At 40.2% G+C, this 533,475-nt stretch overlaps 1 protein-coding gene across 3 annotated transcripts; it reads right to left on the bottom strand.

Moving 5' to 3' along the window:
• Positions 1-99,936: 99,936 nt before the first annotated feature.
• On the bottom strand, positions 99,937-333,335 carry angpt2b (angiopoietin 2b). Of its 3 annotated transcripts, none has more exons than XM_073034509.1 (10): positions 333,234-333,335; positions 296,731-297,598; positions 207,126-207,281; positions 203,391-203,512; positions 200,385-200,617; positions 193,164-193,291; positions 177,178-177,279; positions 167,523-167,689; positions 120,129-120,259; positions 99,937-104,558 (listed from the first exon to the last, which is right to left on the bottom strand). In XM_073034509.1, exons 2-10 carry the CDS (start codon positions 297,028-297,030, stop codon positions 104,398-104,400), a joined length of 1,500 nt encoding a protein of 499 aa, XP_072890610.1. In that variant the 5' UTR covers positions 297,031-297,598; positions 333,234-333,335; the 3' UTR covers positions 99,937-104,397. The 3 variants fall into 3 exon arrangements, with proteins under 3 accessions (XP_072890610.1, XP_072890611.1, XP_072890609.1); XM_073034510.1 differs by lacking the exon at positions 333,234-333,335 and adding an exon at positions 329,537-329,811 and having other exon boundaries at positions 193,164-193,288; XM_073034508.1 differs by lacking the exon at positions 333,234-333,335 and adding an exon at positions 329,537-329,811.
• Positions 333,336-533,475: the final 200,140 nt, after the last annotated feature.

Consider the following 533,475-nt stretch of genomic DNA (forward strand, 5'->3'; position numbering starts at 1 on the left):
CAATAACTCACGCCGAGACTTAGGTAGTGAGATATCGGCTTTTATTGACTGAAGAACAACACTACATCCTGGGGAAAATGAGGGAGAGCAGCAGGCCACAGTCGCCTTTATACAGGGGTCTGTGGGAGGAGCCACAGGGGTAGTCAGCAGGGTCTTGGGAGGAGCCACAGGAGCAGTCAGACAGGTATATCTAGTTCACCACATTCACCCCTCCTTTGTTTAAAAAAAATTCCCAAGTATATTTACAGGTTAAGTCGATCAGGTGGTCGAATCGTTCGCTGCGATCTACGGAGCTCCGGCTGCAATTGCACAGGAGCCGGAGGTGATGACGGCACAGGTGCCGGAGGTGGTGTGTGCTCCGAAGGCGGAGAGTGGGTTAATTCTGTCCCAACAGGAGGTGTCAGGGATCCCTCGCGTGTGAGCGAGGGCCCTGGAACAGACGCATACGGAGTCTGTGTGGGGCACGGTGCGCGCGGAGTCACTTCGGGTACAGGGTGCAAAGTTACCGTGGAGTGCTCGGGGTAGTGGTCTGCTGCTCCGGCGGGCGCCAGGTCGCGGACAGAGACCGTGTCCTCCCGCCCATCAGGCAAGACCACGTAGGCATACTGGGGATTAGCATGCAGGAGGTGAACCTTCTCGACCAGTGGTGAGTACTTATTACTCCTCGCATGTTTACGCAGCAGCACTGGCCCCGGGGACGTCAGCCAAACTGGCAGGGTGGTCCCAGTGACAGACTTCCTGGGAAAAGAGAATAAGCGTTCGTGAGGGGTGGCATTAGTGGACGTACACAACAGGGAGCGGATAGAGTGGAGTGCCTCAGGGAGGACCTCCTGCCATCGGGAGACCGGCAACCCTTGTGACTTAAGGGCTAAAAGTATGGCCTTCCACACCGTGGCATTCTCCCTCTCCACCTGGCCATTCCCCCGGGGATTATAACTCGTGGTGCGACTAGTAGCTATGCCCCTAGCAAGCAGGAACCGGCGCAACTCGTCACTCATAAAGGAGGACCCTCTATCACTGTGGACATAGCAGGGATATCCGAACAGTGTGAAGAGCTGGCGCAGGACTTTTATGACCGACGTGGTAGTAGTGTCGGGGCAGGGAACGGCAAAGGGGAATCGCGAGTACTCGTCAATAATACTGAGAAAGTAGACATTGCGGTCGGTGGAGGGAAGGGGGCCCTTAAAGTCAATACTCAGTCGCTCAAAAGGGCGGGTGGCCTTGACAAGCTGCGCAGTGTCAGGACGGTAGAAGTGCGGTTTGCACTCAGCGCAGATCTGGCAGTCCCTGGTCATCGTCCTGATGTCCTCCAGGGAGTACGGCAGTTTCCGGGCTTTAATGAAGTGATAAAACCGGGTGACCCCCGGGTGGCAAAGTTGGGCATGAAGGGCATACAGCTGGTCGAGCTGGGCACTAGCACACGGTCCCCGGGATAGGGCATCAGACGGTTCATTGAGCCTGCCAGGCCGGTACAGGATATCGTAAGTATAGGTGGAGAGTTCTATTCTCCATCGCAAAATTTTATCATTTTTGATTTTGCCCCGCTGTTGGCTGCTGAACATGAACGCAACCGAGCGCTGGTCGGTCAGCAAGGTGAACCTTCTGCCGGCGAGATAGTGCCTCCAGTGCCGAATAGCTTCCACTATGGCTTGGGCTTCTTTCTCCACCGTGGAGTGCCGAAGTTCAGAGCCTTGAAGGGTACGAGAAAAAAACGCCACTGGCCTGCCTTCCTGATTGAGGGTAGCAGCCAGCGCGACGTCAGAGGCGTCACTCTCTACTTGGAAGGGAATGGTCTCGTCTACCGCATGCATCGTTGCTTTGGGAATGTCCCCTTTAATGCAGCTGAAGGCCGCGCGGGCCTCGGCAGAGAGGGGAAAGGTGGTAGACTTGACCAGGGGGCGGGCCTTGTCTGCGTAATGGGGAACCCATTGGGCGTAATAGGAAAAAAAACCCAGGCACCGCCGGAGGGCCTTGAGAGTAGTGGGAAGAGGGAGTTCTAACAGGGGGCGCATACGGTCGGGGTCAGGGCCAATGACCCCGTTCTCCACGACATACCCAAGGATAGCGAGTCGTGTGGTTCTGAACACACACTTGTCCTTGTTATAAGTCAGGTTCAAAGCATCGGCCACCTGGAAAAAACGTTGGAGGTTGGCGTCATGGTCCGACCAGTCGCGACCACAGATGGTGATGTTATCTAGATAGGGAAATGTGGCCGTCAGTTTGTACTGGTCCACCATCTGGTCCATCTCCCTCTGGAAGACCGAGACCCCATTTGTGACACCAAACGGGACGCGCAGAAAGTGATAGAGCCTGCCACCCGCCTCGAAGGCGGTGTAGGGGCGGTCCTCTGGGCGGATGGGGAGCTGGTGATAAGCGGATTTCAGATCAATTGTCGAGTACACCTTGTACTGAGCTATCTGGTTGACCATATCCGCGATGCGGGGTAGGGGGTACGCGTCAAGCTGCGTGAATCTATTGATGGTCTGGCTGTAGTCCACAACCATCCTATTTTTCTGCCCAGTCCGAACAACGACCACCTGGGACCGCCATGGGCTTGTGCTCGGCTCAATGATCCCCTCCCCGAGCAGCCGCTGCACCTCTGAATGAATAAAGGCCCTGTCCCCCGCACTGTACCTCCTGCTTTTAGTCGCCACCGGTTTACAGTCGGGGGTCAGGTTGGTGAACAGCGATGGGGGAGGGATCTTGAGGGTGGAGAGGTTGCAAATAGTGTCAGCAGCACAGCTATCGACATGGTGCTGGGCGGGATGTGGGGTTCGGGGTGTATGTGCGTGTGGTAACGGAGTATATGGCGAAGTCCCACCAAACTGAGGATTCCTGACAGTGAGTGGTGGGTGGGGCCCGTCATATGCCATAGTCACACTTTCGAGATGGCTCTGGAAGTCCAGCCCCAATAGCACAGGTGCGCACAGTCGAGGCATGACCAGGAACGCAAAGTTCCGATATTCTGTGCCCTGCACCACCAATGTCGCTACACAACCCACCCGGATGTCTGTGGAATGCGACCCTGAAGCCAAGGTGATCTTCTGACGGACCGGCCGCGTCACGAGTCCGCAGCGTTTCACTGTGGCCGGGTCAATAAAACTCTCAGTGCTGCCCATGTCAAACAGGCAGCTAGTCCTGTGCCCCTCCACCAGGATGTCCATCATCGACCTTGCGAGCTGGTGCGGAGCGCTTTGATCGAGGGTCACGGAAGCCAGCGTAGAACGGGGCGAGTCGGGGGCGGGGCCTCGTGACGTTGGCAAAGATGGCCGCTCACATCCGGGCATGCAAGATGGCGGCTCCCAGGTCGCATACGGGTAGGTAGGGGCGGGGCCTGGTGACGCCGGCAAAGATGGTTGTCCACATCCGGTCATGCAAGATGGCGAGTCGGGGGCGGGGCCTGGTGACGTCGGCAAAGATGGTTGTCCACATCCGGTCATGCAAAATGGCGGCCCCCAGGTCTCAGACGCGGCGCTGCTCGACCCCGGGCGCGGTTTAGATTTACAGACCTTGGCGAAATGGCCCTTCTTCCCACAGCTGGAACACGTCGCTTCGCGCGCCGGACAGCTTACCCGGGCATGTTTCCGAAGCCCACAAAAGTAACAGAGTTTCGTACCTGGCGAATTCGTGGGGTTTGAGATACCGTGACTGGCAGCGGCGTTGGCGAATTCGCTCGGAACCGGGGAATGGCTCGGTTGGACTTCTTCGGCGTACAGTTGCGCAGCCTCTATCGAATCGGCCGTCTCTATCGCGGAGCGTAAGGTAAGATCAGCTTTTTCCAGCAGCCGTTGGCGGATACACACTGACCGAACCCCAGTCACAAAAGCGTCTCGGACCAAGAGTTCCTTATGCTGTTCCGCTGTGAGCGCTTTGCAGTCGCAGGCCCGCGCTAGGGTCAGTAACTCGCGGAAAAATTCAGCAGTCGACTCCGTAGGCCGCTGTTTTCGCGTTGCCAAGCGGTGCCGTGCATAAACTGGATTTACTGGCCGCAGGTACTGTCTTTGGAGGGCGGCAAGCGCCTCCTCGTAGGTGGATATGTCCCTGATGAACGAATAAACTTTTGGGGCGACCCTCGAGAAGAGAAGTTTGTGCCGAACAGCCGAGTCGGTGGCACGAACCTCCTCTAAGTACGATTGGAAGCACACCAGCCAGTGTTCAAAGGCAAGAGCTGCTCCAGGGTCTCGGGGGTCCAAGTCTAGGCGTTCTGGGCGTAAAGCGGTTTCCATGTTGTAACATTCAGTCAATAAAATTGATGCACCATCAATAACACACGCCGAGACTTAGGTAGTGAGATATCGGCTTTTATTGACTGAAGAACAACACTACATCCTGGGGAAAATGAGGGAGAGCAGCAGGCCACAGTCGCCTTTATACAGGGGTCTGTGGGAGGAGCCACAGGGGTAGTCAGCAGGGTCTTGGGAGGAGCCACAGGAGCAGTCAGACAGGTATATCTAGTTCACCACATTATTCTCAGAATTGAAATGCTCATCGTAAAATTTGTATGATAGGCTCCAATGAGAAAGCTCACTAATATTCATCCAGTTGAAACATCCATAAAAACTGATAACATAACACTGTGAAGCAGAAGTTCTAGACTTGCCCAAACTACTTCATATTTGTGCTGCAGCAGTGATGAGATCTAACAGGAGAGATACTAAATACACTGAGAAATTTTCAAAGACTGCAAGCCAAGAACTATTTCCAAATAGCCACTGAAACATTTTACAAAGAATGAAATAAAGATTGAAGCCTAATGTTTAGGTTCAAATAGAATCACATTAATTCTGATCAATTTTATGGAAAATAGCTAAATAAATTCTCTTTCTTGTTTTAATATCTGTTCAATATTGAAATATTTACATGAAGGAATGGCAACATACACACATATAAAAGAGTTGTGCTAGTGGCTGTGAGATTGTTGAACAATGATTGTTGGTAGTCCCTCTGTAAAATCCCATTTACAACCCATACAATAAGAAGTAACAAATTTATGAATTATATAAAAAAAACAGTGGGCTTATTTCATAAGACACTGCACAAAAAGATGGAGGAACTCAGCAAGTCAGGCAGTATCTATGGAGAGAAAAAGACAATTAATATTTCGGGTTGAGATCCTTCATCGGGATGAAGTGTTCTTGTGAAAGGTCTTGACCTGAAACACAGACTGCCCATTTCCCTCTGCAGATGCTGCATACACAATGGGTTCCTTCAGCTTTTCATGTGTTGCTGTAGATTTCCATCATCTGAAATGTCTTACATCTCTAGTATACTTCATGAATACACTCAAAGGCTACTTTATCATTTACACCTGTATATCTGCTCGTTAAAGCAAATATTTAATCAGCAGCAACTCAACGCAATAAAACAATGCAGACGTGATCAAGAGGTTCAGTTGTTGTTCAGACCAAATATCAGAATGGGAAAAAAATGTGATTTAAATGACTTTCACCTTGGACTGATTGTACAGGACAATAAAGATTTTGCTTCCTGTAAACAGTTGCGTGTATCTTATGGATTTTGGGCCGTTGATCATGAAAATCAGCATGAAATTTCTCTCACACACCATTTTTTTCAAAATTACCTATATTTGTTAATTCAAGTCAAATCATTGTCGTGGCTATCCCTCGAGGTCGAGGATGATGGTCTTCATTTCATTTCACAGAGCGGAGATGCCTGTGCGTGTATTTGTTTAACATGTACTTGATGTTGCACTCCAAGAAACATGTGATACTTCTCAAATCAACCGATTCCAAAGGCATGGAAACCACGTCGATTGGAGCTGATGGATTTGTTGCAGCCTTCATCCGCCTTCACAGCCATTGAGTTCAAAGTAACTTCGTCCGCCTGTTCCACCGTTGAGGTCTTGGTTGGATTGTTCTTTGTCAGGGATCTCACCCTCGACCTTACCACCATGGGTGACCCTACCAGCAGCATTGCTCCAGACCGCATCACTCTCGGGATCTCAGGACCACACAAGCTTCTTCACCACGACCAAGTGATAATCCATGGAGAAGTCAAGTCAAGTAAAATGTTACCCACAATGTAAATTGAAACGTTTTCTGTCTTGTCCAGGCATGCCTGGGCATGCTTAGGCAGGGCGAATACTACATGGCAGGATAGATGTTTAGAAAGGCTGCAAATTTTAGTGAAGGATTTTGTTATTTGAAACTGAATTTTCACAGAATAACTGGTGCTAAGATTAAGGAAAGCAGTTTTGTTGGTCCACAAATCAAACAAGTCATCAATGACAAGCAATTCAAAGAACTTCTACTGGGACCAGAGAAAATCACAGGGAAGGCATTCAGAGATGTTGTTGAAAATTTTCTTGGCAATGATAGAGCACCAAGGTATGTAGAGCTGGTCAACCATGTGCTTCAAGCATGCAAAGCCATGAAATGCAACAAATCATTAAAGCTTCATATTCTAAATTCTCATTTCGACGTCTTTCCTGAAAATTTTGTCGCTTTCATTGATGAGCATGTTGGAAGATTTCATCAGGGCATTACGGTGATGGAGAAATGGTATCAGGACAACTGTATTCCATCAATGCTGGCTGATTATTTTTGGTCACTTAAGTGAGGATTCTCAGACACTGAGTACAAATGAAAATCATCAACAAAACACTTTAAGCTTAGTTGTGCTAATGCAAAGCATCAGCACTGTTATGCAATTAAATGCATTATCAGACAATAAAAGTTAATTTTCTTGTTTCTCCAAATTCCTACATGGTACAAATAGTCTGAAATTATATTTGTCTTCAGCTCCAAGCGGTCTATCATAAACAAAAGAAAAATTCTGAGGAAGTGACACTTCCAAGAAAATTTGTGGTCCAGCATTGTTGGTGCTAGATGGAGTGGTTTGAGTATCTCAGAAACTGTTTTCATGCACAGCAGTCTCTAGTGTTTACAAGAAGCACTCAGTGAGTGCTTCTATGGTTGAAAATGCATTATTAATGAGAAAGGCCAAAGGAGAATGGTCAGACTGGTTGAAGCTGACATGAAAGAGACAGTAAAGCGAATAACCACACATTACAACAGAGGTGTGCCAAAAAAGGATCTCTGAATATATTACCCATCAAAACTTGAAGTGCATTGTCTACAGCAGTAAAAGACCACAAATCTACCCTCAGTGGACTCTTCATTAGGTAAAGGACATACCGAATAAAACCGCCATTGAGTGTATGTTTTCTGTCAGATCCCTAATTCCTGAAAATGTTTTAGCAAACAGAATACAAACCACATTTCATGTTGGAGCAGCAGGAAATCACTGTTAGAAACATCTGGATTTCTGTGCACAGCTGTATATGTGAGGACTGTGCTAATTGCTGGCCTTTTGGTGCAATGACAGCAAATGCTGATGGTTTCATTCATCTGTACAACTCCAAATCCAGGCTGATGTCATTTACTGGGCTAAATGTGTTTTCATTTACTGCCAACATATGCAAAATTGCAGACTCTTTTGTCTCGGGGCATCTGTTAGCTTTGACCCTTACACTGTTCCGGCTGTCGGACAATTGGTCTCTGAGACACATTTTAATTAAATGACTTTATTGCTGAAGTAATCATTCTTGGCACATCTTACTTCCAACACTCAAAATACTGTCTGTAACTGATAAGCAGCAGCATCTGATGCAGTCCCAAATGATAAAATAGTGTGGGGGAAACAACGTTGACTCTTCACATGTCGTGAATGTAATCCTGGGAAGCCAGTGCTGTATATTCAACATAAAAGTGTAATATTGTAGATTTTGGCTGTGACTTCTTAGACAAATAAAAAGTGAAAATAAAGTGAAAAATATTCTTTGCTTCACAATATCCATCTGTTAATTCTGTCCTTTAACAACAAACAGAACAGCCATTTGTCATCAGAGCTGGACAGAGGAAAAATAGAACAATGTAGTAGTACAGACTTCAGTGACAATGTTCTGTGCATCTGCCACCATCTTGCAGTGAGATAAATATTTAGAAATTAATTTTGACAATTGTGGAGATTAACATCTGTTGCAGAAATCCCAGAACTTTCAGTCAATACCATCTGAGGTTATTTCAGTAGGGCACATTTATTTCTTTATCTTATCAATTTTTAAAATTTGTTTCCACAGGTTTTTGAAAGTTTGGATTAAGTGTGTTATTATTTCTCCACTGAATCTCAGAAAGGAAGAAATAAATTTTATTTAATTAAAAATATATATAGTTTTACAAAGATCAAAATGATCACCATCTCTCATGAAACTAAGCTTTGTTAAGCAGGGAGAAAACAGAGTTCAGTTCTCAGTTTCAAAGTATGAGGGGTGATTGATATGTTTGTGGCCTAAGGTAGAAGGAGATGAGTTATACAGCTCTGGTTTCAGCATATGCAGGTCAACTTTTTGAGCGATTATGCAGAAAGTTTGAAGTTAATAACTCATCTCCTTCTACTTTAGGCCACGAACTTATCAATCACCCCTGATGTGTTATTAACTTCAAACTTTCTGCATAATTACTCAAAGAGTTGAACTGCATGTGCATGTAATGAGAGCTGTGTAACTCACCTCTTTCTCCCTTAGGCCACGAACTTATCAATTACTCCTGTTGTGGATAATTCCTGGAGGTCCAAGATCTGTATGCTCCACGACTGCTGGACTAAGTGTGTAAATGTAGAAGGCGACTACGTTGAAAAATAAATTGCTAGGTTTTCTAAAATTGACTCCTTCTACCTTAGGCTATGAACTTATTAATCACCCCCCGTATATTTATTATCAAAGTATGTATGCAGTATACAACCCTGAGATTTGTCTTTCCACAGAAAGACATGAAACAAAGGAAACCATGGAAACCATTCAAAGAAAAACATCAAAGTGCAAAAAACAAATCAAGCAAACAGCAAAAAGTAAAGTAAAAAAATGAGCAAAAAACGCAGAATACACAGAATATAGAAAACCAACCCACAACATCATCAAAAGAGTCCGAGCATATTCATTTCAGTTCAGTCTAGTGCCGTGTCATTCGTTACTTACACGTTGCCCCAATCAAAATAGCAACGAAACAGGGAATGACTTGAAACCAAAAACACATCATAATGTGAACTATAGAATTTGCTGGGTTGCAAAAGAGCAAAATGTGTTTTTTTGTGCCTCTGGGTCATAAAAGAAGAAGAAAAAAGCAATCATTTTTGATTAACACAGCTCTAGTGGCATTGCGACTCCTGGCTGAGAGTTCAGTTGGCACTCAGAGAGGAGCAGTAAATTGCTATTGGTTAGAAGGTATGTATTAATATCAAGTGAATATGAATAGGCCATTCGTGCAACAAAATCAGCCTCAGAGGAAGAAAATCCTATCCTTGCCATTCAGTGCAGAAATCTAATATATCCTTCAGAGTATTATAAGGGCCAACTGCCAGGGATCTGTGGAAAGAAATGGTTTAGGTGGGGACTGGGTGAATCAATCAGTGTTCAGGTATAAATTAGTCAAATCAGGAGTGTTGAAGTGTAAGATTAGCGTTGGGTAATTATTCAGGCGTACAGGGTCATTGATCAAGGGTACAACATGTCCAATGTGGCATAGAGTTTTAGGTATCAAAGAAGGGAGTAGAAATCAATAGGGCTTAGATGTTTGGAGGATTTAATTGGGGGAGGGGTATTTATGATGGTATTAGGAAGAAACTTGGGAGCATAAATTGGAATCAGATATTCTCAGGAAAGTACACAGCAGAAATGTGGAGGTTATTGAGGAAGCACTTGAATGAGGTACTGGATAGGTTTGTCCAACTGATGCAGGGAAAGGATGGTAGGGTGAGGGAACCAAGGTTGATGAGAGAAGTGGAACATCTAGTCAAGAGGTAGAAGGAAGCATGGAGGCATAAGAGTTAAAGAGTCATAGAAAATCACGACAGAGAAACAGGCCCTTTGGCCCATCTAGTCCATACTGAGTCCCATCGGCCCATATTAAACTGCCCTAGTCCCATCGACCTGCACCCAGACCATAGCCCTTCATACCATTCCTATCCATGTACCTATACAAACTTCTCTAAAATATAGATATTGAACCTGCATCCACCACTTCTGTTGGCAGCTCATTCCACACTCTCAATACTCTCTGAGAGAAGTTTTCCCTCATGTTGCCCTTAAACATTTCACATTTCACCCACGATTTCTAGTCTCACCCAACCCCAGTGGAGAAAACCTGTCTGCATTTACTTAAGGTTTAGGAAGCAAGGATCAGACAGGGTTCTTGAGAATTATTAGAGACCCAAAGGTGTTCTACACACACTTGAAGAACAGGAGAATGACTAAATTGAGGGTAAGACTGCTCAGGGATAAATAGGGAAAGTGGCTGGAGGCAAGGCAGGTAGGAGAGGTCCTTAATGAATATGTCACTTCAGTGTTCACTAGGCAGAGGGAACTTAATGAATGTGAGGTCAGTGTAGAACAGGATAATGGGCTGGAGCATGTTGAAGCTGAGAATGAGGCAGTGTTGGAATTTCTGAAAAACATTAGAATAGATGAGTCTGGGGATGGATGGGATATAGCCCAGCTTACTATGGGAAGCAAGTGAAGAGATTGCTGGGGCATTGATGTTTGTATCCTCCCAGGCCACAGGAGTAGTTCCAGAGGATTGGAAGATGGTAGAAGTTGATCCATTGTTCAAGAAAGGTAATAGCATTAATCCAGGGGTTTATAAAACAGTAAGTCTCATGTCAGTAGTGGACAAACTAACAGAGAATATTCTTTGGGACGGGATTTCTGAAAATCTGGAGAACTATAGTCTTATTAGAAATAGTCAATGTGGCTTTGTGAGATGACTATGGATTTTAGAAAGGTGTTTCATAATATACCCCATTGTAGGCATACCTAGAAATTCTTGAGGTAATGGGATCCATGGAAACGTGTCTGCATGAATTCCAATTTAGCCTAGGAGCAGAAAGGAGAAGGCAGAAGGTAGTACCTGATGGAACATATTCTGCCTGGATGTCCATATCTAGTGGCTTACCACATTGATGTGTTCTGGGACCCCTACATTGTCCATAAGAAGTATTCACTTCCCTTGGAAGTTTTCATGTTTTATTGTTTTACAACATTGGTTCCCAGTGGATTTAATTTGGCTGTATTGACATTGATCAACAGAAAAGACTCCTTTGAGTCAAAGTGAAAACAAATTACGATAAATTGGTCTAATTTTATTAAAATTATTAAACACAAAATCATTGATTGCATAATTACACCCCACTCCACTTCAGGTCAGTATTTAGTAGATGCATCTTTGGCAGCAATTTCAGTCTTGAGTCTGTGTGGATGGGTCTCTATCAGCTTTGCACACCTGGGCACTACAATTTTTCCCCATTCTTCTTTACAGAACTGCTCTACCTCTGTCAGATTGCATGGGGATTGTGAGTGAACAGCCCTTTTCAAGTCCAGCCACAAATTCCTCAATTGGATTAAGGTCAGGACTCTGACTTGGCCACTCCAGCACATTAACTTTGTTGTTTTTAAGCCATTCCTGTGTAGATTCGCTTTATTCTTGGGGTCATTGTCTTGCTGGAAAGCAAATCTTCTCCCAAGTCGCAGTTCTCTTGCTGACTGCATCAGGTTTTCCTTCAGTATTTCCCTGTATTTTGCTGCATTCATTTTACCCTCTACCTTCACAAGTCTTCCAGGGTCTGCTGCACTGAAGCATCCCCACAGCATGATGCAGCTACCACCAGTAGGATGGTGTGTTTTTGATGATGGGAGGAGATGGGCCCGGTGGAAGAGATAGGTAATGGGAGCATGAGAACATAAGAAATAGGAGCAGGAGTAGACCATCTGGCCCATTGAGCCTGCTCCGCCATTCATCAAGGTTATGGCTGATCTGGCCATGGACTCATCTCCACCTAACTGCCTTTTCCCCATAACCCTTAATTCCCCTACTATGCAAAAATCTATCCGTTGACTTAAATATATTTGCTCAGGTAACCTCCATCGATTCATTGGGCAGAGAATCCCACAGATTCACCACTCTCTGGGAAAAGCAGTTCCTCCTCATCTCTATCCTAAACCTACTCCCTCAAATCTTAAGGCTATGTCCCTTAGTTCTAGTCTCACCTACCAGTGGAGACATCTTTCTTGCCTCTATCTTATCTATCTGTTCCATAATTTTATATGTTTCTATAGGATCTCCTCTCATCCGTCTGAGTTCCAGTGAGTACAGTCCCAGGCGACTCAATCTCGTCTCATAGTCCAACCACCTCATCTCTGGAGTCAACCTGGTGAGCCTCCTCTGCACCGACTCCAAAGACCTGAGTGGTGATCCCATTCTCAGTCAGGTTCACTTCAATTTGTGAGGGAGTAAGCTTCACAGGTGTTACTGGAGAATTTCTCTACATGAGTTTAGAAGGCCAAGGACATGCAACAGTAAATTCTATATCTTGGTTGTTTTGTAATTTACTGCTTTTCTCCACATATATCTGGGGACCGCTGTGCATCGGTACACAAAACACATAGAGGAGTTGGAACAGAAATTGCAAGCTCTGCGACCCATGCAGCAAATCATAGATTTTCATTTGTGCTCTTTTCTTCATTAAAGGTGGATTGCACAGTGCTCAAATGGCTGTGTTCTGTGATTCCATTTGCTTCATGTTTCTTGAAATTGCCTAAAGACCATGCTGATCTCATCACTGATAGCCATCGCTCCTTTATCAGACAGTATATTCCCAGAACGGGCCTTTGCAGAAAAAAAATTAAATCCTTAGGCAAGAGTATCTAGTCTTGAGGGACTGGAAATTGAATCATGTAGAACATTGTTTTTCATGTATTAAGCAATATACTGGAGGCTTCAACATATGTACGCTAATGCAGTTCTGCATGTGCAATAAATGGTGTGAAAGTCTTCTCAGCATGAGAGATGCCAAGGCAGGACAAGGCTCGTTTAACAGCAGGCTTGTCAATAACCATGCATTGTATGTTTGATGTTGTTGCTGTGACCCTTCAGAGACTGCAGAGTGCAAGAGCAGGACATAATGAGATAGGAGGGCCTGCAGAAGCTTGTATGTATGATCTGTTTCTATGCTACTGTCAAGCAGTCTAATATTAAAGGAAATCATTAAACATTTTACAGGACTAAAATGTGATGTATGTGACGTCTCTGACTCCTGCTCTCTGCACAAAGTTCAGATGTTTCCATATCCCACTTCTGATATGCTATTTCAAGCATTCCTTGAACCTTAGTCACAGGGAGTGGCTCACATTGACAACTGCCACTTTAAAAGGCATGATGTGAGACTGTGTCTTTAAGCTGTGCTTCTCACATAACTTTAGAAATGACGTGCACTTAATTAAATGGCATTCAAGATTCTGACGTACATCGTGCTTACCATGCCCAAACATCACCACTTCTCCGTGATTCAGTATATAGTACCAATTTAGCACATGACTCCTTATATATGAATTGCTAAAGGATGGCATTTTAACATTAAATAATTGCTCTGGGATGCCTAATAAGCTAGTCCATAACTTTCTACTTTGAGTAAGCTTATCCCATTGATAAACTATTAAGCTGTTTTTCCATCTGTTTGGGATGCTTCCTTGCAAAGCTAAAAAAAAAACTTAAAACATTCTGTCCTATGATTTTTTTCAAATACAATCCAATATTTCAAGTAAATTGCCTTTTTTACAATATATTTTCGGGTTGCTATTCAAGATTATAGCAATCTTTTAAATTATCCTTCAAATAAACCTGATAGGTTTTTAAATTCCTTTCATCTATTACTGAGTGCTCTATTTATAGTTGGTCAGATGCATGTTTTGTTATTCAAGAGCATTTCTATGTTGCTGCCTTTAATATAAATGTCTGCAATTTCTATTACTTTTCCATAAACAACACTTCTGCATTGTGATATTTATTTGAAAAACTCTGTGAACTTAAACATACTCTTTCCATCATGACTTTGAACTTTATGCTTTGTTAAACTTGGCATTGGCAGATGGGCGTCTGTAAACAGATCTATCAATACTAGCATGGCTGTCTGCAGACCTGATTGATAGATAGAAATTCTACTCAGAGCAGTTTGGAAATTGCTTAAACATTTCTTTATGCTTCAAAGAAGTATTGGCAGTTTTCTTTGTTACAAAAATATCCACAAAAAAAACATATCTGTTTTACCTGTTAAATTTTCAGACAAGTCACGATCGTTTGACCCCTCAAGAGGTATAGTGCAGCGATGAACATATGCCTCTGTGGCCATCATATGTTGGAGTACTTTGTTAGTCAGTCGTACATCAATAAAAATTTATTATAAATGATGATAGTATTTGCAACTCACAGGTGGGTGGTTAATCATCTTCCAACACACCAATTCGGTCTATCTCCACTATTCATCATTGTTCAGTTTGCTTAAATATGTTGCAGTTAGTTAAAGGAGCAGAAGAGTCTGAACATTTCCATTTGCAATCTGACTCACATATTTTAATAAAAGAGATTTTTACTCTGGGATGGCCACTGCAGTTGCCAGAACCACATTATTTCTGCTCTACTCTCAATTTTCGCTAAGGAAAAATGGAGATTGCCACTAATTGACTAAAGCAGAAACCTGACGTCTACTGGGCAATTCCTTGCTTGGCAGTCAGACACTGTGAGGCTCTGAGAAATGTGTTTCACGCTCCCTGCTTATCAAGGGTAAAGGAGTCACTGGTGCAGCTGTGGCAATTGTCGTGTTTATGATGATATTCTTGGAACTTGTGCATTAATAGAGTGGAAGCAAATGGTCCTTATTCCCTGGTGCCAAAGTGATGATTCTGTGTGAGCAGTCAATAGCACCCAGGACATCAGCAATGATGAAGAAGCTTTGCCTAGTTCTCTGTCATTGCTGCTGGGATTTTTGAAATCTGATACAGCAATGTGTTCTACTGACTAAATCATCTGCGACTTGAGAAATGACTTTTGATATTGGTGACAGATTGTTGCCTGTTGATGCATCAGCTGTGGTCTGAAGGGTGCCAATAGATTAGAATAAGAGAGAACTGGCCTCTGCACTAACCCCTGGCCGTGATTAATTTACAGATGTATAGCATGTCATATTCATTTATAATTCAGTGGCTGTATTTAATCCCATGTTTTCTAAATCCATTAAACTTGGTATTTGTCTGAGCAGTGAAAATGTCTGTGATTTCCCCCACTCTTTTGATTAAATGACCTGTATATGGAAAATATACATAGAACAGTGGGTTGAGAATTAGAATATTAATCCAAACAGAGGTGTATGATGGGATTTCAGGGGGTGGATTTGGAAGTATATTGAAGTTAAGTGTAGATCTCTAATTCAACTAAAATGTACTGGAGACTTCAATGATAGAGGTGCATTAAAAAAGAGAATTCCTTGCAATGAGAGGCAAAAGGTTGTATCCCACCCACCATGATGTTAAAAGATCCAACAAAATGGGAAGAAAATTGCTGAGCAAATCAATGCTGTAACTCATGACATTTTGAGTTCATGCCTTGCCCAGGCCTCGGTGACATTGCAATACGAAAAAGAGAGATTTACACGGTGTGCTCTAGGGAAGCTTCAATACATTCAGCAGAATAAGAGCGTTTTTTAATTCAGTGCAGGGCTCGGTTTTGCTTTTTCTCATCTAACTTGTGTTTCTGCATTAGGTGATTTTTAGATTTGTGCTTCTGAATGCAAGTAGTGAATGTAACTACTTCAGAATGCTCCTCTACCTTATTTTGATTTTTACTTCCCATATAGTGAGCGCCCACCTAGTTTCTCCTTCTGAAATACATCACAGATTTATGGAAAATTCCTTCCACAATTATATATAGGTGGCAAAAGTTTCCCGTAATTTTCTGCAGTGTCCCTTAATGTGAATATTAATTTGAAATTATATCTTTGTGATTCCAAAGTTTAAACTCTTAATATAAATTGTGAAGCACTGTAGTCCCAATGGCAATCATTGATGAACCTGCCCTTAGACATACTGCAGGGTTTAATATAATACCTGAGTATCCTAGTATAATTATACAATATTCCACTGAAAGTCAGACTTGAGAAGTCTGTTCGGTGGCCTACTCTTGCATCTATTTGCATGTGCAGTTGAGGTAAAATGGAACTGGAGAGTCTGATATTGACCATTTTTTAAGGTGTTCAACCTATCAATAGTGCAGTTAGTGCTGGTTGGATAACAATGACATTGAAATGAGAAATAAAATGAAGATAGCATGCTGAATATTTTGAAGTTAATGAATGCAGATTAATCATGCTTGTGAACCACATTCCCATTTTTACAGTTGATAAAATGGTCCTCTTGGTACCAAATGGCTCAATTTTAAAATGCTCATCCTCGCTTGCAAATCTCTGGACGTTTATCTCCCTTCCAGTCTCCAGAACCTCTTTCACTCTCAGAGATCTCAAGGTCCTTCAAATCATGACCTCTTGCACTTCCCTGACTTCCCTCAATCCATCAGTAGCAGCAATCAGAATCAGAGTCAGTTTTATTATCACTGTCATATGATGTGAAATTTGCTGTTTTGTGGCAGCAGTTCTATGCATAGATATAAAATTACCATAAGTACAAAACAAATGAATACTGTAAAAATAAAGGCCTAACGAGGTCGTTAGTGTTCATTGAGTTCATATATTGTTCAGAAATTTGATGATAGAGGGGAATGAGTTGTCCCTGAATCACTGAGTGCTGATCTTCAGGTTCATGTACCTCATCCCTGGTAGTAACAAGAAGACATATCCTGGATGGAAAGGACCTAATGATGGACGCTGCCTTCTTGGAGCACTGGCTCTTGAAGATGTTCTCAATAGTGGAGAGCATTCTGCCTGGGATGGAACTGGATGACTCTACATCCCTCTGCAGCCTTTTGCAATCCTGTGCATTGAAGCCTGCAATACTAAGCAGTGATGTAACGAGTCAGAATGCTCTCCACAGTACATCTGCAGATATTTGCTGACATTCCCAGTCTCCTCTAACTCCTGACAAAGCAGAGTCTGCCTTCAAATCATGCCTTGTTCATGATTGTATCAATGGATTGGGCCAAGGGTAGATTCTGGGAGATCTTGACACCAAGGAACTTAAAGATACTCACCCATTCCACTGCTGACTTCTCAATGAAGATTGGTGTGTGTTCCCCTTCCTGATATCCACAATTAATTCCTTGGTCTTGTTGATATTTTATGTGCCATTCTAGGCCCATAATTCATGCCATGAATATTGTCATCCTTCTACTTCAGAAAAGATATATAAGGATGTTGTCAACATACGTAACAGAGAGAGGATGGGCAAACTAGGACTTTATTCCTTGGAGCATAGGAGAATGAGAAGGGATCTAATAGAGGAGTATAAAATCTTGAGGGGTTATATTAGATAAGTGCATACTGTCTTTTTTCCTTTAGGTTGGACAATCAAAAACTAGAAGACATTGGTATAAGGTGAGACACAAGAGGTTTAACAGGAAACTAAGGAGAAACTTTTTTCATCCGGAGGGTGGCCAGTAAATGGAATCAGCTTTCAGAAATGTTTGCCGGGGCAGGTACATTAACAACATTTAAAAGACACTTGGATGGTTATACGGATAGGATAAGTTTAAAAGGCAGGCAAATGGGAATAGCTTAGACAGGCATCTTGGTTGGCATGGAGTGGTTGTCTCTGGGGGCTTGTGTCCATGCTGTAGGACTCTATGATTTTCTCTTCCCTAAACAAGTTTTAAATCCTAAACTACATCTGACTAAGCTTCAGTCCTAAGATATATCCCACTATTACCCTACATAGTTTATATCAAAGCTTATTTCGTCTTCATATCTGTGATGCTCCTTGGGACATTTGCTGCCATGAGTGTCTTACAGACAAATCCTGCTGCTGAGATTGTTGATAGAAATAAAATGGTCTCTTAATATTAGGCCAAAAAGAAACTCTAGTTATTGATTCAGTGGTTAAACCATAATACCCTGAAGTGTTCACCACCCCCAACCCTGGCAAAGAAACATCTCCATTATCCATTTCCCTTAAATCCATACTCACCCCATCTTCCCATCACCTTAACAGTGATAGAGATCCTCTTGACCTCACCTACCACCCCATCAACACCCCCATCCAACACGTCATCCTCCGCAACTTCTACCATCTCCCAAGGGTCCGGCCACTAAATGTATCTTTACCTCCCCATCTCTCCGCTTTTTGCTGGGTTCACTCCCTCCACAATTCACTTGAACCTTTATCCATCCCTACTAATTTCCTTCCAGATACTTATCCTTGCAAATGGCCTAAGTGTTACATCTGCCCCTACATCTCGTCCTTCATCTCCATTCAAGGACCCAATCAGTCCTTCTAGGTGAAGCAATACCTCACCTGCAAATCTGCTGTGGTCATCTATTGTGTCCGGTGCTCCTGATGTAGACTCCTCCACATTGGTGAGACCGCTTCATCGAGCACCTCCACTCCATTTGCCAAAATCGGAATTTCCCTGTGGTTAACCATTTTAATTCCAATTTCCCTTCCGATTTCAACAAGTCGGTCCATGGTCTCCTTTTATGCCAAGATGAGGCCGCTCTTAGTGTGGAGTTATAACACCTTATACTCCATCTGGGCTGGGTAGCCTCCAACCTGTTGGCATAAATATCGATTTCTTCTTCTAGTAAAAGAAAATCCCTCACTCCCCTCCCCTTTTACTCCATTTCCCATTGTGATCTTTTATCTCTTTTCACCTGCCTATGTCTTCTCCCTGGGTCCCCTCCTCCTTCCCTTTCTCCTATGGTCCACTCTCCTCTCCTATCAGATTCCTTTCTCTCCAGACAATCTTTTCCACCCCCTCCCCGGCTTCACCTATCACCTTCCAGCTAGCCTCCGTCCTCTCACAATCCCCTCCCCCCTACACACACCTTTTTATTCTAGCATTTTCTCCCTTCCTTCTCAGTCCTGAAGAAGGGTCTTGACTCAAAACGTTGGCTGTTTATTCATTTCCGTAGATGCCGCCTGACCTGCTGAGTTCCTCCAGCATTTTGTATGTGATTCTGTATTATCCTGATTACTTGTGCCCACATCAAATACAAATGTAAAACAACCAAATACTGTATATGTTGGCACCTCGGTTAAGCATCAACTACAGCTGAAAGATCCAGGGGAGTATGATTTTACTAATATTATACTAATATTTGAAGAAAAGTAATACCTTCTATTAAGTGGCCAACATTTGTTTAACTGTAATGACTAGCATTGAATAAAATATGGAAGGAACTAGATGCTGGAATCTGGAGCAACAGACAAGAAGATGGAGAAACTCAATGGGTCAGGCAACATCTGTGGAAGGAAACGGACAGTTAACATTATGGGTCAAGACATTTCACGAGTTTGTTTTACTGGTCCAATTATTTAGTCAGTGAAGTTTCATTGCCTGTGTAGAACAAGGACATTTTAACCCTTTGCCGATTTAAATAGACTGCTCAGATTAAATGGACTAGGCGATTGTTCATTTCCCTAACCTGCTGAGTTCCTCCAGTGCTTTGCGTGTGTTGTAGTAAATATCATTTGATGTGCTTCTGTAAATTCTGAGATGTCATAAATAAAATATGGTTTCAAGGGCAATGCCAGTATTCGTGAATGAATGCAGTATTTTATAGAACAACCTGGCATTAACACGTAGTAACTTATGAATAACTTCATTGCTTGCGTTTTATATGTTGATACCCATTCATTATTTAAATGTGCCGCCCTAAAGGGGGACTTACAGTGTCTTCTCTTTTACAAGATTAATCATCAAATAATTTACAAATATCTCCTCCTCACCTGATTGTTAAGGTTTTCTAAATAACCCATCTTTAGTAGAATTATTGAAAGGAGTTGCAAATCCATTGCAATTTTCTTCATACAAGCATTATTTTGACTTAACAACAACCCTTCATTAAGTCCAAATTATAAAATGAATTCATAATGTCCTCTGTTATTTTTAACAATTCCCTCAATCCCCATTGGAATACCAATGAAAATACTTAAATCTTTTCTAATTGAATCAGTTCCTTCCCTACAGGAACCTCAATGAGTTTCTTAAACAGTGGCTGTAAGTGAGATCTAATTAAATCTAAAGAAAAAGGAACAGGGCAGTTAATTCACAGATTGTCTGGTTCACATAAAATGGGCTCTGTTCACAATGTTTTAATGGAACTGTCAAATATATATGCTCATACAGGTCTGCAAATTATTTTAGTGACAGCTGGGATGATGTTTTGATAGCTAAAATGTCTCTATTGACATAAAATAACAGATAGCAGAAAGATAGCACTATCTATTTAACGGTAAAGTCAAAAGGAAAGAAAATATACTTGTTGTTTTGAATGAATACTCAAACAGAATTGACTGGAACATATTGTTTTTTAAATTCCCTCAAGACCATTTATAATTCTCCCCTACTTCATGTAACTCACTCTCCAGCATAATCTCTCTCTTCATGGTTGTTGTAAAAGTATCATCTGGGGAATTGCTGGCTTGAGCTTGTGTTCACTCTGCACCGAGTGACAAGTTAATAGGCAGCAATTTGAATAATGTTCCCATAATCCCCTCCTTTGCATTTCAAGGCAAGGTAAATAAAAAAGCTTGTCTTCTCCTCACTGATCTGCTACCCTTCAAACTGCACTGTTTATTCTAAACTTCCTTCCCTCTGCATTCTGAATGCTTTGCCAATAGCAGGAAGAGCGATTGCAAAACATACCTAAAGGAGAAGAATTATAATATAAATGACAAAAATGTGGAAACAAATCAATAATGCTAAGAAGTAGTTGCAAAAGAGAATTTAATTTGAATAGAATAACTACTAACCTCAAGTGAAAACACGTATAGAATTCATTATGTCAAGCAGCATCATAGACTGCCTTACCTGCTGAATTCCTCCAGGGTCTTGTATAGGTCTGCAAACTCGTATGTCTTCAGAATTCTTTAGTCCTTTAGTGAGTGGCACAGTAGCATAGTGTTTAGAATAGTGTTATTACAGTGCCAGTGATTAGGGTCAGTGATCAGGATTCAATTCCCGCCCCCCCCCCCCCCCACCTGTAAGGAATTTGTACGTTCTCCCCATGACTGCATGGTTTTCCTTTAGGGGCTCTGGTTTTCCCTACTTTCCAAAGTTATACAGGTCAGGGTTAGTAAGTTGCGGACATGCAATGTTGGGTCTGAAAGCATGGTGACTCTAGAGCTTTTTGTTGGAGCTTGATGCAAATGAAGCATTTCACTGTATGTTTCAGTGTACATGTAGAAAAAAATAGAGCTTATCATTTTCTTCAAAACTAATCTTCAGTTAACTCATCCTCTGAAATCTGAGTTTCTAACTGTTGGAATAAAAGAAAAATGATTTTACCAACTTGGTTCCCAGGCCTACAACAAAGGGTCTTAGTCATACTTTTAAAACACTTGAGGTAAGTTATTCCTTTTTAAGGATTCTCACTATGGTGGAATGTGTTGTTTCAATCTGCCATTTAGGATTCCACCAACCTGTCATCAGCAGAATAAGGCAGAACAAGTTGTCTTTTTCAGCTTCATAAATCTTATTTTCATCAGCTTTGAAAGGCAATGGGACTTCCATTAACATTGTATTTCAAACTTTAAGAGTGCTTTTAGCTGCATTACATTTTCCGTTTAAGGAATTAAATCCCATGTGAATGGAAGTTTTGAAGGTAATTTTGACGTTAGATGACATTGCTGTAGAGGTGATGACAGATCATTTGCCCACTTGATATTTCTGTACTCAACATTCACTGATTGCAATTGAGAAACAACTTGGAACAAATGTAGAGGATTTACAGTAGTATTGACCTAGGTCAAATTTGTCCCATCTATTGAATTAAAGAGATACAGCCATCGCATGAAAGATTTTGTGTTAAGACTATCCATCAATTAACAAAAAAATCATGTTTATAATTGTCCTGCAAAACATAATATATTTGAATATTCCAAGGATAACTGTTTTACCTCAATTTTCTTTCATGATATAGTTTAAAATCTTTATATTGCAAAAATACCCTATATCATTATTCTGCCATTAAAGGAATCAAAAAAATACACAAGTATGTGATGTCTAACACAATAGAGATCAAGGGAATTTTAACAGGATAAAGATTTTACATAATCAACATTTTTTCTTTGAATATTACAGTAGAATAAATATGGAAACCTAAAATAACAAAATCAAAAGTAGATCAGACAGCAGCTGTGAAGAGAGAAGTAGAGTTGACCTCTGAGAAACAGGGAATGACCTTTATTTAAAATTTCCCACACATGTAGAATTTAGTTTGCTTCACCATTCATAGCCACAAGTCCACTGACCAAGCAGTTTCAGTGTGTATATTATCAACAATAAAAAAAGAGAATAATTTATTTGTATGAGATACTACAAAAAAAAGAATGAAAAACTAAGTGAATGGACTCAAAATTGTTTTGAAATAACAACTCTTTGGTCTCCAGTTGTTTCAGCTGTTGTTCTCCAAGCTTGATGAACCAAAGTTAATATCAGAGAGTGAGGGAGAGGGAGAACGGGAAGGGAGGAGAGGCAAGGAAAGAGGGATAGAGGAGATAGAGAGGGAGATGGGAAAGCAAAAGGAGAGAATGGAGGAAGAATGAGGGGGAGAGGAAAATAAAAAAAGTAAGAGATAGGGAGTGGAAGAGTAAGAGAGAGAAGTGGTAAATAGTGGGAAAAGAGAAAAAAAATGATCAAATGGGGATGGACAGAGGGAAAGGCAGAAGCATTAAACAGAAGGAAAAAAGCCAGAAAAGTGGAGAGAGGGGGAGAAGAAAGAATAAAGTGAGTGAGGATGGGCTGAAAGTGCAACCAGAACATAGAGAGGAATTGAAGAAACAGAGAGAAAGAAAAAGGTTCTCTGTTATGAGCTATTGTATGTCACAAAATTGGATAATGGGGAATGAGGAAAATATTTCAAAAATTTTGTCGAAATCTCCTTGTAGGTGCAATATCCGTGACTGAATCATGGCATATGACCACTGAATTAGATGGAAAAAAACATTTGGGAAGGTACCGAGTACTTTGTGTCTCTCACTAACAGATGTGAAAGGATTAGGCAAGGACCCAGACAACCCAACATTAGCCAGAAGTGGATTTGTAGATCCCATGTTACTTGTCAGCTACCTAAGCTAGTGTGGAAGCAAATCAACCTCAACTCCATGAGTTTTCCTGAACTGAAAATAAAAGCATAAAAGTGGAAGAGTGAATATACATTATCTCCTTGACAACACACACAGAATGCTGGAGCAACTCAGCAGGTCTGGCTACATCTATGGAAATGAATAAACGGTCCACGTTTCAGGCCAAGAACCTTCTTTACGGCGCAGTATCATCTTCCTGAGGCTGGTTTCCCCCCTTCTGAAGGGAGGAACATATTGTTCTACATATGCTATAAAGTTCCTGTTTTTATTTAATTTATATCCTTAAAACAACAATTCTGAAATTAATATTTACTACTTCTCCCCAGAGGTTGAGTCATATACATCTGGAAAGGCACCTGCTCCAAATGGCTACAGGATATTTTTTCCACATGGCTTGCACTAAGGCCTCCAAGTCATTGTCAACTAACTTTGGTGCCCTTTCTTGTATCATCACATTATAATCACATCATCACGCTTCGTAACCTATGACCCAATTTAAGAGGTGTAAACTCCCTGTACGCACCTCCTATTACTTGCAATATTGTGCACCCTGCAAATGAATTATGCAGGTAACGATATAGCAATCACTCCAAACAACCAGGCAACATAAGTTTGAATTAAAAATGCATCACGGCGGATGGACAGGAGTTAATTGCATTCCACAGTCTGCAAACTTGTTATCCAGAGTAATCCTGTTAAAGCCCGTTGCATCAATTACCTAGATATAGAGCTCCACAGGCCCTATGAGGTAAGTAGCTTTTCCTCTGTGCTCTGCGGCAGAACACTTAATTGCCATCTATTTAGAATAAAAGAAATTGCGTAAAAATTCAATTACACGGTAACAAAACTAGTAAAAGGGTTCATGTCGAGAGTTGCCCCAAAATTCTGCAAGATCTTTTTGGTTGCCCTGAAATAAGCCTGATTATCATATGCATATATGCCGTAGGAATTAACTTAAGTAGGAGTGCAAGTTGAAAGTACAGTTTGAGGGCAAATATATCAACCATAGAATAAGCCCATATGTTAAATCCTTGACTGCATTCGATTAAAATTGCTCTGTGGCCACAATCTAATTGTGATTTGATAAAGTGGCAACTTTGTTGACAATGCTTACTTTAATGTTTACATTTGTGTATGGAGATAGCTGAGTGGAGTCTGAGATGAGTCATTTTAGTCCTTGTTGCCAGAACGCTGAAAGCTGCACTTAAATAGAAATTCAGTTAATTGTTGTGACCCTAAGCAAATCCTGAGCTAATTAGGTTTGTTTCTTACTCAGCTCAGGCGCCATCACCTTGAGTAGAATGTCTGCATTACTTTAATCAATTCAAAGATTTGAGATTCAAAGTCCATTTATTTCAAAGTAGGCATTCAGTACACAATCCTGAGAGTCATCTTCACTCAGAAAGCTTTGAGACAAAAAAACAACATGGAACCCTTACAAAGAAAACTTCAAACCCCCAACAAGCAAAAAAAAAGAACAGTCACACAAATGGCCAAAAAAAAGAGTGAAAAACACAGAACGTAAAACATCAAACTACTAAGTCAATGAAACAATCTGGGAATGTTCAGCTTCAGCTCATTGCAATTCAATCTAGTACTGTGTTGTTTGTTGAAAAACACCAGAAATAACTTTATGTTCTACTGGTGATTCTAAACAGAAACAACTGAAATTTCACACATATGTATGAAACACCCTGGTTTCCTTGGCTGTGTAAGTCCAGGGAAGACTCTCTCAAATTCTGCTAAACTCGCGAGATTGAGACAGCTTGTCCTACTCCAAACCCCCGTTTGTGTGGATGCTGTGTAATTTGCTAACCCGTTACAAATTAATGCCACGAAATAACAGACAGTACACTGCACGCAATTAAAGGAATTATGTTTATGTATCTTAACTGAGGAATTAGTAAAGAGTACAAAAGAAAAAGGGCCCATTCTAATTAAACAATCAAATCTGCACAAGTTGGAGCTCATCTTGAACTTCTCTGTCACTCACACGCTGGGCCCTCGGTCAGTGTGAAAGCACGTACTGCCTTCCGAACGTCGCTCACAATCCATTTCGGACAAACGGGTCTCCCACCGGATCATACGCTACGACCAGTTCTACCCAGTATTTTCGCTCTCCATCTCCTGCCGAACACAAGCCCAAAACCAACCTTATTGTCCCTCACTAAGAAAAACCTCCCACTAATTGGATGGCACACATTCCACATCATCCCTTATCTTCAACTATAGCCCAAACAGGCTGAAAGCAGAACAGACAGCTCTTACAGAGCTGGTAAATGAAATACCTACAACATTACAGTAAAGATATGAACCAGGCCATCACATATATAATGATAAAGTCTGAAATAACTTACAGATTTCATTTTTAATGGCCTGGACTTTGCTGGGATTGTTAGAGTTTCTCCACATGAACTATTGTGGGGTTATTCTTTGCAGGTTTGGGTCAACCATGCTCGCTAGCATAAAGATTGCAATCACGGATTGGAACTGAGTTGTTCTCTACCGTTTGGCAGGCCATGTGCCAACTCTGGCAACGTGAACTTTCAGTGAGTGCCCAGTACTTCTGCGAGGAAGAGTTTTCCTGTTCATTTTAATGTGACGGTGAATCTGGGAGAAAGTGAATTAAAAGTTAATTTCTCCATTAAGATAAATATTTCGCAACTGTTCATGTGATTAGTGATGTTTAAATATTTAAATTTACAACAGATTTTCATAATTTGTGAATATCAGAAATATTCGGAGCCTTTGACAATTTTGGTGGCTCTGGCTCAGTTGATATCTCGACTCAGATGACTCTCTGGTTGTTTTTTTCACCTTCTCCCTGCACGCTCTGTCACTCCCTACTCTATTCCATTCCCCGCTGACAGCGTGATCACCGTATGGCATGGGGGTGTTTTCAATGTATGGGATTTCACTGCCTAGGAGCAAGCTGGCTCATCGAATTATCTTGTGGTGTATGCATTTTCTCCTGAGAGCTTTGTCTAGAAGACAGAGGCACACGTTAGTGGAGAGCTCCCGGCCATGAATTATAGCCCAATATTTATGCGTAGTATATTATCTACTCATCCTCATTTGTACTGCAAACAATTTAACTCTTATTTATGGATGCAAGTAACAGCCAGTCATGCACATGCTGCTTCTCAATGCACTCCATAACTTTAAGAAGGTTGACACTGCCAACACCTTAAATACAAGCTCCTTCCTGTCGGTTTGGAAAGAATTAACATGCATCTGATTTTCGGGGAATTCCTGATTACCCACACGATAGGGCCCACTATATAAAAAAAAACACACAAGAGATAGTACAGCTGCTGGAACTTTTCTTTTTTAATTTATTTTTTGAGATATAGCATGGATAAGCTCTTCTACTCCTTGGAACCACGCTGACCAGTAGCCCACGACTTAACCCGAGCCAAATCACGGGACAGTTTGCAATGACCAATTAACTGACTAACCAGTATGTCTTTGGACTGTGGGCGGAAACCAGAGCATCTGGAGGAAACCCATGCAGTCATGGAGAGAATGTATAACATTAGGAGCAACAGACCTACAAATGCTGGAGGAACTCAGCAGATCAGGCAGTACCTACGGAAATGAATAAACAGTCGGCGATTTGGGCCAAGACCCTTCTTCAGGACTAGGCCCTGCATTAACCATGATCCGTGGTGTTTCAATGAATGAAAAAGAATAAAAAGGCCTAGAGCTCTTTAGGATTCTGAATTAAGAAGAAATGTGTCTAAGACAATACTTCAAAATACAACCCAGAAGAACAAAAAATTCTTTCTTGCAAAGGAGATGCTTAAGCAAGAATGTTTTAAAAAAATGTTTTACACTGAGCCATCAAAGGTTGAAACTGGTGGGTAGATGTGATAGCTGAGGTCAGAATACTGTAGCTATTTAAGAAGCAGTAGTGTGCTTTTGTAAAAGAAGACATGATAATGAGATCAGTTAGACCATAGGAGCTTCCATCAATATTTTTGTCAACTTGTATTCTCGATTTATACACAAAAGTATCTCAGTTGGCTATACATATAACAGAAAGCTCTGACATCTTGTCATAAATTGATTTCTTTTATTCTCATAACAAATTAGAGGAACTTTCTCTAGATGTGCCATGGGAGCATTCTAACTGACTGTATCATCATCTGGTATGGAAGGGCCACTGCACAGGATCAAAATAATCTGCAGAAGGATGTAAACTCAGTCAGCTCCAGGATGGTCACCAGTTTTCTTAGCATTCCAGTTATTTTCAAGGAGCAATGGAACAAAAAGGCGGCATCCATCATCCAGGATAATATCATGTCATCCAAATATCCTAGGGAAGGCAGATGAACGCAGGGACTTGGTTTCAGGAGGTGCAGGACTGGCAGCTCAGTATTAATAGGTTCCGCTGTTTCAGACGTGGCAGAGTGGGAGGGGTTAAAGGGGGAATGGTGACAAAACTATTCGGGGAAAATGTCAATGGCAATGCTCCATCAGATCAGACTGAAGAACTTGACTAATGAGGTAATATGGGTATAACTGAGCAATAAGATAGGTGTGACCAGGTTATTGGCACTATATTACAGACCACCCAACACTCCTAGGGATTTAGAGCTGTGGTGAACTACATATACCTGTCTGGACATGCCCACCCCCCCCCCCCCCCCCCCGCTGACTGCTCCTGTGGCTCCTCCCACGGACCCCGGTATAAAGGCGATTGGAGGCACGGCTCCTCCCTCAGTCTCCAGGATGTCGTATGGGGATCTCTTGCTGCTGACTGCTCTCTTCCAGCGAATAAAAGCCTATATCTCGCCTCACGTCTCCGAGAGTTATTGATGGTGCATCAAGAGCAATACACACAAGGAAGAAGTACAGTGGACTTTTCAGGCCAAGAACCTTCGTCAGGAAACGTCCTGAAACATCCACTGTACTTCTTTCTGTAGATGCTGCCTGACCTGTTGTGTTCCAGCAGCATTTTGCGTGTGTTGCTTGAATTTCAAGCATCTGCAGATTTCCTAGTGTTTAGGGATTTAGAGGAACATATTGAAGATATTGCAGATTGTTGTAAGAAACATATAAGGTTGTTATAGGAGGTGAATTTAACTTGCCATATTTTGACTGGATCTCCCATACTGCAAAAGGACTAGATGAGATAGAGTTTGTCAAATATGTTCAGGAAAACTTCCTTTCTTGTAGAAATCCTAATGAGAGAGTGAGCAATACTGGATCTGCTATTAGGGAATGAGACAGGACAAGTGACAGAAGTCTGTGCAGGGAAACATTTTCCATCCAGTGACCATAATGCCAACAGTTTCAAAGTAAATATGCAAAGAGATAAGTCTGGTCCACAGGCTGAGATTCTAAATTGGTATCAGAAATCATTTGGCAAGTGTGCATTGGGACAGGCTGTTTTCTGGCATAGGAGTACTTGGAAAGTGGGAGGCCTTCAAAAATGAAATTCTGAGAGTGCAAAGTTTGTATATGTCTGTCAGAATAAAAGGTAAAGATAAAAAAAATGTAGGGAACCTTGGCTTTCAAGAGATATTGAAGTGTTGGTTAAGAGAAAAAAGGTGGTGCATAGCAGGTACAGGCAAACAAGAACAAATCAGGTGCTTATGAAGTGCAAGAAATGCAAGAGAACACTTAAGAAAGAAATCAGGAAGGCTAAAAGGAGGAATGAAGTTGCTCTAGCCAACAAGATGAAGGAGAATCCTAAGGGATTCTACAGGTATGTTGAGAGCAAAAGGGTCACTAGGGACAAAAATGGTCCTCTGGGAGAATAGAATGGTAATCCACGTGTGAAGCTAAAACAGATGGTGGAGATCTTAAATGCATTCTTTGCATCTGTATTTACATGGGAGATGGATACAGAGTCCATAGAAGGGAGGCAAAGTGGTATCAACTTTATGTACCCTGTACAGATTACAGCGGAGTAGGTGTTTACTGCCCTGAGGCAAATCAAGGTGAATAATGCCCCAGGATCTGAAAGGGTATTCTCTCTGACCCTACAGGAGACAAGTGCAGAAATTGCCACTGCCCAAGCAGTGATAATTAAAGTATCATTACCGACAAGAGAGATACCAGAAGATTAGAGGATAGCCAATGTTTCACTTTAAAAAGGGCTTGAAACAGAAACCAGGAAGTTATAAGCCAGTGCATCTGACATCAGTTGTGGGAAAGTTATTGGAAGGTATTCTAAGAGACCGGATGGATATATATATATATATATAAGTATTTGGATAGACATGGACTGATTAAGGTTATTCAGCATGGCTTTGCGCATGGGGAGGTGGGGTCATGTCTAACCAATCTTATAGATATTTTTTGAGGAAGTTACCAGGAAAATGGATGAAGGCAAGGCAGTGGATGCTGTATACATGGACTTTAGTAAGGCATTTGACAATGAGAGTCTGGTCCAGAAGCTTCCGTCACTTGGCATTCAGAATGAGGCAGTAAATTGGATTAGACATTGGCTTTATGGGAAAAGCCAGAGAGTGGCTGTAGAGGTTTGCCTCTTGGACTGGAGGCCAGTGAATAGTCATGTGCTGCTGTGTTTGGTGCTGGGTCTATATCAACGATCTGGGTGATAATGTGGTTAACTGGATCAGCAACTTGCAGATAACATTAAGATTGGGGATGTAGTGGACAGTGAGCAAGGCTATCATGGCTCACAGAGGGATCTGTATCATCTGGAAAAATGGGCTGAAAAATGATAAATGAAACTTAATGCAGACAATTGCAAAGTTTATCACTTTGGTGGGACCAACCAGGGTCACCTACCTACAGGAGAGATGTAAAGAAGGTTGAAAGAGTGCAGAGAAAATTTACAAGGATGTTGGCAGATCTGGAGGACCAGAGTTATAAGGAATGATTGAATAGAATTCCTTAGAATGGAGAAGATTGGGAGGAGATTTGATAGAGGTATACAAAATTATGAAGGATACAGATAGGGCAAATGCAGGCAGGGTTTTTCCACTGAGATTGGGTGGGACTACAACCAGAGTTTATGAGTTAAGGGTGAAAGGTGAAACATTTAAGGGGAACATGATGGGGAACTTCTTCGCTCAGAGGCTTGTGAGAGTGTGGAATGAGGTGCCACTCAAATGGTCCATGTGAGCTCAATTTCAATGTTTAAGACAAGTTTGGATAGGTACATGGATTGTAGGGATATAAAGAGCTACGGTCCAGGTGTAGATCATTGGGAATAGGTAGCTTAATTGGTTTTGGTATGGACTAGAAGGGGTGAAGGACCTGTTTCTATGCTGTACTTTTCTAAGACTCTATGACATGCCCTGTTCTCATTGCTACCATAAGGGAGGAGGTAAGGAGTCTGAAGGCACACACCCAATGATTCAGAAACAGCTTCTTCCCCTCTGCCGTCAGATTTCTGAATGGATGTTGAACCCATGAACACTACCTAGCTAATTTTTTTCTCTATTTAAACTACTACTTTTAGTTTAACTTTTATTTTATATATATGTACTTCTTATTGTAATTTATAGCTTTTATTATTATGTATTGCAATGTACTACTGCTGCACAACAAAAGATTTCATGGTGTATGCCAGTGATATTAAATCTGATTCTGATTCTGAACAACTTTGCTTAAAATTATTTTGACTCATATTTTTCATCCCAGGTACAGCACAGATAATTTTCCCAAGACATAATAGTTCAGCGGTCACATTGCCAGATAAAAATAAATACTGTAGTGCTATTGAACATAAAGCAAAGCCTTGGGCACGAGAATATATGCAAAAAGAAATTGCACAATTTCAGTGATGTTACTTAGCTCAGGAAAGTCCGTAGTTCTCTACATACAGTGCATGTGCAATGCAAGAGGAAATTCAAACAAATGGAAAAAGTGAGCTGTAATTTGCAAATTTGTAATAGAGGGATGGTGTTCTTTTTTTGCCTAGATAGATTGCATCAGTAATAATATTATAGCATGTGAAATAACAGAGCCTTAACCAATCGTAAATTCACTGGAGTTGAACTTGCATAGATTATAAAAGTACTGTGAAGTGTACAGTGAAAAATCTGCACTAGCATTACAGGTACATGGTTTCTGGCTAAACAGAGAACATTAGTTAAATGACATAGCAAAGAAAAAATACTGTTGAAAACGAGACATAAATGGCAAATATATCACATATTTAATTCAACTCCAAATGTAATGCAGGCCATTTGGGTCAGATGTTCTATCCTGCATACGCTTCACCCCCCCCCCCCCCAACGTATTTCACTGAATCTTCTCAGCATATCCCGCATTTCCAATTACCCTCATATAATTGATAGTTGGTGCTTCATTTTAACCATGGTGTTTTGTGTGTTTGATCAGCATAAAGTTGATATACAAGTAGAATATGGTGAAATTTGTACAAAAGATTGAATACAATATGTAAATAGCAAAACTTGTAAAAGAATGCCCTTTTCAGCCCTCACCTATGTGAGTGTTTCATAGATGTGACTACAAACAATATACACTATATTTTATGGTATATTCTTTAATAATTAACACTGAAGATCCTGATACATACACCTCATATTCCACGTCATTCAATATCACCTTTCATCTTACAGCTATGCTTGCTTTTCATAATCTTTCAAAACTGCCAAAGGAAATAGAAATTTCACTGCAATCTACGTATAATATATAACACAACCAAACTCAACAAATTATGAGAAAATTAATCCTATTTCATATGTCCATGCTTGAATAACTCAGTTTTATTCTTGCAGTTTAAGTGATTAATTTGGATACAGGGACCGTATAACTGTCTCATATTTCACTGAAAGAAATAAATGCTGGAGCTTGGATTTCTCCAGGTACCCTTTCCTCATAACTTACACAAAGTCAGCTCCCAAAGGCAGGCCTGTACTTCCTGGAAAATTAAATAAGGTCTTAGGCTCAAGGTAATCGTATACAGTGTGTTCCATATGGACAACAAAGTTGTTAACTGTTTCTAGAAAGTAAGATCTTGCTTGCATATCCACATCAAAAAGTAATTACTATTGATCTTACTAAATATTTTCTCACCTGCCCAATAGGTTTTTTTTGCAGAGGGAGAGATTTAGAAAAATGTAGTCATAGTGAGGAGTTGAATTTGTCCAAATAAAATGCTGAGGGCAATTTCAACTTAATCCACCTAGTGAGAAGCTGATAGGTGCACGCATACCTAATGTTTCTTACCATTGTAATCAAAGAGGGGATATTTCAATCTTGTTGGTTTGACACTGAGTGGATTAGATTAAAATTATTCTTCAGCAGCTTTGAACCAGATTACGAAATATCTTACCATTAATAGCATGTTCCAAAGATCAAAGTTCAAGGAATCCCGGACGCCGCCATTCAGCTTTTTATTTATGTGACAGATTTTCCCCCTAGTCATCGGACTACCAACCTACTGCCCTCTGCTGTGCCTATAGTCTTGTTTATTATTCATTGTAATGCCTACACTATTCTGTGTACTTTATGCAGTCCTGGGTAGGTCCGTAGTCTAGTGTAGTTTTTGTATTGGTTTACATAGTTCAGTATAGTTTTTGTGTTGTTCATGTAACACCATGGTCCTGAAAAAGTTGTCTCGTTTTTACTGTGTACTGTACCAGCAGTTATGGTTGAAATGGCAATAGAAAGCGACTTGACTTGAAGGAGGCCACAGTATTAATTTAGTTTGTACTGTAAATGTTATATACAAATTAGCATTTTATGGTGTTTGATACTGGGTCATAAATAGCCTAATCAAGCACAAGTTCAAAATATCTAACATAGTGCACAACTTGCTTGAAAATTTGAGGGAACTACTAAAGAATAGCTCAAATATCTGTTGATTATTCTCAAGGTATTTGTCACTTTAAGATTCACTGAAAACTCCTGGATTTACATCTAATGTTTGGTTTTACTCAGTCTAAGATAAAAGAATAGCAAAAACAATTGCCCAGAAATTCAGCCTCTCTAGGTATCAATACGTACATACAATTATAGTAGTTTTCCTATATATTCATGGAATAAATTTCAGGAAATCAGTATAAAACATAGATAAAACTATAGGGCATGTTTAGTATTAGTGACCATGGATATATTACTAGGAAATTTCTTCTAAAAGGATTATCATTACAAATACAAAAAAATTACCTGGAATAATGTTAATTTGCAAACAGGCTTTGATGTCAATGAAAATCATCTTCATTCATGGTAACATGTTTAAGATGAACATAAAATTGTTAAAGCTTTCCAACCTTTTACTTAGTGTTGGAAACAATAGTCTAATACTCTGAAAATGGAATGACCCTTTTAGCAGGGTAATATAAGAGATTCAGGCTTTAGTGCACATTTAAAAATAGCAAAGAGCCCACTGCATTTGACGAGCTGTTGCTGTTACCTTCTAAGGGAAGTGTCATGCCTGTTCACATGTCAACAGACACATCATTTAACCAGCAATCTGAGATGTCTATTCAGTTTCACATAACTTTTGGCTGTGTGACTTTTGCTGTTCGTGTTTCTTTGTTTAGCATTCAACAGATTATGTTTTATCCATCAGCTGCTCAAACAGGGAAACTCTCCTCATGAAAAAAAAAGTCTCGAAGAGTGATTTTGGTGGACCGATAAGTCTTGTAGTTGGAGGCAGTTTTTTTCCCCAATTGAATAATGGATCTCTGGTAATATGGCTGGATTCAGTCAAGTGACCAAATACGTAATATTTCTGTGGCTCATCTCTACATGTTAAAATATTAATGGCAATGATACTCTATACATAGGTCTTTCTTAATAATTTGAGCCCATGCAGGTTTAATACACTCTTGTTTGGATCTTTTTGGTTCATCATCCCTTAATGACTTGTTTTGAAATGCTTTTCTTTTCAGAACCATTCTCCATTCTTCAGATGGATAAATGATCTCAGTCTCCTCCACTGTCACCAAAGGAACTTATTTATTTACTACCTGATACACTGCTGGTGTTAGGGCAGGAATGAAGATGCTCTAACTCCCCCTGTCCCTGGCCATCTTTTCTCCTGTGCTCCAGGTGTGGTTCAGGGCCCTCATTCCTGTCTCTACAATGCCAAGTTGTCTCTGGTTTCCTTCACTTCCTCCACCCTTCAGGGGTCCAGTGAAGTGCAGTCTTGATGGAAGGTTGGCAGTGAAAGAACAAGTCAGGCGCTGACCTCATTTCAGTTTTATCATTTCCCTGAAGCAGTTTCCGTCAGATGGTTTACCTTAAAAGCTAGTCCATATGTCAGTTTGGAAGAGAAGGCTTTAACATACAGAAAGAGAATCATTCTATGTTAGTGACATTGTGTCTTTGCTATCAGCCTTAATGCAGCATCTAGCAAAACTGTTCCTTCTAAATGGGGGTTTTAACCTCCCCTTGAACTAAATGAAAGCAAAAGTCAGCATTCTCAAGCAAACTCTGTTTATTATTTTGCTATGTTAAACCGTTTTGCTCAATTAGTCACAGAGTCACAGAGAAGTACAACACAAAAACAGGCCCTTCAGCCCATCTAATCTGTGCAAAACAATATAAACTGCCTAGTCCTATTGACCGCCACAGGGACCATAGGTCTCCATAACCTACTGTATATGCACCTATTCACACTTCACCTAAATGTTGAAATAGAGTTTGCATGTACCACTAGTGATAGGAGCTCATACCACACTCTCACAACCCTCTGAGTGAAGAAGTTTCCCCTCATGTTCCCTTTAAACTTCTCAACTCTCACTCTTATCCCATGATATCTGGTTGTATTCCCACCCAACTTCACTGGAGGTTTTCATCAACCTCAAAGCCTTTTGTGGTTTTCATTATTGCACTCTAATTAAAAAGATAAGTTATATCAACATAATGCTGAAAAGATGTGCTATGATTTTAATTGAGTTTAGATAAACTAAAGTTATGAGCATTTCAAATGCTTGTCTTATACTGTTGATCCGTAGAGGAAAAAAAAGAATGGTCTACTCTGGAGAAAATGAGATTTGATTCAGAGATTCACCACAAAGAAAGTACTTCATAATGAGTTGGCCTTGACTGAATTGTACTTCCAGGAATACACAATAGGGCAACCATTAACTGCGGCTGAAAGACCATCAAAAGACACACATGGCCCTTCCTGGACTTGCTGGTGCAAGGGAATATTTGCAAGCAAATACTACTGAAAGTTGCCTTGCAAGGTTCCAGAGTTAGAGCTAATTGACCTACTAAAACTTGCTGAGGTCGCTGCTAAGGCTTGTAGGGTAGGATGACAATTTACATTCCTGTCACTGTGGGATGCTGAGAAAGAGAGTCTGTGTAACAATCTCTTAGGTGTTTCGCTGATGCTTAAGGATGAAATATTAGTGGTTTTTAACATATACAGCACGGGAATGCGTTGAAATTCTCAGTGTGGCGATAAATATAATAAAATATGCCGATAGTATTTCTTCATATTATTATGAATAAACTACCTTTTGGATAAAAATTGAATATACAGTAGATCATTTTACTTCCTTCCATGTGTTAGCTCAAAGGGAAGCAAGTGAGGTAACTAGAACTAAAATACCTTCTTAAAGTTTCTGACCTTAAAAGTAAAATTTAAAAAGAATCCAGGGCGCACAACATGTTTAACCTTTTTTTTTTGTTAGCAGATGGCCTGCTGTCCTGTCAGCTAACTGACAACTCCAATGCTGGTGAGTAACATGCACATATATTCAGAAGTCCATTCATCCTTATAAGAAAGCCAGATGGAGAAAATAATGCATTTCAAGTTAGCTGATCTTGCATTAATCTTAAAGCAGTACCAAAGTGTTACAATAAATCAAGTGAGGAGGTTTAAAGCTACCCAACCTTTGGCAAAGTTTGGAGGTGCTAAGAGAGTGTGGGGAACCTGCAAAGGTCCTTGTCTCAGTTCATCCCCACAGACTGCATAACATAGGACTCTCTGATCGACAGGCTGTTCGCAGGGTCACACACGGAGGCAGAATGAGTCAAGTGCTGGGCGATAGGTACCCTTTGGTCACGCTGAAACTTGTTGGTCTTCTCGTGTATTGAGATGTCTGTCAGGGAATGCTGCTGACTGGCTTATTCTCGGCCACTGCAGTACACGCTGAGGATTGACTGAAACCTTGGTGCAGTCAGTGCAAAGGCTCTGGGGATGGACTACAGTCCAGTCTCCTTCCGCAACAGGACATGGAGACTCTGAGTTGGGTGGGAAACCGCTCAAACAATGGAAGTGTCTATCTCAGGGGATCACTTAGCTGTGCTATGGTTTTATAAAGATGCTTGAATGTAATGACCAGGAATGTAAAGGTTTTGCATTGTTTCTGTTTTTGTATGTGTTTTATTGCAAATGAAGTTTATTTCTGGAAAAGTAAAATAATGAGATTTAAAGCATGTTCTTATATTTCCCTGTCCTTCTTAACTACATTTGGAAGTACTTTGGTAACACAAGAATATATTAAATCCTATGTATTGGAACTCATGAAATTTAACTTGGTTATGTTTAACAATGACATATTTCTTGGAAGCAAGGCAAACCACAACTAAAACATGCAATAATGCAAACTATGAACATATTTCCCTAAAATTAGCTGTTGTTTTCAAATATTCTGTGACACTTAAGTTTTTACTTTTATTAAATTCACGGCATGTTACCTTTTTTAAAAAAATCCTTTGTCTGTTGAACTACTATTGATGTTTCAGGACATTATATTTGTGAGAAATTAAAATGTTCCCAGAGGGAGATCTCAGTCAAATATTTTGCTTCCAAATAGTACTTGTTTTGTCAAGCAAAAAGCCAAAAATACCTCATTTTATTACTGCCACATATAGAAAGAACAGAAATCTACCACTATGATGCTTATATTAACCAAAGAGAAGCTACCCATGTAATAGTAGGTAGCTCTGTTTAAGGATAAGTAAAGAATAAAAAAAAAGTGTAAGGTTTAGAGCACTGGAGCTGCTGGTGGACAAGAAGCAATTAATTTTCTTGAGCAGCACAGTGGCACATCTGTCTCAAAGCTCTAGAAAACTGAATTCCATCTTGACATCCGATTCTGTCTGTGTGGAGTCTGCATGTTGTTCCTGTTTTCTATGGGTTTCCTCAGGGTCCTCCAGTTTTCACTCACATTCCCAAGAAACAGGCACCCATTTACACAGATTCCATTTCTCTCATTCTCCCCGCATTCCCATCAAACTCTTTCCCCACAGATTCTTCATAGTCAGCAGGGATACGTTGGGCCAGGGGGTTTGTTTCCATGCTGGATATCTCTGTTGAACAAGAATGAAAACAGGATATCCACGGAGTGAACTTTTGGGACAAGTGTGCAAAAACTTCTGCGAGTGCTGACTGATGCGTGAGCGCATCAATAAGTTATAGTTTTGTCTCCTGATGCGAAGCATATGGATCTGTGAAAATCTGAAGTTAGAAACCAAGGCAGTGTACCTGCACATGAGAAACTGATTGGCTGATTAGTCATGCGGCAATTGTGCCTCCAGTCCTTTCAGCGTGCAGTCTGCAAGTGACTTACAGATTACTTTACAACCCATCTGCCTCCTAGGATGGTAAAGCAACCCAGAGTTCTATTGTAAATATTTCATCAGCATGGAGGAATTTTACTGGCACTATGAAATTTCATGCTTACCAACTCTCATGAGCCCTGCTGGATATATAAACCCTACACGAAGTAAGCAGAAAAGTCCTGTAGCAACTATAAAAATGTTTCCCTCCTGCCACTGTTCCTCAATATAAATTGTCAGAGTTATTTGTTAGTTACAAAGTGAAGTAAATTTGCTGTACATTCATACTGATGTAATTTTAAAGGATAGCTATTGTCAATGTGAAGATAGGACTTTGTTTCCTTGAAGATTGTACTGTTGTCGCTCCTGCCTCTGTCAATGGAGTTGTACCATTAAATAGTAGATGCACTTTGTGACCACAAGTCAAGAAACTGACTAGAAGCTAAAGATAATTATGTCACAAAAGTATCAAAATCGCTGCAACTGTACAGAGAATAAGAACGGAAGCTGGGGGTGAATATGAGAGGTTAATGATAGTGGATACAATGCTATATGCTGATGTTTAATGATGTATTTTTTTTCCTCTAATATCTTGGAACTTAAGAATCTATATTATTTAGAATATAATCACAAACATGACATTGAGGCTCTTGAGTTGAGATAAACTCAAAGTGTATTCAAGATAAGTAAATAAATAAAGGCAATATATTGGAAATCCTACTGTGTATCTGAAGGGCTGAGACATAGGTGGGGGAGATTTGATATTTGCATTTTCTTAATTAAAATGTTGCCCCTTTGAGAATATGCATTTCCACTGAAATCAGATTTTCACCTGAAACGCTATTATAGATTTTGAAATTGTGCATGGTCCCTGGAATTTAATTCAGAATTGTGACTGTGCAACATTGAAATTCTCTCAAATAGCTGACAGAGATATCAGGTATGAGAGAGGAAAATTGTGGAAGGTTGTTTGCTCAGGCCAGGAGGCAAAGGACAAGTACAAGTCTTTGTTCTAGAGCAAGATGGGAAGCTATTGTTTCAGCTTTTAGTGGCTAGAGACTTCCCATTTACAATGGTGCTGCATCAGGGGAATGGAGGACTAATCTGTCGCCTGAAATCTTATTTTGCTGGATCATCAGTCTATGAGTCCAAGATGTCTATGAGTACAAAGGGAGCATCTTGTAGTATTGAGAGAGTTTTGACTGCTACCATGTCTCTGGAGGCTATAGCCAGTAAATGCAAAATCTTGTTATTCACCATGATCAGGCTCCTGAAAACTTCCTCAGTAAGGTCTTTTTCAACTCAGTGTACATCTATACACTTAAAAACAAAAAGTCATTTTGATAGAATTTGAATAATTACAATGACATTGCTTGCTTTGATATCTTGTGTCTAACAAATAGTTTCATTGTATTTACAATGGGAGCACACTAAATGACAAGGCATTTCTGAATGTCCTCGTGCTTTTGCTGGGACAAAGTAATTGGTGTGGATGGATAAAAGGCTTCTGAGGATAGAAAATCCAAACATTCAAAATTCATGTTGTGAAGGGTGACTTTCCAAATACATAAACACCTGAATTATTGATAGACAGAGAAAATATGCCCGTGGCCCATGTTTGATGCACTGGGTGACAAAATAAATCTGGTCTTGAAACTTCCTTGATCTCTGTTACAATGAGACAAAATAGTTTAACTGAAAATGACAGCCTCATTGTCTTGCCTTTGGCTGTTGCATATGAAAACATCTTGTGGTCATGTCAGTGGGACACCTCTTGAGCAGCCTTTTGCTGTGGGACAGTAGCCTCTGTTCAGAAGACAGCACTATTTGTTTCCGAATCTGTCCTTTTAACTTCAAAGCTGATTGTGGCTTGTAACTTACATTTGAACTGTTTGTCTTAAAGACTAGTTCTCGTTTGTATTAATGTCTGCATAATTCCAAAACTCTTGAAGATGTCCCAAATCATTATTAATAGAGAGGAAGAGGGAATGGTATCAGAGTTTATTAAGTTTATTGAATCTCAATCTAAAGTTAAGATATCTCGTCATAGAATAACCATATAACCATATAACAATTACAGCACGGAAACAGACCATCTCGGCGCTTCTAGTCCGTGCTGAACCCTTACTCTCACCTAGTCCCACCTACCTGCACTCAGCCCATAACCCTCCATTCCTTTCCTGTCCATATACCTATCCAATTTTTTTTAAATGACAAAATCAAACCTGCCTCTACCTCTTCTACTGGAAGCTCATTCCACACAGCTACCACTCTCTGAGTAAAGACGTTCCCCCTCATGTTACCCCTAAACTTTTGCCCCTTAACTCTCAACTCACGTCCTCTTGTTTGAATCTCCCCTACTCTCAATGGTAAAAGCTTACCCATGTCAACTCTATTCATCCCCTTCATAATTTTAGATACCTCTCTCAAGTGCCCCCTCAACCTTCTACACTCCAAAGAATAAAGACCTAGAATAGAGACAGAGAAGCAGCTTCAGCAGCAGGTTGCTATCGATGCAATGCTCCTCAGACAGGATGAAGAGATCATTACTCCCCAATGCCATTCGGCTTTACAATTCAACCGCTGGGGAAAGATATGTTAAAGTGCCGGGGTTATGACTGAGCTTAAGTTACCATTCAATGTATTTTAGTAAACTATTTAAGAACTTTTTAAAAGCTATTTATTAATGCTTTTTTTGAGAGGGTGATTTTAGATGCATATCATATTTATACTGAGTTAAGTATTGTATGTAATTAGTTTTTGATACAATAAGTGTATGGGACATTGGAAAAATGTTGAATTTCCCCATGGGGATGAATAAAGTATCTATCTATCTATCTATCTATCTATCTATCTATCTATCTATCTATCTATCTATCTATCTATCTAATAAGTATTTCAGGTAAAATAAAATAATAAGTATTTCAGATCTTTTGGTATGACAGAAATCCCAGTCAGGAATGTTGCAAAGCTGATAGTATTTCCGTTCCTGGTTCATTGTAAACATGGGCTGGTATGGGAATACACCAGTTCTAATGTGAAGTTCATTGCGTTACTTATACTCAAAGTGAGCAGGGCAGTGACAATTGATAATCCCGGAGAGACACAGAGAGCTGCTAAAACACAGCTTCTCATTCTTCAGTTCTCTTACTACACTGGAGAATAACACATATTGACATATACTATGCTAGCCGCTCTTAGTGATAGTTAAGAAAAGAGGGGGTAAAATCAAAGGACATTTGTGGCAAGATTTTTTTGTCTAACGAGCACAGAGTGCCTGGTATATTAAACCATAGGTTGTAGTGTAGACAGATACGATACAGCCATTAAGAGACTATTAGTAGACAAGTGAATATGCAAAGCTTGTAGAGATACAGGCATTGAGAAAGCAGAGGGGATTCACTTATTTAGACATTTAATTATGGTTTAATTAGTTCAGCACAGCGTCACTGGTTGGAGGGCTTGTTCTTGTGCTGTATTGGTCTATGTTCTATGATAGATATCAAATACATTGTCAGGAGAATATCTTCCATTTGAATGTTAATTAAGTATGTCGAACAAGGTTTGATAACGATGGCAAAGCTGACAGCTAGCCTAAATTCTTCTAGCAGCCCAATTAAATCATATGCAATGTTCCGGTTATTCAATCCCCCAGCACACTAGATCCAAGCCTTTTAAGTGGAAGCCCATCCAAATGGAGTGTGGGAGCATGTAGGAGTTTGGAGACTGAACAATCTCGATTGAAGCTGAAGATCACGAAGCTGCAAGGCTGTGAAGTTGGAATGCATTCTGAAACATTGGCGGGGTGGGTAAGCGGAGCGGGGCGCAAAGGTTTCCTTTTAACTGTGGTACCATACTCTTTTGACAGTGTTTCTGAGCAGAAGGGGGTGGGCTTGAATCAACCAAATATTAGGTACAAGGACAGCTTGTTGAGCAAACTTGGACTGCATTCTCTGGAGAGGCAGAGACCTGATAGGGTATTATATAATTATAAGAGGGTAAAGATTGGTAGTCTTCCCACCCCCCAACCCCCGTAAAATGTCAAATGCTAAGGGACATTGCTTTATGGTGAGATTGGTAAGATAGATGGATACTTTATTGATCCCAAAGGAAATCAGAGTATCACTGTAGCATTACAAGTGTGCGTATATACAAATATTAGAAGAGAAGAAAGAAAGAATAAGAAATAAATTACCTCAAACTGTCTAACAGAAATGGTCATCCACTTCGGATATGGGTCGACTCATTATAGAGCCTAATGGTTGAGGGTAAGAATGACCTCATGTAGCGCTCCTTGGAGCAGCGCAGTTGGCTGAGTCCATTACTTAAAAGTGCTCCTCTGTTCAGCCAAGGTGGCATGCAAAGGGTGAGAAACATTGTCCAGAATCGCCAGGATTGTCTGGAGGGTCCTTTGTTCTACCACAGCCTCCAGTGTGTCCAGTTTGATTCTATAACAGAGCCAGCCTTTCTAATCAGTTTACTAAGCCTGCTGGCATTGCCATTGCACCAGCACACCACCGCATAGAAGACTGGCAACTAGAGGCTGATAGAGCATGTGAAGGAGAGCCTGCACACTCCAAAGGACCTCAGTCTCCTCAGGAAGTAGAGGTGACTCTGGCCCTTCTTGTACACAGCCTCTGTGTTGGTGCTCCACTCAAGTCTGTGATCCAGAAGCACCCCTAGGTACTTGTAGGTCCTCATCACATCCACATCCTCACCATCAATAGTAACAGGGAGCAATGCAGGTTGAGTCTTCCTAAAGTCCATCACCCTCTCCTTTCTCTTACTAATGTTGAGCTGCAGATGGTTCAGCTTGCACCATTTGACAAAATTCTCCACCAGGGCTCTGTACTCATTATCCCATCCTCCTTTTATACACCCAACTATTGCTGAGTTACCAGAGAATTTTTGCAGACAACATGACTCAGTGTTGCACCTAAAGTCCGAGGTATATTGGCGCGTGCCCTAGGGGGCAAGGCATCAGACTAGTAACCTGAAGGTCACTGGTTCGAGCCTCAGCTGAGGCAGCGTGTTTGTGTCCTTGAGCAAGGCACTTAACAACACATTGCTCTGCGACGTCACCGGTGCCAAGCTGCATGGGTCCTAGTGCCCTTCCCTTGGACAACATCGGTGGCGTGGAGAGGGGAAGGCCTGCAGCTTGGTCAACTGCTGGTCTCCCATACAACCCTGCCCAGGCCTGCGCCCTGAAAACTCCAGGCACAGATCCATGGTCTCTCAAGACCGACGGATGCCACCACCACAGGATAAACAGGAAGGGAGCCAGTACAGTTCCCTGTGGGGTCCAGTGCAGCATATAGCTGTGTCTGAAGCTGCACAAACTCTGGTCTGCCAGTCAGGTAGTCCATTATCCAGGATACAATGGAAGTGCCAACCTGCATTGAACAGAGCTTTTCCCCCAGCAATGAGGACCGTATGATATTGAAGCCACTTGAGAAATCAAAAAACATGATCCCCACAGTGCTGTCCTACTTATCCAAATGGGAGTAGGCTCCATTCAGCAGGTAAATGACAGCACCGTCGACTCCACTGTAGGGAGATGGGCCGGGTATCTTTTTATGTATAAGCAAAGTGATAGACACCTGGAAGATGCTGCTGGAGGAGGTGATGAAAGCAGATATGATTGTGGCACGTAAGAATCATTTAGATGGGCACATGAATATGCTGGGAATGCAGATCTATGAATCAGGAACAGGCAGGTTGGATTAGGTTAATTTGGCATCCTGGGTCAGCACAAGCGTAGCAGGTCAAAGAGTCTGTTTTTACACTGTATTGTTCAAAGACTCTAATGTAACACCAAGTACAAAGACTTGACATATCTCCTTATTTCATAGGATCTTGCATGTACACAAGTATAATCTCTGCATATTGAATGAAAAAACTCACTATGGTGTCAAGTAGAAGAATGCCATTCAAGTACAGACTGCAGAACAATAATAATAATAATAAAAATAAATACATTATTGACCCAAATAGGAAATACTTCTGTTACAGCAGCAACATTTAAAAACTCACTTAGCAGTGCACGGACTTAACTAATAATAAAGTATAGAAAAATAATAATTTACCAATGTGCAATAATTCACAATGATGGCCTCTATTAGTCTCGCGAGACCATGGATCTATGCCTGGAAAGTCTTGCTCTGCAGGACGCAGGCCTGGGCAAGGTTGTATGGAAGGCCGGCAGTTGCCCAAGCAGCAAGTCTCCCCTCTCCATGCCACCGATGTTGTCCAAGGGAAGGGGAAGGGCCGATACAGCTTGGCACCGGTGTCGTCGCAGGAGTTGCCAGAACGAGGTTGAAGGCAACGTTGGACTGCTTTAGGGACTCCAGCTCCAGATTTGTCCTCAGGGTTCACTCCTGAAGCCTTTCCCATGAGTGGGTATGGCCACAAGGCAGCGGAGGTTTGAAATCAGAGTTCTCCCTCTCTTAGATTGACTGCCTTCCCGGGCTGCTGAGCTCCATCTACCTAAATCTCTGTTATCACAATAATGCACATCAATAAAGTATAAATAAGAAATCAGGGACTATGTTACTCTAACGTGTGTCTCCTGTCGCACAGAGATGAACTGTTGTATATGCCTTTTGCACATTGTAGGAAAGATTTTCTGTAATGATCCAAGTGACAGCAGAGCCGAATGAGCCTGTTCAAAAGGGTGCTCTGTTGCTTATTCAGTAGGTCATGGAGAGGATGTGCCAGATTGTCCATAATGGACAGCAGTTTGTTTAGTGACCTCCTCTCCACCACTAACTCAAAAGAGTCCAGGACAGATCAGGCCTTTCTGATGAGTTTATTTAGACTTTTTGCATCAGCAGCACCGTCACCATGCTGAATCCCCAAATGAAAAACAAAACACTGGAGGAACGCATCAGGCCTGCTGTGACAATAGGGAGTTAAACATTGTTAGGCTTGAAGAAAATTCCTCAACACTTGGAGAACATTGAAGGTAGAAGAGATCCAATTATCTTGTTCCAGACAGTATAGGAATTTGTTATAGAATTATACTGCACTGGAACACAACCCTCAACCCAAATGTTCCATGCCAACCAAGGTTCCTATTTAAGTAGCCCCATGGGTATGCAGCACAGCAGTGTAGCTGTTAGCACAATGTTATTATTGCAACAGCAACCTAGGTTCAATTCCGCCTCTGTCTGTAAGGAATTTGTACATTCTCCCTGTGATCGCCTGGGGTTCTTCCCAGATTCTGAAGATGTACAGGCTAGTAGGTTAACTGGTCACATGGGTGTAATTGAGCATCACGTAGCCATTTAGACTGAAGGGCCTGTTGTCATGCTGAATCTCCAAATGAAAAATAGAACTTTCCTGCAATAGTCCATAGTCCTTTAAACCTTGATTATTCATTTACCTGTACAATCTCCTTTTAAATGTCAACGTGCCTGCTTCATTTCCTTATGGCAGCTCATTTAATATACTCACCATCCTCCAGGTGGATAAGTTGCCTCTAGGTACCTACTAAAACTCTCCCCTGTCACCTTAAATGTATGCCCTCTAGTTCTCAGTTCTCCAGCTCTGAAGAAAAAGACTGTGTATTCTTTACACACCTCATGATTTTAGATACTGCTACAACATCACCCCTCTGTCTCCTATGGTCCACTGAATATTCTAACCTGTTCTAACTCATTCCATAACTTCATGCCTCGAGTCCTGGCAACATCCCCATATATCTCCTCTACACTCTTTCCAGCTTAATAGCTTATTTCCTGCAGTGGGGTGACAAAAACTGAGCACAATACTTCAGAGCAACACACACACACACACACACACACACACACACACACACACACACACACACACACACACACACACACACACACACACACACACACACACACACACACACACAATGCTGCAGGAACTCATCAGGTCTGGCAGCATCTATGGAAGTGAAGACCCTTCTTCAGGACTTCATAGGTGGCCACACCAGCATCTTGGAAAACCCCAGTGTCTTGTACAACTGGTTGGATGTGTTTAAGGAGACGAAGCAAACCCAGTGTGCAGAAACTTACTGGCATTGGTTCATCAAGCCATGCACAAACTGGCATAAGGACAAAGATCAATAGTATAATTACGTACAAAAAAGCTGGATGAACTCAGCAGGTCGGGCAGCATCCGTTGAAAGAAGCAGTCAACGTTTCAGGTCGAGACCCTTCATCAGGACTAAAGAAGGACGGGGCAGGGGCCCTATAAAGAAGGTGGGGGGAGGGTGGAAAACCAATCAGAGGAAAGATCAAGGAGTGGGAGAGGGGAAGCAGGGAGGGGATAGGCAGGAGAGGTGAAGAAGGAATCTAAGGGGAAAGCACTAAGGGAAAACACTTCACTTGTGAGTCTGTTGGGGTAATCTATTGCATCCAGTGCTCCCGGTGTGGCCTCCTCTACATCGGCGAGACCCGACGCAGATTGGGGGACTGCTTCATCGAGCATCTACACTCCATCTGTCACAGCAGACAGGATCTCCCGGTTGCCACTCACTTCAACTCTCCTTCACATTCCCATTCGGATATGTCCATACATGGCCTCCTCTACTGCCATGATGAGGCCAAACTTCAGTTGGAGGAACAACATCTCATTTACCGTCTGGGTAGTCTCCAGCCCCTTGGGATGAACATCGAATTCTCCAATTTCTGGTAATTCCCTCCCCTCTCCCTTCCCCCATCCCACCTTCAATCTGTCTCCTCTTCTAGCTGCCTATCACCTCTCATGACTCTGCCTTCTTCCACTACCCATAGTGCTTTCCCCTTAGATTCCTTCGTCACCTCTCCTGCCTATCCCCTCCCTGCATCCCCTCCCCCACCCCTTGATCTTTCCTCTGATTGGTTTTCCACCCTCCTCCCACCTTCTTTATAGGGCCCCTGCCCCCTCCTTCTTTAGTCCTGATGAAGGGTCTCGACCCAAAACGTTGACTGCTTCTTTCAACGGATGCTGCCCGACCTGCTGAGTTTATCCAGCTTTTTTGTACATCTTGACTTGACCACAGTATCTGCAGTGTACTTTGTGTTCAATATTATCATTGCAGCCTAGAAGAACAGTGTGGGAGGTAGTGGTTTTGATTCACAGGCATCAGTACTGGGGAAAGAAGAGTTGTCTCATTTGGATAGACACCATTTAAATGAATTGGGACCAATGTCTGGCAAGTTGGATAATTGGGGTGGTAGTTTTTGATCTTAATGAAGTGGGAGAAAGGATTCAGGAAATAACATAATCAAAAGCAGCAAAAGAAATGCCAGGACTGTAGAAGAGAACAAAAATGGGGGAAATGGATCAGAAAGGCAAAGAGAGCTAGTCAAAAGCAATGGGGTAGCAATGTCAAAGTTGATATCAGTTTAAAAACCCAGAAGATACCACAACTGCATGAGCAAAGCAGTTGATACTACCTGAATAAATTAGTGGCATAGATAAGAGTGATCTTTAATAAAAAGAAAACCAAAAAGTGAAGATGCTGGAATAGGAAATAAAACAGAAAGTGTTGAATGTACTCAGATCAGGCAATATTAACTCTTTTTCTCTCTCCACAAATGCTGCCTGATTTAAGGAGTATATCAAACACTAATTTTATTAATATTTGTTAGATCTAATAACTATAACCAAAGTATGGCTATAGAGTAAGCTGTTAGAAATGAAATATTCTGGGATAACTGCCTGGAATATTGGATCATCAAAGTGTAAAAGAAAATAAAACTGATAAATAATAGAGAAGGGGAGAATATAAAGTTAACGCAATCAAGATTTTTAAAAAATCAACTGAGTAAAACTAAATAGCAACATCGGGCAAGAAAGAGGATAAGTACAGTTCCAATGCCATATTTAAGTTTGCTGACAACACCACTGTTGTCGGCCAAATCAAAGCTGGTAATGAATCAGCATACAGGAGGGAGATTGAAAATTGGAGATTGGCTACAACAACATCTCGCTCAATGTCAGCAAAATCAAAGAGCTGTTACTGACGATAGGAGGGGGAAATCGGAATGAGGTGGAGATCGGAGCTCCATGAATCCGTCCTCATCAGGGGATCAGAGGTGGAGAAGGTTTGTAAATTTAAATTCCTTGCGTTATCATCTCAAAGGATAGTTCCTGAGTTGAACATAAAAGTGCTATTACAAAGAAAACAGCACCTCTATTTTTTTTTAGAAGTTTTTGATGATCCAGCATGTCAACTAAGTCTTTGACAGAAACTTTTGTAGATGGACAGGGAAGAGTACTGTGACAGGATGTTTTATAGCCCGGTACAGAAACATCTTAAACAGAAAATCTACAAAAAGTAGTGGATGCAGCCCTGTTCATCATGGGTAAGGCCATTCCCACTACTGATCACATCTACAAGGAACGCTGCTGTAGGAAAGCAGCATCGATCATCAAGGGCCAAGCTCCCTTCTTGCTACTGCACTTCAAGAAGGAGGTACAGGAGCCTTAATTCCCATACCACTAGTTCCTCGAACAGTTATTACTCGGCAACCATCAGAGTGGATAATTCTACTCACCCCAACACCGGATCAATTCCATAACCTATGGACTCAAGGACTATGCAATTCATATTCTCAATATTTATTACATATTATTATTATTATTATTATTATATTGTTTTTATCTTTTTTGTATTGGCGCAATTTGTTACCGTTTGCACATTTTTTATCCATCTTTGTGTGCGGTATTTCATGAATTCTATTTGTTTCATTTTATTTACTGTGAATACCCACAAGAAAATGAGTCTCAGAGTAAAATATGGTGACATATACAGATTGTATTTTGATATTAACATTTACTTTGAACTTTGAACTTTGAAAAGTGAATAGCCAAATTTTGACAGAATGTAATTAGGAAATTATATTTTCATGTAATATGATAAGAAAATAATAATGAAATACAGCAACCTTCATCCTGTCCATATAAGCTGTAATAATATGTTTAAAGATTTAAACTATACATTCACAATAACTAACTATTTTTTGATTAGTACCTTCTGAAGCCAACCAGCAAGTACATGTTTCCTGGAATGAAGTACTTCAAGTTAGATTGTATGTTTGGGAAGTGTTGTAAAAAGGAAGCTTGGCAAATTGATATAGTTCATTTTGTAGATGGAACATACTGCAATAATCATGGAAAAAGACAGAGAAACACTCTGGTTTCCTCGGCTGTGTAAGTCTAGGGAAAACAATCTCTGCCCCTGCCAAACATGTGAGACTGAGGCGCGACCCAACCCCAAAACTCCCTGTTTGTGTGGATGCTGTGTAATACAGCTACCCTGTTACAAATTAATGCCACAAAATGATAGACAATTAATCCTTTAATTGTACACCACATACAATTAAAGGAATTATATTTATGAATCTTAACTGAAGGGCTAGTAAAAAAGAACAAAAAGAAAAGGGCTCATTCTAATTAAACAGTCAAATATGCACAAGTTGGAGCTCATCTTGAACTTCTCTGTCACTCATGTGCTGGGCCCTCGGTCCGTGTGAACGCCCACACCACCTTCTGAACGTCACTCACAATCCATCTCAAACAAAAGGGTCTCCCACCAGATCGGATGCTACGACCGCTTCTCCCCAGCATCTTCTCTCTCCATCTCCTGTTGAACAAAAGCCCAAGACCTACCTTATTGTCCCTCACTCAGAAAAATCTCCCCCTAATTGGATGGCGCACACTCCACATCATCCTTATCTTCAACAATAACCCAAACAGGCTGAACAAACAGCTCTTACACAACTGCTAAGTGAAATGCCTGCAGCATAACAGTAAAGATGTAAACCAGGGCATTACGCCAATATGTAAGGTAAAGGTTGGGGAGCCAATTTGTTGTGTTGCTTTGTCCTGGAAGATGTTGAGCTTCATAAACATAGCATTTAAAGGACAGGTGTCCTGATCATTGATGACCTCTAGGTTGTTGAAGGTGTGTATTCAACAAAGACATTGAGGAATTGAAATTAAAAGATAGTTGATCATATTCTCCCTCACTGAACATAGCCGTTGCCTTGGATTTGAGTGATACTACAATAGAGGACTATGCAGTAGGGTAATTCTAGGCTGTTTCTAGAGTAGGTTACATGGCTGGCACAGCATTGTGGGCTGAAGGGCCTGTAATGTGCTATAGATTTCTATGTTCTATCAGCCCATATCTTGCAGCTGTCCAGGCCTTTCTGCACATGATTGCTTCGTTATCTGATGATTTCTGAGTGTAAATGGACATAGTGTGATCATCCTCACTTTTGGCTTCATGAGAGAGAAGTCAGCAACAAAGCAGTTAAATTTGGTTGGGCCCATAGCACTGTTGGAGTTACAGCAATTCTTTTCTCTTTCTGCCAAGTGTGACATGCAACTGACTTCAATGTTGCTAGGATACTTCATTTTACATCTAGTCAAATGTCGTCTTGATGTCAAGGATAGTAAATCTTCAATCATTCTGAAATGATCAAGCCTGTATTTATTAATAAATTAAAGATCTGTGGTGGACAGTGATTATTTAAGGGCCCAGAGTGGGCATTGTTGAGCCTGATAGTTGTCTGTTGATGATGGTTGGAAACATTGTTCCATCTCTCTGCTGGTGACTATGTTAATCAGGTGATAAACAATAGTGTGTTTGACCTATTTTTTGCTGAGAAGGGCAGTTGAGAGGATTGATTTGTCAATTAGATCTTAGTATTATAAACTCATTGGAACAGCTTGGCTCAGTGAAAGGATTCTTCTAGAGCACAGGTTGCCAGCATAACTGATCCAGGGACTTTGCCTTCTCCACCGATGTAACATGGATTGAATCAGCTGAAGACTAATCTCTTTGCTGATGAAATCCCAATACAAGGCTCATCTCCGATAAGATGGCTGTGCGTCCTTCAACCACAGTAGCACAGTGATTAGCAGAATCACGTTACAGAACCAGCAATCACTGATCGGGGTTTAATTCCCACCGTTCTCTGTATGGAGATTGTACATTCTCCCCGTGACCACATGAACTCCTTCGGTGCTTCGGTTTTCTGCCCCATTTCAAAGATGTACAAGTCAGGGTTAGTACCTTGTGGAAATGCTATGGTGATGCCAGAAGTGGAACCTGCATGCTGCCACAGCACAATCCACGCTGATCTGATTTGACAAAAACAATGCATTGCATTGAAGGTTGTGATGAACTGTACATGTGACAAATAAAAGTAATCTGTATCTTTAGAGATACAGCCCGTACAGGTTCTTCTGGCCCAGTGAGCCAAGCTGCCCAGCTACCCACCTATTTAACTTTAGCCTAATCACAGGACAATTTACAATGACCAATTAACCTACTGACTAGTACATCTTTGAGCTGTGGGTGCACTTGGAAGACCCCCATGTGCTCATGGGAAAAACGTACAAGCTTTCTTACAGAGGATGCACAATTGAACTCTGAACTCTGGTACCCAAAGCTATGATAGCGTCACGCACTAACTAACTAAGTTGCCCTTAGTTAGTTAAAGTCTGTCGCAAGCCTTATAGGCTCATCAGGAAAGTGCTTATGCCAGTTTCCGTGGTGTGAAGCGACTGAGAGTAGGAGAATCCCCCCCCCCACCCGCCCCCTGGATAGGACGCCAGTCTATCGCGAGGTTAACCCCACAGCATTTTGCCGGTACCAATTTTCAGCCGGGTGGACTGGAACAATGTGTGGTTAAGTGCCTTGCTCAAGGACACAACAAGCTGCCTTGACTGCGGCTCGATCTCACGACCTTCAGATCGCTAGTCCAACGCCTTAACCACTTGGCCAAAAATAAGGTGATCTTATTTTGTGATTCCCAGCATCTGAGGTACTGATGGAATTGATACTGCAACTGATGATTACAGGACTGCTAGGATCTGGTCTGATATATTGTCTGTGGGATCATGGGGCTTTGACTACAGCACAGTTTAGCACTCATGCAGCTTCAGTATGTTGGACAGTTGTTTTCAGATACATTGAACGTATCATAAGTAAGGTTTCTTCTCAATGTACATGCCTCCCTGACCTGATAATATAGCACTATTCCTTCATCGTTACTGGCTCTGAGATACGGAATCACACGCCCTCCCCCCACTATGGGAATGCTTGAGCAAGAAGCTCTGCAGTAAATCAAGATGGTTCACCAATCCCTTAAAGAGTTAGTTGGACTTGTCAATAAGGTCAACAACTTGCAAATCAATAAATGATGTTTCTGTTCTGTTTAATTAATGCTCTGACAGCATTACAATGTTGACTAAATCTAATGCCCTGCTCATTATGGTATCTCTTATGCCTGCCTCTTTGTTACTACTGAGACATATTTGGAAAACCATGACTGAATACAAAGATTTACTACCTTTCTGACATATTGTCTGGTTATCTCAATTTAAGTGGAAGTAAACATCCTCATTGAATCTATGTTGCCTTTGCCCAATATTCATTTCACCTGTGTTAACGTGAATTAACATTCACAGCTGCTGACTGGGTAATTACATACTTTTCATTGTGGCTTACTCTTAAAGTGGAATGCTGATGGAATGTTTTAAAAAAAAAGGACAGATGCACATCAAAATCCTTCTGTGTTCTTTCGCGATTCGGAGAAAGGTCAGCCTATTTATATTTCATTTAAGAAAAGATATCGACTTTTATCTTGGGCTGCTGAAAGCCTTCATTTGTACTTTTTAACCTATCCAATGAATTAATTGCCTTGTTATAGTGGGATTGCTTTGCTGCTGGCTAGTTGCTGGTACCAGATGTCTGATCCTGTGATTGCAGATGTAGGCGAGTGTATCTGCAAAATGTGTTCCAAATTCTGATGAACTATTTAAAACTGATCAAAAAAAAATTCTCAATCCCTTGACCAAAATTTCTCTCTCACTAATACCACCTAATAATAATAAAATAAAATTTTTGTACATCTCTGCACTGGCATTAAACAAATTAAATATATAGCAGTCATGGGATTCCAAAATTAAAATACTTTGTGTGTACGAAGTGCTTTGCGATATTTTAACTATTTAATGAAGTGCTATATAAATGTAAATCTTTCCATTTTTCCTCAGTGTTCTGAAGCAAGATTAATATTACCTTCAGTTGTTGGTCACGGTGAACTGTGACATAGGGATAATTTCCACACAATGCCCATTTCCTGATGCTTAACAAAATATCCTCTGCTCTCATTAAATATCTCTGAGGAAGCATTGTAATATTACTTATATTCCTTTTATAATATTCATATATGCCAAGTGAAGTGTAACGAACTGAATGGGGAAATGGGATTTTAACAGCTCATGAAGGGCATGTCACCCTTTGTATCCTTTCATGACCTTGTTTAAAATTCGTATCTTGTTTATATCCCTTCATGGTCTCAGCCACCCATATTGTCAAAGATCAACCAGGACTGAAAATTTCCTCAAGCATTTCGTTCTTCAGATTTCTGCCTTTTGTCCTCTCCATGAACTTTCAATTACCTTGGCCTTTCAGTTCTAAGATTTCAGCCTGAGATCCTGCCACTGGACCCTCTAGTGGAGACTCTTCTTAAAGCATAACTCCAAAAGCCAACTCCTGCTTATCCGGCTGTCAATTTACACTCACTGAATTACTGAAAGATATGGCAAGAATCAAAACCTCAACCTGCCAAGTCTACACTAAGCATCAAACTTTTTAAATCTAGTCCTACCATGACCTTGTTTGGTTCTCAACCTTTTTTAAGATATGGACTCCTACCATTAACTGGGGGGCCCGTGGACTCCAGGTTGGGAACCCTGGCTTTAAATTCTCCTCCATGCCCATCAACACATCCCCCCCAGTTTATATCACTTACCTGCACACTCAGGGAAATTTCCTGTTGTCCATTTGACCCATCAACCTCATGTTTTGGGCAGGTGGGATGAAATTCAGTATCCAGAAGTAATGCAACACCATCACATTGGGAACATGAAAGATTCGCCCAGACCAAATTAGGGAATAGATCTGAACCTGGTGCTTGGAGCTGTATGGCGCTAATCACTGTGCCAATCTTTGTGTCATCTTATGTATGAAGCACTTCAGAATACCCTACAATCAATATTTCACATATATAAATTTATTTTTGAGTTACAAGTGTCAATTGTGATGTGATAGCTGATACACTGCCAAAAATACCTGCATCAGAATGTTCATTCCTGCTCACTAGCCTCATTCTGACCCGCACAGTTATGCACTGATGGAATGAAAGTTGATTTTTGTTTGCTGCAGACTTCTCATGTGTAGCCAGGTTGCTATCAACATGGATCTGAGATAAGACAGAAGAGCACAGCACAGGAACAAGCCCATTATGTTGTGCCAAACTAATGAAAAATAATCCCTTCAGCCCACATATGGTCCCTATCCCTCTATTGTCAGATATTCATATACTCAAGAGGTTCTTAAACACTGTTCTCGTATCTGCCTCCACCACCACTCCTGGCAGCAGATTCCAGGTCACAACACCACTTAAAAAAATTCTTGCCTGCACATCTCCTTTAAACATACCCCAACTCACCTCACCTTAAATGAATAACTTCTAGTATTAGACATTTCAGCACAGGACTTAAAAAAGAGATGTCAGTTTTCTAACTATCCTTCTGATTTGAGGTCTCCCCTCAGCCTCCACTGCTCCAGAGGAAGTATATCTAGTTTGTCCAACCTCTCTCTCTCGAGGCCTCCGTTGGTCAGGGTCGACCATGGATGTTACGTCCCAGCTGTCTAGATATGCAAGTCAGAGCAGTACAATATGGAGACTGAGCTGTTCTCCATGTAGCAGACCACACCTCTCCACAAATCTGATGAACCAAAAGGAACGGCAGAGCCCAATATAGTTTGGCACCAGCAGCGTTGCAGAGTTGCCAGTCAACGCTGAACTCAACGTAGGACTGCCTTAGCAACTCCGGCTCTGGATATTTCCCTTGGGGGTTTAATCCTGAAGCCTTCCCCATGGGTGGGTATAGCCACAAGGCAATGGCAGTTTGAGATCAGAGCTTTCCTTCTCCTAGATGAGCTGTCAACTATGCCTGACGAGCCCCATCTGCCAAAAGCGACTGGGTTTAAGGCACCAGCAACTTGCCTTTGGCTCTTCTCCTATCAGTAGAAGTTGTTCTGCCAGGTTTAGTAGTTAAGCCACATGCCAAGACTAGGAGCTACACTTGGCTGTCAGAGACTATTAGAGGTGCACATCAGTGAGATCATTTAATAGGTAATGGGGGATTATTCCCATTACCACCTCCAGCTACAGCAACCTTAGGAACCTCTATAGATGTTGAACAACTTCTGGTGCTCTTGCCTCTGAGGGGAAACAGATGGAATGTTTCATCTCCTGGGGTCTGAGTCTTCAGTTAATAGCTTGATGCAATATTGAACCATTGCTACTGGTTTATTACAATGTAAAGCTTTTGTGCTTGGAGCTCTACATTTTTGACTTGAAGAAACTGACTTGCAAGAAATGAAGGCAGAATAGCAAGATGTACTCACGGAAATGTACTAAATACTTGTTAGAGTTATGCAATTTAATGATACCACCAATTATTAGTTAATTTTTCACAGTGATAGGAGAGAGCCAAAATGATATTACCAGACATCCCACCCTGCAAAAACTCATTTCAGGGGGGTAGCACCACCAACCCCCACCCCCTGGAACCTCATATCCTCCTCCCGCCCTGGTCGACCTCCAAGGGTGTATGTATACAGGACATTTGATTATGAAAGAACACAACAATTTATTTGATCACATATTGAAGCTATTTACACACACATTTATATATTTTTATATATATATATATATATATATATATATTCCTTGTTGAGTATTTTGTTGGCAGTCTCAATGCTAATAGCTAAATGCTAATGCAAATAGCTTTTCTATTTCTTTTGCAAACTCTCCTTGTACTGTGATGTGGCTTGCTTGGCAGATTTGAGCATTTTGCAAGTCTACGGGGAGTTTGGCCTCATCACATAGGAGATCAATAGAATAGCTCCTCAGAAGCTAGCCAGCTAGTTTAAATAACATTAGCTATGCTATTGAACAAATGACACATGTTAAACTCACCTCAACATGTTTTTTTACAGTCATTTAACCCACCATGGGCAATAGAAAAGTCACTGTTGCAAACAGTGCAGTGAGTAACACTGTTGTTATTTTTGACCCCTATTAGGCAAGGGTACATTTTAGTGTAGTCAGGGGTGAAGTACGTTTTATATATTTTTTTTGGAACACTCTGCCATGGCGCTGCAGGACACTAAACTGAACTGATGGACAATGAAAGAGAGAGAGAGGTCGCCTGTAAAGCCCGCCCACAGAGAAAACTGATAGGTCTACTTAGCACAAAGGGAGACCAATCAGGAGGCTCTCTCTGTCACTCTCTCGCTACATCTGTCACTCACCCTCTCTGTCTGTCTGTCTCTCTCTCTCCCTCTCGCTTGCTCTCAGTAGCATTGTATATAATTATATATTGTATATAACTTGAGGGCGTTAGGAAGCCACTATCAATATGTAGGAGACTCCCAGAACTTCTGGGAGAGGTGAGATGTCTGTATTATATCTAGCCAACCTGCATCTCTGTTTAATTAAAGTTCCTTTTGGTGACCGTTGGGCTGCAAGGTGTATTGTGAAATGGCATGTCCGTGGACTCAGGCTGGATCACTGGTATCTCTGTCAATGGATGATGGTACAATCAACTCTCAATTCACTTGTCCTTCCTGTCAAGGAGTTAATTTTCCAGTCATATGACTTAAAGCCACCTTAACAATCAAATAATTTAATATTCATGAAGAATTGCTTATATTTCATCAGACCTGCCTTGACTGTCCAAACAATGATTTGTTTTTGGACCTTTTAGATTAAATGGCAGTGATTTTCAGAGTAGTCACAGTGGCAGTCTGGTCTTCATATGATGGTACATCCAGCAGCTACAGGAAAAATTTAGTTTACTTGAACTACATACTTAATGCTTCAGCTGTTTATTGGTCCCTGGACATTGCTTTATTACAAAATCACATTAACCTTTACCATATCTGACACTGAATCTAATTTTCATTTGCATTGTTTTGTTTTTATGAAGCATGTCCTTCAGTAAAGGCCTATTACCTAGTCTTACATAAAATATTGTAGTAATTAGTCATATCTCGGTGGATTGAACCGAGATACAATGTTTTCACCACTGTACCAGTGGAAACAGAAGAAAATAATTTGTGGTAACATTGCATCCAAAGCAAAAGGATATTTGAATATGTTGACATTAGCTTCATCAGATTGTTCACTTTAAAATCATTGACATTTTCCCCCAAAGAATTTTCTCCTTTATGGCCTCCTCCCACCCTCCTTTGGATTCAATGTGTAATAACTCCTATCATCACTAACCTCTGCATTTTAGCTGCCACTTAATTTTTAAGCCAAATGCATGGTTCCCTTTCATACACCTTCTCCATCTCCTATCATCATGGCTTCACTTTCATTCCCCTTTTGCCAAATTGTTTTCACTTCTGGCCTTGATCCATTTAAAGAATTCTACTGCTTCATTGCTTCATATGCGAAACACTAAAGACACCTCTTAAAAAGCAATAATGCCTGCATTTTTCTTTACCAGCATTTTCAAAGCAACAGAAAGTCCTGGAAAATGCCCATTACGTGTCATGATAAGCAAAGCTGTTTGCAATATGTTGAGAAAAAGTGTAATGGAATTCAATTTCTCGGCAACTGTTCTTTTTTGTACTTTCATATATCACAAAGTTTCTCACTAATTTTACTGTTACCTAACTTCTTTGCTACCAAATGACTTCTTTTCCTCAACAACTTCACTCCATCTTGATTTTCTTTCTTTCCAAGTCCCACAAAGTTCAAAGAAAATTTATTATCAAAGCACATATATGACATCATATACAACCGTGAGGTTTATTTTCTTGTGGGCAATCACAGTAAATAGAAGAAGCACAATAGAATCAATGAAAGTCTGCACCCAACAGGATGGACAAAACAAACAGATAAATAAATAACAAAAACATAAGATGAAGAATTCTTGGAAGTGAGTCCGTAGGTTGTGGGAATAGTTTAGTGATGGGATATGTGAAGCTGAGTGGTGTTATTCCCTCTGGTTCAAAAGCCTGATGGTTGAGTGGTAATAACTGTTCTTGAATCTGGTAGAGTAAGCTCTGAGGCTCCTGTACCTTCTACCTGATGGCAGCAGTGAGAAGATAGCATGGCCTGGATAGTGGGGTCCTTGATGATGGATGCTGCTTTCTCGCGACGGTGTTCCATGTGGATTTGCTCGATAGTGGGGAGGGCTTAACCTGTGATGGACTGGGACATATCCAGGGCATTTTGTAGGCTTTTCCATACAAGGGCATTGGTGTTTCCATACCAGGATGTGATGCAACCTGGCAACATACTCTCCACACACATCTAAAGAAGTCTGGCATGCCAAATCTTTGCAGACTTCTAAGAAAGTAGAGGCAAAGGCACATTTTCTTCATAATAGCACTACATGCTGGATCCGGGACAGATCCATTGAAATGATAACAGAGGGCAATTTCAAGTTGCTGACCCTCTCCACCTCTGGCTCATGGGTATCTGGTTTTCTTCACCTGAAGTCTCCTTTGTCTTGCTGACGTTGAGCGAGAGGTTGTTCTGGCACCACTCAGCCAGATTTTCAGTCTCCCTTCTATGTGCTGATTCATCACCATCTTTGATTTCACCAACGGCAGTGGTGTCATCGGCAAACTTAAATATGTGCTGTGCTTATGGACTGTGCTTATCCTCACAGGCGCAAGTAGAGCAGGAAGCCTAAACACACAGGTTGTGGTGCACATGTGCTGAGGGAGAGTGTGGAAGAGATATTGTTGCCAATCTGAACTATCTATGGTCTGCAGGTAAGGATTGCACATGGAGCTATTGAGGCCTATGACTTGAACCTTATTGATTAGTTTTGAAGGGATGACGGTGTTGAATGCTGAGCTATAGTCAATAAAGAGAATCCTGATGTGTGCATCTTTCCTGTCCAGATTTTCCAGGATTGAGTAAAGAGACAATGAAATGACATCTGCTGATGACCTGTTGTGACAGTAGGCAAATTAGAATGGATCCAAGTCACTTCTCAGGCAGAAGTTGATATATTTCATCACCAACCTCTCAAAGCACTTAAGCACAGTGGATATAAGTACTACTGGATGATAGTAGGTTTGCAGCAGGTTACCATGTTCTTATTAGACACTGGTATAATTGAAGCCTGCTTCAAATAAATGGATATCTCAGAGTGCCAAAGTGAAAGGTTAAAGATCTCAGTGAACACTCCAAACAGTTGATCAGCACAGGTCTTTAGTACTCAACCAGCTACCCTGCCTGGGCCAGGTGCTTTCCATGGGTTCACCCTCCTAAAGGATACTCTTACATTGAACTCAGAGACTGAAATCACAGGGTCATCAGGAGATGTGGGAGTTCTTGAAGGTGTTTCCACATTTTGATGGTCAAATGAGCATAAAAGGCATTGCATTCATTTGGGAGCAAAGCCTTGTTGTCACCTATGTCTCTTGGTTTCACTTTGTATGAAGTGCCATAGCTGTCGATCATCCTTCAGTGATTCAAGTTTGGTCTGGAATTATCAGTTTACATGTGAGATTCCTTTTTGGACATCATACCTAGACCACTTCTATTTAATATAGATAAACTATCCATATTCATGCCATCTTCATCTGATCTTCCCATATCCATTGTAATGATCACTGTTATATCATCACCAGTCATTTTCTATGGTTGGTCCCACAAATCACTCAGATATTCCTGAAGCTACTTTTTAAAGAATATATTACTTTTATCACAGCCTTTATTGCACTTGAACCTAGCAAAGATATTCCTCTCCTTTACTTAAATTATTTCCTCTGCTGACCTCTTATCAGATGCTGACATAAGTGCATACACTTTGGAACAAGAGTAGGCCAATCATCCACCAATCAACAATAAGACCAGTGATCTGAATATGTTCTCATATTCCCATATATCCATAGACAGCATTCTCTTGCCAACTATCAAGTGTATATCAAAATCTTAAAGGTTGTTTGAATACTGCTTTAGCCAATCATCGGAGAAGAGAATCTGCAAGAGTCAAAATCACCTGCTTATCTCTCGTATTTAAAAGCAATTGCCTGCCAAAGCTGACCTCCCTAATTTAAGGGTCTTTAACAAAAGAAAACATCTTATCACACTGACCATGTCAGGACTCTTCAGGATTCCTCTGTTAGTTCACAATTCAATACCTTTGACAAATAGCTTAAACTGTCTGTGTCCAGGGCTGGCTGTACCAATATATAGATAAGTATCTCCACTGATAACTTTAATTACAATTCTAAATGCAACTGCAAGGGGGCCAATTGGCTTTTGTTGTTTGTACTGTATCTGACAACTAAAGCAGGAATACACACATTGTGATGATAAGCTTAAGTCGTCCTAAATCATTATCAGTTATGTATCTACCAGTACCCCTGCTTTACAAAGATTGTAATTGCTGTAATTTTGTCTATTGCTTTTTACAAGGCCATAGACATTATTCCTTTATCTCTGAAACTCCTATCAACACTTAGTAATTTCTATCTCTCAGATTGTTTTTAATCATTCTTCTTGTAATGACCTCATCTGTAAGCATTGTTTTGTAATTGCATAGTTTATGTTGATTGGATAAAGCAACTTAATCAAGCAGGTCAATATGAACAGAATTCTTTTTCTCAATAAGTGCATCACTCTTTATTTCAACCTGTCAATCTTCAGACCATTTCCACACAGGGACTTGTGATAATATTATGTTGCGACTGAATGAGCTAGATCATAATTATATGTGTTGTATGTGACTATATGCACTGTCTTTTGCACTTTGATGCCAGAAGAACAATGAATCATTTAGCTATATATATATATATGTATGATCGACTGATAATGAACTAGAACTTGAAATTAAATAAATAGCACTAGTAAGAACATAAGTAATAGGAGCAGGAGTAGGCCATCTGGTCCATTGAGCCTGCCCCGCCATTCAATAAGATCATGGCTGATCTGTCCATAAACTCAGCTCCATCTACCTGCCTTTTCTCCATAATCCTTAATTCCCCTACTATGTAAAAACCTATCTAACTATATCTTAAATAAATTTAGTGAAGAAGCGTCAACTGCTTCCATGGGCAGAGAATTCCACAGATTCACCACTCTCTGGAAAAAACTCCTCATCTCCGTCCTAAATATTCTCCCCTTAATCATGAGGCAATGTCCCTTAGTTTTAGTCTCACCTACTAATGGAAACAACTTTCCTACCTCTAACTTATCTATCCCTTTCAAAATTGTGTATGTTTCTATAAGATCCCCTCTCATCCTTCTGAATTCCAGAGAGTATAGTCCCAGGCAACTCAATCTCTCCTCATAGGTTAACCCCTTCATCCCTGGAATCAACCTGGTGAACCTCCTCTGCACTGCCTCCAAAGCCAGTATATCCTTCCTCAAGTATGGAGACCAGAACTGCACACTGTAGTCCAGGTGCGGTCTCGCCAGTACCCTGTATAGTTGCAGCATGACCTCCCTGCTCTTGAATTAAATCCCTCTAGCAATGAAGGCCAACATTCCATTTGCCTTCTTAATCACCTGTTGTACCTGCAAGCTAACTTTTTGCAATTCATGAACAAGCACTCCCAAGTCCCTCTGCACAACAGCATGCTGCAATCTTTCACCATCTAAATAATAATCTGCTCTTCTAATATTCCTTCCAAAGTGGATGATCTTGCATTTACCAACGTTGTATTCCATCTGCCAGACCTTGGCCCACTCACTTAACCTATCTATTTCCCTCTGCAGAGTCTCCACATCTTCTGTACAATTTGCTTTTCCACTCAGTTTAGTGTCATCACCTGCCCTTTCTGAATCCATGCTGCGTCTGTCTAATGGAACCACTCCTTTCTAAATGTTTCACTATTTCTTCCTTATAACCATATAACAATTACAGCATGGAAACAGGCCATCTCAGCCCTTCTAGTCCATGCCAAACGCTTACTCTCACCTAGTCCCAATGACCTGAATTCAGCCTATAACCCTCCATTCCTTTCCTGTCCATATACCTATCCATTTTTTTTTAAATGACAAAATCTAACCTGCCTCTACCACTTCTACTGGAAGCTCGTTCCACACAGCTTCCACTCTCTGAGTAAAGAAGTTCCCCCTCGTGTTACCCCTAAACTTTTGCCCCTTAAATCTCAACTCATGTTCTTTTGGTTGAACATCCCCTACTCTCAATGGAAGAAACCTATCCATGTTATCTCCCTCATTTTAGGAAATGGTTATCACAGGAGAGTCCAACTTTAAATACATGGATGGAAATTACAATGGACATTTACAAAATGGAGAAGATAACAGCATCTGTTAATCATAAGCTGGAACAATTTGATTCATACTGGAAAAAATGGTTTAACTACATAATGCCTCATAGGCCTGATTTTATTCTCACAAATCAATGAATCTGTTGTTTAAAAAAAAGATCACTCCCTACTTGTACATAGTTCTTTCCTTTTGCTTGCTTTTTCTTTCCACTCTTTTCTATAAGTGTATACCCCAGATAAATACTTTGTGGAGATTTGTGATATATATGATTATATGATATATATGTACAATGTCTGAAATACATCTTATGGAAATGTTTGTTTGATGAACTTCAATAAAATAAACCTCTATCAAGTCCCTCCTCAACCTTCTACGCTCCAAAGAATAAAAACCTAACTTAACTTGTTCAACCTTTCTCTGTAACTTAATCATAGCTTCAAGCATTTTCCCAACTACAGATATCAAGCTAACTGGCCTATAGTTGCCCGTCTTTTGCCTACATCCTTTTAAAAAAAGTGGCATGACATTTGATGTCTTCCAATCAGCCGGGACCTGCTCAGAATCTAGAGAGTTTTGATAAATGATTACCAATGTGTCAATATAACCTCTGCCAATTCCTTCAGCACCCTGTGATTCATCCCATCAGGACCAGGGGACTTATCTACCTTCAGGCCCTCTGGTTTGTTCATCACTATCCCTTTAGTGACAGTGATTTTATCGAGGTCCTCACTTCCCATTTTGTCCATAACTTCCTTCTTTGGCACATTAGACGTGTTTTCCACCATGAAGACCGACACAAAATAGTCGTTCAATGCCTCAGCCATTTCCTTATCACCCAATATCAATTTCCCCTTCTCGTCTTCCAAGGTACCTATGTTGACTTTAGCCACCCTCTTCTGCTTTATATATTTATAAAAACTTTTGCTATTTGTTTTTATATTTTGTGCTAATTTACTTTCATAATCTATCTTCCCTTTCCTTATTTCTTGTTTAGTTGTTCTCTGTTGCTTTTTAAAGTTTTCCCAATCCTCTAGTCTCCCACTAATCTTTGCGACTTTGTACACAAGCTTTTAATTTGATACTATATTTTATTTCTTTATTTATCCAAAGCTGGCTCTCCTCACACTTACTGTCCTTATTCCTGACTGGAATATACTTCTGTTGAGCACTGTGAAAAGTCTTTTTGAAAATATTCCACTGTTCCTCAACTGTCCTACCAAATAACCTGTGATCCCAATCCACATTAGCCAACTCCTCCCTCATCCTGTTGTAGTCACCCTTGTTCAAGCATAATACACTAGTTTTATATCTAACTATTTCATCCTCCATCTGAATACAAAATCCAATCATACTATGATCACTCTTTCCAAGAGATTCCCTGACTATAAGATCGTTAACCTTACCTGTCTCGTTGCACATGACTAGATATAAGATAGAATTTTCCCTTGTAGGTTCACTAATGTGCTGCTCAAGAAAGCCATCACAGATGCATTCTATGAAGTCCTCTTCAAGACTTCCTTGACCAACCCGATTCACCCAATCTACGTGGAAGTTAAAATCCCCCATGACAACTGCCGTTCCATTCTTACAAGCCTCAGGGATATACTGTTAGGGATATACTGTAGATTATTTAACAACTAGCATCTTTAAAGTTTCTCCTGCAGTGCTAAAAAGCTGAGCTTATCAATAAGCATCTTGGGAATATCCATCGCAATGTTATACTCCACTTCTGAAACTCAGTTCCTGTAACATCACTGTAGTTCAATGTTAGAGATGAAAACCCTACTGTGACTATATCTTGCATTTGAAGTTGCAGCACCTGGTGATTGTTTAATCCTGAAATAAATATCCAGCCATAGACCTGCTCGGCCACCAAGATTGCTTCCTTGTATTGCTGTATTTTGAAGCACTGCTCTCTTCAGTTTATCTGCTGTTGAAAACCTCACCATGCCTTTGTGTCTATTTCAATTTACAATTGAATAACTTCAACCCCTACTGCTCACTTTTTCTCTTATTCACCCATTATCCCTGAGTTTGGGCCCAGTTCGACAATTTTTCAATTTTAATTTCCCATCCTTGTTTTCTATTTCCTTCATGGCCTTACTCATCTTCCTGGGATTGTCCAACAAGGGCTTTGTGCACTGTTTTGTCTTTAATTGTTCCATCACTAATCAAAAATTCAGTTGTCATGACAATAAAGTCAACAGTTCCCTCCCTTAACACTTCCAGTCTCAATTTCCCTCCCTTCTCTTAAAATGGAGCTCTTTCATAAAGAATTTTGTCACTTGTTATATTACTCTAAAATTTGATATCCTAAGAAATATTATTGGTGATGTTCATAATTTGCATCTATCCAAATGGATCAGAATGAATGCAAGTTGTTGCATCTAAGTGTTCTTCATATGAGAATTTGGGAAGTACTGACAGTGATGCAATCATCAAACGGCTTAACTAAGGAATATTTGGGAAAGAGAAAGCTTCAGAAGGTCACATCGCTTTCAATTGTCAGATAGGATATCTGTATTACGATGTAGAAACAATCCTAACTAGCATTTGACAAGATGTCAAATGAGATTCAGTGATGTTTTGAGACTGACAATGATTACATTTCTCTATGGAGAATGATGATTGAGCTTCTGGTCCGTTGAAGTCTGAACATAATTGATTATAAGTCAATATATTCAATCCGATACTCATCTCTCTCTCCCTCACACTCAACTTCGGAAATATTGGAAATGTGTGCAATTGCAAAACATGGTTACTGAAAGCATATGAAGCCGACTCCTTGAATTCCAATCATTTTTTTTTTAACTTTTTAAAATCCAATTTGTATTTGTGCTTGTCAAGAGTACTCACTGGTCCCATTGCTACATGGAATAAAATGAACTATATTCAGAAGTGGGTACTTCAAGGCTAAGAAAGGCTTCATTACTAACATACCAGAAACATGATATTGAATTAATGAATTAATTGCTCCCAGAGGGTTGAACTAAGCTTTTACTGACTACTTAGTAGATCTCAGAGAATGGAAGATACATTGGATAGTATATTAAGCAGATAGTTCAAAAGTAATTTTTGAACACCATACCAATACCAAGCTCAATACAATTTCTATGTGAAGCAGAAAATAATGATGTAATTACACAAACAAGATAGTAAAGAGGAATAAATGTAACAAAAATATTCTGAAATCTCAAGTACAGGCATTGAATTTTGAAACTGGGAAAAACGATGGAAAAAGAATGAGGGAAGGTATTGGAACCAAACAATTTTATAAGGGACCAAGAGCACAAAATCCTGGAGACAAATCCTTAAATGTGGCAGAACAAGTTGGGAAGCCTATTGAAGTTGAGATATTTGGCTATTAAAATATGAAGAGGGTGTTTAGTTTTATCAGTTGTGCTTCAAGTCTTCATTTCAGATTAATACCGCATAGCTTTGAGCATCATTTTTCGGAAATGACAGAAAAGAAGCAGAAGGTTTTAGTAGAGTGATATATAAAATGGGGAACTTTATTAATGTGGACAAATGAGAGAAAATTGTGTTATATACTTCAGAGGAGAAAAGAGGAAGTGTGTTCAAAAGAGGTACCAAGGGGTGACATGGTAATATAATGGTTAGCATACTGCTATTACAACACCAGTGATCTGTGTTCAATTCTGGTGTTGTCTGTAAGGAATTTGTATGTTCTCGCCATTACTACTTGGGTTTCCTTCGGGTGATCCAGAATCGTCCCACAGTCCAGAGACATATGTTTTGCAGAAATTGAAGGCAGAGGAATAGATTCTAGTTCATCCCATCTTTCTGTCATTCTTCTAGGTGTTCTTTAAACATTCCTTACAAGCCAGACTGCTCTCTAACCTTTACACCATATTTTTTGACACTTGTGAGACTTCACACAGATGTGATTTTTTTTTCAGATATCTTTTCACAGAGACGACCCAAAAAATTTTGGGGATAGATATCCCAGAAACCTAAAAGTAATGTTGTGAATGCTGACTCTCTGAGTCCACAAATCTTCCAATTATTGAAGGGTCAGTTATTTCATGTGCTAATTGGTAGTGGCAATTAGGTCTGCAAGCTTCATTGAACTTAGCCAGTATTGTGTCTGCTTTGATACAGGCACAATTAATGTAACCCCGTTGTCTTACCCTGCATCTTTTGAGCAATTGGTTCTGTACAATGGACCAGCAGTCTGTGCTCCATAAGCAGTGCAATTTATTTGTCAAGTTTTTCTTTTAGGTTTAGACTAATTATTGCTTGTCATTTGTATTAAGAACTGAAGTTTGGCTCCCGTTTACGACAAGAAGCTGAACAAAGAATTTTGGTTGGAAGTTTAACTTACTCAAAAACAACTCTTTGATCTTTGGAAGTTCACAGCCACAATATTAGAGATTTGAGCTCGGAAAGGCTGCCTAGCCCTAGACAGTCAATATCCAAAATGGCCCATTACCATGTTGTATCGCTAAAGAAAATAAGTAAATAAAATCATATGTGGTTTGGATAATTTAAAGGGGAGACTTTTCCCATTGTAAAACATATTTAAAGTGATGGTGGGTGGGGGAAGGAAAGGTACTGTGAGAAAATATAAAGTTGTGATTGGTAATGTGCTGCTTATAAATGTGTTGGATGCAAATTGCAGGGTAACTTTCCCAAGAGAATAGAATACGTACAAAAAAAGAAAAGAAAAATTACAGGTGCAGGTGAAAATGAAATTAGTTCAATATTTTACCAGAGAGCTGGCAGAGGCAGGATAGAGCAAATGGCCTCCTTCAGAGTTGCATTAATCCATCACCTTGTTATTTATCCAGGGTGTTAATCTGTGCCATTAGAAGGGCATTCCAAAACCAGGAATTGCTACCTTACATAAAATGAACATGTACAAGATATACCAAATGTATCCAAGTATTAATCCCGTAGGCCATTTAGATGCACATCACTGAGTTCTCTGAGCCATATTAACATTAAGCTCGTATCTGCCTTAATTTACTTAGATTTCATGTTTCTATATAGCAATATTTCTTAAGGTTTTAATGAGGAATTTGATCTCACATAAAGGCAACTAGCTTTATTGTAACAAAACAACACAAGCTGCAAAAAAGACATCTAAATGCAAAACAAGTCTATGAGTTTTCTGAGCTTCAAGAGCCAAATGACTTGAGCTTATTTAGCCCTGAGACTGTAAATTGGACACCCCTGACACATTAGCCTCAGTAGCTAAATGTCTTGATTAATATCTGCCCTGCAGATCCTATGAGGATGTTGGTGTGAATTTGTGCATAATGAGAGACTTTAGTTCCATGCAGTAACTGTCTGCATTGGACTCTTTCCACAGATGGCAGCTGTTTTCATTCAATTGTATGATTCAGCGGTACATGATCATTTATCTATAAGTATATGTTCTGGTAGCAGCTGGAAGGAATGTTTCAAATAAGACAGAACTAGATACAGTAATGAAATGTTGCTTAGGAATAGAGACAAAATGGGATACCAATCTTAGTGATGCCAATGAGGTTAGATAAAAGTAAACAATACGTTTTTCAGGAACAAAGCTGTCTTTAAAAGAATACACTAGAGATTGAGACTGAGTAGCATCTCACTATTTTCTATAACCACTGATTTGCTGCCAATTTTGATTGCAGATTGCAAGTTCATATGTTTAGTGTGTGTGTGTCCATGAGAGAGAGGGAGAGAGTGAGGGAGGAGGGAGATGGAGACAGAGGGAGAAATGAAAGAGCACTGAAGGAGGAGACACATGTAGCATAGCGAATATCACAGTGTTTTACAGTACAGGTGACCTGGGATCAAATCCCACCACTGCCTGTGAGGAATTTGTACGTTCTCCCCATAATCGCATGGATTTCGCCCTGCTGCCCTGATTTCCTCCCACAGTCCAAAGATGTCCTGGGTGGCAGGTCCATTGGTTATTTTAATTGTCCTGTGATTTGGCTAGGATAAGTTTGGAGGATTGCTGGGTGCATTGGCTCGAAATGCCTATTTGGTGCTGTATATCAATTTTAAAAAGAAAAAAAAATCAGTCTGGCTGAATTAAGCCAAAATAATCTGATTCTGACATGAATATGTGTTGACAGAATAGAGCATTAACTCGTATTTTGCATAGTTGTTGAAAACAGATACTTGCATTTAAAATAGAGGAATGTATTGTGATACATCATCTTTAATTTTATGCATTGCACATTGGTTTGAGATTTGGTTGCATTCCCTGATCCAGATCAATACAGTCATATAATGGAAGAGGTTTTAATTTCTATTTGTAGCTCATTTGCCTAGAACTGGTTTGATTTCTCTGGGAGCCATTTCAAAATTGCTATTATCTACGTGGGAAATCAAAACCAGGGTTTTTCTGTAATTGGTCTTTTACGTAGTGATAAATTGAATGAAAATCAAAACCCTGAAAGTGCCAAAAGACTAAAGTAAAAATAGAATAAAGCTCTAAAAATTCAGCAGATCAAGCAGTGTCTGCGGACGTCAAAAAAGTTAATATTTCAGATCAAGCTCTGATAAAGGACTTGGGAGCTGAAAAGTTATTTGCTTTTCTAAAATACATACTCTTATTTTTTACTTCAATATGACCGCTTGTTCCAAACTCTCTGGCCATTGGAACATCTTACTTGCATCTAATTTGTGAGATCCCACATCAGCCATTGGTATCCAAGGCAGTGGAGGTGACTAAGGGCGTCACCTGCTTGGACAGCTGAAGATTTTAGTTACTTTGAAGGAAGAGTAAGAGGGCAACAGAGACAGAGATAAAGATGGACAGGGGTCAGATCACGAGAGAACAAAAGAGTCGTGCAGAGGGGGGAGGAGAGGAATCAGAAAAATGAGGGAGAAGGGCTGGAAAGAGAAAACAGAGAGTGAAAGGAGTGAGAGAAATGAGAGGACAAAAGAGAGAGTAAGACTGTTTAGTGAGTGAAAGAAAGAGTCAAAATGGAGAAAGAGATTGGGGAGAGAAGGGAAATTGAAAGCAATGATAAAAAGGAAGGAGAAAAAGTGCAATAGAACAAGTAGGAGGGATCATACCGTAGAGGTTCAATTTCTACTGATGAAAAGCTATGCACAGTTTGATTCACTGCCAAATCTTGGTCAGTGGCCTGGGCCAAAGCACCTTCCTCCTCTTCTTCCTCAGTCTTTCACTCTCTTCTTCCTTCTCATTTCTTTCTTTCTCATTGCCTCTGTTTGTCCTCTGTATCTTGTTCCTAGCCTTACGTTCCCCTCTTTCTCTCTGCCCCATTTCCCTCTTTCTTCCTTATTCTGTATCTCCCCACTCTCTGTCCACATCACTTTATTTCTCCCATTTGCCTCTCTCTGTCTTTGTTTCCGATCTCTCCCAACTTTCTTTCTTTCCTTCTTTTTGTTTCTCCCCACTCTCTTTTTATATGATCATCTGCTTCCTGATTTCCTGGATTTCAACAAGCTAAGTTAACCAGTCAGATACATTCTGCCTTTCCTCACATACCCTAGGAAATAAGAGGACCATTACAAGGAGTGTGGAAGCAATGGTGAATGGGGTGCGTGTGGTATGGGAAATGGGAGTTGACCAGGGTGACTGGAGTGATGACAGGCAGTTGGATGTGAATGGTGTGAATCAAATGAATACTGTGAAAATCATGAATGGGCTGAATGAAGTACATGCCGTGGGAGTTGCAGGTAATAGGTTCTGAATGGGCACAGATCGCAGGGCACTAATGGGGTAGTTACCTTTCACATTTGGTAGTGGAGTATAAAGTTTGAGACAAGTTACTTGGTCATATTTTTCTCAGCGAAGATATTGCCTGACAGATGTTCTGGAAAGATCATTGGCAATTGTTATGTTTAAATCACATTAAAAAATTAATCCTTTATTTTGCAGGTGCACTAATAGTGCCCAAATGCCAACCCTGCCATTCAGAGAATGCCCCCTCTTTAGCCTTGCAGTTTGCAGCTGTAATGAGAGACTCTGTCCCCTCCAGCCTTTCAGTCTGTGAACTGCACGTCCCAACTGTACTGTGGTTGAAAAATATGTTCACCACAACTGCCTTCTAATCCTCGATTCAATATTCAGAGTTGATGTCCAGCATCGTGTATCTTGCGTCTGCTGTGCTCTTAATGACAAGAGCTACCTCATTAAATGTACCTTCCTCATTTATTTCCCTTCGGATTATAAATAGGAAACAGACGGGTTTCACAAATTATTCCTAATGAAATGCTTGTCGGCGGCGACAAACTTTCTATTTTACAAATCAGCAGATCCCATATTAAAAACAAAATAATGTTCTTAACTTCTCATTCCTAAGCAAGTGCAATCAGTCATTTGCATGAGACATAGCCAAATGCACAGAAGGAATAATATATTTAGCTTTTAGAATGTGACAGTGTGATTTGTAAAACATATTTGGTGACCACCTCCTGTAAAGCCGGCAATTTTGTGTTTGTTATTTCATAGTACTGAATTGTTTTTTAGAGTGAGGGGCATATCATAATTAACTTAAAAGTTAGGGAAAATAACAAGATTTCAGAGCTCAATTAAATAAAGACTTTGTAAATATTTAATCTGCTACTCAAAGAAAGACGAGCTCTTGGTTGTGGATCAGTGGGTATACAGTGTCCTCTATCATGCCCCATCAGTCTAGAGACTTGAGTCACTTCAATGCGTCCTGGAGAGTCCCAGGGACACTGTGGAGTTTGAAATTCTCTCTTCTCTTGAAACTTGCGATACTAGGAATTCTACTCTCATCATCAGGCACCATGCAACCTTTGCCTCACAGCTATATTTCACAATCCTGCTAGAAATCAATACACTGAAGCTGGTTCTTCGAAGCCAATGCATCACTTGGTGTCCCACACATGTATCTATGTCTTCCTCCAGTCAAACACTGCAGCCTTCAAAGCAGCAGCTCAATGAGGTGCTGGTTAATTCACTCATAAAGTTTATAAGCTAAGCCACAAGAAAGCAGCAACCATCATCAAAGACCCCACCATCCAGGCCATGCTCTCTTCTTGCTGCTGCCATTGGGAAGGAGATGCAGGAGCCTCATTAACAGCTTCAAGAACAGTTCGCTCTTCAACCATCAGGCTCCTGAAAAGGCATGGATAATTTTACTCACCACAACACTGAACGAATTCCACAACCTATGTACTCACTTCAAAGACTCTACAACTCATGTCATGAGTATTGTATTATGTATTTATTTATGTTTGTTTGTTAGTTTATCTATCTATCTATTTAATTAATTAATTACTTAATTGATTGATTGATTGATTGATTTTGTTAGTTTATCTATTTATTTAGTTATTACGCGATTTTCAGCTCAAGCACACTGCTTTCTCAATTGCTAGGAACTTTTAAACTATTCTACTGGTGTTGAATATTGTTGTTTTTTTGAGATTTACTGTGGCCAAATTGTGTAGTGACTTTGGGATGATAGCAGTTGTAGATATTCTTATTAAGACAAATTATACCCTGTCCATGTTCCATAGTCTTTCTATTTCCTTCTGTAACTTGACATATTTCTGGTGTTTTTCTTTCCCCCACTTATTTCTGTACAGTACTGTATGTGTGTTTGGAATAGATATATCTATGAAGTAAGTTGTCCTTGCTTGTTTATCCTGTTATAATATATTATATCCAGACTGTTATTATGGATTGTCCAATCAGTAACAATGAAATAGTCATAATATAGTTTGTAGGGCTCTGACTCTAAAGCTGGATCTGGCTTTTATTTAGAGTAAGGGATGGTATCTTTTATGAGTTTGTATCTTAAAGCAAGATTTTGATAAATAATATTTGCCAATTGATTGTGCTTGTTTAGGTAATCAGGTTGAGTTAAAGCGCTGCAGGATCCAGTAATCTGTTTAATTGTTTCTGTTTTGTCTTGGCATATTCTGGATTTATCTTTTTGAATTTGTTGATTTTTATTACGCATTTTTGATAATTTTTATTGTGTTAAACTCCTCTTCCTGAATAGCCACACAGAAACCCTCTGTTTCTGAGAAGAGATCTCCAACTCTGAGCCAAGTGCTTTGACACTTCCTTGTCAACATCTAGTCTGCTCAGATTGTGAGGATGTCTACCATGAAGGGTCACATTCTTCCATTGGTTAACATTTTCATTTGCAGTGATAATTTCTTAAATTATCTGGGTCATGCTTTCATTTTAAGTTTAGTATGGAATATGCTGAATCCTGTTTTCATTGATGAAAATATATCCTTAGAAGTTTTATCTGACTGTTGTGCAATTTTTTTTTTAATGACTGTTATTCCTCTTCCTCCTTTTGTCCTAGGGAGTGTTAATCTAGGCATGTTCAAGTGTACATGGTGTTTTCTAAAATTTGTCATTTCAATTCTTAAATTTTTCTTTGTAAATTTTCCAGATTGGCATTGGAGCAAGATATTATGCCAAAATAATATGTAAATATGGATACTGCAAAAGCATTTATTGCATTTGTTATATTTCTACTATTGAGCTTGGTTTGGCAGATTTTCTTAAGCACTGAAGTAAATTCTGTCAAATGCTTTCTGTTTATCACAAATGATCTATTTTCTATGTCTGTTAATATCCCAGATACGTACATGTTTCATATTCATCCATTGGTTGTATTTTATCTTGCTGCTCTGTTTTATATTCTACTAGCTCTACTGCACCTTTTGTTATGCTTAATATTCTGCACTTATCTAGTCCAATGTTCTTGTTTATGAAGCGCCTATAAAAAGTATTCACCCACCCCCACAGAAGTTTTACAACAATGAATCATAATGGAATTAACTGAGATGGTTTGACACTGACCAACAGAAGGCTCTTTTGTGTCAAAGTGAAAACAGATCTCTACAAAGTGATTGAAATTAATTAGAAATATAAAACACAAAATCATTGATTACACGAGTATACACTCCCTTCAAGTCAATGTTTACTAATACACCTTTGGCAGCAATTATAGCCTTGAGCCTGTGTGGATAAGGCTCTATCAGCTTTGCACATCTGGGCACTGTAACTTTTCCCCATTCCTCTTTACAAAACTGCTCAAGTTCTGTTAGATTGCATTGGGATCATGAATGGGCAGCCCTTTCAAAGTCCAGCCACAAATTCTCAATTGGATTGAGGTCTGAACTCTGACTTGGCCTCTTCAGGACATTTATTTTAAGCCATTCCTGTATACCTTTGACTTCAGGTCATTGTCTTGCTGGAAAACAAATCTTCTCCCAACTTGCAGTTCTCTTGCAGACCACATCAGGTTTTCCTCCAGGTTTTTTTCTGTATTTTGCTGCATTCATTTTACCCTCTACCTTCAGAAGCCCTCTAGAGCCTGCTGCATTGAAGCATCCCCACAGCATGATGCTGCCACTACCATGCTTCACAGTAGGCATGTTGTGCCAAACACAGCATTTAATCTGATGGCCAAAAAAATTCAGTTTTGGTTTCATCAGATCATAGAAACGTCTTCCAGCTGACTTCAGAGCCTTTCACATGCCTTCTGGCAAACTCTAGCCAATATTTCATGTGAGGTTTTTTTTTGCAACAGTAGCTTTCTCTTTGCCAATTCCCATAAAGCTGTGACTGGTGAAGCACTCTGTCAAGTTGTTGTATTGCACAGTCTCTCCCATCTCAGCCACTGAAGCTTGTAACTCCTCCAGAAGCTCTTGGTGGCCTTCCTCACTAGTCCCCTTCTTGCGCAGTCAGTCATTTTTTGATTTAGGCAGATTTACAGCTGTAGCATACTCTTTCTATTTCTTGATGATTGACTGAATTGTTCTCCAAAGGATATTCAGTGACTTGGAAATATTCTTGCATCCACTTCTTGATTTGTGCTTTTCAATAACCTTTTTGTAAGTTGCTCAGCATTTTCTTTTGCCTTCATGATGTAGTTTTTGCCCAGATACCAACTCACCAGCTGTTGGACCTTTCTGCTACAGGTGTATTTTTACTACAACCAATTGAAACACCATGACTGCACACAGGTGATCTCCATTTAACTAATTATGTGACTTCAAAAACCAATTGGCTGCACCAGTGATGATTTGGTGTTGTCATATTAAAGGTGGGGGAGGGTAAATACCTATGCAATTATTTTGTGTTTTACGTTTGTAATTAATTTAGATCATTTTGTAGAGAACTGTTTTCACCTTTACACCAAAGAATCATCTTTTTTTCTATTGATCAATGTCAAAAAAGCCAAATTAAATCCACTGTGAAACAATAAAACATGAAAATTTCCAATGGAGGTGAATACTTCTTGTAGGCACTCTATCTTTAGAAATAGTTCTACTGATTGAATAAATTACTTTAGTTTTATTGATGGAGAAGTATATAATTTCAAATCATCCATGTATAGAAGCTGTGTCATGGTATATTTTGTTGGTTGTCTCTGATTTGATCCTTATTTTTGTCCAATTTAGTAAATTAGTGGATTTAAAGTTAGATAAAGCGATATTGGGCTTAGGGAGTAGCCCTGGTTTATTTTGATAATAGTGGTTATTAACTAGAGAGAGTGATCATTGTATGCCAATGCTTCATCAGATATTAAAGGAATTTCACAAATATTGGGTGTGATTTATATGTTTTAAGAGTTTCTATTAACCAAGCATGTGGGACAGAATCAACTGCATTTTGGTAGTCAGTACAACAGCATGAAAGATTTTTGCTTTTCTGCCAGGCCTAATTTAGAATTACAGAATCTATTATCAGTTGTTCTTTATGTGCATTGATACCCTTACGACACCCTTTCTGTTCTTCTGTAAGTTCTTTGTATATTGTGGCTATCTGCATTAAGTGAGTGGTGATTTTTGCAAGATATATGATGTTAAAATTTTGTATATAGTTTGTAAACAAGTAATGGGATGATATTTTTGATGAGTCATTTGTGATTTCTTCTATCGATAAGAGATATGTTTTGCTTTCTGTCAAGAATTCAGGCACTTTTTCAAGATTTTTAAGAAAATTGTTCATGGGTATGGATGAAATCAAGTATTTTTTTTATTCCAATACTTATGAGTATTATCACTGCCTGTACTTTTCCAGTTATTGACATTTTTTATAAACACTTCTAGCATATGCCTGGTACTATAACTTCAGGTGTTTGCATGTTGTAATTGTGTGAGGCCATTCTTTTTTCTCTATGCAAGCTTGCTTCTTGATTGTGCATCATCCTGTTTGACCAGTTATTAGATTGAATGTTCATAATAATAATTATTATCTGTATTTGCACAACTTGTCTTTTGCACATTATTTGCTTGCCAGTCTTTGTAGTTTTTCTATTGATCCTGTTGTATTTCTTTGATCTATGGTAAATTCATGCACAAAAATAAATCTCAAGGCAACATATGGTGACATATGGTACATATACGTTGATAATAAATTGACTTTGAACTATGACTGCATTGGAGGCATGCATCCATACATAGTTGAAATCATTTTCAGTTATGCATGATATTTTCATGAACATTGTGATTCTGATATTAGTAAATAGATTAAATGAAGCAATTCCTTTATTAGACCATAAGAGATAGGAGCCATTCCGTCAATTGAGTCTGTTCCGCCATTTCAAAATGGCTGATCCATTTTCCCTCTCAACACTATTCTCCTGCCTTCTCCCCGTAACCTTTTACATCCTGACTAATCAAGAATGTATCAAGCTCTGCCTTAAATACACACAATGACCTGGCTTCCACAGCTGCCAGTGGCAACACATACCACAGATTACCTACTCTCTGACTGAAGAAATTCCTTCTCAACTTCATTCTAAATGGATATCCTTTTATATTCTGAGACTGTGCCCTCTGGTCCCAGTCACCCTCATTATTGGAAACATCCCCTACACGTTCACATTATCTTGACCTTTCAACATTCAATATAGTTCAATGAGATCCCCCTCATTCCTCAAATTCCAGTGAGTAAAGACCACATTCTCATACGCTAACACTTTCATTCCAGGAATGATAACAGTTTCATTCCAAGAATCATCATTGCAAACCACCTCTGAGCCCTCTCCAATGTCAGCACATCCTCTCGTAGATAAGGCACACAAAACTATTCACAATACTCCAAGTGAGGCCTCACAAGTGTCTTGTAAAGCCTCAACATTACATCCTTGCTTCTATATTCTAATCCTCCTGAAATGAATGCTAACATTGCATTTGCCTTCCTCACCGCTGACTGAACCTGCAAACTAATCATTAGGAAAATCCACATGAGGACTCCCAAGTGTATGCATGAGCATTCAATTCTCAACAATATTCTATCTGCCACTTCTTTGTCCATTCTTCTAATCTGTTGTATCCCTGTTTCCTCAGCACTACCGGGTTCTCCATCGATCTTTCACAAACTTGGCCACAAAGCCTTCAATTTCATTATCCAAATAATTGATACATAATGTAAAAAGAAGTGGTCCCTCTAGTCACAGGCAGTCGACTAGAAAAGGCCCCCTTTATTCCAACTCTTTGTCACCTGCCGATCAGCCAAATCTTTATCACTGCTAGTATCTTTCATGAGCTATTGTCTTGTTAAGCACCCTGATGTGTGGCACCCTGTCAAAGGTCTTCTGCAAATCCATATACATAACATCCACCGATTTTCCTTTGCCTGTCCTGCTTGTTAGTTCCTCAAAGAATTCCAACAGATTTGTCATGCACCTTTTTTCCTTAAGGAAATCATTCTAACTATGGCCTATTTTACTCTGAGGTCTCATCCTTAACAATTGACTCCAACAACTGCCCAATAAATGAGGTCAGGCTAATTGCCTATAATTTCCTTTATTCTGCCTCCCCCCCCCCCCCTTGAAAAGTGGAGTGACATTTGCAATTTTCCAGCCCTCCAAAACCATTCTACAATCTAGTGTTTCTAGAAGGATCGTTACGGATGCCTCCATGGTCTCTTCAGTTACCTCTTTCAGATTTCTGGAGCGTAGTCCATCTGGATTAGGTGACTTATCTACATTCAAAATTTTTAACTTTCCAAGCATCTTCTCCCTATTAATTGCATTTGCCTCTGCCTCTGCCCCCTGACACTCTCGAACTTCTGGTATACTGCTAATATCTTCTACAGAGAAGATGGATGCAAAATACTTATTTAATCCATCTGCCAATTACTACCTCTTGAAAGTCATTTCCTATAGTCTGATATCTTCTCGTGACTCTGTTTTACTTTTCATAGATCTGGAAAAAAAAACTTTAGGTATCCTCTTTGACATTAATGGTTAGCATACTTTCATGTTTAATTTTTCCCTTTTAATGGCTTTTTAATTGCCTTCTGGTGGTTTTTAAAAGCTTCCCAATCCTCTAACTTTCCATTAAGTTTTGCTCTATTATATGCCCCCTCTTTTGCTTTTATGTTGCTTTAGCCTTCACTTGTCAGACATGATTGCCAAATTCTGCCATTACAATACTTAATTTTCATCAGGATATATTTAACCTATGCCTTCTGAATTTCTCCCAGAAACTCCAGCCATCATTCCTGTTAGTGTTCCTTTCCAATCAAGATGGCCAGTTCCTCTCTTTACTCCACTATAATACTGATACATCTGATTAGCTGCTCCTTCTCAAATTGCAGGGAGAAGTCTATCATTTTATGTTTGCTGCCTCCTAAGGATTCCTTTAGCTTAAACTCCCTAATCAAATCTGGTTCCTTACACAACACCCAATCCAAAATAGCCTTCCCCCTCTTGGGTCCAGCCACAAGCTGCTCCAAAAAGCCACCTCCTAGGCTTTTGACAAATTCTCTCTCTTGGAATCTAGTACCAACCTGATTTTTCCCAAACTACCTGCATATTGAAATACCCCATGATCATCAAAGCATTGCCCTTTTGACATGTGGTTTCGATCTCCCATTGTAATTCATAGCCCACATTCTGGCTACTGTTTAGCTACTCCATTCAGGATCTTTTTACCTTTGCAACTTCTTAACTCTACCCACAAGGATTCTTCATTTTCCAATCCTGTATCACCTCTTTCAAATAATTTGAATTCATTTTTTTATCTTTAGAGCCAACCACCCACCTTTGCCCAACTGCCTGTCCTTTCAATGCAATGTGTATCCTTGGATGTTAAGCTCCTAACTGTGATTTTCTTTTAGTAGTGATGCCCACAGAATCATACCTACCAATCTCTAACTGCACTGCAAGATCATCTACCTTTTTCCGGTGTTACGAATGTGCCACAGCTCTGAGGGGCCGAAGGGTGCGGGGTAGCCCCCTCCTTTGTGAGAATCACAAGATCACTACTAAGTCAGTTCAGGGGACACAGGAAATGAGAGAAAGACATGCAGAATCCACAAAAGGGTTGGAATGTGTCCTGGCCTCCCAAAGGCGGACCCATTGATACCAGCTATTGTCTCTTGGAGACGGACTTGTGTATTGCATCCTGCACGATGCATCGAAGCCCCCCCAGGCAATGAACCGAGGGGGAGGTTGGTGGAGGGATTGCATCATCCCAACCTGATCGACATCTGCGACCCTGTGAGTCAGGATAAAAGAGGGTCTGGGGGAACAGCCCCTCAGACGCACCAGAAGAAATGCTAATGATCCCGTAATAGCAAAACCCAGTGGAAGGCCACGTGCGTCCTTTTCCGTTTGCCCCAGAATCGGTGGGCCCTGTACCACGGCAGAACGGTTTTTAGCTAACAACGGGGAAATCAACTCCCAACGACTCTCGAAGGATTGACATCATAAAAGGAATGGGCAAGTTTTAACCCGTCTTTCTCTCCAACCCAAAAGCTGCAGCTTGAATGAACTGAGTGACTTTTATATTTCCATCGGACAATACATTATCCCCTAGACAACGATAGAGCTATTTCTTATTGATTACTATTAGACCCGCGCTTTTAGATTTAGTATTGACGACGTATATTATCTGTATGTTTGCCTTGGTATTATTTTGTGTATTTTTATCAATAAATACTGTTAAAAATAGTACCATCAGACTTCAACGGAGCTCTCTATCTTTGCTGGTAAGTGACCCAGTTACGGGGTACGTAACACCGGATAACATGTGTATTCAAATATTGCACCTTCAGTCCTGTATTTGTCACCCTTTTCGATTTTTGTCCCCATGTTACACTGCAGCTCATCCCACTAACATCAATTTTATCTATCATCTGCCTGTCTTTCCCGACAGTCTCTTTGTACACTGCATCTAGTTGTATACCAAATGCCTCATCATCAGTTCTATCAGTCTGGTTTCTATCCCCCTGCTAAATTAGTTTAAAACCTTCCATGAACCCTAGCAAACCTACCCACAATTTATTGGTTCCCCTTGGATTCAGGTGTAACCCATCCCCTTTGTAAACATCTTACCTTTCCCAGAAGATATCTTGATAATCCAGAAACCTGAAGCCCTGTCTCCTGCACCCGTTCCTCAGCCACATATTCACCTGCCAAATTATACTCTTCTTGCACTCACTAGCGTGTGGCACAGGAAGCAATTCAGAGATTACAACCTTGTAGGTCCTGCATTTCAACTTTTTTCCTAACTTACTTAATTATCTCTTCAGGACCTCTTTCCATTTCCTACCAATGTCATTGGTGCCAATATGTACCAAGACTTCAGGCTGTGGACCAGCAATTTAGATTGCTGAGGACCTGATCTGAGATGTCCCCGACCCTGGTACTTGGGAGGCAACATACCTTCCGGGTGACTATTACACGTCTACAGAATCTCATGTCCACTCTTCTCTCTGTAGAATCCCCTATCACACCTGCAGTCCTCTTCTCTCACTTCACTTCTGAGCTACAGCGTTAGACTTCGTGCCAGAGACCTGATCGCTGTGGCTCACTCCGGTAGGTCTATTTCCCCCCGCCCCCCCAAAAGTATCAGTTGTGACCTTTATTGAGGGATATTGCAGAGCACACCAGGATGTCATCATGCAGGATAATCAACTGAACTTTATTGATAACCCTACTTCTACAATATGTGAACTCTTCCCATGTGTGAGTGGCGAACTGGGTGACAGGAATAATATTATTAACTATCACTACAACTCCCCTTCTTGAAAATAAAGAAAAACTAGGTGTGTACTTGTCCATGGAACTACATTGAAATTGTAGTCACTGCAATTGAGCGATTCATTTCACTTTACCCATAGCACGTAACTTATGCCCCTTACATAAACATAAAAAGGAAGTGCTAACATGATAACTGTCTTCCTCTTTTGTTTTTAATGGTCTGTCACTCTCTTTGTATTAAAAAAAAATTACCAAAGTGATGTGTCTTTTTTTTTGTATTTAATGGTCTCTCTGATTTTTCTCCTTTGTTCACCAATTCCTTTTTTAAAAAAAAAGTCTCATTTTGTGAAATGTTTTCAACATTAGACCTTTTTTTAAATACACTAAACCTAATTGAAATCAGGGTAGACTATCTAAGCACTCTGGCAAAGTGAAATGATTATTCTGTCTCTTTATTATCTTGCCCTAAGCTATTAGGCTATGGTGTATGTCTCTGTAGCGGGACAGATAAACAAATTCATCTGGTATAGATACCTGGAAGCATTGTAGTGGATGGAGATTCTTGAACAGGTGGATCCACATAAGCGGTCCTTGTCATAAGGATCAGGCCACTCTATTTCTTTCTCTACCTCTCGTGGAACTTGAAGGAGCACAAGTGCATGCCTGTTCCACCTAATTTGATCTCATGTCGTTCTGATCACAAATGATCATGGTGCATGCTGCTGGACTATTGTTCCTTTAGTGAATTGGTCTGAAACTCAAACAGCTTCACCACTCCTGACCAGCAACAAATATTTTGCTCTGTATCTGAGAGAATGCATGCTCTTTGTTTTCTCACGTTGTGTTGTCTCAAAATTTCTCACTTTTGTCTAAGTCCAGTAAGTGAGGTTGAAAAAGGGAAGGAAGGACGGGCGGACTTGAACTTGGTCTCCAGCCCTTTGACAGCTCTGATAGACTGCAGCCATTCACAAGAAGTATGGAGCGATAAGCTAGCAGAGCTTTGTAGGGTCTTTTTTGTCTTCAGTAAGAGACTCTTAACAGTTTGTACCGTTCTTTCCACCTCTCCATTTGCCTGTGGGTACTGTGGACTGCTTGTCTGCTGTTTAAACTTGTAGTCCCTACCAAAGACTTTGAGCTCTGAGCAGCTGAATTAGGGACTGTTGTCCGACACAAGTGTCCTTGGTATTCCCTGGTGAATGAATACAGCTGTCAGGTGTTGTGTAACTGCTGCTGAGGTTGTAGATGACAGCTTGGTCACCTCAGCATTCCGTGAGAAGATATTTGTCTTTTTTTTCAGTTCAAAAATGTCTTTGCCTGCAATTTGCCATGGAAAATCTTGGAATTCTCTGAGACAGAGAGGTTCAGCATGATTTTTGTACAGTTTTCTGCATACTTCACATTGCTTTACATAACCTCCCAGCTTTGTGCTAGACCAGACATCCACACGTATTGTCTTGCTTTTGGGCAACATTTTTTTTAATGTCTTTATGTCCTTGGTGGATTTGACAGGTGATTTTGGTGTGCATCGAAGCAGAAATGACAAGTCTGGAGCTCTTTAGAATGGCGAGTTTGTCTCCTTCAAGCCAGTAAGATCTGCATTTGTGACCTCCTTTTGGAACAGCTGGCCGTCCATGTTCACAGCATTGCTTGACCTTGCTACAGATTTCAACTCAGTGTGAATTTCATCCAGTGTGATGCCGGGAAACTGTCACGTACCCGAGCTAAGCAGATGTTGGTGTCCTCCAAGAGGGCAGAGCCAGCTTCCACCCACGACTTTTGCATGGCATCCTTGACAGAGTGTCTGGTGTAGTGAAAGATTTGCTGGGTTTCATAGGGCCTCGCTTCTAAATTCAAATGACCCCATGCAGTAATTGAGGGTAAGTATTCTGCAGCTGACAAGATCAGTGTTTGTCCATTCATTTAAACAGAACTAAGATAATTTGATTTGCGAACACTTTATTTGTGAAAGAGAGCCTAGCAACTCATGCAGTTGATAGGTCCAAATGGCTGTAGATTGTGTGTGCCAGTTGATGGAAATTGCACAGCTGATTAATCGATGGAGATCTTCTCCGTCAAGGGAGGACATGTTTGGGGGAGGAGCTGATGCGATGGTGGTGTAATGTACCCTGATATTTTAAACAGCCTTCCCAGAGGGAAGCAAGGAGAATCTTTAATAATGAGACCAACAAATATTTTATAAAGACATCATATTTGAGTATTCTCTTTAGGCATTTACTCGGGGTTAAGTAGAATAGCTGGTAGAGCTGTTTCCTTACAGCTACAACAATCATGAGAAGATAGAGGACTGTGTGGCCTATTGCTGTGCCTGAAGTTGCTGTCTTTCAATAATGTTGGTGAATGTTGCTGAGGTTTCTTTGTACGGATTTTGGACTGTGGACATTTTTCCACTATAATGTTTTTAATATTTTGTGATTTTGCCGCTCTTGTTCTTGTGCAGGAGGGAAATTTGGGGGTCAGTGTTTGTGTTGCATTCTGTGTGCGGGAGGGGGTTTGGGAGGTTGTTGATTATGTTGGTGGGTTTGCTGTTTCTCTATGAACTGACTTTCATGATTTTTCTTTGTTTCGTGGCTGTCTAGAGAAGAAAAATCTCAGTTGCATACTGCATGCATACTTTGATAATAAATTAACCTTCGATCCTGTCTGTGTGGAGTTTGCATATTTTCCCTATAATAATTTGGATGTCCTGCAGGTTTATTCAGGACTAGAATGGAAATGCAAGGATATACTGTTGAGGCTTTGTATGATGTTGCTCAGCCCACTCTTGGAATATTGTGAACAATGTTGGGCTCCATACCTATAGAAAAGCTTGTTGGCCCTGAAGATGCCCAGGGAAGTTTACAAGAATGATCCAAAGAATGAAAGGCTTAACCTAGGATGGGCATTTGATATCTCTAGATATCAGATGTCTGAGGGTGGGGTAGATTTCATTGAATCTTGCTGGATGCTGAAATGACTGGAGCAAGAGGATGTTGAGAGTTGTTTTTATTAGAAGAAGAGTTTAGATTTGAGGGCACAGCCTCAGAATAAAGGGACACGCCTTTAATGCTGAGGTGAAGAGGAACTTCTTCAGACAGTTAGAGGTGAATCTGTGGAATTTGTTGCAACAGACGGGTGCAGAGACATGTCATTTAAGGCAAAGAAAGGTGGTTCGTGATAGTTAAAGGGTTAAGGTATAGGGCATAGAATATAGAACATTGAACAGAACAGACACACAATGTTTTGCTAGCCTTTCAACTTGCTCCAAGATCAATCTAATTCCTGCATCACCCTCCATTTTTCTTTTATCCGTGTGCCGACCTCAGAAGCCCTTAAATGTCTCTAATGTGTCTGTCTCTTCCACTACCCTTGGCAGTGCGTTCTGTGCTCCCACAACTCTTTTTTTTAAATCTACCTTCTCCCTGTACGTTCCTCTAATCACCTTACAATTATGCCCTCTTATATTAGCCATTTTTGCTGTCCACTCCATCACTGCCTCTTATCATCTTGTGCATCTCTGTCAAGTCATCTCTCATCATCCTTTGCTTCATTCCAAAGAGAAAAGCTCTAGCTTGCTCAAACATTCTTCATATGATATGTTCTCTAATTCAGGTAGCATTCTGGTAAATCTCCTCTGCACCCTCTCGAAAGCTTCCATATCCTTTCAACAATGAGTTGAGCAGAACTGACACTATATTTCAAGTGTGGTCAAATCAGAGTTTTATAGAGCTTCAACATTACCTAGCGTCACTTGAATTCAGTTCCCTGACTAATCAAGGCCAACACCCCATACGCTTTCTTAACTGCCCTATCAACTTGTGCGGCAACTTTGAGGGGTCTTTGGACATGGACCCAGTGATCCCTCTATTCAAGTTTGACCTACCAAGGTGTATCACTTCACACTTTTCTGGATTGTACTCTATTTGCCATTTCTCAGCCCAGCTCCACATCCTATTAATGTCCCATTGCAACCTATGACAATATTCTACACTATACATAACACCACCATCCTTTGTGTCATCTGCAAACTTATATACCCCATCCATAAATTTCATATCCACTGCTCTATCTTCATATACACATGAGTGAGCATGGTCTGCCTATTTCAGCTCAATTTCTGGTCATGGATCAGAGCAGACCAAGACACTACTCTGCAATTTATCTCAGAAAATATGGAGCACTTCCCATAGCTCAGGAGCGACCTCGCGACATAGAAAAAACATCAACGATGATATTTACCACCACTTCCAGTGCAGCAGTAGAGCTTTGGGCATTTTGGGGAATGGGAAGTTTGAAGATCAAAACCTCAGACCTTAAAGGATAGTTGGACAGGCAAGTGGATACGAAAGGTTTAGAAGGATATGGACCAGATGTGGGCGAATAGGACTAATGGATTGGCACCTTGCTTGGCATGGACCAGTCGACTGCAGTCCAAACAGCAGTGAGCTCTGACAAACTGTGTGTCTCATAGACATGGGCAACCTAGAGCAAGCTAAAAAGATGCCAACAGTACTGTCTCTTTGAAATCCTCCAATCCACTGGCAGGGTAAAAATTCTCTCTCAGTACTTTCAGCCTGCTCCAAAGGACATATTGGTCACATGTCTGATGTTAGACTTTTAAGATGGGGCATCAATCCATGTTCTATTATGGTGAGTGATGAACTGGTGGGCAGTGTAAGTAATATAAGAGCTTTCATGAGAAAAATGTTACTGGCTCAGGGAATCCTTGGTCCGTGACTGATTTTTTTTTTAAAGAGTAGAATCTAGGATGGCCCTGAGGTTCATCAGTTTCTATATGAGGAGCTTGCAGAAGTGCAGTGAAAGAAGAGGATTGAGCACACATTACCCAGCTGCCCCATATATGGCAAATTTTGCTGATCTCATATTGGCCTCATCAGCCATCTTAGATGACTTGTAAATAGTTGGGGGCAAAATATCTCAGAGTTGTACAACATGGAAATGGACCACAAAGCCATAAGACATATGGGCAGAATTAGGTCATCTGACCCATCGAGTCTGCTCCGCCATTCAATCTTGGCTGATCCTTTTTTTTTCTATCTCCTTCTCAACCCCAATTCCCAGCCTTCTCCCTGTAACCTTGGATGCCATGTCCAATCAAGAACCTATCAATCTCTGCCTTAAGGACACCCAATGACCTGGCCTCCACAGCTGCATGTAGCAATAAGTTCTTCAAATTCACCACCCTTTGGTTAAAGGAATTTCTCTGCATCTCTGTTTTGAAAGGCCACCCCTCTATCCTGAGGCTGTGAATGCAATCAAAACATGTCTGATTAGGTTGGGTATATCCATGAAAGGACTAAAAACTGTGGACAGGAGTCTCAGGGAACTATTACATAGTCTCTGAGAGGAGATTCAGGTGGGAGCTCCCTCCTGCATTGCCTGATATTTGGTTCTCTCTGTTGCTGTCATAGGAATTGGGAAGACCAGCTGCCGTTCACTCACTGCCTACCTTCCTCACTTCCTTCTGTGACTTATTCCTGTCATCTCTGCTACTATCCCTGGGTAAGGGCTCAGCTCTGCTCCCTGCTGGTCTGCAATGAGCAGCTGACATGTAGGAAATAAGAGCCCCAGAATACTAAAAAATACCCCTGGATTGGTACACACTGCAATGTTTCAGAATGTCTCTATAATCTCCCTATTCTGCCGTGGTTTTGATTATAGCAGTGTGCAGCTGGAAAGTACATGGGAGACAGTAACAAAGGAATGTGGAGGTAGACATTATCTCCTTACACTCATCCATCATGCCAATGGGGTTTCTCACCAGACGAGTCTCTAATATGGCACAGTGACATATCTAGTACAGATGCTGCTTCACAGCTCAAGGCACCCAGGTTCAATCCCGATCTCCCATGCCCTCTGTCTGGAGCTTTCATGGCTTCCCTTTGAATAGATTTCCTCTGAGCGAACTGGAGCCCCCTTGTGGTAAACTATGTGTATACCTGTCTGGACATGCCCCTCTGCTGACTGCTCCTGTGGCTCCTCCCACAGACCCCTGTATAAAGGCGATTGGAGGCACTGCTCCTCCCTCAGTCTGCAAGATGTTGTGGTCACGTTTGCAGCTAATAAAAGCCTATCGTTTGCCTCCCGTCTCTGAGAGTTATTGATGGTGCATCACCCCTACATCCCAGAAGCTTGCAAGTTGGCAAAACAGGACACTGTATATTGCCTCTAGAATGTAGGTGGATAATAGAACTCTGTGGGAGTTGCATGTGTTGTGTAATTAATATTTCCATACTATTTGAGTAACATTGTAAACATTGAGTAACTTTGATTAAGCGTTCTTTGTTGTTTACATAATACCTTGCAGGTTATGTGTAAAATTATGTGAATGGCATACGTCATCAGGCCACCATGTCGTATGCAGGTGCCTTGTTGAAGTAAATATGAAACTAGAGTACACATATTTATTCTGGTCTCCCCATGTTTTTATTTGGATTAATCTCTGGAGTTACAAAACAGACCAGTGGTGTTCAGGAAGTTTTAAATGAGCTTAATATGACTACCTACCTGTTGATGCACAGCAGGATGTTGAATTTTTTAAAAAGTACAGCGAGAAATGGGCAAGTAAAAAAGCAACACAGCACATGCTCCTTTGGGAAGGGACAGAGATGGTTGAGTTAAAAAAAGCAGAAAATGGGCAAATCCATGGGTTCATAAACAATGACTAGTTGGTGATAATAATCATGAATAATAAAAAAAGCAAAAATGGCTGGCTACGTTGAAAAGACTGACATGTTTGAATGCAGAACAGTTGAATGAACAGCAATATTTGGAAGCAAATAAAATGGCCAGTTAAAGTGGAGTGCCAGTTTTGCTGAGTGCAGTGGGTGAGAAAGTCTACAGTGTGCTTAGAAGCTTGACTGCTCCAACCAAACCAGTAGAAATGAATTTGCTGATATTGTGAAAGTAACGCAGGAACACTGAGAACATAACCACTGTTGATTGCAGAATGCTTTAGGTTACATGAGTGGAATCAAAAAGAAGGGAAGCCCATTTCAACATACGTGGCTGAATTGAAGAACTTAATGATGCATGGAGAGATCATTTAGTTTGTGGAATCTTACAAGGAAACATTCAAAAACAACTCCTTGCTGAAGCACAACTCACATTCAGAAGAACAGTTGAAATCACTGCGTCAATGGAAACAGCAGACAGAGATGAAATTGAGTTGCAGTCTGGAATGAAAAAGAGCATGAACAAAATTGCAGCATCTAGACAGAAACCTGCCTGGTTGAACAGATTAGGTGTTCCATTGTTACAGGGGCTTATATACACCATGCCAACGCAGAATTGAAGGTGAAACTTGCAGAAAATGCAACAAAATAGGACACATACAAAAAACATGTCAGGCAATCAAAAAATAAATGGACTGCACAGGAAAGAGAAAAAGATAAAATGTTCAGTTGTAGTTTTAGAAAGGGCACTAATCTGAAAGCCTTTGATGAAACTTTGGTTAGTGATGAGAGTGACAGAGGAATGAGTAGCCTTGAGATTTACAATGTGAAAACTAACAATAGACAAACAATATGGCTTACACCAGAAATGAATGACAAATTAATTAAAATGGAATTGGATTAGTTGGGCTGGTTCAGTCATGTCACAAATAAGTTTGAATGGCATTTCAAAGATACTGAAATGACGCTTGCAGATATCCAACAAAGAACTTATATTGGAGAAAAGATAATTCCTGTAGGAATGACATTTGGGACACTGAAATACAATAACTAACAAGCCACAGTGAGCTTGTATGTGGTAAAAATGGAAGCGCTAGCATTATGAAAATGTGATTGGCTGAGACAACTACAACTTAATTGGAGATTTATCCACCATTTGCATGCCACATCACCTGTAATACGGTCAATTAAAAATGGTACTGGATGGTGCCACATTAGTGTTCAAGGATGGCACTGGATAACTCAAACATATCAAGGGTAAAATTATGATAAATGAAAATGTCATAACTAATTTTTACAAGGCCTGTCCAGTTCCTTTTACCATCCATGATAAAGTAGCCTGTGAGCAAGATTGCATGGAGGCTGAAGGAATTGATTCCAAATTTGAGTGGAGCCCACGGGCAATGTCAGTGGTCTCAGTGGCCAAGAAGAATGGGCCTGTCCAAATCTCTAGAAATTTTAAGGTCACCATCAACTCCATACTGAAAGTAGATCGATAGTCCCTGCCCAGGATAAAGGATATCTTTGGAAATCTTGATGCAGGAATGCACTCTGGCAAGAGAACTTAACTGAGGCCTACCTACTGGTGAAAACTGAAGAACAGTCCAAGCTGTTTCTCATCATAAACACTCACAAAGGGATTTATCACTGTAATAGGCTTATTTTTGGAGTAGTATCTGCACCTGCACTCTGACTGAAAGCTATGGACCAGGTGCTGCAAGGCTGTCCAGGCACTCAGCGTTACCTGGATGACATCATTGTTTTCAGTAAGGGAGCGTCTCTAAAGTCTCATGACAGTGTAAATGATTACAGGCTCAGAGCACAATGCAACTAGAGTGAATTCTTTAAACCAAGCATCACTTACTGTGTTCACAGCAGTAGTTGATGCCCCAAGTCCAAAGGACATGTCACAGCTGCAGTCCTTTTTAGGATGTGTCAATTACCATACCAATTTCCTGCCAGCCTTGGCTGCAGTACTCCACCCATTGAACTCATTACAACAGATGGAGAAGAAATGGCAATGGACAAAAGACTGTCTAGTGGCTTTCCAAAAGGTAAAGGAAATGGTGATGTCAGGCACAGTATTCACACATTATGATCCACCTCTTCCAATGAAACTTGTCTGTTATGCCTCGTCTTAGTGCATTGGTACAGTCAGGTCAGACATCATGAGTGATGGAAGTGAATGCCCCATAGCCTTTATACCACATTCCTTTACCGCTGCAGAGAAGTATTTCGCATGATTGACAGAGAGGCCTTCGGTCTGGTTTCAACTAGTACCTGAATGGGAGAGCTTACCCTCACTACTGATCATCAACTACTGGTGTCCATTTTCAATCCACAGAAGGGTGTTTCTCTACTAGCAGCAGCACAAATGCAGAGATGGGCTCTGGAGAACACAATTACAAGATCGAACTCAAGAGGACAACTAATTGTGGAAATGTTGATGGATTGTCCTTGGAAAAGGAAGCACCTGAAAAATTTACGAAAGAGGACACTCTTCTTGACATATTCTCTCTAATGAAAATTAAATAACTCTCTCTTATGGCAGAGATGATCCAAAGGAAAACCAGAAAAGAACCCACTCTGTCCCAGGTCTACATGTCCACCCAAAATGGCCAGAATGTGCAGCAGAAAAGCCAGTTTACCAATTTTAACCAGTGCCTGGATGAACTTGCCTTTGACAGGGGTTGCCTTACATGGGGATTGAGAATTATTGTAACATCCAAGCAGAGAGCTAAAGTGTTGGAGGAGCTACATGCTGGTCATCTAGACATGATCAAAATGAAAGCATTGGCTCAAAGCTTTGTCTGATGACCTGGAATAGATCTGCAGATCAAGCAGATTGCCATGCACTGTGCAGCATGCCAACATGTCCAGAAGATGCTGTTACGTACCCGTGACATGTGACAGTGGTACCCTTGTCACGTGACTGGGGTTGAAGTTATACTGGACTTGAGGTAATGGTCTTGTGATGGTGGAGTGATGTCATTTTCCCGCCAGTAGAGGTCATGTGACAGGTTTTTTTTACAGGTTATATAAGGAAGACCCACCTTGTCAGGTGGGGCAGTTCGTGGCTGGATTTGCCAAGCTGACTTCATGTCACTGTGTGATTTAATGTGATGACGCAGTTTAGTTGAAAAATGAAGTTTTATATAATGCCTAAAGTTTAAAAGGTCATTGCCAGCAGTTTCTTTGCTGGTGGAGAGTGAAGATAAGAATTTGGAAGATAAAGATCGAGGAGAATCGATTTTCGACGGTGGATTGGTTTCGACCTTATTTGATCCTCATTCAGAAGGATTTTGTTGACTGTTCTCGTGTTAATCTCTGCTAGGATAGCGGGAGATTGAGGACAGAGTGTGGAAGAAGAGGTTAGTGCCATTAAACCATTACGTTTCATAAAAATTTGACGTGGGAAGAGTTTGACACCGGGGATCGAAGGACAACGACATGGAAGAGAATTTAAATCGCCTTAAAAAGTCTCTCCTTTTAAATGGACTGTGAGCTTTTGAACTTTCGGCATATCGCTTTAAAGAACTGTTTTTTTTCAATACCGCTTTAAGAACTGTTTGAACTGCAACGCTATTAAGAACTGTGAATCTGCCGCACAGCAGCTGATTTCCGGTTACGCTAGTGTTTGTTTATTTTTGGGGGGTTTGTTTTCAGTGTTTATTAAACATGTTATTGGTTATAAAAACCCTTGCCTAACTCATATATATTTATTGTTGCCTGAATACATAACAATGCCAAGAGCATCTTGAAGAAGAAAGGAGAAGAAAGGTGTCCAGAGCTGTTCGAAACACTTGCAGCAGTCCCAGAGTCATCTCCTACAACTACCACAGAGAGGTCCCAGAAATTTATAGTTAAGCAAGGAGGCGTGTTGTGTGTTTAATATTTCAGTGATATTTGAGTAATATTGTAAATTCATTATTTGGCATTTACATAACACATTGTGGGTTATATGTTAAAGTATATGAATGTCATTCATCTTCACACCTCCACATCATATGGGTGCGCCTCACTTAAAATTTTTTCTTTCAATTAATTTCTGGAGTTACAAAACATAATAGTTGGGAATGTGGGATTAGTGCAAAATCAGTGTACATGTATGCTTAATGATCAACATCAATCTAGAGGGGAGAGGGGCCAGTATGCTGGAGAATTATGACTGACATTTTAAAAGAAGGAATTGTATGTTTGCAGTTCATCTTGCATTGAGAATGGAGAGTTCCACTAAGCCATTATGACATGAGATGACACTACCCCACTACTTTTCTCTCTTTTTGACCTACTCCTTCCATCCATCATTCAATCATTTATTTATTTACACATACAAGCATATATATTTTTTCCTATAAATAAATATATAGGTGTATACTGTATACAGGTGCTGCAAACAGCAAATGTCTTGAAATAAGTCATTGTTTAAAAAAAAACTGTTTCTGATGGTAATTCTGAATGTTAAGGTAGTTGCTGTCTTGTGAAGGGGAACCCAAAGCACTTCAAGGAAGTCAGCACTGCAGCAAACGAGAAGAGAAATGGTTGGTGAAAGGCACCCAAGAGCCATTACGTCAACAACTGCCACCATTGTTGATAGTGCCCACATCCTGAAGAAAAATGAAAATGATTCACTGCCCTCTCTGCCTCATTTTCTCCGCTGAAGGAACAGTAAAGGAACACATGTTATATTGAAGGATCTTAACAAAGTGGATGTGGAGAGGCAATCTCTTGTTGGACTCGCTGTTGAAAAGTAGGAGGATGACGTTTAAGTCGGAGAATTTTGGAAAGTGGTCGAAATAGAATCATTGAATGCTATTCATTAGATAGACTTAAGTAGCAATGAATGGTCCAGCAGAACTGAGAGAATAAGATCAATTTATAAGTCTTCCAGAAAAAAAACAGCAGACGGCCACAGAAGTGTCACATGGAAGAAGAAAATGTGGTAGTGAAGAATATGTGAAAAGGTCAGTAAAATGGTGATTAGTAAAATGGTGAAAAGGGTGATTTTGGAATGAACAGCTGACTTCCAGAGTGGCAAAGGAATGTGTAAGTTTTAAGCAAAATTGTAAATGTGACTTTAAATTGTGCAGCTGCAAAATATACATTTCTACAAAAGCCTGGTTGGTGTGTGATTGACCAACACTGGTGTGTTTTGGAATGATGATACTGAATTTCACCTGGAAGATGGAACTACAACATGGCATTGCGCAAGGAAATAAGACATAAGATCCTTGTCCATAATTCCCTAAGTGTTACATAGCAGGTTGAGTCAGTAGAAAAGTATACCAATTAAATGTTAGCATTTATTTCCAGAAGACTAGAATATAAAAGCAAAGATATTGTGCTGTGTTTTTTAAGGCATTGATCAAAACACATTTGGAGTACCGTAAGCATTTTTGGACCCATATCAAAATAAGAATGTGCTGGCATTAGAAAGAATAGAGAGGTTTCCATGAATGATCCCTGGAATGAAAGGGTTGAGATATGAGGACAATATGATGGTTCTGGGCCCGTACTCACCAGAGTTTAGAAGAATGAGGGGCAATCTCTTTAAAACCTACCAAATATTGAAAGGCCCGGAATGGATGTGGAGAGGATGTTTCCTATAATGGGGGAGTCAATGACCAGAGGGCACAGCCTCGGAATAGAGAGAAGTCCATTAAGAACAGAGGTGAGGAAGAATTTCTTTCACCAGAGGGTAATGAATCTATGGAATTTATTGCCACTGATGCCCGTGAAGGCCAAGTCACTGATACTTAAAGTGGAGGGTGATAGGTTATTGATTGGTTGGGTGTCAAAAGTTATGGAGAGAAGGTGGGAGAATTGGGTTGAGAGGGATAATAAATCAGCTATGATAGATAGCAGAGCAGACTCAATGAGCCAAATGGCACAATTCTGTTCCTTTGTCTTATGGGCTTTTTGGACTCCGAAGTCCTCTTGCACATCCAGTTTCAGAATTTGCTCTCCATTTAGAAAATAGCCTGAAGCTTTATTCATTCTACCGAAGTGCATGACCATACACTTTCCTACACTTTATTTGACTTCTTTACTCATTCTCCTAATCTGTCCAAGTGCTTCTGCTGACTCCCTGCTTTTCTCAACACTACTCACCCCTCTATCTATCTTTGTATCATTTGCAAACTTGGCCACAAATCCATCAATTACATCATCCAGATCATTAACATTTAACATGAAATGTAGTGGTCTCAACATTGACCCTTGCCACTAATCACTGGTAGCCAACCAGAGAAGGCCTATTTTATTCCCCCTTTTTTTTTTGTTTTCCTGCCAGTCAGCCAATCTTCTGTCAATGTTGGTCTCATTCCTGTATAACTGGAATACGACAACCTTGTGGGTCCAACTTGCTCTGGGAAATATCTGATTGCATTTCTCGAATGAGTTGGAACAATATGGAACTGACTGGCAGTGCATTTCACTCAGGGAAAAATCAATTTTCCATCACATAATGCTGAAACTAAAACACTACTATGCATTTGAATTTTGAGGCTATAGGCTCTTTGTAATCCTTTGCTGCTTTGGGAGCCTTGGTAGATCCAAAATGATTTCTGTATTACTTACGTAACACTGATGACCATGGTTCTAAAGCCAAATGGCACAATTCTACTAGCATTCTGAGGTTATAAAGTATAGTTACATAAATAGAGCTTTATCTTCCTTTTTTTATATTTTAGTTTGAAGCCAAGCAATTGAGATGTAAATAATGAATTCTGGTTAATTGGTCTAGACTGGAGACGAATTCCTCTGCATTCCACTTTAAATCACTGTAATAATTAAATTGAGAGCCTGATGGAGTTTTCATTAAAGAAGCAAGTAAAATGTTGAATTACTTACCAAATGACATTTCCAGCAATAGATATACTTCCAGATTAGAGGCCTGTGCCTGGTGGTGTGCTGCAAAGACTGGTGCTGATATTTGTCAGGTATATTAACAAATTGGTGAGGCAAATAAAAAGTGTGCAGATGCCACTGAAAATGAAGTAGGTTGCCTAGGTTTATAAGAGAATATAAATTAACTGTGAAAGTGGGAGAGAGAACAGCAGATGAAATTTAATTCAAACAGCTGGCAAGTGATTCAGTTTAGGAAGTTAAACTGGGACAGGACTAACAAACAAATGTTCGGGCCCTTGGGCATATAGTTGAACAGAGAGAGTACTAAATTTACCTAATCTGGGAATAAAAGTAGACAGGTTGGTGTGCAAAAGGCTTACGCCATTCTTGCTTTTATCAGGGGAGTCCCTAAATATAAGAGGTGAGATGTAATGTTCCAGTTATACAAGTATTGCTAAGGTCATACTTGGAGTATTGTGTGCTGTTCTGGGCGCCACATTAGAAAAAGGATATGATTGAGCTAGAGATGGTGCAGATGCAATTCACAAGGATGTTACCAGAAATGGAGGGTTTGTATTATCAGGAAAGATTGGATAAGCTCGTTCTGTTTTCACTGTATCCAAGGAGGCTGAGAGGTAATGTGATAGAGGTATATAAAATTATGAAAGACATAGGAAGGGTAAATACTCTGTCTGTTTCCTTTGGTTGGATTGTTTAAAAATAAAGGGCATAGGTTTATGGAAACAAGGAGGAGATTTAATAGAGACATGAGTGGCATTTTTTTCACACTAGCAGTTGGTATCTGGAATGTACTGCCAGAGGAGGTGATGGAGGCAGCAACAGGAACACCATTTAAGAAGCATCTCGACATGTGCTTGAAATAACAGGACAAGTGGGATTAGCAAGGGCGAACCTGGATTATGAATGCTTGGCTCATGGATGCCTTTACACATGAACAAGCTCCTATCGTATATTTTAGTTCTAAAGTTCAACATACAAGCGTCCCCCGTTTTTCGAACGTTCACTTTACGACACCTCACTGTTACAAAAGACCTACATTAGTTACCTGTTTTCGCTAACAGAAGTTGTTTTCACTGTTACGAAAAAGGCAGCGTGTGAAAAAAGGCAGCGCGCGCAGAGCAGCCCAGCTCCTCCGCCGGAACTGCATTCTAGCGGCATTGCTTAAACACGTGCCTGTGAGCATCTGTGCTTTATGTCGATTTATTTTGTGCATCCGTTAGCAAGATGAGTTCTAAGGTATCGGAAAAGCCTAAAAGAGCCCATAAGGGTGTTACACTTAGTGTAAAACTAGACATAATAAAGCATTTCGATCATGGTGAACGAAGTAAGGATATAGTGAGTTTGGCTAAGGGTTTGTGGAAGTTGACGAAGATGATGTTGAAGAGGTTTTGGCATCCCATGACCAAGAGCTGACAGATGAAGAGCTGATGAAGAGGAAAGGATAACAATTCAAGCCGAATGCAGTAGCAGACGGCCTGAAAGTGAAGTCATCCAGGAACTGAATGTGAAGCAATTGCGTGAGATTTTCGCTGCGATTGACAACGCTGCAATGATTGCAGAAAAGTATGACTTTCATTTTGAAAGGGTACGTAGGTTTAGGGCATATTTGCAGGATGGTTTGAGTGCTTACAAAGAATTGTATGATAGAAAAATGCACGAGGCTAGGCAGTCAAGCATACTGTCGTTTTTCAAGCCTTCCACATCAGCCCACAGCAGACGACGAACCTCAACCTGTGACATCGAGGCAGGCAGACATAGAAGAAGGTGATGGAAACAGACGACAATGAGATGACACCCCAGTTTCCCACCACCCTAACCCCCAACGATTCAGCCTAACCTACCATCATCAGTGTGCTCACTGTCTTCCCGATTCCAGTAAGTGAAACTACACTGGACATACATTATTTCTATTTTATATAGGCTGTGTATTTTTATGTGTTATTTGGTATGATTTGGCAGCTTCATAGCTTAAAGGTTACTGGAAAGAGTGCTTCGGCCAAGAGCACTTGCGCCGAGTGATTTTGCCGCGAGTGCTGCCGAGAGCGCTTGTGCTGAGTCTTTCTGCCGAGAGTGCCTGCGTGAGGCTTTCGCTACGGTGGACAGTGCTGCAATAATTGCAGAAAAGTATTCCTACTGTGTATTTATCAGATTATTCCTGCTTTTACTATATGTTACTGTTATTTTAGGTTTTATGTGTTATTTGGCATGATCTGGTAGGTTATTTTTTGGGTCTGCGAACGCTCACAAATTTTTCCCATATAAATAAATGGTAATTGCTTCTTCACTTTACGACATTCCGGCTTACAAACCATTTCATAGGAACGCTCTACGTTCGAGTAGCAGGGGAAACCTGTATATACATACTGTACACCCATTTGCTTCTATGAAAGGCAGGATTAGTTTCCTCTTCCTCTCCAATTTTAGTAATTGTTTGTTTTCTTATCAGTCCTACGTGCTACTCATAGATGATATAACATAATAACACACAGGTGTGGTTACCATATCAAGTGATTTTTGTGTAGTTTATGACTTGTGGACAAAATCAAATCATGACCATCTGTAAAATCAGAACCCGTTCTTTACCTGGAGATGGCCTGAATGGATAAACAAGATGATCAGTATACCTGTGGTGCGCTGAATGGCCTGTTTCTATGCTGTACATTGCTATGTCTCTATGGCTCTATGACTAAGTGTTTTACACAAAGCAATGAACTGTTTTAGGGTAACAGAGTGATGAATGTCTTAACAGTAAAATTACTGTAATTAAGTTTCATTTGGAAGTTCATCTTGGATGTGATTGAAATATATTCCTTGTTATTTAAAATATGGTAATGAGAGAAATTGATAGTATATTTAAGATGTATTTCAAATATAACCTTCATGAAATATTAATAAACTTAAACTTTAAAGTTATACCTGGATGTAATTGTGCATATACTTTACAAATTACTTGCAGTAAGTTTATTTTTTCCCAGTTTACTTGAGTAGTTGAATTTGATCTTTTGATTTGTTTTCTATTCTAGAAGCATATGAGATAATACAGATTACCTGGAAACGTGTGGGAATGGGTTAAATAGAGTCTTCTTGGTTAAGAGATACTTTGAAAACAAAAAGTCAGTCGGGCTGATTTTCTTTCCGGATTAGTCAGGATATGGGCCTATGTCTAGGTCACCATTTGTTGCCCACCACTCATGGTGCTGATTCCTTTTTTTGAATGACAGTGGTAATGTAATACTTATAATACAGATTGCATGGCATGCTTGTAGTTTTACAAGGCAATCACACTGATGATCAGAAGTTACATGAGGTTGTTTGTTTAAAGACATGCCAAATTATTTAGTTAATGATTTTTTAGATCACCTGTTATTTTTTCCCAGTCATTTGACCAGACATGCAGATTACTAATATAGCAATTTAACCATTATTCCATAACCATACCAAAATTTGAATATCTGCTAAATATCTAAGCAGGATAAAAGTATTCAGGAGGAATATCCTCCCTGTAAAATAGTGGACTGCTTATGACCTGGATTCATAAATACAGTAACACATTTCTTGGGCCACAACCAGAATATTTTATCCACTTCTAATCTCCTTACTTTTGGAAGGATTTGCAGATCTTAAAGGAAGTGCAGAAATATTTTTTACTAAGACCTTTCTGTGGAAGACAATTTTCATTTGTAAGGTTGGATTGTTCTTAGAGCGAATAAAACCAAGAGGAAATTTGATGGAAGTGTGTGTGACAGGTTTGCCAGGTGTGAAGCTATTCCCTGCAGTGGATGATTCAGGTACCGTGAGATTCTTGTCAGAAGGTACAAAGGCGATTGACAGAAACACTTTTTTTTAACTTGGAAGAGCACCTGTGATTTAGAACCTGTGGTTTGGCAAAGAGCTTCTGACACCCCAAACGGCATCTCGGAATCTTCTGAAAAGCAAAATAAGTGCAGATTGCAAAATCTGAAAAAAAAAGAAGCAGAAAGTGCTGGAGGTACTTTGCAGCTCAGGCAACTTCTGTGGTGACAGAAGGTGAGTTATTATTTCGGGTCAGTGACATTTTATTTCCTCTGTGAAGAAGCAAAGAAAAAGCTTTAAGCTTGTAAGAGAAGAGGGAGGGTGGAAGAGAATAATGGGGTTCATCTCTGACTGGATGAATAAGAGATGGCCTTGCCCTTTGAGGGAAGATAGTAAATAATTGTTAAGTAGCAGAAGGGCTAGATACGAGGTAAATGAAATCTGAAATTAGTAGAAAAGAGAAAAAAGCTGAATTCTAGAAATGTAGGATAAAAAGCTCAAATATCTGGTTATCAAAACTTGTTGAATCCAAATTCTGTGAGTCCCTTGACCCTCCTACCATCAGCTAACATCAATAACGTTATCTATTTCATCCAACAAACCTGTCATGATCTAGTACATATTTACTAAGTATTCTTAGTTTCTTTTTTAACTCACTCTGGTTATCAGTTTCTGAAATAGCTGAATGTTAAAATCAGCTGCAAGATTCGGGAATGATGCACCCTTGTCATTGCCGATAGTAATGAGACCAAGGGAAAATCAGGAGGATGATATCAGAACGTTCACCTGTAAATCAGCCTTAAATGCAGCACACCATAATGACCTTAATCAGACAACATCCAAACTCAGCTTCCTTCTCCTCTTTCATGTTTCAATACCACACAACTCTGCAGCATTCTGTTCTTTCCACATCTTTTGATTTTTCTGAAAGGAGTCTTTTTGCAAAATAAACTTACTCTAGCTACATCAGGAGTAGAAATGATGTCCTCAGGTTTTGCAGACTACATGTTTTTTTACATTTGTATTCCAAATGAGTCCATATAGGCAATACAATTTATATTTTCTACTTTTTAAGGCTTTATATTGGAGATCAAAGATCAGTGTGATGCAACAAAGCCTGATATTAAACTTTATTTTGTGCTGTAGATTTAATGAATGAACAAGCGGCCCTTGTGTACATTGAGTTATTCCACAATTAGAACCGTCAAGATTTATTGCTCCTTCAGAAAATGGGAATCTAATTATAGTGCACGTATTGTAAGGCAAGACTCTACTGCCATTATACATATCTTCATTATTATTCATAATTGTCAAGTTTTACATAAATTGTCTGAGGAGTTATGACCACTGCATGGTTTCTTTCCTAGAAAGAACTCAAGTGCCTCATAATTTACTTAATCTGACCAGGATTTTCATGGAAATCAGGATTTAATTTATGACATGAACATTGATTGATAACATAGTCAACTCTCATAAGATTTTCTTTCATTCTTCCTTTTGCTGATTGTTTTCACTTTTCACTCTGCCTTCTCTTGGGAACTCCATCTGTTCACAGACTGCATAAGGCAACAAGTTTGCCCGGTGTGTAGTAGCGTCAACGTTGGCGGATGTTGGCATGAGGAAATAGTAGCATCTGGCTCTTCCCGTCTGTACCCACTCGCAGCTCCTTAGTTCCTTTTCAAAACAACCTTGTCTGTGCCCGGTGGTTCCCACATGTTACAGGATGATAAGAGATAAATCACATGGGTAACTCATCCAGTTACAAAGAGCATGGAGCATCAATAACTACACGCCCTGGTGCAATGAAATCTCCATTGCAAATGTGCAAAAAAAAGTATGCATCCTAGAAATTATGCATGCCACATTGCTGTGTCGCAGCATGCCAGTGGCTACTTGGAATTTGTCTTGCTGTTCTGAACTTCCTTTGTCCCAGAGGTCTAGGATGCTGTTAAAGAACCACCGTACTGTATACCTTCCTTTGAACATTGTATGGCATGTAAAGCTAAACAAATGCATGGGATTGAGGCTAACATTGAAATGAGGGAGGGCTAGTGGTCAGAGTTTGATTTCTGAGAACAACTGGCTGACCAGAGATGGACATCATGTTTGTTTGTGTAAGGGTGTAGATGATAGAGGAGTTCAGGATTCTTTCCGGAGAGCTGGTGTTGATGCCAAAACTTCAGAGAACTGAACAGCTGGGAATCAGGGATCGAAGTGTTGGATCAGCTGGGATCCAGAGGTGAAGGGCAATCAAGGGTTGTTCTGTAGGACTAAGTGAGGCATTGCCAGTGAATTGAGGGAGCTGGTGGTTGGGAGTGAGGGTTGGCACTGATTTGGGGGTAGAATCCAGGAGACTCCAATTAAATATCGTGTTTAAATTGAGTGGGCTCCCAGAATGGAATAGCATTTTGAGAACATAGTTGTCTTAACACTGCCCAATGCTAGTCACTCCTCAGAGAGAAAAAAAAATCTCACAGAAGATTTCAAAAAGGTCATTGGAGGAAGAATGACGTCATTTGCTACGTCAAATGTGGACAATGCATCAGATGCACCAGGGGTGAATCTTTCCCAACAATGGAATTGCAGGAATGATGTAGCTCCAAAGAAACGATAACAATTATGTTCTACTCGGGAACAACATATTTGCGAACGTGGAGCACAGAAAGGGGATAAGCATATGCATTACATTTGTCATGCATGAATAAAGGTATCATTCCACTCTTCAACTTGCATTTCAAGTAGACATTATGTAGAAAAACACAAGCAGGTCTGTAGATACTTTTATTTCTTAAATTAACCCAAAAGTTGCTGTAAATTATATGTCCATGCTTCATAGTTTTTTTTAAAAAAAGAAAATACATAAAATATTTACTAGCTATTGCATTCAACTTGAAATTTTTTTTGGCAGAGTAAGTAACTGTAATCTTTCCCAATATTAATGTATATTGGAAACTGTAAATAATTAAGCTATACCATGTCAATACCATTTCCCGGAAATAATAACCACTTAATCAGTATTTTTAATATTATTTACTAGAATTAACTATTTAAGGGACAAAATCCTTGGATGTGTTTAAGCATAAACCTTATTTGGCCTGTAAATTCCAGTTGCTTTAATCGATTCTCCTACAAGGATAGGACAGGTCAGATATGATTCATTTTAACATCTGACATGCTGTCAGAAATGGAGCATTTTATAAAATTTACATTTCACACAGTATTATTAAGTGATCTCCTTCAGAGTCTGTGCCACAATTAATTGTTGTTGCAATTGGTTGTAATGTTCAAACTCTCTTTGATGGATCCAATCTATTTTACTTGATGCAGTCTCCCAATATTTGAATATGCAACTGTGTTCACTTTACGGGATGTGAAATGAAAGACGAAAAGTCAAGAGCCATGTTATGCAATTAACACTTTCAATAGGATTATTAATATTACAATTCTATGGGCAAAAACCTGTCAAACAATTATTGTGACAACATAATTCCAGGCTGAGTTGCATTCAAGGCTGAAAGCAGAGATCAGCCCCTGATGTTCTTACACAGGCACTTCAGCAGTTTCAAACTCAAGAGAACAGAAGGATTGTCAGTCCTGTGCTATTGTTGTAACAGAGGTGACACAATAGACACAGCAGGGAAAGTGGAGAAAATCTACTGAAGTTGGAAAAAACTGGAATTTGTGTAAAGCTTACTTACATCTCACAGAGTCTCTAATGGTTCTTTCAGATAATGCTTTGATTTGTTCTCACCAAGTCCCAACAACAACAATGACTTGTGTTTGTATTATGCAAATGGATAATTGAACCTATATCTCAAGTTAGGGCATATCATCAAAAAAACATGTGAACGTGATTTGCTTCAGGCAGAATCTGAAAAAGAAGTACGAACAAGGGAGTTTGGAAAGCAGAACCCCAAGAGTGAAAAACAAACTGCTGGAGGAACTCGATGTGTCAGGCAACATCTGTGAAATGAACTGTAGACATTGTGGTTCAAGTACTTCATCTGGTCTGGACGTCAGCTGCCCCTTTCCTTCTACAGATGCTGTCTGACACATCGAGTTCCTTCAGCAGCTTGTTTTTTGCTCTAGACTACAGCACCTGCAATGCTTTTTGTCTCTGAATTTCAAATGGGTGGGCTTGAATGGATGACCAGCATCAGTGGTGGAATTAAAATCAGAGTCGCTGTTGGATGAAGATAAATTGGGAGTGATGAATCCAGAGCACATTAAAATAAGCTTGATATGAATATAAATGATGTGAATTTCACAATCCCAGATATTGAGTAGAGCAGTAAGAGCAGGGCTGATGTGTGGAAGGAACCTGGCATATTAGAAGATAGGCAACGAAGCTTTGGATGCCCTCAAGGAATAGAGTGAGGTGCAATAGTTGAGAGTGCATTGGAATAGCCTCATGTGGATGCAAAAAAAGACAAAATTCAGGGTTTCAATTGTAATGAACTGGAGGATCCCACAACATTGCAGAGGTAAGATGATGGTAATTTTTTTTTTATAGTTAGAAACCCAGCCTAGCATTAAATGTGCTATTAAGATGTAGATTGTCTAGTTCAGTTGCTAGGAAGATGAGCAGATGGCTAGAGAGAGCTTTTGGTAAGAAGCGAAAAACATGGCATCAGTCTTCCCGTTGTGTAGCTGAAGATGGTTATTGATCATAGGCAAATAGGTGATCTGACATCGTAGCAATTATATGCTACTTTAACAAAATGCAGTACAGTGTAAGACAATAGTCTGCATGGATTATCCTCAAAGCATTGTGGGATATGGAAGTGGTGAATCCTATTTCCATTCGATGGAATACCTCTTCACAAAGACTGCATACGTTTGGGCTTTTTTCACCCCCTGGGGTTTAGGAGCTGAGGAGCGATCTTATTGCAGTATGTAAAATAGTGAAGGAGATAAATGAGGTGAACAGTCAGAGTCTGTTTCCTATGGTGGGGTAGTCTAAAATTAGAGGACATAATTTTGAGGTGAGAGGGGAAAAGTTTGAAGGAGACATGAGGGGCAAATTTTTCCACACAGAGGCTGGTGGGTATGTGCAATGGGCTGCCAGAAGAAATGGTAGGTGTAATACCATTACATTTTAAAGATGTTTGGACAGGGAAGGTTTAGAGCAGGGGTTTCAATTAATTTTATGCCATGGACAAATACCACCAATCAAGGTGCTGGTGGACTTCAGGTTTGGAACACTTTGTTTAGTGGGACGTGGGCAAACATAGACACATGGGACCAGTTCATGAAGGCGGCTTGGTCAGTGAGGATGACTTGAGTCAAAAGCCCATTTCTATTTCGTTTAATGCTATGACTCTTGACCTATGCCACCAGATCTTTCAAGTAAACAACAAGACATTGCTTGACAGATGTTAAGAAACGTGCTCTCCTTGACAGGTCCCGATTGCCCAGACTGAGAATCAGCATGGCTGCATGCTGGCCTCAATGCCGCTACTCTGGGGAGGAGACCGTCATCCAGCTCCTTCTGGATTGCGTGTTGTCAAGAGGTGATGCAATTGTCTTTGTTGCGATTCATCCCAAATGCCTGCATAACAAGTAACTCTGAGCCCTGCTGGCTGTTTCCTGGAATGCTCAGTGACACAAACAACAACTGCTGCTGGAAAATTGATGACTTGGTGAAAAATAGCCCCTCGTCTGCTCAAAACATGCTTGTCCTTGAGAGCAAGAGCTGTTCACTATTAAATTCTGCAGACAGCCAGACATCAAGATACATGATTGTGTGCAGCCATTGCAAAGTCTCTGTAGGGAACAGCCTTAATTTAAGGTCACATCATAGGACTGGAATCTGCATCGGATTGTTTAGTTGTGGAACAGAAGAGATGATGTCAGGCTGATATACTGTGAACCTTGCTTGAGAATGGAGTATTCTTCTGAAATGTGAAAGCATTCTACTGTTTATAAATAAAGTATTTATTTGTAAAATTATATGCAGTGTCAATGGGATACTTTAATCTGTAAGTGAACCATTTTGTTTTGAAAACAAAACCAATAGTTAATTGCTTTAAGATTGTCTCCCAGTTGCAAGCATCCCAAATGAATCATTACAGCGAGTTAATTTGTTTGCTCACAGATTTGACATCTGACTTCCTCCCTAATTCCTCGTCCTATTGAAGAACAAGAACTTTGGGAACAATAGTTGGAAGCACAATAACCTATTCCCAGAACAGTCTTGATCTCAAGAAACAATCATTTTTCAATTGAAAATGGCAATCAAACCAGATGGGTTTGTTCAGATTTCAGCAAACAATGATTGAAACTCTCACAGCAGGTTATACAGCAGTCACTGGATGCAAACAAGTAATGTGACCAAGGCGACAGGTACTGGAAGACATGTAATGGAATACATACACAGAGGAATGATATAGTCTGTCCTCAGATTCTCTTCTTTTGTTTTTTTTTATCATTGCGACATCACATAAAATGTTGAAATTACACTGATGCAAACAGTTAGCTCTGTAGTGAATGGAACATCTGTTAGAATACAAATACGTTGTGATAGCCAATGAGCAAAAAAGTATTTGGAAGAGGCTGTACATATTTGCGATCGAGGGAGCAGAAAACTTGCCTTCCTCAGAATTCTGGAAAGGATCCGGATGAGTAAAAACATAACATAAATATGCAGTGCTTTTCTTTCCTAAAGAAGAAGAAAAAGGTTTACAAAGGAAGTGCCCAAACATAGGTTAAATAGTTAAACACGATGCATTCATGAATCTTTCTGCTGTGGTTGTTAGACTCAATACCTGCTCAAGGTGCGTACAGATACAAAAGTGGTTGTTCTGAAAACAATGGTGAAGGCAGCTGACAGAGAATAAACATTTTTAAAACAGAGTTTGTCCTGAAACTCAATGTCGCCAATGGTTGACACAACATTCAGGTTGAACTGGAGAAGCCCTGAGGGTCTCTTCTATTTCAGGCCCTAGTTCAATAGCAAATCATTTAATATTCTCTTTTTAGCCTGCTGCCGAGAGATTTCTTGTCAAACTTTTCATCTCTGAAGATGGGTAGGAAGATTTAAAATGAAATGATTTTCTTGTGATTTGCCGGCTGGTAGCTACGGGTGATACCTGCAAATCTGACTTCCCACCAGCGTGTGCTAAGTGATTTAATATAATTAAATCAGCATTTGTGTGGTGGACGCAGAACATCCCTTAAGTGATGACAAATTCTATCAGCTGCTCAGGAAAGCCATTCCAGTGTAGTGCTCAAAAAGCCACAGGTCGGATCATCATGCTGGTGGACTTGAGGGAGTAGTGTGAGCCCTTCCAATAGTGCCACTTGATCCCGTTGAATCGAATTGTATTCATCCCGCCTGAGTAATACATGCCATTCAGGTTAGAAGGGCCACAGGCCTGAAACCACCATCCTGTGGACAAAAGCAAATGACCATAAGACATTGCAGCAGAATTAGGCTATTGGCCCAGAGTTTGCACTGCCATTCCATCATGGCTGATTTATTATGATTGATGCAGTATCATTTAAAACACCTTCTCCAAAATGTTACTTTACATGGCAGCACTTCAATAAGATACAGTGGTTTTCTAAACATAAAGGGCAACTTATTGGGCAGAATTGTAATAAGACAAGAGCACAAATGCATGATTCTCTGTGCAACAAGCTCCTGGTCTTGGCTATACTGTATGCTAAAGATGATTCAAATTAGCTACTTATTGGTAATGGAATATTGGTGGCACTATTATCCTGATTAGGCGTACTTCATCTCCAGGAAAGACAAACAAGTGAAATAGGCAAAAGGTTAGGAATGAGTAACTGAGTGACCTTAGAATCACCTTGCATGGATAAAATGTCCTTCGGCCCTCTGGGCCCATGACAATCTTAGAGCACTGATTTACACCAATCTGACATTAAACCCATTTTATTGACCTGCAAGCCCATAAAGATGACCGAATTTTGCTATTCATCTGCACACTCGGGACAGTTTACACTGGCCAATTAACCCTCTAAGGCCCATGTCTTTGGGCTGAGGGGAAATGCACAAGAAGCCCAAGTGAACAAGGGTAGAATGTGCATACTCAAGAGGTCAGAACGGAACTTGAGTTGTAGAAGTTGTGACGATCTATTTATAACACAACATGAAATAAAATATTTTAAAAGAGACTAAATACAAATAACTATTAGTTCTCGTTACAACTTAGATATAGATTTCTAACATCTCCTGCATTTTTAATGTTCAGTTCAGTTAGCTAATGAACCCTTCTATAGAATGACGGAGATCAGTATTGTGATATGGAAGTCACACATATCCAAATGAATGAGAACTGAAATAGATTATGAGAAGAGAGCTGGATTGTAGAATTACTAATGATTTCCAGCAAAATTTGTAACAATAGTGCTGTTGCTGGAAATCTAGAGTAACACACCCAGGAGCTTCAGAGACCTGGAAGGGCAGGCAGCATCTATGGAGGGCAATGGAGTCAATGTTTCAAGCTGAGACTCCATAGTAGGACTGAAAAGAAATAGGGGAGATAGGCCAGTATAAAAAGTTGGAATTGGGGGGGGGGGGGGGCAGCAAGATGCGTAGCAGATGGATCTAGTGAGGGAAATGGGTGATGGGATTAGAAAAAAATGCTGAAAATGAGGAACATCAGTTCATATCCTTCCTTGGTAGTGTCCATTTTGATGGCATGAATTTAATTTTATCTAATGATATACACTCCCCTCCATCTCTTCCCATCTTGACCTTATCCTATTGGTCCCCACTCTCTCCAACTGCCCATTGCCCATATATTCCTCCCACTAGATTCCTTCCCCACCTCCTTCCCTTTTTTCCCCACGATCCACTGTGGTCTCCTATCAGTTTCTATCTTCTTCAGCCCTTTGGAATGGAATGTTGGCCTTTATTACAAAGGGAATCGAGTACAAGAGCAAGGAAATCCTCTTGCATTTGTACAGAGCCCTGGTGAGACCACACCTGGACTACTGTGTACAGTTTTGGTCTCCAGGGTTAAGGAAGGACATCCTGGCTGTAGAGGAAGTGCAGCGTAGATTCACAAAGTTGATTCCTGGGATGTCAGGACTGTCTTACGCAGAGAGGTTAGAGAGACTGGGCTTGTACACGTTGGAATTAAGGAGATTGAGAGGGGATCTGATTGCAACATATAAGATTATTAAAGGATTGGACAAGATAGAGGCAGGAAATATGTTCCAGATGCTGGGAGAGTCCAGTACCAGAGGACATGGTTTGAGAATAAGGGGTAGGTCATTTAGGATAGAGTTAAGGAAAAACTTCTTCTCCCAGAGAGTTGTGGGGGTGTGGAATGCACTGCCTCGGAAGGCAGTGGAGGCCAATTCTCTGGATGCTTTCAAGAAGGAGCTAGATAGGTATCTTATGGATAGGGGAATCAAGGGATATGGGGACAAGGCAGGAACCAGGTATTGATAGTAGATGGTCAGCCATGATCTCAAAATGGCAGTGCAGGCTCGAAAGGCCGAATGGTCTACTTCTGCACCTATTGTCTATTGTCAATTTGTCACTCCTATCTACCGCCTTCCAGCTTCTTACATCATTCCCATTTTAACCCCTCCCTCACCTGCCTATCACCTGCTAGATCTTGCTCCAACCCTTCACCCCACCCCCCCCCCCCCACCCAGCATTTTATACTGGCTACCTCCACTGCTTCATTCCAGACCAAATGAAGAGTCCTGGTCTGTTGTGTCAACTGCTCATTTCCCTCCATTGATGCTGCCTGATTTGCTGAATTCCTCCAAATCTTTTGCGTATTACTGCAGAATTTATCGATGCTTGCTTTGTAAATAGGCAGAATTTCAGATAAATAATTCAGTAATCTAATGGGAAATCTCAGATCCATTTGATGGAAAGGGTATAAAAAAAAATCTTCCCACTCTTGTTGACAAGAACAGTTGAAAATGAGGGTGAGACAACTGTACAAATATTCATATGATAAAATCATGCAATATAGTTGTGTTCATAAACCAAGAGGCAAATTTGCTAAATCATGTGCCTCAAAACTGGGTCCTCTACAAACATCCATTTGTTTTTGCCATCGTTTCCACTTTCAAAATGCTCAGCAAGATCTACAAGATATATCAACTAAGTAAATTTGCTTTTATATTTTGGTTAAAAAATACCCTGGAGAAAAATGTTTTTCTTCCTCTTGGTTGTTGCCATGGAATCTACTAACACCCTCCCAGGATTGCAAAGGGGCCTAGGTTCAAGATTTCCCTGGAAGAGGACACATTCAACAGTGCAGTCCTTCCTCAGTAAAGGACTGGGCGGTTGGCCATACATATTTAGATCAGGTCTGTGGAGCCACATTCTCAGGATTCCAGTCTATACAGATTGTACATTTTCTAGCTATTTGGAATTTGAAGGAGAGAAAAAAAGTCTTCAAGCAAGCCCTTGCTGAATCTGCTTCTTTTCAAGTTGACATCTGTGCTGGACTTCCTTAAATTTAAAGCACTTGAGATTAAAGATTCAGAGAACCAAAAGCTTCCAGAAGAAGTGTCCTTGATCAGATATTAAACTGGAAAGAATTTTTTGCAACATCAATTTTGCCAGCCATTCAAACAGCCACATCTCCCAGTATCTCTCTCATTCCCAGCTTCAGAAGCTATCTCCTCTGCCTTACACTTTTGGTGGGAATATTACATTTGGCATGAGTTAAAGGAGTTGGGAACAGTCAAATTTACAACTGTTTATGTTACTTTACTGCTTCAATAACCAAGCCCCTGTTAAGTTATTAAGCTAATCAAGCATGCTCACAGAAACACCTGTGAAATGAGACATTGATGTGTAAAATGCTGCCAAATTACTTGTGTCAGATCAGTACATGTGTTTGGATTTAATTATAAACTACAAATACAGGAAAACTGAAACAAAATAAAAGGAAATGGAATAGTCTGCAGGGAAAGAAAACTTTAACTTATCTTTCTACAGCATTGTGAGACTTCAGTAAAAAGAGATTGTAAAGCTATTTCGGCAGAAATAGGTTATATGAATGGATAAGTGCAAAATATAGTGGAAACATTGGAAATTACAGTCACAAGCTAGCTTTTTTTTCTGGAGAATTAGAGACTGAGAAAAGACCTGATTAAAGTTGATAGAATGATCAGAGGCATAGATAGTGTTGGCGGTTGGTATCTTTCTTCCAGGGTTGAAAGTTCAAAGAGGATGTATGGGGGATTTATTTATTTATAATACTGAGAATAAGAATTGGTAATATTCTGCTAGGTTGGTGCTGGAGATGTTGGATGTTCACACACCAGTCCTCATAGGCAGATCAGAAGTGGAGAGAGTGAGCAATTTCAAGTTCCTGGGTGTTAATATCTCTGATGACCTAACCTGGTTCCCAACATATCGATGCAGCTATAAAGAAGGCAGTGTATTACATTAGGAGTTTGTGGGAATTTGGTATGGTCACCAAATTATCTACAGGTGTACCGTGGATGGCATTGTAACTGGGTGCATCACCAGCTGGTATGGGGGCTACCGCACTGGATCGAAGTCAGCTGCAGAGAGTTGGAAAATTAGTCAGCACCACCACAGCCAATAGCCTCTGTAGTATCCAAGACATCTTCAAGGAGCGGTGCCTCAAAAAGATGGCGGACGTCCTAAGGAACCCCCACCACCCAGGGCATGCCTTCTTCTCATCAGGAAAGGAGGTACAGAAGACTGAAGGCACACACTCAATGATTTAGGAACAGCTTCTTCCCCTCTGCCATCTGATTTCTAAAATGGACATTGAACCCATGAACACTACCTCACTATTTTATTATTTCTGTTTTTGCACTATGCATTTAACTGTTTGATATGCACATACTTACTGTAATTCAGTTTTTTTCTACCTTATCACGTATTGCATTGCACTGTTGTCACAAAGTTAACAAATTTCAGGACATATACCAGTGATATTAAACCTAATTCTGATTCTTATGTGCTGAAGAGACTTTTGGATAGTCACTTGAATATGCAGAGAATGGAGGGATATGGGCCAAATGCAGGCAGAAGGGATTTGTTTAATTAGGCATCATTAGCTTAATTAGTTTGGCACAATATTGTGGGTCAAAGGTCCTGTACTGTTTAATGTTCTATGGTCTTAAAGCAGAAAAAAAAGGTTAATTGGTGGGAATTTCGATCATGTGGATGTTCTAAGTGACCTAAGTTTGTTGTATATAATAAAAATCAACAACTTGAGTGGAGCAGGCAATTGGAAAGATAAATTGTATATTTGTCTTAATTGCACCAGGAGTTGATTATAGGCAAAGAAGTATATTATTCAAGTTAGATGTGGCTTTGGTGAGACCGCACCTGGGGAATTCAGTGTTTCTGTGTCCTACCTAAATAAGATGTACTGTACTTTGAATGAATATAATGAAGATTTGCCAGGCTGGTTCCAGTGATTATGTATTTGCTGTTATGAGGAGAGGCTGAGTAATCAAGGTTGTATACTTTCCATTTTGAGGGAATGAAAGAAGATCTACTTGAAACTTACAGAATTTTTCCTGGGTTTGACAGGCTGAGTACAGGCAGTTTCACTTTGACTGAAAATAAGGGTCAACAGCTACACAATAAGCACAACACCGTTTAGGATTGAGACAAGGAGGAATTTCTTCAGGCAGACAATGTTGATTCTGTGGAATCCTCTGCCTGAGGTGAGAGTGGAGACTCAGTCATGAGGCTCATCCAAACTGATGTTTACTACTTTTACAGATATGAAGGGAATTGCAGAATAAGGGGAAACTGCTGGAAAATGATGCTGAAGTAAAAGGTCAGCTATGCTCCTGGTGAATCGTGGAGCAGGAATGAAGAACCAAATGGAATACACATGCTCTACTTTCCCTTGTCTTTAGATTGGTTAGATTAGGTAGTCCCAATGCATGAACTAGACTTTCAGTATTAAATGATGATGCAAAGTCTCACTGTGCACAAATTAGCTAATGTGTTTTCTTGACTAAGACAGCCTAGGTTTTCACTGATTTTAATGTGCTTTGTGATGCCTGAAGATCATTAAATATACTACACAGGTGAAAATCTATACCAAGTAAAATTGAGCCGACGTAATTTATACAATATGGTTTTAGTATACATGATATGCTCAAAAGCAGGACCTAATGATGAGATGAGATTATTGAAAGGTGAGTATGCAAAAAATAGTGATGAGGTGGTGTTTGGGAGTGAGATAGATCAACTGGTTGAGTGGTATCACAACAACAAACTTGCACTCAATGTCAGTAAGACCAAGGAATTAATTGTGGACTCAGGACAGGGGAGTTGAAGGAAAACACATCATTCTCAAAGAGGGGTTAGCAGTGGAAATGGTGAGGAACTTGAAGTTACTGGGTCTCAGTATCTCTGAAGTTCTATCCTTTACCCAGCATATTGATACTCCAATGAAGATGGCATGCCGACAGCAATATTTCATTAGTTTGAGGAGATATGGTATGTCACCAAAGATGTATAATGGAGAATATTCTAACTGGTTATATTACCGTATGGTAAGGGGGGGGGGGGGGGGAAGCAATGCACACGTTCGGAAAAAGCTGAAGAGAGTTGAAAACTCAGCCAGCCCCATCAAGCGCACTAGCCTCCCTAGCATCGAGGGCCCTTCAAATGGCGATGCCTCAAAAAAGTGGCACCCATCATTGAGGACACCCACAGCCCATGACATGTTCTCTTTTCATCACTACCATCAGAGAGGAGACACAGGAGCCTGAAAACGAAGACATGAACTTTCTCAACAGACATTAAACCAACCCATGAACAATTTTTGCTCTATTTTTGTTCTAGTTACTTAACTTTATTTGTATACAGTACATATTTGTTGTAAGTTATAGTATTTTATGTATGGCACTGCACTTTGCTAGGAAACAACAAATTTCATGATATATGGCAGTGATACTAAACCTGACTCTAATTTTGAACTAATCAGGAATAAAATGTAATTGTCCATATGGTTTAAATTTAGATGTGGTAAATGTGATGCATGATTGCTTCATAACCCAACATGACAAAGTGCCTCCGGGAGCAATTCACAGTTTAACTTTATTATGGCAGCTGACCCAGCTAGCACAAAGAAAATGGAACTCATGCCACCCGAGGTGATGGTGGCCATAACATGATTAATTTTGATAAGAGTTGGATCTCAATGATGCTGAGGGCCAACCCAGAGGTGCATCAAGTTTTTAAAGTGTAAATGAAAGGTTATGAAGGAAGTAGTAAAATGGAGTTAACTGTGAGTATTGCTTAAAAGTATGATTATTATGGACAGAAGAATAAAATACTTTTGAAGACATATTGATGTAAGTGGAGGGCAAAGTAGCCTAAATAAAATTGATTCTGTTCATTATTTATGATTTTATAACATTGAAAGGGACTATCTGACCCACTATGAAGCCACAAGCTTTCATGGCCACACCTTTAGTCCCATAAACCATTTATTTCCCTATATTCTTAAACTTTAATTCATCTTAAACAGGTGATCAGAAATGTCAAAGAGTCTGGTGTGAGGATAGCTGCAGATAATGCTGTCTATGACCAACAAAACAACCATGAAATGATTGGTTTACTCCCTTTTCCTTTCTCTACGAATATTGCCTGGCCTGCTGAATATTTTCAACATTTTCTGGTTTTATTTGGGATGAAAATAGATCCCCCTTGAAGTGTGCAATATTGCAGCATTGTACATTGTAGTCTGCTTCTAATTAAGTTCCATTGACTTCAATAAAACCGAGTTTTGGAACCAGAGCAGCGGATAGCTGTCTCTGCATGCAGCCAAGAATGCAGTTTATGGCGTGATAATATCGGCACAACTTCTACATAGATGGAAGAGTGCAAAGGACAACTCACAAAATACTTGGACACAAATTCCCAACAACAGGATAATGATACATATGGACCCCTCACAGTCTCTGAACACTTAGAAGTCTTTCTTTTGTAACGGGGGTTTTTTTCTTTTTCTTTGTTACTGTGTATGTAATCAAAATGGCGTCTTTGTTTGTTACAAGTAGGAATCCTGGCGCCTGTCTTAATGGTAGGAATGCTATTGTCTTTGTTATGATAAGTGCTGGAAGCTTGTTTGGGACTGTAAACTGATTGTTGGTGGGGGACTTTTGGGGAGTCGGCGCGATGGAGTGAGAGAGAGAGGACGGGGTGCTGGAAGCTGGGCAACGGTACGGACCCCGAGCGGGGGTCCCCGGCCCAAGGTTTTCGGTGATGAGAGGAGACGGAGACAGAGGAGTGTGGAGCGACTGGTCGACCACCGTGGGGGTCCCAGGAGGCGGGTCGAGAAATTCGGATGGGATCGAATACCAGAAGACTTCAGTAATTGAGCTCCAACGGTTGTGCACGAAGTGGTTTGGACTTAGATAAGTTTGGCGCCTTTTCTTTTTTTTTCTCTTATTCATATATACTGTATCGTTAGTAATCGCTTAGTTATAGTAATCTTTATAAATTGTACTCATTTAATCGCATAAGGTGTACTGTCTGTTTTTTGAGCGAGGCGGGGACATCACACAGCATCCACACCAGCTGATTACCCAGTTTGGCGGGGCCGAAGGCTGCTCCCCCTAGACTAGAACGAGTTTGAGCGATGCCTGAGGCGACCCAGGGGTTACACTTTGATCAGTATGCACAAATTCAACACAAATAAGTAAAATTTAAGGAATTTCAAATCTTGAACAGCAACATCAATATTTATTCATATAACTGCTGAGATTACCTTATACAACTGGCAATGGCATTTGGACCTTGACAGCTATTTGAATTTAATGCTTTATAACGCTGATGTGGGAGTTAGAAGACAAAACAATTTTCCATGACAACACAGGTGTACAACAAGTACCAGGTAGGGTCTGGTTCAGCGACAGCAATCACTTTAGGAAGGTGCAGGCTGACTACTCCTCACTGCACACACACAGCTCCTCGCTGGAGAGAGTTAGGAGCACCAAGTTCCTGGGAGTGCACTTAACAGACAATTTCATTTGGTCCCTCAACACTATCTCTTTGGTCAAGAAAACACAGTCGCGTCTCCACTTCCTGAGGTGACTGAGGCTCTCCACCCTCCCCCACTGCCCACATTTTAAGTAATTTTCACTGGCAGTGTCAACATTTAGCATGGGAATTTCATGGTATCTGACCACAAGTCCCTACAAGGTTACAAGATTCACAAGGTTAATTTCTGGGATGTCAGGACTGTCTTACGTAGAGAGGCTAGAGAGACTGGGCTTGTACACGCTGGAATTAAGGAGATTGAAAGGGGATCTGATTGCAACATATAAGATTATTAAGGGATTGGACAAGATAGAGGCAGGAAATATGTTCCAGATGCTGGGAGAGTCCAGTACCAGAGGGCATGGTTTGAGAATAAGGGGTAGGTCATTTAGGATAGAGTTAAGGAAAAACTTCTTCTCCCAGAGAGTTGTGGGGGTGTGGAATGCACTGCCTCGGAAGGCAGTGGAGGCCAATTCTCTGGATGCTTTCAAGAAGGAGCTAGATAGGTATCTTATGGATAGGGGAATCAAGGGATATGGGGACAAGGCAGGAACCGGGTATTGATAGTAGATGATCAGCCATGATCTCAAAATGGCGGTGCAGGCTCGAAGGGCCGAATGGTCTACTTCTGCACCTATTGTCTATTGTCAAAGAATTGCAAAGAACTGCTGAGAGGATCATTGGAGTCTCTCTTCCATCCATTAGAGATATTTATAAAGAGTGCTGCATATGCAGGACCCTTAGCATTGTGAATGATCCATCCCATCGTACGACAATCTCTTTGACCCCCGACCATCAGGCAGGAGGTACCATAGCATTAGGACAGGAACTTTTAGGATGGGAAACAGCCCCCCCCAGGCCGTGAGGCGACTGAACTCCCAGCCACCACCCAGGTCTCATCACGTGTGAAGCTCCAGTAGGATTATACTGTTTACCTTTGAACTTGTAACATATATGTATCTTATTTGTTAATTTAATTGTGGTAATATTATTGCATGTGTTACGTGTGTGAGCTCTACGTACTGTGTTGTGCACCTTGGTCTGGAGGAACATTTGTTTCATTTGGCAGCATACATGAGAATGGTTGAATAGCAATAAACTGAACCTGAATTTGAACTTGAACTTGATATCAATTGAGTTGGATGGCTGTGTGGGACCAAGGTACATATTAATTACCTTTAATTTCAGTTGAATTACTTAAAAGCATTTCTGTATTTTTGTGTCTGAGAATTGTTATAAGAAAACTAAACATAATTAAATCCTCATTAATAGTTTGAATAACAAATGATTTTAATAGTTTCTGAATGTTTCTGAAAGTCAGAGAAAAAAGTAACTAAGATGGATTAGTTTGCAGGATTTCACTTCCCCTCCCACCCAATCTTGCCTCATTACTCAACTTCAATACATTGCAGAGGACACATCATGTGTTGACATATTGTGTCACATCATAAGGATTGAAATTCACTGCAGAATGTCACTTTGCAACAGAGAAAACTTGTTTTGGAAACCAGCAAAGGGCAAATTCCAGGCTCCAGTCCCTATGTTCATTTCTTCTTACAGTGGCTCCACTTTTTATGTTTCCTCATTTTCCACACTCCCTTCTAATCATAGGGCCTCAGTTCCTGCACCTCTTCTGATTAGTTGATGGTCAGGTTCCTCAATCCCTATTCAGATCATCAGGGCTCTAAATTCTCTCCTCTTTTAATCCAACCTGGGATGCATTTCTCACATTCTCAAATTCCCTTTAAACTTGGGAAACTTATTATACTATTATGTAATGACCAAAAAAATAAATTAAATGTCTGTTATGGTGTTAATATGAATGATACCGTATAATCCAGAAGATTTGCTAATCCCAAACGATTAAAGTCCCAGGTGTGCTAGATCATTAGAGTATTATTTATTGTTGTTAATCATCTATTCCTTGCTGGGTGATTAAAAAAATATGAATTTAAGAGCCAATGTCATTAAGATATTGGAAAATTTCTGCTTAATGTATGTGCGCTAAATGGAAATTACTTTTGCAAGATAATGGCCATAAACATCCCTGACACTTAAACAATTTGACCTTGAAGTTTATTCTCCAGTAAGTCTTGTTTAAGTAAGCTGTATGATAGTGTCAACTGTCCATTTGAAATTCCATTGAATAGAAGCATAACTATATTACCAAAAAGTAGCGAGAAAGATTGCTCATTTGATTAATTAGAATAACTAATTGAGAAGCTCAAAAGCCTACATTAAAAAACTCATTTCCATTTATCTGGTGCCTCTCATACAGAAAAATATCCCAAGTGGCTTCACAGAAATTCATTCCGAACTGAAGATGACATTATTCAGAGTAACCAAAGGTTGAATAAGAGGGGAGTTTTAAAAAGGATCCTAAAGGAAGTGAGAGAAGTAAAGGGCATAAAGCAGAGAATGAACAAGAGATAATAACAATCTTGGCAGGGGGGGGATGGTCTGGAGAAGTTTTACAAAGGCAGGTTGAGGCCAAGCAGGGTGTAAGCAGGAGCCTGTGTATCTTGAGTTAGAAGTATTAGGTGCAAGGAAGCAATGGCAGGAAAAAGTTAAGAAGAAGTTGGATCTGATGACATATTGCTGCGGTAAACAGAAATTTGAATGTCATGGAGTTCATGTTAGTTGGGAGTTGAGACACTGGGCAGGGAAACTGGGGAAACTGGGGAATGTGGGGGATGTGCCACTGGACAGGGAATCTGGGGAATGTGGGGGACGTGCCACTGGACAGGGAATCTGGGGAATGTGGGGGACGTGCCACTGGACAGGGAATCTGGGGAATGTGGGGGACATGCCACTGCACAGGGAATTTCGGAAGGTGGGAGGCGTGACAGTGGACAGGGAAATTGGGGAACATGGTGGGGTATGACACTGGACATGAAAACTGGGGAAGTTGGAGGACATGACATTGGACGGGGAAGCTTGGGAAGGTGGGAGATGAGACACTGGACAGGGAAGGGGAAGGTGGGGATGTAATACTGGACAGGTAAACAGGGTGACACTGGCAGGTAAATGGGGCAAGATGGGAGACATAGGACTGGACACAGAAGCAGTAGAATGATTAGAGCTGGAGAAGGAAAATGCATACAGCAGAGTTCAATTGACACACGGGATGGTAGACACAGAAACCAAAAGATATTAAAGATTAATTAGTCTCCATGTAAGAGAACCTGATTCAGATATTCAGAGCAAAGCTTGCAATCTGTCCTTTCATAGATTCCTATAGCTGTGGAGAGCATTCTGACTGCTTCATCACTTAATATAGAGCCTCCAATGCACGTAATTGCAAGATGCTACAGAGGGTTGTGCACTTGGCTAGCTTCATCATGGGTGTAAACATATTAGAGGCCCTCAGTGTCTGGGGCATGCCCTATTCTCACTAACACTATCAGGAAAATGAAGACCCATCTCTTTATACGTGCATTTGCTGGGAAACAACTAATTCCATGTCATATGTCAGTGTTAACAAAATCTCATTCCAATTCTGAGAACATCAGTCGGAAATGAAGAGGATCAGTGCTTGTTATTCTCATCGATACGTTTGTAGCAAAGATTATTTTAGTAAAGACTAACAGACTATGACAGACAACTAAACCTGTTGTATGGCGGCTAAGCTCAGTTGAATGTTGATGGGATTTGAGAGAGCAAAGGAAGGAGCCATGCCAATGGGAATATCTAAGAGAACAGAGAGTATGGATCCTCCTAGAGGTAAAGGCAACAAGGTGGCCACGGTGGAATGGTTGAGCAGATTGATGGATAAGCAGGAGAGATCTGAATCTGGAGATTTGATTACCATCTTGAAATCATTTCAAGTATTTGTTTTTATAATGAATACCGTGAGGTTTATGGATTGGAACCTGTTCCATTTCTATGCTTACAGCAGCTGTCACACCAGACACCAACAGATAATAGGCTCGATATCATTGATGTGCAATTACATCAACACTGAACTGAAAGATTAATGACTGTGAAATCGCAGCTGTAAATTTGGTTTCTGGGAAATTCTAGCCTGTGTTTATTTATGCAGTAAAAAAATTTCAAATGTGCGGCTATTGTGTAAAACTAAGCATAAAAGAATATTTCTAAATTTAATATTCATATTTATTTTCTAAAAGTAGTTTTTTAAGAGGATTAAGTGCAATTTTAATTTAAAATGAATTAATATTAACCGAAATGTCAAGTTGTTTCTAATAGAAACCCGGAATTAAATCACCACAGGGAATATTAAACCCGGGCCTTTCATCTCTGGGACTAAAGCTCAAACTTAGCACAGGACTGTAGAGTAATTGCTTCCCTTATTATCATTTTAGGATTCCTTTGTTTTCATTTGCAGAATATGAACATCTTTGACAAGGCTAATGCTGATTGTCTTCCTCCGAAAATGATGGTCAAATAGACATGTGATTGCTATTGACGGGGGAAAATGGAAAGATGGCAGTTGTGGACTGGGAAAAGTAGGATTCCTTTTAATGAACACACAGGGTGATCATTGCTCTAACTCCTCCTGATATGCAGCTATCGGTACAGTCTAGATTGCCAAAGTTACAAGATTGTATAGTGCTGTGGGCCATGAGGGATCTTAGAATTTGCTCTGCTATGTTGTAGAGCTCTATGACATAATACATCATGGAGTTGCAGAGCAATACGGCACAGAAGTTAACCCTTTGGCCTTACTGAACTACTATTCTACTCAGTTTTATTGACCCATGCATGCACCATAGCCCTTCACAGCACTCCCATCTATGTACCTATCCAAACTTCTCTTAAATGTTATATTCAAACCTGTATCCACCACTTCCGCTGACACACTCGCACCACCATCAGAGTGAAAAGGTTCTCTCTCAGATTCCCCTTAAACATTTCACCTTTCAACCTTAATCTATGACCTCTAGTTCTAGTCTCACCCAACCTCACTGGGGAAACAAAACTTGCTTGCATTTATCATTTCTATGCCCCTCATTATTTTGTATATCTCTATCAAATCTCCTCTCATTCGCCTACACTCCAGGGAAAATTCCTAATCTATTCAACGTTTCCCTATAACCCAGGTCCTCAAATCTCGGCACATTCTTTGTAAATGTTCTCTGTACTTTGCGTCATATTTCTCTTCTGATATCCTTATCTCATTTAGTTCTCTTGATATTTTTCTTTGTTGGGACCCCTTGCTGGACATACCCACCGTAACCCTCCCACCCATTCTTGCGGATTGCCCTGGTCTGCCTGCCTTCTTGTCAATCTTCCTAGCATGACTGCCTCATGCAGGAATGAAATTGATAATGCCATTTTTCTTTTTAATGAATGGATCAACAATTGGTCGAGCTGCTTGATCTGTTGCCGTGCCGTTCCAGGGAGCCTGGCTCAATCTGGGTGCTGTTTATGCAGAGTTTGCAAGTTTTGCCTGTGACAATGTGGATTTCCTCCCACATCCCAGAGTGTGCTGGTAAACTAATTAGGGATTTGTAAGTGGCAAAAGAACAAAAAATTAACGTGCATCTGAGAGAGAATAAGTTACAGGGATTTGGAGAAAAAAAAAATCAGAATTATTGCGGCAGGAACTGGAGCAGACCTAATGGATTGAACAGTATCCTGCTCTGCAATTTGGAAGATGATGAGAAAACACAGTCCTTCCTCCTCTGGAATTTACAGACTATCACGACGTCTGGAAACACCAACACACCCTGTAAATCAATCAGCAACTACTTTGCCAGTAATTGTCGATCCCCGTGAACGACATGGATGGTTGGATGGGTGAGTGTGGGAAAATAATGAGGATATTCTTCAGAAAATGCTAAATGCCAAACCAACAGATGTGGCATGAGCTATATCACTGAGATCCAATTTGGCAATAGAAGGGACCAAACCAGTGTAGCACTTTGATTGCCTTTATGATTTGCCAAATCTACAGAGCTTCAGCATGCTGGAGAGTATCTGCTCTAATAGATCACTTAATATGATGACTGGCAAAATATGTGGGTCTCAGATAACAACTGGAAACTCCAGAGCACGTATTGTCCAGTTAGTGCCCAGGAAGCATCTGAATTTGGCAGTCATTCTTTCTTGAAGTTTCCCATCAGGTTGACATGCATTTAACTGCCAGCTTTATCTCTTTACTTTTGACTAAACATCAGCAGACCACCTGCAACCCACCAGACTTTTTGCATCTTTTATTTATGGATTGTGTATAGTTTCTGCCCTTTCCACTCTTACAGTCATCATACACCACCCCTCCTCTCAGCTTCTGCAATACAGGCTGTACTATTGTACAGGCTTGAGTGCTGCCAAACTGTCAAATACATCTTCTTTATATATTGTTACTCGATCCAATTTCTCCATGCCTCCCTCCTTTATTGTGACATTTGAGCATTATTTCCTTTAGTGGAAACAGATGTAAGATCTTGAATGAAATGAACTTAGCCAATTATCCATTTGGTTGCTTGTGAATATGATATTTGTAATATTTGTAATAAAGTAAACATAATTTGAGACTAAAGAACCTCAGACAAATAACCAAGGACATTGTGGAAAAAGAAATTATGATTTGAGTATGGTAAGGGGAATCTACAATTGGCATGAAGTGTTCTCCTAGTGTTTCTTTTTCAATTCTTAGTCTTAGAAGTGAGTTTGATCAAGAACTTCTTGACTTTTAAAAGAAATTACAATCTGTTGGTAGTCACTCCTAATGTTGATAAGTGTGAGATCGAAAGTTAATCCAAAACCTGTTTTGAAATATAAATGAGTGGATAAGGGACAGACTCAAGCACCTGATTTTAATGGTCTAAGTAATCATCTTTTTTACATTGTCTTTTTTTGAAAATTGTTACTGTGACTTTCCTCCTGCAGTTCCTTTTTAGTCTGAAAACTGGAGGTCAGACTGAAGAAATTGCAATGTTTTGAAAGCATTTTCCCAGTACGAAAAACAGATAGCTGGAAAATGAAACTCCTCTGTCTTACCTCCAGACGCCATCTGGGAGCATTTGCAGCCACATTCATCATTGTCGACGTCCTTGGTGCTGAATTGTGTACCAGAGGGGCTGAAACTGCTGGTTCTCCCGGCTGTTCCACTGTAACCCTTTATGTGGAGCCTGTGAGAAAAACAGCACAGAATTGAAGGAATGCAAGAAATAGCCAGCCGGCCCTTTGGCTGGGTAGAATGCTTTTTTTTTTTGTTATTTTCTTTTAAACACATGAAGGGAAAAGAAATGTCTTATTATGACTCAGGCCAAAATAAAAGATGGAAAATGTACGCAATGGTCATCCCAGTGTTTGCATTGACCGAATTCTTTTGTGTGAGAATCTTCTGCAACTTCATTCCGAATTTGTGTGTAGGCCCCGCCAATAATTTCTGATGAGGAAGGAGCACCCAATTAATTGTGAAATTGCACAGTTTGGCAGCTGATTTGCACAGTTCTGTCATTAACTTTGTAAAACTGGCTCCTTGCCTGCCTGAGATTCAGATGTGTTCCATTTTTCTGAGGTTTGCACGTTAATGCCTCACCAAGCCTACCACAGAGAATTAAATTTAGCAATTAACTGTTAGTAACATTGAATCAAAGAGAAATGCAGCACCAATCCAGCCCCTTCAGCCAGTGAGTGTGTGCTGACTATGGTGCCCAACCATTATTTTTCAGCATAACTATTATTACAGTCATAGAGTCCTATGACTCCTAATAAACTTATCTTGCCCAGAAAGTACGTTTGTAAAAGGTAGAATCTTATTTCTGCAGTTTGTGAATTATTTTTGAAGATTTGTGAAATACCATTTCTTTCCTGCTTGTGTTCTCTTTCTCAGTCTCCTTGTTTGTTTCATCACTTTTCTTTTGGATTCTGCACCTTCTTCATTTTTACTTTTCTTCCCTCAGTCTTTAAATGGCAATTATTAAGAGATAAGAACAAGGTTCAACGAAGTCTCAGATATCCAGACATCCTACAATAAATCCTAGATTTTATTCAGCTTCAAACTTCACTGTAACCACAGCATTTACAAATATCACTTTGATATCCATTATCTTACCCTTCACAACATTGGTACAACTCTGATTGGTTTGATTGCGCAACTTTACTTTTTCAGGCCACTGGCTGAGTTTGCACAAACAACGACCATACTTACAACCTCACTTACTAGCTGTGCATGATAAAGTTTTGCCCTACATTCCTGACTCTAAGTCAATGCTCAGGAGGACTGGGATGGTGGTTTTGGAGCGAAACTTTTCCCATTTTCTTTGTCTCCTACTCTAACCTAAAAATGTACATTGCATGGGAACGAATTAGTTCCTAGCTGTCAAGATATTTCCTACTTTTTGCAAGTTTCATGTTTCAGTTGCCAATCTTTTGATCTGATGTGGCAGAACTTTGGAAACCATTCTGTCTAATGGTTATTCCTGCTCTTCTGCTGTTGTTAATCCATTTTGAACCACACTTCACTATTCTGTACTAAGTCATTCCAGGTGCTCAATAATTTCCTTCTTTAAACAATTCATTTATTTGGAGTCCTAATGAAGGATCTTGATCCAAAATGTTATCTGTTTATTTCCTTCCAAATATGCTGCCCGATCCATTGAGTTCCTCCTGCATTATGTGTGTGTTGCTCAAAATTTCCAGCATCTGTACAGTCACTTGTGCCGTTAAAAACTCAGTTGAGTTGGTGTCGATCATTAAAGGTTTCAGATGCATTTTTAGCATTCAAGAAGCTATTAAAAATGAGGTTTATTGGAATGCCTGGATGTTGTTTCAGTTAGAATAATCAAGTCATTGTGTCAGAATTTGCCAACAGCTAAAGATATTCAAGGTTAGCATTATTTGTCACCGGTACATTGAAACATACAGTGAAATGTACCTTTTTGTGTCAACAGCCAACACAGTTTGAGGATGTACTGGAGTAGTTCACAAGATCTGGCATGCTTCTGGTGCCAACCTAGCATTCCCACAATTTACTAAGCCTAACCCATACATCTTTGGAATGTGGGAGGAAACCAGAGCAACAGTGTGGTCACAGGAAGAAGGTCACGACTCCTTGTAGACAGCAGTGGGAATCAACCCATGATCTTCTGATTACTGCCACTGTAAACTAATTGCAATACTACCCTACCAACATACCATACAGCTTTGTCAAGAGTAGCTGGCTAGCTGCAGAATAGTCAGCAATGAGCCAGAGAATTCTACCCCTGACATCTAACCTCTTTTCCTAATCCATTGACTTCCATTGTGTTGAAGGACATTCTACAACCTAGAGCTGAAGGGATGGATATGCTATACTCTGCATCTGAAACTTTAGCTCTATGCCAGTCAAAGTTCGCATTTCTATTGCAACCATTCTTCTGAATGGGGTTTCCAACTCCATTAAGGATATATGATCAGGTGATGTTTCCTTTTACATTTCTTCGCTTCTTTATGCTTGTAATTAATTAAGAACACTCTCATGTGCTTCTGTTATTTTTTGATATTTTTCATTATAGATTGAAAATTATAAACTTATGATTTTTGTCCTGTAGCTACCAACTATCTTCTGATCACTGAGAATCTCTTGAGAGACTAGTCAGAAACCAGTCTGCAGTCAACATCATAGTTCATGTGGCCAGCAGTTAAATTGTTCCTCATGACCCTTTGCTCCTTACAGAAGTGGTGTGGCCGCAGTAGGAGTTGTGTGGTTGCTACAAGTTTAGTATGGCCACATGATGATTGTACGTGTTAAATGAAAGGCCTGAGAGATGATCGACATAGTCAGGCCCATTATGTTTTCTTGACGGTGGGAAAGCGAGCCTCCAGATGGCAATGGATCAAGAAGAGTGATCCATGGACCAATGATGCTGGGACACAAGCCAAGGCCTGGTCAACCCTGGCTGAGTCAGTCGGGTGAGGGTGTCTGATGTTGAAAGACCTGAAACACCTAATGACCTCAGTTTACATCACTAATGATATATCCCAATACCCCCTCGGATGAAGCTCGGATTGATATCAGACAGTGACAGTGAAAGCTATAACTGGAAATTCAGCCTTTGTTAGCAGCATCAAAAATGTAATATTAACCTCAATGGAATCAAATTCTGTACTCAACACGATAATAGGACATGCATTGTCTTCAGCCACATACTATGTATTCATAACCATCAGCCCAATGCAAATTATTGAATGTTGGGCTCCATATTGTTGGGAAGAGATTACTAAGAGTGAAACTTCAAGATACATGGCTCCATATTACTTAAGGTCATAAGTTGCACAGGAAGTTGTATCTGAAACAACAGTTAAGTATTAAAATATTAAACATTAAACAAAGACAGTAATTGGTCTCTGCAGTGGCAAGTAGTTGAAAATTCACCTCAGTATTTTCTAAAAATAAAAAACACAAAATGCTGGCAGAACTCAGCAGGCCAGACAGCATCTATGGGAGGAGGTAATAACGACGTTTCGGGCCGAAACCCTTCATCAGGAGTGAAGTAACATGGGATGGTCGAGGGGGGATAAGAAGTGGGGGGAGGGATAAAGTAGAGAGCTGAGAAGTGATAGGCTGGAGGGAAATGGGCTAGGGGGAAGGTGGAGAATTATGGGAAATAAAAGAGAAAGAGAGGTAGGGCTGGGGGGAGATTATAGTGAGGGGGGAGAAAGAGAGAGAAAGAGAACCAGACTAAAATAATAGATAGGGATGGGGGTAAGGGTGGGAGGCAGGGGTATCAATGGAGGTCAGTGAGTTGGATGTTCATGCCGGCAGCCTCCTTCCTGCCAGCATGAACATCCAACTTATCTTGGTGATGTGGGTGGAAACTGGAGCAGCTGAAGGAAACCCATGTGATCACAGGCAGAACGTACAAGATCCACACAGAAAGCACAGAAGATCAGGCTGAACTTGAGCCTATGATATTTTGAGGCAGCAACTCTGCCAACTGTGCCACTGCGTAGAAGATTGATTTTGTTTTAGAAGTGACTAGTTGCTGTGTAGCTCACATGGCTTGTTTCAAATGGAATCATATAATCTTAATTTAGATACATGTCATGAACCAGATAGAATTGAAAATAGTTAATATACTGTATAACGTACTGCATAAGAAAGAAGAAAAGATTTAAAGTGATATGGATTGGAAAACACTTTCTAAATTTAGTTCGAAAAATTCGGAACTAAATATGAGATACATAGCTCCAGTATCAGAAGTGAATATGGGACATTTATGCCATAGTAATGTATATGTACTGTTTGCAGCTGAAGAATTGTTTATGTTATGATAGGACATTGTAAGTTATAGAGAATGTAGCAAATTGATTGTTCTGCTCTTTGTCTCTTATATTAATGGCACATGCTTTAATAAATCATCAGAATTCTGCTTGAACCCTGATAAATCTGGAAATATTACTTTGGCAAAATATCTAAATGCAAATAAACACCTGCCTTTACACAGCATTGATTGTGTGATCAAAGCCATTGAATAAACTCTGCATTCAACAGCTCTGTTTGTTCTCATTTTCCTGTGTTTGTTAATAACCACACAATGAATTATATGAATTAATTACTTATAAGAAAAGATATGTAACATTTTACTGGCTGTGAAACAGATGCAGCACTCGAGGTCATTGACTTGAGTGTATTAACATACCAAGAATGAATGACGTGCACACATCTGCTTGAGCCTTCTCCAGTTCCTTCTGTCTCTCTGGTGATTTCCGTTCCCTCCTTTCTCCCTTCCCCTGTTGCCACCATGACACCCCTCTCCCTGCTCCCTTCCCACTGAATCGATTGTGGCCTTCTGACAGCAATGTGAGTTTTGTTCGTTTCGGTTAAGTCATTAATCGCTTGATGCAGTAGTTATTAGTTATTGACAAGTGCCGTCTCTTAAGGCCAGGAAGTTAGTGAAGTTGCAGAGATAACTAGATGAAGGATGACTTGATGATACCATTTTAGCTCTGAAGAGCTTCAAGAAACTAAAGGAAGGAAAAGGACAAGATCCAAACCATAGAAAATTGGAACTTTTCAACATATAGGGGCAAAATAGATGTCATTAAATGGGCAGGAGGTGGGAAAAAAAGAGAGAATTGTCATCCTTGGAAGGAATCACAATGGTTACAAAAGCGAGGAGGCTATAGGAGGTAGATTGAAAATCTGGCTGAGTGGTGCCATAACAACATCTTCTCACTCAACATCAGTGAGACCAAGGAGCTGATTATTGACTTCAGGAGGAGCAAACAAGAGGTCCATTAGCCACCCCTCATTGGGGGGTTGGGGATCAGAGATGGAGAGGGTCAGTAGTTTTAAATCCCTTGGCATTATCATTTCAGAGGACCTGTCCTAGACAAAGCAAGTAAGTGCAATTCAAAAGCATGGCCACACCTCTTCTTCCTTAGAAGTTTGTGAAGATACATCTAAAACGTGGACAAATTTCTGGAGCTGCGGGGTGGAGAGTATATTGACTGGCTGCCTCACAGCCTGGTATGGAAACACAAATGCCCTTGAATGGAAAGTCATACAAAAAGAAGTAGTGGATACGGCCCAGTCGAGCACAGATAAAGACATCCCCATCATTGAGCACATCTACCCAAAGCATTGTTTCAGGAAAGCAGCATCCATCATCAGGGACCCCCACCACCCCCAGTCTTGCACTCTTCTATCTGCTGCCATTAATAAGGTACAGGTGCCTCAGGACTCACAGCACTAGATTCAAGGATGGTTATTACCCCTCAACCATTAGCCTCTTGAAGCAGAGTGGATAACTTCACTCAACTTCACTTGTCCCGTCACTAAACTGTTCTCAAAACCTATGAACTCATTTTCAAGAGATCTTCATCACATGTTCTCAAATTTTATTGCTAATTTATTTATTATTATTATTTCTTTTTTTTTTCTTTTGTATTTGCACATTTTGTTATCTTTTGCATGTTGGTTGTCCACCCTTTTAGTGTGGTCTTCCATTGATTCTATTATGGTTACTGGATTTATTGGGTGTGCCTGAAGGAAAATGAATCTCAGTTTGTATATGGTGACATATATGTAACCTGGTGACCTTTGAATATAATTTTATTGTTAAAGTGCACTTATGTATTCACCTTAGTAATGCTAAAATAGCTGCCTGTGCCTTTAAGAGTAAAAGGTGATGTCATTTTGCATGGGTGGAGTAGAACGAAGAGCTGCCATGTTCTAGAAAGGACAACGTATGAATGCTTTTCCCAAGTTTGGTGAGGAAATGTGAATAACATTTGATAATATCCATGTAAATTTATTTATACTTGTTTGTAAATCTAGAATATCAGTAATTTAATGTGTTTTACATGTGGATGCTTTAGATTTTGTAAGAAAATTGATCAGCGCTGGATAGCGTGATTGTGGATTAGCTTAATTGGCCTACAAGGGTTAGTCTTTTTAGTAACTCAACTACAAGGCAAAATATTGTAAATGTTTATTTGTCTTTCTTTATTGTTTCATGACCGAATGTGAATGTAACAGAGTAATCTGAATGTGTTAATCTCTGCTCACATAGCATGAGCAAGGAGAATTCATTTCAAGGTCTAGCCTATGTGTGTTTGGAAGTTAAGCAAGCGTTTGCCAAATATGAGTATATCTCTTAGTTATGAGGAGATGTATATATTCATATTTTTGACGTGTATAAGGCACAGGGTCGATCGGATTCTAATATTGTTTGTATTGGTTTTTTTCAGAATTGCCACTACCGTATTGGTTTTGTGTATTTTGTTTTAGTTATTTTCATACTGCATATGCAACAAGGGTGTGGTCTGAAGTTAAGATGAGATTTTAATTGCAGGAACTTATTTTTTAATTTATTGTTGTTTTTATTTTGTTACCCTCTTTCTGCAATAAAACATCTAAAACAGATAAAAAAAATTAAGCCCCAACAAAAATGTTTGTTGTCCTGTGTGTGTATTTCCCCCATGCTACAAAGTATATGTGCAGTACTTTCATAAAGAAATTCCTTTGAACTTTGAGCTTCTGCTACCTGAAATGAAGAGCAATTCAGCTAGTTTCCCTCTCCCATCTCCTCCGATAACTGTGCTAATAGTTTATTTACAGATATTTATCAAGTTCCCATTTGAACATACAACTGTATTGTCATTCTAGAGTAGAATATAGAGGCAAGATACAATTATTTCTTAGTTACGTATTAAATCAGGTGACTCTGATATTAATCAAATGTAAATGTTGTGTAAGAAAACTTAACTAACAAATTAGTAGGTTTAAAATAATAAGTAAAATAATGTAAGAGGATTGGAAGACGCTCCAGAAAAATGTTAAAAGTTAGTTCAAATACTTGCAAATGATTTCCTGAATATGCAATTTCTAAATATCTAATTAACTCACTACAAGATATAGATGTCACAGAGTTAGACTGCATTGACATCAATATACATTTCTATTCCAATGATGTTGGAATATGCCATATGAATTGCACTCTGCAAGCTGCACAGTGAGTCTGTGATCTTGGCTGGAGAACCTGAAATCTACAGAGCTGAGGGAGGCATGAAATTTCCATGTAGTTTCCTGCTGCCTGTGCACCCTGTGTGCTTATCCACAAAATATTGCTGGAGTGGTTCCCTTCCACCTCTAGCTCGACTGGAGATAGCAGTTTGATTCAGGCTGATCAACAAGGCTCTGAGCAGTTTGGGACTTCATCAATTTGCATTCCCACCGAAACATTCTGAGGGTAAATTATTTGACTTGTCCAGGTTGAGCTGGCTGACAGAGTTGTCAAAGAGTTTCACAGCTCCATTTACCACATTCAAAAATATTCATGGGCATTAAAAATTAAACACACTAGAGATTTTCTATAAGTATTAAGATATTTAAAATGCAATGTTTAAAAAAAATCATTAAAACCTTAAAAACAGTTTCAACATACAAATAACGGATAACTTACTCTTCTCCTTTGCAATCTGCCTTTCTACTGAAATGAATAGAGGCACTGACCTGCACTTGAGTTAACCAAGTGTAGATGCAGACAGATTTTCCAGAATCCTGCCCTCAATCACTAAACTCCTCAAGGAGGACAATGTCAGAGTACAGTCAGAAAATTTCAGCTAATCAGCTGTGGGCTAGAGCAGTGAACTTCCATATTCAAATAGAGCTCAAACCCAGAAGCACTTCTCTGACTTGTCAGCATTTTAGCAGTCTTCTGGATTAAAGAGAAAATCCTTGAATAATTTGTCTTTTGAAGCAAGTGTACAGGAAAAAGAATCGTCAAAAGATTGCCAACTTTGGAAACTGTCCAAATATTTAAGTAGCAGAAATGTAATTCTGAGCACTTAATATCAGGGAGGTTTGTTCTAAATCACCATCACCAAAGGAACAGGTGAAAAGAATCCACATTAATCATAAATTTACATCAATTCCCTAGTGCCATTAACACTCCAGCAGTGAGGTAGAGTGACTTCCATTCACATCAAGGCAACATTTGTAGCACCGCTGAACTTGATTAAGTGAGAATTAGAAATCAAGATTTCTATTGGCTGTTGTCATATCTGCAAGAAGATTTTGGTTTTTGATTATCTGAAATCTCAGAGTATTATAACTTGTGACAATGAAGGTCCAACCTTTTTCAATTGTTCCAATAATGAACTCGAGTGTGGGAATATTCAGTAATGATTGTAGAGCCCAATTCCAATTGCAACTCCTCAGATAATGAAGAATTCTCTATCCATGGTTGCATCTAACTGTGACAGGTAGCATTCATACCTCACAGATATGAGGGGATAACAGTCTCCCTTTGTTTGGGGAGAGTATAGTTACCTGGGCTTCGCAAGGCATTAGGCCCTGATGGTGTACCTGGTAGGGCTCTGAAATCCTGTGACAATTAACTGGTGGGTGTGTTCAAAGACATTTTCAGTCTCTCATTGCTACAGTGAGAAGTTTCCACCTGCTTCAAAAGGGCAACAATCATATCAGTGTTCAAGAAAAGCTGGGTGAGTTGGCTTAATGACTATCATCCAGTATCACTCTCATCTACAGTGATGAAATTCTTTAAGAGGTAGGCTATAGCTAGAATCAACTCCTGCCTCAGCAAAAACATGGACCCATTGCTCTTTGCCTATTGTTACAATAGGTCTGCAGCAGAAGTGATCTCACTGGCTCTTCACGTGGCCTTGGATCACCTGGACAATGCCTGTACTTACATCAGGCTGCTTGTTTATTGACTATAACTCAGAATTTAACACAATCATTCCTATGGTTCTGATGAAAAAGCTTCAAAAGCTAGGCCACTGTATCTCCCTCTATAACTGGATCCTCTACTTCCTCAATGGAAGACCATAGTCTGTGCAAATTGGGGAAAAAAGTAATCAACACTGGCACACTTCAAGGGTGTGTGCTTAGCCCACTGTTCTAGTCTCTCTAGATACATATCTGTGTGGCTGAGCACAGCTCAAATGCCATCTATAAATTTGCTGAAGACACATCTATTGCTGGTAGAACTTCAGTTGGTGATGCACGGCATAGGATCGTAATAAGCTGCAGGAAGTTGTAAACTCAGTCAGCTCCATCATAGGCACTAGTCCCTCCAGCATGCAGGACACCTTCAAAAAGTCAAATCAATCATTAAGGACCCCCATCCTGCAGAACGTGCCCTCTTCTCATTGTTACCATCAGGGTGGAGGTACAGGATGAAGGCACACACTCAATTCAGGAATAGATTCTTCCCCTCTGCCATCAGACTCCTGAAGGGATATTGAACCTATGAACCAATGGGACATTGTGAATGGAGAACTACGTTGTCGACAGGATGAAAATCATCAAGGCTTCTATTGCAGCAAATTCCAAAGCTACAGAACTTACCATCTACATGGACAAGTCATTGACAAAGTGGACACAGAGAACAAAGGGAACTATAGATTCCTCTCCAGCCCGATGAAAACATTCTTCTGTCCCATTAGATTGCAGTTCTGAAATTCTCTATCCTATTGCACTGCTGAACAACTCTCAGACTCCAGTGGTTCAAGAATATGGATCACAATTAGTTCAAGGACAACAGAAAATGATGATAACAATAGGCATAATCCAAAATGAACAGTAAAAGAAAAGCTCTTTCTGGAATGCATGTTACAATACATAATTATTCACTCTGAGAACAAGGCAAAGATAATTAGTACAGGTCGACCTTCACTAATATGACCACCTGTAATCTGGCACCTTCGATAATCTGGCACTGATTTCAAATTTTCCAGGCAACAGTAATTTCAAATTTCCCGGGCCACCGTACCAATCTGCTGCACATTGTTTTGGTTGCCCACTCTTGTAAACACAGGCAGGTGATTCCTGCTTCTTTTCCTGCATTTATTAATATCATTTGTTCTTTTTTGGCCCCAGTTATGGCCCCAGTGAGTAAAGGAAATGCACCTCATGCTGTGGAGCAAAAACACCGTACATTATCCATTAAGGATAAGGTTGAATTCTTTAAAAAAAAACTGGACAGTAGTGTATCAGTGGAAAGCTTGTGTGAGTGTTACAACATTGGCTCTTCCACAGTGTACGATATAAAGAAACAAAGGAAAACTGCTACATTTTTTTTGCTGATAGTGGCTCAAAGAAACAGATGCGTGCAAAAAAAAACAATGAAAGATGGAAGAAGTTCAGAACTAGATAAAGGGCTGATAACGTGGTTTAATCTTTGTGTAATTGAAGGTGGTGAACTGTCTGGAGATGTGGTGAAGGAACAAGCAAAAGTGTTTCATGAAGAACTAGGACTAGATTATGAGTGTGACTACAGTGAAGGCTGGCTTCATCGGTTCAAGCAGCGTCATGGCTTACAGTTTTGTGCAGTGTGTGGTGAGAAACGTCCAGCAGACAAGGAAGCAACAGCAGAATTTGTTAGTCTCTGATGAAAAATTAAGCCCCGAGCAGGTGTACAATGCTGATGAGACTGCCTTGTATTGGAGATGTACACCAAGAAGAACACTAACAGCAGCAGATGCAGAATTGCCAACAGGGTGTAAGGCATCGAGAGAGCGTATGACTTTGCTAGGCTGCTCTAATGCTGCAGGAGTCCAGAGATGTAAGTTACTGGTCATTGGAAAAAGTTTACGTCCCAGGCCCTTCAAAAGTATGACACAATTTCCTGTAATTTACCATGCTAACAAAAACAGATAGTCTACAAGAAGGGTCAGAGCCGTCTCTACTTCCTGAGGAGACTGAGGTCCTTTAACATCTGCCGGACGATGCTGAGGATGTTCTACGAGTCTGTGGTGGCCAGTGCTATCATGTTTGCTGTTGTGTGCTGGGGCAGCAGGGTGAGGGTAGCAGACACCAACAGAATCAACAAACACATTCGTAAGGCCAGTGATGTTGTGGAGGTGGAACTGGACTCTCTGACGGTGGTGTAGGAAAAGAGGATGCTGTCCAAGTTGCATGCCATCTTGGACAATGACTCCCATCCACTCCATAATGTACTGGTTAGGCACAGGAGTACGTTCAGCCAGAGACTCATACCACCGAGATGCAACACTGAGCGTCATAGGAAGTCATTCCTGCCTGTGGCCATCAAACTTTACAACTCCGGATGGCTGGTCCTGGACTTATTTCCACCTGTCATAATTTACTTATTCTTATTATAATTATTATTTAATTATTTATGGTTTTATATTGATATATTGTGACTGTAACAAAATCCAATTTGCCTCGGGATCAATAAATTATGTCCGTCTGTCTACAACTAGCATCACACTAGAATGGTTTGGAAATGATTTTGTTCCCGAAGCATAAGCTCACTGTGACTCTGTTGGCCTGCGCTACAACTGTAAGATAATGCTTGTTTTAGACAAATGTTCTGCACACCCAAAAGTGGAACTCCTCGAAAAAAAATGTTTTCGGTATCTTCCTGCCACCTAACTGTATGTCATTAATTCAACCCCTGGACAATGGCATATTACGTTCTCTCAAGTCGAAGTACCATTCGCTGTTTATGAGGCGCCTTTTGAGTGCAGTTAATACTGGCAGACCGGTAAAGGAATTTATAAAAAATTTTAATATGAAAGAGACGATTTACTGTGCTGCTAATGCTTGGAGGTCTGTAGAGCCATCCACACTGAAGAATGGTTGGCATAGATTATGGCCAGGTTTAATGCTTGAGTCTGCACCTGGTAAAGATATGGAAATGACTTTACGGGCTTTAGAGTTTCCAAGGAAAAATAGATTATACATGAATTGTTTTCTTTTGCTCAAGAGCTAACTAGTCCTGCTGCCAAAGATCTTGCATCAAGGTTCAGTGATGACAATGTTGAAGAATGGATGAATATAGATGAGGATCAGCCTACTGTTCATCATTATACTGACTTGGAAATTGTGCAATGGTTGGACATCCGGAGAAGGAAGATATTGGTGGAGAAAGCAGTGATGAAGATGAGGAAGCTGTAGCAGAGAGACTTTCTATTGACAGGCTAATTAAGTTGACAGGTGAGTTGCTGAAAGGATTAGAGCAACAAAGTTTTATAACTGAACAAGAAATAATGAGTGTTTATATGCTGCAGGATAAGCTAATCAGAGAGAGACCAAAATATACGAAACAGCTTACCTTGGAAGATATGTTCAAAACAATTGATAGAAAAAGTGCAACAGGAGAGCTAACACATCAAAATCCAGTGCCATCAACTTCTGCTCACCCAGATGTGCTGCCACCAACCAGTTTCAGCACCAGTTCCTGCTGCTTCACTCATTTTCAAAATGAAGATGTTGATGATCCTGATAACCCCACTCTTGCAGACATGTAACTTTGCCTGAAGGTATATTAAACGTCTCACTTCAGAAGCGGAAGTGCTCAACTTCTCCATATAAGTTAATTCCTGTACATTTACCTGTATCCTTTATTTTATCTGTGCCTGTACAGTATATTACTTTATTAAGATTTCACTTGCTACTCATTTAATATTTCTGTTTCATTATTATCTAACTTGTACTGACTTACATGATACTTTGAAGGTATGAGGCGGCGGTTAGCTATTGCTTAATGTGATCCTTCTGTAATCCGGCATTTTCACTAATCCAGCACTCCGCAGGTCCCAATAGTGCCGGATTAATGAAGGTCGACCTGTACTAGGTAATGAACAGCACCGTTTATCATCACCAGATAAAACATATTATTATCGTGACACATTTGTAAACTCTGCAATAAGTACTTTAATGCTCAAAAACATGCTCTAAAGATTGAATTAATCAGAGCCCTGATTTAGATGGAGCACATTTTAAAGATGGATGGCTGCTAAGATTTCAAGGTTATTTCCCAGTTTGTTACATTTGCTCTTACTAATGAGATTGCTGTTTTGTGGATTACTGGTTTGCAGTAACTCCTACATAGTCATTGTCTGTTTTAATTTTGTCAGACCATTGCATCTCTGGCCTATCATTCCACCTTCTAGAGAGTACATATAAATAAAGATCATATGCCTTGCTTTGCTTCTGATACAAGTAATGTCTGAATAAATATGGTGCATTTGTGCATTTACACACAGGTGCATAGACCAAGCTGCAAATGCCACTGAAGTATAAATGAAACCAGCTGGATACTTATTATTTTGGATGAGTAAGGCACTTAATCCAAATTTGACAAATTCATGACAACTGACTTCTGCAGTATGCTGAACAAAAAAACCAAGGAGAATTTTTTTTACTCTATTACAGTTTCCTGATCTACCTCTTGTGTAGCCTCATAACAAACTTTCCTCTTACAGTCGATCAGCAAATCCTGGTGCTATTGATGGGTCTGGGGTTGTGTTGCCTTATGAAAGCTCATATCTCTCACAATCAAGATGCTGAGAATGTTTTGGTTTTAACATACATAAGTTGCAGGTTTTACTTTTTTGGACTCCCTTACATCCTCACTAGGATGAGCTGCATAAACCAATGGACGGATTTTTCTAAGACATCTGCCATCTTTTTCATTGCATTCCAAAACAATACAAAATATGATGTACAATTTACTTTAATCAGTTGGCGCAAATCTCCAGTGATCTCGATGTCAAGTATTGTCTATATGAGTTTGCATGTTTTTGCTTAGACCTAGCAAGCACTTCCAAAGTGCATTGATTTTCTTCCTAATTCCAGAGATGTAGTGCTTCTGTAGATGTGGATTTAACGTGCTTCTTTAAACTGTCTCTCAGGTAGGTGAGTGGCACGAGAAGAACTTCAAGAGTGAGTAAGAGAGAAGCATGGAAATAAATGGAAGAACAGAAAGCTAGAATTGTTCTGAGAGCTGGCATGACCTCAAAAGACCAAAAAAATCTCATTCTAAATTATATGAAAATTTGACAATGGCAATGTTGACTAAAGGGCTTGTTTCCTTTAAACCTGGTTGCCACTGTGTTAAAGGACTAGAGGAATAAAACAAAACAATAAAAATGAACATGGAAATGGTATATCCTAGATGTGTTATGTTGATTAATATTACTTGGACCACATACACATGACTTAGTCCAAAGGCATTATTGTATTTTGGAACAATCTTTTCACAGTGAGTTGTAAATTGAAACCTAGTGGAGCTCAAGTCATGGGAAAGTTGACCAAACAATATGAAAATCCCACAACAGATTCCCTAGGACTTTCTATTCCCAATGTCTCTTTGTTGCGGTCTTTGGGATTTTATCAAAACATTGGTCAGCAGACTTTCAATGTGCAATTTTTCAGGATTTATTGTTGGCTCATGAAATTCTTCTGGTCATATTTAAATAACACTGTTTAGTATGAGAAGGATCTGCAGAATTCGTGAATAAATTTCTACTGTGGGTCTCAGAACACTTCACAGTTGCAATTCAATAACTTTTAGGTGACATCATTGAATTACAAAGAAGGGCAATGTGATTGGCTACCTCACATTTTTGAATGACAGCACGGTTCACCAATAAGCAATATCCCTTCAAATTGATGTTTAGCTCTGAAGTCCTAAAATTATTTGAAAATTATTCACTATTGGAATAGAAAGTCTTACATCACTGAACAAAAGAACCTACAGACTAAACAAAAATTTATTCATAACCATCAACCTGCAACCTCATAATCACCCCCATTAAACTACACTTCTTCACTCTTTTGTCTACTCACTTACTCTATTGATATCCCATTGCAGTATCATTATCACAACATGCCCTTCCAACTATTTCTCATCAGTGACTCAGTTGGAAACCTTACATGCCGTTCTTTCCTCCAGATCAGTAATGTGAATCATGAACATTTGTAGGACAAGAACCTATCCCTGTGGTACTTCATTAGTTACCTTCTTGTCTGAAATAATCCATTTAACCTAACTGTATTATCAATCCATTCTAACACGTTTTCTCTAATACCCTGGGATTTGAATTTATCCACTAGCCTCCCCTGTGGCTGATACATAGGGACATTTAAGAGACTTTCGGATAGGCAGATGGATGAAAGAAAAAATTGAGGATAATGGGCTATGAAGGAGGGATGAGTTAGATTGATCATGGAGTAGGTTAAAAGTTAGCACAACATCATGAACTGAAGGACCCGTACTGTGTTGTACTGTGTATGTTCTATGATGAGCTATTTTCTCCTCGCTTATTGTCAGGATGCTAGAATCAATATTAGCTTAAAAACTAACTGGTTTATAATTCCCTGCTTTCTGCCTTTCACTTTTTTTTACTAAATCAGTCATATTGGCTATATTCCAATCTTCTGGTACCTTCCTATTGTTTAGCAAGTTATGGAAAATTTCAACCGGTGGGTCCTCTACCCCTATGGTCACATAAGCAAGACTTTGGGCATACTCAGAGCTGCTCCGGGGTTCGGATTTGAGGATTCAATGTTGTTACTCACTTCAAGTGTTTGCATGATTTGTGTTTTTTTCGCCCCTTTCTCTTCCAATTGGGTGTTGGTCTTTGATGATTTTTTTTTTCTTTCTTTAATTGAGTTCTTTTGGGTTTATTGTTTTGTAACTACCTGTAGGCAAACAAATCTCAAGATTGTGTAATTTATACATTCTTTGCTAATAAATGTACTTTGAACTTGAACTTTAAAACCCCGAAGGATTGCAAATTGTGTCCTGGTGATTTGTCCATTTTAATCCCGTGTCTCCCCAATGTTTTAAACCTCATAATTGCAGTTTTGTAAGTTCTGCCATGCTATTTGAAATAAGCCTTTCTGATATTTTGAGAATATTGGCAAAATCTTCCACAGTGCACACTGAAGCAAAAAAATAATGTATTCAACAGATTTGCCATTTCTTTATTTGCTGTTATTAATTCGCCAGCCTTATTCTCTAGAGGTCTCACATTTACCTTAGCCGAACTCTTGCTGTTTATATATCCAGAGACTTTTACTTTTTGTATTTAACCCTCATGCAAGCTTATTTTCAAAATTCATTTTCTATCTTCTGATGAGCCTTTCAGTCTTCTACAGCCAGATACTAAAAACTTACTTAGGCTCTGGTCTGTCCATAGCCCTTCTAATTTGTTTTCTTTAAATTGCATCTGAATGCTATTTGCTTACTTTTATTGTTTGCAGTTTTCTTAATTTTTCTACACTTTGGGTGTTTGATGGCCTTCTATTGCATTAATGGGCTCTATTGGGTTTCTTTGTTTTGTAGCTGCCTGTAGGAAAACAAATCTCAAGATTGTATGAAGTATGCATACTTTAATAAATGTACTTTGACTTGACTTTGACTTTAATGGTATCCATTACCACCTTTGTTAATCATGGATTGGGCTTCATTCTAAGGGAATTCTTCTTGTTAATTAGGATAAACTCTTACTGAACATAATAGACAACTTGATTGAATATTTGCCATTATTCCTCCACTAACTTGTCTCTTAACCTGTTTACCCAGTCCACCTTGGACAACTCCTCCCTCATGGCATTATAATAGCCTTGACTTAAATTGCCTTGAAGATGCTGGTTCTGGAGCTATGATGTTCACCTTCAAACTGCATTTGGAATTCTATTATATTGTGGTCACTACCCATGAGGGGATCTTTAACCACAAGATGCCTTATTAATCCTTCCTAATTACACAAGACCATATCCAAATTAGGCTGTTCCTCACTAGTCTCTGCAATATTCTATGAAAAGCAATCCCTGATGCACTCCACAAATTATTCTTCTATGATACCCTTGTAGTTTGGTTTGTCCAATTAACATGTGGATTAAAATCTCCATGATAATTGCAGTTCCCTTCAAGCTTGCCCTTGATACTTTCCCATTTATGCTCTGATGTTTGAGATGTCACTTTGAGGGGCAAAGCATAAATTACCCCCATCCATGTTTGCTTTTCCCTGCTATTCATGACTTCAAGCTGAATTGATTCCACATTATCTACTGTCTTTATATGTACTGCTGCTGTGAAATAACAAATTTCATTTATACGTATAAAAAAGAAATAGTACACAAAAACCTTCCTGGTTTTTAAGTATTAGTAGTTACATTCATTAGTGCAACTTTTTAAAGGAAAATATAAATAAACAAACACAGCACCATTGCCATTCATGTTGCTTCGTCAGGTGATACCCTTTAATTATTTGACAGGCTTTCACACCCATTGCTGCCCCTGTATATGTTATAACTCAAGGAGCCTAGAGTGTATTAATTGCCTACAGAGTCTTTGCATTGAATGTACCAAGTTTCAGTGTATCCCTCAGCACATACCCCTGAGCCTGGACTGTGTCGGTCTGCAGCAATTCCTTACAAGATATCTTGGCTGTGCTGGAAGACCAAAAGATTTGGGCAGACTGGAGGATGTCCTTAACTGAGCTGATGAATGTCTAGCAGCATCTGAAGACCATCTTGGTGCGTGTTGCTGGGAACAGCCTATAGTTCAGAGAGTCCTCTGTTACGCAGCTTCTGGAGATGAATTGGGACAAAGATCATTAGGCCATAAGACATGGGAGCAGAATTAGGCCATTCAGCCCATTGAGTCCACTCCACTATTTCATCCTGGCCGATCCTGGATCCCATTCAATCCCATACACCTGCCCTCTCACCATACCTCTTGATGCCCCGACGAAACAGGAATCCATCAGCTTCTGCTTCGAATGTACACAAGGACTTGACCTCCACCACAGTCTGAAAGCAGGGTATTCCACAGACTCACCACTCTTTGGCTAAAAAGCACCTCTTTACTTCTGGCCTAAAAGGTCACACCTCAATTTTGCGGCTGTGCCTTCTAGTTCTGGATACTGCAGCAGAGGAAACATCTTCTCCACATCCACCTTATCTAGTCCTTGCAACATTCGGTAGGTTTTAATGAGATTCTACATTCCAGTGAGTACAAGGCCAAAGGTGCCAAATACTCCTCATACGTTAACCCCTTCATTCCTGGATTCAACGTCATGAACCACCTCTGGACTCTCTCCAATGACAATGCATCCTTTCTGAAGTCCTTGCATCTGTCTAAATATCCTCTTTGCTACTCCACACTCGGCAAAGAGGTGGGGGGCTATCACTTTCTCACGGCAGCCACGCCAAGGGTGGCATGTCTTGGCGATGATGGATCAATTGTGCAAGAAAAATCTAACTGGGAGGGCCCTTTCTCAGCCGGCCAAGTGAGCTCTTTGTGCTTCCTGGTCAGATCTGGCAATGATGGTTTGTGCAGCCTGCTTAGGGAACCATCCCTCTGCACGCATAGCATCTGCAAGTTGCTGTGACCACTGCCTGATGGATTTAGGGTCAAAGCTATTTACTAAGAACTTGTTCAGAAAGGACAGGTAGCGCAGCAACATCCAGCTGACTGGAACATTGCACACTAACTTGGACAGGCATGCCCTCCACAACAGCAGAGACAGGCCGAACCTTAGATAGTAGTGGCACTTGATGTTAATGTACTTTGGTCTACAGACTGCCTAATGCAGCCACACGTGAAGGTAGTTATAGGGATGAGTGCAATATTCGGTATCCATCCCCCACCTCCCATTCACTAAGGATTTGTGCAATTGCTCTATCTTGAACCCAGGATGAATTGGGAGAATCCTGGATGATTACTGATGAGCCACACATGTGCCAAATACAGTCAGCTTGAGACCATATCACACCTAGCAACCAAATGCTTCCCACTTATTGACAGATAATAACATTTCCACTAACCCTACTTTTTTTTGAAGTTCCCATTCTGCTCCAGCCAATTCTTGTTGTAAACCTCAGCACCTCTGAACTGTATCCCGAGCACCTTCATGTTGCCGGGCCTGATGGCAAAGGGGACGTTGGATTGGCAGGGCCAGGTAACAAAAAGTATGGCCTTGTACTTCTTGTAATTGACTCTGGCTGCCGATGCCAACTCTACAGGTCGTAGATGTCCATCAAACTGTGAAATGATCATGGATTCAAGCAGAAAAAGGTGACATCATCCATGCAGCGGAAGGTTTTGACTTTGGTGCCTCCTCTACCTGGCAACATCACCCATCTTATGCTCTCATCCTTCCCATGTGTGTTGCATAGAATTCTTTGCAAGATTCAAACAGGAGAGGGGAAGAGTGAAAACACTGCCTGACTCCAGACTTTATGGGAAAACTATCTCCCACAGATTAATTTGTGTAGAGCAGTTGGACACTATTTATGATTCACTCGCCAAAACCCATTTTTCAGTGTATGCCCATCATGTACATGTGTGATATCATAGGAAAGGCCTTCTGGTCCAAACAGACATTCACACCCCTGTTCTGCACATAGGTAAAGGTATCCTGAAACAAAGGTCCAGTATAATTTCTATTTGGTCCATCAGCATTACCCTAACACTGCCAGGGCATCAAACGCAGGCCTTTTCTTTCAACTGACATTACCAGCCTTCATTCAGATACAAGTTCAGCTAAGATTTTCATTTATTTTTATTTTTTCAGTTAATTGAAGTTACATGTGCTTTAAAATATATTTATTACTTCATCTTTTTTATCCCCCCAAATAAACTAAATTTTTCCCTAAACGTACTTGGTTATCAAAAACATGGGGAAACAATGAAAAGAGCAATTGGACAGCAACATATGTAAACAGGCCTAAAGGGAGATGGAGGTTGATGGGGCCTAGGTTCCTGCTGTTGTGGACTAGTTGTCACATTGTCTCCTGTGCTCAGCTGCGACAACACCAACACGTTGAGGAATGTGCAACTTCAAAGGTTAGAAGGGCTATGGGGCTAGTGTTGGGAAAACCAACATAACACTTGCTAATATTAATCTGACACACACCATTATCCAGATGAATTACAAGGCAAAAGGATGAATTGCAGTATTATTATCAGTAGTGTGTTATTACTGGATGATTCCTGCAAATCTTTCACTGAATAGGAATGCTTTCTGAAAACTCGATGAGTCTATATAGGTAAAAGGAAAATGATTTTCAAATTTTGTAGAAGGGGCTTGAACATGTGAAATCATGTATTAATTTATAAAGAAGCTGTGTGTGAATATGTACTATTTCTGTGAATAACAATCAGTTGCTGCTGAAAAGAATGAATCCCTGTTAGAAAGCTCAGCAGTTTAGGTCAACTCACTCTGCAAGAAGATATTAATCAGATTACTTCACAGCCACCTTGACTGAGCTACAAAGACCACAAAACACTGAGGAATACATCCACCAGGCCTAAACCCTTTTTAAAGTAATGTTGGTTACCAAAATTCACAAAAATAAGATTAAAAAGCACAACAAAATCAAGCTTTGTTTGTATGCTTGGGAAGAATATGAAAACTAGTTTGTGAAGATTTGGAATGACATCTAAAACTTGGACAGACTTCTATAGATGTGTGGTGGGGAGTATAGCAATACACTGGAATGGAAACTCCTACAAGAAGTGGATATAGCCCAGTCCAAAGCTCTCCCTACCATTGAGCACATCTACATGAAGCGTCGTTGCAGGAAAGCAGCATCCATCATCCGTGACCCCCACCATCCACGTCATTTTCTCTTCTGATTGCTGCCATCAGGACAAAGGTACCAGAGCCTAAGGACTCACACTACTCAGGTTCAGGGACAGTTGAACCAAAGGAACTAACTTCATTCAACTTCACTTGCTCCTTCACTGAAATGTTCCCACAACCTATGGATTCACATTTAAGGACTCTTGAGCTCATAATTTGATATCTATTGCTCGCTTATTTCTTTTATTCTTTCTTTTGTATTTGCACAATTTATTGTCTTTTGCACTCTGGTTGAACGCTCAAGTCGGTGTGGTCTTTCATTGATTCTATAATGGTTATTATTCTATTATGGATTTATCGAGTATGCCAGCAAGGGATTGAATCTCAGGGTTGTATATGATGGCATATAATATATATACACATATCCTTTGATAATAAATTTACCTTGAACTTTGAAAACCAAGTTTTCTAAATGTTGTTAATCTACGTCATAAATTTGATAGTAGCATTGCCACAAATTTTATGTTTATTTGCCTCCAATATCTATAGATTCAATTTAATGTACCGTAGTAGGATCAGCTGTTGCTGGCCACCCAGGTAGGTGGATTCCATAGCTAAGTAGCGATGCTTGGATGCTATAATCATGAATCTGTCGCATGGATTTTATAGGCGACCTGTGGATCATCGAATGGAGAATTGTGATTACAGCAGAACTTTTTTTCTTTGAAAACAGTTCCTCAACCACCTTTTCCTTTGGCACAGACAGTTCTTGACCTGCTGGATTTCCAGTGTTTTCTGATGGTTAAAAGGCACTCTGTCTGTCACAGAGCATATCCCTTTACGTGTGTGAAGCGCCATACCAAGCAAATGATGCTGTGAAAAGCACTGACAGGATAAAACTACAATGACATTGGCCCTAATCTGTCAATTTGAAACTTTTTCACTTCATATTGCTTTGTATACCTGTATATTACATAGACCTCATCACTGGGTTCACTAAGTCATTCAAGTCTTGCTTTTAAAAATACCAGTTTCAATTCCTATTCTTCTGAACTTCATGTTAACAATAGAACAAATTGGCCTCTATTTAGTTGAATATTACATAAAAGCAGTACATTTCTTTCAGAGAAAAAAATAAGCCTAGAATTCGCCCTCTGAAGATGCCTGGAACATGCTGAATCTTTTTAATTAACTGAATGGAAAATGCTTAACGTCTTTACAGAGCACTGAGTTTAAAATGAAATCGAACTGCTGATGATATTATTTGATGTGATGACTTATTTGTCGGACAGTGATTCGTCTATTGTGTTAGTTGAAAGTATTATTAGATCACCAACAACAATCAAATGCTACGAAGTTCGTCAAAACAATCCTTTGATTGGCTGACATCCCTAGTAGTGGAGGCAGAAATAAAGATTGTTTTGAAGTTAGTTTATTTTGATATTTTTGATACACTTTATTTTTTATATGTTTGGTGTCTGCTTCAGGTTGTATTAAGTACACATGTAGCAACACTTTTCCAGCTATGTTGTCCATCAATAGGCTCTTCTCTATTTATGAGATCAAGTATTCAAGCTAGAAAGCTATTGTGCAGTGTAATATTGCAGCTACGGTATATTATATATAACTAGCTACATTTTGTTTTTTTTCATACATCAGTGGCCACTTTATCAGACACAGGTGGTGCCTTATATGTCTAGACTGACGGCAGGGGAGTTGCATAATCTCAGCTGTAGTGAACACTAGGACTCATGCCGCGAGCTTGCCTGTTGCAGCCATATAGGAGCACAGGAGGTCGTGTGGCGCAGCGTCCATACTGGGTTGGGGCTGGCCAATCCCATCGGTATTGCCTTCTCGTGTTTGCTCAGTGGAAGACAAGGTTGGGTTACATGCATGCATGCGTACATTAATCTGTGGACTGTTGAGAACTACTGGTTCTTGCCAATGACACCCATGCACCATTAATTTAGCTGTTGCTCAGGGACTTGGGCCATATATTTTTTATTTTGTGTGACTACTTTTGCTGCTGTCTTACGTGTGCTATATATGCCTTGTGCTGTGTATGACTGTTGGTACTGTGTTTTGCACCTTGACTCCAAAAGGCACAGTGTTTTGTTTGCTTGTATTCATCTATGGTTGAATGATAGTTAAACTTGAACTTGTAATTCTAGAAACTGATCAAGCATGTAGCACTCCATCACCAATGTTCAGCTAACATATAGCCTATCGAGATGTGGGAAAGATGACAGAAAGAGAGAGATATACATCTGTCAGTAAGAGGATTTCGATTACTCATGGAACTACAGATTTCACAATACTGTCAAACTTAGAAGAAGCTCATTAGGTACTTAAGTGTGGGAATTGTCTGCTAACACAAGGAATTCCATGCTAATATGCTCTTAGCTTCGGTCAACAACAAAGAGCAAGGGCTGGGAACATTTAAGCTTTTTGTTATTTGTCTATGCAAGATGTATCCTGTTGTGAATGTCTAATTCTATTAAACTCTCATCTCAAAAGAAATCAAGAAAACTTTTCTAATGACAGTACCGGAGTTGTGTTTAATCACCTGTAATGTAATTTAAAATCACGACTTTGCAACTGCAAGCATTGTGTTAAACAGCTGACTCGGGCACCAAATGGAGAGGGGGAAAAGTGTGCTGAGATATTGTCTTCTGTCTTTGTTTGGGAATGGGCTGTGCTAAACATATTATTAGATCTGAGAAGCTGATATTCGAAGTGTTACGAAAACCCCGTAACCAGGTAACTTACCAGCAAAGATAGATGGATCAGCTGAGTCGGATGCTACTATTTTCAAAAGTTTTATTAATAAAGGGCACAAACGTATGGTTAATACAAAACATTCAAATCGTCAAAACTCAATCTAAACCGCAGGTACATTAATAATCACTCAGAAATAAGCTCTTTCGTTGTCTAGGGTATAATACTGAGTCCAATTGGAAATATAAAGAGTCACTCTGAAGTCTGCAGGCTTTTCCCTTTTTGGTTTCACGTGTTGGAGAGAGAGAGAGATTGTTAGGAAAAGATAACACTTGCCGTTGTCTTTATGAATCAAATCCTCAGCCTCAGGGGAGCGATCTTCCCCGTTGTTAGTTAAAAGCGATCTTCCGTTGGTTCCAGCCACAAACCCCGCATTCGGAATTTAACGCACGTGGCTTATTTCAAAATGGCTTCCCGTTCCCATGGGAAGCGGTATCGTGCTTCTTGGTGTCTCCTTGGTGCGTCTGAGGGTCGTCCTCTTTCAGACCCTTCTTTATACTGCCTCACGGGATCTCAGGTGTCAATCAGGTTGCAGGTGGTGCAATCTCTCTCTCAACCAGCCCACTTTGCCCGAGGGCTTTACAATGTCCCTGCGAGTTGGCACGTCTGCAGTTCCCAGGTGTCTCCTGAGAACAATGCCACAGTCACCAGCTTTTGTCCCAGTGGAATGTCTTTCCATTTCCTGTGTCCATTCAGCCTGTCTCTCTCTCTCTCTTTTGGGTCATTGACCCCCCCTTTTCTAGGGCTCTTGCAATTCTCACAAAGGAGGGGGCTGGTATCATAACACCTCCCCTCTTAAAAAGGTTTTTACCAGCGGTTAAAACCCAGAGTGGTACAGTCTTACAGAAATTTTGAATCTAATACAGAGTAATACAGTTATACATTCAAGTCAGCATCTAAACAGTTAACAAGTACAGTGCCCCTTTCCTTTAATACCTTAACCTCATGTGCCCTACTAACGCCTGGTAGCATCAAACTTCAGCTCAATAACCACCTTATTTATTTGCTTTCTTCGGCAACATAACTAAGGAGGTGTGATCTTAGCTTACATACATCTACAAAGGTTCATGCAAAAGACAAATTTTTATGCTACTTTCAAACTTAACAGTCAAGCTTCCATGGGTGTTGTCTTTATTATTCACATACTTTGTCAAAATCCCTTAAAACCGGCTTCTGCTATTTTAAAAATCGCGCCCCCATTAACCCTCGCCTCTTTTCTGGCGAGTCCCCCCGTTGGGACTTTGAGTAATTTGGCGTGGTAAACTCCCGCCCGCCTCGTTCATCAGGGCCATTTTTTCAACACCATGCCCCAAACTGTCAAGACCCTTCAGGCTATTTGTTTTTAATTCCAACTCCTCTTTCAGGTAGCATTTCGAATGCAACCTCTTCACACCCCACCCTGGCGTAACAATAGAGTGGGGGGCCCCGCTATTTCCCGACTCACTCTGTGAGCGATCTGCCAGGTTTAAAATTTCTTCCTTCGACTTGGGAACTACAGACTTTCCGTTTCCTTCAGTAACAATCCTCATTCCCCCCTTAAATTCGGCACTAACCTTGGCCCCACTCTCGAACACAAACACCGTGGAACTCACACTTCCCACGGTTACCAAGGTTAACCCTTTTCCTACTGAACCAACCCTATCTGATCCACAAAGACGGCCGCCCCGTCCCCCTGAATCAAACACCTCAGACTTCCCCTGAGCGCTGTTACCAGGTTCAGCACCACGTGCGCCCCCATCTTGAACACACTCAAACGGGACATTGGCCCCTTCCAGGCTTTCAATACCCGTACCTTTTTCAAATTCTAACGTCCCCCGATCCTTCCAGTTACTCTCTAGGCAGCCCCCCATTGGGGAAGGCGCAACCCTGCGAGCTGAAACAACCTCCTCGGCCATTTCAGCTGACTTCTCCACAGCAAGGATACCCTTCCTCTCTAAGACTGCCCTCATTTCACTCTCGGGACAATCGAGAACACCTTTAGAACTCTGAACTTCTTCAAACAATTCTGCCAAACCAGACAGATTAACCATGTCCAACTCTGGACATTTTAACAACTTTATCCGTTTCTCAACTTTAGTTCCTACCTCTAGGACCTTTCTCTTCACTAAGGGCAGGGCTATTTCCTCTCCCTTACCCCCTTTTACTTTACTGCTTTTTGTTTTACCACCCTCGGAACCCTCATGGTACAGGGTCGGTAAAAACATCTTGGCCAGATCACCGCTGGCTTCATTTAAACTGTCCTCTTTCTCAGCCGCTTTTTCCGACAGGCTGCGAGTGACCGCGCATGCGCGATAGCTTTGGGACTCTAGGGGCGGGGCCACCGCACTCGCCGTTCGGCGGGTCGGCATCATGGCTGCCCAAATCCTCCCTCCTGCTAACACACTTTGTAACAACGCGACCCACTGCTCTTGTGGCCACTTCTGGTTCACTGCCACCTTTTCAAAAAACAAGAAATAACTATCAACATCCGTCTCCTCGAACGGAGGTACTACTCTCAGCTCCCGACTAACATTAAACCGCTCTCTCCTTAGCTCCTCCCTCTCTCTTTCTCTCCCCGCTGCCGCTCTCTCGGCTGCTGCTAACTCTCTGATCCGAATTTCAAGCTGTCTTTGCCTCTCAGCTTGATTCTGCTCGTTTTCCAGTTCTAACCCCTTCGCCAAATTTAACAAGTCTGCTTTGGTGCTCACCTCTAGCGCCGCCACAGTCGCGTTTTTCATAAATTCACACACGTCCATCTTTGCTGGTTTTCTGTCTGGCTACCTGCGAAACCAGATTTAAGTTTGGACTTACAGCCCGATTCACTGACCCTCCCGTTTGGTTTCAAATCCCGAGACGAGAACCCCACTTGTTACGAAAACCCCGTAACCAGGTAACTTACCAGCAAAGATAGATGGATCAGCTGAGTCGGATGCTACTATTTTCAAAAGTTTTATTAATAAAGGGCACAAACGTATGGTTAATACAAAACATTCAAATCGTCAAAACTCAATCTAAACCGCAGGTACATTAATAATCACTCAGAAATAAGCTCTTTCGTTGTCTAGGGTATAATACTGAGTCCAATTGGAAATATAAAGAGTCACTCTGAAGTCTGCAGGCTTTTCCCTTTTTGGTTTCACGTGTTGGAGAGAGAGAGAGATTGTTAGGAAAAGATAACACTTGCCGTTGTCTTTATGAATCAAATCCTCAGCCTCAGGGGAGCGATCTTCCCCGTTGTTAGTTAAAAGCGATCTTCCGTTGGTTCCAGCCACAAACCCCGCATTCGGAATTTAACGCACGTGGCTTATTTCAAAATGGCTTCCCGTTCCCATGGGAAGCGGTATCGTGCTTCTTGGTGTCTCCTTGGTGCGTCTGAGGGTCGTCCTCTTTCAGACCCTTCTTTATACTGCCTCACGGGATCTCAGGTGTCAATCAGGTTGCAGGTGGTGCAATCTCTCTCTCAACCAGCCCACTTTGCCCGAGGGCTTTACAATGTCCCTGCGAGTTGGCACGTCTGCAGTTCCCAGGTGTCTCCTGAGAACAATGCCACAGTCACCAGCTTTTGTCCCAGTGGAATGTCTTTCCATTTCCTGTGTCCATTCAGCCTGTCTCTCTCTCTCTCTTTTGGGTCATTGACCCCCCCTTTTCTAGGGCTCTTGCAATTCTCACAAAGGAGGGGGCTGGTATCATAACAATAACAGTAGGGATTTACCTTTTGAAATAAGAAATTGCAGCCACAACTCCCAGAGAAGGTGACTTGGGCAGTCATTTGGAAGTAGAGTCTGATTTGTATTGTTAACTTGTCAGCCCCTGGGATGGCCAGAAATAACCGCAGGGTTCAGCTTGTATCACAGAGGGATAGAGAAAAAGGAAATGGTATCCCAGTGCCAGCTGTTACATGAAGGCTGCTGTAAGCTCTTAGCCTGAAGTAAAGATATTTTATAGAACATAGATCACAGAACATAGAACAACAAAGGACAGGAAAGATCCTTTGACTTACGATATTGTGCCGACCTTTCAACCCACTCTAAGATCGATCTAACTTTTACTCCCTACATAGCTTTCCATTTTTCTATCATCCATGTGGCTAGTAGTTACTTAAAAACCACTACTACCTCCATTGGGAAGGTTCTCCAAGCAACAACCTCTGTAAAAAAAAAACACCTCCCATCCAACATGAAAATTCAGTTCACCAGTTTTCTTTTTTTTTTATTAATCAGAATTAGAATCTGATACGACAGTGAAAATCCCAAGTTCATAGTTTTTTGGTAAACGTGAGCAGAAATTTAGGATTACTAATTCTATAGGATGCTCATAGCTGGGAAATATCTTGGGAAAAAAAATAGCAAATAGAGTAAAGAAGATTTTATATCCATCAAAGGTGGAATGATGTTCCTGCAAGACCTATGTTTTCAAGTTCCTGTTCCAAGCACTCAATAGTCCTGCAACATGCATTTTTTTTTAATAAGTCAGAGGGTGGTGAATCTGTGGAATTCATTGCTACAGATAACAGTGGGAGCTCAGGTCATTGGGTGTATTTAAGGGAGAGGCTGATAGATTCTTGATAAGTGAAGGCACGAACAGTTAGGAGGGAAAGATAGGAAAATGGGATTGAGAGAGAAATGGATCAGCTGTTATCAAATGGCAGAGCAGGCTCGATGGGAAAAATGGACTAGTCCTGATCCTACGTGTTATGGTCATCTCCACTTTTTATTCAACCCAAATTGATTCTCTTTGTAGAAATGGTAGATTGCGGATTATTCAAAACCTCAGATGCAGATCATCAATTTCTTGGGAATTATTTGTTTTGCAGCTTCAATAACCTTTCTACCAATAATTATTTGCTAATAGTAATTTATTTCACAGTCCCTTTTGCACTGGTCCCTTTCTTCTCCAGTACATCTGGGAGGTTATTTGCATCTTCTTCCACAGGGCACACATCTTTGTTTTTGAATTAATTAATCTGTACTCTATTACTTCACCATCATAAATTCTTCCATTTCTGTAAAGAGCCCTATTTGTCATCACTAATCTGTTCCTTTTTACATAGCTGTAGAAGACCTACGGTCTACGTTTCTTTACAGGTTCAATCTCGTATTCCACTTTCCCTTCTTCCATCTTTTAATCCAACTTTCCTGAATTCTAAAATACTTCCAAACCTCCGCCTTATGCATTTTTTTCTGACAGCTGTTGAATTATAGAAATCCATCTTAAAGGAATTCACAAATCGTTGCCCAAAACTCATTCAAACTGATTACTGGTAGATAAGCATCTGCAATTGCTTGTGGTTTTGTCCACACAAGAGATTTGCTTTGGATATTGTTAAGGCAATTTCTTCAATGCCCCTCTACTGTGAACTCATTACTGTTGAGAGAAAAACATCCCATAGGAATGCATCTCCATTTTTAACATTGGTTGACTTCTACATTATAGAAAATAGTGAGACAGATAGTCTTCCATCCATCCTTAAGGGCGCCCACCACCCAGGACATGCCCTCTTTTCATTGTTCCCATCAGGAAGGAGCTACAGAAGCCTGAAGACACATACTCAGTGATTCGGGAATAGCTTCTTCCCTTCTGCCATCTGATTTCCGAATGGAGATTGAACCGACGAACATTACCTCAATCCTTTTTTATTTCTGCTTTTGCACTACTTATTTAGTTTAACTGGTTATACTTGTATATACTTACTGTAATTTACAGTTCTTATATATCATATTATCATGTATTGCATTGCTGCCACAAAGTTAACAAATTTCACGACATACACCTGTGATATTAAACCTGATTCTGATTATGGGAACGCAACAACTCTCTAACTCAGGGGTTGCCTGTACTTCTTTTGTTTTTCCCGTAATCTATGGTTAAACTATTTTACTTTTATCTCTTGGTAAAATACATATTTAATGCAAACAATCTATTATTCCTTTAAATGTTAGTCATTGTCTGTTCATTGTCATATTCTTTAATGTAGTTTCCCAATCTGCCCCAATCAAACTGTCCCCTTACTGTTATAATTTCCTTTGCTTAGATAGAGCACCCTCGATCAGATTAAACTGTATCGCTTTCAAACTTAATGTAAAGCTCTGTCATATTATGATCAGTCTTTCCTCTGGCTCCCTTAACCCTTACAACAAGATTACTTAATTATCCTTTCTCATTGTATAGTATTGAACATAAAATAGTATGTTTCCCAGTAGAGCCCTCAACATTTTGATCTTGTGTACATTCATCTTGTATATATTCCAGGAAATTTATCCTCTGTTAGTACTAATTTGATTTTTCAGTCTATATGTAAATTAATGCTCCTCCATGTATTCTGTATTAATCCTCATTTATACCAGTCACCCATAAGCACAACTATTTGTAGACGTATAAGCAATATCTACTAATTATTTGTGCCCCCTGCTGTTTCTTACCTACACCCCAATTAAGTTTAATTATATTTACAATCTTCAAACCAAGATCCTGTCTATTTACATATTTTCCTTTTTGTTTGCCCTTCTCAAGTGTCAAATACCCGAGTATATATTGATTAAATATATACATATGTATATTACATATGTTGTCACAGTGCAGATGTGTTTTTGGAAGTCAGATCTTACTTATTAATGACAACTTGTGTTGTTAATTCATCTACCATGTTGCATTTATAGCATGTGTTCAGATATGATGCCTTTGAATTTGGCAATTAAATATCATTTATGAAGACTAGTATTATCTAACTGTTTTTATTTCACATTTATTTATTTTGTATTTTACATTCCTGGTTTCTACTTCCAGCCTTGCATTTCCCTCTCGTGACCCTCCTCGCAGACTCCTGTACTCCTACAAAGCTATTTTAAATCCTCAGGAAAAAAAAATGTCTCAGCCCTGAACCCCATCAGCAGTAGGTTTCTTAGCTCATGTTTGACCTAATGCTCTGAGACTTCATTAAGTCTAGGAACGGGGCCAGTCTAGTTTTAATGTTTTACTATTTTACAGGAAAGGTTTATGATCTCATTCAATAAACATAATGCCACAGTTTGGATTGATGGAAATATTGCCTGATATATTAAGAATGTTGCTTTTAGAAGCAAATATAGGTTACAATATATTTTGGGAACATCCCTCCCCACCATTTTCAGTGTCTACAGGAGTCACTGCCCCAACACCTGCCATGAAATATCCCAATCATCTGGGCTGTGCCACTAACTCACAGGAGGTACAGAAACTCCCGTATGAGCCATTTGGTTCATGAACAAACCGGCAAAACCTAATCACCACAGCTTAGTAATACTATGACCATTTTGAATACTTTTCATTAAAATGGACTTCTGTTCTAGTTATATTTGCTTTTTAAAATTGTGAATAATTTATGCTTAATTTATACTTTTGTTACAACCACGGATTCGGCAGCGCAGTAGATACGGCAATTACGCTTGTGAATATAGATAGATAGATAGATAGATACTTTATTCATCCCCATGGGGAAATTCAACTTTTTTTCCAATGTCCCATACACTTGTTGTAGCAAAACTAATTACATACAATACTTAACTCAGTAAAAAAATATGATATGCATCTAAATCACTATCTCAAAAAGCATTAATAATAGCTTTTAAAAAGTTCTTAAGTCCTGGCGGTAGAATTGTAAAGCCTAATGGCATAGGGGAGTATTGACCTCTTCATCCTGTCTGAGGAGCATTGTATCGATAGTAACCTGTCGCTGAAACTGCTTCTCTGTCTCTGGATGGTGCTATGTAGAGGATGTTCAGAGTTATCCATAATTGACCGTAGCCTACTCAGCGCCCTTCGCTCAGCTACCAATGTTAAACTCTCCAGTACTTTGCCCACGACAGAGCCCGCCTTCCTTACCAGCTTATTAAGACGTGAGGCGTCCCTCTTCTTAATGCTTCCTCCCCAACACGCCACCACAAAGAAGAGGGCACTCTCCACAACTGACCTATAGAACATCTTCAGCATCTCACTACAGACATTGAATGACGCCAACCTTCTTAGGAAGTACAGTCGACTCTGTGCCTTCCTGCACAAGGCATCTGTGTTGGCAGTCCAGTCTAGCTTCTCGTCTAACTGTACTCCCAGATACTTGTAGGTCTTAACCTGCTCCACACATTCTCCATTAATGATCACATTAATGCACATGTCAACTACTTATTATTTCATTGTGATAGTATTTAACTCTGTTCATTCCGTCGTGGTATTTGTCAAGATTAGGACACAGATACGCTTTGTTGCCTGTCTGCCTGAGAAATTGGACTGTCGAGTCAACTGATTCTGAAGTTCAGCAATGTTTGTTCTATTCTTAGTTATTCTTTTCAGCCTCAGTGTAGGTTTTGTTTTCCATTTGAGAGTTTTAGTTAGTGGCCCTATTTGGCCTAGTGTTTATTGTTTCCTTTTCTCTTTAATACTGTTCGCTTTAAAGTCTGTGAACCATCAACCTGCTTCAGTGTCTCTCACTCTGCACTTGGGCCATATCCGAACCGTGGTAACAGCTTTAGTGTTGATGCTGCGGCAAGTATGTTTTTCATTGCAGTTGTGTCTATAACAACAAACCCGACTTTGAAGCGTTTGTGTGTATTGCGGTTAGATATGGAATCGTTCAAACTTCTGGCACTTGTGACAAATAAAAGCAGAAAAAGAACGTATCAAGAGTGTGTCCCAGGAAATCACTGGAGCAGAAATACGGCACAGCAACAATCAGCATCATGACCTGGATTTTATGGAGCTAACAGATCCACAAACAGTCCATCCAAAAAAAATGCTTGGCTTTCCCCTGATGACCTTAAGAAAAACACATGAAAATGAAATGTTCCCTATATGGTGAAAAGCATATTGTGTTTTTTTTTTCCCCTTTTGGAAATAGTGTATTATTAGAATCATTTCATTCAATTTTAGTTTTAAAATATTACGATTAATTCATGGAACATTAGTGCAGTCTGTAGAATGCTCTTAAAGTTAATGTTTAAACAGCTACTCATTTTCAAAAAGTAGCTACATAGCTAAACAATTTAAAGTATTGATTTAATTGTCTGTGGTTCATAGATTAACATAATTAACATGCGTCTAAGCAAGACATTTCTGGAGATAGCAGATAGAAATGATATACTATTGTTATGTAGAAGAGATTATAGTTATAATTATACAAACCTCCCTGTGCAACTGGATCCTCAAACTCCTCATTGGAAGGACCCAGTCAGCACATCTTGGTGGTAAACCTCCACATCACTGGCATTCAAGACAGGCACACCTTAAGGATGCATTTTAGCCCACTGCTCTAATCTCTCGACTTTGGCCAAGCACAGCTCCAATGTCACCTATAAATTTACAGATGACATTACTGTCATCAGAGAGCATTGGTAAAATCCAAGATGCCGATGGTTGAATGGTGTCACAAAATGACCTCGCACTCAGTGCCAGCAAGTGAACTTTAGGAAGGGGAAGCCAGGAGAACAGACATAAGACCTCATTGAGGGATTAACCTCCAAAGGGGTGAGCAGATTAAAGTTCCTGAGTGTCAACATCTGTGAGGATCTGTCTTGTGGCCAACACACTGATGCAATCAAAAAGAACGCACGCCAGCAACTCACTTTGTTCAGAATTGGAGGAGAGCTGGCATTTCACCAAAGACCCTTGCAAATTTCTAGAGATGTATGGTGAAGAGCATTCTGACTGGTACATCACTGCCTGGTATGAAGGCTCCAAAACTTAGGCTTCCAAAAGGCTGACGAGAACAGAAGACTCGGCCAGCTCCACCTTGGACACAACCCTCCCTAATATCAAGGACATCTGCTAGATATGGTGCCTGAAGGTGGTGGATTCCATCATTTCGGGCCTTCATCTGGGACATGCCCTCTTTTCTTTATTACTATTAAAGCAGAGGTAGAGGAGACTGAAGGCATGCACTCAACAACAACTTTTTCATCTGTCATCAGATTTCTGAATGGTCCATGAAAACTATCTCATTATTCTTTTTTTGGCAATATTTGTTTTGTAATTTACTAGTAATTTTATGTCTTTTATGTACTGTTGCCACAAAGCTACAAATTTTAGAAGTCTGTAAACCTGATTCTTATAAATATATATATATATAAAGTTTGAAAAACAAACAGTATAAATGTACAATTACATTTTCTATACTTTAAAACATTCTTCTGTTTGGACCTTTATACCACCAAACTAGATCCATCCCATGATGATTGAGTGCCATTAATGTGGATTCAGACCCATTGTCCTGTGATTTCTCTTTTAAACCACTTTGAGAGCCATGTTCACATTTGCAGAAATAGTTTGTATGAATTTTGCTTGCACTCCTTTATTTGGAAACCCTATGGTTGTGACGCTTACACACACACACACACACACACACACACACACACACACACACACACACACACACACACACACACACACACACACACACACACACACACACACACACACACACACACACACACACACACACACAATGCTGGAGGAACTCTGCAGGCCAGGCAGCATCTATGGAAAAGAGGAACCAGTCGACGTTTCAGGCTGAAACCTTTCGGTGGAACTGGTTTCCTGCCTGAAATGTCAAACCTGACCTTGGGACAGGTTTTCTCTTGCTTGTCATTTATTCTTCCTCTGTGGATCCAGTTCATGACTCAGCCACCAGCAATTTGTTTCTCATGGATAGAACAGCACTAAGTTCCATTTGCACCACAATGTGTGAGCCAGATTGAATTTAATGCTGGTTGGATATTATTCCCGATTTTCATGGAGCAAATCCTCCTGAACTGCGATCCAAAAAAACAACATCAAAACAGCTCATCTCTGGGATCCCAGAAAAAATAAAAAATGGGTCTCAGTCGATTTTTCATAGAATATGATTCAGGTTCCTATTAAAGGAGCAGATCTAAAAAGATTTGCTTGTTCAAAGTTAGGGAAATTAAGATGACATACAGACTTCAAAGAAGATTGATTCTTTTCTAATGATAATTAACAGGAAATGCTGGAAACATTCAGCAAGTTGGATAGCATCTGTAGAAAGACAAACAGAGGTCTCTTCACAACACCATTCTTCGGAAATCACAGTTCTGGTGGAGGGTCCTTGTTAATTCAGTTTCTCTTTCCACAGATGCAGTTCAACTTGATACAAGTTTCTAAGATCGTCCGATTTTATTTCAAATTTCCAGCACCTGTGGCTTATTTTTATTTTCATTTTCTTGTTAACATTGCCAGTAACAATCAAACCCAGAGTATAATCAACAAATACTTAACAGAGACAAAAGCCAGAAAAGTTTGGCAAGGTAATGGCAATTGTTTAGGAACTGTAAGTATCTGATTTGATAAGCAGCAGATGCAGGAAACTTGTGTCTCAAGCTTCTCCAGCAGATATACTGCATGCATCTGGTGCTCAGCAGAAGCAGTCAAACTAGGCTGCTCAGCCAGATAAGTATTTGAGTCGATGTTAGCACAGCTGGAATGAAGCTTCACATCCCACTTTACACCACATGGCAAAATGATCAGAGCACACGCCAAGCAGGGAAAGCTAAATGAAGAAAGAAGAGAAGAGGGCAGAAGAATTAATGTCAGGAGGCCGTATCCACCCAGAAAGTTCACAAGAAAATGTGTCACCCTCAATTTGGATTTGAGCTGTCACAACTAAAGAGTAGGTTTGGGTGCTATAGCGTAGACTGAAAATGTGCCTCTTTGCATCTGCAATTGCCTGTAAATGTCTAGCCACATGAAATGTAATAGGACAGACCACTGAGTTTGCTGAAATTCTACACTCTAGAATGCTATGCGAGAGCTTTACAGTTCTTGGCACAACAGAAGTTTTGTAATTCATGGTAGTCTATTGTATAAATTTGCCGCCTGGTCCCTCAGCCATATGGTAAGCAGGAGGGACTTGAGGAATGGGATGGGCAGCATAGTCAGCCCTCTTCTGGCTAGAACAGTTATGGGCAGCTCATTCAACTGGAGACATAAGAGAGTGCAGATGTCGGAATCTGGAACAACAAACAATCCTCTGGAGGGATTCAGCCAGTCAAGCAGCATCTGGCAGAGAAAAAGGAATTGTCAACATTTTGAGTCAAAAAAACATGCTGCAGCTCTGAGCTCCTCCAGATTTTTTTTCTTCTTGCGCCTCATTTCACTATTCCTCTAGCAAACCTCACCCACGCTTCTTGTTTGTCAGCGATCCCGTACCTTGCATTCCCACAACTGATGTCCTAAGGTTCATAAGGCTCAGTAATTATCAGAGGATGCACCTTGAAATTCTTCTACATTGGGCAGCCATGAAACCAAGAGAGAAAAAAAAAGGCAGCATCAACCCCCAAAATCACCCCTCCCCACTCAAAAAGTGAACAAAAACTGAACCGGCAAGTTTATGCCCAAATCCCTCCTCTCACACACACAAAAAAAGAACAAACCAGAATAGGCACATAACGATATGAACAAAACCGGCCTAGAAAATAAAGGCAAAACAAACTATGCATTCCAATCAATGCTTACAGATTCAAATCTACCAAACAACTCACAGACTTTAATGTCAAGCTACCTAGATGCCTGTCTTCCATGTGCTTTTGATCTTCTTGAGTTATTTCATAGTGATCCCCCTTAGCCTGAATGCTAAACGGTTGCTCAACGTCAACAGAGAAGATTGTAGATGCAGTTGGAGGATAATCTTGAGCAGCTCTAGACTGAGGAAGATTGACTTCTGCTGCTGCCTTAATTTGGGCTGCCTAGCCTGCGTTGGCTCGTAGGGTACGATGAAGATGACGGATGATTAGAATCAGAATCAGGTTTATTATCACCGGCATGTGACGTGAAATTTGTTAGCTTATCAGCAGCAGTTCAATGCAATACATAATCCAGCAGAGAAAGAAAAAAATAATAAATTAAAACATAATAATAAATAAACAAGTAAATCAATTACACATTGAATAGATTTTTTTTAAACGTGCAAAAACAGAAATACTACATATGGAAAAAAAAAGTGAGGTAGTATCCGAAGCTTCAATGTCCATTTAGGAATCAGATGGCAGAGGGAAAGAAGCTGTTATTGAGTCGCTGAGTGTGTGCCTTCAGGCTTCTGTACCTCCTACCTGATGGTAAAAGTGAGAAAAGGGCTTGCCCTGGGTGCTGGAGGTGTGATCAAAAGCTTGGTTATCCTGTGACAGGACTATACACTGGTATCCCATGGAGCCTTTGCCATTCCCCAGGGCGTACCTCAACAATCTTAACAATTAGCCAGAAGAAAGATTAATAGACTGTTGTCGGTTACAGCAAGTGCCTATCCCTCCACTACTGGCTTCTGCTTCTGTTGCGATGCTAGACAAGAAACTTACCTTCAAATTCTGGGTTAGAGTTGTGTCTATAAATGTTCCAGTAGAGCTGTTCACCATTTCACATGGGATAGAATCAGCTCCAAGCCTTCTGGGAAACTCTGTGCAAAGTTGGTGCTAGAAATCTCCATGTATGTAACCCTTCTTACAGTTCTGGATCTGTACCAAGTCTTTCATTACACACACCCGTAGAAGTCCTCATCCGAGTTCTCTATTGGAAATGACATGTGAGCTCGCTTTCTGTTGAGTTTTGCTAACATTTCCCTCCTTTTTCGGGCTGCTGGCCTCTCATGCCTGGTGACTAAGGTAACTCCAAATTATAAGCAGTGGTATGACTGTGGTAGTTGTCAGGACAATTAATCTGAGTGTAAAAATGCACCTGTATATTTCTCCTCAGTATTCTACCACTGTTTGATCAGTCTGCAGTGCTTAGCAATTTAATATAGAAAACAGGAGGATAAGATTGTGAAGAAGGTAAACTTAAGACCTACAGTTTCATTATTCTGTAGCTTGTAAATCTGAAAGGATGAGAAAGATATGGAAAGAAAGATAACACTATCTGTGGGTTGTAGGCCCTCTATCTCCCCTACCCCAACCACCATTGACCACAATACTGGTCAGTCCAGTAAAGGTCGTATTGTCTCACTCTTTTTTAAATATGGTAATTGTATCTTAATCCACTACCACATCTTATAGCAAGTTTCAGATATCAATCACTCACTCCTCAGATTCCTTTCAAACTATTTCCTCTCACTGTCATCTTTAACCTTTAAACACCAAAGATACAGCAGATGCCTGATATCTGGAGCAACACACAAAATGCTGGATGAACTAAACAGGCCAGGCAGCATCTACGGAGGGGATCAAACAGCTGATTTTTTTTTTGGTCAAGATCCTTCATCAGGACCTATACCATTTTGTTTTTGATGCCTCTACCAATGGCAGTTTTGACAATTTACCTTGAATGGTAATTTTATAATTCTTGAAATTTACCTCATAATTTTATGTACCTCTATTTCATTCTTTGGCCTCCTTTATTCTAGAGAAAGAAAAGCCAGTCTATCTAATATCTCCTCATAACAAAATCATCTAATCTGGGCAACATGCTGCAAAAGACTTCTTTATAAAGGCATCATCTTAATGGCCAAAGAAGCTTACCAACACCTCTACTTCCTCAGAAGGCTAAAGAAATTTTGCATGTTCACATCAACCCTTACTAATTTTTATTGATGCACCACTGAAAGCATTCTATCTGGATTGGATGCTAACAGCTTGGTATATGCTCTGCACACGAGCAAATGAAACTGCAGCGGGTTGTGGACACAGCTCAGCACATCATGGAAACCAGCTTCCTCTCTATGGACTCCGTTATACTTCTAGATGCCTCAATGAATCAGCCAGCATAACCACCCTGGACATTCTCTCTTCTCCCTTCCCCCATAAGGCATGAAATACCAAACCCTGAAAGCACATTCACCAAGCTCAAGGGCAACTTCTATCCTGCTGTCAATAGACACTTGAATGGACCTTTTATTGTTAGACTTTTATACATCTTGCATTTTATTGTTTATCTGCACTGCACTTTCTCTGTAGCTGTTAGAATTCACTTGCACTGTCATTTTTTATCTTGTTCTGCCTCTGCTTCGTGTGAGCAGTGTGCTTTATACTGTATTTATATATACCGTACTTATTTAGAGGTACAGCATGGAATAGGCCTTTCGAACCCTTTGAGCAGTGTCACCCTAACAACCCTTGATATCCAAGATTTAACCCTAACCTAATCACGGGACAATTTACAATGACCGATTGAACTACTCAGTACCTCTTTGGACTATAGGAAGAAACAGGAGAACTCAGGGAAAATCCACGCATTCCATGGAGAGGTTGTACAGAGGATGCCGGTTTTGAATCCCACAATCTGACACCCTGATCTGTAGTAGCGTCACATGAAGCACTACATTACTGTGGTGTATCTTGGTATGTAGCAATAATATATTGATACCAATATGAATCTGAAAATGCTTGCAAAGTGGAGAAACCTAGCACAAAAGCATATGCCCTTGCTTATTCTTTTGAGTTGAATGAAAAGATGATGTTTTTCCCCTCAAGTATGTAGCTTGGATCATCTGCCTAATGTAGCAGTGAGAAATAAACTTAAGTATGGCAGAGATCAGCATAAATGAGGACGCTGTAACTGTGACACTGAATATTATGGAGAAAGTAGTCAAGGCATATTTAAGGTAGTATTTGAAGTCATTGGTGATCAGAGACTTCAAAGAAGACAGAAAAAGATATTTGAATGTTAGCTCTTTATTTAGCTTTCTTTCATGGAAGAAAAGTTAATAAAACATGGATACTCTTTGAATAAATAAGAATTACTCAAACTAATGATATTGAAAATGTCATAGCAGACAAATGTGGGTTGCATTACTTGAGGAAGTTAATATTGCAAAAGCAAAAACAGAACAGAATGAAAATCTCATCAAAAATGAAGACATAAATTTCACAATTTATACTGATATCCAGAAATTAATGCAAAATGATCATGCTCTGGATTAAGCTGATTCTCAACAGTGCTGTGCTAGGGAGAAAGAATCTAACTGCATCATAAGCATAATTTGAAGGAATTTAGTAAACTGCTTGGAATGGTAGAGCATTATTATGCATAGTGTTCTTTCTGCCTTGTGGTGATTGAATTTAGTTCCTTTTTATTCAGTAGTCTACCCCTATAATTTGCAGCACCAATATCTTTGCATCTCCTTTAGCAGCAAGTGACATTGCAAACTCTCCTAGTGAGCATGGCAATTCAGTGCTCATTTGAAACTGTTCTCTGTTTTAAATAGTCAGCCATTTGTCTTAGTAGGTTACTGCTTCCATTAAAATGCCAGAGTGGAAAAATGTACCCAAGTTGTCTTTCCTATCTGCCATATTAATGGAGGTAATAACCCATTTAAAATAATGGATTGCCATTTCCTGGCACAAAAATCTATGAACAATTGGCACTAAAATAACAGTCATTGGATGCAGATAAACTTCTAAATTATTATCAGCATTGTTTTACAGTCAAGGTATTGTGCTAAATCAGTCACCTATCCCTGGATTAGAGACTGAAATTTTTTGAGATTCTTCAAAGTGTGTGAAGCAACATTGAGATTCATATCCATCATAAGATGTAGAATTGTAGAGATGTTATTAAGATCCAATGTGGATTAATTTTAGGGTTATGTAGCCTGTGGATGGAACCATAAAGTCATGGCAAAACAGAAAACCTTACGAAAATATAGAACTGATTTCTGAAAGACAATAGCGTGTCTAAGGTGGGAAATGAACTAAAATAAACGACTGTCAGTTTTGAGGATTTTTTTTGGGATTGAGACCAAGACATCTTGTTGATGATGAACAGAAGGAGATAACACAAACAAGAGAAAATCTGCAAATGCTGGAAATGCAAGCAACACACACAAAATGCTGAAGGAACTCAGCAGGCCAGGCAGCATCTATGGAAAAAGTACAGTCGATGTTTTGGGCTGAAATCCTTTGGCAGACAAAAGAAGCCAGTTAATTGTACATATTTTGTACTTGCAATGATTGCAACATGGTGTCCAAAATACAATTACATTCCTCCCCTAAGGTACAATTCCTCAGCTAGAGGAGCACAAAAAATAAGCAGTTATAAAATTAAAGCAGAGACTTTTTGTTGAAGTAATAATGCAAATTATTTCATTAATTGCAATGGCTCATTTAGAAAACATACTGTGGAAAATGCTATTTCATTAATCCAACACCAATACCATGTTCCAAATACCATGTAAAACATTAGTGGTTTTGTGCACCATTAGTCATCCTTGGAGAGTTCCAGCTTCTGACTGTGAAGCAACTCAACACAGTGACAGATTGAATAACTAGGGCTCCAAACATTTTCACTTTTATTCCATGACAAGATGGTTAGTCTGGTTAATATTTTCAACAAGTGCTTGTGTGCAAAAGACTAATTAAAAGGTCAATAGGGTCATTGGAACTGAGTCAGATAAATAAAGTTGTGGAAAATTTTGTTAGCAAATTAGTTAATGCACAAATTGTCATTGAATTTGTAACAAAGCACTAATGCAGTCCAATAAGTTAAATCTTTAAGCTGTGCCTAATAACTAATCTGGCCAATGTTAGCAAAGACTATCCAAAATGTAAACTCATAATCATTGTCCAGTTAGATAAGGTTGTAAAGAGATCTTTTGGCGCATTGGCTTTCATAAATCAGAGTACTGAGTTTAGGAATTGGGATGTTATGTTGAAGTTGTATAAGACTTTGGTGAGGCCATACTTAGTGTTCAATGCAGTTCTGGTCACCTACCTACAGGAAAGATATCAATAGGACTGAAAGGGCAAAAAATCATTACAAGAATGTTGCTGGAGGACCTGAGTTATAGGGAAATGTTAAATAGGTTAGACTTCATCCCCGAAGAATGAGGGGAGATTTGATAGAGGTATACAGAATTATGAGGGTTATAGGATAGGGTAAATGTAAGCAGGCTTTTCCTCTGGGGTCGAGCGAGACTAGAACTACTGATTATAGTTTGAAAGGTAGAATATTTAAGGGCAGCATGAGGGGCAATTTCTTCACTCAGAGGGCAGTGCTAGTGTGATATGAACTGCCAAAAATGGGGATGCAGATTTGAATGCAACATTTCAGAGAGGTTTAGATAGTTACATGGATGAGGTAGGTATGAGGACAGGTGCAAGTTAACAGGACAAAGCAGAGTAACAGTTTGGCAGGGACGAGATATGCCAAAGGGCCTGTTTCTGTGCTGTGGTGATCAATGACTATAATGATGACTATGATCTTAATAAGAGAAAGGATGACTGAAGGTGACAGAAGATGTTTAGCACTGTGGGTTAAGTATAAATTACCTCTATGTATTAAAATCTGATTCAGTTCGAGCTATATCCACCTGTGTTCCAGCACATAAATACAATCACAAGGAAGGCACGTCTGTCTTTACTTTCTTTGGACTTTAAGGAGGCTAAGCTTGTCACTACACACTCTAACGAGCTTCTACAAGATGTACTGTTGGAAGAGTCCTAACTGTTTGCATCATGGTCTGGTATGGCAATTTGAATGCACAGAAATGTAAGCTGCAGCAAGCAGTGGACTCTGCACAACACATTGCAAGTCCATCCCTCTCCATTGTTGAAAGTATCTACAGGAGGTGCTACCACAAGAAGGCAATGTAAAGCCATTAGGCTTTACAATTCTACCGCCAGGACTTAAGAACTTTTTAAAAGCTATTATTAATGCTTTTTGAGATAGTGATTTAGATGCATATCATATTTTTTTACTGAGTTAAGTATTGTATGTAATTAGTTTTGCTACAACAAGTGTATGGGACATTGGAAAAAAAGTTGAATTTCCCCATGGGGATGAATAAAGTATCTATCTATCTATCTATCTAAACCAAAGATCCTTGTCTAGTGGGGACATGGCACCTTCTCACAGCTACCACTGAGCAGGAGGTACTGAAGTGCCATGCCATCAGGTTCAAGAACAGCAGCTCCCTTCAACTATTTTACATAATCTTAATCATTCAGATTAACACCATCAGGGCAACTTGACCATTTTGCACAGAAGTATCTTTTCTTGTGAAAGTCGAGTTTAATTTATGCTTTTCCTGTGAATGCTGCTGACACTGTATGATGCTCTGTACCTGTGCTGCTGCGGCAAGTAAGTTTTGCATTGCACCTACGCATACACATCCTTGTGCATATAACAATAATCCCGACTTTGGCATCTGGCCATTGTTCGTAAATTTCAATTCTCCAAGAAAACAATATACAGTGTTTTACTATTATTATTTGGAGCATGTAAATGTGCATACCATCATAACATACAAGATAAAACAGAATTCCGAATCTAAACTGGAATGCAAAATGCTGGAAGTAATCAGCTGCTCTGACCATAAACAAAATACATATCTTTATCAAGCTGCTGCAGTGAACTTGTCCACATTGTAATAAAGAGCCTGCACTTAAAACACTTCCTTAAGTTTTCACAGTTCACTTGCAGTTAGGAACATTTTTGTTTTAAACATAAACACAATTGTTTCAGAAGGATGGGTGATTTTGGATGTGTCAGTGCTTAGAGTGGAATGCCAGTGAATGCTGTTCTCATACAGGTGCGCGGCCACACGATAACTGAAATGTTCCCATATACATAGCCGTTGTTGCCGCGCAGATAGAATTATCCTTTATACAACGGTTCTTTAATTTCAGTGCAGTTTCAGGCCATGCAACAATTTCACGCTCAGAGCAATGGTTGGTCCACACAGTTGTAAACAAAAATCAGAGAGAACATTGCCACTGAACATCAAATGTATAACTAATGATTTGAATAGAATGTCATACGGACCACATATAACATCATTAAGCATACACAGTCATAACTGTTATTGGAGATAGTTGAAGTTACTCAATTTTTTTTGCAGGAAATTCCATTCTTTATAATTCATTTCAGCTTGAATCATTTCAGGATTAATTTTCATCAATACAAAATAAATGAGGAAATAAACAACCTTTGACCAGGGCTATAATAACTTCTGTGGCCATGAAACTCTACAATTCTTTGTTTTCCCAAATTAATTAACACTGTGAAACAAGCAGCATTGGATTGGTAGCAGTGGGCTAATAGATCAAGAGGTGGTTTACAACAGTACCTTTCCAGAGCTTGTAATCTGTAACAACAACTTTCCTAGATATTCTCTCTTGGTCCATTCTGAAATTTATTACCTTTAATGGAATGAATTTTAGGAGTGCGTTACAACATGTAGATGCCATTGCACATCCTGTGCCATATCATCTGCATGTTGCCATCCCCACCTGAAACTCATTAGGTGTGGATTATAATCAACTGTTCTAGAAAATGACAGACACTTTCCAGCGAGAAGTCAAATAATCATTATAATCTGAACCTTGTATTGATCATTGGGTTCTTTTCTCTTTCGTCATCATTAATAGGGCACTGGGGCAGGTCATCTGGACCCAAGTAAGCAAAATAACCAAAATATTTTCAACCAATAAGATGTAAGGTTTCAGAAAAGAAACATTGTCAGTCATCAAGGTCAAATGGGACTAAACAAGTTAAAGTCAGACATGTTTAGAAAGGAATAAAGACATAATGGAGAAAATACATTTGAACCAAAATCTGAAATCTCCAAAATTTGCAAAATACTGAAAATAGACACAAAGACAGAAATAGTCTTTGATTGGGCCAGGAAACATGTGGCAAGGTATTAATAATTAAAAATAAAGTGCTGTTTAAGCAGTTAAGTACCAATTTATTTGTGAAATTAATTAAATTTTGATGTTCAAATGTGACAGTGAAGATCAGCACATTGTGCAAACTAAGGTTTTGACTGACGCAAATCTCATGCGTTGCCCGGCATTGTTGGTGATATCCTGTACAAGTTTCTTTTGCCTTTCAACACTCATTGACCTTGAGCTGCAACATACAGTTTGACTTAGAGACTAAGGCGGCTTCTGGTGCTGTACTGGATGGGATCCTGTGAGGCCTGACAGCCACAGAGCATCTCTACGATGCTGATAAGGATCTTAAAGGCTTCGAACCAAACTGAGACCAGAGAGATGAAAACAGTTTCTTCTGCAGACTGCCAAAGTATGTTTCGAAGAACACTGTAGGTGATGTTACAATTTGAGTTTTTGTTAGTTTAATAGGCTTCAGAGTGCTCTCTTCTTATATCTGAGGTGGCATTATACCCTCTCAAACAAAAAATCATTTAAGTCTTACTTATTGTACAATATTGATACAGCACTGAGCAGTTGCTGCCTTGAGATACTGTTATTTTTATATTATCAGGTATAAGGAAAGCAATAATCTCAATAATTGGATTTCAGTGACTGGAGAAATGCATATTGGTTGCATATTAAATGAACAATGGTCACAGATATTTTGCACAGAGTATACTTCTACTGGTTTATGGTGCTAAATCAATTAATTTAGTCAACTATCAACCCAAAAATTCTGTCTGATGATCAATTATTATTAGCATCCAGGGAACTATGGAAAGTGTAAAAATCCATTAGGTTCGCTCACGTCCTTCATGCAAAATAATCTACTGTCCCTACTCAATTCAGTCTATTTCTGGCTTCCAACCTGCAGCAACATGATTGACTCTTAATATTCTCTGAAACGGCTAAACAAGCAATCAGTTCAGGAGGTGTAATACATCCCAGTCTAGCTAGTTATGGTCATATCATATGTATGAAGTATAGAGTCATAGAGCACAGAAACAGACCAGTTAGTCTATCTAGTCCATGCTGGCCTGGTCTTCAGCCTAGTCCTACCCTGCTGCACCCAGGTAATAGCCTTCCATACTAACTCTATCCATGTACCTATCCAAACTCCTCTGAAATCTGGCAATTGAACCCACATCTACCACTTCCACGGGCAGCTCACTCCACACTCGTGCTACCTGTGATGAGAGGCCAAGGTGAGGATGGCAAGGACCCAAGTGCAGGAGTATCCGAGACTAGAATTAAGACACGATTTTGCGATTCAGATGAGAACAGGGTTCTTGATTATACGCTGGACAGGAGCCTAAACGAGAGAGTAATCCAAAAACGCTAATGCAGACTGAATTCAGGTGAGCTGACGATTGAGCACCGAGCCCAAAGTTCGGGTGCTCTTTAAATATTAGAATCCTGATGCCAAAACCTGGCTGCCAATTAGCGGAGAGGTCCCGAGTCTTTAAAGGGGCATCAGCAGCTAGCCATAACCACCGAGAAATGGAGCGTCTAAACCCTGGAAGCTGGCGCATACCATAAACTACTCTCTGAGTGAAGAAGTTCCTATTCATATTCTCTTTAAGTATTTCACCATTTACCCTAAACCTATATTCAAGTCGTACCCAATCTGAAGGGAAAAACATTGCAAACATTCACCATGTCTATGCCCTACATAATTTCATATTCCTAATATACCTATTGTATTTCTATATCTAATAAAATAAATATTCAACAAAATCAGCAACTGGACACAGCATAAGTCAGAATCTTAATCCTCAGCAAAACTGTATCCTGTTTTGTCCAATTTAACAACAAATAAATATATTTTAAGCAACTATTATTAATAGTATGGAAATTTACAGTTAGTTGTTCACACCTTGAGTAATACAGCTTTATCTGCGGATTCCGCATGCACGGATTCAACCAACCGCAGATCGGGAAAACCCGGAAGTTCTCTCTCCAGCGCTCGTTGTTTGAGCACGTACAGACTATTTTTTCTTGATGTTATTCCCTAAACAATACAGCGTAACAACTATTTACATAGCATTTACATTGTATTAGGTATTATAAGTAATCTAGAAATGACTTAAAAGTGCAAAAAAGCTGGATGAACTCAGCAGGTCGGGCAGCATCCCTTCGACTCGAAACATTGACTGCTTCTTTCAACGGATGCTGCCCGACCTGCTGAGTTCATCCAGCTTTTTTGTATGTCTTGATTTGACCACAGCATCTGCAGTGTACTTTGTGTTTACTTAAAAGTGCAGGCAGTCCCCGGGTTAAAAACGAGTTCCGTTCCCGAGTTCGTCTTTAAGTTGGATTTGAAGTCGGAATAGATACATCCAGTATTATTTAGTGTCAGTTAGTCAAACGTTTTTCTTAGTATATAGCACATATTTTACCTTTCTATGCATATAAAACACTTAAGAAACATATGTATTTCAATAATTAAACCACTGCTTTGCTTAGTAATAATTGTAGCTTTCCTCGGGGCGGGGCCTTCACATGATTTATTAAAATTGTTCTGATCGTTGACTGGCGTAGCCTAACGCTTTTCCAATGACCGATGGTGTTTCACCTTTCCAATCGCTTTATTACTTCTACCTTATTTTCAATCGTGATTATTTTCATGAACAGAAACACCATGGATTCAGAGCTGCACCGCCAAGTCCTAATGCACACCACACTGTTCCGCTGGGTGCTAAAAACCACCGCACTGAAACAGGTTAAATAAGGGACTTGAGCATCCACGTTTTTTTGTATCCACGGTGGGGGGGTCTCGGACCCAGTCCCCCGCGGATAAGGATGGCCGACTGTACCAAGGTTTGTACATTCCTTACATAGTTACAGTGTCTATTCTTATGTATATTAGTGACACCTTGGTAAACAATAGTTCCAGGAATTAATACCAGATTCACTGTCAAAAAAAATGTTGCCCTTGAGAGATAACTTTGATTTATCTTATTCAGGGAGTTTATTGTGAATATCCTATGAAAACTACAAATTAAAATATTCCTGATTTTCCTGAGATGCGTCATTTCCAGGTGGAATTGATGGCATTTCCTGTGGTAAGTAACAGAAAATGCCAGGGAAACATTCAACTTTCAAACTTCCTGGCAGCCTTTCTTCTATCACTAACAACCAGTCCCAGATCCTAGACTTTTTGTGATGTCCATTTGCAAGTCAACAAGTAAATCTCTCAAATTATACTTACCGATACTTCTGCTCCTCACTTTCCAACAGGAAGTAGTCAAAGGCAGCGTATGCTTCATTTCCATTCCAGTCCTTCAGCTGAATGCGTAGAACTTGAGGTGATTGGCTGGTGAGCAGATGAATATATTCATTTCCTAGCCAATACTCTCCATGGGGGTTACCAAATCCCTAATTAGACAACAGGGGCAAGCAATCATTCAATGACCATGATTCACAAACAAAACATCCTCAGTGAAAACCTTTTGTTCCACTTTTTGCAATTTGTAGTGTTTATAATTTAATGTCCTTGACTGTATTGCTGTTGCAGAGTAATAAATTTCACATCAGTGATAGTAAAGCTGGTTCTGATACTGATAAATGTTTAAGTGCATTGGCTAGTTAACTTTGAAAATATAACAGCCTTGGGTACAATTAAGTTAATAGATAGGTAATCCAAATTAAATTAAAGTCCTAAATTAATAACCAAGTTCCACCAGGGCACAATGAAATTTTATTAAAAGAGTAACTTGGCTTGATGACCAAAAACCTACCACTGTTGTAAAAAAAAACCCAGTCTTTTGAAAAGAGGTTATAAGCGTTTTTTTTCTCGACTCTCTGTACCACACTTCAGTCCATTTGGTGGCGGTAATGCACCTTTAAGTTGGACTGCCAACCGCCATTAAGAGTCAAAAGATGAAGGAATTCAGCTTTGTTCACAAATGAAGTACAGGGGAGGAAATTTACCATCCTTACCTAGTTTAGCTTATATTGATTCCAGACCAATGTCAATCTACTTAAAGTTGTTTTTTGAAATAGTTTGGCAATCTACCATGGTCTATGTTCATCAGGAATTGACTATAAATGCAGGCTTTGAAAAATGAATTTAACCAAGTAAACACGAGGAAATCTGCAGATGCTGGAAATCTAAACAACACACACAAAATGATGGTAGAACACAGCAGGCCAGGCAGCATCTATAAGAAGCACTGTCGACGTTTCGGGCCGAGACCTGATGAAGGGTCTCGGCCCGAAACCACGACAGTGCTTAACCAAGTAATCTCAGGCTTATAGATCATATCCCTGCAAGATGAAGTATAAAATAGGAGATAACTGACACTCTGAGCAGAAAGAATGTGACTGAAAGAAGACATTACAGGTGTACAGGGAAAATGGGATTAATGTAATACCTCCTCTGCAAGCCAGCATGGACCTAAGGGCCAAATGGCCTCCTTTTGTATTATTTTAATTACGACCAGTAGTAACTGATAAAAACTTTCTGCAGCTTCGTTAAAAAATAATTGCCTAATGGGTTGTCCTGCAGGAACCCTAGCAACTAATCACAGGAAAAGCAGAAAAGTATCAGTTTTTGGAAAAATGACTTCAAGCATGAGTAGTATAATGCATTTAAATACAATTACACCAAAGTCCAAAGGTTATCACCAATAAAAAGCACACTGCTGAACAGGAATGACATTTGACAGAGAATGTTCTATCTTTGCACAGTCAGATATAGTGCAAATTATTTTACAATTTACAGCATGCAGAGTCCAATAATTATACTTTAGGTATTTCTGTATATCATCTATGGGTTTATTAACCAAGACAAAATTATTCTTTCAAAAATAAAAATGCTGCAGGGCTAGAACTTTGAAATTGTATTGAAAACACTGGAAATGCTCAGTAGGTCAGGCAATCAACCTTCGGTGCAAGCACATCGTTTATTTGCTACTTCAAGTAATATGTCTTACCCCAGAAGCAATCATTTTATTTCATATAATTTCTGTGCCAAATGAATAAAATCGTCTAATGTGCTTCCATTACTTTTGAATGATTGTAGGTTTGTTTTGTCATATCTTCAAAGAACCAAAGGAAATTGTCTAAAAACATTTTGTTGAGGAACCCCGCAATTGACAATCATTTACTGCATCAACCTTAGCAGTTCAAGTCTTGGTCATAGTTGACATAATATTGAACAGATAACTGCGATGATACTCCTCTGATTTTTTTATGGTTGAAATTCTTATTTGGAAAGAATATGAAATACTCAGTAAAAGCTTTTCAGATTTAGCAAAATGCAGTGATGTAACTAAAAGTGTTGCTGCCTCACTATTCCAGGGATCCAATTTCAATCCTGACCTCTGGTGGTGTCTGTGTGACTTCGCCTGTTCTCCTTGTGACTGCATGGGTTTCCTTTAGTTTTATACTATTTCCTCTCCTATCTCAAAGATTTGTGGGTTGTACTGCTAATTGGCTACTGTAATTCACCTCCAGTGCTTGACAGAATCTGAAGCAAGCTGAAGAGAACATGGGGACAATAATATAAGATCATATTCAAGCCCTGCATGAAACGCCAACTGCTGCCGGGAGGTGAAGAGAAAGGAGAGCTGATGTCTTGGAGTCAAGAAGCAGAGGCTGAGAACATCAGGAGCGGGAAGAAGAGGAACACTATCACTGGGGGAGCAGGTGGACATGTTGAGAAGATTGGGGTAAGGATTGTCCCTTGCTCAACACCCATAGTGTAGTTTCTCAGTGGAATGGGACACAAGGAACTCCTTGCAAAGTAAAATTTTTCATTATAAATCATGACTTTTATCGTACAACTCAATAAACAGCTGGAAGAAGCCAGACGCACATAAAATCACCTCACATTCAATAAAATTGTTTTAAAGAACACTCATTCTTAGTAGTTTTTTACTTGCATATTTTGTCTTCTTATGCACATTGGTTGTTTGCCAATCTATGACTATGTATAGTTTTTCATTAAATTCTGTTGTTTTTCTTTATTTCCTGTAAATATCTGCATGAAAATTAATCTCAAGGTAGTATATGGTAACCATTATACATACTTAATATGTTAATAAATTTACTTCGAACTTTGAACATGCTATCGTGAAGTACTAACTTCACTGAGAGAATAAAACCCTACTCCAGTAATTCTAATTACTTGCTGCAACATCCCTGCATTTCCAGATGAGTGACATCTCACTTAAAGAACTCAGACTGCCATATAACATCCATTTTTTCACTGAAAATCTCCACTCTACAAGTGTCAATAACAATGTGCAGATCACCCTGCTGTGACTTGTGAAGGCAGAAGGTTTCTATCAGCATTGCTTCAGAATTTGCCAATGAAGAAAAAATAATTTATACAATCTTGAGTACTTGCAAGTTCTTTTTTTTTCCTTTTGTTCAATTATCATAAAAGCCTGCCATGCATTCCTAAAGAGTGTGAGACGCATTAATATGAAATACACAATGTACTACTATCAGCATGTGCGTATAGACAAAATGACCAAACATACCATTACTTTACTGTGACCCTGTGGGGGCAAGACTACCCTTCTGAATCAGAATCAGAGTCAAGTTTAACACCAGCAGCTTATATCGTGATATTTGTTGACTTTCTTCCTGCAGTACAATGCAATACAACTAACAGGGGAAAAAAACTGAATTACAGTAAGTATATACTGTATGTAAAATATTTAAATTAAACAAGTAGTGCAAAAATAGAAATAAAAAAGTGGTGAGGTAGTGCTCATGGGTTCATTGTCCATTCAGATATCTGATGGCAGAGGATAAGAAGCTGTTCCTGAATCATTGAGTGTCAGCCTTCAGGCTTCTGTCCCTTCTACCTGATGGTAGCAAAAAGAACCCTTGAAGTTATTTGCTACTTTTCTTGTACTTAGGGTACAGTAGTATCTAGAATACAGTCACAGTTCATTTATAGGCAAACTGTGCTGGCAAGACGCACTAAGCCAAAATGACGTTCAAATGGCATAGACTGATTTTCACGTTTAGGGTTAAAAGATGACCTTGACACCTAGAGAACTTGGAAATGTTACAAGCCCAATCAGTACCTATGAAGACAACAAACAATGCTATACAATTGTAAGAATCAAAATTTGAAAAAAACTACAATGAAGAATAAATATATAAAAATGAACATAATGAAGAAAAACACACGAGTGAGGAATTAACGTGATCTATTTTTGCCCTTGTATATCGTGAGACATTTTCTTCAAGTTTTTTGTTATAAGTTCCTGTAAATGATGCCCATTGGTATACTTTACAATTCTGATGAAGACTCTGGACTTGAAATCCTTCTGTTGCAAGTTGCTGGCCATTTTGGATTTGGGGTAAACCATTTGGCCTTTAAAGTGTTCTTTGCCATTTAATAAGATCATGGCTGATCCTTGTCCTCAGCACTCCTTTCCTTTCCTTCACACCTAAAAGTCAATTGACTTCTGTCTCAAATATGTTTTGTGATTGAGCTTCCACCGATATGCTGGGTAGAGAATACCAAAAACTTCCCATCCACCCCATGAGGAAATCCCTTCTCATGCCTATCTGAAATGGCCAAACCTTGACTTTGAGCCAGTGATCCAAGTTCTGGAAAGCACAGCAAGGGAAAACATTATTCCTACATCTACCATATGTAGTCTATAGAATTCTGCATGTTTCAAAAAGGTCATTCATTCTTCTAAACTCAAGAGAGTAAAAACCTAATTAGTTTAATATCTCACATTTACTAAATCCACCATTCCAGGGACTATTATGTTTTCAAGCACTTCCTCGACCACAAGTGTATCCTTCCTTAGAAACATAGAACAGATGAGTCCACAATTGATGAAGCAGTCCCACCAATTCTCTGTACTTGGAGTAGGACAACCCTACTCTCCTACCCCAGTTTTTTTTTACATACAAGATAATTTAGTAACATCTTATCAATTACAGCGTGATCTTAATGGAATCATTTGTCAGATACAAAGTACAGAAGTAAACAAGGCCATGCAACCTTTTGAAGTTCTATTGAATCATCTGCTGTTACCTTCCTTCGTAACTATATAAAAATGTGAAATATTTTGAGTTCAGGGAAGACTCTAGTGAGTGCGTGGAATGGGCTGCCAGCAATGGTGGTGGAGGCGGATACGATAGGGTCTTTTAAGAGACTTTTGGATAGGTGCATGGAGGTTAGAAAAATAGAGGGCTGGTAATTTCTAAGGTAGGGACATGTTTGGCACAACTTTGTGGGCTGAAGGGCCTGTATTGTGCTGTAGGTTTTCTATGCTTCTACTCTACTGTGAAAAAATTAAAAAATCTTTTAAAAGCTTAGCTTTATTTGTCGCATGTACTTTGAAACATATATTTACGTCAATGACCAACACGGTCCAAGGATGTGCTGGGGGCAGCCTGCAAGTTACATATGTCTCCAGTGGCAAGACAGCATACTCACAACTTGCTTGCCCTAAGCCGTACATCTTTGGAATGTGGGACAAAACCAGAGCACCTGGAGGAAATGCACACAGTCATGAGGGGAATGTACAAATTCCTTTCAGGTAGTGGCAGAATTGACGCCGGGTTGCTGACTCTGTGAAGCATTACACAAACCATTACACTACCGTGCCACCTAGAATCTCCTAGAGAATGTGTATTTGTCATGATCAACCAGGCTCCTCCTGTGTTGGGTTGGAGAAGCCACTCAAACATTGAACTAACTTAGCAGATTCTGGATTTCATTGTTCATCCAGGGCTTCTGACTGGTGAAATTCCTGAATGATTTCGTGGGGACACACTCATCTACAGCTGCTTTAATGAAGTCTTTGATGACCTCATTTGGCAATTTTTCATATATATTATGAATAAAGTTTAATTTTGAAATAAATAAATGTTTGCTGTGATGAATAATGTATCATCCAACATTGATATCTCACCAATGACTAAATTCAGCAATCACAATAGTGACCTACTTTATAAGTGGACCAAAGCTGTCCTGAGGTCTGGACAGGGTGGTGCAAGAGAAGCAACTTACTACTGACTAGACACACAAGATGCTGGTGGAACACAGCAGGCCAGGCAGCATCTATAAGGAGAAGCACAGTCTACGTTTTGGGCCGAGACCCTTCGTTAGGATGCTGCCTGGCTTGCTGTGTTCCACCAGCATTTTGTGCGTGTGGTTTGAATTGCCAGCATCTGCAGATTTCCTCGTGTTTACTACTGACTTGGCCCTACTTCAGAGTGGCTTCAAGGATAGATTCTATCATTTGGTTGTGATTTCTGAACATCTAGATTTTGGCTTATTTTATTCTAAAGTATTGCATCTCAAGAATGCAGCCATGACATGTCAGTCATCACTAAGCTCCTTTCCTGGAGTTGAATTTAACCCTTGTGACTTGGGCAAGAACACCGCCAAGGAACCAAACTGTCGCCTGAGAATGTTTGGCAATTTTTCGACATTGTGGAAACCAGTGCTATGGAAAAGGCAAAATTGGTACCCAATGCACCAATTGGTGTGAAAAAGATCAATGAGTTAAATAAAACTTCATATCCTTCTACGTTTCTGGTTTGTGGCCCAGTGCCAATTAATGGAAACAGTTTTGGTAAATTTCAGAAAAACCTTTTTGGCTCAAACTAATTATTTCATCACTGAATTTTCTAAACAATGTATTTTAAAATATTCAGGCAAGGAAGTTTTAACATTTTAAAGTTTTCAAGCAAGAATATTTTCTTCCAGCTCTTTTCATACCTTGAGTTCATAAGGTTCACAATGCTTTACAGTACCATCAACCCGGGTTCAACTCCCACTGCTGTCTGTAAAGAGTTTGTACTTCCTCTTAGTGGTTTCTTCTGGGCACTCTGGTTTCCTCCAACAGTACAAAGATGTACCAGTTGGTAGGTTAATTGATCATTGTAAATTGTCCCGTGATTAGGCTAGGATTAAATCGGGGCTGCTGGGCAGCATGGCTTGAAGGGATGGAAGGGCCTAGTTCATGACCTATTTCAATAAATAATTAAATAAATTGAATCTCAAGAACTCTTCCATTACACCTACTCTGGCATTCAAATAAAAAAAGTCACTGTCCTTAAAAATAAAAAATGGAAAATGCTGAAAACTTTTAGCTCATCGGGCAGCATCTGTGAAAGGAAAAGTGAGGAAATATTTCAGGGCTGATACTTTTCTGCAGAACTGAATCAACTTGGGCCAGAAACAGTCTTTCTCTTTTCAGAAATGCTGCCTGACCTGCTGAGTGTTTCCAATCACACAATTCCTGTTTCAGATTTCCAGCATCCGAATACTGTTCTGTTCATAACATTTGCAATTGTGCTCGTAATCAGCAGTAGATGCACAGGTGCAAACTCTGCCTGCCTTCTGTATCAACACTGCATTGAATTCAGCACTCTATGCACAATGTCCACCAGATCACAAATCCATCATGAGCACTAGCCTCCCCACCATCAACGGCTTCTTCAAAAGGTGATGCATCAAAAGGTAGCATCCATTAAGAACCCCATCACCCAGAACATGCTCTCTTCTCATTACTATAATCAGAGAGGAGGTACAAGAGCATGAAGGTACACACTCAATGTTCTAGAAACAGTTTCCTCCCCTCTGCCATCAGATTTCATAGAGGACAATGAATCAACCCATGAAATATTTTTGCTCTCTTTTTGCACTTTATTTTTATATTTTATATATATGTATTTCTTATTGCAATTTATAGTACTGTTTATGTATTGCACACAAAAACAGTTTTTTTAATTAAACAAAATATACTTCATTCAAAAATAAAATTATATACAATAACCATTCAAAGACTTTCAATTCTTTACAGTTGGTACCATTACTGTCTTTACATTTTCAAAGTTCAAAAGTTTTGCCACCCACGTGGCACTTTGTTCTTTCATATTTACATTCAGGGGGTATACCCCCAACACCCCTACCCCTCAACTCCCATGGGAGAAGGACCCTAGACTGTGGTCCTTCCCCACCGGGCCCTTGTGGTGGCTGCACCGAGTCTGAGTGCGTCCCTCAGCACGTATTCCTGCAGCCGAGAATGTGCCAGTCAGCAGCATTCCCCCATGGACATCTCCGTGTGCTGGTAGACCATCAAGTTTCGGGCCGACCAAAGAGCGTCTTTGACTGAGTTGATGATCTGCCAGCAGCACCGGATGTTGGCACACAAAAATAGTTATGACACATGTCAGTGATTTTGAACTTGATTCTGAAATTCTTACCGAGCAGGTCACTTCATCTTAATTAATTTGTTCAGAACACCACCTTTCCCTCATAGGTGCATCAAGTTTTTTTTGGATTTATGCTATCATTAACAGTGCATTCAGTGAATAAAGGAAGCCTGCACATTGGTCGCCAATGAATGCTGGAACAATGGTGCCACATCTATAAAGATATGTGGGTTGACTGTGAGGTATTCAGATCTGGGTCAATTTCTCATACTTCCTTACTTTCCCCATTATAATCTTCCTGACATCACCACTCTCCAAGTAGTTCTGTGCTTTTTAAGAATGTTTGCCAACAGCGATTCTTCTTTGTGCAATGAACATATAACCCTAAAGGTTCACTGCAAGTCATTTCAATGTTGGAGAATCCTGTGATCAATAATAGCAGCACATCAAACTTGGCCATTGAACTGCTAAATGTTCACTTGCCCAGCCTTTCAGCTTTTTTAGAAGCATGACATTCCTGCATGTATAGAAATCATTTGTTTGTGCCTGACTCTACTTTGTATATTTTATATTATTTCATTTGGAGGTACAGTGTGGAATAGTTCCTTCTGTTCCACTGAGCCGCACTGCCAGCAACTCACTGATTTAACCCTAGCCTGATCAGAGGAATACTGTATTTACAATGAATAACTAATTAACCTACTAACCAGTATGTCCTCGGCTGTGGGAGGAAACTGGACCACCCAGAGGAAATCCTCCGCGCTGAGGACGTACAAATTCCTTATACAGGATGCCGGGATTGAACGCTGAACTCTGATGCCCAAGTGGGTAATAGTTGTCTTTCTGGATAATTTCTTTCTATGTCCTCGGTTTCAAGCTTATTTGCATCTTTGAATAGCCCACAATTTGTGCTCACTTGTTGCTGACATTTCTTAAACCTTATATTTTGAAATGTTCACGTGAAGAAATTACCATGCAGATAATTAAAATTATTTTAAGAGTACTAATTATAGAGTCATTAAAATTTCACAGAGACCACATACAACTAGGTTTGAGATGTCTTTAGTATTTTAAGAGAGACTACAAGTAGTTTGTCTGTGCAGGTGATTCTCTCCATGGTAAAGCAAAACCTGCAGAGATGAGTTGAATTGTTGAAAGCAATTTGTGATTTCTAAATTCACATCTGCATCCTAAAGCTGATGTTCCGTTAACTGATAAAAGCAGCAAAAGTCAATATTTTCTGAACTATCACTACTGTTAAATCAAAGCTAATATTCTTACTTTTCCTCTGGCAGTCTCTGGCTACTGTTGATGAAACAGGTATTCAGTTTCATTCCACAATTTCAAATCTGTCAAAAATATTGCAGCTTTAATTTTCCTTCATCAGCATTACGATGCAGATGTGAATTTAGAATTCAACAATGCAACTCATCTCTGTCTGCGAAGAGTAAGAATTTCAGGTTGTATAATGTTTACATTCTCTGATATTAATTGGAACCATTGAACCATATCACATACCTTCTGCTAGTCAGTTCTGTATTCACCTTCTTTTTTCACCTTATATATTTCAGCTTTGGCTTCAAGCAATAGGATGCCTGAGCAACTTATTTTCATTTCAATTTAAGTGATGGTTTCTAATACAAATCACACTTTGTGATAATCACTTATTACTTTCAGTCTGATATTTTTGCTAATCAACATAAAGCATTTCTCACCAATTTGTATTCCTTCCAGTCACGGTGGAATTCAACATTCCCATTTTCACGATGCTGGAAGACTGTCCATCCTCCTCCGTTTGTCTCCATGTCACAGAACACCTACCGGGAAGGAAAATGAAGGTAGCGATTCAAAATTATTTTTGCTAACATTTTAAAACAGAACATTCCATTGTTCTTAATGCACCTCATCATCAATATCTTTGCAATTTATTCCCATCAGTTCTGACAAAACTTCCAAGCAATCATTCAGCAACTTTGATGTGTTTCATAGTAAAATTGCTTGGTTTCTACTCTTCTATATTGAATGACTTTCAAAAAGTGGAATATAATAAGGAAATTATTGGGCTGTGAAGATAATTCAATAGCAATGGGAATAGGCAGTACTTCATTTAATTTTTGTTCACTTTTCAACCATAATTATTGTTAAATGAATTTCAAAAAGATAAACACATTACATAACTGAAGAACTGCAACTATAAAAGCATCCTTATTAATAGCCTCAAAATATAATAGCAGATGAAGTTAGAGATTGTGGTTTCAGGTGACATTTTACTTGGTACATAGTTTTGAAGGTGTTTTAGCAATTAGCTTTAGTTCTCACATGTACATTGAAACATACTGTGAAATGTGTCATTTGTATTAATGATAAACATATTCTGAGGATGTACTGGAGTCAGCCCACAAGTGTCACCATGTTTCTGGCACTAACATAGCATGCCCGCGACTTATGAACCCTAACCCATTTGTCTTTGGAAGGTGGGAGGAATCCGGGTCACCCGGAGGAAACATACATACGGTCACAGGGAAAATGTACAAACTAATTGCAGACAACGGCAAGTATTGATCCTTAATCAGTAATCAATGGCCATAAAGTGTTGTGCTAACTGCTACACTATTCTTTTGTTAGTCAATCTCCATTTCAATCATTGATTGAGTTAATTATTTGGTAAAACAACGTGGAAGATGTGCTATCATCAAAAATTTTGCCAGTTAGTTCTCATTGTTACCCCACTGACTTTGGAGAGTGGAGCATAGCATCTGACTTGAATCTTCTGTGCAGGATTTAGGAACTGCTGGATAGTCAGAGCAATGTCTTTCAAATAAAATGCTAAAAAGTTACATTATTGCATGATGTAATGAAAGGGTGGGATCGTTCAAACCAGTATTTTGTGGATATTTATCCCTCAGTAGACTGATCACTCAGTAAATCTTGATTAGATTCCCTTTTATGGAGTACAAATAGTACAATCTACTTATTGATTATTGCCCCTATTTTATAACAATAATTACTCTTCTGAAAAGAATTTGGTTGTCCCCAAATCATGGAGCTGCCGTATATTTACTTGTTCACAGGATGTGGATGTCACGAGCAAGATTAGAATTTACTGGCCACTCCTAATTTTCACAGAGTTGCTTGTGATGACCTTGTGGAGGACAGTTAAAAGATAATCACATTGGGGAGGAGGGGTAATTTAGAGTTATATACGGACCAGACTAGGTAAGGACATTTGGCTTCCTTCCTGAGTCGAAATTAAAGCTAAGTACTTCTTTGTGTGCGTGGAAGGTTTTGAAGTATTTTGGTAGAATGTAGTGTTGATGCACTGTCAATGTAACACCAGCAGAACAGAATGAAATGGGAGATTATATACAGCCCTACTTCCCTCTTGTGTTCCTATTCTTAGTAAGTGGAGGTACCTAAATTGCACTACAGCTCTCTCTTCTGCCAATTAATAGACATTGAATATGACAGAGTTATGATAGAAAGATCATTAATGTTCACTTGTAAATCTGCTACACAGTGCAAATTGGGTTAACAGAATTACAGCACTTCTGCATTTCAACAGTTTTCATTGGAGGAGCAATATGGAATATTACATAATTATGCATAAATTATTTGAGAACTTTCACAGTATTGAAAAAAGTTTGAAAGATTAACTTGTTTTTTTAACTTACAAAATGTTTTGGAAACTCGTAGTCAGTGTTTATTGGATAGCGGACAGAATTTTAAATATTCTTTTGTTTCATACATATTATTTGACCTTAGGTTAAAGCATTGATTATTCAATTTATTAACTAGACATTTAATAAGCTGTCAAGTTATTAGCAATGGGAGGCACTCTAGCACCACTTGTACTTATTTTATGCACAGTGTGATACAGCTTTTTATGACGAGGATAATTGTGAAATCAATTTAATTGAATTCCATTCAATGAACTTAAATAAATAATCTGTATGCTCTTATGCTCTGCCTGTAGATGAGGTTCAGTTTAGTTTTTTTTATATTTTAGCAGAGATGGTTTCTAAGTTTAAAGAGGCAAATCAGAATCTGCCTGAAGGGATGTATAGGGCAAAACTATACAGTTCACCATATTGTGAGACAGAAGAACTGAAAATGCAAATATTTGATTAATTTGTGCTAATGATTATCCGAAGTTCAATGGCATCATCGGTTATTGCAATAAATCATACAAGTTTTCAAATATCAATCAATGTAATTTAGCTGATGTCAAGAGAGACACTATCATGTAGGCCTTCCACATCCTAAGCTAAAGTGGAAAGATTTAACAAGGCCTACTCATCATCTAGCCCAATGCAGGAGTTAACATATTAATATTAAACTCAGCAGATGAGACAAATTGACCACAAAAATTCCCTACCATCAAGTTAAATCCCAAGCATCCAGTCATCTAAATCCAATCCGAGGCAGGAAGTAAATGAAAGGCATGAGACCCATTGTTCCTCAGGCAACAAGAGGTATGTGGTTGGGGCGATGAGGGTGACTCATGATTGGAAGTTTTTGGCAAGATTCACGAAGGGATGTTTATTGCACACATAAAAATCAGCATGACATGCAATTTCTAGGCAATTTATCTTGCTTGAGTGGTTAGCAAAGCTGACTCAGTTCTATTCCATTCATACAGAAACTCTTCAGCTGAATTCACATATAGACCTGGGTTAAATTTACAGCTGGATTCCAGTTATGTTATTAGGGCCCAGCGTGTGTATGAAAACTAATGATTTTCAGAAGAGAACATATATCCTTATAGAATCTAGCTAACCCAGTATAGTGTGGGAATGGGGAACATTCTAGCAGTTCAACAGAATAGAGTCCCATGCAATAGCAATGGTCAAACAGTGCACCAAAATGTTTAGAAGCCCATGTAAGGAATGAATAGTAAGATGAGGTTTCGTAGAGGATCTTCACATCAAGAATTAGTAAAGAAGGAGGGAAAACTAGTGGATTTTTTACAATGACATGAAGATATAAATGTAACTGTGTGAGATTTGGGGCCATTCTAAACCAATGCAAAATTGAATTGAACCTAAGCCAATTCAACTCATAAAAATATGCCTTCTCTTCAATGTTAAATGGGTCAGAAGATTTAATAATCTGCTGAATGCTAAATAAATTTAGCTTTGGTAAGTTAAAGTAAGCCTTTGAATGTAAAATCTACAACAATTTAGCAAGGTAAGTCATTAGAAATATAGCTTGAAAGCTCTCACTTTGCTTTGAAAGCTAGATCATTCTATAATTAGAATGGGTCTGTGCAGTTTAGATTCATAATTAATGATACTTGCTGCATGTACCAATAAATAATGGAGAATTACCGAGTTGTAGAGCACAGTTTGCCCCATCATGTTCATGCTGACCATTTTGTTTATCCATATTAATCACATTTACCCACATTTGATCGACAGTCTTTTATGCCATGAAAATTCTAGAGCTGGTCTATATGTTTCTCACTTTGAGAAATTATAAACTTTATGTATGCATATATCTATACAAGCCTTACAAATGCAAGATTGATACTGGCAAATAACTGTACTGTTGCGCCTAAGCGTTTCAGTTTAGAGGCAGGGTCTGAAATGCTGTATCCTCAGCATGGGCCTGACACCGACGTCTTACATACTGCAGAGTCTGAACTCGAATCAACATGAAGACCACCCAGGCAGAGCTTGGACTGAAGCTGGCATGAGCCTCAAAAGCACGGCAGCACAAGCCCAGCTGGAATTTATGCCCAGTTCTGTTGCCAAGCAACCAACTCTTTCCACTGGAGAGAGAGACCAGTCACAGAGGACTCCAGTATGCAGGGTCTTATGAGGCTGGTATCTGCGATTTGCAGAATGGGCTTGTGTTATATTGGTTAAGGGTCCCAGATGACCAACTACTGAGCAAGTCAGCAGATTTAATTTCAGTACTGGGTGTGATGAGGCATCTGCTTGCTGATAAAATGCTTAAAATTGCAGTATTAAATGGCATAGGCATATTGTAACACTCTGATTGCAAGATGAGAGGTCCTCAAAGCACTAGGTCTGTGCTTGATACTTTGAAAAACAGAATGATTTAGTTATATAGCTGTCAGTATGAGAAACAAAGTGATTTCAACTCAATACTTCCGAACAACTTTAATTTCAGTTCTATAATGTAGAACCTCATCACATCATCTTCATGTTTCCCTGTCTCCCCCAATCCAGCTTTAAGTGATATGGCTAGAAAGATATTTGTTTAAATAGAGATTCTCTTGATTTAATATAAATTCTCGACTTTATGCATGTAACTGTCCACTCTCAGCAGGTTTTTGGAGTCTAATGAGCCCTAGAAAATCCTCAAAATCATTCTTGCCCTTATCCATAAAATCTGTCTGAATGATTAGACTTTAAGTGAACTGTTTCCTCATGTAAATTGGATAAAAATTGGATGGTGCAACCAAGTAATGCATTGGGATGTTTGTAACCTGAGTGAAATCAGTAGTGTTAGATCTTCCAGTGTGTATTCATTGTATCTTCACACTGGTTACCACGTCTTGGAAACTCATACTCTGTGGTTATTTCTGAATGTACACTTAGTGACCACTTTATTATCCACATCTATACACCCGTTTGTCATTGGAAATATCTAATCAGCTACTCAATGCAAAAAAGCATGCAGATATTGTCCGAGGTTCAATTGCTTTTTCAGACTAAACATCACAACGGGGAAGAAATGTGATATAAGTGACTTTGACTGTGGAATGGTGCCAGACGGGGAGTTTTGAGTGTCTCAGAAATGGCTGACCTCTTGAGATTTTCGCGCACAGCCGTCTCCAGGGGTTTGCAGAGAATGGTGCAATAAACAGAAGTCATCTAGTGACAGGCAGTTTTCTAATGAGAGACATCAAAGGAGAGTGGCCGGACTGCTTCAAGCTGACAGGAAAGTGACGGCAACTCAAATAGATAGATAGATAGATAGATAGATACTTTATTCATCCCCATGGGGAAATTCAACTTTTTTTCCAATGTCCCATACACTTGTTGTAGCAAAACTAATTACATACAATACTTAACTCAGTAAAAAATATGATATGCATCTAAATCACTATCTCAAAAAGCATTAATAATAGCTTTTAAAAAGTTCTTAAGTCCTGGCGTAAATAACCATGCTTTACAACAGTCGTGTATAAAAGAGCATCTCTGACTACACAACGAGTCGAACTTCGAAGTGGATGGGCTACAACAGCTGAAAACCATGGACATGAACTTAGGGGTCACTTTATTAGGTACAGAAGGTACACACTAAAGTGGCCACTGCGTATAAAGTGCAGTGAGACGTGCGTTGTGCTCCACTTCTGAAATTTGGTCAAAGTCTCTTGAACAGAACCAAAGTTCAGAAGTAGATTTCACTGAACATCTATTGGAACAGCATATCTCTGGCAGTTATATAAACATGCAAAATTCTGCAGATGCTGCAAATCCAAAGCAACACACACAAAACGGTGGATGAACTCAGCAGGTCAAGCAGCATCCATAGAAATGAACCAACAGTCTTTGCTTCGGGTCAAGACCCTTCTTCGGGACTGCATGTTCATTTCCAGAGGTGCTTCCTGACCTGCTGAGTTCCTCCAGCATGTTGTTTGTGTTGCTCTGACAGCTACAATACAGGATGGGAATTACTGAAAGCCATGTGCTCAGAATGTGATTTCAGACTCTGCTAGATGTCCTGTATGGAAACTTGCATGAAGTTAACTTCTTTAGGATATCCTTTATAAAAATCGAGTGAAATCATTCATTTGCCCACTCAGTATAGTATATTTAAGCTTCAGTGTTTTCAGTATATCATTTCTGATACCATTTTTCCAGAGCTGTATGTAGTTTCTAATAATTCTATTCCAAAAGAGTGATAGTTCAGGTAGCCAATTAAAGGCTTTTTAAACAGCTCTTGAAAAAATAATTGCTCTTACCATAGGAAATTACTGCATAAAGAATGTGAACTTTCTAATAGTCAGTCACAATATTAAAGACAACAGTGACGTAAAGATTATTCCTTATATATACACTTGCTGTGATACGTGCAATTATGCTCTCAAATGCTTTTCCGAAACTCTTTAATTGGCTACTTGCACTATCACTGATTTGGAATGGAATTAATAGAACATGCTGAATAGAACATGCGAAAAATAGTAAACTACTTCCACTAAAAGCAACAATAATATTTCCTCCCACGGAATAAGTGTCAAAGGCTCACAAAATCATATCATTAAACAGAAGGAAATGTGAAGATCCATGGCACTATGAGACAGATTTTGGATGTGATAGGTGCTAAATTTGCTTCCATTCTGACACGGATTATGTGTGCCAAGATAACTACCATACTGATAACCTGCTGCGAGATAGAATGATTAGTGGACAATACTGATTTTCTGAAAGTACTTACAAATTCTAAGAGTTACACAGCATGGAAACAAGCTCTTGAACACAACAAGTCCATGGCAACTAAGATTCTAAGCTAATCACATTTCTCTACATATGCCCATATCCCTCTAAACATTTCCTATCCATGTAGCTGTCCAATTGCCTTTTAAGTGTTGTTAATGTTAATATATGGGTCACCTTCCGGGTGAAAACATTGCCACCCACGTTCCTATAAATCTATCCCCTCTACTCAAAACACATGTCCTATAGCTCTTGATTTCCCAACCCTGTGCACATTTACCCTATGAATGCCCCTCATGATTTTACATGTCCCCCAATCTCCTGTTCTTTTTTGTAATTTATTTTTTAATTGAAGTTCATCAAACAAACATTTCCATAAGATGTATTTCAGACATTGTACATATATATCATATAATCATATACATCACAACATCTCCACAAAGTATTTATCTGGGGTATACACTTATAGAAAAGAGTGGAAAGAAAAAACAAGCAAAAGGAAAGAACTCTGTACAAGTAGGGAGTGATTTTTTTTTACAACAGATTCATTGATTTGTGAGAATAAAATCAGGCCTATGAGGCATTATGTAGTTAAACCATTTTTCCCAGTATGAATCAAATTGTTCCAGCTTATGATTAACAGATGCTGTTATTTTCTCCATTTTGTAAATGTCCATTGTAATTTCCATCCATGTATTTTAAATTGGGCTCTCCTGTGATAACCATTTCCTAGTAAGAGTCTTTTTACCAGCCACCAACAGTATATTCATTAAATATTTATCTCTTTTCAACCATTCTTGAAGTATATATCCAAAATATATGGTCTTACTCTCCAAGGGTATTTCACATTTAAAGATGTCTTGTAGGGCATTGTGTATCCCCTTCCAATAGTTTTTGATAACAGGGCAGTCCCAAAAAATATGATAATGATTTGCATTTTGATGTCCACAATTTCTCCAGCAAACAGGGAGGTTACCATCATAATGGGATTTCTGAGAGTGTGTAATGAAATATCTTATCAAGTTTTTCCATCCAAACTCGCTCCATTTCTGTGAATTGGTACACTTCCATTGATATCTCCATATTGTTGTCCATTCTATGTTCTAATGAACAAAGTCTCAACTTGCTTAACTTCTCTCCACAACGCAGTCCCTTGAGTCCTGGAAACATCGCTTATCAGAATTCAATACTAGAAGTTTCTCCTAAGCTTGTGCAAATAACCATGCACTACATATGGAAGGATGTTCCCACATGTGGTATTTAAAAGGATTCTTAACAGCATCAGTGGGGCATGGTGGGGTAGCGATTAGTGCAACACTTTACAGTACAAGTGACCTGGGCTCAATTTCACCACTGTCTGTAAAGAGTCTGTAATTTCTCCTCATGACAACGTGGGTTTCCTCTGGGCACTCTGGTTTCTTCCTACATTCCAAAGTGGTATTGGTTATGGTTAGTAAGTTGTGGGCATGCCGTGTTTGAAGTTTGAAGTTGTGGGCATGCAGCAGAAGCATGGCGATATTTGCGGGCTGCCCTGAGCACATCTTTGGGCTGAGTTGGACATTAACACATTTCACTATATGTTTTAATGGACATGTGACAATTCAAGCCAGTCTTTACTCTTTATTAACTACTGAATAGTATGTACTGGTTTTGTTCAAGATCCATAAGCTTTTTAGCACTTTGAAAAACCTGATAAAGTTTTAAAAGGATGGTATACCAAATACTGAAATAAATATTGTCTTGGCCTCAATGTTCCTGTACTAAACATTTGGTCCTATTAGTACACATTGGCTGAATGGCTGAGTGGAGGGCACAAAGAACAGGACAAATGGGAGGAAGGAAAGTGAAAGAGGCTAAACAGGAGGCTTCTTTGCACAGAGAGTTCAGAGAGCAATTCCCCCACCTCCTCGTCAGACAGATGCATTGTATAAGTGACCTTCAGTAAAGTTTTTCTTCCTGAGATATGCCACTTATTCCATTTATAAATGTCAGAGAAGGGTATGGAACATATTGTCCATGGGTGTTAATGCGGCCAGAGTCATGAACTTTAGTGTGCCGGGCTCCTTCCAGACCTGAACTGAGGCACTTGTGCAGCTTGCTGTTTCCCATTCTCTGCTGTGTGAGGGAGGTCAGTGAAGTTCTATTTACGGAGCTAAATGCTCTTCGTTACCTCTTGCTAGACAGCAGCAGGTGAACAAGCACAAGGTTTTGCAGAGGTCGCATTTTCCCCACGAACATCATGCCTCCCGTGCCGATACACGAATTGAGCATGCACCGAAAGTGATCGTCATTGCACAGATCGTGGCAGGGCTCTTAAGGTAGTCCAGTGAGGTGGTGAAGCAGCACAATTCCATCCGGCTGGTCAGCTGCTCCAGCCTATCCACCCTGTCCTACTTGGAAAGGGAATTGGGCAACGCACCTTTGCGCATTCTGTTCACTGAAAGTGCCTGTTATGGTTGAGCTGCTGATCATGTGAGAGATAGGTATGAGGTCTGAAGTGATGTGGCGAAGCTAATGAACATTATTTTTGAGCTTTAATTTATAGGGATTATAATTAGGTGAGTGGAAGGGTTTAGAATGGGAGCATGGTGCCTGTTGCATTGCGCAGCGTGAGACCTTGTGGTGGGGTATGTTGATTAAAGGTACAATACTTGACCTTGACTAAACCTTGCATCCTTGGGGTGCCATGGTAGCGCAGTGGTTAGCATGATGCTATTAGAGCTCAGAGCGTTTCAGAGTTCAGAGTTCAATACCGGCGCTGTCTGTAAGGAGTTTATACATTCTCCACATAAACCACGTGCATTTCCCCCAGGTGTTAGAGTTCCTCTCAGAGTCTAAAGACCTACTGGTTAGTAGCATAATTAGTCATTGTAAATTTTCCTATGATTAGGCTAGGTTTTATATTTTTTAATGAGGTACAGTGTGAAATAGGCCATCCCAGTTCTTCGAGCAAGACCACCCAACAATTCCCCGATTTATTCCTAGTCTAATTACAGGACAAGTAACAATGACCAATGAGCCTACCAACTGGTACATCTTTGGAATGTGGGAGGAAATCAGAGCACCCAGACGAAACCCATGTGATCACAAACTCCTTACAGGCAGCGGCAGGAATTGAACCTGGGTCACTGGTACTGCAATGGGTTGTGTTAAGCCCCATGCAACTGTGCTGCTGTACTTTCTGACAGCAGTGTGAAATGGAAAATCAACCGAGTAAGTAATCTACATTTAGACACCTTGTCATTCCTTCAGAGCGCAAGTGAATTCTTTGAGGATGCAATAGATAGGGTGGATGAGGAAGAACAAGCAAATATTGAGTACCTGGATTTTCAGAAGGCCTTCAGTAAGATGCTACGTACAAAGTATTTGAGATGTTACAACAGTACATGGTCAGCAGTCATTTGGTGTTAAAGAGGTGGGTTGCTGGACAGTGTGGCTCAATGGGCCAAAAGGGCCTGTTCTACACCTTAGTTCTAAAATTATAAAAAAACTACTTGCATCACCATCTCCAGCAGCGAGGATTTGAATGCCATCTTTGACCACTACAGACACTTCCTCCAATTGCTTTTTCAATGTACGACTGGGGAACCTCCTGGATTATAGCCACGCCTGAAACCCCCATCTTAACTGCTCCCTTCCTTAATATCCTCTTTATAAAGGCCTTGCATGTTGCACTAAAAACTCGCTACCCAGCATTTCCTGTGTTGGGCCATCGCTGGATCTACCGGTTCAGAATGGCGGCGGCCCAGAATGCCCGTCTCCTTTTAAAAAAACAGGCATAGGGCAGCTTTAAATGCTGCAAGTGAACTTTAAGTGGCACCAGCCATTCACAAAATTAGAGTCCCAGCTGAGGCGACAAGCTAACAGGCAGCCAAGTTGGCACTGGCTGCACACAGCAATCATGCAAATGAGCAGGCAGCACGGACTTGACTTCGTTGTTTGCAGCGGAAGTAATGAGCATGGGTGGTCCAATCCAGGCTCCGTGAATTCCCCTCATGTAAATAAAATCAGAACAAAGTATGTGTGCAAATGCCAATGGGACCTTTTGAATTTTACCAAAATTGGAAAAGATGTGAGGCAATGTATTGTTTTTCAATTCTCTCTATATCTGAGCTTACTCCCCCCGGCAATAGTTGGCATTGATATATCATGTGAGCTGGGTTGATATCACTGTTGCAACGGTCTGTTAACTTGGCACAAGAGATTGTGTGACTGAGACAGATATGTTCCGATGCTTGTAAAGTTCTGTGACCTAAATAAGGCCAGTGTAACAATTTCTTTATTTTTCCTCTTACATTCAATCTGCAAAAATCCACATTTCATTAACTGCGAGCATTAGAGTTCCATTACAAATGCCCATTATGATGAACCTAATGAATCTGTTACCATCCTAACATAATGAATAACAATGGACACTACAAACGTGTAAGCTCTAAGTGGTAACATCATGAAAGAATGGAATGTTATTTTGAAATGAAATCATTTTTAGCACTAAGCTGCTATTGTATCGTGAGGTTAGATCTAGTCTGCAGTCCTTGCAGTGAACCAAATCGTTCTTCCCATTTTCTCACACTGAGAGTGAAACATTTGGAGCTGTAAAGCGATGAGTCATTCCAGGCTGCTCCATATTTCTTTGGCAACAGACTGAAAAATAACAAATAACAAAGGAGATGGTGGAAATGCTTAGCAGATCAGGCAGTATCAGTAATGTGGAAAAAGAGAGTTAGTATCTGAGGATGGTGACCTATCATCAAAGTTCTCCCAGCATCTTTGAATTTTATTTCTGATTTCCAGCATCTGCAGTATTTTACCTTCTTTTCACATCAGAACAACATCAGCATCATTCTAGCAGATTGCTGTGTTCTCTCTCTCACAACTATGGAAGTGGTATTTTGCAAGGGAAAATTCAAACACAAGAACTATCAAAAAGTTTAATAAAATGTTTTGACTCAAACTCTATAAATGTCCACATGACTGGTTTTGTTCATGAAATCAATTAAGTTCAATGTTCAAAGTTCAAAGTAAATTTTATTATCGAAGTACAGGTATGTCACCATAAACAACCCTGAGATGTATTTTCTTGTGGGCATACTCAGTAAATCTATAGAATAGTAACTATAACAGGATCAATGAAAGATCAGCAAGAGTGCAGAAGACGGCAAACTGAACAAATGCAAATATAAATAAGCACAAACAAATTATGAGAACATGAGATAATAAGATCAAGAGTCCTTAAAGAGAGATTATTGGTTGAAGAAACATTTCAATGATGAGGTAAGTGAGAGTAGTTATCCCCTTTTATTCAAGAGCCTGATGGTTGCGGGGTAGTAACTGTTCTTGAACTTGGTGATGTGAGTCCTGAGGCTCTTGTACCTTCTACCTTCTAGCAGCAATGGGAAGAGAGAGTGATCTTGGTGGTGGGGATCTCTGATGATGGATGCCTCTTTCGTATGTCAGTGTTTCATGTAGATGTGCTCAATGGTTGGGAATGCTTTGCCCGTGATAAGCTGGGCCAAATCCGCTGCATTTTGTAGGGTTTTCCATTCAAAGGCGTTGGTGCTTCCACACCAGGTCATGATACAGCCTGTCAATATACCCTCCAATACAGAACCATAGAAGCACTACATATCCATAGAAGTTTGTCATCGCTTTAGATGTCAAGCCGAATCTCCTCAGACTCCTGAGGAAGTGGAAGTGCTGCCATGCTTTCTTCACAATTGCACTTATGTGCTGAGTCCAGGTCAGATCCTCTGAAATAGCAACCCTCAGCAATTTAAAGTCTAGAGTACCGAGTTGGTTGGTGCTAAACTTTAATAGCCTGTGAACAGCCATTCTCATGAAAATAAACAATAGCAACTAATTCTAGCAGTCCGTTGGTATATGATACACTGGATATGGTGGGTCTAACATTGCACAGTGTTTTTGATATCAGCAAGTAGACAAAACTACACTTGCAAAACTCTTCTTATGGATAAACCCCTTCTCCTTGTGGTTGATTCTTTGATCCTTTACAGAACAATGAAACAAAAATGCCAAGAAACAGAAATGTCAGCTTTTCACACATAAATCACACAAAGTAAAACCTTTATGTGCGTGTCCACTTCCTGTCAGAAAAATAGTATTGGGCATTTCTTATTGGTACTCACTCTGGTGTGGATTTTATTTCTCAGTCATACATCACATCATGATGACACCTCCAGTGGCTACAACACCTGCTAATTACTAATTTGCACAAGTTCATGACCTATCACTTATGAAAGTAAGATGTAGTTTTGCTTGGACTTTGTTTTAATATATTTCAAATACCAACATACCTCCCCCCACCCCAGCACACACAAAGCAGATACAGCAATTCAATATGTTAAAAATTTTATCACTGCCAAGTCTAAGTACAGATAAAAGTTTCCTTCCATTGATAATTTCAGTTCACAAGTACCTTGAACTACAGCCCAGTGCTACCGCAGCCCACAGAGGCTTGAAGGTATGAGCAAATCGTGGCATGGGATACCCATTTCCTAGGGCACCAAGATCTCCATCAAAGCCATGGCTGCCATAGAGATAGTTCGTTAACACAAGTGACTCATTTATCATGAGTTCATGCAGGTATGACAGCTGCCAGCTTAATCATCTGATTTCAATGCTCCTTCAGAGGAGGATAGTGGCTATTAAATTAAAGAATGTTCAAATTTTGCTTTTACTTTGAGAAAATCTGGTGAGTTTAAGTGATTAAAAATGAATGGAATTAATTTTCTAGGCACAGTTTTAATTGAACTCCTGATACCAAATTATATCCCTGCTAGAAATTATACAGAAATGTATCGATATGACTTACACATTTTAAATCAACTTTCATTCCTTATCCTGAATTTGCCCCATGAGTGTGATTCATGGGATCCTTTTAACTTTAACTGTTTAATCAGACTGTGTTCAATGGTACAAAGGTAAGATAAGAATTGCTGGAAATACTTAGCTGATCACGCAGCAAGTTGGAGACAGAAACAGAGTTGAAGCCTCAAGTTTACAATCCTTCTTCCGAACTATTGGATCACAAATTTAAAAAAAAAAGATCTCCTTTGATTTGGCCTCATATTTACAAAAGGTTTAGAATAAAATTGGGAATTTTTGTAAGGAAGGATAGATACAAGTGCAGCAATCAGTCCAGAACACTGGAACAATGCATGCACCGATAAGTTCACTGTACTCACAAAACTCACACATTCCACCTAGGTTTAGTATTTGTACTCCTGTCTCATTCAAATGATCCGAAGTACAAAATCCTCCCCAGAGTCTTGAATCCATGATCTACATTCACACCTTCAGAGTTTTACAGCATGGTAACAAACCTTTTGGCTCAACTCATTCTGCCAACCAAGGTGCTTATTTACATGAAACTCAGTTGCCTGTATTTAGTATACATTCCTAAACATTTCCTATCATTATCCTATCTAAATACAGCTGCTTCTACCACTTCCTTCAGTGGTCATTCTATGTATCCATTACGATCTCTGTTAAAAGATGTAGTACAGACTACTAGTCTGTAGTGAGATGCTGAAGATGTTCTATAGGTCAGTTGTGGAGAGCGCCCTCTTCTTTGTGGTGGCGTGTTGGGGAGGAAGCATTAAGAAGAGGGACGCCTCACGTCTTAATAAGCTGGTAAGGAAGGCGGGCTCTGTCGTGGGCAAAGTACTGGAGAGTTTAACATCGGTAGCTGAGCGAAGGGCGCTGAGTAGGCTACGGTCAATTATGGAAAACTCTGAACATCCTCTACATAGCACCATCCAGAGACAGAGAAGCAGTTTCAGCGACAGGTTACTATCGATGCAATGCTCCTCAGACAGGATGAAGAGGTCAATACTCCCCAATGCCATTAGGCTTTACAATTCAACTGCCAGGACTTAAGAACTTTTAAAAGCTATGATTAATGCTTTTTGAGATAGTGATTTAGATGCATATCATATTTTTACTGAGTTAAGTATTGTATGGAATTAGTTTTGCTACAACAAGTGTATGGGACATTGGAAAAAATGCTGAATTTCCCCATGGGGATGAATAAAGTATCTATCTATCTATCTATCTATCTATCTAAAATGTTTTTCCTCTATATCCCCTGTAAATCTTTCCCCTCTCACCTTAAGCCTATATCCTCTATCCTTAATCCTCCCTATCCTAAGAAGAAAACTGTGATTATCCAGCCTATCAATACTCCTCATAATTTTATAAACCTCTGTACTGCCTCTGCTCAACCATTTCACTCCAGGAAAATCAGTCCCAGCCTATCCAATCTCTCCTTATACTGTAACTGAAGCCGTTCAGACCAGCAACATTCCCGTGAAACTTTACTGTGCTCTGTCTAGTTTATTCACATTCTTTAAAGCAACACTTCAGTGTTGCACCAAGAATGTGCTGCCACAACAGAGATGGTGCCGTTCAGTTAAGAATTTGACGGAATACTTTCTATGCTTCTGAGTGCTCAAAAATATTTATTTAACTATTTCAAGATCAAAGAAGGAAATCAGACTAAGAAACAGCTTGGGTATTCATAGACCCTTCCACAACCTCAAAATATTCCAAAATATTTTATTCAGGATGTGCAGCCTTTGTAATCCAGAAAATCTTTTTGTGTCTTGAATATACTTCAATCAATACTGGCAAATGTACCAGACTGTCATTTGCCGCCTTCCTGTTTTTGAGGCCATACTGCAAGAATGTTAATCACCAAGCTCCCCATTAGACGCGATTCATGGGTTGTGAAGTGATTTTGAAGTTGCAAAGTGTTCTCCATAAATAGAATTTATTCACTGGAAAGTTTGCTTGTGTTTACCAGTTTAATCCCTTATGATGTATATAAGGTTATCATTTCATAAGGACATGAGAAAGAGAAACGAGTTAGATCTAATGGCTACACAAGTCTGCTTTATTTTTCAATAAGGTCACCGCTGATCACATCTTGGCTTCAACCTGTTCCTCACAATCCACATTTCCCCAGTGGACTACATGTATGTCGTTCTCAGCCATGAATATATTCAATTACTCAGCCTGCATAGCTCTCTGGGGTAGAGAATTCACTAGCTTCACTACTCACTGATAGAAACATTTCCTCTTCACCTCTCGCTTAAATAAGGAATTCCTTATTCAGAAACCAAAAACACCTATTACTTCAACATTACACTTTGAACTATAGCACAGTTTTGTTTGGGGGGGGGGTATGGGGATTCAACAGTAGTAATAAAAAATGTAGAAAACATTGTAAAAATTAATAAAATTACATAAACCTTTATCTTGTTTCACCTTACCTCCACTGTTGCTGTTGTGTTTGGGATATGGAGAGTGTGGACTCCACTTCTGGTTACTCCTGATTTGTATATTTCTGCACAATCTTTATAAACAATCGGCTCAACTTTTTGAATTCGAAGGATTTCTGCTGTAACAGACAAGGAACAACATTTTATTCTAAGCATCTTGAAAACTAAATATAATATTTCACGCACATTGTTCATTGGAAGGTCAATTGCCACGGGACAGATGAGGATATTATAAATGGAAAACAAAAGAGATCCCACAGATGCTGGATGTCCAAAGCAATACACACAAAACGCTGGAGAAACTCCGCAGTCAGGCAGCATCTATGGAGATGAATGGATTGTTGCTGTTACAACTTCAACGTAAATTTTATATCTTAAGATAAAGGAATTTCTCTCTACAATCCTACAAAAATCCTAGTGGATTCAGCCCCATACATCATGGGTAAATCCCTCCCAACCATTGAGCACATCTACACGAAGCGCTCTCATTGGAAAACAGCATCCACCATTAGACACCGCCACCACCCAGCCCATGCTCTTTTCTCGCTGCTACCATCAGGTAGAAGGTACCAACACCTCAGGACTCGCACCACCAGTTTCAAGAGCAGTTACTACCCCTCAACCATCAGGCTCTGGACAAAAGGGGATGACTATACTAACTTGATCATGCATTGAGATGTTCCCATAAGTAATCACCTCATTTTAAGGAATCTTTATCTCATTATGTCATGTTTTCATTATTTATTGCTATTTATTTATATTTGCATTTGCACAGTTTGTTGTCTTTTGCACTCTGACTGATTTTTTATTGATCCTTTTGTAGTTACTATTCCATAGATTTGCTGAGTATGCCTGCAGGAAAATGAATCACAGGATTGCAGATGGCGATGTGTGAGTATTTTGATAATAAATTTACAAACCCCATTTCCAGAAAAGTTGGGATATTTTCCAAAATGCAATAAAAACAAAAATCTGTGATACGTTAATTCACGTGAACCTTTATTTAACTGACAAAAGTACCAAGAAAAGATTTTCAATAGTTTTACTGACCAACTTAATTGTATTTTGTAAATATACACAAATTTAGAATTTGATGGCTGCAACACACTCAACAAAAGTTGGGACAGAGGCATGTTTACCATTCTGTTACATCACCTTTCCTTTTAATAACACTTTTTAATCGTTTTGGAACTGAGGATACCAATTGTAGTAGATTTGCAATTGGAAATTTTGTCCATTCTTGCTTGATATAAGACTTCAGCTGCTAAACAGTCTGTGGTCTCCGTTGTCTGATTCTCCTCTTCATGATGCACCATACATTTTCAATAGGAGATAGATCTGGACAGGCAGCAGGCCAGTCAAACACACGCACTCTGTGTCTACAAAGCCATGCTGTTGTAGCCCGTGCAGAATGTGGTCTGGCATTGTCCTGCTGAAATAAGCATGGACGTCCGGGAAGAGACATCGCCTTGATGGCAACATATGTCTCTCTAAAATCCTAATATACGCCTCAGAGTCAATGGTACCTTCACATACATGCAACTCACCCATGCCGTGGGCACTGATGCACCCCCATATCATCACAGATGCTGGCTTTTGCACCTTTTGCTGATAGCAATCAGGATGGTCATTTTCATCTTTGGCACGGAGAACTCGACGCCTGTTTTTTCTGAAAACTAGCTGAAATGTGGACACATCTGACCACAGCACACAGTTCCACAGTCTTTCAGTCCATCTGAGATGAGCTCGGGCCCAGAGAACTCACCAGCATTTCTGCATAGAGTTGATGTATGGCTTCCTCCTTGTGTAATACAGTTTCAAGTTGCATTTCTGGATGCAGCGACGGACTGTGTTAAGTGACAATGGTTTTCCAAAGTACGCCCGAGCCCAGGTGGCTATAATTGTCACAGTAGCATGACAGTTTCTGAGGCAGTGCTGCCTGAGGGCTCGAAGATCACATGCATCCAACAGTGGTTTCCGACCTTGCCCTTTACGCACTGAGATGTCTCTCAATTCTTTGAATCTTTTCACAATATTATGTACTGTAGAAGTTGAAAGACCTAAATTCTCTGCAATCTTGCGCTGGGAAATGTTTCTTTTGAACTGACTAACAATTCTCTCATGAATTTTGGCACAAAGTGGTGAGCCACGACCCATCCTTGCTTGCAAAGACTGAGCCTTTGATGGACGCTACTTTTATACCCAGTCATGATACCTCACCTGCTACCAATTAGCCTGCTTAATGTGGAATCTTCCAAACCGGTGTTACTTGAATATTCTGTGCAGTTTTCAATCTTATTTTAACTCTGTCCCAACTTTTGTTGAGTGTGTTGCAGCCATCAAATTCTAAATTTGTGTACATTTACAAAATACAATTAAGTTGGTCAGTAAAACTATTGAAAATCTTTTCCTTGTACTTTTGTCAGTTAAATAAAGGTTCACATGAATTAACATATCACAGATTTTTGTTTTTATTGCATTTTGGAAAATATCCCAACTTTTCTGGAAATGGGGTTTGTACTTTGAACTTTGAAATTTAAACACTGACTAGAAAGAATTGGGGAGAGCTCGTGGGGGCTATTGGCAACAATGGGTTTACTTGGCTATGATCAGATTAAAGAAGAATTGCACTTAGAGCATAGAACAGTAAAGCACGTGAACAGGCCCTTCGGCCCACAATGTCTGTGCTGAACATAATACTAAATTAAACAAAATCCCTGCAGCCTGCACATAATGCCAATCACTCAATTTCCTCATTTCCTTCAAGTACATTTGTCTGTCCAAAAGCTTTTTAAACACCGCTATCTTTATCTGTTTCTGTCACAACATCTGGCTATCCATTCCAGGCACCTACCAATCTCTGTCTCTAAAACTTGTCCCACATATCTCCTCTCATCTTCATTGTATGTCCTCCAGGCTTTGACATTTCCACTGTGGGAGAAAAGGTTCTGACTGCCTAACCTCTCTCATAGTTTTCTAATCTTCCTTCAGCTTCCAATAACCCAAAGGTAACAATTCAACTTTGCCCAACTTATACCCTTTCATCCAGATAGCATTTTGGTAAACCTCTCCTGCATTCTTTCTGAAACCTCCACGTTCTTCCAGTATTGTGGCAACCAGAATTAAACTCAATACTCTAACTGTGTCATGACCAAAGTTTTACATAACTGCAATTGCTGCAGTACAGCCTTGATTAATCCTCATGTGGTAAGTTCATATCAGTGAAAAGAAACAGAGCTCAAAGATGTAGGCACTGAATACCTGAGTGCGTCATTTCATCCTTCTTCTCAGATGAAACAACATCTGGAAGCTGTTTCAGCAATTGAGTAAATAAATCAGTGAAAATAGTGTCACAATCCCCACTGGGTACCTGTTGAACATATAAACTAGTTTTTTTGTTTATCCAAATGAACAACAAAAAAAGTATTTTTGACAACGTATCTGGTATCCCTTGGGTCTGGCATTGCTGATCCTCACCAATGGTCCACAAGTAGCCGTGTGACACCAGATTTAAATACTAATTGCTGCCCTTGAACCCAGAGGGAGATCGTAACGTAGCGCCTCAAGGCTGATCACAGCTGTTTGCAGCTGACACTGTGTTTAATCTTGCGCTGTTGATCACATTGAGAAGGCAGGAGAAGAGACAGACTGATTAAAACCATAATTATCAAATTTACATTTTGTATTTCTTTTCATGAAAATCCCACTATGGGTTGGTATTTTCACCTCCAGTGCTTTTTGGATTGATGGTTCAAGCACCCTTATGTTTATGTGGATATTATTTATAGCTGAAAATTATGCAAACTACTTTTCAAGCCATCTCAGGCCTCTGCTGACCCTCAGCACATTGAAGGACAAAAAGAAAGGTCATATATTTATTATTATACAGGCTATCTATCAGCACATTGAAAATTCCTCCACAATAAACACTTACATCAGTCAAGTACTGTTAACTTGGAGAAAATAACAGTAATACATTAGGGTATACCTTGACTGCCACTCAGCAATCAGACTTTGGAGGATAATTTTAAAGTTGCCATGTAAATATATGTTTTTGTCCAAAACAATTCATTGTTCCATCACAAGATATTCATGTAAGTCTGATTGTAAGAAAAGAATAACTTGAGGATTCCCACCAACCAAGCCCCCATCCCATATACCAATGACTAATGAAGTTCCTATGTATTTATTGTATAAATTAAATCAGGTTTCATAATTTGATAGTTATCTGAATGGTAATACTTTGGATTATCTACTCACCCTTTGAGAGTTCCTAGGGTTTAATGTTGCCTTGACTTAATAGTCAGCTGTTTCTGCTACTCTGTTCAGTAATTTCACGTGGTCAGATGGAATAATTTTGAGCCACATTTATTCAGTAAGGTGACATGGCCTTATATTTAATAAGATCAGTGAGACGAGAGACCTGGAAGAGTATTTGCTGGAGTATCCTAGACTAGAATCAATACCGATATTGAGACTGAGACGAGAACAGGATTCTTGTCTAAGTGCTAGATGAGAGCCTGTCAAGACTAGATGAGAATCTTAGTGAGGCAGAAATCCTAAACACAATCACAGACTGACCCAAATTTGGGCTGATTTGAGCACTTAACCTTCTTCTAGTGGCGATTGGCAGTCCAACTTAAAGGTGCATTACCGCCACCAACTGGACTGGAGTGTGGTGTAGAGAGTTGGGTAATGAAACCCCTACTAGTTCTTTATCAACTGAAAACTAAATTAGAGCACTGAACCTGAATTTAGGTGTTCCTTAAGTATCTAAATCTTGGCGCAAAATCATGCCTGCCAATTAGCAGGATGGGCCTAAATCTTTACGGAGACCAAGCCAGCTATCTAAACTCTGGAGAATCAGAGCATATAATTCCCGGAAGCCGCCACAGTCGGGTGCATATCACAACCATCAGTTCACTTGAGAACTTCTGCCTCTTTTCTCCTATGAAGCTTGTGAGGGTTTGGTCCTGGCTTGAGATGCAGCTGAATTTGGAAGAGCTGCTTCCATTGCAAAATGAAAGTGCTTCCAAATGGAAAATAGAAAATGAATACCCACTATTTCTCAGTGAGTATTTATAAAACGAAATGACCAAAAACATGTCCCATCAATCACAACTGAAGGAAATGCCTCAAGAAGTAGCTGCCAGTGAAAACAAACTAGACCATGCAGAATACTGACATCTAATATGATCATTGGTTTGTTACGAGATTCATTACTTAAAGCCCTCATTCTTGGGGGAGGGGGAGCTTTAAGTAATGACAATTTGTTTCAGTACTCCTATTTTAGGCGGGGAATTTGGTCTGGGTTCAAAACCATATTGCCATCCATCTACATCTGGCTAGGCCATTATGAAAACAGCATGACTGGACTTTATCTATTGCAAAGTATATATAAATTTCCAATCAAATTGTCAAAGAGAACCAGATTCCTGAACATAAATAACTGAAAGTCATAAATAAATCAGTGGCACTGACAGCAATAAAATTAATGAGTTGTTTCAGAGAGAATCCAAAGACCAAAGTAGAAGCTCAAAGTTATTTTGCACAACATTACGATTCCTTAAGGTTGTCACAGCTGGGGGGTGGTGGGGATAAGCTCCCACTATCTATTAAATGCACTAAATGGCGTGCGTTTCAAATAGCCTCTGACAATCAAGTTCAACTCCTAGCCTTCACATGTGTCTTAGCTGCTAAGCCCAGCGGAATTGTTTCTACTAACAGGAGAAGGGGCAAAGTTGGGTTATTTGGTGCCTTAAAAGCCTTTGGGCAGATGGGGGCTTATCAGCAATGGTTGGCAGCTCATCTAGGAGAGGAAAGACTTTGATCTCAAACCTTTGTGCCTTGTGGCCTTGCTCACTCAAGGAGAAGGCTACGGGAGTAAACCTCCAGAAAAAATCCGGAGGTGGATTCCCTAAGGCAGTTCAACGTTGACTGGCAACTCTTGTAATGCTTCTGGTGCCAATTGTATCTATCTCTGCTGTCCCTTTGGATTCATCAGCTGCGTGGAGAGTGGGAGAATGCATGGGTATTGGCTTGTTCTCCATATCATACTGACCTGGTTTGCATACTGGCTGGAGTATGACAGCTAGGATGCAACATCTGTGGTCAACCCCAACCAATGGAAGGTGTCACAACATTACAGTCCTTGAATTCTTGTAAAGTTACATATTGAAGAATTATTGTCTATGGATATACAAATAGTCAGGATGTTGATTGTGAATATCTGGACTTCTTGACTTCTTTCAACAAACATTACCTTCAGGAGTCTAATAAGTCTGACAGAAGTTTGCTGTTAAAACCTGCTGGCCATTGGTTGAACATGCCAAAATGCTTTGTAAACATTTTTACTCCAAACCTCAGGTTTGTCAAAGGTTGCATTCACCATGTAGAGTCCTTTGTGCTCAAGTCAATTGTAGAATTGTTTCTGTGCCCCCTGCTTCCTTAAGCTCGCAATGTCTAATGGGAGGACCAGATACAAATGTGGAATGGCCTTCCAGAGGAAGTGGTTGAGGTTGGTACAATGCCAACTTCTGAAAGGCAGTTGGACAACGACATGAATAGAAAAGTTTAGAATGTTATGAGCCAAATTCTGGCAAATAGCTTAGTTTGAGTGGGAGGCTTATCTAGATGGACCAAAGGCTGGTTTCCATTCTGTATGAAACTATGACTCCATGAGACTAAGTGAAGATTCTGTCAAATGGACATGTAATAAAGAGCTCAGTATTCGCATCTGCAGAGGTGGAATGAGCTGGTCATAGAGTTATAGAAAAGTACAGCACAGAAACAGCCCCTTTGGTCCATCTAGTTCATGCTGAACCATTTCCTTGACCATCTCAAAAGGAAGCTGAACATTATTTATAGTTTGAAATTAGGTAGGAAATGCCAGTTATCCCTAAACACTGTAGATATTCATGGAATGGAAACAGGGATTGCATGCACTATTGTGAGTTTGCCAGCTTTCATCAGCAATTACAATTGAACTGATGCACAATATTCCCTACCCAAACATGTATAAAAACTCACTCAATCCAGTTCAGTAATTAGCTTTTGGAAAATGCCTGTTATTCTCTTAACCATGAAAAACACGCTTATGGAATAGTAATATTTAACAGACACACATTTGGACATCCTCAGGCACATCACTGTACAACTATAGTTGTTAAATGATAGGCTGACTTGAAACTTGAGTCTGGCATTGTTACTAACCGTTGGTATGGGAAACCATATTCAGCAGGTTGTGAACTGTCTCCATTAATAAAACTTGCTGGTTCTGTAAGGCACTGTTGTTCTCCGTGGCAATACTCAAGTGCTTCTCAAGCTCTCCAATAATTGTGCTCTGCTTCACCAACAAGTCTTGTATCTCCAACTTCTCCTCTTTCATTAACTGCAGCTCTGTTTCGTGTTTACCTTCTAATTCTAGGACTTTCTGCTCCAGAAAGCTGAAGACAAGAAGATAACAAGAGGAGTTTCAATGTGCCTAGTAGAATATTTAACACACATATTTTTTGTACAAACATTATTCACTCTCTTGACCCATCCAAAGATTCCTGCTGTTCCTAAAGTCTTTGAAATTAAAGTCCACTTTGGTACAATTTTATAAACTGTGTGATTTCTTCAGAAGTAATAGTTACATGGAGGGTATTGGTAGATTAAAGTGTTCGAAATTTCTTTGATGAGGAAAAAAAATCTTACGATCATATTATCTTATTTCATTGTAAAACATTTTTTGAAATGCAGAGGAAAAATCAAGACAGGAACATCTGAAACCACCATTTAATCAGTACAATTAAACTAGCTCCATTTCAAATGTAGGATCACAGTATACAGACTTAAGCCACACAGTGGGACCAAATATCTTCTCATATCTTTACTTCACAGAGTGAATTAGTATGTGCTGAATGCAGGACAAAAATCATCTTCAGAGGGGTACTTTTTAATCTACTTTGTTTCCTGGATCACTGCCCACTCGCAAGTGTCCTTGAATAGGTGGGAAGCGGTACTGTAGTTGAAATATTGTAATTTGACACAAGTGAATGGTTTGCCAAACCGTTTCAAATGGAAGATTAAGAATCAATCAGATTATTGTTTTTTTCTGAAAGCACTGATGGGCCAGAGCTGGTAAGTACAACTGATATCCTCATCTCAAGGAGGACATTAATGGGTCAGATGAGGTTTTTAAAACAATCCAGCAGTTTCATGGCCATCATTACTAATGATGATTTATTTTTAATTTTAAATCATGTATTAATTTTAACAGAATTTAAGTTCTGCAACTGTCATGGTGGGATTTAAACAGACCATCTGAATTTTGAGTCAAGCTTCTGAGTTACTAGTTTGAGAGTGTTATCATCATAGTGAAGCAGCAAGAGAAGTTTGAATGTGAACAATGAAACAAACACGATGTTGAAGGAACTCAGAGGGTTCAGAACCTTTGGAAGGAAATGGACATGTGAATGATTTGGGTGAAACTCTTCTTTGGGACCCAGTACAGATGGAGTATCTCAACAAAATGAGGAGGATTTTATCGAAACCTATCAAATTTTGAAAGACCCTGGTGGAGCAGATATGGAGAGAACATTTCCTATTGTGGGGGACTCTTGGACCAGAGGGCACTGCTTCAGAATAGAGGCAGTGTCACTTGAGAACCAAGATGAGGTTGAATTTCTTTAACCAGAGATTGATGAATCTGTGGAAATTATTGCCACAGATGGCTGTGCAGGCCAGTTCATTGGGTATATATAAAGGTGATGTGATAGGTTCTTGATCAGTAAGGACCTCAGAGGTTATAGGGAGAAAGCAGGAGAATAGCTTTGAGAGCAATAATAAATCAGCCATAATGGAATGATGGAACAGACTCAATGAGCTGAAAGGCCTAATTCTGCTCCTATGTCTTTTGGCCTTGTGGTCTGACCCTTTTAGTACTTCCATCATCTTGCGTGTTGCTTCAGATTCCAGCATCTGCAGTCTCTGTTGTCTCTCCATATTTGAATGTAATATGTTTGGGCATGAAACCTGGAGCTCTGGAATGAAACCAACATTTTTATTAACGCTAGGGACACTGAACACTTGCACTATGTTTTTCTGGCATTGCTGGTTTTATTCTCCAATTTTCATTTTTAAATCATTATAATCCAAGAACTGTCACATTTGATAGAAGAATGTCCAAAATAATATTCTGCCAAAAAGACTGGAGAATATGTTCACAAGTGATCTAACAGTCATCTCAGCGGTGTCTGCCTGGATCTGCATGAGACAACTATAAATCCAGCGGTCAAATTATTAGGTATTCCTGTATATCTGCTCGTTAAGGCAAATATCTAATCAGCTAATCATTTGACAGCAGCTCAGTGCATGAAAGCATGCAAACATGGTCAAGAGTTATGTACAGTTACCGTTCAGAACAAACATCAGGATGGGGAACAAATGTTATCTTTGACCGTGAAATGGTTGCTGGTGCCAGATTAGCTGGTTTGAGTATCTCAGAAACTGCTGATCTCCTGGGATTTTCATGTGTAGCATTCTCTAGAGTTTATAGAGAATGATGCATAAAACAGAAAAAAAAAATCCAATGAGTAGCAGTTCTGTGAGCAAAAATGCCTTGTTAATTAGAATGTCAGAGGGGAATGGCCAGACTGGTTCAAGCTGGTAGGATGGCAACAGTAACTCAAATAACCATATATTACAACAGTGGTGTGCAGAAGAGCATCTCTGCATTCATAACACATCAAGCTTTGAGGTGGATGTGCTACAGCGGCAGAAGATCCCAAATGTATATCCAGTGGCCTCTTTATTAGATACAGGAGGTACCTAGTGAAGGGACTAGAGAGTCTCGATACCGACTGAAACAGAAATGCCATATGATTTGGAAATGAAAACACGGATGGGCCATTGTCTATTTAGCTTATGATGATCTAGGTCCAATTCCAATTATCTGCTTTCAATCCAAATATCCTGATAAGTTACAATGTCTAGCTCTCAACCATGACGTTTCAAAGGATACCACGCTCAAAATCTTTATGAAGAGAGAATTCCATATTCCATAGAAAAGTCATGCTGTCTGAGTTACTTAGATTTTTAAATTTTTGGTGTTATAGAATACTGAAACACCACAAGAATAAATAGTGGAGCTCTCTGTTGCTGCATATCTCAGCAGCCAGCCTAGCAATGCGAGGCTCTAGGCATTTCAGTAACAACACCTGCATTTTAACACACCTGTTCTTTTCCTGGAGTTTGGTAATTTCCTGTGTCTGCACCATGATTTGTTTCTCCAGTTTATTGGTTGACAATGAGTTCTCTAACAACTGTATTTCAAGCCGCGATGTTTGATTCAGAACCTAAAAAAATCACAAATTATCATTCAGAGCAAAGTTCTTACTTCAGACTTGATGCAATACCTGCAGAACGTTGAGGAGTCATATGATTTAAACAGATAGCTTGAAACCAGTGTCGGTTACAGGCAGAATGATAGGTTTTGCATTATGTGAGATTTTTCCCCATATTTGCATGCAGTGAGGGGAAATTCAACGTGAATTTAAAGCACTTGAAGTTATTTTGAAAGACAGGTTGACAGTATCTTGGAATATTTGCTTCAAGGGAAGGATAATAGTTGTAAATATAAACTCTATTCCTCTCTTCCCAGGTACTGCTTGATGCACTGACCACCTCCAACATCCTCTCAATTTTTCTTTAATTTTGGAAATTGCAGACTCTGCAAAATATTTCACTAAGAGGCATGTAGCTACAGTAGATCTGGGCAACTTATGATTAAATAGAGGCAGAAGAATTAGGGATAAATATAGAATGGACAAAACTCCAAGCACTCTTTATTGTTTTGTGTAAGCAAGTGTGTACATACTAAAGTAAAGATTCCAGTAACTAAAATTTCTTCCGTCTCAAAAGACTATTTCTACTCCTGTTATCCCACGGTTTTGTGACTGGGTTGAAAATGGTGCACTAATAGCCGCCAGAAAAAGAAATACCAGAGTTAATGCTTTCTCTTTATTTCGTGTCTCGTCAACTATTCATGCCCTTCGGGCAGTGTAGTAACAAGAAAATGGAGTGAATGTTGACTCCTAAGAAATGGCAAAATGAGGGAGAAAGAGGTAAGACAAAATTTAAATGCTTAAATACTTGTCATCCCAACCACAAATCATGAGTCACATTTGGTTATTCTGAAATCACTTCCTCCAATGATACTAAAAGATTAAAAACTCTACAAACTGGATTGAACTCTACCTTCTCCATTTTGTATCTGACCCTACTGTTCTTCCCTGCTATTGTTTCCTCTTATTATCTACCACTGAAAGCGGTGGACACAGCCCAGTCTTTCACAGGCAAAGTCCTCCCCACCATTGAGCACATTTACAAGGAGCGCTAGCGCAAGGAAACAGCATCTATCTTCAAGGACCTCCACCATCCAGGCCATGCTCCCTTCTCACTGCTGCCAATAGACAAGCGATACAGGAACCTTGGGCCCCACACCAAAGTGTTACCTGGCAACAGTTATTACCCGGCAACTATAGGCCGCCTGAACCAGCATGGATGTCACTCACCTCAACTCTGCACTGATTCCACAACCTACAGACTCATGCTCAAGGACTCTACAATTCATGTCCTTGGTATTATTTATTTATTTTCAATTTGCATAATTTGTCTTTTTTCACTTTGATTGTTTGTCTGTCTTTGTCTATGTATAGCATTCATAAATTCTATACTATTTCTTCATGTTCCTGTTAATGCCTGCAAGAAAATAAATCTCAAGGTAGAATACAGAGGCATATGCATACTTAGACAATAAATTTATTTTAACTTTGACTTAATATGAATGCAACATCATGAGAAGGGTAAGTGCAAGCAGATTGGGTGGGTGGGACTACAGCTAGAGGTCATGGGTTATGAAAGGTGAAATGCTTAAGAAAAAACAATGAGGGGAAATTTCTTCCCTCAGAAGGTTGTGAGAGTGTGGAATGAGCTGCCAGTACAAGTGATTTCAAGTTTAAGAGAAGTTTGGATATGTACATGGATGGTAGAGGCATGAAGGGCTATGGCCCGTGCAGGTCGGTGGGAGTAGTCTAAATGTTTTGGCATGGACTAGATGGGCCAAAGGATCTGTTTCTGTGCTGTACATTTCTGTGACTCTGTGCACTAGTTCTGTCCTCCTGTCTCCCTAGACCCTCAGTAATTTCCTTTCCCCCTACAAATTACTCTGGTGGATTCCTGTTTTCTTAAATAAAACTTCAATTCTGTCCACTCTGTAGTTAATTTTGCTCTGGTTGTATTACTATAACAGACCCAGCATTACCATAGAGTGAAATGCCATACGTCCTTGCCATGGGAAATGCCACGGAACCTTTCCCTGTAATAGCTTACATTATGACAATCAGGATGAAAATTTAATGTTTTTCATCCCAGTATTTTTAGCTTTATCCATCGAGCTCAGAAAGCAGAAAACCATTAATCTACTGAATAATACAATTAGCTGGAAATACAGACCCATGTAGAGTAAATAGGTTTGAGACAGTAATGAGTCATCAGCCATGATCAGAAGTGCAGCACTCAGCAAATAGCTGGTAATATACAGAAGGCAAATGTTTACAAAGATGAAATAGTGATGCAAATTGCTGAATACAGAGAATATACAGTAGTCAGCGAATGTTCGTAAAGGATTAATTGGCATTTAGGTGAGGATATAATGAAATTTTTTAATGAATTCTTCACAGTCCTATTGAGTTGTGAATTTATGCCCTTAAATCAGTTGTTGAGAAATCACAATTGTCAGTGTTATGATCAAATATACTGTTACTTCCTTTCATGTTCAACAGCGAAATAATAACTGCGCCAAGGAGAGATGAATGTATACATCCAATTTGGTCCACTTCAGTTCAAAGTTCAAAATAAATTTATTATCATAGTGTTTTTTGTTTTATGTGTAAACATATTATAGATTAGGTAGTAGGCAATATACCTTCTTTTTATAAATACAGCTCTGTGGTGATATAGTTCTGATTAACTCTTTTATACATTGTAAGGTTAGTTTGGAGTAGGGTAGTGGGAGGGTAGGCTGGTAACTAACTTTATACGGTTCTACTATGGGTGCTTTTCTTAATTGTTATGAACTGTACTTTGATATGTTTGTTTTGCACTGTATAAACCTCTTTCTTATTGTTTGTTTTTGTTTTGTTACATTGTAAAAGCTTATAAAAATTTAATTAAAGAAAGTACATATATGTCACCATATACAACCCCGAGATTCATTTTCTTGTGGGAATCTCAGGTTGGAATCCTCTTGCTAGGCCTGTGTGACAATTCAGTGATATTTTAGAAATGTGTCAAAATTCACTGCTGTTAGTCAAACGCAGATGAACTCCTGGATAAAGTGGAAGGTTTACATTGAGTATTGTGTACAGTTCTGGTCACCAAATTATAGGAAAGATGTCAACAAAATAGAGTACAGAGAAGATTTACTAGAATGTTACCTGGGTTTCATCACCTAAGTTAGGGAAAGATTGAACAAGTTAGGTCTTTATTCTTTGGAGCGTAGAAGGTTGAGGGGGGACTTGATAGAGGTATTTAAAATTATGAGGGGGATAGATAGAGTTGACGTGGATAGGCTTTTTCCATTGAGAGTAGGGCAGATTCAAACAAGAGGACATGAGTTGAGTCTCAGGGGGCGAAAGTTTAAGGGTAACATGAGGGGGAGTTTCTTTACTCAGAGAGTGGTCGCTGTGTGGAATGAGCTTCCAGTAGAAGTGGTAGAGGCAGGTTCGGTATTGTCCTTTAAAGCAAAATTGGATAGGTATGTGGGCAGGAAAGGAATGGAGGGTTATTGGCTGAGTGCAGGTCAGTGGGACTAGGTGAGAGTAAGCGTTTGGCATGGACTAGAAAGGCAGAGATGGCCTGTTTCCGTGCTGTAATTGTCATATGGTTATATATGGTTATATGGTTTACCTGTGTTTCCACATCGGTCAGTTTGCGTGTTTGTTCGGCAGTTTGAGTTAGGAGATTGGTTCCTATTTCCAGCATGGCCGCAGTCTGGTTGTGCACAACATTTCGTTGGATCTCCACTATCTCAGTCTTCACGCTGTCCTGAATATAGTTTTCAAGCTGTAATGAAAAAATAGAATGCAAAGATTCAATATGAGATAAGTATATCTATCTTTTCAGTTGCAATAGGCAATAAATTATCTTTTTGAAAAATTGATTAGATCTCCACGAAATAAGATATAATCCTTAGTATCTTATCATTAGAGGTTCTATTGATGGAAGGCCTTTTATCATAGTCTTTTCCAAGGAGGTTGTTAAATAGCAGCACCTTTAAAAAAGGGGAGCCCAGCACTAAGATAACATGCTAACAGCAGAGTTCCGCTGAGAATTCTCAAACTCCTTCAAGAATTATTTCCACTGAAATGCATGTAGTAACCAACCATGGTTAGGCCTTTCCAACCATTAAACACATCTACATGAAACACTGTCACAGGAAGCAAAATCAGGTTTCATATTACCGGCATATAGTACATCATGAATTTTTTTTGTCTTGTGGCAGTGGTACAGTGTGATACATAATAATAGAAAAAAAATGTGAATTAGAGTAAGTATATATTAATATATACAGGAAGAAGCTGTTCCTGTATTGTTTTGTGTGTGCCTTCGGGCTTCTGTATTTCCTTCCTGTTGACAGCAATGAAAATAAGGCATGACCTGGGTGAAGGGTGCCCGTAATGATGGATGCCTCCTTTTCATGGCTTCGCTCCTTGAAGATGGCCTGGAAACTATGGAGGCTAGTGCCCATGATGGAGCTGAATTTGATAACGCTCTGCAGCTTTCTTCCACCCTGTACAGTAGGGCCCCCATAGCAGGCAGTGATGCAGCCAGTTAGAATGCTCTCCATGGTACATCTGTAGAAATTTGCAAGTGTTTTAGGTGACATAGCAAATCTCCTCAAACTCCTAATGAAATATAATGGCTCTCATGCCTTCTTTGTAGCTGCATTAATATATTGGGTCCTGGTTAGGTCATTCGAGATATTGATACCCAGGAACTTGAAATTACTCACTCTTTCCACTTCTGGCCACTCAATGAGGCATGTGTGCTTCGTCTTACCCTTTCTGAAATCGACAATTGGTCCTCACTGCTGCAGTCAGATAGAAGGTACCAGAGCCTCAGTATTCACACTACCACATTCAAGAACTGCTACTACCCCTCAACCATCAGACTCGCGAACTAAAGAGGTTAACTACACTCACTTGCCCATTCATTGAGATATACCCATAACCAATGATCTCACATTTAAGGACTCTTTATCTTATTTTCTCATTCTTATTGCTATTTATTTATATTTGCATTTGCACAGTTAATTGTCTTCTGCACTTTGGTTGAACCTTCATTGATCCTGTTATCGTTACTATTCTATAGATTTGCTGAGTGTGCTGTAGGAAAATGAATCTCAGGGCTGTTTATGGAGTCATACGTACATGTACTTTGATAATAAAACTTACTTTGAATGTTAGATTTTAATTATGGTTAGATTATTTTCTATGTTTCTAATTCCTAAATCCTTGGAGTCCTATCGTCAGAGGTCCTTTTGATAAAGGGCCTCTTCATTTCAGTCTCTTCTAGGGAGGTAGTTAGATAGCAGCAGCTTTTGAACTTGGGGGCCCAGCACTAAGATAATGTGCTAACAATAGAGGAAGGAATTGAACTGCAACTTCTCAACCTTCTTCAGAAATTCTTTCCATAGAAATGCTGTGGATCCTCAAGAAATAGGCACTAATTATAGTTAGATCATCTTCTTGTATCTAATTTGAAGTGCGAAGTTTAAGCACAAATTTATCCTCAAAGGCTTACATACCAGAGAATAAATGCCATGTAAATTACCCTTTTGCAGCAGCGGCACCATATATCATAAATATGACCAACATACGGTACATTATGTACACTTAAATTAACATAAAATGTACATAACTTACATGACATAATAAATAATTATAATATTATTGTAATTTGAAAGGAATATTGTCCAAGGTAGTATTGGAATTTTTTTTAGGATGTTTCAAGAACCTGAAATGGACTAGTGAAAGAATTAATCTAGATATTCGCACCTACTTACAAACTCTCCCGGAACTTCCAATTCTCACTTCACAGCAGCATTTTCTGTTGCTTCAAGTTCCCATCGACATTCAACCAAAGAAACGGTAGTCATTTGGGAGAAATGACCTGGAATTCCTCCCCAGCAATTTATAGAAGATTTATAGCATTTATTTCAGGCCATTGATTTCATTTTTAATTTGAATATTTTATTTCAAAAGAACAGGAATTAAGTATTTTGCTTTATACTTCAGGTTGAATAATCCAAATATTAAATTCATTTTATTGGCATATCTGTTACAAAAATATGTCATCATAGCAATTATATTTTCCTATTTTCCGATGCAAATCTGTCTTCCAGCCAATGTGACAGCAACTCTAGTAATGGTTGCAAATTTTCTCCTCACATTTGAAGAAAATGGCAAGAAGCTTCTGGGAAGAAAAATTGCTGGGAATGACAGCACCAGTCCACAGGGGAACATATAAATCTGCACCACCCCTAGAACAAACAACTGGGATGGAAATTATATTTGCTCGTTATGAGAAATGGGATTATAGCAAATTGGAAGCCTCTTTCACACAATGTTTAGTAATATATTCCCAATGGAAAACAAAAATCAGACACAATACAATAAAATAACAGAACTTATTGTTAAAAGAGCCCAATGTTCCCACGGCCTTTCATAAAAGTGTTTTCCATCAAAATCTGTCAGAGACTTAATGAGATATTAATATAGATAACCTTGCTTGATATGATAGGTTGCAAAGAATATTTCAAAGAAGTACATGAGTAGGTACAACAGGATAAGCTAAAGTTATAAAAGCCAATATTAAACAATTAAGATCAAGGGTGAGCAAGTATTTGCAGTTAGTTGAGAGAAAATACCTTGAAGACTTGCATGGTTAAAGGAGGTTACAAAGATGGAGAGGGTGAGGCTGAAGAGGAATTTGAACACAGGGATAAGAAGTTTAAAATCAAGGTCTTGCTTAAACGAGGTCAATGTTAATGAACAAGTATAAGTCTGCAATGGGAACGGGAATTAAGAAAAAACATTGGTGAGATAAAGCAAGGCATCATCGGCAGACTGGCTGGCTCAGTAGGACAATGGTTGATGCTAAAGCCATAACGGTTAGAACAACATGGGTTTGATCCTAATGTTCCTGCTGTGACTACATAGTATTCTCTCTGAAAATTAGATTTTCCTTCCACATCCACAAGATGTGCTGGTTGTGTAATGGGCCACAGTAATCATTGGTTATGAAAGTGAGTGGCAAGATAATCAGGGAGAATTAATGGGCATGAGATCGAGAACATGTTCCAGGAAAGTAAGTGGGAAAATGGGATTGACAGGTTGTTCTGAGAGATCAATTGGAATTGATGGACTGAACAGCCTTCCTCTGTAAAAAAAAATGAAAACCTGGGTTTCAGGTGATGTTTCTAACTGGCAGGTACCACCATAAAGAAAGTAGAGGACAAGGAAAAATTCTTATTGGATTGCAGAATGGAGAGGAGAGAAGAAATAGCATCGTAAATGATTTGCTGCCCGCAATGGCTGAATGATAATGTAGCCGAGGAGGTATGGACCCAGGAGGATGGAGTGAGTAGAAGAGAATAGCCAAAGGTGAGGAAGATGGGGAGCGATGTACGACCATGGTCGCACAGGATGTCTATAGTGACTTGACAAAGGCTAGATGCTAGTGATCAAACCAAGATGTTCTGAAACTTCTGCCTGTTTAGAACTTTAGCGGGAAGGAAGAAGTAGAATGACAACTTAACACAAACCTGCTTATGGCTTTCAAAGTCCAAATTCTGCCTCAGAGTCAGCCAAATGTGATGGACTTTTCAAAGAGATGTTGAATGCAGTAAGTGAACTTGGTTACTTTTAAGAAGGAAAATACAATAACTCTTAATAAACTTGTCAGTGAAATTTTGGCTATGACAATGGCAAAAATAGGAAGTTAAATTCTTGTTTTTATTGTTGAAAACATGTAGAAAGTTGGACTTCTATCATCCTTGCATCTCCGACTTGCCAACCTAAGGGGGAATTTGGCAATGAAGAGTTTAAATCAATTTTATTTGACAAATATACAGCAAAATATGGAAATGCGGAAAAACACAGTGAAATGTGTCGTTTGCTTTGAGGATGTGCTGAAAGCAGCGTGTGTCGTCATGCTTCTGATGCTAACTTACCGCCCATAATTTACTGATCCTAACTTATACGTCTTTGGAATGTGGGCAGAAACCTGAGCAGTCAGAGAGAACTCATTGGTCACAGGGATGGCACGCAAATACTTTACAGAGAGTGGTGGGAATTAAACCCTGATCTACAAGGCATTTGGCTTACCGCTAACACTACTGTGTCGTTCAATGAGTCGGAGGAGGGAGCTGTTCTGAGAAAAAAAATGTTGGTTTTGGAATTGCGTAAAATAAGTGAAATTTTATTTAAAAAATGGCACAAGACACATTGGATGTGAGAAAGGTTTCTGATTAGGATATAGCAGTCAACTTGGCAGTGTAAGGTATTAAGGCTGTTTGTCAGACTGTTGAACAGAAAAAGCCCTGTTGTGCTTTTCATTTCACGGAGTTTGTAGGATTCACTCCAACTGTATTTTCACAGTACATAATCAGTGCAGAAGCAGTATTACGTCATTACCATATTGAGTCCTTTCTGTAGACATCTGTATGTTGTTACTGCAGCAAAAATATTTGAGTGTATGCTTGTTTGATGCATTTAATGGCTAATTTAAATCTTGCATAAACCCAGTGCTTCAAATCAGATTGCATAGGTGGGCATGCAGAGCGGTGGGGATGAGCTGTACCAAGGCTGTCAGTGCTGGAGTTGGATTAAATCCATCCCATGGTAATGGGATGAAAAGGCCTTTCTGAGAGCTCAGACAGACTCACTCCAGATGAACGATTCATCCTCACAGATGTGACCCCACAAGCACTGACATTTCCATAATTCAGAGTTAATTGGCACTAAATTGGCACACTTGCTCAAAGAAAGGGCTAAAGGCAGCCAAAGGGGAAAAAAACAATGGTAAAACAGAAACCTGCTCTGCTGAAATTGTTGTGCATTGGAATGCTTCTCTGGCAGGGTTAGTGGTGTGTTTCTCTATCTGACCAACACCGTACCTGCCTTGCAAGTGATCGCAGTCCACTATGCTCCAGCAAACATTCTCAATGATTCAACTCCCCGTTTACGGTTATTTATATCTTCAGATGTAGTCAATTAAGGGAAGGTGCGATTATTAAAATTTGGCTGGAGAAATGAGTGGCAGGAAAGTTAGTGAATTTATATATCTTTAAACATTAAAGTTAATCAAAGGATGGGAATTCAGTACTGAACAGTGACAGGGAGCTAAAAGATCAGGAATGACATTGAATGGTAAAACAGGTAGTTGAGGAGGGTGAGGGAGGGTGGTTTGGTACTGGGGTCAAGTGGCCAACTACTGCTTCTATTTTGTTATTTTGTTGTTCAGTGAGCAAATTGATGGGCTGACTGATTAAAATGGAGTTATTTTAAGGTATGCAGATAGATATTAAATTAAACCCCAGTGTTTTGATCAAAAATAAGTCTTGTTTCATTCAACATATGACCGCTCATCAAAAGGAGAGCGCTGCTTTAGTGGGATCTACAGAGAAATGACTGATCTCCAGGAAAGGATGCCCCAGTACAGAGGTCCATCACTTATAAAAGCACCAAGATTTGATGTCACTGTGTCTGCAGAAAGTAGATTTTACGGGTTAATTCCATAGCAAGTAACAGTTCATGCACATGTGAAGAAAGAAAGAAAGAAATTCATTTTTGGACAACACACTTCAGCCTGGACTCTGTCCAATTACTTAAAGTTAAAGGGAATTCCTGACATATAATGCTTACCGAGACAATTAGATTTAGATTTTTAAAAGATTACTCCTTAGCACTAGACTCAGAATCAGGTTTATTATCACCTGCATGTGACGTGAAATTTGTTAACTTAGCAGCAACAGGTCAATGCAATACATAATCTAGCAGAGACAGAGAGAGAAAAAAATAAATAGAATAAAACATAATGAACGAGTGAATCAACTATGTATATTGAATAGATTTGTAAAAAAAGTGCAAAAACAGAAATACAGTATATCAAAAAAAGTGAAGTAGTGTCCAAAGCTTCAATGAACTGTCTAGCTTCACCAGACTGAAAGTGTATTTAAAATACAAGTATCAGGAAGCCTAATTATCATAGAATCATGAAGTTATACAGTGTGGAAACAGGCTATTTGACCCAAATCACCCATGCTAATCAGTGAGCAACTTACTGTGTGAAGCACCTCAACCAACACTTAGTCCATAGCCCAATAAGCAATTTAAGTGATCATCTAGGTCAGGGGTTCCCAACCTGGGGTCCATGGACCCATTGCTTAATGATATTAGTCCATGGCATAAAAACCGCTGGGAACCCCTGATCTTGATACTTAAATACTGTCAGTGATCCTGCTTAAAGCACTTTCTAAGGTGGTACATCCCAGCACTTAACCACACTCTGGATGAAGAAGGTGCCCCTCATATCCTCACTGAATTTATGTCCAGTAGCATTATCTACCTTTGATATGGGGAAAGCTTTCCTGCCTTCTGCCCTATTTATATTGCTCATGATTTTATATATCTCACTTATATTTCCGCTTTAACTCCTCCATTCCAGGGAGAACAGACCTAGCTTCTTCTATCATTCCTCAAAGCTGAACGGTTCCATCTGCAGAAGCATCCTGGTGAATTTCTGCATCCTCTCCAGCACTTATAATCCTCGATGACCACCACTGCACACTGCTACTGCACTACTGCACAGCTTTGGTCTGACCAAGGTTATATAAAGTTGAAGCAAAATCACCTGCTGCTGAACATCTTGGCCCCAACCAATGAAGGCTAGTTTTCCTATGTCTTTCCAGCCATATTGTCTACTTGCATTCAAGGATCTACAGACTTGTCCTCTGAAGTCCACCTTTTCTTCAATACTCCCTCAGGGACTTCTATTCATGATGTGTGTCCTAGCCATATTGGTATTTCAAAACTGCATTACCTCACATTTGTCTGCATTAAACTTAACATGCTCCATCCGATCTCAGCTCAAAATGATGACTGTTTTATTGCTTTCCACAGATGCTACTTGTCCTGCTGAGATCCTGCAGTGTTCTGTGAGTTTTAATCTGCTCCATCTGCCATTTTAACCAATTTCACCAACACATTGTCATTGTCAACACTGCCTATCTTCACAATCAGAATCAAGGTTAATATCAGTGGCATATGTCAAGAAATTTGTTATCATCACGGCAGCAGTACAATGAAATACATGAACAATAAATATAGAGAAGAAAACTGAGTTACATTAAGTATATATGTCTATTAAACAGTTAAAATCAGTAGTGCACTATAAAATAAATAAAAAAGTAGTGAGGTAGTATTCATGGGTTCAATGTCCATTTAGAAATTGGATGGCAGAGAGGAAGAAGCTGTTCCTGAATCATTGAGTGTGTGCCTTCAGGCTTCTTCTGTACCTCAATCCCATTAGAAGAGGGCATCTCGTGGGTGGTGGAGATCCTTAATAATGGATGCTGTCTTTCTGAGGCATCACTCCTTGAAGTTGTCTTGGATACTATAGAGGCTAGTACTCATGATAGAGATGATTAAATTTACAAGTTTCTGCAACATAATTCAATCTTGTGCAGTAGCTCAACTCCCCCCATACCAGACAGTGATGCAGCCAGTCAGAATGCTCGTCATGGTACATTTGTTGAAGATTTTCTGTGATTAGTTGACAAACCAAATCTTCAAACTCCTAATGAAATACAGCCACTGTCTTGCCTTCTTTATTGCTGCATCAATAATCAATATGTTGCATCCAAGTCAGGTCGTCAGAGATATTGACAACCAGGATCTTAAAATTTCTCACTCTCTCGACTTCTGCTCCCTCTATGGGGATTGGTTTGTGTTCTCTTGACATCTTTGTGTCATCTTCATGTCATTTGTAATCTTACTGATCTTACCAAGTAATTTACAAACACAAACATCCCAGCACTAATCCTTATGTCACAACTAGTTAAAGCATTTGCATTACCCTTTCTTTCCACTGTCCAAGTCAGTTTTGGATCCAGCTTGCCAACTTGCCTGAATCCCATTGACCCTAATGTCTTCAACTAGTCTCCTATGAGGTATCTTGACAAAAGCTCCCGTGAAGTCCATTTAAATCATATCTATTGCTCCATTGTCAATATGCACATTGTTACCTCTCACAAATTGGTCAAACAGGAACTGTGCTTGACAAAGGCATGTTGGCTGTCTGATAAATACCTGTCTTTTCAAGAAATCATTAATCCACTCCCGCAGAAACGTTACTAGTATCAACCCTATAAATGATGTTACCACTCTCTGGGTTTAGAAAGTGGGTTATGAGGAGAAGAAAAAAGAAGCTCTAGATAGAAAGGTTAGTAGTAAAGTAAATGATATTTGCCCCAACTTGATCAACAAAGTATTGTGGATCGATGAACCATCTATCCATAAGACAAGGCCCCATCCAGAGAAATGATCTAACAGCTAACTTGAGTTTTGATGCTGAACCAGTTGTCAAAACTATCAACATGTGAAATTGTGTGTATGTTACTTATATTTGCAAATATTACAATTCATTCTAAATCTTTCAGATATGTAAAAACAGAACACATTGTAAGTTAATTTTAAACATTAAAATTATTTCATTTTATTCATAAATGTAAAATAATTTACATCTGTAACTGCTGGTTAATTACAGTTGCTGGAGCTTCATCAGAAATTCAGAGCCTAGTGTAAACGATTCTGGCAAGAACTTCTCTGAGAGCTCAAGCCATCCATGTTTATATACATTTCCAAAGAAAGGTCCTGACTTCCTGACTTTCATGGGATAAAACTATTACATGCAAAACTGGGTACTTCTCTCAGGAATATCCAAGTCATTAATTCTGCTTCTCTCTCCATGGATGCTGCCTAACCTGCTGGCTATTTGCAGAATTGTTGATATTATTACTGTGTGAAGTATCCCTGCGGGAAACAATACCAGATAATCAATTGCAGTTGTTTGGAAGCTTTGTGTCAAAGCAGCAGAATAGTAATAAAGTCAAAAATAAAACTGTGATAACTTGCAGACGAATTGGTGGAATGAAGACCCTGAGAACTCAAGAACTGTTCAAGTCTTTCTACTAAATTACGAAAGCCAGTCTTAATTTAAATAATTTTGGATGTCTTAATGATCCAAATGCACAGCACATGCTGGCTCTGAGCACAAGTGCTTCCAGGGTGTTTCATCAAGAGCACTCACGTAGATACTTCTCAACACCCTGTGATGTTAATTTTGGCACACAAAGTGTGACAGCACTACAGGTGCTGAAGATTACATTATCAGCTCCGTGCCCTTTCAAAAGAGGCAACATTTGATCAGCTGTAAAACAAAGATAACTTCAATCCTTTTCACAAAGCTAACAGAACTCAATTAAACTGAAGCTATTTTAAATTGTTACAAGATCATGAATGGCTCCAAATTAAGTGAAAGGAAATTATGATTCCAAATTGAAATTGGTGCTTACTCATTAATATTATAAGATATAAATTCCAAAAACCTTAATACCTTATCGTAAGAAGTAAAATATAGCAAGACTGAGAAGACTCAGCAAGTTAATTGGCATTCCAGGTAATCATTTCTTTTCGATAGAAAGAGAAACATCTTCCAATTCAGTACCCTGATATCATTCATGCCTCCCACATTTCCTGAGGAAGAACTGCGTCAGAAAGTAATATAATTTGGCTGATCAGTTGAGGTGGCCATATCAAGTGAAGACTAATTAAGCAGGTGTAGTTTATGTTCTCCTTTTTTAACTTAACCCTTCAAATTCTGAACTAATTTTAATGTTTTCAATGAAAAAGGTGAAGCAAAAATAAGTGGACATTGATTGGCTTATAGCAAAGAGGCAACTCAGGTTAAAAAATATAAGCAACACTCACAAAATGCTGGAGGAACTCAGCAGGCCAGGCATTTATGGAAAAGAGTATAGTTGATGTTTTGGGCAAGACATTTCATCAGGATTAATTAAATTAAAAAAATATAATTGAGGGAGGGAAAATTAAGAAATGTCTGAGACACAAAACAGAACTTGTATCGATTTTCCTGACAGATAATGAAATATAAATATTGGAAATCTAGGAAAACAAAAGAAAATGCAAATTCTTTAATATCATCAAGAAATAAGTTCCAGAGAAATTAAGGAGCCTGGAAGATAATAGATACCCTGGACCTGATCTGCATCCAAGTGATTTACAAGAATGGATATTAGTAATGACCTTCTAAAGTTCTCTAAAGCTCCAGTCTATTGGAACATTGCAAATTTAACAGCTTTATTCAAGAAGGGAAGAGGGCAGACTAGCTAACTGGATATATGCTGTCAAATATACACAGGAATTCATTATTAAAGACATTACTACAGAGTACTTTTACAGTCGTTATATGATTAGGGAAATTGCTGTAAATTTTTGAAAAGAAAATGATCTTTGCTAAATCCAACTTAGTTTCAAAGTTACAAACAAGGAAGAATCAACAGAATTATGTTACCTCCCATCCAGATGCATCACAGCTTGCTAAGACAACTTCCCGAGTCTACCATGAGAACATTCCCTTCCACTGACTGTGACTACTCTTCCCTCTGCCTTTGTAAAGCAGCCAGCATAATTCATTCAAGCTGCTTTGCACCCTGACCATTCTCTCTTTTGTCCACTCTCTTCTTCCGTTAGGCAGAAGATACAAAGGCTTGAAACATGTACCAGCAGGCTCAAGGTCATTTTCTACCCCACTGTTTTAAGTCTGTCCAATGGACCCCTTTTCTCTTTTATTTTGCTCTACCAAGGGCCCAAGTGGCCTGACAGCTGATTTGTCTAGGGGCAGTGCACTTTCTCTGTTGCTGTAACAGTATGTCCTACATTCTGCTTTTCCATTCGTACTACTTTGATACGTGTTTTGTTGCTTTTCACTCCTTGTGGTGCATTGGGTGGCTACCTTGCTGTTTCTTTCGCATTTGTCAGCTTTTTTGATGCACAATCCAGCATGGATGGGAACCATAAAAGGAGCCTGCCGGATTTGGCGCAGCTGCCACCACACTACCGGTCTGGTATATTTATTTGAAATTATCTTTATAGATAGCATGCAAAATAAAGCCTACACTATATGTCTGTATGTGTGATAATAATAAACCAATTATAAATGACCAGAGAAAGGGGATATGGATATTCAAATGGAATTTGACTTAGCATTGTATAAAAGGTTGCTATTAACTAATGGCTAATGGTATTGATTGTAATATCTGTGTATGATCAGAGGATTGACCAAGGATAAAATTTAGAAACAAAGTGTAAAAAGGTCTTCTTCAGGTTGGCAGCCTTCTACTGGTGGAATGCCACAAGGATCAATATTGAATTGTTAGCAATTTGCAGTCTACATTAAGGACTCAGATGAAAATAAAGTGCAAGAGATTTTGGGATGCTGGAGATCTAGAGTAACACACACAAAATGCTGGAGAAACTCTACTGGTCAGGCAGCATCCATGGAGAAGAATAAAGAGATGACATTTCAGGCCAAGGCCCTTCAGCAGGACTGAAAATAAAATACCATGCTTTCATATTTGCAATGGTAGATGAAGAAGATGCAAAAAAAAGTCTGTCAAGACAAATAGACAACATTTTCTTTTTTCCCTCCTTTTGAGCAAGTATATGGTGAATGTGAGGTTATTCACTTTGGTATGGAAAGCAGAACACTTTTGAAACAGATGAATTTGCAATGGTTGATGGCTTATTCTGTGAAAGATTAAAAGTTCCCACACATGTTCAATGAGCAAGTTGAAAGCAAATGATATATCAATTTTTACACATGTATAAGGAAGTCTTGTATTTGTGCAGAACTTTGATGAGACCACATCCGGTGCCCAGCCACCATACCTAAGTTGAGACATACTGGTCCTTGATTCTTGGAGAATGGACAAGGAAATGGCAGATGGAATACAGTGTTTGGAAGTGTATGGTCATATACCTTTATAGAAGAAATGAAAGAGTTGACTATTTTCTTAATGGAGAGAAAATACAAAAACAGGACTTGGGAGTTCTTGTGCAGAATTCCCTACAGGATAATTTGGAGGTTGAGTCTGTTGTGAGGAAGGCAAATGCAATGTTAGCATTTATTTCTAGAGGACTAGAATATAAAAGCAAGGATGAAATGTTAAGCATTTATAAAGCACTGCTGAGGTCTCACTTGGAATACTATGAACATGTTTGGCTGCCATATCTTAGAAAGGCTGTGCCGAATGATTCCAGGATTGAACTGCTTGTCATATAAAGAGTGCTTGATGGCTTTGGGCCTGTTTTCAGTAGAATTCAGAAGTATGAGGGGTGACTTCATTGAAACCTATCACATGGTGAAAGACCTTGATGGAGTGGATGTGGAGAGGATGTTTCCTATGGAGGAAAAGTCTAAGACCAGAGGACACAGCCTCTGAATAGAGGGGCATCCTTCAAGAACAGAGTTGAGGAGGAATTTCTTTAGCAAAAGCTTGGTGAATCTGTGGAATTTTTTGCCACAGGCAGCTGTGGAGGCCAAGTCTTTATGTATATTTAAAGCAGAGGCTGATAGATTCTTGATTGGTCAGGGCATGAAGGGATATGGGGAGAAGGCAGGAGACTGGGGCTGAGAAGAAAATTGGATGAAATGGCAGAGCAGACTCGATGGGCCAAATGGCCTAATTCAGCTCCTATATCTTATGGTCTTATGGTCTTGAAGCTGCCTAGCAAAGCTTTTTTTGATGCATTCTTGGAATAGTGATCTTGTCCTCAGAGTAGTGATTGTGTAGGTTGGCCTGTGATCAGCAAAATGAGAAAGGTTCTCAAAGTAAAATTATCGAATCTGAGAGGAATTCCTGGTTTATCTTTTTCCTCAGCTTGATAAACTCAGACATGGGGAGAAGTGTCTTTGGAGATGGAGAAATCCATATAGAGATGAGCTGAGAAATTGATTCACTCAAGTGGAGATAAATCTTCAGAATTCTTTGAAATTTTCTGCCTTGATGGGCTGTTGATTTTTTTTTGGCCATTGAAATATAATCAGAACTAAGATTGACTGCTTTTTGGCACTAACTATAGTATTTATTTATTTATTTATTGAGATACAGCATGGAATAGGCCATTCCAGCCCTCAAATTTGGACTGTGGGAGGAATCCAGAGCACCCAGAGGAAACCCACACAGGGAGAACATACAAACTCCTTGCTGGTAGCAGTAGGAATTGAATACGGGTCACCTGTACTGTAAAGTGTTGTGCTAAGCACTACACTACCACTATATAGGTTTTAGATCAGCAATAGGGAAATTAGATAGAAATGTGTACTTCAAGTTTATAGTTATCCATGATCCTTACTAATGGCTGCCCAAACCCAGGGGCAGTTTAAACTATATCTGCTCCCTGTGTAATCTATCCCTTTCTTCTTTAAGGTGAAAACCAAAACACTGCAGATGCTGAAAATCTGAAATAAAACACAGAATAATGGAAGTATATTGTTCAGCTACGCTACAGAGGGAGTCCCAGTATGATATCTTCAAAATTTTGAATAAAAATATAAAATGAAAGGTTGCAATCGAACAGAAGTAAAATTTGCAAGGAAGATTAAAGGTAAGATGGTTTTAGAATTAACCAAACAAAATTTCCTTAATACATTTCTGCTGGTAACCTAAAGCAACTGTAGATAAGATGAGTTTAGAATGTTTTTCACTTTATGTAGCTGCATCATTGAGTATTCATTCTACTGCAGTCGAGTCAGCTGTAAAGTCTTAATCAATTGGGAAAAGGAGGGAAGGATTATATTATATTGTTACAGAACAGCCCCAGGGTTCAGATGACATCATAATCTATAACAGCAAGGCTTCCTGTAAAACTTCCCTTTTGTTGTTAAAGGACTCTGTAATGTTGAGACTTGATTGTGAAGACTAGGAAGTGACTTTATTGCCTGTGGGTTGTGGTCAGCAGTCTTGAGAGGAAATAATAAGCTTATCTCACCGCTTCCTATGACATGATTTATTTATAATACACATTTGTATGATGCAGTTGCCTGCACTTCACCAGGGACATGATCTCTTCTAATAACTACCATCAGAGAAGAGCTACGGGAGCTTGAGGTTCTGGATGGACAATGAACCCTACCTCACATTTTTGCTCTCTTCTTGCAATACTTAAGTTATTTTTAAAAATATATTTCTTACTGTAATTTATGGATGTTTATGTATCGCTCTGTATTGCTGATGCAAAGCAACAGATTTGACAGCATAACCTAAGTGATAATAAACCTGCTTCTGTTTCTGACATTACTCAACACCTGATAGGTATTGTTCTCTAAGTGAATGGAGTTATTGATGGCTCTTAGATTACAATAAACTTCTGCCAAATAAGAATGATTTTAGGGTCAAAATATTAAGTTACTTACTCAAACTTTTTGAGTTTCTAGTTTTAAGAATCTTGTGTGTAGTTACAAAGAGACATCCTCCTTCCAATAATAACTCATTCGAATTCCCAAACACGAGGAAATCTGCAGATGCTGGAAATTCAGATGACACACACAAAATGCTGGTGGAACGCAGCAGGGCAGGCAGCATCTATAGGAAGAAGTACAGTCGACGTTTCGGGCCGAGACCCTTCGTCAGGACTAACTGTCTCTTCTCTCAATCTTTCAGTTAGTCCTGACGAAGGGTCTCAGCCCGAAACGTCGACTGTACTTCTTCCTATAGATGCTGCCTGGCCTGCTGCGTTCCACCAGCATTTTGTGTGTGTCATTTGAATTCCCTCCTTTTTTTGTGCCGTGTTTATACTGCCTTCATTACTTCAACTGGACAATTTAAACTAAAGGAGCAATTTATTTTCAATGTCTATGTTTAAGAGGCTGATTTAACTTGCAAAACTTCCTCTTTCAATTTCAGAATTGAAACCAAGACCCTGCTAAACCAAGACCCTTGCAGTCAGGACCAATTTTGGAAGCCTCTCCTTGTGTAGTTCTCTCGTGTTGTACTCCTTCTGCCATGTCAAAATCAGCTGTGAAAGTTCTAATCAGAAGTCAACGTCAGGATGTATGAGGTCATAGTGTTAAAGAATAGCCTAAAGGATCAAATGACACCATAGCCCATAACAACAAGATTTCCTGTAATGCTTCCCTTATTTTGTCTGGATGTGTCATGAATACCATTCAGATGTGATAGAGAAAACCAGATCAAAGACTTTGTTGCCTTTGAGTTAGATTGGCAAGCTATGAGAGGAAATAATAAACACCTCCTCTGAATTATCCAGTGTTGTAAATATGTTAGATATCCCGCAGAAGCAGTCATCTTCAGGCAAATCACAAGAAGTCTTGCCAGTCAACTGAGTGATAATGTAACTTCTCAGCATGGAAATATATGGTTACATAGTAAATAAATGTTGGTATTTTCACACACGGTAAGCCATTGGTGATTCAATGTGTGAGTGCCTTTTAGTCACAGGTTAAACAGAATATATCAGTAATGTTTGCGTAATCCTGGAAAATATTTTGTTTGATCCAATTTATATATTTCATTACGGTTATATGTAAAAATATGTGAATTGCATATGCCATGACAGTACCATGTGATATGTGCATACCTCGCTTAAAGTAAAAAGCAAAATATACTCGCACTCTCGGCTCTCTTGCTTTCCTTTCCATTCATCTTTACGATTTGGAGTTACAAAACATAAAAGACACTAAATGAAATGGGATACTCGTCATAAAAGCAGGTCAATTTGGTCACACAAACCTGGCCCCCAACCTCCCACAGTCCATCAACATCTAATAGTGTATTCTTCAGTTCATTCTCCCTTCCGTTTTTATTGAGTTTTCACTTTATTATAGTTTGTGTCACCTAGGCTTGATAGGCTTTTCTGCATCCAAAGATTTAATAATTGACTTCAATCATACTTGAGGAGGAGAAACAACTGTGTGGCCAGATTCTGCCCTAACTCAGTCTACAAGTTTGCAGATGACATCAGTATGGTGGGCTGAATTTCAGATGTTGGTGAGACAGAGTTCAGGAAGGACTTAAAAAGCCTGGTTACATGGTGCCATGACAACAACCATTCCCTGAATGTCAACAAAATAAAAGACTTCAGGTAGGATGGAATATGGGATGTGGGGTGTTGTGGTGTACATTGACCCAGTTACATCATCGGTACTGAGTCAAAAGGGTTGAAGCTTCAAATTTATTGGAGTAAACAGCACAAATAGCCTGTCTTGGTCCAACCATGAAGGTGCAATGATCAAGAAAGCTCAAAAGTGACTCCACCTCATTTGACCCTCAACAATTTCTAGAGATGGATAATATAAAGCCTGAAAGCAAGTACCACCTGCCACTGGATCGCTGATTTCCTCACTTTCAGATCCCAGTCAGTTCAAATTAGCAATAACATCTCCTCCACAATCTCCATCAGCACATGTTCACAACTCATTACGCTTAGTGCCTGCTCTACTCTCTTTACACTTATGACCTTGTGCCTAAGCACAGCTCCAATATCACAGTTAAGTTTGCTGATAACACCACTGTTATTGGCCAGATCAAAGGTGGTGATGAATCGCAAACAGGAGGCAGATTGAAAATCTGGCTGTGTGGTGCCATAACAACAACCTCTCACTCAATGTCAGCAAGACTGATGAGCTGATTATTGACTTTAGAAGGAGGAAAAAGGAGGTCCATGAGCCAGTACTCACTGGGTGATCGGAGGTGGAGAGGGTCAGCAAATTTAAAGAGAAATCGTGGCAGTGCTTCTGCATCCTTAGATGATTGTGAAGATTCAGCATGACATCTAAAACACTGACAAACTGTGTGGTGGAGAGTATATTGATTGGTGGCATGGTATGGAAACACCAATGCTCCGACACAGAAAATCCTACAAAAAGTAGTGGATACATCTGAGTCCATCATGGATAAAGCCCTCCCACCACTGAGAACATCCACATGGAGAGTTGTCGCTGGGAAGTAGCATGCATCATTAGGGACTTCCACTATCTAGGTTATGCTCTCTTCTCACTGTTGCCATCAGGAAGAAGGTACAGGAGCTTCAGGACTCACATCACCAGGTTCAGGAAGAGCTATTACCCCTCAATCATCAGGCTTTTTACTTAATTTCACTTGCCCCATCACTGAACTGTCCCCACAACCTCCGGACTCACTTTCAGGGACTCATGTTCTAGATAATTATTGTCTACTTATTTATTATTGTTATTATTATTTATTTTTTATTTACAGAGTTTGTTGTCTTTTGCACACTGGTTGTCCACCCTGTTGGCGCAGTCTTTCATTGATTATATTACGGTTATTGAGAGACATATACTGTTATTAAATGTATTTTGAACTTTTAACTTTTAACCAGACTCAAGGACACCTTCTATTCTGCCATTTCAAGACCATAGAACAGGCCAGAGTACGAGAAGATGGACTATTGGCTTCACAATCCACACCATTGTAGCCTTGTTCATTATTGTCTGCCTGCAGTGCACTTTCTCCTTAACTGTAAAATTTATTTGCATTCTGTTATTTTTCCCCGTATACTACGTATCTCAATGTACTGTTGCAATGAAAAGATCAATATGTATTGTAACGTATGGACCTATTTCTGTTCGCACAATTACTCCCTTTAGCACTACTTATTGACTGATAACTTACCCATGCGCATTGATTTGTAGCTCTCTCTGCAAAGTGAATATACCAGTTAACCTCATCTGTGTGCGTGCTTTAGTTAATTGATATGCGTTGTACAGACACAACAATTTGGTGACGAATACAAACCTGAAAGTCAGCGAATATCACCAGCTGCACTGACAGTTTCAAGATGACAGAATTTGGAGGAAGGGAGATGAGAGTAAGACGAAAGAGTGAATCAGTACATAGAAGGCCATCATGGATACTAGCAAGGGTATGCGTGAGTTAACAGTGAGAGACGTGCAATTAGCAAAGTTAAAGTGAAAATAACATGATGATGGCCATAGTCAGGAAAGTTGACAAACTTGATAGTGTTAATGAGGACTGGGAATCTTATATCGCGAGGGTTGAACTGTATTGTAACGTGAATGATGTGGATAAGAAAAAGAAAGTATACATGTGTCTTAGCTTAAGGGGTGCTAAATCACACAGGCTTTTACGCAACTTAGTAACTCCTAAAAAGCCGACAAGTAAGACGTTTGACAAAATTGTTGCAATTTTACAAAATCACTTGAGCTCCAAACTGTTGATAATTGCTGACAGATATAGATTTCACAAAAGGAACCAGTCAAAGGATGAAAGCATTTCTGAATACACTGCAGAACTGCGCAAACTTTCCCAATACTATGACTTTGGAGAGGGACTTTTTGATATTTTAAGTAACAGGCTTGTATGTAGTATGCATTGTCAAAGCATTCAAAAGAGGCCACTGTCAGAAAGAGAACTCACTTTAGAATGGGCATTGACCATTGCAATATCATTGGAGACAGTAGAAAAGGATGCATTAGAACTCCAGAAAAAGAGTTTAGAATGTGAAAGGCACAAAATATCCCTGAATGATACAAAATGTTATTGATGTGGCAGATCCTCCCATGATGCAAATGACTGTTGTTTCAAAGAAAACATTTGCAGGAAGTGTCACAGACAAGGTCACATAGAGAGAGGCAAGTCAGACAAAAAGCACAACCAAAGAGAAAAACCACACATTGTAAAGTTTCAAACACAAACCTAAACAAATGTACAAAGTGATGAATGTGAAACTGAATCAGACCACACAGAGTCTGAGAAAGGTGAACTGTCAAGCCTGGAACTGCACAGTATTACTGAAGCAGATCAGGAAATCATGTGGTTCACAACAGATGTACCTGGTTTAAAACTGAAAATGGAGCTGGATACAAGGTCAGCTTTATCTGTAATTTCCAAGACTGACTATGACAGTCTGTTTTCTAAGCTACCATTAGAAAAGATCTCAGTGATGCCAAAGACCTACACAGGTGAAAAAGTATCTTCCAAAGGCAAACTGAAAGTAAATGTGATGTAGGGATGCAAAATACAGCAGTTAGAGCTTTATGCATTCAAAAGTAGAGGGCCAGCACTTTCGGGACATGAATGGTTGAGAGAAATCCCACTAGACTGGCAGACAATCAAAGCCGTCAATGTCATCAACAGGCAATGCAGCCCAAATGGTAGCACTAACCAGAGACTGTAACAGCTGCTTAATGCTAATGAGAAGGTGTATGAGAAGGGTATTGGTAAACTCAAAATCATGAAGTCCAGAATTGAAATGGATGAAGTAGCAACACCAAGATTCCATAAAGTGCATCCAGTGCCTTATACAATGTGTTATAAAGTCGATGCCAAACCTTAGAGTTTGGAGGCATCTGGCATACTCCCCAAGGTCAAGTGGAACAATTGGATCATGCCCATTGTCTTGGTGATCAGGAAAGGGAAGGTCTAATTTGTTTGTATTTGTGGGGACTGCAAAGTGAGCATTAACCCTGTGCAGTATCCTCCACCACGAATAGAAGGCATTTTTTGCATCGTTAGCAGCCAGGGAGAGGTTTTCAACAAATGACTTGTCACAAGCTTGTCTGCAAATGCAGATTGAGGAGTCAAGCAGGAAGTTCCTCACAATCAACACATACAAGGGACAGTTCTAATATAATTGCCTCATCTTTAGCGTGCATCAGCCCCAGCAATTTGGCAAAGAGTAACAGACCAAATGCTCCAAGATATCCCAGGAAGACAATGTTAGCTAGATGAGATCATTGTGACTGGAAAGAATGATGAAGAACATCTCCAGTGCCTTAGTAAAGTGCTTACCAGGCTGACTGAGTACAGTCTGCTCGCAAAGGAAGAGAAATGTGAGACTTTCAAGAAAGAAATGTCATATTGTGGTCATGTCATTGACAAGCATGGCTTACGTAAGTCACAAGAAAAGACTGAAGCGGTGATGCAGGCCAAACAGCAAAATGTTACACATCTCATGTCACACTTGGGCCTTGTAAACTACTACCACGGGCTTCTCCCAGACATTGCTACAGTGGTGCACCCATTGTACGTACTGTTACAGACAGACAGACAGTGGGGAAGGTCAGAAAGATGTGAAAGAGCATTCAAAGAAACAAAGAGATTAATAACATCCGATGAACTGCTCACCCATTATGACCCACCCTTGCCCATTAGACTGGTGTACGATGCATCCCTTAAAGGCATTGGTACTATTTTGTCACACGCTGTGAAAGATGGATCTGAACATCTGATTACATTAGCCTCAAAATCACTGACGAGCGCAACACGCAACAGTGCACGCATCGACCGGGAGATCCTTGCTCTAGTATGGGGAATAAAGAAGTTCCACTACTACCTCTATGGACAAAAGTTTTACTCTAGTGACAGAACACCAACCCCTCTTCAATCCCAGGAAGAGAATCTCAGTGATGTCTGCTACCTGGTTGCAATGTTGGCACTTTTCCTCGGAGCCCACTCTAATGACGTAGAGTTCAAGGGTACCAAACAACACAGTAACACTGACAGCTTGTCACGTCTTCCACTGCTGGCAATTGAAGAAGAAAGATCTTCATTCTGTGACCCAGCAGAGGTGCTCCACACAGCATTGGTGGACCAGCTGCCAGTAACAAATTCTGAAATACAAAGAGAAAAAAAGGAATGACCTAACATTGTCAAAAGTCTATGAAATCACCATGCAAAGATGGCCAATTCATGATAGTCTTGTTTCTAAGGTTTTTTTATGAGATGAGACCAACTGTCTATATGTCAAAGAACACTAATGTGTGGATTTTATGTCATGGTTCCCTCTAAACTGCACAGTAAAGTGTTAAAAAATCTGCATAAAGGACATCTGGATACAGTCAAGATGAAAAGTTCTGCCCAGAGCTATGTGTAGTGGCCGGAATAGATAGACAGATTGAAGACTTGACCAAAAGCTGTTCGGAATGCCACAAAGTTCAAAAGACACCCCCATAGGTTCCATTACACTCGTGCGTGGAAGTGGCCATCATCACCATGGCAAAGAGTGCATATTGACTTTGCTGGGTCATTCATAGACTCCCTGTTTCTGATTGCTGTGGATGCTCGTTTGAAGAAGCCAGAAGTCATACCAATGAAGAAAAGGCTGTTTCCGCACTATCTGCTCCTCAGTGGAATAGCCCACCTGAACAAATTGTGAGTGACAACGGATCGCAATACACATCAGAAGAATTCCAACTGTTCATGAAGGAAAATGGCTTCATACAGTTTGAGTCAGCTCTTCACCACCCAGCAACATATGGGTTACCTGAAAGGTTTCTCCAAACCTTCAAGGAGTTCATTAAAGCTATGGGCAAGGAGGAAATTTCTCTTCAGCACCAAGTGGACAACTTCCTTTTTGTGTATCAGAACATTTGTTCTTGCAGCGGTAAATCAAACACCTGCAATGCTGTTCATGAACAGGAATCTAAGATTTCTCATAGACCTCCAGATACCAGATCTAAGGAGGGAAGTCAGTTCAGTTCAGTCAGTTGCCAAATAAATCAGCAAGGAGCTTTGAGGTTGGACAGGAAGTCCCAGCCAGTGATTACTGAGAAGACATGTGGACACTCGGTAGGATAGCTACAAGAACCAGACCTCTGATGTACACAGTGGATGTTGGAGATCATACATGGAGCTATCATGTGGACCAGATACCGGATGCTCAGCATCTGAGCACAACATCAAAACACACCTGAGTCGACCACATCCAACAAGACGACACATCTTACCTCTCAGTGATGATCATGTAACCAACAGCAACATGACACCTGTAACTGAGAAAGTCATCTTTGATGAATCTCCTGCAAAACCTGATGCCACTTCACAGGTCCAAAGATGCTATCCTGAAAGAAACAGAGCACCACCCAAAAGACTGAATCTTTAGTATAGTGAAGTTAGTTATGGACCATTATTGTGAAAGCATATTGTTTGAATATGGTTTGTTAAAGGAAAATTGAGTTTTGTTACATATACAGTTTGATGTTACAGTAATCTAAAGGGTGAGAAAATGTATTGCATGTATCTATTTCTTTTTGCCCAATGACTCCCCTTAGCACTACTTATTGACTGATAACTTAGTCATGCACATTGAACTGTTGTCCGCTCTCCGCAAAGTGAATATAACAGTTAATCCCACCTCTGCATGCATGCTTTGATTCCGTTGATATGTAGTTGTACAGGCACAGCAGGGATGTCATGCAAAACTAAGTTTTTCACTTCACCTCATACATATAAAAATAGTAAAACTATTAACCAATTTACCAACATGTCTTGATTTCAGGATAATCCTCAGTATAAAACAAACAAAAGCAAAAAGTGGTGGAATACTCAGAAGATAATTTGATATCCATGGAGAGAGAAGCCAAATTGCCTGATGCTCTTGGTCCTGCTGGCTGCTTTCAGCATTTCTCATTTTTATCTTGGATTCCCAGCTTCTGCTAGTATTTTGCTTTTTTGTAAATGTAGGTGTTCTTTTCAGGAAATACAGACAAATCACTCCAAAGATATGAGCCAATGTTGCTTTATGCCTCTTTCTTTTTGCCTTAGTTGACGAAGACTAGAATTTCCTCTTTAAATGACTCCATGAATTGTTTAGTTACCAGATAACAAAGCTTACAATTCACTATACTGTAAAAATTTGAGAGAAGATGATTACCTGCTGAAATTCTTCTGATTGTCCACAGTGAGACAGTCAATAATTTTACAAATATTCTAGAGTAACTGCAGTCCTTCAATTTTTACTGCAGTCAAAAGCAGATGAATAATTTTGAAAACTGACCATTCATAAATAAGTGTAACACTTGCTTCATTCTCTTCTTCAGAATTTTATCCTTTAATCAACTTTACCCCTTCATCTTTTCCCATTGTATCTGTTGCTTTCCATTTCTAACTTTTACTTATGATCAATCCATTCTCTTTGTTTCTATATGCTACACCTTAGTTTCTCTTCTCATTGATGTCTAATTTTCCAGCCTATTGAAGACTGGATCCAAATTTTACTCCTGGCTTCCATCTCTTGCAAAAGCCAACTTCGTCGCTACATGGTGTGAAAGATATCACTCTAATTGCAAGATTCAGATCAAGACCAGTAAGATATTAGAAAAGGTGTATCTGAAGTCAATGACAATGAGAGCAGTGAAGGAAAAAATGCTGCAGGAATTTCTGAATTCTGAAGAAATGTCTCAGCCTGAAATGTTGATTATCTGTTCATTTCCATTGATGCTACCTGAACTGCTGAATTCCTCCAGCATTTTGAGTGTGTGTTGCCTTGGATTTCCAGGATCTGCACATTTTACTCGTGTCCAGGGATTTTTGCTTGGAATATTTAATTTTGTTCTTTCCTTTTAGATTATGAACAGTTTGAATTTAATATTTAACATATTGATTAGATTATGTATAATAATATGTAATTAACACTTTGAGGAACGTCTGTTCATCAAAACAATGAACTCTCAGTGGAGCTGTGTCCAAATTTCATTCTGTTGTATTGAGATGGAGAAATTTTATGAAGGACAGTGAGGCAAAGAAGCTGAGATGCTGGCTTTGTGCAATGTAACTGAATAATAGCGACTAAATAAATATAATTGGAAAAGGCAGGTAATATAGTAGTTAATTTGATGCTTTACAGTTGTAAGATTAGGGTTCAATTCCTGCTGCTGCCTGTAAAGAGTCTACATTCTCCCTGACTGTGCAGGCTTCGTCCAGGAGCTCTGGTTTACTACCACATTCCAAAGATGTACTGGTTAGGGTTAGTAAGTTGTGGGCATCCTAGGTTGGTGCTGAAGTGTGGTGATACTAGCGGGCTGAACAACACAATACTTGCTGATTTGATTTGGCTTGATGCAAATAACACAACGCACCATATGTGACAAAGAAAGCTTATCTTCTTTCTTTAAAAATAGGAACTATGAAATGGTGCAAAATTTTAAATATTGATAAATCAGAACTTTGTTTCTGAAAATAGAACAGAACTGACAGGTTTACAGTCCAAAATAAAGATAACTGTCATAATTAGCATGAGCAAATAAATCCATCTTTTCTGGAAGAGAAATTCAATGGATTTCAGAAGCTGAAATTCAATGTGCAGCAGTAAAGAAATATGCACAGTTAACACAAGTGATTGTGGATGAATTTCTATACAAGGAAGTTCGTAATAAGGAAAAATTAAATCTACAATCCCGGACATGTTATCCCACCTTATATATTTCTCAATCTCATTTTCAAATGTCGTTGGTGCCTTCATTATTGTGGATTTTTGATATAACAAGGCAACAAGTATTCCTCTGCCTGGGTACAGCTTGGAATAGCAATGACAATTTACATTTATATAGTGACTTTAACACACTGAAGCATGCCAAGGGGTGCGGCAAGAGCACTATCAAACAATATTGGCACTAAATCAAATGAGAAAATATTTGGTAACCTCAAGCCTAGTAAAAGCCTTAAAGGGAGGAAAGAATATTGAGAAGTAGAGGTAGAAACATTTAGAAAGAGAATTCCAGAACAAAGCAGAGAAAATTGAAGGTCCTCAATGCATCTCTGGGAAATAGGAACAGGCAAAGCCCATTTTCCCCCCAAGCATGTCCTCCCATTCAATATGAACATGGCTGATCTGCCCCAAGTCTCAATTCTTCTTTTACAGCAGTTTATTTACCTATTTTTATCTACTTAGAGATACAATGGTATAGGCTTTCTGGCACTTCAAGCTGTGCTGCCAGTAACCCACCAATTTAACCCTAGCCTAATCACGAGACAATTTACAATGACCAATTAACCTATGAACTAGTATGTCTTTGGACTGTGGGAGGAAGCTGGAGCACCCAGATGAAACCTGGGGAGGATGTACAAAGTCCTTAGAGATGACTTTGGGATTGAACCCCAAGCTGCATGAACCACAGTGCTACGATGGCATCTCTACATAGATTTCAATTCCCTGATCTTCCAAAAAATATTATCTTCCTCCTCACTAAAAACCTCCATTTATCAAGCCTCTTTGGCCATCCGGGATACAAAATTCTTACAACTGATGACCACTTGCAAGAAGTGCCTATGTACCTCAGTTTTAACTGACTATCTTTAATCCTATAGGTATATCACCTGTTCAAGGCTTTTCCACTTATGGAAAGACCACACATATGCCCTATCATGCTCGGCTGGAATGTTACATGTTTTGTTCTTCGAGAATCCAAAGAATACGGGTCTGAATGTTTAGCTTTTTGTGAGAGTAATAACTGAGGACTGAGGATCATTCTTAAAGAATATGGAAATGGTTTCAGAAACAAACTTCTGGAGTGCTTCAGCTTCTTTCAGCTAGCAGTTAAGATTTTAAAGCAAACATAGTGTTTGATTCTGGAATTGAAAGGTATGTGTGTGAGCATCCCCAGTTACATTAACTTTAGAAAGAAAATGGCTTTGCCTCAGGTACTGTAATTCAAGATTTTATCATGTTAGATTGGCATTTATTCAATATTGAAGGTTTGCAACATCAATACATCTCAGATTGAATGGATTTTTTGCTACTATAACTGATGTTCTGATTCAGATTCAGATTAGTTTATTTATCACATGTACAGCGAAACATACAGTGAAATATGTTGTTTGCGTTAGCTGACAACTGGGACTTCAACTTCCCCAGCAAACACACAGAGACTCGCAGACCTAGAGCTTGGGTACTGGGCCTTGAGTTCCGGTCTTCCAATCAACTTTCAGGCTTTGATATTTGGTATTGACCCCAGGACTTGCCGCTGATGATGAATGAGGATCCTTCTGACAAATGGGCCACTTTGTTATTTCCAGTAATAGAATAAAAATAAAGTGGTTTGTCTCTTTGGTCTCTCTCCATATTCTTCCTGAATTTGAAGCAGGTCATTCACAATTTTGGTGTTGGATTTCTGTTGAGCTGAGTTTTGTCTGTCATTGAGGCTGTCATCTTTCACCACAATAGCACTGCTTGTCCCTGGGAGCAAATCCTATTAAATGCTATAACTGTTGTGCCAACAGTTCCAAGATGAACATTTCATTGAACTATAAATTTTCATTTTTGTTTTAAAGTCTTCAGTGACATTAGCCCTCTCAATCCCCATAATCTTGCTTAAGACCATAAATTTATATGGGATCTGTACCCCTTGAGTTCTGATGGAGTTGGATTTGCAGAAAGCATCAATGAAGTGTCACAGAAAAGGTTAGTGCATGGGATAAGATCTTACAGAACTGTGGGAAATGCGTGTTAACATGTATTGTAGCCTTGTTATCATATAGATGCAGAGAGTAGGAATAAATGGATCTTTCACAGATGAGTTGAATGCTACTCCTTCAGTAGTGACAAAATATCAATCTAACATTTTATTCTTTTTATTTAGAGATACAGCACAGCAATACGCTCTTATCAGCCTGTGCCACCAAGTTATACCCATGTCACCATTTAACCTCCTAACCCGATGTGTTTGCAACATGGGAGGAAACCAGAGCACCCAGGTCTTGGAGAAAACGTACACGCTTCTTACAGACACCAGCTGGGGCACAGGCACTTTAATAGTGTTATCCTAATGCCTACACTACCATGCTACCCCAGATATCATAAAGAACTCAACGCTGAACTTAAGGTGCATCACCATACAGCTTAGATTTTCAGTCTATTTACATACCGTATCATTATATTTTGATAACTATGTGTACATTTTTTAAAGTAATGAATCACTCCCATTTCAATTCTTTTACAAAGTCAGCCAAAGCAAGATTATGGGGGAAAGCAATTCTACGCTCTATATTTTTCATTTAGTCTTGATCAATTTATTTTCACTTCCACCAGTTAAGCACTATAAAAATAAGGTATAATTGATGATGATTTCTTTACAACATTGCAAATCGGAAATATAAAGAGTAAAAATATTTTATGCTACTTTCTTTTGAAACCATTTAATTGTGCAGATGTTATTCTCTATCACTATATTACTAAAGGACTATAAGCCATAATTAAATTGCTTCCAGATTTCAATTTAGGTAGAAAACAATAAAATACACACCTTGTAAATAGCAAGGACTTGGTATCAAGAGACTTAAATATTTTACTCAGCTTGTTTTAATCAGTTTAATATGAGGCTTTGAGTCAATTAGATTTCAATGTTTACTGCAAAATACATTCTTTGATGGTTAAAATATTATGTTCACTATTTTAAGTGTTTTCCTTTGTGTCTGTTTAAATATTTCCAAATTTGTTCCCACATTTTTGCTACTTTTGTAAAGGATACACAATAACTTTTCTTCTACCTTGAAGCAGAGCTAATGGATGACAACACCACCACCCCAGCTATGCCTCAATTGCACATAGAAGTGTGCCCTGAGATACAGTACCGTAATAAGCTCTTCTTGCCTTATAAACCCCGCATGGTCCCTGGGAGAACATACAATCTCCTTACAGTGTGGGAATTGAACCTTGTACCATAAAGCATTGTGCTAACCAGTGCACTGCTGTGCCTCCCACATGTACTTGAGGAGGATTAGGTTAGCTTTATTTGTCACGTGTACATCAAAGCATACAGTGAAATGTATCGTTTGCACAAATCAAATCAGCGACAATCATGCTGGGCAGCCCACGAGTATCGCCACATTTCTGGCACCATTATCGCATGCACTCAACTCACTAAGTGTAACCGTATGTGTTTGGAATGGGGGGGAAATGGAAGAACCGAGTGGAAACACACGTGGTCATGGGGAGAACGTACAGACTCCTTACAGACAGCAAGCAATCAAACCCTGACCTTGCTGCTGGTGCTGTAGAGTTTTAGCTAACCACTACGCTACCATTCTGCCCTCTGAAATTAGGCTGACATTAATGCAATATCAAACCAGCCGACCAGCACTTGAAGCATGCTGTGAAATTATTATAGATCTCAGTGACTGCTGGGAATCAAAAGCTAGTTTTACTCCTTATGTTTAAGTTGTGTCTCACAATTTTATTTTGAAGCATTATCTGTGCATCATTAATTTCTAGGATATCTTTAAATTGCAATGTAGTGATTGTGCTTCACGATCTGCCTGGTCAGTCCCTTTGTAAATAAAAGAAAATGTACTTCACAGCAAGCCGTCTAGTATGCTAATCGAGACTCAACCCTGTCACTCAGTCTTGCTGAGCTCCGCAACATGCAGTAAACATTAGCAGCTCAACAGGGAGTTTTCAAACAAGTTCACATCCAGGAACACCCAGCAACGAACCGTTCTCAAAACACCGTTACCATATCAACAAGTCAATAGGCCATTCATTTGTTGTATTGAGTGAAGCACATTTCCACTTACCTTTGCATTTACAGAGCCTGAAATAACTGCAGTGAACAATAAACAGTGATGGCACCTGGCAACGCATCTTTGAGTCCAATACATCAATGCACGCATCCTCCATTTCAAATAAACACAATTCCTTTTCACAACACAGTGCTTTGAACAATTATTTGGCATCAATTACTGTTTTTCAATCACAAGAGCTAATCACCACCACGTTTGTGGGAATGCTCGAATGTGCTATTTACCAGAAAGCGTGTTTGGAGAAAGTAACACTGTCCTGAAAGAATTCAGAATCAGAACTAGGCTGGTTTAGGGATCACTTGTTCTGCCAAGTTTTACCATGCAAATCCATCCATTTTAGTTTGGACTCCTGGCATAATAAAAACATACCAAGGGCTTTGAGGAGTAGAATATTTATGTAATTAACTGGCAGGAGAGTATTAGTGCCATTGGCTCTAGTGCCATCGGCCTCTTGAGGAGCTGCTGACAGCTCTTGAACAAGAGATGAAGTACGCTGGAGAGCTGAGAAATTAATAAAAACTAAACTGGGCCTGAATGGGCTCTGAATGCTACTTACAATGCATCTTCTGATTGAAGACAAGTGGACTTTAATTAGAGAAAAATGTAAAGAAACAGGGATAAAGAAAACATGAAAAGGGAAGGCAAAGAATGAGAGCTCAACCACCAAGTTGCCCAATCCCAATAATGTGCCCTCCTGCCACAGAAAGATCAAAGGAGTTGATGCATGTGGGAAAATCATTGCCTAGATCGCTGTGCTCACTCAGATTCCATGATTGTTTGGTTTTGAGGAAGAGGTTTTGCCACGTTGTGTTTTGGGAGACATTTCTTGCTGAATAGTTCAAACATAAACTGGGAACTCTCTCAGTTTAAAGTACAACACATCATCATGATCTTTTTCCAAACTGAAAAGTTGTGCGCACTTTTTATTTACACTGTCTTCTTTTCAGAAACAATGTTGGACTTTGAGGGGAGGGCTAAGTCAGCATTACATAGAGGTGTTGCTTCACACACAGTGCCAAAAAAGCCTAATTAAATACACTGTCATTCAGTGTGGTAAAGCAATAAAACATCAACATTTCCAGGAGGGTGAGTGAATACCTTTTATAGGCACTGTATATATACTTATTATAATTTACGGTTTTTCTCCGTATTGTTATGTATTGTATTGTTCTGCTGCCGCAAAGTTAACAAATTTCACAAAATATGCCGTTGATATTAAACCTGATTCTGATTCTGCAAAATGAGTCGATGGTCTGACCCTGTCACTTCCTCGCCCAGTATATGCAGTTAAATTTAAACCATCATATGATCTTATAACCATATAACAATTACAGCACGGAAACAGACTATCTCAGTCCTTCTAGTCCGTGCCGAACGCTTACTCTCACCTAGACCCACCGACCTGCACTCAGCCCATAACCCTCTATTCCTTTCCTGTCCATATCCAATTTTTAATTATCCAATTTTTTTAAATTTTTAAATTTTTTCTGTTGCAGTCACAGAATTGCACACAAGCAAATGATTTGATGCAGTAACAAACAATTTGCTGAAGGAACTCAGGGAGTCAAGCAGCATTGGTAGGAGGAAAGGCATTTTTCATGTGTGGGGTCAAAAGCTTGAATTAGGTCCTGATACAGAGATTCAGATTGAAATGTTGAGAATTCCTTTCCTCCCACAGCTGCCATTCATCCCTCTACATTCCTCCAGCAGGTTGATGGTTTCTATAGATCCCAACACCTGCAGTCTCTGGTGTCTCCAAAGAGAGATTTCCAATGGGACTTTGCAGGAGAGTTCCAGTACATAATGTACATACTTCTGTGATGTCAAAATAGTGTTGTAATATCACATAGCAGGTACAAACTTCACCTTTAGACCCTGCTTGTGGAACTTTCTTACGGCCTATTACGCCCCTGGGTTCCAGGGCTTCAATGGAGGTATTCTTCATTGCTGTTACTGTAACAATTTTATTTGACTAGTCGAGGTTGTGAGCCCTGAGCTGAACCCCTTTAACTTGGAGGACTGGTGGACCACTCTTAGTTTGGCCTCTACCCTTTGAAATGGATGACCCTATCAAGACCTGACTCCAGACAACATAGCTCTTCAGGTCATTGAAACATGTAAGCCTCCATACCTTACGAAAAGTTTGTTGTCCTCTTGGATGTGCTTATGGAACGCAGAGATCTTAACTTGGCTTTTGATGTCATGCCGCCTCATGACATCTAGTGCATCATGGGTCTGATTAATTTGCACATCTGCAAATTGCATTTTACATTTTACATGTTACATCTAGGTTGATTTGACTTGCAAATACAAACAATTATGAAAATACTTTCAGAAAATTTGCAAGGGTCCTAATCCTGAGGACACGTGGGGACAAATTAATAAATGCCAGACTCTGTGGCAAATTCCTACTTACACCATTATTGAGATTTTGAAGAACTGTTTCTTTAGCGTAACACTGAGGAAAGATAGAGGGGAATAAGTAATAGAGTTATGGTGAGTGCAGATAATGATGATGTGGTTCAAGCAAACACTGAAACATTTGTTTCCAATGACCAGATGAACAGCCTGTCCACTCACACCGTACGGGCTGCAGGACAGAGATAGCAATGTCATTTGTTGAAGACAAAACAAGGCAAATGTCACACTGAAAAATTAATAGCTAGCAGCTGTGGACCACTCTAGAATTAAAGATCTATTAAACAAATAATGTCTCCAGCAAATAACATAACACTCATGTCCGCCAGAGAATTTTTAAACAAATATTTATGTAAATTTACTGAAACAATTTGGTAAAACTACCTTTTTTATGAAGGTTTCTAGAATGGTCCCCAGTATCACAGTCTAAATATTTATTTTATATGTGTCTGTGTGCACCTTTCCTTAATGCTAACCTTCATTTGTTCTAATTGCTCTTTTGGGATATAAACTAACTGTTACAGATTATGCAAATAATAAGAAACCTGGGATTTTGTTTCAAGCTTCTTTTACACTTGGGGTTTTGGTAGGAATCATCTAGGTCTTTAATAAAAATGCCTGAAGAAGGGGAACTTAAACAGTGCACTCAAGAAGAAAAAAAGTGGGTTTTGTATTGCCAGGTCTCAAGAGAGACTGGTAATTAGAATATTTACCTGTTTATCCCAATTCGCATTGAAAGCAACCCCTGCTTCAATGATTAGGCCTTTTAAAGAGGGCCTGTATGGATACTGATTAAGATTCAGGAACAGTAGATTTAAGTAGCTAAATTCGCCAAAGATGAATATTTGCTGGGACTACACAAATGTCATCTGGGCAACACCATGGTGCCAAACTGATATCCCAAAGTTTTCACTGAATAACCTTTTGAGAGATAGGAAAGGTGGAGGGGGTGGGGGTGGGGGGGGGGGGGGAGGTTGTAAGAGTCAGGGGAAAACTTTCATACCATTTACTGTCTTCCTGGAAGTTTTACTACATTTGTTCATAGCCCTCAGGAGATTAAATAAAATGGATATATTTCATGCTACAGTAAATTGAACCTGTCCTCGGAAAACCATGCCTTCACAGATGAAACTGCCTTTCTTTTCTATTTGCACTAACAGGCTATTCATGTTCTATCGCACAGTTCCCCGTGGCAACATGGGATCATAGCAGTTAGCACGATAATATTACAGCTCAGTGCATCCTGGAATTTGGAGTTCAATTCCGGCGCAATCTGTAAGGAGTTTGTTCATTCTCTTAGTGACCGTGTGGGTTTCCACCCACAATCCAAAGACATACCGGTTAGGTTAATTGATCATTGTAAGTTGTCCCATGATCATTGTTCCTCTCCGTGCCTTGTTGCACATCAGACAGCAACCTTGCCGTTTCTTTAGCACTTGTCTGTTTTTTTTTATGAGGCTGAGTTGCTAGCTCAACACTCAACCCAGCACGGATGGAAAGCATGCAAGGAGCCGGCTGGTTTCGAACCTGGGACCATTCGCCTTAAAGTCTGGTGCAGAGTTCTCTACACCACCAGCTAGCCATGTCCCATGATGAGGTTAGGGTTAAATAGATGGGTTGCTGAGCAGTGTGGCTCATTGGACGGGAATGGTTTGTTCTGTACAGTATCTCTAAATAAAGAAAATAAATAAAAATTGGAAAAGTGGAATTAATAGTAATTATCAGTAGAAGAATCAATTGCAATCCCATCCATCATCTTTTCAACGTTATGGGCAAAAGGCATAAACCATCTTGATAGTCACAGTTCATTTATGCCTTACAGCTCATGGTGGATGAATGGCATTTGGCTGGGGAAGCTGGAAAATCAGATAACTCTTTATGAAATCCATGCTTATAAAGTATAAAAAGATCATAAGTGAAGGCGGTGGATAGTGGTGGGTGAAGAAAAGGTCGGACTCGATGTAAGCAGGAAGGTGTCTGGGAGATTCTTTATGGGCTATCAAATTATCAGATCTTCCCAAGCACCAACAAGACAGAACATTTGCTACACAGCTCATGCTTGTTTGTTAATTCAACTCTGCTTGGAGTTACATGCACTTAACTGTATTCTGGGTGGTTCATTTGTCAGTAAATGGGGGGTTAAGTTCAAGATCAGAATTTTCAGACAACGTTCACTCACCCCCAGCCCCAAAAAAAACAAGGACACTTTGCCTTTTGTATTCCTTTAACTCTTTATTTCCTTGGTCAATTCCAAATGCTTTATGAATTTAATAAAACAACTAACTTTATTCTTTGGGAAGGCAGATTCTTTTCTCCACCTTCACAGATTTGGAGGCTTCTTTTCAGAGGGTTTCGCCAAATGGAGTCTGACCTCACATGTGAAATTCCATTGAGGCCTTGAACAGTTTACTCTTGTCACATTAATCATAATTAACATCTATCACACGAGCCCTTGCCAATCAGATTACAGCTGATAGAGCAAAAATATTGCCTGTATCCAGTTCAATCTGACTTCTGGGACCTGCTTGTTTTTCAGTTAGGGCAGGCAACGTTTCAATAAACCTTAAAGAGCTGTGAAACACGGCTACTGGGATTGGAAGATATAAGCATCCAAAGCATGCCTGTAAGGATGGACAGAAGCAGAAAATGACCCAAGTTGCTCCTGTTGATTAAGAATTACCTGTTTCTTTAAAAAAAAACTACTGGATAAGACATATTGCTGCACTACACCCTAAAGTCATAGAGTCATAAAAAAGTATAGTATAGAAACAGACCCTTCGGCCCATCAAGTCCACTCTGTAACATTAACCTGCTTAATCCCATTGACCTGCACCGGGACCATTGCCCTCCACACCCCTGCCATCCGTGTACCTATCTAAACTTACGAGGGGTGATTGATAAGTTAGTGGCCTAAGGTAGAAGGAGTCTATTTTAGAAAACCTAGCACATTTATTTTTCCTACATTTACACACTTAGTCCAGCGGTCGTGGAGCATACGGATCCCTTCTTTGTAGTAGTTGGTGTCTTGGACATCCAGAAGTGGTCCACAGCAGGGGTGATTGATAAGTTTGATGCCTAAGGTAGAAGGAAATGAGTTATTAACTTCAAACTTACTGCATTTTCACTCAAAGAGTTGAACTGCATGTGCATTTAAGGAGAGCTGAATAACTCATCTCCTTCTACCTTAGGCCACAAACTTCTCAATCATCACTGCTGTGAACAACCCTGGAGGTCCAAGACGCTCTCGTTACATGCGCATGCAATTCAACTCTTTGAGTGATAATGCAGAAAGTTTGAAGTTAATAATTCATCCTTCTACCTTAGGCATCAAACTTATCATTCACCCCTCGTAACTTAAATGTTGAAACCGAGCTCGCATGCACCACTTGCTCTGGCAAGCTTGTTCCACACTCTCACAACCCTCTGAGTGAAGGACCTTTCCCTCATGTTCCCCTTTTCACCTTTCTCCCTTAACCCATGACTTCTAGTGGTAGTCCCATCCAACCTCAGTGGAAAAAGTCTGCTTGCATTTACCGTCTATACGTCTCAAAATTTTGCTTACCTCATAGTTCTGGTATCCTGTTTGCTACTCTTTGTAAATGCATAATTCATCTAATTTTGAAATGGATGAATTTTATTTCTTCTTCTTTCAGGCTTGTCTTTGTGCAATGTATGATTTGAAATGGTGCATAAAGGAAAAAAGTAATATTTTAATTGGTTTCCATGTGACAGTGATTGCAAGAAGTTAGAAATCATACAGTGGACTAAATTATCCTGGTGATCCATTGCTTCTTCTGGTATCTTTTCAGCGTCTTCTGGAGTTCGTCTCTACGGGATCAGAGGGATGATGGATCTTGATTTGTAAGGAATAACTGCAGCCAGCGATGTACACAACCGGATTAATCAGTAGTTGCACTGAGTACTTCCCTGTTGTTCCAAAGGAAGTTCAGAATCAGAATCAAGTTTATTATCATTGGCATGTGTCATGAAATTTATTAACTTAGCAACAGCAGTTCCATGCAATACGGAATATAGAAGAAAAAAAAGTAAATCAATTACGGTACAAGAGGTGATTGACAAGTTTGTGGCCTAAGGTAAAAAGTGTCAATTTTAGAAAACCTAGCCAATTGATTTTCCTACATTTACACACTTAGTCCAGTGGTCGTGGAGCATACTGATCCCTTCGTTGTAGAAGTGATCCACAGCAGGGGTGACTGATAAGTTTGTGGCCTAAGGTAGAAGGCGATGAGTTACACAGCTCTCATTACATGCACGTGCAGTTCAACTCCTTGAGTGAAAATGCAAAACGTTAATAACTCATCTCCTTCTACCTTAGGCCATAAACTTATCAATCACCCTATGCTGTGGACCACTTCTGGAGGTCCAAGATGCTGACTTCTGCAAAGAAGGGATCCGTATGCTCTACGACCACTGGGCTAAGTGTGTAAATATAGGAAAGTCAATGTACTAGGTTTTCTAAAATTGACTCCTTTTACCTTAGGCCACAAACTTATCAATCACCCCTCGTATATGTATATGGAATAGATTAAAAATCATGCAAAAACAGAAATAATGTATAATAGAAAGCGAGGTAGTGCTCATGGGTTCAATGTCCATTTAGGAATCAGAGGGCAGAGAGGAAGAAGCTGTTCCTGAATCGCTGAGTGTGTGTCTACAGGCTTTTGTACCTCCTTCCTGATGGTAACAGTGAGTAAAGGGCATGTGCTAGGTGTTGGAGGTCCTTAATAATGGACGCTGCCTTTCTGAGACACCGCTCCCTGAAGCTGTCCTGAGTACTTTGTACGCTAGTACCCAAGATGAAGCCGACTAAATTTACAAGCCTCTTCAGCTTCTTTCGGTCCTGTGCAGTAGCCACTCCCTGCCCCAACCCATATCAGACAGTGATGCAGCCTGTCAGAATGTTCTCCACGGTACATATATAGAAGTTTTTAGATGTTTTTGTTGACATACCAAATCTCTTCAAACTCCTAATGAAGTATAGTCACTGTCTTGCCTTCTTTATAGCTGCATCAACATGTTGTAACCAGATTTGGTCCTCAGAGATCTTGACACCCAGGAACTAGAAGCTCTCACTCTCTCCATCTCGGATCCCTCTATGAGGATTGGTATGTGTTCCTTCGTCTTACCCTTCCTGAAGTCAACAATCAGCTCTTTCGTCTTACTGACTTTGAGTGCTAGGCTGCAACACCACTCCACTAGTTGGTATATCTTGCTCCTGTACGCCCCCTCATCTCCATCTGAGATTCTACCAATGGTGGTTGTATCAGTAGCAAATTTGTAGATGGTATTTGAGCTATGTCTAGCCACACAGTCATAGGTATAAGGAGAGTACTGCAGAGGGCTAATTTGGAACGATATACCATTTCTGTAGATGGACATTCCAACTGGCTGCATCACCTATCTGATATTGGTGGGGAGTGGTCATGGTACAGGATGGAACTAAGTTGTAAACTCAGTCAGCTCCATCATGGGCACTAGTCACCCAGCATCCAGGACATCTTCAGAGAGCAATGATTCAAAAAGGTGGCATCCATCTTTAAGGACCTCCATCACCCAGGACATGCCCTCATCTCATTGCTATCATCAGGGAGGAGGTAGAGGAGCCTGAAGGCACACACTCAATGATTCAGGAACAGTTTCTTCCCCTCTGCCGTCAGATTTCTGAATGGACATCGAACACTAACTCACTACTTTTTTTCCCGCTTTTTGCACTACTCATTTAATTTAACATATATTTCTTAATATAAGTTACAGTTTTTATTATTATGTATTGCCATGTACTACTGCTGCATAGCAACAAATTTCACGACATATGCTGGTGATATGAAAGCTGATTCTGATTCAGGAGGCAGTTGTATGAAATTAGTCAGTGGGTGAAGAACATGCTAGCTCTTTCTCATTGCTTTTTCTAAGCTTGAATGAAGTTAGCGATGAATCTTAATTTAACCTTATTGCAAATGCATCTGTGCCTTCAGCTGCCCAGATACTAAATGGCACCACTTGTCGTTCCTCTGTAAAAATGCTTCTTAAAGCATATGCCTGCAGTCCAATGTTAGGCCAATGGCTTTAGTATTACCTTCCATCAATTTTGTTTTGCCTGTTGATGATGAACCTGTACAGATCAATAGCATGATTTAGCTGCATGAAACAGGCTGTTTAATTGCAAGGTGTGTTTCGATGTTTCTCAGAACAATGAACCTGTTACACAGGAGTGCACTTTGCAGCTCGGAGAGCTGTTGACTCAAAACTCCGGAGACTCAATTAAGTCCTGACCTGAAGCATTGTATGAGTAGAGTTTGCATATTTTCCTTACCTCTGTGTGGATTTTTCATAGATGCTTTGTTGTTCTCCCTCATCCCATAGGTATGTGGCTAAATTGGCCACTGTAAGTTGTCCCTAGAACATGAGTGACCGAATCTGAGGGGTATTAGTGGGAAGGTGGGAGAATAAAATGGAAATCGTGTGAGAGAGCAATAGTTGGTGTGGACCTGGTGAAATGAAGGGCCTACTTCTGTGCAGAATAACAAACCGATTCCACAAAAGAAGCAAAGGATTCAGAGTCAGCTTAATTTATTTATCACATTTACGTCGAAACATACGTCGAGTCAAATTTGCCATTGGCGTTAACAACCAACACGTTGTGAGGATGTGCTGAGGCAGCTCACAAGTAATCCCACACTTTCCGGCACCAATATATCATGAACATCAGAGCCAAACAAAACAAAACAAACCTTATCAAGCCTTATAACTCCCTCCCAACATCCCCCCTCCCCTCAGACACACACACACACACACAAACACAGACAGTATCCAGACCCAGGGCAAGTTGCCTTCTGCCTCCTGCCTCCAGTGGACTCAATCTGCAGACCTTTAACTTCCCTCGCAGACTCACCGACTAAGGGCTTCGGCCGTTGGACCTCGGCTTTCAGACTTCTGATCGACCTTCAGGCTTTGACCTTCGTTATCAACACAGGACTCGCCAATGGTGACGAATGAGGACCCTGAACAGCAGGCCTGGAATGCTGGACGCTTTAACTAAAGAAGTTTTTTTAGCCGCAAATCCTAGCTGAAAACTACGAGGCTACTTTGCTGCAGAAATTCTTTCTTCAGAATAATGAATGTGTACAGCATTATGCTTATTAGTTCTAGGTTTTAGTCTCAGTCAGCTATTTTTGTCTCTTTTATTCCCTTTATGTTGCAGTTGTTCAGTTTTGCATGGCAGGAAACCTCTCCACTGCTACAGGTCAGAAGGAAAAATGACATTTTAGCACATCAATCCCTTTGGACCTCCTGCTGTTTCAGCGCACGGAGACAGAGTGTGGGACCACAAAGGATTCTGCAGTTCAGGTTTCTTTCCCCGTCGCAGCAGGAGGTGATGTTCACAGGAAGTAAAAATCAGTTCAAAACAGAAAGCTTCAATTATAACCACAAATGAAGCGATCTCAATAGAAAGAAGGATAACGTTACAAAAAGAGATAATTTTGCTTGAAATGGACTCTATGAAGAGAACATTGCATTAATAATTTTATCTGACCATCTCTCAATAGCTCAGTATGTGTCCCTGAATTGAAAGATATACACTGTATTTGAAACCCACTCCAGGGATTTGAACGCAAGATCAAACTTGGCATTTTGAAATCTAGGATGGACTTAAAAGAGCCCAAACAACTATTTTCAAAAAAAAAAGTAGGTGGATTTGCTCTAATGTTCTGGTCAATCTTTATCCCTAAGCCCACATCACTCAACAGTTTCTAATGATTTATTGCTGTACTGTGCTGTGCACAGACCACCTTTTACCTTCATTGCAGTCGTGAGTCTACTTCAAGAAGTGAGTTGCAGAAGGGTCTGCATATCCAAGGTCACGAGTCGTGAATGGCAAGTGCAGCAAGGAATAGGGAGTACTTTTTTATTTTGTAAAGCCAGGTATGAGCAAAGGGGAAAAAAAAATAAACTTGAGTAATAGATATCTAGCAGAGTCTGTTCACCAGCTCTCTTGCACCTCCGTGCCCTGCTGTGCTAAGCCTGTGTGATCTAAAGAAAGCATGCAGAAGCAGCCAATACCCCAGCATGTCAGGTCCTTCACGGATTGTCTCCACAGTGACACGACTGACTGCTGCTCCGTAAGTAAAGTCAGGAGCTTCAGCTGAATTGAGCACTGGTGATATTGCGTCTGGATACTGTATACAATTTGAGTCCTCCTTTTGAAGATGGGTTGCACACTATTTAGAGTATGTTTACCAGATTATAACCTGGGATAGGCTTGTATACTTTGGAATTTAGAAGAGTGATAGGTGATAGGTACCCCGAGGAGAGGAGACGAAGATAGATGTGTTTGGTTGACCACTTCGGGTGGTCCTGAGCTGCGAGTCGAGGAGTTCAGAGGGGATCGAATGGTGGCCAGAAGACTTCAGTAATTGAGCTCCAACGGTTGTGCACGAAATGGTTTGGACTTTGATAAGTTTGGCACCTTTTCTTTATTTTCATTTCCTTCATATATACTGTATGGTTATTAATCAGTTATAGTAATCTTTATAAACTGTAATCATTTAATCGCATATGGTGTCCTGTTCGTTCTTTGGCGAGGCGGGGACATCACACAGCATCCACACCAGCAGATTACCCAGTTTGGCGGGGCCGAAGGCTGCTCCCCCTAGACGAGAACGAGCTGAGTGAGCCTGAGGCGACCCAGAGGGTTACACCATTCAAATATGAAAGATGCCCAATAATATTGACAGCATGCTTTGGAAAGGGCATTTCTTCTTATGAGAACTAGTGGAGTATGGTAGCACTGCAGGTAGCATATGGCTATTACAGTGCTAGCTGTATGTTCTGGGTTCAATTCCTCCCTCTGTCTGTAAGGAGTTTGTACTTGCACCTCCAAGACCACATGGGTTTCCTCTGAGTGCTCTGATTTCCTCCCAAATTCCAAAGGTGTACAGTTAGGATTAGTGAATTGTGGGCATGTTATGTTGGCAGAAGAAGCGTCTCAACAGTTCTAGTCCTCACTGATTTGATTTGATGCAAACAACATGTTTCACTGTACGTTTTGATGTACATGTGACTCTTTAAATTTTTATCTTTAAAGATGGAGGTCGCAATTTGAAAGCAAAATGAGGTGAATTTTCATTGACTTGGATGGCAACAAGTTTCTTTTTCACCGGGATTTGGATGCAAATATTTCTAAGATGGAAATTGATAGATTCCACATAAGCTAAGAGGTGAAAGGTTACTTTGATCATTGGAAGTGCAGAGCACCATCCAGAGACAGAGAAGCAGTTTCAGCGACAGGTTACTATCGATGCAATGCTCCTCAGACAGGATGAAGAGGTCAATACTCCCCAATGCCATTAGGCTTTACAATTCAACCGCCAGGACTTAAGAACTTTTTTAAAAGCTATTATTAATGCTTTTTGAGATAGTGATTTAGATGCATATCATATTTTTTTTTACTGAGTTAAGTATTGTATGTAATTAGTTTTGCTACAACAAGTGTATGGGACATTGGAAAAAAAGTTGAATTTCCCCATGGGGATGAATAAAGTATCTATCTATCTATCTATCTATCTATCAGATACAGTACTGTACAAAAGTCTCGGGCACATATAAAAAGATCTGTAAAGTGAAGATGCTTTCAAAATCAATGAAATGAAATTTTTCTAAATATCAAGAAAATCAACTGGTAGGTTATTCCAAGCAACTTGCAGAACTTGCCACAGATCTTCTGCAGACTTTGGCTGTCTTGCTTGCTTCATTCTCTCCAGGTAACCCCAGACAGCCTCAAGGATGTTGAGATCTGGGTTCTATGGAGGCCATACCGTCTGAAATAGGATAAAATATGTTGGCTGCCTAAGACTTTTGCACAGTACTCTATGATTACAGTCAGATCAGCCATTTTTTTGACTAACTTCAAAAAGATTTGAATGATCTATGATTGCTCTAAGTTTGCAATGTACTTTTAGAACTGCAATGCGCTTTGAAAAGTCCTGAAACACTATATAAATGCTAGATATTCTTTTGCTATCATAGATGCTTTATGTTACAGAATTTCAGATTGTGGAGTCTTTTAATGTGGCACCCAAACTATTCCAGAATTGTCAGAAGCAATAGATTGTGTCACTTCTCTGCAGGATGTCTGCTTGAGTCACAACTGAGAGATTTTGCAGTATCTGTAAATATCAAGGGAAGCAAATGCTTCTTTTGTTTCTGGTTGTCTGAGGGCATGTATCTTGTTTGTGAAAGGCAGGACATTTACTAATGATGTGGGAGAAAACCCACTATATGTCTAGAAATTCGTGTCTAGTGGGAGAACACTCAAGTGTGTTAAACAGGAATGGCAGTGCTTTGTAACCTCCTCGCAAAATTAATTTTCATTGAAGTCAATAAAAATGAACTTTAAATTTTTAGGACAAGACACAGCTGTGACCATTAGCCCAACCAATCAGGGGTAAAGTTCTCAGCAATGTTAGTTCTTCGTCCAACACAACACACGCAAAATGTTGGAGGAACTGCTGATTTTCTTGTGGTCGCTCATTCTTCATTCATTTTGTGTTGCTCTTTCCTTCAGTTTCTTCCAAGTTTACTATCAAAAGGAAATTATACCATAGACACTGAGTTGCCACTTCATTTGGTACAACCTTTTCTTAATGAAGTGGTCACTGAAAGTATGTTCATGGTCTTCTGCTGATGTACCCAAGCACTTCAATGTTTGAGTGCTAGGCATTCAGAGATGCTCTTCAACACACTACTGCTATACAACATGGTTATTTGAGTTACTGCAGCTTTCCTGTCAATTTGAACCAGTCTGGACATTCTCCTCTGAGCTCTCTCATTAAAAAGGCACACAAACCTTCCACTCACTGGATGTTGTTGTTTATCACCCCATTCTTTGTAAACTCTAGAGACTGTTTTGTGTGAAAATCCCAGAAGAGCAGCAGTTTTACAGATACTCATACCACCCCATCTGGCACCAACAATCTTTCCACAATTGAAGTCAGTTGGTTCACATTTCATCCCCATTCTGATGTTTGGTCTGAACAACAATTGAACTTCTTGACCATGTCTGAAAACTTCTATGCATTGAGTTGCTGCCACATGATTGGCTGATTAGATATTTACATTATTGAGGTGTGCAGGTGTACCTGATAAAGTATCCACTGAGTGTATTTCTAATTCAATTGGTCAAAATATATCATAGAAATACTACTTCAGAAATGGAATAGAACAGCTTCACTATTTGCTTCATATTTCAGTTCTACAAATTGTAAAATGAATCCTTGAAGTAATACACTATTAAAATGCATATAATATAACCATATAACTATTACAGCATGGGAACAGACCATCTCGGCGCTTCTAGTCCATGCCAAACCCTTACTCACACCTAGTCCCACCTACCTGCACTCAGCCCATAACCCTCCATTCCTTTCCTGTCCATATACCTATCCAAATGTTTTTAAATGACAAAATTGAACCTGCCTCTACCACTTCTACTGGAAGCTCGTTCCACACAGCTACCACTCTCTGAGTAAAGAAGTTCCCCCTCGTGTTACCCCTAAACTTTTGCCCCTTAACTCTCAACTCATGTTCTCTTAGTTGAACCTCCCCTACTCTCAATGGAAAAAGCCTATCCACGTCAACTCTATCTATCCCCCTCATAATTTTAAATACCTCTATCAAGTCCCCCCTCAGCCTTCTATGCTCCAAAGAATGAAGACCTAACTTGTTCAACCTTTCTCTGTAACTTAGGTGCTGAAACCCAGGTAGCATTCTAGTAAATCTCCTCTGAACTCTCTCTAATTTGTTGACATCTTTTCTATAATTCGGTGACCAGAGCAGTACACAATGCTCCAAATTGGCCTCACCAATGCCTTGTACAATTTTAACATTACATCCCAACTCCTATACTCAATGCTCTGATTTATAAAGGCCAGCATACCAAAAGCTTTCTTCACCACCCTATCCACATGAGATGGCAATTATCTCCTAATCATATTTATAATTCAACATGTTCACTTCCTAAACGTTATCTTGTGTCAGTATGTAAAACAAAAATCACATGTGCACTTATCACAGGACATCCGAGTGCATGTGGGGATGAATAGATACAAAGAATGTGTTTTCCCCAGTGGGGGTTTTCAGAGAGGGGGTGTTGTATCATATAAGGGACCATCCCTTTAAAATAGAGATCAGGAGTAATTTCTCCTCTCAGAAGATTATGATTTTTCTACTTTTATGAGTTGTTGAGGCAGAATCTTTCTATGTCTTCAAGGGTGAGTTTGAAAAACAGTTAAACTGCAATGGAGACAATGGGTATATGGATTCAGTGGAAAAACAATGTTTAAGTCATGTTTGGATCAACCGTAATCTTTGTGCAAGCTCAATAGGCCAACTGGTCCACTCCTGTTGCTTTCTATTTTGTTCTTATGTGCAAAGTTGCTTTAGAAGATCCTGTTGGATATTGTTGGTGTGACATGCTGCAAGTACGATTCACTTACTTATCGACGGATGGCAGGGGAGCAGCACGGCCTCAGTTGTGGCGAGGACTGGGCCTCGGGCTGTGGTGTCGCCTGCTTGCAGCCGTCCAGGAGAGAGACATCAGGGTTGGTGCGCTCCTCTGGAATGCTGGGGGTGGTGTAACATGGTGTCCAAGTTGGAATCAGTGCTGCCACCTAGAGTTCGCTCATCAGGTGACAAGCTGTATTGTATTCAACTGCAAACAACTGTAACATCCATGAACTTAGGGTTTTGGACTATTTCTTTTTGCGTGCCTTTAGTGATATTTTAAATGTACTTTATGTGCCTTGTGCTGTGTATGACTGTTGATACCATGTTTGCACCTTGACCCTGGAGTAACACTGTTTCCTTTAGCTCTATTCATGGGTATTCATATATGATAATTAAACTTGAATTGAACCAAATTAAATGTGATAGTTTATTCAATTAAATCAGTTATCCAGCTAATGGAAAGCTCCTTTAAAACAAATATTTAAGAAATATATCGATTACACTTAAATTACATTCCAATGGAAAAATATCAGGATATTTCAATTGAAAGTTCACTGGCAGGGGCTGAATATGGGGAGAACAGTTTGAAGCAATTAGAGTATGGAATATCTGATGATTCTGAATGTAGCCTTGGTGAGACCTCTAACCTGTGACCAGTGTTGATGCTATTAAACTCCTGAAGGCTTCGCACAGCCAAAAAAAAGAGAGCGGGTCACTCTCAAAGATACTGCACACCATCCATCACAGCCTATCTTGTGTTTTTAAAGAGAAGCGTCCTTCTGATGACCCTTCATTTAAATGCTACTTTGCTGTTCATGCCATTTGATTCGCTTCCCATTGCAAGTTTTCTCAATTCCTGATTGCAGGCGAGTCAATAGCTTGGGATTCACTGGTGCCAGACACACAGTCCACTACACTTGAAGGCTTCATTTTTCTGGCAGTAAATCAGGATAAAATCTTGTGCTTGGTATTTTAGAAAAACACAGTGCCAACCAGCACTCCCATTGTGTTAGTGTAGTGCAGAAAAACCCAGGAGCTACACGACTTGCCGGCACAAGCACTGTCACATTTGAGATACTCACTGCAATAAACATGCAGAGTTAAATATGCAATAATATGAAGCATTCATTGCTAAAATAGTTGCACGTGATGATCAGCAGTTCTGCTCATTGCCTAACTAGATATTTTGGTAACATGGTCAGAGCCCACTTGGAGTACTGCGCTCAGTTCTGGTCGCCTCACTACAGGAAGGATGTGGAAGCCATAGAAAGGGTGCAGAGGAGATTTACAAGGATGTTGCCTGGATTGGGGAGCATCCCTTATGAGAATAGGTTGAGTGAACTCGGCCTTTTCTCCTTGGAGTGACGGAGGATGAGAGGCGACCTGATAGAGGTGTACAAGACGATGAGAGGCATCGATCATGTGGATAGTCAGAAGCTTTTTCCCAAGGCTGAAATGGTTGCCACAAGAGGACACAGGTTTAAGGTGCTGGGGAGTAGGTACAGAGGAGATGTCAGGGGTAAGTTTTTTACTCAGAGAATGGTGAGTGTGTGGAATGGGCTGCCGGCAATGATGGTGGAGGCGGATACAATAGAGTCTTTTAAGAGACTTTTGGATAGGTACATGGAGCTTAGAGAAATAGAGGGGTATAGATAAACCTAGTAATTTCTAAGGTAGGGACATGTCTGGCACAACTTTGTGGGCTGAAGGGCCTTATTGCGTTGTAGGTTTTCTATGTTTCTTTGTTTCTATGGTTGGATTGAGTTGTTCTTCAGCGTCGGGAATTAACTTGCAAATGTTTTGTCACCCTGTGAGGGTTAGCTGCCGTGTGTTGTGGTCTGGAATTTTGCCCGCAACCACAATGCACCAAGTCCGCCACACAACCAACCAGTGACGAGATTTCCTCCCCACATCACAACTGAGTTTCCGAAAATGACCTCCAACCAGCTGCTCGAAAAGTACACAAAGGCCACGCGTTTGGAGGGCACACCACAATCAACGGTGAAGCTTCCTTGCACGGTGATGAAATGTTTGCAAGTGAATAACTTAACCAAACCATCAAAAACCTGAGCTACACATTCTCCAAGTGATTCTGTTAATGTCTACGGCTGCAGTGAACCTCTGATGTGTCCTGTGCTTCATTGTTCACTGTTCTGACCTTAAACTAGAGAAAGCAGGTAAGACAAAGGAGGCAGCGTGATCAATCCAATTCTTCTCGTCATGGAAATATACTAAGCACAGAACTTACTATAAAAGATTTATTAATAGCCCTCCAATAATAATATCAGCATCATCAATCTTTCAGCACTGGCTTATTATATGTCACTACGTAATTTTGTAAAGGCACTGATAACTTGCACAAAATATATATTACTTTATTTCAAGAAAAAAATCCTACCTAGGACATTCACTGATATAGGACTATTTTCTGCAATTCGTTTTTTAAAAATTATCCTAAAGGTACTCAAATAAAATAGCTTGGTATCAGACACCATCAATTATCGCAACCAAACCAAAATCTTGGAAGGGTCAGTATCTGAATCAAAACCAGGATTAATATCATTAGAATATGTTATGAAATTTGTTGCTATGTGGCTGTGGATTACAGGGGGATTGGAGACAGGCTAACCCCTACGGACATCAGTGGATCTGGGGTTGAGAGGGTAAACAGCTTCAAGTTCTTCGGCATCCACATCACCGAGGCACTCACGTGGTCTGTACACACCAGCTGTGTGGTAAAAAAGGTACAACAGTGCCTCTTTCACATCAGACAGTTGAACAAGTTTGGTATGGGCCCCCAAATCCTAAGAACTTTCTACAGGGTCACAATTGAGAGCATCCTGACCGGCTGCATCGCTGCCTGGTGTGGGAACTGTGCCTCCCTTAATCACAGGATTCACCAGAGAGTGGTGCAGACAGCCCAACGCATCTGTAGTTGTGAACTTCCCATGATTCCGGACTTTTACAAGGACAGGTGTGTAAAAAGGACCTGTAGGATCAATGGGGATGCAAACCATCCCAACCACAATCTATTTCATCTGTTACCATTTGGGAAGCGGTAATGCAACATAAAAGCCAGGACCGACAGGCTCCGGGGACAGCAGCTTCCACCAGGCCGTCAGACTGGTGAACCCACGCTGACTTGAGCGTTCTCTATTGACTGATCTATTTATTATAAATTACTATGATTGAACATTGCACAATTCGATGGAGACGTAACATACAGATTTTTACTCCTCATGTCTGTGAAGAATGTAAGAAATAACGTCAATTCAATTCAATTCATTGCAATAGCTAATAATAATTTTAAAACATAAATTACAGTAAGTATATAAAATATGTAAATTAAATTAGCACGAAACGAGAGGAAAAAAGTGAGGTATTGTTCGTGAGTTCATTGTCCATTCAGAAATCTGATGGTGGAGGGTAAGAAACTGCTTCTGAAACATTAAGTGTAAAGTTATGCTTTTAGGCTTCTGTACCTTCTCCTTGCAATGAGTAGATACTCTGTGGTGGGGTCCATAATGATGGATACTGCCTTTTTGAGGCATCGCTGTTTGAAGGTGTCTTCAGTATTGGGGAGGGTAGTGCCCATCAAAGAGCTGGCTGAGTTCACAACTTTCTGCAACTTTTTCCGATCCTGTGCAGTGGCCCCTCCATACCGGACAATGATGCAACTAGTTAGAATGCTCTCCATGGTACATCTGTAGAAATTTGCAAGTGTCTTTACTGACATACTAAGTCTCCTCAAACTCCTAATGAAATGTAGTCTTCTTTAAAACTGCTTCAATATCTTAGGCCACATCTTATTGACACCTAGGAACTTGAAACTGCTCAGCCTTTCTACTGCTGATCCCATAATGAGGACTGGTGTGTGTTCTCTCAACTTCCCCTTCCTGAGGTCCACAATCAATTCCTTAGTCTTACTGACGTTGAGGGGAAGGTTGTTGACGTGGCATCAACTGATCTACCTCGCTCTTTTATTTTCCCTCATTACCATCTGAGATTCTGCCAACAATAGTTGTGCCATTGGCAAGTTTATAGATGGTGTTTGAGCTGTGCCTAACCACCCAGTTGTGGGCTGCGCACACATCCTTGAGATACACCAGTGTTGAGTGTTAGCAAAGACACGTTATTTCCAATCCTCACTGACTCTGGTCTCCTGCTAATTAAATCAGGGATCCAGCTGCAGATGTATTTTATAGGACAAATCGTGGGCAGCACTGAGCCCAGCCCTGTGCTTTAAATGATTGGTTTTGTCCAGTCTAATTTCCTCTGCTTGACTTCTGTTCCTGGGGACATTGTAAATCCACCACCAGCTGGAATATTTTATCTACTTCTGGTCATTGAACTTTGGAGAAGTCAGAGAGCAGTTTTACTCAAGTGCTTCTAAAGATTAGCGGTTATAATTATTTGGATATGCGGGAGAAGCGGAGATTGTTCTTGGAGCAGAGAAAGCTAAAAGGACATGAGATGGAAAGTGTCTGGAACCATTTAAAGTTAGGGTAGTGCAAACACAGGGAATCTCCTCAACATTGGAAGGATAGACAGCCAGTTTTCAGCCACCAACACCTGCATGTTTTGAAATGGTAGAGCCAATGTCAGCATCCAGTCGTATGTATAATATTGTTAGGCAGCACTGAGCAAGCCTGGATCTTTTCGCATAATGGATACATGGAGGACATGGAGACAATAGTTAATAATATTGTGAATTTCACAGTAAGTCTTCAGTATTTTTATTCAGTCTTGTTTTCATAGTCATAGAGTCACACACTAAAGAAACAGACACATTGACCCACCACTAAGAACCTGTCAATAACAAGCAGCACACTAAACATGCTAGAGGAACTCAGCAGGCCCAGCAACATCTAGGGAAAAGAGTTAACTGTCTACATTTTGGGCTGAGGTCTTTTGAATGGTCTTAGCCCAAAACATTGACTGTTTATTCTTTTCTATAGATGCTGCCTGACCTGTTGAGTTCCTCCAGCACTTCACTTGTGTCACCAGCACAATCATGACCATTGTATTGAGTGGCAATGAGACTGCATGCAATATTCTAGCTGTGGCTGAACTATTATTTTATAAAATTATATCACGAGGCCCCTGCCCTTGTATCGTTTGGTCAAACAAATGAAGAACTGCATCCTATATGCCTAGTTCATCACCCCATCTACCTGCGGTGCTACCTTCCATAATCACTGGACTTATTCGCCAAGGGCCTTAATTATCTCAAAACATATTATGATCCTAAACACAAGAGGTTCTACAGATGCTAGGAATCCAGTGCAATACATACAAAATGCTGGAGGAATTCAGAAAGTCAGGCAGCAACTATGGAGAGGAATGAACCGTTAATATTTCGGGCTGAAACCCTTCGTCTGAACTGGGAAGAAAAGGGGAAAGAAACCACAAAAGGTGAGGGAGGGGAAGGAGTACAGGCCGGCAAGTGATAGGTAAAGCCAGGTGAGAAGTAAGAAGTTGGTAGGTGATAGGCAGAAAAGTTAAAAGGCTGAGGAAGAAGGAATCTGATAGGAGATAAGAGTGGACTATGGGAGAAACAGAATGAGGAGGGGCAGCAGAGGGAGGCGATAGGCAGGTGAGTAGAACAGAAGGGAGAAAATGAGAAGACAGAATGGGGAATGGAAAAAGAGAGAAGGGGAAGGAGGAGAACTTACTAGAAGATAGAAAATCGATCGTTATGACTTCAGGTTGGAGACTATCTAATTGAATGTAAGATTTTGTTCCTCCAATCTCAGCATAGTGGTAGATGAGACTGTGGACTGACATGTCAGAATGGATCATCATGTTGCTGGGACCCTACAATTCATGCTGTAGGTCCTAATCTTATTATACCTCCTAAAATCCATCACCTCACACTTAACAGGCATAAATTCCATCTGCCATTTCCCTGCCGGAATTACCAGTTGATTAAAATTGTTCTGTAGTCCAGTACCACTACCAACAGAGCCACTAATGCTCATCCCATCCGCAGATTTATTAATGATGCCTACATTGATATCAAAGTTGGTTTACAAACAGAAAGGGTCAAGGAAGTCTCTGGCATACCTCAATGAATTCACAAACACCGCATTCTCTTTTCCATTGCTCAGCCAATTCCAGATCAAATTTTTGCTAACTTACTTTGAATCCCAGAGGATCCAGCCTTAATGACCAACATTCCATGTGGAACCTAGGCAATGTAAACCACATTAATAACACTGCCCTTATTAATACAATTTTCCTACTGAATGAAATACTCATATAATTTGGACAGACTGGTCCTCCTACCGAGTCAAACAAGACCCCCACTACTTTCACTGAAGGATTCGAAAGGAAATTGCATGAATACTTGAGAAAGAAAGTTTATCAGGATCATGGAGTAAGGACAGTGTTCTGGCCTGGCTACAATAAATCCACTTCATCAAATGGTCTCTCACTGTGAATCTTGGAATGCAAGAAATAAAAACGTAATTAGGCAAAAGGTCCCTCATGGCTGCTGCACCATTCAGAACGACGATAGCTGATCTTTGACTTCAGCGTCACTTTTCTGCACTTCTGAGATCCCCTCAGTGCCTTAAAATATACCGATCTTTGTGCTGCACTGTTCCAATGTTCCAGTTCCAGTGTATGTCAATTTGCTGGTTATATAACATGGCTGGTTTTTTAGTTTCAATTCCATTAGAACAAACTATATATTGGTCTTCACTTTAAAAACACGAGAGGGGCTAAATGCAACGTGATACGCTACTCAGTGTTTCAGTTGTATTCATATTTCATACGGATATGTACCTGACTCTTTTGAGTCTGAAGAGTCTGCACCAAACTGCACAAGCAACCTGACATTTCAGTGGCAAAGGCAAAGGTTTGGGTTTTCGGATGGCTTGATGTTGTCATTTCCCTGGGAGTCAAGTGGGAGTGATAATCTATGCAGTGCACCTCCTAGACCGAAAACTTCGCTATACTTTATTAACTAGGTCAGGTCCAGGAAGATGTCAAACAGATCTATATTGAGCTGAAGAATTTAGGTCAAGCTGCTCTTTGGAATATGCAACTGAACTCTTCATTATTCAGAGTTCATAAAATACATTTTTCTAAGAAATCTTACATTTCACGTTATTTAATTTTGTAAATGCTATTATGGAAAGATGCCAGATAAGTGTAGCTGAAACTTTTGTAACTGAAAGATGAGTAGTGGAGGGAATGTCATTTTCAATTGGCTGAAAATGTGAATAAGAAGGAAATTGCTTTCTTTCCGAGGAACTTGATGGGTAGGTGATGCCCTTTATAATTGGTTTCTAGTGATCAATTTTCATGTCACTTTAGATTTGGTAGATTATAATCATCTTACCAAAGCAATATTCAAATGTCAGCAAATACTTGATATTTGCTTCCATAATCGATGGAACAAAGTCTATGAACATGATTTTAAAATAAATTGACTGATTCCCTGTTGATTACTTGTGGTAACTATTTACTAAATGACAAATAGACTGACAGCAATAAAGAGTCACCAATATTGATTCGTGGGATCCAGATGAAGAGCCTTGACCTAAAACATCATTTGTTCATTTCTCTCCACAGATGCTGTCTGACCTGTTGAGTCCCTCCAGCATATTGCTCCAGATTCCAGCACCCACAGTCTCTTGTGTCTCCAGATTCTTGGAATGGCAGATTGTTGTATGAGGAGAGATTGGGTCAATTCATTTTGTATTCAGTAGAGTTCAGAAGAATGAGAGGAGATCACATTGGAACATTAAAAATCCTGATTTGGACTCGATGAATGCAGGAGGGATTGGATTCCCGTTGTGGGTGGTCTCGGACTAAGAGGCACAGTCTCAGGGCACAAGTTAAGACATTTAAGACTACAGTCAGAGGATGACGAATATATGGGATTCTTTAACATAAAAGCCGGGAGGCCAAGTCGTTAAAAATTTATTTCAGAAGGAGACAGATTAATAGACAACGAAAGGCATCAACTTGTCTGGGAAAAGATGAAAATTGAGTACTGAGATATAGAATCAGCAATGAGCATATTGAATGTGAAGCTAAGGTTGTAAGGCTGAATAATACGGTCAGCTTCTACTCTTGTATGTTTATGATGTTTAATTGCATATACTGCAACACAAAATTGGGATTTTGCCTTCATTGTGCTTTCTCCACTAAGGAGTCAATGTTTGCGTTTTCATGTCAGTCATTTTGAATTGTGATACATCATTCTTCCTTGCTAGAGGGTGAGCGGAAACTGATCTTACATTTAACAAAATACAGGATGCAACATTAATTCTGTTTCTCATTGCATCAAGTATCTTGTTTCCCTTTTGTATAGGATTCCTCGAGAATTCATAAACTTAAAACAACAGGTCTGAGCAGCACAGATAATGGAGACAGTTTATGTCCACCCTGTACATGCATAGATGTCATACTATACAAAGAGTTCTAACAGAGATATCGACAGAAAGATGCCATTTCTTTGCAGAGGTTATGGTGAAACAGTACAACTCAGACAGTCCTGTCACCACCTATAGTTATTTCTTGATTGCACAAAAATTATGACCAACATAGGTAACTGCTTTGAACTCTCCTGATAGCCTTCTGACATAGAACCATAGAACACTACAGCACGGAAAACAGGCCATTTGGCCCTTCTAGTCTGTGCCAAAACTTTATTCTGCTAGTCCCATTGACCTGCACCCAGTCCCATAACCCTCCAGACCTCTCCAATACATGTAACTATTCAATTTATTCCCAAAACTTAAGAGTGAGCCTGCAATTACCACATCAGATGGCAGCTCGTTCCACACTCCCACCACTCTCTGAGTGAAGAAGTTCCCCCTAAACCTTTCCCCTTTCACCCTAAAGCCACGTCCTCTCGTATTTGCCTCTCCTAACACATCTTATGTTGTTCGCTTTGTTCAACTTTTTCTAAACATTTGATGTTGCGGTGCTCGCTGAGCTAGGCAAGTAGCTTGCAGAAGTTTCATCACCAGTCAAGGTTGCATCCTCAGGGGGCAGTTGTTGGTATTTCTCTCTGGGAGTTCTCGTGTTTATAGAGCACTTCCCCCCCCCCCCCCCCCACCACTGTTTGCTTGCCTCAGTCCTGATTGGCTACCCCTTCAGTTGACCTTCTTTGAATTCTATTGGCTCACATTTCTTTGGCTGTTAATGGCTGGTAGGTGGCATCTATTTCAGTGTGCCTGTTTCTGAATGTCTTTGATGTGGAATAAATAATGAAAACATATCTAAAATCAAATAAAGCAATTGATTCATTAACACTTCACAAATGTAAATTAATTAAACATCAAGTGAGAGAAATATGGGAAAGATAAAATAAACCACATAGCTGCATTCATGTTTTCAATTCTCGGCAAATTCTGTCCAATAGATGGGAATTTGGTGTTGAAACTGACCACATACTCAATGGCATAAAGATTAAGGGGCAACCTCAGTTCAGCATGATTGGCCTCTGATTTGGGCTGAGTCCTGTAACCAGTGATTGAGTCAAGAGTTCTGATGTGGTGATATCTGACCTCAGCATGTTACCCACTCTTGCTCTGCACAGCCAATGAAATCATGAACATACCGATTCATCCAAAATTGTTAGCCAACCAATTACCATAGGACTGCGGGCTGAAGAGGAATGCAAACCAGCCCAATGTAGTTACATAAGTGTCCTATTTCCTAACCAAGTTTTGTTAGCTGCTCTTCTAAGCCCTTCAACCTACTTTCTTTAAAGAATTTTTTGTTGGTTGGGTTCTAGATTGAAGTGTTTTGCATTTTCACTTCCAACCTGATCAAAATCCACTTAGTTTGGAGACAAACATCTGCTCCACTGTTCTGCTTCTTCATTGAACATGGCAATGAATAAATGCTAAGTGTGTATTTACAGTGTTACTGTCCCAAAAGAAGCTAGAATACAAAGTCTGTTTACCATAATACACAATACTCATTTTAAAGCAGATTACATGAGTGGTGGGGCGGAGGTACGTCTCTTCCAAAGGAGGTGCAAGGGTCCTCTTCCCTCCGCTAGCCTGCAAGTCACCCTTGGACAAGGTATAGCACTTGCTTAACCCCCCGACCAGGGTCACGTGAAACCTTGGGAGCGGCTGGTGAATATCACAAGTCTTGGTTATGCAACCTTTGACGCCAGGCAGACAATCCCTGAAGAGCATTGATAATGACTGTGGTCACCCACCTTGTAAAGACACTTCTCAGAAGAAAGTAACGGCACACCATTTCTGTAGAAATATTTGCCACGAACGATTATGGGCACGGATAGACCGCGATCGCCCACGTCATACAAAATGGCACATAATCATCATGATAAATGTGCTCAGACGTCAACACATGGTCATTGTGTCCTGTTTATTACAGCAGTTCAGTTTGTGCTCATGTCCTACTTTGCTCTGTGTAACACATCTTCCCATGCCATTTAATTTTAACATTACAGCTCATCCATTTTCATTCTCTATCAGCCTATTTGTTTTTGGACTTGTCACTGCTTTTGTTGGTGAAGCTCTGATGATATTAATTGACACATGTTTGCATCAGCAATATTGATTTTAATAATAATTTGCAACATGGAACAAGAATATATCGACTGGGTCAATGCTTCATCTTATAACAAAATGAGCTGGAGAAACACCAAGACAATGTAACTTTTACATTTTTTTTTCCAGCCTGGTTCTACTACTTTTGCAACCATTGATTAATGAAACATCTTTGTTAGTGTGCACTTCCAGACATTAAAGTTAATCATTTTGAAATGATAGATTGTATTGCTATACTGGAATTGTTGATCTGGGCAGAGCATAAGGACCTCATCCCAATGGGTTATATACGTTCCCAACATCACTCTTGCAATGACATTGCATGCCCTCTCTCCCTGAATAATTTATGCAGATTCAAAGGAGTCAGTCATATAATTGTGGCTGGGTTTTTAAAGATAGATCTTGATAGAAAAAAGAAAGTTAGGGTAATGGTAATGAGGAGTAGAATTGCCTGAAAGGAGTAATTAATAAAAACTTAGCACCCAGAAATTTCTAAATCTACACTTGCAAATAGAATATGGAAAAGAACAGGTCTAGAAGAGACCCTTCAAACAACAATATCCATGATGAACTTGATTTCATATCGCTCCACTTCTGCATATTCATTTGCCTATCTAAAAGTCCCTTATATCCCACTTCTGTATCTGCCTCCACCATCCCCGTCAGCCCATTCCAGAAACTTAACACTTTCTGTCTATAAAACTTGTCTCACAAATCTTCTTTAAGCTTCCTCCCTCTTGCCTGTAATACATGCCTTCAATGCCTCCACCCTCCTCCCCCACCTTTAATACAAGATATTAGACATTTCTACCCAGGGGAAGAAAATCTACACTATCTGCTCTTCTCAGAACTTTATGAAATACTGTCAGGTCTCTCTCAGCCTCTGATGTTCCAGAGAAAACAACCAAATTAGTCCAAGCTCTCCTTGTAACTCGTTATAGTTATAGTTCTCTTTATAGTATCCAGATAAACCTCTCCTTTTGCCTTTCCTACCCCTCCACATCCTTCCTTTATTGGGGCAGCCAGAAATATGTACAATATCCTGCAGATAACCAGATTTGATGTACTCATCAGTATACTATGAGCCAATAGAGATTGTAAAGTTTGTTCTGTTTGATTATATATATGTACAGTCTGATGACAATAAATTTGAACCTGAACTTGTTCCAATCAGTAGTAAGACAAAAATATAAGTAAACTACTTTCAAAATTTGAACAATTGAGATTTCAAGGGTCCCAGCTCGAAACGTCAACTCTTTATTCCTCTACATAGATGCTACCTGATCTGCTGAGTTCTCCCAGCATTTTGTGTGTGTTACTCTGGATTTCCAGCATCTGCAGAAAGTCTTGTTTATGTTTGCACTTCTTCAAATCATTTAAAGCATCTGAATTTGCAACACAGATAATTAAATCTAACTTATTGATGTTTATATTTCAACACATTTTCTCACTTTATCTACCCTCCAATTCTTTCTTCCCTCTTATTCTTTTTTCGTTTAGTGAAGTTCTGTCATTCACAATTGCCCTTGCATAACAATATTCCATCATTCCCTATTGGATTTGTTAATGGCGAGACACGGCAATGTTTTGTGGGAGCTAACAAAGCTACTAATTATTTCACTAAATATACTTTTTCTGGACTATGACTACTGAATTCTGCAGCCTCTAATTTCCCTTTGGAAGTTGTGCTTTTGAACCATCTGTACGACCTAGTGTTCCTGGAGTGTCCTGAAGGAGTCTGAGAACCAGACTCTCGAGAGTGCAGTCACAGCCACAGTGGCCACTGCAGGAGCAAACTTTCAGCTGGATTGAAATGGCAGGGCCCAGCCTTGAGAGCGAAAAATGAACCTTTGTTCTGTCAATCACAAACAAGGGAAAATCTGCAGATGCTGGAAATCCAAGCAGCACACAGAAAATGCTGGCGGAACTCAACAGGCCAGGCACCATCTATGGAAAAGAGTACAGTCGACATTTCAGGCCGAGATCCTTCAGTAGGACTGAAGATACTTCTCATCTATTTTGCTCCAGTCCTGCTGAGGGGACTCAGCTGAAATGTTGACTGTACTCTTTTCCATAGATGCTGCCTTGCCTGCTGAGTTCCTCCAACATTTTGTGTGTGTTGCAATGTTTAGTAAATTAAGTAGCCAGGACAGATTAAAGAGATTAAGGCATCATGGTGGAGAGCAAAGGATAAACCGATGTACCAATGTTCAGCTCAATACTCAGGAGGCTTGAACTCACTTTCAAGGACTCTGTGGTTCACGTTCTGTGTATTATTTTTTGACTTTTTCTGATTGTTTGGAACAACTTGTTCTTTTTATGCACATTTGTCTTTGTGGTGTGGCGTGTTTCGTGGATTCTATTGTGTTTCTTTGTTCTGTGGCTGCCTGTAAGGAGATAAATCTCAATGTTGTATGTGGTATACATACTTTGATAATAATGTACTTTGACTTTTGATGTTCCTCCAGTCCTCACTGGGGTAAGAGGGATTCATTAGTGCCCTGGAAAAATAGAAGTTGAAATCCTACCATTGAATCTATGTAATTTAAACTTTGTTTATTAAATAACCTGAAATAAAATGTTAATAGTACTGATCATTAAACCATGCATGAGGTTGTTGTAAACTATCTGCTGCTGTAATACTTCCTCAAGATAAGTCGTCCACAACCCTTGCTATATCCACAGTGAGTAATTGACACCTAACTGTTCTTTGAAAATGCTTAGCAATCCATTCCCTTCAAGGGCAATTAAGGATGAGTAATAAATACCAGCCTAATTGCTGATGCATATCCCCATTCCTGGCATTTCTCAGCCACCCCTAATCAAACACTCAATCAAATACATTCAAATTCACTATCTTCGTTTTTTAGAGAGCATGAAAAGTGCTGACTGCACACATCAAGGGATTTTGAAAAAATCGCATCTCTTCACATGGGTAACAATTAATCTCAGTCGAATCTTGTACTGGTGCCAATGCTAACAGTGGCTGCAATGTTCTGTTCACTGAACTCCATTGTATCCTTCCCTTCAGAGCAGAGAATCGATTGCAAATCAATATAGAAAAAAAGATTGCAAGCAGCTTCCTGATGTTGCTCAATACTTCTGCATAATTATCTAGTCCTAGATTTCAGGCACAGCCTTGAAATTTACCCTATTTCTTGCACAGTGGTCAAGCTCTTGTGTACTACCCTACCCATGAGTATTATCAATTTCAATTATTACTTAAATAATTTACATCTTAAATACCTCCTGAAAGTCTCATTTACTGTCACTGATCACATAATCAATATTAAACTGTTTTCCTTTCAATCCTCTGATTTCTTAGAACTGAATTTCTAAGAATCAGGAAAACAAGAAGGAAAGTACTATCAAAAACATTTAATTGGATTCATTTGTCTAAGACAGATACTACAGCCACAATGAGAAGGCCTGCAGAGAGAAGGTGGAAGAGCTTGAGGCCTGATGCCAGGCAGATATTGAATCTTCCTTAATGTGAACAAGACATGGGAGATGGTCACACCGCTCACACCACTCTTTAGATCAGCAGCAGAGCAGTTTCAAACTTCATAAATAAACTTCCACGGTCCCAGAAGATGTCCTACATGGTCAAGAACGCTCACCAACACCTCTGCTTTCTGAGGAGGTTGAAGAGAAATGGACTTTGCACATCCATACTCACATCATTTAAGAGGCCCACAGTAGAGAGCATCCTAACAAGCCATATCACTACTTGGTATGGAAACTGCAGTGGGGGGTACAGGAAGGTGCTACATTTGAGAGTCATAACTGTCCAATGCATCACTGACACTAGCCATCAAGGACATATTATATATTAGAGAAAGGTGTTGGAAAAGGGCAAGTGACATCATAAAGGGTCCTACAAAACCTGCTTATGAACTGTTTGTCCTCTCTTATTAAGGAGGAGGCTAAATTGCATCCAGTGCAGCACCACCAGTCTCATATAGAGTTACTTTCCCCAAGCAGTGAGGCTGTTCAACTTCTTTAATCACTAATTCCACTACTACATTATTATAACCCATCATTCACCTTATATACTGTCTAGTGTCACTATATGTACATACAATCAATCTAAGCATATAAATTATCTTATGTATTTATACTTATTGTGTTTTTTTATTATTATTGTGCTTGTTTTGTGCTGTATTGGATCCAAAGTAACAATTATTTTGTTCTCCTTACAATTGTGCATGGGAAATAACATTAAATAATCTTGAATCTTGAATCTTTTCCAGTAATTGAGATATAATTCCTTTTCATTGCATAGACAAAAACATGGATAGATAGAATATGTGTATATTCTCTGTAATGTAAATTGAATATATTGGGATCTGAATGAATATTAAGTAATTTTTCCAACTCAGTTGCATACCTAGATTGTTATGATGATTCAAAACTTTTCTTGCTCTGCTAGCTGTCAGATTTGTACATTAAATATGTGGGAGGTCAACTTAAACTTCCGGAATTCACAAAACAAACAACATTTCCGCCTCCCCCTTCCCTTTCTTCCATGGTCTTCAGTCCTCTCTTAAAAGATTTCCCCTTCTTCAGCCCTTTAACTCCTTCACCAATCAACTTCCCAGCTTTTTATTCCACTCCCTCCCCCTCTCCTGGTTTTACCCATTACCTTGATATTTCTTCCTCCTCTCCCCCTTCTAATTCTGACATCTCCTTGCTTTTCCAGTTCTGATGAAGCGTCTCAGCCCAAAATATTGACAGCTTACTCTTTTCCATAGATGCTGCCTGGCCTGCTGAGTTCCTCCAGCATTTTGTGCTTGTTTCTGTGGTATTGGGACCACTTTTTTTTAATAAGCGCATTTGTGAACAATAGCCAGATCAGAAATCCTGATCAAGTCAACTAGTTCCCAAAGAGAACTCTGACAGGCCAATCAGATGCTTCACTGCTGCTCAGTGATAGAACATTAAAAAAATCCTATGTACAATTAAGAAACATTAAAAAGTGGTAGAAATACTGGAGTCATGATGATCATGATGAAGTCTGCTGGAGAGAGACATTTATACACATGCTGTCCTCCATAATTCAGACAGATTGAAGGATAAGGTTACAGGGTGACAAAACGTGACAGGAGCACTTGGAACTAAAAACTAATCCCTACCAGGAGAAAACAGCACCTGATCTTTCTGCACTGTTCTCCAGCAGTTTAAGGACTAAGTCCAGCCAGAACATAACTCACAAGTGCTCTTGAAAGTCAGGTATTAACCCTTCCTGCCAACAACCAAGCATTGCCATCCCGGTCCCCTTCATGATGGCTTATGAAGAAGCACGTGACTTCCCTCCCAGGGACGATAGGTGTTTGTGCACTCGACTCTTGAAGGCTTGGACCCCATCGTCGCAGATGTTTCCAACCACAGCATCTGGAAGGCTGTTCCAAATTCTGATAGCACAGTGAAGGAAGCTTCTATCCAGTGTGTAGGTTCTCGCATCAGGCATAGAAACAGCATGAGCAGGCATAGATAAACTTGATCGTGTCGTGTGCCGACTCTCATAAGCTGAAGGCAGCATGGCGCGAAGGTCTGCAGGGCTGTGGCTGGTGTGCATTTTGTATAGCACAGTATCTGCAGCAACCTGTCATCTGTGGTGTAAGCTACTGATGGCTAGCTTCTCATGAGCTGTGGCTTCAACTACACCTGTAATCCTGAGAGCCTATCTTTGAATGGAATCAAGCTGGCTGAGGACACTCTATGAGGCATTAATCCATGATAAGCAGGCATACTCCATGATACTTCGTACCTGGGCTTTGTAAACCGTGGCTCTGCCCTCTTTGTCTAGTTTGGATGTTACTTTCCACAGAGCTCCAAGCCTTTGTCGAGCCTTGTTTGAAATAGTGGAAAGGTGTTTATCCCATATCAACTTGCTGTCAATGTTAACACCAACCTCATTTGATGTTATATGTCAACAACTTTGATGGTGGAGTTGATGGCTTTGCAGCCACGTTAGCAGACAATACAAAGAGAGGTGGAGGAGTGAATAGTGTTGAGGAAGCAGGGAGTCTGCAGAAGAACTTGGTCAGATTGAGAATGGGCAAAGAAGTGGTAGATGGCATATAGTGTAGGGAAGTGTATAGTCATTCACTTTGTTAGAAGGGATAAAGGTGTAAACTATTTTCTAAACTAGAAGGATATTCAAAAATCAGGGGTGCAAAGGGATATGGGGATGCTTGACTAGGATACCCTAAAGGTTAATTTGCAGGTTGAGTCTGTGGTAAGGAAGGCATAGACAACATTAACATTCATTTCAAGAGGACTAGAATAGAAAGGCAATAATGTAATGCTGGGACTCTGTGAGGCACTGGTGAGACCTCACTTGGAGTAATTAGAGCAGTTTTGGGTTGCTTACTTAAGAAAAGAGGTGTTGACATTGCAGAGGCTCCAGGGGACGTTCACTACAATGATTCCAGGAATATAAGGGTTAATGTACGAGACGTGTTGATGGTTCTGGGCCTGAACTCACTGGAGATTAGAAGAATAAGGGTGGGGGGGGGAATCTCTCTGACAGCTATAGACGGTTGAAAGGCCTAGATAAAGTTAATGTGGAGAGAATGCTTCCTATAATGCGTGAGTCTAGAACAAGAGAGCTCATCCTTAGAACAGCATGACAAAGATTAAGAATAGAGATGAGAAGGAATTCTTTAATCAGAGGGTGATGAATCAGTGGAATTCATTGTCCTGGGCCGCCATGAAGCCCATGTTGTTGATTATATTTAAACCAGTGGGTAATAGTCAGGGCTTCAACAGTTATTGGAAGAAGCCAACAGAATGTGTTTGAGGGGGATAATAAATCACCCATGATGGAATGGTGGACTAGCCTCGATGAGCAGAATGGCCTAATTGTGCTACTAAGTTTTATGGTCTTATATCTTCTTTAATTTATTATCTCTTGCAAAGTACTCTCCTAAAATCTTTCTTTTTGAAAACTTCGTCCTTGCAGTAATGTTGTGATAGAGGGAAGTGTGATGTGGTATCATTTTCAAGCTTTTACATACGTAGCATTTATAAATAGAAATCTATGACATGGTTTACCTGACCTGTCATCATATTTAGCAAAATAATTAAGTTTCCCTGCCTCCCACAACATATTCATTATCTGTGACATGGAGTTTGAGTCTGATTTTTTGAAGCATTTTACACATCTGGCATGAGAAAACTATAATATGTGAATGTAGCAAGTGTTGGGAAAATTATGATGTTATGGGAAACAGTGGCATGTTGTAGAACCTAGCAAAACCAATTATGCAAATACATTTACAAAATGTGAGAAAGCTATGCTATGGGAATATAAACAGAAAGGTTATGGCAGATTTAATATATGAATGTTACATCTTGCCAGAAGATTTATAATGCAAATCCTTCCTGTCATATATTACAATTTGAATATTGATAATTAACTCCTGAGCAGCCGAGGGTGTTTTCACTCTAAGATGCCTTTATCTTTATAATCATATTTTGCCAATCCCTAAAATAAGAGAGTGTCTGAACTTGAAAGACCATTAATTAAACCTGCTCTTATAATGTATTTTACATAGCTACAAGTGCCTAATAATCAAATCATCATTTTTCAACTGGGGCTATTTCTTGAAGAGTGTCAAACAAGTTATAACCATGGAACCCACACTAAAATTAACACTTTACTATAGATTATTATGAAAATGCAACGACTTCACAAATTTGGGATAGGTTATGAGTTGTGAATGTTCAACAATTGATAAATGATTTAAGTCACTCCTCTGTTAATCTGATGAAAGGAAAAATCTGCTTTAAACCTTCATGTAAGCTAGAATGTAAGTAATAGTTCTTTATATTTTACCACTACAGTCACAATTGCTAAAGGGAAATCTATGGATAATGATAAAAAGTACAAGTTCAAAGTTCAAAGTACATTTATTATCGAAGTATTATATAATACACAATCTTGAGATTCGTCTCCTTACAGACAGCCACAAAACAAGAAACCCAAAAGAACCCATTACTCTCAGAGCTGTATGTGGTGACATACACGCAATCTGATAGCAAAAAATTAATAAAATTTACTTTGAACTTAAAATAAAGACCAACAAACACACAATGTGTAGAGAGAGAGAAACAAAAACAAATTGTGCAAACAATAAAAGAAAGCAAATAGCATTTAGAATGAAAGTGATGCTTCGGACACAAAGCACGGAGCAGCCTGAGCAGGCTCACAGCTTCAGCCTCAGTGCAGCCAAGAGCGAAGTAAATAATATTGTTAAGTGGATCTTTGGCAAGCCTGACTTGATCAGGCACTAGTACAGGAATTGATAGTTGCTAATGTTAGAAGGGTACATGTCCATATTATACAGTACATTTGGATGATTATTACTTTTGCCATCTCTCCTTGCACAGATCATTGCCATCATTGCTATTGTACTCTTGCTGGTTCATTCATTCATTTGTTATGTGCAGTGTCATATGACATGGGTGATCATAGTCTTTCCTCGACCATGATTGCTCTTGGCAAAATTTTCTACAGAAGTGGTTTGCCATTTCCTTCTTCTGATGGGTGACCTCAGCTGTTATCAATACTCTTCAGAGATTGTCTGCCTGGTGTCAGAGGTTGCAAAACCAGGACCTGTGATATGCACAGCTGCATATATTACTATCCACCACTTGCTCCCATGGTTTCATGTGTTCTTGATTGGTGGGGGGTGGGTGGATAAACATGCGTTAATACCTTGCCCAGGGGTGACCTGCAGGCTAGCAGAGGAAAGAAAGGACTTATACCTCCTTTGATAAAGACGTATCTTTGCCCCGGGACCTCAGCTCCCCCCCGCCCCCATCCACCACTGGTTATTGAAGTAAACATGAAACCAAGCAACTTTGAACTGGCAAAGTGACTTAAGAGTTAATCAACTTTGCAAATGAACATCAGATGCAACAGCTGTACTTTTTATCACTATCTGCCAAATGTGACCATTGGCTTCAGTGGCAGATGGTATAAGTGACGAGCAGGGAAGATTTTCAGCCAGCATTCAGCACTGGGAAATCCGCTGAAAGCACTGAGCCTCCAGCAAAAAGCTGTCCTTTTCTAAGCTGCCTTCAGGAGTGATCACTTTCCTCTCACCAGAGTAACTCCCCCATGCTTTTAGCTACTCAAGCCAGTATCCAATTGAGCTCTACAAGCCGTTACAATGATGGGCTGCACCGGGGTGAGCAATGCTGGAATGGACAGTTCTGTGTGCATTTCATTATGCACTTACAAAAGTGAACCCATGCAGTGAGCCCTGAGGTATGTTTTGCCCAGATGAAATGGCGTCTGGTGTGTTCAATTTCCAGACAGAAACTATTGGTCTATGTTCAATGAGATAATATGACAATGACATACTGATGCACTATCAATAACTCTCTCTGAGACGTGAAGGCGAGTTATCTGCTTTTATTGACTGGAAGAAAGAACGAGCAGTAGTTGACCACCATACTACATCCTGGAGACTGAGCCAGGCTCAGGCCTCAAACGCCTTTATACCGGGGTCTGTGGGAGGAGCCACAGGAGCAGTCAGCAGGGGGCGTGTCCAGACAGGTATATGTAGTTCACACATACAATTGTTCAACATCCTCCATTCCACTGAAAAGTCATAGAAACGTAGAAAACCTATAGCACAATACTGGCCTTTCGGCCCACAAAGCTCTGCTGAACCCTAGAAATTACCTTGGGCTACCCATAGCCCTCTATTTTTCTGAGCTTCATGTACCTGTCTAGGAGTCTCTTAAAAAAACCCTATCGTATCCGCCTCCACCACCATTGCTGGCAGCCCATTCCACGCACTCACCACTCTCTGTGTAAAAAACTTACCCTGACATCTCCTCTGTACCTACTTCCAAGCACCTTAAAACTGTGCCCTCTCTTGCTAGTCATTTCAACCCTGGGAAAAAGCCTCTGACTATACACGTGATCAATGCCTCTCACCATCTTATACACCTGTATCAGGTCACCTCTCATCCTCCGTCACTACAAGGAAAAAAGACCAAGTTCACTCAACCAGTCGTCAATGAAAAGAAGGACAAACCTTGATAAGAACTAGTGTGGCTAAAAGCTCACTATAGGCAGAAGGAAAAAGAAATAATAGGTCAACACAGCCTATCACTTATAACTTCTCTTGCCAGTGTACATTTGATAGGTGTGTACATCCCTTACTTCAATCTGTACCATATTCAAGGATCCTCTGATTCATTGTCTATTGTTGTCCACTCTTCTTCACTTTTTCTCTATTTTCTCGCTCTGATACATTTTAACTATTTACCTCGCACTCACTGTCGGAGACGTAAAAAGTCAATGCCAAGTTTCCCTTCATTCAAAACTTAATGTGAAAGTTCACCCGAAGGAATTTGCTGTTGATATGATGACACACTATGGTAACAAAGTGCTCTATACAGTCACAAACCAATCCAAATAGAACCAAAATAATTCCTCAGTGCTAATAGCTGTCAAGACTTCAAGGATAGCCAGGGGAGTGATTAACAGGAAAGAGCAAAATTACCTCACTGGTGAATTCAGTCATTTGAATTTTTTTCCCCCTGAACAAAAACACTTCAGGCATTACTGACTACTTACTCATTTGTTGCTCCATAATGGTGAAACCGCTTGGTTAAATTGGTTGCATTCCAGTAGCTGTCAAAAGATTCTTAGTTCAGTGTGTAGATTGAGAATGGAATAGGCTAATATTAGATTGCAGTGCTGAGTACAGACTATATTATCAAACATGTGCTCCTTCCAATGAAAGACAAAACCAAGGCTTTTCTTTATGGTTCAGCTCGGCATGAAACAGGTCACAGCATGGCCAAGATTAGAAGATGTGTTCTGAATGTCCTACTAGTGTCCTTCCTTCAGCCTACTATTAGAACCAAGCCACATGTATCTTTAACACAAGAGATTCTGCTGATAGTGGAAATCCAGAGCAATGCACACAAAATTAAGATAATAAATTAAGTCAATATAATTTAATGACTTAATTTCTCTCTTGCCTCTCAGACCTTTGAAATCATTGAGGGCCTGATCACAGTGGGATAGCAACTGTCCTTGAGCCTGGTGGTACATGCCTTCAGGCTTTTGCATCTTCTGCCTGATGGGAGAAGGGAGAAGAGAAAACGTCTGGGGTGGGTGGACACTTTATGCTACCTGCTTTAATGAGGCAGCACAAAATACAAACAGTGTCAAAAGAGGGGAGTTTGGTTTCTATGATGAGCTGAGCTGTGTCCACAACTCTCCACAGTTTCTTTGGTCATGTGTAGAGCAGTTACCATAGCAAGCTGTTATGCATTCAGATAGAATGTTTTCTATGGTGCATTGATAAAAATTAGCAAGAGTCAATGGGGATATGCCAAGTTTCTTTAGCCTCCTGAGGGAGTAAAGGGGCTAGCGAACTTTTTCGGAGTGACATGAACGTGTTTGGACCAGGATAGAATATTGGTGATGTTCTCATGTAGGAACATGAGGCGCTCAAATGCACCATTGACATAGGCAGGAGCATGTTACTTTTCGAAAGTCAATGAGCAGCTTTGTGTTTTTTCACATTGAAGGAAAGGTTGTTTCTCAAGACACCATGTCTCTATAACCTTCCTATATGTTTACTCATCATTACTTGACCCCAGGACTGTGGTATCACATGCAAATTTGGAGTTTGAGTAAAAGCAGAATCTGGACATGCTGTCCTAAGTGTAAGGGGGTAGAGTAGTGGCTTAAGGATGGAACCTTGTGGGGCACCAGTGATTAGAATAATTGTTGTGAAGCTGTTGCTTCCCATCTGTATTAACTGTGTTCTATTGGTCAGAAAGTTAAAGATCCAGTTGCAGAGTGGAGCATTTACTCCCATGGTCCAGAATCTGCTGATGTGTTTGCTTGGAATAATAGTGTTGAATGCAGAACTGTAGTTAATAAACAATAGTCTGATGTGGATGCTTTACCATATAGATGTTACCGAGTTGACTGCAGAGTACTGTATATTAACAGCAAAAGGGTAATTAGGTTCTCTGAAAGACTATAGATGCCTATAGGTGGAGCTTCAGGAGATAACTGAGGTTTTTATTGTCTCCTTCTCCTCGATTGTTCTTACAATACTTTGAATGCCAAATAAATGAGGGTAACAAGTAGTGAGGTCTCAGATCATATGCATATTATAAGAAAGTAAATATTTAGAGCCTTGAAGAACAATAAGGAGGTCATATCCCCAGTGCCAGACTTTCTGAACCAACTGGACTTTAATGGATGTCAGGAAAAAAATTGAGGACTTCTCAAAGAGATATTTTCTTTGTTACTGATCACTATTGAACCCCAGAATACTGGGGCAAGGCTAATATATTTGTTTTGTTCATGAAGAGTAGCAGCGACGGGTTAGAGAACTGCATGCCAGTGAGCCTGACTTCAGTTGTAGGGAAGTTACAGGACAGAATTCTGAAAGATCTGCTATCATTTGGATAGTCAGGGCTTGATCAGGAACAGTCAAAGGTTTTAGACACGTCTTATCAATCTTCTGGAGTTTTTCAAAGAAGTAATTAAGGGGATAAATGAAAGAAGGCAGTAGATATTAGAAACGTAGAGAACCTATGGCACAATACAGGCCTTTCAGTCCACAATGCTGTGCCGAACGTGTACTTAATTTAAAAATTACCTAGGGTTACCCGTAGCCCTCTATTTTTCTAAGCTCCATGTACCTATTCAGGAGTCTCTTAAAAAACCCTATTGTATCCGCCTCCACCACAGTTGCATCCCATTCCATGCACTTACCACTCTCTGCATAAAAAAACTTCCTACTGACATCTCCTCTGTAGCTACTTCCAAGCACCTTAAAACTGTGCCCTCTCATGTTAGTCATTTCAGCCCTGGGAAAGAGCCTCTGACTATTCACATGATCAATGCCTTTCATCATCTTATACACCTCTATCAGGTCTCCTCTCAGCCTCCATTGCTCCAAGGAGAAAAGGCTAAGGTCACTCAACCTATTCTCATAAGGCATGCTCCCCAAAACAGGCAACATCCTCGTAAATCTCCTCTGTATCCTTACTATAGTTTCCACATCATTCCTGTAGTGAGGTGACCTGAACTGAGCACAGTACTCCAAGTGGTGTCTGACCAGGGCCCTATATAGCTGTAACATTACCTCTCGGCTCTTGAACTCAATCCCATGGTAGATGAAGGCCAATACACCATGCGCCTTCTTAACTACACAGTCAATCTGCGCAGCAGCTTTGAGTGTCCTATGGACTCAGACCCCAGGATCCCTCTGATCCTCCACACTGCAAAGAGTTTTACTATTAATACTATATTCTGTCATCATATTTGATATATCAAAATGAACCACCTCACACTTATCTTGGTTGAACTCCATCTGCCACTTCTCAGCCCAGTTTTGCATCCAATAGATGTTCTGTTATAACTTCTGACAGTCCTCCACACTATCCACAACACCCCCAACCTTTGCATCATCAGCAAATTTACTAACCCCTCTCTTCACTTCCTCATCCAGGTCATTATCCCAGAAAAGATCCCTGAGGCACACCACTGGTGACTGACCTCCATGCAGAATATGACCCTTCTACAACTACTCTTTGCCTTCTGTGGGCAAGCCAATTCTGGATCCACAAAGCAAGGTCCCCTTGGATCCCATGCCTCTTTACTTTCTCAATAAGCCTTGCATGGGGTATCTACTCAAATACCTTGCTGAAATCCAGATAAACTACATCAACTGCTCTACCTTCATCAATGTGTTTAGTCATATCCTCAAAAAAGTCAATCAGGCACATTAGGCATGATCTGCCTTTGACAATGCCATGCTGACTATTTCTAAGCATATTATGCCTCTTCAAATGTTCATAAATCCTGCCACCCAGGATCCTTTCCATCAATTTACCAACCACTGAAGTAAGACTCACTGGTCTATAATTTCTTGGGCTATCTCTACTCACTTCCTTGAATAAGGGAACAACATTTGCAACCCTCCAGTCCTCTGGAACATCTCCTGTCCCCATTAATGATGCAAAGATCATCACCAGAGGCTCAGCCATCTCCTCCCTCACCTCCCACAGTAGCCTGGGGTACATCTCATCTGGACCTACAGACTTATCCAACATGATGCTTTCCAAAAGCTCCAGCACATCCTCTTTCTTAATATCTATATGTTCAAGCTTTCCAGTCTGCTGTAAATCATCCCTACAATCACCAAGATCCTTTTCCGTAGTGAGTACTGAAGCATTAAGTACCTCGGCTATCTCCTCCCATTCCAAACACACTTTTCCACTGTCACACTTGATTGGTCCTATTCTCTCACTTCTTATCCTCTTGCTTTTCACATAGTTGTAGAATGCCTTGGGGTTTTCCTTAACCTTTCTCACCAAGGCCTTCTCATGGCTCCGTCTGGCTCTCCTAATTTCATTCTTAATCTCCTTGCAGCTAGTCTTATAATCTTCTAGATCTCTATCATTACCTAGTTTTATGAACCTTTGGTAAGCTCTTTTCTTCTTGACTAGATCTTCAACAGCAGTTTTGATGATGAAGAAGGCATTTAGCATGCTGGCCTTCATCAATCAGGGCAGTGCATTCAGGGGTAGCGATATTATGTTGCTTAATTTTACTAAAATTGTCATTGGTGAGACTCCTCTTGGAATATTATAGACAGTTTTTTTTACCCCGTTATAAAAAGAAACACATTGTCAAGCTGAAGAAGGTGCAGAAGAGATTTACAAGGATGATACTTGGACTAGAGAACCTAAGTTATAGAGGTATACCCCGGAGTGCAAGGAGAATGGGCTTGACCTTGTAGAAGTTCATAATTTTGCGAGGGGTATTGATTAGTTGGGCAATCATAATCTTTCCCCGGGTTGAGGAGAGAATAAGAAGGAGATGCTAAAGGAGGTAGTTGAGAAAGGTGTAATGGCAATATTTAAGAGGCATTTGGATAGGCCCATGGAGGGGAGGTAAGGGACATCAAACACAAGCAATTGGGACTAGCTGGGAGGATGCTGAGGTTGGCATGGACCAGCTGGATTCAGGCCTGTTTCAGTCCTATGTTACTCGATCACTCCATCGTTTTGGATGCTCTTCCTCATTTTTTCACCAAGTTTCCTCTTATATAACTCTAGACTATGCACATACATAATGTCATGTGCCAACAGTTCCACATTCCAGCTGTGATTCTGGTAGAGAAATGCTCCTGATATCTGCAATCAGACAATTGCCCTTAGTTTAGAACTAAATACAGACAATCATAAATTAATTGGAAATTATGATACAGCACAAATTTTGCAATCTGTTATAGAGTGCAACAGTAGAAAAGAAAATCTATGGGTTTATTGTAGGGTTATATAAAAATATATGAAGGCGAACAAAATAGCAGAGGTAGAACGTGTGACTCCATGCCTTCATTCCAGTGGCTTTCAATCCTAAACCAGTATTATGCAACTAAAACAAAGCCTAGCTTTGAATTACTTCTATAGCTTGCTGCCAGCTATTTGTACAATTATATCATAGATTTCTTAAGCGCTGTTCATTAGTAGTTTTTCATTCTGCTAACTAGTCGCCACATGGAAAAGGTTGCATGTTTGCTATGTGCTGACTTAGCTGGAAAATTAATGGCTTGTGATTTTGACATTCAGGCTGATGCTGTATGGCATCAAGTTACAAATATAACCTTTCCCATCTGCCATCAACAGGCTACTGTTAAGGAAACATCTTTGTATTAAGTGCGATCAACATTAATCAATCCACCCAACTTCAAAGTGTGGACTAAATTAAACACAGATGTCAACAATGAGCAGTAAGGCTGAATTGTACATGTAAGCAACTCTCTTTCATCTTATGGCCATTCTAGATGCTTTTCAACTGAAGGGATGAGACCTAAGGCACCAAAAATTTAGAAGATGCACAATATTGTTGAATCTATATCGTTTCACCTTTGACCTACATATTATTTCAGTTACACCATAGGCATAATACTAACATTCAGATGCTGCGGTCAGATCTGAGACCTCTCATTCTTTGCTCAAGTATGTTTTTCAATGGTTCCCTTGTGTGATATGAGAAGCACTGGCATGTCCTGTTCTGAATCAATTCTCCCCTTTACTACACAGAGGGAGACGGTCTGTTTACTGTTAGTGCAATCCAGAAGATCTAAAGACAAATGCATGTGCTGTTTTCATGTGTGTGTTCAGGTACATTTCATTCCATGAGCATCCAAATATTTATGGTCATGAACTTCATAAATATATTAAGTTATAGGTTATACCAGAATTGAAAATGTGCTATTTATTTTCCATTTTTTGCTTTCTTGGATGAGGTTTTAGCATTGGACACACGCCTACAATGATTTTGAAGTAGTAACAATGAGAAAACAGCAACATACAGTATCTCTAAGTCAGGAGATGGTTTGACTTGAATGTGAACCCCAGTATTATTTCCCAGGGCGTACTGTCATTCAGTTCACAGGTCGATATTGGCCACAAGATATTGCTGAACGAGTTATTGGTAAGCTGCTGCAGGGTATCTTGTCGATCGCATGTTTTGTATGTTTCATATATTATGTTTGCAGATGAGGTGATGAATAAATGCACTGTGCTATCCTGGATGGTTGTAAAATGCTTGAGAAGTGTTATAGTTGTAATCTGTTAGGTAACTGGAGAATATTCTTTCCTCTCCAGTTGTGCCAAAGTTAACGACAAAATTGAGTTTATCGGCATGTGCCCAAATACCTGAGTCCGCAGGTGCCGTGGACAACCTACCTACAGCAGCATCACAGCCACATGGCAGTAACTCTGCAGCGTTCCCAAGAAAAGCATACATTAAACATAAATTTGACAGTATGCAACATTTTAACTAGAAAACACAATTAAAGCAAAAAAAAAACCGAAGTCCATTTTAGTGCCAAATGGACAAAGTGTGGACTTGTTGCAAAGCTATGATGATTAGGGTCTTGCCAGTTGGTTCAAAATCCAAATGGTTGAAGGGAAGAAGCTGTTCTTGAATCTACTGGTGCATGACGTCAGCCATCTGTACCTCCAGCCCAATGCTAGCTGTGGGATCTTTAATGATAGATGTTGCTGTTCTGTTGCGTCTCTTGTAGATGTTAGGATTGGTGGGGGAGGATGTGCCCTTGATAGATTACACAGAATCCTCTACTCTTTGCACCTTTTGGCATTCCTGCATATTCAAGTTACCAAACGAGACCACAAAGTAGCTCGTCAGGATGTGTTCACTAGTGCATCTGCAGAGTTTATTAGAGTGTTCAAATACAAGTCGAGCCTCCTTAACCTCCTCAGAAAACAAAGGCACCAGCACTCTATCCTTATGATTGCATCTATGTGATGAGCCTAGGACAGGTCATCTGATATGTTAACATCTGGGAACATAAAGCTGCTGACTCTCTTCATGGCAAATTCCCCAATATAGACTGACACATGTTTGGCCTCCTTCCCACTTCCTGAAGTCAAAAATCTCAGTTTCGCTGATGTTGAATGAGAGGTTGTTTTTGTAGCGCCACTCAACCAGGTTACCTATCTTGCTGACTCATCACCACATGTGATTTGTCCAACAACAGTAGTATCACTGGTGTTAGAACAGAGTACTATGTTGTGTTATACATGCATCTATAAAGGCCTATATGCCAGTACAGGTAATTTAACTTCTGACAGTCAGAGATTGCTGTCTATTAAATATGATTAACTGCCAGCTCTACAGAACTTCGCAAACCAAAAAAAAAATGACACAGATAATTGACAAACACGAGGAAATCTGCAGATGCTGGAAATTCAAACAACAACACACACAAAATGCTGGTAGAACACAGCAGGCCAGGCAGCATCTATAGGGAGAAGCACTGTTGACGTTTCGGGCCGAGACCCTTCGTCAGGACTAACTGAAAGGAAAGATAGTAAGAGATTTGAAAGTAGTGGGGGGAGAGGGAAATGCGAAATGATAGGAGAAGACCGGAGGGGGTGGGATGAAGCTAAGAGCTGGAAAGATAATTGACACCGTCTTTACTCTTCAAGACTGGGGATTGTGGCTGTTAGTGTAGCAGCTGGTGTAATTTTGTTATTAGCACAAGGCTGTAATATCGGGGTTTGATTCCCACTGCTGTCTGCAAGGAGTTTGTCCATTTTCCTCGTAACTGGGCATTCCGATTTCCTCCCACGTTCCAAAATATGGATGAGTTACGGTTAGTGAGTTGGGCCATGCTATGCTGGCTGTCACCAGAAGCATGGCGACACTCGTGGGTGGCCCAGCACAATCCTTGCTGATTTGATTCAACACAAACAATACTTCTCAATGGATGCTTTGATGTACATGCGACAAACACAAGCTAATCCAATCCAATCTCTAAAGTGCAAATCAATGGTTGAGTTATCCTTTTAAAACTCTGACTTTGCAGGTACTGCGTTTGTTGAAAGAAAATGAAACCTATCTGGTAATGATAAAAAACGTTCCAAAACAAATATTGCTCCAAGAGAAATCTAAAACAGCCACCTTTATGTACACTGCAAGAATTTTTGTGGCTGAACTTACAATTCTTGCACCACAGCTGGATATATTAACTGGCTAGATGTCGGTCCATTCTGGGTTTTAAGTTATAATCTAAACTAACAAGAAAATTGTCTGTATTATCTGCCTGCAAAAAGAAATCACTATTGGAGGAATTATTCAAATTAGCCATGATTACCCACAATAAACTGACCAACTAAATCATTCCTTTTGCAATGAAAAACTGAATTGAAGGGATTCTAATAGCATTTGATCCTTGTGATTGTTATAGCCAAAGGGTGTAATGGGCACAAGATCACACTACCCATTAAATGCTTCCAATGGTGTGTGCCTCAAATAGCCTCTGACAACCAAGTCCAGCTCCTGGCCTTCACATGTGTCTTAGCTACTAAGCCTGGCAGAACCATTTCTACCGACAGGACAAGGGGCAAAGGCAGGATACTGGCACCTTAAAACCAGTTGGTTCAGGCAGATGGGGCTCATCAGAATTTGTTGGCAGCTCATTTAGGAGAAGGAATACTCTGATCTTAAATCTCTGCTGACTTTGCAGCTATACCCACTCATGGGGAAGGCCTTCGGAGTAAATGCCAAGGGAAAAATCCGGAGTTGGCAGCCTTACGTTGAGTTCAACACTGACTGACAATGCCTGCGATGTTACTGATACCAAACTGTATTGGGCTCTGCCATTCCTTTGGGTTCATCAGAATCGTGGAGAGGAGGAGCTTGCCATATGGGCAACAGCTTGCTCTCCAAATTGTACTTCACAGACTAGTGTATCTAGACAGCTAGGTTGCAACATCCATGTTCGACTCTGACCAACTGAGGCCTCACTCATTTGCATAATTTAGAGAATTAACCAGCAGTTGCTTGAAGATTTAAGCATGTGCAGCTTCCATGCCCAATATGTTGCACAGCCCCCTTTCCCATAAGCATTTACCTAAGGTCAAGTATATTTAGTCGTATGAAGATATCTAAAGTTTCAAACTTTCAAAGTAAATTTATTATCCATGTATATATAACATTATGATTCATCCTCTTCTGGGCTCCCTCAAAGAAACACAATAGAATCCAGGTAAAACCCCATACAACTATGACTGAGAAACATCCAATGTGTGAAAAAAAGAACATATCGTGCAAACTATACAAACATAAACAAATTACGCATAGAACATGAACTGCAGAGTCCCTGAAAATAAGTCCACAGCCACAGAGCCGCTTTAGCACTGAGATGTGTTGTTAAAATTCGTCAGTGTCACCAAGGTAAGTGAAATTGTTGCTTTGTTGTCTGCAACTGAGAACTTTAGCCTTCGGTCTATCACTTAAAAAGCTGGTGATATCGAAGGACAAAAGCATCAGTGTTTTGATCTTTCCTTTCCAGAGTTTATGGCTTTTTCATAGCACATAACATCAATGTAGAGCAAAAGTTCAAAGGTTTATTTTATTATTAAAATATGTATGCAGAATACAACTCTGAGATTTGACTCTACAGGAAATACAGAAAAACTATGTTTTTTGTTGAAGGAAAAGACGTCAACACCCCCTTGCATAAAAAAGAGAAAGAAACAAGAACTTCTAAACTCCAAAGCCCCCCAGCCCCTCCCTCACACTAAAACTAACAGATCGCCCACCCAGAAAATGGAAGCTGGAACATCAAACCCCAAACCCCTCAATCCCTCCTTAACAAAAAAAACCATATCGCCCACAAGGAAAAAAAACAGCAAAAATAACATCAAACTCTCAGCCCCCTCTCTCACACACCAAAACTAACAAATCCCCCACATGGAAAAACACCAACAAGAACATCAGACCTCAAATCTATAACCCCCTCCCTCACAGAAAAACTAACATATCACCCACAAGGACATCAGACACCCAACCCCCAAACCACAAGCCCCAATCTCCCAACCCGCCAATTGACAACAAAGAAGACAATACAGAAAACTGGAAGAGGCCAATATAAAGTTCACGACGCACTGATAATCTCATAAATCTCAAAAGTTCAAAAACATCCTTTGTCAGTTTTGAGGAGAACCACTCAATAAAACTCAATAAAACAGGTAAAAATTAGATTGGGGCTGCAGTGATGAGAATGACTTGGAAGGAGGTTTTACTGGTGATTGGAAGGAAAGCCCAGGCTAAGTGATAGCTAGTGTTAGTGGATAGTGATGAGTCCGTGATACAATGGACATTATGAGGTGTGAAGTGACTGACAGTCACAGTAGAAGGCTTGCTGAATTGAGGGATCTGATGAGTTTAGGGAAGTTAGCAAATTAGGCCCTAGTGATCACAATTGCATGGTCAGGTACAGAGATTTTTGTAACAAAATCAGAAGATGGAGATGAATCTTCTGGTCTGGGATTGATAAGTTCAGGATATAGGGATTCAGTGGTCCGAACGTGAATATTAGGAGATGAGGCTGGAGGGTGTTAAGTGAACTGTTATGTTTTGTAACTCCAATACATGAAGCTAATTGAAAGAAAAGCAAGGGAGCCTGCAAGATGCGTGCAAACTTCGTTTTTACTTTAAGCACTTATGACGTAGTGGCATAATGAGGTGTGCCATTCACATACTTTTACATATAACCTGAAATCAATTACGTAAACAACAAAGAATCCTTAATCAAACAATATATTTACTATATTACTCACATATTACTGAAATACTAAATACAACAACATGAACATATGAGATGTCAATACCATGGAAGGGTATGAGGGTGTGCTACCGTAGAGCAGGGAAGTAAATATATCAAAGAGAATCAGGTTCTGAGCATCAGTGTAAAGCCATTTCATGAGCACCCCAGCCACTAAATCACACTGTGGCAGAAAAAGCATTATTAAGAAAACATGGCTGGCTTGCGAGTGCCAATGTCAAATGCACTTCATAACAATGTGGATTCAATTCTCCCAGCCAAGCTGTAATTAAACATTGCATGAGGAGTGACTTCATCTAGATTTGAATGGGAAGAATATTGTGGTTCCATTACTAAATTAATTCCCAGAAGCACCATGACTGAGGTACACTTAATCAATCATAAAATAAAGTCCAGACCATTTACAATTTAGGAGATGAAGTGCCAGAAGCTTATTTTAGTAAATCTAATTTTGATTGCTCCAAAATCCATTGTAGTCTGAAATAATCAGAGAGAAAGACAAATCACTTAAACTAATAATTTTAGGGTTAGATAGGGTTAGATAGGCTTTTACCCAATTATTCTGGTTTAGGAGCATCCAAAAGTTAACTAAAACTTCATGAATGTAGCATAAATTTTTTTATAGATTCATAATACCTGAAGATCCAAATAAAACAGTCGCCCTTTTAAGGGTAAAATCAAAGTCAAAGTCAAAGTCATGATTATTGCCATCTGATCATGAGTGTACATCAAGGACCCTCACCTTCTAGGTCATGCTCTCTTCTCACTACCATTGAGCATTAGGTCCCACATCACCAGGTTCAGTAATAGTTATTACCCTACAACCATCAAACTCCTGAACTAGTGCACATAACTTCATGCACTGCAACTCTTAACTGATTCCACAACCTACAAATTCACTTTCAAGGACTTTCCAACTCATATCTTCAGTATTACTTACCTTTATTTGCACTATTTGTCTTTTGCACATTGCTTGTTTGTCACTCTTTGTTTATGTATGGTTTTTTCATATTATTTACCTGCAAGTACTTGTAAGATGCGAACACAACAACAGTTACTGCATATTAGAGGAATTTGTGTTAGAAGCAATTTAACCTGAGGGGATATATACAATGCTTTAATTTCTTCTCAAATTAAATTATATATACACATATTAAAGTGGTGTGATCAACCCACCAAAATAACAAAATAACCAAATAATAAAATGCTGGTGATCGTGTTTTTGTCTCGTAAAAGAGTTAAATAAAAATGAAGGGAAAAGGGCAATAAATGTTCTATACAAGCAATTAAATATTACTGTATATAGTTTGCTTAGGGACAATGGAACATTCATCATTTCGTTTAATGAAAGAGGTGGGAGGAGCAAGAATTGGGAGAAATAGAGTAAGGGAGATGCTCAGTCAAAGGAAAGACTTTGAGAGAAATTCAAACTTGAGAAAGCGAAGAAAATACTGAGAGTATAACAGCATGGAAATGATTTTCTACTTTTTTGCTACCATTGGTACAATAGAGAAAATATTCAACTGGAATTCCTTTCTCTCAATCACTCGGTGTTGAATCAACTGAAATAGTCAACACATGGCTTGGTTGACCTTTATTAGGTACAGATATCAATAATTTTCTATCAAAAATATGAAAGTATTGATTTGCAGATTATTTATAACCTAATGCTCAAAGCTGATGAAGCCCTTCTGCTCCCTTTCCCTCCCTGTAGCATATAAAATAATTCAGGCTCCAAATAATGAGCAAAGGTACTTGGCAGGTGGACCTTAACAACAGAGCATATTGGAAAGCTGCATGAGGAGAAGACGATAAGGTGAAATATTATGAAATTAATGTGCCGCCAAATGGAGATTTAAAGACATAGGACGAGTGTGAGAGATCAAACAAAGCACAAAAGTGGCAGCAGAATTAAGGATGAACTGGAACTTGTGAAAGATCATAGATTATAATATATCAGAACAGAGTTATGTATTTTGACCCATTAAGTCTGCTACACCACTCAGCCATGGATGACTTTTGTTTCTCTCCTCAACCGCATTCTCCCACCATCTCCCCATAATCCTTCACCCCTTTGCTAATTAATATCCCATCAACCTCCGCCTTAAATAATCTCAATGATTAACTTCCACAGTCCTCTGAAACAACAAATTCCACATTTTCGCCTCTCTCTGGCTGACGAAATTCCTTCTTATCTCAGTGGTAAAGGGGTATTCCTGTATTCTGAACTCAAGGGATTCTGTAGATGCTGGAAATTCAAAGCAATACACACAAAATGTTGGAAGAACTCAGCAGATCAGGCAGCATCAATGGAAATGGATAAGCAGCTGATATTTTGGTCTGAGACCCTTCATCTGGACTGGAAAGGAAGGGGGAGGATGCCAGAATAAAAAGGTTGAGGGAGGAAAAGCTTAAAGGTGATAGCTGAAACCAGGTAGGTGGTGGAAGAAGAATGAAGTAAGAAGCTGGGAAGTGATAGGTGGAAAAGGCAAAAGGCTGGAGAAGAAGGAATCTGATAGAAGAAGAGAATGGACCATGGAGAAAAGGAAGGAGGAGGGGTACTAGAGGGAGGTGAAAGGCAGTTGAGGAGTAGAGCTAAGAGGTTTGAGCCATGGACTGACATGTTGGTGCCTCAATGTGGCAGAAGAAGAGGTTCATCATTGTGGTAGAAGAGGAGGTTTCCTCATCATAGCAGAAGAGTAAGTTGCCTCATCATGGCAGAAGATTTCTATCCACTTTCCTGTTTCAAAATATCAGTCTATGACCTCCTTTTCAGCCACAATGAGGCCACTCCCAGGTTGGAGGAACAACAGCTCATATTCCATCTAGGTAGCCTCCAACCTGATGGCATGAAGAATAATTCCTACATCTTCCGGTAATGTTTCCCCCTCCCACTTCCCTCTTCTTTGATTCCCCACTTTGGTCTCTAACCTCTTCTCCTCAACTGCTATTACCTCCCCTGTTGTGCCCCTTCTCCTCTTTCTCCAATGGTCCACACTCCTCTCCCATCAGATTTCTTCTTCTCCAGCCCCTTGCCTTTTTCAACTACTATCTTCCAACTTCTCACTTCATTTCCCCCCTTCACCACTCACCTGTCTTCATCTATCACCTTCTAAATTGTCCTCCTTTCCCTCCCCACACCTTCTTATTCTGACATCTTCTCCGTTTATTTTGAGGCGGTGCCTTCAGGTCCCAAAGTTTCTTAATACTGGAAACATCAACATCCACTCCATCTACACCTTTCAGTATCCAGTAGGTTCCAATGAGATCCCATCTCATACTTCTGAACTCCAGTGAGTACAGACAAGAGGCATCAAACAATTCTGATTTGACAAGTTTTTCATTCCTGGCATCATTCTTGCAAACCTCCTCTGGTCCCTCTCTAGGGCAAGCATATGCTTCCTTTGATAGAGTGCCCAAACTCGCTCATCATATTCCAAATGTGGTCTAAGCAATATGCTAAACAGTCTCAGCAGTATGTTTCTGCTTGAGATGAATGTTAACCTTTCATTTGTCTTTCTTAACACCAACTCAGCTTGCAAGTTAACTTTAAGGAGATCCTGAATTAGGTTACCCAAGTCCCTTTAACCCTCCGATTTTTGAATTCTTTCACTATTTAGAAAATAATCTACAGCATTATTCTCACTAGCAATGATACATCAAAGCCAGCCAGGGAAGAGAGTGTTCGACTGGCAATGAAGCTAGTTGTGCTGAAAAATTAAACACATTGCTTTTCTCAGGCTGCATGTTTAGCACTGCGAGTGAACTCTAAATAATTAAGTTTGGAGTCAGTGCAGCCCAGTCTTCAGCCATGCTAAGTGTAAGACAGAAATAGTTTTGAAAATATGGAATATGTACAGTGAGAAAAATCAATAAAACAGGAATCAATGTCTTGAAAGCAAGTTACAAAGGGTGAAACATTGCGTTTCAATGAAAGTTTCTGTTTATTGTTATAATTAGCATTCTGGGATTCATGTAAAAGTCATAAATTCTCCGATTGCTGGATTAGCCTATTTAAGTACAGTACAGGCCAAAAATGAGCATTCTTGGCAAATATAGGAAGAACTTAACCCCCAAGTGATGTTCCACCTCATCAGAAGTTTAATTTAGCCAGGCCATTATTCTGTACTGAAACGATTTGGATCATGTCAACATTCGTAACATTTTCCAGCACACTCTTTTAACAGTCCCACATGCAGATCAAAACCTTCTTTGGTAAAAAAAAAATATAATTTCTTGCATTCACAAGATTTGCTTATGACCAGAATCACTAAATCATTTGCAATAATAATGCCCTTTCAATTATCGGTGATTCCAAACTTTTTTTCATTTTGTTCTTTTGCAGGTCTGAGAGCTGCTGGTAAAGGCCAGCATTTATTGCTTATCCCTTACTGTCCTTGAGAAGGTGCTGGAGAGCCATCGTCTTTAACTGATGCAGTCCTTCTGCTGCACATACTGCAACAGTACCACTGGGGGTGGGGGGGTGTTGGAGTTTGACGATCTAAATCCAGCAATGATAAGGTATAGGTAGATGGTATGCACTTTGGAGAGCAAGTTGCAGAGCATGGCAGTCAGAGGTTTCAAAGAGGAGAAGGTAAAATGATAAACATAGTGAAGCTGCTAAGATGTAAGATGTAATGAAAGAAGATCTGCTGTCCTTGATTTCTTGCTTGTAGAGGCTGCAGAATCTGAAGATGCTGATGGAGTACCCCGGGTGAGTGACAGCAGTACGTATTATACCAATACAAAGTGAAGCCATTGATGCCAGTGGCGGAAGAAAGGCATGCTGAGAATGGTCATTAGGCTTTCAATCAAGCAGACCGCTTTGTCTCAGGTGCTGACGATCTTCTTCGGCATCAAATATTCCATCAGGCTTCTGAATTGTGCCTTATATAGGTGTAAAGCGAGTGAACAATAAATGACTGGGCAATAAATGGCCTATCACAGGGCAAAATTTTCAATCAAAGGAAAATATTTGTTTTTTATGCTAATCTTAGCTAAACAATTAGCTAATCAATATGCTAATCTTGAGAGTGATATTCATGAACCTAACAATGGATATTGAGGGATTACATTTTTGTGAGGTTATTGGAGACATCGATATTGTCCTCCTTAGACTAGAGCAGGTTATGAGATTTGATGTTGATATTTACAAAAGTGAAAGGCCTTTTTGCCAAGATACGGTGTGGAATAGGCCCCCTTCCAGTCCTTCGAGCCACAGCGCCCAGCAATCGCCCGATTTAACTCTAACCTAATCAATGGTCAATATGCAGTGACCAATTAACCTACTAAGTGGCACATCTTTGGACTGTGGGAGGAAACCCAAGCACCCGGCGGAAATCTAAGCAGTCATGGGGAGTACGCGGTTGGTTGCTTAAAGGATGTTAATGGGCATGACAGTGAGATATTTTTACAAAGATAAAAATAAAATAATAAATAATGTGAATTAGCAGCCAAAAATAGCATATGAAAAAAAAAATCATCACAATGAAGGTTGGGATGATCAGTTTCTAGACTTTAGCTCCATGGGTGAATGGAATTGGATTTTGGAAAATCCGATCACATCAGATCGGATTTAATATCACCGGCATATGTCATGAAATTTGTTAACTTAGCAGCAGCAGTAAAATGCAATACGTAATAATATAGGGGAAAATAAATAAGTAAAACAATTACAGTAAGTATATATACATACATTAAATAGTTAAATAAAAAAAGTGCAAAAACAGAATTAATAAAAGTGAGATAGTGTTCATGTGCTCAATGTCCATTTAGGAATCAGATGGCAGAGGGGAAGAAACTGTCCCTGAATCGCCGAGTGTGTGCCTTCAGGTTTCTGTACCTCCTTCCTGATGGTAACAAGGAGAAGAGATTATCCTGGGTGATTGGGGTCTTTAATAATCAACTCCATCGTTCTGAGGTGCCACTCCTTGAAGATGTCTTGGATACTACAAACATAACACTATTTGTTTCCACATTGTGTATAAGTACTGACAGCCAGGCTTGAAATTCTACCCCTCAACGTATAAGAATAATCTACAGGATGGGTTATTTTGATTTTAAATTAATAACACTCAAGTTACATTGAATTAAAAAAGATCAATCCCAAATGGGAAATAAAAGATGTTTCTGACAAGCCAAATGGATTGTCTTCCAGTTGTTTCTCAGGTCAAACCCTTCTATTCCATGTAATTTAAGTTTGGATATGTAGTTCTCCAAGCTGTGTTGCATTCTGTAAAATTGAATTTCTATGTATTCCCTGATAAACAACAAATTCTACAAGCGAGACAATATTACAATTATTCTCAGTCTTGTTTACATCACTTCAGGCTACTTCATGTTGAAACATTTTTTTTATCAGATTAAAGGGTGTTAATAATTCTTAAACTTTGTGGACTAGGAGAACTAAAAAGTTCTGCTACCAAATTGCAAGTACAGATAAAACAGTGCTTCGCATTCTGCCACATATTTCAGATGCTCTGCAGATTCCTACATGAAAAGTAATGTTTACAAGGGATTCGTGATCATGCTGCATATAACACAACAAAAATCTGCTAAGATATTATTTTAGAGTTGGCAGAGGTGAAATATCCCAAACTGCTGCAGTACTTCAGTGTTTCATACCAGCAATTAATATAGAGGCTGGTGATCATTACCTTTGTGTCATTAAGTGATTGTTTAATACATTACTCCATGTCTGTTCAATGATATGGCTTTCCTATAATGACTTTCCATTATAAATCTTTTTATTGATTAGGGTTTCAGATTATTGACAACATTTATGTACTCAATTACCTCCCATGTCTGAATCTCCAACATTTCTCAGAAAATTGTATTTTTGGAAAGGTTATTGTGGTGGTATCACATGTCAGAACGTGATTGGACAGAGTTCTGGGCATGTGCAACAATGATAGAATATCTGGAAGTATGGTGCTGTAAGACACGTGTGGTTATTGCTGTTGTAAATAAAAAGTTCTATTCTTCCAGAATATAGTTCTTTATTAGAAACTCACGGTACCTATTAATATAAAGAACACAACAGTTATCATTAGCAAAAATATTTAAGCGCACTGATCAATGGAAATCTTAAGCTGCGGAATCATTGGGCAGAGGTCCACGGCAAGAGATGTCTTGATATAGTAGGCTCCACATACTGCACAATACCTGATGGGAGTGAGGAGGGATGCAGAAGAGAACACCTTTGCAAACTGTGGCACATGGACAAGGGAGCAGAGACATTGGTCCTAAATGCCTTCATATTACAGAGAACTTTCATTAGAGTTGTACTTCATGATCTTCTCATAATCTGCCCTGGAGCAGTTTAGGAACAGATGACAGATTCTCCATTGTCTCAGATGAATCTTTCTCTTCTGCCTCCATGACTGATAGAAATCGGAGCTTCTGCTTCCTGTCCAGCAGCCTAGGAACCAAAGTCATTTCTACCCTGTCAATGAGTGAACCAATGATTCCATTTTTAAACTATGAGGCTTGAGAATCCTCAACTGCAATAGAGGAAGGATCTGGGGAGGATCAGACTGCATTCTTCGTGTTTTCAATTTCCCCAGCTTGAAAAAGGCATACTGGGTGTTAAATAAGGGCATAACTACCAGTCTAGGAGGTCTTGCCCTACCACCAAACTTTCTTCAGTATTTGTCCACCTGGGAGCTTGCAGAAGTTCTACATCATACAAAACAGTCAAAGCATTCCCACAGAGCCAGTTTCAGTCAAAATTTTGCTAGTTTACCCCGTAAAAGGTGATGAGTGGCTGGCAGAACAGCCGTTGAGTTTCAGAGATTCAAGGAAAACAAATGCCAGAGGTACAAAGCAAACAAGATTACAAGAAATAGCTTGTCTTTTGTCAGCCATTGTTGTAAACTGGAACTTAAAATCATCACACAGCACAAGCACTGCACAGAATAGAAGGTCATATTTGATGAAACTCTGCAGGCATCATGCACATTAAGTGGTTTGATGGGAGCAATCATGGCAGTTGTTGACCAAAACACTTATGTGAAGCTGACTGTGTACTTAATAACTGGGTGGGTCAAACACTGACTTCAGGGTAGTATGGAGATGGACATTTAGTCTTCACTATCCTTCAGACTCAATTTTTAAAGCATACAAGATAAACAGAATGCTACAGTTTCAGACATTGTACCAGATTATAAGTGTCATATTAACCATGCAACTTCCTTCACTTCATGTCAGTAACCAACACACAACTCACAACACCCACAAAATGCTGGGGGAGCTCAGCAAGCCAGGCAGCATCTATGGAGGGGAACAAACAGACAGCATTCTGGGTCAAGGCTCTACGTTAGGACTGAAAAGGAAGGGGACAGAAGCCAGAAGAAGAAAGCAGGTAGAGGGGAAGGATTACAAGCCAGCAGGTGATAGTTGAAACCAGGTGAGAGGGAAGGAGGAGGGTGAATGAAGTAAGAAGCTGAGAGGTAGAAGAGGTAAAGGACTGAAGAAAGAATCCGATAAGAATGGACAGTGGACCATGGAAGAAAGTGAAGGAGGAGGTGTACCAGAGAGAGGTGATGGGCAGGTGAGATGAGAAGGGGGTGAGAGTGGAACCAGAATGGGGAATAGAAAAAGTGAAAAAGGAAAGGGAGAGAAATTACTGAAAGTTAGAGAAATTGATGTTCATGCCATCAGGTTGGAGGCTACCCAGACAGATTATAGACTTTCCTCCTTCAACCTGAGTATGGTCGCATCATGACAGTAGAGGAGGCCATGCAATGACATGTTGGAATGGGAACGGGAAGTTAAATTAAAATGAGTGGCCACCAGAAAATACTGCCTTTTGTGGTGGATAGAGTAAAGCCGTCCTCCAATCTACCTCATGTCTCACCAAGAAGTCTACACCAGGAGCACCGGGTACAGTCGATGACCCTAACAGAGTTACAGGTGAAGAGTTACTTTATCCGGAAGGACTGTTGGGACTCTGAATGGTGGTGAGCGAAGAGGTATAGGGCCAGGTGTAACACACCCTGATTGCAGGGATAAGGGTCAGGAGAATGACCAGTGGATAAGGGAGTCGTGCAGAGAGTGATCCCTATGGAAAGCAGAGAGTGGGGGGGGGGGGGGGAATCCCACTGTAGATAGCAGATATTGTGGAGAATGACATGCTGAATATGGAAGTTCATGGGGTGGTAGGTAAGTCAATGGGAATCCTGTTATGGCAGCATGAGGATGTGTGGGAAATGGAGGAGATATAGGTGAGGGCAATATCAATAATGACGCAAGAGAACCCTTGTTTTTTGGAAAGGAACATCTACACCTCTCTTCTTATTCTGTCCTCTGCACCCTTCCTTTCCAGTCCTGATGAGTGATCTCAGACCTAAATGCTGTCTGGTTATTGCCCTCCATAGATGCTAGCTGTTCAAGGAGCCTGAGGAGATCTGGTATGTCACCAAAGGTACTTGCAAATTTCTACAAATGTACCTTGGAGAGCATTCTAACTGGCTGCATCACTGCCTAGTATGGAGGGGGGGGGGGGTGGAGGGGTGGGTAGGGCCACTGCACAGGATCGAAATAAGCTGCAGAAAGTTGTAAATTCAGTCAGCTCCATCAGGGACACTAGTCTCTCCAGCATCCAGGACATCTTCAAGGAGCGATGCCTCAAAAAGGTAGCATGCAGCATTAAAGAACCCCAATATTAAAGACTTGACCTCTTCTCAGTGCTACCACCAGGCAGGAGTTACAAAAGCCTGAAAGAATAGACTTAACAATTCAGGAATAGCTTCTTCCCCTTTGCCATTAGATTTCTGAATGGACATTGAACCCCTGAATACCATCTCACTACTTTTTTGCACTACTTGTTTTAATTTACCTTTGTAATATAAATATACTTCTTACTGTAACTCACAGTTCTTATTGTTGCATATTGCAATACACTGCTGCTGCTTCATTGCAACACATTTCACAACGCATGCTGGTGATATTAAGCCTGACTCTTTTTCTGACTTGCTGAGCTCCTCCAGTATTTTGTGTGTTGTGTGTCTTGCTCAGGTTTTCCAGCATGTGCAGAATCTCATGTTTTTATGATACACATCACTGTACCGTATGTTAAATCAAATATGGATCAGTTCACAAAGATTTATTAGACCACAGCAGCAGTGATGGTGGAGTAAGCGACCAAGGTGAACTTTAACTTCCAAGTAAAAAACCCACAAATTGGACTGGATCCAGTGTCCTTTTGTATCCCTCAGCAGGACTTTCTATTGTCTGCAGGACTCGCATTAGCTGTGTATATCGGTTTCTTTAAAAAGCTCAGATATTAATCAGATAAGAGGAAAGGAGGAAACCTAAAAAGTCTTAACTCTGCTGATTTGCATTGTCTCTGATTTACTGGTAATGAGGATTTTGCTCAGCAGATATCCCATGCCTCAATCATCAAAGCAATCCTCTTCACATTTTTTTTCCCCAAGAGACTCTTAGGTAAATGGCCAAGGTCCAGGATGTGGGATACAGGGAATTACAAAAACATAACCAGACAAACACTAAACGCATAATGGTTGATGTAAGAGCCTGAACATTGTGACACAAATGTAAGTCTAAAAGAACAAAGGACTTCTGTATTTTTTAGTTAATGCCTCTAAAGGTAATTGAAGCATTTTTACTCATAAACAGTGCATGAAATAGGTAAGTCGAGAATAAATCTAAAAATCACAATACTCCGGCAAGCGTTTGCATTGTTTATGTGAGACACGGTAGTATAGCAGTTATCAAAATACTTTACAGCATCAGCTGTACAGTCGGGGTTCAATTCCGGCTGCCGTCTGTAAGAGGTTTGTATGTTTTCCCCCTAACATATGGGTTTCCTCCCACTTTCCAATGAGATGAACGGGTCAGGGTTAGTAAGTTGAAGGTGAGCTTTGCTGGTGCTGGAAACATGGGAACACCTGTGGACTGTCCCCGCCGGCACATCCTCATCGACATAAATGACGCACTTCTCTGCATGTTTCGAAGTTTTGATGTCCGTGTGGCAAATAAAGCAAGTCTTATCTCGAAGGGTCTCGGCCCGAAACGTCGACGGCGCTTCTCCCTATAGATGCTGCCTGGCCTGCTGTGTTCCACCAGCATTTTGTGTGTGTTATTGCAAGTCTTATCTATATTTGTTCACTTTACGTTAAAAATAGAAGAAGTAGGAGCCTGTTCAGCTCCTCGGGATGTCCCTCTCAACAAATTGAATATTACTGATCTACGTTACAATATTTGCCTGTTTTTGATTAATACTTCAACACTTGCAATGATTCTCAGGCTAACCTAGCAAATAGGACAGACTGAGTGATATGGCAGGACAAACTATGATTTGGACGTGCTGTGTTTGATATAAAATTTTCTGGACAGTTCCACAAAAAAAACTGTTGGAAGATTGCTTCCGCTGGCTGGACAACCAAAAAATGAGCTTGACCATATAACAGTTATTTAAGCCTGAGCATTTCATTAAAGGCTTGGAATCTTCAGAAGTTCCCTTCTGAGATGGCTATGATTATATCATTGAAATTATTCAACACGGAGTGATAGGTTTTTGGAAACAAAGCGAATGTAGCATTTGGATTAGGGGCTGAAATTGTGAGAAAAATATTTTACTGAACAGTCTCTGAGTATCACGAGGACTATTCCTGCTTCTGCTTTAAGCTTTAACAGACACAAAAGCGTACACCACATAAATTCTCCTAAATAGTTCAGTAATTGCCGAGAAGTAATCATTTGCAAATTTAATGGTTGCAGATTATATTTCCAATATACAGAAAGGAAATAACAAACTTTCCCAAAAATTGCCTAAATTTGATTGGAAGGTAAAAAATATACCATATACAGATAGTCGCATATATCTGCAGTATACCTAAAATGTTTTTGCTTTTGGAATGTATGCTTCACATGTGCGTAGATGATTCATGGATGTGTTTTTTTCACACAGTATTTCCAAACTGAATGCCGAGTACGCATTTCTGGTCTTGATTTGAAACATACGGACAGTTTTAAAAAATGGAAGTATTTTCATACTGAAATAATCACAACAGCAGTGAGCTCCTGTACACCTCCAAAAAAAGTGTTTTGCTATTAGCATGTATTATTAACATAAAAAAAGAAATCTACTTATCTCTTTTAATCACTAAATGCCAGTGTACTTTTGTGAACTATTAAAGGTTATGATTGAATTTTCATTGTTTCTGTAAAACGTCCTGTTTTATCAATTAAGGGCCCCTATCCTGCATTTGTGATCCTTTCAAAAATCTTCTTCTGTTGAAAGACGAGCACATAGCAACTATCTTCCCGGGTGCACATTAGTCTGTCAATCATTTGGCTCTCAGATGATCATGATCAGACCTGTAAACCACCTGATATTGTTTAGCTTGCATCTCAAAGTCTCAATCAGAAAGTAACAACTTGTTTTCTGCCAGCTGTTATTCCCTTTTCATTTAAGGAAAAATAGGGAGAGTAAGAAACATATAGAAGCAGGGAATATCTGTAATGAGAAAGCAGTTTAGTATTTAGAATTTCCATCAGATGAGGATTTCCACCCAAAATATTAACTTGTATTTTTTATTTTACCATCACTGGGTAATATATGGAGACATATATTATACCATAATATTTATTATTTGATAATAAATTTACTTTGAACTTTGCTGCTACAGAAGATATATTTTGCTGCAAAATTTTACAAAAGAAGATTTGTCATCATTTGGTTTTGTTTCACATTTGCAGATTTTATTCATATTTGATTCCATTCTTGTTAATCAGGCTCTTTAATGTTAAGATATATCATATTAAATGGAATGCTGGTTATATCATATGGTGTATGAAAGTATTATAATCAAGAAGTATTTCCTTAGAATTGTACATACTTACGTTTTAGAGCTGTAATATTATACAATTTCACTGGTAAGGCTGGAGTGGCAAAATTTAATTGTTTTCTCTCAAATCTATCTTTCTCACTTTTTATGGATGCATTTAGATGATGAACAAAGAAGGGAAAAATGTCTAATGAGGTTCAAACTCCCAGACTGGTGTGGCTTTTACTCTCCGATGCTAATCACAAGGAGAACATTTGTCTGAAAGCAAATGTTTTTCTACCAAACAGAAGATAGTCGTTAAACTAATAATAACTACTTTCAAGGTGATCTGTTGCCTTTTCAAAGAAAGTGATAACATGGGGAGAGTCTTTGATCTGAAGGACTCTTCACTCTCACAAAAAATGGTGAAACAATGCCTCCTCAGTTAGACAATATATATCATTCATTTACTAGGCGCAAGATAAAAACTGCCCAACCAAGACTTGTTGGTGTTGGGCTTCAAGCATGATAAATCCTCCTCCATTGGGTATCGAAGTGACCACTTCAAGAATGCAGTCATTCAAGTGGAACTTAACTTTCTTTCAGTGTCTAGAAGCTGATCTGCACAATACAAGTGTAAAAACTTCATTGTCAACATGAACACTTTAACAATCCTGTCTTTCCTGCAACTAACTCATACTATTTTGCTCTAAACACATGAAATTGGAAACTCAGACCAATCAACAAATGAGAGATGCATTATACAACCAGGTACATTTCCAGGTAAGCATTTGTCAATGATTCCCTGAAAAATGCACAATTATAATGTGGTAGGTTGAGACTTCTCTTGTTCAAGCATTATGTCACATCAAGAATCCTGTGTGTAATGTCAGACAAGATCACAGCCACAAACACAAAGCATAGGCAAAATGGCAAATCTGACCTGAAAATATGCATGACATAAAATAAATTAGAATTTTATTGCTGAAGTTAAACACAGGTAAGATTATGTTTAGATGTTTTATAAAACTTAAAAGCTTACAGGTAATTCTTATAAATTCCTCCATTCATATGACTCGTGACACTAAGTAAACCATCCGAGGTAACTGCGTAACAATGTTTAGAATTGGTAATTTGTAAGTTGGCTATTTTGAATATACTTTGGAACTTGCAGAGTATTTTTAATGCTGGAGACATGATTTGAGTATTCAAACTTTACTCCATTTGAACATACTGGTTGGTTTTGCCCTTTCCCACAGATTTTTTCTTGAACATTTTTATAACAGCTCAAGCAAAAGCTTTGACAGTGTTTTGCCACAATCTCAGCATTCAGGTTATTGCCTGAATAGATTTTGTTTCATGTTTATATAACAAGATTTAGCTCTGTCCCTACAGCACTATCTTATTGCATTCATTTACAGCTCCCTTCCATCCACTTAAAATTAATCCACCTACACAGACACACAAAATCTTTCAAAAATGACTCATAAGATCAGAAGGACTAAATATAAAATGTCAGCAGTCCCACGTGACTCTGTGTGAGCCTATGGACAGCCTGCGACAGGACAAGTCTAAAAAATTGTACTGTGACACAAGAGTGGCAACAGTGGCGAGAATCCTTACCTTCTGTAGCCACTGCGTGTTGTTCTCCAGAACGCCTTCAAGTTGCTGCAACCGTTTTAAGGACCAGTTGGGCTCCACCGGTGAGGGAGCATCCCTTTGAAGTGAATTGGATATGTGGTAATCAGGGGAAGGTTGGCAGTTCTCAATTTCTGGAAGGAGAAATGTATAGCTGCAGGATCCATGCTGAATCTGATGATTGCGCTTATCTAAACCCTCTGTCCCTCTATGGTAGGAGCTGAACACTGACATAGCCAGGAATGTATAAGCACAGTGTGCAAATGACAAGTAGCTTAACAGCATTCTGATAATTTCCAACCTAGCTTTCTCAGTGCGTATGCTTCCAATCTTTAGCCAACTTCTTTCCGTTCCCTGGTTCTCTGACTACAGGGTTGCTTGGTCATAGATCCAGACTAACAGAGTTTCTGCTTCTCCTGACGGGTTGCTCTGACAGTTCACTGGCTTTATGCGAAGTTGCCAAGAATTTGTTTTCCTTCTGTGACTCAGTGATAAGGCTCAGTATTGCTTCCTATGTTTCACAGCCCACGTTGCACTGACAAATACGGGAAGCGTTCGATTGCTCCTGTTGGTAAAGCCTCTTCGCTCTTCAAGCTGAACTAAATGCATGGAACTCCTTTGGAGTAAGCAGGTTATAAGTCAGTGGCCCTATCCTGACAGCTGATTTGATCACAAGAGTGATTAGCACATGCTTGACTTCCTTCAGCAACTTTCGTCATAAGATCCGACAGTTTATCTTAATGCACCATTCTGATAATGAGGGATATTTTACACCATTGTCCAGCCCACACTATTTTCAGACGAGAGGCATTAAATCAACTCGTCATTGAAATTCTGGGCAAGCTTCCATCACCTTCAGAAAAAAAACAGAAGTATGTTAAGTTTACTTTTAGCAAATTATGTTATGTACACTGCAAACTACATTGTCAACACTCTACATCAGATTGAAAATTTCTGTAATGGAAAACTTTCAAATACATATAAAAATAATTATTTAACTTAATCATCCATAACAGATCTTTTAATAGAAGAGCTCTGGATGATAGGTTTTCTTTCGAAAGAAAAAAATTCCTGTCAGAGGGTAAAAGACTTGACCTAACATTGCTTAAAGGCTTGTCAGTCTCCACTAACAGCTTCTCAACAAATTTCTATTTTAGTTTAAAATCTCCCTGACTCCCGTCTTATAGTGAATTCTGTTCCAATAACTCTGTTACGTATCAACTACCAATCTTAAAAGAAATATATTGCCTTTCATAACACTGTCCCTGAGCGAGTACAGCTAATGTGGACATTTATATTATATTTTACTATAAGAAACCTGGTAGCCAATTTGTAAGCCCCTAGCCCTAGTAATGTGATAATAAATAGATAATTTTGTTTGAATTATGATGAGAGGGAAACATATATTGACCAAGACATAAAAATATAAACTGTGCAGCCCTTCTTCAAACAAAACTCTTGGCTGATTATATCCTTTTACCAGTCAATTGATTAATTTCAGTTTGCTCCACCAATTAAAATTAAGGAAAGGGAAGAAATCTATCATCTTTACTTGACCTAGCCTGGATGTGACTGCAGACTGGATGTGGTTGACTCTTAAAATCCCTCTGAAACGATCAAGCAACTTACTCAGATTCATCATTACGGCTACCGTAAGGCATAAAGAGAATAAAATTGAGGAACCATCCATCATTAACCTAGGCTCCATTTCAAAAAGAGACTACAGGTTAAGTGAGCGGGCAAAGGCCTGACAAATAGAGTATAATGTAGGGAAATATGAGATTATCCATTTTGGGCAGGAAACAAAAACCAAGATGAAGCATGATTGAGGTGCAAAGGTATCTGGGTGTCCTGGTACATGATTTGAAAAAGACTAGCTCATGACTACAACAAATGGTTACTAGATGTAAAAAAAAATTGCTATGTTAATTGTTAACAGAGTTGAGTAAGACGGGAGGAAGGATTTATTTCAATTAGTAGGGCATAGTTGATACTTCTGTATATGTGGAGTTCACATCACAACTGGTCTCGTTTTTCAAGGAACAATGTTAATATATTGTAGGCAGTTCAGCTGAAGTTTATTCAGTTAATAACTGGAAAGAGCAAATTGCCTCATGAGGAAAGACTGGACAGGCTAGGTTAGTGTTTGTTGAAGTTCAGGAGAATGAAAAGAGATTTGATTCAAACCCTAAGGGGTCTTGGTAAGGTGGACAGCATAGGATGATTGCTCTTGTAGGGGAATCTAGAAACAGAAGCTACTCCAATAAAGCACAGTCATCCATTTCTGATAGTGCTAAGAGAGGATCTCTTCTTCTCTAATTGGGCCATGAATCTTTGGAACTACTCTTTCTCTGAGAATGGTGGAAACAAAATGGTTGATTATTTTTTAAGGTGAGGTGGATAAAAAAAAACAAGTGATGGATCAGCAGGGAGTTGAATAGATGTTGTGGTTAGATGGGTTTATGGAGGCGATACTACAATTAGATCAGTCATGATCTTATTAAATGATACTCAAAAGGTTAAGCAGTCTTCACCTACTCCTGATTGAATGTCCGTCACTGAATCTAATGTCGACACAACTGTTACAGGCATAGCTCAGCACATCATAAAAACCAACCTCCATTCAATGGGCTCTGCCTACATTTCTCACTGCCTCCATAAAGGAACTAACATGATCAAAGACTCCACCCACCCTAAACATTCTCTCTCCTCCACACTGCCGTCAGGTAGAAGATAAAAGAAAATCTGAAAGCCATAACTGCTTTCCTGCTATTAATAGACTGTATGACTCTTGCATGATAGGATGGACTTCTGACCTCACAGTCTAACTTATAATAGCCTTACAATTTATAGTGTGTCTGCATTGCACCTTCTGTATAACGGTAATGCTTTATTCAGCATCGTTATTGCTTTTCCCTTGTACTGATGCGGTGAAATGATCTGTATGGATGGCATGCAAAACAAATGCTTCACTGTATCACAGTACAAATGACAATCAATTTACATATTTACCAATGATTCAATATGACACAGCTGTAAGTATACTACAGTATTTATTATGGGTTTCTTGATAGCGATCTGACATCGTATTCAGTAATTACTGTATCGACTATGAAGAACTTCGGAATGTCTTGAGATTGTCAAAAGAGCTGAATGGATATAGATCTTCTGAAAATACACTTTTATTGTTAAAACTGAAAAACAAAATTGCGGGATATATAATTCTGATGAAAATACACTGTGTAGTTTTGGTAAAAACGAACAAGATAAATAAAAACAGCAATAAACGGCTGAAAGTGCAATTAATCATCGACTCCTTGTTCGTTTCCATTGAAGCTGCCTGACCTGCTGAGTTCCTCCAGCATTTTGTGTGTGTTGCTCTGGATTTCTAGCATCTGCAGAATTTCTTGTGTTTTGTATCTTCTGCTAATTCGTAGTAGCAATTATAGAAAAGAAGTAGATTTTATTAAATACGCTGCATGTCTGAAGTAACTTTGGTGTCAGAACTGTTTTAATTACTGTTTCATTTCTCTGCCAGAGACTCCGTTTTAATTCGTATTAGCTGAAATCCTGCAGCATTGATTATTGGAATCTGTAGGATGAGTTTTATTATGAAGTTGGCACATTTTATTATGTTAGCAACCAGATACAGAACTACAGCTGTATTCCTTTAACGCCATGAGAGTTCCAAGTTCTGCATTCCGCCTCATGAACCAAGTGCCTTTATTTCCTTAAAATATTATTTTACATGTTTGATGTATGGTAGACGAAAAACATTTAAATATGTTTCCTTAGAAATCTATCAAAGCACCATTCATTTTTCAGATGGACAGCTAAGGCCCCCATATGCAAAATGGGAACATGCACATTTCCAGCCAGAATTGCTGGATCCACAATATTGGGGAAGGATTTAAGATGCGATTCTACTTCCCATCACAGGTTCCAATCCACAACTCTTGGCCCATCTCTCACCCCACAGTTTCATATTTTTTCACCATTACTCTTTGTCAGTGATGCTGCTGACTTGGTATCTAAGGAGGTTTAACATGCCATTGCTCTATTCCAGGGGTAGGGTCCTCATCCATCGTCAGCTACATAATTATAAGGGAGAGGGGAAGAGGGATAACAAAAAAAAAGATTTAAATAAACCTGTGCAAAGTTATGGAAGGATAATTAATCTCTCACATTCTAAAATTATCAAGGCAAATTCCATAAACCTGAGACATCACAAATGGCATTTCTAGGTTCTCCTTCTACGAGGCAGTAACATGCACTGTGTGCAGAGTAATACTAAGGGCTCATAAACAAATATTAGAAACAGCTTCTTCCCTTCCGCCATCAGATTTCTGAACATTCCATGAACTCATGATCACTATCCGATTATTCTTTTTCTTTCACTATTTGTTTACTTTTGTAGGGTTTTTGTAATTCTACACCTTAACTCTCTGTGATTGCCTTAAAACAGCAGACTTAACAACGTATACACCCAGTGGCCACTTTGTTAGGTACCTCCTGCACTTACTCAGTGGCCACTGAGTGGACGCCCATGGTCTTCTGTTGCATCCACTTCAGAGATGTTCTTCTGCACTGCACTGTTGTAAAAGCATGGCTACCGCTGTCACTGTCACCGTCACCATCCTGTCAGCTTGGAAGAGTCTGACCATTCACCTCTGACCTCTTTTATTATTAAAGCATTTTCACCCACAGAGCTTCCGCTCTGAATTTTTAGCCAAAAACATGAACATTTGAAGAGATCATCAGTGATTCTGAGATACTCAAACCACCCTGTCTGGCACCAACAAACATTCCATGGTCAAAGTCACTTAGATCACATATCTTTCCCTTTCTGAACTTTGGTCCACACAACAATTGAACCTCTTGACCATGTTTGCCTGCTTTTATGCATTGAGTTGCAGCCACATGCTGGTCTGATTAAGTATTTGCATTAACAAGCAGGTGTTCAGTTGTACCATTGGGTGTAAGTCAGTGATAATCAAACCAATTTTGGGCTTCTCTCAGGCTTTACACAAGAATGAAATAGTACACACATGATTAAATACATTGTAGTGTAGTGTGATATTACACTTAGTTACATATATCTGCTCTCCCATTAAAAAGATTAAAGAGTAAAACAAAACTAACAACATTTACAGTTTTGCGAGTTTAACCAAGTAACTGCATTTCAAATTCTCTTTTTCATGTTGTTGGCTAAACTTATGCTCCTTCTGTTGATCCTCAGGGCTCAACAGATGTTGATACAGAGCTTATCTCTAGAGCCATTGGAAGCGTCACATTTGGCTGTTCTTTATCCATGTTCAATGTCAACGGTTCTTCAAAATTGATACCACCTGCTTCAAATGCACATTTATCTGCAATATTTTTGTTTTGGGTATTTTGCAGCACGATCAAATGGTCTATGTGAATCTTTCTGAATATCTCAACTACTCTTAAAAATAATTCTAGGGACCTGATATCTCCATAATCTCTCTGATAACTCCTCTCACCATCTCTAACCTATATGCCTTGGGAGTAGAATTAGGTCAATTCGACCCATTGAGTCTGCTCTGCCATTATATGCCAAGGAGCCCTATCGTAAACCAAGAGGTCTATGGACCTCACCTTGGGAAGATGTCCTTCCATTCTGAGGCTGTGCTTTCTGGCCCTAGACTTTCCCACTATTGAAAGCATTCTCTCCATGTCCAGTTTATCTAAACATTTCAATCATCCATATTTTTCTTGCAATGGAAATGCTAGAATGACTTTTCTGGCCATTTCTATATTTAAAGTGTTGCTCTCAGTACTTGTGATCTGATAGTCTGAGCAGTTTATGCATTTTCTGGCTAGACATTCCGGATCTTTGTATACCCTGGGCTAATAGACAATGCGACAAGTTCCTGCCCTCATGTTAAACAAACACAAATGGTCAACAGAAGTCCCTCAATTATATTTTAAAGTTGTTTGGGTGTAATTGTTCAGGGCTGCCCTGATTTGTGAACTGTTAGTAACATCTGTGATAGAAAGGATTTAGGTTCTTAACTGAACATACTGTATGTCTGAATGAGTCCAGCTGCACAAAATGTATTTATAAATACTGCTCTGTCAGTTTCACTGTTGCTCCAGGAAAATAGTAAACAGTTGTCTATAAATTATACTGGACCACAAAGATTTTGCTGCCTGAATACTTTGGGGTGCATCTTGTGGATTTTGGACTGCTGATCATGAAAATCACCATGAAATTTCCCTTTTGCACACCATTTTTGAAATCGTCTATATCTGTTATTTCAATTCATAATTCAAGTCAGTAGAACTGATGCCAAGATTAAGGAAGGCATTTTTTGTTGATCCACAGTTCAAATAGGTCATCAACAGCAGGCAATTTGAAAAATTTCTAGTGGGACTGGAGAATGTGGAAGACACTCAGGATGTTGCTGAAAATGTTCTTGGCAACAACAGAGCACCAAACTACACACAGCTGGTTGACAACATGGTTCAAGCATACAAAACCAATAAGTGCAACATGTCACTAAAGATTTTTTTTCTTTTTCCCCCATTTACACTTCTTCCCTGCAATCTTGGCACAGTCAGTGCCAAACATGGTGAAGGGTTTCACCAAAACATTGTGGTCATGGAAAAATGGTGTCAGGACAATTTGAATCCATCAATGCTGGCTGATTATTATTGGATTCTTAAGTGAGAAGCCTCAGACACTGGGTACAAACAAAAATCATCAACAAAACATTTTTAGCTTAGCAGAATGATTGCAAAGCATCAGCACTATTATGCAATTATACACAGTATATTCAATAAAAGTTCATTTCTCGGTTCTCCCAATTACCATATGATATAAGTAGTCTGAAATTATATTTGTGTTCAGCTTCAAGTGGTCTAACATAAACAAAAAAAAGTTCTGAGGAAGCAACACTTTCAAAAAAAAAATTGTTGTCCTGTGTTCTCTGTTTAGAGAAAGCAGGTACAGGGTTTTGAGTTGGATGATCAACCATGACCATACTGAATGGCGGTGCAGGGTCGAAGGGCCGAATGGCCTACTCCTGCACCTATTTTCTATGTTTCTATGTTTGGGATTCTTTTTGGATGCATGATATTGAGGTAGCCCACAAATGCATCCACAAGGCCAGCATTGTGTAATTTGTGCACTTTGATCCAAAATGGTTACTGATGTTTGGAAGTTCATGAATGACATGAACGGCCTGCTGTAAAGTAACTTGGGAAACTAAGTAATATGAACCAATTGCAGACCATTTCCATCCATCCACAGGCCCAGATCAATTACTTATTTCTGCAGAAAGTGTGCCGACTCTTCTGCAGCTCAGTATTATGCATGTGAATCCTCTTAATAATTTCTTCAGGTGTTGGGAGATGCTCCTTCTCACATGATTGGGAGTCAAAACACCATTTTGCCTTATTAAGGAAGTTGGATTCCCCTGAACATCTTGTCCATGTTGGTCTGATAGAATATGAGTGAGACCTTCATTTTATACATCAGCTTGGTATATAATACTGGCTTTTTATTATACATTCTTCATGTCTGGGACAGGTCCTACTTAGCAAAGACGTTGATTCTTGCCAATTCAGGATAAACATCCTGTAATAGGACCATAAAACCCCAATTAATAGGAGTAGAATTAGGCCATTCAGCCCCTTGAATCTGCTTCGCCATTGGATAATGGCTGATTTATTTTCTCTCTCAACCTCATTCTACTGCCTTCTCCCCCTAATCAGGGCAAAGGATATTGTTTAATATTCATGGCTCAGTTAATCTCTGGAATGGCATACAGTTTTGTTTGCTTTGTCCAATTATTGCAGCTTTAAACTGATAATTTATTAAAATTCTCCCCAACATGCACCTTTAGCAATTTAAGTTTGATTTCTTATAAAATCTCAAGATGTAGAAAAATTGATACAGGCTTTTGTTTTTAGCCGATTAGACAGCTGTAATGCACTCTTTTCAGGTCTGCTGTGGAAGATATAAACTGGCTTCAGCTTTTTCAAAACGCAGCAGCAAGAATCGTAACCTAAAACAAGGACACCTAAGTACATTTCACCAGTCTTGGCATCATTACACTGGCTGCCTGTGTCCTTTAGGATCAATTTTAAAATACTCGGAATAATCTAGCTTCTCCATATATTTTGGAGTGTCTATCCCCTTACATCCCCAACCATACTCTCAGATCCATTAATATTGATTTGCTTAGTGTTCCTTGAGCCAAGCATATAAGACCTGGTGATGCTGCCTTGTGCTCTTATGCACCAAAACTCTGGGAAACTCTACTGAATGATATCTGCCAAGCTGGTTACTTGGAAAGTTTCAAAACACTTCTAAAAACCAACTTTTGTAAATGTTAGCCTATCTATAGGATTACTTAATGCTTGTTGATGTTGATTACATTTATATAACTTGTTATATTTGATCACAATTTATTTTATTTAATGTTTGTCTTTACTTATGATTTTTAAATTTGACTCATTTTATGTCTATATTGATTTACCTTTACAACCACTGTAAAACACTTTTTTCAGATTGGTTGTGTGCCCCTTCAAGTCTTCATACAAATTCCTTGAAATTATTTCTATACTGGTCCATAAAAGAGATTCCAAAACATTTTTGGGTTACTGCCCACTTGGCTCCCGGACCTCATCCCAGCGCTCCCCTCTACTTTTCCGGCTATAACATAAAAACAATAAAGAAGTTTGATTTACAATTCACAGCAAAAGGATATAGGATCTTCAAACTCAAATAACTTTTTGCAATTACCTGAAGTTGTTTAAAGTTGCAAATAAAATTACTTTCTTTATTTAATATTGAAAAAGCAATTTTCATCAACAATTTTAGAGTGTATATTAGTAGACTAACTATTCACTACTTCATTGCTTTTTCACTTCTCATTGAGAGGGTTGGGCTTGTTGCAGTGATATCAGCTTCTCCACATCAGGCTGAATGTCACTCAAAAGGATCATCAGATTCGCATGTTCAATCTGTTTCGTTGCTTTGATAATTGGACAAATGCACTGAAAACGCGCTCCACCTAATATTACGCTGGGAAGGCAATGAAGAACATCTTGACCATTTCCTACTGTGCTGGGTAGTGTTCAGAGATTTCCTTCTGCAACCAAAAGTCTTCATATGATTTTTTGGAGCTCGGCTTCAGCTCCAAGTCATTTTGAGGCAAACTCATTTCTTCCTCTCTTCCTCCTGTTAATTCCACATTACAAGTGTGCAAGATGGCACCGCGCTAGTGGCAGCTTGTTGCGGTAGCTCCTATGTATTGTCATTTATCAAAATATTTCATGTTATTTTTATGTTTTTTTGTGTGTCTTTCTGGACTATTGTGTGCCAGGACCATTTGTGGTGGCTACCTTGTTTTTGGAGCGGAGGGTGTGTTTATTCCAGGGACCAGCTGATTGAGCTATGCAAACTGACACTGAGGCTGCAGGGCCAGAGCAAACGTTAAGGAAATATACACCTTCTATCTCTGCAATCATCATGAGAAATGTGTGGTCCTCAGGAAATAAGCTTGGTGCACTGATTAAGCCCCAGAGGGAATACTAGACCATAAGACATAGGAGCAGAATTAGGACATTTAGGCCATCGAGTCTGCTCCACCATTTAATCATGGCTGCTGCTTTTTTCCTCCTGTTCAAATCTAGTTCCCGGACTTCTCCTCGTAACCTATGATGCCATGTCCAATCGAGAACCTATCAAACTCTGCCTTAAATACATCCAAAGGCCTGTCCTCCATAGCTGCATGTGGCAACAAATTCCTCAAATTCACCACCTTCTAGCTAAAGATATTTCTCCACATCTCTGTTTTGAATGGATGCCCCTCTATCCTAAGGTTGTGCCCTCTTGTCCTAGACTCTCCCACCAGGGGAAACATCCTTTCCACATCTACTCTGTCTAGGCCTTTCAACATTCGAAAGGTTTCAATGAGATCCCCCCTCATCCTTCTGAATTCCAGTGAGCACAGACCCAGAGCCATCAAACATTCCTCGTATCATTCCTGGAATCATCCTTGTGAACCTTCTCTGGACCCTCTCCAATGCTAGCACATTGATTCTAAGATGAGGAGCACAAAACTGTTCACAATACTCAAGGTGAGGCCTCACCAGTGCCTCATAAAGTCTCAGCATCCCATCCCTGCTCTTGTATTCTAGACCTCTTGAAATGAATGCTAACATGGCATTTGCCTTCCTCACTACCAACTCAATCTGCAAGTTAACCTATAGGGTGTTCTGCACAAGGGTTCCAAATCCCTTTGCATCTCAGATTTTTGGATTTGTGTTTTTGTGCAGACCTGAGACCAGGCTACATGTGCATTTCTCGGACCATAGTGCTACCATACCCTGCTTCAAGACCATCCAAGCAGACAGAAACATATTATTATTCTGTACTTTATTATTAGTTAAGTCTGCACCCTGCTAAGAGTGTTTTTAAATGTTTCTGCTGTAACGAAAGCATTTCTCACTCAGGATCAATAAAGTATTTAATATTATTATTATTAATAATAATGGATTTATTACCCAATTTGGAGTATGAATTGAGAGAAGACCTTTAAGTCCCTTTGACACGTCTTTATGCAGTACACCCAGGTGGGCATAGTATGCTTGAAGGTCATCATCTGGTGGAATTTGAGCTGATTTGGTTTGTCACCTAAAACACTGGAAAACTTCTACAGATATACCAAGGAAAGCATTCCAACTGGCTGCATCGCTGCCTAGTATGGGGTGGTGTTGGGGAAAGGGTGGTGGGCTCCTGCACAGGATTGAAGTAAGTTTTAGATAGTTGTAAAATTAGTCATCTCTATCATGGGAATGGGCCTCCATAGCATCCAAGGCATCTTCAAGGAGCTGTGCCTCAGGAAGGCAGCTTCTACTATTAACGACCCTCACCACCCTCTTCTTATTTTTACCAACAGGAAGGAGGTACAGAATCCTGATTCTGTGATTCAGGAACAGCTTCTTCCTCTCTGCTATCCAATTTCTAAATGGAGATTGAACCCATGAACAACTATCCCACTACATTTTTTTACTTATTTTTTGTTTTTGCACTACGTATTTTAAATTAACTATTTAACATACATATATATTTACAGTAATGTGTTTTTCTATATTTATCATGTAGTGCATTGTACTGCTGCCACAAAGTTAACAAATTTCTTGGCGCGCCAATGAAATTAAACCTGATTTTGAATTTGACTCAGAGAGACTCAGAAAGTGGAAAAGTTTGTGACAGCAAATGTGCACTTAACTACGGTTAACTTAGAAAGAAATGTGGAGACAACTGATTTGACTTTGACAATTTCCATTACAATTGAAGATTGATTTCATTAAACTTTGTGACTAATTCTGACAAATAAGCAATGTCATGCCCAATATTCCTGAGTTGATTACTGAATAAAGCATTCGAGTCTTCAAAGCAATTTATTTCAGTTTTGTAAAGTTCATAACAGCGTGTAAGGCAGTTTATTTTTGAGAGCCATCTGACTATTGTGTCCAACGGCAAGCATTCAAACTGTTCTTCCTTCTCAATCCAAAGCTCTTGAAATAGTTGAGAATTGAAAGCATGGGACTTGATTTTGTTTATCACCATAAAAGCAGTATTTAATGATAATTAGGATTTTTGTGACAAAATTTTGTCTGTAAATTACCCAGTGAATCATAAATCTGTCAGGTACAGTTTTTTTTCCAAGAAACTAATAACCTCATGAGGGGCACTTTGTCATTGACGGTCCCCCATCTGTTGCCCAGGCGAGAATGTTGGTGAGCAGAATGTCCTTCTCCTTGTAAAATTTGCTCAATAACTCAAAATAATGACTCTTCCTTCATATCTGCCTCTAGTCAACTTTCAAATAACAGTTCTTGAACCATGCTTTCATCTTTTATGAAGTGAGCATGATTAAAAAACAAAGATTAGTTGCATGACAAAGTTGACTCATTCAACTACAGAACAATTTTTGTGGTCCTAATTTTGCACAATTGGTCTTCCACATTCTCAGACATTTCTTCTATTCATCTTTGAACAGAGTTGTCACTGAGCAGAATTGCTTTAATTATTTGGTCTGGTGACTGATGCAAAAATGTACTCAGAACCTCCCTTACTGACAAAATCAGTTCCTCTTCAATTGTATGAGGCTTGCTGGCAAACATGCTTTGAAGTGTTCTCCGTTTCTGAAAGTTTTCAAGAAGTGAATGAATATAAGCCAAATTCTTGTTTGCTTTATCAGAGAACATTCTCTTCAAATGTTCAAGGAATCTGGATGGTTTCATAGCCTCATTTGATAAAACTTGTTCACAAAACAGATGCATTGGCTGCTGTTGTTTGCTTAGTGCTGGTATAAGTCAATTTTTCAGATACCCCACACTATACTGCTCACACTTTTTTAAAATTTGGTCTGCTTCTGCAATTTTAGTTGTGGACTAAGGGCCCTACTCGATCACCTACCTTTAGCACTATGATCAATATAAAGGGGAAAAGTATGATATCATCATCTTGCAGGGTGGGAGCTATTTAAAACCAGCAAATCACATCCGGAGTGAGTCAATGTTTGAAGTATTGAGCGAGAGAGCAACATCTTGCAGGGCAAGAGCCATTTGTAAAAAAACAAATCTTGTCAGGTGTGAGTCATTGTTTGAAGTAGTGAGTGAGAAACTGACATCTTGCAGAGCAGGAGTTATTTGAAAACTGCAAGGTTCGTAGGGAGTGGATAATTTTTTGAAGGAGCCTGTGAGAAGGGAACATTTTGGCAGGTGGGACCTATGTGAAAAGGGCAAGTCCCATCAGGAATGAGTCTATTTAAGCCATTAAAAAGAAAGGGGGTGTAAGCTGAGTGGCCATTGTGTGAGTGGGCAGGTGTAAGAGTGGTCAGGTGTTTTCTCAAAAGGCTTCAGTGAAAAGAGGCATAGGCCAAAGGTGCTGAGTCTTTTGGAGTCATTTAGTTGATTGTGGAACTTAAGCTTAAATAATAGCCAAAAGTATGACAAGTATAGACAGGATGGTAGTTAAGGCAGCAGAATGCTCCACCTGTCAGATGTGGAACTGCAGGGTATCTAATGGTCTCACTGATGACTACTTCTGCAGGAAGTCCATCCAACTTCAGTTCTTAACTAATAAGTTCAAGGAATGGGAACTGGATCTAGATGCACTCACAAACATCTGAGAGGCTGAAAATCTCATAGATGAGACTGGGTCGGTCACACCCATGGTGCAGGCTTCAGATAGCAGGTGGGTGACCACCAGGAGAAATAAGCAGATAGAGCAGGGTTCACTAGTGGCCGCTCCCCTCAGCAACAAGTACACCCCTTTGGATATTGTTGGGGGGTGGGGGAAGGAATGACCTATCAGGACACAGCAGCAGCAGCCATCCCGATGGTACTCTGGTCAGCTCTGATGTTCAACAGGGAAGGGTAAACTCAGATCGTGTGATAGGAGTAGGAGACTCGATATTTAGGGGCATGCACAGCAGATTCTGTGGCCAAGAAAAAGACACCAGGATAGTGTGTTGCCTTCCAGGTGCTGGGGTCAAGGGTGTCTCAAAGCGGCTGCAGGATATTCTCAGGAGGGAGAGGTGAGCAGCCAGGGGTCCTCATGCATCATTGGCGCCAATGACGTAGGTAGAAAAGGGAATGATTTCCTGATCTGTAAGTATAGGAAAATAGGGAAGAAGCTTAAGAGCAGGAACTTCAAGCTAATATTTTTCCAATTACTCCCAATGCCACATACTATGTAGGGCAGGAATAGGATGATAGTACACATGAATGAGTCACTAAGGATCAGTTGCAGGGGGCAGGGTTTTAGATGTCTGAATCATTGGGATCCCTTCTGGGGCAGGTATGACCTATACAGAAAGGATGGTTACACCTGAACACGAGTGGGTCCAACATCCTTGCAGGCAGGTTTGGTAGAGCTGTTGAGGATGGTTTAAACTAATTTTGGCAGGGGATGGGTTCCGGAGTGATAGGGCAGAAGTTGGGACAGTTGATATGCAATTCGATGTAGACTGTAGTGAGACTGTGAGGAAGGACAGGCAGATGATAGGGCAACATTGCTGTCAATGGGATGAGGTGAGGTGTAACATGGGGCAAAGTTGAAACAGTTGATGAATACTGGACTGAAGATGCTACATTTGAGTGCATGGAATAAGGTAGATGATCTTGTAGCACAGTTAGAGAATGATGGTAGAAAATTATGGAGAATCATAGCTAAAAGAAATCATAGTTGGGAACTTAACATCCAAGGTACATATTGCATTGAAAGGACAGACAGATAGGCAGAGGAGGTGGGGAGGCTCTTTTGTTAAAAGAAAATGTTATCAAACCCACAGAAAGAGATGACATTGGATTGGAAGATATAGAATCCATGTGGGTAGAGTTAAGAAACTGTAAAGGTAAAAGACCCTGATGGGGTTATTATACAGCCCTCCAAACAATAGCCAAGATGTGAGATAAAAATTATGACAGGAAAGAGAAAAGACATGTAAAAAGGGCAATGTTACCATAGTCATGGGAATTTCTATGTACTGTAGGTAGCTTGGGAAAATCAGGATGGTGCTGGATACCAAGAAGTGGAATTTATGGAATACCTATGAGATAGTTTTTAGAGCAATTTATGGTTGAACTCAGTAGGGAAAAGGCAAATCTGGTTTGTCTGTTGTGTAATAAACTAGATTTGATTATGGAGCTTAAGATAAAGGAACCCTTAGGAGTTAGAGTGACTCTAATATGATAGAATTCACCCTGCAGTTTGAGAGGGAGAAGATGAAGTCAGATTTATTAGTATTACAGTGGAGTAAAGAGAATTCCAGAGGAATGACAGAGGAGCTGGCTAAGGTGGATTGGAAAGGGACTCTAGTAGGGATGACGGTAGAACAGCAATGGCTGCAATTTCTAGGGGGAATTCAGAAGGTGCAGGATACATACATCCCAAAGATTGAGAAGTAATCTAAAAGGAAGATGAGGCAACCACGGCTTACAAGGGAAGTCAATGACTGCATTAAAGGAAAAGTGAGGCATATAATAGAGCACAAATTGCTGGAAAGTTAAAGGATTGGGAAGCTCATAAAAAATAACAGAAGGCAAATAAAAATAAGCCATAAGGATATTAAAAAATTGAAGGGAAGCTAGCCAATAATATAAAACAGGATAGCAGAAGTAGTTTCAGATATATAAAGAGTAAAAGAGAGGTGAGAGTGGATACCATACCATTGGAAAACAACATTGGAGTGCTAGTAATGGGGGACAAGTAAATGACAGATGAACTAGTAAGTATTTTGCATCAGTATTCATTGGGGAAACACTAGCAATATGCCAGAAATTTGAGAGTATTAGGGAGCAGAGGTGCATGCATTTGATATTAATAAGGAGAAAGTGGAAAGAGTTTGGGACGCAGAAAGGGCTTAAGGTAGTTAAGTTACCTGGGCCAGGTGGACTACACCCCAGGGTACAGAAGAATTTAGCAGAAGAGATTGTAGAGACATTAGTAATGATCTTTCAAGAATCATAGGATGCTGGAATGTTTCAGGAAGGCTGCAATATTGCAAGTGTCTCACCACACTTTAAAAAGGGAAGGAGGCAGAAGAAAGAAAATTATAGGCCAGTTAGCCTGAATTCAGTGAGAGGGAAGAATTTAGTATTCATTACTAAGGATGAGATTTTGGGGTACCTGGAGGATGCAGGGAGTCTGAAGATTGTTTTGGAGAGAGATTGGGAGGATGGGCAAATAAGTGACAGATGGAATATAGTGTAGGAAAGAGTATGTCATTCACTTTGGTAGAAGGAATAAAGGTGTAGGCTGTTCTCTAAATGGGGAGAAAATTTAAAAATCAGAGGTGCAAAGGGATTTGAGAGTCCTTTTACATGATTCCCTAGAGGTTAACTTGCAGGCTGAATCAATGGGAAGGAAACCAAATGCAATGTTAGCATTCATTTTGAAAGGACTAGAATGTAAGAGGAAGGATGGAATACTGAGGCTTTAAGAGGCATTTGTCAGACCACACTTGGCGTGTTGTGAGCAGTTTTGGAACTTTAAGCTAAAATTAGATGTGCTGGCATTGGAGAGGGTCCAGAGGAGATTCACAAGATTGGTTCAGGAATAAAAGGATTATTGTATGAGGAGCGTTTAATGGCTCTGGGCCTGTACTCTGGAGTTTTGAAGAAAGGTGGGGTGATCTCATTGAAACCTATTGAATATTGAAAGACCTATATAGAGCAGATATGGAGAGGATGTTTCCTATAATGGTGGAGTCTATGACCAGAGGGCACAGCCTCAGTATGGAAGGATGTCCATTTAAAAGAGATGGTGAGGAATCTGTTTTGAATCTGTGGAACTCATTGCTATGGATTGCTGTGAAGGCCAAGGCACTGAGTACTTTTAAAGCGGAGGTTAATTTGTCCGAACGTCAAGGGTTACAGAAAGAAGATAGGAGAATGGGGCTGAAAATGATAATAAATTAGGCATTATGGAATGATGGAGCAGAGTCAATGGGCTGAATAGCCTAATTCTGCTCCTATAGTTTATGGTCTTCTCATAGGTCAACCAAAACCTGACTGAAGATACATAAACTGGGGCCCCAGAGAAATGCAGTCAAGACCATTTGTAAGGGCAGATTCTGAAATTTACTGTATTGAATGGCATACCCTAGTTCACAGGAGCAGTGTCACTGTGTGAACAAGGTATGGAAATTGTAGTAGCTAACACAGTACTTCAATACAATACAATACAAATACTTTATTGTCACCAAACAATTGATACGAGAGCGTACAATCAGCACAGTGATATTTGTTTCTGCGCTTTGCGCTTCCTGAAGTACAAATCAAAGTAAATATAATAAAAAATTTAAATAATAAATCATAATTAGAAAATAGAAAAGGGAAAGTACGGTATGCAAGTCAGGTCCAGATATTTGGAAGGCACGGCCCAGATCCAGGTCAGGATCTGTTCAGCAGTCTTATCACAGTTGGAAAGAAGCTGTTCCCAAATCTGGCCATATGAATCTTCAAGCTCCTGAACATTCTCCCGGAGGGAAATGGGACAAAAAGTGTGCTGGCTGGGTTGGTTTTGTCCTTGATTATCCTGGCAGCACTGCTCCGACAGCATGTGGTGTAAAGTGAGTCCAAGGATGGAAGATCGGTTTGTATGATGTGCTGGGCTAGGTTCACGATCTTCTGCAGATTCTTTCAGTCTTGGACAGGACAACTTTCATACCAGGTTGTGATACACCCTAGAAGAATGCTTTCTATGGTGCACCTATAAAAATTAGTGAGGGTTCTAGGGGACAGGCCAAATTTCTTCAGCTTTCTCAGGAAGTAAAGGAGCTGGTGGGCCTTCTTGGCAGTGGACTCTGCTTGGTTAGACCAAGTCAGGTCATTTGTGATATCCACCCCGAGGAACTTAAAGCTTATGACCTGTTCCACCTGTGCACCACCAATGTAGATGGGGTCGTGCGGTCCGCTACTCCTTCTGAAGTCAACAACCAATTCCTTCATCTTGCTGACGTTGAGGGATAGGTTATTGTCTTTGCACCATGCCACCAGGCTCTTAATTTCCTCTCTGTACTCAGACTCAACATTACCCAAGATGCGGCCTACAATTGTGGTGTCATCAGCAAACTTATATATTGAGTTCGATGGAAACTTGGCTACACAATCATGGGTGTACAGTGAGTACAGCAGGGGGCTGAGTACACAGCCTTGTGGGGCACAGGAGCTCAGAGTGATTGTAGAGGAGAGCTTGTTCCCTATTTTTACAGCCTGGGTCCTGTCTGTGAGGAAGTTGAAGATCCAGCTGCAGATCTGAGCGCTAAGACCCAGGTTCCGGAGCTTAGGAATCTGTTTATTTGGAATGATGGTATTAAAGGCAGAGCTGTAGTCGATGTAAAGGAGCCTGACATATGCGTCTTTATTCTCCAGGTGTTCCTAAGGAGGAATATAGTGCCAGAGAGATGGCATCTGCCGTTGACCTGTTGCTCCGGTAGGCGAATTGCAAAGCGTCGAGGTTGACCGGTAGGTTATGGTTGATGTGTGCCATAACCAATCACTCGAAGCACTTCATAGCAATTGATGTTAGAGCCACAGGTCGGTAGTCATTCAGGCATGCCACCTTGCTTTTCTTCGGCACTGGGATTATCGTTTCCTTCTTAAAACACAAGGGGATCTTAGACTGAAGCAGGGAGTAGTTGAAGATGTCAGCAAACACTCCAGCTAGCTCACTTGCACAGGCCCAGAGAACCCGTCCCGGGATGCTATCTGGGCCTGTCGCCTTCCTTGGATTTATCTTCAGGAAGGCTCTTCTAACATCTTCCTCGGTGACGATGAATCTCGATGCCACCAGGTCCGGTTCATCCAGAGGGGCCGGGACTCTCCTCTTCTGTTCGAATCTTGCGTAGAATACGTTAAGTTCGTCAGGAAGAGAAGCGCTACAGTTATTGATATTCCCAGCCTTTCCTTTGCGCTTAGTGATCTCATTTAGACCCTGCCATAGTCTACTGGCATCCCTCTGGTTAGCCTGGGCTTCCAACTTGGCTCGATATTGCCTCTTGGTGCCCTTAATGGCTTTCCGGAGTTCATGCCTGGATTCCACGTAGCGACTGGTATCTCCAGACCTAAAAGCCACAGCTCTAGCCTTCAAAAGGGACTGGACCTCATAATTCATCCAAGGCTTCCGGTTAGGGAATACCCGGATTGTCTTGCGAGACACACAGTCCTCTAAGCATTTCCAGATAAAGTCCGTGACAGCTGAAGCATACTCATCGAGGTTAGCTGCCGAGTCCTTGAATACTAACCAGTCCGCCAATTCAAAGCAGTCATGGAGAACCTCATCCATTTCCTCTGTCCAACACGACACCAATTTTGACACCGTGACCTCCCGCTTCAGTTTCTGTTTGTAAACCGGGATGAGGAGTACAGCCTGATGGTCCGATTTTCCGAAATGAGGTCATTGGATGGAATGGTAGGCATCCTTGACTGCTGTGTAGCAGTGGTCAAGTATATTTGGACCTCTAGTGGAGCAGGAGACATGTTGGTATAACTTTGGCAGCGCTGTTCTGAGGTTGGCCTGGTTAAAGTCCCCAGCTGTAATAAGCAAAGCCTCCGGATATCTGGTCTGAAGTTCACTGATGTTGGCATACAGTGTATTCACAGCACACTCCATGTCCACCTGGGGAGGAATGTAGACTGCTGTCAGTATTACCGAGGTGAATTAGCGTGGTAGATAATAAGGATGACACTTCACTGACTGATGTTCCAGGTCTGGACTGCAGGAGCTTGTCAGTGCCACGCAGTGTTGATCAGTAGGTAGACTCCACCTCCCTTCGTCTTGCCTGAAGACGCCATGCGGTCCATCCGATGGATCGAAAATCCCTCTGCTCGGATAGCACAGTCGGGGGTGGCAGGGGAGAGCCAGGTCTCTATGAAACAGAATACACAGCAGTTCTGCATCTCCCTGCAGTAGGTGAGTCTTCCTTTAAGATCAACCACCTTGTTCTCTATGGCTTGCACATTAGCTAGTAGGATGGTGGGCAGAGGGATCCCAAAGCCCCTTGGCTTCAATCTGACCAGCAGCCCAGCTCTTTTCCCACGCTTCCTCGGTAATTTGTGCATCTTTCCGGATTTCCATCGATGCAGTGTGTTGTTGGCAGCTCTTTGAGGTTGTTGGATGCGTCAATTCAATAGTGAATGGCTGTAATGTGCAGGTCACGTCCTGAAATAACATAACTTTTTCAGTCCAGATTTCTCATGATATTCCAAATACAGAAGAGTCACCTTGCTTTTCAACAACTACAATGTGCTCTGAGCAAAGTTTGGGTGGGTTTGCAAGACATGATGAGATTACATGATCTTTGTAATCAATTATGAGGTACTGAAGATAAAAAAATGGCATTTCTTAAATGAAGACTACATTCCCTCAGCTGCCCTCTTGCTACTGAGTGCAGCCCAACATCCCCCTTATCTTTGTTGAGCCCTTAAAAACTTCCACTGCCCCTGGGACGGGGACGATATTACACAATTTGGGAACCATTGTTCTGGAAGTTCATGTACTGTAGATGTTGTTTTACAATTCTCATACTCTATCCGATCATTCAACCCATCTTTAGCTCTTGGCCTGAAATGTCGACTGTACTTTTTTTCATAGATTCAGCCTGGCCTGCGGAGTTCCTCCAGCATATTGTGTGTGTTATTCAGTTCATTGACTTAATTTTTGCAGAAGGGATTTGGTCTGTTTTGCAGTCAGCTACAATAATAGGACTTCACTTTCTGGCCATTGTTAGAGGCAACAATATAACCATGAGATGGAGTATGAGGTGTTGATCCTGCAACCTGAGTTTGGCCGCATTGCTGCACCGCTCTATGTGGAGTTTTGTTTTCAGTACTCTCTCAGGTTGAAGAGCTGCTTGGCAGTTGGAGACATGAAAGACTGCAGATGCTGAAATTGAGGGCAACAAGCAAACTGCTGGGGGAATTCAGCAGGTCGAGCTGCATCCTTGGGAGGAAGGGATTTATTGACATTTTAGATCAAAACCCCATTTCAGAAATGAGTCACTCGGTCAACAATTCCTCTCCCCCTTCAAGTACTGCTTCAACCTCTGAAGTCCGCCTGCAAGTTGTTTGATGCTACTGTGATGATGTTACCACTGAATTAGCATATTAGCAGTGGATGATATCATTACATAAATAATAGATTTCACTGCCGGGCTCACCATTCATGCCAAACCAACTTAGACGATTCAGGCTTGCTGTCAGAACACACAGCTTTGCAATTGCCATTTGTCCATTGTAGATTTGATACTGGCCAGAAACCAGCCAAAATTCTTTACTGGTTTTGGAAACATGTCCATGCATCTTTCCTCTTAACTTTTAGGATTAAATGTTAGAATATACACTGGGTAGCCTCTTTATTAGGTAGAAAAGATACTGAATAAAGTGGTCACAGAGTGCTCAGCATGTTTATGGTATTCTGCTGCTGTAACTCATCAAGATTTGAAGTGTTGTGTGTTCAAAGATGCTTTTCTTCACTATTGTAATACTTGTTTATTTGAATTCCTGTCAGCTTGAATCAGTCTGACTATTCTCCTCTGACCTCTCTCATTAACAAGGGATTTTCACCTGCAGAACTGCCACTCGCTGGGTGCTTTTTCTTCTCTTTCTCGCTGGATTATCTGAAAACTCTGGAGACGGTTGTGCGCGAAAATCCCAGGAGTCTAGCAGTTTCTCAGATAGTCAATCCACCTGTCTGGCACCAACAACCATTCCATGGTCAAAGTCATTTAAATCACATTATTCTTCATTCTGATGTTTGGTCTGAACAACAACTGAACCTCTTGACCATGTCTGCATGCTTTTATGCATTGAGTTGCTACCACATGATTGGCTGATTAGATATTTGAATTAACCAAAGGTGTACATGTGGCCACAGATTATATATATTTAGTATTTTCCCTTCAGTGTTGGCTGTCTGTTAAGCAACATATGAACCCTTGCTGCAAAGGTCAGTTCAGAAATGTACTGAACATAGTGATGACACAGACTCATTGACACAACCATACAATCACTTCTGGTATTGAGTGACCTTTGCAGCTTTCTGCAATCTCCAAAGAAATGAAACTACGATACCTTTGTTACTATGAAAGGAAATATCACTTGTCTCTAAGTGGCATACCCAATCCATTTAAGATTACTTCCTTTCAGTTTCTCATATTTTGATCTGGGATATCTTTGGGTTCACTCTCCACCTCAGTATTGCTTGCCATTAAACCATCTTCGTTTTACTGTATAATAGCTGAAGGGTTCACATTCATATCCCTATAAAAGCAGAAGTTTCCAAGAGAGCTAGATTGGGTTTCAGTACCATTTTAACAGCAGAGGACCGCATAATGTAGATGTTACTTTGACCTTAAGGGTTTACTCTGCCATTGTTCAAGATCATAGGTGATCTTTTACTTCGAAACTATTTTCCTGCACTATCCCCATGTCTATTGATTCCATTAATATCCAGAGATATGCAGTGAACTCAGAGATAGGCTTGGGGAGAGAATTCCAAACATTCACCAAGCTCTGAATAAAGGAATTACTCCTCCATTTCAATCATAAATGGCTCAACACTTGGAACCCTTGGAATCGGGTGGCCTATATATCAATGAGACACAATATAGATTGGAAGACTGCTTCGCTCTAAATCTTTGCTCCATTCACTAGATCTCCTGGTGGCCACCCATTTCAATTCCACTTCCCATTCCCATTCTGACATGTCAGTCCACGGGCTCCTCTACTGCTACAGTGAGCACACAGTCAGGTTGGAGGGGCAACACCTTATGTTCTGCCTGTGTAGCTTCCAACCTGATGGCATGAACATTGATTTCTCACACTTCCAGTAACTAATGTCCTTCCCCCTCTTCACCATTTCCCATTCCTGTTACCCTCTCTCACCTTGTCCATAACCTTCCTCTGGTGATCCTACACCCTTCCCTTTCTTCCATTGTCTTCTGCCCTATACTATCAAAATCCCTCTCCTTCATCAATCAACTTTCAAACTCTTTACTTCATGTCCTCCCCCCTCCCAGTTTCACCTATCACCTACCACCTTGTACTTCTTCCTCAACTCCCCTCCCCCACCCCACCTTCTCACTCTGACTTCTCCACCTTCTTTCCAGTCCTGATGCAAGGTCTTGGCCCAATACGTCGACTGTTTACTCTTTTCCATAGATACTCCCTGGCCTGCTGATTTCCTCCAGCATTTTGTGTGTGTTGCTTTGGATTTCCAACATCTGCAGATTTCTTGTGTTTGTGTTAACTCTTGAATATGACCTTTGGTTCTCAAATCCCTCACCAGGAGTATATCCTCCCTGTGTAAGAATTTTACATTTTATTGAAATCTTCTATTATTTTCCCAAACATCAGAGAATCCAGTTCTGTTCTCCTTTCTATGACAAACCCAACATCCTTAGAATCAGTCTAATGAATCTTTGCTGCACTTTTTCAAATGCAAAGATGTCGTTTTGAGGTTAAAAAAAAGGCACCTAATACAACAGGTGTGGTCTCAGCAAGGGTCTGCAAAATAGTGGTAGGATATTCTTACTTATGTGTTCAATTCCTTTCGTAACAAAGACCATTGTAACATCTAAAAACAGACGGTCAATTTGTATGAATTCATATTTTACCACATTGTATTGCATCTGTCAAATTCTTGTTAGATTCAACTGGTCTATGTTCCTCTGAAGCTTCTTTACATCGTCTTCCTACTCAAAATCCTGCCTCATTTTGTATCATCAGCAGATGTGAAAATATGACAGTTTGCAGCATTACAGTTTTAAGAATTTATGAAGTTTTTGCTCAATGATCCACATACATTGCCCATCCTTCTATCTGAGTCCTGCTGCTTCATGTCTGAATGTTTATGTTACTAAAATTAGTCATGACTGTTCATACCTTGCCACCATGATTATTACTGTCTGTCCTCGTATTTGCTACTTTGGATAGCTTGAATTATTTCCCACTAGGTTCTCACGAACTATGCCAAGTTAGAGTATTTAAGGGTTTCTAGATATAGTGAAGTAAATTACAGAATAACGTATAGGGAAGTATAAAGAGCACTGACTTAGATTCTTCTCAGGCAGGGCAAATTACACAGATGATATACACATGATCATAAGTGCTATGCAGTGGTGTCATACTCACATATTTTGAAACAAGTAGTGTTTTGAACACTTTAAGTTTTGCTAACTTTAGGATCTCATCCAATTCCCTATTAATTGCTAGCAGCAAATCTGTAATCGGTACAGTAGCGGACATGAAATAAGAGAAACATTTTTGCAGCTCATGTTATTTTATCTTGTGTTATATTATGCTCATGCCCACTGGTCATCTAGTCATCCTCTTGTAAATTATTAATAAATCCTCCAAATGACAAAATAAAGCTGGACATGGTATTCTAAAACAGACTTAAGAAACATAAGCTGAAAGGCTGCACAGCAGAATAGGGGTTGGCGTAACGCTCCACAGTGCTGGCTTCACAGGAATGAAATTAGGTATTTTGTGACCTTTGAAGATATTAGGTAAGAAAATCTGAAGCTTGGTCAAGGAAATAGGAAAGAAGGAGCATTTTAAAGAAGAAGAGAGAGATTGAGAAGGTGGGGAGGAAATTCCAAACTGGACATTATCTATTGGATCAAACTAGCAATGTATTATCTCTGCTGCTTTATCTATAGACCGATGACATTAGTCGTGAAATGGTAGAACATCATCAGTTCATTTTCCTTTACAAGATCTCTTTATCTGATCTTTTTTTGCCTAACAAAGTTGATCATCTCTGTTCTGTTCAGAGATTTACAACGAGATCTAGGTGTTCTTGTACATCAGTCAATGAAAGCAAGCATGCAGGTACTGCAGGCAGTGAAGAAAGCTAATGGCATGCTGGCCTTTATAACAAGAGGAATTGAGTATAGGAGTAAAGAGGTCCTTCTGCAGCTGTACAGGGCCCTGGTGAGACCCCACCTGGAGTATTGTGTGCAGTTTTGGTCTCCAAATTTGAGGAAGGACATTCTTGCTATTGAGGGAGTGCAGCGTAGGTTCACAAGGTTAATTCCCGGAATGGCGGGACTGTCATATGTTGAAAGGTTGGAGCGACTGGGCTTGTATACACTGGAATTTAGAAGGATGAGAGGGGATCTGATTGAAACATATAAGATCATTAAGGGATTGGACACGCTGGAGGCAGGAAGCATGTTCCCGCTGATGGGTCAGTCCAGAACTAGAGGCCACAGTTTAAGAATAAGGGGTAGGCTATTTAGAACAGAGATGCAGAAAAACTTTTTCACCCAGAGAGTGGTGGATATGTGGAATGCTCTGCCCCAGAAGGCAGTGGAGGCCAAGTCTCTGGATGCATTCAAGAGAGAGTTAGATAGAGTTCTCATAGATAGCGGGGTCAAGGGATATGGGGAGAGGGCAGGAACGGGGTATTGATTGTGTATGATCAGCCATAATCACAGTGAATGGCGGTGCTGGCTAGAAGGGCTGAATGGCCTACTCCTGCACCTACTGTCTATTGTCTATTATGGAGATTAAAAGGAAAATAAGATTTATTTGTTATGTGTACATCAAAACGAACAATGAAATGCCTCATTTGCATCAAATCAAATCAGCGAGGATTGTGGTGGGTAAGTGTTGCCACATTTTTGGTGTCAATGTAGCATGCCCACAACTCAGTAATCCTAATCGTGCTTCTTTAGAATGTGGGTAGAATGGGAGAACATAAAAACTCCAAACAGATAGCGGCAGGAATGGACCGCAATCGTACAGATGACTATAGAAAATGATTGTGCTAACTGCTGCACAACCTTGCTCTACCTTGTCACATCTGGTTCATTAAGTTAATTCATGGTTCCTTTTGCTGTCAGTTAAATTCAACACCCCACTCACCAATTTGACCTTCTCAGCTTAAACTGCACTAATGAATCTAAAACTTGAGGAAGGACTTCTCATTTTCTGTGCTTAGGACTCAATATGAAATTTTGGGAGAACAACTTTTCCCATTTGTATCAAAAGTTACCAGTTTGGATGCAAGAGAGAGAGGACGCTGGGGTTGATCAATAGGATAGGTGATATACAATATGTAAGGATCAGTGGCAGCTGGAGTCAATACTTTCTCCTGATGGGGGGAACATTTGATCTGGAGCGTGAACTCTGTTTCTCATTCCACAGACACAGCCAGATGGTTAGCGTGTCGCTATTACAGCTCAGGATGTTGGAGTTCACAGTTCAGTTCAACATGTTCGAAGAAGCGAGTGTGTGGGATTCATCCAAGTGCTCCAGCTTCCTCTCACAGTCCAAAGATGTACTGGTTAGCAGGTTATCTGATCATTTTAAACTGTCCTGTAATTAGGCTATGCTTAGGTAGCAAGACGGGCAGCTCCTTGGACCGGAAGGGCCTTTTCTTCTCTGTATCTCTAAAGAAAATAAATAAAACAAATTCCAACATCTGCATTTTATTTACATTTCAGGTTCCGGCCAGTTCTGTTGTCACACATTTTTTTGTTCCCCACAGCTGCTGCCCGACCTGCTGGGCTTTTCTGGAATTGTGTTTCAGATTTTCTGCAAATGCTTGACTGCATCTGACAGTACCAAATTGTTTCCTTTCTCTATGTCCTATTTTCACCTGTCATTATTCTCCGTCAACAAACCTTCAGCATTCTCTCCTGGCTGACATGTATCTTGGTCTCAGAATTATTACAGACATTGCCTTAGCTCTCCTTATTCCATTATCTTTTAAACTTGTTTAAACATGACAGTTTTTGAAGTTTTCCCAAAGAAAGTCCTGAAACATTAATTGTTTTACTTTCCACACAAGGTGATTGACCTTCTGAGTAATTCCAGCAATTGCATCAGCTACCATCATTGAGGGCCTGAGTGAAAACTTGTAAATTTTTACCAGAGCAATACAAATGCCTGATGTTGTGCTCAGTGTGTACGTCTGGGATCAGCACAATTGTCCTTGGAAGTAGTCAAATGTAAATTCAACAAAATATTACCAGGCATTCGAGGGTTAGATTCTGCAGAAGAATTTGGTAGTTGTGAGTTGTTTTAAGGCTTTTTTTAAAATGAGAGAGTTGATGAAAAGGCCACTGCTTATGATAAGGAGTTATAAACTTGTTCATGGTAACTGAATGCACATTCAGGGGAGAGCTTGGGGACCATTTCTTCATGGATAGTTAAAAGGTAGATTACAAAAAGAACCAGACGCACTAATAAGTTAAAATGTGAGATTGATATGTAGCTTTTCCTGGCCAAGTGTATTGAAGGACATACATGCATACATGGATGGAGTTAAACTAAAACTCAGCCATAGATTCATTAATGGCAGATGTTCAAGTGCGGTAGGGGGAATAATCTCACACTTTTACTTACCCTGATGAATCCTGCCACCAGGAGTTAATAAGTTCCAAACTTGCTCATTTTTCCCGTCTAGCAATGCCTTCTTCCAGCATCAAAAACCAAACCTAGCCCCTAGCTAGCTGTTAAATTTTTCAACTGGAGGTCACTGTCTGTAGCTTAATGGCATCTGAAGCAGACACTCATTTTAAGACCCTTTTTGTTCCCCCAAGATGTGAACGGCATACACTTTGACCCGTGCAGTTTTAGGGTAAAAGCACATTGTGTAAATGATAACCAAACACAGTCTACACGAGAGAAGAGTGAGGTAAACTGGACCATTGAGATTCATGCCCTCTCCTGTAGGTTCACAAAAGCCTGCTTCCTAATGTCCTTATGCAGTGCTATATAACACAAGCTCTCTTACTACATAAGTAGTTAGAAATAACTTTATTGGTCTTATGGCATTAGCCAGAACATTCTTCTCCAATAACTTGTGACCACTCTGATCTGCTGCCTGCAGCTGTAATGAATTATTTTACACTGCTTTCATGGGAATTCACACTCTTTTGCTTTACAAAGCTATATATAAACCTCAATCAGCTACCAACAGCTCCCAACAAGCATTTATTCCACTCTAATGATGGCTGACACCAGAAAGTTAACATTGAACATTTCCCAATTGGCGTGAGTCTTAAAGGAATTAGCATTAAATTCTGATCAGTTTTTGCATGAAGAACTTTGCAGAACAGAAGCTCATTTTGTACTATCATTGCATCCATGGAGCTGAAATTTGGATGAGGTGCCCCGTTAGGGCATGCTACTATTTTGTGCATAAATGGCTTGTGACTGAGTATAAATTTCTACACTCAATTTTAAGATCTTTTGCTTGAATTAAAGTAGATGAGTGCAATATTTCATCAGTTATTTCTTTCTTTTGAACATTGTTACAAACAATCAATATCTCTTCCATTATTTCTGATAGCATTTCGTAGTTTCATTTCTCCGACAAGTTGCTTTCTCCTCCAGAGTATCCTCTATCATGAGAAACACAGAACTGCAAAATTCTGGCTTGGCTATTCTATGACTAGCTGCTCCAAAATGTTTTCTCATAGTGTGGAATGTGTCTGACATATGCTCTCCACCACCCCAAAGTGGCACTGATAGTGCAGCATGAGAGAAATTAGATCTTTCTACACTACAGGACTCTTCCACATTTTAACGAAAATATTCTCTCTCACTTTTTTTTTGCAATGGGAAGAACTCACCTATTTGAGATGACCATCAGTAATCATATAAATGAAACTGAATTTACACATGACCGTTAACTTGAAAAATCTTCCTTTTATATTTGGATACGATAATAAGAAAATGTATTTTCCTTTACTGCAAACATTATAATTTTTGCAGATGATATCATAATGAGGTTTTAGAAAATGTATTTATAAATCATGTTAATTTGGTTTGAGGCATTAAAAAGTAGGTCAATTGTGTCAGATCCTTACTTGAAGAAAAATGATGCAGGAAATAACTACAGTACTGAAAAGGGTCTTTAACAATAAACTAACTTGATGGTTTTAGCCCTTTTCCAAATTGCTAATGAAGTTAATGAATCAAATTTAGCACCATCTTGAAAATGGCTATTGATTTGAACAAATTTTATTAAACTACGTAAATCTGAGAATTAAATATTCTATTGAATAAAAATCTACATTCTTAAATAAATAACGGAGGAGTACACCAATTGACTTTTGGAACTGAATGCAAATGACATTTGAGCAACACACTGTTTAGATACAACGAAGGGAACAGGTCAAGATGTCACTATCTGCTAAAAATAATTCAGGTCATGTAGATATGGACAGAATAAGTCAAGAAATGATGCCAGCTAATTTTTTGAAGCAGTTTCTTTGCCTTTCTGGATGGTTGGAATGCCTAGTATCTGTGTTGTCATTTTTGTATGTGCCTCCTTAGTCACTCCAGACCAGAAAGAAAATGCTTCACCTCTCAATATATATGTTGAGACTGTGAGCCCTCACAAGGTCTATGGAATGCCTGTTAAACTGCAATGGGTTTTAATTGCTCAAAGCTGAGACAGACAGTTACCATTAGGAGTCATTGGGCAGTGACTGGCGACAAGGATCTAAAGTTTAATAAGAAGCAATTGAGCATATTTTATTGAAGAATGGGTCATGTTGTATTGACCTTACAAACTTTGTAGAATCAAATAATCATTGAATTGGTGGAGCACAGACTGAAGCATTTCGTCCTTATAGAGCAATCCCACTCCCTTGCTTCTTTGTATAAGCTCATCTGAATTTAGTTACTCTCCACATGAAGGAGCTTTTCCTGACAATCCCTCTGTAACTTTTGCCCAGAATCTTAAAACTATGCCCTGGCTCACGATCCATCTGTTATTGAGATCAGCTTGCCTCTATTTCCTCCATACTGTACATAGAAGCCATAATCTTATACAGTTCCATCACATTTATAATGATCTTGTCATCTAGTGAGTTATGTGCATCTACAAATGAAAAAGATTATCAACATCCCTTCCAACTATTTTGTGAAACACCAGTCAAGGTAAGATAAAGATAAGCTGACCAATAATATTGAACCAAAGTTCGTTATATTCAACAAATCACGGAGTCTACAGCATTACAGCAACTTCCTAAAGGAAAATAAGTTGCAAGTCAGTGGCTTCACTCATATGTTGTAAAAGTTAAAAAGCACTATTTTTGTCTGAAATGTAAGTTCGAAGTCCAAATGTCTTCATTTTTTCCCTTGATTAAATTTATGTTAAAAATAGTAGTTTGGGATTTATTTTTTGCTACTTGCTTTATTGTGGCAGTCCAATTGTTCCTGCACTATGTGAGATTTCAATGTACCATTTAAAATTTGTTGATACTCTAGTTTGCAAATAAAAGCAGCTGCCACAAAGATCATGTTGTCAGTTCCAGCACCTCGGCAACCACAGCAGATTAAAACATGTGAAAGTGATTGACAATTTATTTTTAAAAAGGAGCTTTTATGTGTTTGTGTTTGCTATAAGTAAGCGAGTGAGGCACGTAAGTTTGAAAAACCAATTGATCTGAAAATAGTAGAGCCAGTTTCCATTTTTGTGGCTTTGCATCTGAGCAAGAGAACGGATGTTTTGTTTTTCTATGAAGACTTCAAACAGCACAAAAGCTGCACCAGACTTCAAGCAGCTGAAATCATGGCTACGCATTGTGCTTAAATGGTGTGGAAGCCTTATCTTTCTTTACCTAAAACAAATAAACCTCCTTCTCTCACTACATTTCTCCAGAAACATGTTAAATTGCTTCTTAGGGAAAAGGCTGCTGTGGTTTTTGGTCATGTTCACTTTTTATACTGTATAGCGTCTGTTTTCTGAATAAATTGACTCTAGTCATTTTACTAGGCTGAGATCTTGATAATATAGCCTGTCCAGCTTCAGCTTATCGGTTAAAAAAGTAGCATTATGGACACTCCACCAATTCTAATATACAAAATGAAAGGTTGCATTTCCGTATCATCTTTCACAGCTTCAAGAAATTTCAAAGCTAATGAAGTACCCTTACATTATAAGTATTGCTGTAATGTAGGAAGCATATGGTGAACTTCTCTTCTCGCTGTTGCCATCAGACAGAGGTACAGAAGCCTTAAGTACCACACCACCAGGTTCAGGAACATTTATTATTCTTCAACCATTGAGCTCCTGAACCAGTGTTGATAACCTCACTCATCTCAACGTTGAAATGATCACCAAACACAACCCATCGACTCACTTTCAAAAACTCTACAACTCATATTCTCAGTGCTCTTTACTTACTTGCTTATTATTATTATTTGTATTTTTTGCATTTGCATAAGTTGTTTTTGTCAGCACATTGTTTGCTTGCCATTCTTTGTCTGTGTGCGGTTTTTCATTGACTGTATTATATTTCCTTATTCTACTGTGAATGCCTGCAACAAAATGTATCTCAGGGTAGACACATATGTGACATATATGTGCTTTGATAATGAATTTACTTTGGACTTTTCGACAACAAACTCACACAAAGGGCAATGTGGCAGGAATCAGTTAATCTTTTCAGATGCAATTTCAAGATTAGGCATTGCAAAAGACACCAAGAAGATCTCCTCCAATCGTATCTAAAGGGATACCACAGAAATTTCTACCACAACCTGTGGGCAAATATGACCTAAATGTAAAGTATCTTCTTGAAATAAATTCTTCTAACACCATAGCAATTCCTCAATGTTTCTTGCTCAGTCTTGCATTACGGTATTTGAATGTATTGTGATGATTACTTTTGACTATGATCAATTGGAAATATCAAATAGATACATATACTTCCACCCTGTTGGCAGCATTCCAAACGGATCGTTCCCTTTAGGCGCTTTCTGATTCACTGACCTCCAGTAAAAATGTTTCCTCGATGCCTTCCTTCAGGACCACAGGAGATGAAATACCTGCCTTTCAACTCCCTCCACAGCTTCCCTAAACACTCTTTTCAACTGAACCTAAGAATTTCTACTTCTTTCAATCAAAGTTCAGCATGTAATTTCATCCACACAGGAGAAACCAATTGCAGATTGAGTGACAACTTTGTGGAACACCACCGCAGACACGGGAAATCTGAAATAAAAGCTTAAAGTACTGGAAGTATTTAGTAAGTTAGCAAGTATCTGTGGAAAGAGAAGCAGTCAATACATCCAGCTGATGGAATTCTGATGAAATTTCACTAAATTGAAATTTCAACTCTATTTTCCTTCTTCATAGATGCTGCTTGACCTGCTGAATATTTACAGCTTTTTCTCTTTACATTCCAGAATTCCAGCATGTACAATACTTTGCTATATTATAATGCAATTTATTTTTCCTGTCCATTATGCCACTGGCACTTAGGGCAACAATGAAGGTCTTCCATCTCTGACTGTTCATACCGTTATACACAGATATAGAAAGATTCTCCAGTGCTGTTTCCACAGCACTCTTTTTTTTAACTTGTCAGGGTTGTTATCCCTGAGATGAACCCTCAAACCTGGAGGACCAGTGGACCACTCTCATTCTGACCTCTACCCTTTGACCTGTTTGGTCTGGGTGACACTAACAAGTGCAAAAGCACAAGCCCCTGACTCCAGCCAATGTAATTCTCTAGGTCATTGAGAAACACAAGCCTCCAAACCCTACCACAAGGTTGTGGTCCTCTTTGAGGATCATACAAGATGAATCAATGTAAGTAATAGTTTTGCAAAGATCATAAGACCATAAGACATAGGAACGTAAAGAAGCCATTCAGGCCATGGAGATTGCTCTGCGATTCCATCATGGCTTTCTCAACACCATTCTCCTGCCTTCTTCCCATAACCTTTGACACCCTTACTAATCAAGAACCTATCAACCTCTGATTTCAATATGCCCAATGACTTGGCCTCCACAGCCATCCGTGGCAATGATTTCCACAGATTCACCACCTTCTGGCTGAAGAAATTCCTTCTTATCTCTTTTCTAAATGGATGTCCTTCTATTCCGAGGCTGTGCCCTCTCATCCTAAGACATGCCACCAATGTCAAAAGTTAATAGAAATTCTTCGAACCCTCATTTTTCCTTCATACAAATATTCTGGGTTTCAGCAAAAATGGTTGTTTACTAGATAAAGTCAAATAGCAAAAAAATATAGCAAAAGACATTGGCTAGCATTTTGTGCATGTCAACACTAGCATATTAAAACCAAAGATGCTGATGCAGTGTACAGATACTTGACGATGCCTATTCTTTCTTATGATTCTCATCTCTAAAGTTAATTAATTTTTATAAAAATGCAGCTATACCCAAGATAAACCTGAAATATTCAATCAAAGTAAAGAATAATACAGGAAAATACACCCATTTGAGATACCAAAGAACACTTACCTTACTGAGTTTTAAATATACAGTTGAACAAATACTTTCTTCACAGTGGAATTCATTGCCTGTGGCTCAGTATGAGCGATGAGCAGTGCTATTGATTGTGGCTTGAGTTCTTTCTCTGGCTGGAAAAGCTCTGTAGATTTTCAGGTAGGTTATACATTACTCGAAAAAGTGAGCAAAAATCCGTATTTAACAAAGCAGATTTTTGTGCTATGCACAGGGAGGGCAGTTGAAATTAGTTTGGTCTCAACCAAGAAATCAGAGTAAATTGCACAGATTTCCATACATGACTTCAAGCAGCACTTCCTGAAAGGTTGCCAAAATTCTTTTCTTTAGGAGCTGCCAGAAATGCTGTTTATGTAAGAGGAAGAAGGCCTACAAGTCACTTAGATGTGCAATAGCTGTTCAAAAGCTACTGGATCTGTCTGCATTACAAGAAATAATTGTCTTCAAACATTGCAAAAGTAAGGGAAATTAATTGAACATTTTTCAGAGTTCTAGTATGTTATTCACAATTTGCAATAAACAAGTTCACACAAAGTTCATAAACTTTAATGCAAACAATGATGCTCATGGGAAAGTATCAGTAATACAACTTTTCAGGAGCGTTGTTGTCCAGACATGTAAAGCAAACCCAGTAAAGAAAAGATAAAACAGTCAAGGGTGCAGGGTGTTGTGCTGTTTGTGGGTTCATTGGTGCACCTAGTTGCAAAGCTCCTCAGGTTAAAAGCAGAAAGGAGGAAAGGGAGAGCAGAGGAGTGCCACAAGTACGCTGCTGCTTCAGAGCTTCGCCAAACCAGGGTAGATCCAGTTTTCTAGTGCAGTGGTCCCCAACCACCGGGCCGCAAAGCATGTGCTACCGGGCCACGAGGAAACAATATGAGCCAGTTGCACCTTTCCTCATTCCCTGTCACGCCCACTGTTGAACATGAACGCACGCGACGTCATTATGCCCGCGTGGTCATTACCCACGCGAGGTCATCAGTCGCCTAAACGCAGTGATACCCTCGCGCCAGGGATCACTGGTTGGCCTCAGGTAACTGGCCGCCTCGCGCGCCCAGCGAGAAATGCCATTGCTACTGGCCTGGAGCGCGGACAGATGGGCGCACCTTTTAGCACACTGAATGTTGATGGGGAACCCAGTGCTAAAATTTTCGCAGATGACCTAATTCGGGCTTAGGATTTCGTAAGTAGCAGAGCAGCTACCTCGCTGTGATCTACTGAAAGTCATCCCTCGAGCCAAACTTTTGTTGGCCGATAGATTCTAGCTACCTACAAGGGGGGGCGGGCATGCGCCACGTCACACTCTTCGCTCAGTCAGTCAGTCGCTCTCTCCGGACTGTGACTGCCGCAGCCCCGGCACGGGGACCTCCGGCCCTTACCTTGTCCTCTCCCTGGTGTGTTGCAATGAGTTTATATGTTCATACGAGGAAAATATGCGCTCCGTATTTAATATCCAAACGTTACTTGAAATGTTATGATTCTATTGACTTATAAGTGAGTTATAATTGACCTATCACTATATTCATGCAAGGAAAATATGTGCTGTGTGTTTAATACTAAATTCGTTAGATAAACCCTTTTAGAAACGAAATTGAGTGTATTAGCCACTTATAAGTGACTTATAGTTGACTTATTACTTAATCCGGTCATGATTAACGCCCCCACCATCCCCCCCCTCAGTTGGCCGGTCCACAAGAATATTGTCAATATTAAACTGGTCCATGGTGCAAAAAAGTTTGGTGACCCCTGTTCTAGTCAGTGTAAAGATTACAGATTCTGCCTGTGAATATGAATACGAAATATAGACATCCAGGCTAGTAAGCTGAGTGGTTGCTGCATGTTCCCCCAATATGGATGATAGAACTGATAGAAATCAGGGCAATCAGTGGGGAAATGAGATTGGTACCTGAGCTAGTATTGACTTAAATGGGAAATTCTAGTTAGCTCCCCAACTCCCCTCTATCTGTTACCCCTGTCACTGAACTGCACTGTAGGCACTTCAGATAATGCTGCTTACATTGTAAATACATGGTGGTATTTATTTATGCAGGTTTTATTCCATGTTCATCCTATAACTGCTAACATTATTAGAATTGTATATATAATTACTTAAATTTTACATAATGATTTATTGTTTATAACTGTTAAATGCAGTTGTTTTTTTCTTGCATGTCACATCCTGACCACCACAGCAAATTCCTAATACATCTAAAGGTATATGGCGAATAAAGTCGATCATTGAATCCTTCAAAAATTTTGAAGGAAATAACAAAGGATTGCTCTACGTACCGTTCAAGTACCGTATGGGGAATATCAGAGCATGAAACCTAAAGGCAATAGCCTAGAAACTGGGTTTGACCTTTTTGTTTAGTGCATTGAGGCATGATTGCATAGAGTGCAAGCTCTAAATTGCTTACCTTCAGAAGCAGAATGAAAATGGCTTTGAGCAAGGGTATAACAATGTCACTGAGGTTTTCACCAGAAAAGGTGCTTTAACATTTGATGTGCACAGGTGCCCGGAGTAGTCTAGCAAACAAAGGCATCAGTCCTTAAAGGCACAGTCCAATTGGTTGCCACATAGCAGCTGTACACTGTCATGGCAGAGGCTGGAGGGGACATGAAGATATTTGAGAATGCCAGGTATTGGTTATAGAGGTGCATGTGAAAAAGGACAAGTTATAGATAATTGCCGCAATGCCAGAAGAATGACATCACTAGGTGACCTGCACAGCATCATAAATATTGTATTTGCAACACATATGCATACGCACAAAAGCAAGCATTTTTATACACATATCATACACCCTGCTACATTACACCACCACCCAAAATCTGTCTCTAAGCAATAAAGCACACATTAACCAAATTACTCAATGGTTAAAATGCTCCAAACAGCATATTTTATTATTTGAAGTTTTATGTGAACATACTGGGAGGCATGTGAGCAGTCTCCGGTTAAATTTGGAGCTGCCTCGTGAAGTGTCTCATTGTAAGCTGAGTGGCCCTCTAAACAGTATCTAAACATAGAATTTAATAGGTGGTGCTCCTTGCTTCCTTCTCTGACTTCCAAGTGACAACTGTTCTCCAGTGTTTATAGTGGTCAGGCTATAGACATACAGTTATGATAATTAACATAATTAGGTGCTTGTGTGGAACAACGTCAGGCATAGTTGTCAGGCATCTGACATTGAAAGTGTCTGGACTAATTCTTTAATTGTTGCTGTTTTACTCGGGATTGATCTTGCATCCCACTTACTCGAGGTTACTTCAAATATGCAAGAAATAACACCTTAGAACCACTCTGCTCCAATTCCCATTGCAAACCTGGGAAAATACACTGAAAAGTAGAAAGAGTTTAATCTTTAACCCCATCTACACCAGGGATTCATTGATATTAATGCAAACTGGAGTTCTGTTTCTCTCAGTTTTACTCATATCTTGTAAGATTCATAAGTCATGTTAATAGCAAAGGACCTAAAGTTACAATAAACCATGTAGCACTTACACATTCACTTAAAAAGAAAACTGGCCATTTAGCTACTGAAATAATACAGCATATCTTGAATCTATTTCCATAGCAACTAGGACACAAACAGCTGATTTAAAATTTGTCCAAATGCACCATGTACAAGGCAAGAATGCGTAACATCAAATGTTAGGGAGAAGGTTTTTTTAAATTCATTGCAGATTTACTCACAATGCTCAAGATACTGAAGACAAATGTTGGCTTGGCTTCTTTCCTCCACAGCCTCTGTATGTAAGTGCTTGGGTTGGTGACTAAACCGGTGCAGAGATCTCCACATACAGCAGAATACTGTCTCAGACATCTCCCTTGAGAACTTGTCCATTTCTAAGGAGGGATTAGGGGTTGAAAAGAACAAAAGTCTCAGTTAAAGAGGAACAAATGCCTGGATGAAAAACAGAAGGCACCTTGTTATAGCAGATTAACCCAAATATAATCTAATATGTACACTCAGTGGCCACTTTATTAGGTACAGGAGAGGAAACCAGTGTGGGGCCTTGTATTTGCTGTAGCCCATCCACTTCAAGGTTCAACGTATTGTACATTCAGAGCTGCACCTCTGCTCATCTCTGTTGTAACACATGGTTGGTTGACTTACCAAATCACAAACAAGAGAAAATCTGCAGATGCGGGAAATCCAAGAAACACACACACACACACACACACACACACACAAAATGCTGGAGGAACTCAGCAGGCCAGGCAGCATCTACGGAAAAAAGTACAGTCGACGCTTCGGACAGAGACCCTTCGGCAGGACTGGAGAAAAAACCTGAGTAGATTTGAAATGTTGACTGTACTTTTTTCCGTAGGTGCTGCCTGGTCTGCTGAGTTCCTCCAGCACTTTGTGCTCATTAATTGAGTTACTGTCACTTTCCTGTCAGCTTGAACTAATCTAGCCATTTTCCCCCAAACTCTCTATAATAAGGCAGTTTTCGCCTGCAGAACTACTGCTCACAGGATGAAAATCCCAGGAGTTTCTGAGTTACTCAAACCACCCTCTCTGGCACCAACAATCCTTCCATGGTCAATTTTATTGAGACCAAAGTAACTTCTTCCCTGTTCTGACATTTGGTCTGAACAGCAACTGAACCACTTGGCCATGTCTGCATGTTTACCTGCATTGAGTTGTTGTCATATGATAGTTAATTAGGTATTTGCATTAATGAGTATGTATACAGGTATACCTAATAAAATGGCCACCAAGTGTATGTTGATACACCAGGGCCACAAGTTTAATCAGTAAAATAACAATCTGTTCCACAGTCCAGTGATGAGATCACAAGTGATGCTTAAGGCAGCGTTCGAAACAGAAGCAGAATTGGCCTAGATGTTCTTTGATGACACACTGCTGTGAAGACTGACACAGATATTTAGAAACAGGCTTCGGTTTGGAGCTAAGGAGTGAGCCTGCTGTTGGGAGTTGCACCCAGGCTGGAAAGGAGGTGGAGATGGCAGAAGGTGATAGAGAAGATGGATGTAGTAAATGGGCGAAAGTATTGGGTAGATAGGAGTTATATGGAGGAAGGCGAATGGCAGTTTCTGGGGAACAGAAGAATAAGTGGCAAATCGAGGATTATAGTGCCTTATCGTCCAGTGATGAAGGCAGCAGACAGGATGTAAATAGAAGAAGGAAGATTTTAAGGTTTTGTTGAGTTTTGAGTTAAAATTTTGTTTCTGATAGCATCCAATTAGACTAACTAAGGGTAGGAAAAGATCATTAGGAGATTTTGTGGGTGCAAGATCTTTAAGAGACTGGACTCTCTTGGAGTTTTGTATAGGAAGGAAGCAACATGAGAAAACTTTAGGGTTAACAGCTGTGGAAGGAAGGAAAGTAACACCAAGGAATTATATTGAATGACAGTGGCTTTAGGGAGTAACTTCTGGTGAGTCTCTAGATGTAACCTTCAGCCTACACCCTTTCGGTCTGTTTTAAAGAACATCTATGTTTTTTGTTGTAATTTTGAACTACAAAATCATCATTGTAAATGATGCTGTTTATTATGTTTATACTGACCAAAATAAATAAATTTCATTCATTCAATCATGTATCCATGGCCCAAGTTAAAAAAAAAATTAGTCCGGGGAAAGGATGTGGCTGCTAAGCATTTAAATGTTTTCATGGTAGAGCAAGAACAGATAGTTTATTGATGTTGATTAAGATTGATGGGAAAACGTTGCCAGGTCGGGTCAATGTTCGAGTTATATGGTTTGAGTTTCTGTGCCACACTCTGAGATGTTTTCAGTGCCAGAAGTTGTCTTTATAGCAGCTGTGTGCAAGGGTAAAAAGTGGTGTGGTGATGTGGTGGAGAACATGATTATGGCAATTGTAGAGAAGGTGCTAGACTAAAATTTAGCAACTGTGGAACGGAACAAAGCTCTGATTATGCAGTGTGTCTTGCATATAAGAAAGCTGTGTGTTTAGGTAGAAATGGGTATACAATATGTCAAGGCTCTGCAGGCAGTACAGAAGACTATGTTAATTGTACCTAGAATCAATAATACTGATAGATTAAATCAGTATGTAAAGTGCATGATTGCATAACAAAGGATTTGTTGATCATTGATAAACTAATTTTTCACTTTCATGGTAGATGTAGAAAATTGTACAGCATAAACTATAAGTAGGACAAAAAATTATACTGAAAAGAGGGCTGTTAATGGTTTATCTAATCTTACAATGAAATGCTAGAAGTCTGTTTTCTAATGGTCAAGAAATGAAGAAATTCATTGAATATTTTACCAAATAAACCTGATGTTATATGTGTAAAGGAAACTTGGTTGAAATCTTACCTAAGTTTTAAGATACAAGGCTATGCTAATGTAAGACATGAACTGAAAATGGGGGAGGAGGAGGGGTTGCTACATTTGTTGAAACTGGGATGGCACATAGAATTATGGAAATTTGAGTTGCTTATGAGTCAATTCTGGTTGAAATTTGGGGAAAGAATAGTAAAGTGTAGATAATAAATTGTTATAACCCTTATGAATGGTTGACACCTGATATATTGGGAAGTTGGGGCAGAAATAGGAAAAATATGGTCACATGGATGTGGCCCAAGTGCGGAGTGAGAGACACTGAAGCATGTTGATCATTCACAAACTTTAATGCGAACAGTGTTAAAAAGAAAACAGACAATAAATGCTAGGCCAAATAGGGCCATTAACTAAAACTCTCAAATGGGAAACGAAGCCAACACTACGGCTGAAAAGAAAATCTAAACATTAAACGAGTACCATTAATCTTCAGACTCAGTTGACTCGAAAGTCCAATTTCTCAGGGAAGGCCAAAAGCAAAAAGGAAGCGAAGCATTGCTATGCTCTGTCCAAGACTCAACAAACATTACGATGACAAGTATGGAGTTAAATACTATCACGATTAAATAATAACAATTAGCTAATTCACAAGCGCAATTGCTGTATCTATGGCACTGCCAAATCTGTAGTTGTGACACATGGTCTGAGGATTTTAATGCTCATAATACGATATGTGATTGCAGTAACACAGATGTGAATGGGACAATTGTGGAAGACTCTGGAAGAACAGTATTTGGTGTGTTTGAATGATGGTAGAAGCACGAGGATAAATCTACTTAATAACAGCGCTTCTGCTAAGTATCCTATGCTGATATCTGAGGATCAAACAAGGGTGTGTGTGTAATTGAGGTGTATAATGATATAACAATGGGGAGTGATCATTTCCCGATTATCTGTACAACAAGAAGAGATGTGTATCAAACAACGGGTTCTTGTATCTTCAGAGAGAATTAAAAAAAATGAAAATTTGGTATGTATTTGATGATTTATGTGAAAGTAAATTTCCTGACCATTTAGTTTTGGAAGATATTGAGTTGAGTAATAATACTTTGTGCTCTGTACTCAACTCAATAGCTAAGGAATCAATTCCCAGATCATTGGGAGATAATAAAAGAAAAGCTGTTCCCTGGTGGATGATGAATGTAAAAGCTGTGCAGGTGTGGATTAAACATTTAAGGAAAGTTAGGTAGTGTTACTCCTATTCATCTTTCATAAAAGAGCTCAAGTTATAGTTAGAAACGGAGTGAGAAGGGCACAGAAAATGTATTGGAGAACGCATTGTAACTGCATTGGAAAAGAGATCCAAGTAGGTGAAGTTTGGGGTATGATACAGAAATGGAGGAAGATAGAAAAGTTTGTGCTTTAACAGTTTGTATGATGAGGAGAAGACTGCAGTTACTGACTCTGAAAAAGCAGAATTATTTGCAAAAACATATGTCAGTGTACATAGTTTGGCCAATTTATGTAAAAAAAGAGGGTTCTTATAAAGAAACAGCTTTGGCAACCAATCCTCAGATTGCAGAAGAAAAGAAAACTTTAGTTCCTGATTGGATGTTGAATTTACATTCTCTGAACTTAAAAGGGCTATTAAAAGTTCTGGTCAGACCACATCTGGGAAAGATGAAATTTGTTATAATATGGTTACATAGTTATCTGACTACAAAATTATGTTAGTTTTGAAATTTTTTATACAATATGGCTTGAAGGGCGACTTCATGCTTCCTGAAAATTATCAGTTGTTATTCCCATATTGAAACCTGAAGGATCAATCTGATCCTACCAGTTATACATCTAATTAATTGTCTTCACATGTATGTAAGATAATGGAATGAATGATTATAGTAAGGCTTTCCTATTTTGTGGAAAATAGTAGAAAATTAGCTGTATACCAATTTGGATTTTGTAAAGAGAATGACGCATGGACTCCAGTGTTACATTTGGAATCTGACATTTGAAAGGCTTAAGTTAAGAAAGAATCAGTGGTAGCAGTTTTCTTTGATGTAGTGAAAGTTTATGATATGTTATGAACACAAGGGTTGCTGCTTAAACTGGAAAAGATGGGAATGGGTGGCAGAATGTTCAATTAGATCCAAGATGTTTTATGTGATAGGAAGATACAAGTTAGGATGGGAATAACATTCTCTAAGGAGTATGAGATAGGGAATGGGACTTCACAGTGAAGTATATATAGAACACTCCCTTTTAATATTATGATTAATGATATTTTCTAAAATGATAACTCAGACATTTCTGAAGTGTTATATGCTGATGATGGTGCAGTGTGGAAGAGAGGCAGGAATAATTTCAAAATATAGTTACAAAAGCTCAGGCAGCTATTAGTGAAGAAGAATGGGGATGTGGGCGGGGCTTTAAACTTCCTGTTGCAAAGACTCAAGATATTTGTTTTCTAAAAAGAACATGATACCCCACAATTAATCTCAAGTTTTATGGTAAACCTCCAAAACAAAAGTCACTGGTAAAGTTTCTAGGTGTGTGGATGGACACAAGACCAACATGGAAGGTGCATGTGAATGGAATTCTGGAGAAGTGTAAGAAAGCCCTTGATGTACTCAGGTGTGATTGAGATATGAGTAGGATGTCACTTAAACAAATGTATTTGTTTTAATTAGATCTGTCTTTGATTATGGGTATGTTGTTATGGGTCTTAAAGGCTCTAGATAAAGTTCAAGCTCAAGCATTGAGGTTATGTTGTGGCGGTATTAAATCAGCCCTAATTGCTGCATTACTGGCACTTTGGGTTACACACCTAACTCAAGCAGACGCCACTTGTACCAGTGCCTAAAAATAACGTGGTAACTGCCTCAGTGATTATCGTCCAGTGATGCAGTGTTTTGAGAGATTAGTGATGAAACATACAAACTCCTGCCTGATAAGCTACTTGGATCTACTCCAATTTGCCTTCTGACACAACAGGTTCACAGCAGATGCTAACTTTTTAGTTCTTCGCTCAAACCTAGAACGTCAATACAGGTGAACTGCAAAGCTGTGTACTTGGGCCCCTCCTCCACTTGCCTTACACTTACGACGATGTGACTAAGCACAGCTACAAATGTCATAGTCAAGTTTGCAACACCTCTGTTGTAGGCCAAATCAAAGGTGGCTACAAATCAGCATATAGGAGGGAGATAGAAAATCTGGCTGTATTGTGCCACAACAGCAACTTTTTACTCAATATCAGCAAGACTAAGGAGCTGACTATTGATTTAAGAAGGAGAAAATCAGCAGTCCATGAACCAGTCTTCATCGAAGGATCAGAGGTGGAGAAAGTGAGCAACTTAAAATTCCTTGCAATTATTATTTCATTGGACCTGTCCAGGGCCCAGCATATAAGGGGAATTATGGAGAATGCACAGCTGTCCATTTACTTCCTTAGGAGTTTGCAAAGATTCTGCAAGACATCTAAAACTTTGAGAATGCGGAGTATATTGACTGGTGAATCACAGCATCCGATGGAAACACCAACGCCCTTGAACAGAAAATCCTACAAAAAATAGCGGATACACCCCAGTCCATTCTGGGTAAAGCCCATGAAGTGTTGTCACAGGAAAACAGCGTCCATCATCAGGCACCCCCCCCCCCCCCCCCCCCTCACCACCTAGGTCATGCTCTCTCCTCACTGCTGGATAACTTTACTTGCCCCATAATTGAAACGTTCCCATAGCTATGGACTCATTTTCAAGGACTCTTCATCTCATGTTTTCAATGTTTATTTATTATTATTCTTTCTTTTTGTATTTGCACAGTTCGTTGTCTTTTGCACACTGGTCGAACTCCCAAGTTGGTGTGGTCCCTCACTGATTCTCTTATGGTTATTATTCTATTATAGATTCATTGAGTATGCCCACAAGAAAATGACTCGCAGGATTGTACATGATTATACAGGATTGTACATATACGTACATTGATAATAAATTTACATTGAACTTTGATCTTTGAAGTTTGAAATGGGTGAAGTCCCTTTACATCTACATGGGTTTCCGTTAGCACTGGTTTATTGGGTTAACGTTAGAAGACATAAAGTTGGTCATCCAATATTAGGAACGGTAGTAGAGTATTTCGCGTACTGCATTTGTAAGGTCTTCAGTTTTGGGTGAGTGCGAAATGAATAGGTTTAAAATCTTGGGTTGTTTAATATAGAATATGCTGCCATTGCTTCCTTTTCCCAGGCTGGTATTTTGCACTTATATTGACAGAGATTACTACCTGAGATCTGGTAGATAGTTCCTTGGCTCAATTCCATCTCCTCTTTCTTAAGAAGTGGAATTTTTACCATAACCCACCAGCAGAGAGATTCTCAGTCATCTACAATAATTACATTGAAAGGATTGGCCTTCAAGGTGTTATCAATCAAAATGAGTCAACGCCTCATCTTCCATCTAAGTAGCCTCCAACCTGATGGTATGAATACCAATTTATCTAACTTCCAGTGATTTTTCCTCCCTACCCCCTCTCTCTTCTTCCATTCCCCTTCCTGGAGCCTCTCTCACCTCATCACTTCTCCTTACCTGCCTATCACCTCCCTCAGGTGACCCTCCTCCTTTCCCTTTATCTATGATTGACTCTCCTCTCCGATCAGATTCTTGTCTCTTCAGTCCTTTACCTTTTCCACCTATTACTTCCCACCCACCTAACTTCCCCCTCACATGGCTTCATCATGTATATCATAAATACATGCCTTTTTGCATGTATTCTTTCCTCTTCTCCATCTTATTCTGGCTTCTTCTCACTCAACTCCCAGTCATGAAGGGTGGCCTTGGTCCAAAATGTTGAATCTTTATTGCTTTCCATTTATGCTGCCTAACCTGCTGAGTTTCTCCAACATTTTGTGCATGTTATGGTGGATTTCCAGCATCTAGAGAATCTCTTGTGTTTAAAATTGTCAGCCAGTTAGCCTGAGTTCAGTGGTAAGGATTAAGGGTGAGGTTTTGGAGTACTGGAGGTGTATGATAAAACAGGCTGGAGTCAGCATGGTTTTTTGAGGAAAAATCTTGCCTGACAATCTATGGGAATTATTTGAGGAAGCAACAGGCAGGACAGACAAAGGAATACCAGTGGATGTTGTTTCCTTGGATTTTCAGAAGCCGGCAAATGTGAGTTTGCCAAACAAGATACTAGCATGGATAAAGGATTGGCTGATAGGCAGGAGGCAAAGACTGGGAATAAAGCTGGTCTTTTCCTGTTGACTCCCAGGGATTAGTGGTGTTATCCAAACTTTGTGTTATCCAAACAAAGTATTTATCAAACTTAAATTGGGGGTATTGTTAGCAGTTTTGGGACCCATACGTACCTAAGGAATGATGTGTTGGTATTTGAAAGGATCAAGAGGAGGTTTACAAGAATTATCATGTGAATGAATGGATTAATGTATGAGGATCACTTATTGGTGCTGGGCCTGTACTCACTAGAGTTCAGAAGAATGAGCATCAATCTCATTGAAACTTAGGCAATATTGAAAGGCCTAAATAGAGTGGACGTAGAGAGGATGTTTTCAGTCGTGGGAGAATCTGGGATCAGAGGGCACAAAATCAGAAAAGAAGGATCTCCCATTAGAACATAGAATAGTACAACATGGTACAAGCCCTTGGGTTTACAATGTTCTGCCAACTTTTTAACTTAATCCAAGATCAGTCTAACGCTTTCATCCTACATCACCCTCCATTTTTGTTTGAATCACGTGACTATTTAAGAGACTCTTTAATCTCTCCAATGTGTCTGCTTCTTGTGTCACCTTTGGATGTGCATTCCAAACTCTTACCACTATCTGTATAATAAAAATTTTACTTTACCTCCTGAGTGAAGTCCATTAAATATTTCTCCTTTCACCCTAAACCTATTATCTATAGTCCTAGTCTCACCCAACCTGACGAAAAACCCTGCAAGCATTTATTTGTTAATACCCTGACATTTTCACCTATGTGTGACATACAACTACCAAACGCTGATGTCCGCACCTTCAACTGTCTTCAGTTGCAGATTAGTGACTATCTAATAACCCTTTATATTGATTTCTAAATAGCAGAGTCCTTGGATCCTCTGAGGCAATGAAGGAGGACTGAAGTCTAGCATCCTTCCAGCTTCCCGAAGCCAGACATTGTCATGAACTCTAAACTCATCCACCACTTTCATTCCAGTGCTGAGTGCTGAAACTCACTTCAGTTCTAAGCCTATTCAGCAGTCAAATACATATGCCCCGGGTCCAACCCTTGATCTAATTGCTAACATTCTCCTTGATCTCTGCCCTGATACTGATCACCAAAAAATTCAATCCCAGCCCATTGGATGCCAGAACTTGCTGTCTCTTCACCCCTTCCATTCCCATCTACCTACCAAACCTTGGAACAGGGTCTACCAAATACTCACAATGACAATGGCAGTAGAGAAGCAGTCACTGGTGAGCCACATAATAACTATACTGTGCATTTATACCTGTAAAACTACAATTGTAAGACCAAGAATTTGCATCACATTTTGTAACCATGGAAGTCCATAGCGGGGGTATTCCTTTCTGCCGCCGGGGTGGGATGACGAGTCAATTGGGACCCTGAGGACTTGTGGAAACTGTGTGGTGGTTTCTTTTGAACTTATAGTCTTTTAACATCTTTGGACTATTTTTACTGTGCCCATGGTCTGTTTTTTTTTATCAATTATGCTATTGTTTGCACTGTTGTAACTATATGTTGTAACTATGTGGTTTTGTGCAGGTCTTGTAGCTTTAATTTTTGGTCTTGTTTGTCTGGTGGATTTGGAGCTCCTTTCTGGGGAATGCGCTAAGATGGTAGTGCGATATTAATACGCAGCAGCCTCTCCGGACTCTGGACTGGGGATTGCCAAATGTTACGTGGATTTTCTGGTGTAGTCTGCTTTGTCATAGGCTTTTGTGATATCATTCTGGAGGAACGTTGTCTCATTTTTTAACTGCATTGCATTTGTGGTTTCTAAATGACAATAAACTGAATCTGAATCTGAATCTGATTTGTGCAATTATATGAAAACTTAGTATTTCCACAAGAAGAGCTTTAACCTAACTAAAGTGGCGCACTCTGTACATATTTCTTACACACACTGTGATATACATGCAGATCTAAACAAGAAAACTTGGCAAAGTTATTTTAGTTTTTGAACTTGAGCAGTTCCAATCATCTGCATAGGTAGTCAAAGTTCAAATTCAAAGTAAATTTTATTATCAGAGTACATACACGACACATTATATAACCCTGAAAATCATTTTTCTGTAGGCATTCTCAGCAAATCTATAAAATAGTAACCATAACAAGATCGATGAAAGATCAACCAGAAGATTAACAAATGGTTCAAATACAAAATATAAATAAATAGCAATAAATAATGAGAGCATGAATTAACAAGATAAAGAAATAATATTTTATTCTGATTAATTGATTTGCATTGGGCTGAATCCTGATTAATCCACACAATTCACCTGGAGGAGCTCAGGCCAGGCAGCCCCCACTATTAAGGATTATTTTGGAGTTTTGAAATTATGGTTAGTATAAATGAGAATCTGTCTTCAAGTTAACCTACAGCTGCTACTTTGTGGCTTGTGAAACACATCATTGTGTGCAACCTTCTGATTCTGTCCCACTGAAACTACAAAGAGGAAGACAACGTTAATTGGTAGCCATTGAAAACTTCTAAATGAGATCAGGGAAGGCACTTAGACCATAAGACCATAAGACCATTAGATATAGGAGCATTATTAGGCCATTTGGCTATCAAGTCTGCTCCACTATTTCATCATGGCTGATCCATCTTTCCACTCAGGCCCAATCTCCTGCCCTCTCCCCATATCTCTTCATACCCTCACTAATCAAGAATCTATCAACCTCTGCCTTAAATTTACATAAAGGTTTGGCCTCTTCAACCACCTGTGACAATGAATTCCAGAGACTCATCACTGATAGGAAATTCAGTGGCCATTATTGTTGAAGGTATATCGCTGCCATTAAGTGTGCATTTCAGGGCAGGACTGTTTTGTTATTTTATATTCTGGTCGGTTGGATCTTCATGGCACCATCTCTTATCACTGCAACAAAACAGGTATCTTTTGGGTGTCGCAAACAAGAGAAAATCTACAGATGCTAGAAATCCAAGCAACACACACAACATGCTGGAGGAACTCAACAGACTAGGCACCATCGATGGATTAGAGTACATTTGACTTTTTGGGCCAAGACCTTTCAGCAGGACCCATATTTTAGGTGTCTAGAGTTGTGTGCAGAAGCTATTAGAACAGTTAGTAGTGTTGAGTATTCAAAGTCTGCTAGATGGGGCATGTAATTCTATAGTTACCTGACTGTATTCAAAATGTGAAACATTTTATAGGGGATTATAGCTATTGAAACTACAGAGTGTTACCTTTGTGTTTAAAAAGTAAGAAACATTGTGTCAGAAGAGTGAGATTATCTTGAACTTTCTCCCTTGAAGCTTTACCGTGTGAATAAAGACTTTTATTTTCAGTTATACCTTCCAAGTGGCTCAATTTAGTCAATCACAAAACCCAGCAACTTCAGGCAAAAGACAACTTTTGTTATCATGGAGTATAAGTTCAGAAAAGTGATGATCCAAATAATGATGGATTGACTCCCCTCCTTTTACAAATATTGAATTTAGATTCTTTTTGCACAGAGACACTTTTTACTCTGCAGTTTATATCTGTATGATGAGTACCTGTGTGTAGATAGATTAGAGCGTGGTGAGGAGGAAAGATTATTTCACAAAGCAACACTGAGAACAGGAGAGAAACCCGAGCAATCACTGATATCAGCAGTTTGACGTACTATACAGCTAACAGAATAACACACAAAATGCTGGAGGAGTTCACCAGGTCAGGCAGCATCAATGGAGATGGATAAAGAGTTGATGTTTTAGACTGAGAGCACTCTGACTGGCTACATCACCATCTGGTGAGGTGGGTTGCTGCACAGGATCAAAAGAAGCTGCAGAAAGTTGTGAACTCAGTCAGCTCCGTCGTGGGTAGTATCCTCCCCTGCATCCAAGACATCTTCAAGGAGCGATGTCTCAAAAAGGCAGCATTTTCTAATTAAGGGCTCCCATTAACCAGGACGTACCGTCTTCTCATTACCACCATCAGAAAGAAGGCAGACACTCATTGAATCAGAACAGCTTCTTCCCCTGTGCCATCATATTTCTAATTGGACGTTGAACTCATGGACACTACCTCACTACTTTTTCTGCACTACTCATTTAATTTCACTATTCTAATATAAACATATATCGGTCCCACGCCACTAGGTTCAGAACCAGTTGTTGCTCTACAGCCATCAAGTTCCTGGACTGGCATGGATGACTTAACTCTCCTCAGCGCTAAACTGACTATGCAGCCTGTAGACTCACTTTTGGGGATTCTACCTTTGTTATGTATGTTTTTTTTTAATGGACTTCGTTTTCCTGTGGGTCCTGGAAGAAAATGAATACAAGTTTGTACATGGTATACATACTTCGAAGTTAAATTTACTTTGTACTTTGAACTTTGATCTGTTCTGGGACCAGCACGTAAGTGCCATTACAAAGCACCTCTACTTTCTTACAGGTTTGCACTTACTTAACATGTCATCTACAACTTTGACAAGCTTTTATAGACGTACAGTGGAGAGTACCCTGACCAGTTGTATCATGGTCTGGTGTGCCCAAGAACAGAAAAGCGTACTGAAAGCCCTTCCCACCATAGAGCACATCTACAAGGAGCACTGCCAGAAGAAAGCAGCATCCATTATCAATGACCATCCAGGCCATGCTCTCTTCTCACTGCTGCCATCAAAAAGAAGGTCCCACACCACCAGACGCAAGAACAGTTATTACCCTTCAACCATTAGGCTCCTAAGCCAATGTGGATAACTCACTCACCTCAGCACTGAACTAATTCCACACCCTATGGACTCACTTTCAAGGCCTCTACAACAGATGTTCTCCGTATTATTTATTTTCTATTGATCATTTTTTTAAATTTTAATTTTTACTTTTTATTTTTATTCCTGACGAAGGGTCTCGGCCCGAAACATCGACAGTGCTTCTCCTATAGATGCTGCCTGGCCTGCTGTGTTCCACCAGCATTTTGTGTGTGTTATTTTTTATTTGTTTGTTTTTATATTTGCACAGTTTGTCTTCTTTTACATATTCACAGACAAGAGAAGATTTGCAGATGCTGAAAATGCAAGTAACACATACAAAATGCAAGAGGAACTCAGCAGGCCAGACAGCAATTATGGAAAAGAATACAGGAGACGTTTCCAGCCAAGACCCTGAAGTGTTTCTCTTTTGCATATTGGCTGTTTGTTAGTCTTTACTTGTGTGTAGTTTTTCATTGATACTGTTCCATTGTGAATGCCCACAAGGAAATAACTCTCAGAGTAGTGTGAGCGAGGGCTCCATCTGTCAGAGTTGACCATGGATGTTGCATCCTAGCTGTCTGGATACACAAACCTAGGCAGTACGATATGGAGAGCAAGCTGTTGTCCGTGTAGCAAGCTCACCCCTTCCATGCATCTGATAAACCCAAAGGAATGGCAGAGGCCAATACAGTTTGGTGCCAGCAGCGTCAGAGGAGCTGCCGGTCAGCATTGCCTAAGGGATTCCAGCTCCGGATCTTTTCCTTGGGTTTCAGTCCCGAAGCCTTCCTCGTGAGTGGGTATAGCTGCAACGTAGCAGAGGTTTCCTTCTCCCTGGAGGAGCCGACAGCCATGACCGACAAGCCCCAGCTGCCCAAAGCGACTGGTTTTAAGGCACCAGTAATCTGCCTCTGCCCCATTTCCTGTCAACAGAAACAGTTTCATCTGGATTAGTAGCCTAGCAACACGTGAAAGCCAGGAGCTGGACTTGGTTGTAAGAGGGTACTTGAGACGCATGCCAGCTGGATCATTTAATAGGCATTGGGAGCTCGTCCCCATTATATCCCCCAGCTATAACAACCTTAAGGAGCCAATCTTGTCAAAGCAGGATGTGGTGACATACATGTACTTTTATAATATTTTTACTTTGAACTTTGAATTGATTTCCTTGAGTTTATCTCATATTTTTTGCCCTTTTGATGGCTCCCAACAATTTATTAACCAGGGGAAATTAACTCCTTGAGATAAGATCTGCCCCTACACCTTTGCTTTAGGTCATTATATTTGGTGCTGTAGGTGACTGTAAATGTTTCAGTCAAACACTGTTTGCCAGTGCAGAGGAAAACACTAGCACATCTAGCAACACCATCTCTTTAACAGAAACCAGCTGCTCTTTTAGAGGTAAAACAGAAAATCCTGGAAATACTTAACAGGTCAGGTTGCATCGGTGTAAAGGGAAACAGAGTCAATGTTTCAGGTTGATTGCATTTTGATTGCCCTTTAAGAAATTACGTTTTTCTCCCAGATCGCACACATTTCATAAATCATGTACCTTTCTGGGCAACATACATTAGCTGCCAAAATTCAATAATGCTAATCCTGGTGCTGACTTTTCCAAGACTTTTTCCAACAGGGACTATCATCATCTCACATCCTTCAAGTATCAGCAACCGATATCTTATACTTCTGCAAACTTAACCCTAATCTTTCTTTATTCACTCATGTCTTTAGTTCTCCAGTCTCTAAGTGGAACTCCCACAGCCCCTTCATTGCTAGCAATGATTCCTCAAAGCTTAGTTATTTTGTCTGCACCAAAGACAGATTTTTGTATTTAATAACTCTTAAGCCACTTAAGATAGTGATGAATGCTATTTCCATACATATGATAGATACTTGGCTAACTTTTGTATAAGCTTGGACCTGATACAAGCAAGATTTGAGAGTCAATCTTTTATTCCCAACTCAATTCCTATCCCTCTCCAAAGTAATGATTTTAGTGTCATTCTAATCTAACAATAGTGCAGGAAGTATATTCTTTTAATCTTTTTATTCTTCCTTAACACTTCAGGAATCTGGAATTTCTCATTATCCATTGTTTTCAGCCATTTCTTGGTTTGATTGAACATTGCGTTCTTTAAATGAAGGAGCTGTTTTTTCCTTGTCTGTAAACTGATAAAGATTTAATTAAGTAATGGGAATTTATATGATTGTGTCTTTGAACACAGAGACATCTTAATACCTTGTATGTCTTGAAATGAAACAATAAAACACGGAAAAACAGAAATATATATCATAGTCTTTTCTCTTCAGCAAATATGAAGGTTGATATTCCCATACTTTGTAAAGAAATCACTCTTTAAACTGAACCTCCACTTAGACCCATTGCAACCCCCCGTAGCTGTTTCTTCGGTTTCCACAGAAACTAACTGAAGCAATAATTGCCAGAAATCGTATTTCACCCTTTCTGAGTATGCTCACCATGTGCTGCCTATAACACTAGCGCCTAAGTTGAGAGCCCGTAAAATAAATCAATCAGGGCGAAGAGCACCATAAAAATAGTGTTGCAGTAGATTATTTGAAAAATGATGTGCTAAAATCACTGATCCCGTCAAGAGTTGGACAGAAGTCTGCCAACTGCTGATGCCTTTGCTGTGCTGTTCACTGGGAAGAGCATCAGGCCTCAATAACTTTTCCCTCATGGGACTCACAGAACAACTTCATTAAAGACTCCAGCGGACAGAAGGGAAAATGTACAGAAAGAGAGACATGGTGACGTTCTGTGTATGTGACTACTCACCACTTGCCTGTCTGTTCTGATCAATTACCTTATCTTGAGTAGCGTCATGCCACTGTAGGTTCAGGTAGATTTTAATGAAGCACAGTTCAGATCAGATCTGATGTGCGTTGTATTAAAAAGTTGGAAGCAGTGATGGAACACAAGCATTAATGGAATTTCAGAGGCTCTGAAGATTGGAAACTGAGGCTGGTAAACGTCAAAATTGTGACACATTAATTGAAAAACCATTGTGAATCTCAGTTCAATGTTCTTCTCACATTTCCCTGAGTGTTCAGTGAAGGTAGTAAGCTGTGTACCAAAGCTCCGATATATTCTCAGTGGCCATTTTATTAGATTTCTCCTGTACTTAATAAAGTAGCCAGTGAACGAATGTTCATGGCCGTCTTCTGCTGTAGCCCATCCACTTCAAGTTTCAACATGTCGGGTATTCAGAGATGCTTTTCTGCACAACACTGTTATAACATGTGGTTATTTGAGTTACTGTCAGCTTGAAACAATCTGACCATTCTCCTCCAAATTCTCTCAATAAAAGCCATTACTACACACAGAAATGCTGCTCACTGGATGATTTTTTGCTTTTTTTTTGCCGCATTCCCTGTAACCTCTAGAGACTGTTGTGCATGAAAATCCCAGATCAGCAGTCTCTGTGATACTCAAACCACCCGTCTGGCAACAACAATCATTCCACTGTCAAAGTCAATTAGATCACATTTCTTACTCGTTCTGATGTTTGGTCTAAACAACAACTGTTGATGATGACTGCATGCTTTTCTTTTGTGCATTGAGCTGCTGCCACACGATTGATTGATTAGACATCTGAATTAGAAATTTCTTGTCTTTATGACCGCAGTACAACACAACATGTAATAATAGAGAGAAAAAAAAACATTAACCATCAGCTGTATAGGTGTACTTAATGAAGTGGCCACTGAGTGTATATCCATAAGGGAAGCAACATGCAGTGAATGAATTTTGGCTTTATTAGATACATGACTGATGGCAGACAACTTCTGTTGTACTGAGGTGAAACGTGCATGGAAACGCTGGATGGACATGATTTGACCATTAAGTTATTGCTGGAATAATCTAACTGAGGCTACAACCTGTGCATAAACTATGTTCTAATGTATCCGATTCTTAGATGTTCTCAGGAAGACGCATAATGAATGCAGAAGTACTGGGTCTGGAGCCTTATAAAAGAAAGATGATGTCTCCATAACATTAGTAACAAACCTCAATTTTAAAGTGGCGATACAGTGAAAGTGCAGCTAGTTCAAGGCTGTTTATTGGGAGTCTGTGGCCAAATCCACTACTTCCTTTCTTTTTTTTAACTCCAAGGCTCTGAGCCTATGACCTGTTCATACTTTTGCTTTATGAACGAAAAGCAACTGGCATTTCAATGCTACATATATTCATATTGATTCTCTCTACACTTGATATTCCAGTTCCTTTAAATATATACATTGCACTCAGGTGTTGCAACTGAATAATAAAAATTATTTAAGCTATTCAGTAAATACTTGGTCGTAGGTTAAAGAGAACCAAGCAATTTTTAAAGCATTTCCCATGCATTTTTATGGATCTCATTTGATTCTAACTCTACCAAGGAGGTTAAGAATTACTTCAGTAACCCTTCTTCATGACAGAGTGAAAGATTAATTCTTTTGTTGTTAATCATGGTGCTAAAAATAAAGTCAACTACTTCCATCTGCAGTGCATATGAAGATAGCACGTTTAAATATTACCAATGAAGATATCATATTTAAATATTCAGCTGGACTTGCGGACAGATAAAATCCTGCAAATTTACAGATGGTGGTTATCATGGGACGAAAGCTGATTAAATAGAAGCTGCTTTGGTGGATTCGTGTTAACATTCCATTCCTTTCATCCAGAAACGTTCGAGGCATTCATCACTATTAATTTGTCAAAACATTGCCTCTTTTTCTTCCAGGACTTAGCCTGTTAGAATGCATTTCCATGGACAAGCACCCTTCCTGTACCTCATCAAAACTCCATCCGCTCTGTGTGGGCTTGTATGGTGAGAGATAGCAAGTTATTTGAACATGATATATGACAGCATAATGCTTCCTCCATCTCCATTCACATGCACAACATAGCAATTGTCAAAGGATTTTTTTTTAATATCTGAAGATATTCTGTTTCAGAAGGAATGATCAGAGTTCTTAGATTGGCAGTTTGAAAGTACAGAAAGACACTTAAGATGTGGCAATATTTTTTTCTATTAGAGGCCTATAAGTCTCCTTCACAAAAGGCAGCAAAAGCAGTGTCTTCAAACATTTTGAGAAGTACAATGAGATAGAGTCTTGATAAGCAACCATATCTAGGGTTAACAGGAATGTGGAGTGGAGGTTACAATTAGATCAGGTTTGAGAGGCTTGGTCCTGTTCTTAGTGTGCTTGTTTGCAAAGTATATTTCATGATTGCTGGGCGACAGAGGCAGTAGCGTTATTTTGAAAAGTCACCACTGTAAGGTGACATTATATAGCGATACAAGGTGATCTTAAGGTGGTGAAACATGGTGGCCAATTTATACAAAGCAAGATCTGCACAGTTCTTGTCACCAAATTATAGGAAAGATGTCAACAAAATAGAGAGAGTACAGAGGAGATTTACTAGAATGTTACCTGGGTTTCAGCACTTAAGTTACAGAAAAAGGTTGAACTAGTTATGTCTTTATTCTTTGGAGCGTAGAAGGCTGAGGGGAGACTTGATAGAGGTATTTAAAATTATGAGGGGGATAGATAGTGTTGACGTTGATAGGCTTTTTCCATTGAAAGTAGGGGAGATTCAAACAAGAGGATATGAGTTGAGAGTTAGGGGGCAAAAGTTTAGGGGTAACATGAGGGGGAATTTCTTTACTCAGAGAGTGGTAGCTCTGTGGAACGAGCTTCCAGTAGAAGTGGTAGAGGCAGGTTCGATATTGTCATTTAAAGTAAAATTGGATAGGTATATGGACAGGAAAGGAATGGAAGGTTATGGGCTGAGTGCACGTCAGTGGGACTAGGTGAGAGTAAGCGTTCGGCACGGACTAGAAGGGCCGAGATGGCCTGTTTCCGTGCTGTAATTGTTATATGGTTATAAGATCAAAGCAGCAAGGAAAACAATAATTAATTAATCTCTTTTAGTCAGACTTTTTTGGGGATAAAGTTGACTAGGGTGTTGAGAGGATGCCATTATCTCTCAGCACATCTTTTGCACCCACTTGCCATTTAACCATTGCATCCACACCATCCATTAAACACCCATTCACACCAATGCTACATTAATCCCACATTTTACTCTTTTCTACAATACATATCATTAATTCTCTCCAGATTTTACCTCACATCCGCTCATCAGGAGGGAGTTACAATGGGAAATTAACCCAGCAACCTGCACATCTTTAGGATGTGGGATCATCTTCAACCCCTTTGCCTCCAACACAGACAGTGCTCAACCCACTGACTTCTTCCAGCAGATTACTTTTCACTCATATTTCATTACTTAGCTTTCTTCTGAGTTTATGATCCTCTCTGATGGCCTGCCATTATATTCTATACGTGTTGGTTGCGGTTCAGCCATAAGTGATTTGGTCACAGTGGAGTTGGTGGTGGTAACAGAGAGGCACAATGGCAGACTGTATTAACTAAAATTTCATCCTGTAGTTTCTGTCTCTTTCTCACAGTTAATGGAACAACTTTATTTTTCCATAGTTACCATTCAAAGTGAAGTTTGAACCCCATTCAAGTCATTCCATTTTTTTTTTCAAAAGTACGCTTTATTCATAAAAAGTATGCAGGAAATATACAATAAATAGTGTACATCTTTCTTTACATTCATAGTGTCATCAAATAAAGTACGTTTATAGTATCAAGTCATTGTATTCTATTTAAAAAGCAGCAATCTCACTCATGTGGTCTCTTTGAATGAAACACCCATCAAGTGTTTCAAAGGTTGTTACCCAGGATCCAGCTTCTTAGTGTCTAGTGAAGACAGGACATTTAGTTTGTAGTCCTTCCCCACAAAACCTTTCAACTGGCTGCATTAAGCTATAGTGTGTCTCTTACAATGTGGCCCAGAATGCCCAATACCTCTTAGTCTCAACTGGCTCATGGTCTGTTTGGGCATGGACACAGTCAGTTCTCCTCTAGGTTGAGGTGTTAACGGATTATGGTGCTGTTCCTGGCTTTCCTGAAGTTAACAAATTTCACAACACATGCCAGTGATAATACACCTGATTCTGATATATGTGGCTGTCACATGACATGACTGCTGAGGCATAACTACTGTATGAAGATAAAGATTATAAAAATTAACTTTATTTGTCACATGTACATCCAAACATACAATAAAATGCATCATTTGCATCAAATCAAATCAGAAAGGATTTTGCTGGACAACCCATAAGCATTGCTATGTTTCTGGTGCCAAGGTGGCATACCCTCACTCATTAACTCTAAGCTGTACATCATTGGAATGTGAGAGCAAAACAGAGCTCTCAGAGTCACAGACTCTGGAGGAGAAGGTACAGACTTCCCTTGCAGTCACAGGGAGAAGGCACCAAACTCCTTACACACAGCAGTGGGAATCGAACACCGATCCTATAGCTGGTGATATATATGGTTGTGCTAACTGCTGTGTAACTGTGCTGCTTTAACAGGCAGCTGAATCTATCCACCCCACCTGCTGCTCCTCACCGCTACAGCAGAACCAGAAGTATATTTCCTCTGCCACTCTGCGGACCCTTTGTGCTTAAGTGCCCAACATTACTTCGCCGGACCTTCAAATGCTCATCTGATAAACCAATTTTCTGCGGTGTCATTGTTCATGGTTCTAGTTATTTTCTCAAGCAACAAGATATCCTTCAAGGTACTGTCCTTAAGGCACTTCTTGGTTGTTCAATAGATGAAATAGACACAAAAGATGTAAAACCCCATTCTGAAAGCACAATGACAGCTTATATCCTCCTGTTAGAAGACCGTTCAAAATTCTTCTCATACGATAAGAAAGGCTCTGTTCCACACAATTTACTTGTTTATGGCCTTGCACCATATTGTTTGCCTGCAATGCACTTTATCTGTAAACGGAACACTTTATTCTATTTCTGTACTGCTTTCGCTTGTACTACCTCAATGCACTGTAATGAAATGTACTGTAATGAAATGTACTGCAATGAAATGCACTGTAATGAAATGATCCGTACGGACGGCATGTAAAACAAAGGTTTATACTGTATCATAAGAAATAGGAGCAGAATTAAGCTATCTGGTCCATCAAGTTTGCTCCGAATTAAGTCTGCTGTTCAGTGCACAGTTCACCTCTGATTGTGTGATGATAAACCACTTTACCATTTTATGTTCATAAGCATTCCAATATCAGAATCAGAATCAGGTTTAGTAACACCAACATTTGCAGCAGCAGTACAATGCAATGCCCGATAACAGTGAGAAAAAAAAACTGAATTCCATTAAATATATATATAAAATAGTTAAACAAGTAGTCCAAAAGTTAGGAAATGAAAATGTAGTGAGTTAGTGTTCGTGGGTTCGATATCTATTCAGATATCGGATGGTAGAGGGGAAGAAGCCAATCTGAAAGCATTGAGTGTCTGTCTTCAGGCTCCTGTACCTCCTCATTGATGATAGTAATAAGAACAAGGCATGGCCCGAATAGCAAAGGTCCTTAATGATCTCTTCTTGAGTCACCGCCTGTTATGTTTTGTAACTCCAGATATGAATAGAAAGAAATGGCAGAGGTTATTATAGAGGCTTTGGTGATAATTTACCAAATTCTCTGGACTATGGGCTGGTCCTGGCGGATTGGAAGAAGACGAATGTCATGTCACGCTCAAAAAAGGATGTAGCCAAAAGGCAGGTAACTATAGGCCAGTTAGTTTAACATCTGTAGTTGGGAAAATGCTTGAGACTGTCATTAAAAAAGAAATAGCGAGGCAACTTCAACTCCATATAGGATTCACCTCTTTCTTCTGGATGTGTTGGCATCTGCCAATCTACCAGAGAAAGCTTTGAGCCATCACTTTAATTTTGACTACGTCTAGATGACCAGCATATAAATGGGTAAAAATGGGGTAATTGGTACTTCTGTTGCATGTTCCTGTCATTTTGGTTTGCTACGTAGACCTGAGACAGTGTGGGGTCTTTTCTGGTTTCCTTTTTGATCATCTCTACCATGATAGGGAGATTTTCAGTTTGCAGTAGGGAGAATACGTCAAGAGGCGTGTCTTCTTCTGTAAATTTTTCAGGCACTTCCCTTTCCAATGGTAAATGGAACAATTCATCAGCTTTTCATGATTAGTTGTCCTCTTGAATTCAATCTTTTCCTTGTGTGCTCCAAGAAACAGAGCCCATCTCTGCATTCATGCTGTTGCTGTTATTGGAAGACCAATAACAATCCTGTGAATCGAAAATGTATGCTAGTGATTGATAATCAGTAATGAGGGTAACCTCCCTCCCATACAGGTACTGATTGAAACAGACTCAAGGCCTCTCTGCCAATATGTACATAATTTTTCTCTGCAGCAAAAAAGGGAAGGTGATGCAAAGGCAAAGGAGTGTTCACTTCCATCACACATAACGTGTGACATGATTGCACCTATGCCATCACATGCAAGCTTCACTGGACGATATGGATCATAATTCCCGAGTGTAGTGTCTGCACCACCATTTCCTTTACCTTTTTGATAGCCAAATCCTTTCCCTTTCAAACAACACAGTACTGTACAAAAGATTCAGGCACCTATACAATATATATATATATATACACTTTTGCACAGTACTGTATTTATCAACATGAACTGGAGAGTGAGTGTGTAAATCTGGCAGGAGCAACGGATGCTGGGAATGGTGAGGGTGAGGCACTGCGGGAGGGGTGTGGGACCGGTGGCAGAGAAGCCATGCCAGGGGCAAGTGTAGCACAGGTGCAGACACACCCAGCCCTGAGACACCAGGCAAGGGCATTTGACTCCAAACCAAAGGTTTATTGTTTATTACAGAATATCTCTCTTGTGCTTGCCGCTCCTTCCCCTCTCCTTTCCCCTTTTCTCAATAATTCCCCTCTCCCTAACCACTTCCCACTCTCAGTCTACAATAGAGACCCATAACAGGATCAGATTTATCATCACTCATATATGTCATGACCTTTTCTTTGTGGCAGCAATACAGCACAACACATGAAATTACTACAGTACTCTGCTAACATCATAGACACCCTAGCTATATATATATGCACCTAAGACTTTTGCACAGTATTGTATATTTACAATGTTATTCAAATATTACTTAAATAGTAAATACACTACACTGCTGTTTGAATGTGTCTTTGATGCTGGATAGGTTTGTGCCTGTGATGCAGCTGGTGAGTCTACAATCCACTGCAGTCTCTTAGGATCCTGCGCATTGGGGTCTCCATAATCAGGGTGTTGACACAGCAAGTCAGAATGCTCTCTGTGGTGTATCTGTGGTAATTTGTCAGAGTCTGGTTACATACCAAACCTCTTTAAACTCCTAAGGAAGTTATCATCAAACTTATCTTCAAAGTTATCTTCAAAGCTATCTACAAAGTTATCTTCAAAGCAATGTGGACAGGTGGTGAAGGACATTTGTACTCCTGGTCTCTACCCTGTGCACCAAGGCCTGTGACATGAACAAGTTATGAGGGACATCCACTGATAAGGGCCAGTCAGTTGGAGTGGCCAGAGCTCGAGGCTGGAATTCAGGGTTTCATCATCAGCGCGTTCAAGGGACGATATTGAAGATTGGAGCCCAAGTGACGATTGGGCCTGCAAGTCGAATCACAATGACCGAAGCCTAGATGTCTGTCCTGGAGCTGGAAGACTGTCTGTTTGTGGGTGGGTGGGAGGGAGGAAAGGAGTTTGCTTTGCTTTTGCTGTTGGATGTTCTCCTCGGAACCCAACGTTCAGAAACAGAATCAGAATCATCTTGTCCTGATGAAGGGTCTCAGCCGAAAATGTTGCCTGCTTATTCATTTCCATAGATGCTGCCTGACCTGCTGAGCTCCTCCATCATTTTGTGTTGTTGCTTTGGATACCAGCATCTGCAGAATCTCTTGTGTTTAGTTTTGCTGTTGTTGTTTTATGTTGCTTGTTGTCTTCTGTACTATTCTGCCTAACATGGTGAGCATGCTATATTGGCGCCAGATTTGTGGTGATACGTAAGGGTGGCACGAGATAAGATTGTGATGGCTGTTAATGCAAATGATGCATTTTACTGTGCTTTTCTATATCTGAATCTGAGTCTTCAGATATATTTCCACTCTTTCCCACTTCAAGGTGAATGACAGAGCCTGTTCTTACCTTTCAAGTTCCCTGATGTAAATGGTACACCCACTACTTCCCATTCCAAATGCTCATTTGAGAAATCCTTATTCTCTATTTCCTTCACACCAGGTCATGTCCTGTCATATATCCTGCAACATCCCAAATGGAAAAGAACAAGTAAGTAGAGTTAGATTTATCAATGGAACAGCCATTAACTACACTAACTCTTAACTACTGTAAGTCGCAATGTTGAAATAGAGTGATATTAGAAGTCATATGCAGTGATGGAAAGTACTGTAGTTCATAAATCTATCCTCCAAACACACACACAGACACAGACTCAGTGAGACAGAGACACACACAGACAAATGCACACATTCCAGCTGCAGACTACCTTAAGAACCTTAATAGGAAATCCTACAATCCTTTTGAATCAATGTGATCTTGATGCTTAGTGCTCTGCAACTAGTGTGAAATAAAAGCTCTATAAAAATTAATTGTGACATTCACTATAAATTTACTGCCAGGAGCAATTAATCTCGGTGCTTAAATTACAGAAAGCATACATCCATCAATTCTTCATTGGTAAAGTGAACGAGTGATGTACTGTGTTGTATGAAGAGGAGGTATTCCTAAAACTTCTGATAGATAGCTGCACCCAGTGTTAAACTGCTTCTATTGAATAGTTGGTTTGTTCTGTGTCTTCTCCTTATTTGCCATGTAATAACACACACCTGAAAACGTAGGTCTGGAAGAAATGGTATTCTGTTGTAGCTTGAACGCAACACAAATTCCTCATCTTCTGCTGCGGAGTACCCAAATTGCCACAAGCTCTCGAAAAAAAAGACTAAATCATCGTTTGTGCAAAAAAGCAATCTGGATTTGAAGTAACATTTCCTCCTCACCAACAACAGCACAGGTGCATGTCAAGGAGGCATGCTTAGTCCTCTGCTCTACTTTCTCTACATTAATGACTGGGTGGCTGGGCACAGCTCAACCGGCATCTATATGTTCAATGATAGCACCACTGCTCATGATCTAAATAAGCTGCAGAATGTTGTGAGTTCAGTCAGCCCCAAAATGAGCCCTAGCCTCCCCAGCATCCAGGACATCTTCAAGAAGCGATGCCTCAAAAAGACAATGCTCAACGTTAAGAACCCCCGTCCTCCAGGACATGACCCCTTCTCATTGCTACCATCGAAAAAGGAGTACAGGAGCCTGAAGGTACACACTCAACAATTCAAGAATAGCTTCTTCCCCTCTGCCATCAGATTTATGAATAGATATTGATCCCATAAACATTACCGCACTACATTTTTTCTCTCTTTTAGCACTAATTTAATTTAACTTTATATATTTCTTACTGTATGGACAACAATAATAATATTTTTATTATCATGTATTAATGTACTGTTGTCACATAGCAACAAATTTTGCAACTTATGCCAGACATATTATTGACAGAGTCTCAGATGGTGTTAAGGAAGCATACAGGAGAAAGATAGATCAGCTTATTAAGTGGTGTTGTAACAATACCTTGGACTTGATGGCAGTAAGACCAAGGAACTGATTGTGCACTTCAGAAAGGGTAAGTCAGAGAAATCTCACCAGTTGTCATCAAGGGGTGGGTAGTGGAGCGAATGAGCAGCTTCAAGTTCCTGGGAGTCATCGTCATCTCTGAAGATCTATCCTTGGGCCAACATACTAATGCAATTATGAAGAAGGCACACCAGAAGCTATATTTCATTAGCATTTTGAGGAGATTTGTTATGTCTTCAATAGCTAGAAAATTTCTACTGTACTGTGGTAAGCATTCTATTTCCATCACTGGTACGGAGGTGCCAATGCACAGGATTGGAGAAAGCTACAGTGGCATGTAAAATGAGCCAACTTTATCATGGGCAATAACCTCCCCACGATTGTGGTATCTTCAAGAAGCGATGCCACAAGAAGACAGTATTTATCATTAAGGAGCCTGACCATCCAGGCCATGCACTCTTCTCTTCCATTAGGGAGGAGGTACAGGAGCCTGAAGACACACTCACTATTTTGCTCCCTTTTGGCTCTACATACTCACACTGAGTAACCACTTTAGTACCTCCAGTACTTAATAAAGCGCCTCTGAATGTATGTTCATAGTCTTTTACTGCAGTAGCCCATTCACTTCAAAGTTCAACATGAGTATTTAGAGATGCTCCTCTGCATATCACTGCTGTAACACATTGTTATTTGAGTTATTGTTGCCTTCCTGTTAGCTTGAACCAGTCTGGCCATTCTCCTCTGACCTCTCTCATTAACAAGGCATCTTTGCCCATAGAACTGCTGCTCACTGGATGTTTTCTTTTTCCTTCACACCATTCTCTGTCAACTCTACAAACTTTTGTATGTGAAAATTAAACCACCTCAACACTCCGTGGACAAAATCACTTAGATCACATTTCTTCGTCATTCTGATGTTTGATTGGAGCAACAACTGAACCTCTTGACCATGCCTGCATGCTTTTATGCATTGAGTTGTTGCCACGTGATTGGCTAATTAGATATTTTCATTAACCAGCAGGTACAGGTGTACCTAAAAAAAAAACAGCCACTGAGTGTATTTTTTAATATTTCTTATGGAGATATGTAAGTTTTTAATGTCTTGTACCTTATGTCAGTAAACAACAGACTTCATGGCATATATCAATGATAATAAACCTGATTTTGATTCTAATTCTTGAAAAATAAACAGGACTGCGAGTGCTAACACAGGTGAGGTAATATTCCTGCTGATACGTGTTGTATACTCCATGCATGTTTAATTAATAAACCAGCTGATTCTGCAGTTGCATGCACACTCGGCTTAGAGGCGAGGGATCCCGGGTCTGATACTGGCCAACTGCTTTCACGCTGTCCACCTGTCACTGGGTTGAGTGTTGAGATAGCAACTCATCCTTGTGAAAAACAGACAAGCGCTTAAAGAAATGGCATGGTTGCCACCTGATGTGCCACAAGGTGCGTAGAGGAACAACACAACAACGTATTTAATGAATAGCTTTGTCGCAGATGTTCAAGTCCAATTAATCAAGACTTGTGCCAAATCATATTTGTCCTGATGTTTGAGAAAGTTAGCTTTTTTATGTTTCTTTCTAGTTCTGATGAACTATCTCCAACTCCGAAATGTTAACGCTGTTTCTTTTTCCACAGATGCTGCCTGACCTGCTGAATGTTTACTGTCTTTCTCTGTATTATTTCAGCTTTCTAACATCTGCCTTCTTTGAATTTCTAAGTGTGAACAGATTACAGTAGTTCATAAACACAAGAGATTCTGCAGACGCTGGAAATTCAGAGCAACACAGCCAAAATGCTGGAGGAACTCAACAGGTCTGGCAGCATTAATTAAAATGAATAAACAGTTGACGTTTTGGGCTGAGACCTTTCATCAGGACTGAAAAGGAAGGGGAAGATGCCAGGTGGGAGGTGGGGAGGGGAAGGGATACAAGCCAGAAGGTGATAGGTGGGGATGGGGGAATCAAAGTAAGAAACTGGGAGGAGATTGGTAGAAAAGGCAAAGGGCTGGAGAACAAGAACTTGGATTGGGGAGGGGAGTGGATTGTGGTAGAAGGGGAAGGGGCAGTGGCACTGAGGAAGGTGATAGGCAGGTGAGAAGAAAAGGTAAGAGGCCAAGTTGGAGAATAGAAAAAGAGGGAAGGGGGAGGGAAAATAATTACCAGAAGGAGAAATTGTTGCTTATGCCATCAGATTGGAGGTTGCCTGGACGCATATGATGGACTGCTCCTCCACCATGAGAATTACCTCATCTTGGCAGAAGACGAAGCCATGGACTGACCATTGCAGTAATTACAATTTATTCTGAAAGATAGATTACAACCGATTTATCATATACTGAAAAAACATAATTAGTTAGACAAATCAATTTAATCAAATTAGTGGGAATTTAATCCTGATTATTTATTGTATGTCTCTGGGGCCTTTTAGAATCAGCCTCCAGTTGGACATGAACCATTAATACTTATTTCTGTGTGGTGAAAGAGTCTTAGAACTTTAAGTTTGCTCTCAATCAACCAGCTTGTCAGCTAATTCTCTGTTGGTCACCAGTACCAGCTTCTGGCCTTTGAATTGTAAAGAAGGAAGAGGGAAGAGGCCAACAGGAAAGCAGTTTCCATGATTCCTGTTTTGAGGCCAGTGCAATCTGCATTAAAGTCAAAAGGTTTATGTTCTGAATTTGATTTGAGGTAAGAGGATCCTGATTGGAGGATCAGAGGTGGAGAGGGTTAGCACCTTTCAATTCCTGGGTGTTATGATTTCAGAGTAGCTATCCTAGACCCAGCATCTAAGTGCAATTGGGAAGAAAGAACGAGAGTGCCTCTACTTTGTCGGTAGTTTGTGGAGATTCAGCATGAAATCCAAAACTTTTACAAACTTCTATAGGTGTGTAGTGAGTCTGTATTGACTGACTGCATCACTGCTTAGTATGTAAACACCAATGCCTTTAAATGGAAAATCCTACAAAAAGTAGTGGCTTTGGTCTAGTACATCATGGGTAAAGCCCTTCCAAAAATGGAGCACATCTACATGAAATGCTGTTGTAGGAATGCAGGATCTATCATGAGAGGTCCCACCAAGGTGGTCATGCTTTCTTCTCACTGCTGCCATCAGGCAGAAGGTACAACAGCTTCAGGATTCACACCACCAGGTTCAAGACCATTACCGCCCCTCAAACATCAGGCTCTTGAATAAAAGGGGTAACTACACTCACCTTCATTTGCCCCATCATTGAAAGGTTCCCACAATCAATGGTCTCACTTTTCAGGACTCTATATCTCACTATCTCACGTTTTTGTTATTTATTGCTATTTATTTATACTTGCATTTGCACAGCTTATTGTCTTGTGCACTGTGGTTGATATTTCATTGATCCTGTTATAGTTACTATTCTATATATTTGATGAGTGTGCCCACAAGATTCACAAGAAGATGAATCTCAGAGTTATATATAGTGACATATATGTACTTTGATAATAAAATTTACTTTAAACTGTCTTTGGAGTTGGCTTTGTTGATCCCATTTCCAGGTGTTGGTATTGGGTTCTCTCTAATGATCTAAGAAAGCCTCAGTTCATGATAGTTTCTTTAATCTCTTTGAATGAAACCTTGGGAGCAGCAAAGAAACTTTAACTTTCACATAGATTTAGAACTTAGTTAAATTGGGTTCAGCATTTGGCTTCTTTGATTGACTTATCAACTGGGATTTAATGAGAATTTTTTACAGCAATCAATGCTGCATTGATATTTCTAATTACAGATCTCAAGTAGATCTAAGAACAGCACTGAAACTTTATTCTACCGGGAACTCTTCTTGTCACCTATCTTTGCATTATGAACTGTTTTCTGTTTCCTTTGAACATTAATTTAAAAATGTATTTAGTAGCAACTCTGTGTTGAAATATAATAATATAAAAATGGGGTGGCACAGTAGCATAACAGTTTGTGTAAATGCCAGCAACTTCAATTCCCGATGTTGCCCGTAAGGAGTTTGTACAATCTCCCTGTGACCGTGAGAGTTTCCTCTGGGTGGTCTGGTTTCCTCACACATTCCAAAAATGTACTGATTAGTTGGTTGATTGGTCACATGGATGTAATTGGGCAGCAAAGCCTCATTGGAGTGGAAGAGCCTATGTCATGAGCTTCTCGGGCCTATGTGGAGAGCCAGAGAGCAGTTGGGCTCCAAGGTTTCTCGAGCACCTGTGTTTGCTCATGGTTGTTTTAACTAGAATGGTTAATCACTGGTGCTTTGTGTTTGATCTTGTTAAGTTTATTTTGACTGACACAGGTTTTCTGCATTCTGTGATTACTTAAGTGGATACCCGATTAGCACTATCACAGGGTCCGAGATTTGAGAATGTTTTGACTCATGGTGTCACTCAGCCAGGTTTTTGTTTTGTTGGAACAGCAAAGCAATAAATAAACCTTCGTCACTGTCTTTACATAAGAGAACGTCTTTCTTCTGCACTTGGGTTCAGTTATTGCCAGTGAACATTGTGACAACCTATTACTGTGATGTATCTCTATCGAAGAAAAGGAAAAGATAAATTCTGAACAGAAGAAAAATCTTCCCAAAGAAGAAAGCTAGAAATAAATCCAAATGATGAAATCTGCAGTGTTCCAAGAACAAAATGAACATACTCTGTGTCATTATGATCTCTTAAGATGGAATGGATGGAATGGTGTACTTTAAGACCATTATGCTAATCTGGTTTATATTCTGTTTCCGTTCCAGAACAGTTTTGATTATAAACTTTGACTTACTTAGTGGAAAAATAGACGTGCCTAGGATATCATGGAAGAATATGGGGGAGTTTTGAGCCAAGGGACTTTCAGGTTATTATAACAAAACAGCTGGAAATGTCTTGCTACATTCTCGGAAGCCAAGAGCCTGAGTGCTTCTGGCCACTCTAAGAAATATGTTGTTAGGATATAAAATTTATTGAATTGATAAAACGTGAAAAAAGAGTCCACTTTCATTGCCAAATACTTGTCAAGCTGCAGTTCCAAGCAAGTTGGCCCATAAGAATTTAATCATAGTTTCACTACTTAAGTCAATAATATGTGACTGGTAACAATGGTTCCTTTGTGGAAATGTAGCTCAATACAGTCTAGTCTGGTATTGAGTTAAATAGACTGCATAAGTCAAAATTTCAGTCCTTAGTATATATCATTTTCACTGATCCATGCTGGAGGAACAGTTTTATACACTGCAATTGACTTTCAGTGTCCCGGTGCTGGTGGTGGCTGTGGGGGGTGGATGGGTTGCCTGTGGTGGAAGAGGTGGTGGTGAAGAAAATGGAGGTCAATAAGTTTCTGTTCATGCTTACCATTCACAGGCTTTCATTGGAAAGTATATTTGATAGATAAAGCCTTGCGAACGAAGTTCTTTGAAGTCAAGCATCTGGGTAACATACAAAATCTGTAACTGCTTTGATACCCAAGAGGGCTACCAATATTTGTTAGTAACCCTCCAGTAAAAGAACGGGAGAAAATGCAGGAAGAAATTTTTAATAACAAGCTGCCATCATTGATTGGCCAAGATGCAAAGTGCGCAGCTCTATTTTAATTTGAAATCTACAGAGAGGGAAATTGAGTGATTTTGGCATCTGCAAGCTAACTTACAAAGCGAGTTTTATCGTTGTCTAGAAAGCTGGAAATGTTCTACTTCAAATGTATTCAAAGGATTACACCATCAATATCATTAAGTTTATTACTGGGGTAACAGTATCAGAATCAGAATCAGGTTTATTATCACTGGCATGTGTTGTGAAATTTGTTAACTTAGCAGCAGCAGTTCAATGCAATACATAATGTAGAAGAAGAAAATATAATAATAAATAAGTAAATCAATTACAGTATACGTATATTAAATAGATTAAAAATCATGCAAGAAACAGAAACAATTTATATATTGAAAAAGTGATGTAGTGTTCATGGGTTCAATGTCCATTTAGGAATTGGATGACAGAGGGGAAGAATCTGTTCCTGAATCACTGAGTGTGTGCCTTCAGGCTTCTGTACCTCCTACCTGATGGTAACAGTGAGTAAAAGGGCTCCTAAAGTCCTTAATAATGTTCTGGGTGCCAAAGGTCCTTAATAATGGACCCTGCTCCTTGAAGATATCCTGGGTACTTTGTAGGCTAGTACCCAAGATGGAGCTGACTAAATTTACAATCCTCTGCAGCTTCTTTCAGTCCTGTGCAGTAGCCCCCCCTCCCCCCATATCAGACAGTGATGCAGCCTGTTGGATTGCTCTCCATGGTACATCTATAGAAGTTTTTGAGTGTATTTGAGAAGTTATTGTGTATGGACATTGCATTCAGATCCAGCTTTCTTGGGAAATCGAGGAGAAAGTTAGCTTTGGTTCCCACTTCCTCCTGTTAACTTGTGTCCCATGTGGCAGCATGTCTCAGAATAGATATTTTTTATCAAAATAAACTTTATTCATAAAAAGCTTATTTACAAGAAAATAACATGCAATACCATTTCATTCTTACATTCATAATCAATGCTTTCAGCACTGTTTTGTTACATTCCTTAAAACCAATAGGACAGTTGCCACACATGCAAACCCATGGGGTGGTATACTACTGCAATAACTGAGGGGCTTTCTCATCCCAACCTGGCCCCCTGCTCTCCAGTAGTGGAAGAAACACTATACTGTGGTCTTTCCCCACCGAGCCCTTGTGTTGGCTGCACCTACCTTCAGTGCACCCCTCAGCGTGTACTTCAGAATGTGCCAGTTGGCAGCTTTCCTCCCCAAACATCTCGAGGTGCTGGCAGACCAAAACATTTCGGGAAGACCAATGGGCATCTTTCACCGAGTTGAAGGTCTGCCAGCAGCACTTGATGTGCTTCCCTGTGTAAGTTTCAGAATAACTATTCTGCTAACCAATGGAAGTGAGGAAAACGTTTTCCATTGGGAAAAGATCGCTAGATTTTTTTCCGGTGTTTCTGCAGCTCTTCCATCTGGGTTATAGCAGATAGACAGCAGCATGTACAGAATTGCAGAAATGTGAAGGACAAAGGCAATTCCACACTACAACTGTTGGATTTTATATTCTGCAGAAGTATCTCAGCTAATTCAATTTGCTCTATCAATACATTCCTCGCTTCTGCTTACGTCTATTGAGATTCCCTTCTGAATTTCTAAGATGTCTCTCAACCAGTTTGATACTTTAATTACAGTTCTGGATCCAGACACTTCTAATTTATTCATTGAATTTACCAATAAGTATCTTTTACTGCAGTGAGTAGTTTCTGGAATCCTCACAAGCAGAATCAGCTTTTCAATAGGCAACTCTCAAAAAATTCATATTCGTACATTTCTCTCTTGGTTGAAATACTTTGACAAATCATCCTCACTGCATACAGTCTTACACAAAGAGGGAGAGCGGTCAGAAATGGACCTGCACTCAAGCAGAATAAGTTATTTTTAAGATACTTCAGTAAATCAGCTGACTATAAGCACTCTTCAATAGAACTATTATGCTCTTTAAAATCTATCATTGTCAGGAAGTTAGTCTCAAAATAGGTTGGTACCAATATCATAAAAATGTTCTGTACAGGTTAAATATAGCAATAATTCAAGGATATGTTTAAACTCAGCAAAATAACGCAACAGAAAACAGCAAACTATGTCTTCTTAAGGTTTCTCAGGCTACGACATTTAGTCTGTCCTGCTATAATTCCCATGTCACCATGGTGATTATATTACATTCATGTCACTTTTTCTCAATTGTTCTCTTGCACAATTCTCAATGACAATCCTGCCTATAAAAATAAAGTTAAAGAGATTGCAAAGATGATCTGAAACAGCAGACATTCTCAAGCAGAAATATTATATTCTTCAACAGATGTGGCCCTGCCGCTTGCCCCTCTCCGACAGAAAATGATGAAAGTTCAGTGTTTAAGATTATCTCTCCAATGGGATATATAATATTAAACAGTTCTTTCAATGCCATCACTTAACTTGCACAAAACATGACATAATAGGCATTAATGTTCGGTAGCCTAAATTGTATGAGACATATCTCAACCCGAGATAGCAAATATATATTTTTTTCTTTCATGTTCTCTATTCTATTCGACCACCAATCATTCTATAAATGGTTTTGCACTTTTTTTTCCTCATTAACTCAAGAAGCTCTGACTTACAAGCACCTTATTTGGTCACATTAATCTGTAAAAGCACAACACAGGCCGCTTTCAAAAAAAGCAACTACCAATGAGAGAAATTGCTACATATTGCTCTTGATCAGAATCTGGTCTAATATCACAGGCATATGCTATGAAATGTGTTGTCTTTGTGGCAGCAAAACAATGTACAATCGTATATTAATTAAATGAAATAAGTAGTGCAAATAAAAATTAGTTGAGATGGTGTTCATAGGTTTGATATCCATTCAGAAATCTGATGGCCGAGGGGAAGAAGCTGTTCCAGAATCATTGAGTGACTTCAGGCTCCTGTACCTCCTTCCTGACGGTAGCAATGAGAAGAGGGTATATCCTGGGTGATGGGAATCCTTAATGACTGATGCTGCCTTTTTGAGCCAGCACTCCTTGAAGATGTCCTGGATATTACAGAGGCTGGTATCCATGATGGAGCTGACTATGTTCACATCTTTCTGCAGCTTACTTCAATCTAGTGTAAGAGCCCCACCCCCCCAGCCCCCCATACCCAGTTAGAATGCTCTCCCCAGTACATCTGCAGAAATTTCTGAGTGTCTTCAGCGACATACCAAATCTTTTCTAATTCTTCCGGATTATCGGGGACCCATGTCACCCCAACTACAAACTGTTCCAGCTGCTACCAACTAGGAAGCGGTACCGCACCATCAAAGCCAGGACTAACAATCTCCGGGACAGCTTCATCCACCGGGCCATCAGACTGATTGATTCACGCTGATACAATTGTATTTCTACGTTATATTGATTGTCCTGTTGTACATAATATTTATTATAAATTACTATAAGTTGCTCACTGCACATTCAGAGGGAGATGTAACATAAAAAGTTTTATTCCTCATGTATATGAAGGATGTAATTAATAAAGTCAATTTAATTCAATTTTTAATGAAATACAGCAGATGCATCGTAGCTTCTTTGTAGCTGCATCGATATGTTGGGCCATGAAAGACACCCAGGAACTTGAAATTGCTCATTCCTTCCACTTTGATTCCTCTATTCTTACTGACGTTGAGCACAATGTTGTTGCAGTGACAACAATCGATTAGCTGATATATTTCATTCCTGCATGCCCTCTCAACACAGTTTGAAGTTCTGCGAATAATAGTTGTGTCATCGTCAGATTTGTAGATGTCAATAAACAGCATGCTGACATAAGTATTAGCATTGTCCAGGTGTTCCAAGGCCATGTGAAGAGCCATCGAGATCCCAGCTGCTCTAGACCTGTTGAGGTGATGGGCAAATTGCAGTGGGTCCAGGTCCAGGTCCTTGCTGTGTCAGAAATCAATTCTAGCCACAAACAATCTCTCAGAGTAGTTCAACCCTGTGAGTACTATGAGTGCTCTGGATGATTGTCATTAAGGCAGCTCCCCCTGCTCTTTTTTATTGAGATACTGCATGAAGTAGCCCCTTCCAGACCTTCGAGCCATGCTGCCCAGCAATTCCCGTGATTTAATCCTGGGCAGTTTACAACGACCAATTAACCTACTAACCTGTACGTCTTTGAACTGTGGGGGGAATCCGGAGCACCCGGAGGAAACCCACGCGGTCACGGGGAGAACCTACAAGCCCCTGCAGTCAATGGAGGGAATTGAACCCAGGCCACCTGTACTGTAAAGCATTGTGTTAACCACTAAACTGCTGTGCCACCAACACCCCTCATTCCCCTTTCTTGGGCACTGGTGTGATTGTTGCACTCTTCAAACAGGTGGGAACTTTCTGCTGTTGTAATAAGAGATTGAAAATATCTTTGAACTACCCCAGTTGGTTACTACAGTTGGTTGGAACATAAAAGTATATAAATGTTTCTGAAGTACATAAGGCAGTAAGTTCAGTTGACTTGAGATGTGATGAAACCTGTTCTGGAGGAACATTTTATTTTTTCAATAATGTCATTTATCCGAATAAATGTCATTAATAATTAGTTAAGAATGCAAATAAGTTTACTGGGCACACAGGCTTAACATAGCCATTCACTACTAGGTACTACTCTAAGTATTCCAAAATAATGAAGTTACTCTCTTGTTTCAGATGCCATGGGATGAATGTGTTAATAATGACTAGACCATCCTTCGATCTGAGTAGGATGGTAAGCAATTGTCACAAAAACTACAGCTCCTCAACAAACGCAGAATAACAAATTCAATTGAATATTAGCGAGGGATTTCAGTCTGCATTAGTCTATCAATCTGCTGATCCTTGTTTAGTTATCCAGAAGTATTTATAGCATATACTATATATGTAATTATAAACGATGAGAAAATAAAACATATAGACCTTCTGCATTTCATTTTTCCATCATTTGTAATTGTCTCTGCAGATGAACCGATTTCATGCCAGTGTCCCCCACTGACTGACATGTTGCAGGAAAAGGAACATAAGGTTTTCACAGACGGAAGTCTCTGTAGTTGAGTGACCGCTCTCTCTCCCTCTCTTGATGGTGGGGAGAGTTTGCTGCCGATTCTTGTCAGAGAATCTCGGAATGAAACACGACATTGCAGTGGCTGTTAGTCTCCCATTTCGCTGTGAAATGAGTGGCACCTCACTATCCCTTGTTAGTGAGAGGGAGAGCCTGTAGCACGCGGAACTGTCGGGTAAACAATCGATTTTGTTGACTTCAGATCATGCTCTCTCTCTGGGTGCTGTGCTATTGGGCAGGTGTGTGGTGGGCACTAATGCTTTTTGCTGAAATAGGGGGTTGGAAGGGGAGAGGTTGATGCATTGTTGATTTGCTGCTTCTTGAGTGGAGGAGGAGGGAGAGGGGGCTTTGGGGTTCTAACTTTTTTTTGTGTCTTTTTTTTCATAGATGTCTGCGAAGAGTAAGTATTCAAGGTTGTATACCATATACATTCCTGATAATAAAAGCAACTATTTTCTATCAACACCTTCCAAGCACTTTGTACTACTTGTGAACTTTTGTTTACGCTGGTTAAAAGCCTCAGGGCAAATGATATCTGTTAGGATTTACTTTAATGTTCTAGGGGTAGAAATCCCCTATTGGTTGTTTGGCCAACTGGACGATTAGTAGCGGATCTGTGTCCCACTCAGCTTCTGGACCTTGGCTTATTGGTTTCAATGGAACTGAAAGTGCTCTTTTTCTTTATATTGCAATGACATTTTTGCTGCATTCCACAAGGAAGCTTGACTGATAATTTATTATTTTGTCTGAACTAGCAAGGGATAGATTAATAAAATGGAGTATTTCAGGTCACTAAGTATTTAACCTGAAGTCTACGTTGACTGAAGATTCTGAACTCTAGACTATATATACAAAAAACCATTTGAAGAAATACACAGTTTTAAGAACTACATTTTTTGAGTATGCCAAGAATCAAAATTTGTCTGGAATGTTACATTATTTTGGGTGTTTATTTGTGGGAAACAAAAATCTCAAAATATAACACTTTTAACCACATCTTGTAATAATACTTCTTAAAACATGCTGGTGCCAGATAACATCTGTACTGAGCTTGATTGGTAATGCAAGTACCAGATGGCTGCTGAATTTTTACTTCATCTTCCACATATCTTCAAACCTTTGGAGGATAGTGAAGTCTTCAAACATAGACCCTTAAACCTTTCGTTCCCCCCCGCCATGCACATAAAGTTCTGACAGCATCATTTTCCTCATTGTTGTTGAGTAATATTTAAATTTTTCTTGTTTTTTGAAGAAATATCTAAATGTTTATTCAGCTGCATCCATCACATTTTTTTTACATTAAGTCACAAAAGTATGCATATACATTGGGTAAGTAGCTTCCGAGAGAGAGAATACCAGAGATATGTGTAAGGCATTTCTTAGCTGAAGCAAATTTTGCACATTAAAATCAATGACATGATTTATTCAATGTTAACATTAAGTCCGAGAACTTTGATGGATATATCATTCAGCTTTCTTGTTTTAATCATGATGATTATTGATATAAGTTCGCTAGCCTGAAAATCTGCATTGCAATAACCAGAAAGTACATAAAATTAGGGTAAACTGGATAAAAAGGAAAGAACACACTTGTACTCTTGTGGCACATGCACAAACCTAAGATGTCCTAAATCATTTTACACCTGATTCAACACTACTTGCAGTTATTTCTGAAATATAGGAAACACAAGTTGAACGCAACAATAATTAATTGCTGAAAAATGTGTTTTGTTGCATATTAGTCAAGGCATCAGAGACTACCATTGTTCTTCAATGAATAGTTATAGGATCTTTATTATCAACCTAAATAAGCAAATAGCATGGCAATTTAAACCCTCATCTGATAGGTGGCAATTCAGACAGTTTCACTCTTCTTTCAGTTTCAGCCTCGAGTTTTGTGCTCAGATTGCTTCAATAGATTTTGCCCTGCAAAGTAACAGTGTTACTACTGACCCATAGTAGTACTCATCTACTGTAGAAGCAATAGATATTACTAAATCCATATCTTAGAATGGACACAAAAGGTTCTGCAGTTGTTGCAAATCCAGAATGACACATACAAAATGCAGGCAGAAATGAGCAGGTCAGGCAGCATCAATGGAGAGGCAAAAGACAGTTGACATTGTGGGCATTTAAAGCAGGATCTCCCAGTGGCCACACATTTTAATTCCATGTCCCATTCCCATTCTGATATGTCTGTCCATGGCTTCCTCTACTGTCAAAATGAATCCAAACTCAGGTTGGAGGAACAACACCTTATATACCGGCTGGGTAGCCTCCAACCTGATGGCATGAACATTGACTTCTCTAACTTCCGTTAATGCCCCTCCTCCCCTTCTTAGCCCATCCCTGACACATTTAGTTGTTTGTTTGTTTTTTTTTCCTCTCTCTCTGCCCATCACTCTGCCTGTTCTCCATCTCCCTCTGGTGCTCCCCTCCCTCCCCCTTTCTTTCTCCTGAGGCCTCCCATCCCATGATCCTTTCCCTTCTACAGCTCTGTATCACTTTCGCCAATCACCTTTCCAGCTCTTAGCTTCATCCCACCCCCTCCGGTCTTCTCCTATCATTTCGCATTTCCCCCTCCCCCCACTACTTTCAAATCTCTTCCAATCTTTCCTTTCAGTTAGTCCTGACTAAGGGTCTCGGCCCAAAACGTCGACAGTGCTTCTCCTTATAGATGCTGCCTGGCCTGCTGTGTTCCACCAGCATTTTGTGTGTGTTGTTTGGGCCCTGACTATTTGGGCCCTGATGAAATGTCAATTATTTATTCCTCTTCATTTCTGAGATGTTAAGACTATTGGAAGAATTTTCAGAAGGTTAGTGAACAGTGAACACATTAAATACATTTATGAAGACAAACCACAAAACAAGATCAATGCTTGGGTGTGAATTATAGGTGTGACAAATGACATTGTACAAAAAAAATCATTATGTTTGCTTGGTAAGAATATATCGACATGATTTATTACCATTACTTGGTGTACATGCTAAGATTCAACAAGTCCTTTCTCAGAAAAAGAGCTTTCATTTTGAACTAGTGAAACTATAACTAATTTATCTGTTCTTTGTTCAAATTATTCTTCAAAAATCCCTATATATAGATTAGAAGCTAGTACCAAAATAATTGTGTTTTTTTTTTAAGTAGTGCTAACGGTGCATAAGGGAAATGATTCAAAGCTTTACCTGGGAGCAGATAGTTGAGAGTCTTTGTGGGATGGGCTGGAATGATTAATTTTCCCAGTAATAAAATTTGATCTATTTTACTGATATTTTTTCCGATTAAAAAAATGTAGATGAGTCCTGATGAAGAGCCTTGGCCTGAAATTTTGACCGTGTAGTCTTTCCCATTGGTGCTCTCTGGCCTGCTGTGTTCCTCCAGCATTTTGCTTGTGTTGCTTTAGACTTCCAGCATCTGCAGACTTTCTTGTGTAGATGACTATCTGCTGGTCAGCATTGATATGTGGGCTGAAGGGTCTGTTTCAGTGCTGTAACCCGAGAAACTAAAACAGGAGAATTGAACAGTTTGATTTATAGTGTGTTAAATTAATATAATAGATATTAGCTTCACATTGTCAAATCTGGAAATAAATAAATTATATTGATGATCCTTTATGAACTGCTGCTGCTACAGACATCCTGACAGGTAATAAAGTCCACTCCCAGTGGGCTATTTGACATGTTTTTGAGCAACACTTCACGGGGAATAAATTCTTCAGCATAAGTTTGGCCCTAATTAATATTGCAACTCCACCCTAAAAATATCTTGTTTTGCAGTTCAGATGTATGCACAAAGTTGTGTCATGGTATAGCGGGTGGAATTAAACAAGACAAAACACAGTTGCAGAATCTAATTTTAGAAATGGAGTTTGCAGTTTGCAGGTTAAAAAGATCTGTCTTCAGCTCAATCCCTGGTGAAAATTGATCTGACAGTCTGATCATTTTCTTGTTACTTTGAGCATCCTTGGAGGTGTTAGACACACTTGACTTAATTTGGAAAGAAATACGATAGATTTGAATAACATTAATACAGAATATTAGTTACCCGTATAGCTACAAAACCCATGCTGTATCTGCTGAAGATATAGTTAGCGTTGATGCTGGCCACCAAGTGAACAATGTTTTGTTCTCCAGTGCCCTCATCATTCATCCTGATAGATCCAATGCAGTATGACTTTCTCATAATGAAATCATGTTTGCCATGACAGGATCTCACAATGTCAAGAGTTTCACTATATCAAGGACTGACTGATTGAACACTGTGTGAAGTGCAAGTCAGACATTAAATTAGGTGCCAAAAGAGAAGGTAGAGCTAGATTGACGTGTAACAGAGCAAAGGCAAACTTCTTATGTTACTCTGGGCAATAGAAGAGAAACACAGATTAGAAGAATAAATGCTCGCTTGATACACTGACAAAAGAAATATTGTGGTTCAAAATTGGTGAACAAAATTTGAGAGAAGGACATTACGGTAAATTCAAGACAAGGGAAAAATAGACGTTCAGGAACTATGAAAGTCAAAGCAGATCAGAACAATAGTAAGTAATACATTGGCTATGTTTCTAAAGGTAATACTTTTGGTTCAGATCCAGAAGACAGTGTGTTTATGTGCCACTCCAATAATGTATATATAAACTCAGATTATATTTTAGTAAAATACAGAGAAAGTGCTGCATTTGATGACAGGTCCTATCGGAAAGTAGGTACAAAGAGATGTCAGAGGTAAGTTTTTCACATAGCGAGTGGCGGGTGTGTGGAATGCACTGCCAGCAGCAGTGGTAGAGGGGGATACAATAGGGTCTTTTAAGAGAGATAGGTACATGGAGCTCAGAAAAATAGAGGGCTATGCATTAGGGAAATTCCAAGCAGTTTCTCAAGGTGGTTACGTGTGTCGCCACAATCTTATGGGTCAAAGGGCCTATAATGTGTTGTAAATTTCTATGCTTCTATGTTTCTAAAGTCTGCATGAAGGACACCCGGGTGCAGTCAAAATGAAGGGACTCGCCCAGAGCTATGTGTGGAAGCTGGAAATAGATAAAGAGATTGATGACCTGACCAAAAGTTGGTCCATCTTTTGGACACCATCACCATGGCAAAGAGTACATATTAACTTTGCTGGGTCATTCATGAACTCCATATTACTGATTACTGTGGCTGCTCATTCTAAGTGGCCAGAGGTTATACCAATGAAGTCAACTACCTCAGCAAAGGCTTTCTCTGTCCTGAGGACTACCTTCACAAGAAATGCTTACCAGAACAAATTGTGAGTGACAATGGACCACGATACATGTCGGAAGAATTTTGACTGTTCATGAAGAAAAGTGGCATGACATTTCAAGTCAGCACCTCACCACCCAGCACCAAATGGGCTAGCTGAAAGGTTTATCCAAACTTTCAAGAAGTAAGAAGTTCATTAAAGCGATGGATAAGGAGGACATTTCTCTACAGCACAAGGTGGACAACTTCATTTTTGTGCATCAGAACTCTGTTCGTGCGATGACAAATCAAACACCTGCAATGCTGTTCATGAACAGGAATCTGAGATCTTGCATCTACCAGATCTACGGAGGAAATGCAGAATGGACATTTCAGCCAGTTGCCAAGAGAAGCAGCAAGGAGCTTCAAGATTGGACAGTAAGTCCTTGCATGTGATTACCAAGAAGAGAAGTGGACACCCAGTAGGATAGCCACAAGAACTAATCCACTGATGAGATCAGACATGGAGATGTCATGTGGACCAGATACTGGATGTTCAACTGAAGGATGCACCTGAGTCAACTGGATATATATGTATACATATATATACATTACAGTCACTTACCTCTCAGTGATGATGTCACTGACAGTAGCGTGACACCAGAAACCAAGAATGTTGTGTTGGACAAGACACTACCAAATCTGATGCCAAGCCGCAGGTCTAGAAGTGTGACGAGAATGTTATCATTGACAAGACACCTGCCAGACCTGATGCCACTCCGCAGGTGCAGAGGCACCATCCTGAATGGGACAGAGCACCACCCAAAAGACTGAATCTTGTGAACTGTGAAGTTAGTTATGGACTGATATTGTGAAAGTATGTTTTATTGTAATATCGGTTAAAGAAAGGGAAAATGAATGTTTTGTACATATACAGTTTTATGTTGCACTAATCTAAGGGGAGGGAGATGTAAGGTATGGATCTATTTCTTTTAGAGCAGTGACACCCCCCCCCCCCCCCGTACGTATTGATCTATTGTCTGCGTATGCATTGCTGTCTACGTATGCCCATTGTTCTCTCTCTCTCTCTCTCTCTCTCTGGCTGCTATGTAAATATACCAGTTAAAGCCATCATCCACCTGTATGCTTTTATTTAACTGATAGGTAGTTGTGCACAGACACAACACTAAACAAAAGTGAAAAAATACGCAAGCAACACACACACACAATGCTGGAAGAACTCAACAGGCCAGGCAGCACTGATGGAAAAGAGTAAACAGTCGATGTTTCGGGCCAAGACCCTTCATCAATAGAGTACAGTGAAAGTACTGCATCTGACGACAGTGAATGTTGAAAGATCACTGAAAGTGGATTTCAGATCCAGCCGCAAATTTAGATCCATTTGAGATCCATCTGAAAGTGAATTTCCTGAAGATTTTCTCATATTTGTGATGTATGCAAGCAATCTGGAAAGAATATGGCTGAATCATGCTGCCCTGCTTCATAGCTTTTCATATTGGGTTATTAAGAGAAGAGTTTGAGTGTTTGGGGAAATAACACTAATTTAAAGAGTTAAGTCATTTCGATAAACAGAATGAACTTCTACTATGCTGTGTCATTCTTTAACTCTGCAATTACAAGGCAAACAAATTAGCAGAAGCATGTCAAGCTTAGAACTGCACAGATCTGTAAACTATTCATTGGTCAATTCCTTATTATTTTGGAATAACAACCCAGGGAACAAGTTTCATACTAGTCTCAATGCGTCACATTGTGAATCCCACTGAGCTCATTACAATTCAATTAAACTGCACTTGAACACAGGCCCCTCCATTAACATTGTAACCTTGATAAATCATGCACTACATGTTTATCACAGGATGTGGTCCATGTCACTAGCCCAGGGGTAAAAACCTTCGCTGAAATCTTCCAGAACCAACAATTGTCTGAATTTTCAGTAGGATTATAATTAACCAATTCTGTAAATGTACTCATGATATTACACTAGGGAGGACCACAAAAGTAGAAAAAACAGAAATATACATCTTTTCTATCAGAGTATGAGATTTTTCTCCCATCTGAGATAAATGCTTTTATGAAGCAACAATTTTCTTGTTAATGGCTCCAATAAAATGGTAAATAAATCTATTTCAGTAATCAATCAATAATTGCTCAACATTCTTTTAGTAATTTCCTATTGATAATTCTGAATATGCATGTTGTAACTCCCTCATTTCCATTGAGATATTTCGGATCCAGTTGGAGACTGGCCTTCTGAAAATCCAAATAATCATCATCTACTGACAACACACACTAAATGCTGGAGGAACTCAGCAGGCCAGGCAGCATCTGATTTTCCAAATCTACCTGCATATTGAAATCTCCGCTGATTTTTGCAACATGGGCCTTTTGACATGTCTTTTCTATCTCCCGTTATAATTTGTAGCCCACATCCTGTATGGAGGCCTGCATGTCATTCCCATCAGTGTCTTTTTACTTCTGATTCTGATCTTCTGATCCAAAATCACTTCTTTCTAAGGATTTTATTTTATTTTTTCCAATAGAACCACAACATCCCCTCTGCCTACCTGACTCTCCTTTTGATACAATGTGAGCTGCCAGCTATGACCTTCCTTCAGCTACAGTTGGAGATGCCCACAGCATCACCTGCCCATCTCTAAATGCACTGCAAAATCATGTACATTATTCCATAGATAGCATGCATTCAAATATAACACTTTCAGTCCTGTATTCATCACACTTTTTGATTTCCGGCCTCCGGTTATATTTTAACTCATCTCACTGACTGCAGTTTTGCCCTTTTATCTGTCTGTCTTTCCTCAGTCTCACTACACACTGCATCTACAGTACCTGTATACCAACTGCCCCATCCACAGCCATATTAACCTGATTCCTATCCCCTTGCCAGATTAGCTTAAACCTTCCCCAGCAGCTCTAGCAAACCCACCCGCAAGGATATTGCCCCTGCTTGGGTTTACAGGTCCTTTTTGCACAGGTCATTCCTTCCCCAGAAGAGATCCCAATGATCCAGAACTCTGCCAAATCATCCGACTCTTACCCTCTGAGGCTCATGGCACAGGCAGCAATCCAGAGATTACTACCCTGGGAGTCTTGCTTATCAGCTTTTTGCCTAATATTCTCTCCTCAGGACCTTTTCCTACCTATGTCATTGGTACCAGTGCGTACCACAACTTCTGGCTGCTTACCCTCCCTTTTAGAATGCCATCGACCTGATCCAAGACGTCCCTGACCCTGATGCCTGGGAGGCAGTCTGCCATCCGGCAGTCTGTTTCACATACACAGTATATGCTTTCTGCTCCTCTAATTATGGTAACCCCCCTATCACTGCTCTCTTCTTCTCACACCTGCCCTTCTCAGCCACAGGGCCAGATGCAGTGCCAGAGACTTGGCTGATGTGGTCTCCCCTTGCTGGGTTGTCCCTCTAATATGATCCAAAGCAGTACGGTCATTATTAAGGGGAACGGTCACAGGGCTACTCTGTAATGGCTACCTATTCTCTTTCTCTTTCCTGACTGTCCCCTGCAACTTAAGGTCATTACCTTCCTGTACCTCCCTATCACCTCCTCATTTTCCAATTTGAGCCAAAAATCGTCAAGGTGCAGCTCCAGATACTTGACACCGTCTCTAAGGAGTTGTAACTCCATGAACTTCATGCAAATGTATATAGTTATCAGGGAGACTGGACGTCTCACAGCATTTCCACATCTTACACCAAGAACATACCGCTACCTCCCTTCCACTCTCAGTGCCTAGCTATGTAATAACAGAAATAAAAACTTACTGGAAGCTTACTTACTTACTTACATAGAACCTCCGCTTGTCCTTGTCCAAGCCTGCATTCACCCAAGCCCGTTGAGCCAAAGCCGGACTATTCTAACAATGGTCCATTCCAACAATGGCCGCTCTCCTCACACCTCTCTTCATTTTATTAACCCTGTGCTGATTTCCACCCGCCAAGAAAAAAAAAAAATCTCTCTATATCCTCTCTTGGTCTTTTTCTTCAATCTCTTTAAATGAATGTTAACATTGTATTTGCCTTCTTCATCATCAACTGAACATGCAAATTTGCCCTAATGGAATCCTGTACAAGGACTCGCAAATCCATCTGCACCTCTGACTTTTGAATTTTCTCCCCATTTAGAAAAAAAGTCTAGACCTTTATTCTTTCTACCAAAGTGCATGACTATACTGCATCTACCACTTCTGCACCCATTCTCCCAATCTGTCTAAATCCTCCTGTAGATTCCTTGCTTCCTCAACACTATCTGCCCCTCCACCTATTTTCCTATCATCCATAAACATTGTCAAAAAGCTATCAATTCTGTCATCCAAATCTTTGACATATAATGTTAATAGAAGCGGTGCCTATACTGGCCTGTGCAGACCACCTATAGTCATTGGCCAATCAGAAAACCTGCCTGTTATTCCCACTCTTTGCCTCCTGCCAGTCAGCCAATCTTACGTTGATTCTAGTACCTTTCCAGTAAAGCCATGGGCTCTTCTTTAATCAGCTTCTTATGCAACATGATGATAAAGCAATCTGAAAATAATAAAACCTCCACTTATACCCCTTCGTTATCCCGCCTGTCATTTCCTCAAAGTATTCCAGCAAATTTGTCAAGCAAAATTTTCCCTTTGGAAAACTATGCTAACTTTGGCCTCTTTTATCACATGCCTCTTAGTACCCTGAAACCTCATCCTTAATAATGGACCCTGACATCTTTCCAACCACTGAAGTCAGGCTAATTGGCCCATAATCTCCTTTCTTTAGGAGTGGAGTGACATTTTCAATTTTCTATTCCTCCAAAATCGAATAATTCTTGAAAGGTAATTCCTAATGCCTCCACAGTCTCTTCAGCTACCTCTTTCAGGACAGTGAACTGTAGTCCATCTGGTTCAGGTGACTTGTCTACCTTCAGATCTTTCAGCTTTCCAAGTCCCTTCTCCTTTGTAATAGCAACTACACTCATTTCTGCCACCTAACAGTTGGGTATTACCTTATAAACTGCACTTACCCATCTAGTTGACTCAAAATGCACCTCCCACACCTAGAATGTCTCCACTAGATCTTTAGATGAATTCAGATCATTATCACATGCTTCTTCCTCTGCAAATTGTACGCTATTTTGACATGAAATTATTTCAGCGCATTCCATCATTATAGCTGTGACCCACTCCTGGAGCTTCCTGGCCCATAGCACCAGAAAGGCTTTAGTGTTACAAGAAATTATCCCCTGATCACTATCTTAAGTACATTTAGGAACGAGCAGCATTTTCTGATTTAACCAGTGATGTACGTGTAAATAAAATTTAAACAAAAGTAAACACAGAAGAATGTTGCAGGCTTGTCATCGGTTTTATGAGTTTGTAACTTGATAAAATGTGGATAAAGTAGTCACCCTTCAAGTCTGAAAAAGAAACAGGGAGCATCAGAAAAGACACAGAGAACTGTTGTGGCACAGTATCAAGTGTTGCTTGAAGATGCTGTTGAAAAGCAGTGGTATGTTTCACTGCATTGTGGGCTTTGTACAAACATTCTCCGCGCTACGAGCATCCACAAGAAAACTTACAGTAACAAACTAAAACAGCAAAGTACCCTGCTAAGCCCCAGTTAATTGCAGTGCTTGAAGACATGTAAAAAGAAACATCATTAATGACCTCAAACTTCTGTTAAATACAGTATAGAGAATCCACTACACACATCTGAGCTCTCTGACGTATGGATATAAATAATAACACACAGCACCCTCCAACAGGTTGAATCTGACTGAGAACATTAATGGCACCAGCTTTGTAGAATTTAAATTATTTAGTTCAATAGCTCATTAGTTCCATTTAGTATCAGAGAAATGCATACAATATACATCCTGAAATTCTTGTTCTTCACAGACATCGACAAAACCAGAAGAGTGCATGACCGCGTTAAAGAATGAACGGCAGTTAAAGAATTAGAACCCCAAAGACCCCCCCCCCCACTGCCCCATCCCATTCACATGCAACAGCAAGGCAACGACCCTCCTCCATCCCCACCCTCTTCCGCAAAAAAACATCGGCACCCTTCACACTTGCATGCAATTTCAAGGGTCCCATTAAAGACCGTGATCTGCAGTACAACACAAACTAATCGTTCTCCTGACAATTCAACATACCACAGGCTCACTCCCCAATAAAAGGAAAAAGGTGTATCCTTTCACAGCTGGAGGGGAGACAAAACAAAAAAATGAATTACAGTGTAAATGTCTGACATGCCGCTTTTTATTCTGAATTCCTGAGAATTAGCAACAATCCCTAATCCACCAATGAGAGAGAGAGAGAGAGCACAACTTGCCAATTACACAGCCTCCAACAGCTGATCCGCTGTTCGCTCCTGTTATGCTTCAGTCGGTGGCACTGGTTTAGAATCAGCTCATCCACATGGCCACAATACCTCAAAGCTCCAAAGGTGCGCTCATCTTCTAGGCTGCGTCCTTGAGATATTGAAAATCGGCCAGCTGTGAGTCCCTGGGAGTGGGTCCCACCACCGCAAAGAGCTGAAGTCTAGGTGTAACTCCAGGTTAGGGTCTTCAACAAAACTCCATCCCTCTGGAAGGGAAAAGGAGAGACATCAACGGCAGAAATTAAGCTGTTTTCAGAGATGAACACAAAGGAGTCGCAATTTAGCGCCATCTTGACTCGGCCTTCTCCTATGCCTATTTATGTTCTTTATGTTACCAAAGTCATGTTCGATGTTGAAACTGTGGAAAGTCAAGTCAAAATAAATTCATTATCACTGTACATATAAATCACCATATACTACCTCAAGATTCATTTTCTTGCAGGCATTTACAGGAAATTTAAAAAAGATAGAATTTATGAAAAACTATACGTAAACAAAAACTGACAAACAACCGACGTGCAAAAGAGCACAAACTGTGCAACTGAAAATAAATACTGAGAACATGAGTTGTAGAGTCCTTGAAAGCGAGTGAAATTATCTACGATGGTTCAGGAGCCTGATAGCTGAAGGGTAACGACTATTCCTGAACCTGGTGATGTGGGACCTAAGGCTCCGATGCTTCCTGCCCAATGGTAGTAGCAAAGAGAGAGTACGGCTTAGATGGTGGGGTCCTCAATAATGGATACTGCTTTTGCCTGGCAACGCTCCTCGTAAATATACTCAGTGGTGGGGAGGTGTTTGCCTGTGATGGACTGTGCTGCATCTATCACTTTCTGTAGAAAATTCTACTGCTGGGCATTGGTGCTTCCATACCAAGTCATGATGCAACCAGTTAAGATGTTCTCCACTGTGCATCTGTAGCAGTGTGTTAAAGTTCTACGCTGAATTTATGCATAATTCTAACTTCTACTTCTAACCCACTTCTTTGTGAATAGGTTTCCATAGACCCCGACAATGTAAAGGCACACATTTTTAACTCATAGATATATTATTAAATCTGCCAGGTATGGTGCATATTCTCTTTATTTTCCAGTGAGAAAGATTAAATGTAACTGAAGCTTCACTTGCTGGATTTCCACTGTATAATTCATTCATGTCATATGAGGAGAAACTTGACTGGAATGTCTCACCCTCGACTGATCACTGTAGGGATAAGTGTTCTAAGCTTGCTTGGGGCTTCAGAGTTTGTATTCATGATATCCAGCCCTGCTTATCTTCAAACCATATGTGTTCTTCAATATTTGAAAAGCTTATTTTTTGAAAATGATAAATAAATCTCAGGGCATAAATCCACCTCAGAATTTCTTGCTTTTATATTTAACATGTAGTTAAAATGCAATGGCAAGTTAAGCAGCTGCAACACACAAAGATTCCAGATAGATACTTTGATGTTCTAGGCCTGTACTCGCTGCAGGTTGGAAGAATGAGGGTCATCTCATCAAAATCTATTGAATATTGAATGAAATGCACACAAAACGTTTGAGGAGCTCAACAGTCCAGGCAGCATCTACAGAAGGGAGTAAACAGTCGACGTTTCAGGTCAAGACCCTTCATCTGGACCATCTTGAGAAGGGACTGGACCTGAAACATTGACTGTTTACTCTTTTCTGTAGATGCTGCCAGGCCTACTGAGTTCCTTCAGCATTTTGTGTGTGTTGCTTTGGATTTCCAGTATCTGCAGATTTTCAAGACTTTGAATATTTAAAAGATTAGAGTGGAAGTGCAGCGTATGTTTCTAATAGTGGGACAGTTTTGGACCAGAGGGAACAGCATCAGAGCAGAAGGTATCCCATTAGAAAAGAGATGAGAAAAAATTACTTTAGGCAGAGGGCAATGAATCTCTGAAATCATTGCCACAGATAGCTGTGCAGTCTGTCACTGGGTATATTTAAAGTCGAGTTTGATAGGTTCTTGATTAATATGGATATCAAAGGTTATGGGGAGAGTACAGGAGAATGGTGTTGAGAAGGAAAATAAATCATCCATGATTTAATGTCAGAGTAAACATGATGGGCAGAATGGCCGAATTATATTCCTATATCTTATGATTTTATACAGCAGCGATTATAAACTAGACAGCTGACAAAGCATCAGGAACAATTTTTGGCAAGTCATTGTTCTCCCAAAGAGCAAAATGAGATCCTGAGCTGAAATGCTGGTTTGTCCGAGTTAGAGAGAATGTCACCTTAGAAAAGGAACGCAGATACGTTCTCGGAATAACCACTTGGGGTTCTTTGCATTCTGACTGATGCTACAACGCCTGCTGGGGATGAAGGCGGAGACTGCAGGGCCTTCATGTAGAGAGCCCCTGTCGCAATGGCTTTCCAAGCAGAAAACAAAATGGTGGTAAATCAGAGTTGATGCTGATTTCAAGTACTGCTTGAAGAACATAATTTCATTAATGTTTCAGAGAAAAAAAAGCATTCTGAACAGTCTCTGAGGACTTACCTAAAAATGGTTATTCAGAGGGAGTCATTCTGAGGGAGGACAAGAGGAAAAGGAATTTTTAATAATCATAATGGAGGAAGCATCCCATCTTTCCAAACTTAACCTCTACCCCTCTCTCTGAAGTTGTTATTACTGTACTCCCTACATTCCTGACCCCCTCCTGTTCCTGGCCCAGACTAAGCTGGATTTTAGTCCATGCAGAAAAAAAAAGGCATTTAAAAATACGTAATTATTCCAAACAAATAGATTGTCTTCACATTATAAATGCTGAGTGGTATGCATCTATTGCCATTGTTCATCATGTTGGATGAACAGTGACAAAATAATATGGTGTTATTAACTATTGCATGGTGCAAATACATGAAGTAGACAGTTAATAGTTGATTCTGTGTGAGATTGAACAGGTGCAGGAATGTTTCAGTCATACCGTAAGAATAACAGGAAATGCTATTCCTAACAGAGATTTAATGGGCCTGGGAGAGTTATAATTCAAACTCTGCTCTGAAGACCAATGCTTTCCTTTTCACCATATCCTTTGTTTTAAACCCACAAATTAAAGCTAAATTCTATCAGAAATGAAAATTTGTTAGACCAAATACAAATGCAATACGAACATAGTCAGTTTTCAGCTACTAAAAGTTTTCCTCATTCCCGGGGTCCTTGGCTAACATGTGTTATGCAGCTTGTGCAGAGCTGCATTTTGTTTTCTCTCACCCCTCTGGGTGGAAGAGGACTCCACAATCGTCCTTTGGAAATCAGCACAAGTATAGCAACACCCACATGCTGCACGTTCACACCTACGTGTACACACTGTACGGTGAATGCATCTTTTGCTGTCTTGACATTGATGGATGTAATACAGAAGGTTGGTGAGGTTTTCGTCAACCCTAACTCCAACGTTGCATTCAATGCAATTGCACTATGAGTCAACTAAACAGGTATGTCGGTGTGAGGCAGACTGAAAGGAGTGTTGATGAGAATGTAGGGAGAATAAAAAAAGGATTAACATAGGATTATAAACAGACGATATTCTGCAGATGCTGGAAATCCAGAGCAACACACATAAAATCCTGGAGAAACTCAGCAGCTCAAGCAGCATCCATGGAAAGAAATAAATACTCGACATTTCAGGCTGAGAACCTTCATCAGGACCAGAAAAATCATCTCTTTATTTCTTTCCATAGATACTGCCTGACCTGCCAAGTTCCTCCCGCGTTATGTAGGTGTTAATGTTGGATTGAAGTAGGATGAGTGCAAATGCGTGCTTAATGGTTGGTATGGACTTGGAGGGATGACGAGTCTGTTTCCATGATGCTTGTTTCTATGAATCCAGGATAAAAAAGGCAAATCATATCATGAAGACCTCATCTAAACTCTAAAGCACTGTGAGTTTTTGTGCATTGACCTTCACTCTGTCTTTGTGTTGCTGTGATACTACCTTAACTAATAATCCAGCCAAGTTACTGAAGTGGCGTGCAGCCCCTAGCAGATTTATGCACAATATGAATGTCAAGCTTTTCATTGTTTCATCTCTGCTCTTTAGCATTCTGGCAGATGATGGAAGTCTGGCAATTGCCATAAATGTGAAAATTTGCTGTGCCCTTCTTCTTTACTGCATTTAGACTCATGGAAAACCTGCACTTACTTAACTGGCCGCTTAGGCACACGTGTCACTGATGATCCATAAAGAGTTCTCCAGCCTAATCTCATTTCCAGCACTTGATCCCTAGTCCAGTATCATGGATCTTCAAATACACAATTACTTTCCTTGGAGCAGAGCAGTGCACTGATTTAATGATAGGAATTCATTAAAGGCAGTGCACTTACGAATCTAAGGGTGACTCTGAATGGGAGAGGTGATTTGAACTTTGTACTGTTTATTTATTATTCTCTCTTACTCTTTCTCTAAAAAGAACTGATCAATAATCAACGAAGTAAACTCATATCAAGGGTATTTTATTAAATAAAAGCAAAGCTCCCAGGGTCAAAGCAACATTCTTCTTACTGCGATTTTTGCTACAGAACCAGGATATCGACTGCTTCTATGCTAAATATTTTGGCAAGAATGTACTTGATTATAATTTTGTATGGTTCATTTAAAACAAAAAAAAACAGTTAAGTATCCAAAATAATTGTTTTCTATTTTAGCACAGAATTACTGCCCTTTTTTTTGCAATTCTGGTTTTCCAGTTCAATGAAAAGCATCTGTATTGTCATGCTTGAATTTTGCCTGATATGAATGCATGCCTTGAAGCAATCCTCACAGTTCTGTCATGGCTGATTGTTGCAAGTATCCAGGCACAAAACTTGGAAGATCTAAGCTACCCAGGCTGTATTTTCCTATCTCAAGCTGAAGTCTCTTAACTCTCTGCTCTACAAGTACCTGGCTGACGGCCGTCAAAATTTCTAACTTGTCTTTATGCATTTCAGTAGTTCTGCATTTATGTTTACACTTCCCTGGAGATAATAATGGTACCTTGCACAACAAAAGAAAAGTTTCCAGTTACACTAACTATTCTTCTTACTGTGAGTTTGGCCACAGGGACAGGACACTTCTGCAAGCTCTGCACTAAATGATAAGACCATAAGACCATGAAACGTAGGAACAGAATTAGGACACTTGGCCCATCAAGTCATTGCACCATTCCATCATGGCTGTTTCTTGACTACATTTCCCTGCCTTTTCCAGATAACCTTTGATGTCCTTACTAATCAAGCACCTGGAAACATCCATTTTAATTCAACCCAATGAATTGGTCTCCACAGACAGCTGTGGCAATAAGCTCCACAGATTCACCACCCTCTTGCTATAGAAATACCTCTTCATCTTGATTCTAAAAGGACTTCTTTCTATTCTATGGCTGTGCCCTCTGGTCCTAGACTCCCACACTAGGAAACATGCTCTCCACATCCACTCTATTTAGAACTTTCAATAGCACTAGACGACAAAGATTTTGCTTCCTGAATACCTTTGGATGTAGCTGCTGATCATGAAAATAACCATGAGATTTCCCTATCACACACCATTTTTTAAAAAAATTCCTAAATTTGTTATTTCAATTCATAATGTAAGTCAATTAAAATGTTGCCCACAATGTAAGCTGAAGAGTCTTCCATCTTGTCCAGACCTGCCAGAGCATGCTTAAACAGGGTGGATGCTGCATGGCAAGACACATTTTAGAAAGGCTATTCATTTCTGTGAAGGATTAAAATACTTGAGACAGATGTTTCCCAGAATAACTGATGCCAAGATTAAGGAAAGCAGTTTTGTTGGTCCACAATTCAAACAGACCATCAGTGCAGGCAGTTTGACGAACTTCTAGTGGGATTGGAGAAAATTGCATGGAGGGTATTCAAGGATGTTGTTGAAAATTTTCTTGCCAACTACAGAGCACCAAACCAGATGCAGTTGGTTGACAACAATCTTCAAGCATACAAAACCATGAAGTGCAAGATTCATTTTCTGCAATTCCACCTAGACCTTTTCCCTGCACATCTTGGCCCTGAAAGATTTCACCGGCACATTGTGGTCATGGAAAAATGGTATCAGGGCAACTGGAATCCATCAATGCTGGCTGATTATCATTGGACACTTAAGCCAGAAGCTTCAGACACTGAGTACAAATGAAAGTTATCAACAGAACATTTTTAGCTTAGTTGAACTATTGCAAAGTTTTAGCACTGTTATGCAATTATATTCAAAAAATTTATTTTTTTTGTTTCTCTGAAATTCCTGCATGATACAAGTAGTCTGAAATTATAACTGTGTTCAGCTTCAAGTGATCTATCATAAAAAAATACTTAGGAAGCAACACCTTCGGAAAAAAATGTATTGTTCAGTGTATTCAGTAGGTTTCTTCTCATTCTTTTAAACTCCAGCAATTACAGGCCTAGACCCATCAAACACTCATGCATTAAACCTTTCACTTGTCATATCATTCATGTAAACTTCCTCTGTATCCTCTCCAATGCCATGGCATCCGTTTTTAGATATGGTGCCAAAACTGCTCACAATATTGCAAATGCTCACTGACCATTGCCTTGTAAAGCATCAGCATTACAGCCTTGTTTTTACATTCTTGTCCTGTTGAGATGAATGTTAACATTGCATTTGCCTTCCTAACTACCAATTCAACCTGCAAGTTAATCTTTATGGAATGCTGCACTAGGACTCCCAAGTCCTCTTGCACCTCATATTCTTGAATTTGCTCCCCATTTAGAAAATCGCCTGTGCTATATATATACTTCTACCGACGTGCATGACCATACACTTCCCTATACATTATTGCCACTTCCATTTCCATTCTCCTCATCTGCCCAAATCCTTCTACAACACTACCTACCCCTTCATATCATCCACAAAGCCATCAATTCCATCATCAAAATTATTAACATATAACACGTAGAGGATTGTCGTTATTCAAAGGTCATAGAGAATTGTCTGTTGCAAGATAGAATTTTTAAAATTATGTTACCAATCAATATTGTATATGTCATATATGTCACCTATGGTATATTACGACTGTTCTCCTGTTATTGATAAGTATGAGACATTTGTTTTGCACCTAAACAACCGAAAGCTTTCTAAAATTATATATATCCTTTCTACGCCCTCCGCAGTGGCCTGTCATAATCTCAAAATTCCCCATTTCTTTGTGGTAATTTCTTTGATAGTAAAAATATGAAATGGTAAGTGCACACATTGGTTAAATAGGAAACAAAAAGCCCTTTTCTCTGCTATGTTCATGAAAATGAACACAAGCATTCAACCCTTGTGTGTATTACCTTCATAATATATATAGCATTCACATTTCTGTGTTCCAAATAAATCTAATATCCAGTTTCAAATGACCCAATTGTATATGTTGTACGTTAATGATATTTCAAGATACAAATTTATTGATTCAGAACCTATAGCAAGAAATAAACACATTTCCAGTGCTTAGATTTAAAATTCATAACAAGGACCAAGTTAGAGTCAGGTGAAAGTCTTACTGTCACAGAACCACGCAGGTTATCTGATTACTGGGTCTATTTGTCACTGGTTAAAGCTGTTTCATTTTTTTTTCTGCAGCATATTTGCCGAGCAAACTTGAAAGAAAGTCATTCAAAGCTTATGAGTGCAAAAATTAGTATGTACCATGCATCCAATTCACTTCAAAGAACAGCAAAGTAATTACATGAGCAAATTGAAGCACCTTGGCATGAAAGGCGACAGGTTGCGTGCTGAAAAATGGGATTAATAGATAAGCACTTGACATTTGGCACTGCTTCTATGACTCTCTGATTCTGCTAAGAGAAATGGCTCCCAGGGAACTTCTGGGCCTTCCATTGAAGAGGTATTTAATCAAAGTGTAAACACCAGCATGATGCTTCCAGCATATATTCCCCTCCCTTGCTTTATTAACATTTTGAGGAGATCATTCCCTTCATGACACATTGATCTACTCTTCAATCATCAGCAGCACTCTTTTACTTTCCCACAGGACCTCTTTGTGCATCACAGGCAGAGCAACATCCTCTTTCTCAGCCTCTCACCACTTGACAACTCACGTACTAAACATTTTTCCTAATGCCATCAATTTTTCTAGACTTTATAAAATTCAGAATGTTGTATTTACTGTCCACGATGCAGATGCTACTGTAACAGTGAGCCAATACACCAAATGGAATGTCACTTTGAAGAACATTTCTATTCAGTCTGTAAGCATGACACTGAATTTATGATCATTTCACACTTTACCCACCCCAGTTATGGAATTCAATGCTATCGTAAAAGACCTCAAAGTAAAACAGAAGAGTAGCTTATCCCCCAATTTACAATGCATGCTGAAATCATTAATTTTTATTTCAGATAAGGGTTTATTGTTGTCATTTGCTTTTCTGTTCAACCTGATGTTTTAACTCACCTCCAATAACATTCAGGCTTTTAAACACCCACATGTTCCTGGCAAAAGGACAGGCAAGTTGGCAAAGAGAGTGGGGTGACTCTGTTGGTAAAAATTGCAATAAAATCCTTAGAAAAAGGTAACATTGGATCAGCACATGCAAAATCCCTGTGAGTAGAGTTAAGAAACTGCAAGGACAAAAAAAGACACAGATGGGACTTATATAGAGGCTTCCAAACAGTAGCCAGGATGTGGACTACAAATTATATTGGGATTTAGAAAAGGCAAGTAAAAAGGGCAATGTTGCAATAATCATGGAGGATTTTAATATGCAGGTAAACTTGGAAAATCAGGTTGATGCTGGATTCCAAGGGATGGAATTTGCATAACGCCTAGGAGGTGCCTTTTTAGAGGAGTTTCTGGTTGAGTACATGGGGGCGGGGAAGGCGATTCTGGGTTGCGTATTGTGTAATGAGTCAGATTTGATTAAGGTGCTTAAGTTAAAGGAACCCTTAGGAAGCAGTGATCATAGTATGATAGAATTTGTCCTGCAGTTTGAGAAGGAGAAGCTGAAGTCAAATATTACAGTGCAGTAAAGGGAATTACAGAGGCATAAGAGAGGAACTGGACAAAGGTGATTGGAAAGGGACACTAGCAGGGATGATGGCAGAGCAACAATGGCTGGAGTTTCTTTCAGCAATTCGGAAGGCACAGGTTAAATACATCCCAAAAATGAAGAAACATTCTAAAGTAAAAATGAATACCAAATGATTTTGGAGATAAATAAAGCATAAAAGAGAATTAGGAGTGGATATCAGACTGCTAGAAAATGATGCAGGAGAGGTGGTAATGGGGAACAAAGAAATGTTGGATGAACCTAATCAGTATTTTGTGTCAGTCTTCACAGTAAAAGACGTAAGTAATATGCCAGAAATACTAGAGTGTCAGGGGGCAGAAGTGATTGTGTTTACAATTTATTAAGGAAAAGTTGCTTTGGATGTTGAAAGGTCTGAAGGATGTTGAAAAGTCACCTGGACCAGATGGACTACACCCCAGCATTCAGAAGGAGGTAGCTGAAGAGCTTGTGGAGGCAACGTTCTTTCAAAGATCACTGGATCTGGAATAGTTCCAGAGGATGGGAAATTTGTAAATGTCATTCCAGTCCTTAAGGAGGATGCAGAAAAAAGGAAATTATAGGCCATTTGGCCTGACTTCAGTGGTTTGGAAGTTGTTGGTGTCCATTATTAAGGATGAGGTTTTGGGGTACTTGGAAGCACATTAGAAAATAGGCCAAAGTCAGCATGGTTTCCTTAAAGGGAAACCTTGCCTGGCACATCTGTTGGAATATTCTGAGGAAATTCCAAGCAGAGCAGATGAAAGAGAGTGTTACGAACCCCGTAACTGGGTCACTTACCAGCAAAGATAGAGAGGTCCGTTGAAGTCTGATGATACTATTTTTAACAGTATTTATTAGTAAAAATACACAAAAATAATATCAATGCAACTATACAGATAATATACGTCGTCAATACTAAATCTAAAAGTGCGGGTATAATAATAATCAATAAGAGATACACTCTATCGTTGTCTATGGGATAATGTATTGTCCGATGGAAATATAAAGTTCGCTCAGTTCATGCAGGCTGCAGCCTTTGGGGACTGCTGGGTTTGCAATGGTTGGAGAGAGAGAGAGTTTTAGGAGAAAAACTTGCCGGCTTTCCTTTTATGATTTCGATTCGTCGGAGTCTCGGTGTGGCCGTTCACTTGTGGCCTCTTCTTTAGCTAAGCCGTTTTTCCGTGGTGAGCCCACCAATCCCAGGCAAGGGAAGGACGCGCACGAGCCCCCCACCGGCTGTTGCTATTAAACGCTGTCATGGGATTTCTAGCGTTTCTCCTGGTGCATACAAAGGGGTTGTTCCCCAGACCCTCTTTTATCCTTACTCACGGGGTCTCAGATGTCAATCAGGTTGGGATGATGCAATCCCTCAACCAGCCCACTCTGGTCGTCACGTCTCCAAGAGACAATAACTTTTCCCTTCCTTCTAAGATTTTTACCAACAGTTAAAAAATAATTAATACAGAGTCTTACAGGATTTCAGAATCTAACACAATACAAAAGAATTTTTTTTTCACTACAGAGTAATACAGTTATACATTCAATTTAGCATCTAAACAGTTAGTGATTACATTGTCACTTCCTTTAATATCTTAACATCTTGTACCTTAATAAATTCTTGTAGCATCAAACTCCAATTTAATAACCACCTATTTTTTTTATTCCTTTTCTTCAGCAAACAAAAACTAAAGAGTTGTGATCTTAGCTTACGTGTATATTACAAAAGTTCATGCAAATACTAAACTTTATGTTACTTTCAAACTTAACAGTCAATCTTCCATGGGGTTGTCTTTATTATTCACATGCTTTGTCGAAATCCCTTAAAACCGGATCCTGTTATTTAAAATGGCATCCTGTCAACCCTCGCCCCTTTTCCAGTTAACTCCCACATGGTTAACTTGTATACTAGTGTGGAATAGGCTTTTGCATGCTCCTTTCATAGGAGTTATTTTATCAACAATGTGTTCCAAACTTAGACCATTTTCCGAATTTCCACACAATTCTTTAATTTTAAGCAAGTCGTTAATTTTATCTTCAGGACCCTTCATTCTATTAGTTTTCAATTTAAGATCTGCAAGCGATTCCTCTTTGTCCAAACAACATTTCAAATTCTGCCTCTTCACAGCACTCTCTTGAATAACAATAGTGTGTGGGGCACCTTTACATTCCAAATCAACCTGTAATTGATTCGCAGGCACCGTGTTACCAAGCCATTGTCTCTGTAGCCTGGTTGCTGCTTCTGACATCAATCCAGACTTTAAATTTTCTTCATTCAATTTAGGAACTACACTTTTCCCTTTCCCTTCAATAATAATATTCACCTCACCACCTTTTATCTCCTCACTAATTTTTAACACACCTTTGAACACAAACAACTGGGAATTCTCACTTCCCACTATTACCAAGGTTAACCCTTTCTTCACTGAACCAAGTCCATCTGACCCACAAGGACTGCATTCCTTTTCAACTGAATCAAATACCTCAGACTTTTTCTGAGCTCCATTACTAGGTTCAGTACCACGTGCATCCACATCTTGAACACACTCAAATGGGACATCTGCCTCTTCCAGGCTTTCAATACCCGTACCCTTTTCAAATTCTAAATTCCCCTGATCCTCCCAGTTACTCTCTGGGCAACTCCCTTCCGGAGTAAACTCAATCCCGCAGGCTGAAACAACCTCATCTGCCAACCCAGCAGACTTCTTCAAGGTAATGGCATCCTTTTCATCTAGGACTGCCCTCATTTCATTATCGGGAACACCTTTAGAATTTTCAACTTCTTCAAACAGTTCCGTCAAACCAGACAGATCATCCATGTCCAACCCTGGACCTTCTAACAGCCTTATCTGTTTCTCATTTTTACTCCATGCCTCTATAAATTTCCTCCTGGCTAAGGGCAGGTCTACCTCCTCTCCCTTACTCTCTTTCACCTCCCTATTCTCTGTTTTACCACCCTCTAATTCCTCTTGGTACAGGGTCGATAAAAACATCTTGGCCAAATCGATACTGGCCTGATTTAAACTGGTCTCTTTCTCAGCTGCCTTTTCCAACATACTGCAAGTGGTCACGCATGCGGGGTAGATCTTGGAATCTAGGGGCGGGTCCTCAACACTTACAGGCTGGCTCGTCAGCTCCTTGGCTGACCAAACATCACCACCAGCTACATCGTTACCCAGAAGGAGGTCTACGTCAGTTCTCGGAAATTCTGACCGCACCCCTATTTCAACTGGTCCAGATACCAGCTCACAATTTATAACGATCCTATGCAAAGGCACCGCTTCTGTCCCTTTTCCTATGCCTCTCAAAGCCACCTCTCCCGTCTTGCGACCAAAATCTAGTACCTTACTGCGAATCAATGACAGATCAGCTCCTGTGTCTCTCCAGATCCGCACTGGAACTGGTGTGTCTCCCTCTTTCACAGACACAGTTCCTTCTGAAATACATTTCTCAGACCCCTCTCATATTCTGTCTACCTGGGGCTTTCTTGTCAATTTACTGATCACCACAACACATCCTGTAGGGACTGCTGCTTTCCATTTTCCTGTCTCCTTCCTCGGAGCAAGGCACTTAGATGCAATATGACCCACCTTTCCACAATTAAAACAGGTCAAGCCAGGACCTCTCCTGCCGTCTTGCCTTTCCTCCTCCTTAATTTTACCGCTAGCTCCCAGCTGAATCTCTGCCTCAGCCGGCGGGCTTTCTTTACCATTCCCACGGTCTCTCTGGTAACTTTTATTCAAGGAAAACTTTGTCTTGTGGGTTAGGGCATATTCATCTGCGAACCTAGCAAATTTGAATATGGACTTATTCGGCTTCTCATTCAAATACATCCGGATATCATCCGAAACACAACCTTTAAATTCCTCAATGAGAATTAACTCCCTGAGACGCCAAAAATCTTCTTCCACCAATTCTGCTGCACACCAACGATCCAAGAGCACACCCTTCTCATAGGCAAACTCTGCGTACGTCTGATTCCACCCTTTCTTTAAATTTCTGAACTTTTGTCTATACGCTTCAGGTACCAATTCATAGGTCCGAAGAATGGCCTCCTTTACTTTCTCATAATTCTCAGACTCCTCCTCCTCCATGGACAATGCCACATATGCCCGTTGTGCCTTCCCTTTTAACACATTTTGTAACAACGCCACCCACTGATCTTTGGGCCACTTCTGACTCACTGCCACCTTTTCAAAATGCAAGAAATAACTATCAACATCCGTCTCCTCAAACGGAGGTACCAACCTAAACTCCCGACTAACATTAAACCGTTCCTCTTGGTCTGGCCTTTGAGCTCTTCGCTCTTGCCTTAACTTCTCCATGTCCAAGTCATGTTGCCTCTGTTTCTCCTTCTCCCTATACTCCATCTCCTTCTTGGCTCTCTCCTTCTCTTTTTCAGCTGCTTCCAGCTGTTTTAACTTAATTTCATGCTCCCTCTGCTTCTCCGCTCTTTCCTGCTCTTTTTTCCTTTTCGGCCCTTTCCTTCTCTTTTTCAGCTGCTTCCAGCTGTTTTAACTTAATTTCATGTTCCAACCTTAATTTCTCCAACTCTAACTGAGCCATCCCACTAGCTGGTACCTTTTCAGGGATATTTTCCAATACCTCAGCCGAAAACACATTCTTCACAATATAATACTGAGTTATGGCCCTCTGCACCTCTCGCTTTTTCATCGACAACCTCACCTCTGCGTGATTTAGTCCTTTCACAATATTTATCAAGTCTGACTTTGTGGCAGCCTCTAGCGCCTCCAGAGTCGGGTTTTCTATAAATTCATCAACGTCCATCTTTGCTGGTTTCCCGTCTGGTTACCTGCGCAACCAGACCCACGTTTGGACTTAAAAGCCCGATTCACTGGCCCACCAATTTGGTATCAAATCTCGAGACGAGGCCCCCACTTTGTTACGAACCCCTTAACTGGGTCACTTACCAGCAAAGATAGAGAGGTCCGTTGAAGTCTGATGATACTATTTTTAACAGTATTTATTAGTAAAAATACACAAAAATAGTATCAATGCAAATATACAGATAATATACATCGTCAATACTAAATCTAAAAGTGCGGGTATAATAATAATCAATAAGAGATACGCTCTATCGTTGTCTAGGGGATAATGTATTATCCGATGGAAATATAAAGTTCGCTCAGTTCATGCAGGCTGCAGCCTTTGGGGACCGCTGGGTTTGCAATGGTTGGAGAGAGAGAGAGTTTTAGGAGAAAAACTTGCCGGCTTTTCTTTTATGATTTCGATCCGTTGGAGTCTCGTTGGTGTGGTCGTTCACTTGTGGCCTCTTCTTTAGCTAAGCCATTCTTCCGTGGTGAGCCCGCCAATCCCAGGCAAGGGAAGGACGCCCATGAGCCCCCCACCGGCTGTCGCTATTAAACGCTGTCACGGGATTTCTAGCGTTTCTCCTGGTGCGTCCAAAGGGGTTGTTCCCCAGACCCTCTTTTATCCTTACTCACGGGGTCTCAGATGTCAATCAGGTTGGGATGATGCAATCCCTCAACCAGCCCACTCTGGTCGTCCCGTCTCCAAGAGAGAATAGCCGTTATCAGGGGTTTTGTTTTTGCTGAGGCCAGGACACATTCCAAACCTTGTAGATTCTGCGTGTCTCTCTCTCATTTCCTGGGTCCCAGGCCTGAATTAATAGCGATCTTGCGATTCTCAAAAAGGAGGGGGCGACTTTGTACCCTTCGGCCCCTCAGAGCTGCGGCACATTCGTAACAAGAGTCAATGGATAACTTATACTTGGATTTTCAGAAAGTCCTTGACAAGGTGCCAAACATGATGTTGCTTGACATAACAGCCTATGATATTACAGGAAAGACACTAGCATGGATTGAAGATTTTCTGACTGGCAGGAGGCAAAGAGTGGGGATATATAGGAACTTTTCTGGTTAGCTGTTGTTGACAAGTAGTGTTCTACAAGGGTTGGTGTTGGGAGAGCTTCCTTCCACGTCATGTGTTAATGATTTGGCTGATGGAATTGATGGCTTGGTGGCCAAGTTTGTGGAATACGAAGATACATGGAGCGGTAGGTACTGATGAGTAAGCAGGGCATCTGTAAAAGGGCTTAGACACATGAGGAGAATGGGCAAAGAAGTGGAAGATGGAATTTATTATGGTGAGGTACATGATCATACTCTTTGGTAGCAGCATTAAAGGTGTTGACTACTTTCTAAGTAGGGGGGAAATTCAGAAATCTGAAGTGTAAAGGGACTTGGGAGACCTTGTGTAGGATTCTCTGAAGGTTATCTTGCAGGTAGGAAGACAAATGCAATGTTAGCACTCATTTAACAAGACTGGAATATAAAATGAAAGATGTAATGCTGAGGCTTTATGAGGCATTACTCAGCTGCACTTGTAGTATATTGTGCAGTTTTGGGCTCCATACCTAAGACAAGATATGCTACCATTGGAAAGGGTCCAGAGGAGGTTCACAAGAATGATCTCAGGAATGAAAGGGTTAATGTATGAGGAGTGATTGATTGCTCTGGGCCTGTACTTGTTGGAGTTCAGAAGAATGGGGGGGGGGGGCATCTCATTCAATCCCATCAAATACTGAAAGGCCTAGAAAGAGTGGATGTGGAGAGGATGTTTCCTATAGTGGGGGTGTCTAGGACTAAAGGGCACAGCCTCAAAATAATGGGACGTTCATTTAGGACAGAGTTGAAGAGGAATTTCTTTAGCCAAAGAGCAGTGAAGCTGAGGAACTTATTGGCACAGATGGTTGTGAAGGCCAAGTCATAGGGTATATTTAAAGTGGAGGTTTATAAGTTCCCTGATTAGACAGGGTGTCAAAGGTTTTGAGGAGAATCAGGAGAATGGGGTTGAGAGGGATAATATGTCAGCCATGATGGAATGGTGGAGCACACCCAATGGGTTGAATGGCCTAATTCTGCTTCTATGCCTTATGGTCCTATAGTTATTTTATCTCTCTTCCCTTCCCCACATCTTTGGCATTAACACTAACGTTTCCCTGTTCTGATGTATAATTATCATTCTATGCACCACATCCCAATCCATTGAAATTATCAACTGAATCTCCTTATGCCATCTTACAACTTGGAGCAAGCTGGCACCTGCTTTTCCATGCACGCATGCCCTATAGTTCATGGTGGTCATATCTTCCTTTAATTGTACTGCATTATATTGAAATTGTACTTGCTAGTTTAAAATAACGTGAATTTTTCTGCCTATAGGCATCAGAAACAAAAAAAGAGGCACCGGTATAAAGCTGCACTAAGGGAAGGAGTGGAGGAGATGTAAGAGATACAGCTTCTGCCATCTGCACCTGGCAAGGTGAAAGAGACTGTTGAATGTGAAAGGTAAGATTAAATACAAGGATACCACCACCTTCAGCCTACTCTGTACTGCCTATAGACATGGCCATAATAATGATCCAAAGTTCAAAGGACATTTCAAAGTTAATTTGATTATCAGACTACATATATGTATGTCACCAGATACAACCATGAGTTTCATTTTCTTGCAGGCATATACAGCAAAACTATATTATAGTAACTATAACAGGATCAAATAAATATCAACCAGAGTGCAGAGGACAACAAACAGCAAATCCAAGTATAAATAAATAGCAATAAAAGTCCTTAAAGTGAGATAATTGGTTGTGGGAACATCTTGGTGGATGGGCAAGTGAGTGTAGTTAACCCCTTTTGTTCAAAAGCCTGATAGTTGTGGGTTAGTAACTCACTGGTGTGAGTCCTGAGTCTTTTGTACCTTCCATCTGATGGCAACAATGAAAAAAGAACATGGCCTGGATGATGTGGATCTCTGATGATGGATGCTGCTTTCCTGCATCAGTTTCATGTAGATGTGCTCAGTGGTTGGGAGGGCTTTACCTGTGATGTACTGAGCTGACTCCACTTCCTTTTGTAGGATTTTCCTTTCAACGGCATTGATGCTTCCATACCAAGTCATGATATAGCCAGTCAATACACTCTCCACTACAAATCTATAGAAGTTTATCTAAGTTGAATCTCCACAAACTCCTGAGGAAATAGAGGTGCTGTTGTGCTTTCTTCAAGATTTAATTTATGTGCTGGGTCCAGGATGGTTGTCTTCATCACCCTTATGGGGGTTAGGACATGTAACCATGCCTCTGTGTATGTCCTTATGTACCTCAATCAACATCAAGTGCTGTGGGGTATCTTTGGGCGATATGATTGTGGGACGTGCTTGTAACATTCCTAAGTGGAGGAAGGTAGGAGAAACAGATGCTTACAAGAATATTGACTACTGGAGTAGTGGCTAAGATTAGTGATGTTATTGGTGATATCTTGTGAAGATGCATTTCTTGACTTCACTACCAGCATGAGATATTAAATCCTTAGGGCTAAACACCTGGCATAAGGCTCCACAGCCATATTCACCCAATGTGTTTACATCCATTTTCCAAGTAAGATGCCCAGTCCAAATGCACATGGAACACTTCCCACTGCCTTCCTTCTTCAAAGTTTCCAATTCTACATCCACATGCCCATCTGTTAACTTTCTCTCTTGCTCAGCCCCCTTTCTGTTTTTCCTGGGTCAGACTCAGCTCACAGAGGTCACTGGACAATTGCACCTACCACTCCACTACTCTTATATGTGCACCAGATAGGAGTTAGTTATGCGAGTAGATTGATCTTCACCCTTCAAGCAGTACTGATGTCTGCTGACAACTAAGAGTGTGGTTAGCTCTGGCTGCACACAAAACTCATGCTGATGAGTATCTCTCTCTGTATTATATTGAGCAACCATGTAGAAACTGCACATAGTGATCCCCAAGTCTGTGTTTTTATGGGCACCCTTTGAAGACCCCAAGACTCATATACATGAGAAATGATAACCTTAATCTCAAAACCTCAATCTGCCATTAATTGCACTTCCATAAAAACTCAGCACTATTTTTTATTTTGTTTTACAGCTTTTTTTCATGTTTACACATAAGGGACATCAATTACCAATAATTTCACCATTGCCAGTCCGCAGCGAAAATAGATTAACTACTTCCAATAAGCTTGTGCACTTTGTCCAAAGGTACATCTTTTTGGTATTAAAAACCAAATTTTACAACGTGGAGACTATTGGCATAAGATTCGAAGCCTCATCCACACTCAAAGGAACCTCTGCTGTAAATATTAGCCTGTTGTATGCATAAAAGGCAGGCAGCCAAGTAAAGGAACAATGAGGTCTAAAGCCATGGAATCTCAAGCAGAACTATCCATTCAGTTTTTTTGAGCAATGTTTCAATCCATCAAACCCAGAAAATGGAACACCATAGCAATGGAAAGGCTATTCATCCCACAATGTTGCGTGTTTTTAAAAAAATTATTATTATTATTGTCACATGTACCAAGGTACAGTGAAAGATAGTCCAGCATACTGTTCATACAGATCAATTCATTCAAACAGAGCACTGAGGTAGTACAATAACAGAAGGTAAAATAAAGTGTTACAGTTAAAGAGAAAATGCAGTTTAGGTAGACAATAAATTACAAGGTGACAACAAGGTAGATTATGAGGTCAAAAGCCCATGTTATTGTGCTAGAGAACTGTTTAATATTTTACAACAGTATGGTAAAAGCTGTCCTTGAGCCTGATAGTATGTGCTTTGAAGCTTTTGTATCTTCTGCCCAATGGATGGAGGGAAAAGAACAAATTTCTAGTGTTGTAGTAATTTGCTTATCCTGGCTGCTTTGCTAAGAAGTGTAGATAGAGACTGAGCAGTGTCTACAACCCTTTGTAGTTTCATGCAGTTGCTGTCAGAGTTCTTGCCATATCAAGCCATGATGCATCCAGACAGAATGCTTTTCACGGTCCTTCAATCAGAATTGGTGAGAGTCGAAGAGGAAATGTCTCCTGAGGAGGTAAAGGTGCTGGTGAGATTTTTTGTTTGTGATGTTATAGAGAGTTGTACCATGCTGCGTGGCAAAAACAGACAGGCTTCCTCAAATTGCTTTTAAGAGACTCAAAGCAGACAGTTCAAAGACTCAGCAGATAGTTCAGATGAGAATGTCGCCAACATCGTGGATCTTATCAGCAAGTGTGTTAAGGACCACAGCCTGGGTTATATGATTTACCAAAGTGTAGGTAGAGGGATGGGTGGCTCCATAGTCAACGTTGATAGTTGTGTAGCCATGTTTTGTTCTTATTCTGAAGACCTCAATGTCAATTTATACTGAATGTCCCTCTCCTGTGTATCATCATATCCCTCCATTCCCTCACATTCATGTGTCTATATAAAAGCCTCTTAACTCCACCGAACTACCGGCTTCCACTACTAACCTCGGTAATCAATTCCAGGGCACCTACCAATATCTGCATGAAAAGACTTGTACTGTACTTCACCTTTGAACTTTCTCCCTCTAACTTTAAAAACAAACCCTTTCATGTTTGACGTTTCTACCCTGTGGAAAAAATTCTGTCTACCCTCCATATGCCTTGCATAATTTTAAAACCACTATCGAGTCTCTCTTTAGCCTTCAAAATTTCAGGGGTTCCCAACCTGGGGTCCACGGACCTCTCAGTTAATAGCAGGGGTCCATAGCATTAAAAAAGGTTGGAAACCCCTGCTCTCGGGAGAACAACCAAAGTTTGTCCATTTTTTCCTTATAGCTCGTACACTCTAATCCAGATAGTGCCTCTTCTGCAGCCTTTTCCCAGTCTCCACATCCTTCATATAATGCAGGGAACAGAACTGTGTACAATACTCCAAGTGCAGGCTGACTAAAGTTTTGTATAGCTAGAAAGTATATCAGTAGGTATATGGTTTCCCTTAAAACAATTACAAAACTGGACAATGAGGTGAAGGTCTAGAAATGTACATGAAAATTAACATCTGTGATTCTTGATGAGACCAGACCTAAATAAATACAGATGCTTTGCACTTGGCTGAGTAAAGTGAAGTCACTCAAAGGCACAGGATCTATGGATGTGAACAAACATTATGACCATAAGGGAGGATACAGAAACTTCATCAGAGAGGGGGAAAGCTCCCCACCTTACAGAATATGATCTGGACGTTGTTATCATTCAGTTAAATGCCAGGTGGGAAGCCCAGTGTGTTCTGAAAACCAGGAGATCTCTTGGTACCATCATAAAAATCTGCAGAAGGAGACCCAAGACATTTTTTTTTGCAACTATGGAAGACTACACTTCTATGAGCAACCAAGAAGTAACTTAAACATGTTTAGAAGAGAGCCCTACATGATCTGCGCACAACTGATAATTGGAAGATGGTTCTATGTTCAGACCAGGGATTTAATTGTTGATGTACAACAATCCGGCAGGAGAGCATTTGAGAGACAATGAAATGTCATTTTGGCTCTGATGGCTACTGAACTATGCCACTGTTAAAGATTAGAGTTATTTTGCTAGTTTAGCGTCAACGGCTTAATTATGAAAAGTGTTGTCTTTGTAAGCCAGTGCAGTCACTGCCTACCTCCTCCTCCTGTATTGAGCTCAGATTGGTAGTGTTCTTCTATCTCTCTTGCTGCTGTTGCTCTTCCTCCTGGATGTGACTATGTTTTTAACTTTAGAAACTGATTGAAAGAAAAACATTGGGGACCGGGATGTATATTTACTTCTTCAGCGAGGCATGCTCTTATGACATGGTGGCATGATGATATATCTCTTACTCTTTTGGGATAACACCTTTCTTAAAAAGGGGAGATCATTCTGCTTGGCAGGTGAGACTTGTATCTGTGAATCAATTTCAGGTTCTCGGGTGTTTTCTGTGGTGGTTGTAGGAGTCAACTCAGCGTCTGTGCAACTTTCTTCTCTAAGGCTATGAAACTTACTTTCATCATTCGTAACATGTGACATGACTGCAGCTACACCATAAGGTGGGGCATCACAGGCAAACTTCATTGAACAATGTTGATTATAATGTGTGAGCACAGTGTCTGATGTCACCGTTTCCTTTACCTTTTGGAAAGCATCCAACAATACTACAGATACTTCCCGATCTGTAGTTCTGAGTTTAAGGAGTGAAGTAGAGTAGCTAAGTTTGACAGGAACTTGATGTAGTAATTGACAAATCCTAAAAAACACTGCAACTGTGTGACATGTCCTTTGGTTCTGGAACATCCAGCACCACATGAATTTTCTCAGCACACTTGTGTAATTCCTGAACGTTGATGGTGATGCTTGCTTTAAGGAAATCACAGTTGTTGCATTGCACTCTGAGCCTAAAATATTCTAATCTTTTTAACACTATATTGAGATTTTGGAAATGTTCCTTGTCATCCTTACAATTAACAATGATATCATCCAAATAACACTGAGTTCCTGTGGAGCCTTGCAGCACCTGGTCCATAGGTCCATCGTTTTCTGGCAGAAGCAGATGCTACTCCAAAAATAAGCCTATTAGAGTGCAAAAGCCCTTTATCACCATATAACAATTACAGCATGGAAACAGACCATCTCAGCCCTTCTAGTCCATGCCAAACGCTTACTCTCGCCTAGTCCCACCGACCTGCACTCGGCCCATAACCCTCCATTCCTTTCCTGTCCATATACCTATCCAATTTTTTTTTAAATGACAATATTGAACCTGCCTCTACCACTTCTACTGGAAGTTCATTCCACACAGCTACCACTCTCTGAGTAAAGAAATTCTCCTTCGTGTTACCCGTAAACTTTTGCCCCTTAACTCTCAACTCATGTCCTCTTGATTGAATCTCCCCTACTCTCAATGCAAAAAGCCTATCCACATCAACCCTATCCCCCTCATAATTTTAAATACCTCTATCAAGTCCCCCTTCAACCCTCTATGCTCCACAGAATAAAAACCTAACTCGTTCAACCTTTCTCTGTAACTTAGGTGCTGAAACCCTGGTAACATTCTAGTAAATCTCCTCTGTACTTTCTCTATTTTGTTGACATCTTTCCTATAATTCGGTGACCAGAACTGTGAATGTTTATGGTGAAAAACACCTTGGACTCTTCTATCTCTATCTGTAGGTTGGCCTCAGTTAGGTCCACTTTGCTGAAGTGTTTTCATTCAGAAAGTTTTGCAAAGATATCCTCTATTCTGGACAGTGGGTAATTGATCTACTTTCAGTACTGGGTTGATGCTGACCTTAAAAACACCACAGATCCTGACAGCACACACAAAATGCTGGAGGAGCTCAGCAGGACAGGCAGCATCTATGGAAAGAAGTACTGTGTATTTTTCCATAGATGCTACCTGGCCTGCTGAGTTCCTCCAGCATTGTGTGTGTGTGTGTGTTGCTCGGATTTCCAGCATCTGCAGATTTTCTCTTGTTACAGATCCTGACAGACCCATTCTTCTTGGCAACTGAGACCACTGGCATTGCCCATGGGCTCCACTCAGCCTTGGAAAGAATTCTTTCAGCCTTCGTGTGATCTGGCTCACTGGCTGCTATATCACAGATAGTATAAGGATCTGGAAAGACTTTGTAAAGTTTAGGTACAGCATTTTCATTTAACTCTATTTTACCCGTGATATGTTTTAGGCTTCCAATGCCATCCCTGCTGTTGCAAGCAACCCCCCCCCCCCCCCAACCAACCCCTGTGTTTACTCAATTATTCAACAAGCTCGTAGTTGATCTTTTACCTTCATGCCACCTTTCTGCACTAGCTCCAATTCCCTTCCCTCCCTTGCTATCTAAACAATTATTGATCTCAGCCTTGAATATGTTCACAGACTGAAATTCCACAGATTTCCTAGAATTCCAAAGAATCACTGATTTCACGGTGAAGAAACTTTTTCTCAACACTGTCACGTATGACCTTTGAGATTATGATCCTTGATTCTAGACAGCACAGCCAAGAGATCCTCAATCCTACACCACTCTTTCAAGCTCTTTAAGAATTCTGTATACCTTAATTCAGTTAATATTCAGATTCAGATTCAGATTTAGTTTATTGTCATTTAGAAACCACAAATGCAATGCAGTTAAAAAATGAGACAAAGTTCCCCCAGAATGATATCACAAAAGCATATAACAAAACAGACTACACCAGAAAATCCACGTAACATTTGGCAATCCCCAATCCAGAGTCCGGAGAGGCTGCTGCGTATTAATATCGCGCTACCGTCTAGCGCGTTCCCTGGAAAGGAGCTCCAAATCCATCAGACAAAAACAAGACCAAAAACTAAAGCTACAAGACCTGCACAAAACCACATAGTTACAACATATAGTTACAACAGTGCAAACAATAGCATAATTGATTAAAAAAAATACAGACTATGGGCACAGTAAAAATAGTACAAAATGTTAAAGGACTGTAAATTCAAAAGAAATCACCACACAGTTTCCACAAGTCCCCAGGGTCCCGACAGACTCGCCATCCCACGCCGGCGGCAGAAGGGAATACCCCCGCTATGGACTTCCAAGGCGCTGCCCGACTCAGCCTCGCAGATGCAGCACACACTGAAAGCGACCTGAGTCCGTCGAACCTCTGAGCGGAGACGACCATCCCCTCTGGCACAGCTTCTCCGAGCACCATCCTCTGCCGAGCGTATTAAGATGGTCCCACCAATGGCCATTGGCAACACGACCCTGAGGACTGGGGGCCTTTTCTTCCCAGCAGAGTCCCAGAGCTCACAGCAGCAGCAGCAATGAAGAAGGTCTTCATGGAATTTCTAATATTTAATATTTAATATCACAGAATTTTAATACCTGTATAGATTCAGGAGATCTGTGTAGATTTGGTTAATATCTCTGTAGAATCAGGAGATCTATGTAGATTCGATTAATATCTGTATAGAAACGGGTAGATCAAGAACAAAAGGAAATAATGCTTATAAGCATAGATAAATTTTTAAGCATTTGATTTGTAATTCTTGCTGGGAACATTAAAACTATTGGTACTAATATACAAAGCCCACTAAGAAATTGTGTTAGAACTGATTTCCCTGGAGTTTAGAAGATAATGAAGTAATTTAATTGAAGCTATCAAAATATTAAGAGGAGGACAGAGAGAAATAATTTCTCCTGCTTGGGAAGTCCCAGACCAATGGGTATCAAAATATTAAGGGGCGGACAGAGAGAAATTTCTCCTGCTTGTTAAGTCCAGGACTAGTGGCATAGTCGAAAAAAATGTCACAAGCTACATCTCTGTCTGGTATAGGAACAGCTGAGCTAAGAAGGCCCTATAAAGGCCTGTGAGAGTGACTGAGAGGATCATAGGGGTCTCCTTACCATCCATCTGGAGCATTTATCAGGAATCATGCATACACGGGGTCCTTAGTATTATCTTGGATCCCACCCATCTATCCAGCATCCTCTTTGACTTTCTACCAGGAGACCTTCAGGCAGGAGACTCTGATACATAAAAACAAGGATGGTCAGGATGGGAAACGATTTCTTCCCTCAGGCCATTAAGCTTCTGAGCTTCCTGACACATTACATTCGAGGTGTCGCCAGTATTCTGTTCTGTACCATAAGACATTTAATTTGTGCTTTGTTTATTTATGTATCATTCATCTAAAGATTTCATCCTTATTTTCCTAAGTTATTGTGTGTTATGCGCTTTACACCCTGCTCCAGAGAAATGTTACCTCTTTTGATGGTACAGTACATGTATTTAATTAAATGACAATAAGCTTGACTTGGCTTGACTTGAGAGTAAAACTGGACATTGTTCCACACAGAGAAAGCAGAAGGAATTTGATTCTCTTCCAGATTGTACTAAATAATTGTTAGTTATTTTTTTATCTGAGGCCAATAGATTTTTTTTAGGCAAAGGTATTATAGAGACATAGAAGTGTCAAGACTAAGCATGGATTAGCTATGATCTCATTGAATGTGTAGTCTTGAGGGACTAACTATGCTACCTGTTCCTCCATTCCTATATTTCCTGTATAACACTGCCAATTTTTGCAGGCGGCTACAGAGTTTCATGTTCATCTGATGCAGGAAGGAAAATGAATGATAAGACTCCCTGTTCAATGACTCCAGCAGGCTGCTAAAAATATAACAATGAGAAGTAGATAAGATAGACAACCACCTGGATCATAATGAGATCAGCAGGAAACTTTGTTTTTCTTTGTCAGGCAGCAGCTGAAGAAGACTTTACTCGGCAAGATATTGAAGTTCATGAGAACACAAGGAAGTCGCACATGCAACCTATGTAAATGAACGGAAAGGAGGCAGCTACTTTTAAAACAGCATTAGTACTAAAAGAATTTCTCATTACCTGCACATCTTAATCAGGTTCAATCTGTTTCCTGTTTTCATTCACATCGTATAACAGATTTTGTTCTCCCAAATATATTGACCTGTACAATAAGGTAGCTTTATTTTTAGTTCATACTTGTTGAATAAGCCACTGTAACAGTAGACTGTTTTTCTTTATTTTTGCTTATATGATATCATTAAGATAATTTTCCTCCAGTTTACAGCCAATTTCCGTTACTTTTTCATTTCTCAAGTTAACAGGTTCTGAATGATGTCAACTAGCTATCAAGAGGCAAAGGGTTGTTGTAAAATGATTGCACTGTACTGCAGATGAAATCTGTCCAAATGCATACATAATGCTGATTTATTTAATTAGTGAGATACAGCACAGAATAGGCACTTCCGATCCTTTAAGCTGCCCTCCGATTTAATCCTAGCCTAAAGACATGACAATTTATAATGACTGATTAACCCGCCAATCATTCTGTCTTTGGACTGTGGGAGGAAGCCAGGGCACCCGGAGTAAAACTACACGATCACGGGGGAGAACGTCCAAACTCCTTACAGGCAGCGGCAGCAATCAAATCCAGGTCTCCCGTGCCATAAAGCGTTGTGCTGGTCACGATGTGACCATGCCTCTCCTTATTGCTCATGGAATAAGCTTAAAGGGAAGAAGAAGGCAGAAACATTGATGATGATCATCCTCCACTCAATGAGTAATCATATAAAAGGTCTATTGTATCGTCCCAACATTACAAAGTAAGATATACTGGTTGGTGTTGGGTGACTACCTCCATTGACAGCAACAGTACTTTGTCACTGGCTCCTTTACACACGCAACCCTGGATGCATCCCATTAGCTTAGTCTGTTCTCCAAAAACCATGTCTGAAACTTAGGCAATGATGAACATCATCTCTCCCTATCATGGCTGAACTTCAACTATTCAGGCCATGACGCAGATCTAAATTTTCTACACAGAACTGCACCACTGTACTTTTACATTGATATTTACTTCACCAGTAGATTGTGAAGAAAGTTATCGAAAACTGAAGGAGGATTTTGTTATGCAAGTGTGCTGAGGGCTGATGGGAAAAGAAGATAATGGGAAAGAGAACCAAAAGCTAGACTGCATAGGTTTAAGGTGAGAAGGGAAAGAATTAAAAGGGATTTGAAGTGCAACTTCTTCACACAGAGAGTGAAAGTAGAGGGGGCAGATACAATAACAACGTTTAAGGAGCATTTGGTTAAATATGTGGATAAGAAAGATTTAGAGGGATGCAGGCCAAACACAGGCATATTGGACTAGCTTAGATGGGCAATTTTCTCAGCATGGATGAATTGGGTTGATAGGCCAGTTTCCATGCTATATTATTCAATTACAAACTCAGTGAAATTTTATTTTCTTCTTCAGCAGTTCATTTTACAGCACAGTTTAATAGCATCCCAGGAAATTGCTAATGCTATTTTTTAGCTTTCTCTTGCTGATTGCGAAACAAAACGGAAGCACAGTGGTACTGCGGCCTCTGATCTCCAGCGTTTCGATTTCAGACCTTTGATGCTATCTGTGTGGAGTTTGCATGCTCTCTTTGTGATCATTTGGGTCTGCTCTAGGTTTTCCTGCTATTTTCCAAAAACATACAGTATGGTCAGTTAATCGGTCAATATAATTGTTCTGCATTTAGATGGAGGATTGAATCGGGAGGGCAAAGAAGGGGAAATGAACAAAGATGGAGAGGTGGGTCACAGAGAAAATTAGTAGTGATATGCAGCTGCTCTTTGAGTTAGCTTGAAAGATGGAAATGTGGAAATATGGAAGAGGAAGTGGGTGTTGGGATCTAATGCTCACTCTTGAGTGGAACAAATGCCAAGCAGGCCTGCTAAAGTTGATCTTTATCAACTCTGCCTGCAGAATTGTCATTCATTTTGCAATATCAATTAATGTCACAATATCTTCGTGGCATTTCTTTAAAAGCTTTCTGGTAATCTCCTGTTCTGTTGGTCAGTTGTTCAGACTTAAATAAACTTCTGGAGTCAAACATTAAAGAGAAACCATCTGTAACTGAAGCAACTGTATCAGAAGCCATCAACACCTCAACAGCCTGAACTTTGTCTGCAGTAGATATTGCAAAAAATAAAGTGGCTCCGACAGCCTCATGTTCTCATCTCCAACAGTCCACTTTAGTCCTGATAGTCTCCTGTTGTGTCTCTCTCAGATATAATTGATTCATGAGGGTAATTTATAATTAGAGTTAGAAAAACAATTTACTTGAAGAGTGGTAATGAGCAGCTGTATTATAAAGCTGACACTAAGCATGCATGTGTTTCTTGAATGTCTACTCACAAGTATAGATCAGTGTGACGCAGTATTATCCTATTAACTACTAGACAGCATGTTGGATTTCATTAGCACTCTGCCCCATTGTTAAGGACAGACACATTATTTTATATTAGCACACTAGTGCAGGGGCATATTCTTGCATCCTTAATTTTATTGGGTGGACATGTATTCACAATCTCTGATTATACATTTATTTTGGATGTGTCACAAGACTGGACCCAAGTGCGGAGGGATGGCAGATATTCTCCGTCACAGTGGTTACCGGCACTGACTCAGCCCCTGTGCGGCGGACGACAGCTTCAGTCACGGTTAGCGCTAACGACTCAACCTAGGAGCAGAGGAGCGGCCGACTGCCATGAAGAGGCAGAAACAACGGGTTAGGCACAGGAATGACACCAGAGCATTGGAAGCACAGCCCCGCGGGACAAATCATTCACCACAAACACACAGTAGCTCTCCACTTACAGAACACAACGAGAGTCCCCTTTAAATAATCATAGCATGCAGAAATCACGTGCCAGTAACAATTAACTTGACAGGATAAAACAAAAAGCACCCCGAGCTTAATGGCTCTAACAATCAATAAATACAGGTGCTTGAGAAACCCAAGGGCTAATGCTCTTTATCAAGCCACAGTGAAACACAGGTCTCATGACAGGATGATTCTTGTGGAGGGGGCGGGGTATATTTGCCTCAACATGTCTCCTTTATTGCTTTCACATATCTTTGAACACCAATCTCCAAACTGAGTTTGTTGAGTACTGCTTTAAAAATGCTAACACTTTCACTTCAAGGGGATGTAAAGAGCAAACAGTTGAATGAGATGTGAAGGCATTTTGGTCACGTCTGTACTGTCACTTACATTTCCCTCACACTCTTCTCCCATTAATCCTCTGCTTTCAATTCTGCTGGTGTTCAAATATTTTAGGCAATTATGCATTCACAAAAATGTGAATGTGATAAGTGGTTACTTAGTTTTGTTTTATCACTTTGTCCTATTAGTAATAGCATTTAATTTAAGAGCGGGGTTGGGGAGATGTGCATGGAGAATCCCCCTCCATTAATTAAAGCAGCTAATACATCATTAAATACTTGTGGTGTTGGCCCATGCAAGCAGAGGGTCCTGGATTTGTTCCTCAGTTAGATGGCCACCAACAAAGGCTTTTGCAAATGGTCAGTGCCTCTGTATTACAGAGAAAACAAAAATCAGGCAATGTACCTCCACAAATCACCATCCAGTAACCCTGTTGTGAATAACTGCATGCATGAGTAAGCAGGGGGCAGATGGATTTCAGGTAAAGCAAATTTTTAAAAGTAGCATTTCAATTGGTACATCCATACTTCCTTCTGATAAACTTAAATTATGTTCTTCCTCATTCCATAAGACTATGTGACACAGGAGCAGAATTAGTTCATTTTGCCCACAGAATCTGTTCCATCATTCCATGACGGCTGCTTTATTATTCCTGTCAGCCCCATTCTTCAGTCTTGTCCCCATAACCGTTGACACCCTTACTAACCAAGAACCTATCAATCTCCGCTTTAAATATGCTGAATCACCTGGCCTCCCCAACCAGTCGTGGTAATGAATTCCACAGATTCACCACCTTCCGGCTAAAGAAATTCCTCCTCCTCTCCATTCTAACGAGAAGTCCTTGTATTCCGAGGCAGTGCCCTAATGGCTTAGATCCCACCATTGTGGGAAACATCCTCTCTACATCTACTCTGTTTAGGCCTTTCAAAATTTGATAGGTTTCAGTGACACCAACTTCATCCCCACCACCCCCACCCCAACAGTCTTCTAAATTCCAGCAAGTGCAGCCATCAAATGTTCCTTGTTCCTTTCATTCCAGGGATCATTTGTCAAACCAAAAATTAACAATATATCTTTCTACTGTAGCTCAGTATTGCTTTTGTTATGTAGCCTTTGCTTGGCTAAAGATGGAAAATAACTATTGCATAATCTTCAGATTCATAGTGAGACTTCCTGTCAATGGATAGATCCCAGTTGAGAACTCAAAACTACTGTGAAAGTTTTGAAATGTATTAAAATAATTATTTTTAAGTTTTAAGCATTTACAGCACAATAGCGTAGTGGTTAGCACAATGCATTACAGTACAGGCGATCTGGGTTCAATTCTTGCCACTGCCTGCAAGGAGTTTGCACGTTCTCCCCATGACCACATAAGTTTCCTCCCACAGTCCAAAGTCGGTGTGTTAATTGGTCATTGCAAATTGTCCCGTGATTAGGCAAGGGTTAATTGGGGAGTTGCTGGGTGACGCAGCTCGACGGGCCAGAAGGGCCTATTGTATCTCAATAAATAAAGTTAAAAAATATATGATTTCCTAATTTTGTCCAGAATAAATATTTTGCAAAAGGTAATTATTAAGATAATCAAGAAAGAAATATATTACTTGGTCAGCACTGAGGCACTGTGTAGAGCTGCTGTTTCAAAACTCCAGTGACCTAGGTTTAATTCTAATGGCCAGAGCTGTTGTTATGGAATCTGCATATTCTTCTTGTGATTGCATAGGTGCTCAGTTTCCTCCCTCATCCAAAAAAATGCATAATTGGTAATTAACTACAGCTAAATAAGACCTTGGTTAGACCACACTTGGAGTATTGTGTTCAGTTCTGGTCACCTCACTACAGGAAGGATGTGAATCCTATAGAGAGTACAGAGGAGATTTACAAAGATGTTGCCTGGACTGGAGGGTGCAACTTATGAGAATAGGTTGAGCGTACTTGGCCTTTTCTCCTTGGAGCAATGGAGGATGAGAGGTGACCTGATAGAGGTGTATAAAGTGATGAAGGGCACTGATCGTGTGGATACCCAGAGGCTTTTTCCCAGGGCTGAAATGGCTAATATGAGGGGGCATAGTTTTAAGGCTCTGGAAATTAGGTACCGAGGGGATGTCAGGGGTAAGTTTTTCACACAGAGAGTGGTGGGTGCATGGAATACACTGCCAGCAGCGGTAGTGGAATTGGATACAATTGGGTCTTTTAAGAGCCTCTTAGATAGGTACATGGAGCTTAGAAAATTAGAAGGCTCTGCGCTAGGGAAATTCTAGGTAGCATGTAGTGTAGGTTACATAGTCGGCACAATATTGTGGGCCAAAGAGCATTTAATGTGCTGAAAATTTCTATGTTCTGTGTTCTATGTAATTAGCCATTGTAACTTCTCTCTAGTGTGCAGGTAATCCATAGAATATGGAAGGTGCTGATGGAAATGTAAAGGGAATGAAGTGGGGTAATAGATAGATTTGTGTAAATGGGTCCTTGAAGATTGGATTGGATTGTTGGGCTCACGTTGTTTGGCTCTATAGTTAAAGGTAACTCCGATAAAAATTCTGTAGAACCACTGTTTCTCTTTACAGTATCAAGGTCAAGGGTAGGAATATAGGGAGGGGATATGTGGCTGAAATCTCCATTCTGAAGCTGTCCTCATACCCTCCTTGTGGTGAAATTGTGTGGATTTTACAAAGTATGACAGCTTTCAATCAAATACAGAGGAAGACATTGTTGTAACATAGAACATAGAGCAGTGCAGCACAATACAGGCCCTTCAATGTACAATATTGTTATTACCTTTTAAACTACTCCAAAACCAAGCTAAATGTTCCCTCCCACATAGCCCTCCAATATTCTTGTATCCATGTGCCTATTTAAGATGCTATTAAATATCCCTAATGTATCTGTTTCTACCATCACCCCGGTAGTGAGTACAACTTACCATTCTCTGTGTGAAAAATCCATGCCTGATATTCCCCCTTCCACCTATATTTTCCCCCAATCACCTTAAAAGTATGCCTTATCAGATTAGCCGTTGCAATGGGATAGTGGCTGTCTACTCTGTCTATGTTTCTTATTATCTTATACACGGCTATCAAATCTTCTCTCATCCTCCTCCTTTGTTCAAAGACAAAAGTCGTAGCTTGCTCAACTTTTCCTCATAAGACATGCTCTCTAATCCAGGCAGCATCCTGGTAAATCTCCTCAGCACCCTCTTCAAAGCTTCCATATCCATACTATAAGGAGGCAACCAAACTTGAACACAATACTCCAAGTGTGGTCTAACCGGAGTTTAATAGAGCTGCAAAATTACCTCACAGCTCTTGAACTCAATCTCCTGACAAATGAAGACCAACACACCACACATACACCTGCTTACCACCTTTCAACCTGCAAGACAACATTGAGGGATCTGTGGATGTGGGCCCCTAGATCACTCTGATCCTCCATGCTGCTAAGAATCCTGCCATTAACTTTGTACTCTGTCTTCAAGTTTGACCTTCACAACTTCACAGTTTTCTGGATTAAACTCCATCTGTTACTTCTCAGTCCTTCTCCGCATCTTATTAATGTCCCATTGTAACCTCTGACAGCCTTTTTACGCTATCCACAACCTTCATGTCATCTGCAAGCTTTCTAACCTACCCTTCCACTTCCTCATTTACAGTCTGTCATTTGTAAAAGTCACTATGAGCAGGGGTCCAGAACAGATCCCCATGGGACTTCACTAGTCACTGACCTCCATGGTTCATCTACTACCACCCCCTGCCCTCAGTGAGTCAGGCAAGTATACATAATCATGATTCCTAGATCCTGAATTCAAGTCCCTTCTGCAGCTCCTCCTTAGCTACCTTGTAACTCTCAAGAGCACTGTCTGATCTTTGCTTCCTAAATCTCAAGGATATATCCTTCATCCTCTTGACCAAATGTTCCACCTGCCTTTTCAATCATGATTCCTTTACCCTGTTATCATTTCAGTGGGATAAATCTGTCCAGAACCCTATGCAAGTGCTTCCTAAACGTTCTCCAATTTTCCATTGTACATTTCTCTGAGAACATCTGTTCCCAATTTATGCTCCCAAGTTCCTGCCTAATTGTTTCATAATTAACTCGTCTCCTTCTACCTTAGGCCATGAACTTATCAATCACCCTCGATCAGTTATTAACTGATGAGTTTAAAAACTTCAAGCTTTCTGCATAATCACTCAGAAAGTTGAACTGCATGTGAATGTAAAGAGAGCTGTATAACTCATCTCCTTCTACCTTTGACCACAAACTTATCAATTACCCCTGCTACGGACACTTCCTGGAGGTCCAAGATCCGTATGTTCCATAACCGCTAGACTAAGTGTGTAAATGTAGGAGGGCACTATGTTGAAAAATAAATGTGCTAGGTTTTCTAAAATTGACTCCTTCTACCTTAGACCACAAACATATCAATCACCCCTCGCAGCCAATGTTCGTAGTCTGTTCTATACTTGTCCGTGGCTATGCTAAATGTCAGGGAGTTTTGGGACACAGTTTCCAAAGTAATAGTAATAATAATAATAATAATAATAAGAAGAAGTACTTTATTGATCATGAGTGGGCAATTATTTCATTACAGCAGCAACATTTAAAAACACACTTAGCAATAATAATAGATAATGATAAATATAATAATAATAATTAATAATAAAGTGCAGAATAATAATATACACAATGATTTACCAATGTGCAATAATGTGCAATACTGTGCAATAATAATGTACAAAATAATAAAACAGAGACTATTGTACTATGATGTGTGTTCTCCTGTCACAGAGAGATGAAGTGTTTGGTAGGCTTATTGCATTTGGTAGGGAAGATTTTCTGTAATGATCCTTGTGACAGCAGAGCTGAAGAAGCCTGTTCAGAAAGGTGCTCCGCTGCTTACTCAGTAGGTCATGGAGAGGATGTACCTAATTGTCTATTATTGATAACAGTTTTTTTCATGATCTCCTCTCCACCACTAACTCGAAAGAGTCTGGATTGTAGCCAAGGATGGATTCAGCCTCATGCTCATCCACTGAGAAGAGTGTCTCCTGACCAGTTTCATTGGCTAGTACTAGATCTAGTTTATCCTCTCCTCCAGTCGCTCTGTCCACATATTGTGTCAGGAATCCTTCTGGGACGTGCCTGATAAATTCTGCCTTGTCTAATCCTCTTGCAATAAGGACTTGCCAATCAGACTTAGGGAAGTTGAAATCATCCATGACTTTATTTCTGCTCCTTTCAAAGATCTGCCTACTGATCTGCTATTCAGTGCCCCTGTACCTATTCGATGAGAGGTGTGCAGGAAAATATTGCTCCCTTCCTGTCTTTGACTTACACCCACATGGCTCAGTGGGTTATCCACCCATGACATCCTTCCTTTCTGCAGCATTCTTGATTAGCAAAGCCACTTCCCCACCTCTTTTACCTCCCTCTCTATCTCATTTGAAACATCTAAACCCCAAAACATTTAGCAGCTGTTCCTGCCCGTGTTTCATAATTAACAAAACAATGAGGTATGGACGGCATTGTATTTTTTAGCACATCAAGTTACAATGTTGAGAACTATGGCTGGAAGAAGAAGGAGAGGACCAAGACAGATTATCCATTATCATAATGAACAGTAAGCAGGCTTACATGGACAATTGGCACTTCTTTTAAATTCTTCTGTTGCAAAATTATCCAAAACACAATGGCTTAAGTGGTTTCCTTTAAAGTTGAGTGATTCTATGCTTACGGTAAGAAAAGATGCTGTCAACACTTCTTGAGCCCTAAAATAATCAGGCAAGAATTTCAAACCTAACAACTAAAGTGCCATTTTCAAGTTCAAAAACTCTTTTGTACACCTCCATTGCTTCACAATTTTGAACATTTTTATATTACTTAGCCAAATAATGTTCATAAACCCTGACCTATTGTTTCCTTCATAAATAAATAATTAAAACTTTGGTTTTATATAGCAACAATGAAGTTGCGAGTATAGTCTCTTTCAAGTGTCCCAGTCATACAAAGAGTCCTCATTAAAGAATCAGCATACACACAGTGATCGCTTTCTGTGCTGTTGAATGTTATAATTCTATGATGCAATCAGGCCCAATATGGGAACAGAATCAGAATTCCTAATCACTTTTAAAATTCTTAGCCATGATTGGAAGGTGAGCTCAGATATTGAATCATATAGATTGTCTGACAAAAATTGCCCAATTAGAAGATATTTATAACACTGCTGTAGAGGAATCCTTAATGGCAAATCCTTTCAAAATGCACTGTAAGAAAATTGTTCTTTCTTCAAATATTAAGAAAGGTAATAGCAGATTGTGGTGAGGAGTAATTGATGCATGGAGCAGGCATTAATTTATATGTCAGTCCTGACAATTATCAAGCCTGGATAACTGAGGAACACAGTCACAGCCTTTTCTGACCCACTACCATCTATAGTGAAATCAAAATACTGCAGGCACTGGAAATCTAACATAGAAAAAAAATAACAAAATCTTGGAGTTCAGCAGGTCAGTCAAATGAAGAGAGTTAATTTTACAGAGTGACAAGACTTTATTAGAAATGGGATGAAAATTTAACGAACCAAATTCCAACCAATTTAAAATTTCACTTAGGAATTAAAGCATTTGAAGGAATCCTGCACAAGGAAAATGGCAATTTAGCTCAAATTCCACCTTCCTGGCCTGATGACATCAGTAAACCAAAGTTTAGATTGAGTATGAAGTGGCCGAATCAATAAACTGCAAGGCAGCTGAGCTGAGGCCAGTTCTGCCAATGTATAAACAGGACGGTCTGCACCTGGGCTGGACTGGAACCAATCTCCTAGGGGGAGCGTTTCTACTGCTGTTCAGGAGGCTTTAAACTAATGTGGCAGGGAGATGGGAACAAGTGCAGAGAGACAGAGGGATGTAAAATGAGAGTAGAAGCAAGAAGTAGTAAGGTGAAAAGTAAAAGTGGCAGGCAGGCAAAGCAAAAAGAGCCACTTTTCAACATAATTGTATAAGGGCTAAGAGTGTTGTAAAAACAAGCCTGAAGGCTTTGTGTGTCAATGCGAGGAGCATTCGTAACAAGGTGGATGAATTGAATGTGCAGATAGTTATTAATGAATATGATATAGTTGGGATCACAGAGACATGGCTTCAGGGTGACCAAGGATGGGAGCTCAACATCCAGGGATATTCAATATTCAGGAGGGATAGACAGGAAAGAAAAGTAGGTGGGGTAGCATTGCTGGTTAGAGAGGAGATTAACGCAATAGAAAGGAAGGATATTAGCCTGGAGGATGTGGAATCGATATGGGTAGAGCTGCATAACACCAAGGGGCAGAAAACGCTGGTGGGAGTTGTGTACAGGCCACCTAACAGTAGTACTGAGGTTGGGGATGGCATTAAACAGGAAATTAGAAATGCGTGCAATAAAAGAACAGTAGTTATAATGGGTGACTTCAATCTACAAATAGATTGGGTGAACCAAATTGGTAAGGGTGCTGAGTAAAAGGATTTCTTGGAATGTATGCGGGATGGTTTTCTGAACCAACATGTCGAGGAACCAACTAGAGAGCAGGCCATTCTAGATTGGGTATTGAGCAATGAGCAAGGGTTAGTTAGCAATCTTGTCGTGCGAGGCCCCTTGGGTAAGAGTGACCATAATATGGTGGAATTCTTCATTAAGCTGGAGAGTGACATAGTTAACTCAGAAACAAAGGTTCTGAACTTAAAGAAGGGTAACTTTGAAGGTATGAGACATGAATTAGCTAAGATAGACTGGCAAATGATACCTAAAGGGTTGACGGTGGTTATGCAATGGCAAGCACTTAAAGATCGCATGGATGAACTACAACAATTGTTCATCCCAGTTTGGCAAAAGAATAAACCAGGGAAGGTAGTACACCCGTGGCTGACAAGGGAAATTAGGGATAGTATCAAGTCCAAAGAAGAAACATATAAATTAGCAAAAAAAAGCGGCACACCTGAGGACTGGGAGAAATTCAGAGACCAGCAGAGGAGGACAAAGGGCTTAATTAGGAAAGGGAAAAGAGATTATGAGAGAAAGCTGGCAGGGAACATAAAAACTGACTGTAAAAGCTTTTATAGATACGTGAAAAGAAAAAGATTGGTCAAGACAAATGTAGGTCCTTTACAGTCAGAAACAGGTGAATTGATCATAGGAAACAAAGACATGGCAGACCAATTGAATAACTACTTTGGTTCTGTCTTCACTAAGGAGGACATAAATAATCTTCCGGAAATAGTAAGGAACCGAGGGTCTAGTGAGATGGAGGAACTGAGGGAAATACATGTTAGTAGGGAAGTGGTGTTAGGTAAATTGAAGGGATTAAAGGCAGATAAATCCCCAAGGCCAGATGGCTTGCATCCCAGAGTGCTTAAGGAAGTAGCCCAAGAAATACTGGATGCATTTGTGATAATTTTTCAAAACTCCTTAGATTCTGGATTAGTTCCTGAGGATTGGAGGGTGGCTAATGTAACCCCACTTTTTAAAAAAAGAGGGAGAGAGAAACCGGGGAATTATAGACCGGTTAGTCTGACATCGGTGGTGGGGAAAATGCTAGTCGGTTATCAAAGATGTGATAACAGCACATTTGGAAAGAGATGAAATCATCAGAAACAGTCAGCATGGAATTGTGAAAGGAAAATCATGTCTGACGAATCTTATAGAATTTTTTGAAGATGTAACTAGTAGAGTGGATAGGGGAGAGCCAGTGGATGTGGTATATTTAGATTTTCAAAAGGCTTTTGACAAGGTCCCATACAGGAGATTAGTGTGCAAACTTAAAGCACACGGTATTGGGGGTATGGTATTGATGTGGATAGAGAATTGGTTGGCAGACAGGAAGCAAAGAGTGGGAGTAAACGGGACCTTTTCAGAATGGCAGGCAGTGACTAGGGGGGTACCGCAAGGCTCAGTGCTGGGACCCCAGTTGTTTACAATATATATTAATGATTTAGACGAGGGAATTAAATGCAGCATCTCCAAGTTTGCGGATGACCAAGCTGGGCGGCGGTGTTAGCTGTGAGGAGGATGCTAAAAGGATGCAGGGAGATTTGGATAGGTTAGCTGAGTGGGCAAATTCATGGCAGATGCAATTTAATGTGGATAAATGTGAGGTTATCCACTTTGGCTGCAAGAACAGGAAAACAGATTATTATCTGAATGGTGGCTGACTAGGAAAAGGGAAGATGCAACGAGACCTGGTTGTCATTGTACACCAGTCATTGAAGGTGGGTATGCAGGTACAGCAGTTGGTGAAAAAGGCAAATGGTATGTTGGCATTCATAGCAAAAGGATTTGAGTACAGGAGCAGGGAGGTCCTACTGCATTTGTACAAGGCCTTGGTGAGACTGCACTTAGAATATTGTGTGCAGTTTTGGTCCCCTAATCTGAGGAAAGACATTCTTGCCATAGAGGGAGTACAGAGAAGGTTCACCAGATTGATTCCTGGGATGGCAGGACTTTCATATGAAGAAAGTCTGGATCAACTAGGCTTATACTCACTGGAATTTAGAAGATTGAGGGGGGATCTTATTGAAACATATAAAATTCTAAAGGGATTGGACAGGCTAGATGCAGGAAGATTGTTCCCGATGTTGGGGAAGTCCAGAACGAGGGGTCACAGTTTAACGATAAAGGGGAAGCCTTTTAGGACCGAGATGAGGAAAAACTTCTTCACACAGAGAGTGGTGAATCTGTGGAATTCTCTGCCACAGGAAACAGTTGAGGCCGGTTCATTGGCTATATTTAAGAGGAAGTTAGATATGGCCCTTGTGGCTAAAGGGATCAGAGGGTATGGAGAGAAAGCAGGTACAGGGTTCTGAGTTGGATGATCAGCCATGATCATACTGAATGGCGGTGCAGGCTCGAAGGGCTGAATGGCCTACTCCTGCACCTATTTTCTATGTTTCTATGTTTGACAAAAACAACTAAAATTCTACTTTATCGCCTTCTTGGTGTATCCAGGGGAATTCTGCCCCCATTCCTAACAAAGATATCTTAGGATAATCTCAGTCCTGATTCTGGACCAGACCCTTCTCTTCCTAACTTCCATCGTGAATGCCCAGGTTCCAGCCTCTCCACCAGATCTAATAATAATCTCACTCTTGGCAAATTTTCATGGTTTGTACTTAACTGGCCCTCACTGGGTATTATAGTCTGTCCCCAAAGAACCAAGATGTGGGCACCCTCCTACCTGCCTGTCACCCAGCCTCTCAACTTATTTTGCCACCCTCAAGATAGCATAATAACATTTTAATGTGTCCCTGCATTAAAAGCAATGGTGTGTCCATGTTTGCAACCTTATTAACATTAGGTTCTTATGTCTAATCGCTGTCTAATCAACAATAATGAAATTCCACAAAATGGTTACATAATCCAAAGAGAGAAATAATGGATTTTTTTTTCATGGAATTTGCAATGCAACATAACCTTATCTGGTGTCACAACAATAAATAAACTGGAAAGCAATTTTGATTATCTTGATATGTCAGTGTATTAATAAATTGCTCTGATTAGAAAATGCACAGCAGATGTTTGTAGATTTTTTTTTAAATGCCTCATTTGTGTAAGGCATTGAGAACTTTGCTATGATGCAATCTCATATTTCAAGCGAAACAATGGAAAAGGGCAATATTAATCACGGAAAGGGAAAGCGGGAAATGATCATAACGTGACACTGAGACCCTTCTTCCTGACAGTGCATTTGAAGGGTTGGCTGTGGCATTCAAGTGGGGTGGTAAGCTCTTCAAAAAATGACTTAGCTCATTTAGATTGCATCACTCAAAGAATAAAAAAACACAGGAAGGCACTGCAGAGAGGATTTCCCGTAAAACTCATTTGGAATTCCCTTAATGACCTAATCCACAAAGGAAACACATTCATGTTTTCGAGAAAGTGAGTGAGAGAGAAAGAGTACCATGGATGATGGAAGTGGCTAACCTATCAATTATGACATCAAACGGTCAGTCAAAACTTTGCTGACACATTCTTAAAAAAATTAAAGGCATATCATAACTTTTTCCCCCATTTTCCTTCTTTCTCTGAAAGGAATCAATCTGTCAACCATTTTGGTAACTAATACTTTAAAACATATTTTCTGCTGCCTCCTGAGCTCGCTATTTTAAGCTAGTTTAAAAAAACAGATGATTTTTATTTTATTGTAAACATGATCAAAACTGATATTGCTGTGAACAGCTCTACGTCTAGTAATTTTGTTCAAGTTTTATTCCTTGGAATCCATGACATTGATTGGCATACAAGTTGAATTTTTAAGTTCCACATTTTTATGCATTTACTGTGACTTTCCTAAACTAAATATCTACCATTCTCTACAGATCATCTAGGATCAGCAACTTGAATTATGCTTCTGTCATTTTGTCCTGAACCTGCGCAAGCCATTCATGCATAAGAGGACAATCAAAATCATGATCTGCCAGAGTAAGCCACAAGTTGCTTTGGAACTTGCTCAAAAACTGGACAACTCTTTCCATTACAGAGGCTGTCCCTACAGAAACACTCTGGTTTCACCCCAGTGCATAGTGGAGAGCATCCCGACTGGTTGCATTATGGCCTGGTAGCGGAACACCAATCCCCTGGAATGGAAAAGTCTACAAATAATGACGGGAACAGCCAGGTCCATCACAGGCAAAGACAAGGAGCATCACAGAGAGCATTGCCACAAGAAAGCAGCATCCACCATCAAGAGTAGGGTGTTCCCAACATGAGGTCCACGATCCCCTTGCTTAATGGTATTTGTCCATGGAATAAAGAAAAGTCAGAAACCCCTGAAAGGCCATGTTCTCTTCTTGCTACCGCCATTTGGCAGTAGGTACAAGAGTCTTAAGTCACAAACCACAAGGTTTAAGAAAAGTTATTATCTTATAACCATCAGTATCCTGAACCAACATGGATAACTTCACTCCTCACAACAATGATCTGATTACTCACCTATAAACCCAATTTCAAGGACTCCCGTGTTCTCAGTATTGGTTACTTGTATTTTTAATTATATGCACAGTTTGTCTTCTTTTACACAATGGCTGTTGGCCAGTCTTTGCTATTTATAGTTTTTCATAAATTCTGTTGTATTTCTTTATTCTCCAGTAAGTACTTTCATGAATCTCAAGGTAGTATATGGTGATATACAAGTAATTCAGTAATAAATTTATTTTCAACATTGAACCCCAACCACTTTCCTATTACTGGTCCAACCATCCCCCAAGTGATCGCCAGTCAATTCCCATCTCTACCAGTCTACAACCCGAAACCTTGAATGATCTCTGATGGGTTCTGGTATTTAAATCCAAGGTTCTTTTAGAAGTCAGGAATGAGGCACAAAACTTAGTGCTTCATAATCATTTTATTAAGATTTGATGGAACAAAAGGGAACAGGAATGGAGCAGTAACAGGGGTTTACAACTTGATGAAGAGAGAGAAACTGAAGATTAATATAGTGCTGCTTTGTGTTTAGCTGTCTTATACCTTTAAATAAGGAACCTTCTATTCAAATCTGTAGATGAGAATAAACCAATTAAGAAGCACCTACCCACAACCACAGTACCAAGTTAACCAATGAGAGAACACGTATTCACTTAACACAGAACAAAGAAGCTTCCAGTGCTTTCCAGAATTATACCTTGTATAGCCACTAGAGGCATATTAAACTGTTATGCATATAAAGATTACTTAAAATCCAAACATATAATTGATTGTTAAACTGCAAAGAAAGTGATAATTGATCAGTCTAATCCTTTTTGGGGTGGCAGGGTGGAGATGCGTCTCTACCAAAGGAGGTGTACAATGCTCCTTCCCTTCACTAACATGCAGTCGCCCTTGGGAAAGGTGTAGCACCTGCTTAGGCCTCCGATCCATGGGAATAGGTGGTGGATGGTTGTATGAGCAGCTGGTGCTTATCACAAGTTCTGGTTATGTGATCACTGACACTAGGCAGACAGTCTCTGAAGAGTATTGATAATGGCTGAGGTCACCTGTCTTGTAAAGACGCTGTCCAGAAGAAGGCAATGGCAAACCACTTCTGTGGAAAAATTTGCCAAGAGGAATCATGGTCAAGACAGATGGAAGACCATTGTCTCCCACATCATACGACAAGTCACATGTCATAATAATCATAATAAATCAGAATTAAACAATTGACAACATAACTCTGTCCTCCCTTCAACTCCCAAACTCAGCATCACTCTGCAGGAAGTCATTACGGACTCAATACAAACCTTTAGTCAGAATGCCTGCAATTGCCACACTGCAGCCCCTATACCCCTTCCCCAGTAATCCACAACATCACCCCACAATGACAACACATCAATATGAAAAGACTGTGAACGCAAGACCTGTCTGCAATTCACAATAACTTGGTTCAGGTGCTCTATAGAATTGAACAAAGGCATGCTCTCTGTTCAATAAGTTTTCATGTGATTTTCCTTTCTGCTCAGAAGAGTATACTCTCAGATAATTCCACTTACGTGCAGATCCTGAGTTGGTTTTGTTTGGGGAGAAATTAGGTCAAATGGTCTGGTGTCCAAAATAAAAACTTTTTCTGAGAATTGTAAATGCTCCACCATTAAGTACATATAGGACTGACCAATAGAATTTCAGACACAAAGAGAATTAGTGGATGTACAGTTTTTTGTCAATGACTAGATGAAAGAACTGGCCAAGAAAATGGAAAATATACAGGATGTCTAAGTTGGAACTTCAATAAAAACCCATCCTGGTTCTATTTCTTATATTCTTAAAATGTAATTGTCACCCTGAACCAGAACTATGTTTAAGATTTTTCTGTTCTTGCTTTCTCATAGTTAGACTTGCAGCTCTAGTATAACTGGACAAGAGTGGCATTCGCCAAGGGGTGTTTCAAACCTGCTTTACACAGGAGGCGTAAGAGTACTCACTCCAAATTTCTCCCTGTGATAATACCAAGTGATTACTGTGCACTGACAACACCAGAACTGAGATTGACTACTGAGTGTTCCGCAGATCAGAGATGACAGCAAATTCTATACATAAGGTGAGGACATCTTTACAGATGTCCTGCGTCACACTGTCATTAGAAAGTTATGAAATTAATCCAACAGTAACAGTCCTTATAGCCTCAGTTTAAAACAAATCTATTCAACAAGGGCAATTGACAAAAAACACTGTTAATTTTAAAGAAATGTAACCTAACTATTCAATAATATCAGTGGAATAGATTTCGCCTGTCCTTATCTGTTCTTGTTAGGCTTCCAGTTTCGGGGTCCAAGACATCCAGCAATGCTACTGCCATCAAGTTGGTCGAACAGCCAATCAACTTGCAAATGATTGGACAACCATAAAAGCAGGATACAAAATATACTTAACCCCGTGACTCCAACGTTTTCTGGAGGGAACCAAAAGCTGAGCTTGTTATGTATCATAAGGATAGTTAGGTGAGTGACTTCTTTCAGAAACGAGAATGAGAGTTAGAACTACAAGGATATTCACTTGGATAAACTGATAAAGTTTGCAGAAGACACCACTCTCATTGGATCAATCACCAGAGATGACAAATCCGAGTACCGCCAGGAAGTAAACAAGCTAGTGTTCTGGTGCAACAACTTGAAGCTGAAAGCTCTCAAAACCGCAGAGAATGCATATCAACTTGAGGAGAAATGTCTCTCCTCTCCACTCACTCATCATCACCAACTCCACAGTTAGCACCGTTTCAACATTCTCGTTCCTAGGCATCATTACTTTACAGGACGTCAGGTGGGAGAACTGTATCTCCTTCATTAACAAAAAGATTCGACAGAGAATATATTTCTTGTGGCATTTGGTGAAATTCCATCTTCCCCAGAATATACTAGTGCTATTCTATACTGCCATCATAGAGAACATTGTCACATTAGCCATTACTGTATGGTTTACTGCAGCATCCTCTCAAAATGTATGATAACTACAGTGAACTGTCAAGTCAGCTATAAAGGTCACTGGCTGCAGTCTGACGGCACCCCAGGACTTGGAATCCGTCTAGGGCAAAGAAGCAAACAGGAGAAGTCATTGTGGACACTGCCCACCCAGCAGACTGCCTTGTCCAAAAACACCATTCTGCAAAGCACTATAAGGCAACTAAAACAAAAACTCCACGCCATCTTAACAGTTCTTCCCCCAGGCAGTCAATCTGATCAACCATTCTCATTAGTCACCTCCACCCCCACTCTATTACCTCAGTCACTGCAGTAAACATTTTAAACCACTTTTTATAATGATGCTTACATTGTAAATACATGCTGGTATTTAAGTATTTATGCATATTTCATATCGTATCTGTATTTTAACTTCTTAAGTTTATTTTTTATATAATTATTTATTCTTGTAATAGTTGAATGTTGCTGTTTTTGTTGCATGTCACGCCAACGCATCACACCAAATTCCTAATACATGCAAATGTATATAGTGAATAAAGTTGACTCTTAATGCCTTGATCCTTGATCTTTGAAGACAATGGAATGGAAATGGTGCATTTTGAAGTAACAACCAATTTGGTGGAGGAATCAATGAGTCAAGCAACATCTGTTAGAGGAGTAATCAATATTTATGGTTTCTACCTCAAATGTCACCAATTGCTTTCCTCCCACAAATCCTGCTCTGTATTGAGTTTCTCCATCAGGTTATTTGCTGCTTGAATAAACACCTTTGACTGCACACAGCCATCTTTCATTGCAGGGATAAAACAAAAGTTTTTGGTGTCTGGAATCCCAACTGTGGTTTTGAAAATGCAGAGGTGTTTGTGTCAGTTGAGACGTGCTCCTACTGTATGCACGGGGTCATATATCTACAGCCAGAACGGCGAAGAAAAATGCATAATTGGATCTGGCAAAATTGCATTCAATCACCTGCTGTTGTCCTGTTCTTAAAGAGTAAAAAATTCCTCGTACTTCGAGCTCAGGGAGTTTTTGCTGAGAGGTTCTCCCCGGAGAGTATTTTCCACCAAGTGATTGCTTGAATGTCTGTCTGCTGGCTTTACTGAATAAAGACCTTTCATATTCACAGCTTTGGTCTCCATGTGGATTACTGAAAGCCACAACAAATTTTTGACTATTTGAAGATAGAAGTTTCATAAGGAATAGTTAAAAATACACTCGGAGTATATTAGATACACTGAGAAATAAAGTATACTAATGAAGTAACCATTGTGTATTTGTTTGTGGTCTTCTGCTGCTGTAGACTATCTACTTCAAGGTTTGAAGTGTTGTGAATACAGAGATGCTCTTCTGCACACCATGGTTGTAACATGCAGATAGTTAAGTTATTGTATTGTAATGTCAGTTTAAGCCAGTTTAGCCATTCTCCTCTGACCTCTCTCATTAACAGGGCATTTTCACCCACAGAACTGCCACTCACTGGATGTTTATTCTTGATTTTTGCACCAGTCTCTGTAAACTCTACAAACTGTTGTGCACGAAAATCCCAGGAGATCAGCAGTTTCTGAGATAGTCAAACCAATCTGTCTCGCATCAGCCATCATTCCACAGTCAAAGCCACTTAGATCACATTTCTTCCCCATTCCGATGTTTGGTCTGAACAACGACTGAATCTCTTGACCATATCTGCATGCTTTTATGCAGTGAGTTGCTGCCACACGATTAGTGAAAGTTATTTGCATTAGTGACAACGTGTGCAGGTGTACCCAATAAAGTGACCTCTGAGTGTACGTAATAGTTTTTAAAATTTAATTTTAAGATATGACATTATGGCATTCATATTCAGAAGAAATTACCTCTCAGACTGTACAAATTGTTTTCTTTCAGAAGTAGGAGTATTGTTACAACTGTTAAGATCTCAGTTCCATCTCATTCAACTAGACATAATATTTTCGATAGTTTTAATTCTCAGAATCCATACAATATTGAGCAAACTCATTCTTTGATTCTCGCCAGAAAATGTTGAAGGAGTCATAAGAATAAGTGCCTTTTGTCGGTGGGGTGGGGAGGGTGTGTGTGTGTGTGTGTGTGTGTGTGTGTGTGTGTGTGTGTGTGTGTGTGTGTGTGTGTGTGTGTGTGTGTGTGTGTGTGTGTGTGTGTGTGTCTGTGTGTGTGAAATGTTCTGCCTGGGGGTGGCGGCAGATACATTAGAAACTCTTAGTTAGGCACATAGATGATATAAGAAATGGAGGGGTATATAGGAAGAAATGGTTAGATTGCTCTTAGAGTAGATTAAAAGGACCTATACTGTGCTGTAATATTCCATTTTTTATGTTCTATATTCTATGTATCCTGGTTTGCTGACTGTCAGATGATATGCAATTTGACTGGCCACTCAACTAACTTGATGATAGTAGCATTTATGATTGTTTAAGTGACTGTGTCTTTGCCTCTGTTAACACAACAAAGGCGCACCACGTACTAAGTCAGAGTATCATTTTACATTTCCACATTTAACTTTGCACATGTGACTAGCAAGCGGCACAAACTCAAGTGCTGACAGTTTCATCTATATTCAATGACTTTGTAGTTGCTTACAAGTTGTTGTGCTTTACCTAATCAATCAATATTTCACCCATGGCATTACTTCTGTTTTGGTTATGAGTTTCAATACAACTTCTGTCATAAAAACACTGGCTCAAAATCAATGGACAACAGCTCGAGTGGTTACTTTTACTCTGCTATGTTATTTTTACTATTTCCTGGTTGAATTGGACTGTGATTTTATAATTCAAAAGGGATGAGGTGTGAGTTTGCCTCTCTGAACAGAACCTCATAACTTCTCAGCTGGGTGCCTTACAAAGTTATAAGGCACAGGCCTGGTTGGGGGAGCTGGCAAATGCCGTAATGATTATAGCAGACTGATTTCCCTCATTCTACTGAAGATAACAAAGCTTTTATAGAAATGTTTGGTTTACTTTATCAAAGTAAATCACAGAAAGTTCTAAAGTTAGTCAGCTCCATCATGGGTACTAGCCTCTGTAGTACCCAAGACATAGAAACATAGAAAACCTACAGCACAATACAGGCCCTTCAGCCCACAAAGCTATGCCGAACATGTCCTTACCTTAGAAATTACCTAGGCTTACCCATAGCCCTCTAATCTTCTAAGCTCCATGTACCTGTCCAGGAGTCTCTTAAAAGACTCTATCATATCTGACTCCACCACCATCGCCGGCAGCCCATTCCACGCACTCACCACTCTCTGCGTAAAAAACTTACCTCTGACAATTCCTCTGTACTTACTTCCAAACACGTTAAAACTGTGCCCTCTCGTGCTAGCCATTTTAGCCCTGGGTAAAAGCCTCTGATTATCCAGATGATCAATGCCTCTCATCATTTTGTACACCTCTATCAGGTCACTTCTCATCCTCAAGGATTGGTGCCTCAGGAAGGCAGCGTCCATCATTAAGGACTCTCTATCATCCAGGACATACCCTCTTCTCCTTGTTACTGTCGGGTAGGAGGTACAGAAGCCTGAAGGCAACACTCAGCGATTCAGGAACAGCTTCTTCCCCTCTGCCATCTGATTCCTAAATGGACATTAAACACATGAACACTACCTCACTAATTCTTTTATTTATTTCTGTTTTTTACACTACTTATTTTAACTTAACTATTTAATATGCATTTCTATAATTACTGAAATTCTGTTTTTCCGTATATTTATCATGCATTGCATTGCAGCTGCATCACTGCCTGGTTCGGAAACTGCAACATCTCGGATCGCAAGATCCTGCAGTGCATAGTGAGGTCAGCTGAGAAGATCATCGGGGTCTCTCTCCCCGCCATTACAGACATTTACACCACACGCTGCATCCGCAAAGCAAGCTTTATGAAGGACCCCGCACACCTTCATACAAACTCTTCTCCCTCCTACCATCTGGGAAAAGGCACCGAAGCATTCGGGCTCTCATGACAAGACTATGTAACAGTTTCTTCCCCCAAGCCATCAGACTCCTCAACACCCAGAGTCTGGACTGACACCAACTTACTGCCCTCTACTGTGCCTATTGTCTTGTTTATTATTTATTGTAATGCCTGCACTGTTCTGTGCTCTTTATGCAATCCTGGGTAGGTCTCTAGTCTAGTGTAGTTTTTTGTGTTTTATGATGTTCAGTGTAGTTTTTGTATTGTTTTTATGCAGCACCATGGTCCTGAAAAACTTTGTCTTGTTTTTACTGTGTACTGTACCAGCAGTTATGGTTGAAATGACAATAAAAAGTGACTTGCACTTGAACTTGAACTTGAACTTTACTACTGCCGCAAAATTAATAAGTTTCTCGACATTTGCCGGTAATATTAAACCTGATTCTGACTTTACATACCAGTCCATTGGTTTTTATTAGATTGTACACTTCTCATCAAAGGTAGTGCTATATTCTATCACACTTTCATCTGATTAAACTTAATCGAAGTAGCTCAAAGCAAAAAGGGACTCGAGACTGAACTTTTACCTTCTCACCTAGCTCTGACTGTGCCTGTCCATTGGGCTGCCTAAGGCACCAAAGATATCCCTTACACTTTTCAAATTAAATTGATGACGGACTAGGAATAGGATTGTATTTCTTTTTTTTGATAACAATTACCGCAATGGAGCTACTCTCCTGAGGACAGGAGTGTAAATAGGGAAGTTTCACTGAATCCCTCTGGACAGATTTGTGCTTAGAGGTCAGATTACAGCACCAGGTCACAGTATAAACAAGATATTAGCATAATGCAACTGGGAGTTGATTTTACCTCTGCAATAATAAAAAGTGGCGGATGATATTTTACAAAGGCCCTGTGGATTTAGATTTCCTGAGTCAATTGTTAAACATGTTTAGAATCTATTTGTTTGCTCATGTCCTGAGGGATCTTTGTTGAAAAAAGGCAAAGTAGTTTTTATGTAAATTGAAGATGCAAATGTAAATCTGAATCTTGACTTCTCTTCTGAAATACTTAAAAGGTTGAAACATTACATAGAGGGATTTTTTTTCCCATTGAACGTGGCCAGATAGCCACGTTCTATCTCTCTACTACAGATAAGGTGACAGTGTGAGTTCTGTGCTGTTAGCCATGAGGAGGCAATAAATCAAAATTTATTTCTGCGGATTTGCTTTGCTAGTTCTTACTCTGACCTCCCCCTTCCTTGTCAGCTTTCAGTGAGGCTGCATTTTTAACAAAAAATTACTTCTGTAATATACACAAAATTCCATTTCACTTATTTATGCTGTGTATTTACAACAGAAAAAATATATAGCAAACAATGTAAAGCTATGAAAGTAAGCTAGTCAGTAATATTAAAGAGGATACTAGAAGTTTCTTCAGGTACATAAAGTGTAAAAGAGAGGTGAGAGTGGGTATCAGATTGCTAGAAAACAATGCCATAGAGATAATAATGGGGTCAACGAAATGGAGGATGACCTGAATAAGTATTATGCATCAGTCTTCACTGTGGAAGACATTGGCAATATACTGGAGGTTCCAAGAGTCAAGGGTCATGAAGAGTGTGAAGATAGCATAACTGGAGAGAAGGTTCTTGGGAAACTGAAAGGTCTGAAGTTTCAGTACATAAGTCACCTGGACCAGATGGTGTACACCCCAGAATTCTGACAGAGGTGGCTGAAGAGATCATGGGGGTATCTTTTAAGAATCACTAGATCCTAGAATGATTCCGAAAAACTGAAAAATTGCAAATGTCACTCCACTCTTTAAGAAGGGAGAGAGGCAGAAGAAAGGAAACTGTAGGCCAGTTAGGCTGACCTCAGTGGTTGGGAAGATGATGAAGTCGATTATTAAGGATAATCAGGATACTTGGAGGCACATGGTAAAATGGGCCATAGTCAGTATGGTTTCCTCAAGGGAAAATCATGCCAGACAATTCTGTTGGAATTCTTTGTGAAGAAATAACAAGCAGGGTTGACAAAGGAGAGTCATTTGATGTTGTGCACTTGGATTTTCAGAAGTCCCTTGACAAGGTGCCACACATGAGACTACTTAACAAACTACAAACCCCTGGTATTACAGGAAAATATTCAAGTGTGGATAAAGCAGTGACTGCTTGGCACGAGGCAAAGAATGGGCACAGAGTGAGCCTTTTCTGGCTGGCTTCCAGTGACTGCTGGTGTTCCACATGGGGTTTGTGTTGGGACTGTTGCTGTTCACACTTTATGCCAATGATTTGGATGATAGAGTTGATGGCTTTGTTGCAAAATCTGTGGATGATATAAAGATAGGTGGAGGGGTAGGTAGTTTTGAGGAAGTAGGGAGGCTACAGAAGGACTTAGACAGATTAGGAGAACGGGCAAAGAAATGGCAGATGGAATACAGTTCAGGAAATGTATGATTAAGCACATTGGTAGAACAAATGAAGGGTTGACTATTATCTAAATGGAGAGAAAATACAAAAAACTGAGATGCAAAGGGGCTTGGGAGGCCTTGTGCAGAATTCCCTAAAGGTTAATTTGCAGGTTGAATCTGAGGTGAGGAAGGCAAATGCATTATTAGCACTCATTTCAAGAGATCTGGAAGATTAAAAACAAGGATGTAATGTTGAAACTTTATAGAGCACTGGTGAGGCCTCACTTGAAGTATTGTGAGTAGTGTTGGGCCCCTCAACTTAGAAAGGATGTACTGAAACTGGGGAGGGTTCAAAGGAGGTTCACAAAAATGATTCCAGGATTGAATGGCCTGTCATGAGGAGTGTCTGATGGCTCTGGGCCTGTATTCACTATAATTCAGAAGTTTGAGGGGTGACCTCATTGAAACCTATTGAATGGTGAAAGGCCTTGATGGGGTGGATGTGGAGAGGATGTTTCCTATGGTGAGAGAGTCTAAGACCCGAGGACACAGCCTTAGAATAGAGGGGCATCCTTTTAGAACAGACATGAGGAGGAATTTCTTTAATCGGAGAGTGATGAATCCGTGGAATTCTTTGTCACAGGCAGCTGTGGGGGGTAAAGCCTTTACGTATTTTTAAGGCAGAAGTTGACAGGTTCTCAATTGGTCATGAAGGGATATGTGGAGAAGGCAGGAGACGGGGACCAAGAGAACAATTGGATCTGCCCTGATAAAATGACAGAGCAGACTCAGTGGGCTGAATGTACTAATTCTGCTCCTATCTCTTCTGGTCTTGTGATATCACCTGACAACTATAAGCAGACAGATAGCCAGCACTGTTATGTAACGCTGGTAGGCATCTAGAATTATCCTACATTAAGACAAGAGGCTTATGTTACACTAAGGGCAATAGATCTGCAAAAAGTACTTACCTTCTTGCTTGAGAATATTTCAGGGTTGTGGTTATGTCATGGGTCTTAGCCTGGACTAATTATCATGATCATGATACGTACAAATCCCTCCACAGCAATCTGGAAAGTCAGACTTAATTCATAAATTTAATAAAATAAGCATGAAATTAAAAGTAGTGATGCTAATGAGACGACTGAATTGTTTTTGCAAAGAATTTGATTCCAAATATCCCCTGGGAAAGGAAGCATACTATCCTTAGCCGAGGTGCTCTTTATGTGATTGTCTCCAAAGATAACTTCATCCTCACAGTTATGCTGTTCAATTGGAAATGTTCCTGCAAAGAGCACAATTCAAGGACTACTGGGCATGGGAAATGAAGACTGGACCTGCCAATACTCACCATATTCAAAAAATAAACATCATCTTTATTTTAATAATGGTTGATTACATTGATCTACCACAATGATCTGATCTGTGTGAATAGTTTACAATTAAGCTCTTTACTGTATATTTGTACACTTTATATTATTAATACTACTACTACTACTAATAATAATAATAATAATGGGGTATATATTGTCCTAATAGTAATATCTACAACTGCTATCCTCCCAAGTCACAACACAATAGCATTAAAGAAATGGATCTACACAGCAATATCTATGTAAGTCTCCAGAAAGCCACAATACTAAAGACCACTAGAATAGCCTGAAAGTTCCTAGTAATTGACAACCGAGAGTGGCTATGCTTGTACCTCATGTTTTACCAGTTTGAGCTGAGAGAAAGTAAAAACAATAGTAATAAGTTTACAGTTAAATGCTGCATGGATAATTGAGGAGTTTGATAAAATACTCTTAGCAGGATTATAGAAAGAGAGGCTTCCAGTAAGATGGTGGAGCACCTTGTCTCAGTGGCCTCTCCAGGTCCAGCAATTGGTGCAAGTGTGTGTCTTAAACATTTTTCTTGTAATCATGAGACCCTGTTGGATATTGGTAATATAAAATACTGCCAGTCTGGCACTCTGGTGAAACATTGGAGAAGCTGTGTGTGGATGCAATTGTGAGCGGACTAGGCCCTCCTGCCGCGGCGTTGCCTATTACAGCCACTCAAGTGAGGAGGTGCCGGAGGCAGTAAGGGAGAGGACAGAGGCTCGGTGGGTGCACTCGAATCCATGCTGGGTTGGAGGCTGACCCCTATAGACCAGCTCTCCCATCGCCACTTCTCTCCATTGTTTGCATCATGGAAGACAAGCTGAATTTAATTCATCTAAGCTGATGTGGCACAAGATGAGGAGCTACTGTATGCTTCTTGAAGAAACATGGCTCCAGGAGAACATCCCATGCACTATCCTTCTTCGGGCCATGCCGCTCAGGGATTTGGGTTAATATTAATTTTGGTGACCATATGTGCTATTGTACATGTGTTGTATATGTGACTACATGTGTTTTGTGCTCTCTGTGACTGTATGTACTATAATTTGTACCTTGGCCTTGGAATGCTGTTTCCTTTACATGCATATGGTTGAATGACAAGCTTGGACTTGAAATTGATAATAACATAGACAATGAAGATAAATTTACTGCTGAACATTTGTTAAATCTAAACATTACCCAATTGTCCAGACCACTTATTTGATATTCCTTTTTACAAATAAGGTTCACTTTTTTCCAAGTCTTTGATAGAACCACCTGTAAGTTTCCTTACTCTGGATTATCAAAGCTTTCTTGAAGATGAGCTTATGCTTTCTTCATCTCAAATGGAAAAGGTGATTGGTGCAGTTATCCAGGTGTGACTATGACAGAGCCGGTTAATGAACAGAAAACTGCCTGCAGTTTATTTTTTAGCTGTGTGTTTTATCTCATGGCCTCGAGAGATCCTTGTTATTTGTGAAGGATATAGAATAAAACATTGTCAGACGTTGACTTGGATTTTAACTGCCTAGCAAATTTCTCAAAGAACATGGGACTAGTGAGCGTCACACAGCTTGAATTGCTACAATAATTAATAAGCTTAGACATCACCTCAAGTGAATAAAAATAATTAGTAGTTTAGAATTCTGTGCGCAACTGAGATAAAAGTAATATTTTTGTCTCCTAGTTATTTTCCTTCAGACTGTTAAAATTATTTTGTATTGTGACTCTACCTTCTCAACTTTAGGCTTATTTAGGCTCAACTGAATGAGAGAAGCTGAAAAATTACCTTCAAAAATATGATCAGGATAAAATATATTTTTTTTACTATTAATCAGACATTAGTTCGAACAAATCTTACATGTTACTTGGATTGATCGCATGGCCACCAACCACAAGCAGACAAAGAGAATAATAACTGCGCCATGTTTTACTGAGCTCTCAAAATGAATCTGTTGCTATGGCAGTAGCAGATTTTAGCAGCTGGAACTTGAAGTCACAATAAGCCGAAATTTCAAGAAAATTAATTGTGAATGAGTTATAGTTGAGTTTCCACTGAAATCCTAAAGCCTGGGATGATCCTACTTTGAGAAAAAGCCATATGATTTATATCCTGACTTGAGTATCTTGGACTGATATGAGGAAATTGAAATAGATGTTGTATTAACTGTGACAAAGAAGCATGTGCAAAGTTTCCATCTGGATCTCTTGGTATTTCTGAATAAGTGCAGACCCATAAGCCAGTTAGGCATTCCAAGCAGTAGTCACAATGCACATGATGCACAATACAATAAGAGAGAGACAGACAGACAGAAAGAGAGAAGGAGAGAGGGGAAGAGAAAAGGGGAAGCAGAGAGAGAGAGAGAGAGAGGCACAGAGTGAGGCAGAGGGAGAGACATAAGGGGAGGCAGAGCGAGTGAGAGTGAAAAGAGGAAGAGTGAGAGAGGGTTGAAAATTCTTCAATATCATTACAACATTACAATAATATCACATTCTCTTAAATGCTTACCATTTAAAAGAGCCAACCAGCCCAAGATTATAAGATTGCATAGACTAAATTGACCTTTGACATTGAAGACAAGACACAATGTAAAGATTAAAAACAGATATAAGATCCATCTTCTGCACCAATACTGTTTTAATCAGTTCCAGTTCTGTCATCTCATGGACAAGTCGGAAGTCGGAAATTTTAGGCAAATGCAGGAATAAAGAATTCTGACAGTTTAGGTCCCTTCACTACAAAGTCCATTTCAGAGGTTCAGGGCATTAAGTCATGATGTTTATCTATCAATATACCTCTTATTCTTTTACCACAAAATAATGTTCACCATCTCCAGGAACTCATCCAAAATTGCCTGAGCAATTTTCAGAAATATTTCCTGAGCCAGAAATATATTTTAAAGTTCAATGACTTTCTTTGTAAATATTTCACCTGATTCGAGACTCGCATAACTTCCACTCAAAATCTTGTTTGTGGACACGATCTGACATACCATCTTTTTAAATACTTAAAGTCTCTCAGAATTCTACTCTTTGCTGGAATGTTGCAATTGTATTTTCCGTTAGCTATTGATCTCATATTTGCTCTGAAACATTTTCGGGGAAGTTTTGTATGTCACAAAATTCTTGGATGACACATCTTTCCTCTTCGGCAGATAAAACATCTTGAAAATAAATTAGTTACAAAAAACGTTGAGGAATTTGCATACTTGTACAGTGCTTCACAAATCCTTTAAGTGTGTTTAGGCCAAATACTAGCATTTGAAGTCAATTGGTAATCAGTCAGAAAGATTTATCATTTTCTGCTCAGCAAAGATATACATAATGAGTTAAGGTATAAATGCTGCTCAGGATACTTAGAAACCTCTCTGGAATTTTCTTCTTGTGCTGTGGGATGGAAATCCCCTATTATTCAGCTATTGGATGATGCCAATCTAAGTTAACTTCTCTTTTTGGAGTATTGAATGGGAAATTAGACTGGAATATCCCACAGTTACCTTCTATGCTTTGAGCTATATTCCAGCACAGCAGCATACCCTGAGCCCAACCACCATTTCCCTTGAGCTTCAAGCATTGACCACCCAGCTCCGTGTTCCCCGAGGTTCCAATGAGCACACCTCCTCATACTTTCTGAGGCCTACATCCAGCACAAAAACGGCCTCAGGTTCTGATGATCCAATTCCCAATTCCCGTCATCTCCACTTTTCCACATTTGGAGCTCTGGTCCAGATATACCATAAAGTCATAAGATACAGGAGCAGAATTAGGCCATTTGACCCATGGAATCTGCTTCATATTCAACCAATCAATCGCTGTAGATATTTTTTCAAGCCCATTTTCTCACCTTACCACTGCATAACCTTTAAATCCCTTTACTAATTAGGAACCTATCAATCTCTGCATTAAATACACCATTTGATTTGGTAGCCACAGCCATCTGTGACAACCAACTCCACAGATTCAACACCTACTCCTGAAGAAATTCATCCTCATCTCAGCTTCAGACGGATGTCCATTTACTCTGAGAATACTAGACTCTCTTACAAGTGGCAACAGCCTTGCTAGGCCCTCCTTAACTAGGCCTTCCAGTATCTGGTAGGTTGCAATGAGACCCCCGCCCCACCTCATGTTTCTGAATTCCACTGAGTATAGGTCCAGAGATATCAACCGCACTTCATACATTAAGTATGGGGTCACCAGCAGGCAACACCTTTGTTTCATCATTGGCCACTTCTGAGGCAAACCAATTTTAATAACCGCAATATTCCTGCAAGTAATGAACTGACTGACTTTCAATTTTTCAGACCCCAATGCCTAGCTCCAAACCCCCATCCCAACAGGCTCCAAACAATGACTCCCCAATGTTATTCCTCATTCAAGCATTCCATATAACCATATAACCATATAACAATTACAGCAGGGAAACAGGCCATCTCGGCCCTTCTAGTCCGTGCTGAACGCTTAATCTCACCTAGTCCCACTGACCCGCACTCAGCCCATAACCCTCCATTCCTTTCCTGTCCATATACCTATCCAATTTTACTTTAAGTGACAATACCGAACCTGCCTCTACCACTTCTACTGGAAGCTCATTCCACACAGCTACCACTCTCTGAGTAAAGAAATTCCCCCTCATGTTACCCTTAAACTTTTGTCCCCTAACTCTCAACTCACATCCTCTTGTTTGAATCTCCCCTACCCTCAATGGAAAAATCCTATCCACGTCAACCCTATCTATCCCACTTATAATTTTAAATACCTCTATCAAGTCCCCCATCAACCTTCTACGCTCCAAAGAATAAAGACCTAACTTGCTCACCTTTCCCTGTAACTTAGGTGCTGAAACCCAGGTAACATTCTAGTAAATCTTTTCTGTACTCTCTCTATTTTGTTGACATCTTTCCTATTATTCGGTGACCAGAACTGTACACAATACTCCAAATTCGGCCTTATCAATGCCTTGTACAATTTTAACATTACATTCCAACTCCTATACTCAATGCTCTGATTTATAAAGGCCAACATACCAAAAGCTTTCTTCACCATCCTATTCACATGAGATTCCACCTTTAGGGAACTATGTACCATTTATTCCTAGATCACTCTGTTCTACTGCATTCTTCAATGCCCTACCATTTACCGTGTATGTCCTATTTGGATTATTCCTACCAAAATGTAGCACCTCACACTTCCTGACAAATGCAGCATACCCTCAGTTTTGCACAGAACCAACAGCTTTGATGTTGTACTGAAATCCTCAACCAGGGCTTTAACACAGCCCTATCACTGTAACACTTTAAAATCTTTTTTTAAGTATTATTTCTATCCCCATCACCCAGGACATGCCGTGTTCTCATTGCTACCATCAGGGAGGAGGTACAGAAGACTAAAGGCACACACTCAACGATTCAGAAACAGTCTCCTCCCCTTTGCCATCCAATTTCTGAATGGACATTGGACAATGAACACTACCTCACTCGTTTGTTTAATTTTGCACTAATTATTTAACTTAACTATTATATATATGTTTACTGTAACTCACTGTTTTTCTATTATTATATACAGTATTGCACTGTACTGCAGCCGCAAAGACCAACATATTCCATGATATATGCTGGTGATATTTAACCGGTTTCTGATCCTGACTAATTCTGATTCTTTCATGAGCATCAGAGCATTGGAAAGGCTTTTAGAAGAAACAAACAATTTATGCTCCCATGCAAAGAGTTGGATGCCTGTCACAGAAGTAATAAAACTCCCTCATTCCCCAAAGAGTCCTGTCTTCAAGTATCCTCATTAAAAGATTGTGTTTATCACCCCTCTTGGAAAATTCATTTTGATTAACCATGCTGAGGAAATCTGGCTTTGCTCCATTCCACATATTCAATGGAACAAAACTCTGATTCTGTTTTCCTGAGATGCGCCATCTCAAAGGGTTTTGTTTTGAAATAGGTCATTAAGGGTCAGTATATTTCTGGCATTTTGTTACACAAACTGAGAGTCACTGGAAGAGAATGCATTGAAAGTGAAAGAAATTCCATATCCTTACTGAAAAAAAAATCATATGACTTTGACTGGTTCTTATGCAACCTGTTTCACGAGAGTTCAGAATTTTTTGCTTCTATCATATAGCCTTTTAGCAGTAAGCTGTCCAAAAACCCATCCCCCTATCTTCTAGGGGGTCATCCTGTTTCCTAAACAATTAGAAGAATTTCCTATGCTTTCACTGGACAAATTGTTTCCACAACCTAAGAGCTGAATTCCTCAGCACACTGGTAGAAACCCTTGAAGAACATGAATGAATCCCCAGTCATTTCACTCATTTCTTGGTTCTGAAACAGACGCGTTTCTTTCTCCTGATCCCAATGGAAGTCAAGTTACAGCTGCATTTCCAATAAAATTGACATCTAATATAGTACCAGACATACTATGCTAGGCTCCCATTGCTTTGTGGAATGGATCAGCATGAAATCATTAGCATTGTAAAATTGGCAGCGAACCTTTTTATTGAACAAATATCTCATTTTTCAAGATTGCCTCGACACAAGCATTCAGAGAGTTATGAAGTTTGAAAAGTAAATCAATTGCCCTCCAATTGTTAATCTTATCACTCAATCCCGTTACCTACAGCATCCTTATCTATGCCTCAGAGACCCTCCAAACAAGAACAGAATTTTCCACTTCACGCCATGAAATGCAGTGGATGTGAATGAACTGCTTTCAGACACTGATCAGATGACAATACTATCCAAGCAGATTAATCTCTCTCTCTCTCTCTCTCTCTCTCTCTCTCCTCTCTCTCTCTCTCTCTCTCTCTCTCTCTCTCTCTCTCTCTCTCTCTCTCTCTCTCTCTCTCTCTCTCTCTCCTCTCTCTCTCTCTCTCTCTCTCTCTCTCTCTCTCTCTCTCTCTCTCTATCATACCCTTCTGGTGATAAGACTTTCCACACTAGCACCTCCGTATTGCCTTCCTTTTCCTTTTCCTGAACTGTCATTTCCCCTCCGTCATGGTTCACAGGGCTCTTATCTGCTTCTCCTCTATTTCCTATGCATCTGCTGTCATCCTCCCTCTGCCAGGCCAGGATAAGGATAAGTTTGTCTTGTCCTTACTTTCAATAGCATCAGCATTTCCTCTCAGTGCATCACGTTGCATAATTCCCAGCATCTTGAGCACGTTTCATCATTGGAAACATCTTTCCATCTCCTCTCTGTTTAGCATTCTGAAGGGATCAGGGACTTGTTGACTCACTCCTCCACTTCTTGCACTACTTCCCTTGCAACTGCACAGGATGTAACACCTGTCCTTTTATCTTATAGCTTCCCACCAACCAGGACCTCAAATTGTCCTTCCAGATGAAGCAGCAATTCACTTGCAAATTTTCCCACTAGAGTGTCACTCTTGGCGTTCACGATCTGGTCGTCCATACATTGGAGAAATCAAACATAGTTCAGACATCACTCCATTTCAGTCCACAAGAGAAACACTGAGCTTTCAGTCACCTTACCTTTTAATTCTCCATCCTCCACCTACTCTGACCTCTCTGTCTTTGGTTTTTTACCCTTTTTCAATAAAGTCAAATACTTGAGGAACAGCATTTCACTTGCTGGTGAGACATGTTGCAGGTCTCAGAACCCAACATTGAATTCAACAGTCTCAGATAGTTAAACAGGCATCAGGATATTTTTTTCTCCCTTGACAGATATTTCTTATCCTGCTGAGCGTTTCCTGGATTCCCTTTTGTTTCAAGTACCAAGCAATTTGTTTTGCTTGTACTGTTGTTCTAATTCTCACTTCACCCATCCTTCCTGATCTACTAAGTAGACAATTCCAAGATGGTTTCACCTGGACAATCTCAGTTTTCATTCTATCACAAATATTTTACTTGTTCCCTCACCCTTTTCCTTTTATACACAGTAAAACATATTTGGTTTCCTGGACCAGGACCCACACAGATTATTCCCATTATTTACCTTGTACACACAAAAATTAAGATCTCCCATTCCTTTCCACTCAATGATACCAATCTGTGATTCTCTGGTCTGCTCTGGCATTAATTCCAATTGATTCAGGCTCTAACTCCCTGATCCCCACAGATTTAACTTTGCCCCTAGTTCTGATTTTCCAATCGACACTGGTCTCAACTCCTTGACACTCAGTTCTTCATACGCTAATGCCACTCCCATGTCATTGACAACCCTGTCCCCAGTGAATATCTTATACTCCATACACTGCACACGTACTCCAAGAGGAGCTGAGCATTGCCATCCACTCTCATCACCCTTCCCTCCTAAGCTGGATTTATTGATGTTTGATGATTGATCTCCCCTCCCACCTTCCCCACAAACACCATTCATGCCTTTGAACACAAGTCCTCTCCCGACATTCTCCCCAGCTCTAAGATGACCTTGGAACTATTTTATTCACATGATCTGCAGTGCACAGCAGAACAGCTTTATAAAAGCCAAGGACCTTGGATATTAGAGAACTTTATAGCAGTAGTCCCATATTTGGATGTGTCCTCTCACCCAATAACTATATATAGGCACCTTTAAAGGCACACCATATTTTCTAGGTCAATATGTTCATAACTGTGCCAGGGATCTTAGTTGCTGGAATTCTGCTCTAAATGGCATGGTTCTCCAAAAATTTGGAATCTGTTCCCACACGTCTTTAATTATTCAACATCCAAATACATTTTTCTGCCCAAAATTATAAAATGAAACAATATATCATAAAGGGAATGGTTTATTATTTTATGTAATATGAAGAGAAACATTACACTTTAAATGGAGCAGGGTTTGAAATATGGTATATATACACACACATATAAAAAATCATTTATTCCACTTAAGTTCACTTCAGTTGGTCATAAATTTACACAGGGAATGGAGTTGTGAAATAATAGGAATGACAATCATGAAACCCTCTGGATACGGAATCTGAATTATGACAGGATGTTGCCTTAAACCAAAGTGAACTAAAGAATAAATAACAGCAGAATTAAATCAAATCAATGACCATTCCTTTAGGAAAATGCAGCTGGGCTTTAAGGGTGATGGTTCATAAAAGAAAAGAACTTAAAATGATGAACGTAAAATGGAAACTTAAACCGAAGGAAAGCTATCTGTCAGCAAAAGGCCAGTTGACAGTAGTTTCTAGGGAACAATATTGACCAGACATGTCTGCGATAAGTTTAAAACAATTTTTTTTTTAGCTTTCTGAGCTGCCAGAGCTCTACCATTAAATTGAAAGTTGAAAACAAAATTAGATTTTTTTTTTATTTCAATCAACTGAAGTTTGAAACTTTGACGATTGAATGATCACATCACGGACTCCACTGAGTCACTTTTTGATGGTACTTTCTCACATCAAGTAGAGATTAATTATCACTGTCTTATTGTCTGGGGGATTGACAGCTGAATCAGAGTTGGATAGGACAATTCATCTAAGATATATCATGAGGTAAAGTGAGAATTAAAAATGATAGTTTTTCAGTTTCATACTTTTTTTAAAAATCAAGAGGGACGGGAGAGATAAGTTTTGTAACAAAATATACATCATCTTCTATGCAGTGAACTAAATTTAGTGTTAAGAACAAATATGCATTCAGTCAGAATCTCACAATAATGACTAATACATAAAGCTGCCAAAGTCTGAAGATCCTTGAAACAACCATGTAAGCAGACATAGCGGCTGATCATTTTAATTATCCAGTTTTGCGGGGAAGACCTTGAATATGTAGAAGGAGAGCCTGCTGATGTGTTCTCCCACCAAGAACACATTTATCATTTTATTATATTACAGTCAAATCCTGCAGAAAATAAATCACACATGTAATTGTTAATTTTAAATTATGTTATGTTATGTTTATCCTCGCCTTGTAATGCACTAAGCTGTTGCTGCAAAAAGCTAATTTTCATGGTAGCTATACCCTGTGTATGTATGCCTGTTACAACGATAAACTTGAACTTGAACCTAAATTATGTAAAATTTACCAATATACTCTAGAGAAAAGATATTTTCTCTAGATATAATGGGATATCTTCCAAACCATTGTTCCTATATCAAGTTAACCACCAGCTACATAAGTATTCACGACATACTGCATCTCATGTACAATCACAAGTGAAGGGAATATGTGTCAAGCCAAAGTTATTTCTCTGTTGCATGAGTAAGGAATTAGCAGCAAACTGGACATGCTTTCATATGACAGATGAGTGTGGCTGGGAGGCCTTCATGACATTTTCTGGGAAAGTAATGGGCATGATCTAATATTTGTTGTCAGATATGCTTGGTGCATACTTGGCTTTCTCATTGAAAGAGTAAGTTGTTGATGCAACTGGAGTTTTCATCACTGACCAGTACCCTCTCTTTCACACACCAGATAATCCAACTTTCCCCCACTGAGGATACAGAGGCCAGATGCCTATATCTCAAATTTGAAATTAGTTACAGACAGTGACTTTTCACATCCAATTTACAAATCATCTTGTAAAGGTACATTTTTGGAACCAAGGAGGGAAGAGGCAGATGTTGCTGCTCAAAACCAGAACATAACTTCAGTTGTTCATAACACACACTTGTCAACAGAGTATTTAGAACGGTACCACAATGGGGCAAGACGTTAGTCCAATTACGTTGTGCCAACCATGATGTCAATTTAAACTAATCCCATCTGCCAGCACATGATGGCTAGCTGTGCATCCACTACCTGTTTATATGTCTGCCTGTATGCTTTTTAAGTGTTATTATTGTAGTTGTTTCCATCACTGGATTTCTTGGTGCATTCTAGAGATCTACTACTTTCTAGGTAAAAACTTACCTCACACATTTCTTTCAAATGGTCCCCTCTCACCAAAAAGCTGCACTTTTTTAATAGTTGAGATTTCCATCCCACAGAAAATACCCAGGCTATCTCCCCTATCTATGCCTCTCATAATCTTATGTAATCTCTCATAATCTGCCAGGTCATCTTTCTGCCATTGATGCTCCAGAGAAAAAAATACAAGTTTGTCCAACCTCTCCTTATAGCTAATACTCTCAAATCCAGCTATCATCGTGGATAGCCCCTTTTACATTCTTCCTGTTATAGAGGCATCTGTTAGTCTGTTAGTTACAAAACCATGGATTTGTACCTTGGAAGATTTCCAGGGTGCAGGCCTGGGCAGGTTTGTATGGGAGATGGGCTGTGGCCCAAGCTACAAGCCTTCCTCTCTCCACGCCACCAAGCAGCTTGGCACCGCAGAGCAATGTGTTGTTAAGTGCCTTGCTCAAGGACAACACATTGCCTTGCCTCAAGTGCCTCAGCTGAGGCTCGAACCAGTGACCTTCAGATCACTAGTCCGATGCCTTATCCACGCGCCATCACTATTCTTCCTGTAACTTCAGTTCAAAGTCCAAATGTGACCTTGGCAACACTATATATAGTTGAATATGATATCCTCTCCCATTAAAATACAGAAGAGCACACTGCTCAGCTTAGCCAGCTCCATCACAGGCTCAACCCTCCCCACCACTGAGGACATTAAGAATTCAATCATTAAGAATTCATCTTCATTAAGATGGAGAGTGACATAGTTAATTCAGAAACAAAGGTTCTGAACTTAAAGAAGGGTAACTTTGAAGGTATGAGACGTGAATTAGCGAAGATAGACTGGCAAATGATACCTAAAGGGTTGACGGTGGATATGCAATGGCAAGCATTTAAAGATCGCATGGATGAATTACAACAATTGTTCATCCCAGTTTGGCAAAAGAATAAACCAGGGAAGGTAGTACACCCGTGGCTGACAAGGGAAATTAGGGATAGTATCAAGTCCAAAGAAGAAACATATAAATTAGCAAAAAAAAGCGGTACACCTGAGGACTGGGAGAAATTCAGAGACCAGCAGAGGAGGACAAAGGGCTTAATTAGGAAAGGGAAAAAAGATTATTAGAGAAAGCTGGCAGGGAACATAAAAACTGACTGTAAAAGCTTCTATAGATACGTGAAAAGAAAAAGATTGGTCAAGACAAATGTAGGTCCTTTACAGTCAGAAACAGGTGAATTGATCATAGGGAACAAAGACATGGCAGACCAAATGAATAATTACTTTGGTTCTGTCTTCACTAAGGAGGACATAAATAATCTTCCGGAAATAGTAAGGGACCAAGGGTCTAGTGAGATGGAGGAACTGAGGGAAATACATGTTAGTAGGGAAGTGGTGTTAGGTAAATTGAAGGGATTAAAGGCAGAAAAATCCCCAAGGCCAGATGGTTTGCATCCCAGAGTGCCTAAGGAAGTAGCCCAAGAAATAGTGGATGCATTAGTGATAATTGTTCAAAACTCCTTAGATTCTGGATTAGTTCCTGAGGATTGGAGGGTGGCTAATGTAACCCCACTTTGTAAAAAAGGAGGGAGAGAGAAACCGGGGTATTATAGACCGGTTAGTCCGTGGTCACTTGCCAAATCTCTTCAAACTCCTAAGAAAGTATAGGTCATCAGAAACTGCTCACTCTTGTCATTTCTGATCCCTCTTTTAGCTTTCCAAAAGTCCACAATCAGTTCTTGTGTACAAAAATTTACAATATAGTTTCTTCTCCTTAGAATCTAGGTATAAATCTGGTTAATCCGCACTGCACTTCCTCCAAGGTTAGTATCTAATTGTAGCATCCGTGCCCCCAATTTACCCTCATTTGCCTAGGGTGAACTGCTGTCGCCCCGCCAATAGTGCAATACTTGGGTGTAAATACAGTGTAATGCCCCTCCAGTACATGCTCGCAACTCAAATACCAGACAAAACACTAAAGGTGAGTAAATAATTGCAACTTTATAGTTATTTCTTAGTGATGGGCTAATAGAAACAGATAACCTAAAGGCGCCAAATCAGTAAGTTTATCAGTTTGTGCACATAATAATTTAATACATAATACGTTGGAGCTCGCACCTCCGGTTCCATCCACAACGACCTTCCGAGCCTTCAGCCACCGCCCAAACCGCCAACGTCCAGTATCCGCCACCCTGGAACCGCTGTCAGCTCTTCACACGTCCATCCTCCTCGTTCGCCTCCCGAAAAAGACCGCAAACTCCCGTTCAGCTCACGCATACAAGATTGCATAACAATTCTCCATTGGTTAGTTCCCCCCTTATCTGCAGTTATAATGGAATGCACTGCCTGAGTCAGTGGTGGAAGCAGATAGACTAGTGAAATTTAAGAGACTACTGGACAGGTATATGGAGGAATTTAAGGTGGAGGTTACAAGGGAGGCAGGATTTAAGGGCTGGCAGAACATTGTGGGCCAAAGGGCCTGTACTGTGCTGTATTGTTCTATGTTCTATGTTCTATAACCCAAACATACCAGATACAGAAACCCATTAAAGCCATTTCATTATCCTGAACAGTTAACACCACAGTTAATGGTACTGAGAGCCCCACATAATCTTAAGAGATAAACACAGAACAGCTAAGATAACTTGGATGGGGTATTGTAGAACCATACTGTAGCCTCCATTCTTCTGTATTTTAATGTCTTGAAATCAAGGCACCAGGCTATAAACCTTATTGATAATTCTATTTTTTTTTACCTTTTTCCATTACATTTTAGTATTCTCTGTTTGGAAATATTCAAGTCCTTTTAGGCTGTCACTGTTAACAGCTTTTAGCCATGTGACCTAAAGACAGAATTCCATTATAAGTAGCAACTTCGGACGTAAGATTCATTCATATGGACTTCAGGCCTGCAGCAAAATGTTCACAGTAAACTTTCTTCCACTATGCATTGGGATTCTACATTAGGCCCACAAAAAATGCACAGCGGGATGTCTCCTTTCCCCTTTCACTCTCTGAGCAGCACAGTAATAGTACCCATCAGGCTCTATTTGTGGGTCCGGTAAAGCGATGGTTAAGACCTAACTTAACTTGCGATTCAACAAGTTGTCAGTTTGTGAAGAGCAAATGAGAAAGCAACAGTATAAAATCCACATAGAATGAGCCAAGGCCATCCAAGATAAGCTCAGCAGCATAAAAGCATTGCTCTTTGAGGACTAATGTAGGGAAGGAATAGCAGAATTAATCATTTAAAGTGTCGAAAGGCATTCCAGTGAGATTGTATATAATTATGGAGAGCTTGAAAGAGTCAGCCTCAAGCATGAAGGGTATAATTTTGTATGCATAGAGGCCCCAATGCACAGGACCACAAGAGGCTGCAGATAGTTGTAGACTCAGCCAGCTGCATTACAGGCTCCAGCTCCCTAACAGCAAAGAAGCCTTCAAGAGGTGGTACTGCAAGAAGGAAGAATCTGTCATTAAGGACCCTCACCTTCTTGGATACGCCTTCTTCTCATAGGTGCAAGAGCCTGAAGACTCATAAATTTTCATAATAGCTTCTACCCTTCTATTATCAGATTTCTCAATGGTCCATGAACCCATGAGCACTATATCACTATTCATCTTCTGCACTAATTGCTTTTTATCACAATTCAGAAATTCCTTTTAATGTCTTGCATTGTGCTTCCACCACAAAAGAAGGAATTTCACGATAGATTTTAGAGATAATAGACCTGATTCTGCTTTTTCTGACTTTGTTTGTCCATAGGACAAGTGGTTACAAGTATGGAATCTGGAATGTAGCAATCAGATAATCATAGTGATACTGAGATACATCCTAGGATGTGCTGGGACACATCATTAGTCATGGGGTGTTACAGGTCTTTCAGTATCAGACCCCCTTGTCCAGGCGACTCGGCCAGGGTTGATCAGGCCCTGTGTCCCAGCAGTATTGGTCTGTGGGTCCCGCCTCTTGATCCATTGCCTTCTGGAAGCTCGTACAGCAGCCTTGGTTACAGTCCTGATGCTTCTTTCCTGTGCAGCCCTCATACTGCCAAGGAGAAAATAGGTTCTACAGAGCAAGCGGCCAGCTAAACCTTGATGCCCCATGTTAGTAGGCTCAAATAGTGCCCTGCACTCTGTCTCAGGCACTCCTCTACCAGCTCCTGGTATCTGGCTTTCTTATGCTCAAACACCTCCTCAATCTGGTCTTGCCAAGGCATTGTCACATCTACCATGACCACCTGCTTCGAGGATTCTGACAGTGCGACCACATCAGGCCTCAGGGATGGTGGTGCGATGAAGTCAGGGAACTTTAATTGCTTGCCAAGATCGACTTTCAGTTTTCAGTCAGAAGCTGGCCTGCCGGTGCTCTGGCCCGGGGCTGTGATTGGTCTCCAGCTTTTACAATAGAAATGTAGAAGCATAGAACATATGGGTAGGAATATGTCCTTCAAGCCTATTTCACCATATAATGTGATGATAGCTGTGTTCATTGCTGCTCTAGTTACGCCCATTTGAAAAATGAATGTCAACACAGATCCTAGCAAAGAAGAACACCCCAATATAAGAACAAGTTGCAAATTGATTCACTTCAAGGCCAATTTATACCTCAGATTTGACTTTGGAATAAAATTGAAACTAACTCTCAAATCAGGCCACAAATCACTGCAACTCAACTCTAAATTGCATTTCTTCTGAGACCAGGGAGGTGCTGGGGGCAAAGCAGGGAGCAATTTTCTTTCTTTCCTCGTACTTCAATTTAGCTCCTGGTGAGAAAGGGACAGGCAAAACAATATATGAATGAATGAACAAATGAATGAATGAATGAACAAATGAAATTTTATTTTTTGGTCAGTACAAACATAACAAAAAGCATCAATATCAACAATGATTTCATAAGACAAAATTAAATAATAAAACTCTTTAAAACAGACCAAAAAGGTGTAGGCTGAAGCTACAGCTTATTACGCCTACCCCTCTTACTTATACAAAAACATATTTGGCTTCAATTATCACATCAAAACAAAAAAATTCATAATCTTTTATCACAAAATCCAATTCCAAGTATCATTTATTTACATTACTCCCATTCATTTTAAATTTTATATTTGTTCATTAAATTATTTTAAAATATTTTTTTTAATTTAAAAAAAATAATTATTTTAAACTTGTTAAGTGTGGTGCATGTTTTTAAATTCTTACTACAACTGTTCCATAGATTCACCCCTCTGACTGAAATACAATTATTTTTTACTTTTGTTCTTAAACTATGTTTTTGGAATATACATGTTCCTCTCAAATCATGTTGACTTTCTCTCATTTTAAACAATCTTTGGATATTTTGTGGTAACTGTCCATTTTTTAATTTATACATAATTTGTATTATTTTAAAATCAACAAAATCTCTGAATTTTAAAGCGTTTAGTTGAATAAACAGTAGATTGGTTGGCTCATAATAACATGTCTTATTTACAATCCGTATGGCTTTCTTTTGGAGTAGAAAAATTGAGTTTGTATTTGTTTTGTATCCTCAAAGAGTTGTTCAGTGAGGTGGGGCTGAGAGCATTGAGCAGGGATGGTTTAGAGATAAAGTAATACTTCAGTTACAACAATTAAAAGATTAAAGAGAGGTAGAAGTTCAAGTAATAAATGTTGAGAGACTGGCAGATGTTGGAAATCCTGAGCAGCACACACAAAATGCTGGAGGAACTCAGCACATCAGAAAGTGCGTATGGAGGGGAATAAATAGTCAAAGTTTTGGGCCAAGACCCTTCATCAGGATTCAGGTCAGTCAAATAAAGCAAATTTTGGGTTCAAGAAGAACGGAAAAACAGCTCAGTAGAAACTGGGAGAAGTAATTAACTTCTGAGGAAAATGCTTCACACAAAGCAGCCTTAGAACAATACTTCAGCAACAGGTGTTTGAGCAGTACCTTAGCAGGGGAACTTAATTCACTTCCGCAACTAATGAAGGAATACTGCTTCTCTGTTATTGAAGTGGGTGCTATACATTCAAAACGATAACTCCTGTTCCACCTTATAATTAAAGAAAAGCAAAGAGGCCCTGGATTTTCACAGGATTATTTGAATGAAGGGGCATGAATTTTACTTCAATTTGAAAAAAAAAACTATCTGTACAGAACCAATTTTCTCCCAAAGAAAACTGTTGTAAAATTAGGAATGTTAGCAAGATGCAAACATCCTTTAAGTAGGTGTGGAGATGTAGTGGCAATTGTTGCAGATTGATGATGCACCATTTTAGAATGACTTTAGTTTTGTTCTCAAAGATAATGATGGGTTTACTGCAAAAGATGCCTCAATAATTCATTTAATAATGAATCAGGAAAGGGATGCTACACTCAGTGGCCACTTTATTACGTACACCTGTAGACCTGCTTATTGATGCGTGCATCTAATCGCACAACCACGTGGCAGCAAAAGCATGCAGACATTGTCAAGAGGTTTGGCTGTTCAAATCAAACTTCAAAATGGGGATGATATGCGATCTAGGTGACGTTGACTGTGGAATGTTTATTAGTGCCTGACAGGATGCTTTGGTTATCTTATAAACTGCTGATCTCCTGGGAATTTTCACAGACAACAGTCTCTAGAGTTTACAGAGAAAGGTGTGAAAAACAAAAAAAAAGCAACAACCAGTAAGCAGCAGTTCTGAGAGCAAAAGCAACTTGTTAATGAAAGAGGACAGAGGAGGATAACCAGACTGATTCAAGCTGACAGTAACTCAAATATACACACATTACAACAGTGGTATACAGAAGGACATCTCTGAATGAACAGCACATCAAACCCTGAAGTAGATGGGCTACAGCAGAGGTCAGAAACATCCACTTAGTGACCACTTCAGTGAGTACAGGAGGTACCTAATAAAGTGGCCACTGTGTCTATGAATTTCAAGCTTACACAAATATTTCAACAATCTTCCTTGTGCTCCATCACATACATAATGAGATAAACTGCAAATAAAAATTCATTTGCTGTTCAACTTAAAGCAAAACTATTTAGTACATATTTATGAGTAGCTGAATGCCTGCTACATTATTCTTCTTACCTTTTGGCAGTGTTTTCCAAATCATGACACAGTGAATGTAATCACGAGGAAATCTGCAGATGCTGGAAATTCAAACAACACGCACAAAATGCTGGTGGAACACAGCAGGCCAGGCAGCATCTATAAGGAGAAGCACTGTCAACGTTTCGGGCCAAGACCCTTCATCAGGACTAACTGAAAGGAAAGATACTAAGAGATTTGAAAGTAGTGGGGGGAGGGGGAAATGCAAAATGATAGGAGAAGACCGGAGGGGGTGGGATGAAGCTAAGAGTTGGAAAGGTGATTGACGAAAGTGGTTCAGAGCTGGAGAAGGGAAAGGATCATGGGACGGGAGGCCTCGGGAGAAGGAAAGGGGGAGGGAGGGGAGCACCAGAGGGAGATGGAGAACAGGCAGAGTGATGGGCAGAGAGAGAGAGAGAAAAAAACAAACAACTAAATATGTCAGGGATGGGGTAAGAAGGGGAGGAGGGGCATTAACAGAAGTTAGAGAAGTCAATGTTCATCCCATCAGGTTGGAGACTACCCAGCCGATATATAAGGTGTTCCTCCAACCTGAGTCTGGATTCATCTTGACAGTAGAGGACACCATGGATAGACATATCAGAATGAGAATGGGATGTGGAATTAAAATGTGTGGCCACTGGGAGATCCTGCTTTCTCTGGCGGACCGAGCGTAGGTGTTCAGCGAAACGGTCTCCCAGTCTGTCAGGTCCCGAAAGCAGGATCTCCCAGTGGTCACACATTTTAATTCCACGTCCCATTCCCATTCTGATATGTCTATCCATGGCCTCCTCTACTGTCAAGATGAATCCAGACTCAGGTTGGAGGAACAACACCTTATATACCGGCTGGGTAGCCTCCAACCTGATGGCATGAACATTGACTTCTCTAACTTCCATTAATGCCCCTCCTCCCCTTCTTACCCTAACCCTGACATATTTAGCTGTTTGATTTTTTTCTCTCTCTCTGCCCATCGCTCTGCCTGTTCTCCATCTCCCTCTGGTGCTCCCCCTCTCCCCCTTTCTTTCTCCCGAGGCCTCCCGTTCCATGATCCTTTCCCTTCTCCAGTTCTGTATCACTTTTGCCAATCACCTTTCCAGCTCTTAGCTTCATCCTACCCCCTCCGGTCTTCTCCTATCATTTTGCATTTCCCCCTCCTCCCACTACTTTCAAATCTCTTAGTATCTTTCCTTTCAGTTAGTTCTGATGAAGCGTCTCGGCCCGAAACGTCGACAGTGCTTCTCCTTATAGATGCTGCCTGGCCTGCTGTGTTCCACCAGCATTTTGTGTGTGACAGTGAATGTAATATTGTACTGTAATAAGATTTCCAATCACTTAAGCCTTCAAAAGACAGTTCTTATTGAACAGCCCTCAATTCTCCTCTTGAGAATTCATTGAGTGTTCAGCGGTGAAAGGAGACAACAGCTTGAGTTCCTCGGTGTCAATGTCTCGGAGGTTTTCTCTTGCGTCTAACACAGTCAGAAAGATGGTACGCCAATGGCTCTGCTTTGATAGGAGTTTGAAGAGAAGCAATGTACCACCAAAGACTCTTACAAACTTCTAGAGATACATGGTAATTGTTACACTGCCTGGTGCGTAGTCTCCAATACACAGAGACTGCAGACAGTTTGAGACTCAGCCAGCTCCATCATCGGAACAAACCTTTCCATCACTGAGGATACCTACAAGAGGTGGTGTCTCAAGAAGAAGCATCCAAGATTAAGGACTCTCACCATTCAGGACATGCGCTCTTCTCGTTGCCACTACCAGGAAGGAGGTACAGGAAGCTGGAGACCCACACTCAACAAATCTGAAACAGCTTCCACTCCTTTGTCATCAGATTTCTGAATGGTCCCTGAACCCATGAACACCACCTTCCAATCACAATCAAGAGACAGTCTGCAGATGCTGGAGATCCGAGCAACACACACGAAATGCTGGAAGAACTCAGCAGGCCAGGCTGTATCTATGGAAAAAAGTACAATCGAGGTTTTAGGCCGAAACCCTTCGGCAGGACTGGAGAAAAAATGCTGAGGGGTAGGTTTGAAAGGTGGGGGGGAGGAGAGAGAAACACCAGCAAAAGGTGGAACTTGGAGAGGGAAGGGATGAAGCAAAGGGCTAGGAAGTGATTGGTGAAAGAGAAAGAAGGCCATGGAAGAGCAAAAAGAGGGGGTGGGGGGAGGAGCACCAGAGGGGTGCGATAGGCAGGCAGGGAGATAACATGAGAGAGGGACAAAGGGACGGGAAATGGTGAAGGGGGGAGGCATTACTGGAAGTTTGAGAAATCGATGATTAGGCCATCAGGTCGAAGGCCATCTAAATAGAATATAAAGTGTTCCTCCAACCTAAGTGTGGCCTTATGCCGACAGCCAAGGAGGCCATGGATGGAAATATTGGAATGGGAATGGGAAGTGGAATTAAAATGGGTGCCCACTGTGAGATCCTGCTGGTTCTGGCGGACAGAGCATAGATGCTCAGCGAAACGGTCTCCCAATCTACATCGGGTTTCACCGATATACAGGAGGCCACACCGGGAGCACCGGACACAGCAGCTGACCCCAACGGACTCACAGGTGAAATGTCGACTCACCTGGAAGGACTGTTTGAGGCCCTGAATGGGAGTGAGGGAGGAGGTGTAGCACGTGTTCCAATTCCTTTATTTTTGCACTATTTACTTATTTTTGGAATTTGAAGGAATTTTATGTCTTTGTACCGCAAAACAACAAATTTCACATCATATAAGTCAGTGATATTAAATCTGATTCTCTTTCTCATTCACTCATTAAGCCATCGAGCTTTGCGGACTCCAATTCCCCTGCAGTGGTGCCATATGTGGAAAACTCAAACTGAATTATTTGTCCTTACAGACCCCTGGGCCCACTATAGTCTAAGAGCAAATTTACATATGTCTTAACTACTTTATCCTTGTGGGTCATTGTCATGTTCATTTTCAGCTTGCCAGCCTCAGGACTATTCCAGGATGCTGCTGTGCTCTACTACATTTCAGAATTTGTCAATGCCTTCTATACTGGAGAGACTACCTAAGCTCTGTACTCAAATCTGTCTAATTTTCCTTCAATTCACAAGAAGATTAGGTACATGCATTTCCCTGCATCAGATTTGGAATCAGAATCAGGTTTAATATGATCGGCATATGTTGTGAAGTTTGTTAACTTAGCGGCAACAGTACAATGCAATAAATGAAAAAACAGAAAAAATAAGTAAGTACATCAGTTACAGTAAGTATATATATATGTATATTAAATAGTTAAATTAAAGAGTGCAAAAACAGAAATAGTTAAAAAAGTGAGGTAGTATTCAGAATCAGAATCAAGTTTATTATCACAGGCATGTGTTGTGAAATATTTTAAAGTAGCAGCAGCAGTTCATGCAAAACAAGATATAGAAGAAGAAGAAAAATAATAACAAATAAATAAGTAAATCAATTACAGTATACTTATATTGAATAGATTAAAAATCGTGCAAAAATAGAAATAATATATATTAAAAAAGAGAGTTAGTGCTCATGGGTTCAATGTCCATTTAGGATCGGAAAGCAAGGGGGAAGAAGTTGTTCCTGAATCACTAAGTCTGTGCCTTCAGTCTTCTGTACCTTCTTTCTGGTAGCAACAATGAGAACAGAGCTTGTCCTGAGTGATAGGAGTCTTTAATAATGGCAGCCACATTTCTGAGGCTCTGCTCCTTGACGATTCTTGGTTGGTCAGTTCATAAGTCAAGGGATAGAGTTTAAGAGTCGCTAGGCTCTATAAAACTCTGGTTAGGCCACACTTGGAGTACTGTGTTTAGTTCTGGTTGCCTCACTATAGGAAGGATGTGGAAGCATTGGAAAGGGTACAGAGGAGATCTACCAGGATGCTACCTGGTTTAGAGAGTATGGATTATGATCAGAGATTCAGGGAGCTAGGGCTTTACTCTTTGGAGAGAAGGAGGATGAGAGGAGACATGATAGAGGTATACAAGATATTAAGAGGATAGATAGAGTGAACAGCCAGCGCCTCTTCCTCAGGGCACCACTACTCAATACAAGAGGACGTGACTTTAAGGTAAGGGGTGGGAAGTTCAAGGGGAAAATAGTACTGTGCTGTACTATTCTATGTTCTATGAAGGGATACAGGGAGAAGGCAGGAGATTGGGACTGGGACAAAAAATGGATCAGCCATGATGAAATGGCGGAGCAGACTCAATGGCTAAATGGCCTAATTCTGCTCCTATGTCTTATGGTCTTATGGTCTTGGATACTACGGAGGTTAGTACCCAAGATGGAGTTGACTAATCTTACAATTTACTGTAGCTTCTTTTGATCCTGTCAGGTAGAACCACCCCCCCCCCCCCCCCACATACCAGATAGTAATGCAGCCTGTCAGGATGCTCTCCATGGAATATCTGTAAAAGTTTTTAAGTGTTTAGGTGACAAGCCAAATCTCTTCAAACTCCTAATAAAATATAGCCACTATCTTGCCTTCTGTATAGCTGCATCGATATGTTGGGACCAGGTTAGATCATTAGAAATCTTAACACCCAGGAACTTGAAACTGCTCACTCTCTTATCATAGACTTTTGCAGGGACCACCCTTGTGCTTATCAAAGATCTGCTTGGTCACTCTTTATCAGTAGCTCCTGCATTTAATCCTGGTGGATGCCTATCCTTCCATTAACAAAGTACATGCCTCCTGCGGACGGCCTTCTTTCCTGCCTATCTAGATCCCTTCGACTCCTTAGGGGTACTCTTTCATCAGCTTCCACCCCAGCCTTATCACTACCCGCCTTAAAGTTGAAGGAATATTGCTCATTCAGCAAAGTGTATGTATCTTAGACCTCTGCGATCAGACCTACTATGTTGAAACAACTCTAAGAACTATCAGATTAATGGGAAGCACATTACTGAACCATGCACTGCCAGAATCAGCGGAACATTTTCACACTGCTCTGGATTTCTTCACACTGAGTGACATTCAAACACATTGTTGGGAAGTCCCAAAACTCCACCTTAAATTTTAAAAAAAAATTCTGGACCCCATCTTTCAAGAGTTGGCTCAATGGGTTTCGGGTGGGTGGGGCTCTTCGGCCTTGGACGGCAGCCTGCCTAGGAGAAGGAAAACTCTGATTTTAAACCTCTGCTGCCTTGCGGCCATACCCGCCCATGGGAGAGGCTTCAGGAGTAAATCCTGAGGAAGAAATCTGAAGGCGGGGTCCCTAAGATGGTTTGATGGTGTTTACAACTTCACTCTGGCAACCTCTGCGACGACACTGGTGCCAAGCTGTTCCTTTGGACCACATCGGTGACGTGGAGAGAGAGAAACTGCTGCATGGGCAACAGCCAGTTCTTCAAATCTTCCCGCCCTGGAGAGGACACAGTCCACCAGACGCGCAAACCCATGATCCCCTGGGATCGACGGCTGCCTACTCTCTCTAGGTTCAGTGAGATAGTTCAGAAGCACAGATTGATAGATGAGATTCTGATGCACTTTGTAATTAAACATTGTAAACTATATACTATCTTTACGTAATGACAAATGCAAAGTTAATGAGCTTCCCTTGCTGAATTGCTCTATGCTTAGTATCACTCTGTGAAACTCAATCAATAAAATAGAATTAACTTTGACTTACACAGTGCACACACACTGCTAAGTTTCATTACAGAACAGGCAGTTCTGTAGGAAAGAAAGTGCCATCAGTATACTAGAGCCTATGGAAGAATCACTGTCTAATAAGGACTGAAAGGAGTTTTAAAGGTTATATCATTATATCCTAGTTACCATGAATAGAGCAGATTCTCTTTGATCTAGTCTGATGCAGCCTTACACAGCAATTTTGATTTACATTATTGGCAGGTTTTCAAAGTGCATAATAAAGCAGTAGTGGGAATTATGACAATAAATTAGATGAGTTATGGGCAGACTGCACAGATTTGGGTGAAACTTTAGCTGACTGTACATCTCAGAGTGGAAATGTAAATTACAGAGTATGTGCCATCAAGGCATAGATTGAGAGGATAGCCAGAGACCCTTTTCCCAAGGCAGTAATGGCTAATAAGGGGATTAGAGGAAAGTATAAGGGGATATCAGAGGTAGGTTTTTTACACAGAGAATGATGGGTGAGTGAGTTGCCCTGCCAAAGATGGTTGTAGGGGCAGATACATTAGGGACATTTACAAAATTCTTATATAGGCACATATGTGATAGAAAAACAAAGGACTATGTTGGAAGGAAGAGTTATGTGATCTTAGACCTGGTCAAAAGATCCCCACAACATTGTGGGCCAAAGGGCCTGTACTGTGCTGCATTGTTTAAGTGTGTGAATAACAAGTTGAAAATCTGTTGTGGGGTTAATTTACTAGGTGGAGTGTTTGACTAAAAATCGCAGCACATTGAAAACATTTTTCTTTTGCTGTTCTGTTCATAAAAATCAATTTTAAAATATAATGGAAAATCAGAGATCTCATAAGAGGTACAAAATTCCCTCCCACTGAAAGGTCATTGCACAAAGGAATCTGAACTGACATGGTCATACTTAAGCCTAAAAGGTACTGGGTGCCACTTCCATGCTCTTCATTTGTACATACGTGATCTGCCCAGTGCAGGGCCGCTCATGGAGAAACAGACTTTCACAGCAACTTTCCAGCTTACTTCAGTATAACACCAAGGGAACTGTTCACCACCCAGATTCAGGAACAGTTATTACCCTTCAATCATCAGGCTTCTGAACCAGCCTGGGTAACTTTACTCACATCAATATGAACGGATTCCACAATCTATGGACTCACTTTCAAGGACTCTACAATTCATGATCTCTGTATATTTATCTATATTGTATTTGCACAGTTTGTCATCTTTTGCACTTCGGTTGTTTGTCAGTCTTTGTGTGTGGTTTTTCATTGATTCCATCATATCTTTTTGTTCTACTGTGAATGCCAGCAAGAAAATGGATCTCATGGTACTACCAGGTGAAGTATACATACTTGAATAACGAATTTACTTCGACTTTGACTTTGACTAGTTGACAGACCTGAGCTGGAAAACCAATTCAGAAAAGGAAACTAAACCATCAGTACTTTCTATCCAACAACTTCAATCCCAGCCACAACCCTAGCCTGAAACCTTATCCAAATTAATAATACATCACTACTTACTGTCAAACTTAGATAACCAACAACATCCCTTAATATCCTATCTATCTCTCTAATCACAGTCACTCTGCTAATGACTAAACCTATCTCTGGCTACCAATCTACCCTCCCAACTACCAGTCTATTCAGCTAATAATTGACCTTATTTCCCAAATCGATTCCCATATTCACCAAACTTACCTCTGAATATCTATCTCCCCCTTCATTGCCAATCTATTCCCCCAACTCTGTATCCCCACCTGCATGCTCAAGTGGGTCAACTAATCCCTTAACCCATCTCAAAAATCAATGGCTATTTTACAAACCTAGTGGTCCCAACTCTGTTAATCAACTCAAATCAAAATAATTACTTACTTGTTTATTCATTGACCGTTTCTGAAATCATATTTGGGCTGTTTAGATAGATGGGAACAGTACTTAAGATATGATGAAATCTGAATTCCATGATCTTATGATATCTTCATTTAACGAATGGTGTGGCTGCTTTCCCAGTGCTAAGATTTCACATGTAGTTATTTGAGTGAGCTGAATTAAACATTGAATTATGCAGAACACCCATATTCTGCAAGAAAATATTCTGTATTCTGACATAATTGCAACATATTAATTCAAAATATATTGGAAGAAATTCACCGTCACTTTATGTTCTTCACCTGGAAACGCATTTTCAGACAGAACGTTTAACCGAGGATATTGCTGAATCTGGAGGACCAGAGCTATAAGGAAAGAATTAATAGGTTAGGAGTTTATTCCTTGGGATGTAGAAGATTAGGAGGAGATTTGTTAGAGGTATAAAAATTACGAGGGGTATAGATTGATAAATGCAAACATGCTTTTTCCACAAACAAGAGAGAATCTGCAGATGCTGGAAATCCAAGTAACACACACAAAATGCTGGAGGAACTCAGCAGGCCAGACAGCATCTGTGGAAAAATATACAGTTGACTCTTCGGCAGGACACTGAAGGGTCCTGTCGAAGAGGCTCGGCCCGAAATGTTGACTGTACTTTTTTCCATGGATGCTGCCCGGCCTGCTGAGTTTCCTCCAGCATTTTGCATGTGATGCTTTTTCCACTGAGGTTGGGTTGGACTGCAACCGGAGGTCACAGGTTAAAGGTGAAAGATGAGAAGATTAAGGGGAACATGAAGGAAAACTTCACTCAGAGGGTTGTGAGAGTGTGGAACGAGCTGCCTGTTCAAGTGATCCATGTGAGCTCAATTTCTATGTTTAAAAGATGTCTGGATAAGTACATGGATGGTAGGGTACAGAGGGCTAAGTTCCCAGTGCAGGTTGATGAGAGTAGACAGTTTAAATGGTTCAGCAAGGATTAGATGGGCTGAAGGCCTGTTTCTGTGCAGTACTTATCTATGATTCTATGACTCGATGAATATATCTAAATAAAAACAGACAGTAAAAGCTACACTGCATACACAGTGAACAAAGGCAACATGAGTGAATCTGCAGATGCTGGAAATAAAAAACACAAAATCTGGCAGAACTCAGCAGGCCAGACAGCATCTATGGGAGGAGGTAGTGACGACGTTTCGGGCCGAAACCCTTCATCAAGAGTGAAGTAACATGGGATGGTCAAGGAGGGATAAGAAGTGGGGGGAGGGATGAAGTAGAGAGCTGGGAAGTGATAGGCTGGAGGGAAATGGGCTAGGGGGAAGGTGGAGAATTATGGGAAATAAAAGAGAAAGAAAGGTAGGGCTGGGGGGAGATTATAGTGAGGGGGGAAAAAGAGAGAGAAAGAGAACCAGACTAAAATTATAGATAGGGATGGGGTAAGGGGGGGGGCAGGGGTATCAATGGAGGTCTGTGAGTTGAATGTTCATGCCGGCAGGAAGGAGGCTACCTAGGCAGGAGATAAGGTATTGCTCCATCGACCTGCGTGTGGCCTCATTTTGACGGTAGAGGAGGCCATGGACAGACGTATTGGAGTGGGAGAGGTCTATGGAATTGAAGTGTGTGGCCACAGGGAGATCCTGCCACTGCTGGAGGACTGAGCACCGGTGTTCGGCGAAACAGTCTCCCAGTCTGCGGCGGGTCTCCCCAGTGTATAAATGGGGATTTATACATTTATAAATGGGCATTTATACATTGGGGTGCCATTCCAATAAAGTGGTGGCCACTGAGTGTATGTTTGAGGTCTGCTGCTGCTGCCATAAACTTCAAGTTTTGAAGTGTTATGCATACAGATATGTTCTTCTGTACAGTACTGTTGTAATGTTTGGTTATCAGATTCACTTTTGCATTCCTGTCAGCTTGAAACAGTCTGTCTATTCTCCTCCAAACTATCTCACTAAAATGGCATTATTGCCCACAGAGCTGTTGCTCACTGAAAGTTTTCTTTTTGTTTTTTTGCACCATTCTCTGTAAACTCTAGAGACGTCTGTGTGTAAAAATCCCAGCCGTTCAGTAATTTCTGAGATACTCAAACCACTCTGTCTGGCACCAACTATCATTCCATGGTCAGTGTCACTTAGATCATATTTCTTCCCCATTCTGATGTTTGTTCTGAACAACAACTGAACTTCCTGACCATGCCTGCATGCTTTTCTGCATGGAGTTGCTGCAATATGATTGGCTAATTGGATATTCACATTAATGAGCAGGTGTACAGGTGCACCTAATAAAGTGGCCTTTGAATTGCTAAATGAGAAGATTGAGAATGTTTTAGAAACAAAATTAGGATGATTAAAATAAAGAAAGGAAAATAGATTTTGAATAGAGTGATGAGAGATCTAATAAAAATCGGACAGTAAGAGCGTCAATGTGCACATACAGAAAAAGAGAGTAGCTAAGATAAATATTGACTGCTTAGTGGATGAGATCAGGGAATTCATCAAGGGAAGTAAGAAAATGGCAAAAATATATTGAACAGATGCTTTACATCTATGTATCTTTGTGAGATAAATTATTAAAAATTTCCAATAATAATAGAAAATAAAGAGGAAAAAGGATGGAAGAAATCTAGGCAATCATAAAAATGGGGAAAAAAGCACAAGGCAACCCAACAGGACTAAAGACTAGCAAGGCCCCTAGATCTGATGGACTGCAGACTAGGGTCTTAAAAGTAGTTGCTGCAGAGATCAGGAATGCTTTGGTTGTGACCATCCAAATTTCCAAGAATCTGGATATCTATTGCAGCAATTTGTGAAAAAGATTAATGGAAGGCCCCTTTGTAAGAAAGGAGGGCGACAGGAAACCTGAAGATATTGGACAATTCATCTGTTGGCTTTCCTTGGGAAAGTGATGAAATTCATTATAAAGGAAGTAGTGAGTTGGTGCTTAGAAAATCATAACCAAGCAGGGTCAATATAGAAAGATGATACAAAAATAGATTGGGGGGCATGTTGCAGTGATGATATTTGGACTCTGGAACAGGATAGAGACAGACAAAGACTTCAAATGGATTTCAATTTAGTAGAGTGAGAGGTCAAATATTTTAATAAGAATCTAAAGGCAGTTTATTAACAAAATAGAGAAAGACTGCAGAAGATAGAAGTACAGAGGAATCTATATGATCCTGGGCACAAACTACAAAAAAATAGCAGGCAAGTGCAGCAAGTGGTTAGGAAATGAATGACATATTTGACTTCATTGCAAGAGAGTTGAAAGAAGGAGGAATCTTTACAATGATTGGGGATATTGTTGGGGTTACAGCTGTGGTAGTATGCAATGTTTTGGTCTTTATATATTAGAAAGGAAATACTAGGTCAGGAGGCAGTCCATAAAATGATTCATTAGGTTAATTTTTAGGAAGAGAGGGTTGGCCTATCACCAGTCGCTAAAGAAATGATGAAGAATGAGGAAGCATAGTTTCAAGCTGAGGGCAATGTCATTTAAATATGGTGAATATAGGAACTTCTTCATGAAGAAGATATAGTGGATCTCTGGAAGTCTCTAACCTGGAGAAGCTGTATCATTTGTGATACTTAACGAGGAGGCAGAATAAACTTTGAAACATTGGAAAATTGAGAGCTATGGGGTGGATCAGATTAGACAGAATGGTGAAGTAGGTTTGAGAGGCTGAGTGAGCTACTCAAGTTCCTTATATGTTTATATTCATGGGTGGGAATAAGAAGGATTTTCTTTACCTGAAGGGTCGCTAATTTTGGGAATTATTTGTGTTGTGGAGGCTAAGTCATTTAACTCATTTAATCATTGACACAGCCTCCTTTGCGGAAGCTCCATCATCTAAATCAAAATAGATCTATTGCCTACAGAGGAATCAAAGGTTATAAGAGTCAGACAGAGGAGTTGTGGGGACGACCAATTCAATTGAATGGCAGACAAGTTTCAATGTTCCACAAACCTTGCTCATGCTTCTAATTTCTTCTTTTCAGTTCTTTATGTGACAGCATTTTTCATATACGATGCTGCCCGTAGCAGGGCAGCACAGCAGTGGCTTTACAGCACCAGCGATCACCAATCAGGGGTTTGATTCCCTCTGCTGGTTGTGTGGAGTTGATCGGTTCTCCCCATGACCGTATGGGTTTCTGCCAGGTGTTCTGCTTTCCTTCCAAATCCCCAAGAGATACGGCTGGGGTTAGCGAGTTGTGCACATTCTATGTTGGTGCACAATGTGTGACGACATTAGCGGTCTGCACCCAGCATGATCCTGGGAGACTGTAGGCTGTTGACACAGAAATGATGCATTTCACTGTAAGTTTTGGTGTTTCATTGCGTCCAAGTACGTACATATGACAAATAAAGCTAATCTAGAATGAACGGTAAATCACAATAAATTTGCTTCCGTTTCTTTCCTCTTGCTTTTGCTAGTAACATTTTTTCTTAATTGCAACATTTTCATCTTGGTTATGAATTTATTTATTGTTGTAATCTTCTGTCATTTTCTCCCTTTCTCTGTATTCTATTGTTTCATCCCTTCTCAACTGTTTTCCAGACCACTGTGATACTAAAATGGAGGGTCAGAGTCGTGATGGTTGGATGTATTATTGGAGAGTTTTGGGATACTTAAGTCCAGGAAGATCAAGAAATAGCCAAGTATTACTGAACTATCCTGGCAATGGAAGAAGGTAAGAGTGAGCAGGCACTGAACTAATTTGGTTCAAATTAATTAATAGCAAAGATCCAAAAGGTTTTGGTCTATTAAAGGTGTGACATCACTGAAATAACTTGAAAATTGATCAGATATTGTAGTTCACCTTCTTTTTGTGAGCTAAACTTTCACTGTGTAGAATGCTAGCACAGTACAAAGTTCAAACTAAATTTACAGTAGCATATATATATCACCATATACAACCCTGAGATTAATTCTCTTATGCTTATGGCATTCATAGTAGTTTAGTGAATCAATGAGAAACTACACACAAAAATGGACAAACAACCAATGTACAAAAGTGGTCATCACTAGAATAGTCCAAAAGTTCCTAGCAATTGACAAATAAGCGTGCTGGGCTATGCCCGTACTTCAGGATTTACAAACTTGAGCTTAGTAAGAGCAAAAATAAAACAATAATAATAATAATCAATAGTAAATTAATAATGCTGAGAACATGAGTTGTAGAGTCCTTGAGAGTGAGTCCATAGGTTGGTGGAATCAGTTAAGTGTTGATGTGAGTGGAGTTATCCATGCTGATTCAGGAGCCTGATGATTGAAGTGTAATAACTGTTGCCAAAACTGATGGTGTGGGACACAAGGCTCCGGTACCACCTTCAAATTGGCAGCAGTGAAAAATGAGCATGGTGGGTGTCCCTGATGATGGATGATACTTTTTTGTGTAATATTCCTCATAGATATGCTCAGTGGTGGGGAGGGCATTTCCTGTGATGGACTGGGCTGTATCCACTACGTTAGTATGTTTTTCCATCTGTGGGCCTTGATGTTTCCACACCAGGCCATGATACAACTGGACCGGATACTCCTCGCTCTGTATTCACAGAAGTTTGTCTTAAGTTTTAAATGACATGGTAAACCTGCGCAAACTTCTAAGAAAGTAGAGGCACTGCTGTGCCTTTTTCATCCTGGCACTTACATGCCAGTCCCTGCACGAGTTCTCTGAAATGATAACCGTTGTGAATTTAATATTTCAGTAATATTGCAAATATATTGTTTTTTAAGCTTTCTTTATTGTTTACATAATGCATTGTGGGTTATCTATAAAAATATGTGAAGAGCATTTGTCATGACGCTTGATATGTGTACACGCCACTTAAAGACAATTAAACATTTACTAAGCTGTGGATGTCTATATAGTTGTTGAGTTGTGGTTGACAGCCCACCCCGGCATTCCTAGTGGCTAGCACTATTTTTTGTTCTTGTTTTAAAATGTTTTTGTTGATTATGGTGAGATGTTCAAGTTCATTTATTGTTATATTTTAGCTTGGATTATACAGGTATTAGCATATGTGTTTCTGGGTCACCCTGACTGTAACCAGGGTGTGTAATACTCACCTCCCCCATCGTATGACGAGGGTGTGTAATAATCACCTCCCCCATCTGTATGACCAAGGTGTGTAATAATCACCTCCCCTATTTGTATGACCAGGGTGTGTAATAATCACCTCCGCCATCTGTATGACCAGGGTGTGTAATAATCACCTCCCCTATTTGTATGACCAGGGTGTGTAATAATCACCTCCCCCATCTGTATGACCAGGGTGTGTAATAATCACCTCCCCCATCTGTATGACCAGGGTGTGTAATAATCACCTCCCCCATTGTATGACCAGTGTGTGTAATAATCACCTCCCCCATCGTATGACCAGGGTGTGTAATAATCACCTCCTCCATCTGTATGACCAGTGTGTGTAATAATCACCTCCCCTATCGTATGACCAGGGTGTGTAATAATCACCTCCCCTATCGTATGACCAGGGTGTATAATAATCACCTCCGCCATCTGTATGACCAGGGTGTGTAATAATCACCTCCCCCATCTGTATGACCAGGGTGTGTAATAATCACCTCCACCATCTGTATGACCAGGGTGTGTAATACTCACCTCCCCCATCGTATGACCAGGGTGTATAATAATCACCTCCCCCATCTGTATGACCAGGGTGTGTAATAATCACCTCCCCCATTTGTATGACCAGGGTGTATAATAATCACCTCCCCCATCTGTATGACCAGGGTGTGTAATAATCACCTCCCCCATCGTATGACCAGGGTGTGTAATAATCACCTCCCCCATCTGTATGACCAGGGTGTGTAATAATCACCTCCGCCATCTGTATGACCAGTGTGTGTAATAATCACCTCCCCCATCGTATGACCAGTGTGTGTAATAATCACCTCCCCCATCTGTATGACCAGTGTGTGTAATAATCACCTCCCCCATCGTATGACCAGTGTTTGTAATAATCACCTCCCCTATCGTATGACCAGGGTGTGTAATAATCACCTCCCCCATCTGTATGACCAGGGTGTGTAATAATCACCTCCCCCATCGTATGACCAGGGTGTGTAATAATCACCTCTGCCATCTGTATGACCAGTGTGTGTAATAATCATCTCCCCCATCGTATGACCAGTGTGTGTAATAATCACCTCCCCTATCGTATGACCAGGGTGTGTAATAATCACCTCTGCCATCTGTATGACCAGGGTGTGTAATAATCACCTCCCCCATCTGTATGACCAAGGTGTGTAATAATCACCCCCCCCCATCGTATGACCAGTGTGTGTAATAATCACCTCCCCCATCGTATGACCAGTGTGTGTAATAATCACCTCCCCCATCTGTATGACCAGGGTGTGTAATAATCACCTCCCCCATCTGTATGTGACTGAGTGGATTTTTTCCCCAGGTCATGGCACTCGATCAGTCTTCGCAGCTTGTCACAATAAAAATGGATGTTGAGTTAAAGGAGATTTTCTTGTGTGTGTAGCCCCCTGCTAGGCCTCAGGCTCGCTCAGCTAGCTTCCGTCTAGGGGGAGCAGCCTTCGGTCCCGCCAGACTGGGTAATCAGCTTGTGTAGATGCTGTGTGATGTCCCCACCATGCCAAATAACAGGCAGTACACCATATGTGATTAAATGATTACACTTTATAGATCTTACTGGAACTATGTTCTTAATAGAGATACAATATAAACAATAGACAATAGGTACAGAAGTAGACCATTCGGCCCTTCAAGCCTGCACCACCATTTTGAAATCATGGCTGATCATCTACTATCAATACCCGGTTCCTGCCTTGTCCCCATATCCCTTGATTCCCCTATCCATAAGATACCTATCTAGCTCCTTCTTGAAAGCATCCAGAGAATTGGCCTCCACTACCTTCCGAGGCAGTGCATCCAGACCCCCATAACTCTCTGGGAGAAGAAGTTTTTCCTTAACTCTGTCCTAAATGACCTACCCCTTATTCTTAAACCATGCCCTCTGGTACTGGACTCTCCCAGCATCTGGAACATATTTCCTGCCTCTATCTTGTCCAATCCCTTAATAATCTTATATGTTTCAATCAGATCCCCTCTCAATCTCCTTAATTCCAGCATGTACAAGCCGGAATGTACAAGCTCTCTAACCTCTCTGCGTAAGACAGTCCAGACATCCCAGGAATTAACCTCGTGAATCTATGTTGCACTTCCTCTACAGCCAGGATGTCCTTCCTTAACCCTGGAGACCAAAACTGTACACAATACTCCAGGTGTGGTCTCATCAGGGCTCTGTACAAATGCAAGAGGATTTCCTTGCTCTTGTACTCAATTCCCTTTGTAATAAAGGCCAACATTCCATTAGCCTTCTTCACTGCCTGCTGCACTTGCTCATTCACCTTCAGTGACTGATGAACAAGGATTCCTAGATCTCTTTGTATTTCTCCCTTACCTAACTCTACACCATTCAGATAATAATCTGCCTTTCTGTTCTTACTCCCAAAGTGGATAACCTCACACTTATTCACATTAAACGTCATCTGCCAAGTATCTGCCCACTCACCCAGCCTATCCAAGTCACCCTGAATTCTCCTAACATCCTCATCACATGTCACACTGCCACCCAGCTTAGTATCATCAGCAAACTTGCTGATGTTATTCTCAATGCCTTCATCTAAATCGTTGACATAATGGAAAAGTAAAAGGCGCAAAAATGATCAAAGTTCAACCACTTCATGCACAACCGTTGGAGCTCAGTTAACAAAGTTTTCTTGCCACCATTCGATCCCCTCCGACCTCCTCGACCTGCCGCCTGGGACCAACAATGGTGGTCAATCAGACCCTCCACATGAATCTGTCCTTGTCTCCTCTCCTCACTGAAGACCCTGGGCCTCGGACTCCCACTCAGGGTCTATTCCGTCGCCCAGCTTACAGCATCGCGTCTCCTCTCTCTAACCCCATCGCGCCTTCTCCCCAAAGCCCATGAAACAGTAGCTTACAGACCCACAAGAAAGAATAACAATTGGTTAACAAATGAATACAATTCTCGTTATCAGTAATTATAACCCAAACAAGCTGTGAGAGAAAAGCACTTTCTCAGCAGTTACCATAACAAAGAAGCTATTTTATTAGCCTTAGCAGTAACATAAAAAACAAAACCCCTTACATGTGATATCATGGACCAAATGTTCACCACTAAATGCATCCTATATTGAGTTAGAGTTTTATCGATAAGCAGGGAGGAGTGTTGTGTATTTAATACAAATGTGCCTCGCTTAAAGACAAAGTTAGACTTGTATTCCCAGCTCTCTTGTTTTCATTTCAATTAGTTTTCATGGTTTGGAGTTACAAAACATCTCAATCACGCCAAAGGTATTTAAAGTTACTGACCCTCTCCACCTCCAAACCTCTAATGAGGACAAGTTCATGGATTCCTCCTCCTGCAGTGAGTAATCAGCTCATTCTTTTTGCTGACATTGCATGAGAGATTGTTGTTGTTGTGGCACCATTTGACTGGATTTTCAATCTCCCTCCTATATGCCACTTCATCACCATCTTCAATTCGGCCAACGGCAATGGTGTCGTCAGCAAACCTAAATATGGCAGTGGAGCTGTGCTTAGCCTCACAGTCATAAGTGTAGAGCAAGTAGAGCAAGGAGATAGCACAGAGCCTTAGGGTGCATCTGTGCTGATAGTGATGGTGGAGAAGATGTTGTCCAAGCTGATTGAGGTCTGAAAGTGAGGTAATCGCGGATGCCGTTGCACAAGAAGTTATCAAGGCCTGGGCCTTGGAGCTTTTTGATCAGTTTCAAGGAGATTATAATGTTGAATGCTGAGCTGTAGTCAGTGATATATCCAATTTTACTGTACAGTTGTGCCAGGTCTGAGTGAAGAGACAGTGATTTGGCATCTGCCATTGACCTTTAGTGGCGGTAGGCATATTGAAGCAGATCCAAGTCCTTCTCAGACAGGAGCTGATATGTGTCATCACCAACCTCTCAAAGCACTTCAACACAGTGGATGTAAGTACGACTGGATGATAGTCATTGAGGCAACCTACCACGTACTTCTTGGGCAATGGTTTGATTGAAGCCTGCTTGAAGCAAGTGGGAACCTCAGACTTCTGAAGCAAGCATGTGGGTGGGGCAGAGAGATCTCCAGTATGTGTCGGTCAAAAGGATCTCTTCTGTGTGTCTGGATAGCCTATACCATGAACTGGCCCAGTCAGCAAAGGGCTTCAAGCCATTGCAGGGCCTAGGCCAATCAGGTTACCATTCATTACAATGTACAGCTCACACTATCTTAGAAAGGCTGTGATTCTAAAGTCACACTAATCATAATTCAGAAGCTGTGTAGCTTGGGTGGTTGATGATGGGTTGAATTGTTCTCGATCTTGGCAATTTACTTGTCAACATTTCATCGCCATGCAATCAACAGCACACTGACGATGTCTCCTCACATGGTGGCGAAACGTTTGCAAGTAAATTCCCAAGATCAACCCAACCAGACACTGATTAATTTTCTGTAACACTGAGCAACAGACACATGAGGCAGGGAGATGCTATGTGCAAGAGTTCAAAACCACTGGACATCATTTCTGTCTCATTCATGAGCTCAACACATCAACTATTCATTTCCCTCTACCTCTGCTGTCTACCACGCTGAGCTGCTCCGGCATCTTGTTTGTGCCGCAGGTTCCGGTATCTGCAGTTTCTTGTGCCTCCAATTCTACTTGCCTAGCTGCATTGCCATGCCCGACTAATGAGACCCCATCAAAGTAAGCAGAATGGCTTAATATAATTGTAAAAAAAATGCTGATATTGGAGGGGTATAATATGCAAAAAATGTAAACTTCCAAAACCAAATCACTATCCTAAAAATATATACTGAAAGACAAATACCAAGAAATTGGATTTTACTCATTTTTTTAATGAGCCTGTTCAGTTACCCTGCAGAAACATTGTGAATTAGGCCAATAATATGCTTGAAACAACATAACAGTGCTTTGCACCCAGAAATATGCACTGAAATTGGAACTTCACAGCTCCTGATGGAGTCTCAGCCAAGTCTGTTGGCAATTTGGTGGGCTCTAATCATGAAGGGTCCATTGTCTCTGGCAGTCAGCCAGCCACAGCTCACAATTAGAACTGCCATTAAGGAGAGAGAGAGGCTGCAGCGGAGAAGGACAGAGTGCTATGATTCATCTGTTACACAAGCTCGAGGTGTGGAGCGATGTCCAGCCAGCTGGCACTGGAGCTGGTTGTGTTGCAGAGATTCAGGGCCGCTTTTAGAAGAGGCTAGGCAGAGGTACCTAGTAGGTTTCGAGTGACATAATGAATAAGCAAAGAACAATAAAACAATGCCTCAAAAATGTTGAAATATTTATAGATATGATAAACATGACACATGCATCATCCTATTTGTGCTACATCATGTTAAGGTAAATGAGAAGCCAAAAAAAAATTGTAGATACTAAAATCTGAAATTCAAAGTTGGAGATATTCAACCAGTCAGGTCACAGCTCAAGAGAGAAATTGAGTTTGTTTCAGGTCAATATTGTCCTTGGGTCCAGATACGTACGAGTATGTTAAGATTTGGTCTTTTATGGTCAAAGGTTTAAAGTGGAAGTGATTGTGCAGTCTGTTTGACAAACTTACTGGAGTTCTTTGAAGATATAATGAGTGCAGTGGATAGAGGAGAACAGATGGATGTAATTTACTTGGATTTCCAGAAGGCATTCAATAAGGTGCCACATGAAAAACTTTTTCTTAAGATCAGGATACATAGTGTTGAGGGTGATGTATTAGCATGGATAGAGAATTGATTAACTAATAGAAAGCAGAGAGTTGGGATACATAGTTGTTACTCTAGCTGACAATCAGTGATGAGCAGTGTGCCACAAGGGTCAGTGCTGGGCCTGCAACTGTCCATGATATACATTAACGACCGGGAAGAGGGGACTGAGTGTAGTGTGCCTAAATTTGCTGATTATACTGAATTGAGAGGAAAAACAAATTGTGTAGAAGATACCGAGAGTCTGCAGAGAGATATAGACAGGTTAAGTGAGTGGGCAAGGGTCTGGCAGATGGAGTACAATGTTGGTAAATGTAAGATCATCCACTTTGGAAGGAAAAATGAAAGAGCAAAATATTATTTAAATAGTAAAGACTTGCAGCATGCTGCTACACAGAGGGACTAGGAAGTGCTTGTGCATGAATCAAAAAAGGTTGTTTTACAGGTGCAGCAGGCTTTCAAAATGGGAAATGAAAGGTTGGCCTTCATTGCTAGAGGGATTGAATTAAGAACAGGGAGGTTATATTGCAACTGTACAGGGTACTGGTGAGGCCGCACCTGGAGTATTATGTGCAGCTCTGGTCTCCTCACTCGAAGAAGGATACACTGGCTTTGTAGGCGATGGAGAGGAGTTTCACCAGAATGATTCCAGAAATGAGAGGGTTAGACTATGGTGAGAGATTGAGTCGCCTGGGACTGTACTCGCTGCAATTCAGAAGAATGAGAAGAGATCTTAGAGAAACATATAAAATTATGAAAGGGATCGATAAGATAGAGGCAGAAAAGCTGTTTCCACTGGTAGGTGAGACTAGAAATCGAGGACATGGCCTCAAAATTTGGAGGAGTAGATTTAGGATGGAGATAAGGAGGAACTGCTTTTCCCAGAGAGTGGTGAATCTGTGGAATTCTCTGCCTAATGAAGCAGTGGAGGCTACCTCAGTAAACGTATTTAAGACAAGGTTGGATAGATTTTTGCATAGTAGGGGAATTAAGGCAGGTAGGTGGAGATGAATCCATGGCCAGATCAGCCATGAATGGCAGAGCAGACTCGCTGGGCCAAATGGCCTACTCCAGATCCTATTTCTTATGTTCTTAGGGTAGAAGAAACATTGGAATGTCTGTGTTCAACTGAAGACTAGGGATGTCCAGGGAACACAATTCTCTCGCTTTCATATTTGAAGTGAGTTTTTTTTTTGGATACCTTATTAGATACATGAGGGGAAAGAAAAACCAATTCAAGATCACCAATTCACCTGCCACTCTTTCTTGTCCAACAACGCTGCTCCTTTGGTTGAACAGAGCAGGAGCCTAAAGTTAGCCATCTAGGGAAAGAGCATCCTGAGGATCATCAGTGTAAACTCAAAGTAAAAGGGAGTAGCCCCTCTATATCACAGAAAACATAAAGTTCTCCATCTTCCTCAGTAAATTCAAATCATTTACACATATTCCTACTTCCTATCTGGGCATCCAGCACTCTTGGGTTCCTGTTGAGCTACATTTTCCCTTGTTTGTCTTCGTCTGCCATGATGCAAACCCACATCCCCTTTGGCCACCTTACAATGGCTTATTCCGTGTCTTGAAATGGAGAATGAAGATTTTTGTCATCGATAAGAGGGGTAAACTTGAATGTATTTTGGTAGATCACCTTAAGCTGGCCCACCGAGATTTGCAGGGTTCCGCTACCCTGCCCCTGCTGTCACAACGTGACCATGAGCTTGTCAACACAGCTCAGGATAACTCAGAGATATTTGCAGGTCGTCCATCCATGGAACATAGGACCCAAGCCAGGCTGCTGGTCTGAGCTCCAGGCAGGCTCCCAATGCTGGTATAAGTGAAAGTGAATTCTAGGGGATGGGGGCTTGAGTAGGGTAATATAATTGCTGGAAGCACACATAATTCACAACCATCAACACTGAGTCGAGGTTCACTTTAAGAGGCTGGTCTGGCATGATGATGTCACTATGGAAAGCTTTTTTTGCCGCACTTTATGTTCAATGTTCGGAGTTCAATAAATGAGTTGTTGCACTCTTCCTAAAACATAAAATATCTCTGCTGTTTTATTCGCAAAAACCTACAATACTATGTTGATCAGATCAAAATTGCTTTACACTAACTTAGTTTTCAACATTTTCTCATATTTCTTTTTGAGATAGAGGAAGCCTTTTTGGCCCGTCAAGTTTATGCCAGCCCACAGAACATTCTCTCCATTTATTCTCTCTTGTATGCCTCACTAGCCCCACACCATTCCCCCTTCCAGCCATCCTATTGAATGGCAAGTCTCGGGGTTCTGCACAGTTTACTCATGCTTCACATCCTTTTAGAGCTAATTTACAGTGTAGCACATTGCTGGACTGTGGGAAGAAACAGGAGCAATCAAGCTATGCAGTCAAATGCAATCTTCACATGGACCAGAGGGCATATTGAAGCCTGGTACATGGAACTCTGAGTCAGTAGTTTTTCCTGTTCTACCATATTCACCCACGCATAGTTCATCAATTGTGTCCCATTGTGTGCATTGAAATGGTGCACTGATTTACTCTGACCTCCAGCTGGAATCCCATGGGGAATTTCTTCTTGCTGACTGATTGTGTACTTCAATAGCTTGAAATATTACACGTGAGTGCATCTCTCCACATAATAAAAGCCCATCTAATCAATATCTTGTAGGCACATGACTCCCAGCTCTGAAAGCTCCAGTCCCGATGAGCACTGTCAGCAATGAACAGCTGTCCACGGGAGTTAGGAGACTGGCCACTTGTGGCATTGAACTGGACCAGCAAGGTAGATTTTGTGCAGAAGTTCTAGTCATTTAAATAATGCATACTCATCCATGAATACAGATCTTTGGTCTCAAAGCATTGATATGATTGTGCAGAGAACTTAGAGCAGTACAAGTTCTTCAACATACAATCCTTTAACCTACTGTAAGATCAATCTAACCCTCCTTCCCACATAGCTGTCATTTTTCTATCATTCATAAGCCTTATCAAGGAGTCTGTTAAATGTCCTTAATGCACCTACCTCTACCACCACCCCTGGCAGTGCGTTACATGCACGCAACACTCTCTGTGTAAAAACTGCCTCTGACATCCTCATTATAATTTCCTTCAATTACCTGAGATGTATTGTATGTGTTTTGTGTTGGACATTGCCATCCTGGGAATATGGTGCTGGCTGTCCACTCATCTATAACTCTTATCAACTTATACCCTCATATCAAGTCTCCTCTCATCCTCCTTCACTCCAAATAGCGACTCCTTTGCTTGCATCTCCGGAAACAGCTCTATTTCTGTCTTTGATATCTCTTTTATCCTGTTTCAAGGTTGTTTTGAAGACCCTATCCTGGAGTTACCCTCTGACTTCGGTTCCCTGCAGGAATGGGACCCGCCCTCAGGGCTTCGCGACCGGCCGCTTTTTGAAATCCCAAGGACAAGGCCTGGCAGACTAGTGTGCCTTCAGGGTGCCGGATTTTCGTGGCTCTGGAGACGTGCTGATTCTAGGCCAGTGTCCTTGACTGAGGTGTCACGGGAGAACACAGAACATCGGGAGCAGTGGGTTAGCTGCCATGGGTTGTGTGTCCAAAGACCTGAGCCTCTCTGGGCATGACTCTCTGGGCACAGAGCTCAACACACTTTTAATGTTGTAAATCAGTGAGTTGCTTGTTATGTCTCCCATCTTGATGTGAAACAGGGACACCTCTTGGGGAGAGAGAGAGCCTGTGGTATATCGAATTACTGGGCGAACGAGAAGTCTTTGGGGCACTGCAAGTCTGTGTCTTTATTGATGTTTGCTACACGCTTGAGTGCTCGATGGAGGGCAGGCACTGATGCTTTTTTGCTGGTGGGGGAGGGGGTCATTGCCTTGTTGCTGCTTATGTGTGGGAAGGGGGAGCTGGGGGGTTTTCTTTGGGGTTCAAACATTTAACTGCCATTCATTTTTTGGGGCACTCCTCTGTTTTTGTGGATGTTTGCAAAGAAACAGAATTTCAGGATGTATATTGTATACATTTCTCTGGCATTAAATGTACCTATTTTATCAACCTGTGAGGATCAACTGATCCTCATAACACATACTCTTTAATTCAGGCAGCATTCCGGTAAATCTTTTCTGCATTATCTTTAAAGCTTCCATATCCTTCCTATTATGAGGCAACTAGAATTGGACACAGTACTCCAAGTGTTGTCTAACAGGAATTTTATAAAGCTACATCATTACCCTGTGATTCTTGAAATCATTCCCTTGACTAATGGGCCAAAAGGTCTGCTCCTGTGCGGTACACCATATGCCTTCTTAAATAATCTATCAACTTGTGTGGCAGCTTGAGAGTTCTATGGATTTGGACCCCTCTGCTCCTCCACCCTGCTAAGAATCCTACCATTTACTTTGTATTCTGCCATCAAATTCAACCTTCCAAAGTGTACAACTTCACACTTTTTCAGACTGAACTCTCTCAGCTAGTTCTCTGCCCAGCTCTTCATCCTGTCAATGTTCTACTGTAACTTATGACTATCTCCTATACTATCCACAATGCCACCAACCTTCATGTCACCTGCAAACTTACTATCCACCTTTCCACTTTCTAGTCTAAGTTACTTTAAAAATTCATGAAGAGCAGGGGTACAGGACAAATCCCACTGGTCTACCACTGGTCACTGAGCTCCAGGTGGAATATGCTCCATCTACCACCATCCTGCGTCTTTTGTGAGGAAACTAATCATGAATGCATACAGCCAAATTTCCCTGGATGCCATGCCTCCTGACTTACTGAATGAGCCTACTACGGGGAACCTTAACTATATCCATATACACCTCATCCACTGCTCTACCTCCATCAGCTTGTTTTTGTCTCTTATGGCCAGAGAATGGTCCAGTGAAGTCATAATCAGGAAGACATATGGAACAGAACCATATCTGCTCTGACCATCCACCACTCATTCATGCAAATCCTATCTTAATCAATTTATTCTCAATAAATTCCCATCAATACCACCCCTGATCTGCAGAAGAATTTCCAGAAACCATATGGCTTCTTTATCCTTTGGAAGGCCACCACCTTGACATTGTCAGTCTGTTGAGGATGGATTCCGGGGTCCACAGTCTATCTTCTACTTCCCTGATCTCTGGCACCAATTTATAGTTGCAGAAAGAGCCACGCTACAGCAAGGACCATCGCGGAAAATGTCACTGAGATTTTGATGCAATGTTCGTCCAGTGGCATCAGCAAGTACAAAAGCTGCATTCTTGCCCGCAGTGTGCTGCACACCCTCGCCTCTGATGCTCTAAAGCCTGAAGCAAGAGCAGCAAGTTGATCTAGGGCCTTGAGGCCCTAGCCAAAAAGATTTGGAGAGAAACCTGGTCACAAGCTTGCAGAATGCTATCTGCATCAAAAACCTGTGGAACCGGAATGACTAAAGATTTAAAAACAATTATTTTTCTTAGATAACTATATTGTTGTTATCTTTGGGCATTTTTATTTTGATCAAGGTGGCCTGAGATAACAAATGACACAGAGCTATATTGAACTGAGATGAACTGATTACGCCCAAACTCTTTCAATCCTTGTGTTTTAGATTCAGTGTTTTTTTTTACTTTTGCATGGTTTTGTGTTTTCTTTTAGCAAGTTGTAATGTTGATGCCTTTCTTTGAATGGTTGCCATGCTTTTTTTAAAATTTCGTGGCTGTCTGTGGGATGATAAATCTCAGGGCTGTATGTATGGCATCCGTTAGTCTGGCGAGACCACGGATCTGCTCCTGGAAAGTCTTCTCCAGGGTGCAGGCCTGGGCAAGGTCATATGGGAGACTGGCTGTTGTTCATGCAGCAAGTTTCCCCTCTCCATGCCACCGATGTTGTCCAAGGGAAGGGCAAGCGTCAATAGAGCTTGGCACTGGTGTTGTCGCAGGAGTTGCCAGAATGAAGTTGAAGACAATGTTGAACTGCCTGAGGGACTCCAGCTCCGGATTTGTCCTCAGGGTTCACTCCCGAAGCCTTTCCCATGAGTGGGTATGGCCACAAGGGAGTGGAGGTTTGAAATCAGAGTTTTCCCTCTCTTAGATGGACTGCCTTCCCAGGCTGATGAGCTCCATCTACCCACTGTATACTGCATGTGTACTTTGAATTATAGATTAAAATGGAGTTTATCTATATCTTGGATCAGCTATGTCTTAAATGGACATTGGAACAGGCTTGCAGGGGAGGGGGGTGGAGTTGCAAGAGCTAAAATTTTCCTGTGTTGTTTTAAATCAATGATTTCATAAAGCCAAGAGGAGAGGAGAGACTGCAATAAAGGAGACATCAGGTATGGTAAATAGTGAGGAGGGAAGTGAGAGGAACAGGGGAATTAAGCGCAGGAGGCTAACGAGAAGAAGGGAGATTCAGAGTATTAAAGTTGATTGGATACAGAAATTAATAGAAAAAAAGCTACTGAGAACTTGAGTATTTAGGGGAGTGATAATACTGGGTGGGCGAAGAACGGTGGCAATGTTCCATTAATGTAAACGGAGGCTTAATATTGGAGCCAATTGAAAAGACACCAGAAGACTACCCAAATTACAGGATGTGTGATCGATTATGTCCATGACTAATGCTGCACTGTGGTCAACTCATTAAGAAAGATAGAGAAGTTCTCGGACTAAGACAAGAATGGATGCTACATTAACTGTAATTGAAGATTTTTATTGGATTTCATGTTGTGCTCAATAGTCTAATTTTGTTGAAAGTGACAGAGTTGGAGATAACATTAGCTTTATTTTGTATTTGGCACATTGATGCAAGGTCTTAAAGGTAATATTTAGCATACGTATTAATCATAATGTTAATCAGTGCTTTCAGGCTTACTGGAAACCAGTAGAGTAACAAACATCGATAGCCTATTAATCTACAACATATTTTAATATTTTTCCTGACTGAAAATTTCTTCCTTTTTTTCCCCTCGATTATTCTGAGTATCTCTGCATTGTCTTTAATTATTTCAGTTCCCTCATCTGCACTGGATTAACTATTATCAGCTTTCCCAAATGGTTTCTCTGAGGAGGGCCAACCTCTTACTTTTCATGAAAGTTTGACAAGCTATAAATCTGGTCTTTTATCGCTCCTTTTCTGTGGAGCATCCAAGACATTCCCCCTCTGGCCTGTGTACTAGCTCAGTAATCAGACTCACGAAACAGACAACTCTAGGCAAAGGACACTTGGAAATTAAAAAGAAAACTGCAGATGCTGGAAACCTGAAATTAAAAAAAACAGAAAATGTATGAGGCACTTAGAAGATCAGGCAGCAACTGTGGATAAAGAGACAGGGTCCATTGAACCCTAAGCTTTTTGAAATCAATATCCTTTTCTTAAAAGATAATAAGAAAATGTTATGAGAGTTAGCAGGAATTACTTAGAAAAACTGTTATAAGTATACAGCAGGGTTTCCAAAATGTTATGCTGTGGACTCCTATTATTAACTGATTGGGAACCTCTGCTGTACAGCATTAACCTGATTACTAAGTATCCAACAGTTCATGTCAAGTCAAGTCACTTTTATTGTCATTTCGACCCATACCTGCTGGTACAGTACACAGTAAAAGTGAGGCAACATTTTTCAGGACCATGGTGCTACATGACACAGTAGAAAAACTAGATTGAACTATGTAAAAAAAAACAGAGAGAGAGAAAAAAATAACTACACTAGACTACAGAATTACCCAGGACTGCAGAAAGTGCACAAAACAGTGCAGGCATTACAATAAATAATAAGCAGGACAATAGGGCAGTAAGGTGTCAGTCCAGGCTCTGGGTATTGAGGAGTCTGATAGCTTGGGGGAAGAAACTGTTACATTGTCTGGTCGTGAGACCCCAAATGCTTTGGTGCCTTTTCAGGACAGCAGGAGGGAGAAGAGTTTGTATGAGGGGTGCATGGGGTCCTTCATAATGTTGTTTGCTTTGTGGATGCAGCATGTAGTGTAAATTTCCATGATGGCGGGAAGAGAGACCTCAATGATCTTCTCAGCTGACCTCACTATCTGCTGCAGGGTCTTGCGATCCGAGATGGTGCAATTTCCAAACCAGGCAGTGATGCAGCTGCTCAGATCAATTGAATGTATAGTAATCCCCAATTACTAGTAAGCTTGCAACTTTTGATAAGCATGCACAACATAATTAATCAAACAATAACTCCACAGAAACTAGGAACACACTGGAAACTAGAAAAATCCTAGAGCTTACAGGATGCAGAGATTAGATAAACATAGCAATTCCAAGTTAATTGTTAATTGAACTATGACTAGACACATCATTGCAACCAGAAGTAATTAGCTTGACTTTCTCAAATGTAGCATCCTTCAGCTTTGATTGATAGCATTTTAGATGTCTCCAACACTGGTCAGCTTGCCTGCAAGTTATTTTTCTTGCAAGAATCGCTATTCCAAACAGTTGTCAGACTCTGTCAAACCAGCCACCTGTGTTACATTTTTCCTGACAAAAGCAGCTATTTCCAGAAATCATATCAACAGCAGAATTCAGTCAAAGAGATACAACTGGACCTTATGTACTGGTAACCCTTACTGACAATTGATAAAGTGGTTCATTCTGTGACATGCCTAGTCACATTTTTGGAATGTGTCAACATAAACTGGGAGGCCAGCATTGCAAAGAGGTATCAGTGATTGTCTCAGGTATGGACCTCTCACTTTAACTCTGCCTTGGGTCAAGGCATTAAGTTGGGGTGGACTGGATAGACAATGAGATTCTCAGATCTATGGGGTTCAGGAAAAGGACTCAGGGAAGAATGAGAGCGACGTAGGCTCGTGGAATGGTTCTTGGAAAGTCACCGCGACTTCCATCACAGAAAGATGCACTTCATCCCACAATTACGATGTTGACAATCAAAAACCTATCAACATTAATCCCTTTTACCAACAGTTGGTCCGTAGCCTACTCTGGCTTGGTGATTCACATGCTTGTCCAGTGTTCGGAGAGTACCTGTATCAACAGCCAACTCAGCCAATGTCTTCCAAGCTGCAATCATCCATGAATGAAAGAAATCTTTCTTGGGTCTCCTCTAAAATTCTTATTCGTCACACTGCAGCCATGTCTTTGGATCTTAGAGTCCTTTGATACAGGAACTAGTTTATTATCTCTATCTCTATCTGAGCTGTGGATCCAGACAGTATGCCTGATCGGGTGCTAAGAGATTGTGCGGCCTAGCTTATTGGACATCTTTAACAACTCTTTTCAATGATCTGCTGACCCTGCAGGCTTCAAGGCAGCCGTTGTCTTTCTGGCGTCCAAGAGAGCGCCAGTAACTGTCTGAAAAGATTTTCCCCCAGCAGTCCTGACCTCAACAACTGTGAAGTGTTCTGAGCACACAGCCCCAATTCAAATAGTTTTCTACAGGGGCAGCATTGAGGATGTCCTGTCTGGCTGCATCATTGTGTGGAACGGAAGCTGCGAGGCAGAGAACTGCAAGGCCCTACAGAGGATGGTAAAAACCACCGAGAGGATCACTGGGGACTCCCTCCACCCCAACTTGTGCCATTTACAGGAGCATTTTATACAAAGGGCCTGAAGCATTGTTGAGGATCCCTACAATACATCCCACAATCTCTTAGTCCCAGTACCATCAGAACCAGGACTGCCAGACTCAGTAACAACTTCTTCCCTCAGGCTGTGAGATGATGAATACTCTGCCACCACTGAGGAACCATCACCAAAAAGTGAGCTGCTTACTAATTACTGTACTGTTTACCCATGTTGTGCACTTTGCATGCATTTTGAATTATATTTTATTAGCTTACTTGTGGTTATATTTTCTTCTACAGTATGTGTTGTGTGTGATATATATACATATTGTGGGTGCACTACATTACATATCATCACACACAGTGGCCTGGGGAGCACTGTTTCATTTTATTGTATATATATATGTATACAGTCAGATGACAATAATCTTGAACAGGAGCATTGATTCATGAAATCAATTAACCTTGTAGTCCTCCATCAGGTCCCTGCATCGACCCTTCTTATCTAAGTCAAACAAACTTAGCCTACCCTGTAACAGAGAGAGTGTCAGTGCAGTGCAGTTTGAAAGACTAGAAGAATGAAAGGTAACTAAGGAATTTCCTTAAACCAAACAGGGGAATCCTGCAGATGCCAAAAACCTGAAATAAAAGCAGAAAATGTTGGGAGTACTCAGCAAGTTAGTCAACATCTGTGGAACGCGTGTTGCCAGTCAGAGGCCTGGTAGTCTGCGGAAGGCAGGGTCTGCAAGTCTCTGCGAGTCCACTAGGGAAGCTGAAGCCCGATGTTTGTCAATCCACGAGTACACTGGTGACCTAGGGGCTGGAGGACTGTGTATGTGTACGGATGGGTGGATGGAAGGGAGGAATGGGAGGTTATTGTACTGTTGTTGTTTTGTTGCTTTCTGTGCTCCGTTTCGTCGTGTCCGGCTGAGCATTGTGAACATGCTATGTTCATGCCAGAGTGTGTGGCAGCACTTGTGGGCAGCCCCCATCACATTGCTAGGCTGCATTGCTTGTTAACACAAGTGATGCAATTTCACAGTATGCTTTGATGTACATATAACTAATGAATCGGGTCCTGAATGAAAGAGACGTTAACATTTCAGCTCAAATATCTTTCCTTAAAACTGAATAAAAAGGAAATATCTTTCATGGCTTTCGGTGTGCACCTTTGAGTGTCTGGGAGTGCCCATCAATGGGGAGAGTTGTCATCCCATGTGGATAACTTATTCTAGGAAGTGTCCACTAAATTCCAAAATGCCACAAAATAAATTGGAAATTATCATCACTATATTTTTTTTCCAAAAGTTTATTTTCAATTGCATAAAATTGAAGATAATGCCATGTGATTGAGTGTCTGGGCATTTGTCTGAAATCTGTACAAACATGAAGTGTTTCCAACCCCAATGGTGCATCATGAGACAGACAGTCCGATATTGCCAATTATACGTACTGCTAATGCTTTAGCCTGAAGTAAGGTAGACAAGGCAAATTGTTATTGGGTGACACCTGATGGATATTATTGATAATGTTTGGTGATGAATTGTGTGAATCTGGGCAAGTCCTCATTGGGTGTGGATGCTGTAAATACCACGGTTAAATCAGGCTTTGTACCAGTCATGTTTTGGAGTGATGTGGGAAAATAATACTTGAAAATGGGAAGAAGACACACGCTCACACCTCGGATGGGGACTGTGTTTGCACCATCTGTGTAAAGGTAATTGTCAGCACCGTGCAGGGCAGATCCTGGCACATCTCACTCTGCAACATGAATATGATGCCAGTGCTGGTATTTTTCAACCTTCCATTTCAGTCAATGCTCGCAGCAGAGACTGCTCAATGGATTTAAACAGATCTCTTTGACGTTATTTAAAGGACACTTGAATGACCTACAGGTTAGTTGGAGTCATCCAACATGTAAACAGGCACATAGTCACACTATGTCCCTGCCTGTCTTCAAGTACATGTCACTACATTACAGCTTCCAGCACCTGATCCATTGCCTTCTATGCCAAAGCAACTCAATAGCTCCACACTGTACTTTTTAAATGTTATGTCAGTACATACATTGACCAGTCCAGATTACAACCACTCTCTGAGTTGGAAAAAAAAATCCCTTTCTCTAATCCTTCTTAAATCTCTTAACCCTTGCCTTCTGCTTGATATTTTGCAACTAAATAAATGTGGCATTGAATATTTTTTTCCTTTGTAGCCGTGTTGTACTTGATCTTAACCTTGCAGTGTTTACAGGGAGACATCTGAATGATGCTGAAGTACAAACAACAGAAAATCTGCAGATGCTGGAAATCCAAGTCTCTCTCTCTCTCTCTCTCTCTCTCTCTCTCTCTCTCTCTCTCTCTCCTCTCTCCCCCCCCTCCCCCCCCCCCCCCCCCCGGAGGAGTTCAGCAAGCCAGGCAGCATCCATGGGAAAGAGTACAGTCCACATTTCGCGTCCAGACACCTCAGCAGTTCTGCCGATCGGTCTCGGCCTGAAACATCGACTGTACTGCTTTCCATAGATGCTGCCTAATGCTGAAGTGCATTCCTTTTTCACTCATGAATCAGGATAAAGCCAAACATAATAAGATTAGGAGCTTACTACAACAGCAATCTCCTTGCCTTACTTCAGGGTGACTGTGGGACAGATTTCTGTCACAACCTCTAGCTTTAGGAAATGAAGTTGGTCCACACTGAAGTTGTGATGAGACAATGAGATCCAAAGGACCCTGGAAGAGCTACAACTTACTGAAAGCCCTTCTACTCTTCACAACAAGAGCCAACATTATTCCTCTTTTATTGACCTTAGACTTCTTTCCAATGACAGGATCAACATAGAAGAGTTGTGCCAAATGACTCACTCAATCCATACTGTCAGTTGATCAATGCAGAAAGATGCAAAAACACACAAGTCTTTCTCCTGCATTCCCACCTTCCCCGCACCTCCTCTTGTACCAACCGGCTATAGTGTCTTTGCCTCCACGAAGACAGCAGTACAGAGGTAGCAGGTACTGACTTTAGATCCTTGTTTGTGGAAACTGCACACAGCCTTTGCAGTGTGAGAAGGTGCGGTGGATCGAGGAGCAAGCTTGGCTGTGGGCTACCCCTCACTCGCCCCAGGCTACGACAGACCAGGCTGACAGGAAACAGCAATGGTCCTGGTGCAGAAGCCAGGCGTGAAACTGAAAGGTACGCCCGTGTTCCCGCAGCTTGCTGCCACTGCCCCATGGGACCCAGTGAACACTTTGGCATCTGATGCTTCACTGTTTCTGCTGGTAGAGCTGAACACCTCTTCCGCGTTCAAACTTTTCAAAGTATATTTATTATCTAAGTATGTATATAGTATCCCACCATATACAACCCTGAGATTCATTTAGTTCCAGGCATTCACAGTAGAACAAAGAAATACAGAAGAATCAATGAAAAAGTACACGCAAAGACTGACAAACAACCAATATGCAAAGGAAGACAATCTGTGAAAATACAAAGAATACGCACTGATAACATGAGTTGTAGAGTCCTTGAAAGTGATCCATAGGTTGTGGAATAGATGTTGGAAAGGTGTCTGAACAAAGCTTTGATTGGAGTTGGATGTCACCAATCATCCTGGCATACAGCCCAGCCTTTCTGATTGTCTTTTAGCCTATTCAGCAGCCTGACCTTTTGAACACACCATCCGAGTTCACTGCACCAAGGCAATTGGAACTACGCAACTTAACTCATGAAAACATCCCAGATACCCCAGTCTCTGCGCACCCCTAAGCTCTCAACTGTACACAGTACAGACACTGAGCTGGGGGCTGCTACATAAGCTTACCCACAGGAAAGATATCAATAAGATTAAAAGAGAGCAAACAAAAATTAAAAGGATTCTGCTAGGTTTTGAGGATATAAATTACAAGGAAACATTGAAAAGGCGAGGACTTTATTGACCTGCAACATAGGAGAATGAAGGGAGATTTGACAGAGGTAAACAAATTATAAGAAGAATAGATAGGGTAAATGCAAGAAGGCTTTTTCCACTGGGGTGGGGTGAGACTGGAACTGAAGGTCATAGGTTAAGGGTGAAAGGTGAAATGTTTGAGAGGAAACTGAGGGGCAACCTTTTCACTCAGAGGATGGCCTGAGTGTGGAACAAGCTACCAGTGGAATCGGTGGATGTGGGTTTGATTACAAAGCTAAGAGAAATTTGGATAAGACATGGATGGTAGAGGTATTAGGGGGCAATTATCCAGGTGCAGGTCAATGGGACTATGCAGGATAATAGTTTGGTATGGACTAGATGTCCAGAAGAGCCTGTTTGTGCTGTAGGTCTCTATGACTCTTAGTGATGTTAGCTCATCCATGACATTCTGATCACCTGTGTCCTCCAAATGGGAAATCTACATTTTCCATATTCTAGATAAGAATTAAAGATATCAAGGGTTGGATAGTAGTGAGGGTAAAAGATCAAAATCAAGCTTTTGTGAAAGGTCAGATTAAGGGATGAGGAAGACATGAACGGAGAACCATGCATACAATTTTATTTGCCATTTCAGCCAAAGACATTACCTCAGCAGTGCCTCATGGTGGACATTTCCTGAATTGCATATGTCAGCTTAAACATGTCAATCTGCCACCCCTTCTCCACTTCTTTGTTGTGCTTTCTTTCTATCCGTCAGCTTCTCCTGCATAGAAGAGGGAAATGTGTTGGTGAGTCTCCTACAGCTTTTACTTGCAACATTATTGCCACGGTTGAATGGACATCAGTATATATATATATATATATATATATATATATATATATATATTGTACAATATGGCTAAAAAGCTTGCAATTGTGCCGAGGTAAAGCATCTCAGAATCCCAGAATTTCTTTATTCCTCCTTCTGTCTGTCTTTAATCACTATTAACAAGATGAATTTGAAAGCATTGCGTAACCAGGGCAACCCTGTTCCCTCTATCCATCCTGATGAAGAGTGTCTCAGTCTGAAATGTCGACTGTTTATTCATTTCCATAGATGCTGCCTGACCCTCTGAGTTCCTCCTGCATTTTGCCAGAGTTACTCTGGATTTCCAGCAACAGCAGAATCTCTTGTGTTTATGAACTTCTGGTTGCTCGGTTTGGGAAGAAGGTTACTGAGCTGGAAAGGGTGCAGAAAAGATTCAGGAGGGTGTTACAATGACTGGAGGTCTTGAGCATAAAGGAAAAACTGGATAAGGCTTGAACATCATTTTACTGGAGTGCAGGAGACCAAGGATTGACCTTATAAAAGATATGAGGTCATAGATCAAGTGAACAGTCATAGTCCTTTCCTCAATATCATCACCATCATTAAACACCATGTTGTATGATGTGGGTGATCATGGTCTTTCTATGACTATGATTGTTCTCATGCAAATTTTTCTACAGAAGCAGTTTCCATTGCCTTCAACTGGGCAGGACTTTTGCAAGGTTGGTTACCCCAGCCATTATTAATACTCTTTAGAGATTGTCAGCCTGGCGTCGGTGGTCGCATAGCCAGGACCTGTGAAATGCACCAGCTGCTCACATGACCATCCACCATCTACTCCCATCTACTTTATGTGACCCTGATCGGTGAGTCAAGCAGGTGCTACACTTGGTCCAAGAGTGGCCTGTGAGATAGCAGAAATAAGGAGCACCTTATACCTCCTTTGGCAGAGATATATCTCCACACTCCACTGTCTTCTCATGGTAGGGGAGTCAAAAGTTATTGGTTATGGTTTAAGGTAAGAGGGGAACAAGTTCAAAGGTACCTAGGTTAGAGGGGGTTAACTTTCTCACACAGAGAATGGTGGGTTGTAATGTATGGATCTATTTGTTTTAGCACAATGACTCCCCTTAGCACTACTTATTGAATGATAACCTACCCATGTGCATTGAATGTGTGCCTTTCTTTATTTGATATGTAGTTGTACAGACACAACAAATTGGCGATGAGTATGAAACTCAGTATCAGCAGATATCACCAGCTGCACCGTCAGTTACGAGATGACAGAATTCGGAAGACAGGCAAGAGGCAGCGAGAGGAAAGAGTGAGCTGAACTAGTATGGAGAAGGCGGTCATGGATGCTAGTACGGGGGGGGGGTGTGAGTGACAGTGCACAGTACACAGTGAGAGATGCAGAGCTAGCAAAGCTAACGTAAAAATAATGTGATACTGACTGAAAGTTGATGAATTTGATAGTGCTAATGAGGACTGGGAACTATATATCAAGAAATTTGAACTGTATTGTTATACTAATGATGTGGATGAGGTAAAGCAAGTCTTCACTCTTCTTATTGGATGCTCAAACGTACAGTCTCTTATACAACTTTGTAACTCCTGAAAAGCCAGCAAGCTAAACATTGATGAAATTGTTGCAATTTTACAAAACCCTTGAGCCCAAAACCGCTAGTGATAGCTGAGAGATTTAGATTTCATAAAAGGAACTAGTCAAACGATGAAAGCATTACTGAATGCATTGAAATTTAGACATAGAACAGGTATTGACTTTTACAAGATCATTGCAGACTGCAGCAAAGTAGGTGGCAGAATAACAGAAAAAGAGTTTGGAATGTGAAACATACAAATTGTCCCTGAAAAGGGCAACAATCCAAAAATGTTACCGATGCAGCAAATACTCCCATAATGCAATTGACAGTTGTTTCAAAGAAATAGTCTGAAGAAAGTGCAACAGAAAGGCCACACAGAGAGAGCATCCAAGTCAGACAAAAAGCACAACCAAAGAGAAAAGACACACAGAGCGAAAGTTTCAAGCTCAAAAACAAAACAAATGCATAAAGTGGCTGAATGTGAAACAAAGAAGTCTTGCAAAGGTGAGCTATCATGCCTGGAACTGCATAGCATTACTGAAGCAGATTGCAAAATGATATGGATCGCAACAGATGTGTCTGGTGTAAAACTGAAAATGGAGCTGGATACAGGGTCAACTTTGTCTGTTATTTCAGAGGCTGACTACAACAGACTGTTTTCTAAGCTATCAGTAGAAAAGACCTCGGTGATGCTAAGGACATACACAGGCAAAAAATGTCTCCCAAAAGCAATATTAAAGTGAATATGATGTACAGAGGCCAAGCACAGCAGTCAGAGTTATATGTGTTGAAAACTGGTGGGCCAGCTCTCTTGGGACATGAATGGTTGAGAAAATTCCAACTAGGCTGCCACACAATCAAAGCTCTCAATATGTCATCAGCTGGCAACTATGGCCCAAATGGTAGCACTAACCAGAGACTGTCACAGCTGTTTAATGCTAATGAGAAGGTGTTTGAGAAGGGTATTGGTAAACTCAAAGGCATGAAGGCCAGAATTGAACTGGATGAAGCAGCAACACCAAGACTCCATAGAGTGTGTCCAGTGCCTTACACACTTTGTCCTAAAGTGGATGCTGAACTTCAGAGCTTGGAGGCGTCTGGTATTCTTTCCAAGGTTGAGTGGAACAGTTGGACAATGCCCATTGTCCTGCTGAATAAGAAATAAAAGGCCGGTGCTGTTCGCATATTCAGGGACTTCAAAGTGGGCATCAACACTGTGCTGTGTACTGTGCAGTTGTCCCCTGCCATGAACAGAAGACATTTTTGCATCCTTAACAAGTGGGGAAAGGTTTTGAAAGATTGACTTGCCACAAGCCTATCTGCAAATAGAGATTGAGGAGTCAAGCAGGAAGTCCCTCACAATCAACACTCGCAAGGGACTATTGCAGTACAAATATCTCATCTTTGGTGTTGCTTCAGCTCCAGCAATTTGGCGAAGAGTAACAGACCAAATGTTCCAAGATATCCCAGGAAGACAATGTTACCTTGATGACATCATCATGACTAGCCAAAACGATGAAGAGCACCTCCAGAACCTTGGTGAGGTGCTTACCTGTCTGAGTGAGTATGGTCTGCTGCAAAGAGAGAGAAATGTGAGTCTTTCAAGAATGAAGTTTCATATTGTGGACATGCCATTGACAAACATGGCTTGTATAAGTCACAAGAGGAGATTGAAGCAATGCTGCCAGCACCAAAACTGGAAAATGTGTCACAACACAGGTCATACTTGGGCCCTGAAACTGCTGCCACAGGTTTCTCCCAAATCTTGCTACAGTGCTGCATCCATTGAATGTACTGTTGCAGTGAGGAGCAAAGTGCCAGTGGCCAGAAAGATGTGAAAGAGTATTCAAGGAAACAAAGAGACTAATAACATCAGATGAAGTGCTCACCCATAATGACCCATCTTTGTTCATCAAATTGGTGTGAGTTGAGTCCCTTTATATACCGTCTGGGTAGTCTCCAGCCCCTTGGCATGAACACTGAATTCTCCAACTTCCGATAATTCCCTCCCTCTCCCTTCCCCCATCCCAGTTTAACTCTGCCTCCTTCTTCCAGCTGCCTATCACCTCTCTCATGATTTCGCCTTCTTCTACTACATAGTGCTTTCCCCTTACATTCCTTCTTCACCTTTCCTGCCTATCCCGTCCCCCACCACTTGATCTTTCCTCTGATTGGTTTTTAACCTGGCACCGACCAGCCTTCTCCTTCCCACCCTCCCCCCACCTTCTTTATAGGGCCCGTGCCCCCTCCCTCTTCAGTCCTGACGAAGGGTCTCAGCCCGAAAAGTTGACTGCTTGTTTCCACGGATGCTGTCCGACCTGTTGAGTTCCTCCAGCTTGTTGTCCGTGTCCCTTTATGGCGTTGGTGCCATTTTGTCACACGCTATTGAAGTTATGTCTGAACATCCGATTGCATTTGCTTCAAGATCAATGATGAGTGTAGATTGCAACTATGTACAGGTCGACTGAGAGGCCCTTAGTCTAGTTTGGGCGATAAAGATGATCCACCACTTACTATCACAAGTTATCACACTTATCACAAGTTTACTCTTGTGACAGATCACCAGCCACTGTGTCCATTTTCAGTCCCAGGAAGGGAACCCCAGTGAAGTCGGCTACCTAATTGCAATGTTGGGCACTATTCCCAGAAGGCCACTCTTATGACATAGAGTTCAAGGGTAACAAACAACACAGCAATGCTGACAGCTTGTCATGTCTTCCACTGTTGGCAACTGAGTAAGAAGAGTCTTGATTCTGTGATGGAGCAGAAGTGTTTCAGACAGCATTGGTGGACCAGCTGCCGGTAACAAATCTGAAATACAAAGAAAAACAAGGAATGACCCAATATTTTTCAAAACTCTATGACATCACCATGTAAAGATGGCCAGCTCATGGTAATCCCATATTTTATAATATAACCATATAACAATTACAGCACGGAAACAGGCCATCTCAGCCCTTCTAGTCCGTGCCGAACGCTTACTCTCACCTAGTCCCACTGACCTGCACTCAGCCCATAACCCTCCATTCCTTTCCTGTCCATATACCTATCCAATTTTACTTTAAATGACAATACCGAACCTGCCTCTACCACTTCTACTGGAGGCTCATTCCACACAGCTACCATTCTCTGAGTAAAAAAAAAATCCCCCTCATGTTACCCTTAAACTTTTGCCCCCAAACTCTCAACTCATGTCCTCTTGTTTGAATCTCCCCTACTCTCAATGGAAAAAGCCTATCCACATCATCTCTATCTATCCCCTTCATAATTTTAAATACCTCTATCAAGTCCCCCCTCAACCTTCTACGCTCCAAAGAATAAAGACCTAACTTGTTCAATCTTTCCCTGTAACTTAGGTGCTGAAACCCAGGTAACATTCTAGTAAATCTTCTCTGTACTCTCTCTATTTTGTTGACATCTTTCCTATAATTCAGTGACCAGAACTGTACACAATACTCCAAATTCAGACTTACCAATGCCTTGTACAATTTTAACATTACACCCCAACTCCTAAACTCAATGCTCTGATTTATAAAGGCTAACATACCAAAAGCTTTCTTCACCACCCTATCCACAGGAGATTCCACCTTCAGGGAACTATGCACCATTATTCCTAGATCACTCTGTTCTTCTGCATTCTTTAATGCCCTACCATTTACCATGTATGTCCTATCTGGATTATTCCTACCAAAATGTAGCACCTCACATTTATCAGCATTAAACTCCATCTGCCATCGTTCAGCCCACTCTTCTAACTGGCCTAAATCTCTCTGTTTTTTGAGTTCAATGAGTCAAGACCAACTCTCTGTATGTAAAAGAACCCTGATGTGTGGATCTTGTGTTGTGGTTCCCTCTAACCTGTTCACCAGAGTGTTAGAGAATCTGCTTGAAGGACACCTGGGTATGACCAAGATGAAGCGTCTCGCCTGGAGCTATGTGCGGTGGCTGGGGACAGACAGATTGTATGAAGAGTTGATCAAAAGCTGTTTGGGTTGCCACAAAATTCAAAATGCAACTTCACAGGCACTTTTACACCCGTGGGAGTGGCCATCTTCACCATGGCAAAGGGTGCATATTGACTTTGCTGGGTCATTCATGAACTCCATGTCTCTGATTGCTGTGGATGCTCATTTGAAGTGGCCTGAGGTCATACCAATGAAGTTAACCTCTTCGGAAAAGACTGTTTCCACTCTGAGGACTATCTTCACCAGAAATGGCTCTCCTGAACAAATTGTGAATGATATATGCCTGAAGAGGTCAGTATGTTTGATGCACCATCAATAACTCTCTGAGACATGAGGCGAGATATCGGCTTTTATTGACTGGAAGAAAGAACAAGCAGCAATTGACCACCATGCTACATCCTGGAGACTGAGGGCAGGGCTCAGGCCTCAATCACCTTTATACTGGGGTCTGTGGGAGGAGCCACAGGAGCAGTCAGCGGGGGGGCGTGTCCAGACAGGTATATGTAGTTCACCACAATGTTCATGAAGAAAAATGGCATCATCTCCTCACCACCCAGCAACAAATGGGTTAGCTGAAAGATTTGTCCAAGCATTCAAGAAATCCATTCAAGCTATGGACAAGTAGAACATTTCTCTACAGCACAAGGTAGACAACTTTCTATTTGAGTATCGGAACCCTGTTCACGCGATGACAAATCAAACACATGCTACACTGTTCATAAGCAGGAATCGGCGATCTCACATAGACTTCCTGAAACCAGATCTATGCAGGGAAGTGCAGAATAAACAGTTTAGCAGGCTGCCAAGTAAATCAACAAGAAGCTTCGAGGTTGGATAGAAATTCCTAGCTGATGTTGAAGATTATACGTGTAGATATCATGACAACCAGATACTGGATACTCAACCGAAGAACACGCCTGATTCGACTGCATCCAACAAGACGTACACATTAGAGCTATCGGACTTACCTCCCTGTGACGGTCATGTCCCTAACAGCCATGCTGACACCTGTAACAAAGAAAATTGTCTTTGACAAGATACCTGCCAAACCTGATGCTACTGCACAGGTCCAGAGGCGCTATCCTGAGAGAAAAAAGAGTGACATTTAAAAGACTAAATCTTTAGAATGGTGAAGTTAGTTATGGACTGTTACTGTGAAAGCACGTTTATTTGAATACAGCTTGTTAAAGGAAAATTAAATGATTTGTACATATGCAGTTTTAGGTTACATTACTCTAAAGGGGGAGGAACTGTATTGTATGGGTCTGTTTCTTTTAGCACAACTGACTCCCCTTCGCAGTATTGACGGATAACCAATGCAGTGCATTGATTTGTTGCCTTCTCTGCAAAGTGAATATACCAGTTAACTTCTGCTCTGAGTGTGTGTCTTTATTTATTTGATATGTAATTGTACAGACACGACATATGGAATAATCTGTCAAAGGAAATGATAAAAAGTGGGTAGAATTGCAACATTTAAAAGACATTTAGATAGGTTAATCGATTGGAATGTTTTGGAGGGATACGACCAAAGGAAGGGAAATGGGTTTAGATCAAGTAAGCAACTTGGTCAGTTTGTACTCTCTTTAATTACTTAAGTCCATTACCTCTACTGGGATTTAGACCGCTGACAACAGGTCATTCCTCTGCCAGAGATGAGGTCTTTGTGGCTTCTGTGGGGTTTCTACGGGGTGGGGATGCTTGCTCTATGTCCAACCCTCCTCCTTTTGCAGCCGGGCTTGGGACCATCCACGGTGATATTATTGTGCTTTGTGACTCTGAGAGATTCAAATATTTGGAGAATTTTCTAAGATTACAGGATGTCCAACACTTCTCTCCATGGCATGGACTAATGCATGATCAGAAAAGCTCTTTTTTCTATCTCACTCAGGTTCAACTATTCCTCAAAGCATAACAAACCATTTATATTTTAAAGCCACAATCTTTTGAAGCCATAATGCAAAACAACTTTAAGAGGTGCAGGCAGAGTCAGCTGTCTGCAAGTGTGAATCCCTGATTATATGCACAGCCAATGTGCAGCATGAGGAATGCTGGTGCTAAGCAACCACTTTAGTTAGCAGCCGGTACCAATTAATGTACTACCTGAAACACTGAACAGGAGTGGATAAATCATTTCTCTGACTCCACACCGACTTCTCACATTTATCCAAATTAACTTCCATTAATTGCATCCACTATTTTTCAGGTACATAAAGAGTCCTCACTGGTTTTATTACAGTCAAGGTTTAGCTGACCTGCAGAGTTCTGTTATGGAAGGAAGAGAAGGAAAATGTATTTGAAAACTCCTGTCAGTCAACTTGTTTTGCAAAATGGCCCATCTTTTGAGGAATAATACTCTTCAAAACAGAGTAATGACTTTAGCAGCAACAATGTCTATCTTTAAATTCAACTGGCTGTCATGTAGAAAATTGTCTCAAATGACTGGCAATCCTCAGTCAGTCAAATGGAGAAGAGGACATCGCAGGACAGGCAATATTCATTGTCAGAAAGTGGAACGACAGCTCCCCCTGCTGGTCGGAGAAAAATAGCAGGGCTCTGCAACTTCGGCTGCAGATCTTGGAAAGTGCAAGATTCACCACTCATTTTTCACACGAAAGTAAATCTGGAGTTCTTAAAAGGTTCATAATTTTCCCAATTCTTCTTATAAGGAATGCACCAAATGCTGGGCAATTAAAAATGGCAAGTAGAACTTTAAGCAGAATGGAATACTACTTAAAGGGCAGCAAAAGAACCAAAAGTAATTGATTTACAGCAAGAACTAAATAAGCAACATTTTTTAAAATCAATGACATGAGAGATGACTTTCAGGTAAATAAATTGTTTTAGGGTAAGGACTGAGCCTGTTACTGTGTCAGTGCTCTATAGAGTGATGTAAAGCAGAAGTAATCCATTCTGTTCATCATGTCTGTGTCAGCCCTTTGAAACGTTCCCTTGTTTCTTCATGGATCTGTATATATTTTTTTCAATGGCTCCCCAATTTCATGTTAAGAATTATTTATGTACCACCAAGCATAGGAACTAGGAGCACAGGAGCCCCTTAAGCCTGCTCCATCATTTAATAATATTATGGCTGAGCAGACAGTAATTTCAACTTTCCATTCCCACCTACCTGCAAAAATTCTACTCACCCCTGTTGCTTATCAAGAATCCATCTACCTCTGCACGAAAGATACTCAAAGACAGCTTCCACCAGCCTTTAGGTAAGAAAAAAGACTTCCAAACATCGAAGAGAGAAAAAAATAATGACCCAGTCAAAACGGAGCAATATCTAATTTATATAGGAAGAACTAGACTTTCCACATCCATCCTGTCTCGAGCCTTCAGAATCATTTACGTTTCAATCTCCTGTTACTGCATCTGCTTCATCAACCCTTCAGATATTTCAGTCCACTAGTTTTGTGTACAGGAATTCATTAAATCTCCTTTAAAGTGCTTTTTGTCAATTAGCTTAAACCTGTGTCCTCCAGTTCTTTGCACAGCCTCTGCAGTTTTCCTCCATTAAACTCTTTTACAGTTTTATGGAGCTCAATTAAATCTTCTCTCAGCCTGCTCTATTCTAACAAGAACATTGCCAGCTTCTTCATGTTTTCCACTCCGCTGATATCCCTGATCCTCGGGTACAATTGCAACACAATTCTCCAAACTCTAGGCACTATCCCAAAAGAGTGGTGCCTAGATCTGGACGCATTGCTACAATTCGGACTACTTAACTGATTTGTTTTTTTTATTGGACTACTGAAGAAGAATCTATCATATATGTTAGGATTGAAAACAGACAGACAGACATACTTTATTGATCCCGAGGGAAATTGGGTTTCGTTACAGTCGTACCAACCAGGAATAGTGTAGAAATCTAGCAATATAAAACCATAAATAATTAAATAATAATAAGTAAATTATTCCAAGTGGAAATAAGTCCAGGACCAGCCTATTGGCTCAGGGTGTCTGACACTCCGAGGGAGGAGTTGTAAAGTTTGATGGCCACAGGCAGGAGTGACTTCCTATGACACTCAGTGTTGCATCTCGGTGGAATGAGTCTCTGGCTGAACGTACTCCTGTGCCTAACCAGTACATTATGGAGTGAATGGGAGACATTGTCCAAGATGGCATGCAACTTGGACAGCATCCTCTTTTCAGACACCACTGTAAGAGAGTCCAGTTCCACCCCCACAACATCACTGGCCTTACGAATGAGTTTGTTGATTCTGTTGGTGTCTGCTACCCTCAGCCTGCTGACCCAGCACACAACAGCAAACATGATAGCACTTTTATTCTGTAACCCATTCTGATTTATCCTCTGATCTACAAATTCCACCACCTCCTTCAACCCCTGTTCCAACGAGGGAGCTGCAGAGGCTATTGCACTAAGGACAATTAACAGTCACACTTAATAGTCACTCCTTATACAGCACGGAGACAAGCCCTTTGGCCCAACTTGTCCGTGCTGTAATATTCAGATTATCCTTGGTTTAATACCTCCATTTTCAAATCCCCTTTCCTCAGAAAGCCATTGACTTTCTGGCACCTAAAGACAAAGGTGAATTCCGTAATGAATGGGTTCAACAGGTACAGTTAATGTCGGAGAAATGTATACAATAAACATCCTGAAATTCTTTTTCTTCGCAACCATCCATGAAAACAGAGGAGTGTCCCAAAGAATGAATGACAGTTAAATGTTAGAACCTCAAAGCCTCCCCAGCTACCCCCATGCACCAGCAGCAGCAAAGCAACAACCTCTTCACCCCCACCAGCAAAAAGCAAATGTGCTCTCCATCGAGCACTCAAGCATGCAGCAAGCATCAATAAAGACACAGACTTGCAGTACCCCAAAGACTACTCGTTCGCCTAGTAATTCGACATACCACAGGCATTCTCTCTCCCTAATGAGGGAAAAAGAGGACTCCCCGTTTCACAGCGAGAGGGGAGACATAACAAGCAACTTGCTGATTTACGATGTTAAAAGTCTGTTGCATTGCTTTTTCCCGAGCTCTGCACCCAGAGAGTCGGCCCCAGAAAGGCACAGTTCTCTGGACATACAACCCCCGGCAGTTAACCCGCTGCTCCCGATGTTACAACGCCTCAGGCAGAGGCACCGGCCTAGAATCAGCACGTCTCCAAAGCCACGAAAATCCAGCACCCTGAAGGTGCGGTAGTCTTCTAGGCCACATCCTTGCGATATCAGAAAGCAGCCGGTCGTGAGGCCCTGAGAGTGGATTCCTGTCAGCACTGAAAGCTGCTTTCCAAACATACAGGACAGGCCACACATTCCATCATTTCTTCATTGACTGTCATTGTGGAAGGGTGACCTAATACATTGCTGAGGCAGATTGGTAGAGAAGGATTCTTTGATCAATGTGGAATTAACTTTACTTATTTGCTTATTTTATTTTAAAATGCAGTATATCAAAAACATTTCTGACCCAACAGCCTCTTCTATCCAATTATAGCCACGTGACCGAATAATTTATTAATTTTTGTGCTTATTGAGATACGGTGCAGACTAGGTCCTTATGGCCTTTCAGGTTGCTGTGCCCAGCAATCCCCTCGATTTTAACACTAGCCTAATTACAGGACAATTTACAATGGCCATTTAATCTACCAATGTCTTTGGACTGCTGAAGGAAACTGGAGCACCCAGTGAAACCCACACACTCAAAGGGAGAACGTACAGTCTTCCTACAGGCTGCGGCGGGAATTGAACCCAGCTTGCTGGAACTGTAAAGCGTTGTGCTAACCCACTATGCTACCGTGCCACCCCTACTAAACCATATCTCTTAGGAACACGGGCAGAAATTGGAGCATTGGAGGAAACCCACAGGGTCGCTGGGAGAACAGACAAACTCCTTACAGGCAGAACTAAACTCGGGTCACTGGGGCTGTAATGGCTTTACGCTAATTAATATGCTACCGTGCTTTGGTGAATTGACAATGGCTTGGTGCTCGGACTCTGAGCTGATGAGCAGACAGTCTAAAAATCAGACAACGTTGAGATGGACGCTCCACAGATCCTGGTGGTGGTTGGACGAAAATGCTTTAATGAGGTCGAAGAAAGGGCCATGTACAGTGACTGATGCTGCTCTTTATATAGTGAAGAACAGGCTCAAATTGCCTTTAGGCAGATAGTAACCCTATTGTATTCCATGAAGGTGTTCTTTTGTTGCTGGGTGGAGGCCATCAAGGCAGGCACCAGTGATGACTTCCCACTTTATTGGAACGAAAGTCATTCAAATCAAGAATAGACCCATAGTTGGGTGCTGTTCCGTAGTTAGGCCAAAGGTGGTCTTGATGGTGCTGAAAAAAATTGCACTTCTCATGGACATTATTAGTGTTGCTGCCCACTTTGTAAAGATCACTTCTTTAAATGAAGGAATTTCTGTTCTGTCCTTGTCTTTATGTCCATACGGACCATAAGAACTGCCACAGGAATTCCTTCTCTCCTCAGTGGTCCCTTCACCATGAGGTATTTTGGATTCTTCTAATCCAAGAACATCTCTGTATCTTCTGGCCATTGTCATCAAACCAAACCTGGTGTAGTCTTATAGAGACGACAAAAAATCTCTTTGAGTTTACTAATTACATTATACCTCTGAAGAGTTGAGACATTGCAGATGCTCTGTGGGACCTGTTATCAGCGGTTGTCCTGAGTTTGCTGTCTGCAAGACCTTTATTGTTTCTTTTCTTTCAGTGATGCTTCTGACATAAGCTCATCATTTACATTGCAGCAGTGCCTTCATCACTCCTTAAAGATGGAATTCATAGGGCCAGAATCCAATGCACTGCAGAGGTACAACCAACTCCATCTCCACAAAGCTTCCAAGACATGGGGAAGAGAAGCAAACAGACACTGGACTCTTCCAAGCCAAAATCATCAGCAATGAGGACCTAGCTGTATTCAATTGGTTCTGATAGATGACTGGAGTGCTTGCAACAACAGTCTCCAAAAACCGATGTTCTGTTCCAAACTCTATCAATGCAAGAGAGATTACCAGTTAACGAAGGAAACGTTTGAATGATGTTCTCAAATCTCCTTGAGAAAGTGCAACAATTCCAATCTACTCCTGAATAGAGAAGGAGCATTCTGGGTGGCATTGAGAACTCAAGCCCTTACATGACGAGCACACACATGTCCAGCGTAGGCAGGAAAATGAGGCAAACACATTCAAGGCCACTTAACCGTCTGACTGATCAACCCAACCCCTGGCAGAGTTTGCAATTCATGCTTTACCCTCATCAACCACCTCTGAACATTAATCCCAAAGACTGCCTGAAGAGAATTGAACTGAATTGAATTAGTTTTATTACTTATACCCTTCATATACATGAGGAGTAAAAATCTTTACATTACATCTCTATCTAAATGTGCAATGTGCAATTTTTACTAATTTATAATAAGTTGTATGAGCAACAATATAACAGAAATACAGTTATGTCAGCATGAATTAATCAGTCTGATGGCCTGGTGGAAGAAGCTGTCCCAGAGCCTGTTGGTCCTGGCTTTTATGCTGCGGTACCACCTCCTGGATGGTAGCAGCTGGAACAGTTTGTGGTTGGGGTGACTTGGGTCCCTAAAGATCCTTTGGGCCCTTTTTACACACTCGTCTTTGTAAATGTCCTGAATAGTGGGAAATTCATATCTACAGATGTGCTGGGCTGTCTGCACCACTCTCTGCAGAGTCCTGCAATTGAGGGAAGTACAGTTCCCATACCAGGCAGTGGTGCAGCCAGTCAGGATGCTCTCAACAGTCTGAGGCTGTTGTGTCTTTTTCACCTCACCAGCTTTTTCAGCTGGTATATACAGACCATATGAGATCCTTGGTGATGTTTATGCCAAGGAACTTAAAGCTGTTTATCCTCTCAACCCCAGATCCATTGATATCAATAGGGGTTAGCCTGTCTCCATTCCTCCTGTAATCTATAATCAGAAGAGAGGGAGATACATACTGTTGAACATTAATATCGAGTCACATAGATGTGAGGATGCTTCAGTCAGTTCTACCATTTGCCTAGAATACTGTTACAATACGCACCCGGCCATGCCAGCCTCTGGGGTTTAGACGCTCTGATTCTCCAGAGCATGGTTAGCTGGCACAGCCCTTTTAAAGGCTCAAGCCAACTCTACTAGTTGGCAGCCATGTTTTGGGGCCAAGCCAGGTTCAGTGCTCAGTCGTCAAGTTCAGTTCAGTCTGCGATTGCATTTTAGATTTCTGTCTCGTCAGGTTCTTGTCTAGCCTTTAATCAAAAACCCTGTTCTCACCTCAGTCTCAAAATCATGTCTCAATTCTAGTCTCGGATGGCCACGCACTTGCGTCCTCGCTGTCCTCACCTAGATCTCTCGGCGAAGTCTACTTTACTGTTATTGCAGCAGGAGAGAAACATATCATCAGGAGGACCATTCATTTCCAGACCTTCTCTCCTCTCTCCCCTCCTATCAGGTAGAAGATACAAAGGGCAGGCTCAAGGACAGCTTTTATCTGTTGTTATAAGACTAATTACCTCTTGTATAGCAAGATGGACTGTTGACCTCTCAATCTACCTCAACATGGCCTTTCATCTTATTGTCTGTCTGCATTGCACTGTCTCTGTGTAGTACTTTTTCCCTTGTGCTACACTGATGTGTTGAAATGAAACGTATGAGTGGCATGCAAAACAAAGTTATTCGCAGTATCTTGGTACGTGTAACAATAATAAGCCAATTTGCAATTATTCGCTTCCGCCACAGAGCAGCTGAGGTAAGCCTATGAAATCACATTCTCCCAGAAGTAGCAAAGACGTTAAGGATGTAATTTTAACCTGTTGCTTGTTTATAGCCATCAGGGAAGGGCACCAGGACGGAGGAGTGGGTGTGGAGCAGACTCCAGATTGGAATCAGTGCTGCCCCGACCCTAGTGTTCACTTGGACGAAGACAAGCTCTGTTGTGGTGGTCTGCAGATTTCTGTGGCATTGGATGGCTTGAGTTTGGTCTCTTCTATTGAGTCCCTGTATCATGTATGAAGTATCTGTGCTGTGTGTGACTGTTGGTACCATGTTTTGCACCTTGACCCTGGAGTAATGCTGTCTCGTTTGGCCATACACTTAAGTATCCATGTACGGTTGAATAACAATTACATTTGAATTGAATTGACCAAACCGACAAAACGGTGAATCAAAGAACCAGATGAAACAGTTTTCCTCCATACTTGTATCAATGGGACAGGGTGAAAAATTAGTGTTCAGACCAATGTTTGGGTATCCTATTGGAATAAAGTAACACTCCATATGTTGCAATTTCACTGTACGCACCAATGGAGCAAGGTTGCCACCGGCAGATGTACTACCCACTTCCATATTCTCCACTTGGCAGCAGATCAGATGAAAACAAGTTTCAATTAAAGATAATCCTGGTCTCTTGACGGATTCTTTTTCCTTCCTCCTCTCAGGTGCACGGAACAAGGTTGTGTACAGTAAATGCCACGTTCGTTGAGTAAGTTTTAGGAAGTTGATGATATTCTTGTTACCATCTGGTCCTTTATCTCAGCAAATTAAACATTTTAACAAGTTCCTTCAAATTGTTATGAATTTTCCCCCATGAGTGCCCTCAAATTTTAACAGCAAATGATCCCAAAGCCCTCGGCTGAGAACTGCTGAGGGCAAAGAGCTAATCCTGCTTAAAACCACAGGTGTTGGACATTGAAAGTATTAAACCAGGCTGTGCAATATGGATAACAGTGAGCAAAGAGAAATGTTGAGTCATCTGGAGTTCCAAGGAGGAAGAAGTGACCTTTCAAAGCAAAATATCTTCCAATTTACCGCACAGGGTGCTGTCTGCAACATCCTAATTGGATTTATGAGATTATATTTAAGGGGCATCTTGCATCCAACAAGGTCAAAAGTCTACTTTTCCCTAACTGACTCTGAGATTGGTTTCAGAGGCACAGCGAAGGTGACAAGTTTGGCAAGGAGGAAGATAAGGGGAAAGAAGCAAACACATTTTAAATTAGACTCAGCAGAGAAAGAAAATATATTGAAGTGATACAACACATTCCAAAGACTCCACTAAATTAAACACTAAGCTTTTAAAACATTCCTTGCAAAGGAATGATCTATGGCAGCTCTTTGCAAAATTCAGAGCATGAATGGGAGATGATAGATTAAAATGATCTATTATTATTTAGCCTTGAAAATCAAATTTGTTTTAAGATAGTTCATAATATAAAGGCACAAAATGTTTATTACTCTCGCATGCCACATTTGAATTTGCTGGTTACAATTTGAAAAGACTTTTTAATGGGCTGTCCTTTGATGTTCCAAAAAAGAAATAGTTTTGTTGCTCATATTAGTAAGAAATCTTCTTCCATTACCATACTAATAAGCAATAAAAATGTCCTTAAAAATTCACTTCCGGTTCCGATAATCTGCAATCTGTGATTAGCTGCAATTAGTTGTAATTATTGATTTATTTTAGCTTGCAGTAATTACTATTCAAAACTAAATTTATTTAGATTTGTGCGCTGAAGGCAAGGATAGTGGACCATGTAGGTAATCAACATTTGTGACTGGTTCCAGTGGAGTTCATCAAATAGAGAACTCAAGGGTGTAGGCCAAAACAAATGTGTCTTTCTATTGAGACCATTTAGCGTACAATATAGCAGAGTGAATGCAGAAACTTGGATCTGCTAACTGAGAATTACGTTCAATGATAACAAACCATACAACATACTATTTAAGCTATAACAGTTCTTATTCAGTTTCACTAGATCATAATTTTGATTTTAAATTCTGTGAAAAAATACTGTTCATTGTACTTGGAGGCATAAGGAAGTGCAAATGGATAAGTTTTGTTGTTACTGTTGAACTTTTGAAATCTAATGAATTAGGCCTGTGACTAAGTCAGTAGATAAGAAGATGACTGAATGAGTACATGAGCCTATTCTTGTTGTGTGAATAAGTGACACAGCCATGCCATACAGTGGGTGGATAGAGAAGCAGGACTGTGTCATTATGTAGTGAAACGTAGAAGTGGCTCTGTACAATGCTGATGGCTGTATAGGTGGAGCAATAACTGCCTGCCTGGGTGGCTGGATGTATAGTTTACTAAGAGGGCTGAATGACAAGACAGCAAAGTAGCTGTGGGAGTACTTGACTGAATAAAATGGTGGACTTTGGAGTACAAGGCAACTTTTAGACTTGTATATCCACTGTTAACATTATATTAAAAGATATTTTAAAATTTCAGTGTATGAAATTTATTTACTAAAATTTAAAGTATCAGATTACCACTATTTTATTTGGCTACTGTCTGAATGTATTCAAACCATTTTTATTACAGATGCTTATTTTCTGCAAGATCATGTAAAATAAAGTAATTCATTCGAGAAAGGCATGAATTTTGCAAGAGGGAAAATGTTGTAGTGATCAGAACCCAAATTAGTATCGAATATATTGAGAGTGCTAGATTGAACTGAACTGAATAGAACATACCTGGACTGGTTCGAAGATTTGTGGCTCGTTGTTTTATATTCTGTGTTTCTCTCTCGTTGTTTTTCTTGCTGCTTGCAGATTTGTCGGTTATTTTTTGCATGTTTGGGGTTTGACGTTTTTCTTGAATGGGTTCCGTGGTTTTTTTTTTCTTTGTTTTGTGGCTGTCTATGGGGGAAGATGATTTGTAGGGTTGTATATTGCATACATACTTTGATGATAAATGTACTTTGACTGTTTGAGCAACTTCCAGAGTTTTAAACACAGATTAATACCAAAAGTCAGGAAGCTGCCCAAGCTCACTGGAAGTCGTGCCACTGTAGAAGCTCAGAAGACTCTCATGATCCAAACACACCAATCTCCAACTTTTGGTGGGGGTGGGGCGTTGGGGGTGAAGTAGGGTGTGGAAACACAAGTGTCAAACAATCTGCTGGAAGAGCTCGACAGCATTTGTGGAGGTAAAAGAATGGCCAATGTTTGGGTTAAAGCCCTGCATCAGGATCAAGCGTGGAGAGGTAAGAGAAAGTTGCAGTGTTCAAAAAAAAATCAGACAGACAGTCAGACAGTCATACTTTATTGATCCCGAGGGAAATTGGGTTTCGTTACAGCCGCACCAACCAAGAATAGTGAAGAAATACAGCAATATAAACCCAGAAATAATTAAATAATAATAACTTAATCATGCCAAGTAAACTATTGAACTGGCGGCATGAAGTCAAATCCAGTCAGGGCAACTTAAGGACGTAATAAGTAATAAAACAGAGCTGGGATAAAAATTGAATCTTATATTTAGAAATAAAAGATGGTTGTAAGAAACAACAGCTTCCTATTGGCGAAAGCAACCACCCACTCTTGATCTAGTATATATGAAATCCCGAACTTAAAGTAATGTTGTTGCTCTTAATTGACTTTTGCCATCCATAATGTTCAGGGAAATTTAGGACTGAAAATAAATACTGGCTAAGTCAGTTTCACCTACATCCTGTTCATTAATGCATGATAAAATATCACTGAACATGCAAAATGGTGTGGAGATAGACATATCCACTCTCGTGTGAGTAAACTGTTTTTGGTGAACTCAAACTTAGATGCTTCCAAACAACCTGTCAGGCCCTGAAAATATAGTTCTACTACAGTGGACTCTTCTTCTTTCATAACTGTTATATAATTATTATGAAGCATAATCATTAAAACATGTCCTTTTTTCCATTTACTTTCCCTTTCTCTCCTTTAATCACATTAGTTCAGCCAACTGGTGAATTATTAACCTGTGAGCTGCATCATGTGGACTAAAAAATATATCTTAATTTTAATTGCTATTCAAATTCATCCTAATTTTTTTTTTAATATACTGATATAAATAAGCTCAAAGCTACCAAATATTCATTGAAGTTTGGTCCACTTAAACCTTTAATGGAGTGCCACGGACAAACAGCTGTTTTCTTTAATATTCTTGCTTTCTTTTCGGTTGGCAGCCACTCTAACGGCCTTGTTCCAATTTACCCATAAATAATCCTTAATCCCAAACTTTAAAAGCTTGCTGACAATGATACTAATTAAACTGCATGCACTAACTCCTTCTGAGCTGTTTCACCATGTGTATTAAAAACTATGTGGCAATGATGTAGGTTAAGCTGCTGTATATAGTTTCCCCTACGTCTGCCCTTGGAGTTCAGCTTCAGCTCGTCCAACTACTCAAGGCTCACAAATATACTTAAATGTTATAACATAATTTTATATTATAAAACATAAAATGCAATTATGCCATAATGCAGAATATTATATAAAATTTATGAATTAAAAATCACTAACTGTTAAACACTCATATGATCTCTGCGTCTTGTGCTTTACAAAGCCCTTCTTCTTAACCCTAATCTACAACATAGACCCCCATTCCAATCTGTAGATTAACCAGCTTCACCTGTAGTTCCCTTGCAAACTGATTTTTAAACTTTTTAATATGACTTTTATTGTCTTAAACTTACTTTATAGTTCAAAGGAGAATGCAATTTCAATTTAATTTTCTTTGCCTCACTATCTTTATTCTGCTTACCGGTTTCAAGACTCGGAACAATTTGATAAAGAGATGGTTCATATTTGACCATAATTACAACAAAAATGCTTTGACAGAGAAAATTCTAAAAGGTTGCCAAATAGATTTTACGCCAGTAATAATTCTAACATTTACCATTTTTAAAGATTACTGAGGACAAGAGCAGGTACATTAGCACCATTCAAGTTATTTATGTGCTGAATTGTAAATTTCTGTGACATTGACAGCTTGGATTTGGAGGATGTGAGGATTCAGGACTTTCTTTCTGCTTATAGCCTCAGAAATTAGGTAGAGACCACCATTTCATGCTGTTATAGAATTTTTACGTAATCTTTTGAAAAGGTAGAAAATGTCAGTGTAGAAAATAGTAATATCACCCTAAATTGCCAGGCAAATATACCTGTGATTGTTTCAGTGAATAAAATCTCAACCAAAATTTTTATAACCATTTCAGATCTTTGATTCCTGTTAATATAATCCCTACTCTGCTCCTATCCAGAAGACTTGCTAGACACTTTCCTTTGGGAAACAGTACACAAACTCCATTCAGCTGTTGACTCGTCTTTTAATTATCAAAGTGTGCAATAAATGTTCCTTAAGGTTATTAGAGCCAGGGGTAGTAAATGCCACTACCTATTAAATGCTCCCAATGGCTTGGGCCTCAAATAGCCTCTGACAACTAAATCCACCTCCTGGCCTTCACATCTGGCTTAGCTGCTAAACCCGGCGGGATCGCTTCTACTGACAGGAGAAGGGGCAAAGGTGGGTTACTGGTGCCTTAAAACCAGTCACTTCAGGCAGAAAGGGCTCATCAGCTGTGGTTGGCAGATCATCTGGGAAAGGAAAACTCTGATCTCAAACATCCACTGACTTGTGGCTATACCAATTCATGGGAAAGCTTCAGGAGTAAACCCTGAGGGAAAAATACGGATGCTGCTGGTACCAAACTGTGACAGTTTCTGCCATTCCTTTGGGTTCATCAGATGCATGGAGAGGGAGAGCTTGCTACATGGGCAACAGCTTGCTTTCCATATTGTAGTGCCTAGGTTTGCATACCTAGACAGCAACAACAAAATATGTATGATCAACTCTGATTGACAGGCCTTAGTCAGTCAGCATTATACATAAGCTCAGAGGCACTATACAAAAGAACGAGAAATACTTTGTCACGTTTCTGTTGACCATTTTCAAGTCAATATGTTTTGTTATCCACTGGTAATTATTAAGCATTGATACAAGAGCGCAAAACTGTAATGTGCTTATGATATTTTATTTCACTAACATTATCTACATTACAACCGTGATTACATTTCAATAGTATCTGTTGATTGTAATATGCTTGAGAATCCCGTGAGTTTATGAAAGGGGTTATATAAATCCAATACCTTTTGTTAGTTCAACAAATAAGGCTTTTCATCATTCTTTTATCTTTACTGATAACAATGTTTTGCTGATGGTGCGGAGAAACAAATTGCAATAAATAGATGTTAAGATTCATTCATTTTATATTTTTATTTAATGAACTTTGCTATCAGCTTATAAATTTATTGCAGGTTATAATTTCCTATTCATTTAAAACCAGAAATCCAGAGGACACATTGTCATGAATCTTTAAGCATGGTGTCACTACTGTATTTCTCATTAATGTAATCTGCTTTTGTCCTGTAGCTTCATACAATTAGACTCAAAGACACAGTTTAACTGCAAGAAAGTGACAATCTACTTCATTGAGCATGATGAACATTCACTTTCTTGGGCCCTCAAGGCTTAATGCTAACCCCAGCTTTCTACTACAGCAGCATGACCTTTCCCAGGGGTCAGAGTTGCTTGTGACAAAGTTAAACTTCTAACAAATTTTTTGACAAGGCAACTGAAAGAACAAGAATTCATTTCTCAACCTTCTGTTTTGATGATGGACAACATGTTTGTCTGCAACTCGGTATGGCTTTTTAGTTTGTAAAAATTAAACCCGTGTTTGGAAATCCTTTGCAGTTTGTAAAACTTATGTAATTTGGAACTCTTTTAGAAGTCAGAAATCCACTGAAAGTGTTAAATGTGTGTTAAAAACTATTTGTCTAAAATTTCAGCATGTATCATTAAAAATAAAATAAACAGTGTTTAAATAACTTCATTAACTGGAAATATCTCCTCATTGGTAGGGAGGGAGGGAGGACTCACTACTCAAACAGTGAATATTTTCAGCTGGATATCACTGCTAAGACTAGACAGGGAAGTAAGCTAGACCTTGAAGAATAAGTGGATAAAGTATAGTGAAGTTACATGTAGATACCTATAATCAGATAGGACTTAAAATCATCTTTTGATGTTAGGGCTCTGTGGACTGGAAACCCAATACCAACATATGAAACACTGCCCACCTTCTGAAATGCATATATTCCTGATGCAGAGTTTTGACCTAAAACATCAAAAAACCTTTTCTCCCCTAGATACTGCTCGACTTAAGGGATTCTTCCAGCATGTTGTGTGTTGTTCCCATTTCTAGCATCTGCAGTTTCTGGTGTCTCCCTGATATTCTGGGTCCTTCTGTTAATAAACTCTCAGTAAGTTATGATCAGGCATCTGTTGTACTAATAATCCTCATAAAGAATAACCTTACTGAATTTGACAATGCACAAGTAATAAATACTCAGGAAGAATATTAATTATAAATAATGTCATTAAATTTACAATTTAGTTTGAGAGGAATGATACATATTCAGAAATAAATTGGCAGGTATGTTAATTTTATGCTTTTTTTATATTTGGACTAAGTTTTAAACATTTCTTTTACGTAATATATGCAAGGATTTATTATCTGCCATTAACAAATATTTGTTAATCCAGAAAATAAATCAGTTTAAGATTACTATGCCCATCAAATTAATTTTGTTTTGCTAAAAGTCATGTCAAATTGTTGCCATGATAGAGTTGGAGCAAAACAATGTTTATGTTGGAATTGTTTTAGTTATGCTTATCACATGATGCTGAGAGTTTGTATGAATGATGTGGTTCAAGAAGCATCTAAAGGAACTGAGTTTCTGGAATGTAATTCCACCACAATCACAGAAATATTAAACAAAAGAGATTTATTTCACATTTTCTGTGGTTTCTGCAGCCACTGATGTGCACTGTTTCAATCTGTGTTTCTACTCACTGATCCTGACTACATCGTACTTGCATTTATCTCTCCAGCACTTCTCAGCTTTGCCATTGAGCTCGATGTGGGGTCTAGCAGCAGAGTTGCCAAAAACTTTGACAAACTTCTGTAAATGTACAGTGGAGGGTACCATGGTGAGGTACAATGCCCAGGAACAGAAACACCTGCAGGAAGCAGTGGATACAGCCTACACAATCACAGGCAAAGCCTTCTCTACCATTGAGTACTTTTACATGGAGCACTGCCACAAGAAAGCTCAAAGACTACCACAATCCAAGTCATGTCCTCTTCTCAGCACTACCATTGGGCAGGAAACACAAAAGTCTAGATCCCACACCACGAGGTTCAGAAACAGTTATTTCCTTACAAATATCAGGTTCCAAAACCAGCATAGATAACTTCACTCACCATGACTCTGAACTGATTCTATGACATACGGACTCAATTTCCAGGATTCTCCAACTCTTGTTCTTAGTATTTCATATTTTATTTTCGCAATTTGTCTTCTTTTGCATGTTGGTTTTTGTGTTTTTATATTTTTTCTCATAAATTCTATTTTTCCCCTGTAAATGCCATCAAGGAAAAGAATCTTAAAGTAGTGTTTAGTAACATATCTGTACTTTGATAATAAATTTATTTTGTACTTGAACGTTTGAGTGCACGCACTGGCATCTGAACTACAGCTTCTGCATTTTGCCGAGAAGTTGCAGCAGTCCAAGATGAACTGCACGGCATATGTCATATGGGTGGTGGCTCCCCGAATATCTCCTGTCTGTTCACTGGTTGAAGCAGAGTGGGTCTCATGCATGTCAAGTCAAGTCAAGTTTATTATCATTTAATCATTTATCATTAATCATGTAGTGTAGGCCTCCATTATTCTCGATAGACCATGGATTTGCACCTTGGAAAGTTTCCAGGGCACAAGACTGGGCAAGGATTTTTTTATGGAAGACCGGCAGTTGCCCAAGCTGCAAGTCTCCCCTCTCCATGCCACCGATGTTGGCCAAGGGAAGGGCATTAGGACCCATATGGCTTGGCACTGGTGGCGTCGCAGAGCAATGTGTGGTTAAGTGCCTTGTTCAAGGACACACACGCAGCCTCAGCCAAGGCTCGACCTAGCGACCTTCAGATAACTAGACGAACGCCTTAACCACTTGGCCACGTGCCAACGCATACATGTATATAATGTATACAGAAAAGAGACATTTTTCCAAACCAGGGTGTAAAGCACAGTAGCACACATAACACATAATAGTTTATGAAGGTAGAGGGGTACATTCTACAGATGAAGCATACATAAATAATGAACTAAAGTGCATAAATTAAATACTGTGTGTTACAGGCAGATTAATCAATGACACTTCAAATACGTTGCATCTGGAAATTCAGAAGCCTAATGGCTTGAGGAAAGAAACAGTTTCTTATCCTGACCATTCTTGCTTTTATGCATCAGAGTTTCCTGCCTGATGGTGGAAAGTCAAAGAGGATGCTGGATGGATGGGTGGGATCCTTAATAAACCTAAGGGCCCTGCAGATGCAGCTCTCCTGGTAAATGTAGGGAGCCCCCCCAAGATCCTGTCAGGTGTTCACAGACCTTTGCCTGCTGGTCCATTTTTACCTGTAAATGGCAATGCTGATCTGAAATTGTTCAGGTTTGTATCTTGCAATTTACTGCTACTTTGCAAACATCTAAAAGGATCACTGTTTCGCCTTCTGTTAATCCTGGGGTTGGCTGTTGGCTGGCTTCAACAAAATTCAACATTGATAGAGCTCAACTTCCAGGCACAACCAGGTAGATCTTACACTCCTCACTCAGGCAGCCTGCAGGTCGTCCAGAGGTAAGTATCCAATATGTTCAAGGTTTGGTCTGAAGTGTCACAGGGATGAAAGTGTCAGGGGTTGAGCAGGACCTCAGTTGGTAATGGAGTAGGACTTACTTGTAATTCAGGCAGAGGGGAATTGGTCATTGAGTGCAAACAGGGAATTAAGGATGAGAGCAGAACCTAGAATCACATCATAATCGGGGAGGCATTATGAGTCATACAGAGGATGAGACTGATGGATCGAAATGGAGTTTGATTTTCATTCTCTGGTGAGCGAGGGTCACTTCAGTTTCAGAGTCAGAATCCGCATCAGATTTATTGTTTGGTTCTGTATGTGCACCAGGTTCAGCAACAGTTATTATTCTACAACCAGCAGGCTCATGAACCAGCATGGATAACTTCATTCATCACTATCCCGAACTGTTTCTATGATCCACTGACTCACTTTCAAGGACCCTTTACAACTTATGTCCTCAGTACTATTTATATTTACAGGTTGTCTTCTTCAGGACATTGGTGTTTGTTAGTCTTTGTCTGTTTATGTGTAGTTCTTCATAAATATCTGTTGTAATTCTTCTTTGTCCTTGTAAGCGCCTGCAAGAAATAAAATCTCAAGATAGTATATGATGATATGTATGCACTTTGCCTGAAAATTTACTTCAAATTTAATTTGTACTTTGATTCTGATATGGTGTGAAACCTGCTGCTTTGCAGCAGCAATATTGCGTGAAGACAACATTACTATAAATCACAAAAATATTTAAGTAGCGCAAAAATATGGAATAGTAAGGTAGTATTCATGGGCTCATGGATCATTCAGAAATCTAATGGCAGAGGGGAAGAAGTTGCTTCTGTCTCATACAGCATGGGTCTTCAGGCTCCTGTACTTCCTCCTTGATTGTAGTAATGAGAAGAGGGCATGTCCTTGGTGATGAATTCCACCTTTTTGAGTATGATAGATATGTAAAGGAACTACCTGTGTGGAGTTCCGAGCCTGGACTGATTCTGTTGAAGGAGCAGTATTGCTAGGACATGTTTTTTTTCTGGGATTACACAAGGAGAGGCGCAGTGTGACCACATTTCCCAGGCATTACCTCGTTCTAAAGGATTTATGCCATTCTATATACAATTGATGAGGAAACAATTATCAGCCCAACTCTATTCTACTCCAAAAATACATAACATTGTACAAATCAGCATTACATTTCTGGACTTATGAGTTTAACGTCTCCAGTTTTTTTTATTATTCCCTGGATCATCAAAGGTCTCGACAGCTACTAAAACAAGATATGCTATTAGTTCTCATGCCTAGAAAGTACATTAAATGATCTGTGTATATTCAGTCACTGAATTTTTATCAAAGTTCAAAGTAAATTTATTATCAAAGTACATATATGTCATCATATACAACCCAGAGGCACATTTTCTTGTGGGTATACTCAGTAAGTTTAATGACCATAATTGAATCAATGAAAAACCACACCCAACAAGGTGAGCAATGAGTGTGAAAAGGACCACAAACTCCATTACAAAAGAAAGGAAAAGAAATAACAATAATAATAATAATAATAAGCAATAAATATTGAGAATATGAGATGAAGAGTCCTTAAAAACAAGTCTAGTTTGTGGGAACGGTTCTGTTGGCCATGAAGGAATTAAAATATGGAAGAAAATGTAACCTGGGGAAAAGTACACACTCAGGACAACAACTATTTTTCAGGTTTTAATTCCTTTATCTGTTTTAGATGTTTAAGTGTCAGAAGAGGGTCTTAAAACAAAACAAACGACTTTACAATTGGGTCCTGCTGTTACAATCTTTGTTTAATCTTTAATGCATACACTTGTGTATTGATGAATTGCGCATGCAGTATAAAAATACAGACAGAAAACCGCACAAAACTAATACAGTACTAAATCGGTAGAGGCATTTCTGAAGGAACACAATACAAACAACATTAGAATCCCCCCCAACCCTGTACCTTATACATTGCAGTGAAAAATGTAAGTGAATGCACCTCATCTAAGATGTCTACTTCTTTTTCAGTACACACGTGCTGAACCCCCAAACGGAGACTGAACATTCACATTACGCTGTTACATGCACAATCAGTCATGATACAATAAAGTTAGACAAAAGGTACATTTTGGCACAACTTTTACAAGATATTGCCTGGTAGTTAAATTACAGGAAGACTGACCTACTTGGCCAGTTAGGAGCTTTGCACAGGCCACCCAGCGTTGAGTCCTTTACTCGTGGAAATCTAAAGCATCCACATGTAAAACGTGTCAAATTACTGATATTCTCGAGTTGCCAACAAGCATGAACAAATTCACATGGATATTGTAAATTAAAGCACACCTTTCCTCACCAAGCCCAGTACCTCTGGGGGGAACTCGATTCCAAAGCCCCACCATCTTCTTCAGCAGAAAACAAAATGGTCTCCCCACTATCCCGCGCATGCGTAATGATGTCACCATTTCCACTTAAAGGAACAGACAACTATTCTAGCATTACCCAGATGGATGCCTGGGTACACCCTTAACGATAATGAATAGCATTCAATGGTCATCCAGTTACAAAAACAACAAACTCAAATGAGTCAGGGCAGTGGAAGTAGGCAAACCTATTGCCTTTGGTCTTGACACGTGGTTGAAAGTATGGAGCTGCCATTTTGTGAAGCTGCTCTGTAACCTTCATTTTCTGAGTTGCCTTGTGAACTGTTTTTGGAATAGTCTTATCAGAGTGCTTTAAAGTGGACACAATGATCTCCTGATAATCTGATGAACTAGAGATTATTTCCAATGAGAAGTTATTTTGAGGCATTCTTTGTTATGCTAGAACATGCAGATTTATAAATAGGGGAGTCTGTGTCCGACCTGAGTAACTTACGCCTATCAGTTGGCTGATTCAGAACAAAGACATGAATTACCAATTGTGATATGCAGAAGGGCAATAAGTTGATGCTGACTTGGACTAGAGCCAATGGGAAGCTGACACACATTAGCCACATCGGCCAGAGCCAGCAAGATTGAAACACACAACATTTGAACTGATAAAGAGTATAAGAATGAAGGGATTCAAATGCAAAGCAGTGAGAACTCTGGACACTAACAATCACAAGGAAGGTCCCAATTCCAGGGGCTGGGAGAAGAGGGATCACTCCTTTGACCAATGGAAGATTCCCTCTATCAGTGTTATAAATCGGAAAAGTGGTCTGAGTGAGTATTGGTACAGAGGGCACAGTAAAAGTCATGTTTTGAGTTGTTGACCTGGGGTCAACATAGTTAAGTTGATGTTTGCACAGAGGCAATAAAGTGCAAGCTTTGATTGATTAAGAGTTGTGTATTGAGTTGCCTAACTGAGATCAGTTGGTTAACAGTTTGATGACGGAGCGAGTGAAGTTATGATTCTAGTTTAAAAGCCTGATGGTTGAAAGGCAAAAACTGTTCCTGAACCTGCCGGTGGAAGACCTAAAGCTCTTGTACTTTCTTCCTGATGACAGCACTGAGAAGAGAACATGAACTGAGTGATGGGGGTCCCCGATAATAGATGTTGCTTTCCCATGAAATTCTTCATGTAGAGGTCCTTGGACCTCTGGTTTTCTATTCCTAAAGTTAATAATCAGCTCCTTTGTCTTGCTGACATTGAGTAAGTGGTTGTTGTTGTGGCACCACTCAGCCAGATTTTCAGTCTCCTTCCAATATGCCGATTCATCACCACCTTTGATTTGGCCTCTGACGGTGGCGTCATCAGCAAACTTATCATTCTCACCAAAATAGCACCAAGAGGTTCCTGTAGAAGTGTCATATGTTAGTGCTTGTAGGCTACAGTGAACTTCCATTTACCATAGAATGTGAAGCTGACAACAAATTGGATAGGGCAGAGGTGTCCCTTCCCTAAAGAGATTTTCTTTTCAAATCAGTGCTAAAAGAACATTCATTTTTGTATTGAGTGTGAAACATAGCAGCAGTTCTGCAATGTATTCTGAAAAATTTATTTTGAACTGACCTTTAACAGCAGAGCACAATGCAGACCCACTACAATAATGTAGCTACCGAACCAATAGTACAGGTGGGTTCTGGACCTCTTTAAGGTAGTCAGTCAGAAAATGTAGTATAAAGCTATATCAAAGTTTATTAACAAACAGAAGCTTTGCTAAAGCTATTGTATGTAGAGAGACAAGTCCGATTTCAAACAAAATACAGCTCCTGGGTTACCATCAGGTCAAATAAAGTGCAATAGTACTATCTTTAGCATATGGCTCATTCAAGGCTAAAGTCTCAACTCCAGTGAAATGGACATTCCACTGTTGACACCATCACAGTGAGATAAAAAGCAACAGCACAATAAAGCGTGTTCGATAAAGTTACCACACCAGTATAATAAAGCACATCAGTGCCTCAGGTTCACATGGAGATTTAAGACAAGCCGTACAAATACTACAAATTCGAGTTAAGCAAAATGGGTTGAATAAAAGGCGAAAGCAGTGACTCACACAAAAACCTATACCGTCCTGTTCAAAACGAGCTGCATAAGTAACACACCTCATGTGGGTACACATGGTCACTAGAATAAATCAACCAAAAGGATCAGCAATGCTCCCACTCACCTTCTGCTATGGACGAGATACTGGCCCAAACACATGTGGGCAGCACGCTTTAAAGACCATATGGGGTTGAAGGTCCCAATGCTACTTTCTCTCCAGCTGGAAACGACAGGCACAATTCTCTGCTCCACCTGGCTACGATAATGTGAATTCCATCCAAATGAACCAAGAACAAATATCTAAACCATGACCCATTGGCGAGCATTGTATCAGGCCACAAAATAGTGGCAAAACTGCATTTCATCTGGGTCATCAGGCACAGCTTATTAAAAGGAATATTACATCTTATAGTTCAGAGTCTCTACTATGTATAACAGAATGAATTTTTTGTCTGAAAATATAATAGCCATACTGTATTTTGTGATGATAATTTTGTTGTACCTGCTACTGTTTGCAGCCATAATAAAACTGGAAGCGAACATTAAGATTCCAACATACACGTTGGGTTTAAAAGAGAAATTTTGAATTTGCTATTAGTGGTTCAGCACAAGCCCTGTTGATGACACAAAGATCAACGAGGCAGTGTGAACTTGGGTTAATTGCACACTACTTAGAAAAATGACTTGTTTGAAGATTATGAACCAGTTCTAAAACAGTTCATATCATTTTTCCCACAGTAGAAGAAAACATCTTTTCCCACAGCAGTGTCACCTTGGCTGGTGCAGGAGACCCAGGTGACACTTTTCAAATAGCTGGTCAATTTATTAAGACTTCTCTGGAACAATCTTTCCAAGGCCTTGTTAATTTAGAAACCCTGTTTTTTTTTCCAAAAAAAAAGCTTTCAAGAGCCTTCTTAATTTAAATGAAGCTTTCATTGCATCTTTGCAATGGCTTTGTAATTTGAATTTTAAAATCTGTCCCTTTGGCTTGTTAATTTAAAAATAATTTTTTAAAAGCATTCAAGTGGCTTGTTAATTTAGAAAGATATCTTAAAACTTCGTCTTGCCTTATTAATTTTAAAGGAAATTAAAAGAGTTTTCAACACATCTTTTCAGTCTTTTTTATTTTACGAAGAATTTCATGACATCATATTTTCTCCATTCGTTAACCTATTTTTTAACAGTTTCTAAAATGCTTGAAATATTACAAAAGCTTTAAAAACCCTAGTATATCTAAGTTTGACTTGCCCCTCTCAGCAATTGTATCTTATTAGTCTGATGTTTTCCTTTCAGTTGTGTGGTTAGGTCTAATTTTGGCTACCACTTCTGTTATTACTGCTACATCCATAGAAGTAAAAAGCGGGAAAAAATCTGGCCACATTTTGTACAAGTTCTTACCTTTAATGTTTAATGAAAAACTGTGGGCAGAGCAAATTCCGAAACATTATCTTCTCCTGACAAAAAAGGAGTAACTCCTCCAACAAACGGAATCAGAATCAGGTTTAATATTTTCGGCATATGTCATGAAATTTGTTAACTTTATAGCAGCTGTACAATGAAGTGCATGATAAGTACAAAGAGAAGAAACTGAGTTACAATAAGCATATGTATATGTCTACTTTAGTTAAGCTAAAATAGGTAGTGCAAATAAACCAAGAAATTTTTAAAAAGTGGTGAGGTAGTGTTCATGGGTTTAATGTCCATTTATTAATCAGACAGTAGAAAGTGGCTCCTCTACTTTCAAGATGAAGCCACACTCAGGTTGGAGGAACAACACTTTATATTCCGTCTGGGTAGCCTCCAACCTGATGGTATGAACATTGATTTATCTACCTTCTGTTAATGACCCCCTCCCCTTCTTACCCCATCCCTTATTTATTTGTTTGTTTATTTATTTATTTATTATTTTTTCCCTTTTTTTCTTCTTTTCTCTCTTTTTTTCTTCTCTCTGTCCCTCTCACAATCACTCCATGCCTGTTCTCCATCTCCCTCTGGTGTTCCCCTCCCCCTTTCTTTCTCCCTAGACCTCCCGTCCCATGATCCTTCCCCAGCTCTGTTTCCTTTTTGCCAATCAACTTTCCAGCTCTTAGCTTCACCCCTCCCCCTCCAGTCTTTTCCTATCATTTTGTATTTCCCCCTCCTCCCTCCCACTTTCAAATCTCTTACTATCTCTTCTTTCTGTTAGTCCTGACAAAGGGTCTTGGCCCGAAACATCGACTCTGCTTCTCCCTATAGATGCTGCCTGGCCTGCTGTGTTCCACCAGCATTTTGTGTGTGTTGCTTGAATTTCCAGCATCTGCAGATTTCCTCGTGTTTGAGCAAAAAAATGGAAAATGGTAACATCAGGTATTCTGCATGAAACTTATTCCAGTCATTTACAATTGTGTGATTGTCAGATAAAATTGAAAGGGGTGAGTGGCCATTTATCAACTGACTAAGAAGAATTAAATTTAATTTGCCGTTGATAAAATCAGCCAACAGGTTTCACTATGATATCTTAACTTCTCATAAGATAGAGAAATATTTTAAAACTGACTTTTAAGTCGAGAAATGTCACTTGCACTTAGGATGAGAGAATCATGAGGCCATCTGGTGGTCGAGGTTGGCCATAGATGTTGATTCCTAACTGTCTTATTGCAGCACAAGCTAGGGAAATATGATAGGGGGAGCAACCTTTTCCCCGTGCGGCAGGCTCCCCACTTCACGCAGCTGATGAATCTAAAGGAATGGCAGAGGTTGATGCAGTCTGACACCAACAGCATCGCAGCAGTTGTCATTCAGCAGTGAACTCTATGCAGGACTGCCTTAGGGACTCTAACTCCAGATTTTTCCTCGGAGTTTACTCCCGAAGCCTTCCCCATAAGTAGGTATAGCTGCAAAGTAGCGGAGGTTTGAGAGCAGAGTTTTCCTTCTCTTAGATGCGCTGCCAACCGTGTTGCCCCATCTGCCAGAAGCAACGGTTTTTAAGCTGCCAGTAACACACCTTTGCCCCTTCTCCTATCAGTAGAAATTGTTCCACCAGGTTTAGTAACTAAGTCACATGTGATGGACAGAAGGCTATTGGTTCTCAGAGGCTGTTTGAGATGCATGCTATTGGGAACATTTAGGAGGTAGTGGGAGCTTATCCTCACTCCCTCCCCAGCTATAACAACCTTAAGGAACCATACATCATCATACAGCACAGAAAATGGCTCTTGCCAACCAAGTTGCTTATCTAAGTTCCTACCTCTTATCTATATTTGGCCCATATCCTGTCTAAACTTTTTCTATCTATGTACCTGTCCAAGTGTCTTTTAAATGTTGTTAATGTTCCTGCCTTAACCATTGTCATTGGCAGTTCAACTTTGTAACTAAAACTGCTTTGAGAAAATTACTACCTGCATTTAATATCTAAAACTTATTTGAATGTTTTAGAGTTTGTTCTCCTTTTAATCCCCTTTCTTCTTTTTCTTTAGTCACTGCTTAGTCCAGATTTTCACAGCCTATAGCCCAAATTCTGTTGAATGAGACCAATTCTCTGAAGAAAGTTGGTAAAATTCATCTGTTCTAATTGAAATAAGTCCTAGATGTTTACGTATGTTCTGCAAATCTAGGATATAAGCTCATATGCATTAGTGTAGGAGTATGGATTAATATCCATCATAGAAAGTAATCCAGTGGAAAGGGATGCTCCAGCTACAATGGCTCCCTAAGATTGAATACCAAATCACATTTCAGATGTCGCTCCAGTTAGACTTGGTGCAGGAATTGATGGTCCATTGTAATGGTGCTTGTAGGAACACTGATTGGGACAGAGGCAAGAAAACAATTGATTTTGATAATCTTACTTTAATGTTCTTAATTATTTCTAAGTGCTTTCATGTTTTTTTAATTACTTTTAATTCTGTTTTTTTAATTAAAGTAATTTTAGTCATTATTTTTACATTATTTCAAAGTTCAAAATAAATTTTATTATCGAAGTCCATATATGTCATCATATACAACCCTGAGATTCATTTTCCTGTTGGGCATACTCAGCTAATCTATAGAATAGTAACTGTAACAGGCTTAGTGAAGGATCAACCAGAGTGGAGAAGACGACAAACTGTGCAGATGCAAATATAAATAAATAGGAATAAATAACAAGAACATGAGATAAAGAGTCCTTAAAGTGAGATTACTGGTGATAGGAACATTTCATTGATGTGGCAAGTGAGTGTAGGTATCCCTTCTATTGAAGAGCATGATGGTTGAGGGGTAATAACTATTCTTGATCATAGTGGCGCAAGTCCTGAGGCTCCTGTATCTTCTTCCTACGTAATCCTGACAAAGGGTTTCAGCCCAAAACATCGTGTACTCTTTTCCATAGATGCCGCCTTGCCTGCTGAGTTCCTCCAGCATTTTGTGCGTGTTGCTTGGATTTCCAGCATCTGCAGATTTTCTCTTGTTTGTACCTTCATCCTGATAGCAGCAACAAGAAGAGAGCGTGCCCTGGCTGGTGGGGCTCCCTGATGATGGATGCTGCATTCCTGCGTCAGTTTCATGTAGATGTGCTCAGAGGTTGGGAGGGCTTTACCTGTGAGGGACTGGGCTGATTCCACTACCTTTCACAGGATTTTCCATTCAAGGACATTGGTGTTTCCATACCAGGCTGTGATGCAGCCAGTTAATATACCATCCACTACGTTATTTACTTCAGTCTAAGAGTGCCATAGATATTTTTAAAATAAGCTTTTAATTTTACCCCAAACTTTGTGAAATGTTGGCACAATCCTTTAAGTAGTGTTCTGCCATCTGGTGCTCAGTTTCTATATGAATTTGGATATTTAATATGAGGTAGTGCAGAGCCAGCGAGGTTAACCCAGGCAGAGGGTAGAACGCCACTCTAGGTAAATCCGGCTATGTACATATTTTTAGTCACTTCCTCTAATTCTTCTGCAGGTTTTGTCTTGGTGCCTGAATTCAACTGCTGTCCAGATGAGACATCTCAGTATGCTCTCTGTGATGTTGGACTGGTGATGGAAAAGTGTTTGATATTTATTTGTACATGTAGTCCAAGAGGCAGAATCTGGCAAGATGAAGACTCAACGTTGTTAAATGAACCAACACAATGAGAATGCTGTGCTCGACAATGTTCCCATTTCTGACTAATCTCATACACAGTGAATTTGATCTCCTAAATGGTGAAAACACTCTTAGTTGAGCCAATACCTGCTGCTTTTACAACACACATACAATACTGGAGATACTAAGCAAGTCAGGCAGCATCTATGTAGGGGAATAAACAGTCAATGTTGTGGGCCAATATTTTGGGTCCTGGCACAAAATGCCGACTGTTTATTTCCCTCCATAGTTGTTAACTGACTTTCTTAGATCCTCCAGCATTTTGTGGGTGATGCTCAAGATTTCCAGCACCTGCAGAATCTCAAAGTTAAAATGTTAAAAGTGCATCTATTATCAAAGTATGCAAACAATACACAAACCTGAGAGTCGTCCTTGCGCAGGCAGCAACGAAACAAAGAAACACCGTGGAACTCATTAAAAGAAAACGTCAAATGCCCAACATGCAAAAAAAAGGGCAAATCATGCAAACAGGGAGGACATAACACACAGAGTATTGAACATCAAATGGCAGAGTACTCGAAAATGGACCAGGAGTGGCAGCCACTCTGGCAGTTCAGTTTCGTGTTGCATCAATGACAGGAGGCTGTTGTGTATTTAATATTTCAGTACTTGAGCAGTATTGTAAATATATTGTTTGATTAAGAGTACTTTGTTGCTTACATAATTCACTATGGGTTGTATGTAAAAATATGCAAATGGCATATGTTATTATGCCACCAAGTCATAAGTGTGCACTTTGCTAAAAAGTGGGGAAAAAAATGAAACTAAGCATAGGCATCTCCCGGATCTATATTTTTCTTTCAATTAGTTTTATGTTTTGGAGTAACATCTTCATCAAATCATGAAAATAGTAAAAATCTCTTGTGTTTCTGACTTGCAGCTTTTTCTCTGCCCTTTTGAGTGCAACATTGATTATTCTGAAAGTAGTATCTTTCATTATTAGTAGCAATGAGCAATAAAATGCTCTATTTTAAGTTAAAATAATTGTAACTCGAAAACTATATCACTGAAGAGAAAGGCCGTTACTGGAGATAATGAAATTATCATTTGCAAAAGTTAGAACAAGAGCTCCCTCAGCTGGCCTGACTGGGAAAAGACAGGATCTTAGTTACTGCTGCAGAGTCATAATGCTTTCAGTTCCTGTTCATCATGAACTTGCTGTCTTCTGTGCGCAATTACAGTTGATTAATGAAAATAATTTTACCAAGTGCTTTTCTATTCTGCTTCTCTGCACATTGGTACACCTTCCCCATATTTCCACTTAGGAAGCAAAGTGAAATGTTGCTTTAATTTCAAAGGAGCTCCTTATAAAAACCGTCAATTCTCATTGATGTGGTATTACTGCCTTTAGCTTTTAGGCAAAAGCTGGATTGCTGCCTTGGAATCTGCAGCTTTTACACTTACCTCTATTTCACCTTCACTCTTTGGCAACATAATGACCCTTTCCTAGTCGGTATGATTTCTATAAATTGCTGAATCATAGCAGGAAGAAGCTGCAAGTCCATGAGCTAGATCTCATTTAGGGAGCAGAATTGGAGAGATCAGCAGCTTGAAATTCCTTTGCGTAAACATAACAAAGTATGCATATGTTACCATATACTACTTTGAGATTCATGTTCCTTCAGTCTTTTACAGAAAAAAATTAAATATATTTAGAATTTCACAAAATTCTGCGTTGAGATCAACACTTAAAAGGGCAGGGCTTTTACTTTCTTAGATGTTTACATGCGTTTGGCATGTCACCAAAAATTTTCTCAAGCTTCTATAAATGCACGGTGGAGAGTGGTCTATGTTCTTAGCCTGCACAGGTATCGCTCCCCAACTTTTCCTATGCTACATTGACGACTGCATTGGCGCCGCTTCCTGCACCCATGCTGAGCTCGTCGACTTCAACCTTGCCCCTGGATTCCACCCTGCTCTCAAATTTACCTGGTCCATTTCCGACACCTCCTTCCCCTTTCTCGATCTTTCTGTCTCTGTCTCTGGAGACAGCTTACCTACTGATGATTTTATAAACTTACTGACTACTTGGTCTATATCTCTTCCCACCTGTTACTTGTAAAAATGCCAGCTTCTTCTCTCAATTCTTCTGCCTCCACACATCTGCTCTCATGATGAGGCTCTTCATTCCAGGACTAAGGAGATGTCCGCTTTCTTCAAAGAAAGGGGCTCCCCTTCCTCCACCATCAATGCTGAGCTCAACCACATCGCTTTCATTCCACACACGTCTGCCCTAACCCCGTCCTCTCAACACCCCACCAAAGACAGGATTCCTCTTGTCCTCACCTACCACCCCACCGGCTTCTGTGTCCAACGCATAATTCTACGTAGCTTCTGCCATCTCCACCGGGGTCCCACCATCAAGCATGTCCTTCTCCCCCCCCCCCCCCCCCCCAACCCCCGACACCACTTCACACACAAAATGCTGGTGGAACACAGCAGGCCAGGCAGCATCTATAGGGAGAAGCGCTGTCGACGTTTCAGGCCGAGACCCTTCGTCAGGACCACTTTCTTCTTTTTGCAGGGATCATTCCCTATGTGACTCACTTGTCCATTTGTTCTTCCCCATTGATCTCCATCCTGACACTTATCCTTGCAAGCAGAACAAGTGCTACACCTGCCCCTACACCTCTTCCCTCACTACCATTCAGGACCCCAAACAGTCCTTCCAGGTGAGGTGACACTTCACCTTTGAGTCTTTTTGGGGTCACGTACTGTGTCCGGAGCTCCCAGCGTGGCCTTCTGCATGTCGCCGGGCGCTAGGCTCTGTCTGCCATAAAAAGCTGAATCTCCCCATGCCACCTTCTTTAATTCCACTTCCCATTCACCATGGTATCCTGTACTACCGCTATGAGGCCACACTCCTCCATGGTCTTCTGTCCTCTCTTATCAGATTCTGCCTTCTCTAGCCCATTACCTCTTTCACCAATCAACTTCCCAGCACTTTACTCCACATCCCCCCTCCCCACGGGTTCATCTATCACCTACTGCCTCGTGTTTACTCCACACCAACCCTCCCCCCCCCCCAACACCATCTTATTCTGACCTCATCTTTCTCTTTCTATTTCTGATGAAGGGTCTCGGCCTGAAATGCCGACTGTTTTCTCTTTTCCATAGATGCTGCCTGGCCTGCTGAGTTCCTCCAGTATGTTTTGTGTGTTGCTTGGATTTGCAGCACCTGCAGATATATCCTGGGAATATCCTGACTGGTTGAATCATAGCCCGTCACGGAAAAGCATGGAAAAGGCTACAGGAATTGACGGAGACTACCCAGTCCATCACAGACAAAGCCCTCCTCAACTCTGAGTGCATTTACATGTTTGCTGCCACAAGAAAGCAGTATCCATCATCAAAGGTCAGCACCATCTAAGTCATACCCTCTGCTCTTCTCTACCATTAGCCAGGAAATACAGAAGTCTTAGGTCCAGCTTCAGGAAAGTTCTTGTCCTGCACCCATCCAGTTCCTGAGCCAGCATGGATAACTTCAAACACCTCTACTCTCAACTGACTCTACAACCTACAGGTTCACTTTCAAGAAGTCCTTGCAACTCTTGTTCTGTATTGCAAAGGGTTAAACTTTGAGCTTGTCGAATATCTTCATCACCGCAGAGGCTTTGGGCGTATGCGAACTGGCTGCAGCAGCTTTGATTCCGACTATGGGAAACAGCACCACCGTGAGAATGCAAGACTAGGGGAACACAGCTGTTGGCCCATAAAAGTTCGGAGAGCACGGGGGTGGGATTCATGAAGAGTGATGACAAGTGATGATTGGTTCTGGTTTGGGGGTTTGAGCTGGTGCAATGTGTTGGTCCACATATTACAGCATTTCATATCAGTAGGAAGTGTATCGAAGCAGAGCAGTTAGGGGCTTGAATATGGTTCTTCGGGGCTTCGACGATGATCACAAATGCCACTGTGGATCAGCCGAACAGGAAATGTGCTGCAGTGAGTGGAACCTGTGCGTGCACATGCACTTAACTATTCTAGTGCTTGTTATGTCCTGTCCTAATAAAGACAGTTTTACGTAGATAATCGGAGTTGTGTCCTTTGCCTCTCCAAGCCATTTTCAAGGAACTTCTGTTGTAACATAACATTGTTATCATTACTTTATTTGCATAATTTGTCTTCTTTTGCAATCTTCTAGCAGGCTGGTTGTCAGCCTTTGTCTGTTCATGAATAGATTTTGTGAAATTCTTTATTTCACTTTTCCAGTAAATCCTGCAAGATAGTGAATCTCAAGGTGGCGTATGGTAGCATATACGTACATACCTTCATAATAAATGTAATTTGAAGTTTGAGCATGATGCTGAAAGGACACACCATGTAGTCATTCCAGAGGGTATTGCTGGCCATTGAAGTGAATGCATATGCATACAGATCCATGGCTGTGTCAAAGTGAGAATTATGCTTTTCCCAGAACTAATCTGTTACAAGTAAATCTTGACATGTCATTTCTGGTCTTTAGCACCAGCTCGGGGTGGAGGCTGAATCCAATGTCCCAGAAATATCTCAGCAGAATGTTGCACTATTTCCCCATGGATGTCTGCCGAGTATAGGTTATCTGTAATATTCTTTGCAATCTATTCATTCAGTGTAGTGGTGAAAGTTCTGGGACTCTCTCAGCACCGGAGTGCATAGAGCGCTGGAGAAGCGTCTCATCTTCAGATATCATTTCTGAAAGAAACCATACATGCCCTACAAAATGTGCCTAGCATTTCAATTTCACTTCTTGATACCAGGCACCAAAGTTACAGTAAAGCCATTTGCTCCCTATTTCACATTCACTTCAGCAAGTTGCGACTAATGATACAGTGCAAACCATCTGTAAGAGAGAAGTTGCAGTACCCTGCAACCACACGATTAGATGTCTCACTCAGGTCCATGACAACAGGTTTGCAATCTGGGTGGAAAGTTTTTACCCCATGGTGTTCCGTCAAAGAGGACCATGCAGCTAACTGTCCTTGCCTCCCCTGTGAGATATCATTTGTGACAGCTCGACATAATGGCAGTGGTGACAAATGAAGGGCCACTACATGGGTGAACAGTGCTACTTCTATGCATGAGCAAATGCAAACTAGAAATGGTAAGATGACTGTACGAAGAAAACTGTAAGACCATAAGATATAGGAATTGAATTAGGCCATTTGGCCCATTGAAGCTTTTCTATCACTTCATCATGTTGGATCCATTTTCCCTCTCAGTCCCAATCTCCTACCTTCTCCCCATATCCCTTCATGCCCTGACCAATCAAGAATCTATAATCTTCTGTCTTAAATATACTTAAAGACTTGGCCTCTTCTGCTGTCTGTGGCAATGAATTCCACAGATTCATCACCCTCTGGCTAAAGAAATTGCTCCTCATCTCCATTCTAAAAGAACACCCCTCTACTCTGAGTCTGTGTTCTCTTGTCCTAGACTCTCCCACAAATGTAAATTTTCTCTGCAGTCTTTCAACCTTGTTTGCATCTTTCCTGTAGTTAAGTGATCAAAACTGCACACAATACTCCAAGTTAGGCCTCACCGACATCTTATACAACTTCAACATAACGTCCCATCTTCAATATATTGATTGATGAAGTCCAAAGTGCCAAAAGCTTTCTTTATGATGCTATTTACCTGTGACCCCATTTCAATGAATTATTTACCTGTATTCCTAAATCCCTTCGTTGTACACATTTCTCAGTGCCCTACCATTCACTGAGTAAGATGTGGTTGGCCCCACAGAAGTGCAAAACCTCGCATTTGTCTGCATTACATGTGACAATAACGTACGATTTCCTATTCCAGTTCCAGAGTAGGGGCAGCCAGAGGCTGGGTACCTAACCATATAGCATATAACCATATAACAATTACAGCACGGAAACAGGCCATCTCGGCCCTTCTAGTCCGTGCCGACGCTTACACTCACCTAGTCCCACTGGCCGCACTCAGCCCATAACCCTCCATTCCTTTCCTGTCCATATACCTATCCAATTTTACTTTAAATGACAATACCGGACCTGCCTTTACCACTTCTACTGGAAGCTCATTCCACACAGCTACCACACTCTGAGTAAAGAAATTTCCCCTCGTGTTACCCTTAAACTTTTGCCCCCTAACTCTCAAATCATGTCCTCTTGTTTGAATTTCCCCTACTCTCAATGCAAAAAAGCCTATCCACGTCAACTCGATCTATCCCCCTCATTATTTTAAATACCTCTATCAAGTCTCCCCTCAACCTTCTACGCTCCAGAGAATAAAGACCTAACTTGTTCAGCCTTTCCCTGTAACTTAGGTGCTGAAACCCAGGTAACGTTCTGGTAAATCATCTCTGTACTCTCTCTATTTTGTTGATATCTTTCCTATAATTCGGTGACCAGAACTGTACACAATATTCCAAATTCGGCCTTACCAATGCCTTGTACAATTTTAACATTACATCCCAACTTCTATACTCAATGCTTAAGAACTAGACTTGGGGCATTGAGTGTGTGTTTGGAATGGGTTGATGATAAATATGACCCATTTGAATGGTAGATGTTTGTCTCTCAGTTCTGCTGATCATTTACCGATTGAATGCTACTTGTTCTGAAAGTTTCCTTAATCACAGTCTCCTTTAATCATATGTTTGTACTCAAGGAGGCTACAGTAGATGGAAGTATTCACAGAGAGTCTGGTGTTCCTGAAGAAGAGTCTTGTGCTTTGATATTAGAAGCTGATGTCAGCGTGGGAGATTCTTGTTCACCAATCCGAAGTTTCTATTTGTTTTATATTATTTCATATCTATTCCTCCCCTTAACTCTACATCACATGCTTGAAATATACAAAGAGCAAGGTACATGACTTACAGCGTCAAGCCTCAATGTCCAATTCACCTATCGGGATGGAGACATTTCCACTTTTCCCTTATATGCGGAACGGTCAGCTGCCTTTCATGCAGGTAGATGGTTGTTAATCTGTCTCCAAGCATGGGACTATGAGTCACTGAAGCTAGCAAGTTGAGTTCAGGGTCATTCCGGGCTAGTTCCACCCAGCCCCATATTGACCATATTGATATGGTCATCTTCTATACTTCCCTACTACAGCGTTGAGCTCTACATTGATGACAGATGTGACACAGGAATTTTCCCTTCCCTTTGAGACAGTCTGTTGCATCAATAGCAGCTTGGTACAGCTGCTGAAACCAAGGATCAAGCAGAACATCTGAATTTACTATAGCAAATGGCAAAATGTTATCTCATCTTCAAAAATCAAACTGATACAAGCAGTCTATTTAACCAAACTTCTAGCTAGAAACCCAGGCAAGTGTGAAAAATGCAATTTGAAAGGCTGAACATGAAGACAGAGTACAGGGTTAATGGCAGGATTCTTTACAATTTGGAGGAACAGAGGAATCTTAAGGTCCTTATTAGTATATCCCTCAAAGTTGTTGCTCAAGTTGATAAGGTGGTTAAGAAGGTGTTATGGCACTTGGCCTCCATTGGTATGGATTTGAGTTCAAGAGCCATGAGGTAATGTTGCAGCTCAATTAAATTCTGGTTTGACCACACGTGGAGTATTCATTTCTGGTCACGACATTATAGGAAGGATGTGAAAGCTTTAAAGAGAGTGCAGGGGAAGTTTATCAGAATACTGCCTGAGTTAGAGAACATGTCTTATGAGGAAAGTTTAAGCTAGAGTTTTTCTCTTTAGAGTGAAGAAAGATGGTTGATCAGGTGTATAGATAAGGGGCAGCCTGCTTCTTTTTCCAGGGCAGCAATGGACAAATACAAAAGGACACTATTCTAAGGTGATTGGGTGAATTTATAGGGGGATGTCAGAGGTGTTGTTTTTATATGGTGTGGTACACGCTGCCAGGGGTGGTGGTAGAGGCAGATACATTAGGAACATTTAAGATTCTCTTAGATAGGCATATGGATGAAAGAAAAGTGGAGAGCTATGTGGGAGGGAAGGGTTGGATTGATCTTGGAGTAGGTTAAAAGGTTGGCACAACATCATAGGTCAAAATGCCTGTACTGTTCAATACTCAATGTTCAATCAATAAACCATTCTTTTTTAAACATGAAGCTGGTAAATGAACAACAGTCAGAATTCTTAGAACATCTCATTAAAGGAAGGATGTGGAAGCTATGGAGAGGGTGCAGAGGAGATTTACCAGGATGTTGCCTGGATTGGAGAACAAGTCATATGAAGCAAGGTTAGCAGAGCTGGGACTTTTCTCTTTGGAGCGTAGAAGAATGAGAGAGGACTTGATAGAGGTCTACAAGATTATGAGAGGCATAGATAGGGTGGATAGTCGGTACCTGTTTCCCAGGGCACCAATAGCAAACACCAGAGGGCATATGTACAAAATTAAGGGAGGGAAGTTTAGGGGAGACATCAGGGGTAAGTTTTTTAGACAGAGGGTTGTGAGTGCCTGGAATGACTTGCCAGGGATGGTGGTGGAGGCTAAAACATTAGGGGTATTTAAGAGCCTCTTGGACAGGCACATGGTGAAAGAAAAATAGAGGGTTATGGGGTAGTGTGGGTTTAGTACTTTTTTTAAGGATTATATGGGTCAGCACAACATGGAGGGCACAGTACAGGCCTACTGTGCTGTAATGTTCTGTGGTTAACAATTAGAGCCTTTACTTTCAAAATATTTAAGCAACAATATCAATCGAACTTGGATTATTCTCTCCAGAGCATTGAAGGATGAGGATCAACCTGATCGAAGTATATTTAATTACGAAAGCTATACGGAATGGAAGCAGTCACAGTCTCTCTCACAGGGTGGAAATGTCAGATAATAGAAGAAATAGCTTTCAGGTGAGAGGAGGAAACTAAAAGGAGATATGTGAGGCAAGATTTTACTCAGTGATACATTTCCAGAGGTGGTGGTGGACACAGCCAAGAGCAGATGAATACTTAGAGAATGGGGAAATATAGGCCATGAGCAGTTAGTTAGATTAATTTAATTTGGCATAATGGCTGGCACTGACATTGTACACTGGTGGGACTGTTCCTATGTTCTATGTTAATTCTTCAAGACTACCACTCAATATCAATATGTCTTGTGGCCAGAGCTGAGTTAAGGAGGACATGTTAATAAAGATAGTGTGGAGTTAAGGGTTAAAAACATCTGTGGAAACGTGCCTAGCTTTGTAACCATGCTCATCATCGTCACAATGTGTAGTGCCTTTTGACCGTGATTATTCTTGGCAAATGTTACCACAGAAGTGGTTTGTCGTTGCTTCTTCTGGGCTGTGACTTTACAAGACGGGTGACCCCAGCCATTAGCAATACTCCTCAGAGATTGTTTCCCTGGTGTCAGTGGTTACATAACCAGGACCAGCTGCTTATATGGCCATCCACCCCCAGCCCCCATGGCTTCACATGGCCCTGATCGGGGGGCTAAGCAGGTGCTACACTTTGCCCAAGTGCGGGCTAGCAGAGGGAAGGAGCATCTTACACCTCCTTTAGTAGAGATGCATCTCCATATCCTGCCACCTGGTATCAATGTTCAACATCTAAATAGACTTTATGTGTCTATATTAAGGAAGGACAGAAACTGAGAAGATGATGCACCATCAATAACTCACTCTGAGACGTAAAAGCGAGATATCGGCTTTTATTGACTGGAAGAAGGAACGAGCAGTGAGTGACCACCATACTACATCCTGGAGACTGAGAGGCCGGGCTCAGACCTCCATCACCTTTATACAGGGGTCTGTGGGAGGAGCCACAGGAGCAGTCATCAGGGGGCGTGTCCAAACAGGTATATGTAGTTCACCACAGAAGAGCTCTTTTTACAACTATGGAAACACATTCGGAGATTTTGTGAGATGAGCTAGAGGAGAGGGAAAAGGGAATTACATAGAATGAGAACACATCAGAGAGCGCATCAGGGCAGAGATCAAATTATTACATGATAAGTGGTTGTGGTGAACTACATATACCTGTCTGGACATGCCCCCCGCTGACTGCTCCTGTGGCTCCTCCCACAGACCCCTGCTGACTGCTCCTGTGGCTCCTCCCACAGACCCCTGTATAAAGGTGATGGAGGTCTGAGCCCGGCCTCTCTGTCTCCAGGATGTAGTATGGTGGCCAATCACTGCTTGTTCCTTCTTCCAGTCAATAAAAGCCGATACCTCGCCTTTACGTCTCAAAGTGAGTTATTGATGGTGCATCAGTGGTTCTGGACAAAAATCTGTAGGATCACTTGTTAGTTCCCCTGCTGCAAAATGTACAGAAGCATTGCCAAAGGAACCAAGGCACTTAACTTTGTGAGTCATTTCGCAGTAACCTTGTGCTGTTTGTTATGTCTTTCCTTATGAAATTATATCATAAATATTAGTTGTTTGGATGTCCTTTCATTACTATGACTATAATTTATCTCTTGATAACATTACATAAGGGCAACGATTATTGTACGAACAGTAGTTGAGACTCTGTGATGATTGACCAGCCCATTAGTGTTAGACAACTTAAGAACAAACGCCATGGTTTATGGATTTTTTTTGTGGACTACACTGGATCAGGGTCTTCATGAAGAGCAGAAAGAATGTCATCCTCAAGGTCTTTCTTGACACCCTGCCCTTCGATTGAAACATATTCAATATTAGAGAAGTACCATTTTCATTTGGGTGAGCTTTACGTGCAGATTTAATTAGGGATTCATTAGGGATTAAAACATTAGGGGTATTTAAGAGCCTCTTGGACAAGCACATGGATGAATGAAAAATGGAGGATTATGGGGTAGTGTGGGTTTTGCACTTTTTTTTAAGGATTATATGGGTCAGCACAACATGGAGGGCTGAAGGGCCTGTACTGTGCTGTAATGTTCTATGGTTCTATGGAACCCAGTAAAAGCATGAGATTGTTCCATAGAGTCCCTTGGGAGCTCAGCCATGTTTACTGGATCAGGCAGGAGTTTGCACTGTAAACCCAGCTGCATGGCTAAACATTTAAAAGTTTGTTTGCAGCAAGGCAAAGCCGTTGCTTAAGTTAATAATACTTTGGCAAATGAATGTGATGTAATGTCAGGCTTTGCCATGTGAGTCTGTCAGAATAGCAGAAGTAAGTTCTGTGCAATACCTTTGCTCTGCGAAAGCTTCTGTGACCCTCTATTGGTTGGGGTCAGCCACGGACTTGTGTCCTAGCTGTCTACATGGTATGCAAGCATGGGCAGTACAATATAGAAAGAAAGCTGTTGCCCATCCAGCATGCTTCCCCTCTCCACACAGATAACGGATTGAAAGGAACAGCAGAGACCGATACAGTTTGGCACCTGTGGCATCATAGCAGTTGTCAGTCAGTGTTACCCTCAGTGTAGGACTGTGGCTCTGGATTTTTCCTCAGTGTTTACTACCGAAGCCTTCCCAATGAGTGAGGGTAGCCCCAAGGCAGCAGAGGTTTGAGATCAGAGTTTTCCTTCTTCTAGATGAGCTTCCAACCATGGCTGTTGAGCCCATCTACCTGAAGCGAGTGGTTTTAAGACACCAATAACCCAACTTTGCCCTTCCTCCTGTTGGTAGTCACACTTGAATGCCAGGAGATAGACCTGGTTGTCACAGGCTATTTGAGATGCGTGCCATTGGAAGCATTTAATAGGTAGTGGGAGCTTGTCCCCATTGCAACCTTAAGGATCCTTGATATCTTCTACTGAAAGTTAAATATCTAAAATATGATGACAGATTTAACAGTGTGAAAACATGGAGATAATTTCTCCTGACTGAAATATTGGACATAGATCAGATCAAGACTTGTTACTGGATACAGAATAGGGTGGAGACGTATTTGGTGGATCTCTGTGCCCCTAGCAAAAATGGACACATCATGAGAAGCTGGATCCAAGGCAACTTCTGTTGAAGCATGCAGAAACATGATTATCAAATAGCATAACGATTATGACACCACCCATGTCTCCTACCAGCTCACAATAATGCAACAAATTTGTGCCTGAGTAGGCCACTTGGCTCCTACGATTCAAATGTTCACGGCTAGCCTCTCCTCCTCTCTGTGCCAGCTCCCCATAGTTCTCAATTCCTCGCTTTTTAATGCATCTGCATTTTAAATGCTTCTAATGATCTAACTGCTACAATTGTCTGGGGTAGGGAATTACAGAGGTTCATAATCCTCTGCAAAAGGTATTTCTACGCACATCAGTTTTAGATAACCGGCTCCTTTTCTTATAACAATGTCCTCTCATTTAAGATGTTCTCACTGGTGAAGACATCTCAAAATCTACTGTGTCATTTTTTTCGCTAGGATCTTTTAGTCCCAATAAGCTCATTTCTTATTCTTCTAAACTCCATAGGATGAAGATATGACTTATTTAGCCTCCCTTGACAGGACAACCCTCTCATCCCAGAATCAGCTTTTGGACTGCCTCTAATATTACTATGTCCCTTTTTGTGTGAAGGGCACAGTACATTGGAAATAGATGTCCATTGCTGATAAATGCAGTTGAAGACCTGTTTGCTAGCTTCCTCAATGGCCAATTTCCATCAGACCAATACATTTTAATGTTATTGCCATTCAATATTAATAATTTATGATGGCATTTGTCTCAGGAGTGCTTAGTTTGAATTATCTATTTCCCATAACACATATATTGATTACCCATGAGCATTTTCTAATTGCGGGGCTTAGAGGTAGTTGAATAGCTCCAAGATGTCAGCTGCTCTGAGCTATTTCACTGTTAACCACAGACCCCCATTAGCAAAGATGCACACCACCACTTCTGGAAGGGAAGTTTCCAATTATCAAGGTTTTCGAGGCTGAGACCATATAACCTAGAGCAGTAGAGTACAGTACGGACTCTTCTGCTCACAATCTTTTAACCAACTCCAAGATCACTTCAACCCTTCCCTCCCATTGACCATATATCACTGATCATATTTGAAATTTCTTCAGCATCACTGTTAGTCATGCCAGGTAGTATTTACCACCATGTGGAGAAAGAAATGCTGAAATAATTATCACCCAGTGGAGCTAATTTATTACACTGAATAAGCCACTCACTGCCATATTCAGATAAACTGCTGCATGTCGTTCTCTGATTTTGCATTCGCAAAGAGACAAACACGGAACTTCTCTGTGTTGTGAAGGCAACACCAACAGCTAACAACCAGTGAATGAACTATCTCTAACCTGAACAACCATACTCTCAGAATGGTGCATTAGGTTCCCTTTTAATCAATGTTCTCTTATTCATTCTTGCTCTCTTGTTGCATCACCCTTTAAAATGCCACCAACAGATTGATAGACCATTATGGGCCTTTGCAAAAGCTTATAGAATTTTTCTTTCTTATGGTAGCATTTCACTTCAATTCTGTTATCTCTTTATGGTCACTTACCAATTCAACTATTTACCATTGACCCTTTACCGGATTGAAATGCTCTGAGGAATTCCAAAGGAGTTAATCAGACAACTATGAATAATGAACCAAAAAAAGGTGTAACTAGAATGGGTGGCCAAAAGTAAATTTTAAGGAATATTTTAAAGGAGAAAAGGATAATAGGACTTAAATGACTGAAAACTATCTCCATTAGTGGGTGAAGGAATTAGAGTAGCTATACTGATGGTGGTAGAGTGGAGATGTGCCTCTACCAAAGGAGGTGTAAGGTGCTCCTTCTTCCGCTATCTTGCAGGTTACCTTTGGACAAGGAGTAGAACCTGCTTATTCCCCCACCCCTGATCAGGGTCACCCGAAGCCATTAGACCAGATGGAGGATTTTCATAGAAGCAGCTGATGCATATCACAAGTTCTGGTAATGCGACCACTGACACCAGGCTAATAATCTCTGAAGAGTATTGATAATGGCTGGGGTCACCGTTTTATAAAGACACTGCCCAGAAGAAGGCAATAGCAAACCACTTCTGTAGAAAATATTGCCAAGAACAATCATGTTCAAGACTATGTTCACCTACATCATATGACAGGGCAAATATTGGATGAATGAATACTGGTGAACTAAAGCTCTTGAATGGTTGGTGGTGTAGTGGCATCTGCACTGGACTTCAGGGAGTGAGGCAGGTTCAAATCTGGCCAGTTCCTTACATGCTTTCCATTTGTGCTGGGTTGAGCATCGAGCTAGCAACTCAACCTTGTAAAAAAAAAACAGAGAAATGTTAAAGAAACAGCAAGGTTGCTGCCCAATGTGCCACAAAGGACAAAAAGAAACAACAACAAAGCTCTTGAAGATTACCAACTTAGTGGAGGCTACAGAAATAGAAAAGATCAAGGTAACAGAATTTGAACATGTGGATGTGGAATTTGACGTCAAGTCTCGGCTGTTCTGGGAGTAAGGTCATTGAATACAGAGGTGAAAATGGTGACATAGGTATGACTACAGATGAATTTAAGTATATGGGGGGATGGGAAGCATGAGATTGTACTAATCATATCTCACAATAATAAAGGTTTTAACGGATATTTCAATAGCACATAACCTGAATCAGAAAAAAGTAATAGATGATATTACAAAGCTAGAAGAAGGTGGCCTAGTCCTTTCATCTGTTCAAATTAGCATTTGATTTGTGTGTAACTATTATGAACTGAGGTGGACACGAAATGGCAGATCAACTGATGCTGTCCCAACGTAGGTATAAGAGTTCAGTCTTCACTAAACCAAGAGATTAAACTAGCCCATGATAATGCAGAGCATTCATTCATTAGACTAATAAATAGAGCTACATGAGAAAATATGAAATGAGAAATAGTCAGAGCAAATCAAATTTTCTCTGTCGGAAAGGGAACCTTTTATCTTCCTGTTACAGATGTTGTCCAATATTCATTGCACTGAGTTCTGTAAAATGACTTCTTTCTCTTCCTTACCACTCTTTACCTAAATATCAAACTTCTTAAGGTGATATCTTCCCTGTGTTTTTTCTTTCTCAACCTCTCCTTGGATCATGTCTCATCTATGGTTTCCTCAATCTACGTAACTTTTCTTTCTTACTGTTCTGAGTCCGCTGTCCTCTTTCATCCCTGGAGCTCTCACTGAATATAAATTTTCTTGCCCTTTTCACATTTTCCATCCCACACGATCCATTGTTTCCCTTGTGAATTTTGCTGTTAGTTAGCCATAGTTTCTCCACCAAAAGTTCCCTTCCCCAACACTCCCCCCCCCCCCCCCCACCATCCTATATTCTGTATCTAACCCTGGAATAGACACTTGTTTTTCAAGTTACTGGAAATGCACTTTCATATTCCTAACAATTCTTGGCCTTTGCCAATTTAGGGTGTCACGGTAGCATTGTGGCTATTGTAAAGCTATACAGTGGCAGCAACCTTGGTTCATTGCCGCTGCCGTCCATCAGGAGTTTGAATGTTCTCCCCATGACCATGTGTATTAACTCTACGTGCTCTTGTTTCCTGTCACATCCCAAAGCCATACGGGTTAATTGGTCACACAGCTGTAATTGGGTGCCACAGACTAGTGGGCTAGAAGGGCCTGTTACCACACTATCTCCAAATTTAAAAAAAATAATATAAATTCATCATAACATTTCTATATCTGCAAAATGTGTATATTCCTCTAATGATGAACTTGATCTATTAAGACCATTTCCTCCTCATTCCCTGGTCAGTTCCCCTTTAATCCTTTTTATTCTGTTTTATTGTATTCAAGTTTTCAATACCTCAGGTCAATGATTTAACTGGACAATGCTACACTTTAAAGGAAACTGCTTTTGTATAAAGACTACGCATGGGTACTGAGATCCTGATCTTCTCCTTAGCAAAAATATATTTTCTTTAACTACCCTCTCATGTTTCCTATACCCTCTCCATTAAGAACAAGGTTCACAGAAATTGTTTTGCTACAGATTTGAGATGATCTGCTCAGCTGCCTTTATGACTGCTTTCCTGTACCCATATACGTCAGGTTTGCTTTAATCTTCCTTGCGGTTCCGCACCCATTGCATGATTTTCTTAGATTCTATTCCATCAATTTTCGTTCTTTCTTTAAGCTCACCTTGTATAAGAGACCCACCTGTGTACTGAAGCCAGTCAGCATACAGATGAAACTCATGTGAGCTGTATCATTAACACCAGCATCCCTTCTAATACTGTTCCCATTCCATTCCTTCAAATCTGCTGTCATAACCTTTCTTTCCATAAAAAATACAATCTTCATGTTTTTGCAAATTATTATCCTATTTCCAATCATCCTAAGCTTCTGAAAATGCTATTGCTTCCCAAATCCATGTCTATCCTTCCTGTGATTCCATATCTGATTCCTTCCTGTAAAGTTGAAATAGTATTCATCAAAAAGATACGAATTAAAACTTTTATAATGATGTCTTTGAGACATTGGCTGTCATGGCTATTTGAGGCCAGTCAACACAATTTCACACATACTCTTCATGCTTCACCATTCACCTGGGTGGAATTAGTCTAGGAATCATCTACAGAATGTTCCTTCCTTTTCCTCCTCCTACTTTAGCATCATTACCTGGTGTCCCCAATGAATCCTTCTATTTGACTTTGTTGTTCTAACCCATGGTGACCCCTTACCAATATCAGGTGAAAAGTCCTTGGTGACACTGATGATAATCAATTCTCTCATAGTCCGATCACTACTTTAACAATATCTGTTATTCCACAACTAAGAACTTCTCCAACTAAATTTTGGGAAGATGGAAGACACAATTTATGCCAAATTCATTTTATTTTGATTGCCATTGCAACCTCTAGTTACTATTGGACCTATACCTCAAGCAACTTTAGAGAAGTCAGGAAGGATGATCAAAAGAGGAGAAATAGAAGTTAAGAAGCTTCTTAAGGGAGGAGAGAAGCAGATAAGACATTGAATATTTAGGGTTATTACCTTGTTGAACATCAGTAATTCATTTATTAAAAATGGGTGAATACGGGGAGTAGAGATTGTTAGAATTAGAGCAGGGATCAGAATGGCTTGCTGG

Source organism: Hemitrygon akajei, chromosome 32, assembly GCF_048418815.1.
Source record: "Hemitrygon akajei chromosome 32, sHemAka1.3, whole genome shotgun sequence".
Classification (NCBI taxonomy): Eukaryota; Metazoa; Chordata; class Chondrichthyes; order Myliobatiformes; family Dasyatidae; genus Hemitrygon; species Hemitrygon akajei.

Excerpts from the sequence above, each read along its gene's own strand:
- angpt2b (XM_073034509.1), bottom strand. The coding sequence starts at position 297,030 with ATGCTGTTAAGCTACTTGTCATTTGCACACTGTGCTTATACATTCCTG. Across the intron at positions 200,618-203,390 it reads AAACTCCAGGAAAAGAACAG|CTTTCTGGAGCAGAAAGTCC; the intron begins GTGTGTTAAAAT and ends TCTTGTCTTCAG. Across the intron at positions 177,280-193,163 it reads ACACAACAGCAACAGTGGAG|GTGTTCTGTGACATGGAGAC; the intron begins GTAAGGTGAAAC and ends CCTTCCCGGTAG.